This window comes from Anabrus simplex, chromosome 7, assembly GCF_040414725.1.
Source record: "Anabrus simplex isolate iqAnaSimp1 chromosome 7, ASM4041472v1, whole genome shotgun sequence".
NCBI classification, from domain to species: Eukaryota; Metazoa; Arthropoda; class Insecta; order Orthoptera; family Tettigoniidae; genus Anabrus; species Anabrus simplex.
In genome coordinates this window covers 227,861,967-228,331,586 of record NC_090271.1, presented here as the reverse complement: position 1 = coordinate 228,331,586, position 469,620 = coordinate 227,861,967, and the positions used below count along the sequence as shown (strand labels likewise).

The window sequence follows — 469,620 nt, the reverse complement described above, 5'->3', positions numbered from 1 at the left end:
CCAAGTACCAGCCAAACATTTCCGCAGGCAAAGCACAGATTATTGTAAAATACACTTGCATCTAAATCACTAGACACTTTGAAGCACATAGACACTGACGGAATAACACAATATCAATTATATTCTATCTAAGTTAATATTTTTCGAGGAACACGAATAGTTTGGAAGTAGAGGACTAGATTTCCTAACCTCAGACTTATTCTCAAGATTATGTATGCACGCTACGGTTTTGCCATGGACTTCAAAATAATCACGATGTATATTCCTAATCGATTTCTCTTCTAATGTTCTATTTCGTAGGAAACTTAAGAATTGTTGTATGAGAGGCATTGCCATAGTTAGACTAAAAACTGGTCCACCTAGTGCACTCATGTTTTTTAATGAGTAAAAATACGATCAAAACAAGCAGATTCTCACATTACTGCGTATAATTACAGATCCTATGTACCCACCGACTCATATAAATACACTCGCACACTTATATTCTACAAAGAAACTAACATTTATCGTCAAATTTAATAAAATTACACCGACTACATACGATAACAACAAACCAAAACAAACCCACATTTCCAACAATTTCGGCTACTCGATTCGCCATCTTTGAACGATCGAGAGTAGCATTAAGGTCTGAGGATTGGAGTCGGTCTTGATATCACCGACATATAGTAAATAGATAGCAACGAGCAGTCTATGCTGAAGACGGAAGCTTGCGGCAGCAGCCATCTAACATCACTACATTGATCACTATAATTTGTCAATGATTGAATGTAAAATAATAGCCGACATACGAATATTGCACGACAAATAATGGAAAAAAATCAAAATTAGTTAATAATACATTATTTATTTGCTTCATGTCTCTTACAGCACGATACACACAAATTTTTACATTAAATGACGAGATAAAGTGAATTACGATAAACATGTATGTCATTGGGTTTAGTGAAGTCTGGCCATGGTTTATATCTAAACATTGAATGCTTAAGTTAAAAGCCGTTATATATTTCATATACTTGAGCTGTGATTTTTATAGAGTTGTCCTGCTTCATGCCTGCTCTTCAACCACGTATTTTCTCAAAAAAACGAAACGTTAACGAAGTGAAAGGTTAGCGTTTGGCTGAATGTGTAGCACCCGTGTTTTGTAATAAGGGCATTGCTGGCTCAAGTCCCAATGTGTGTATATTTTTCTTTCTTTTTTCCCCGTTCTTAAGTTTCATTATACGTATATTCTAGATAAGAATATATATTATGGTTGAAAAGTTAGGTACAAAAATGAAAAATGTCAAGTAGGAACTTGAACATATTTGTATTTTCCATTACAAAGCAAAATTAAAAGTTTTCATCATACCCAATAATTTTCATTTATGGACCCAAATTCTGTACCGTTACTAATTTCGTACTTAGAATATAAGCAGAAAGAAACAAAAGATGAATAAGAAAGAAAGCGAAACCCATGCTCGCAGCTAGACTTTGAGCGATCCCTCAATTCCTAGACTTGCCTTTTCGTTAATATTTATTTTTATAACGCACATAAAATTCACCAACTGATTTCCTCGAGAATACCTGGATATCTAGTCAAATGGCTATGGTCATTCCTATTCCAGGGGACACGATTTACACACCATTCCGTCTCACTGTAATTTTCTGAAATATTAATTCAAAATGTGCATAAAACAACAGAAACCAAAGCTTCACTTAGCGCAGTAACTTATATACACTGCCTAATAAATATATTTGAAGAACCCAGAAGAAATAGCCAGATGTTAATATAACTTCGCACACTTACACACCATTGGCGGGTATCTAAATAAATATAATTGCAATTCTCTGTGAAAAGGGAGAACGGCAACAGACTGTATTAGTGTTCTTCGCGTTTAGTGTTGTTACCAGGCCTGGTAGGATATATAAGGGGCGTGAACAGCGTCAGATATGTGTATGTGAGGTCGAGCTTGACTGTGGAAGTGAAAGGACGTGTGCATCTCGCTCGGCTCTACCTCTCCTCTCAACGGCTGCGGGTAGTGCTATGAGCTGCTCACACAACTACGAGACCTTCAAGACCTTCGAGATGTACACACACTCATCCCAACCGGCTACCGCTTCTAAGTGCCTAGGGGTAGATAGAGATTTCTGTGACTCAGGGGCCCATTCGTGTCAGATCACCCCGCGCTCACTAGTTCACTGTAGCTCTTCTCCACAAGTACACACACAGGACCAGACTCATTCTTTCCAAAAGAGCAAACGTTCGAAAGAGCTATTTTTCGATGAGCCTTGGACCTCACAGACATACACAGAGCTCTCACGAACTACAGGGACACCAAGAGCTGGTAGCCACCCAGACCAGCACCGCTCCGCTCTTGTCAGAGTGGCACTCTCCCTCCCTCACTGAACACAATTCCCCGGTCATCGAATCCATAACCGAGACACTAAAAGGGAGAAAGGCCACTATGCCGGCTACACCCCAGTCTGGAAGGACACCGTTAAGCGCCGCGCGCGCAGACGGCAGTACTGCAGCACGCACGGGGAATGTACCGCATAACGGGCAGGCCCAATCGCAAAATCAACGCCGTACGAGATCGGACAAATCACTGCGGGCAATTATAGCAAACCTGGCACCGGGTACATCACCTGACGGGCTGGCACTATACATGGAGCAGAACATCCATCTCACAGGGCGATACATTACAAACATGATGCGCACACCCACAACGCATACGGTCACAACCACCACAACGTGCACAACCCCCACCACAACCATAACCTCAGGGACGCACATACCAGTGCAAGCAGTACCTAGTCGGCCGGCCAGCATTATAGCAGAGACCCGAACTAGAAGTGCGTCACACAGGGAAAGCGTAACTGAGTGGTTAGCGGCACAGGAGATCGAACGGGAACCGGGGTAACGCCCTAATGAGCCAGACCTCTCCCAAGGGGATGAGTTAGACGACTCGCTCGAGGCTATAGACCGGAACGGCTCAGCCACAGTCTCCATCTCAGACAATCCGAGGCTGGTGGTAGATGAGTCTCTCGTCACCCTGACTAAAGAAACATCTGAGAAGGAGGAAGGCAGGGCACTAACGGAGCTCAAAACGTCCACCCCGAGGGCCACAGCCCCCGAACCGGAGAGCCAACAGGGGCGCTATTTAGGAGTCAAGAGCAGAAGGACACGCCAAAGGGAGCTTAATAAGGGTAAGGAAACCCAGAATATCAATCACCCTAACGCTTCTGTCCGCTCAGAAAGACCTCTCAACTCAACAATACAGCAACCCAGGAAACGCCATAACAACATGAGAAACCACCCAATCAAAATACACTCCAGCGACCTAATGAAAATTGAGTCCGCGCTGCTCAAGTACCTCCTACACAGCGAAAGGAACTACCGTTAAGCCCAGGAGGGATTCACACGAAGCTGAACAGCTGATACTATATTCAGAAAAAAGCTATCATCTGGCAACTATCGCACATGATGAGCAAAAAATTCAGTACACATTGCTCAACTACGGGAGGACTAAGGGATATGTACTCAGAACCCCTGAAAACAAGTACACGCTCAACGAGATTACAGACGCCATCTCTGCTGAGCAAATCCCAGGACTGGGTGTACAGCGGATGCGAACAAGCGAGGGGAGAAAACAAGCGCCACTTTAACTTGTCACGCTATCGGACCAGTCGGGAGTGGAGAAGATGGAGAGTCTGCGCACCCTCTTAAGCATGGCTGTGAAGGTGAAACTTTACCGACCTAAAGCCACGTGCATCCAATGCAGGGTGTGCCAAAGGTTCCGTCACTCCCAAGTGGGGAGTAAGCTTAGTCACAGATGCAGGTGCTGCACTGGGATCCACTTCTCCCGTGACTGTCCGAACGGCGACGACAGGGAATAATTAAATGTTGTAACTGCGACGGGAAACACGCGGCCAAATATAGTGTATGCCCGAGCCGCAGGGAATACGAAAGCTCCCTCAGAGCTAAGAGACCGAAGGGCGCTAGAGAAAAACAGCATGGCCACCCTGAGGCTCAACAACGCCCTTCAGGCAACAAAACCCCCCTTGCCAATCAGGCCCATCTGGCAAACCTGGCCAACCAGGAAATCGAGGTCCTGTTAGTGGAAAAGGACCCTCAGGCCGAGGCAAAACACGATATAAACAAACACGGAAAACAAATACCCCGAGGCTCAAACTCAATCACTCCCCCCTCCCCAAGCCTCGGGAAACAGAAACCCATCCTCAAACAGCCAAAGCAGGACCAATCTCCAAACCATATGTAACAAAAGGGATTCAAAGGCCACGCCCAGGGAAGCCGAGCAGGAACCAAAGGGAGAACCCGCCGCCTGCTCCACCCCTCGCCATCAGCGCACGGTAACTAAACTCCGTACGGCTCTACTTCTAAATTGACGTTTTAGCAGATTTTGGCTCTGTCTGGTGGTTATGCGCTGAAGCACAGACATCCAACCAATCCCAAGCTGCCATTCATATCGATTTATATCGGCAGAGCGCGATCTCGAAACCTGGTTGCCAGCTCTAATATTTACATTCACCACGTGGTTAACCTATCTCGCTCAGCGTGTATGGTATTCAGTATGGTTCGCAATCTTTTGCATTTTCCTTCAATATTTAGTGTGCTTTTCATATTATTGGAGGGTTCCAGTGACTCTGAGATCAGTAGTGTGTTCCCTTTGTAGGCCATAACCTCCTTTCTGTTAGTGATGTGTTATTTCCTCATTCCCTTTTATTGTTAATAATATATTCTCTTTTACTGCCAGATATTGTTAGAAAGTGTAGTTCTTGTGAATTAGTTTTCAATCCATATTCATTCGTTTTTCTGAGTACTGTATTACAGTTTAAAAGGGCTGTTTACAGCGGTCGTATTGCATCAGCTGTTCTCGCAGGCGTAGCGCGCTGGCAACAGAGGGAAGGCGATGCTCACTTGTTATGCGAAACTTCAATTTAGAAGTAAGGACGTGAGGAGTATATGAACACACATAAGGCATCCGCTACCCAAACCGAGCCCACCACTAACACAACCCCAAACCCACAACCCCAGCCACAACCCCCACGAGAACCTCCAGGTCAGAAGATCAACAGAGCCGAAGACATATTGAAGTCACTAGGCGTAAAAATACCTCTGAGAATCCTAAACCCCAGCATTCTAAACTTCTTAAAAAGGGTGGCAGAGGAGGAGAATCTCAAGTGTTAACCGCACCATATCATTTTATGGTAGGTTTGCCTTTTCTGAAGTCTTCATGTTCCTAGCGAACACTTGTATCTATGAACTGTTACTCTTTCCCATCATGTGTTGTTTCCACTATGTAATCTTTCCTTATTCCGCTAGATGGAATCTCATACGTTAACATAGGTCAAAGCATTTCTTTTCTGCCCCGTCTTGTTAGGTTACCTTTCTGGTTGGTGGTGTGGGGAGTTTTTGACTTGAGAAGATGGAAGTATTGGATTTCCAAGTCGCCTGTGTGGCATATAAAAGATATTTTAACAGATTCATGATGTCTTTGTACATATCTCGACATTTCGAGTTGGTGAATTGCTTATGTAATCGAGGCATTTATTTTTCTTTTATCTTCTTTTGGTTTTATTATTGCATCGTTCTGTGCTCACCATGGTTGGGTTAGAAAGACTTCCCTCATTACATGTGTTTCTAATTTATTTGTGTGTTAACTTTACTTTTACACGCTTTTTTCGGTATTTTCATTTGCCGAACCTCTATGTTTGTTTTGAGAACAGAGGTGACACGGAATCATATGTGTGTGTGTGTGTGTGTGTGTGTGTGTGTGTGTGTGTGTGTGTGTGTGTGTGTGTGTGTGTGTGTGTGTGTGTGTGTGTGTGTGATTGTTTGCTGTGTGCCGGCCGAGACCTTTCAGTCATGTAGCTTCATTAACATACCGCTTGAGCTCATGTTGTATTATTTTATCGCGTGTTCTGTGTATTTCATGTACACCAAAATAGGTGTTGTATGAATACAAACTAACAACGTGATTGGCCTGTTTCTCTGTGTTTTGGTGTTGGAGACACTCTGTCTCTTTAAGATGGACCACTTTCTGGTTCATACTGTCTGAGCTCGAGAGCGGTTGTTTATTTTGTTATGTGCTGTGCATTGACATTCTTTAACGTCCCTCTATTCGGCGACCTAACCCCTTGGTCTCTGTGTGAGCGTGAGTAGTTCTGATGCTTGGGTCCGTGATACCTTTTGTGTCTATTTTATTTATTGTTCGTTTCACATTGCCGTCATTGGCTTTCTTTACCTATTTTCTACTTTAATTTGTTTTATTCTTTGTTGGGCGCCTTCTGTTTTATATATGTTCTTTTGCGTGAAACGATGGTAACTTCCCCTTTTTATCTCTGCTTTAATTTTATGAGCTCGGTGCACCCTTCCCTCTTCTCCTGGTTTAAGCTCTTTTATTTTATCTTGTATTCTCGGAGGGACGTGGATTTTGGATTTTTGTGAGTTTTATGTCTTACCTTATGAATTGAAAGGGAGAATTTTATGATAAGGCGTTGTTACTCCCTAAACTTATGGTTGTTCAGACCTGATGTGCTACAAAGAAATACTTTGTACCCACCTGAATTCATATTCTTCAATTAATTATGATAGATGCCAAGCCCTTGTACGCAACTTTTCATCACGTCTTTTATCAAGGCAAGCGTGTGTCAAGGTGCTATAATCTATGAATCTTGTGTATTTTGGTTATGGGCCACGTATGATTAATAATATTTATTTGATTTTTGGCCCCCTTGTTTTGCCTATACAAACTTTTTTGATTTTCTCTCCAGAATAAATTTAAGTTCTTGCCCTTATTACTGTTATATTTTTATTTCCTTGCGTCTCTTATATGTTTGTTATCTATAAGAGGCCCGGGTCCAGTTCGTGGCAGTTTTTGCTAGTTTTGACCAAATCCACTGCACTGGGTCATTGTCGTGTTCTTAGTGTCAGTTCAAGTGGCTGCGGATAATAGTAAACCTCATCTAATCATTTATCTCTATTCCCTAACATGTCTGCACAAAATACACATCACATAAGCACACAACACACACGGGCTACGAGTTCTGATATTGAACTGCGAAGGAATGCGCAACAAGTAAATATAACTCGCGGCCTTCCTTGTAAATCACTAAATACATGTAGCGCTAATGGCGGAGACATTTCTCGCCCCCGAATCGAAACTAACAATTAATGGTTACACAGTACACAAGTACGACCGACCTACACCGAGAGGCGGCGTGGCAGTCCTGGTAAGAAGGGACCTAAAACACATGGAACTCGAAATTCCAAAATTAGTGGCAATGGAAGCATGCGGAATACGCCTGCTAATATGTAATAATTAAGAGGGGAATTCCTCAAGGCAGTGTTATAGGACCTTTATATTTTATTATATATATCAATGATATGCGTAAAGAAGTGGAATAAGAGATAACGCTTTTTGCAGATTATGTTATTCTGTACAGAGTAATAAATAAGTTACAAGATTGTGAGCAACTGCAAAATGACCTCGATAATGTTGTGAGATGGACAGTAGGCAATGGTATGATTATAGACGGGGATAAAAGTCAGGTTGTGAGTTTCACAAATACGAAAAGTCCTCTCAGTTTTAATTACTGCGTCGATGGGGTGAAAGCTCCCTTTGGGCATCACCTAGGTATTAATATGAGGAAATATCTTCATTGGGGTAATCACATAAATATGATAGAAAATAGAGGGCACAGATCCCTGCACATGGTTATGACGATATTTAGGGGTGGTTGTAAGGATGTAAAGTAGAGTGCATATTTGTCTCTGGTAAGACAAAAACTAGAATATGGTTCCAGTGTATGGGACCCACACCAGGATTACTTGATTCAGGAACTGGAAAAAATTCAAAGAAAAGCAGCTCGATTTGTTCTGGGCGATATCCGACAAAAGAGTAGCGTTACAAAAATGTTCCAAAGTTTGGGCTGGGAACACTTGGGAGAAAGGAGACGAGCTGCTTGACTAAGAGGTATGTTCCGAGCTGTCAGTGGAGAGATGGCGTTTGAGGACATCAGTAGACGAATAAGTTTGAATTGTGTCTTTAAAAGTAGGAAAGATCACAATATGAAGGTAAAGTTGGAATTCAAGAGGACAAATTTGGGCAAATATACGTTTATAGGAAGGAGAGTTAGGAATTGGAATAACTTACCAAGGGAGATGTTCAATAAATTTCCAATTTCCTTGCTATCATATAAGAAAAAGCTAGGAAAACAACAGATTGGTAATCTGCCACCTGGTCGACTGCCCTAAATGCAGATCAGTATTGATTGATTGATTGATTGATTGATTGATTGATTGATTGATTGATTGATTGATTGATTGATTGATTGATTGATTGATTGATTGACATTACTCAACGTCATAACAACGTACTACCTCCTTCCCAAAGACATTCAACACAGGCGACATTGATATACTCCTAGGACTAGCCAGAAAGACGATAACAGGCGGAGACATCAACTCGAAACATGAAAGCTGGGGTTATCTTAAGCCTAATAAACAAGGCACCACACTGTATGAACACATGATCACCCGCAAATACGTGATAGCAGCACCAAAGGAACACACCTTCCTAGCTCCGAAAGGGCAAACATCTGATATAGTCCGCATTGACCTACTCAACCACATCCCTCTGGAATACAGTATAAAGGTGATAAATGACCTAGCATCAAGACACCAGCCATTACTTATAACACTGGATGCTGACCTTGAGGGATACGAACTAAATCCCAAGCGAAGGCTAAACTACAAAGCAGCCAAATGGGACAAGTTCGTAAGGAAACCTGATTCGCTGTCACAGAGAACAGAAAATACCACTCCTGAAAGCCCAGCCGAGATAGAGGAGACAATCACAACCATCATCAAAGCGATACAAACGGCGACGGAAGGGAGCGTACCAACCCACACATATAAAGAGCACACATTCGAAATTCCGAATAACTTGAAGGATCTCATTCGAAGAAGGAACCGGCAGAGGCGTAGCTGGGCCCGATATCACTACGATATATACAGAGAAATGAAAAATAAGCTGAACACTGAAATTCAAAATGCCCTAAAATGACTCCGGTCCAACAAATGGAACATCAAGCTGCGAAGATTCGACACGAACACCAGACAAGTCTGGCAACTATCCAGACACTTCATACGTGAACCACGCGTAATTCCAACCATTAAGGGACCGAAGGGCCCAGTATTCGACACACGGGAAAAGGCCGAAGACATAGCCGATGCCGATAGGCGGCATTCACACTGAATGACGACCCCTCGGACCCCGAATTCACACGGCGAGCGGAAGCAAGGGCAAAGAAATTTCTCAATGACGTACCCAGGCCAGGCGTTAAGAAGACCAATTTCCACGAAATCAAATGGTTCATTGAACACCTCAACCCCAAAAAAGCCCCCGGGCCAGACGAAATCCCGTACATATTCCTCAAGATACTAAATAACAAAGCCCTCACAATAATCACCAACATATTCAATGCCATGTTTAAGTTACAATGTTTCCCAGAACAATGGAAACTAGCGAAAATCCTAGTATTTGGGAAGCCAGGGAAAGATAAATCGGACCTTAACAGCTATAGACCCATAAACCTGCTAGCAGCCATAAGCAAAGTATTTGAGAAAATCCTGCTAAAAGGGCTCGTAACCCACATCAAAGAGAAAGGTATACCAAGGAACGAACAATTTGGGTTCCCTAACGGACATTCTTCCACACAACTCCTCACGCGGTTCCTAGAACATGCCACCATCGGGTTCAATAAGCACGGTATTCCTAGACATACAAAAGGCTTTCAATAAAGTGTGGCATGAAGGCCTGCTGGCAAAGCTGATGACTACGAGTTCCATCCTGGTTACGAAAGGCTCATAAAGTCATACATGAAAGACAGGAAATTTCAAGTAAACGTATACAACACTCTATCAAGTATGCGAAATATCAGAGCGGGCGTAGCTCAATTCTCACTAATAGGGCCGATCCTGTTTGTCTTTAAACCAATGATATACCGACAACGGAGCTCAGCACCACGTACCTCAATGCGGACGACACAGCAATTACCGTCCAGCACCATGAGCTACTATGCACTAGAGAAAGGCTCCAGGTGCGCTGCGCACACTAGAACCGTGGCTCACTAAATGGCGCATCAAAGTCAACGTAAGTGCCAAGCAGTGATGTTTACACGTAAAAACAGACGCACACACCAACCCACCAACATCAAATCACTGACACTATTTAACAAGCAAATATAATGTCACGAAAGAGCTAAATATCTGGGGATAATACTTGACAAAAGCTAACGATGCTACACCGTGTACGAGACTTAAGGCGAAAAGTTCACGTACGGCTTGTCAAACTGTACCCCATACTATACAGTAAATCCAGCATAAACACCAAGGTAGCAGTCAACATGTACAAAGCTCTAATCAAGCCAATCATTATGTATGCTGCCCCAGCATGGAGATACACGGCCAAAACCAACATTGACAGGCTCGAGCACATACAAAACATATGCCTGCGAGCAGCGGAGAAACTCCCCTACGGACGTCAATAAGGGACCTACACACTCTAACAAACACTCACTCTATAAGACACCACATTAGAAAGCAAACGCTACGAATGTACACCAAGGCGTGGGGAAACAGGATCAATCCCTTAATCAGGAGTATTGGAGTATACGACCCAGACCAATACAAAAAGTACCCCACGCCAAAACAAATACTATTCAGCCACAGGAATAGAAGATAATGGGCTGCCCCCACTCCTTCTAAGGCGTCCGCCTCAATAAAAAATATTCAAACGAACACCACTCAAACATCACTTACACAAAAAACTGTATATAAATTGTACATAATATGTTTTCCATTTCCTTGTATTTCTATGTATATGTTTCAGTAACGCGAGGGAAAAGCAGTCGACCTGTCCCTCAAGAAGCGCACACGGACAACAATCACATAAGATTGGCTGCAGCAACAAGAGAGCACTACTACGTGTTCGCTCTCAAACTGAGTGTACAGTAATCATTATAATATCAAGCATGTATGATCTTGTTTGTTTATGTTTATCTTTACATTAGAAGTGGCATGAGTGACCACCACCGCAACACCGGGACACACCCAAGGGATGAGAGAAGAAGAAGACTGCTACACAACAGGCTTGGCTTATCCCTTCTCACTAGGGAACCGTGACAGCTGGACAATGGGACTTTTCCTGTAGTCCCAAAGTCCAGACGCCATTGGACCCGCGCATGGAATCCCGCAGTGCCAGGAAGGCTGATCCCCTATAACAAAGAAACATGGCAGGAAAATGGACATGACTTATGCATGATACAATCATACTCCTCACTAACACAACCTGGAAATTAGGCATAGATATCAAGGATAATTAAATAAAAAACCACCTATTCAATACTTTCCACGTTTAATGTGGTTATTATCTACATGATTTTATGTAGACTCATTTGGTCAGGTACATGTTTCACCCATTATTTTGGGCATCTTCAGCCTGTAAACAACCTTTAGGTCAAGGTTTGGGACCTTTTTAACTAATATAAACATACTAATATATACACTATATACAACATATACATTATATACAATATATACAAACATAAGTAAATACAGTAAAGTTTTTTTGGTCCTAATCTATTTAATATGGAAAATGTCCAAAACTAAAATGGATCTTCTTTTCGGTGAAGAGGATTGCAAATCGGGGTTTATGTGACCCCTATATCATATTAAGTACATTTTAGTTTTGGACATTTTCCATATTAAATAGATTAGGACCAAAAAACTTTACTGTATTGACTTATGTTTGTATATATTGTATATAATGTATATGTTGTATATAGTGTATATATTAGTATATTTATATTAGTTAAAAAGGTCCCAAACCTTGACCTAAAGGTTGTTTACAGGCTGAAGATGCCCAAAATAATGGGTGAAACATGTACCTGACCAAATGAGTCTACATAAAATCATGTAGATAATAACCACATTAAACGTGGAAAGTATTGAATAGGTGGTTTTTTATTTAATTATCCTTGATATCTATGCCTAACGTCATCTTCAATACGGAACAATAATGAGAGTTGTTACTTGTAATACTTGCAACCTGGAAATGTCCAGCCCACATTTTGGATGTGCTATCTACAAAATATCAGATTTTACATGTAGGCATCTTTCTATTTCCGCCTATGTGGTTTTGTCCTGACCCTTATTACCCGATTAAACCGCCATTTGATACCCATCACAACATCTAGCCTGGTAACATGCTAAGCATGGGGACAGGTAGATACTCCAGTAGTATGACACTTCCACTCCTCCTGCTATCTTTCTCTTCTTAGAATTAATAGCATGTCGGAGGAAATGTAGAATAGGACGATTGCTAAGCGGGGGGGGGGGGGGAAGCAGACAGGCATGTACTCCTGCACTGAGAGGACGAGCTTGGCAGTCACAGCGAGAGGACGTACGTGCTTCACGCTGACTCACTATCCTCGCCAGGCGATGTGTACTTTCCAAGTACTAGCCAGGAAACTGTACTTGTTGGTACATTTCCGAAAGAGCTTTGTATAGGCTGAAGTACATCTCAGTGTTCATATCTTCTTTCAGGAGATTTATTTTAGGACCAGGATGCAGCGGACAACGAGACGAAGTGGGGCCCCTAAAGGGACGGGTGTAACCCCCCTGACGGCTTCGTGTTCCCAGAGAGCGGTTCAACCCCGGTGAACCAGGTTCTCCACGTGTACTACAGGCCGGGGAAAGACGCAGCCGCTGAGTGGGACATGGTCCTGCACATGCTGCGCCAACTCCCGACCAGGGGGAACAGAATATCCCCTACACAGCACGTCGAGAGCTTCTTCCCCAGAGGCTTAATCACCAGGGATCACAGACAGGAGCACCTGGACAATATCACGTGGGAGATCTCTCAGACATACCAGGTTATCTAGCTACCAGGGAGATACGACGCACCAAGAATGTTCGACGCATTCCTATGGAAGCCCAGGACCACCACAGCCGCCACTCAGACAGCCAGAAAGGACAGATAGAAGAGGAAAAATGCGGTTAATATCAACTTAGTCCTCCCTTCCACGCCGGAGACCAGCGACGCCACCATGAGGTGGAGAATGCCACCCCCTGGCGCCACGACTGTGCGACCAAGGACGAGCGGCTCGGCACAGCAAAGTGGACGCAGATCGCTCCTTCAAGGACCACCTCTGCTAGGTGGACGCAGACTAAGGAATAGCCAGGAAGGGCCTACTACCAGGGCGCAATTCAGGAAGGCGCTCCGTACGGCGGGCGGCAGCGCGGATATAGAGGAGGACGCCCCCTGGCGTTCGGAGGCTGCTACACAGGCCCGGCCTGCCATCGAGTCCGTCATGTTGCAGACATCGTTGTGCGCCCCACAGGACAGGGAACGCAATCAGGAGTCACTAACCACCAACGTCGCCGCCGCCAGCCAGCAGGAGGGAGAAGCCGGCACTGCTACGGTGTCACCAGGCAGGGAGGAGGGCCACCAGGAGAAGGCCTCTTCCCCAGGCGAGAAGAGACCGCTCCAGCCAGAAAGCAGTCGCCGCCCCCACACCAGGAAGAAGAAGGCGTCCCCGACCCACCAGGAAAGGGCCACCCAGCAGCAGCCCAGGACTACTCCGAGGACAGCACTCGACCGAAGAGCCAATCAGAAAAGGACCGCAGCGGGTAGCGGCAATAAGATGAGACTGAAACGCCCCCCTCGGCAGCTCTTGCAGTGTTTCCGCTGCCTGAGGTGGGGCCATCATCAGGAAAGTTGTTGGATCTTAGTGAGGTGCAACCGTCGCGGGAGTGATCACCACTACTCGGCCTGTGCAGCACTTAAGGAGGCACCGGTGTGCGCCAACTGCGCGTGGGGCCACCCGCCACTCATCGCAGTTGCCCTGTTTTCCGGGCCATGGCGCGGGCAGAGGGGAAGGGGGCACGGCGTCATGTCCCACGCCCATCCATGAGGCCCCCGCCTTTGTGGGCTTGGCCTCAATCTCCGGGATCGGAGACTGGGTACGAGGGACCCCAAGGAGGCGCAACGGTGCGGCGGGCCGTAGTGGCTATAGACGCATGGCTCCACAACCGGCAAGGCCCGCGCTGGTCACTGCAGTGACCAGACGGACTGATCCCTTGATAACTGGACTGGCGAGAATATGGAGCATGGCTGATCCATGATTTCTTTTCTCTACTACCACAAACACCTGGACCTACCCAGAAACCACATTCTTGCATGTGCTATCAAAATTTGTCAGGTTTTACATGTAGGCTCCTTCTTTTTCCACCTATGTTGTTTTCCCTGACCCTTAATACCACGCCTGAACACCACATACCCAAAACAAACTCTGAACTTGGTAGCATGTTTGACATGGAAACTGGGAGATACTCCTTGTATCAATTCCCACTCCTCCCTGCTATTTCTTTTCTCCTTAGAAATGAATAGCATGTCGGAGGCAATGTAAATTAGTGACGATTGCCAAGCGGGAAGAGTGGCCTTCGCCCCCCCCCCACACCGAAAAATTCATATATTGAGTGATTACTACTGTGGAGGGCACGGATATGCCACGTACTCAACATGATTTGAGTGTCACTGTGGAGGACACGAATGTACCAGATACACTGGCGGAAAAAGAATTTAGAAACACCAAGAAAGGGTTATGATGGATTAACGAACGTTGGTAGGGGTGTTTATACATATGAAAGAAAACGTTGTTTCATATTTCCCGCAAATCGCATTAGCGTGGCGCTAGTAGTGGCCAAATGACGTTGCACGTAAGGTTTGCTTTAAATACGCGCTGTACTGTGCGAGAGCGTTAGTTAAATGTGAGGCTGGAAGAAGTGACAGTGAGTGTGTCAAGAATGCCATTGCGCCGACGAAGTTGTCAGTACCAACAACTCACTTCTATTGAACGAGGCCATATAGTAAGGCTACATGAATGTGGATTTTCCTTCAGCGCAATTGCAGAACGACTTGGCAGGAATGTCTCCACTGTGCATGCGTGCTGACAGCAGTGGTCATGAGAAGGTACGCTCGTAAGAAGACGGGTTCCGGACTTCCCCCTGAAACCTCCGAGAGGGAAGACTGGCGTATTCAGAGTATGGCTGTGGCACAACAGCAATTCGAGCGGCAATTTGCACCATAGTGATGCAGCGAACTGTTCCATATCGGTTACTTGAAGGACAGCTCCGAGCCAGACGCCCTGCGGCGAGCATTCCACTTACCCAAAACCACCGACCTCTGCAACTTCAGTGGTGTCAAGTGAGAGCTCAATGGAGGAAGGAATGGAGGTCCGTTGTGTTTTCCGATAAAAGCCGGTTCTGCCTTGGTGCCAGTGAGGGTCGTGTGTTGGTTAGAAGGAGGCCAAGTGAGCGCCTGCATTCCCCCTATCTGCGACGTCGACACACTGGAACTACACCGAGAGTTCTGGTCTGGGGAAAAAAATCCTATGACAGCAGGAGCACTCTCGTGGTTATCCCACGCAACCTGACTGAAGATGTGTACTTCCGTCTGGTGATTCGACCTATTGTGCTGCCATTCACAAACAGTATTTCCGGCAATGTCTTCCAACAGAATCATGCATGCCCCGTCCCGCTTTTGTAACCCAACGTGCTCTACAGAGTGTCGACATGTTACGTTGGCCTGCTCGATCCCCCAAACTGTCCCCAATTGAGCACGTATGGGATATATTTGGACGACAATTCCAGCGTCATACACAATCGGCATTAACCGTCCCTGTATAGACCGACCAAGTGCAATAGGCATGGAACTCCATCCCATAAGCTGAAATCCGACACCTGTAAGACACAATGCATGCACGTTTGCATCCCTGGGTTCAACAGTCAGGCGGTACACAAGTTATTAATGGACCGGCATAGCACCTTTGCGATGGCTTTTCTCCCGCGGATATCAACCTGTAGTCTTGTACTACACCTTTAATCCATTAAATATGTTACTTCGACAAAATAAATTGCCAAAATTTCCATATTCTACGTTCCTTATTACGTAGTGTTTGGATTTTTTACGCCAGTATACTTGTGAGAGAGAGCGTTATCAGCACTTGACAGAGATTGAAAGGGTCCTTGTTTTGGGTCTCAATTTGTCCGCCTGGTCGAAATATCCAGGTTTGTGTGGCTATCGGATGTGACAGTCACCCGAAGTACGACTGCCTGGGAACGTGAGGGCAGGTAATACATACGCCATTAAGTTTCCGGTCGACCACATCTGACCACCCCAATGGGGGTTCGCCGTATTGTGCACCAAGCATATCGTAATACCTTCATATCTACGCCTGCTCTCCGAGAACAAGTAATGGTTTCCCTGCAGCATTCTGTGTCATCCCGCATCATTAGTGGGACACTAGCAGCGGCAGGACTACGGAATTACCATCCCATGCGTAGGCTGCCGATAACGCCACAATACAAAAGACTACGTTTAAGAGTGGTGCCGTTACAACGAAGCACTTACTGTTGATGAATGGTGTCGCATTGTGTTCACGCTTCGGCACTACTACGGATGACCATCGTCTGCGAGTACGACAGTAACCTGAGGAGAGTCCCATTTCTTTCAATGGTTTTGAGAGGCACAGCTCCTGGCGTCATGGCGTGCGGAGCCAACGGGCATGACCTTAGGTCGCGGCTAGTAGTGATTGAGGGTAATCCGACTGCACAACTGTGTCATGGGAATCCTGTGTTCTCATGTATTACCTCTCATGCGACAGTCTCGTGGTACCATTTTTCAACAGGACAGTGCTCGTCCACACACGGCACGTGGCCCTATGAACAGTCCGCGTGAAGTTGAGGTACTTCCGTGGCCAGCAAGTTCCTCAGATCAGTCCCCGATTGAACATGTGCGGTACCAGCTGCCATGCCAACTACGACCCTGTTGCAGTATCCAGGATATCAAGGACTAGTTATAACAGATGTGGGCCAGATTGCCTTAGGAGAGGATACAACTGATTTATGACACCTTTCCCAGCCGAATCCCTCATGCATCCAGGCCAGAAGGGACACAACGGCATTCTGATATGTGGGCTCGTACTGTCAAGTTATTTGTAAATTTCATTCGATATTTTACTTAATCACTGAAATAAAATAATGTACCTTGTCAACACGTGAATTACTATTTCGTTTCCTTACCCCTTTCTAGGAGCTACAATATTCATGTCAGGCAGTTAATATGGCGAAGGGTTCAAGATTCCGGCTTCATTAACACCAATGCTACGAGATAGAGCTCTGCATCACGGTGTTAAAATAATAGGTGACCAAGAGTTGGCCTGGAAAATGTCCATAGTAGCCCCTGTGTATAAAGGAAAGGGTGATAGACATAAAGCAGAAAATTACAGGCCAGTAAGTTTGGCATGCATTGTATGTAAGCTTTGGGGAGGCATTCTTTCTGATTATATTAGACATGTTTGTGAAATTAATAACTGGTTCGATAGAAGGCAATTCGGTTTTTAGGAAAGGTTATTCCACTGAAGCTCAACTTGTAGGATTCCAGCAAGATATAGCAAATATCTTGGATTCTGGAGGTCAAATGGACTGTATCGCGATTGACCTGTCTAAAGCATTTGATAGGGTGGATCATGGGAGGCTACTGGCAAAAATGAGTGCAATTGGACTAGACAAAAGAGTGACTGAATGGTTTCCTATAATTCTAGAAAATAGATCTCAGAGAATTAGAGTAGGTGAAGCTTTATCTGACCCTGTAATAATTGAGAGGGGAATTCCACAAGGCAGTATTATCGGACCTTTATATTTTCTTATATATATAAATGTTATGAGTAAAGGACTGAAATCGGAGGTAAGGCTTTTTGCGGATGATGTTATTCTCCATAGAGTGATAAATAAGTTACAAGATTGTGAGCAACTGCAACGTGACCTCGAAAATGTTGTGAGATGGACAGCAGGCAATGGTATGTTGATAAACGGGCTTAAAAGTCAGATTGTGAGTTTCACAAATAGGAAAAGTCCTCTCAGTTTTAATTACTGTGTTGATGGGGTGCAAGTTCCTTTCGGGGATCATGTTAAGTATCTAGGTGTTAATATAAGGAAAGATCTTCATTGGGGTAATCATATAAATGGGATTGTAAATAAAGGGTACAGATCTCTGCACATGGTTATGAGGGTGTTTAGCGGTTGTAGTAAGGATGTAAAGGAGAGGGCATATAAGTCTCTGGTAAGACCCCAACTAGAGTATGGTTCCAGTGTATGGGACCCTCACCAGGATTATCTGATTCAAGAACTGGAAAAAATCCAAAGAAAAGCAGCTCGATTTGTTCTGGGTGATTTCCAACAAAACAGTAGCGTTACAACAATGTTGCAAAATTTGGGTTGGGAAGAATTGAGAGAAAGAAGAAGAGCTGCTCGACTAAGTGGTATGTTCCGAGCTGTCAACGGAGAGATGGCGTGGAATGACATTAGTAGACGAATAAGTTTGAATGGCGTATATAAAAGTAGAAAAGATCACAATATGAAGATAACGTTGGAATTCAAGAGAACAAAATGGGTCAAAATTCATTTATAGGAAGGGGGTTTATGGGTTGGAATAACTTACCAAGGGAGATGTTCAATAAATTTCCAATTTCTTTGAAATCATTTAGGAAAAGGCTAGGCAAACAACAGATAGGGAATCTGCCCCCTGGGCGACTGCCCTAAATGCAGATCAGTATTGATTGATTGATTGAATGATGCCCTGTTTCGATAAATTGCATCTTGAATTCTTCAGAAGGTGTATACAACTTCTCCTTCTTAACTTTAGGCGTGATTTTGTGTTGTGAAATATAAATTTTTGGTCGGACTGGTTAAACACTAACACAGCCAGCAAGAGAGTACACATTGGCTGGGTGGAACCGTTAAATTGATGTCAGTAGTGATGATGTTGATGATGATGATGATGATGCTTGTTGTTTAAAGGCGCCGAACATCTACATCATCGGCCCCAAATGCCAGTATTAGCTAAATTTAGTTCAAGCTGTTTCAGCACCATTGTTTAAATTTTAATTTTATTTCACAGCTGCCAGTTGGTCATCATTCCTGGTACATGAACTCCTGGTGGTTTCCATAAATGATATTTTAATACCACTACAGGCACGTTCTGCTCCACAGCATTCGTTATAAATAGGTCAGGTACCGGTACCTCTTAATATGCCTGTCGTAGATATTGATTTTCCTGACCATTTCAATTGTTGTATGAACATTTTAATAAGAAGCGCGTATTGTATAACTCAATTTGAAGTCAGAATTCATCCATTTTGACAACATATTGGCAAAAATCTATCCATATATTCGCTTTTTTATCATGCAGTTTTTAATGTAAAGCTTGTTACCGGTACTGTTCTAAGTTAAAACACAATGGTATTTTTAATCGCATTTCTTCTATATTGAACGGTTGTCTTGTGAGACCATTGTTTAGTCTCGAAGGAGCGTTTTTTTGCCAGGTAGAGAATTTCTTAAGATGCATGACCTTCACTCTTTGTAGTGTAGCTAGGGCAAATACAATAGAGACAATACGCGACACTTCCGGATTTAGCCTTGTTAAAATGGGAGACAAGTCGCAAGTGGCGCTCCTAGTGGCGTGACCTGAAAATATCAATGGAAATGTATATACGGAAATGGATAAATAAATTACGTCTAGAAAGAAAGTGTTACTAAGATATTAATTTCAAAGTTGGTAAAGCAATTCTGGATAAATGAATGAGGAATCATTAACAGGTTATTGCTTAAAACTGAAATTAGACATAATCAAGATGTGAAATGGTCTGCTAAGAAAGGGCTTGATCTTTCATTTATGCATTACTACTTTAGCTTTAGCATTCCTGCCTGAACGTTCACGGCTAAATTTATATTTTTTTCTCATTTAAAAGCATTGTATCATCACATTAAATCCCTTGTCAACAAATATATCGGCACATTCCTTACACACATGATTCAGAGAATTTACTTTTAAGAACTGGACAATTTTCCTTTTAACTTGAAGCCTACTAACAGAGAGAAAATCTATAAATTTAGCCTCAAAAACATTCAAACTTTCCTATAAGCAATACTTGCCATAATGCCATTACATTAGGGTAAAGCAAATTTGCATCATCACATTTTTTCAACAAAATATGTACATTTTTAAAATCACCCATATTTTCTTCAGTGATTGACAACGCATTACGGCATTCCAAATGGGGTAAATTGGAACACAGCCAAACACACACATATGCATATGTGTTTTCCTGAATTAAATCAAACCCACAGATCACACCTACAACAACACATCGGTATTGAAGGTTAACTGCTGCACTGTACAATAAAATACGCTTATTATACTTTAATCCAGTTAAAATGTGGATTGCGCAGAAGTTTAGGAAGTACTATAAAAACCTCTTTTGAACTGAAAGAATATATATGCAAACACAATATTTACTTACATTTTCTTGTCACGATGGAAACGGAAGAAAGACCGCGAATCCTTCTGCGCTTCATAGCTACTGCAGCCAAACACAGCACATATCTTTCCACTTATATTGAGAGGAGGTATAAAGGAATGACACAGGCTGCTATTTACTTATGTCAACTTATTGCAAACGCATAAATAACGCCAAAACTTCACAAACAAATAAAAGTTCTCTTATGACAGGATCAGTAACTCTCAGGTCACTCCGCTAGATAGAGCTCTAATCGCTGTCCCTCGATATCTCGCAGAGTGTCGCGTACTGTCTCTACTGTATTTGGCTAGGTTATACTTCGATAGGTGTTCCCAAATAATATCCAAGGCGTATGGCCAACCAGGGTTCTGTTTGTTCCATAGAGTTAGTAAGTAATACACTTGAGGTAGCACTGGCGCTGCAGTCTCGTGCCAAGTTGACCGAGCGCGCTGTTTAGCAAAAGCGGGATTATTTGGCACTGTCACTAATGGAGCTTCCCAATTAATTGAAGTATATATATCTCTGAACGAAAATGCCAGTCTCCTGTGCAACTTATGGCTGCATAGAGAGATTCATAAAGGGCAATGACATATCATTTCACAGGTATATTTCCTTGACATTAATTTCCGTGCGTATAAAATAATATTTTGCGTGACAATTATTGCCATGTGGATTGGCCTACTTGGGCTGAATTCGCGACTGCTTCCCCTCTCGCGTGAATGAAATTCTTTGGATCTTACCTTAACACTTAAATTACTGTTTCAGGAAATATAAGGGATGAAATTTTCCTTTCACTGAATGACCATGCCTTTGGAAGCGAAAATTCGGAAAAAAAATCATGTCACCGCGTTCCCTTTCTTGTAATGCCTTTCATGTGCATGATACCGAGTGCGTGGCTGCAGGCTTTAGGTCACTTAGCTGTCAGCTTGCATTCAGAACATAGTGGGTTTGATCCCCACTGTCGGCAGCCTAGAGATGGTTTCCAATTTTTACACCCGCTAAATGCTGGGGCTGTACCTTAATTAAGGCCATAGTCGTTTCCTTCCCACTCCTTACTCTTTCCTATACATTAGCCGCCGTAAGAATATCTGTGTCGGTGCGACGTAACGTAAAATGGTATAAAAAGAAAATAAGAAGGATGTGCATGATAGCTTGGTATTGTGCATTGTGCTCCGTTTTTCACTCGTTGTGTGTATTTATAGTATAAAAAGCTATTGGATATATTTTCTGTACATACAGTTTGCTGCTTTCCCTTCGTAGAATACGTGTAGCAGTCCCCAATCAATCAATCAATCAATCAATCAATCAATCAATCAATCAATCAATCAATCAATCAATCAATCAATCAATCAATCAATCAATCAATCAATCATCATTGACCTGCATTTAGGGCAGTCGCCCAGGTGGTAGATTCCCTATCTGTTGTTTTCCTAGCCTTTTCTTAAATGATCGCAAAGAAATTGGAAAATTATTGAACATTTCCCTTGGTAATTTATTCCAATCCCTATTCCCCTTCCTATAAACGAATATTTGCCCCAATTTGTCCTCTTGAACTCCAAATTTATCTTCATATTGTGATCATTCCTACTTTTAAAGACACCACTCAAACTTATTCGTCTACTGATGTCCTCCCACGCCATCTCTCCTCTGACAGCTCGGAACATACCATTTAATCGAGCAGCTCGTCTCCTTTCTCCCAAATCTTCACAGCCCAAACTAGCAATAATAATAAAATAATAATAATAATAATAATAATAATAATAATAATAATCGCTAACCTCAGTGCTGCCATCTTAACGGCACTAAATTTTGTGGGTGCTATCTTAGGCACGTAGTAGCGGGCAATTTGAAATTCAATGTGTTTTTTGACAGATGTCAGCGGCCAACTTTAAACAAAGCCACGTGATTTTTGACAGCTGCCATCTTTAAACAACAGACGATCGCTAACCCCAGTGATGCTATCTTTACGGCATTAAACTTCATGGGTGCCAACTTCGGCACGTAGTAGCGGGCAATTTGAAATTTCACGTTCTCTTGTTTGAAAACAAAGCCACGTGCTTTTTGACGGCTGTCAGCCGCCATCTTTAAACAACAGACGATCGCAAACTTCAGTGTTGGCATCTTGACGGGGCTAAATCCTCATGGATGCCAACTTAGGCACGTAGGCGCGAGAAATTTGTAATTCCACGTGTTCTTGTTTGTAAACAAAGAGACGTGCTTTTTGACAGGTGTCAGCGGGCATCTTTAAACAACAGACGATCGCAAACTTCAGTGCTGACGTCTTGACGGGACAAAATCTACATGGCTACCACCTTAGGCAGGTAGCAGCGGGCATATTGGAAAATTCCATGTGCTTTCTTGACAAGCTACGTGCTTTTTTGACAGCTGTTAGTGGTCATCTTTAAACAACAGACGATCGCAAACTTCAGTGCATTCCCGACGACTAACAGAGCGAGCCTAACTTTACATCCGCCATCTTGAAGGGGTTTATCCTTAGTTTTACGTCAAGATGACCTTCCCGATGCCAATTGCACAAGATGGCGTCTATTCACAGCTCCTTGTGAGACGGCCTTGGGGCGTTCGCGCAAGATGGCTGCTGTACATAGGCTCTTATGAGACGGCCTAATGACTCTTGTGCAAGATGGCGGCTGCTCTTATGAGACGGCCTAGGGGCGCTTGTACAAGATAGAGGCTGTATGAGTCTTCTTATGGAGAAAGATGACGGGTATGGACCATTGCGCAAGATAGCGGCTATACATGGGCTCTTATAGAGAAAGATGACGGCTATGAACGATTGCACAAGATGGCGACTATACAGGGGCTCTTATGAGACGGCTTAAGGGCGCTTGCGCAAGATAGCGGCTGCTCATATGGAGAAAGCTGGCTGAGGCTGCCTACTGCACATGATGGCGGCTGTACATGGTTCTTATGGAGAGAGATTCCGGCCATGGGCGATTGCACAACATGGCGGCTATACATGGGCTCTTATGAGACGGCCAAGGGCGCTTGCGCAAGATGGTGGCTTTACACAGGCTGTTATGAAGAAAGCTAGAGTAGAGGATACTGCGTAAGATGGGGGCTGCTCTTATGGAGAAAGCTGGCTGAGGGGGCCTACTGCACAAGATAGCACGTAGTAGCGGGAAATTAAACATTTCTACGTGCTTTTTGACAGCAGTTAGCGGCTATCTAGAGAGCATATTAACGAGGCTAAATCTTTATGACTGCTACCTTAGGAATGTGCTAGGGGGGCTATAGTTGCAGGACAATTCTACGTGCTTCTTTCCTAACAGCTATCATCTTTTCAACATGGCTAATTCTAAGCTGACGGGGCTAAAACTTTATGCCTGCGGACAATTTTAAATTCTGCTCTTAGTTCGAGGGGAAAAATCTCTGACTGGTGCGAGGATTCGAACCCAGAGTCTAAGCACGCGCTGTACGCGATGGGAGAGGAGAGCAGAAAAACTGAACCACTACAGCGGCTGCAGCTTAGCACGACTGTTATTTTAGTCTATTTGGAATTCTTAATCTCGAACTCGACGTGTCTGGGCGAGAAGCAAACAACAAGTAGACATGCTTCAACTTGAAATATTCCTTGCTTCTTGTACGGCATTTGTAAGAACGCATTTCCGGTCTGCTAAATCTCTGACCTGGTGAGGATTTGAACTCAGAGTCAAACCACGCACCGTACGAGACGGGAGAGGCAAGCAGAAAAACTAAACCTCTACAGCGGCTGCTGCTTAGCACCACTGTTATTCTAGGCTACTTGTATTCTCGACTTTGAACTCGAGGTGTCTGGGCGAGAAGCAAACAACAAATAAACGTGCTTCAACTTGAAGTATTCTTTGCTTCTTCATACTGAATACCTATGTGGTGCCGGAATTTGCTCTGCAGGATTTCGCGTATTATCGAATTCCTGAATACAGAATAAAATCCCTGCCTACACTTCACGTTCGATACTCCTGCAGGCCTAACCTTGGGCTGACCACGTATTAACTCCACAGGACTTGATATGGTTACTACGGAGATGGTGTGAGACTTAATACATATGCTTTATTTATTGAGGCGTATCGGAGTCCTCTAGCTAAGAGGTAGGAGCTAGCAAAAAACTCTTGGAAATATAACTTGCTGTATCTCTTGCTAGGTAAATCGCGAATACTTAGGTACGATCTCGAACTAGCCTTATCTCCTAAGATCTAATGCTACCGCGACCTCCAGCTGAAGGTCGGAAAGGTTAGACAATGCCAGGACCCAGCTCAGTGCTCAAGGGTCGCATGTAGGGATCCTTCTTACAGCAAGCATGGGATACCGTAGGTGTTGTTAAGAGCTCCCGAATCTTTTTTACAGCAGGCAGGGGGATACCGTAGGTGCTGTTAAGAGTCCCGGGATCCTCTCTTACAGCAGACAAGAGATACCTTGGGTGTTATTCTACACCTCCTACCTACAGGGGATGTGTTCGTAATCTCACACCTAGTTCTAGTACAAGTTCAAAAAGTCATAGAGGACGTGTTGCTTAGTGCGTGCCGTGAAGTATGGTGGGAGTTGAACAGTACCGGGCCGCTATCGGGAGGTGCTAGTGTAAGCAGAGGAAGAATTCTAAGAATGGTTTGGAGAGAAAAGAAGAGCTGGGAAAAATGGGTGAAGCGGTACTGGTGTCAGCAGAGATAGCAGTGCTTCTGGTCATTGGAGGGTGGTGTTGTAAGTTTTTTTTGCTAGTTGCTTTACGTCGCACCGACACAGATACGTCTTATGGCGACGATGGGACAAGGAAGGGCTAGGAGTGGGAAGGAAGCGGCCGTGGCCTTAATTAAGGTACAGCCCCAGCATTCGCCTGGTGTGAAAATGGGAAACCACGGAAAACCATTTTCAGGGCTGCCGACAGTGGGATTCGAACCTACTATCTCCCGAATACTGGAAACTGGCCGCACTTAAGCGACTGCAGCTATCGAGCTCGGTGTTGTAAGTACGTCTTCGTTTGTACTCATTGAATTTATCTCCGCGAACTGTTGATTCAGAGCTCTTAGGAGTAAGTAACTATCATGGGCTAATATGCTAATAATGTGGTTGTTCTTGTTTTAACTTATAAAATTGCAGAAGGTGAATTTCAATATAGTTTGCTCGAGAGAATATGAAGCATGTTTTAATATAAATATGGAGTCAGATAAATATTTTCTAACATCTGGTGACACCCGACGTGATCGGAGATGTATATAAATTACTGTGAACATTCCTGTCCAAGGCGTGAGAGGAATATATGTTATAAGAAATCGTGAATAACTATTCCTATCCGAAAAGAGGTGAAAGAAGCATGGAACGGCTAAAGAAATGTAGGACGCCTGTTAGGCAATATGTAACAAAGAAGTTTCAATGTATTAGAGAGTTTCTTGTAAAAGAAATTACCTCACAGAATCGTGACTTGTTGCAATCACAGTTTAACAGTTTGGAAAATTTAATGGAGGAATTTCATGAAATTAATGTGAAAATAATGGATCATTTATTAGACAGTCTTGCGGAGGATAATGTTATTTTAGCTGAACGAGAAAGTACTGAGAAACATAGTGATTAATTTGAGGTTATTAAGGTACAAATAAACAATACATTGTTGCTCGCATGAAAGATTAGTTCACCACCTAGCGAGATGTTCGGAAGTGAGGGAGGCAATTAGAGATGGGCACTATCGACTGAAAACCACTATCGACTAGTCGGGCGATAGTCCCTTCAAACTATCGACTGAGTAGTCGAATGTTTTCAGTCGAACAAAAGTATTCATTACTTCCTGTTGAGAAGACTGAACAGTCGAATGATTTCAGTCGAAAGAAAGTATTCATATAAGCAAGTAGTCAGTCCATGAAAAACATTCGAATGCTTCCAGTCGAAACTCTCCGTATCAAATGTGGAGAATCGTACTTTTACGAATTCGACTGATTTTAACGCAATTTACCAATAATTAGAAATCACTTGTATAGACATCCATTAGAACAAAATTAATGTTAAATTGAGTGACTTGGAAATTTATTCAAAGGGACCCACGTTCGCAGGCGAGGAGTCCACATCACTCCACATTAGGAATAAGAAGCTGTCCCAGGTCCGTATTCCATTCACTGACAGCGGATACCATATCCTTAATGCAGTTTTCCGTGGGGTTTTCTACATTCATTCCTGGCAAATGCCACAATAGTACTGTACCTTGGGCGCATACCCCAATCCCAGACTTTTATAATCACACTATCGAGGTATTCACAGTTGCGCAGATTAAAATCCGATTTACGCACTCGTCCGTACACGGCGCTAATAAATCGGGAGATGCCCTTAATACGAATAAGCATCATAGGAATGGTCTTTCTTGGTGCTAAATGGACAGTGAAACGTAGAAAGACAACAATGAGGCTCTATTCTCGAACAGTGCTAACAATAATAATATATAAAATTTGTTGCTGTAGTACACAATCAAGATATATATGAGACTAGCCAAACACACTACTACTGTATTTTCTAGATTATTATTATAGTTATGCAGATTTTTATAGTTATGCCTTATTTATGAATAACGTAATTAATATAAACAAATATGCAACGAAATAAAGAGCACATAAAACGACAAGAGAAAATCGCCACATTAAGTATGTACCTATAAAGTTAACATATATTACATATCCGAAATGGCCATAAACCGATAGTTCCATTCGCTTCCGCGTCGCTGTGACGGGAGTGCGACTGAATTCAGTCGACTTGTTTTGTGCTGACTGGAGAGCAAAGCGTGGAGAGATCCGTGACGGGGACTGCGACTGAATTCAGTCGACTTGTTTTTTAAAGTAGTCGACTGTTACGATAATTTCAACTATCGACTAGTTCGATAGTTATCAGTCGATAGTGCCCATCTCTAGAGGCAATCATAACAGTAAACGAAGGTCCTTTAGGTTACCCAAAATTGAGCTAAAGACATTTAACGAAGATCTTAAGGAATGGTGAGTGTTTTGGTCTCAGTTCCGAAAAATACACGAAGATGATGCCTTGCACAACAGTGACAAGTTTCAGTATTTTTACAAGCAATGAAACCTGGCACAGAACCAGAGACAATTGTTCCTAGTTACCCTTGAACAGCAGAAAATGATCCAAAATAATTGAAGCGTTAAAAGAACGATTCGGTAGGGATGACCTTTTGATGCAAGTCTATGTAGGAGTTCTGTTAAAACTAGTAATTACAAATGGTACACAAAATGATAAACTTCCCCTTTCAACTTTATCAATTAAATTAGAATCGCATTTAGGGCCACTCAGTACGTTAAACTTGACCGGCGCAGATCCAGGTACATGATTACTTACCTTGGTTGAGTCGAGTCTGCCAAAAGAACTGTTACGGGCACGGCAGAGGAAACAATTTTCTAAACAGAGTGTAAATGAAATGTAACCTGGGATGTCTTGACTTCATTGTTGAATAGAGTTTGTCAAGACTGAAGTCTGTAATGAGCAGTAAATCCTGTTAGCAGAATCAGATTTCGGTAGTACAGAAGCGAAGGAAAGGCTAAAAGGACGGGAAATACAAGTCAGCATGTTATTATTATTATTATTATTATTATTATTATTATTATTATTATTATTATTATTATTATTATTATTATCCTTAAATTGTACAGGTACAATTTAGGGGTGGTAGATGGAGAAAGGGCAAGCCCCACATACACGGAAGTGCCTCCATCTCCACATGTGTACATAAACTCTACTGAATATTTACATATAAACTTATGTAGACAATTATAAATTTACATATTTACACTCCAAACACTGTACACTTAGAATAATAATTAACTTGATTTATTCTGAAAATATTAGAGTAAGAAGATCCAGCCATTTATACTTTCACTCATACCCTTGTATACACACTCATTCACAACCACTCCCACACGCGCACGCATACATATTCGCCCACATACACCTGTACTTGCACCCATCCTTCTTGCAATTCTACTTTATACAAGTTATATACATCGCATATGGGTTTCTATTTACATATACAGTCATAGGAAAAAGTATACGTACACCTTAAAAGTTAAGGAATGTTATCGTTTGTAGTTGACGCATTGTCCATAGACTGCTAGAAATTTCACTACTATTCTATATTTCGGTATTCCGCGAAATATGAGTATGAATACGTACTGGAAATAACAACAGTACTTGAGAAATGTTCGTTTTAACAAACGTATCATCCAATAAGTTTGAAATACAGATGCATAAAAAGTATTCGTACAGGTGGTTTATCTTCACATCAAAGTCCTTGATGACATCCCTTGCAACGCAGGTAAGCAGTAAAGGTCGCGTCTTGTACCAAGCCAGTTGTGCTTCAGTCGTTGTGAACAACAAGTAATGCAGTCAATCGGTAAGATGGGCCGAAAAAATGAAAGAAACAACAGAAGAAGAGAGAAGAATTGTAATCCAGACTCATAATTCCTGTAAATCGCTCTCGGAGATATCGAAACTTGTGAAGAGACCAAGATCTACAATTCATGGAATCATTGACAGGTATGGTGAGAGAAAATATTTCAAAAATGCACGTAGATGTGGACGTCCATGCAAACTAGACGATCGAACTAGAAGACTAATCCTCAGGAAAGTTACGAAAAATCCTAGAATCAGTGCTGCAAAACTGACGTCTGAGCTAGGAAAGGATTTAAAACTTAATATCTGTGCTTCCACAATTCAAAAGTTTTTATATACGAATGGGTATCATTGTAGAAATGCCAGGCGAAAACCTTTAATTACCCCAGCAAACAGGAAGAAACGACTACAATATGCTACAGGCTATAAACATGCGTCTCTAGAATTCTGGGATCGAGTTATATTTACGGATGAAAGTAAATTTACTGTTTTTCAAGAACATGGCAAAAAGGTGTGGAGGAAAACGAACACAGAACTCGAAGAAAAAAATCTGGTTCCTTCAGTGAAGCATGGTGGAGGTTGTTTAATGGTTTGGCGTTGCATGAGCTCAGCTGGAGTTGGTTCCTTAGAATTCATAGATGGAAAGATGGACCGTAAATACTATATAGAAATTTTGAAGAAAAATCTAGCATCTAGTGCCGAAAAAATGGGACTTCTGGGTAATTATGTATTTATGCAGGATAATGATCCAAAGCATACGGCCCTTGATACACGATTGTGGATTTTATACAACACACCCAAATATGTGGTAACACCCCCCAATCCCCGGATCTGAATCCGATTGAACATGTGTGGGCTTATCTTAAAGAGAGACTGAGCACAAGAAATATTTCATCAAAGCCAGCTTTGAAAATGGCTCTTTTGGAAGAATGGGGTAAGATTGAGCCCACCTTCACCTCCAAGCTAGTTCATTCAATGCCTAGGCGGCTTGAGGCCATTGTAAAATTGAAAGGATTGCCAACAAAATACTAAATATGTACTAAAATCAGTGGCGAATGAAAGTAAAACCGGACTGTACGAATACTTTTTATGAGTACGAAATCATGGTATTTTCAGTTATTTATCTATTATAGACAGAGACATGTATCAATTTTATGTTTTGTGATGTAGGCTATATACCTTTACATAGTGTACAGAAAGCTAACCTATTGATGTTATAAAATGTACATGACAATAAGTGTACTAAGTAAAGTATTTTTGTTTCAGTATTAAGTGTACGAATACTTTTTACTATGACTGTACATTTTCTTTACTTCGCGGAGGAAGTGAGGAAGAGGAAGCAGCTTTACCTCAGATGGTAGAAGGTTTAGGTACAAGCAGCTCTTGCGTAAAACCCATTTAAATATGAGGTTGTTCTAACGAAGGGAGGGACAAGAGTAACTCCTTGGCCTCTTTTAACAGAGCGGTAATTGAGCTGCAGGCGGTGAAATGGGGAGAGGTGTGTGTTGTCTGTCAGGGATTTCCTAAGGAAGGCTACGTCTATTTGTGTACATAACGAGTTCACTGGTGGCAATGACCTGGCTGTGTTTAAGGGGATGTGTTTGTTAATTAAACGTTCTGCTCGTCGCTGGATACCCTCTCGTTTCCTCAAATTTTCTGCCAGGAAGGAAGGCCATATAGTAGTATGGGCCGCACTGGGGAAATATAAGCCGCTCGTAGGGCTTTACTTCTTCTTCCCGAGAGACATCTACGGACGAAACCTAGCGCTCTGTATGCCTTACACCTCACTTCCTCCACGTGTTTATTCCATTTCAGATCGTCCGTAATGTGAATACCGAGCAGTCTGATGGAGTTAGAAGTCGGTAGTTGGATTCCACATAGAGTAGGTTGGTTCTGGAGTGGTTGTTTAGCTCTGCTTAGTCTTATATATTTACACTTCTTAATATTTATATGCGTTTTATTTACCTCACACCACAGAGCTATACTATCCAGATCCGATTGGAATTGTACACTATCATCACTGTTTTTCATAGCCCTGAAAATGACTGTGTCATCGGCATACTGCGCCATGGTCAACTTTACACAATCCGGTAAGTCGAGAGCATAAATCGTGTACAGGAGGAGCCCTATCATACTGACCTGAATTACTCCAGAAGTAATTTTCATTTGGTCTGATTTGGCTCCTCCGTACACAACACATTGCGTTCGACACACCAAAAATGACCTCAACCATGAAAGAAGTTTACCCTGAATGTCGTAGTTGCCAAGTTTTAACAGAAGTCTTTGATGTGACACCTGGTCAAAAGCTTTGCTCCAGTCCAGTGTCACACAGTCTATTTGTGAGACATCAGTCTGCTCCAAAGAGAACTGCCAGTCATCAATGCCTTTTGTTAAAAGTGTTGTGCAGGATTTTCCTGGAATGAAGCCGTGCTGGTTTGAGTTCAACAGCTTTCTCTCCTTGAGAAAATCCAACATACATTTAGCAACTAGACGTTCCATACATTTACAGGCCCCAGATGTTATAGAAACTGGGCGGTAATCATCTACGTTTTCCTTATCTCCATCTTTGAAAACTGGCACTACGTTGGCTTCTTTCCACTCCACAGGTACAGACCCGGTATTAATAGAATATTTGAAGAGAGCGCAAAGAGAAGGCGCCAAGGCGACTGCACAATTCTTGAGAATTCTTGCTGGCACTCGGTCCGATCCGGTCGCGGCATGAGGTCTTGTTTTCAGAAGGCTCTCCTTTACTTCATTTGTTGAGAAATACAGGTTGCTTAGAGGGGAGACAAGGGTAGATGTTGTCCTTGAATATAGCATGTTCTCTTCCTCAGTAGGGACGGAGAAGTTACTTTTAAATTTCCTGTTGAATATGTTTGCAATTTCTTGTGGTGTGGAGACTGCCGTACCGTTATGTTTAAATACAGATGGAGCTCGGTTGCAAACTTTACTTCTGAGAAAAGCCCAGAGTTCCTTGGATTTGGTGTTGAGAGTGTGGATGTAACAATCGTAGGAATCTCTGATAGATTGTTTAGCCTTGTTCCTAACCAGCCTGTATTTCTCTCACTCACAATCGGTTGGATTTCTTTTCCATTTCTGATACAGGCGGTCCCTTCTTCGAATTTCTCGCACTATCTCCTTGGTAACCCATGGGAATTTCCGTCTGCTGGTTATATTTACTATTGGTGTGGTTTCTTCTACGCAATGAAAGAAATGTTTTTCCAGTCTTTCCATACTGACAGTGAAATCTGAGGTGAGAACGGGAAGACGGTTGGATAGTAAAGCGGATAGATCGTTCCAGTTTGTTCGGGAAAAATTATAAGCTGTTCTGGTATGGAGTTTGGGGGATGGTTTTATATGGGTCAGCGTTGCGAGAATTGCCTGATGGTCACATAATCCAGGAATGGTATTAAGAGATTGGACGGACTGTGGTATGTTACTTAGGAAAAGATCAAGGTTTGAGCGTGTTCTTTGCGTAATACGTGTGGCTTCGAACATTAATTGATAAAGGAATAAATCATAGAAAGCGGAAAGGAATTTATTAGCGTGGGGGTTATTTGGAACAGGTGCAGCATTTCTGGACCACGTAATTTCAAGGTTGAAATCACCGACAATATAAATGGCATCGTAATTTTGTTGTACATGTTGGACACGCTCGAGAGAGAGGATTAGTTCATCGTTCATATCCGGCGACGACTAAGGGGCGCGATAAATCGATCCAATAAGGAATCTGTGTTTGTTGTACGTCACTTCCACCCACAGTGCTTCGCTTGCTGTCTCCAGGTGATGAACTCGAGTTGGATGACATTCTGGCTTGGCTGCAAATAGAACTCTCCCTGCAGAGCGGTGGGATCGGTCCTTACGGAACAATATCAGCGAGTCAGGGAACACTTCTGAGCCATTACTTTTGCATATTCACCTAATGTCTGTAGATTTTTTTTTTGCTAGGGGCTTTACGTCGCACCGACACAGATAGGTCTTATGGCGACGATGGGATAGGAAAGGCCTAGTAGTTGGAAGGAAGCGGCCGTGGCCTTAATTAAGGTACAGCCCCAGCATTTGCCTGGTGTGAAAATGGGAAACCACGGAAAACCATCTTCAGGGCTGCCGATAGTGGGATTCGAACCTACTATCTCCCGGATGCAAGCTCACAGCCGCGCGCCTCTACGCGCACGGCCAACTCGCCCGGTGTCTGTAGATGAAACGTTGACCGCACCTGACAGGCATGTAAATAGTCTTCATCAGAAATAGATACCGAATGTTTATCGTATGACGATGAGCTGAGTGACGGTATTCTACATTCACTTAACAGTTGTAAATGCAGACTGAGGAGGTAAATTTGTTTCTTTTAATGTTTGAAAGCTCTGAATATAGTCATAGGACAGAACCCCTTTCCTTATTCAAAGTTTAAATTGCTCAGGTATCTGGAAAAATACTCTCGAATGTATTTTAAGTCGTAGCTTGAAAGCCCATTTACAAATGTATCAAGTGAAAAGTTCATAAATTTATAAGAAATCTAGAAAGCGAATGCTAATATTGCCTACACGATAACTGAATGAAATAAAGCATTCATGATTTTGCGCAATCACAGTGAACATTTTATAATTTAATTGTGCAAATTCACGAACGATGTAGTGACTATCGTAGCCTGACTAGTTATGGAAAAAGCATGGAATTAAGGTACACGATATGAAAGATTGCAAGAATCATGTGCAGGTTCGCGATATTTCCCGGTAAAGTGACGGTGATCTCTAACCTTAATCAGAGGGAAAATAATCGCTTGTTTACTTATGTGACTTTCATCAGTTTCATCATGCAAAACATTTCATCCAAGGTCATTTGAAAGGGCACTGGTTGTGAAATAAGCGTATGATCGCGTTGTGCTAACTGTTCTAATTCTTTTAACAGCCATGCTGTTCAGTTTCTCCAGGATACATCTTAAAAAAAGATAGAGATGCATCGTAGGAACAAACGACTTTGTAAGCTACTGAAAACTGTGTGTGCTTTTGAACGTAATTCGTGTAGGGTTCACTCATGTCTGCTTGACAACGATGAAAAGGTACAGTAAAACATTCAAAATCTGCATAAACAGTGAAGGGAATCGGCTCCTGTAGATAATAATTCTCAAACTTCATTTCTACATTTCCCGTGGTTGGCAGAACAAGTTTTACGGTAGGATGTGTTGCACAATCAACTGTGTCTGTGTAGCTAACACGCTTTCTGTAGAAAAATACTGCAAACTTCGGTCGCATATATAATTTTGCCATTGTGTATTGAAAATTGAGAGTTTAACAGGCGGGAAGGATTGGTTATAAGGCAGTAGAGGCTTGTGTTTTCATTGCAAACATATAAAAGATTAATATGGTGTTGTTTTGGAGAAGAAGCGGTATAAAGTTGTCCTACAATACGGTCTCCGTCGACACCGTATAGGGAAAAGGAAAAAATTTGGTTGTTTTTTCAAATGTAGAAATGTTTGTTAAATCCATAGGAAAAGATACACCTTCAAAATTTAATGACTGTTGCAACTGAATAAACATATACAAATACTGAAATGTTCTTGATGGGCTATTATTGTTGCCGGCTTTTACGCCATTGCGATACACCATAAAAAGCAATAGTCATCGTTATTCTCAATTTATCGCCTATCTGAATTGAAGGGGTTGAATTTGCACACATTAATTTGAAGATGCAAAATAGTTTCAAGTGCCTTGTTACTCGCCCCTTCTTTTAACTTTTGAAATTTAGCTAGCAATGTGTCGACGATGGGTTTGTAAAAACCATTCCGAAATATTGTCTGAACAGAAGAGTTTCTTCATTTTAGAAGAAATGTAAAATGTTTCGTGAATTTATTTATTTATTTATTATATTTATTTATTGGTTATAGAATGTCCCAGTGAGCTAATGGCTCAAGGAGGGACTGCCCTTAACAATCACAGCTTGGCAGCTTTTATTTTCAGTTAACAGATAAAGCATAGGCCTACATATATAACAAGGAATATTTTAGAATTATTGATTTACATCATAATATTATTATTTTACATGGGAAAAAGAAGATATTAATAATAAAATTAACATAGGTGGAAAAATAGGTACACAGTGGTTATCGATTTATTCTCCAACATACTGTTCAAGGAAGTACCTGCGTACTTCTTAAATCTGTACAACTTATTGACTTGTTTTAATTTGGGAGGTAGATTGTTAAAGGCTGTGCTTGCTGAATAATAAATGCTTTTAACACCATATTTGGTAGTGTTAGTGGAATTTTTGTACAACTGGTTTGCAGATCTTGTGTTATGGGTGTGAATGTCTTTGCTGTATCATAGTTCTGTATTAACAGAAATCATATTATTTTTACACCTGAACATAAATAAAGCTTGAGAGTATTTAGTCTGGCATTGTACTGGCAATATGTTTGTTTCCTGAAAACTTCCACAGATGGTTTTAGTAAATCATACCCATACATAACTTTTAAAGCTCTCTTTTGGAGTACTTCTAGTCCCTTTATAGCTTCTTGTGTACAATTTCCCCATATATTAATGTACATAATGTGTGAATATATGAGTTTGTATACACGTTTCTTAAGTGTTGGTTGTTTATTCCATAGTCTTTCAATATTTTTAGTACTCCAATTACACTAATATTTTTTTCTTAACATTTAAAATATGCTCATTCCAACATAAGTTATTGTCTAAAGCCAGGCCGAAATATGAAAACTGATTAACTCTTTCAATGGGCTCATTGCCAATTTTTACTACATTACAGGTACCCTATTGATAATTTGTCTTGGTTTATGAAATACGAAATATCATGTATTTTTTGTTTGAGGTGCTTATAACTAGGTTATTTTTGTTCAGCCATGATGTTAGTATGTCCAATTATTTTTGCATATACTCCATAATTGTTTGTTCCCAACTGCTGTTATGAAATATAATATATCATCTGCAAACAGGAATATCTTACCAGTAAACTCAAGATAACATATATAATTCATAAATATTAAAACATTAATGGTCCCAGCACTGCCCCTTGTGGGACACCATGTTTAACATTGTAGATTGGCCCTTTAGTTGCATTGCTATTAAAATATTGCTTCCTATCAGCTAAGTAATTTTTAAACCAATCAAAGGCTATTCCTCTTATTCCTACATTTGCCAGTTTATTAAGTAGTAGGATATGGTTAATTGTGTCAAATACCTTTGCAAGATCTATGAAAGTCCAGCTGCTATTTTATTACTATCTAATGAATTCTGTATAGGGGACACTTTGTCAAATGCAACTGAAAGTGTACTATGTTTGGGTAGGAAGCCATACTGAAAATTGAAGAAATGTGTTTTAATGGGAAATTCAAGACTTGTTTTTTATTACTACTTCAAGTACTTTTGCTAGTGAAATTACTATACATAGTGGCCTGTAATTACTGGGGTCAGATTGTCTTCCTTTCTTAAGAACTGGTTCCAATCTTGCAAATTTACATTTATCTGGTGGTGGTTCTGTGGACTGTCCGCGTTTGTGGATGACCATACTAGATAAGACAGTCCTCAATTTTAGTGTGTTATGAACACAAGGTTTCGATCGCTCAGTTTTACTGAAACTACTGTTTGCAATGACAAATTAATTATCTCGGTGAGCAAGGGGGCCAGATGATTTACACACGTATCAAATCAAATCAAAATCAAAATCTCTTTATTTGCAAATGAGGTGTCTACCTCGGTGGCAAATGGTACACTAAAATACATTATTGTCAAGCACTAAATTTTAAATTAACAGGAGGCGAAGAAAATTTTCCTAGAATACAATATTATACAATTTACGCTAATATTTTTTCTATTAAACACACACATCATCCTTAATAAATTTATATTGTTTACAAAATTCTATTTATAATATCTTACAAACATAGTCAACTCATATACAGTACGGTATGTGAAATTACTTCTAATAATACTATACAACTTGTATAAGATTAAAATTAACATTGAATTTATTTACATATTTATATTTTACCCATTTTGGAACCTAAGTAGCATAACGACATGCTGCGTCTTAACCAGAGCCCCTTTTGCCACCACTCTTGCGGAGTACGGTATGTTATTTATTTCGTCATCTGTGTAGTTATTCCTGTTGGCTAGTGCTTCTATGATTTGTGTAAATTCCTTAACATCTGTTGGCCTAAAGTACACAGAGTTGCAGATCGTATGATTAGATATCAAAGGTGGGCTACATGGACCAAGATCTTTAACCAAGTTTTCAACTACATTAACGAAAAATGTGTTAAAAGCTTTACAAATATCTTGACTAGAAGTGTGTTGAACATATTCATACACAAGTTCTATAACTTTTGGTTTACTATTAGTTCTATCAAGTATCTGGTTTACTGCCTTCCACATTCTTTATTAGTATCCCCTTTCCTAATTACATGATTATAATATGACCTCTATAGCAATCTTTTCATTTTAATTACCTCCTTGCAACTTCTTGTGTACTCTTCGATTGTTTCAGTTGTTAGTTTTTGCATATAGGATATTTTTCTTTTTACTACTTCTAGGAATTTTCGTGTTACCCATGGTTTATGTATATCGCTAGTACATTGAAGATCCCCTGACGTCATTTCTAGGAAATCTGCACACGGCCCATCCGGTGTTTCGTACTATAATTTCGCCCGCGGCTCTGAAAGTCTTCCACTGACTTGGAAATAACTCTTGCCTTTCTCTTCCCCCTCCTCACAATTTCTAAGAATTCTAATTCTTCTGGCCATTGTATTTCTTAATCTTAGTGGAGACAACAGTCTGTGGCATGTTTCACAATACCACCTCGGCCTGGTCTGTACTTACAATATGTAAAGTAAGATATTCTTGCTTCTGAAAATGAAATATATATTACTCAATAATTAATTACAATTGAATGAAGCCTATCACACCCCCACCAGGGCGCAATACAATGACAGTCCCCCTCCAGTACCCTATCTAGCTAGATGGTAAGATTCAAAGCTAGGTAGGCTATGTTATAATAGGATGTTTCTTCATCTGATAGCCAATTTTCTGTTATAACTATAATGCCAAGTTCTGTAACCTCATCAATAATAAGCATAATGTCCTCAAACTTGTTCTTAACTCTTCATGCATTGATACAGATACATTAAAATTTAGAATTTAGAGCTTGATTCTTAGTTTGCAATTTATAGTTTTCTATAGTATCACGCTGGACCTAAACAGAACTTACTATTTCCTTACTGCTATATATGTCCTGTACCATTTAAAATCAGTATAAATTCGTATGAATGTAGTACCTGCAGTGTTTACTGTCCGAGTTTTTTTTCCTGATTATCTTTAAAAAGAATGAAAGAACAAGCAAGACTCGCGTCAGTTTAAACGCCGTATGCATAGACAGCAAAAAAGTGACTTTTCTTCTAAAATATTGTAGCAAGAGTGTAAGAAAGAATTTGGATCTAACACATTCAATGAATTTCGTATAATACCGCTTAGAATACGCAATGAAAAAAATGTGTGTATAGTTTCCCAATTCATTGTCATAATTACACACCAACAAAACTAATGATACAAGATTTGTCAAATAGAAAATTGATTTACTTGTTCTAATTCTAAATCAGTTAGCACACTGGATAGAAATACTTGGAAGTCCTTACAGATGCACAAAATTCTTTCACCAATTTTTTAAAGCGAAATCACTTTAAATCACTGATTTAGTAGAAGATTGTTGAGCCGCCTTGTTAATCCGTTCAAAATTTCTACAAAAAGCGAAATACAATTTTTAGAGTGTTTTAAAATTAAACATATGATGTCGATAAAAAGATCGAAACAGACCTTAAATGTGTACGTTCAATGTAATGAAGACAGCAAACTGCGGGTCAGATGTAGAAAACAGTAAATAGGAATGACGACAACGATAATTCTTGTTGTACCTCGAAAAAATTTATTAATGTGTGTCTGCAGATTGAAGGATAGCCTAGGCGTACAAAGTGAGGTAGTTTTCCTTTGCGATGCTTGCAATGCTTATGAGCATTCCTTCAGCTCAAAAGTTAGTTGGATCCTCAACAGCTAGCCTAGGCATCTCTAAGGAAGCATACTGGGCTAGAATTTTGTACCCGTATGCATTACACTCAGCTCGAATTTAATTAGATCCTCAACAGCTCTCCTAGGCATCACTAAAGTAGAGTACTGGGCTAGAAGTTTGTAGCCGCATGCATTACACTCAGCTTGAAAATTATTTGGATCAACAGTTCCGCTATAAGCACGTTTGTTAATTAAACCCAAGTATAAAACAGAGAAGATCAATAAACTTACTTTTTAGCAGATAGTAGTCGGATGAAGTAGACGATGACGATGATGATTATCTAAAACAAAGAAAAAGAAATCGTAAATATAAAAAAAATCGAAAATAATAATAACAATAATAACAATAATAATATTCAAAGAAATAAACTTACATTTTTAACCAGATAGCACTAGACGGCAGATATCGTTCACGATGGTGAGCTTCAATCAAAGTAAGAGAATTCAGTAAATTCGTTTTTCGTTTATTTACACACACAATTTTATATAATCAGCAGTTAATACGCACTGTCACTGCGAATGCCATGCGTCTTACACAGAGAGTGTACTTCCTGTGAACTGGGCTTGTTGCTATGGAACAGAGCAGAAAGTGCGTAGAATAGCAGTACAGTCGTAACAAAAGTTTACGCACTGACTTCCTTGTTCTTAACAGTTAAGTGTCTTTACAGCTACCTCAAAGAAGCGGTCGGTACTATGTCTAGTCAAAAACTACTAAAGATACCTAAGCACAGGCCTTCAGGTTGAACAGTAGACTAAGGCCCTTCCCCTACCTGCCCCTTCCCGTGGACTCTTCTGAACTAGTGAGTGTAAGTTGGCGACCACGGGGATCTTAGAGGCGGCCGAAAATATCCCCTGCCTAACGTAAGAGGTGCTCCCAGGTCTCTTCGGAACTTGAGAGTGAAAGTTGGTAACAACAGTTAAAACATTAATCAATAGCAGGTTTCAAAAATGGGAGAAAACAAACAAACGTTTTGACGGTAGAAAAACATTTACGGTATCCCCTGCCTACTATAAGAGAGGATCTCTTAACAACACCTACGGTATCCCCTGCCTGCTAACTTGGGAGCGACACTCGGGCTATGAGCTAGGCGCTTAGAGGCGGCAGACGGTATCCCCTGCCTAACGTAAGAGGAGTCCCCAGATCTCTTCTGAACTTGAGAGTGTAAGTTGGTAACCACGGTTAAAACAATAATCAGTAGCAGGTTTTCTTACTTTAAAATATGTCGAAACAAACGTGTTGACGGTTGAATAACATTTACGGTATCTCCTGCCCGCTATAATAGAGGATTCATTGGCTCTTAACAACACCTACGGTATTCCCATCCTGCAGTGGCGGCTCGTGGATATGAGCAGTGGGGGGCGCGCCTTAGTTTCATAATTCCATAATATATCTCAAGTTCTTCAAACCTTGTCATCAAGATACACACTTCGAACACTAGGCGGTGCAATACATATGCAATTATTATTATTATTATTATTATTATTATTATTATTATTATTATTATTATTATTATTATTATTATTATTATTATGCGTGAATGGTCCCTTTTGGAACACACGAAGCTTTATTTACGATATTCTTTCATCTGTTGACTAAGATCCTCTTCCTTTCTTACGTCCACTTGGTACCTGCTCTTTTTGGTACTTCATTCTCTGGAGTAACTTCCCACGTGTCAATTTTCTTTCTATATATGTTTCGATTCAAAATGTCGTCGGGTTGAATTTGTGCGTTCTTCATGTCCGCTTTTGTTTGTATTATTATTATTATTATTATTATTATTATTATTATTATTATTATTATTATTATTATTATTATTATTATTATTATTATTATTATTATTATTAACATTTGCCTGTTCTTGTCCACGATCGAATTATGTTTACGAATAGTTTCGCTGTAGTGATCACTCAAACAAGACACGACATTGACTTTACCAAGCATTTCAAAGTCCATGGTACTATTGATATCACCCCTGTGGTGATCCATTTATCTCCTTTCCTAGAACGAGAGAATTGCAGGCAAGGAATGCAGTAAAAGGTTTCTGAGATATCACTTCCACATATCCGCGCGTTCTTGTTATATACGTCAGGAGAATTAATTTGTCTTTGGAAAGCTCTATTTTCATTTTCCTTGGTCTCCGGTCTTTTCAACGAGAAGTCTGGTATCGGCCTACCACACTCCTTCAGTCCGACTTTCTTCTCGATAGGAAGAGAAGAAAACGTTAGTTCTTTAATATGTTCGATGGTAATCATACTGTACGAAATGCAAACATAACACTACGCCTACATATAAATCACAACCTTTCTCCTAATTTCACCTCGTCACAGTCGCCTCACGAGATCATTCATCAACACACAGCTAAACATCGCGCTCTCTTGTGAGTATGGCCAACATGAGTCAAGTGCGAGGAGACAGTAGTTACAGTCGTTACTCGTTTCGTTAGTTAATAATCCTAAAAACTCCAAGACTATTTTAAATATATACCGGCACATTTAACTCAGGTAAGTGCCTCAGTAAAATAGTTCCTAGTTTTAGGAGAGAAATGGCACAAACTGACCCCTGTTATATAGAAATCAAATCAGCAATGTTTCGGGTAGGTTGGCTGCAACCATGGGCCGCGGCAGAAACGCGCCGGAATCTCCGTTAGAACAGCACATCTCTACTGTGCCTCTGATTGGCTCCCTCAAGGCCAGTCGAGCGAGACTCGGAGTATTTGGTCCGCTCTGAGACAGCGCCCTCCTGCGCCGGGCCAGCAGCGCATCGGGACGCAGTACAGTACAACTCGCGCCCTTGATAATAATAGTAAAATATTTCGCTTGTTAACATTTAAGATTAAAATTCCCTAATTTAATGGAACCCCGTGGGGGGCGCGCGCCTTAGCGCCTCCCAAACGAGCCGCCACTGCCATCCTGTTAACTTGCGAGCGATCCTCGGGCCCTGAGCTAGGCGCATAGTATGAGTCTCTAGGGCTCTGTGTTATTTAGCGACTACGATGCTGATGTACTACTAGACTGAACTTGTTACAACTGATTGAGCTACTGTCGGGTATTTTCTTATGATGCAGGTGCGAGCGATGCGCTTTGTTCACTAGCGAGCTCAGCGAAAATTGCTGTGTGTGACATTCCAGAGATAAGCGGATGTGCACTAGCGAGTCCAGCAGCTTGTCTTTGCTCGAAGCTCACTCTAAAAAATATTCTCTAAATCCGTCTCCCAGCGAATACGCATGATATATTACATCGAACAACAACGTTCTATGACGTTTTTTGTAGTTGTACTGGAACTAGGTTAGAGATTACAAACACATCCCCTGTAGATAGGAGGTGTAGAATAACAGCCAGGGTACCTTTTGCCTGCTGTAAGAGAGGATCCCGGGACACTCAACAACACCTACGGTAACCCACTGCCTGCTGTATAAAAGATTCAGGAGCTCTTAACAACACCTACGGTATCTTCCACCTGCTGTAAGAGGGAGCCCCACAAGCGTTCCTAGAGCTCTGAGTTGGGTCCTGGCATTGCTCCTTACTTTCATCTAACCTATCCGACCTTCAGCCGGAGGCCGCGGTAGCATTACATCTTAGGAGATCAGGCTAGTTCGAGATCGTACCTAAGTATTCGCGATTTACCTAGCAAGGGATAATCCAAGTTATATTTCCCAGAGTGTTTTGCTAGCTCCTGCCTCTTAGCTAGAGGACTCCGATACGCCTCAATAAATAAAGCATATGTATTAAGTCTCACACCATCTCCCTAGTACCATGTCAAGTCCTGTGAGGTTAATACGTGGTCAGCGCAAAGTTAGGCCTGCAGGGGTATCGAACGTAAAGTGTAGGTAGGGAATTTATTCTGTATTCGGGGTTCTGATAATACGCGAAATCCAGCAGTGCTAAATTCCGGCATCACATTAGGTATTCAGTATGAAAATAGGTTAAGTCTTCCTGCGTGTAAGTACCCAAATCGCGAAATTGTAGAAACAATAAACTTGGTATTCCCTGAGTCAGCAAATACTTCCAAAGCTATCTAACTGGCCTGTGCAGTCTTGCTAGGCTAAAGGGTAAAAAAAAAAAAATACAATGAACTCGCTATTTCATGTCTCAGCAAAACACTCCTGACAAGTACTTTTCCTTTTACAACTTGATTTTAACAGCCAAAAAGTACCCCCCCCCCCAACGAGACCCGAACTGCTGTTATCTCTGTGTAGGTCCTACTAAATACGTTTTAGAGTCGGAATTTTGCCCCGCAGTAGTTCAGACTCAATCTCCGTTTTAGAACTTCAAAGATGCTTCCTAATATGACAATATATATCCCTAGTCCTTTGTGAAGCTGTCAGCTTCTACCAATCTCAGCACCAAAGTCCCTGGATCATGTCTCATCTCGTCTAGTTGAAATCAAATCAAAATTTCTTTATTTGCAAATGAGGTGTCTACCTCGGTGGCAAATGGTACACTAAAATACATTATTGTCAAGCACTAAATATTATATTAACATGAAGAGAATTTTCCTATAATACAATATTATACAATTTACGCTAACAAATTTTTCTATTAAACACACAGGTCATCCTTAATAAATTTATATTGTTTACAAAATTCTACTTATAATATCTCCTGTACTACTTACTAATATAGTCAACTGATACACAGTATGTGGAATTACTTCAAATGATGCTATACAACTGGTATAAGATTAAAATTTACATTGCATTTATTTACTTATTATTTTTTTACCCATTCTGGAACCTAAGTAGCATAACGACCTGCTGCGTCTTAACCAGAGCCCCTTTTGCCACCATTTTTCAGAGTTCCTGAAGGGCCTTCACAGCTACCGTAGTGGTCCCAGGGCCCTCGAAGTCCCCACTGTACTTCACCTCTACAGGCAGTCCCCTACTTCGGCTGTCCAAACTCCTTAGACCAGGGGTTGGAATTAATTTATTCACACACATTTTTATTTACATTAACTGCACTGGTCGGATGCCCTCTAACATTTCATTTATTTTCTCTGTTCCTGTTTATTCTCTTCTTGAATATCTGTACAGATTTTGGAAAAGGATCAAACACTAGCCCTGGTAAACTGTTCCACTCCTTCACACCCTTCCCAATGAATGAAAATTTTCCCCAATCGCTTCTGCTAAAATTCCTTCTAATTTTATATTTGTGGTCAGTCCTGCCGATATAATTATTTTCCAACTGAAGCCTCTCACGGATATCTCCCCATGCTTCTTCTCCTATATAGGCTCTATATAATCCTATAAGTCTAGTTTTCTCCCTTCTCTTACTTAAAGTTTCCCACTCATGTTCCTCTAATATTCCTGATACACTACTTTTTCTCCTGAAATCCCCTGTTACAAATGCTGCTTTCCTCTGCACACTATCTATTTCTTTTATTAGGTAATCTTGCTGAGGATCCCAAACACTGTTTGCATATTCCAATAATGGACGAACCATACTTATGTAACTTTACTCTTTTAATTCTTTGTTGCATCCTTTAAGTAGCCTCATTATGACATGTAACGATCTGTATGCTTTCCCGACAATGTCATCCACATGACCCTTCCAGTGCAAATTACTTTCAAATCTCACACCTAATTATTTGCACTAGCCATCTTTTGGGATAACTACCCCATTCAAAGTATATTCAAATTCAGTTTTAAAGCTCCTGTTTGTAAATGTTGTAACAGTTGATTTGCCTCCATTAACCCTCATATTATTCTCTTCAACCCATTGTTGGATACTCTCAAGGTCCCTTTGTAATTCTGAACAATCGTCAATGTTACTTGTTTCCCTAGAAACAATTATGTCATCTGCATACAATCTTATTTTTGATGTTATATTATTCCCTAAATCATTTACGTATATTAAGAAAAGTAACAGACCGATTGAGGTTGAGACTTGAGACTGTAACGCTCTTTTAAAGTTAAGCCTGACGTCAAATGCGTGGGTTAACCTAGCACTCTTAACCATAATCACGTTGATAGTTGGGTTAAGCTAGCTTTCTTAAGTCTGTAATGCTAACGCCCTTAAGCCTATGGTCGAATCCAGGACCTGTGAGCTTAAGTTTGTAGTCAAATTCGTGCCTGTAAGGTTACGCTTACACTATGATCACGTTAGCAGTTGAGTCAGGATTTTTACGGCATCGAATTTAAGACTTTGTCCCTTAAGCCTAGGGTTGAAACCGAGGCCTGTCAAGTTAAGCCTGGAATCGAATCCCTACCTCATAGGTTAAGCTTACACTATAATCACGTTAGCAGTTAAGTCAAGATTTTTAAGCCTCTAGGCCAGTTTTCTCTATATAAGCATGTGTATAGCTGCCATCTTTCGCAAGCGCCCCTAGGCCGTCTCATAAGAATCTATGTATAGCCACCATCTTGCACAGTAACCTCTGACACAGGTTCTAAGAGGTAGTCTTATAAGAGCCTGTGTATAGCCTCCATCTTGTGCAATTGTCGTCAGGAAGGGCATCTAGCCGTAAAACTAACAATATCACCTTAAAGATGGGGGATGTAAAGTTAGGCTCGCTGTCTTAGACGTCGGGAAGGGCAGCTAGCCGATCTCTACTACGTGCATAAGATAGTAGCTTTAAAGTTTAGTGCTGTCGAGATGCCATCACAGAATTTTGCTATCGTTTGTTATTTAAAGATGGCCGCTGAAAGCTGTCAAAAATGTACGTGGCTTTGTTTACAAACAATAGCACGTGGCTTGGCAAAAAAGCACGCAAACTTTCAAATTGCCCGCCACCACGTGCCTAAGATCGTAGCCGTGAGGTATAGTGCCGTGAGGATGGTAGCACGATGATCTGTTGATTAAAGATGGCAACTGTCAGCTTGAAAGCTGTCAAAAAGCAAGTAGCCTTGTTTACAAACAAGAGCACGGGCACCGTCAAGATGCTCTCTTGTTTAAATATAGCCGCTGACAGCTGTCAAAAAAGCACGTGGAATATCATATTGCCCGCCACCACGTGCCTAAGAAGGTAGGCGTGAGGTTTAGTGCCGTCAAGATGGCAGCACTGAGGTTAGCGATCTTCTGCTGTTTAAATATGGCAGCTGTCAGCTTGATAGTTGTCCAAAAAGCACGTCGCTTTTTTTACAAACAAAAGCACGCGGAATATTTCAAATTCCGCGCTCCCACGTGCCTAAGGTAGCACCCAAGATGATTTAGCCCCGTTAAGATGCTCTCTTGTATAAAGACGGGAGCTGTCAGCTGTCAAAAAGGCACGAGACTTTGTTTACAAACAAGAGCACTTGGCTAAGGTAGCAGCTATGAGGATTAGTGCTGTAAAGATGGCAGCACTGTGGTTAGCAATGCTCTGTTGTTTAAAGATGGCAGCTGACAGCTGTTAAAAAGCACGTGGCTTTATTTACAAACAAGAGTACGTGGCTTTTTTACAAACAAGAGCACGTGGCTTTGTTTACAAGTTCAAATTTCGCACCAAATTCAAATTCCCCGCGCCGCTGACGTCAGCAGTCACATAACCCACTCCGCGCCCTCTGATTGGCGGGCTGTGGGACGCACTTTGCTATACTACTCACGTGGAACTTCAAATTGCCCTCCACCACGTGTCTAAGTTTGTACCCATGAGGTTTTGGCCTTAAAGATGGCAGAACTGAAGGTTGGCGATGCGTTCTTGTTTAAAGATGGCAGCTGTCAAAAAGCACGTGGCTTTGTTTACAAACGAGAGCACGAGGTATTACGTCACGGGATCAATGACATCGGGTGCTGACGCAGCAAAAGCATTGCTGGCGACAAGTGTTTGGGAACCCCACTGCTCCTCTCCTTACTTACTTGAAATGAGTGACAATATTTGAGCAGTATCCAAAGCGTACGAAAAGGGAACGTGTTTTTAACCACACAGGGAACATGGCGGATATTTAACTTTCGTGCAGCAGCTACCATATTTGCAGCGTTATCTGTAGTAATTGCTGGCACTTTACCAGGCAGCTGCCAAGAATTGATGATGTCTGACAAGCGGCTAGCGATATGCTCCGCGGTATAACTTCCTTCAAGAAATTCCGTTGGCAGACATGCGGACATCAGTGTATTTGACGCCTTTGATATAAAATGGGCATTCACAGTTATGTTCGATATTCAGCTTATTGCGTACTTCGTCATGTATTTCGCTTGGAATTCCCTAAGAAAAATAAATATAACATAGGTATTGATCATAGAAGTAGCTGACAATTAATTGAAATTCTCTACAATAAATTGTGCAATATGAGTTCATTTTCCACCTATCTCAGACAGAGTCCGCGACACCGTAATTCATCACTCGGATTTAAATCGTTAATAAAATTCCTGAAGCCTTTAAACCATAATGAGGCCATGAGATCGTATCTCGTTGTGGGGAAAGCGAAACACAAGGCAACAACCCTTAAGCTCAAATATATTAAAAACCTGAAGTACAATATTACATCGAAAATGAGGCCAGGTAACATAAGAAAGCTACTTAACACACAATATAAATACACACTAACGGGCAATTGAATACTACAGCTCTTCGGATAGTAAGATGTACAAAACTTTACTGGGAAATCGGATATTACAGCTCTTCAAATGTTGGGTTATTAGCCTCAGAATTACTGGAGGCGAACTTAAAGTAGTTTAAATTTACGCAGGTTACAAATTTAGAAAAAATAAGAGTTGCCTCCGAAAACTCTCATGCTGCTATGACCGTCCGTCGAGGCACAGCCATTGAAAAACTTAAAAACGGTGAATGTGGAAGTGTAGTGGAAACTCCGGTACGTAAAACAAATTACATTACCACCGAAAGCCAAATTAAATAAGAAAAGGCCGAAACGCAATACTGAATTTAAATTAAGAGAAAAGCTATAACATACTGCTTACCGTAAGAGGCTGGAGTCCCAAAGCGAAAGGGACGCAGAGCACGTCCAACCGCTGAGGCGATCAGAATCAATCAATCACTACTTATCTGCATTTAGGGCAGTCACTCTGGTGGCAGATTCCCTATCTGTTGTTTCCCTAGCCTTTTCTTAAATGATTGCAAATAAATTGGAAATTTATTGAACATCTCCCTTGCTGATTTATTCCAATCCCTAACTTCCCTTCCTATAAACGAATATTTGCCCCAATTTGTCCTCTTGAGTTCCAACTTTTTCTTCATATCGTGATCTTTCCTACTTTCAAAGACACCAATCAAACTTATTCGTCTACTTATGTCAATCCACGCCATCTCTCCACTGATAGCTCGGAACATACCACTTAGTCGAACAGCCCGTCTTCTTTCTCCCTAGTTTTCACAGCCCAAACTTTGCAACAACATTTTTGTAACGCTACTCTTTTGTCGGAAATCACCCAGAACGAAACGAGCTGCTTTTCTCTGGATTTTTTCCAGTTCTTGAATAAAGTAATCCTGGTGAAGGTCTCATACACTGGAATCATACTCTAGTTGGGGTCTTATCAGAGACATATATGCCCTCTCCATTACATCCTTACTTCAACCCCTAAATACCCTCATAACCATGTGCAGAGATCTTATTTACAAACATATTAATGTGGTTAGCGCAATGAAGATCTTTCCTGATATTGAGACCTAGGTACTTACAATGAGCCACAAAGGGAACTTTCACCCCATCAACGCAGTAGTTAAAATTGAGAGGACTTTTCCTGTTTGTCAAACTCACAACCTGACTTTTAACCCCGTTAATAATCACTGTCCATCTCACAATATTATCGAAGTAATTTTGCAGTTCCTCACAATCTTGTAACTTATGTATTACCCGGTACAGAATAACATCATCTGAAAAAAGCCTTATCTGATTCCACTTCTTTACACATATCATTGATATATATAAGAAAACATAAAGGTCCAATAATACTGCCTTGAGGAATTCCCCTCTTAATTATTACAGGGTCAAACAAAGCTTCGCCTACTCTAATTCTCTGAGATATATTTTCTAGAAACATAGCCACCTATGCAGTCACTCTTTTGTCAAGTCCTATAGCACTCATTTTTGCCACTAGTCTCCAATGATCTACCCTATCGAATGCCTTACTTCGGTCAATCGCGATACAGTCCAATTGACCTCCTCAACCCAAGATTATCTGCTATATCTTAATCCTAAAAGTTTAACTTCAGTGGAATAATCTTTCCTAAACCCAAACTGCCTCCTATCAAACCACTTATTAATTTCGCAAACATGTCTAATATAATAAGAGGGAATGCTTTCCCAAAGCTTACATGCAATGCATGTCAAACTGACTGGCCTGTATTATGTCTATCACACTTTCCTTTATACACAGGGGATACTATAGCAACTCTCCATTCATTTGATATTGCTCCTTCATGCAAACAATTATCTTCAAAGACGCGGCCAAATCTAAAGCTCACGCGAGGAGCCCAAAACCGGAAATCGTGCGATTAGGAGATAAATGAAAACAAGGAATTTCCATTGATCTCAATATTCACCAATGGAAAAGGTCGTTTTATCGACCAATTAAAATACATGTCCATATATGGACAAGTTCTAGGGGATTCTATTACGAAACACAGCAATTCTCGTTATCGAAACCTCCACGTGTCAGTAAAAGCTGACCGAAAAGTTGGTCATCAATTTGGATGCAAGTTACAACAGACCGATTACACAACAACTACTACAGGAAATTTTAAATACGCATCAGTTGCAATAATTTTAAAAAATAAATTTCAAGATATCCTTCTGTAATGTCTTTGTTGAGAGTCCTCAAATCATTATTCTAATTAACTTTTTTCTAATTCACATAAATGATCAAAACATACATTTTTGCATGGGCTCTTCAGTCTTTAAACATTCCTTTTGTTTTCACAAACAGCGGTTATATATATAATTCTAAAATGATGACAAAGCCAAAATTGAATAACGACGTGGATTTCTGTGGTTTCACTGTTCTCTGCACATGGCTCTTGAACGTTGGTCACACAGCTGATGGTTTTCGTGGCATTAGCTACACAGTGAAATAAACGGTGCCGGAAAGTTCACCCGTCACAAGCAGCAACTGACAGAAAGGAGTATTTTGTCTGAATGAGCAGAGCACGTTCGCCCGTTTCCTCTGCCACCCTCCTTATACCTCCGCAATTATACGCAGTAGTATCGGAGAATACTGGTAGAGCGCTTGTCTTCCTACAATCGAATCAATCATTCGGAGGACTACCTCGTCGTTAGTCGTGTTCGTCCTGTTCGAACCCTCAACGCGTGCGGTCTTTCACAACGCAGATACGAGTGCAGTTGTTCACATCGTGGATAATGGCTACCTTTAGTAGCATAGTGACCTTGTGCTATATACATTGTGATGAATTAATTGTACTAGAATGAATGTAATTTGAGTTAACAATGGCTTTAGAAAGTGTGGGGGGAGGAACTAATCGTGCTCCGAACCTACATGTGGGCAAAAATATAATGATAGTTGAAATAGCTGACATGGGCGATACAATTATACTCAATTCGACTAATGGGGCACATGATTCTATAGGCTCACAAGCAAGTAGCGCTACTCACCTACCAATAACACCAACTAGGATTACTCAGCAATCAGTAAATCTCAATTCGGGGGCTGGAATAAATATTAATCCACAAGTGAATATCAGGGTCAAGATTCCAACACCTACACACAATCCTGACAATCATATGGGACCCTACTTAGTGTTCTTCGAAGCAAATACCACAAATAATATAGGCAACTTACAACCAATGGCTTTGGGTAGGCTCTTCTATGAACGGGAAATACCGGGCGTTAAAACTATACTCAGAAAAGGGAGGAACCGTATCCAACTAACCTTTGTCACAGCTGAAGCTGCTAACGTTTATATGAGACACCCCATCATCATTGAAAAAAAAAAACCGAAAAGCTTATATTCCTTCATCAAACGTATACAGAATCGGTTCATTCAGGGGAGTGGATTTAAATCTATCTGAAAGGAAATTAAGCACTTCATAGACTCACCTGTGCCAGTTATAATTGTTCAGAGACTCAACAGAAGGAAATTTACCGACGACTCGTTCGGGTATTTACCAACAGGAACTGTGAAAATAACAACATTCGAAACCCAAACCATATCCAAGCAGATTTCAATATTTAGTGTCATACTAGAGGTGCAGGTATTCATTGTCAATCCTGTAACATGCAAAAACCTTACAATCCGACCATTCTACTCAATCATTTCCCATCATGAAATGAAACCCTAGTTAACAGAACTGAAAATGTCAACTCGCAAAAACACAAAATAACTAAAAACACACACACACAAGGAGGAGCGCCCACCTCCAGGACCAGGCTATGATAAAGAGTCATATCTGAACATATTAAAAAACTATTAGAACAACACCCAGCTAAAATACCACAGAATACTCATAATGCTACACGGGTGGTTCCTACAAATCAGCCTTGATACAATGAAGCGGGAATATTCCCATCCACATCAAATACAACCAAAGTAAAAGATTTACATGGAGATTTACTTCATCAGTTTAATGGACATAATGGGTCAAAACACACAATGGAAACAACTATTAAAACAGATACACGATAAAATAATAACAATTTTAGACTCAAAGAATGCAGATTCCACAATGGAACTGTAGGAGTGTGGTGAACAAAGCACACGAACTATTTTTACTTATTAATGAATGTCAAGCCGATATAATATTATTACAAGAAACATGGCTTCAAACCTCTTTCAAAATTTATAATCAAGGATAGATTAGATGGCCCAGGATACGGGGGAATTGCAACGCTCATAAAGAATAACATACCTTATAAGCTTTTACAAACAGAAAAGGTCTTAACAGGCACTTACTTACACCGCATACAAATAAAAGACTGTTTTCATTTCTAACTTATACTGTCCTCCTGATATACACGGCTCTTATCAACATTGGCTTAATTGTTTCAACCAATTCAACAGAACGAAATATAATATTATAGTTGGGGACTTCGACACCCACCACACAACCTGGGGAAGTAGAAACAATAGCTCAAAATGAACACATATATTTAACTCCTCTATTCAAAACAACTTAACCATCCTTAATGATGGAACACCATCGCGATTAACAGCACCTTCAAACACTCCGAGTGCTGCAGATCTATCTATAAGAAATAATGCGATAGCACATCAATTGAATCGGCAAACTATGAAAGATACCTTTTCTAGTGATCATTTCCCCATCCTTATATCACGTTACAATAACAGGCTGGAACAATGTTGCACTTGACAATTGTAATTCAAGTTGGCACCACTACAAAAATGAAATGAAGAACGTCACCCGTCAATCAAAACAAAAAAATATACCGTCCCGAAGCTTCTCTGAAATACTTCCTTGTCCAAGCACCAGCCTCAGCTTACGTTACTCTTCTCTACTATTTTGGTAGGTATTTACATTCTATCATAACCCTTTTATTATAAGTTCTATAATCTTTCCAATTCTAAAATGTTCAGCGTTGTTACTAGAATGGGAGCCGCCCCCTTTCTCTTAGATGATCCTTGATTACAACTAATTACACTCCACCACACCAAACTCACTGAATCACCAACACATTACATACGGCACTAGTAACCTCTGAATACTACAACTAAAAACTTCACTAGCACTTTAAAATAACTAGATAACAAATAAAAGGACACTGGAACACTATTTAACACACGAACATATTCGGTGGATAATTAATTTGTGAATTCCAGTAGCAAAATTACCTCAACGAACTAGCAAGCAGGGGCGAAGCGTCAGGGGAGACAGGGTAGACAGCGTGTACCCTTAAAATTTTGTGAACGAGAATCTGTCTAGTAAATTCAATTATTTTTATAGAACATTAATTATTTCCAAATACAAGATATTACTGTATTCCCCGCTTTACTTATTTTCGACTCACTTCGGCAATGCACGGGCTCGCGTCAGTTACATGAAGCACGTACACAAAAGTAGACGCTGTCCATTCTGTGTATTTTCCCTTTGATTTTCAAAGCTTTCAGATAGAGCAACACTAACACTATCTGTAGGTGCTGACTGTGGAACTATTACTTTCCTATAGCGAGATTGCTCCGCCCAGTAGATAGACTTTCCAGCGTCTCTTTTTGCTCTCATTGGCTAGTATTTGGACCTCAGCTGTAAAGGTGCTCTGATTGGCTACCATCTCAGCCACGTTTTAAATGTAATTAATTTGACTTTACTTTATTATAAGACACGTCTAAAAATAAAATACTGATGTAATAATATTCAAATACGAAACATAGCAAACTTACACCTAATAAATGAATGATAGCACCAAAATCCTTCAAGTACATGCATGTTCTTCCCCGCCAATATTTGTTACGGTACGGCATTATAACGGAAACGAACAGTTACAGTTTCAAAGTTACGAATGTGGTGTGAGACGTGAGAGCAAGGTGGCTAATAGGGTATGCGTGTGCCAGTGTCTTATAATAAAGTGATAGGCCTAAGTGTTAATTTTTCATTATACAGTAAGGGAATAGTGATAAAATATAAAGTGCAATTCTTGTTTTCTCGTGAGGTAGTTTGTGTTTATTGATGATACGTCTCTCAGCTTATTAATCCGTGCAGAATTGGGACAACCAGGTTATTTGGTGATGACCAAATTTATAACGTAATTGTCACTGCCCACGCATTCCTGACTTCGATTCAGTTGTGTACTTACTTATCAATGGTATTACCTCCTTGTCCTTAAGGTATAAGGTAAGGGTGTATTCTGCCCGAAGGCGGGTCCGAACCTCCGCAGAGGTGTGCCTGAGCCGGAGTTTACGTACGGTAGGGTTGCCTGTTCCATTCCACTCCTCCATTCCCTTACCTCCACCAACAGCGCGTGGCAACCCATCCAAACCTTGACCACGCCCAATGTTGCTTACCTTCGGAGATCTCACCGTGTGATAGTACATATATCACACCCCAGAATTATATGTAGAAGTTAGAGATATTATTGTTTGTATTCTAATTTAATTATTATTATTATTTCATGTGTATACTTTGCCATTTATATTGGTAAGCTGGAAGATATCCACATATGTAGGTATGAGTAATTTGTTTTGCACGAGTGGGAAAACATCGCTTTAATAACTCTGGTAATTTGAATGAGTCATCTGGCTACCCCAGTTTGTTGTGATGTACTTGTGTCGGGAAATTCCATTACTCATGTATATATCCCAGCCTGATGAGATGAGCTTGTTGTTGTACCAGGGAAATTTGATGATTCATGTACAACTCCCGAGTGTTTGTTTATAACTTGGGAGAAAGAAGAGGTTCACTCATGATTGGCTGGCAAGCACCAATCCAGACGTATCATCTGAGAGGAGGGGGATGTTGATGTCTATAAAGGTTGATGATACGGCGGCAACCAGGACATTAGAAGAGATTGTAAGGAACATTGTATGGAAGATTGTAGAGGTGATGGTAAAGGAACGAGAAGGAAGATAACTACAACTACAACTGATGCACTGTACGGGAAGGAAGTGGTGCTGATACACGGTACTGGAGTGACACGGCTGCAATGGACTGGACTTCAAACGTTCGTGGAGCGTAGTCTTGTTATGTTTGTGGAGAGTGCTTGCGCATTAAGTATTGTAGCACTTGTGGCGGCCTAGCATTATATGTTGGTGAAAGCTATCTCAGACTTTCCATAAATTTATGTTGAGGATCGACAGACGTGTGTATATATCTTTACAACAAGTGTTAAAATATGTGAACACAGTAGTACAAGGTACAGTATCTGTGTGATGTGATAACTGCCGATTATGAGAATCGGTAAGTCGAATTGATATAGAGACAGTGAAGGGCATTTATCTTCATACATGAACATTGTTCATCGGACTATCTACAGATGGTAGCTTAGTTCTCGCTTTCGTTTTCCCACGATTTTCATTATTATTGTTGTTGTTGTTGTAAATATGGAGTCTTCCAGCAATATTTTATGTGTGTATCATATGTATAATGTTGTATGTTGATGAGGTGCTCATGCACGGAATTTGTTCAGAATATAGGTAGCTATTTTAGAATCAGTGTTATTGATGAACCTAGGTGCAGTTCCTATCTAATTAGTCGTTTTCAGGAGGTTAGGTAAGGCCTGCAGCAGATGTACCAGTACGCAGCATTATGTACACGCCCTGGGATATAAAGTTTATCATGCTCTTATCTAAATTCGAGGGATCCATTCTGGTGAACTCTGGCGCCCATACTACGGACATTTCGGTTAATTATGCTTATTAATTTTATTAAGTTTTTGAGTAATTTTATTTATATATTTTTATGCATGATTTTATTTATTATTATCATCAAAAAAGTTACAATTTGGCTTCCCAACGTGTGGCTGAATGATTGGTACATCTGTTAGGCTTATAAGCGTAGGTACACTTGTCAGGTGTGGTTGGAATTCTGCAAACTATGTCAGTGAAGTGTTTTATATGTTTCATGTGTATTTTGGAGTATGAAGAAATGTTGTAGCGAGTCCAGTATTATAAAATTGAGAAGTAGAGAGGTTTTAAAAGTTGCTGGTACTAAGAATCAGGAGAAGAGAAGGCAAAAGAATTCCACCACATTGAGTTTATCTAATTTAAGTGAGAGTAGCAAAATGGCTGATAGTAGGAAGGATCTATTGGCAACGATGGGTGAGGAACCGAGTAATCCGTCTCAAACTCAGAATGTAGGGGATCAAGGCGAGTCTTCAATGCTCTGTATGATTAAATCGCTACTTAATAAGCTGAAGGGTGAATTGTCCAGTAAAATCGATAATAATAATGTTGAATTGTCTAGTAAAATCGATAATCAGAGTGTTGTTTCTAATAGTAAGAGTGATGAATTGTCAAGTAAAATCGATGATAATGATAAGGTTGAATTGTCTAGCAAGATTGATAGTCAGAGTAAAGAGTTGAAGAGTGAATTGAGTTTTTTAAGTAATGAAATATACAGTATTAATAGTGAATTAAATTCAGTTAGTACGGAACTGTCCAGTAAGATTGAGAATCAAAGTAAGGAGTTAAATTTAGTGAGTGTTGAATTGTCAAGTAAAATTGATAGTTTAAGTAGTGCTGTGAATGGTAGAATAGATGAATTGAACCAGAAGTTTGACCATCAAAGCAGGGAAATTCAGGAAGTCAATAATAATGAGGTTGAATCTCAATGCTTGGAATTGACTGAGAAAATCGAATGCCGATTTAATGTTGTTAGGAAGGAATTCGTTGAAAACAGCCAGGAATGTGATAAGAGAATAAAAATAGTAGAAGATAAAGTCGAAGAAATAGATAGAATTAATACCAGCCAGAATGTTTTAGCGAAGCGAATAGATGAAAAGACTGAGAAATTGGAGAAAGATCTCAAGTCAGTAGAAGGAAATGCCAGAATGGTAGTTGAAGAAGGAATTAAAGCATGTCATGTAAAGTTAAGGCAGGAGATCAGTCAAATCCAAGTAGGTAGCAGCATATGTAATAGGTACGTATCTTGTACGAAGGACTCTGAATTACCCAAATTTAATGGTCGGCAGTTTAATCCGATGGAATTCTTGAAAACGGTGGAGAAACGGTTTTCCAAGAATCTTGACGATGGTTTGATCGAGTGGAGTATGGTTGATGAGATGTTGGATATTGCATTTGTTGGAGAAGCGAGATCCTGGTTTCAAGTTTATAGACAGGGTATTTCGAGTTTGGAGGAATTTAGGGAGAAATTTAGTTCTAAATTTTGGAGTGATGCTATTCAGGGAAGGGAAAGAGATCGCGTGCTATTTGGCAAATATAGACTTCAGGAAGGTGTGTCTATGACGGAATATTTCTTAGCGCATGTTCTGATCAGCCAGAATATTGAAGGTCTAGCATCGGAGAGAGATACAGTCCGCCAAATGTTGAGGCATTTTCCTGAGAAGGTCGGATTAGCTGCATGTATGCAGAATATTGTTACGATTAAGGAATTAGAGCAGCTGCTAGAGAGGTTTGATGCTTTGGAAGGGCAGGGGAGGACTAGGCAAAGTGAAGGTAGAAATTACGGGGATAATGGGAGACAAGGTAATCAGCTAGGGGAAGATAGGAATAATCAGAATTTCAGTCATTCTAGGCAAGCGAATCAGGGTGGTAATTCCGGAAGGGGAAACAGACAGTTTAATCAGGGAGTTAATCACCAGGAATATTTTGGCAGAAGACCTAATCAAGGGGAATCAGAAAGTAGGGGGCGTACGGATGAAAGACTTCCAGATCAAGTGCCGAGAAATGATAACAGTGAACAGTCCACGTCAAGTAATTTAAACAGGAATCGGACTTCTTAGTTGGGTCAGATAGGCAGTCCGATACCGAAATTCCTATTCACGCGATGAAACAGGTAAGTTACGAGGTAGACGTGAAAGAGGAATTATTGTATGACCATGTGTTTTGTGTTCAGGGAGATTTTCAGAATAGGGGGCGTGATGAAAGTAAGTATGATGTGTCGGATGTCTTACTTTGTGCTAGTGGTGATGGTAATAGCGGTGTTGCGATCGATAATCTTGTGGAAGTTTCTGAAATTGAAAGTGATTTTGTGAAGTTGATGAAGGTTGTTTTGTGAGTGAAGAGTGTTCACGGAGTATACATCATGAGGATGTTTTTGTTGATTTAAGTGTAAGTGAGGAGAGTAAAGTTAGGACCATTATGTGTGAAAATGGTGACTTGGAGATTAATGAAACTTCTGATAAGAGAGTCGAGAGTAGCAGTGTTGTTGGCATGAAAGTGGTGCAAGTAGTAGCTGATATGAAAGGTGGTGAAGATGGATTAATTGTTGAGTCATTAAGTGGTAATGATAGCAACATTATAGTGTATTACGGTAAGAATTTCAGTAATAGAGTGAGCGTGTGTGAGAATGGAAGTGTGCGTGAGATGAAAGAAAGTCTTTTCAAGCGAGTGTGTAATGTTTTATGTAATGCTAAGAGTTGTGTGAATGATTTGAATGACGTGCTGAGTGATAGCGATGTGGAATGTATGAAAAAGTATGTGATCTGTTTGCTTGCATTAATTGTGGGTTTGTGGAAAAGACAACGTTGTGAGATTCCCGCGCATTTCAGAAAGAGGGATTTCCTTTTTATGAATGTTCCGAATGAAAGTTTGTATAAATCTTGTGTGACTGGATGGTATGAATGTTTGTGTGTGAGATAGAGTGGATTCTAGACGTAGTTAGATTTTATTGCGGTACGCATTTCTCGCCTATCGATGCCAATGTTAAGTTTATGTATAGTTTTTTCATTTATATTAGGGTCCGTATACTGTGGACAGTACAATAGGCAAGTGTGCTAATAGGCTCCTAACCGCTGAAAATAAGGTCCTTGGGACATTTAATATCTATAGCCTTCGCAGATATAAGAGATACGATCTGCACCTTGGATGTATATATTATCAATTATGAGTTATGTGTACAGTAGTAAGAAGGGATTGTGTTCAATGCTATATGAAACAATCAGAGTTGTGTGTATATAGACATATTATTATTATTACTATTTTTTGGACAAATTGTATTTCGTGTGTGCGAATACAATGCAGTAGACGCAATGTATATATCATTATTACAGTAAATTATGTGTTCAGTTATGCCATTATAAGGTTATGTATGAAGTTCTGTTTTATGGTGAATCATAATATGTGATATCATCGATTCACCAAGGGGGCGTTATGTGATAGTACATATATCACACCCCAGAATTATATGTAGAAGTTAGAGATATTATTGTCTGTATTCTAATTTAATTATTATTATTATTATTTCATGTGTATACTTTGCCATTTATATTGGTAAGCTGGAAGATATCCACATATGTAGGTATGAGTAATTTGTTTTGCACGAGTGGGAAAACATCGCTTTAATAACTCTGGTAATTTGATTGAGTCATCTGGCTACCCCAGTTTGTTGTGATGTACTTGTGTCGGGAAATTCCATTACTCATGTATATATCCCAGCCTGATGAGATGAGCTTGTTGTTGTACCAGGGAAATTTGATGATTCATGTAAAACTCCCGAGTGTTTGTTTATAACTTGGGAGAAAGAAGAGGTTCACTCATGATTGGCTGGCAAGCACCAATCCAGACGTATCATCTGAGAGGAGGGGGATGTTGATGTCTATAAAGGTTGATGATACGGCGGCAACCAGGACATTAGAAGAGATTGTAAGGAACATTGTATGGAAGATTGTAGAGGTGATGGTAAAGGAACGAGAAGGAAGATAACTACAACTACAACTGATGCACTGTACGGGAAGGAAGTGGTGCTGATACACGGTACTGGAGTGACACGGCTGCAATGGACTGGACTTCAAACGTTCGTGGAGCGTAGTCTTGTTATGTTTGTGGAGAGTGCTTGCGCATTAAGTATTGTAGCACTTGTGGCGGCCTAGCATTATATGTTGGTGAAAGCTATCTCAGACTTTCCATAAATTTATGTTGAGGATCGACAGACGTGTGTATATATCTTTACAACAAGTGTTAAAATATGTGAACACAGTAGTACAAGGTACAGTATCTGTGTGATGTGATAACTGCCGATTATGAGAATCGGTAAGTCGAATTGATATAGAGACAGTGAAGGGTATTTATCTTCATACATGAACATTGTTCATCGGACTATCTACAGATGGTAGCTTAGTTCTCGCTTTCGTTTTCCCACGATTTTCATTATTATTGTTGTTGTTGTTGTTGTAAATATGGAGTCTTCCAGCAATATTTTATGTGTGTATCATATGTATAATGTTGTATGTTGATGAGGTGCTCATGCACGGAATTTGTTCAGAATATAGGTAGCTATTTTAGAATCAGTGTTATTGATGAACCTAGGTGCAGTTCCTATCTAATTAGTCGTTTTCAGGAGGTTAGGTAAGGCCTGCAGCAGATGTACCAGTACGCAGCATTATGTACACGCCCTGGGATATAAAGTTTATCATGCTCTTATCTAAATTCGAGGGATCCATTCTGGTGAACTCTGGCGCCCATACTACGGACATTTCGGTTAATTATGCTTATTAATTTTATTAAGTTTTTGAGTAATTTTATTTATATATTTTTATGCATGATTTTATTTATTATTATCATCAAAAAAGTTACAATTTGGCTTCCCAACGTGTGGCTGAATGATTGGTACATCTGTTAGGCTTATAAGCGTAGGTACACTTGTCAGGTGTGGTTGGAATTCTGCAAACTATGTCAGTGAAGTGTTTTATATGTTTCATGTGTATTTTGGAGTATGAAGAAATGTTGTAGCGAGTCCAGTATTATAAAATTGAGAAGTAGAGAGGTTTTAAAAGTTGCTGGTACTAAGAATCAGGAGAAGAGAAGGCAAAAGAATTCCACCACATTGAGTTTATCTAATTTAAGTGAGAGTAGCAAAATGGCTGATAGTAGGAAGGATCTATTGGCAACGATGGGTGAGGAACCGAGTAATCCGTCTCGAACTCAGAATGTAGGGGATCAAGGCGAGTCTTCAATGCTCTGTATGATTAAATCGCTACTTAATGAGCTGAAGGGTGAATTGCCCAGTAAAATCGATAATAATAATGTTGAATTGTCTAGTAAAATCGATAATCAGAGTGTTGTTTCTAATAGTAAGAGTGATGAATTGTCAAGTAAAATCGATGATAATAATAAGGTTGAATTGTCTAGCAAGATTGATAGTCAGAGTAAAGAGTTGAAGAGTGAATTGAGTTTTTTAAGTAATGAAATATACAGTATTAATAGTGAATTAAATTCAGTTAGTACGGAACTGTCCAGTAAGATTGAGAATCAAAGTAAGGAGTTAAATTTAGTGAGTGTTGAATTGTCAAGTAAAATTGATAGTTTAAGTAGTGCTGTGAATGGTAGAATAGATGAATTGAACCAGAAGTTTGACCATCAAAGCAGGGAAATTCAGGAAGTCAATAATAATGAGGTTGAATCTCAATGCTTGGAATTGACTGAGAAAATCGAATGCCGATTTAATGTTGTTAGGAAGGAATTTGTTGAAAACAGCCAGGAATGTGATAAGAGAATAAAAATAGTAGAAGATAAAGTCGAAGAAATAGATAGAATTAATACCAGCCAGAATGTTTTAGCGAAGCGAATAGATGAAAAGACTGAGAAATTGGAGAAAGATCTCAAGTCAGTAGAAGGAAATGCCAGAATGGTAGTTGAAGAAGGAATTAAAGCATGTCATGTAAAGTTAAGGCAGGAGATCAGTCAAATCCAAGTAGGTAGCAGCATATGTAATAGGTACGTATCTTGTACTAAGGACTCTGAATTACCCAAATTTAATGGTCGGCAGTTTAATCCGATGGAATTCTTGAAAACGGTGGAGAAACGGTTTTCCAAGAATCTTGACGATGGTTTGATCGAGTGGAGTATGGTTGATGAGATGTTGGATATTGCATTTGTTGGAGAAGCGAGATCCTGGTTTCAAGTTTATAGACAGGGTATTTCGAGTTTGGAGGAATTTAGGGAGAAATTTAGTTCTAAATTTTGGAGTGATGCTATTCAGGGAAGGGAAAGAGATCGCGTGCTATTTGGCAAATATAGACTTCAGGAAGGTGTGTCTATGACGGAATATTTCTTAGCGCATGTTCTGATCAGCCAGAATATTGAAGGTCTAGCATCCGCCAAATGTTGAGGCATTTTCCTGAGAAGGTCGGATTAGCTGCATGTATGCAGAATATTGTTACGATTAAGGAATTAGAGCAGCTGTTAGAGAGGTTTGATGCTTTGGAAGGGCAGGGGAGGACTAGGCAAAGTGAAGGTAGAAATTACGGGGATAATGGGAGACAAGGTAATCAGCTAGGGGAAGATAGGAATAATCAGAATTTCAGTCATTCTAGGCAAGGGAATCAGGGTGGTAATTCCGGAAGGGGAAACAGACAGTTTAATCAGGGAGTTAATCACCAGGAATATTTTGGCAGAAGACCTAATCAAGGGGAATCAGAAAGTAGGGGGCGTACGGATGAAAGACCTCCAGATCAAGTGCCGAGAAATGATAACAGTGAACAGTCCACGTCAAGTAATTTAAACAGGAATCGGACTTCTTAGTTGGGTCAGATAGGCAGTCCGATACCGAAATTCCTATTCACGCGATGAAACAGGTAAGTTACGAGGTAGACGTGAAAGAGGAATTATTGTATGACCATGTGTTTTGTGTTCAGGGAGATTTTCAGAATAGGGGGCGTGATGAAAGTAAGTATGATGTGTCGGATGTCTTACTTTGTGCTAGTGGTGATGGTAATAGCGGTGTTGCGATCGATAATCTTGTGGAAGTTTCTGAAATTGAAAGTGAAGTTTTTTGTGAAGTTGATGAAGGTTGTTTTGTGAGTGAAGAGTGTTCACGGAGTATACATCATGAGGATGTTTTTGTTGATTTAAGTGTAAGTGAGGAGAGTAAAGTTAGGACCATTATGTGTGAAAATGGTGACTTGGAGATTAATGAAACTTCTGATAAGAGAGTCGAGAGTAGCAGTGTTGTTGGCATGAAAGTGGTGCAAGTAGTAGCTGATATGAAAGGTGGTGAAGATGTATTAATTGTTGAGTCATTAAGTGGTAATGATAGCAACATTATAGTGTATTACGGTAAGAATTTCAGAAATAGAGTGAGCGTGTGCGAGAATGGAGGTGTGCAAGAGATGAAAGAAAGTCTTTTCAAGCGAGTGTGTAATGTTTTATGTAATGCTAAGAGTCGTGTGAATGATTTGAATGACGTGCTGAGTGATAGCGATGTGGAATGTATGAAAAAGTATGTGATCTGTTTGCTTGCATTAATTGTGGGTTTGTGGAAAAGACAACGTAGTGAGATTCCCGCGCATTTCAGAAAGAGGGATTTCCTTTTTATGAATGTTCCGAATGAAAGTTTGTATAATTCTTGTGTGACTGGATGGTATGAATGTTTGTGTGTGAGATAGAGTGGATTCTAGACGTAGTTAGATTTTATTGCGGTACGCATTTCTCGCCTATCGATGCCAATGTTAAGTTTATGTATAGTTTTTTCATTTATATTAGGGTCCGTATACTGTGGACAGTACAATAGGCAAGTGTGCTTATAGGCTCCTAACCGCTGAAAATAAGGTCCTTGGGACATTTAATATCTATAGCCTTCGCAGATATAAGAGATACGATCTGCACCTTGGATATATATATTATCAATTATGAGTTATGTGTACAGTAGTAAGAAGGGATTGTGTTCAATGCTATATGAAACAATCAGAGTTGTGTGTATATAGACATATTATTATTATTACTATTTTTTGGACAAATTGTATTTCGTGTGTGCGAATACAATGCAGTAGACGCAATGTATATATCATTATTACAGTAAATTATGTGTTCAGTTATGCCATTATAAGGTTATGTATGAAGTTCTGTTTTATGGTGAATCATAATATGTGATATCATCGATTCACCAAGGGGGCGTTATGTGATAGTACATATATCACACCCCAGAATTATATGTAGAAGTTAGAGATATTATTGTCTGTATTCTAATTTAATTATTATTATTATTTCACATGTATACTTTGCCATTTATATTGGTAAGCTGGAAGATATCCACATATGTAGGTATGAGTAATTTGTTTTGCACGAGTGGGAAAACATCGCTTTAATAACTCTGGTAATTTGAATGAGTCATCTGGCTACCCCAGTTTGTTGTGATGTACTTGTGTCGGGAAATTCCATTACTCATGTATATATCCCAGCCTGATGAGATGAGCTTGTTGTTGTACCAGGGAAATTTGATGATTCATGTACAACTCCCGAGTGTTTGTTTATAACTTGGGAGAAAGAAGAGGTTCACTCATGATTGGCTGGCAAGCACCAATCCAGACGTATCATCTGAGAGGAGGGGGATGTTGATGTCTATAAAGGTTGATGATACGGCGGCAACCAGGACATTAGAAGAGATTGTAAGGAACATTGTATGGAAGATTGTAGAGGTGATGGTAAAGGAACGAGAAGGAAGATAACTACAACTACAACTGATGCACTGTACGGGAAGGAAGTGGTGCTGATACACGGTACTGGAGTGACACGGCTGCAATGGACTGGACTTCAAACGTTCGTGGAGCGTAGTCTTGTTATGTTTGTGGAGAGTGCTTGCGCATTAAGTATTGTAGCACTTGTGGCGGCCTAGCATTATATGTTGGTGAAAGCTATCTCAGACTTTCCATAAATTTATGTTGAGGATCGACAGACGTGTGTATATATCTTTACAACAAGTGTTAAAATATGTGAACACAGTAGTACAAGGTACAGTATCTGTGTGATGTGATAACTGCCGATTATGAGAATCGGTAAGTTGAATTGATATAGAGACAGTGAAGGGTATTTATCTTCATACATGTACATTGTTCATCGGACTATCTACAGATGGTAGCTTAGTTCTCGCTTTCGTTTTCCCACGATTTTCATTATTATTGTTGTTGTTGTTGTTGTAAATATGGAGTCTTCCAGCAATATTTTATGTGTGTATCATATGTATAATGTTGTATGTTGATGAGGTGCTCATGCACGGAATTTGTTCAGAATATAGGTAGCTATTTTAGAATCAGTGTTATTGATGAACCTAAGTGCAGTTCCTATCTAATTAGTCGTTTTCAGGAGGTTAGGTAAGGCCTGCAGCAGATGTACCAGTACGCAGCATTATGTACACGCCCTGGGATATAAAGTTTATCATGCTCTTATCTAAATTCGAGGGATCCATTCTGGTGAACTCTGGCGCCCATACTACGGACATTTCGGTTAATTATGCTTATTAATTTTATTAAGTTTTGAGTAATTTTATTTATATATTTTTATTCATGATTTTATTTATTATTATCATCAAAAAAGTTACAACCGGATCCGGTGTTTCAACACGGCTACGGCCGTTGGCCCTTGTCCTTAGAACAAAATATAAAGATAAAAACTTTACAGAAACGGCCTGACCTAACATTATCACAACAGGACGGATAATTTGTTCGAAAATTTCAGAAAAGCTGGTATGATAAATATCAATGGTTGTGTGAAACTGGTAAAGGTCTTGAAAAAAGTTGTTGTGTTTTTATTGCTTGGTGTTTGGCGTTGACGGGGAAGATTCTTGGCGCAGAATGGATGTAAACTCCATAAACAATTTCGAGAAAAAGCTAAAAAGCTCGCTGCATCTGAGAATCATATAAAGTGCGCCGAGAAATTTCACATGTTGGGGCGGTGCCGTATCGATCATGCCGTTACAGAGGGGCTACAGGCCATTAAACACAATGAAATTGTTTTAAAAAATAAGAAAATTGTCAGCAGATTAGTAGACGTTGTTTGCCACTTAAGTATTCAGGAATTGCCGTTCAGGGGTCATCGAGAAAGTCAATGTTCTTCTTTATGTTCGTTTTATAAAGGGAATTACTTGGCTACTCTTGACTTACTGGCTTCGGAGGAGTCTTTCATTAAAGACCATTTAGAATCAGAAAATGTCTTCAAAGGTACTTCTAGTGACATACAAAATGATTTGATTAAAGCTGTTACTGTTGCCGTTCAGGAAAGTATTCGAAGAGAGATAGAATTAGCTGAATTCGTTTTTGTCCAAGCTGACGAAACTACATATGTCTCCGTTAAATCACAATTAAGTATTATTGTGAGGTATTGTGTTAATGGTAAAGTCGAAGAGCGGTTTTTAGGCTTTTATGACGTGTTTGTTGATAAGTCTGCTAGTAGTTTAGCTGATGTCATAATCACAATTCTGAAAGAATGGAACGTTGATGATACCAGACTCGTATGTCAGACGTATGACGGAGCTACAGTAATGTCTGGTCATAAAGGAGGTGTCCAGGCAATTGTCAGCCAGTCTTATCCTCATGCCATCTTCGTACATTGTTACGCCCATCAACTCAAATTGGTTCTTCTTCATGTTGCGAAAACTATAAAAGAGATGAAATCGTTCATATGCAATTTATCTGTCTTCCACACATTCTTCTCTCGTTTTTCACGTCATGCAGAATTGCTGAGAGAGCAAGGTTTTCAGCTTCCTCATCCTTCTCCTACCCGATGAAATTATCATTCTCGGGCTGTTATGACCGTGAAAAAATATTATTCTGAGTTGAAGTAGTGTGATAGGCACGGAAACTTTGCAAGGAATTAGTTAATGACCGTGTTTGGTGATTATTTCTGGATGAGAGGTACTGAAGGTCATCTCTCAATTAAATCGGTATTTTGCTCCGTAGAACACTATGAATAACTGACGCAGAAATGAAAGGAGTGCACGTAGGGATATACAGACGTTTGTCATAGGATTTTCCTTAGTTTCAGAGTAATTAATATAATATTGATAATATGATGATAGCTTTAAAATATCTGTCTACCCCCTTATTTACCTTACGCTTCGCCACTGCTAGCAAGACCGACTCCAATCTTCAGACCATAATATCAAGAAAACATGGCGGCCGAAGAAGCCGGATTGCTCGGATTGGCTAACGCAAAAATATCACGTAGAATGGAGGTAATTTACCATGATAAAAGTAACAACATCGCGAAAAAAAATTTCGTATGGAAACGCTTCGTCAACAAATACGCACCACTTATAATCGACTAGAATCACATATATTCTACTAGAAAAAAGAACAACAAGTTGATTATTTAGGAATTTCGTTTAGTCAAATAACTTTTACTTTTAAATTTCACTTCGCTCGATAGAGGAAAATACATAATAAAACTGATAAAATTATATTTATAACATCATTTTGAATGTTTCAAAATAAATTAAGTTGCGATTTTCCTCAATTTATTCAATCTCGTGAGAACTATGAAACATAATTTGTTGCCTTACTTTTGAAGTGGTGGACAATTTCTTATGTTCAGCACCCAATGAAAGGGGAGTACACCCGGAATAATAATGTTATTGGCTTTACGTTCCACTAACTACTTCTTTTACGGTTTTCGGAGACGCGGAAGTGCCAGAAATTATTCCTGCAGTGGTTCTTTTACCTTTCAGTAAATCTACCGACACGAGGCTGACGTATTTGAGCAGCTTAAAATACCACCGGACTGAGCCAGACACGAACGTGCCAACTTGGGATCATAAGGCTAGCTCCTTAACCGTCTGAGCCACTTGGCCCAAGTACACCCGAAATGATTATGTTGACCCAGTAAACGGCCCTGATAATGCTAACAAAATATTGACATAGGGCACAGCAGCACTTCACACAATGAAGGTAACCTTAGTAATGAAATATTCAGACACTTAAAGATATAATAGGTTTCTACCCATTAAAGAACAAGAGTGAAAAATATCTATTGACTCAAAACATTGATATTTAATCACATGGACGAGTTTCTGTTCGGTGTAGTCTGCTTGATAACGGATAACCACAGCGTGAATCGGAAGGTGTTGGTAGTGTTAAACCCTGCATTACAAACCCAGCTAATCCCTCCAATTCACTAATTCTTCTGTGTAACAGTATACAGATTGCTTCACCTGTCACACATATAAGTTTTTATTATACTTTTGTTATACTCCACGATCTAGTCAAACATTTCCGCAGTCAAGCACAGATTATTGTAAAATACACTTGCATCTAAATCACTCGACACTTTAAAGCACATAGACACTGACGGAATATCACAATATAAATTACATTCAATCTACATTATATTTTTGAGGAACACGAAGAGGTCGCCGTTTGGAATTAGAGAAGTCTTCCCTAACCTCAGACTTATTCTCAAAATGATGTATGTACACTATAGTTTTGTCATCAACTTCAAAATAATCACGATGTATATTCCTAACCCATGTTTCCCTTAATGTTTTATTCCGTAGAAAAATTAAGAATAGTTATATGAGAGGAACTGCCTTAGTTAGACTTGAACCTGGTTCACAATATGATCAAAACAAACGCATTGTCACATACTGCGTGTAATTACCAATCCTAAGTTTCCATAGACTCACATAAATATACTCGCACACATATATTCTACACATCGTCAAATTTAATGAAATTACACCGACTACATCCGATAACAACAAAACAAAACAAACCCACATTTCCAATATGTCCTGCTACTCGATTCGGCATCTTTGAACGATCGAGAGTGGCATTAAGGCCAAATACAGTAGAGGTAATACGCGACAATGAGCGAGATATCGAGGGATAGCTAATGGAGCTCTTTCTAGAGAGTATACCTGAAAACTACTGATTCTGTCATAAGAACACGTGTATTTGTGGGTGAAGTTTTTGTGTTATTTATACGTTTTCAGTGAGTTGACATAATTAAATAGTAGCGTGTGTCATTCCTTGATATCTCCTCTCAACATGAGGGGAAAGGTATGTGCTGTGTTTGGCTGCAGTAACTATGAAGCTACTCTCGTGACAAGAAAATGTAAGTAATATTGTGTTTGCATATATATTCTTCCGGTGACAATGAGATTTTTATAGTACTTCATAATCTTCTGACCTGCTCGACCGATATTTTAACTGACTTAAAATATAATACGCATATTTTATTTTATAGTGTAGCAGTTAACCTTCATTACCAATGTGTTGTTGCAATGTGATCTGTGGGTTTTGAAATGTCACAGAAGTGATTAGGATAAGGTGTAAGAGAAAGAAGGGACTTTACACTTATATAAGAATTATAAGATCTGTTCCGATCATTTCCAGGCCAGCGACTTTAAAAATCCTCGGCTATACAGCCAAGAGTATGTTACATTTTTACACTAATTGTACGTAAATATTCCTCAAAGCATCACTAACGACAACATTTTCATACTTTTCTTTCTTTTATCCCTCTTCTCAGATTAAAGTCGGGATTTTATAGATTTTCTTTCTGTTAGTAGGCTTCATGTTAAGAGGAAAATTGTCCAGATTTAAATGTTAATTCATTGCATCATGTGTGTAAGGAATGTGCCGATATTTTTATTGACAAGTGACTTAATGTGATTATACAATGTTTCTTAAATGAGAAAAAGGCAAATCTAACCGTTAAAGTTCAGGCAGGAATGCTAAAGCAAAAAAGTAATGCATAAATGAAAGATCAAGCCATTTCACAGCAGTCTATTTCACATCTTGTTTATATGTCTAATTTCAGTCTTTAAATAATAACCTTTTAAATAATTCTTCATTCATTTATCCAGAATTGCGTTAGCAACTTCGAAGTTAATATCTCAATAATACTTTCTTTCTAGACGTAATTTATTTATCCATTTTCGTATATGCATTTCCATTGATATTTGAATTTAGCGCGACTTTTCAGGTCAAGTCACTAGGAGCGAAACCGTCGAATTGTCTCCCTTTTATCAAGGCTAAATCCGTAAGTGTCGCGTATTGTCTCTACTGTATTTGTTAAGGTCTGATGATTGGAGTCGGTCTTGGAACTAGACACATGCTGAGCATACGCCAAAATGAATGTAAACATGTCCCTACATACCGGATACGCATAGCCCAATGCGCTGGCCATTCTGTGACGTTTCGATGTGTGAATTGAAGTCTGATGATATTGTAGTTGGTCTTGGCTAACAGTCAGTGTCCACTGCGCCGCGAAAGGTGAATAGGATGTTTATGGCAGGTTGTAATTTTGAGTGAAGGTGAACTAGCAACGAGTCCAGCCCACTGGTGAGGAGTGAAGGTGGTGGCAGGGAGTATTTAAGGAGTAGAGCACGACATGAAAACTATCATCTAGTTGGAAGAGAACTTCTCTACTACTACTACTTTTCTTTCCTCTTCAGTAAGTGAGTTTAAGTTTATTTAGTTTGTTAATCGTAAAAGACATACTAATTTCAACAGAATGGATATGCTCATGAAATTAAATAAGATAGCGAAGGCACCACAGTTTCATAACAGAAAACTAAGCGAGTTGAAAATTAACCATCCATTTAAGGTTAAAGAGCTGAGAGCAGTGGAAACACGTTTCGGAAAAAAATAATCGTTGATATTGAAGGGGAAGATGGGGAGACCGTGAGTGTTTTCCTGTCGGCGCAATTCGCAAATTCTTCTGGAGAAGAAATAGAAGAAATAAATTTATTAAAAACAACTTGAAAATGATGTACAAAGGCATGGAGAGGGGCTACCGTCAAGTGTGCTTCCTACAGTAGAATGCCGACAGTTACGACACTTATTTTAACTAAGTATGCAGAAGGTCTTTTCGTTCTTATATGTAACTTCTTTTTATCGTATTTGTATAATTGTTTACTTAATTGAAAATAGTATGTGCTGCTTTTTTTCAGGTCCGTGGTGTTGCTATGATGAAGTGGAAGAAAGTAGAGATTAAGGCGGGATCCGTAAATCAAACATATCTATGCATACAGAGTCGACGCTTGCAAGTACATCGAGAGGAAGAAGTCGTCGCCAGTGCACAACCTGTTCAAGATGAAGCGGGACAACTGAGCGCATAACAACAACAAGAACTGAGTGGTGATTGTATTGAACTATGGAGCAGAGGGTGTGCAGTCTTTAATTTTACAGTATATGTGACGAATCTGAGTAAAACATATGAAAGCCAGCAGGAGGTGACAGCTGTTGTAGTGCGATTTCTCTTCACTGAATTTTCAAGTAATGAACATTTTTTACTATTTGTTGGGTATAACACATTCGAAGAAATTTACAGGATTGAATTTTCCTTTTCTTCACAAGAATCGAATAAAATTTCCTATTACCGGAATACATTGTTAGGGAAGCTTCAGGACGAGTTTCCAAGCGAAGCAGTTTACTGTTCACTAGATGTAGTAGGGAGTGAGCTAGCTCGATGGTTACACTGTGTGATGACGGATAGTACATACTTGATAAGTCGTTGTTACAGCAACTGCTGGACTTGTCTTGAGAACACATAAAAATTTAGCACCAGAACGTAATTTGTGGCCACATTTTTAGTCATGGAGTTTCCTGCAAGCAAACGTTGAAAATTAGACATTCATTTACAGACGGATGAAGATGAGGGAAGAATGCAAGCTCATTTTGATAGGGCGTTTAAACGCATTCGCGAGTTTATGAGGGATGTAAATGGATCAATAGTAATTTCATATAAGTTCGAACCTAGCGAGGAGCGAGAAGAAGAAGCTCAGTTCGAGCTGATTGAAAATTTTAACAAGCTAGAGGAAATGCGTAATCGGATGTTAGAAATGTATTTTCACGCTCTCACTGTTAATGGGCTAACTTTTCATATAGAAGATCTGTTTGCTTTCCAGTGTAAGCAAATCAAGGAAGCTTTTCGGCGCAGAGTGTACACACTAGCGGTGGTAAATGTTAAAAATGATTTCTTACTTCCCGAAGAGTTCCTACATAAAGCTTACGTGTGTTTTAATAAATACGTGAAGAAAGCACTTAACACACAAGCATTACAAGTAAATACTGTTCTCTGCACACAACATGTTCTTCACGATAAAATCGATAGCAAATATTTTCATTCAAGGAATGCTGAAATTGCCGAAGGTACTAATTTAAGAGAATGGTACAACAACCATGTAACTAAGCCGATTCTGACAAAATTAACAGAGTTCGAGGCTCGTGATTCGGGTTGGTCTCTACTACGAATTCGTGAATTGCGGATAAACATTAATAAAAATGTCGGTTTTCACGTGGGCAAGTCGCCGAGTAATCTAACGTTGCCTACAGCAGTTAGAAACAAGAAAGCAGTTATTAGTCTGCAGAACATACGGGATGCTTGCTTTTCATGGAGTGTAGTTACTGGCTTAGTTCCAGATAAACATCATATGGATCGCATTTCTTTTTATTCACATTATAATTTAATTCTAAATTTAAAAGACATACCAATCCCGATGGAATTGAGATACATGAGAACATTTGAAGAACAAAACGAAATCTACGTGAGTGTATTCGGAGCGCAGTATGACGAGAACAACTGGGTGTGCATAGGACAGAAAGATGACAATAAAGAGTTTACTCTTGTACCTTTGTACGTTTCACATAAAACTTGTGAAAAGAAAGTAGATCTTCTAATGCTTCAGATTGGCGACAGTGAGAAGTATCACTTCTGTTTAATTAAGAATCTTTCACGTCTTGTGCGCTCATCTCTTACGAAGAGCCGGAATAACATTTATATTTGCAGACGGTGTTTGTCTTACTTCCGAAATGAGGAAAAATGAGCTTTTCACAGTAATGACTGTATTCAATTTCCGGTGGGCAAAAGTATAATGCCTTCGGATAGGGAACGGCTTGTGTACTTTGCAGAGTATAAGGTTAAAGAGACAGTGCCTTTTATTGTGTAGGCTGTTACAGAATGCATGCTGAAACCAGTATCTACTTGTTTTCCAAATGATAACAAGTCGCATTCAACTACAATTCACGAACATCTGCCATACAGCATAGCATATTATTTACACTGTAGTTTTGACAGAGATTTGTGCTCTTTCAAACTCTATCGAGGTAGTGATTGTGTTAAATGGTTCGTAGATGAGATGTATAACTTAGTGGACACGCTTGGGCCGTATTATTTCGAAACGAAACCGATGCTATCATTGACTGTTGAGCAAGAAAATAAATTCCTTTCGTCTACATTATGTCACATATGTGAGAAGGAAATCGCAGATAATGAAATTAAAGTTCGCTATCCTTGTCATTTAACGGGTGTCTACAGGGGATCAGCACATCAATCGTGCAACTTACAGTGCCGTAAAATTTCTACCTTGCCGGTAGCATTCCATAATTTGACAGCCTATGATGGACATTTTATAATTAGTGAACTGCATAGCATGGCATTTCCAGGCCGAAATTTCACTTGCCCCTTTTGTATTTAAAACTTTTCATTGACGACCTTCGTAACAACTTTCTTTTGAAATGTGCGTGTGGTGTATTGGCAACTCTGCGACTTCTACTGTACACACACTTCTATTCGTTCAGTGCTTCGGGATATTGTGAAACTGGTTCAATGGAACTACATTGTGATTATTCGGCTGTAGAACTACGTTACCTAGTGTTAATCTGTGTGATAACGGAAGTGGTGGTGACCTGCATATAGTATTTGCATTTTGCTCAGATAATTTTTCTGCTGGTATACTCGGATTTGCTAACGGAACATCTTCTCTTTCTTGTCGTTCTGGGTTTCTCTTTTTATTGCAGTATTCATCCTTTCCTTGTTTGTCCCTTTCCTTTCCTGCGGCATTTTCTCTTTTTTCCTTTCTTTCTCTTGGATATCTTATCTCTTTTTTTATATAATGAATTTGTAATCCGTGTAAGTGGTTGGGAAAATTTTATATTTGTATAGTCCTCCTTTCATGTAAATTGTCAGAGGTTTGATTTATTATTTCAATATATATATATCTATTTCTAAATTTTATATTGGTTTCTGATCTATTTTCACTTATCATGTCCCTTATTCCTCCTTACATTTTTCTTTAACTTTCCAGGCTTTCCAGGTTATGTAGCATGCTTTCCTTTGCTCAATATCTTGTTACTCAACAATGCTTGATGGAGATTTCTAAGATCACGGCCTCCATTCTTAATTTGATAGTTACTTCATTGCATAAATCTTACTACTTGAGGGAAACTATTCTTAGATTTTCCCTTAGCACTATTATACATAATATATGTATATTACTCCCATGGGCCCCGTTACACATGGTAGCAGAGTATATATCGCAGCATAAACTCGAATTGTGTAGTCCATTACTTCTTTAAATCTCCACTTTGTTACGGCCTTAGTTGCTTAATATTTTTTTTCTTGGGTGGTTTAGTATTTCACCTCGGTAGACTCTGTCTTTCTTTTTCTCCTCTTTTTCAACATGGCTTATTTCTCCGACAATTTTTCTCCCTACGCTTCCGATACTTCTGATATTTCGTTTGATCCTCATTTCAGTTTTTCTGATCCCAATCCTTTTACTAATCTGTCTTATAACCCTTTTGTTACTTCTACATCTTGTACTTTTACTACGACAGTTTCTTCCAGTGCAGGCTCTGAATCTCTACCACCCCCACTTCCACCTAACAGCCCTCTCTATCCTGATCTTTCTCTTTTTACTGCTGAGTCGAAACCTCCACTTAACCAGGCAACTCCGCCTTCTGTTGACAAAACTCCATCAGCACAGCACTACACTCCTGATTTGCAAACTCCACCACCATCTCCTTCTCAGCAATATTTTATGAATCTCCATATCATCACAACCCCTCTTCACATCAACCACTTAATTTCCATATTCTCACTAAATGTCTTGACCAGGTACCCGTCATTCAGTCTACTGATCCTGATACTTTGACACAATGGCTTTTTTCAGTTCGCAAATTTCTACACACTGACTTAGCTTCGTTTCCCAATTGCTTTTATTGCTTTATCCAAAAACATCTGGTCATCTTAGTAACTTTTGGCTTCAATATATGAAGTCCTCTCACGATTGGGCTCATTTTCGTTCAGTTTTACACACTTATTTTTTACCTTATGAGATCCGACAACAACTCGGTAACAAGTATATCAGACGTCATCAACGTCCCGATGAATCGGCTTATGATTATCTTGACTCCATCCTCGGCTATTCTGACGTGTTAGCTATTGCTCAACATCCCCAGGAAATCATTTCTCTTATTCGATTGTATGCCTCTCCAGCCTTCCGTCAAATCATTAATCAATTTTCGCCACCCACTACTGTTCCTCAGCTTTAGAGTATTGCTCAACTAGATGTTCTAAATACCCATAGTAACTTTTCTTATTATTCTTCCCCTCCACCTCCCCAGTTCAACATTTCAACAATTCGCACGCCTTCTACCACTCGTCTACCTTCTCATGGTAATATCTCTCGTTTCCGTTGTTATTGGTGTCAGGCTATAGGGCACTTAGCGCGCGATTGTACCAATTTTACCTTGGGAAACTTCACTTCCCGTCGTCAGTAGGCAGCTCACGAACTCATGGGCAAAATCTGCCTCATGTTTCTTCAGCATTCTCTTCTGGTACTCAATCACAGTCCTACACTCTTGTACAGTTACATAACACTCCCTCCTTAGCCTTATTTGATTCTGGTTTTGCGATTTCCCTAATCAGTTTCTCTTTTTTCCAGCAACTTTTACAAACACATCCGCATCTTCAATTATATCCTTCTACCCTCAAATGTCTCTCCATATCTCAACACTCTCTTGAAATCGTGGGTCAACTAAAACTCTGTGTTAAAATTTCCAAATTTTCGTGGCCATTTGAATTTCAAGTGGTTAGCAATTGCTCACTCCCTGTCATACTCGGTTATGATTCTTTTGCTCATACTGGCCTTACTTATAATACTGCTATGGCTTCTATCTAATTTTTTTTCAATCCACACGTTCAAATTCCTTTGGTGGACCCCCTCGATTTCCCTATGAACCACGTCTTCAGTCATCAGTATATTTATGCCACTGCTCCCCAACTAGATGCAATTGATGCCTTAAAATCGCAATTCGCTGATGTTATCACTGATGAACTAGGCTCTGTGATTACTTATCAGGCTCACATTGATTTAATTGATCAAACTCCTGTTCGTTCACCTCCTTACCATCTCAGCCCTCCTCGGATGGTCAAAATGGATGACATTATTCACAAAATGCTTCAGGATGGTACCATTTTTCCGTCCTCTTCCAATTACGCATCCCCGGCATTTCTTGTCGACAAGCCTGATGGTTCTTCGCGCCTGGTAGTTGATTACCGTAAATTAAACTCCAAAATCCTCTATGATTCCTATCCTATTCCTAAAAGGCAAAAGGCTTTCCACTTTTTTCTAAAGCTAAATATTTTTCTCTTTTAGATCTCAATTCTGCTTACTACCAAATCCCCTTGGACTCTCGGAGCAGTCGGCTTACTGCTTTCATCACCCCAAATTGTCTTTTTCAGTTCACAAAAGTTCCTTTTGGATTGAACTTGGGGTCACAAATCATGAACAGATTAGTAGATTCTTTATTCTCAGATTTCAAGTACAAATTTGTCTATCCTTATATTGATGACCTTTTAATCTTTAGCCCAGATTTCGAGTCCCACATGTCTCATCTACACCAAGTTCTTTCCAGATTACGTTCTATTGGTCTGACAGTTAACCCCTCTAAAATTTCCCTAGCTCAAACTTCTATAAAGTTATTAGGTCACATTGTGTCACCTCAGGGAGTAGCCGTCGATCCCGAACGTACTTCTGCTATCTCTAATATTCCACCTCCCAAAAATCTCAAACAAACACGCACCTTTTTAGGCCTGGTTTCTTTCTATCACCGGTTCATCCCTAACTTTTCCCCCATTGCTGAGCCTCTCAATTATCTGAAACGTAAAAATGTTCCGTTTACTTGGACTCAATCTCAACAGGATGCCTTTCTTCAGCTTAAATCTATTTTGATGCACGCTCCCATTCTTCAATTTCCTGATTTCTCCCTACCTTTTGAAATACATACTGATGCATCTAATCTTGCAGTTGCTGGTGTTTAAACTCAGGTTGTTAATGATGTTCCTCTACCTATCGCCTATTTCAGTCGACTTCTTTCTCCTACTGAAAGGAAATATTCTATCTTTGAACGTGAAGCCCTGGCCTTATTAAATACTATTGAACACTTTGCTGAATATTTGGATCATAAAGAATTCATTGTAAAGACTGATAATCAGGCTCTCTCATGGTTGTTGCACAATGCACCTAAGATTGGTAGAACTGGCCGATGGCGCATGCGATTGTCCAGATTTAAGTTATCCCTTAAGTTCATTTCTAGCACTGAAAATTCTGTAGCGGACGCTCTTAGTCGTTTATTTGACACTTCTGCTCCTCAGCCTAGTACCACTGAGGATTTACCCCTGACCGTTTCTATGTTGCCTTACCTTCCTCTGTTAATGCTGTTTTTTCCTTAACAGATTTTCCCCTTTTCATTTCAATCTTGTCAGTCGCATCAGCTCACCGATCAGTTCTGCATCCAACTCAAACAATCTTTATCTAACCCCTCTTATCAGGGCCCGTTTACTATTTTTAAAGACCTCTTGGTCTACAAACCCACCAAGAAAGCTTCTCCTAAAGTGGTGCTTCCACAGGCTCTTCAACCCATGATTTTGCAATATTATCATTCCTCCCCTGTCGGTGGGCATCTAGGCATCACCAAAACGTGCAACCGTATAGCCTCTCTTTTCTTTTGGCCTCAAATGCGTAAGTCTATTCGCAACTTTGTTCAAACTTGTGAATTGTGTCAAAAATCTAAACCTTTAAACATAAAGTCTGCTGGTCTTCATTCTGCCCTTCCACCTATTCACCATGCCCAAACCTTTTTCATTGATCTAGTTGGACCTATTGTTCGGTCTTCTCGTGGCAACTTGTATATTTTCACCCTGTTGGATGCATTTTCAAAATTTCTAGTCCTCCGACCCTTACGCAAAATTTCTACCAAGATTATCATCAATTTACTCACTGAACAAATTTTTCCTATTACCGGTTTGCCTGCTAATATTGTTTCTGATAATGCTTCTATTTTCACTTCCGGTGTCTTTTTTAATATGTGTTTTCAACTGCGTATCAAACATACTTTGACTTCTCCCTACCATCCTCAGTCCAACACCGTGGAAAAGTACCACCGTAATCTCAAAGTTGCTTTATCTATATTTTATAGTTCTTTTCAGAAAGACTGGGATTCTTATCTTTCCTCTTTGGCGTTGGCTTTTAATTCCAGCATCAATAGATCTACTGCTCAAACTCCGGCTAAGCTCTTTCTTGGTCGTGATCTTCAAACTCCTCTTTCCCTAAATTGGGATTTACACAAACTTTTTGAATCTTCTGATCAGCCATCCTCTTCATCACTCTGGAAAGACGCCTTTAATCAATTGCTAAAAGCTCAACAAGTGCACAAAAATTTTATAATCCTCGTCATAAGCCATCAAACTTTAAAATTGGCGATTTAGTCCTCGTTGCTAATCATCCGCACAGCTCGGCAATCAACGCCACTTCTGCTAAACTTGCTCTTCGATGGCTTGGTCCATACCGTATTTTGTTTTTCCCTACCCCTGTCACTGTATTTTTGCAATCTACTACTGATTTGTTCGACACTAAGAAACTTCATCTGAGTCAGCTCAAGCGATTTCATCCTTCTTGAACTTTCACATCTTGCTTTCCTTTGCCCTGTGTTTTCCTTGTCATTACCTCTTCTTTCTAAATTTTTTCTCTCTCTTTTCTGCTTCTAGTCTGGAAATGTCTACTGCTCCAAGTGTTATTTTTTGGTTTTTTCTTATTCTTTGTTGTTTGTCTACCTCATCACTTCCTTTTTTGCTTTTTTTCTCCCTTTATGGATTTTTTCTTTCTCCCCCTCCACACAGGTCTCTCCAGTCTCCCTCCCAGCCCAGTCGGCACAGGTTGTAATGGGAGTGTAAATATGCTTCCCAACCATTTTCTTTTTCTCTTTTAAAATTGTTCTTCTTTTTTATTGTCGTTTGTGATATTTACATTTATACATATATGTATATGTTTCTATTCATAACTACTCTCCTCTCCTTACTTTCTCCCCTTGCTAACGCGTTAGCCCTTTCCTCTTTCTCCTTCTTCCCCTACCTCTGTGTGTTTTCCTATTTTTCTGACTAGGCATGTTCTTTGTGTTTGGATATTTTTTGCCGCCTTTGTTTTGTTTTGCAGTACTTTCCTCTTTGATATACCGTTGCGGCTGCCGTCGACCCCCGCTCCAGCTTTTGGAATGGCCCTCCATCGCTGTTCCTGGGGCCGTCTCGCCGTCGCCATTCAACTGTATCTTCGGCTTTTCGTCTCCTACCAGCAATCTTCACTCTTCAATCATATCAACTACTTCAACTTCAACTACAACTACAGCAGCTACCAAACAAAAACAAAAAATCCTTTGGATTTTTTCTGGTGCGCGGCGGATAATGTAACGGACTCTTCACTTCATCGGCAACTACTGTTATGAAATTCGCCACGCACATAACCTTTTTTCTACGATTAGTATGGACTTACCCTCATCATGATATAAACTGCTTTTTTTCTCCAACTGGAACTTGCATACTTCTGTGAACTTGCATACTCAATACTTTGCATGAACTCTACTCTATTCATCTTCACTATCTTCGATAAACTAACTTCCTTTTTGCCGGCTGACGTCACGTGACCGCCTGGTTTATTCGCGCATGCTTCACTAATCTCTGGAATCTTCCAGATATATTTCTCATTCTACTCCACACTATAAATACCTGGCCTTCCTCTGGAAATATTGAGATGGACTTAGGCCTGTGTGGAGGGAGCAACATCCTACGTCAACTTCGTCCTTAATTACATGTGCCCAGAAGTCTTCATTTGCGGGCAGTTCAATTTGCTTCATGATGAGGTATGACAAACTGATTTCTTTACTGTAAATACTTTTAATTGCATTGGGACAGACTTTCCCTGCAAAATTAAACTGGGAGCATGGCATTTCCAGGCCGAAATTTCACTTGCCCCTTTTGTATTTAAAACTTTTTATTGGCGACCTTCGTAACAACTTTCTTTTGAAATGTGCGTGTGGTGTATTGGCAACTCTGCGACTTCTACTGTACACACACTTCTATTCGTTCAGTGCTTCGGGATATTGTGAAACTGGTTCAATGGAACTACATTGTGATTATTCGGCTGTAGAACTGCGTTACCTAGTGTTAATCTGTGTGATAACGGAAGTGGTGGTGACCTGCATATAGTATTTGCATTTTGCTCAGATAACATTTCTGCTGGTATACTCGGATTTGCTAACTGAACATCTTCCCTTTCTTGTCGTTTTGGGTTTCTCTTTTTATTGTAGTATTCATCCTTTCCTTGTTTGTCCCTTTCCTTTCCTGCGGCATTTTCTCTTTTTCCTTTCTTTCTCTTGGATATCTTATCTCTTTTTTATATAATGAATTTGTAATCCGTATAAGTGGTTGGGAAAATTTTATATTTGTATAGCCCTCCTTTCATGTAAATTGTCAGAGGTTTGATTTATTATTTCAATGTATATATATATATTTCTAAATTTTATATTGGTTTCTGATCTATTTTCACTTATCATGTCCCTTATTCCTCCTTACATTTTTCTTTAACTTTCCAGGTTATGTAGCATCCTTTCCTTTTCCCAATATCTTGTTACTCAACAATGCGTGTTGGAGATTTCTAAGACCACGGCCTCCATTCTTAATTTGATAGTTACTTCATTGCATAAATCTTACTACTTGAGGGAAACTATTCTTAGATTTTCCCTTAGCACTATTATACATAATATATGTATATTACTCCCATGGGCCCCGTTACAATGTATACTTTCATTATAAAAAGTGCATTGTAAACATTTATTTAATCTTTTCCTTTTTCGAAAAAATAAAATCCGAAGTAGATGATCAAAAAGTTGTTAAGTTTTCTTTCAACTATCCTGCGCCACCTCTCTTTTATTCATTGTACTCTAACTAAAGTAGGAGTAGGAGAATGAAAAATACATATCTCTTTTTACATTCAAATTTATTGAATAAGAAACTACAGAGTATTTTATATAAAATTTTGATTGAATATTTGACTGCCACCACGAGGAGAGACCTGCAGAGACTGAATCTTTGACTGTCACCGCGAGGAGTAACCTTCAGAGGAAAAAAAAATAGTTGATTGGAGAATAAAACAGAAAAAGCAAGCAAAAAAGGAAACTATTATTTATTTTTTCTTCACCTTAATAATTGTTGAATTAGTAACTGATAACAAGCTCGGACGTCGTCGTCGTTGTTGTTGTTGTTGTTGTTGTTGTTGTTGTTGTTGTTGCCACTATGAGCAGAAACCTGCAGAGGAGAAAAAATAAATTAGTAGGTAGCAGAATAAAACCGAAAAAACAAGCAAGAAAAAGAATACCATTATATCTGATTTTCTTCACCTTAATAATTGTTGAATTGGTAGCTGATATCAAGCTCGAACGTTGGTTTCGTTGTTAGCTCCAGAATCCTGATAAGCATGGTGTAAGTTCGCCTTCAGGTGATCTAGTAGATAGTATTTGTATTTATTTGTATTTATTTATTCATGAACATAACAGGCGTTCAGCCCCAAATACATGTTCACAATAAAATAACCCAACCTACGCCCCACGTTGAACAATAAATAAAATAATCGTAACACAAAAGAAAATAATAATAACTTAAAAACCAACTGGCCTACGGTAGATTCCCTCGAGGAACCGTTAGCCTTATCACATAAAAATATTATAAAAACACTTTTCTTGACCCAATTCCTCATTGCTGGTCCCGTACTACCCTACATAGAAAGGGAAAAGAAAAATCATACAATAAAGTCTCAACGCTGGCCTCCCTCCCACTTAAATTAAATACCACTTTTCTTTCAACACATTAATATCGCTCGTATTGCAACTTATCCTTATTTACTCATGCTTGATCTCATTTAAAACCCAAGCCACACTCAGCATTAAATTTGCTATTGCAACCATCACTCATTACGTGTCCTTGTGCATTCAACACATACGTCATCTTCATTGTTCTCTAGCTTACTCACTGTCCAAACCATAACAACCAACATTCCGCAATTGCATTCCAATCCACCATACACTACATTTACCAACCCGCATTTACTCTTACAAAATCCACCTACTACACCGAAAAGGTATAGAAAAATAATACAACACACGCCACCAAACCAAAATTTACAAAATGACACCACTTAATACAATCCCCCCTCCACCTCCAAAATTTTCAGCACTCATACCAAACACAAAAACAATAATACCACCCCCAACTCCAAAAATTTCAGCAGTAAATAAAACCATCTCAATACCAAACCATCTTCGTCTACAAAGACCCAACACTCATATACCAACACCACATTTCCTTTCATTAGATAATAAAATCACCTCTACAACTCCAAACATTCATCAATACAACTACCATTTAATACCAACACATTACCTCATATACCACCTCTCACTCTCCCTAATTCAGTAATCAATGATCCGATTACATCAACTTACTAATACCAAACACAAATACAATAATACCACTTCTCAACTCTAAAATATTTCAGCAATAAATAAACCATCTACATGCCAACTCCCGGATTCAGATACCACCTCTTACCCACAATTTCAATCTCAGATCCACCTCATATACCTTCCACAAAACACCGCATATCAAAATTTACAAAATTTTATATTTACAAAATAACACCACTTCTCACCCCATTTCAATAATGGTCCTCAGTAACTTCAACCATTATATACCGCCACCTTTCCAACACCTCATTTTAGTAATATGACACATCACAACTTAATCATAACTCATAATCATAAATACCAAGCCCTCAATATCTCTACATATCAGTTCTCCATCACTACATTTCAGCAATAGCCCTCAATAACTTATCCATCTCCGCCCTTTCCAAGACCACATTTCAGCAATATAGCACCAACCCACTTCATATACCACCTCTCCATAAAAAATCAGGAATAAATAATCAGATTAAATACCAAACCGTCTTCACTTACAACTTACTCATGAATACACCACCACTTCTCCATACTTCTCCAACACCACATTTCAACATAAGCCACATCTACTTCTTCGACCATTACACTCACCTTCTGCCATCCACCATCTTACACCACCACTTCTCCAACACCACATTTCAGCCCTATAACACATCATAACTACATCCCACTTCTCCATCACCACATTTCAGCCTTCACAAATAAATACCATCATAACTTCCAACTCCACAAACACCACCTCCATCTCTTACTTCTTCGACAATCATGCCCTTAATTCCTTACTTACTCACTTTATTATTGTTTATACCAACTACCATTCAATACATATAACACTCAAAATACCAAACACTCTATACCCTCTCTTCACCAACACCACATTTCAACCTCCACCATCCAAAACTCCGCTCCCTCTCAACACTCACTTATTTAGCATTAAATAAACATCATACCAAACACAAAGGCTATTACAACTACCATTCTATACCAACACCTCGCTTCATATACCACCTCTCAATCTCATACCACACACAAATACTATTGCCTCCACATATTTACCAAATAACACCTCTACTCAACACTACATTCTTAAATCTAACAATCTCTATCTTCACCACTCACTAAACTATTGTTTTTTACTTCTAGTGACTACACCCCTCTCATTTCTACCTGTACCCCTCATGTCAGTCAGATTTCTATACCTTTCTGCTTCTCTACCACCTCTCTTAACCGCCAGTTCATCACTATCTTCACTCTGTTGTGTACCTTTGCCTCCAACTTCAGCTCTCATCATCTCCGTAAATTTTCTGCCCTTGCCTCTTTCCCAACTCAGATTGAGACACCCCACGGTTGCCTCAGACGTCACCTTTTTACCCTGCCCTGCCCTTACTTCACTGCTTTCACTCCCCTGCCTTTCTTCTTCACTTCTTATGGTCACCTTCTCACTTGTCATCTCTTCCTGAACTTGGGCTTCTTCACTGTTTATGATCACATTTTCACTTGGCACCTCTCCCTGACCCTCTGCACACTGCACACTGTTACTGATATCTCGCCTCACTTCCCCACCCGTCGTTGCACTACACACTTTTTCTTCGTCTTCTTTTATCCTCTTGTCGAAGTCAATCAATCTATTTACAGACCATATTCTCTTCCAATTTCTGCCTGCTACCACTAGTCCTTGTCCTTTAACAGTCGCTCTCAACACTTGATTTATTTCACGTTTCTTGTGTTTTCTGAGTATTTTCTCGTTCCTAATCGCCTCCCATCCCACGTCTCTCTTGATCCCTATTTTCTCTCTCTGCACATTACTCGCATTTCTTATCACAGCATCAGCCATCAACGTAGAAAACAGTTCTAGTTTGATAGGCCTCTTGCCCCTAATTTTTCCCACCCTCTGCACATTGTCTATATCTACTTCACTAAAATTAAGTTTCAATTTCCCCTGTAATAAGTTCACTACTTTATAAGTTGTAAGTACTTTGTCTTCTCTCAACTCCTCAGTCACACCATATATAAATAAGCACTTCTTTCTTCGATATAAAGTATTGGCATCCACTTCTACTTTCAGCTTCAAGTTCTCCTCTTCTAATCGTCCTATTTCTTCCCTTAATGTTACAACTTCTTCGGTGTTATGTCTCACTTGTGCTGTTATACCTTCCGTTTTTTCTCTTAACCATACCTCCATTTTTCCAAACTCCCTGGTTTGTTCTTTAATCATATTTTTAATTTGCTCAAAAGGGCCAACTTCTTCCACCACCTCTTTTACGGCTCTTTTGAATGCGTCCATATTTTCCCTTTCCTCATTTCTACTAGAGGTCGGGCCTTGATTCAGGTCTACCCCCCCCCCCCCCAATGCATAGCAAAATTATAATCACCGCCGCTGATAGCAATAATTCACCTTTTCTCTCCAAATCCATTTTACACCCTCCTGATTTCATTTCTTCTTCATTTTTCCCTGCCATCTTCCTACCGTCGCCCTGTACTGCTCTACACTAATCATTGTCGGCACACTTCTCCACAACCTTCCTGCCCTCGGCACTTTCACCCACACCTCCCACTCCCGGGACCCTCCACTCAACACGACCTCACTCGTCCGTGGCTTAGGCAAGACTGGATCTGGTAGATACTGCCAGAGCGCACTTAACTAATGTTGTTCATAAATAGATAATATGTTTTCAGGGAAGAAAGCACACTAAGACTTATTGATTCTGCTCACACCTTCTTTCTTAAATTTTTTATTACTGAACACACTATTCTCATCACACCATCTGATGATTTTAACCAACTATGAACTGCGTAAACGTTGAACATAGCAACATGTGGTAAATGACGTGGACAGTCAACAGGGAAACACTCGTTACGCATTGTTCTTAAATCGGGTACACTTTCTATAGTTTTCAAGTCAATTATACATGTACGAGGATACTCTCGCAGTGCTAATAGACGTAATTCATTAACACAGTTGCACACAACCAGATATTGGTATTGTTGATCATTGAGAACATTGAAGAACGACGTTAGCGTGAAATCTAAATTAGGTACACTCATACCTAATTAGGAAAATCGATCCCGGCTCTTATTTCTAATCCCGGGATTTCGGGATTACACTTGATCAGTCCCGGGATCCCGGGATTATCCCGGGATTGAAAGTTACAAATAAAAAATAAGATATTCTCACAGAAATCAGCTGTTTAATCAGCAAATCGAAATTTAGACATAATAAACATATTTGACGGTATACACCTAGCTAATCTAATCACTCTAACTAATCAGACTTAGAGTCAGACTAACCAGATTTAAAATCACTCAGTCTCTATGTTAAAATTATTCTTTTCCAAGAATCAGTGAGATCTCTTTAAACTTACATAAAGTTAAAAACCCTTATGTAACAAACTATGCAAATAAACGTTGCAAATTAACAACAATCTCTCTGAACATAGACTAAATAGACGACTTTCATGTAACAACATAATAAGTAGGTAGAAATTTCTTAGCAAAAAGTATTTAAAAATAACATTAACCAGTCACATTTCACATTTCTCGTAAACATATAGAAAACGAATTTAATAACAACATTCTAGTTTGAATTGCGAAAATATGATCTGAGAAATAACAACGCGTCCAGTGTCTCATCACAAAACCTGCTTCTCAATTTGTTGCACATATATGCAGCTGATGAGAAAGCGCGTTCAGGTTCGATGGAAGTTGGAGGAATCGTTAGTAAATACTTATAAGCCTGCTCTAGGTTATAGCTTCGAGTAGAATTTGAAGACTCGTATAGGTTCATTTCTTTCTTAACAATTCTGGAAAATTCATTTTCATTTAATGCTTCAGGAGACATAATTTTCAAGCTGTTTTCTATTTCCACTTGAAGTTTTTCTTTGAGCGTCAAATGACTTTTTTCTGTATTTGTAGGCTCGACTTGCATATTTTGTTCTTCCTCTTCGTCTTTTTTACCATTTAATCTCTCAGTTAAAGAAACAATGTGTTTTTATCAGGACTTTGCTCAGACTTGAAAATGTACGCATTACTTCATCATCGAACGCCAACGCCACATTGTCACTATGAGGATTATGTAGGTAGCATTTCTCCGGCGATCTTTCATGCGCTTTTGTAAACGTATCTTGAATTTGGAAGCCAACTCGGAGCTATTGTCATTTAACTACTTAAAAAGAAACTTTAGGGCAGCACCAGTTGTGCATAAATACGCATCAGTGCGACAGAGTGCTTCTACAGTTAATTTGACTGGAGCCAAGACTTTAAAGATTTCATCGATGAGCTCGAAATCGGACTCTTCCAACTGCCTCTGTGGATCCGTGGTAGAGTGTCGGCTTCCGGATCCCAAGATAGCGGGTTCATACTATACACATGGCAGTTTACTTCGAATGCCACAACATCTAATTAACTATTTACCATCTGGGTTTCTCTCAACATATGCCGCTAAAGATTTAGATGAGGCATGGGAGAAACTTCCCTTCTACACAAAAGCATTACTCGAAATAACAGTTTGTAGACGTTGCAATAGACATTATATGCACCGTGGAGATGATGTTGATTTTGACGGTCCGAATCCAATGATTAAGGACTGTAAGTCATGTGAGAAAAAATTTAAAAATATATTTTGGACTAACAGGTAAATAAAACAGTGTGATGTTCCACTTATTAATCGAGTTGCTTGAATAATTCTTCCTAACCTATATATGCATACACATATTTTTTATTTCACCAAGCAAATGCTATAGCCTCGATTCCTTCCCCGGAATTTTTTTCCTATCATCAAAAGACCGACCTGAGAGGGTGTGACAAATTATAGCTTTTACTCACATAATGTCTCAAGTCAGAGGTTGATTAAGGAATAATTCGTAATATTTTTAAAGAAGGCATGCTTTATTTCATAGATTTTCTACCAATATTTCTGCTATGTCCAGCGCGTTCTTTTTTTTTCGTCGAACACTGTCGTGTTTGATGTCTTTGTTCACCGAAGTTCTTTGGTGCCGATTTTATTGCATGTTTCTAATTCTACGGCATTTTTTACTCGCGGTCACTTCATGTGCCCTAACTGATTCATTAAACGATTTATTATTTCGTCTTCCGTGCTAAACATATATATTCGATATAATTTTGGATGAGATAGCATTTCATGTGTCCCCCTAACTAATTTATTAGTTCAGAGATGATGCATTTTTCTACAAAATACTCGTGCTACCCATCTTGGACAAAGATAATAAGAAGTCACAGACATGACACTCCCATGTATGGGTGTTTGACCTCGAAGAGTACAAACAGTCGGCTACGTATGCAGCGAACTGTAGCAAAATGGCGACCTGTTTTCATTCCGTATGTAAAAATTCGTACTAGTATAACTATTTCAAGTTCGTAACGACGGAATTTCTTAATCAACTTCCGATTTCAGACTTTATCTGAGTAAAATAATCATTTATTCGCTTTAACTAGTACAGTGATATTGCATGGATGTCATTTATTCATGTAAAGTATTTATAAGTTAGTACGGGAGAAAAATTATACATTTAGTAGACAATGCGATTATATAACGTGAAGATTTACGGCTGGATGTCCTTCCTGTCACCAACATGAACAATTTGAGAGCTAATCAAGATCATAAATAATTATAGGTAAGTAGGTTAGAAATTTTTTATTGAACTAAGCACTTATGCCTCCACCTTCACTCCTCACCAGTGGGCTGGAGTCGTTGGTGGTTCACCTTCACTCAAAATTACAACCTGCCATAAACATCCTGTTCACCTTTCATGGTGGCGATAACCTTCAACAAGCTGCAAATCAAATCTTGCCTAGTAACATCTGCCCTGAACCACTCGTTAGTTTTCCCCCCTCGCTCACAGTAGGGGAGGAGGAGAGGGGGTACTTTTTTACATAAACTAACATCTTGTTCACCTTTCGCCAGCAAGTAACCTTTTAAAGCAATTCCTGTTGCCGCATAGTCACTGTACCTCGCCCACAACAGTAACCTTCAAGAAATGATTCCCTCTTTCATAAAAACCTCTGAGTGTGTAGTTATCATTTCACATGTGCCTGGCCTCCTTGGCCAGTGAGAGGCACTCCAGCAAGTAACTTTTTAAAGCAAATCCAGTCACTGCCCCATGGTCACTGCACCTCGCCCACACCAGTAACCTTTCAAGAAATATTTACCTCTTACATAAAGACCTCCGAGTACGTGTAGTTAACATTCCACACGCGCCCTGGCAAGTGAGAGGCCCCAAAAATATAAATTTAGTAGACAATGCGATTATCTAACGTGAAGATTTATGGCTGGATGTCCTTCCTGACACCAACATAAACGATTTGAGAGCTAATCAATATCATAAATAATTATAGGTAAGTAGGTTAGAATTTTTTTGATTGAACTAAGCCGTTAATTACATTCAATAGAGTTTTTATCCCTACTAGGAGAGTAGGGTTAGTAAAACATAGTTAGCATGCTTACTCTTACAATACCCTTCAGTAAATGATACTCAATCATGCACCATAACAATTGTTGTTACCCACCACACCCACCCACCCACCTAGGCTTAGCACTGCCGCAAGGAGCGACATTCCACACTTGTGTGTAGCCTTGACAGCGAGAGGCCTCGTACAGGGGAGTACATTCCACACGCGCTCTGGCAAGTGAGCGGCGCCCGCAGGGGGGGGGTGGGGAGAGCACGCATGCTTGCGCAGAGGCTGCGCTGGTCTAGAATCCCCGTGGTTCAGAACCCCCGTGGTCCAGAATCCCTTTTGGTACTCTACTGTAGAGCCTGTGCAGTACTGGATAGCGGTATTTCAAACGAGTGTGAAGTGTTATATCTTCGGGGTGGTGACTAGCTGTAGTCTCAAACAACTTCCCGATGGTTGGAAGCAGAGGCGGCACGCGACAAAATTTTTAGGGAGTTCACAGCAACATTTTTGTTCATGCCTCAAATGTACCAAAGTAGAATATGTATCAGTACAAAGCAACTTGCTTAAATAACTTTACTAAAAGTTCCTTGTACGGTTCCTTCTCTCATAATATGGTACAATCCCTACAACCGAGGATACGTTTTTCCGATATTAATCTCTGAGTGTACAACAAAACTAAAATTACGACTGCCGGGATGAATAGCTCAGACGGTTGAAGCGCTGGCCTTCTGACCCCCAACTTGCCAGGTTCGATACTGGCTCAGACCGGTGGTATTTGAAGATGCCCAAATTTGTCTGCCTCGTTTTGTAGATCGACTGACACGTAAAAGAAATACTGCGGGACTAAATTCCGACACCTCGGCTTTTCCAAAAACCGTAAAAGTAGATAGTGAGAGGTAAAAACAATAACAACGTTATTATAATAATAATAATAATAATAATTATTATTATTATTAAAATTGCAACTGCTACTAAAATGTTTCCATTCCGTACCCTGATGATGGGCCTCCTAGAGGTAGACGAGGTGCGAAGAACGTAGAGAGGAGGGACCGTGGCCTATAAAAGAAACTGTTCATGTATTTCCATCATTCGCTTAAGAGAGGAGAATGAAAACCACGGAAAACCATCCTCAGGACAGCGGACAGGAGGAGGAGAACAACAGCACCACCTCCTGAATGTAGATCTGAAAAACCACAGTAAGGCCTTGGCCACTGTTAGCCGAAACTACTCATCTCGGTAAAAGTAAAAATTCACAGCAACGTTGCTACAATGCTGTAGGTTACTGTAGCGAATAATAAAAGCTGCGAACACTATCCTTGGTTTTATATGGCACAAAGTTCCCTTAAGCGAATAAATTTTAGTGGTGTCTTTAAAAGTAGGAAAGATCACAATATGAAGATAGAGCTGGAATTCACGAGGACAAATTGGGGCAAATATTCGTTTATAGGAAGGAGAGGGAGAAAGTGAGAAAGTCTCTGCCTTAACTCCGGATTGTGTGGTCCCACCTTTCACCCCGGCCTGTTTTCCTCTTCCTACCAACTTCAGTACTTATACGTCCCATAACTCTCCATGAGCATACATCAACTCTTCAATGGTGTAAAGAATCCACTCCAGGTCCCGATTACATCTCTTACAATATCTTAAAAGAATTACCTCTCAAGGCCCTATGAACAGTCTTACAATTCTTTAATACTCTATTAAGCACCTCCACTCCAAAAAAGAATGGAATAATTTTTAGTCCCTGTGCCCAAACCTCGTCTTTCACTGACAAACGCGAACAACATCAGGGGTATAGTCCTAGCTTCTTGTATCCGTAAAACCTTCTTCAAAATAATGATACAACGGTTTGTATGGTTCTTAGAGTACTATTCACTCATGCCAAGATACCAATACGCATATTGTAAAGGTAGAAGCTCGCAAGATGCAGTTAATATGCTTATCATAGATATTAACAAAAACTCGCAAACAACATACCGTCGCTGTTTACCTTGACAATTGAGGAGCCTTTGACCCAATACCCCTTCATCTGTTATGTGACATGTTATCCAGGAAAGGGATTGCAACTCCGTTTATCACTCTTCTACGTCATCTCCTTACCTATCGCACACTTAATCTCAAACCGCTATTAAGTGCACAATTTACCCGAAAATCTGCAGTTGGGCTCCCACAGGGGGATATCTTTCGTGCCCTCCTCTTTGCCCTATATTTATTGGACCTAGAACAACTAGTCATACAATCTGCGAGAATACTAATGTACGCAGACGATATAGTCATCTATACCTCCAATAAATCCACATATCTCATAAAAGTACAGAACTGGCTGTCTACTCATGGCTTATCCACATCAAATTCTAAATGTTCCGCCCTAATTTTACTAACAAACGGATCTTTAATACAGAACCCTTAATATTCGATACTTAGCACATTCCTATTTGCGCTCAGCGTAAATATCTTGTTATTATCATTGATAGCAAATTAAATTTATCTAAACATTTGAAACGTCTACGTCATAGTACTGCTCCGTATATAAAACTACTAAAAGATATCACACGGCGTTGGTTGGAATCTGATCCCTCCACAGCTAAATTATTATATTGCGTTACAATACGTGCTCGTTTTGATTATTGTGCACACATCATAGACCTCACACCCACATCTGCACTTAAATCCCTCAATACAATACAACAGATAGCGAATCTGCTACCTGGGAGACTGCCCTAAATGCAGGTCAGTAGTGATTGATGATTGATGATTGAACATCATGCGCTCCGCATTTGTTTTGGCGCCTTGCCAACCACATTCACTAATGCGCTGTTAGTAGAAACGGGAGAACCTCCCCTGCAGATCCGCCGGCAATTCCTTGCCTCTAAGTACATTCTAAAACGTCTTATAGTTGTCTCAAATCATCCATTATTACCCAAACTCCAACTACTTGCTGCTTTGCTAACCTCACCTCCCATGCGAAATAGCACAGCCCCTGCACTACTGTGGGCTTATGGGTACGTCTCCCAATTTAAATCTGATATCAACCGTAGTCCAGCACTTCCACATTACTCGGTACCTTATGACGTACTTCAATACACTCAGACAATGATCATATCTCGAGCTTCCTCATTTGCCATGCTCCATTATTGACTTACCAACTTTCCATCACTATCCAAAAATTCCGTATCTCATAATCTAATGCCGGTAATGACTTTTATACAGACGGTTCCAAGAATGCTTGTGGCGTTGGTGCTGCCTCCTATCACGAACAAACTCAACACGTGGAGTTGTATCATTTAGCTTCATACTTTTCTATTTTTCTCGCCTGAATTACTTGCCATGAGACAAACATTACTGTATATAAAATATTCCTCTATACATTCTGCAAACATATTTACAGATTCACTATGCGTGTTACAATCCTTACGATCCATCACATTTACCATAAACTGGTACGTCTATAATGCCAAAACATCGTATATGACTTAAACCAATTAGGTGTGCATATTACGCTTATTTGGATCCCCGCCCACAAAAACATTCCTGGTAATGAACAAGCTGATAGATTAGCCAAAGGGGCTTCTATGCTCTCTACACCCCCTCCCCTAACTGTTGCTGTTCCAGCACCTGGCTTTTATTTCCTCCGTTAAAACGTCAACAAAAGAACTCGTGGCAAACCTTATGGACTGAATCTGCCCGCCTGAAGGGGACTTTCTATCATCGCCTACGACCTCTCTTACCTACAACATACTGGTATCATAAGGCAACGTACACCCGTCGACATATTAAAAATATAATAAGACTCTGTTTTAATCATGCTTTAACACCTCTCTATAAACTACGATTTCATCTAATAAAGAATCCACTCTGTGCCTGTGGTTCATCAGAAGCTGATACCAATCATCTCATCTTCCAATGCCCCTTGTACAACTCCTCCCGCCGCCGCATTTATTCGAGCTTACTCAATTTAAAACTCATTCTACCAACGTGTTTGCGTGCCTCGTTTACAACCATTCTCCCGAGATACTCAGCATAATAAACCAGTTTTTAGAAGACTCTGTTATAAACTTGTAATCTCTTATTTGATACCCTCTCTAGCACAATACCATTTCTCCAAAATATACTTAACTACACATTATGTATCCGGACTATTTATTATATATATATATATTTTGCCTTGCTTCTATAATACTGCTCTTCCCCTCTCATGCACAGCTACTGTCAGTTGTCACATTTATACGAGGTTAGGTTCTTTGCTTCGGTCATCAACAAACTCTGCATGTATCTACGTCTCATACATCGGTCGATACTCCTGTGCCTTCTCTCAGTATATTGTTCTCCCTTCCTATAAAGTTTTACCCTTCACTAGCTCGACCTCACAATTCTTCACCTTAAATGTTGACCCGGACTTGTTTGTCTCGTAACAAGTCGCCGAAGAGGACCACTCTGGGGTGAAGATTAGAACCTTGTGACCTCGTGTGTTTCCTATGTATTGTACCAGGAAATGATTGTGGGGCCAGAGCATGGGAAGGATGTCAGGTAGTGTTCGGTTTCTTATTGGAGCAGGTACAGAGATAGATAGTATCGCAGGGCGAATAATAGATGGAAAAAATCTTTTTGATAATTTTTATTAAAAACATTCACAGAAAATTCACCCTGCAATTGAAATTTCAAACTCAAATTTCCAGCCAATATTTTCTAAAAAGTGCAAAATAAAAGATCGATGCTATTATCTTCTGAGACGTCTATTTGCTTAGGCATGTCCAAAATAAGTATCACTCTTTTATAGACCATATACACCCTACAGTTCATCTAATATGAATTCACATACAAAAATATCACTTTGCACTTGAATTTCATCAAGTCCATCACTTATGGTGCTGACCTACAGTCTTTCTAATATTTTGAACATAAAATGAATACACACTGTCATGAATAATTTGATAGATTAAATAAAAAATATTTGATCACTTGCTGTATGTCTCTACAGTTCATTTAAGTTGAAAATTGTGCGTTTGCTAATCCTAAAGTTCATCTATGTGAAGTTATGAATGGTTTTAAAAAGGAATTTACAGTTTAAAAGCAAGATATGAACCTCCCTTGAATTATTGCAAATTACAAGCTGAAATTCACACGAAGCACTTGTTGGAGCACTATAATTTACTGGGTGCTTTGTTAAAAGTCATTCAGTAGGATTACTCACTCAGAATATGAGATCATCTGGAATCTGCTTACAAGTGTTGGTGTTGTGCTGTACTGTGACTTGCTGTCTGGAAAATTCCGCAGCGTGCAGCCAGGGCTCGAACTTAGCACCGGCGGCGTTCAGTGAAGATACCACGTTAACCTCCTTCGTCGATGTCCCTCGATGGGTACCATAACTGAAGAAACCACGTAAATCCCACGTTGGAAACGACGTTCGATGCAGCAGAATCTCACAGCACTTTGCCAAGATTTCCGTTGTTCTTTGAGGTAATGTCGGAACACGGAAAGTTCAATGTGCACTATAGAGCTCTCAAATATCACTAGAATTGATATAATACACCGACATAGGTTGTAATGCGCAGTTCTATTCTCATATTAATTTAATGGTGTTGAATTAGAATTCACAGTCCATACTACCGTATGATTTGTAAGTCAGGTTAATGGAGTAAGGGCTTACAATCGTTCACTACGGAAAACACAGTTTTTATATACACACAGATTATGGAATTAAGACTTAACACTTCCACAGTTCATAATTATCAGTAATTATGGCTGAGATTCGACCGTAGAATAATGATCACAGACCGTAAGCACTTGAAAAATGTTATTAACAACAGTCTCTGAAATAAGACTCTTCATAAATTAAGGCAATTTAATGGGTAGATTTACACTACACGAGTCTGTAATGCTTAATATTGTCATGGCTTCTCTGTGGATCAGCGGTAGAGTGTCGGCCTCCGGATCCCAAGATAGCGGGTTCAAACCCGGCAGAGGTAGTCGGATTTTTGAAGGGTGGAAAAAAGTCCATTCGACACTCCATGTCGTACGATGTCGGCATGTAAAAAATCTCTGGTGACACATTTGGTGTTTACCGGACAAAATTCATTAAATCTCAGCCATAGACGCCCAAGAGAGTTTCGGTTTACTCGGTCTGCCATCTAGTGGGGGCCTAGAGTAAAACGGAACGTCGAAATTGACGAGCAGACAGCCAGATGGCGTCAAATTGAAATGTCTGCACACGGTAGCTGAGGCCATACGATTATTATTAATATTGTCATAAAAAGTTCTTAATGTTCACTGAGTTTCTCGTATTAGCTATCGAAAGATCGAGAAAATGCACACAAAATAGTCAGTTCTAGCCCTGTTATTGGACGAATCTCGAGTGAAATAACGTCTCACACAGTACACTATTGTATTATTGTAGGAGAAATACGTCTCAGAATGAATGAAATTGTCTCAAATTAGGATTTTAGTTCACAACACGCAATGACTTAGAATATTGTCACAGTTCAATGATACAGTTCAGAATTACGTGAAATTGGCAAAGTTCACGATATCGTTTAGTGATGAATGAAATACTTGACTCTTCAATTCACAATTTCTATTATTACCTCACTAAGTTAATACACTTCTGAGTATTATCTAACGACGATTTAATCGGAGAAACTTTTAGAATATTTCTTTCGTCGCGACGCGGCAGAAATTTGACTTACGATGTCTTCGTATTATTTCAACGTGTTCGAGTGTGACTACTACTGTGTCCTCGCGAATCGCGACGGAGCATACTGTCCTTCATAATTGCAGAACACACACACACTCTTACTGCACACACTGGCTATAACCTTGGTTCACTGACCTATTTATACATGTCTGCGAGCTGCGCTCGGAATCAGGCGATGAAGGGGTGATAATTCCTTCCAAACTTTAACTTATTATATCTTGGAAACCACTGGACGGTTTGATCTCGAATTTGCAGGGTTTCACTTCCAGAATATTGGCTACAATTCAGCGTTGGTCTCATGTAATTGGTCCAGGCTTTAAAAAGTTCATAAAAATAATTTCGAGAGAATTCTGAAGGGAGGGAAGCTACAGGCAGTGGTGACGTCACTTGGCCTTGCTCGACTTGCGCTCTCCCTCACGCAGCGCACTGAGAACGAGAACATTCTCTTACACAGCTGTTCATGCATCGGAACTTAACTGTACGCTCATAAATAAAATTTGTAACTCGTATGTGCCAGGGCCTATGCCTTCCTTGTACAGTATATAGCGAATAAGATAAGTAGTTTTCCACACTAATAGTTTTTTAATATGCTATACAATAACAGTGACCTATTCCTGCGTGTTTTCGAAAAAGTACTTGATCACTTCCACCCTCTGCTTCCTTCCTTCAGCAAATGTTGTGAATAAAGCAATGTCGAAAATATAATCTGCGTATCATTGTGTACAGGACGAATAGAAGTACATATTGTGACGACTTCTGCTGTTTGATATGTTCCTACACTACGCGGCGCTGGTGTAGGTAAATAGGAATCAGCTGTCCCTATACATGTGATTTTATATGAGATCTGATGTGACTTAATTCGGAATTTATACTTCGTAGTTTAAATAAATTATTTAAAACCGTGTGTTTATTATTGTTATGTTTCAGGAATATGCATTCTCTTTACTGACTGATGACTGTGTTTATGTGCGATCTGTGTTTCGTGCAAATTAAGATATAGTGTTCCTTGTTTTGAAAGTAATATGTGACAAATTCGAAGGAAATATTTTACATTTAGTAATGATTTAATGACATTACTTCTTTCGTGACTGGACGATAACACATGAGTCCAACCACACCTTTCAAGAAGAAGAAGACGACATTACTTCTGAAATTGGTTCGTCAGTGTCTTAACGAATATCTCAAACGGGTATGTGTGTATAGAGCTAAGTCATATTTCATTGATTCACCACGTAATCAAACTCAGTTGCAATTATTACCGTAATTATAACCTTAAAAACACTTGTTCAACTGTTAGTGTACATGCTACGTAACATAAACATATTAAAACTCCGCAGGCACCCACATGATATTGCGTACCGGTATGTCATACATATATAATTCCTACATAACTACTTAAGTTAAATTATATGTTAACATGCTCAGTCAGTTAACTGGACACGTTGGACATTTTTGGGGTATGTTTTGCGGTCGTAAAAGCTTGCATTTCTTTCCGTACTTCTTTTTTAGGAAATAAAATCGGCATCGTATGTAATGAAAAATTAAATTTCGTACCAAGTTCTGAACATGTTCAGTACAACACGCAAGTCTATGAGGAACAGCAATTGAAGGTAAACTATCCAGGCATTCTTGAAATATTTCGCCCCATGATGCTTCTTGTACACCAATACTTCTCACAACAACTTCCTCTACATGAGAAAACATCAATAGTAATTCACTTGATTGGTAAATGAGATAGTTGGATGAGTTACAATATTCCTGTAGACTTGTTAAGGCTGAAAACGGGCTACGTTTTGCCTTCTCGGTATTTTTTTTGCAGAGACCCAATACATGCTGTACAGTCTGTCACTTTGCTTGCATGTTTAATAATATACCCACAGAAGTGATGAATAACATTCATTTCTGAACTGGTGAAAGAAACTATTTGTTCATCTTCCCAACTTGACAAGGAATGCTGATCAAAGGTAAGCTTGCTACAAATTTTCTCCTGAGCTGTACTTATGATTTTGGCATGATCTTTGGCAACAGCGTTTGCCTTGGCTCTAATCTGACTGAAAAATGATGTTAAGTGTACTTCAACTTCAGACTGGCAATTACCTCCTTTAGGTATAGCATTGCTTAGTGGGACATACACTGATTGTAGCATGTGCAGATGCAAAAAGTCCACTGTAGAAGGGTGATCATAACAGCTTATGGATCGTAGGATACCAAAGTGCCTTTCCAAGGTGTCTTGGTTGAATTTGTCTGTAAGCACATAAGAAAACGCGCGGCTCCATAAATAGTTTGCATGTTCTATTGTGCTTTTAAATGTCAAACGCATGGACTCAAGAGTTCTCTCAGAGGCGATTGTTTGGTGCTTTTAGGATCACACTCATTTCACACAAACGATGAAATTTCTCACAATCAGGAAGTAATGCTTCGTTAGGAGTTTTGGCATTCAATGCATCAAAAACATCATTGAGATCTCTTGTTAAAATTTCTGTGGCTTCACTTCCTTCAAAACAATTGGTGCGACTGACTCTAAAAATGAATTGCGTTTGCTATAGCTCTGCTGAATAACTGGAACGCCAAATGAGCTTCCATTTTCTGAAAACCGTTATGGTAGATATGTGATGATGTTATTTTTGGAAATCCTCGCAATCCTGCAGAATCCTGGAGGGTGTCATTTTCATAAACTAGCCTGTAATAGTTGAAGCTGATATTGTGGCCTTCGTAGGTAGAATTTTCGTTGGCAAGAAAATAGTTTCTAATTCATTTCAGGATATGAATTGCACCTGAAAATGCCCAAATCTTTCTGGAGGAGTTCACATTTAAGTTATATAGTTTACCACTGATATCAAGATTTTGCCAAGCTTTCTTGTTTGTCTGACTGCCATCGCACACAAATCCAACAATGTGAATCCCAGCATTTTCCAGTTGAATAATAACTTGGATTATTATTTTTGACAGTATGTCACCATATGTGGAATTGCGACTTGCATATATTCCAATAGGTTGCACCCAGTCTATAAGAGTGGCACAAACATAAACACTAAGGTATGATTTGTAATATTTGCTTGTTGGTCTTCTGGTGTGAGATCAACAAATTTCCACGTACCTATCTATTTTTAAAGAAGTGCCATTAAACTGTATTTCTTCTCTCAGTTTAACTTAATCGAATATTAATATTTCTAACCTGTTGTTGTCATCATCATCATAAGTGTTAAAGGCTTGAGAAATCGCACTGATTGAATGATGACTGATACCGTATGAACACTTCAGGCCTTTCAACAGACTGCGTAGTTGTGATGTTGATGGCAGTGGCAGAAGGTCATGCTATCTATAATGCATGTAACCTTTCGGGGACTTAATTTTCAACAGGATTGCTTCCAGTAGAAGTTCCTGATCATAACGCATGCCTTTTGAACTTCTGGTATTGCTCTTCTTCAGTATGGTACAATTTTTATCTTCTGTTTCCTACTTAATCTTTCATTAGGGGAATTTTCCTGTTTTTTGGTGATTTAATTTCTTCAAGCTCCCTTTCTAATTCAGCATTCTTTTTCTTTTCTTCTTTTAATCTTCTGCTAAAAAGTAACTTTCCTCTGGAGATGTTTTAATTCTCTTTTAAGATCAATACCATCTTGTTATCATCACTAACCTGTGATTTATCACCAGCACTAGAGCATACAGTGCTAATACTAGGGGAGTCTAGTATGGAATAATCACCTGTGGAAGGAACATCTAATTTGGTAGACTGGCGTTGATATGGAGATCATCTTCCTGCGATGTTTCGTGATAAATATTTCGGAAGATCAGGAAAAATATGTGGGACTGCTGTAGGATCCAGTTTCCATCTCTGACTAGGAATTTCCACTTTTTCACCATTAATAATGAAACTGTCACATCTTTGGGTAAGTTCGGCCGTAAAATGCAGATCACAGATACGGCTTTTATCACTTAAAGGCAGATCTTGACGTGGGATAGCTTTCGACCACTTCGAGAACAGAGTGGGATCTTTTGGGGGTGAAGAAAATGCCGCTTCCCATTCGATTATTTTTCGTATTTATTTATTTTTCGTAACCCGACTTGCAACCCGGGACATAGCAAGTTGTAGGTATATTCAGATGCAGATGTAAATTGAAGCATATGCCCAAGTATACGTCCTACTTCTCAAATGCCTAAATATTTTTCACTTTTTAGTTCACGAAAATTAACACTAGATATTTTGCACGTATAAAACTGACAATAATGTACAACTGGTGATTGTTTGATCCGCCCTGTCAATATATTATTAATATTTGAATAATTTATACGTACATGTTTCGGGAGCATTAACTCCCTTCGTCAGCGTGTTTACATCAACATCTACCTTACCCAAGTCTCAAGATACAATCTTATCATATTAACATTAAGCATTGTCCGACTCGTACTGGCCTTCGGTTCAGAGGGTCCCGGGTTCGATTCCCGGCCGGGTCAGGGATTTTAACCTTCATTGGTTAATTCCAGTGGCCCGGGAGCTGGGTGTTTCTGTTGTCCCCAACATCCCTGCAACTCACACACCACACATAACACTATCCTTCACCACAACAACACGCAGTTACCTACATATGGCAGGTGACGCCCAGCCTCATCGGAGGGTCTGCCTTACAAGGGCTGCACTCGGCTAGAAATAGCCACACGAAATTATAATTATTATAACATTAAGCATTGGCCTTTATAACCTCAACTCTAGAACACTATATGTACACTTTGCGTATTTGTACAATAATGCCTGCTGTAACCCAACACGTAAGACATGGAACATATTTAAAAACACTCTTGAATCGTCCACTCATTCCTCCTATCCTTTACACTCATACAACGTGTATCATCACCCTGGATGGATCCATTAGCTGAGTCAGCCACTGATAAAATGTTACTTGTCACTGCTTGTATTGTTGCTACTATTATGAAGCTTCCATCTTATCATCCAATTTGACATCCTTTGAAGTTAATACCCTTGCAGGTTACACTGATATGTTCATCGTTGTATACTTATTAAACATTTTAGCCATGCATGAGCCGTCAGGGCAGATGACGTTTGCTCGATTGTTGCAGGACCGGACGTTTTGAATCAGAGCGGAACAAACATCTCGTTATGTTTCTGCAAATGCTCCTTTAGTAATAAAATGATAAAGCCGAGGAAAATTATCCGCTTGCCGGTCAGCCACTAACAGAAAGTATATTACCCATAAAACTGGAAAAACGTATAAAACTACCGAAAAAGACCACAAACTGTTTACACACTTCCACATAAAGCCGTCAAAAAGCGCGCGTACTTGGACCTTTTATCGACAGCAGCGCTGCAGGTGGCGGGAAACATGTACACTGTGTCTGTTAGGTTGTGATTCAGAGGGAGTCGTCACACTATTCATTTCCATTCGTCCTGACTGCGTATGTGGTTTGTGCGTGTGTTATTGTTCACTTTTTACTTGTATTGGAAGTGGGTGACATAACAAGCCCATTAACACTTCTAGAAGAAGAAGACACGCCAGATGCAGGTGAAGAGGAAGAATCATATCATAGACATAGCATCAGTCACCTCTCTTACACCGATTAATACCCTTCAATTTCATGCCTTACGTCTTTGTATTGGAGCTCTTACAACTACTCCTACTAACGCATTACTAGTAGAAACAAGTGAATGCCCACTTGTGATTAGACGTCTACTACTTGCACAAAAATACCTCCTTAAAAGGCTTGCCTGTTCGTCTTCTCTTTTAATTCCAAAGTTACAGCTATTACAGGAATACTATCAACAATGGCCGCCTCGTTCAGGAAGATTTCCAGCTATATATACTGCTTATATTACTTTAAACAGATCCCGCACCTCGATTCTCAAGACTCCTATACAACCCATGTACTCCATTCCATTTACTAGCCTACACTACACACCCAATATTATTTTCTCTCATAAATCTGTACTCTCAGGATCGTCAGCTACTTCTGATGTTCCCTTTCCCATGTCGAAAAAACTACGCATAACCCCCTCTGCTAGAGGTGTCGACATCTACACCGACGGGGCAAAACATTCTCAAGGAGTTGATGCTGCTTTCGTTATTAGCGACTCCAGCACGGTAGAGCGATTTCACCTTCCGACTACTTTCTCTATATTTTCCGCCGAGATCTTTAATTTACATACAACAACATATACATCTATACAGATGCTAAAAGTGTTTTACAGGTCTTATCATAATTTACCCCCTCCTTAAACTTATATATATATATACTGTCAAATCTCTACTATATCACCTTGAAGGAAATGGCGTATATATCACACTTGTATGGATACCTGGACATTCCAACATTCTTGGTAATGTTCAAGCTGACCTTGCCGCCAAAGAAGCTAGCCATCTTCCAACTCTCCCCCTCACATTAGTTATACCCTCTCTTGACTTCTATCCTAGTCTTACAGACAATGCCTACCGGTCCTGGCAAGATGAGTGGAATCAATCTGCGCGTTATAAAGGCACTTATTATTATCAACTGCAACCATACATTCCAACAAAACCTTGGTTTTCCAAGGGCACATATATACGCCGACATATTACTAACATAATTCGCTTACGTTCCAACCATTCCCTTACCCCGCAATACAAGTTTCGTTTTCATTTAGTTAACCAGCCTAGCTCTGTGTGTGGTGATTCAGAAGCGCATAGTAACCATCTCTTCTTTCAATGTCCTGTCTACGGTGCCTCCCGTCGTAAGTTACTAGTCTGACACGAATGAAAATTCCCTTCCCTACTAGTCTTTCTTGTCTATTATCTGATCTATCACCTGACATCATTGCAGTTATTAATCAATTTCTTGATGATACTCAATTGGTTCTATAACCCTCCCTCGTTCAAGACTACTTTACTGACCTATTTCACTGGCGTGTAAGTTTATTCACTCATTTTGTTTTGGTCTTATTTTTCTTCTGCTTTGCGTTCGACTTTACTCCTGCTGCTACCGCCCTGCTCGCTACTGAACATAGCTCCTGTCTTTAGTCACTCCCAATACTCGTGCTTCAAACACTATCACACGTATTTCCGGTGCGTTATTCTTTTGTCAACTAGATCAAACATCCCGTGTTATTGTTTTAGGTTTTTTATTTATTTTTATTTTTTTATTTATCCCCTCATAGATCTGCCCTACATGTTTGTCTATCCCAATTGTAGACCCGGTCGTGTTTGAGTAGTAAAAAGACACCAGGACCGATTACTTCGGCGTGAAGATTAGCACCTTTGTGTCCCTGTGCTTTTTCCTATGTCTCCCTCCCCTTTTTAATTATTTGCTTACTCCACAATGCCACCCTCCTTACTAGTGATGGGTCGAACTAGCTCTTTCGAGGGAGCTAGCTCATTCGCTCCCGCTCCCAGCAGAGAGTCGTTCAAAAGACTCGACTCTTGCGAGCGGGAAGGTTGGAACGAGCCGAGGAAGTCGGCGCAAAACTCCGCCTCCAGGTTCGTTCGTTCATTCGTTCTTCCGGTTTATGGCAGACGGCTCTGTATGACTTCCGTTCGCTCTTCCAAGACCGACTCCAATCCTCAGACCGTAATATAAGAAAAACATGGCGGCCGAAGTAGCCGAATTGCTGGTATTGGCTAACACGAAAATATCACGTGCATTTTATATAAACGGCCGTAATTTAATATGATAAATGTAACATCGTAAGGAAAATCACTTTTACACGTATGAAATCGCTTCGCCAACAAGTACGCACCACATATAATCAACTAGAATCACATATATTCTACTAGAAAAGAGACCAACAAGCTGATTATTTAGACATTTCAATTCGTCAAATAACGTTTTCTCTTAGATTTCACTACGCTGGATAGATGAAAATATGTGATAAAACTGTTAAAATGATATTTCTAGCATCATTTTTAATATTTCAAAATAAATTAAGGTGCAAAATTCCTCGATTTATTCGCTCTCATGAGAACTGTGAAACACAAACATAACGTGTTGCCTTAGTTTTGAAGTGGTAGATAATTTCTTAAATTCACCGCCCAATGAATGGGAAGTACACCCGAAATCATAATGTTATTCGTTTTACGTCCTACTAACTACATTTTTTACGGGTTTCGGAAACGTCGAAATGCCGAAATTTAGTCCTGCAATAGTTCCTTTACGTGCCAGTAAATCTACCGACACGAGGCTGACGTATTTGAGCACCATCAAATACCACCGGACTGAGTCAGGATCGAATCCAGCAACTTGGGATCAGAAGGCCAGCGCCTTAACCGTCTGAGTCACACAGATCATTGCTAATTTTTTGTTAATTGCTTTACGTCGCACCGACACAGATAGGTCTTATGGCGACGATGGGACAGGAAAGGTCTAGGAGTGGGAAGGAAGCGGCCGTGGCCTTAATTAAGGTACAACCCCAGCATTTGACTGGTGTGAAAATGGGAAACCAAGGAAAGCCATGTTAAGGGCTGCCGACAGTGGGGTTCGAACCTACTATCTCCCGAATACTGGACACTGGCGCACTTAAGCGACTGCAGCTTTCGAGCTCGGTGTCACTCAGATCAAGTACACCCGAAATGATTATGTTAACATGATGTTAATATAATGTTGACATATGGCATAACAGCACTTCACGCAAGGATAGTAACCTTAGTAATGAAACGTAATAACTAAATATATAGCCTAATAGGTTTTTACCCATTAAATAACATGAGTGCAAAAACTCTATTGACTAAACATTGATATTTAACCACATGCACGAGCTTCAGTTCGGCACAGTCAGCTTAATAACTGATAGCCACAGCATGAATCGGAAGGTGTTGGTAGTGTAAAACCCTACGTTACAAACCCAGTTAATCCCTCTAAGTCACTATTTCTTTTGTGTAACAGTATGCAGATTGCTCCATCCGTCACACTTATAAGTTTTGTTATACTCCAAGTACCAGCCAAACATTTCCGCAGGCAAAGCACAGATTATTGTAAAATACACTTGCATCTAAATCACTCGACAGTTTGAAGCACATAGACACTGACGGAATAACACAATATCAAGTATATTCTATCTAAGTTAATATTTTTCGAGGAACACGAATAGTTTGGAAGTGGAGGACTAGATTTCCTAACCTCAGACTTATTCTCAAAATTACGTATGTATGCACGCTACGGTTTTGCCATGGACTTCAAAATAATCACGATGTATATTCCTAATCGATTTCTCTTCTAATGTTCTGTTTCGTAGGAAACTTAAGAATTGTTGTATGAGAGGCATTGCCATAGTTAGACTAAAAACTGGTCCACCTAGTGCACTCATGTTTTTAATGAGTAAAAATACGATCAAAACAAGCACATTCTCACATTACTGCGTATAATTACAGATCCTATGTACCCACCGACTCATATAAATACACTCGCACACTCATATTCTACAAAGAAACTAACATTTATCGTCAAATTTAATAAAATTACACCGACTACATACGATAACAACAAACCAAAACAAACCCACATTTCCAACAATTTCGGCTACTCGATTCGCCATCTTTGAACGATCGAGAGTAGCATTAAGGTCTGAGGATTGGAGTCCGTCTTGATTGGAGTCGGTCTTGGCTCTTCATGACTTCCGGCCGCTCTTTATGACTTCTGGGAACGAACGAGATAGCGCAAATAGTTTACATTTCCCACAACAGATAGCAACACATTATCCAATTTGGAACGCTACTTTTGGAATAAAACAAATGAACAACTAAATTATGCACTGCTGGCAACATTGACAATTAATCCAATGATAAAGCTTTATATATATAGTAACGAAGAAATATATCACAAGTATACAGTATTAATGGATGACATCCGTGTTTGATGACATCTAATATTACTTTACCTAAGTTCCATTCTTCTTAAATGATATCTTTCAAGGCTGAAAGCGCCGTGCGAGACGTATATTCGAGATATTGGCACTACTTACACGTTAATAAATTATTATTTAAATATAATGCCATTTAAGTTACTATGATAGATATGAAGGCATGGGTTATTTATTAATTAGAGCCCAAAATAGTGTTATTTTACATTTTATAGACTACTCATGACTCCAGTATTTATTTAAAGGTACTATTTTATAGACTACTCATGACTCCAGTATTTATTTGAAGGAACGAAGTAGCGCGAGATAGTTCACATTTCACACAACAGATGGCAACACATTATCTAGTTTGGCCAACGAGCTAGGGGAGGCCTAAGATTCACCGCCATCTAGCACCACGCGTGACGTCACGCAAAGCCGAACATAGCCGACTCCGCTCCGACCCCAAACAGTATCTTACTCCAGCTAAAGCCTACGCTCCAGCACACGATAGAGGCAGCGGTTGCGCGTTTAATGGGACTCGCATTAATGTCATAATTTAAGAAAATACTGAAATATACACTTTCACTGTAGTACACATTTTATACGTGATAACATGAGATCATCTCCAGTAGTAATAATTATTGAAAATAAATATTTTAAAATTTGAAGTTTTTTTCAGAAATATAAATACAAAGTACGCCTACACAATACATTTTATATTAAATATCACTTTGTCAGAAACATAATGCTGAACTTCAGCGGGATAGGAATATACCATAAAATAATTTTAATCAGAACTGTTCTGTTAGATTTTTGTCTTCAGACAGAATCCTTGGAAAACTCTCTGTAAATAAAGAATATTTACTGTTACAAAAGGAATATGTTCATGACGGCAAACGATATGTTTAAAATTCAGTGTAACTTTAATATTAAAGTAAAACGAAGATTCGATTAGTTACCAGTTCTCAATAAATAATAAAATTTTACAAAGAAAATATACACAGTTTTTATTCGTGAATACTAGTTATCTCCCTAGAAATTATGTCTTTAGTTAATCTCCGTTTCAACCCAAACCTCGTAATTATCTCTATTTCTGTTTATATCTCCATGACACTGAGAAGGTGGTGGTGATTATTGTTTTAAGAGAAAATACAACTGGGCAACCATCAACGCTTAACACTGATCACAGGAAGAAATTTGACACTTTGACAAATGAAGGTATCGTCCAAAGAAAGACAAGGATCACAAAGGGTGTGAAAATTAAAGACTTCGTAGCATTCGCAGATCTAATACCACCGGGGTCGGATCTGAACAATAGTTGACCAAGAGAGGTTGGACAGGACTGATGAAAGTGTGGAGCCTGGCACTACTAAGTGGAAGCTATGCCAGGACTCAGCTAAGGACCTAGTGGTCACCAACCCACGCTCCCAAGCTGAAAGCCCCTGGGACCCCTTTTAGCCGCCTCTTTCGGCAAGCAGGAGATACCGTGGATATTATATTCTACAGACCCCGCAACCTCAGAGGGCTCCATGAAAGCCGTTAGTTATATATTACCATCAATAAGCCTATACAGTACTTCAATGAAACTTTAATATTAAAGATTTCTAAATTGGATACTAATTCTGAATTTGGCCGATGACCTAGCTGTTAGGCCCCTTTAAACAACAAACAAAAAACAAACAAATCTGAATTTTTATAAATAATGTGCATAGTTGCAATAGGAAAGCAATAGTGCCATGGGATTTTCCAATTCTTCTTCCGTTTTTCCCATATCCTTGTGAAGTCGGGTGCCAACTGTGCAGCACATGTGGACTGGAGCCTGCTTTACGATCGGATGCCCTTCTTAACGCCAAATATATGTGGAGGGATGTATTACGAGTACCGAGTTAATTGGCCATGCGGTTAGGACCACGCAGCTGTTAGCTTGCATGCGGCAGATGGTGGGTTTGAATCCCACCGTCGGCAGCTCTGAAAATGCGTTAATGCGACGTTAAGCCATTAGCAAAAAAAAAAAAAAAAAAAGAAAGAAAACATCCTGTCCCCGAGTTAAATTAACTAGACGCAGTTATAAAGCTACCCGGCCGGGAATCGAACCTATGACGCTCTGAAATGGAGGTCTTGATGCTGGCCAGAAGCTACGGAGCTAATAGCAGCGTAGGATAATATCTGTTAAATAAACATTTTTATTTGTTATAACTTAGCTATGCATATTATTTTTTAAAATTCAGAATTAGTATCAATCTAGAAATCTTTAATATTAAAGTTTAACTGAGGTACTGTGTAGGCTTTTTGTTCGTAATATATAACGGCTTTCATGGAGCCCTCTGATGTTTTTTTACAACTTGCTTTACGTCACACCGACATAGATAGGTCTTATGGCGACGATGGGAAGGAAGCGGCCGTGACCTTAATTAAGGTACAGTCCCAGCACTAGTCTGGTTGGAAAATGGGAAACCACGGAAAACCATTTTAGGGCTGCCGACAGTGGGGTTCGAACCCACTATCTCCCAGATGCAGGCTCACAGCTGCGCGCCCCTAACCACACGGCTAACTCGCTCGGTACCCTCTGAGGTTACAGGGTCTGTAGAATATCTCCACGGTATTCCCTGCTTGTCCTAAGAGGCTGCTAAAAGGGGTCCCCGGGGCTTTCAATTTGGGAGCGTGGGTTGGTCCTTAGCTGAGTCCTGGCATCGCTTCCACTAGTTGTACCAGGCTCCACACTTTCATCAGTCCTATCCATCCTCTCTTGGTCAACTCTTGTTCATTTCCGATCCCGGCGGTATTAGATCTGCGAATGGATCTTTCATTTTCACGCCTTGTGTGCCCCTTGTCTTTCTTTGGCCGATTCATTCATTTGTCGAAGTGTCGGACCTCTTCCTGTTATCAATTTATTAAGCGTTGATGGTTGCCCAGTTGTATTTTCTCTTAAAACAATAATCACCACCACCACCTTTTCACTGTCATGGAGATATAAACAGAAACAGAGATAATTACGAGGTTTGCGTTGAAACGGAGATTAACTAGACATAATTTTTAGGGAGATAACTAGCTACTCATGAATAAAATTGTGTATATTATCTTTGTAGAGTTGTATTATTTATTGAGAACTGGGGTGCTATTCCGTACATGCCAACCGACGACGTTCGGATCGGCAAGTCACCGAATATTATAGGTTGTAGGGCCGATAGTTCTGACGCCGAGCTATTCTGTACTCTGTCGAATCGGTGCAAGCGAGAGCTGTGTGACGTCACTCAACTCGGTCGGTAAAAATAGTTTCTTTGGAACACCCCGGTCGAAGGCTAGAATTTTTGACCAATAAGAAGTGATGATCTCTTACAGGAGAGTGAGTAGAGCTGTTAATGAAACGCATTGAGCGCGGTAGTCTTCAAAACCTCTTTGTTCAAAAGCAATTCAGCGCCACTTGAACGTACCGTACTAGAGCCGTGGGCTTATACATTGTTCTTTAAAGGTTTTTGCTATTGAAATGGATACGTCTTCAAGAAAGTATTCGAGGTAAGTGTTAATACAGTTTTATGAACAGCATAATATTATAGGTATTACTAGAATGTTAGGATTAACAAGAGTATAGAATTCCCATTTTAGGCCTATAGGACCACGTGGCGCACAATATTCTTTTTTTTAATTGTAGTTTTGGACGTATTCTAGTGCTTGATTTTGGTATTTATATGTGTTAAATGAGACAGAATAGAAGAATACCCGTATTTTATTGGTTTAAAACAGAGCGAAATTTTAACTTACCGATTTGCACATTCAAATGAAACACACTCGCTCAAACACCACGTGGTTTACAATATCTTTGTTTTAATTGTAAGAGTGTTAGATGTGGTAATCTAGTGCTTGATTTTGGTATTTATTTGTGTTATATGAGGCAGAATAGAAGAATATCCGTACTTTATTGGTTTAAAACAGCGAAACCGATATGCACATTGAAATGAAACAGTGAATAATTCTATCTTTACTATCACACAACACACCGTCGCTCTTAGTTTATACAGACGCGTTAGGTTAAGCACTCAAAATCATGTATTAAATTAATGCATGTACGATGCTCTCGACCGGTGCCGAATTTATTGTTGTTGTGTCATAAGTCCATAGACTGGTTCGATGCTGCTCTCCATGCCACCCTACCAGTTTAATTTCCTTTCTATACAACTACTACATCCTGGCGAATGAATTAGTGTTATTTGTGAGTGGTATCTTAAATATTCTTCCATTCATTTTTATGTGATTATACCGATACACTATTTCTTACTCCACTGTGGGATGGTATCAGTACCGGTATGTAGATATTATAAATTGTAATTGTAATAGATTTTGGGTACCGGTATCTATAGCTGATGAGATAGGATTTTGAAAGTCTGTTTTGATGTAGATTTGTCTTTTATTGCTGTTAAGTTTATTAAAATTTCTGGTACCAGAAATATATTTATGCTTCTGAGATCATGTAATTATTATTTTATTCTTCAGGTAAACGAACAAGGATAGCTTGCCTAGAAAAATAATAGACTTGGTTGTTTAAGAGTAGAGGGAGACTGAAGCGATGATGGTTAGGTTCAGTTTTTATAGGAACGAAACGACGCTACAGAGCTAGTTGCAAACTAAGGAGTATGGAGGTGCTTGGTTAATTCATAGAGGTTTGCAAATTGAACACTGTCATGACAGTCAACAGTATAATGAAAATATGTGTAATTTTCAGGCCACAATGGTATGCTTACTGGAAAAGAAGTGTAGAATTTCTCTACAATATCTCTTTGTTGACAAGAATGAGATATTAATAAATATTGCAGTATAAACTATGATGAATAAACAATGTAGAATATTGCTTTCAGCTTTAAAACTCCAAGAGCTGGAAGAGCTACGGAAAGCCAGATAGATGGAGAACCACAATCTTTTCGCTCGTGGAAAATTTCTAGGGAAAGATGGGAAACTAGGCCTAAGTGAAAGGTGGAAGGCTCTAACAGACATACTGAACAGTGTTCCCAGAGGAACTGTCAAGGACAGTAAACAGTGGCAAGTTGTACGTTTAATTATATTTATACGTAATATTTGTGTATTTGTGTGTAATCATTATCTAATACTGTTTTCATGTACAGGTTTGGAGGGATCTTAAGTTCTCTGCTTCTAAGAAAGCAGCCAATATCAGGCGCCAGAGAAATGCAACAGGAAATAAGCCCATCACTGCCACACCTCTTACAGCTATTGAGCTAAGGGTGTTGGAAGTGATTGGCTTTGTGTATGTGGAGGGATCTGCATGCCCTGATAGCTTGCCAGAAGAAGAGGTAACTATTTACAGTAGACGTAACCATTTTTGTATAGTCTTCTTAAAAGATTTTAAATATAGATTGTATTTCAGAGCCTACAAATTCAACTCGAGGCAGGGGATGTGTCAGTCCTACAGGCTCTTCCTCAAACACATACGGTATCTTGAAAGATGTGGCGACTCCTACAGTGCTATCACTGGAAGTGGTAGATACTGAGATTGGCAAGTATTTCACAAACTGCAATATTGTTCTTATTCTGGGCATTATTTGAAACTTGCAATAATAATAAGTGATTTATTTATAGGTAATCATGAAAAGAAATTAGAGGTGCCTCCTGAATTGGAAAATTCAATTGAAGGAAGGGTATGTTCAGAAATACCTTCACCACGAACTCCTACTCAAAGCTCAGTGTCACGGCAGTATTGTAAGTACCAGTATGCTTTAGTTTGATAATAATGAGTACTCAAATGACAATGAAGTTTTATTGAAAATTCACTTTCTACATTCAATCAGTGACTTCTGTCTGCTTTTACACTTTCGGAGGTGATAGCGATTGCACAAGTTATTACACAGGTAGGCCTACAAACACAGTCATCGGTTGGACTGTGGTATGCTTCTGTTCAGAATACTTGTTAGAAACATTAACTTTCGTTTACTTGGATTTAATTAGTCTTATGTTTCAGCTGTGAAGAAACGCAAGACTCCCAGTAGGGAGAGAATTGGAGTTCAATTGTTGGAGGCACGTGAGAAATTTACAGTCTTACAGGAAGATAGTAACAAAACTCAGATGGTAAGTTCCATTTACAAGAGTTTTTTAAAGAATGAAACCATGCTTTTCAATGTTGACTCAATTAATGTAACTTAAAAGTTTTCACTTTGTTATACACAAATTACAACACCTAATATACATGTAAAACCATTGGGTGTTTTTTTTTTCAGGTATGTTATAGTGTTGTAGGTGTTCAACAGCCTGGAAAAGCCTTTAAGCTATATTTACAAGAGTGCCAAAATAAAGAGAACTTTCCTGTTTGGGAATAGGTGACATGTTGGGTTGTGGTCCATCTAAAATGACCATCAATAAGAGGGAAAAATATGCTTTCACTATGTCCTGCTCGTTTACACTTTGATTTCAAGTAATTGCTTATGCTACGTACATATTAAGGATGTAATAGGATAAAGAGTTGGCTCGTGCTCTATTACATATGCCATTCACTCTTGGCAAGTGAACACAAGGATAGCACGACAGTTCATTATAAATATACATTTTTTATAAAGAGAAGTTTGGCTAAAGAATTCAAGTAATGTTTCTTTTTGCTTTGGTTACAAATATACCTGCAAAGCATACATACTGAAATACTTATTGTCTGCACATCTGATGCGATTGGCTATACGAAGTCTAATATAGGCTACCCTTCAAAAGGAAATAACTGGCTATATCTGCAAAACGAGATGAATTTATAAATAACCATGAATGTCTACAGCAGATTTCTCCTATTTAAATATTGTGACCAATGCCTATTACTCCAGCTGCCCACAAACCTGCAGTATGCATGAATTGTATGACACACTTCATCCCTTTCTTTACCAATTGGATTTCCTTGGCAAATGCTTAATATATTTCATCTTTTAAGTTTACTGACAAGTAAGCAATGGCATGTGGGTATTTTTTGTTATTTGTTTCACTTTATACTGACACAGGCAGGTCTTACGGTAACAATGGGATAGGGTGCAGATCTCTGCACATGGTTATGAGGGTGTTTAGGGGTTGTAGTAAGGATGTAAAGGAGAGGGCATATAAGTCTCTGGTAAGACCCCAACTAGAGTATGGTTCCAGTGTATGGGACCCTCACCAGGATTACTTGATTCAAGAACTGGGAAAAATCCAAAGAAAAGCAGCTCGATTTTTTCTGGGTGATTTCCGACAAAAGAGTAGCGTTACAAAAATGTTGCAAAGTTTGAGCTGGGAAGAACTGGCAGAAAGAAGGCGAGCTGCTCGACTAAGTGGTATGTTATGCTTACAATATTGTGATCTTTATTCCACCAATTGTATTGAAAAGGTGGAATAAAAAATCAGAATATTGTAAGCATATTATAGCAAATTCAATACGGGTCTAATCATGAGATTAGTTACATGTAAGTGGTATGTTCCGAGCTGTCAGCGGAGAGATGGCGTGGAATTACATTAGTAGACGAATAAGTTTGAGTGGCGTCTTTAAAAGTAGGAAAGATCACATATGAAGATTAAGTTGGAATTCAAGAGGACAAAACGGGGCAAATATTCATTTATGGAAGGGGAGTTAGGGATTGGAATAACTTACCAAGGGGATTTTCAATAAATTTCCAATTTCTTTGCAATCATTTAAGAAAAGGCTATGAAAACAACAGATAGGGAATCTGCCACTTGGGCGACTGCCCTAAATGCTAGTTGCTTTACGTCGCACCGACACAGATAGGTCTTGTGGCGACGATGAGACAGGTAAGGGCTGGGAGTGGGAAGGAAGCGGCCGTGGCCTTAATTAAGGAACAGCCCCAGCATTTGCCTGGTGTGAAAATGGGAAACCACGGAAAACCATCTTCAGTGCTGCCGAACGTGGGGTTCGAACCTACTATCTCCCGAATACTGGATACTGGCCGCACTTAAGCGACTGCAGCTATTAAGCTCGGTCCCTAAATGCAGATCAGTATTGACTGACTGAGTCTGTGCGACATAAAACCAGTAGCAAGAAAGATTTTTAACATTAAAATATTATCTTGCACTGTTCTCTTTCTTTGCAGATGATTGGTGAAGCAGCAAAGCAGCAGGCTGAGCCAGCAATGCTTATGGCCAAGGCTGCGCTACAGCAGGCTGAAAATGGACGTCTGCAAAATGAAACAGCAGAGAGGCTGATTGGAGTGATTGAAAATCAATCTATAGTTATGGAGCGATTCCTGACTGTAGTTGAAAAAATTAATAAATATCTTGACTAAAGTGATTATTACTCTTTCTCCATTATTTTTGTACCCTCATTCAGTAGGATGTGGCAACTCCTAGTCTCTAATCAGAACTTTCTAAGGATTGCGATATGTGGTATGTCTGTCAGACTACTGCTTCATTTCAGACTCTCTGTGAACTTGCATTCGGGAGATAACAGGTTCAAAACCTACTGTCGGCAACCCTAAAGATTGTTTTCTCATAAGCCACACCAGGCTGTAGCTGTATCTTAATTAAGGCCACGGTTGCTTCCTTCCCAGACCTAGTCCAGTCTATCCCATCATCATTACCATCTGTGTCGATGCAATGTAAAAAACATAGCATTTCAGGCTTTTCTGCCTTTGAGTACTGAGTTGGTAAAAGCATGCAAATGAAGTAGACACCTCTGTTTATAATTAGGATTGAGGTTTCATCTTCCAAGCTCGAAATCGAGCAGAAAGAGATCTTACATAACTTCTTGTCATCAAAAGTTACCAAATGACGAAGTATGTAAAAATGTGGTGATAGGAATCTATTTTTTTTAAATGATTTACATCTGTCTGAGTAGGTCAGGTGGTAGAACACTGGCCTTTTGAACTCAAGTTGGCAGGATTGATCCTGAATCAATCCAGTGGTATTTGAAGGTTTTCGAATATGCCAGTGTCACATTGTTATGTATTGGCAAATAAAAGAACATCTATTGGACCAAATTCCAGCAACACCGAAAGTAGTTGGTGGGACATACAACAAAAAAGCATTATTATAAAATTGTGTATAATATACCTTATTATAGTTGGACAAAAGAAGTTTATTATAGTTTATCCCTAACCCTAATTGCAGAAGAAATATATAAACTGAACGTAGTGAGTAATTACCTATCCCTTTGCAATATCTCTACTGAAAGTAGTTCCAAGGACAGTTTCATCCTGTGTATTTATCCTAACCTAGCCTGTGTCCTTTCATGAATACCCTACTGTTTAAGAAACTGAGTAAAATTTATGAAGATTCGTTTACTGAATTATGCTTTATTTTATTGTATAGTAATCACAAAGAATGGATAAAAATACAAAACTACACTAGGTCAACATCTGATAGCATCAGAAGTGAGACTGAACCAGTTTGTTAGGGCTTCCAAAGTAAGAACGCTGATGACAGCATTGAACGAGTTGTCCGATACTCTGCTTCTCTACACCAGTCTCACACTGCTGAGCTGATCTTGTGCTGGAAATAGTCGCAGCAGCCGTGTCTAGCCCAAATCATGTTGAGGGAGCACCAAAGATTTGTTTTTAAAATTACAATTTGTTTTATGTTGCGCGCGCAAACACATATATGTCTTATGGCAACGATGGGATAGGAGTGGGAATGAAGCAACCGTGGCCTTAAGCCCCAGCATTTGCCTGGTGTGAACATGGGAAACCACGGAAAACAATCTTCAGGGCTGTCTACAACAGGGTTTAAACTCGCTATCTCCGGAATGCAAGCTGACAGCTATGTGGCCCAAATTGCACAGCCACGTGCTCGGTACCAATTCTTTCTTTGGAGATCAAAGCCCTTTGGTTTCTTGCACGATTCAATGTACCGGGCGAGTTGGCCATGTGCTTAGGGGCGCGCAACTGTGAGCTTGCATGCGGGAGATAGTGGGTTCGAATCCCAGTGTCGGCAGCCTTGAGGATGGTTTTCCGTGGTTTCCAATTTTCACACCAGGCAAATGCTGGGGCCACGGCCACTTCCTTTCCACTCCTAGGTCCTTTCCTATCCCACTGTTGCCACAAGATCTATCTGTGTCAGTGCGACGTAAATCAAATTATAAAATTATAAATAATAAAAATATACATATATGTGATTTAATCGAACCCATCCCCATATATGTTGAATAGGAAAATCCCGTCTCTTGGTGTAACCGTTTGATCCAATCTTTAGCTAGAAGCTGTTGGAGGTGCTTCATTCATGAACTTCCCAAAGATATATCTTCTAGATTATCTACAGCCTTGTTCGTTATTACTTAAATATCTCAATATCAGTTTGGCCCTTCTATGTCGCTACTAGTATAAAGTGTTTGGAGTTTTTCAGTTACCGTATAAGAAGTAGGATATATTTCCTAAGTATTTTAATTTTTTTAACTTTTAATTTTAATTTTTTAATAATTTGAAGCTGATTACTTCATTAATACATAGAGAATGCAAGTTCTGTACTAAAGATACACTAGGCTTGCAATATTACCACACAATATGGAAATTACAGAAAAATAGGAGCAAGATGTCCAAGACTTCCATCTTAAACTTCAATGTCCTAAGCCTATCAGTAATTCTTGGAAAAATGAGATTACAACACATTCATTGAATAGATATTAGGTTATAGCATAGTTGTCAAGAGAAGGATAATGCCAAGGAAGTAAGTTAAAATAAAATACCCTCATTTGTTATAGTATTTTTTTATTTAATTTGAAAACCAGGTAATATAAGGGTTGGGTCATAAATCATGGCAACTGTGTTTCCTCACATTTCCACAGGGCTACCATACAAAGATCATGTCTGGGAAAGTAAGACACTCTCTCATATAAACTCAGACCAAACACATGGTGGTCGTGCTCTGCGCTACAGCAGCTGCTTCAGCCAAACTTGTGTCACGCGTGGCTGCCCTGCTTTAAGTGTGTATACCATCTTATATGAAATCTTACTTACAAAAGATGCTGGAAGTGTTGTCCTTCCTGGGTTATACAGGCACTGTATCTGATAACCACATTCTGGCTTACACAAGTGAGTTCTGGCACTGTAATGTTTTCTTTCATTTCCTCCAATGTATGAGGATTTGTTTAATACACTTTTTCTTTCAGTTTACCCCACAAATAAACAGCACACACAGTTAGATCTGGAGAACGAGGGGATAATAGACCAGCAGTGATTTCACTGTCTGCAAACACTTCCAAGATTGTACGAGCAGGGGCTGAATCTTGTGTAAACCACCCATGCAAATTTTCTTCTTCCATTAACTGATGGAAGAATGTCTTCTAAAAGTCATCTTGGTACCTCTATGCATTTACCATTGTCTCAAAAAAGAACCTAAGGTAAATTATTCATCTTGCACTAACAGCACACCAAACACCAATCTTCCTATCACAATGAGGGACTTCATAAACACCATTAGGATTTTCTGCACACCAATAGTGGGAGAGTTATGATTGTTCACATAACCATTAAGGTGAAGCCAGAACTTTTACATGCGAAAATGCGGTGTTGCAATGATAACTGCCTTACCGTGTTAACAGCTGAGATTCAGACTGGCAACTTACGCTTGCCAGGTCGAACATGTGCAGGCTGCTTGCTAGGTCAAGGACTATGCACGCTCCTCCCATACTGCAGCTGCTGTAGCGCAGAGTACAAACGCCATGAATTTGGCGTGGATTTATATGAGAGACCCTGTACATGGACAAAGCATGAGATTGCAGTGCATTGGACATTACCAGGCAGAGTGATGGGGCTGCAGTAGAGTCAGGCTCTGTGCAGAATGGATGTAACAAGGCAAGAACAATGTGCAAACACCAAGCTAGCCATTCATCAGGGCCACAATGCCAAAGAATGCAAGAGCGCTTGTGTAAGCTGTGGGGAATTTTGCCCTTCCATAACAAACCATTGCAAGATGGGCAGCGACATTTCAGCATGGACATGAAACAAGTAGCAACGTACAATTGTCCAGAAGACCTGTTAGTGTCTGGATTGATGAGTTACATGCAGTAATTACCCAGTGCATGGATGTGGAAAGAAAATGGATACTACTTCAATTACAAGCCAAACCAGGCATTGAAAGATGAAGCATCTATAAGAATTTAATGGGAGATATTCATCAACATAAAACTGCAACACAGTGGGTGCCACGTGCACTCACCGACATGCAAAAGTGAACATGGTATGCCATATACTGTGAACACTTTGTAAGCTACCAGCAGGAAGGTGAGCAAATGTTGGAGGGAATGGTGATCGTGGATGCATCTGAGCTTAAATGCCAGTCTGCAGAATGGCGACATGTAGGTTCACCACGAAAACAGATGTTCTGGCAAAATCTTTCCCCTGTGAAGCAGGTGGTTAATTGTGGCACACAATGTCAGAAGCGTGATTGTGTGTCACTTTGTTCCACCTGCCACATCGGTGACAGCAACGTACTACTGAACCCTCCTTCAGAGATGGTCAAGTCGTGCCATTAGGAACAAATGCCTGGATCTTCTCAACATTGCATACTCGGCATTAATCACACATTCCATTTGTGTGGAAGATCCTGCATTAATGCAGAAAAAAAATAGTTGTCATGACTTATGAGCCAACATTGTATAATGAACACAGTTGACATCTTCAGAAAACACTCTACACTTTACAACATATCAGATACTGTTTATATTTTTGTTCACAGTCTACTTTATTCCTAAAGATACCTGTTTCCTATTTAATAGATGAAATGTTAATCATTAAAAAAAGATGTCTCGATCAAATACATTTCAATAAGAAAAGCATTTCACAAACAAATTAAATAGCAGCTACTACTGTACACTATTGGAATATTGGTCAATTACATTGTCACTGATATTCCAACATTCTTTTAAAACAGAAATGTCTATATTTATATCATAAGTTTATCATTACAACAAACTGTAATTTTCATGACTAGTTGTATGAGCAAGAATTATAGATTGTTATAAATTGTTCACTTTGCATTGATTAAGGCTTCGATGACAGGACAATGCTAATTCAAAATCATCATCATTCTGGGTGAAGTCTACAACACCAAAAATGACTGATTTGAGATACTGCTATACACTTGATAGGGCATTTAATTTGGCATATAAAACTATTTTGGTGAAGAAATTCATTCATGTGCCATAAATTGAATTTATTACTAGGGCAGAACTTGTTAATAGTGATTTTTGCCTAGTTACAAAGTATAGATTGTTGTCACAAACATTGTCAGAAAATTATAAGCAAAGTATATAAAATCTAAGATTTGGGATTAGCAACATGATTAGCCAAAATGATAATACAGAGCTCTCTCTTACACTTTCTTCCACAATTTGAATATCGCTCTTTTTGTTTATCAGGATATGAAGCACATAATATGAATCTAAGAAGAAAGTATGGGCTAGGTCATTACTTTGATTTCTGACAGCCAATACAGGCAGGCTATTGTGTCAAGCGTTCAGGGCATGAAAAGACAACTGAAGTAAAATTTTACTTCACTGAAGAAAGCTTGTGATCAAACCCAACTCGTTCAACTAGGACTAGGAAATGGACAGAACGTTAAAACATAGGCCTACATGCCGTTTGTCAACAGCATAATTTGCCTCGTCATTTTATCATTTACATACATTATTTCAAGGATACATTGCAATTAAATATTACATAATCAGCAGGGCTCTTTACATATAGTAGTACTTCAGAAACTAAAATGTGTCAGATATGACAGCTGAGTGGCAAAGTCATTCGTTTCATTCCAAAGTAGCAGCCGCAGTTCGACTTGCGGCCAATGCAAATGGAATTTTTGAAATGAAAAGTCACGATTAGGAGAAAGATAGATTTAAAATACTTCATTCATTTCATCACAACTTGCAATAATTTATACCTCTCAACTACAAGAGTATGCCAGGGTGGTATCTGTCATACTACTTCTGGCCTCTTCCCAATCCTAGCCCCAGTTACACAAAAACACATGAACATGGGTACAAACTTACAAAAAATATGGGCTGCTGATGATGTCTCAATACACTAAAAACAACAATAAAATACAGTTTAACTTCTCACTGATAGTTAGGCAAGCAATTGTGTACTTTACTTAATGTCTTCCATAGTGTCTATTAATAAGGCTTTGCTGGATCCTTTGAGCTACAGCACGCCTTTGATTTGCGTTTTCTTCTTCACCAAGCAGAGGCTCTTCGTTTACTCTATGAATACGACCCTGTTCTTCCACAGCATCAACAGCATTGTCCAAACGATGAGCAATTCTCATGTTATGGAGTACAGCACAGGCATTAGCTATCATCCCAGACATGACAGGGTCATACATTAGCTGTCGTTGCTGAGAAAGGCACCGGAACTCTCCCTTCAATACCCCAAAGAGCCGTTCAACAACAGATCTTGCAGTACACAATTCTTCGTTGTACTGGAATCGTGGTGTTCCACGTATTTCATTTTTTAAAGGGGTCATAAGCCATGGCTCCAGGGCATAACCATCATCACCTGCAGTATAATAATACATTTTATTACTTGTGATTTGTAAGAGTCAAAATGGAAAGATTATCAGCCCCATACATTATTATTTGCATTACATGTTGTCCTTTAAGCTCTCCTGTACCTATTGAACACAGAAGTGCACAGTTACCCGTAAGCCACGTGTTGCGTTCACCATAGGTGAAGTTCCTTTCCATCGCTCTTCTTGCAGCCGAATTAGACCAAACGTAAGCATCATGCCGAGCCCCAGGATATCTGGCATTAATATTCAAAATTTTCAAATCTGGATCACATATCTAGAAGCAAACCAACAATTACATTACCTACTATATATGAATAACAGATTGATAATGATAATAGTATGAAATGGAATTACAATCGTACTTACGGCTTGCACATTCAGTGTATGGTCACCCCAATGATTTACATAAGCTTCCTCATGCTCTTTCGGTGCTATGATTTTCAAATATTTGCAGTCTATAGCACCAAGAGTGCCTGGAAAGGGCTGCCGAGCATCTCGGAACTTCTGAACCGCAGAATAGCGTTCTTCTGCAGTCATTGGAAAATATACCCATTGTCTCAGAAGCAATTCATTTATGCTTCTTGTAACAGCACGGACACATCGGCTCACAGATGGCTGACTAACTCCAAGCTCCCATTCTTCACCAACAGCACCCTGATATGAGCCTGTGGCATAAAACCTCAAGGCAGTAAGGACCTAGAAAGATAATCAATCATTCATCACTGAGCTCCAAAAGTCTCTGAATGAAAGGGCAGTACTGGTAAGCTAAAGAAAATTATTTTCATTCATTCATAAAGGTAACAACAAATTAAATAAATAAGAAGACAGGAAAAGATATACTAGACCCACCTGGGTTTCAGCAGACAGTCCATATGGTCGTTGGCGTTCCAGAGATAATGCAAGCGAATCTACAAGATCTCTGGCAGCATCTGGACTTAATCTAAAAAGATCAATGAATTCATCGTCGTGCAAAGAAAATGGGTCACGGCTATTTCGCCACTCTCTTCTTTCTACTTGCCATTGAAGTCTTTGTACTCGATGCTCGAGATGCATGAGATCCAAATCAAGGTAAGCATTGGCCATATGCTTGACTTAGAGGACAATATTTATTTACAAGGCCCTCAGTAATTAACCTAACCTCAGAATATACCTACATTTACAAGTTCTAACCCAAAGTATAATTTCCTAACCTACAAGTTCTAACGTTCGTACAATTACCTAACCTAATTCGTTTAACCCAACTACAAAATGTAAAATACCACTACACAATCCTTAATCTTAGCATAAAACACAACTCGTTATTAAACGAAGAAATATCTTTGTAAACAATAATTTTTTTTTTATCTACCACTCACAAACGCTAATACGGCAAATTGAATGACAAGACAAACCACATAGTATGGTCATTTGTTTAAAATTCATTATGTGTAAAATAATAAAATACAGTGATCACATTCTTCCAATGCATCTTTTACAAGATCTTGCTGAAATGCAGAGCACAGCGACTTTGTGTGATGTGACTTTAGGCGTAATTATGTATACACAGCCGTCGTTAACACACAAACGATGGGTCAACAAGCCGACGGTCACCAATCGAAGATATTCGGTCCAAGCAACAGCTTTCACCAACTATTATCGGTAAAGAAATAGTACAGAATAGCGCTCGCCGAACATAGTCGGGAAGTCGAGTAACCGATATCGAACAATGTCGGTTGGCATGTAAGGAATAGCACCCCTGGTATCTAAACGAATAAGCAGCATTATGTTTCTGACAAAAGTGATATTTAATATCAAATTTATTGTGTACTTTGTATTTATATTTCTGAAAAGGAAAAGAACTTCGAATTTTAAAATATACTTATAGCTACTTTTAATAATGACGACTGGAGAAGATCTCATGTCATCATGAGTACTACCGTGGAAGTGTATATTTCAGTATTTTCTGATATTATTACATTAATGCGAGTCCCAGTGTGCGCGAACCCGCTGGCCCCTGTCGGGTGCTACAGTAAGAGACTGTTCCGGGTCGGAGCGGAGTCGGCTATGTTCGGTTTTGCGTGACGTCACACGTGGTACTAGATGGCGGTGAATCTTAGGCCTCCCGCATTAATCTACTGGAATTTCCTGTTCACGTAGTTCACATTTCACTCAACAGATGTCATCAGAATATTCTTGGTTTCGACTGGCGATACAGAAAGTTTTTCGTTCCACTCTGCACGTTGGAGCAACAGATTCTTTCATTCAATAGTGCAGTGTAGGAAACATACTGATTAAATGCGATCTTTAACGAAAATAATTGAAAATACTACCAGCACAAAAGTAGCCTACATATAACCACGTATAGCATCTATTACTACGTTCTGTATTTTTCTTTTTTTTCGCGTACAGTATGTTACACACTCTTCCAATATTTTTTCAAGAACGAGTACACCGTAGGAGACGTATATGTTTGACATACAGTATTGACACTCCTCACACGATTAAACTATTTCTTCTACCGTTTTTCCCACACCTGTGGGGTCGTGGGTGTGAACTGCTTCACACATGTGGAGTTGGCCCTATTTTATGGCCGGATGTCCTTCCTGACGCTATCCCTATGTGGAGGGATGTAATCACTATTGCGTGTTTCTGTGGTGATTGGCAGTGTGGTGTGTTGTCTGAATATGAAGAAGAGAGTGTTGGGAAAATCACAAACACCCAGTTCCCGAGCCAGAAGGATAATCAGAAGAAATTAAAATCTCCGACTTTGCCGGGAATCGAATCCGGGACCCTCTGCACTGAAGGCCTCAACGCCGACCATCCAGCTAAGGGGTCGGAATCTTTACAGGACTACACGTCAATAAATAATTAATTCAAAATATACTGCGGTATATACTTTGAATGAGTTATTTAGCCTATATTTTAAAGTCAAAACTAGCGTTATTTTATATTTTCCTTAAAACTACGATATATCATTTTATCCACTGCACAGTAAAACCAAATGATGTTGGCAATATGTTGATTCATAGCTATGACCGCATTTAAGAAATAGGTGAGGATTTGCCAGAGTATTTATTAATTGTTTAGACAGAATAAAACTACGCCCTTTCTACTTGCCGGATGGTATATTCAGTATTCTGGATAGTGACTGTTGTTCGTGCTTAGTTTAAGATAGTTAACTCGAGCTTGGTGTCGTTCATTTGCTCTTAACCTACTGGATCTACAGTACATCCTTCACAGATTATGAGTGACTGGTAAGTATTGCTCAATGATATGTTTACTTCATTTTCTTGTTTAGTTAGGTAGCAGGCTGCCTGAACTATGGCACAAATAACACACATGGACGACAGACCACAACCACTGACGCACTGAGTGCGGGAAGTAGTGATGGGTCGTTCATGAACGAACTGACTCTTTTGAACGACTCATTGGGGAGAGCTAGCTCTCTCATTGAGAGTCGACTCTTGTAAGAGCTAGCTCCCTCCTTGCTCCTTGAGATCTAGTCGTTCAATTACGAGTCGACTCTTATATGAGCTAGCTCGCTCCTTGCTCCTTGAGAGCTAGCACGAGCCAACTCTTTTATCAACTGCGACTCCAAGAAAAAGCTAGCTCGTCACATCGACTCTCGTTCATTTCTAGCCAATACCATGCTTCAGATAATCACGTGACATACAGAAGCCGCTTTCTTGTTTATAGGCTACAGAATCTATCCTCTTTGATCTAAGCTTCTTTCCTCGTCCAGTCAGTCCGCTGAGTGCAGTGGTAGTGGTGTGTGTGCAAGGCACGCTATTCGTGCCATAGTTCCGGCAACTTGCTACCTAACGAAACATGTTATTGAGCAATACCTACCAGTTCCCTTCCTGTATGCACTCATAATCTATGAAGGGTGTACTGTAGATCCAGTAGGTTAAGAGCAAATTAACGACACCAAGTTCAGGTTAACTATCCCCAACTAAGCACGAACAACTGTCACTATCCAGAATCTGAATATACCACCCAGCAAGTAGAAACGGCGTATTTTTACTCTGGCTGAAATAATAAATACTCTGACAAATCCTCACCTGATTCTTAAATGCTGTCGTAGTTATGAATCAACATATTGCCAAAATCAATCGGATACTGTAGTTTTAAATCGAATTAAGGGAAATAGAAAAAAAAACGCTAGTTTTGGCTTTAAAATATAAGCTAAATAACTCATGCCAAGGTGTATACCACAGTATATTTTCAAATAATTATTAATTAACGTGTAGTCACGTAAGGAGTCCGACCCCTTAGCTGGATGGTCAGTATTGAGGCCTTCGGTGCAGAGGGCCCCGGATTCGTATCTCGGCCAAGTCGGGGATTTTAATATCTTCTGATTAATTCTTCTGGCTCGGAAAGTGGGTATTTGTGTTTGTTCCAATACTCTCCTCTTCACATTCAGACACGCCACACTACCAACCACCACAGAAACACGCAATATTGTTTACATCTTTCCACTTAGGGTTAGCGTCAGGAAGGGCATCCGGCCGTAAAATACGACCAGCTGGGCTGAGTGGCTCAGACGGTTGAAGCGCTGGCCTACTGACCCCAACTTGGCAGGTTCTATCTTGGCTCAGTCCGGTGGTATTTGAAGGTGCTCAAATACGTCAGCCTCGCGTCGGTAGATTTACTGGCACGTAAAAAAACTCTTCAGGGGCTAAATTTCGTCACCTCGGCGTCTCCGAAAACCGTAAAAGTAGTTAGCGGAACGTAAAGCCAATAACATTATTGTTTATTATAAAACAGGGCCAAATCCACATGTGCGAAACAGTTCGCACCCGCAACCCCACCAGTGTGGGAAAAGCGGTAGAAGAAGAAGTAGTGTAATAGTGTAAGGAGTGTCATTGTGTCGTACGGAGCATTCAGTCTTGAAAGACAACATTTTAGGAGAGAAGAGAATGGGACTTCGACGAAGTAGTATTAGATGCCGTATATTACTACTGCATATTTGTGCGTATATTTTCTATACGTCGCACCGACACAGATACGTCTTACAGCGACGATGGGATAGTCAGGGCTAAGAGTGGGAAGGAAGCGACCGTGGCCTTAAGATACAGCCCCAGCATTTGCCTGGTTTGAAAATAGGAAACCACGGAAAACCATCTTCAGGGCTGCCGACATTGGGGTTCGAACCCACTATCTCCCGAATCCAAGCTGGCAGCTACGTGATCCAAACTATGCGGCCACTCGCTCGGTGTATATAAAACTATATAATTTAATTAGTTGCCAATGTTGCCAACAATGCAAGTATTGGTCGCTCATTCAACTGAACATTCTATTGCCTTCTGTTGTGGGAAACGTGAACTATCTCACATTCGTTCAAAACTGAAATAGCTGATTAATTCCATCAACTTTCGCTCTCTTATAGCCAATAATATACTTCAAATAGTAACGTGGCATAGAGGTAGTGCATTATAGGCTTTACAGCTCAGTCTTCTAGCCTACTTTCTCTCAAAATAAATATCACAACAATTACCCTTACCGTGTCTTTACCCACTGACCTGTCCTGGCCTTAGCGGTTTGAAACATACCTAAGTAAATGATAACATGAAATAAAATGTTAGTAGAAGTTACTTACCAGTCCACTTGACGTGTGTGCTTGTAATTCATGTAAGATGTACATTCAATAAGTTAAGGGCAAATAAACATTTGCAATGCTAATCATTTCTCGCTTTCTGTTGATTATGGTATTTTGAGAGCAAAATTTCACACAATTACCGTTCATAAATCACGTCAAGTTCGAGGTAATTGCACTAAACACATTTTTTTCCGGTGTCATCAGTCCTTCGATTTGGCCGATACATTTCTCTAAACCATCTCACCTTCCTCTGTCCAACACCACTCTTCCAATTACAGACCGACCGGCCCTCCAGTTTTAACCTGCCAGTCTGTCATAGTGAACCAGGCCAGCTCTGCGTGCTCACCTAGGTCATCACGCATATCACCTCGCCACGACTTAGGTAAAAACCCATGGATGTCGCTGCCGGCCTTCTGAGGAGATACCGAGAACGTTAAGGTATTGCCCGGTTGACCGGGTTTTTAAATTTAAATACTTCATTGAAATGGCAAAGGGAAATTATTTTCTTCACAAATTTGCATTTAGAAACAGTATTTGGGACACTTTTTTCCCCACGAAGTCTGTTCCTCCGTTCAGTCAAAACTTGACCTGCTTTCGAAAATATTCGTTCACAGGGAACAGAAGTTGCCACTATACACAACCGTGCCTTCACTAATGTGTATAATGCTGGATATGTTTGCTTCGTATCATTCCACCAAGTTAGAGGATTTACTGTCCTCGGCACTAAATTAGCGCGGAGGAAAGAATCCACTTCAATAATTCTGTACAAATTGCTGATTATTTGCATCAAAATCCTCCCAGAGAACAGACTTCTTGGTGGATGGTGGGAGTGAAGACTGTGTTGATGCAGGAGCAGCTGGAACAATTGTCTTTGAATAATATTTTTCACAGTGAGTCACCAGAAGCTGCTCAGCTTTCTCCGCGAACCTCGGCTGAGAAAAGCCCCTCATTTTAAATCGAGGGTCTAGAATTGTGGCCTCTGCAAAAATCCTGTTCTCTTCAATCTGTTTAAATCGGTTGTCTATGGCTTCCACAAGACTCTTGGCCATATCTTTTACTTTAGGGATGGTTTCAATTCCATTCTGATATTTTAGGCACCACCTCCTCAGTGCACCACATACAACAATTATCTTTGATGCAGTGACTTGTTTTTCACTGCTCATTTCTTCCGTGCAGTCCTTGAAAACACGAAGGAGCTCGCAAACTTGCTGCATTATGGCTACATCCTCACTGGTAATATTACCAAGAGTAGGATAATTCAAAGCAGTTGTTGCCATGAGTGCGCTCCTAACACTAATTACGCGTTCCAGCATATCATAGGTGGAATTCCACCTAGTGGTGACGTCCTGTTTTAATTTAAGAACAGGTTCACCTGATTTCTCCTGCATAGCCCTTAATTTTGCGGTAGCTTGTGGACTTCTCCTAAAAAGTCTACCACGCGTTTTACCTTTGCAATCAAGTCCTTAATGGGCTCAGTTGCGGAGTCCACGATTAAATTTAGGTTGTGAGCAAAGCAGGGCATGTGCCTCCAACCAGTTAAAAGTACGGAGGCCACAATGTTCGCTGCATTGTCGCTAACCACCCCAACTATTTTATTTGCAATTCCCCATTCTATAGTCACGCGTTTCAGTTCTTCGCAGAGATTGTCGGCAGTGTGCCTTTCATCATACTTGAAACACTCAAGAAGAACTGAGTTCAGAGTCATTTCGATGTCAATGAAATGGGCCGTGACAGATAAAAAGCTTTCATTGTTCCCTGATGTCCAGCCATCTGTTGTAATGGTAACAGCTTCTGCGTCAGTTAACTTTTGCCTAATCTGTCCCGTTACAATGTCACATAATTGCTGCAACATAATTCCTGATATTGTTTTCCTGAAAGGCATTTTGTATGTTGCATTTAGCAACCTGCAAAACTTTTGAAAGGCGGGACTTTCAACTATTTGGAAGGGCAAATATTTTTTACAAGTGTCTCTAAAAGAGCAAAATTTATTTCTTGGCTTTCTACTATTTAGAGGCCTATGCATGTAGCTTGAAATTGATCCCTGAGACTGACGTGATCTAGATGTCAATGTCAGGGTTGCTGAAATGGGAGGTGATGCAGTTGATATAACTGACGCTGTAAGAGGAACTGGTTGAGCTGTAACAAGATCTGGAGTTTCTGATTGTTCATCAAGATCATCAGAAATATCTTGGTTTGCAGGTGTTAAACGACGACTTGATAGAACAACTGTCGGGTGTGCAACTCGTACATGCCGCATGAAATTAAACGTACTCCCTCCTTTGTACGAAATTTTATTCGAGCAAAAATTGCATTTGCATTTGCCATTTCCTAAATCTGTCAAATAGTCCCAAACCTGACTTGATTTCTTACTTCTAGCGGCCATGATTCCCAAATGAAGTTTTCCAAAGAGAAAGAAAAAGAAAAACCACTTAACTTATTGAATGATAATATCTCGCCAGAGCAATGGATAAATCGTAGCCAAGGGACTGATGGCCTCGGTGTGCTGTAACTTTTAACTCCAACAAAACCACCAAAACGAGACAAAGTTGAAATTAACTTCCAGTCAGCCACTACTGGAAAGCACTAAGTAGGGTGTGAGGGTAAGGGTAGCTTTATTCTGTATGAGGCAGTCTAGTAAATCCCCAAACATGTCTCAAATGTTGACATATTTATGAATTAAAAATTACACCCTTGTTCAGATACCATCCAGTTTATTAGTTCTCAGGGTGAATTACTGCAGTTTTGAATCCGAAATGAAGGAAAATCTTTTTAGGATTTTAAAAATAAATAATAACTCTTACTACTGTATTTCTACTGTTGTTTGTTGTAAATGCGTATTTAGAATCGTGTAAGGAATGCCAATATACCGAACATATATGTCTCCTACGGTATGATAGTTCTTAAAATAAATAGAAGAGAGTGTGACATACTGTACGCGAAAAAAGGAAAAATACTGTGCGTACCGTAGTGAGAGATGTTATACATTGTTATATATACATTTGTACTGATAGTATTTTCCATTATGTTCGTTAAAGATCACATTTAATCAGTTATGTTTCCTACGCTGCATTATTGAATGAAAGAATCTGTTGTTCCATCGCGGAGAGTCGAGCGAATGACTTTCTGTAGCTCCAGCCGAAAAATGATATTCTGATGACATCTGTTGAGTGAAATGTAAACTACGTGAAGAACATTCCTCGAACTTCTAATACCACCCCTCCTTTACTGATTAATCCCGTCACGTATCAGTATCACCTGATTTTCAATTACACACACCCTCCATAATGAATTTAAAACTCTTATTGGACCAACAAGTCAGAGACTTGTCTTATGCCTTCTTATGCTCATCTGAAAAATAAAATCCTGTAGACTGCCGGGTTCGAACGGAAGTAGTGCCAACATTTCGAATATACGTCCCGTACTAGAGTTGGGTCGATTCGTGAACGAATCGTTCATTTGAACGACTCAAAATAAAGAATCGTGTGAATCGATTCGCGGTATGAATGAGTAGACGTTCAAATGAATCGTTGAATCTGGAGTCGCCCGAGTAAGAATGAATCGTCGTTCAAATTATTTGTTGTGAATCGTTGAATTTGGTGACTGTCTGTCGTTGTAGCCAACTCCGCACGAAGCTGGCAGCGACTATTACCGATCCGTCCCGCAGTTCGCGATGCGTGAGATGAGGGTAATGGTGAGGACGTATGTTTATAACACCTATGACCTGGCCTTCACGCTGTTGTAAGAAAGGCATTTCCGGCCTACAGTACAAGTCACCTACAGTATCTCTAACACAGAGATGAAACATCAGTTTTACATTTACTGTTTCATAGCTGACTATTCGTCATCGTTCCACATGAGCATTAATAAATACAGCTCGTAATAAGTACGATTTCCTAACCTTTTTGTACGGCTATAACGTACTGCGTTGTAAAAGAAATAAAATATTGATGTAACTACACAATGTTTGACTGAGATGAACGAATCGCCTGTTAGAGGGTACAGCAAAGAACAGGTAGAAGGGGATAACAGTAGATCGAAACAATGATGTATGAAAACAATGAGTACATACCTTATGTTGGAAGATTTGGTAGACACATAATGCAAAACATATACTTGGAATTTCACTTGAGTTTATAAATTATAATTGAGGAACACTATCTTCGATAATTTAGTGGACGTAAGGCGTCGTCTCAACTCAGTTAAAGTATTTCCAGCTCTGGAAAAAACACGCTCACACGGAACAGAACTACCAACAACACACAGTTGTCTTAACATCAGCTGGTACAGCCTTGGGTAATAAATTCTTTTCTCTTGGCACCACCTAAAGGGATCCGCCTTCCTTGCCAGCAATGGCTCATCAATATACGTATATTCTATTATCGTGGCAGCCAGCGGCGTAACGGGGTTTGTGCAATGTTTAACACTGGAGTGGAACTCTCCCAACAATAAATCTTCATCATGAGTCCTCTGCATGTTGTTGCTCCTCTGATTCCCTTACTACCTCATCGCAGAAATTCTCACAAATGCAGCTTTTTGGATAAGCGATTGTTTCGCCTTATTGTACGCTGAAATAGACAGAAAAGCTTTCTTCTTGAATCTGGGATCGAGCAAGGTGGCTTCAACTAAAATGGTTCGGTCTTGATTGTCTCTGAACCGTTTATCAAGTTCAGTTTTAATTTTTGCAACCACTGATGATATTTCTTTTGGCTTATTTACATTTTCAATTTTCTCAAAATATTTATTTAAGCACTGAGCAAATAAAATCAGTTTGGAAACAGTCACTTGTTTCTCAGAGCTTACATCCTCGGTAATCTGTAAAAAAGGTTTGAGAATTTTGCACATTTCATCCAAAACATCAAATTCTTCACTGGAGAGAATGATCCCGGGATTCACTAGCGCCAAAATTGACACAACAGCTTCTCTATTTTTCACCACACTTTGAAACATAGCATAGGTGGAATTCCATCTGGTAGGCACCTCTTGCTTAAGAATTTGCTCTGGAAGTCCCATTTGTTTCTGGATCCCTTTTAATTTAGAAAGAGCACGTGGACTCCGCATAAAATATTCTACCACATCTTTCACTTTGGTATGAGCTCTTTAATTTCCCATATAGCGTTCTGCACTATAAGATTTAAAGTGTGCGCAAAACACGCAGTGTGTTGATATCCTAGATTTCTTGCTGCTGCAATCATATTTGGTGCACTGTCAGACACAACAGCAACAATTTCCCATTCCTGGCATACCCGCTTTACTTCATTGGCAATGTTTTCTGCACTGTGGCTTTCGTTGCACACGAAACAGTCCAGTAAGGCAGTACACAATTTGGAGTTTCCATCCAAATAATGAACAGTTAACGCAACATAACATTCAGACGCTCCTGAGGTCCAACTGTCCGCGGTCACGCAGCATGCTGTAGTCTGGGATAAGCTGGCCTTTATTTTGTCTTTAACATTATTATATGTCGAATCGAGAAGTACATTCGATAAAGTTTTTCGAGAAGGCAATACATAATTTGGATTTAAATTATGCAGCAATTCCCTAAACTCTGGCTGTTCAACTATTCAGAACGAATGATATTTTTCACAATAAGTTTTAACACAATATTGTCCAACATTTTGCTTTTCGACACTGGAAGAGGTCTGGAAACAAAGTCGCTCATTTTGCTCTGTCCAGTTTTTTGCCTTTTGGCTGGTGGCTGCGATGATTCTTCGGTATATGTTGAGGGTATAGGTCCAATGGCAGATGTTGAGGGCACCACAGCAGATGTTGAAAGCACAGATGACCTATATTCAACAACTCCTTCTTCTTCGTTATTGGGCTGCGGCATTTCCGGCCTAATAGCAGCAGTAGGATGCTTTGTTTTTAAGCGTCTAGTTAAATTTGAGGTGGTTCCAGCCTTAAAAGAATGAACACCGGAACATATTTCACACTTAGCACGACCGGGACTTATCTCTAGAAAGTATTTCCAGATAAAACTTGTTTTCCTATTACTCCGATCCATTTTGCTCACATACACAACACGCACAAAAGCTAGGCAAACCACCGAGGACTGAGTTGCTCAAGATATCACGTGACCTGTGTTGCCAACATAGTTTTTTCTAGCTACATGTAGCTTATTTTAATCCTACGTTTAGCGGCAAGAAAAAAAACAATCCCACTTAGAGAGATTCTAGGCTTTAGAAAATTGAGAAAGTATGTCGATCCAGGTCAATAAAACCTCGAGAAAACCAGTCGTGTTGTAATCATGAGCAACGTGCTCATGTTAACGTTTGTTGGTTGATGCTGTCGCAGAACACCTACGCGGAGGCATCAAAGTAGTTCGTTATCCAATTCATAGCATAAGCAATCTTACATGCAAAACGTAAAAAATATGCAGGAACCTATTTGTATTCATTGTAATTAATATAAGTAAGTAATTCAAATTGAAGAATACCAGGGACACATGCCCTCATGCTTAACTCGCCATTTTGTACCTGTAACCTCTAAGACACCATTCGTTCGCGAAGCCTCAATGGAAGCTGTACATCAATAGAGATTGTGTGAAGCCTGGTGTGTTGGACGTAATAATAAAACTCGTAGACGTCAGGACATGAATAAAGCTCTGATGAGTGTAATAGCTGAAATGTAGCATGCCTTTGTTCATCACGTGGTGGTTGATCGGTCGGTATGTGCGGTATCACTGTCGACAGTCTCGCCATTAATCAGAATGATACGAGCAGCAGTGAAAAAGAGGAGAGATGGTGGTGGTGGTGATTATTGTTTTAAAAGGAAGTACAACTAGGCAGCCATCCTCTATATAACACTGATCAGAGATAAAAAATGGAAGGGTTCCGACACTTGGAAGAATGAAGGTATTGGCCAAAGGAAGACAAGGGCCACGAAGGGCGTGAAAATGAAGGACTCCCTAGCCCTCGCAAACCTAATAGCGTCGGGGTCGGAAAAGAACAAGTGTTGACCAAGAGAGGTCGGATAGGAGAGATGAGGAGGCTGGCATAAGTAAGTGGAAGCAATGCCAGGACTCAGCTAAGGGCCCCGTGGTTGCCAACCCATGCTCCAAAGTTCAGAGCCCTTGGGGCTTCTTTTAGTCGCCTCTTACGACAGGCAGGGGATACCGTCTGTGTTATTCTACCACCCCCACCCACAGGAGGGAAAGAGACAAGATCAAAGAAAAAGAGAGGAGAGAGAGAGGGGAATCCTACTTGGAAGTTCTCCTCGCAGACAGTGAATATAATTTGCTTCGTAATCCATATCAGCACGGCATTTCTTCTACATGTTGATATCAGTGGCATCCGGAACCAGTCTGGCTGCAATCAGGCGACTTAATGACAGTTCCTACGGTAGACAACCACACATCAACACGTAGAGGCCCTTGCCATGCGTTCTGAAGTAACCCAGTCATTCTCCAATCAACGTGGAGACCGCGGGCAGATACATGATGTATGTTTCCATCATTTTCTGTTCCCTTGATGACGGTAGAAATACTGGAATATACTTTGATGATGTAACATTATGGCACGTGTTGATGATTTCATTCCATCTCAGTTTTAGGCCTATTTACTATCCGTATGCTCACGAAACTGCAAAAGACGTGAACTACTCATTTATAATTTTTGGTGAAATCCAGTATTACGAATTACTTTGTTTGACAAAACACAATAATTGAATTTCAATTAGAGATTCAGTATACTTTAATGTTGCTCGTGATATTTTGTAATTACACAGAGTAGTGACTAGTGAAGAAACCTTTCACGCATCTATGGATCTTTGGAATCGTTCTCCGTTCGGCTTGAACGAGTCTAGAGAGAACTGGAAAAGAATCGTGAACGAATCGTGAGACATCGTTTTAAGAAGAATGGAACTTAGGCAAAGTAATATTCGATGTCATCCATTAACACTGTATATTTTGTGATACGTTTCTTCGTTACTGTATATAAAGCTTTATCACTGGATTAATTGCCAATGTTGCCAGCGCCCAGCAGTGTATATATTATTGTTCATTTGTTTTATTCCAAGAGTAGCGTATCAAACTGGACGCCGTATTGCCATCTGTTGTAAGGGAGGTGAACTATCTCGCACTATCTCGTTCCTTCAAATAAAAAAGGGAGGCACGAGCAATCTAGAAAATGTAAAATAACACTATTTTGAGCTTTCATGAATAAATAACTCCTGCCTTAGTACATAGTATACTATAGTAACTTCCATCCCATTATATGTTTAAACAATTATTTATTAACGTGTAAGTAGTGCCAACATCTGGAAGATGCGTCTCGTTACGGTGCATTCAGTCTTGAAAGACATCATTTTAAGAATAATGGATTTTAGGCAAATTAATATTAGATGTCATCCTTTAATACTGAATATTTGTGATGCATTTCTTCGTAACTGTGTAGGCCTATAAAGCTTTATCGTTAGATTAATTGCCAATGTTGCATATATTAGTTGTTCATTTGTTTTATTTAGAGGGTAGCGCAACGACATGAAAGATATAGACTGCTATCTGCCGACCATCTTTGAATCACTTTGAACTTCTGGCAGCCATGACACTTGTAGGCAAAACGAACGACAAGTGTCATGGCAGAGTGACGGTACTTGTATAGACGTATACGTTAAATTCGTTATTCTTTGTGTTTCATCCAATAAAACCGGCCTTAGTTATGATAAAAATCTTTTTAAAATACATATATTAAATGTACAGTAGAAGTTGTGTAATGACAGTGTTTAACGAATGTGAATAATTCATTGGTTATGTGACAATAGACTGTTGGTTGTAAGATAGCTCCAGATTACTGTAATTAACAATATTTAATGAAATAATGTTGAATGCTCAAAGTAAGTAGGGGGTTACGGTACACAAGCCAACCATCGCCAGTTCACTCGTAAGTGCCGTGAAATGCTATTAGATATGTTCATTAGGGAACAGTTTGCTAGGATATATCAGCTGTTAGCCCATATAAAAATGTAAACTAACAAAACCTCAAACTAATACAATAGGATGAAATATCTGATCATCTTGTAGGTACTTAACGCAAATATACAAAATTAATACACCATAAACCATATTATAAACACAACTTCTGTTAAAAATATCACTTCATAATTGACATAATTCTGTACTCTGTTGTACTACCTATAACCTCTAAGTACAGATGGAAGAGTTTATGCTCATTATAAAAAACCTAACTAAAATAATTGTACAAATATACACCATATTTTACACTGTGGTCTCTATATATATACAAGCAGGCCTATTCAAAAGTAGATTATAAATGCCATCTCCATAATACTTCAGAAACAATTTGCTATGATACCGTGTCGGCTGTAGCCTATATAAAATGTAAACAAACAAACAAACTACTTCTAGTATAGTAGAATGAAATGTTTAATCCTCTTGTAGATTTTGAAAAATATACAAAAGTAATATACCTGAAACAATATTATAAGCACAATTTATGTTGAAAATATCACTTTATAACTGACATAATGATATACTGTTTTGTAAGTGCCTACCTACTGCAGAACTTCCAAGTACAGTTGAGACAGTTCCTGATCATAATAAAAAAACTAAAACTAAAATAATTGTACAAATATACACCATATTTTATACTTTGGTATCTACATACACACACAAATAGGCCTATATAAATGTAAGGGGTTGAACTTAACATCAGATTATTAACGGCTAGTTCAGTTAAGTACAAATCAGATAATTAAAACTAATACAATATCTCAAATGAATCATCATTTCGATTTCCCCCTGTGGTTGGGGGTCGCAGATTTAGAATACATGGTATCCCTGCCTGTTATAAGAGCCCACTAAAGGGGGCGACCAAGGGATGATATTAAACCCATGTGATTACTTGTGATTAGTACCATTATGTGCAGAACACCATGGGTCGACGTTACTTGCGACTAGAACCACCTTGCGAGGTCTACGTTACAAAGAAGCAGTACCATTATCCGAGAAACACTACAGGTCTGGATGTTGTTTCTGATAAGTGTCATCGCGTGCATTCCACCAGTCGGTCCCACTGTGTTCAGCATGGGACTGTGTTACCTATAAGTAGTATCACGTTATAAGGAACAGCATGGGTCTGCGTTGCCCATTATGTGAGGAACACGATGGATTTGTGTTGCCTGTGGGCATTACCATAATGTGATACACCATGGATCTAAATTGCCTATGATTAGTATCACTATGTGAGTAATACCATGGTTCTGCATTGCTTGTGAGTAGAACCCTTATGTGCAAAACACCATAGGTCTGTGTTACCTGTGAGTGGAAACAGTATGTGTGACATACTATGAGTCTACATTACTTGTGATTAGTACCCACCAGTATAATAATATGAAATTTAGTGCCCATGATAGTACCATGAGCCTACGATACCTGTGATTAGTACCACTATAGGAGGAACAACATAGTCCTGCTTTACCATTGATTAGTTTTCTTAGATGTGAAGGGAAGTCAAACTTTGAGGGTACAGCATTATCCTTCAGGTATTTTCTGTCATTAGCATACCTGAAAAACATAAATAGATTTGAATTAATATTGTTTATATGCTGTATTTTACTGATCTTTGATGCCAGTTAGAGCAGTAATGAAAGAAAAATGTCATGGCACTTCAATTCTATCCCTGTTGGAATCTCAGTTTACTGGTTTCTCTGATCATAACTGAAGTGGTCACTGTGGTGGCTCAGTTGCTAAAATGCCTGCTTAGGTTAAAGCTGCTGTCAAACCTAGTTACGAGGTTCAGGATCTTATCAGAGATTTTCCCCTGCCCCTTTTTGATAAATGTCTGGTAAGTAATAGGTAATCTGTTTCACCATTAAGGCATTCACCTCATTATCACTGACTTTAATCCTGTGAAAGACCTAGCAGTTACACCAGGAGCTTAAAGTTAAATTCATTAATTCATAAATGAAGAGTTTAACTTCTAGATTTAATTTCTCTATTTTACATGTTAGGCTCCACATATTGGAGGAGCTAAGCATCTTTCCCCTAATAAGAGTTTATATTGCTGTAGGCTAATAATAATTTTTACCTGAAATCTGAAGGTATAAAGTGATCTGAATATAATCTGCTTGCATTGGTTGGCTCCCAATGGTCTCTCCTTACTGCAATCAACCATTTCTTTAACAAAGGTGTATTGTTCAAAGGAAACCTTGAAGGAAAAAAATGTGTCATGATTAGAATGGCCTATGGGATATGGAATTGTGTTTAGGCCTATACTGAAATAATTCGCAAATACCGGTACCTAATTGTTCATACATACTTGTGAAATGTAACGTTAATCCCTTTCTGATGGCTAATGGTGCAGTTAAATGCTGCGCACGACGTGGGCATCTTGAAAAATAAAAACTCGTATTTTTACAACATACTACTGTTCATCTTCTTCCAACCAAACGGCCGCCAGATTTTGTGGGCTTATTTCATTAAAAGTCTTTTAATTATTAATGTCAACAGTGTCTTCAAAACGTCTGGACTCGCTATTTTTAAATAGGACTTGATTTTTGCAACAAAAATAACCACATCTACTCATGAACTGATAATACGACTGAGGCTAAAGTGACACGCGGCTTGGCCAGTCTCAAAGTGTCAAATTCTCTTGCCTACAACTGTCATGGCGGCCGTAGTTCACTGAGCTTCAGACAGGGGCGCTGTAACGAGTATGTTTAGCAGTCTATATATCTTTAATGTCGTTGGGGTAGCGTGCCAAACTGGACATTGTGTAGCGTGTAGCCATCTGTTGTGGAAAATCTAAACTATTTACGCTATCTCCACCGCCGTCTCGATCCTCCTATACTGCCTGCTCTATGCGAGCCTTTTTGCGACTACGCTGCGACAAAATTTCTCCGCTAGATGGCAAACATAGACGCACAATGGTCTAAACTTATTCTAATGACGACAGCCTACAAAACACTATGCAGTATGGTCATATGTTCACTGAAGCTCGTAAATTACATCAGTAATATTAAATATCGGCAATATTACCTGCACGAAGTCGCAGTTGGTCTCTTCATGCACAATTTAAAGATTTTCCTGGACGAAGGCTTGGAGTGGTACCGTACTTTTTGTGTTCTTGCCAACGCAATATCAAACAATAGAGGTCTTACGAACTTGGTTAGGATAATATCAGTAACATTTTGCTGATGTTCTTTGACCTCACACTGTAATAAAACAAATTCTGAAAGTTTTTTTAAATATTTGTTTTACGTCGCACCGATACAGATGGGTCTTATGGCGATGATAGGATAGTAAAGGCCTAGGAATGGGAAGGAAGCGGCCGTGGCCTTAATTAAGGTACAGCCCAGAATTTCCCTGGTGTGAAACTGGGAAACCACGGAAAACCAACTTCAGAGCTGCCGACCGTTGGGTTCGAACCCACTATCTCCCGGATGCAAGCTCATAGCTGCGCGCTCCTAACCGCACGGCCAACTCGCCCGGTATTCTGAAAGGGAAGACGTCGCAAGTCCTCGTATTACGCTCATACGCTTGAAGGACTTCGACAATAGGGCACATCAGTTTAAACGAACTTCTGGAGATGCTTCACCAGAGCAACAAAACTAGGTTTTGGGTATCGAACTCCTCCTCTGTCCTGAAGTATAATCAGTTCCATTTAGAGGTGTCGAAGTTCTAGGCAGTGAGATGTTGCTGACACAAATGTCACACTCCATACTCTCTTCAACAACACGAACCTAGTACCCGCAAGTTAGGATTTGATTTCCTGTTTCTAGTTTGATTGGAATATTATCGTCTGAATATCTGAGGTTGTCCAAAATGTCTAAACATGAAGACGTTTTGTGATTGTCCGTCACAATTTTTATCACAAGGAATCCACTATCCTCCACGGCTTTAATCACCTTCTGGAAAAAAAATCCGCAGCCTCTTTCCAGTCATTCGACCGGGCCAGGAATGGAATGAATGAAGCCCCCATCTAGCAGGGAGGATAGGAATTGTGCCGGCTGGCGAAGCCTGTCGCACCACTCCGGGGCAATGATTAATGAATGACAGATGAAATGAAATGATATTCGAGAGTGTTTCTGGAGTTAAATATGACAGGGAAAATCGGAGTATTCGGAGAAAAACCTGTCCCGCCTCCGCTTTGTCCAGCATAAATCTCACATGGAGTGACCGGGATTTGAACCACAGAACGCAGCGGTGAGAGGCCGGCGTCTACCGCCTGAGCCGCGGAGGCTCCATCAAATTCTGAAATAAGGTGTAAAGGCACAGATGCGAGAGTAATCTGAGGATATCCAATTACTTCCTTCATTAGGTCCTTGCCTAGATAAAGCCGACAGCCGCTTTTCTCTCAATTCTCTTCTAGACTGTATTTCATGGAGTCGTATATTTTCTGGTTGCGAACAACCTTGCCGAGATTGGCAATATTGTATACAACAGTTGAATATTTCGGGGAAAGAATCTGAAGTTTCAGCTCTACGAAAAATATACCTTGCACGAACGGAAAGAAACAAGTACGAACACCATAAAATCACTTTTGAAATATCTATAAGCATAACATGATTAATTCATTTCACAGTTCTATTCAAAATATATCCTGTACGAACGAAAGTGACCAGACACGTTTACTCTCGTACAAAATAACTCAGGTTTTCACACACATTCATGCACCAATAATATAGTGCTACACCCACACTGACAGCGAAGATTGTGCGTCTACTGCTGCACTCATACGGCGATTTGGAGAACTGTTGGTAGTCGCGCCTTCCTGTGTTAAACTAGTGGCATAGAGCAGGCAGTATAAGAGGATCGAGACGGCGGTGGCTATCTCGTTCGTTCCCGGAAGTCATACAGAGCGAGCGGAAGTCATGAAGAGCGACCGGAAGTCATACAGAGCCGTCTGCCCTAAACCGGAAGAACGAATGAACGAACGAACCTGGAGGCGGAGAGCGGCCTTTGACTTCCTTGGCTCGCTCCAACGTTCCCGCTCCCAAGAGTCGACTCTTTTGAACGACTCTCAGTTAGGAGCGGGAGCGAATGAGCTAGCTCCCTCAAAAGAGCTAGTTCGACCCATCACTAGCGGGAAGAGGCTAGTCTGGGTAGTCTATAGGAAAGAAAGCGGCATCTGTATGTCACGTGATTATCTGAAGCATGGTATTGGCTAGAAATGAACGAGAGTCGATGTGACGAGCTAGCTCTTTCGTGGAGTTGCAGTTGATAAAAGAGTCGGCTCGTACTAGTTCTCAAGGAGCAAGGAGGGAGCTAGCTCATACAGGAGTCGACTCGTAATTGAACGACTAGCTCTCAAGGAGCGAGGAGGGAGCTAGCTCTTACAAGAGTCTACTCTCAGTGAGAGAGTTCATGAACGGCCCATCACTACTCCTTACCATAAAGTTGTACTCATTCAACAGTCTCATGAGAGATCCTCTCTACACGTGTCACCCTGACTTCAAAAACTTTTCGTTTCATAGGGAATTTGTGTAATATGTCCACAGCTCGATCATATTAACAGGTGTTTGATGTTTTTGTCCTCTTCTTACTTCTCTTTTCTACCTTCGGTTGCTATGTTTCCGGTTTCCATTATGAACTCAGTTAAAGTGCAAAGAACGAGCTGAGCTGCGAAATACGACATTCGACAGCATTGAATAGGGCACTATGCAGAACCAGGCGAGCACATTATACATATCAACATGTTAACGTTCATCATCATCATCTTCTTTTGATTGAACCACGTGGGGATGCCAGACGTCTCCTTTTGCCCAGACATGTCGTCTTCTTAGGCCCCTTTCTTTCTTTTATTTTTTTTCGACCAAGTCCTCTAGTCTACAGTCCTCTTTTTTTAAGGCCCTGACGTCAAATTTGTATTTCATCCACGAAAGCGACAGTGTGTTATGAGCCAGATGGTCTTGTATGAGCAGTATAATATCGATAGTTAGGTTAATCCATTGATGAGTTATTTAACAGTTCAAAGATGATCGAATGTTGGTGTTAATATTTCAGAGTATTTATAATAGATGGCAGCATTGAAACAGAAACAAGTTATGTAGCAATAAGAAATTCCACCTACCAAACAGGAATTGCATATGTTCGCTCTGTGAAAAGTGCTGCGAAAAATACCATATTGTGTTATGTTCAAAAAGGACCAAAAGCATAACGCAAATTAGCAAATAATAATTTCAAATTTGCTACTACTACTACGGAACGTTTTCATTCCTCCTCTGAAGGGGGAGGCGGGCCTCTTAGACGGTTACGCCGTCTCTCAGGCCGAGAGAGTTGTTACGGTGAAGGAGATGTGCGGAGAAGGTGAGGGGGTAGGCGGCCGTGGCCTATACTACGAACTGTCCCGGCATTCGCCTTCGTGCAGGAGAATGGAAAACCACGGAAAACCATTCTCAGGACAGCCGACGGGCGAGGCCAGGCGAGAAGTGCAGCACTGTGCCCCAGGCCCGTCTCCCGAATGCAGAGGCATAGAACCACGGTAGAGCCGTGACCACCTCTCCTCTGCTCGGTTGGCCAGTCAGAGTACAGAGCTTATGGGACAACAACCCAGTCTGCATCTACCGACCTTCAAATTTGATGTAATCATATTGTACATGCCCTTTCGGGTGCTTTTCCTATTAATAAATTATGAACTCAGTGCAAAAAAAAAAAATTTTTTTCGTGTGTGAACTGTGAATACCTAGACTGATTTCAAGGGCATCAGTTTTACACCACTCCATTAATATGTGCAAACTTTACTTATCCTCTGCTTTCGAGACTCTACCTTGCGTGTGATTTGTTTTACTATTCGCATAGTGGCTAGACGACAGTAAAAGAGTCCATCATTTGTCCATAAGCATCAAGAAAGAAGAAGAAGAAGAAGACTGCCTCCTCTCCCAGCACTAGCCAGGGGCACTGCCTTCGTGATGTACAGGCCGTACTGTACCTCCGATGACGTTTACACACAAAGAGGCGAACTCTTTCCTCCGTCCGACCCGTGTAATGCAAGGACATGATGCGTCTGTACCTTTTGTAATTATGAAATATTTACAAATGTTTATTAATATTACAGGTGAGATTACGAAAACCTGTAATCGCGTCATAACTCGTAAGTCAGGTCTATGTAATTTTAGGAGAAGTAGGTTTGAAGTGCGATCTACGCGGTCAAAGCTTCAGTGTTTTACTCGTCAATGTACCCAACAAATAATTATTATGCATTAATATAAATATGGAGACAGCAGACGTGCAATAATAAACTTTACTTCCATACCTCTAAATGGCCATAAATACAGTACCTTTCTTGTTTTGTGTTGTTGTTGTTGACACTTCTGACACTATCCTTCGAAGACTTTCTTGAGACCCTTTCTTCCACACAATAATTTGTATCATTTTTTGTTTAGGAATAGCCCATGTTTTCCCAAATGTGAATGCACTGATCAGCCAGATCTATTAGTTACTTCCCACATTCACTGAAACTGACGAGGAATGGTTTTTAATCGCATTAATTTTGGGGAGAAAAGGCAGAGCGTGCTCAACATAATGAACGCAAGAATTAACCATATGTAGGTTCCATTGGTTACTGTCCACTTTTATACTTGTTCTGTACCAACAATAAAACGCTCTGCTGTAAATCTGTGTAACAAGAAAGTCAAGCAGAACAGCTCTGGAAAATAAGTGAAACATACACCTTTATTCTTCGTAACAGGTATTTTTTCGGTTGGGATTTTCCTTTTTCATATTAACCTGCCCCCATACGAAGAAAATGAAAATATTAATGTCTATTCACTTGTACAGTTGTATTTTCGCCGTGGTACGCACAAGTTCTTAGCTTTGTAGTAAATGCAAACTTTCACACACTGTATTTAAATTTGTAGCACATTATATTTCCACAAAAACGTGTTATACGATAACAATTAAATGAATAAATTACACGAGAAGTCTTACGTCCCTTGAATTTACATTACTCACCACGTGAAGATACCATTCCTAACCTAAACTATGAGGTCTCATTATCTTAATAACAGCTGTTTACGTAAATCCTGCTGTGATAAATTTAGAGAAAAAACATGCAATAGACTTAAATATAAATTTTTGTCTCTCAACGGTCACAATTGTCTCAAGAATGCCCCCAGTCTTATGAATTACATTCAAAAGTACGATTTGTAACATTCGCTTAGCTCGCCTCAATTGATCTGCTGATTGGCTTGGCGCGCTTTCTATAGTACGGCCTGTATATCACAAAGGCAGTGCCAGGGGTGTAACAAATGCTGCGCATAGTACGGCTGTCTCATAGAAATAGATGGCTGTGCCAGCGGAGCTATGTATACACTGTAGTAGCCATGCGATTTGTAACCTAATTGAATTGTTTCAACTTGAAAGTATGTGCGATTGTGAATAACAACCGTTTGTGTGACCAGTGACCACCTTAGAAACTTTTTTTTTATGGCTTGACTTGTATTAATGACGTTGGAAATCAAAAGACATACACTTACATAAATTGTCATCCGATCCATATGTCTGTCTACTCAGGAGGCAAGTGAAGTGACAGTAATTGTTAGTCTTGGATTGTGATAACTGTTAGCCTGTCTCTTTAAATCTGAGTTTAGATTGCAACGTAGAATGTCGTCACTGTCGTATTCTACACCGAGATTAGCTGTGAGAGACAGCTTTGATGACGAAGATGTTAGTGATGATGTTGAGGATGAAGTTTTTATCAGAGATGGGAGAAACGGTTTTAAAGCCGATGAAGAACGTGGCGTCAAGCGCCCGCTAATGGCTCCAAGAAGAAAAGTGAAATGTAATCAGTTTCGCAGTGAGACATGCAGAAATACGTCATGCAGGGTGATGTGTTTACCGTGCTGCTATGGTATTATTGCCTTATCTTCACTACTAGGTGAGCTTCAAACAGCATAATTTACCTTATAGAAGTTGATAATCTTGTTTATGTTTGCTCTATAAACATTAACTGTCATTATCTTGCCTTGCAAGAGACTCCGTGGCTCAGGCGGCAGCGTGCCGGCCTCTCACCGCTGGGTGCCGTGGTTCAAATCCTGATCGCTCCATGAGACTGTGCTGGACAGAGGCTGGACAGGGTATTCCAGTTTTCACCATCATGTTTCATCTGTCAGTCGTTAATCATTGCCCCAGAGAAGTGTGACAGGCTTCACCACTAGATAGGGGCATTCCATTCATGACCCGGTCAAATGACTGGAAACAGTCTGTTGATTTCGTTTTCATCAGTGGCGTATGCTGGGATCAAGACATGGGCTACCACTAAACTTAGGTTACCTCTTTTCGATAGTTGTTTCAGTGAATGTCAAGCCTTAAGCGTTTTGAACTGTAGCCAACAGCTAACGGTGTAGCCTGCTGTGTTGTCAAGGCTGTTTCACAAGCTACTGCCCTGGCCTCTGCAAATGTCAATAGTCAACAGTTGATCAGTGGAAATGGTAGCAAGTTAAAGTCCGGCTTTGTGGCTAAATGAATAGAATGCTTGCCTTTGGTCCGATGGCCAGGGTTCAGTTCTCAGAATCAACCTTCTCGTACTGTTTAATTCCCCTGGTTTGAAGACTGGGTGCTTATGACGTCTTTGCCATTCATTTCATCCTCATTAGCTCACCACCAAGCCTATACAGATGCCATGCACCATTATTATTATTATTATTATTATTATTATTATTATTATTATTATTATTATTATTATTATTATTATTATTAACAAAATGTTAAATTTTACAGCATTACCAGCGATTGTACCCATTATTCACTGGTTTAGTAGCTTCCTCAAGAGATCGGTGGTAATGTCCGACTCATGATCACGGGTTCTGTTCCAACCAACAAAAGAGAACACTAGGCTAAACCTGAAAGATTGCATTTCATTTTAGCAGATCTACACAGTGGCGTATACTGAGGGCTACCAAGGCTATCAGTGAAGCCCAAACCTCAATTGAGAATGATGGAAGTCTAAAACACATTATAGTGTAAGTCTCTGACACATTGTTCCATTTACAAAACTTGAAAGTAGTGAGAAAAAACGTTGCACGTATTTCTGAGAGCAAGGCATCGGAGAGTTATATTGCGTCCCAGATTCCCGTCTCTCTCCCCTCAACACACCTCACACTGCTTGCTGCTGTATATCGGATAGCAGCGGGCATCAGGGTGATACGTGTGCTAGGGCTTCGGTCCGTGAGATTGCCACTGCTAACTATCAACCATGCGTTACTCATAAAAAATATAAAAGTTATAAAATATATTAAAGACTGAACCGTATGTACTTCCTCGCCTCATACTTCTGATTTAATTATATAGATAACAGACTGCTGACATTTCACTCCCGTTTACTTCTACATCCTTGCAGGAAGACACTGCATGTCTGCTGTTATAGTAGCATTATAGTTTTCTTTTTATTGGTAGATCTACTAAAATGAAATGCAGTCTTTCAGGTTTAGTGTTCTCTTTTGTTGGTTGGAATCGAACCCGTGATCATGGGTCGGACACCACCACTGATCTCCCGAGGAAGCTAATTAACCAGTGAAGGATGGGTACGACCCCTATAAAATTCAACATTTCTATTTAATAATAATAATATTAATAATAATAATAATAATAATAATAATAATAATAATAATAATAATAATAATAATAATAAGGCATGGCATCTGTATAGGCTTGGTGGGGATCTAATGAGGATAAAATGAATGGTGAAGACGTCATAAATACCCAGTCCTCAAGCCAGGGGAATTGACATTATGTGGGTGTGGATTTTGAAAACTGAACCGGGGCAATCAGACTAAAAGGCAAGCATTTTATCCATTTAACCACAAAGCCGGACTTTAATTTGCTAAACCTTAGGCTACCATCTGCACTGATCAGGGGGTTGAACATTGGCAGTAGCAGAGGCCAGGACAGTAGATTGTGAAGCAGCCTTGACAACACAGCAGGCTTCTCCGCTAGCTATTGGCTGCAGCTCAAAATGCTGAACGCTTGATGGTCACTAAACCAACCATCGAAAAGGGGTAACCTAAATCTATCGTTGCCATAAGACCTATCTGTGTTGGTGCGACGTAAAGCCCCTAGCAAGAAAAAAAAAACAAACACCTAAGTCTAGTGGTAGCCCACGTCTTGATCCCAGCATACGTCACTGGATCTACATATAAAAAGAAAACTACAGTATATTACTCCTATAACAGCACCCTGCAGTGTCTTCCTACAATTATGTAGAAGTAAATGGGAGTGAAATACCAGCACTCTGTTGTCTATGAGTATGAGGTGAGAAAGTATATACGATGAGGAATGCATGGTTGTTTGTTAGCAGTGGCAGTCTGATGGAGTGAAGCCTAGCACACCTCTGCCCCCTTGCCCCTGCACCAATCTGACATTCAACAGCATGCCGCGCAAGGTGCGGCGAGGTGAGAGGGACGCAGTGCTTGGACTGCAATATCAGTCTCCGATGCCTTGCTTTCAGAAATACGTGCAATATTTTTTCTCACTGCTTTCAAGTTTTGTAAGTGGAACAGTGTGTCAGATGCTTACATTATAATGGGCTTTAGATTTCCATCTTTCTCATTTGAGGTTTGGGCTTCACCAATAGCCTTGGCAGTCATCAGTATATGCCAATGGTTTTTATCCTATCTCACAGAGAGTCTCGAACTTAATGATTGGATAGTTATTTTGCAAGACATTCTTGTATATTAATGAGTTATATTCCCAGCTATGGTCGTGTTGCTGTGAAGTTGCTGGGTGGGGGTTTGAAAACCGACTGTCGGCAATCCTGAAAATGGTTTTCTGTTGTTACGCATTTTTTATATGTCAGGATGATTTCAGATCAGATTAGTTTTCAGTGATAATACTATTGGTTTTACGTCCCCATAACTAAATTACTTTTCCAATTTTCGGAGATGCCTAGGTGCTGAGAAATCTCGCAGGAGTTAGTTTACGTGCCGGCAAATTACCGTCACGAGGATGAGGTACATCATCACCTTCAAACACCATCAGATTAAGCATCGAAGGCACTCTATCTTCTGAGCCATTCGGCCAGGCGATTTTGAACTGTGATTTAAATAGATTTAGTATGTGTCTCTGAAAACTGTAAAAGTAGTTAGTGGGACGTTATTATTATTATTAATTTTATTGATTTGTTATGCTGGCTGCTTTGGCGTGAGAAAGAAAAATCTCCAAATCTTATGCCCGTTTTCTGGAATGGTGAGATATCTTTCCGATAGCTATTGCTTTGTTACACCTGTCGACTCAATAAATCTTCGCTGCGTTGCACAGCGGAACAGCAACTAACTTATCGAACTGTCAACTATTGGCTTGTTGATCAAGTTTCATAAATACACACTAGATGCCACCCCTCGTACTGCTTTGCTTTTGTGCATTAGGTGTGTTTCCTAGATTGTCAGGCACATGCGTACAAGTAATGCATCATGTATGAGCTTTCTGTGCAGCTCCTATTATCTCCTCTTTGTCATGCACCAAGAAATGGGTATTCGACTAGTTCTTGCAGACGTGGGCGTCAGTTTCGTTAGGACTGTCAAAAGAATTTGGCATTGTTTGAGGATTTCTAATGAAATATGCACATGAGTGGCACATCACGCACAATCCAGTTTGCATTGAGCCTTATAAGTATACCGTATCTCTTCCCTGTTATTACAAAATATCAATCAATCAATACTGATCTGCATTTAGGGCAGTCGCCCAGGTGGCAGATTCCCTATCTGTTGTTTTCCTAGCCATTTCTTAAATGATTTCAAAGAAATTGGAAATTTATTGAACATCTCCCTTGGTAAGTTATTCTAATCCCTAACTCCCCTTCCTATAAATGAATATTTGCCCCAGTATGAACATTGTTTGATCACAGTATAACGATATATATCGGGTAATTAACATAATTATATAACCTGCTAGTTCCTTGTAATGTAATATCGTTAATTAAAAACAATTCCACGATAACACTGTCAATGCAAGTAAGCCTGCAGTAGACCTACTACCATAAATGTTAAATTATCTCTTATACTCAGTTACAGGTACCAGTGCTCTTATGGACACGAATGCAGTCACAGATACAAATATGATAAGACTCCATAGTACTGAATATTAAAAGGTATCGTAATTAATAATTGATCAACAGGGGACAATGGAAAATTATTTGTCACAGGACGCAAATTATCGCCTGTAACCTCTACCAAACCTATGACAGTATATTTGTTTAGCCTCAATCTGTCTTTGAATTCATTTTCACTATTGTATACTTCATTATAACATTAGGCTGACGATGATATAATCGTGGTCGTTCTAGAATGTTGACCCTTTCTGCAATTTCTTCATCGGAAGAAGATTAGAAAGCCATAGAAAATTTTAACAAACACAATATTAGCTACTGATACTGAAGTACTGCGCACGCGCCCACCAAGTTAAATAGATATCTCCTGCTTAGGGCCCTCTAAGTTAGCAATTGATTTATCGAATCGATAGATGTATCTTACGTTCGTGCAACGCCAAAAGACAAGTTAACCATTCGATACTGCTATAGGTTCAATATGGCAGGTTCCAGAAACCGGGCATTAGATTGACATGTTTTGAAGTTATACTGCTTTTAAGTTGCTTTTTTCTTCTTCTTTTTTCCTTCTTTCTTTCTTTTCTTTTTCTTCCAAAAGTGTGTGCTAAGTGTGTTGTAAAGCTGGATAAACTCTTATTTTTAACTTCCTTTCATGCATGGTAGTTGAGTGGCATAGTTACTGATTTTTTTCCCCAAGACAACCATGTTTCAAACGCAGCCAATGCGTATGGGGTAAAATAATAATATCCCAGTGGTTCAGATCACACATTAATTACCCTATCAACGGTCACATGAAACTACAAGCTTGCATTGTTTTTTACAGTTAGTTGTTGTTCTGTGTCGTCTTTAAGTGATTCCAAAATGCCATACATGTATACATAGGGCATACATACATACATACATACATACATACATACATACATACATACATACATACATACGTACGTGCATTCAGGCTGCAAGCTTCTGTGAATTAAGCAAGTGTCTCTACAGTTCTCTATGTGCAGCTAGCTGTGTGGCCTTGTTTAGTCCCCCACCCCTTATCTTTAAATAGTTAAGAACGGGGTCTAACCATCATCGCCTTGATCTTCCTCTACTTCCCTTACCCTTGAATCCACTATTATCTTAGGTAACTTATCCTCCTCCGTTTACCTCACACGACCCCACCACCGAAGCCAGTTAACATTAATCCCCATATTCTGAGTACCCTCCTGCATTTGTTCCCACCAGTTTGTACCAGTAATCATTCTCACTACTTTCATGTCTGTTATTTCTAATTTGTGAATAGATATCCTGATCCACCCTGCGTTTACTCCCATACAGCGAAGCTGGTCTGAAAACAGACTGATGTGCAGATTTTTTCATCTGAGAACTTGTTTCTTTCTCACAGAATACCATTGATCACAACTGCAAGCTCACTGCATTAGCTGGTTCAATTTCACTTACTTTACTACCATCCTGTAAGAATACAGATCCCAAATACTTCAAATGATTTACCTTTTCCAGTTTTATTCCCAACCCGGTATTCAATCCTCTTAAGTTCAGCACAGTCTGCCATTAAGACCAAGTCGTTGGCATAGACCAAAGTGCTTATTGCATTTCCACCCAACTGAATCCCTCCTATCCATTTTATACCCTTCAATAAGTGATTCATGTTTGCTATGAACAGCAAAGGTGAAATATTACAGTCTTGTCCAACCCCTGTACCTTTTTTTTTTTTTTTTGCTAGTGGTTTAACTTTGCATTAACAGATCAAAGGTTTGTGGTGATGTAAGGATGGGAAAGTGTTGGGATTGGGAAGGTAGGAGTTGTGGCTTTAATTAGGGTACATATTTGCCTGGTGTGAAAGTGGGGAAACCCCTACCCTCCCCTCCGCCTTAGGGACACCAAGGCCTTGATGTCGGTGTGGGAGCTTATGCAATCGTTCATTCTGAAATCTATACCAATTCAGGATTACTGATGCTGGATTGGTCTTGGAGTAGGGCCAGGCTAACAAGGTGTCCTCCGAGTTGCCTGAGAGGTGTCTATGCTCCTTTTTTCTTCATTCCTACCTCTTTCTTTCCTATTCAAACCTCCTTAAATTTTACTTCTCTGTCTGTCCAGCCAGACACTCTGTCTCGGGTAGAATGTTCAGCACACGCGCGTGTGTGTGTGTGGAGGTTTTTTCCTCTCCCAATCACAAGTTTTGGGTCATGGCAAGGTGATACATGGTTGCTGGGAGAGTAGTTGCTAGCGACCCACCTCCAGATACCGGACAATCGCTGGAATGTGCAGCCTTACCATGGCATGTGGGGCTCTGTCGAAGGTTGGCTCTCTATTTCCCTAGCTACTTGTAGGACAAAAAACATAACCCTCGTCTTCTTTTTTTCAGGGTGGCGCCCTTAAAACAGCGTCCTCTAAACTCAAGAAGCATAAGAGATACACTGCAGTAACTATGGATTATGAAAGCAACGAACGTCTACCTTGATTCCTGGTTGCTTCCAGGGTTGATGAAAATAGTTTTCTGGATGAAAGTCCTTTCTTAATCAGCAATTCATCCGAAGAAATTGTTTATGGTGAAGTTGACGAGATGCGTAAGTTTAGTGATGGATCTGTACTGATCAAGATATTGATGGCTGAGCAGTCTAGACGACTACTAAAAGCCAAATCATGTGGGAAGACTTGAAGGAGTTACCTTCCACAGGGATTTGATTAAGGCTTCTGATGATGACATGATCAGAAACCTCGCTCATCGGGGAGTGAATGAAGTGCAGAGGTTAAAGGGATGTGTCGTTGATAAGCTGCTATCATCCTCATATCCCAGACTGCCTGAACGTATAAAGGTTCCAGTGTACCTTCTGACTGGGCCCCTGTACATTCCAACCCCAATGAAGTGCTCCAACTGCTAGAAATTTGGCCGCACCTCATTGCGATGTCAGGGTCCATTGACCTGTAAGATGTGTGGCAAAGGTGAGCATGATGGTGTCGACTGCACACCACCACCTGTGTGCTTCAACTGGGCAAGTGCACATGCTCTAATCTCCAAGGAGTGTCTGACATTCAGCGAGGAGGAGAAGAAGATCCAGGAGTCAAAACTCTGGATAAGCTATCTTATCCGGATGCCTGGAGAAAGGTCAAATTCATGGCGGCTCCAAAAGTTCTCCGTCTCCTTTAATGACAAGGTCACAAAAGTGTGGATCACACCAGAGTGTTTTGTACTTAACACCAATACACAGCAAGCAACGAAAAGTCTCAACTACAGACAAGATGAAGTAACCAACGGAGTACCTAGGAATGGGTAGTCAACAAGTGCATTGTTGCCGACGTTGCCTGGAAAGGGCCCTTCCCCCACCAGGGTGGGGTAAAGATTTCCTCAACTAGGGCTGGGATTTCCACCCCTCCTACCAAAGCCCAGAACAAGCAGGAGGAGAAGGGGAAGCGCCAGAGCTCCCCTAAAAGTTTGGAGAAAAAGCTGTCTCCAACCCAATCGGAGGTCATTGCATCCCCGAAGATACCTGGCAAACCATCTGATAGCTGTACTCCAAACATTGCAGAAATGGTGGGCAAAAGCACAAGGCCCCGACACCCGCTTGTTTGATCCCATTCTGGGTATCCTTGTTCTCCCAGGAATAAGTCCCACTGTTCCCAATCAGACGGCCTCCATCTATGGAGTGTTCAGTTGCCGTATCTGTCCATCTGAGGAGAAAATTAAGGCTGAACCACGCATCATCATGGATGGTGACAACGACAATTATGGCAGAGAATGGCAGATATGTGGAGAAAAGAGAGACAAGCACTTGTCCTCATTTTGTTGCACTACTCATCTACACAATGGCACTATTGCAGTTGACTGCAATAGTTATACATAAACCTCTTAAAAACTATTTAAAACTAGCTGATGTACCCGTGTTTCGCTACGTAATTCTACATTGTATACAGAATTGTAGGCTAGGTAGTGTACACGCTGTGAGCAAGATTGTATTAAATTGCATAGCTCGTAACATTACCCTAGAAACGCAACGGGGATGTCACCAAACGTCTTTTCTCATGTGAAGACTGGGCCGCTTGCCTACCATCAGTCACAGTCAGGTTGGGGAGTTTTCATTATAATGGCCGACACTCACACTCCAGCTGCCTTTTTAAATCCTCAGAAAAACTGAAATGAACGTAGGTCATTACAATGACATCAGTAGGAATGGCGCGATTAAAAGCAATACTTTCAAATGAAATACTCGATTAAATGAAAAACCACACATTTTCTCACTTTTAACGAATGGTACTATGCTGCCAAATCAACAGTCCAACGTTTGAGAGCTGGAATAACCAAGCCACAGACAGCCGTGATCCGTGAACACTCTTCGTGCTTTTTCGGTAAGGAAGTGGGGGTCGAATAGTGGAGAGTCCCGGCTGTTTCCTAGGAATAACCGATGAGTCGGAAAATCTCACTTCACTACACTGGTGGTGGAAAAATCTATCTGGCTTGGAGGAAATATTGCCTCCAAGTCAGAGGAGAAACCTTCTCTTCACTGCTAATTTGGAATAAAATTAATGTAGAATTTAATAAAAGTGAACAGGAGGAAGCTTTTCTTAAGAAACGACTCTCTTCAGGGTTGATTTTATTTAGTGAATTGTTGTGCTATAATTTGTAATAGGCCTAAATTGTAATTCTACACCAGGCCATACTACTACTACTACTACTACCACCACCACCACCACCACCACCACCACCACCACCACCACCACTAACTGAGCCTCTGCCTTAAGTGTGCACACTGTTCATTCAAAACAGTGCGTTTGAGTAGGGATCGAATAGCTGGAATACTATGATGAACCGGTGTGTTACGTACCAGCAGTATCAGAAAATGTATGAACCAGAGGAATGGCATGCTAAAGAACTTCCCAGCTATTTCCCGCCAATATTCAGTCAGGCTGTTATACTTGATGCACAACAGTAATCCCATCAATCGGGGGTGAGTGGCAGCATAAGAGACAAAGACATCACAACAACAATGGTCAGTGTAATGTTATTGTTGCTCAATGTTATGCGCTTTCGATATTGTAGGCCTTCACATTTAGTTTTCTTCCGACTCTGAAATACCACTCTTATCATAGTCGGTACAGTAAAACTGAATAAAACATAAATGATCGGAAATTGTACTCTCTATAACTTTTGTTATGTAGTACTTTTCGATAGGACCAACAACATAGGTATTAAAAAATTAAATTTTACGCACCTTCCCCTAAACTACAATTTCATCCAGGGTGAATAAAATCGTTTATAGCTTAGACTGTAGTGTCTTATTCCCCGATTATATACCGATTTTCATTAAATTCTGTTAACCCATTTTCTCTTGGCTTAGCGTTGATATGGACTTAGCAACAGAAATACAAATTCATAAATACCTGTGTTATCATAGCCGGTATGGTAAAAATGTATGAGACATAAATGATCGGAAATTTAATTGTATATAACTTTAGTTATGTAGTATTTATCGATAGGACCTCTAATAATATAAATATTCCAGAAATGAATTTTAGGCCCTCCCTTAAACTACCATTTCACTCAGCGTGAATAAAATTATTTATAGCCTAGATTGTAGTGGATCATCCCCCAACTTTACATACTGATTTTTATTAAATTCTCTTCAGCCATTTTCTCGTGATGCGTGTACATACATACATACATACATACATACATACATACATACATACATACATACATACATAAATTATGGAAGAGTAAAAAGTGCCTTTCCTTGTTACTGTGGACACGACTGATACAGATATACCATTCTTTTCAAATTCTGAGCGGTGTACAGACAAAACTCTTATTTTATATATATAGATAGTGTGTGTTTGATCCATCTTGTCAATACACTTTTATCAATGAAAACCATTTATTCAAACATGTTTTGGGAGCATAATTACATTCCCTTTATCAGCAATTATTAAAATCCAACTTACTTACAAATATTGTTTGAATAAATGGTTTTCAATGATGAAACTATATTAACAAGGTGGATCAAGCATATACTATTTTAATATTTTTAAAATAGGTTTAGACAAGTCAATACAGGAACAAATACCTATTACAGTTAAGTTCATCAATAGTTATACATGTCGCCTAGCTAAGTTACATCAATTGATATCCGTCAATGTGCCACCATAGTCTGTCTACAGGAATCTCGTCTGAGGCCTATACACAACACGACTATGAGAGGATTTAGTCTCTATTCGAGGACTGAGTAGTTGTGGATGGCTCGGTGACTACGAGTGTCTGTAGCCTAGTCCGTTCCGACATCTTCAGTGAAGATGTATCGCTACTAACTCAGTTGGACGCAGTTGGAGTTTGTGCTTTGTTGCCTGTAATGACAACAGTGTGCAACGTTTACTTTCTACTGGATTACAGTCTCAACTTGCATGAACTCCAAGACTTGGTGTTGCTTAATTACCTCCTCCCTTCCTCTTGCTCGGAGACGTGAATTCCCATAACACCCTCTGGGGTTCTCGATCATCCTGTGCTGAGGGCAGGCTTGTCTATCAATTGAGCAATCAATTTGCTCTTTGTGTGCTCAACACAGGAGAACCTAATCACTTCAGGAGCGCGCATGACACATTCTCCTACCAGGATATCACCTTGCGCTGCCATGCGCTAGTTCCCCTGTTGCGATGGCAAGTACACGATGACCTCTGTGATAGCGACCATTTCCCAATATTTCTCATGCTCTTGAATCAAAGACAGTGTGAAGTATCGTAATCCTGGTTACTTCGACGGCCAAATTGGCTACGGTTTACAGAACGCGCAGTGATTGCCGTAGAACTGCTGGGGTATGTTGACGACCACATTTCTTCCGTTACAAATGGTATTGCGGCTGCTGCAGAGGAGGCAATACCTTCATCGTCTGGCATCCCTCACCGGAAACATATTCCATGGTGGACTGATAAAATTGCAGCAGCCATACACGATCACCGACGGGCTTTTAAGCATTATCACTAAAATCCTAAGATGGCCAACCATATTCGTTCAAGCGCCTCTGCGCTACGGCCTGTTTCTTGATTCGAGAAAGTAAGAAAGCTACTTGGGAAAAGTATGAGTCTTCCATGATGGCACATACTCCATCATCAGAAGTGTGGATCAAACTCCGCCTAATTGTTGGAGTACAGAACACACTCTTAGTTCCTGGAATCTCCATTAATGGAGACATAGTTACGATTCCTTGAGTCATTGCAGATCACATCGCATCACATTTCGCCAATATGTCCAGTTCTGGGAGGTACAACTTACAGTGTTCTCCCCAGAAATTTTCATCAGGTGGGTGACAGGAATGAGAATCCGGGTGGGGAATACTACGTAAAAAAATAATATGCTAATATTTTAAGTTATTCCCCTCAGGGTATTAACAATAATATCAGACAGGTAACTGCGAAATATAACTATTTTAGTGTTATTATCACGAACAAGGCATAACAGAGCATTTTGAACTTTTAGTGTTATACTGCTCATTTTTATTAATTCTTTTTTTTTTATAAGTTGCTTTACGTCACACCGACGCAGATAAATCATACGGCGATGACAAAATAGGAAGGGGCTAGGAGTTGGAAGGAAGTGGTCGTGGGCTTAATTAAGGTACAGCCCCAGCATTTGCCTGGTGTGAAAATGGGAAACCATGGAAAACCAAGGCTGTCGGGAGTGGGGTTCGACTACTGCTCGTTCATAATCATGTAACACCGGGGCTTACCACTCAGTTGCTGTGGAGTGTCATACGGGTTTGTGACGTCATGTAGAATTGAATGCTCGCATGCGATTGCACGTTAATCCAGACACTGCTCGAACACTACACTACGTGACAGTCAAGCTAAACATTTAATCTCTGATGTAATTGAAGTAGTTATACTGATAATAATATTTATCATGAAAATAAACAGTTTTACAGCATGCACAATTTAATTTGGAGCACCCAGTGATTAAAAAATGTATGAATATTATGAAATTAGCAATTACCTAGGTTATGTTAGCTGGGCGGCCTGTAAAAACTGCAGGGTAGTGCGCCCATCGAAAAGATCTTAGGGAGAACACTGCGACTTAGCATTCCTGCCTATCAGTGTGAAGCGGAGGCTCGTCACCTGTCATTTGCCTCTAGTGCTTCGCATTTCTATAACATGCCTTTCACAGAGTGGGAATTGTAGAGTGCATTCGCGCTGTGTAGGGACACAGCTCCTGGACTGGACGAAATCCACAATCAATTGCTCAAACATTTGAGTGACTGATGTCTCAAAGATATCCTTACCCTATTCAACAGAATATGGAGTGAGGAAGTGTTTCCTTCTCAGTGGCATGAGGGAATTGTAATACCAAATCCCAAACCAGGTAAAGATCTAAACCTTTTGGATAGTTATAAGCCATTATGTCTCATGAATAGCCGCTGTATGCTATTTGAGAGGATGGGCAAATTGTGTGGGCCAGGGAAGGGAAGGGTCTCTTGACTAACTACCAGTGTGGTTTTTGCACTCATCGTTCTGCTGCCACCAATCATCTGGTCAGACTGGAGAGCACCGTTCAGGATGCCTTTCTCCGGAAGGAACACCTGGTCGTGGTGTTTTTTTACTTGGAAAAAGCTTACGACACTACCTGGCGATATGGGATAATCTCCACACTACAACAGTAGGGATATCAGGGTAATTTACCTGGTTATTGAGAACTCCATCTCCCTCCAGCTCTTTCAAGTCCGAGTAGGGAATGCATTTTCTCAATATTACGTTCAAGTAATGGAGTACCACAGGGATCTGTACAGAGTGTCATGCTGTTTGCAATCACCATCAATGGCATAGTTGCCACTGCTGAGCTGCAGTCATGCCATTGTTGTATGTAGACGATTCAGCTCCATATTATGGCTGCGGATGGATGGCTTTCACTGAAAGACAGTTACAGAAAGCTATTAACCAAGTTGACAGATGGGCCCAGCAACATGGTTTCCGATTCTCAACAGCAAAAACTTCAGTTGTACACCTCTGTTAACGTCAGATTATGCATCCTGAACCAGAGTTCTGCTCCAGTAGGTTCCTGGGTCTCCATTTTGATAAGCAACTAATGTGGCAGCACCACATCCGTTAGTAGAAGGTAGCCTGCATGAAGAGACTCAATATGCTTCAGTTTCTCAGCAGCACCTCTTAGATAGTATTCACCATAGTGAAATTAGGCTGGGTACCAGAGCTTTCCATACTAGCCCTATTTCCAACCTACTTGACGAATCAGGAGTTTCACCTTTATGAACAAGCTAGCAGCAGATACTCCAAACGAACACTGCCAAAATTTGTGAAATGCCGCAACATCGAGGCTATCAATGCTTCTTTAGTAGGCCTACCCGATACCAGCAGAGGTATCAAAATTGGCCTAATGCCACATGGCCGGTTGAGATTCGAGAAAGTAAGAAAGCTACTTGGGAAAAGTATGAGTCTTCCATGATGGCACATACTCCCATTGTACCATCAATTCTCACTTTGACCTGATCATCAACATAAATGCCCTTTAATTGCCTGCAGTAACCTACCCCTAATCCCAAATCCCTCAGTCCATCTAACATATTTTCTCTTGGCACTCTGTCATATTCCATTTGTAGATCTACAAAACATAAACATAAATGCTTTTTCCTCTCATTGTAATTTTTCAGTTACCGAATCTGGCCCTGTAGCCCCCCTGTGGTATGAAACCACATTGGTTTTCATCCAACTTACTCTCCAACATTGATCACACCCTCCTTTCCAAGATACCTTTGAACACCTTGCTCGGTATACTGATCCATGAAATATCTCGATAGTTTTTGTGTTTTCTGATCTGCTGCCTATAGATGGTGCAATTACTGCTTTCGTCCAGTCTGAAGGAACCTTATTCACATGTCATGCAACTATTATTATTCTATAAAGCCATCCAAAATGGCCAATATCTTTTAAAACTTTGCAAATAATGTAGACCTACTGATATATCTTAATGAATCTGTACATTTACAAATTTGATTTTCACTTATATGATGCTCCTGTCACGAGTCTATTTTAACTTTAATATATGAGATCCACTGTTAATAATTTGTAATATTTTGTTAGAAGCAAAAGTCACTAATTAATTTGTGATATTAGTTCATAACTTTGCTTGCATGTAGGCTATATTTTACAGTATAGTTGGTCCGTTATTGGACATTAAATTTTTCCAGCTACTCATTCCTGGTTGCCAGCGTTTTGCCCCAGTGTGCCAAGTTGGGCTCATCAGTTGGTAAATGGCACACCCACCAAGATGCATGGCTAGTGCATACCGTGGAGGCCACTGTGTAGGCTATTTGGAGCCACCAGCAGTGCCAATGCACTATAAGAGACTTTGTCTTATTTTCAAAAATTGATGCCTGCCTGGCCATCAGATGATAAAGGTGATAAAATTTACTCATTCCGAACAAATATTTCAGGTTCCCTATGGGAATCAATAACTTTATATTTTACAGTGTTAAACATACATTCCTAAAATAGTTCTGGGCCGTCAACTGTGACTTATATATGAACTTATTACATGGTTGCCCGCATTGGCAAAATTCCATTGTGGTTCTGAGCTGGACTGGGCTGTTACGCCCCAGCTTTCAAAATTAGAAGTATAATCTCTTCACTGGGAGGAGTGCGACAGGCTTTAGCAGCTGGCACGATTCCTATCTTCGCTGCTAGATGGGGGTTTCATTAATTTCATTCCTGACCTGCTCAAATGACTGGAAACAGGCTAAGGATTTTCATTTTCTTCAACTGTTTCAACTGTGTTTCAACTGCAAGAATAGTTGTTAGAGGACACAAAAGAAGAGTCTTCCACGGGGTATTGTACTGGTTCTGTTACTTCATAGCATACGAAGGGTGTTCAAAAAGAAACCAAACTTTTGCTATAACATCCTTAGGCCTGTTGCTTATTGGCATCGTTGTAAGCACTGTCCCCTTCAAAGTAGGCCCCTCTTCTGGCAATACACCGTTCCCATAGTTTCTTCCATTTTTGGAAAGCCTCCTGGAACACACTTTCTGGGACGATGCACAGGTCTCTTGTTGCATTGTCCTGAATCACCTCTATGGTTTGGAAATGACATCCTTTCAACGTGATTTTAAGTTTGGTAAACAGGAAAAAGTCTGTTGGGGCTAAGTCTAGAAATACGGTGGATGGGGCACAATAGGAGTGTGATGTTTTGCTAGAAAGCTGCAGACAAGCAGCGACGCGTGAGCTGGCGCATTGTCATGTTGCAGTATCCAGGTCTGGTTTTCCTACAATTCAGGCCTCTTTCTGCGCACAGCATCCCTGAAACGCACTAGAATTCCCTGGTAGACTTCCTTGTTTACCATCTGATCACATGGTTCAATTTCCTGATGTACAATGTCTTTACAGTCAAAAAACACAACCAACATCACCTTGATTTTTTGACCGACTCATGCATGCTTTTTTTTTTTTTTGGACAAGGAGACTCTTTGCCCATCCACTGGGATGACTCCACTTTTGTTTTAATATCATGTCTCTGTGAAAGTTTTTCCAAGTTTGTACCAAGATTGATTACACTCACTCACTCACTCACTCACTCACTCACTCACTCACTGTTCTTCAAGCTCTTTCAGCTTTCTTCTTACTCTACATCAAGACTGAAGATCTGCCAAGATGATACCTCAATGAGTGTTGATGCTTGCCTTCTTGCTGAAACTCAGAAGTGGAAATGAACGCAGCATGGTGCTGAAAAGAATTGAATGAAGAAGAATCGGGATTGATGAGGGAAGCGCCTGTCTTTTTTAAACAGCAGTGTATGAAGATGTAGAGATTGTCTTTTATTTTATTTTTCATCATATTTGTCCTTATAGAACCTCCGTGGCTTAGACGGCAGCGCGTCGGCCTCTCACCGCTGGATACCGTGATTCAAATCCCGGTCACTCCATGTGAGATTTGTGCTGGACAAAGCAGAGGCAGGACAGGTTTTTCTCCGGGTACTCCGGTTTTCCCTGTCATCTTTCATTCCAGCAACACTCTCCATTATCATTTCATACCATTTATCAGTCATTAATATCACCTTGGGACTGGCGACCCCATTGTAATTGTATCCGTAATTTCGGGACAACTACAGTTACACATAAATAATAATAATAACATAGAAAAAATAATGATAAAATAAGAATAATAATAGAAAGTAATATAAGAGTAATAATAATAATGAGATAGGAAAATGACGCAGTGGCGGAGAATTCATATGAACCAAAACAGGGAACACTTACAGGCCTAAAAATGGCAACTAAGACAGGATGAGGAAGCTGCGGGAAGCCCTTATGGAGGTATATGGAACGTATGACGTTATGGGGGAGAAAAGACTTACAACAAACACCCTCTAGCTCAACTATATTAAAAATGACAAGAAAGTTTTACAAAATACAGTTCCACGACACGGAAACAAGACATACTTAAGTAACTTAACATAAAACTTGATTTAACAATGAAGGTGATGCTACATTAAAGGTATAGTTTAAAGCGAAAGTATTTAATGGATGAAAGAATTGAAAGTACGGCAATTGGAACCTAGGGTAAACTCGGACTCATCAAATTAAACTTTTAAGATGACATTAAGTGAAGAAATAATGAAACACAAAAGGAATTAAACTAAATGAAACGAAACCGGAAAACATTGAGAATAACATTGCAAAAACACTGAAATAACACTTACTTTGGAAAGGCAGGAGTTCCCGAGGGTAGCCCTCGAGCGCGAACGCTCGTGAGGGCGGCCGGATGGAAAATGACGCTGAGCTCACGCATAATTTTTCGAAGCCGGCCACAAGGCCGGAAATGGCCCGATTACAATCAACCAATAAGATCAAACTTACCCTAGATTCCTGGACCTTTTTGCCAATAGGAAATCTTGTGACCATATATGGTCATTTTACCATCGTTAGCAATTGCACAAGTTCTGGAACATTACGATTACAACACCAAAATTTCATCATAGGAAACCACACGTGTGGTGCAGGTACAGGATGCTCCAAAATAAATCACCTTACAAATTTTGCGTCAGATTACATAAAAACTACATTTAAAAAAAATCACTTCAAAACACTTTTGCATGTTGAAATGTTCATACAGTTCAATATTTCTTGCGGTTACATAAAATTCCAGTAGAGTCCAGAGTTGCAAAAAAAATTAAATCCTTCAGACAAATAAAAAAAATTAAAATTTACATTTCCAAACACACTGTAGTTTCAGTTCTCCATCCCACCAACCGGTGACAGTAATAATAGCCTATATGGTTCATTCATTACATCCCTGACCCGGTCAAAGACTGGAAAATAGGTTGTAGGTTTTCATTTTCATTTGTCGTTATCTCCATTTCTGTTGCTCACTCTTCTGATGCTGACCTGTTATTGTGCTTATTCTATTATTTGTCCTTGTCTTTATTTATTTTAAATTCCAGTCACTTTTATGATGCTAATCTACTATTTTATGATAAAATATTGTGTTATGGACTCTTGTAGATGTCTGAGAATGAAAAGAATGATTTCTTAAATAATTTGATAAAATTAAGCCAGGTATATGGAAGTAACATGTATGGATTTACACTTCAAGCAAATTTTGAGGAAGCTCATGAAGTTACACCTTTGTGTTGGTTTTACTACACCTCACTCTACACTTCACAGACTTTGCTCATCTTCAGACGTGTATTACCTCGTCTTGCATTAATCACGGTATCCAAACTTTCAGGTATTCTCCTGATTAACGCTGCTATGTCCTCTTGAGGAATCATCTCCCATTCTTCCAGGAGGGCCTGTAGGATGTCTGGATAGTGCCGATGAACTCTTCTCCCAGCTTGTCATTGCACATATCGTGCAGCATGTGGGTGTGCATTGTCCTGCATTGGTGTGAAACTTTTACCAATAAATAGGGTATAATAATTTCGTGTGGCTATTTCTAGCCGAGTGCAGCCCTTGTAAGGCAGACCCTCCGATGAGGGTGGGCGGCATCTGCCATTTGTAGGTAACTGCGTGTTATTGTGGTGGAGGATAGTGTTATGTGTGGTGTATGAGTTGCAGGGATGTTGAGGACAGCACAAACACCCAGCCCCCGGGCCACTGGAATTAACCAATGAAGGTTAAAATCCCCGTCCCGGCCGGGAATAGAACCCGGGACCCTCTGAACCGAAGGCCAGTACGCTGACCATTTAGCCAACGAGTCGGACAATAAATAGGGTGAAAAGCTGAACATGCTCCAGAAGGATGTATTGTAAGGCTCCAGTACTCCACAAAGACCTAACTGCCGGGCTGAGTGGCTCAGACGGTTAAGGCGCTGGCCTTCTAACTCCAACTTGGCAGGTTCGATCCTGGCTCAGTCCAATGGTATTTGAAGGTGCTCAAATACGACAGCCCCGTGTCGGTAGATTTACTGGCACGTTAAAGAACTCCTGCGGGATTAAATTCCGGCACCTCGGCGTCTCCGAAGACCTTAAAAGTAGTTAGTGGGACGTAAAACAAATAGCATTATTATTATTATTATTAAAGACCTAACTGTCCTTGCATTCATAACAATTCCTGCCCACACCATCAGAGAACCACCCTAAAAAGCTGTCCTGGGTGAGAATGTGGAAAGGCGAAGATGTTTTCCCATGCCTTCTCCAGATTCTTTGTCTACCATCAGATGATCACAGGTCAAATTGTGAGTCACCAGTTAGTAGCACTAGCTCCCATTGTTTTACTCTCCAGGCACAGTGTTCCCTTACTAAATGCAATTGAGCTGTGTGCTGCTGTTTGGTGAGTTCTGGGCCTTTAGTGGGTCTTCTGGATTGACGATTGTCTTCTTCCAGTGTTCTTCGGACAGTTCTTGGGTCACATAGTTGTCAGCGTGCATTTGGGAGATAGTGGGTTCAGACCCCTCTACTGGGCGAGTTGGTCGTGCGGTTAGGGCCACGCAGCTGTGAGCTTGCATCCGGAGGTAGTGGGTTCGAACCCCACTGTCGGCAGCCCTGAAGATGATGTTCTGTGGTTTCCCATTTTCACACCAGGCAAATGCTGGGGCTGTACCTTAATTAAGGCAATGGCTGCTTCCTTCCCATTCCTAGGCCTTTCCTGTCCCATTGTTGCCATAAGACCTATCTGTGTCGATGTGACCTAAAGCAAACAGCAGACCCCTCTGTTGGCAGCCCTGAAGATGGTTTCCAATGGTTTCCCATTTTCGTTCCAAGCAAATGCTGATGGTATACCTTAATCAATGCCACAACAGATTCCTTTCCACTCCTAGCCCTTTCCTGCCCTATCATCACCATAAGACCTATCTGTGTTCATGCGACATAAAGCAAATTGGAAAAACACTTGGTGGAGTTGATTTTATGCTTCAACGGCAGTGGTGTGACGGTTGCAGAGAACTTGAAGCCGATGTTTTTCTTCTCGGGCATGATCCTAGTCTCCTTAAATGGGCTCCAGTTTCCCTGTACCTACTTACGGTTCTGAAAATCATGGAAGGTGCGTTTCTGAACACTTCTGCAACATAATGCATGCTGCTACATTTTCCACCAAAGCAGCTTTTGCAGCATCTTCAGGACTTAATGGCATGTTTATTCCAGAAAATTATTACGATAAGGACAGAAACATCTTACAAACCCATGTAATTGAAAGGGGTACAATACAGTAGTAAGTGCTTGAAGAGTGGGGAAAACATTTTTGCCTCACATCTAATGGTGTTTTCTAGGTCATACGAGAATTGTTTTTAAAAAGGTGATTCAATAAGCAATCTGCACTTAATTGTTTGCTCACGAAACAAAGTCAGAATATAGGTTATGTTTTTAATGCCAATGAGTGCCAAGACCTGTCTGTGTCAGTGCGACGTAAAACCACTAGTCAATGAATGTAGGTTGGCTCTCTCATCAACAATCCCAGTTCTTCTATATCCATTTCTTCTCAGTCCCTGATGAGCTCACTTCTGCTTCCCAGCCTCATCAGGAGGAGGAGGGTGTTGGGGGTCAGCTCTCATTGGGGATCATTTTTGACAGATCTTCAGTCTTGAAGTGGGAAGTGTATGATAAGAAGAAAGCCAGATAACTACAGGGGAGTGGAAAAGACATAAAATATAAAGATGAATACAGGTGATGGTACACAGAACAAACACAAAAGGAGAAAAGGAACCCAATGGATCAACATAAGTAATGGAAAGGAACAAACAAGTGTGAATCAAGCCGTATATAAAAGGATAGGAACATCAAAAGGAACAGATAACAGAATGAACAAACAGAATGAGAAAAGAAAAGAACACAAGAAGACAAAGACAATGTCCTCATCTTCATACACTGCCATCTTGCATTTGCTTGCATCTTATCAGTTCCAGTTGTTCTACACCCGGTTCGAGCCCCATTGGCGGCAGCCCTGAAGATGGTTTTCCATGGTTTCCCATTTTCACATCAGGCAAATGGGGCTGTACCTTAATTAAGGCCACGACTGCTTCCTTTCAATTCCCAACTCCTAGGCCTTTCCTATCCAATAGTCGTCATAAGACATATCTGTGTCGGTGCGACGTAAAGCAAAAAAAAAAAGTTCTACATCCGGGCCCCCCACGAACTTGTTTCTGCTTCTCATCTTCATCAGGGGGGGGGGGGTTAACATTAATTGAGGGGTGATGTTGACTGGTCTTAAGTCTTGATGTGTCTGGCTTTCTTTGTATCTTGTATCCTACACTTCTACTTCTCCATAATTGGCTGTTTGCAGCTTTGAAAGCAGCTTGGCTAATTTCCTTATCACACCACTCACCACTTGCCCCACCCACGTTGTCACTGCTCCACTATTGTAGCCTTTCACTGGCCTCCTGCACTCTTGGCCTTCATCATCACAATATGTTCATCAGATTAACTGGAACAAAAAGTCGTCAACTTACTCAGGTTTTACTCTAACAGTGGATATCATCTTGATTTTGTCTGTGGTTCTGTTTTTAACAATCATTGTGAGATGTTTGATTCAACTCCCAGAGGAGTGTAAATATTTTCATCTTGATTCTGCTTGTAATTTATGCTGTATTGTGAACATTCATGTATCAAAACTTGTGGCTTAAATTTATTTAGTCCTCAGTATTACATAAGAGGAAATAAACTTTCACATTTTGTAGATGACTTGTAATGAATTTACTGTGCATATTAATGTAGTGTATGTTTTTCTCACCAAGGTCTGATAATGTTGGTGGTGTTCTTAATTATGTGGTTTCCTATACCTCTGGAACAAATGGCTTTCTGGAGGGTGAGTGAGACCTCCAGTATGGTGATGCCTTGCACTGAGCTGGTCACTGAGTATGTATGGACTAGAAGTCTTCCTAAACTAACATCTGAATCTGCTCTGCAAGTCAACGATGTTAACAAAGATGGAATATTAGATGTTATTATTGCTTATGGAACAGGTAATTTCATGTAGTTAACTTAATTTTTGACTCCACATATATTTTCTAACTGTAAAATAATATGAGAATAAGATTTTCTTGCTTTTGTTTTTGCAGGTGCTTTTTCCTGACAGAGCTACTTTCTTTTTTTACGTTTGAGTATTGAATTACATTTTATTTACTCATCCTTTGTAAGTATTCAGAATTTTGTTTGGTTTTACTTTTTAATTTTTACAAGTTAATTTCAGAACTGCATAGTAGGGGCAGTAAAGGCATGCTTATTTCTCCCAGAAGGACTAGGGTGTAATTTCCACTAGGAAGTCAAAAAATTTAGAAACAAGATTTCCGTTTCTGGAGAGGTACATGACCCTGAGGTTCACTCAGCCTATACCAAAAATGAGTACAAGGTTAATTCCTGGGGGAGAGGCTAACTACTCTGTTGCTTAATGCTGATGTTAAGGGTAGTGGAAGCCTTTACCGTCCACCTCTCCAAGGGTCTTCATTGCCTTTGCGGAGATGACTTTAATTTTACAGGTTAATTTCTTATTCATTTTTTATTTTTACTAGGTTTCCTCAAAAGTATTTTCCTGTAACTACTGTAAGTTATTTATTTGCCATAATAACTATAGAAAACTAAGTAAAGTGCTCTTCAAAATAAAGCTCAAAACATTTCAAAAACTCAGCAGAAGCATTGTGAATATCTTTAAGATTACCATTGTCTATATAATACAAACACTGGACTGGCAAGCAACTGGTTCTTTTATATATACAGTAAACCCTCATTAGCATAAACTCGCTTAAGATGAGCATTCAGTTAAAACAAAAAAAGACTTGATCCTGATAGGGATGCATTATTTTTTATGGAAAGTCCTATCAGTTAACACAAAGTTTGGTTAGCCTGTATTAAGAACACTTTTTTTGTTCTTATATATTTTGAGTCAAAATTTAGAACATCGCACAGTTGTTGTTGTTGTTGTTTGTGATCAATGTTAACGAAGAATAAGGCGGGAGGCATGGGGAAGAAGAAACAGTCTAGCATATATCTTCAAACGAAACTTACAATTCTGGATGAAATGGGCTCTTGTTTATCTAAGAAAAGGGCAATTTGTGAACAGGTCAGAATTTCAAAGTTTTCTTTATCCACTGTAATTAGGGTTGTGAGAAAATTATTAATGCTGCTGCATTAGGAACTGGAAACAAATGTAAGAGTCTTCATGGGGCCACGTATGAAGATATCGAAACATAACTTCTAGAGCAGTTTAACCATATATGTGCCTCTAACATACCTGTAAGTGGATCTTTAATTCAATTGAAAGCAAATAAGATGGCCCAAGGTTTAGGCAATCAAGACTTTAATTGTTCTTGCAGTTGGTTGTACCAATTTCCAGACAAAAAAGTCTTTCAATTTCTTCATTACTCATTTGTGGTTAAGCGAACAAAGTAGATGAAGAGAGTGCAAATAATTGGCTAAAGGAATTCGAACACAAGTGAAAGAAAAGTAAGGCTCCATGAGGTGTTCAGTGTGGATTAAACAGAACATTTCTAAAATCGTTTCTCAAGTCATATCCTATGTATAAAAGCTAACAAGTGCCATGGTCGAGCACACAGTAAACAATGCATAACTGCTGTCTACATTTGTAATGCTGGCGGCAGCGAAAAGCACTGTTGTTGGATTAATGGAAGGTCCAAGAAACCATGTTTTGAAAGCATAATCATTGACAATCTCTTGCATCTACTTTCATCATTAGAAAACTTGTATTAGGAGCTCAATCAAGTGAGTTGGCCATGTGGTTAGGGTCACGCAGCTGTGAACTTGCATTCGGGAGATAATGGGTTCAGAGCCCACTGTCAGGAGCCCTGAAGATGGTTTTCTGTTGTTTCCCCATTTTCACACCAGGCTGTACCTTAATTAAGGCCACGGCCGCCACCTTCCCAACCCTAGCCCTCTTCCATCCTTCCGTCTCCGAAAACCTTCGATGTGTTAGTGCGATGTTAAACAACTAGCAAAAAATAAAAAAATAAAAAAATTGGCAGCTCATCATTTTGTAAATGTCTGCTTCGTTCCGTCGGATAATTGCTCAAATTAAAAATGTTCTTCTATCACTGGATAGATGTACAGCCCACAACCTGCAATATTTGAATGTAACTAATGTAAGTGTTAATTTTTTCCACTCAATGCAACTAGTTGCACTTTGGACCAAGGCATCATTACTCTCATGTAAAGAGCTTATCACAGGCAACTTGTGAGAGCTGCAATACAGGCTACTGAAAACTAAATACTTGATGCAAAAAGAGCCATCGCTACAGAAAATTGTTTTAACAGGGCCTGCAGATGCAGCAGTGCTATAGATGTCCACAAATTTGATGGTGACATCAAAACCACTTCACCTGATGAATAGGATGTTATGCAGAACTTTGCAAACTGTGGAGTTAAGTTTGAAGAGATTGTGAGTGCAGATGGCATTGTTGTGTATACTTCTGTAGAATCTTACATTGGTGTACTACCAAGTGAGCATGAGGTGCAAGATTCATCGTCAGAAGAGAGTGAGGAGGGTGATGTCGGCCCTAACAGCCATGGACATTTCAGTGTTTTGCTTCAACATCGAACATTGCCGCTGAATTTACAGAAGTATGGATTTAGCTCTGAAGTTCGGAGACATTTTCATACCTGTGAATGACAGAAAACATTCTTGAATTTTTCTCCAGAAAGTGATTTGTGAGTACTTCCACAATTGCTTTTTTTTTTTTTACATATTTAAAGTGTAGAACCTAGTGATCTTGTTATAAAGAAGAGTTAATATTATAGTTTCTGTGATTATTTTATATTGTATGTAGTCATTTTGATATAAAGATGAGTTATCAGTTTTTACAAGGAAAATGCTTTCACAGTTTCTGTAAAAAAAAAAAAAAGTCTAATTTTGTATGTATAGACATGTAGAGATTTGAATATTACACAAGACAGGAAAATGCCATAGTTACTCTTTGGTTTCATATTGTACGTGTAGCACTGTGATGATTTTGATATTACGAAGATTCTTCAGCTCTCTTGAAGAAAATGATTCATGAATACTTATATAATTTCATAATATTTCAGCTTGCTATAATATACATACATACATACATTATCATTATAGACTGTTATGCCTTTCAGCGTTCAGTCTGCAAGCCTCTGAAAATTTACTAAACGTTGCCACAATCCTCGATTTGTAACTAGTGTTGTGGCCTCATTTAGTTCTATACCTCTTATCTTTAAATCGTTAGAAACTGAGTCTTACCATCGTCGTTTTGGTCTCCCTCTACTTCTCTTACCCTCCATAACAGAGTCCATTATTCTCCTAGGTAACCTATCCTCCTCCATTCGCCTCACATGACCCCACCACCGAAGCCGGTTTATGTGTACAGCTTCATCCATCGAGTTCATTCCTAAATTAGCCTTTATCTCGACATTCCGAGTACCCTCCTGCCATTGTTCCCACCTGTTTGTACCGGCAATCATTCTCGCTACTTTAATGTCTGTTACTTCTAACTTATGAGACCTTGGAGCAAACCGAGACGTAGTCTCAACAATGACGCGGGCATTCCGAGGCGCCTGCATCTGTACTGGCCAATCTCCGGATTGTGCTATAATATAATTTCAGTAATATTTCAGCTAGCTATATTATATGTATAGCATTTGAGTTTGATATTATACAAAAGAATAAACCATTACAATTTCTGTAAAGTTTTAGTTGTATGTGCTGTATTGTGTGTATAGCACTGTAGTGATATTGATACTACATGAAAGATAGAAAGTCACAGTTTCTGTAAATTTCTGGTTGCTCATATTAAGTATTGTACCGGTTACGACCTGTACATAAGTATTTTTTGAGCATAAGTTACGTTTATTTACCACGCGTAATGTTCCGAGCACGCCTGGTTTGTTTACCGGCAGCGAGGACCAGCTAGCGAGTGTATGACGACTGTGAGCTGCGACGTAGCCACAGGGGCTAGCTAGACCGCCCGCTCGTCTCAACACATGTTACCAGCCTTGACTGGTATTTTCTGGATTCCATGTCACTTGTTCTAGAGAGCTCGATGGAGAAAATTTTGAAATTTCTATAATAATGATGCTAGCGAATCGAGCCATATGTCATCTTGTTTGGGATCACCTAAACGTCCCAATGCTCGAGTTTCAAGCAAATCCATCGAGGGATTCGGGAGATATTCAGTCAAACCGTATTATGACGTAGACATCCCGGATTGAATAAAAAGAGGACCTACTGTAGCCTATTCACACAGTCTCAGCTGAGTAGTCAGCGGGGACACTCTTGCTGCTACTATCATCGTGGAACTCTGTCATTATACAAGTGTGGGAAGACGATTCTTCCAAGTACTATAAGTGGACTCATAAGACTTCGAGTGTTGTAGAAAATTTTCTAAGTCTTCGTAAATGAACTTAGAATTCTTCTAAGTGTTCATTGAATGGACTTGTATTATTTACGTGCCTTCGAGACTGAAACTTTTCTAAGTGTTTGGACTTGTATTATTTACGTGTCTTCGAAGCTGGAATTTTTCTAAGTGTTCGTGAAATGGACTTGTATTACACTGACTGACAGAGCAAATGCAACACCAAGAAGGAGTGGTCAGAACTTTATGCCAATTGCAGGGTAGACTGACGTCACTGAAGTATGCTCATGATGTGAAATGCGCCGCTGTGCTGCGCACGTAGCGAATGATAAATGGGACACGGCGTTGGCGAATGGCCCACTTCGTACCGTGATTTCTCAGCCGACAGTCATTGTAGAACGTGTTGTCGTGTGCCACAGGACACGTGTATAGCTAAGAATGCCAGGCCGCCATCAACGGAGGCATTTCCAGCAGACAGACGACTTTACAAGGGGTATGGTGATCGGGCTGAGAAGGGCAGGTTGGTCGCTTCGTCAAATCGCAGCCGATACCCTTAGGGATGTGTCCACGGTGCAGCGCCTGTGGTGAAGATGGTTGGCGCAGGGACATGTGGCACGTGTGAGGGGTCCAGGCGCAGCCCGAGTGACGTCAGCACGCGAGGATCGGCGCATCCGCCGCCAAGCGGTGGCAGCCCCGCACGCCACGTCAACCGCCATTCTTCAGCATGTGCAAGACACCCTGGCTGTTCCAATATCGACCAGAACAATTTCCCGTCGATTGGTTGAAGGAGGCCTGCACTCCCGGCGTCCGCTCAGAAGACTACCATTGACTCCACAGCATAGACGTGCACGCCTGGCATGGTGCCGGGCCAGAGCGACTTGGATGAGGGAATGGCGGAACGTCGTGCTCTCCGATGAGTCACGCTTCTGTTCTGTCAGTGATAGTCACCGCAGACAAGTGTGGCGTGGGCGTGGAGAAAGGTCAAATCCGGCAGTAACTGTAGAGCGCCCTACCGCTAGACAACGCGGCATCATGGTTTGGGGCGCTATTGCGTATGATTCCACGTCACCTCTAGTGCGTATTCAAGGCACGTTAAATGCCCACCGCTACGTGCAGCATGTGCTGCGGCCGGTGGCACTCCCGTACCTTCAGGGGCTGCCCAATGCTCTGTTTCAGCAGGATAATGCCCGCCCACACACTGCTCGCATCTCCCAACAGGCTCTACGAGGTGTACAGATGCTTCCGTGGCCAGCGTACTCTCCGGATCTCTCACCAATCGAACACGTGTGGGATCTCATTGGGCGCCGTTTGCAAACTCTGCCACAGCCTCTTACGGACGACCAACTGTGGCAAATGGTTGACAGAGAATGGAGAACCATCCCTCAGGACACCATCCGCACTCTTATTGACTCTGTACCTCGACGTGTTTCTGCGTGCATCGCCGCTCGCGGTGGTCCTACATCCTACTGAGTCGATGCCGTGCGCATTGTGTAACCTGCATATCGGTTTGAAATAAACATCAATTATTCGTCCGTGCCATCTCTGTTTTTTCCCCAACTTTCATCCCTTTCGAACCACTCCTTCTTGGTGTTGCATTTGCTCTGTCAGTCAGTGTATTTACATGGGTTCGAGACCAGAATTCTTCTAAGTGTTCATTGAATGGACTTGTATTATTTACGTGCCTTCGAGACTGAAACTTTTCTACGTGTTCACTAAATGGACTTGTATTATTTACGCGTCTTCGAAGCTGGAATTTTTCTAAGTGTTCACTGAATGGACTTGTATTATTTTCACGTGTTCGAGACCAGAACTTTTCTACGTGATCATTGAATGGACTTGTATTATTTACGAGTATTCGAGATTGGAATTTTTCTAAGTGTTCGTGAAATGGACTTGTATTATTTACGTGGAATATTTGCGACTGTTGAGGATCTCATCCTTCTAATAGACAGCGATTGATTAACATTGCTAGTGATGAACTTTAACTTTCCAACGGCTCTAAACAAAATTAGGATTTCACTTGCATTTACTCAAAGACTTGTACATTTGCCAGTGTTGGTTTAAAAGACTTATAAATTTCGTCAGTGAATTTATTTATGTGGAAGGACTTGTGTTTCCATCAGTGGTCACTCAAAGACTTTATGAATTTCACCAGTGATTAACTTTAAATATATTCAAACTTCCAAGTGAATGGACTTGTGTTATCATTCGAGTTTAGGCAAAATCTTGCACCTTCGCCAGTAATGGACTTTGAGTTTAACTATAATTTCACAAGAAGGAACTTGTGTTTTTTGTTGCCAAAAGTTATTCAGGGAAGGGGATTTTCCTAGTGATGAACTCTAAAATTATTAATACCACTCATATCGTTTTAGGAGTGTTGGAAGTCTTGATGTACAATTATCAAGAACTCTGCTTATAAGTTGATCATCCAAGGTTTTCATGGACTCAGTGCTACTAGTGACCTTGGGAACATCAATCCTCTCAGTGTCATTGCCTCATCGCCTGGATCACGGGGGTTCGACCCGGGCCTCAGAGTTCGAGACATCTCTACTTGCCGTCAATCCAGACAGTCCAGCTGCCTCTGTCCGGAGTATCTGGAGTCCCTGGAATCCCTGGAGTCTTCTGGAACGTGCTTCAACCAGCTTGGCTTGGTGAGCTGGAGAACCCGAGCCATACTATTTTAATACGAGGAAGACAATCCATTTCTACTTAGAGGTGATGTGCCAATTCATGACTTATTTGAATAAACTCTTGTGCAATCAGAGTCAAAGTTTTTCTGTAGATAGGACCTACCTCCTGTACCGAGCCCTAGCTACAATTAATCCAGTTTTTCGCCCTGAGAACTATAGTCATGCTACTTTAACATTTAATCTGAGAGTCGGGCTCTTTTACCGGTACAGTATGTAACACACTAGTGCTTTGGATATAATCCCAAATAGTAAAATATTAACCCCATTTAAACCTGCGAAGGACTTGCGGTACCGTATGGTACCAGCATGTACTACTATAGTTTTCATCGTAACTATTGAAAAAGGCACCATAATTCTGGGAACATCGCATATAGATTGAAAGACAGGCCTTTTCATTCAGTACAGTTAATGTTGCCACATTTAATCAATCGTACTCGGACTTGGTACGTTCTTTACATGAAGCAACAATGACTGCTCGTCTGAAATAAGTATCATTATTGACTAAATAAGAAACTGTACACAAAAACTTTTGAACCCATGAAATGTGCTTGTAATAGATGAAAGGAATGTTAGAAATACCAATGAATCTTATAACTTCTCATTGACTTGATCTGCGAGGAGAAGATATATGCTGGTAATGTATGTTATATTTCATAAATGTATGAACTTTATTATGAACTAGCGGATGTACCCATGCTTCGCTACGAAATTGCACATTTCATACAGAAGTCTAGGTTAGGTAGTGTAGTCGTCGTAAGATTGTATTAAATTGTGTAGCTCTTAACGTCACCCCAGAAACGCGACAAGGAAGTCACCATACGTCTTTTCTCATGTTAAGACTGGGTTAGGGAATTTTCATTGTATTGGTAAGCCCTCTAGCCTATCATCGGTCACGTTCAAGTTGGGGAGCTTTCATTATAATGGCAGACACTCTCCACCTGCCTTTTTACATCCTCAGAAAGACTGCCTCAGTTGTTTTGCCAACTGATACAGAATAGGTCATTACAATGACAGCCGTGAACACTCCTCTACTACTACTGCTACTACTACTACTATGACTACTACTAAATGTTTTCATTCCCCCTGCCATTATTTCATTAATTGTGCACAGTGCTCATTCCAATTGGCACTTCAGAGTATGGATCGAACAGCTGGAATATTATAATGAACCTGAATGTGAAATAATAAATAAGGTAGTTCAACCTATTCAATACGAATAAATATGAAATGTAGTATTACATTCCTATTTAATTAAAAGCGGAAGCAGTACCGGTTTCGACCCTAATCTAGGTCATTATCAGCCGAATAAAATGCAGAAAACAATGCATAGGTAAATAAGAAAATAAAAGAGTGAGTCTTTCACAAAAACAGTTGAAGAGGCAAAATATGTTAATGGGGATTGGCACTGTGGAATTTTAAATCGTAAAATCTAGAAGAAGTAGAAAGTCAGTCACTTGTAAGAAGTAAGGCGCAATCTTCTGAATAGTAGCACAACACGCAAATTTGAACACTGTCTCATAATGTTTACAAGAAGAGGTGAAAAGTTAAATGAGCCAGCGAATGAGGCGCAATGTCACAATAAAATTAATGAATATGAAGTCCCAAAATTGTTTAGAAGTCGAAGACGAGTCGCTTGATTGAAGTGTTGCGCTGATCTTCAGGAGCTAGCACTTCGCTAAGTACTATAAGTACTATAGTTTCGAAAGTGGAACCACAATCAGTATTCAATAGAATCTTGTAAAATTATTGAGAACACTACATTAAAACCATCGTTCACCTTGAACTCATTCAACGTTACTAATATGTATTCTACCATCCCTACAAAAGAAACTCTAGATATAATTAAGAACAACTTAAGGACACATAAGAAACTTAGTAACCATGAAATAGAAGAATTTATACTACTCCTAGAATTTACCCTTAACAATAATTACTTTTCCTTCAGTAACACAGTATATCAACAGAGAGGTCTCCCAATGGGATCCCCAGCATCAGGTATTCTTGCTGAAATATATACATGGATCATTTAGTAAAACATAAAATTTTAAATGAAGAAAAAGGTATTATTAATTGGCTAAGGTTTGTTGATGACATTTTTGCAATTATAGATGAACAAATCAATAGTAGCGCTAATTTAATAGACCAAATTAACAGTTTAGAACCTTTCATAAAATTCACATTAGAAACGAAGAACAATAAAAAGATAAATTTCCGGGATTTAACAGTCAAAAGAAAAGAAAATTTATCCTTTTCAATCTTTAGAAAACCAACTCATACTCTAAATACCATACGAAAAGATTCGTACCATCCCGAAGCACATGTTAAGCATGTTAAATAGAGCCTTTAACATTCCCTTGTCCAAAAACTATTTCCAAAAAGAAATGAATCTCATTTACAAAATAGCTATAAGCAACAGATACACAAAACACTACATAGATAGATTAATAAATAAAATGAAGAATAAACCTCAAACGCAGTTGATAAAAGAGCATAAAAAGAACAGCTTTGCCACTTTCACTTATAATAATGGGAACATTTTCTAAATTACAAATATTTTCAAGAAACTTAATTTCAAAATTGCTTTTCTCACCAATAATAATAATAATCAACATTTAATTTTCAATCACCAAAACATTGCAAGTAATAACAGATTTGGAGATTTTTAAACTTAAATGTTCAAATTGTGCCAATTCATACATTGGGCAAACAGGACGTAATTTCCAGATACCAGGAACATATTAATGCTGAGAAACATAGGAATATTCGACAATGAGTCTTCATATAACTGAATATAAACATAATTTTACGACAGTAGGAAAGGACTTGACCATTCTGTGAACGTTAAACAAAGGTAAATGAATGAATATTTTGGAAAATATCTATATTGGAATTGATCAGAAACAAAACCCCAGCCAGAACATTAACGAAATAATGGAGAATACAATATATTATTAGAAGAGGCTACCAAATTAGATTCATCTAGAAAAGCCATCAAAAAGGACCCGGATAAACATCCAACACACCTCCTCTCAGTTAGCTCCGCACTACACAACATTCCCCCTACTTCCCCTACCGTTTCCCGTCGCCTATCATAACACCACTTCTCAGTTAGCTCCACCCTACACAGCATTCCCCCTGCTTCCCCCACTTTCCCTACCTCTCCTTCCGCTTCTCTTTGCCTACCGCAAGCTCCTCACGCACACACAGATCTCAATCAGTTGACGACACAGCGTAAGGGAGGACGCTAAATACAACACGGCCAATTACGAGATAAACAATTTCATATATCCTTATATACCTCACCAACACACATTCTTACTTAATTTCTTCTTGTTTCAGACTCATTTTAACAGTGTAACTTCAAAGCTCAACTTCAACTACGGTTGTTTCAAGAGTTCCCCTGACAATCATGTTTTAAGAAAATCTTCTATATTCTTAATTTCATCTTCAAGATCAACAAGCATACACGTTTCCAGCATAAAGAAGGCCCCTTATGCCGATTTTATTCGTTACTTGGACATTGACTTATTGGAAATATTAACCCAACATGAATGAACATTTTATTTCATCACCATAATCATTACGTGTGTTTTAATTGTCCTGCCATTTTTTGTCAAATCTGAAGATGTTCCATAATCGGAACGAAACATGTTCTATTTTTATACACCTAGAGATTAAGCTGGATTATATCATGTAAACAATAAACTAGCTATAGGAAATTGACAAGTATTGGAAGGTAGGAATCTCCTTATAACTTAACCTTAGTTGTGGTACTTGACACACACTGATCTGCCTTGGGAATTAGCCCTCCTTATATACGCAAATTGTGAAGAGAGCAGTAATTGTATTTCATTGAATATCTTCTTTAGCTTTTGTTGGATTTACACCAAACTTGGTGGAAATGGAGACAAAAAATTTGGCAACACAATGATGATGTTCTCATAATTTAATTATGATCCTAAGGAAAGTTATTAGGCATAGAACATTTCAAATGTTATCTGGCTGATACAATCTTTCTGTCACAAGTTGAGGTAGACTGTGATGTCATAAGCTTCACATCTGCATGCTATAGCTAGCTGTTTAGTTGGTGCACAGTGAGTAATTCAAGTTCGAAATGCGGGGACTTTATCTTGGACCAGCGTTCCTAGTACAATATGGACTTAGCAACAAAAATACAAATTCATGAATATCTCTGTTATAATAGCCGGTACTGGAAAAATGTATGAGACATAAATCATCGGAAATTTAACTTCATATAACTTTAGTCTTGTAGTATTTATCAATAGGACCACTAATAATATAAATATTTTGGAATGAAATTTTAGGCCTTCCTCTAAGTTACCATTTCACTCAGCGTGAATAAAATTATTTATAGCCTAGATTGTAGTGGCTCTTTCTCTAACTTTACATACCGATTTTCATTAAGTTCTCTTTAGCCATTTTCTCCTGATGCACATACATACATACAGACAGGTAGACAGAAATGACGAAAAATAAAAAAGTGCATTTCCTTGTTACTGTGGACACGTCCGATACAGAAATACAATTCTTTTTACATTCTGAGTAATGTACAGACAAAACACTTATTTTATATATATAGATTTCATCAGTTACAGTGTGTTCAGAAATTCAAGCATAGTAACTTGGCTATTACTTTCCCCCTCTCTAGTGGTGTCACCTTGGAGGAAGTATTACATACACTGGAAGAGGATGTCATCAAAGATATAAGAGACATGTACATTGAGCCCTTAGATGTGGCTGTACATTCTAATGAGGACTCTGCAGGAGAGGCTATAGAGAGTTTAGCAGACAGTCTTACAGGACGGCAGTTGTGTACACAAACTAAAATAGTTTTCAGTCATGAACATGATAAACATTGCGATATTCCCCTTAAAGATTTCTTGCCAAGTAAAAGGATGTATGCTATTAAATCTAGGGCGAGTGGGATCGATGATATTCCTATCACTTTTATACACAATATTATTGGTGCTTCTCCCCATTCTCACCCATATATTTATTTATTGTCTGAAGAATGGCACACTACCAACAATTTGGAAATTAACTAATGCCGTCCCACTTCCTTAGAACTCAGGTTTGACCGGGCGAGTTCGCCGTGCGCGTAGAGGCGCGCGGCTGTGAGCTTGCATCCGGGAGATTGTGGGTTTGAGCCCCACTGTCAGCAGCCCTGAAGATGGCTTTCCGTGGTTTCCCATTTTCACACCAGGCATATGCTGGGGCTGTACCTTAATTAAGGCCACAGCCGCTTCCGTCCAACTCCTAGGCCTTTCCCATGCCATCGTTGCCATAAGACCTATCTGTGTCGGTGCGACGTAAAGCAACTAGCAAAAAAAAGAACCCAGGTTTGAAACTTTTAACTGATTACCATCGAATTTCTATTCTTCCTGCCCTCTCCAAAGCACTAGAATGGTTGGTACATGTTCAAATACAGGAATACCTGCACTCTCACTTCCTTCTGGATCGCTGGAGTCTGACTTGAAGAAGGGCCGTAATACAGCAACTGCTTTACTGAAAGTGACTGACGACATCAGACAAGCAATGGATGAAAGACAAGTGACTATACTCACACTCCTCGACTTCAGCAGTGCTTTTGACAGGATCAGTATTCAGATATTGTTTAAAAAACTCGAATAATTTTTTGGTACTTAAGCTTCAAGATTTGACCGCTCTTACCTTACAGATCGAAAGCAACGTGTTATAGCTCACGATAATACTTCACAGTGGCGGGTCAGGAAGGCTGGAGCTCCACAGGGTTCTGTCCTTGGTCCGCTCCTGTTTCCCCTCTACATTAATGATATATCCTCTAAAATAAAGTATGAGAGATATCACCTTTTTGCCGATGACCTCCAAATTTACTGCCACGTTAATATAAAAGCTATATTGCACGCAATAAGAGATATTAACTCCTACCTTCAACAACTTGGTGTGTACGCCAGTGTAAACTCTCCTCCTTAACCCGAAAACACACAAACAATTATAATTGGTTCTCAGAAATTATTAAACGCCATGTATAAAAATTATACCATTCTTCCGGTGACCTTAAATGCAACCGTAATCCCGTTCAGTAAGAAAGTGAAGAACCTGGGTATGACCCGGACTGAAACTCTTGACTGGTCTGCACATGTAAGAAATACATGTAGAAAGATGTACGCGATGCTACACCCTCTGAAACGACATAAGGACATTCTGCCACAAGACGTAAAAATAAAACTTCTCCAAACATTTATTCTACCAATACTTGACTATTGCAACATTATCCCATTGATGCGACACTGAACAAACTACGTAACTTCAATGAGCATTGAAGTCTGGTCTTCGATTTGCTTTTAACTTGAGTTATGATGCTCACATAACCCCTAGCTACACAACTCTTTCCTGGCTGGAACCTGAAAGGCAACGGAAGTTTCACATACTTACGTTGATTTATCAAACTATGAAGGAAAATCTGCCCAAATACATTTCTTGAGAATTCCATTTATTATTTTCATTCTATAATTGTAACACTAGATCTGGCACTTACCTGGTTATTCCTATCAACCTATAATAGATCCTTCGTTGTGGTTGGGTCACGACTTTGGAATTCACTTCCAACAGCTGTCAGGAACTCTAACTCAACAACTAAATTTAAAATAGCGTGCAGAGATTACGTGTTGAATACCGCTGATTGTTTCGTGCGATTGATGACGTCTGATAGGTTGTGTGATTGTGATACGTAGGCTAGTAACAGTTACTGTACAGCTGAAGAACACTGTAGTTTTTATAATTATTAGGTTGTTATTATATTTTTATAGTTATAGAGTAAATGTACATGATATTTAGCTTTTAACTCGTGAACATATTATTGCACACCTGTATTTCTGTTACCGGTACTTTATTATGTAGCCTATTGTGTTCTGTTTATGCATCGGGTATTTCAGTCGCCTTGGCAAAGAATACTGCAGTGTATTTGAAACATCGGCAAACTACGTAATGTACAGAAAACAACAACATGGTTCAACCCGGAAAAAGAACTAAATAATTACACACACCATGGAGGCTTCACTTCTCAAATAGGTCAGTTGAAGTTAACTCCACAAAACAGACCTGTGTAATGTGTAGAAACAATGTTCTGCTTGTTTCCTCATAACAGTAAACTAAATGCAGCCCAATTTTATGAACAGTTGCAAATAATAGTCTACAAATATAATTCATTTTTAAATTGTATGTTCCTATATTTTTCTGTAAATACATTTTGAGGTTATTTTTCATCCAGATAAAAGATCATACCGGATCACATTCAGTAATTAACTTAAGTGTATTACCAAACTTTGCAAAATTTGCTCTTGTAAGACACATGTGGTACCGTATGGAACCAGACTGTTACTGACAACCAACAGAGCCAATTTACATAAAAAATAGCTTTTCTTGGCTTCCCTACAAGAATATCTTCTGATTTGATCAAATGAACCAGTTAAGAGAAAAATAAAAACCTCATCCTTCGTGAGATAACACAAACCTGAACTCACAATTGTTTAGTTCTTTTGAGTTCCTGTTAAAGAGGTTTTTCTGTACTTTGAAACATGATCTGAACCTTTTGAAATAGTCTTGAATTAAATATTCTCCAACTTTTGAATTTTCTTGTTCATTCTTAAAATGTTATTGTATACTTGCATGGACATGCCAGAATATTTGTGACCATTCTGGAACATACTAGAGAAATTTGAAACATTCTGCAAATGTCTTAATACCTTCTGCAAAATTCTAAATAATTCTAGAACAATTTGGTAAATTCTAGGCTATTCTCAAGCATTCTGGATCATTAAAATAAAAATTAAAAAAAGAGTTGAAAATCTGCCATGTAGGCAATGTAGGAACATTCTACGCAACACTTCAGTGTGTGTCTGCTATGTTACATTATTATTCATCATACATGCTGTTCTATGGGTAAGGTAAGTGTTTATTTACAAAGTGGGCTGATGACCTTCGATGTTAGGCCCCTTAAAACAACGAGCATCATCATCATCTATTTACAAAGTATTCATCATTGTGCATAAATTGTTTGAATGTTAAGAAATAACTTGACAATTCCTATACCGCTTGCATATGTACAGTCTGTAGAAGCTAAATAAATGACTGAAAATAGCTTCAGGTGCAAAAAAAAGACCTATATAAAATTGTATAGATTATTATTGGCAAATTTTGTAATAGCATTAACAAATAATTCTGTTATGTTTGAATTACATTACTAAATAATTACATTGACTTCAGTGTAATGGATTACCGGTACTAGATATTCAGTGTTGTAAAAATGTAAAATTGAGATTACTTTGGTAGTGGCCTGCATAACATACTAATTACAATCTATGCTTCCTTTATATTTTAATGCATTCCTAGCTAACCTTAGAAGGCACAATGCCTGGATTGTATGCTGGATTAGATCACATTTCTTCCATATAATTTGTAACCTCTATGAGCACATTGAAATAAAATTACTAAAAATTAAGACTGAATTAAATTTAGAATAGTTACAACACGTATAAAATTAATATAAAACAGGGTAAAATATATGACAACTAAATGGGCAGGCCGTGGAAAGCGGACTGGACCTTACGAGGCGATGGAATTTAGACTTTTGTGGTCAAAATTTGACATAAAGAATAATTTAGCTAAAACCTACATATTATTAAAAACACACACACAAAAAAAGGAAATCAAGAACACTAGCATAAACACTAAAATAGAAACACGAACCATCGTGAAATTAAATTGCAGTTTTACAATGATCTTACAGGTACTAATCTTGAAGAAAAGTAATTTGAATTAACTTACTATAGACATCAAATAAAACTGAAGTTACGATGTGAAAGTGAATTGGTCCACTGTGCAGAGTGGATTGATAATATTCAAAGAAAAGGTACTTAATCGATTAAAAGTTGAATACGACCACCTTCACTAAAGAAAAATGCAGGTCATAGGAAAGCAGTTTAAAATAAAGCAGAATTACTGAGGTCAAGCTTAGTGAGCAATTTCATTTTTAAGGTACAGAAATTGTTAGAAGAGCTTGCCTCGTGCAAAGATGAGGATGGATGTAAAATACCTTTACACATTTGTGAATTAGTTTTGATTTATGTTAGTGAAATTGACAGTTAAACTGTAACAAGTTAAGATTTAGGATCAAGTTAAATTAAGTTACATTAGGAAATTTCAGATTTGCTTACCCCAAGAAAAGCCAGAGTTTCTCATGGAGAATTCATGGACAGCACATCTGCTCTAAATGATCCCGAAGACAGAATGAAGCTACCCTGTGACGCGCTTCCCGAAGGTAGCCCATGCTAGGTGGTGCAACAGGAAACAGCACAACAAAGTTAATGACTAATGTCCGCACAGGAGTTACCTTTCGATTTTCTTTAAACCAATGGAATTTACATTTTTAATTTTACACGGGTTATCTTGTTCTTGGACACTTCTCGAAGCTTGTGTCTTGTGCAAGTCCGAGAAAATCTAACACGTGCGGTACAGTGTTTCCCACAAATTCTGATGATTAAATTTAATACATTTTTTAAATTTCCAGAATTTACTTGAAGTATGCCAAGTATAGAAACATTCGCAGCACACATCACATAATTCATGGATTTTTTGTTGGGTTGATCTTCTTTTATATGCTGAAGTATCATCATGTGCAATATAGCATGCTTTTTAAAATTAAACCGTAACCATTTCACAGTATAACTCAGTAGCCATTTTGGACTGGTTTGAAGTTACCAGCTCTTTTGAAATTCCACTCAATGCTCAATATTGATTTTTGCCCAAGACTACCTTGGTGGACTACTGATTGAGGTTCTTTCCCACTAGGTACCACATGCCTAGAATGAAGGGTATTAAAATGCCTTCTGCATCCTGGCAGGTCCTTAAAGCTTAAATCCTCAAGCAGCTACATTAATCAGTACCCTTAAATACCAAGCTCATTAGTTGCAGTCGCTTAAGTACGGCCAGTATCCAGTATTTGGGAGATATTGGGTTCGAACTCCACTGTCGGCAGCCCTGAAGATGGTTTTCCGTGGTTTCCCATTTTTACACCAAGCAAATGCTGGGGGCTGTACCTTATTAAGGCCACGGCCTATTCGTTCCCACTCCTAGCCCTTTCCTGCCCCATTGTCGCCATAAGACCTATCTGTATCGGTGCGGCGTAAAGCAACTTATAAAAAAAACTTATAATAACTCCAGTTCTGCTAGTCTTTTGAAACAAAATATTAAAGTCTTAACAGATATTATTTCATGTATTAAACATATCTTTATATGTGATCAGTTTTCAGCTGATTGTGCTGGATTTTCTGAAAAATTAATGATTTTTTATATCTGTTGGAAACACTGCAATAAGGGTAGCTTCATTTCCCCACCAGGGTTTGCTGCTTGTTCACCCATCTGATTGGGTGTCTTCCTTGGGGTCTCTTGCCATTACCATTTCCCTCCACCACAAGCTTATCCAGGGTGCCTGTTCTTTTGGTGATATGTCTGAAATACCAGAAGTAAGCCTAGCTGAACTGCTCGAGAAGCCTAGTTCTTCCACTCAGGAGTATTGGTTTGGTATTAAACCCAAGAAATTAAGAGAATGTGTCTGTAAACCCACATCTCGAAACTCTCTGTTTTCCTCATATCTGCCTGTTTAATGGTCCAGGTCTTGGCCGCATAGGTAGCAATGGAGAATATTAGGGAGTTAGCTAGTTGCAGTTTTCTGTTCTTTGTAACTGTATGGTCCCTCCGTATCCTACTCAGCTTTGTGGTGACTGTCCTGGCTATGGCCATTCTTTTCTTGATTCCATCAGAATGCCCTCCGGAGAGTAACAAGAGAAATGCCATACGAGTAACACGCGTGAGTTTAAGCTCGTGGAATTTAAGTGTTTTGGCAGGTGTAAACAATTGCGACAGTGCTGTAATTTGCCACAATGCATCTATTTGTATTGTGGAATCAAGTACTATCAACAATTATTTCGTTCTTTGTTTGAGTGCCGTTCAATTAGTGTAATAGTGAAATGGCGCCAGGAACGAAGAATCAACAGCAGGCCGAGTGCAAGAGTGCCAACCCAACAGAAGACATCGTGAGGAAAATAATAGAAGAGACACTTCAGTCTAAGGTATTCGTGGAATTAATTGTGAGTACCCTAGTGGACAAAATTATGGAGTGTGTGTTAAAGAGGCTAGAAGAATCTGTACAGTTCAATATAAATGTATGTGAGGACCTAAAAAATCAGATTGCCAAGAGAGACAAAGAACTCGCAGAACTGAAAGTGGAAGTAAAAACAAATTATGATAATTTGGAACAATATCAGCGTAGGAATAACCTCCGCATATTTGACATTCCGGAGGAGTCAAATGCGGACACGGACAATTTAGTATTAAATGTTGCACGTGACATTGGAGCCGACATAAAATTGACTGATATTGACAGAAGCCACAGAGTTGGGCTTAAAATTGGTAATAAACCCCGGCCTATTATTGTGAAGATGACAAGTTATCGCACCAGGAAGGAGATATTCGCAAAGAAAAGGCATTTGAAAGGATCTCGTGTCACGATCCGGGAGGACCTTACTTCTGCCAGACTGACGGTTCTGAAGGCAGCTATCTCCAAGTTCGGGGTCAGAAATGTCTAGACCAGTGATGGAGTTATCCTGTTTAAGACCCCTGACGGCAGCATGCACCGCGCTACGCAGATGAGTGACATTCCATAAGCTTGCTCATATCTAACCTGTGTTTATTTTACTAACCTATAAGTTGGTAACCCTCTGTATTGAGTTTTGTGTCCTCTTCTAGGACACATATCTCTCTCTCTCTCTCTCTCTCTCTCTCTCTCTCTCTCTCTCTCTCTCTCTCACTCACTCACTCACTCACTCTTCCCTTCACTGCTACTTCATTCCACCCTGCTTGGCTGAACGGCTGTCATGTACCTGCTTGACCTTCACTAGCTCGTTAATTACGGTACCCTACTAGACACTGACCTTGTCCCAACCCTCTGTACAAACTCCGTACCTAACAGTAACTTCCTTCTTAGTAATAACTAACAGCTGACTAACAAATTTTCCTGTAAATAGTCAGAATAGGTTTAGAAGATGATTATGTAACATACCAACCTCTTTCAGAGACGAGACGGAGCATCAAAGATTGCACGAGTAGATTGCAGAAGCATGCGGAAGGGAAAAGTATATTAGAAATTTTTCATACTAATATTAGAAGCATAAGGAAAAATAAGAACATTTTAGACGTTGTTTTGAAAGCATATGATCATAGGTTTGATGTCATAATTTTAACAGATAGTTGGTCACTGAGTAATGTTAATATAAGTAACCATGCCTTGTATAAATCTTATTACAATGAGGGTTCAGTTAACAAATGTGATGGTGTTGTATTAATGGTAAAAAATGGTTTGGAGCACGAAATGGAAATTATTGAGTATGATGACTTTAAATTTCTCAGAGTAGTAATTAACTACGAACCGGGCGAGTTGGCCATGCGTGTAGAGGCGTGCGGCTGTGAGCTTGCATCCGGGAGATAGTAGGTTCGAATCCCACTATCGGCAGCCCTGAAGATGGTTTTCCGTGGTTTCCCATTTTCACACCAGGCAAATGCTGGGGCTGTACCTTAATTAAGGCCACGGCCGCTTCCTTCCAACTCGTAGGCCTTTCCTATCCCATCGTTGCCATAAGACCTATCTGCGTCGGTGCGACGTAAAGCCCCTAGCAAAAAAAAATGAACTACGACAACAAGAAAGTAGCTATTACAGGAGTATATCGGTCACATGAATATCACAAACAGCAGTTTCTCAGTGCGTTAGATCATTATATCCAAGATAGATGCCATGTTGAAACCGAACTGATAATAGGGGACACAAATATAGACCTTTTAAATGAACACGACTGTGACGAATATCTCAACATGGTACAAGAAAGTAATTTTCAGTCCTTAATAAATAATCCTACTAGAGTATCTGATACAAGTAAATCCTGTATTGATCATGCTTTGATTAAAAGTAGGTTGAGAAATGACGACATTCTGTCTATCATCTCTCAAAGTAAAATTTCAGATCATTATCCTATAATAGTAAGTCTCAACATTCAAAATGCCTCGGTCCCTAATAATATACCCAATTTTCGACGTAACTGTTTTAAAATAGATCATTTTGAGCTTAAAAATCATTTAAGTAAAATAAATTGGGGAGACATCTTGAACAGCAGTGATTTAGTTATCAAACTTGATAAATTCATGAATACGATTAAAAGCTGCATGAGCCTGTCCACTGTTAAATTGAAATCAAAGGAAGTTAAAAGAACAGAATGGATTTCTTACAGTTTGGTGAAATCTATTCACACAAGAGACCGACTTTATCAACAATACTTAAAAAATAAGGATAACTTGGAAATTAAAGAACAGTACAGGAAATATAGGAACAAACTAAATGATCTAATTATGAAAACGAAAACGGAGTACTATAGGAATATGATCAATCGCAATTCAAATAACCGGGGTAAGGTCTGGGGCATAGTCAATGAAATAACACAAAGGTCAGTTAGAAAAGAAGAAATCAAGGAAATCAGATATAAAGGTGAAATCTGTAAAGATGACAAATATTTCTCATATATTTAACAATTATTTCATTAACGAAACCACGGAGAAAGCAAAGCATCACAGACAGATTTCCGACTCCACATTAAATATCGCTCGCAACCCTCATACTTGCTTCCTTCACCGGTAACAGAATACGATCTGAAGAGATGTTTGATTGAAGTACATGAAAACAAAGCTGTCGGAATAGACAGTATTTTGGCTCGAATTATTAAAGAAAATATAGAGTCATTAAAGGAACCGTTGCTGAATATTATCAATCATTCCTTCACCTTAGGTTACTTTCCAAAGCAACTTAAAACAACAATAGTAAAACCCCTTCACAAGTCTGGAAATATTTATGACATTAGAAATTACAGACCCATTTCGATAACTACAACAATATCAAAAATATTCGAGAAATGCTTAAAGAACAATATTTACCAATTTTTAGAAAAACACCAAATACTTTCACCCAGACAGTTTGGATTCATTAAAAATCTCGGAATGACTGATGCTATATCCACCTTAACAAAGAGAACATATGAAAATCTTAATTCTTCTGTGCTCTCCACAGGGATATTTCTTGACCTTGAAAAGGCACTCGCTAGTATGTCACACCGCTTGCTCCTCCAGAAATTGGAAAAATACGGCTTTAGGGGTAATCTGGATTTGCTTGAGAGTTACTTGACAGATCAAATACAGTATGTCAAAATTAATCAACATCTAAGCACACCGATGAAGATAATAAAGGGTGTCCCACAAGGCATGGTATTAGGTCCACTATTGTTTATTCTATTTATTAATGATCTAGAGAAAACAATAGCAAATACCGAACATAGGCACATCGTAACATATGCAGATGATACAGTTATTTATGTAGAGGGTGATAGCTGGAATCTTGTCAGACAGAGAGCAACTCGAGCACTGGTTAAAGTTAAAGCATGGTTAGATAATAATGAATTATTTTTAAACATCAAACAGACAAAATTTATGCATTTTTCAGTAACAGATACACGGAATGATTTTAATGAATTAACTGTATACAACTGTAAATTTAATTGTAACTGCTACAAAATTTATAAAGTAATGTTAAGTATTTGGGATTATTAATTGATTCAAACATGAAATGGAAAAGTCACATTACCGATTTAAGAAAGAAAGTCAGAAGAACTGTTTATATATTTCACAATTTAAAATACATATCCAGTATGAAATTGTTTAGAGAGGTTTATTTCACTTTAGTTCACTCTATTCTTAGCTACAGAATATTAGCATGGGGAGGAGCCTACAAAAATGTAATCAATAAAATACAGGTTGTTCAAAACCTTATATTACGAATAATGTACCAAAAAGGAAGTTTATACCCAAGTAGTCAATTATATGCTGAAGCAAATATATTTAATGTAAAACAGCTCTATGCTCTTGAAATATACAAATATATTAACAAAAACAAAAATATAATTGAGAACATTAAACATGAATATTCAACACGCAGTAAGATGAACCACCATTGTATGTTATACAAACTCAAACTTAGCATAACAAAGCGCAATTTCTTGTACTTCATTCCAAAATTCTTTGTCCTTTCCGGTTCTTTACAAACTACTTCATTAAGTCAGAAAATGAGTCTGAAGTGTCTTAAATCCATTGTCAGGGATAATAAAACTGTTATTGAAGAAATAACTAAATGAGACTATCACGTCACCATATTAAATTTCTATTCGATGCTCCACCATGTGCTGTTGATCATATCCATCATTCACTCATACCCATACTCGTATTTCAGGCATCATTTAAAAATATATTTCTCTCTATGTAATTAATATTCTAAATTGCCACACACCTTACGTGGTATTTTACTGGTATCTACTCGACTCTGTTGAGGTTGGTGTGATTTTGTTATGTATAATAATAATAATAATAATAATAATAATAATAATAATAATAATAATAATAATAATAATAATAATAATAATTTAATGTGTGCAAGAGATAGTTAGAAGTTCAATTTATTTTAAGTATTAATATGTTAAGAATAATACTACTACTTCTGTAATATATGTGGTTTAGTTGCAAGATTAATTTTTCTCAAGTAATAATGGTATTAGAAGAGTTATGTATGTCAGAAACAGAGTCCTGTAAATATGTAAACTACATAATGAGTGAATAAATACTACTACTACTGTATTGGAAATCATGGAGCCCGAGTAGACAAATTTCTGGATGACCTCGAAACCAGCTGTCTGCCTCACACAGGGTTGGTTGGTTTTCTGTCTGTCGACAGTAATCACATTTGTCATTCTTCTATTAATTTCTAGGCTGTATTCCTGCTAGTCAACTTCAGGTTCTCCATGAAGACCTGTAGTTCCTGTGCACTAGCTGCCAGAATCAGCGTGTCATTAGCGTACTTTAAGTTGGTGATAAAAATACTGCCTTCCCGGTTCTCAAGAACTTTTCTCATTATGTGCTCAGTGTAGATTTTGAAGAGGATGGATGAGAGAATGCAACCCTGTCTTGTACCACCTTCTCTTCTGAAGTTTATGGGTATTGTTTGGTTTATCTGGACAATCGCTGTGTTGCTCTGGTAAAGATCCCGCACAAGTACCACCCGATGCTGTGGGACGCCAATTTCTAGAAGAATGATCCTGTGAAGTGCCCATTTCACTGAATCAAATGTCTTGGTGTAATCGAAGCAGAGAAAGGTCGCTGCATTGAACTCTGTCCTCTTCCACAATTTGCCGGACTTCAGAATTTGCTCCAGGATGCCTTTTTCTTTGATGAAGGGACATTGTCCTTCAGCTGTTTTTGGGAGTAGAAAGTTTTTCAACCTATTCCGAAGGATATGGAGAAGAATCTTTCTCACATGAGGGATGAGAGCTACTATTCTATAGTTGGATCATTCAGTCAGTGAAGTTGAATGATGCCATTCATTCCATCATCTTCCCCTCCTCCAGATGGTATTGCATATCCCCCCGTGGGTGGGAGCAGTAGAATAACACCCACGGTATCCCCTGCCTGTTGTAAGAAGTTGCTAAAAGGGGCCCCAGGAGCTCTCAACGTGGGAGTATGGGCTGGCGACGACAGGTCCCTTAGCTAAGTCCTGGCATTGCTTCCACTTACTTGTGCCAGGCTCCTCACTTTCATCTGTCCTATCAGACCTCCCTTGGCCAACTCTTGTTCTTTTCCAACCCCAACGGTTGTTAGAGCATTCGAGGCCTAGGAGGTCCTTCATTTACACGTCCTTCGTGGCCCTTGTCTTACTTTGGCCGATATCTTCATTTTTCGAAGTGTCTGATCCCTTCCATATTTTTCTCTCTGATTAGTATTATATGGAGGATGGTTGCCTAGTTGTTCTTCCTCTTAAAACAATAATCACCACCAACATCATGCTGTATTGCATAGCTCTAGGATTTTGTTTGATCCAACTTGATCCATGGCTTTCAGTAATTCAGCAGTTATGCCAACTATCCCAGGTGACTTCCTATTTCTCTTGACTGTGATTATTGTGTTTTGAACATTTACTGAATTGCTACGTTATGATACAATGTTAATTTTTTGCCTGTATTCAATGTGCTAGTTGTTTTAAGATCTTCGCAAATTGGCTGATGATGACACTTAAAATGTGTTGAAACCGGTCCCATTAAACAGGTTGTAACTACTTTTTACCATCTTATTACGGAGTATTGAAAGGTGGATCCTAACCTATAATATTGTACATCTTATTTCTCTATTCAATACGGAACAATAATGAAGTTTTTAACTTTAAAACGACGCGCAGGTCGCCTACGGGAGTCAAATAGAAAGACCTGCACCTGGCGAGCCGAACCCGTCCTGGGATATCCCGGCACTAAAAGCCATACGACATTTCATTTCAGCTGAATGATGGCCTCTTCAATCTCAGACGTCAAGATAGCAGGTTCCAGTTTGTAAGGTCCATCTAGAGGGTCAACATGGCTTTGGTTATCCGTGAACAAGTTCATGCAGTGTTCCTGCCATACTTCTGAAATCCCCTCTGGGTCTGTGATCTTCACACCACACTTGTCTATAATAAATTGGGTTTGGGGCTTGAATTCCCTCGTCAAATACTTGACAGTCCTGAAGATCGTTGGTTCCATTCGGGGTGGCGTTGTGCTCAAGCTCAGAACAGATGTTTCTCAGGAAGGTGTTTTTATTCTGATTGCAGGCTCATTTGATCTTCTGGTTGATTTAATGCTGTTTATCTGCACACTCCAAATCTCTCTGTTTCTTCTTCTAGTTGTAGAGTGGCATATCTCATCCAGTGCTTCTTTTTATTAACTTGAATTGCTCCAATCACCTTAACTGCTTCTCCAGCCCAGTCCTTGATATTTTGCCAATAGAAGTTGATATCACAATCACTCCTTCCCAAGTTAGGCTTATCCACAAGGTCTTGCTGAGAAGCTATGTTGCGGAATTCTGGTATCAACTGCCTCTCCCTCTCCTTCAGAAACCTTAGCTTTAGAGGGAATGTTCCCGTAGAGCAGTTTGTGGTCGGAGTCACAGCCTACACCAGTCCTAGCCATAAAGTTCTTCACGGAACTTCTGTAGTTGGCATGTATACTTGTATAAGATGTAGTTTCCTTGGCTTGGCTACAAGGGTGATCTTTAAAATCTTGTCATTTATGGGTTGATCAGAATGCTCGGCCTGAGCGATTCTCTTGCTGACAAGGAATGCAAATCCATTCTCTCTCGTTTTTGTGTCCCAGTTTGTATACCCGATGGTGTTCAGCATGGAAATGACCTTGATCTTTCCATTGTGTGTCAGAGATGCTGCAAATATCAATCTCCTCTCACATTTGCTCTAGGAGATTCAGCTTTCCTGTCTGAAGCAGACTTCTGACATTACACGTACCATTGATGAGGTTCTTCCTCAGCTGCAGCTTATCTGTGGTCCAAGTCACCAGTTTTGCATGTGGGGCATGTCTCTCCACCTCTACATGCTTGGTAACTATTTCATTTTGCCTGACCTGGAATCAGTGCAGTGCTGGTTGCTAGCCATGTCGCTTAGGAAAACTAGATTCGTATGATAGTGCAATCATGAAACACATTCTTGAGAAAATAATGGGCTGGTTACTCTGCCCTGCTTGATCCTATGCCATGGATCAGATGTATGTCTATTTCATCTACCTTTAAGGGCAGTTCATTAGCAGCCACCCCTTATGTGGAGTAGTTAAAATGGCATTTTCTTCACTCAAGGGAACATTACCTCACCTAAACGGGTTTGTCTGCTCAAATTTGTTATTTTCCACCACTTGACATGCAGCGTGCTCTTTTATCTGCAATTTACAATAAACAGAGCTTACTCTGGGAGTATGCTAACGATTTTATATTCTTTCTCACTAAAATTACCATGACATCCAATATGGTGGAAGTTTTCATTAGTTTTGGTAGGGGATTAAGTTATATGATTATTTGTGATAGCATCTTATTAAACAGGCTGCATGACAGACATACATATATACATACATAGTCAATATAGAATTTTATTCCTTTCAACATTGAGTCCGCAAGTCTCTGTGAATATACTAAATGCCTCTACAATCCTCTGTTTGTAACTAGCTCTGTGGCCTTGTTTAGTTCCATTTCCCTTATCTTTAAATCATAAGAAACTGAGTCTAACCGTTGACGTCTTGGTCTCCGTCTACTCCTCTTACTCTCCATGACAGACGCATTATTCTTCTAGGTAAGCTATCCTCCAGTCACCTCACCACTGAAGCTGGTATATGCATATAGCTTCACCACTCAAGTTCATTCTTAACTTAGCCTTTACCTCCTCATTCCAAGTACCCTCCTGCCATTGTTCCCACCTGCTTGTACCAGCAATCATTTTCACTACTTTCATGCCTGTTACTTCTAACTTATTAATGAGATATCCTGAGCCCACCCAGCTTTCACTCCCATAAAGCAAAGTTTGCCTGAAAACAGACCAGTGTAAAGATACAGTAGTTTCATCTGGGAGCTGATTTCTTTTCTACAGAATACTGATGATTGCACCTGCAAGCTCACTGCGTTAGCTTTGCTGCAATTTGATTCAGTCTCGCTTATTATACTTACATCCTGGGAGAATACACATCCTAAATACATGAAATGATCTGCCTGCTCCGGTTTTGTATTCCCAACCTGACATTCAGTTCTTGTAGATTTCCTCCCTACTTTAGTCTTGGACAGAGGTAGTGATGTGCATTCCATAACCTCTCCTACCCAAATCTCAACCTCACCTGCCTGTGGTGCAGTAACCTGCTTTTACAGATGAGGCTCTGGGGACCAAGTCGTGGTGGAATAACCATCCCATCTCAGTACTGAGGAAATGCAGTCCCATGTAGCTGGTTCAGAAGCTGAAAGGTGACAGACCCACCACTGAACGTACCTCCTCCTTGTCAGCAACTAGTTGGGGGGACATTTCCGTGCTTTCAAGTCTGTCAAAGATACAATTGCAGAATGGAAAAACCGCTTAAAGAAAGCACTATCCCAGGTGGTCGCTCGGAAGAGAAATGTGTTATGCAATGCATCGGGACTTAGGGTTCTGGGGAGTCCCAACATTTACAATAAGGATGAGTCGGAGCGTCCTTGGAATCCTTCCACACTTGAGATTGAACAGAAGTATTACAGCATGAATAAGGCTAATGAGTGGAAGAAATAAAACATCCTGAAGTTTGCCACATGGAATGTACGAGGTATAACTCGTAAAGAGGAACAGCTGGACGACATTTTGGCAAGAAAAATATCAATCACCGTAATATCAGAGACCAAAAAGAAACTACAATGTACAAAACAGACACAAAATTACCTACAGTTTTAAGCTGGCGTAACTTCCGAAAATCGATTACAAGCAGGAATAATGATTAAACTGTTTAAATCTGCCATTACAGATTACACCTTCTGGAATGAATGAATAATAGAGATACGTCTAAGAATATCTAGGACATACTTATCTGTAATTGAAGTGTATGGCCCAGTAGAAGGTGAAGAAGACAAAAATGAAGATTTCTACACCAAACTGCAACAGGTTTTGAATAAAGTTAATAGGAATAAATATCTCTTATTGATGGGTGACTTCAATGCAAGAGTAGGTAATGCGAAAGTAGGTCAGTCAATTGGCGCATTTGGCGAAGAAGTCTAACAAAACGGGATTAGATTAATAGACTTCTCCACTTACAATCAGTTAAAGGTAATGAATGGTTTTTTCAATCACATAGACGGCCAAATATACACATGGGAGGCAAGAGGCACGAGATCAATACTAGATTATGCTATTTGTAATATCAAACTAGCAGAGATGGTTTTAGATACAAGAGTTTTTTGAGGCCCAGAATTAGAAACAGATCACTCACTACCTATTAATTTGTCCCATTAGAATAAAACCCCAATGGCACACTAAGATGAAGAAACCAACAAAATCAAATACAACCTCTCTCTACAAAGTACAACTTCTTCACGATCATAGTATTAGATGGTTCTACCCACGACGACTAGCTGAATTAACCCAATCAACTCCAATGGTAGAAAATGTTGAAGAGGAACGGAAACACCTAACAACCATCTTAAAACAAGCAGCCTAAGAGAGCCTTGGCACCAAAATGAAATGGCAGAGGAACAGGGGACTCAGAATTTGGGATGAAAATATCAAAGAAATTATAAAAGACAAACAGAAGGCCTACAGTAAGTACTTATGTACCAAGAAAGACGAGGATAAAATAGAATACCACAAAAAGCGAGCAATTGCAGAGAGAGAGAGAGGTGCGCAAATACAATAGGAGGAACTGGGAAGAATTTGTATCCCATTTAGAAAATGACATAACCAGACCTCAACCACAGACTTACAAATATTGAAAAATTTGAATAGGGAGACTAAAGACATACTCACAATCAACACAATCTCCTGCAACACTTGGTCAAATCACTTTCAAAATTTATGGTCACAGAATGTCTCGCTTATTCTGATACTTCACTCAGACAATCCATGCATCGAATACATTACAATGGCAGAACTAGTTGCAGTCCTGAAAACACTAAAGTGCAATAAAACACCAAGAAAGATTCACCCTGTTCCTAAATAGAATTTGGAAAGGAGAAGACCCACCTGAAAACTGGAATAAAGCTATAGTCATACCAATTTTCAAGAAAGGTGACAAAAATAATTGTGAATACTGCAGAGGCATATGTTTATTAAATTCTGGTTATAAAATATATGCCATCATCATTAAAAATAATCTATACAAACACTATGAGAACATTCTGGGAGAGGAACAGTTTGGCTTCAGAAAGGAAAAATCTTGCTGCGATGGCTATTTCACAAAAAAATCCTTCTAGAAAAACACAGGGAAGTTTAATGTAGAAACACATATTGCCTTTGTGGACTCAGAGTGGAAAAAAATCAACACAGGAGTAAGACAGGGTTGCGTTCTTTCCCCTCTCCTGTTCATAATCTACAGTATATGAATGCTCTCATATGAAAATTTAGGGAAACAAGACATGGTTCTATTCACATTAACAGAAATCTACAGCTGGATACAATATTATTTGCAGATGACTTAGTGCTGGTCGCCACCTGAGAAGATGATTTACAGCGTTCAATGTATAACCTAAACCTAGTGTCAGAGAAGTATGGTAGTCAATGGAAATATCCCCTGAGAAAACTAACATAATGGCTTTCTGTGGCAAGGAACCAGTAAGAAGCAAGATCTGCTTAAGTAACAACATTTTGGAAAGAGTAAATGATTTTAAATTCCTTGGCTACAAACTGTCTTTCTTTGAAGAATTGGACGCACTCGAGAAAATCTCCAAATTCAACAGATGTCTGGGAATCATCAATAAAGTTTTTAGACCATCATTAGTTCAAAAACAGAGCCGTACAAGAATCTACAAAATCTTGGCAAGACCTGTTTTTTGCTATAGAAGTGAAGCGTGGACCCTGAGGAAATGTGCTGAGAGAAGAATAACTGCAGCTGAAATGAAATACATGCAGCGAACAGCAGGTGTCACTAAGTGGGAATACAAAAGAAATGCAGATGTGCTGAATGACCTTAAAAGCAGAACTATATTGGAATACATTTATGAATACCAGAGAAATTGGCTAGAACACCTAAACAGCATGGACAGAAGCAGGATCCCCAAAGCAGTCATAAACTACTGCCCTGGTGGGAAGAGATCTCTGGGATGCCCCAGGAAGAGATGGCGTGAAAATTCAAATCTTTTGTATAGACGGTAACAGTTCTTCTATAGGACTAATACAGGAAAGGATGGTGATACTCATTGCACCTATTTTCAGGTTCTAACATTAGACTGCAGGCTTTCAGCACACACTGCCATTAAGGCCAAGTTGTTGGCATAGGTCTAACTGCTAACTACATTTCCACCTAATTGAATCCTTCCCTATCACTTCATACTTTCCAGCAGTTGATCCATATAAACATTGAACAACAGAAGTGAAAGATTTCAGCCTTATCTAACCTTTGTGAGTACCTTGAACCAAGATCTCATTCTACCATCGGTTCTCACTGCAGCCCAGTTATAAACATAAGTGCCTTTAATCGCTTTTTATAATCTACCCGTAATCCCAGAATCCCCCAGTATGGCTAACGTCTTTTTCCTTGGTATTCTGTCATATGCCTTCTCTAGATCTAAGAAACATAAACATAACTGTCTATTTTTCTTGGAGAGTATTTTTCAATTACCTAGTGCATACTGAAAATCTGATCATGGCAGCCCCTCTGTGGTTTGAAACCACACTGGTTTTCATCCAACTTTCTCTCAAGCACTTATTGCACCCTCCCTTCTAAAATGCCAACGAACATTGTATCTGGTATACTGATCAATGAAAATGCCTTGGCAGATTCCTGTCCAATCAGAAGGTACTTTATCGTACTAACATCCTACGCTAATATTATTTTATGAAGCCATTTCATTCCAGCCTTCCCACTATATTTCATTATTTCAGGTCTAATTTCATTTATTCCTGCTGGTTTATGGCAGTGGAGTATATTTACCATCCCTTCCACTCCTTGAAATGCAATTTAACTAACATCATTGTCCTCCTCTCCATGAACTCGATTGTATGCTACGTCAACAGAAATATTGGCTTATGCTGAAATTTTTTTTATACAATTCCTTCCATCTGTCCAGTGATTCCCTGGAATCTACTATGAATTCACCTGATCTGTCCAAAGCACTATTCTTTTCCTTTTTTCCCTCCAAGATTCTTTATTACTATCCAGAAATGTTTCTGTGCCACTTGACTGAGCCTACCCGGATTATTACTGAAATCTTTCCATAACTACTTCTTGGATTCACCAATGAATTTTTTGCTCTATTTCTTTCATCTACATACAATTCCTTATCTACATCCGTCTTTGTTTGGAGCCGTTTCTGATACGCTTTCCTTTTATGTTTACTGTACAAGCTGCCCTCACTTCATCATTCCACCAAGATGTTTGTTCTTCCCACACAGCTGTTCCTAGGCATTCTCTCGTTATTTCTACTACAGTATCTCTGTTTGCTACCCAAATTCTTACTATATCCTTAACCTGCTTACTGTCTATGGTTTGGAACTTTTTGCTAATCATATCCATGTACTTCTGTCTTAATTTCCTCATCCTGGAGGTTTTCTACCGCCAGGCTGAGTGTCTCAGATGGTTGAGGCACTGGCTTTCTGACCCCAACTTGGCAGGTTCAATCCTGTCTCAGTCCGGTGGTATTTGAAGGTGCTTAAATAAGTCAGCCTCATGTCGGTAGATTTACTGGCATGTAAAAGAACTCTTGCAAGACTAAATTCCGGCACCTCTGTGTCTAAAAAGTAAAAGTAGTTCGTGCGACATAAAAAAATTTCTTAGATTTTCTATCCTTATTCATTCTCAGACAGATTTCATTTCTTTGTCCTAGGCCTAGAGATACTTAGTTCACTACAGATGAGGTAGTGTCCATATCATCGAAAAATCTCTGGAATACCTGTACATTCCTAACAGAATTCAAAGTTGGTTATGATAGTCTTATGGATGTGTTGCCTGTATCCTCCCGTGTAAAGCAGGACTGACAAGAACTAATTGTGTATGAAAGTAAATTATGTGTATTATATATTATAGAGCCTCCATGGATCAGGTGGCAGCATGCTGGCCTTTCATCGCTGGGTTCCGTGGTTCAAATCCCAGTCACTCCATGTGAGATTTGTGCTGGACAAAGTGGAGCGGGGCAGGTTTTTCTTCAGGTACTCCGGTTTTCCCAGTCATATTTCATTCCAGCAACACACTCCAATATCATTTCATTTCATCTGTCATTCATTAATCATTACCCCAGAGGATTGCGACAGGCTTCGGCAGCCGGCACAATTCCTATCCTCGCCGCTAGATGGGGCTTCATTCATTCCATTCCTGACCTGGTCGAATGACTGGAAACAGGCTGCGGATTTTCATTTTTTCATTATATTATATATTGTGTTGTTGTTTGAGTCATCAGTCCATAGACTGGTTTGATGCAGCTTTCCATGCCACCCTATCCTGTGCTAACCTTTTCTTTTCTACGTAACTATTTCATCCTACATCTGCTCTAATCTGCTTGTCATATTCATATCTTGGTCTACCCCTACCGTTCTTACCACCTACACTTCCTTCAAAAACCAACTGAACAAGTCCTGGGTGTCTTAAGATATGTCCTATCATTCTATCTCTTTTTCTCATCAAATTTAGCCAAATCAATCTCCTCTCACCAATTCGATTTAGTATCTCTTCATTCGTGATTCGATCTATCCATCTCACCTTCAGCATTCTTCCGTAACACCACATTTCAAAAGCTTCTATTCTCTTTCTTTCTGAGCTGGTTATCGTCCATGTTTCACTTCCATACGAACGTCTTCAAAAACATCTTTCTAATTCCTATATCAATGTTTGAAGTGAGCAAATTTCTTTTCTTAAGAATGCTCTTCCTTCCTTGTGCTAGTCTGCATCTTATGTCCTCCTTACTTCTGCCATCGTTAGTTATTTTACTACCCAAGTAACAATATTCATCCACTTCCTTTAAGACTTCCAATATTTCCTGCATCACCTGCCTTCGTTCGACTGCACTCCATTACTTTTGTTTTGGACTTATTTATTTTATTTATTTTCATCTTGTACTCCTTACCCAAGACTTCGTCCATACTATGCAGCAGCTTCTCGAGATCTTCTTCAGTCTCAGATAAAATAACAATATAATCGGCAAATCTCAAGGTTTTGATTTCCTCTCCTTGTATTGTGATTCTCTTTCCAAATTCCTCTTTGATTTCCTTTACTGCCTGGTCTATGTAAACACTGAAAAGAAGGGGGGACAAACTGCAGCCTTGCTTCACTCCTTTCTGGATTGCTGCTTCTTTTTCAAAGCCCTCGATTCTTATCACTGCAGACTGATTTTTTATACAGATTGTAGATAATTCTTCGTTCTCGGTATCTGATCCCAATCACCTTCAGAATCTTAAATAGCTTGGTCCAGTCAACATTATCGAATGCCTTTCCTAGATCTACGATTGCTATGTACGTGGGCTTGTCCTTCTTGATTCAATCCTCTAAAATCAGACTAAAGTCAGGATTGCTTCACGTGTTCCTACATTTCTTCTGAAGCCAAATTGATCTTCTTCCAACTCAGCTTCAACTTGTTTCTCCATTCTTCTGTAAATAATATATGTTAAAATTGTGCAGGCATGGGATACTAAACTAATGTTGCAGTAGTTTTCACACCTGTCAGCACCGGCTTTCTTGGGAATAGGTATAACAATATTCTGCCGAAAATTGGATGGGACTTCTCCTGTCTCGTACATCTTACACACTAAATGGAATAACCTTGCCATGCTGGTTTCTCCTAAGGCAGTCAGTAATTCAGTGGGAATGTCATCAATTCCAGGTGCTTTGTTCCTAGTTAGGTCATTCACAGCTCTGTCAAACTCTGACCAAAAAATTGGGTCTCCCATTTCATCAGCATCAACAGCCTCTTCTTGTTCCAGAACCAAATTATCTACAACTTTACCTTGATACAACTGTTGGATATGTTCCTGCCATCTTTCTGCTTTGTCTTCTTTCCCTAGAAGTGGCTTTCCATCTGAGCTCTTAATATTCATACACCTAGATTTCCTTTCTCCAAAGGTTTCCTTGACTTTCCTGTATGCAGCATCTACCTTTCCTAGGACCATACAACCTTCGACATCCTTGCACTTCTCCTTCAGCCAGTCTTCCTTAGCTACCTTGCACTTTCTATCCACTTGATTCTTTAAGCGCCTGCATTCTTTTCTGCCCTCTTCGTTTCTAGCATTCTTGTATTTTCGTCGTTCATCAATCAGGTCTAGTATCTCCTGAGTTATCCACTGATTCTTAGTTGATCTTTTCTTCCTTCCTAACATCTCTTCAGCAGCCCTGCTGACTTCATTTTTCATGACTATCCACTCTTCCTCTGTTGTGTTTCCTTCAGCCTTTTCATTTAGCCCTTGTGCAACATGTTCCTTGAAACAATCCCTCACACTCTTTTCTTTCTACTTGTCTAGATTCCATCTTTTTGCATTCTTTCCTTTCGTCAATTTCTGCAACTTCAGATGGCATTTCATGACCAACAAGTTGTGGTCAGAGTCCACGTCTGCTCCTGGGAAAGTTTTGCAATCCAACACATGGTTTCTGAATCTCTGCTGAATCATAATAAAGTCTATTTGATACCTTCCCATGTCTCCAGGTCTCGTCCATGTATACAGCCGTCGTTTGTGATGTTTGAACCAAGTATTGGCAAGGACTAAATTATGATCGGTGCAGAATTTAACCAGCCGACTTCCTCTTTCGTTCCTTTGTCCCAATCCGAATTCTCCTACTGTATTACCTTCTCCTCCTTGGCCTACCACTGCATTCCAGTCTCCCATCACAATTAGATTCTCGTCACCTTTTACATACTGTATTAAATCTTCTATCTCTTCATATATTCTTTTGATTTCCTTGTCATCCGCTGAACTAGTAGGCATATAGACCTGCACTATTGTGGTGGGCATTGGTTTGGTGTCTATCTTGATGACAATAATACTTTCATTATGCTGGTCATAGTAGCTTACCCGCTGCCCTGTTTTCTTGTTCATTATTAAACCAACTCCTGCATTACCCTGTTTGATTTCGTGTTGATAATTCGGTAGTCACCTGACCAAAAATCGTGTTCTTCCTGCCAACGTACTTCACTTATACCAACTACATCTAACTTTAGTCCATCCATCTCTCTTTTCAGATTCTCTAACCTACCACAACGATTCAAACTTCTAACATTCCACGCTCCGACTCGCAGAATGTCAGTATCCATCTTCCTGATGATTGCCCTCTCTCGTGTAGTCCCCACCCGGAGATCCGCATGGGGGACTAGTTTACCTCCGGAATATTTTACCCTGGAGGAAGCCATCGTCAGTACATCATTCATACAGAGAGAGCTGCATGTCCTCGAGAGTGAGTTACGGCTGTGGTTTCCCATTGCTTTCTGCCGTGTAGCAGTATCAACACAGCTAAGCCATGTTGAGTGTTATTACAAGGTCATATCAGTCAGTCATCTAGACTGCCACCCTTGCAACTTGTGAATGGCTGCTACCCCCCTTTCGAAGAACCATTCCTTAGTCTGGTCTCTCAACAGATACCCATCTGATATGGTTGCACCTGCGGCTCGGCTATCTGCTTCATTGGGACACGCAAGCCTCCCCACCGCGGCAAGGTCACATGGTTGTATAGTATTGTATATTTTATATAATCATCATTATTATCTAAAGGTTCTGATTCGCAGAATGTCAGTATCCATCTTCCTGATGATTGCCCTCTCTCGTTTGATTCGCAGAATGTCAGTATCCATCTTCCTGATGATTGCCCTCTCTCGTTTAGTCTCCGAAACGAGAGAGGGCAATCATCAGGAAGATGAATACTAACATTCTGCGAGTCAGAGCGTGGAATGTTAGAAGTTGTCGCTGCAACCATTGATCTCTTCTCTCTGCGATCCTTTTCATCTCTCCATAACCTTGGCATCCCATCATCTCAACTACCTCTTCAATGATCTTCTTCCGTGGTTTCCCTCTGCCTTTCTTTCCCATCACCTTGTCTTCGAACAAGTTCTTTATGAAGTCATTATGCCGGAGAATGTGACCGAAAACTGATGCTTTTCTCCTTTTTATCGTTGTTATTAAATGTCTCTGAATGTTTATTTCTCTAAGCACTGCTTCATTAGTTTTCTTCTCAATCCAGCAATTTTTTATCATCTTCCTCCATAGCCACATTTCCACTGCCTCTAGTCGTTTCACGTCCCCCTTCAAGAGAGTCCATCCTTCACAGCCATATAGCAGCACACTCCAAATGAATGTTTTGATAAACAGTTTCTTTTGTTCATTATCTAAGGATTAATTAAGAGCTGCTTCTTCTCCTCAAAGGCTTTCTTACGCAGGGAAATTCTTCTTTTTATTTCCACAGTGCATCTGTTGTCATCGGTAATAACTGATTCTAAGTAGCAGAACTTGTGAACCTGTTTTATTAAAATATTTCCAATTCTGAGATGTGCCTCTGGCTTCATTTTAGATTTGCTTAAAACCATAACATTTGTTTTACTTGCATTAATGTTAAGTTGGAAATCTTTTAAGATGGATGTTAATTTGTTGAGCATGATCTGCATGTTTTTCTCATTGTCAGCCAGAAGTGCAATATCGTCGGCAAATCTAATACAGTGTACAGTTGTTCTATTTATTTTAATGCCAGTTGTCTTTGATTTAAACATTTTCATGGCCTCTTCAATGTACAAATTAAATAGAAATGGTGATAAGGAACACCCCTGTCTTACTCCTATCCTGATCCTCACCTTGCATACTTTTTCATTACTTTCGATGTTTATTCTTTGATTGACGTAGAGGTTTAGTATTGCTTTTCTGTCTTTCCAGGCCAAATGAATATCCTTCATAATTTTGAACAGTCTTTTTCACTGAACATTGTCAAAAGCTTTTTCCAGGTCTACAAAAGCTATACAGGGTGATTCACCCAACATGTTACACGGAAATAACTTGTAAACCATTAAAGATATCGGCATTCTGTTTTCGTAGTCCTAAATGGTACCCAGGGTCTTGTAAAATAACGTGCTACTTAGTCTCATGGGGTGATTAATAACCGATATATTGATACTAACTCCATATTTTTAAATGGAACGGTACAAATTCATACAGCTGGCCTAAAAGCTTAACTGCGTACAAGTTCAAATATGTAATTATTTTCAAAATCGGACAATTACTTTTTGAGATATAATTAAGAACAGCATGCGCAGTTTTGCATGCCCCATCAGACGGCGTGAAGTCGGGCAGGGATATTGACGTGCAAGCAGTTGCCTGGGAGTGAGTTCAGCCACAGAACAGATACCAGCATGTACTGTAAACATAATGTGATGTATGGTAACATACCCTGGGTGTGCAACGTTATCGTATGACTGGCAAACTCACAACAGGGACGGGAGATTAAAGTTGTTTTGTTTTGTTTTGACATCCATGTGTAGCAGGTTGCACTCAGTTTAGCGTCTTTTATGGATTTGGAAAGGACGTCGGCCGTGGCCTATCCCAATATGTACCTATCCGGCATTTGCCTGGTGTTGAACATGGGACACCATGAAAATCACTTTCAGGTTGGGAGAGGCAGTACTCTAACCTGCACTCTCTCGAATGCACGCTACTACAGTCGCGCTCGAGCTCTGTGGAGATTAATGCGTGTAAAATAAATAAATAATAGTGTTGCTGCCATCTCACCACGATCAGCTCTCGAGCTGTTTGTTTCCTCATGTCTAACCTAACCCAACCCAAATAATCCAGCATTGGTAACACTGCTCCTTCGCATGAAAAAATGAGGTGCGCTGTGCGCTGCACACACACACACACACACACGCCCAAGCAAATGGGGCTACATGACCACGCTGTTAAAGCCCTGGAAATGAAATAACAACAAACAGCCGCGGTGGTCCGGGTTCAATTCCAGCTCTGATAAGCAATTTAATTCTGGTTGGAGGGCTAGAACGGGGTACTCTCAGCCTCGTGAGGCAAAACGGAGAAGAGGTGGGTTCGGTACCCATCTCAGCTTTCCTGGAAGTGTTTCCGTGGCAAATGTCGGGATGGTTCCTTAAATCAACGGCCGCCTTCGTCCCAATTTCTCAGCTGAATTACAAATACAGAACACTACTACAGACACCACAATAACACAAGTTATCATACACATTCTAACAGACATACCGTACGTACACACACACACACACACGTACACACACACACACGTACACACACACACACACACACGATGTCCAAGCCCCCGCAGTGTCTTAATCACGTACGTCCGGAGAGGAATCCGAACAGTAAGATGTATTACTGGAAGTGCGAACGTATAAGCATTACTCTTCTGGGGTAGACTCAGTGTTTGAAAATGTGGATGTTGACATGCAATCGCGGTGTGAATGACGCACATTCTTCAAACAAATGAAAATAGTAAGTGAAGGTAGTGTAGCTGCTATTAGAGGGCGTAGGAGGGGAAGGTCTTCTCCACCCTGTGTCGCACGGGCCTCATGTTACGTACAGTACAGTTTTGGAGTACGTCTGGAGTACTTACGCAATGCCCTACACAAACCAAGAGAAACTGGATATGCTTCTTCTGTACGGAGAGTGTGGAAGGAGTTCTAGGAGAGCTTCGCAACTGTATGCTGAGAGGTATCCCACCCGGGATCTTCCGTCACATATGACAATACGACGTCTTTTCCGCAAGTTGTTGCAGAATGGACACTGGAATAATAATGTGAAGAGAAACAGGCGCACACCAGCGACAGGGGAAGAGAAGGCAATAGGTGTTCTGGCGACCGTCGCCCATAATCCACATACTTCCTCACACGCAATTGCGCGTGCTGCCGGGATAAGCCAGGCAAGTGTCATTCGCATTTTGCAGCGACACAAGTTTCACCCCTATCACATATCTTTGCATCAACAACTTGATCAGCGAGATTATAGACAACGTGTGGATTTCTGCCGTGCTGTTCTTTTGCGAGTACAGGACGACAGGAACTTCCTGCAGAGACTTCTCTTCATTGACGAAGCGACCTTCAGTAACCATGGACATATCAATTTACGAAATATGCACTATTGGTCTTGTGAGAACCCACACAGGCTCAGGCAGGTGGATCATCAGCGGCAATGGAGTGTCAATGTGTGGTGCGGGATAATCGGCGACCATGTAGTAGGGCCATATTTTCTTGAAGGTACTTTAACGGGGAACAGATATGCTGAATTTCTATCTGAAGTGTTACCGGTTATCCTGGAAAACGTACCCCTTAACATACGACAGGATATGTGGTTCCAGCACGACGGGTCTCCTGCCCACTATTCGCTTGTGGCCCGGCAAGTCTTAAATGAGATATTCCCCGGTCGATGGATCAGACGTGGAGGTGCCATCAGGTGGCCAGCACGGTCACCTGATTTGACACCGCTGGACTTTATCCTCTGGGGTACGTGCAAGGACATATATCCTCTGGGGTACGTGCAAGGACATAGTCTACACGCAAGCTCCAACAACACCCACAGGATCTTAAGCGACGTATCATCGCAGCATGTGCTGCAATATCGAGGGAAGCTCTTCAGTCTGTGGCATCATCCCTCGCGACACGACTTCAAATGTGCATCGCCGCTGATGGTCAACATTTCGAGCACATAATTAAATAGACAACCCAGCTCAATAGCTGCAGTCGCTTAAGTGTGGCCAGTATCCAGTAATCAGGAGATAGTGGGTTCGAGCTCTACTGTCGGCAGCCCTGAAGATGGTTTTCCATGGTTTCCCATTTTCACACCAGGCATATGCCGGGGCTGTACCTTAATTAAGGCCACGGTCACTTCCTTCCACTTCCTAGGCCTTTCCTATCCCATCGTCGCCATAAGACATATCTGTGTCGGTGCGACGTAAAGCAAATAGAAAAAATAGAAAGGAAAAAAAAAGACACATTTTGTATGCGGATCACTAAGACGCACGTTTTCAAAAATCACCTACCTCGTATCTTTATTGTTGTGATAATTCAGTCTCCATTTAATGAACGATTGGCCACGGGTGGCTTTGCCACATAAATTACTGAACTCGTTGCCAACACGGTCTCTACATACAAAATGTCCGCCTCATAACACTTACACTGAAGAGGCGTTGTTATGTTCTCGTGCCTACACCCTTAGGATCATTTCCAATGAAGTCTACCTTGGACATTATTCATTTGATTTTCTAGAAGGAGCTCTTCCAGTGTTTTGTGTTATGTTTATTTCTCGACTCATACAGTAGTATGTACTGTACACTAAAACCAGTGACAATTATAGCTTTCGTTATGTTCCTTTCAAGGCAAAGTACTTATTTTATTCCTTTTAAACACATCAACCCCCCCTGTGCTGTCATGAGTTCGCCTGTCATACACACTTTGCAAACCCATCACATGTGTACGAAGTGCTTACATGCTTGGTATCCATTCTGTGGCTGAACTCACTCCCAGGCAACTGCTTGCGCGTCAATATGTCCTTGCCCGACTTCACGCTGTCTGATGGGGCATGCAAAACCGCACATGCTGTTCTTAATTATATCTCAAAAAGTAATTATCCGATTTTGCAAATAATTGCATAATTGAACTTGTATGCAGTTAATCTTTTAGGCCAGCTGTATGAATTTGTACCGTTCCATTTAAAAATATGGAGTTAGTATCAATATATCGGTTATTAATCATCCCATGAGACTAAGTAGCACGTTATTTTACAAGGCCCTGGGTACCATTTACGATTATGAAAACAGAATGTCAATATTTTTAATGGTTTAGAAGTTATTGTCGTGTAACATGTTAGGTGAATAACCCTGTATGTGTATTTCTGTTAAGCTCTAGTCTTCTCTCCAGGATAGTTTTAAGTGCTATAATAGCTTCTCTCATTCCTACTCCTTTCTTGAACCCAAACTGATCATCATCTAGATTCTGCTCAATTTTCATTTTGATTCTGTTTTTTAATATGCATGTAAAAATTTTTTCTGCATGTGAAACAAGGCTTAGTATTCTGCAATTGGAGTATTCTGTTGAATCTCCTTTTTTGTGCAGAATTACTGCTTTGCTTTCTACAAAATCCTCTGGCATATCTCCATTTTCATAGTAGTACTGGGTGATTTTGAAGAGTTCATCCGTCAGCTTTTTTCCAGAGTTTTTCCACAGTTCAGCAGGCACTTTGTCTGGTCTAGGAGCCTTTTTCTTTTTTAGCTGTTGCAGTGCTGTTTCAAATTCACTTCTCATTATGGGAGGACCTAGTTCATCTTGTGAAACCTGCTCTTGTTTTATGATGTACTCATCTACATTGTCAATTTCTTCTCCATTATATAGATCCTCCAAATACTCTTTCCATCTTTCCATTACCTCCTCATCTTCTATTAACAGATTTCCTTCCTTATCTTTTATAACACTGGATTTCATTTTAGCCTTGAATTGCATTCTTTTTACTTGATTGTATGCTCTATCAGCATTTCCGATTTTCATATCATGTTCTATGCTTTTACAAATGTCATCCATCTTTCTTTTGCCTCTCGGCACTTCTGTGTAACTAAGTTTTTTAGTTTATAATTCCTTCTGGAGTATTTTTCCGGTGTTCTTTATTTTTTTCCTGAATGAGATTTAGTATTTCTTCAGTCATCCAGTTCTTCCTGGGTTCAAGCTTCTTTTTTCCTAGCACTTCATCTGCTGCCATTATAAGCGAAGCTTTGACAGCATCCCAAACTGTTTTGGTGTTGTTGTACATGATCGTGTCTGTCTTTTCTTCGAATGCTGCTTGTGTTAATGGATCATTTAACTTTTCTAGATTCCATTTCTTCCTTCTTAGTTTCCTTAACTTCTTCAGCCTAATTCGACATTTTGCTAATACTGGGATATGGTCGCTGTCATTATCTGAGCCAGGATAGGTATGGCATGACGTTATCTGATTTCTGTACCTTCTCTTAACTAGAATGTAGTCAATTTGGTATCTGTTATTATCTCCGAAATCCTTCCATGTGTAACGTCTTCTATTAGGCATATCAAATACAGTGTTCATTATGATCATGTCCTGTTCTTCACAGAAGTCCATCATACGTTCTCCTCTATCATTTGTTCTTCCTGGACCAAACCTGCCAGCAACATTTCTAGTAATATTGCTGCCTACCACAGCATTGAAGTCTCCCATTATGATTATGTTATCTTTGTCATTGTTTAGTTTAATTATATCTTCTGTTTCATTATACATTTCCTCAACTTCATCGTCATCATGTCCAGTAGTAGGGAAGTATACCTGTATTATTACCATATCTGTTGGTTGGGCAGCTATTTTCACCATCATTATTCTATCATCGACATGATATGTGTTTAGCACGTTGTTTGCCCACTTCTTTCCTAATATTACAGCTACTCCATATTGTCCACCATTTTCATTTCCACTGTACACAATTCTGAATGGGTCACTGTGGAAATCACCTTTGCCAGGCCATCTAGTTTCACATAATCCCAGGATGTCTATTTTGTTTTCATCCATAATTCGTTTGAGTTCTTCTAGTCTTCCGGTTCTTAGCATTGTTCTTGTATTCCATGTCCCTATTTTAATCCCTTCTCCAAACTTCTGAGGTTTTCGCTTGCTGACGACCTGGGATACCTCAGTTACTCCCCTGCCGGATCTTGGTGTCTGAGTACCATGATCAGTAGCATCTAAATTACAATTCGTACTATCCATGGTTGCTATACTAGGAAGAATAATGTGGTTTCCCGTTGCCTTCCACATCACAGTTTTACTGCCATTCAAGTCTTCCTGACCATGCCAGTAAATTTTCAGCGACAGTCCAGTAGACACCTTAGTCCTGCACTGTGCTGATACTGATTAGCGCTGCTTCCACTACCAGGAAGATAGACTCCTCCACCTTTCCAGCTGTTGGGACATATCCTCATTCACCCTTCAAGCCGTTGATCCTCTTCACCTGTAACCCTAGGTAGGGGCCCTATAACAGGGTGCTACCATCCGGAGCCAGCAAGTATATCATCATCATCATCATCATCATCATTTCCCTTTATCCAGCTGTAGCCGCGTAGGGGCAAATATAGTTCCTCTCCACTTTCTTCGGTCTTTCCACCACTCCTTCTCCAACACTGTGTCCCAGTCCAGGTTTCTTTCTATAATGCTGCGTTGGATGGTATCCTTCCATCTCAATTGTGGTCTTCCACGGCCTCTCCATCCTTGGATTTGCATTTCCATCACCTTTTTTGGCATTCTTTCGTCGCTCATTCGCTTTATGTGCCCAAACCATCTTAGTCGGCTCTTCTCTATTCTATCATTCATTTTTTCCACTCCAATTTCTTAATTGCTGCAGTGTCCACCATCCACACACATGTAACACTATTGCTACAGGCTCTTTTGTCTGTGTGAACCATTTTCTGATATTTGTCTGCACTGACGATAGACATGTTTATGTGTAGAGACCTCGTGCTGAGCGCTTCAATCCTGCCTTTGCTGGAGCAGCACACCACTCCAGTGCTGGTGTAATGGTCAGAGGGCCATTACATACAACAGTCAGTCACCCTTAGTACAGATACAAGGGACACTGACAGCACCATAATATGTGCAGAATATCTTGCGGCCACATATGTTGTCCTTCATGGCAGTGCTTCTAAGAGATATTTTACAGCTTTTACAGCTTGCTTGGCTGCACACAGCAAGGGTATCATAGGAATGCCTTTGCAACATTACCACACTTCTGTGGCCTGCCAGATTTGTCACCCATCAAACGTCTGAAAACACCTGGGGTGTCAACTCCAGCAGCCTAGGGAGTTTACACGATCTAGAGGGTCATTTGCAGCGAATATGGACAAGTATGCTGCAGTACTATATCGTCGGTTAAGAAACAATACTGCCTAAGTGACATTAACAAGATTTTACAGGAGAAGGAAAAAAACATATTGTACCGGGAACAGCGGTACAGAACTAAGTCCCCGCGATTAAAATTTAAAACTTCGCGCTACGTGCCGGCCCAGCAGCAGAAGACAGACAGGAACAGCGAGCAACCTGTGTGACACAGAGAGGGCCTACGTCAGTATGGAATGTTCCATGAGTTTCTTCGCCTAATAACCTTCCCCACAGTAATAGCTGGATAAAATCAACCACATCGTCATGTAGCCCCATATTTTATCTCCATTCCTACGCGGTTTGGTAAAAATCCAGCAGGAGACTACGAAGTTGTTGAGCGAAATGTAAAGACATATTTTGGCTTGGATTGTGTATAAATAGAAAGCTGCTTCCCTCGGCAGAACGGCGTGTGTCGCAGTGTGTGTGGAGTTCGTGCGGCGAGCAGCGGGCCGTCGGCTCGTGGGGACCACGACGCTACGCGAGTGATAGTCTCATTTTGCCGAGTTAAAGACTTAAACTCCACATTTGAACTCATAAATATTTCAGGGAGTTGCAAGTGATAATTTTATTTCGCTGAATTTCCGTGATTCACAAGCGACTGAATCTAGCCTCATTTAAGACTGCTTTAAACTTTAATGGTGATTTATTTGGACAGATGTTTCAAACTTACATTTCTTACGAGTGTTTATAACCCATGATTGATGAAACAATCCGAACAGTGATAAATTGTGAACGATATTCACCTTGCCAACTAATTGAAATACTTCGCTAATTTTTGTGTGTTGGATTTGAAACTCTTCAGACTGTGACAAGTGATTAATTAATTTAAATCTATGACTGTGTCTTCGGATCTATAGAAATCGTGAGGTTTTCCAATATCTTGTGTATTCAGAATAGACATTGGACTGTGATTAGTTTCAGTCTGTGTACTACGCATTTAATCTGCGGACATTGAACTGTGTTAAGAAGTGAATTACATATTCGAACTTTACATTTATGGTAGACATTAGACTGTGTTTAAGGTGTACATTTACCACAAATTAAACTGTTTATTCATGACTAGTAATGAACTATGCATTTAAACTGTGAGTTTTCAATAGACAGTATTTTTCTTTTGTGTGATCAAACCACGGACTGTGGAGGAATGAAACCTATTTCATTTAATTTCAAATTAATGAACCAAATCGGTTTACAGGTAAAACATTTTCTTTTTCGAGTGACTGAGTTAAAATCGCACGTAACCCTAAACAAATATTTTGTGTGTGATAATTTCGAACTATTTGGTTACGTTACACTACGAGTGACTTTCGTTCAACATTCAAATCTGTCATTCAAGAAGCTCTTTCCATGTCCCAGGTGCTAATGTGTACAATCATAAGTCATTCTCCCTACAACCAAATCTCAATGTTCACACTACTACGTTATTCCGATCTTCTGGACGTCGTATGGATATTCCAGAACTTCTAGAATTTCCATCGCAGGAGAAATTGTGGTTCCATGGTACCGAGAAGGGACTGATGGCAGTGCGAGGAAAGCAGCCGGATTTCGAGTACATCACCAGCCTGGATGAGGAAAGGATCATTTCCTGCATATTTGCTGTATGAAGGTGATATAATTTTGAACTTTGTTAATAAATTCAGAAAAAAACTTAAGAATTTTTTCAAAAAAAAACCTCTTCCTCTGTAAGCACTTCAATCAGAACGGTACATGCCCTGCGTCTAACTCATGCTCGTCCAAGTACCATATTTACTGTTACAGTATATAAGATTATATCTTTCTTTCTAACAATTGAAAACTTATTGAAATCCAATATATAACATATTGTTACGGTCATTTGCATTTTCATTCTAATACATTACTTTTTAGTGCACTTAGGCTGTATTGTTGAACTGGAGTAGGCAGTGTTAAGAAAATGTTTTAAATAGATCCAACAACAAATGCAAATAAATTATTCGTTCTTAGTGATTCAGAGTTGAATGAATGGAACACATTTTATAGAAAAATACTTTTCAACAAACCTATTATAATTTCTGCCATTAAAAACCCATTTTTATTTTTTTTCTATTATTGGTAATGATAAAAGATATTTTATTAATGTGGTGTTCTATTTCATGTTATTAATGTTTTGAATCAGGTGCTGATGGTCATGATGTGCCTGATATTGTGTGCACATTGTACTTTAAAGGAGTTATTCCTTGTCTTGGGGGTTTGTTAGCCCTAGATGGAAAGTCTGGCACTATAATATGGCAGCATTGGGCACCCCATGCTGTTTACACTGTGGATTGTGGAGCAGATCTAACTGGCGATAATGTGAAAGACTGTCTTGCAACAGGAAAAGGAGGGGTAAGTTTCACTTAAAGAATTATCTAATTAGCTTATTTGCAAACTAACGAATTTATGGATACTGTAGTATCTTACATAATTGAGGATAGAAATTGTGAACACAGAAAGGTATGACCATTATATGATAAATAAATGTGTTTACTTGTTAGATATTTCATGGAAACCAGAACTAGGAAAATATTAACAATTCAGGTTTTACTGTAGAATACGCTTTTTCTGGAGGATCTACTAGAGCAGCACACAGACAATGTTATCAACAGCTGTATAGTGCATGCATGTACTCTGCTGTGGTCATAGTTATCATAAACCACTGTTAAATATAACTTCAGAGTGTGCAAAATAAGACTGTGTATATATAATGTTTTATTTGTGTATTTGTAGCATTGTTAGGGCAAATAATAAATATCTGTTAGAATAAAATAATTAACACATTCTAAATACAGTATAGTACTAGTCACATATGGCTATGCACTAAAAATCAAATATCGCTGCCCTATTCTCTCTTTCTTTAATGGCTCATCACTGCTGCCAGCTTGACTAGTTACAGAACATATTTAAATCACCAGACATAACCATCAACAAACTAACCTCAGTGTAAGTATCAATAATGGAGGTTCTTGTACCCAAATAAATGATCAATCAAGATAATTAAGTCGGTTTTCAAGATCAATGAGGAATTAAGGAAATACACACTCTCTCTCACCCTCACTTACTGCCTTTATTTTGATATACGCAATACCATAACTGTATTCTTCAATGTTTGCCTGGTGTAAATAATTCAGCTTCCTTCTTGAAATTTGATATTACTTGTTAGATTTATATGAAAACACGCTGTAACAATACACACAAGCAAATATATTACATGTACATATGCTGTAAGTCATTAAGAATACACAAAGGCTAAGTCTTGCAAACCACATCAAAAGTCATGACAAGACAACTATGTTATTAAATGCATTATTCGAACATGCCACAATTCTATTTACCTGGTATTATAATCCAACAGAAAAAGAAAATATACTTTACTTACACCTGCAAATGTAACACTAGTGTTTTTCATGATACAGCAGTGGCAACATGTTAATCGTGTCAAGTCATGAAAAACCCATGACTGTATAGTGCCAGTGTGCAAGATTAACAGTAACTTTAAGGCATTGTATCGACAAGTAGCGTCACTAAACTATATGGTTAGCGACACTGAATTGAGCCCATCAGTTAGAAAATCATTACCTTCGGTATTAAGAGGGGAGAAAGAGTAAGGTCGTACCCTTACATGGCAGGGAGTATGGATGTAATATTAATTAAACAATAATGTGTGAGCTTAATTCCTTGGTAGTTGATACTTGGGATAAGTGAACGTTCCTCTAAAAAGGAGCGAGTGAAGTCAGATAATAAAATATAAATACATTTTTATTACATTTTTGTCTCAGTCCTCTGTTATATAAAAAACATTATATGCATGATGTTTTTATAAAAACTGGTAAAAAATTTTAAAAAATTATATTAAAAGCCCAAATTCAAATCTTGTCACAAAGTTTGTTCAAGATTATTAGAATTACTTTTGCTTCTATTGATTATTGCCAAACATTTATATTTTACCCTTATTCCAGAATGTATGTGGGAATTTCTAAACAGTTAATTGTGAGATATGAGTTTATATGTGTAACTGGACTAATTACTGATAAACTTGAGATTTTACAAAGACTTTGCTACACTTCCAGGGTTATAATATCTGACAAGGAAGAGTTGAGGATTTGTCAATAAGATTCTTGACGATACCCAATGCACACAGCTGTGATGCGTCCAAAGTAACATGTGAAAAATATTATGTTTTTCAACTTTCTGTAATCCTTGAACAAGGGCAAAACATCAGGAGAACGTGAACCTACAAATTGAGCGTTTCACAGCAGAGCCATCCTCCAGGAATGCTGCAGTCTTTCAAAGGGTTCATATGCACCCCTTTTAAAACCTTCTGTATCCCATGATGCATCCAGTAACTTTCTGGGAAACAAGCTATTTAAAATTAAACAAATTATCTTTACAAAAGTTCTACTTAGTTTTACATAGCCAGGCTTTGTTTTCTTCTGGTGAGAATTTATTTCTTTTTAATTTTTATAAACGATACTAATCATATTTCTTCAACTACTGTGTGTAGGAATTTTGTTTTAACACTATTTAGGCTGCTTGCTTGTTGAATTTGACATTCTATTTTACCCCACTAGATATCAGAGAAAGCAGTACTCTGGTAGGTGACCAATGACTGAGTTCTGTTTTGTTATTTGTTTTACATCGCTCTAGCACAAATAGGCCTTACGGGGGCATTGGGGTAGGACAGGGAAAGAAACAACTGTGGCCTTAATTCAGGTACAGCTCCAGCATTCGCTTGGTGTTAAAATGGGAAGCCATTGAAAACCGGCCGTGGGGTTCAAACCCAATGTCTCTCGAATGCAAGCTCACAGCTATGTGGTTGAAACCATGTACCCAATTCTCTGACTGGGCTGAGTTTAATTAACTCATTCATTCACCACTGCAGATTCCCTATCGATTGTTTATCAGTCTGTTCTTAAGTGATGTCAAAGAATTTGGAAATTTATCGAACATCTCCGTTGGTAAATTATTCCAGTCCTTAATTCCTCTTCTTATAAACTAATATTTGCCCCAATTTGTCCTATCAAATTCCAACTTTATCTTCATATCTTTGCTACTTTTTAAAAACTCCAAGCTTTTTCATCTACTATCATCTCTTCACCGACAGCTTGGAAAATAATGCTTAGTTGAGCTGCTCCTCTCCTTACGCCTGAGTTTTCCCAGCCCAAAGTTTTCTACATTATTTTTTTACTACGCTTTTGCCAGAAATCATCCGGAACAAATTGTGCTGCTTTCCTTTGGATCTCTTCGTAGTTCTCAAATTGAGTAATCGTGGAGTGGTTCCCATACTGTGGAACCATATTCTAATTCGGGTCTTACCCTGTGCTTATGTGCCCTCTTCTTTACGTCCTTACTGCAATTCCTAGATACCCACAAAACCATATGAGGATATCTGTAACTTTTATTTACAACCTTGTCAATGTGATTACCCTATTGAAGATATTCCCTTATAGAAACACGTAGATACTTCCAGTGGTCCCTGTGAGGAACTCCAAGAGCACTGAGAATACTTTTCCTCTTGGTGAAACTTACAACCTGACTTTTCACTTCTTTTAACATCATACCATTGTCTGCTGTCCATTTCACAACATTTTCAACGTCATTTTGTAGTCGCTCACCGTCCTCTTAATAATTTAGGGTATTACTCAGTGCAATATAATATAATCTGCAAAAGGCTTTTATCATTTACATACATAAGAATACATACAGATCTAATAGTACTGACTTGTAGAAGAAAATATACAGATCCAATTGTACTGCCTTTTGAAAACCCCCCGTGGAGGGGGATGACCTGTCGAATCGTTTGGTCTCATCTTTTGTGGCGATATGCAACTCTCGCCTTGTTCAACAGCACGCAGTAGTATAAAATGAAATATCGTATGGCTTTTAGTGCCGGGAGTGTCTGAGGACAAGTTCGGCTCGCCAGATTCAGGTCTTTTTGATTTGACGCTCGTAGGCGACTGCACGTCGTGCTGAGGATGAAATGATGATGAAGACGACACATACACCCAGTCCCCGTGCCAGGGGAATTAACCAATTATGGTTAAAATTCCCGACCCTGCCGGGAATCGAACTCGGGACCCCTGTAACCAAAGGCCAGCACGCTAACCATTTAGCCATGGAGCCGGACAGCTCGCAGTAGTAAGCAGCATTGATTGTGCGTCGCTCATGCAAAAACGATAGAAAAAACGGTTGCAAGAACCTTGCGAGCTGACAGTCGTGCCTTGGCTTTCACTGGTGCTGCCTCCCCTTTCCTCCAGCACTCCTTACTGGCTTGTTTTGATTTGGGAGTGTAATGGTGGACCCATGTTTTGTCGCAGGTGACGTTCCAACTCAAAAATGCGTCACCTTCTTCCGCAAACCTTGCTGTAAGCCTCTAACAGACTTCCAAACGCCTCAACTTAAAATTTTTCGTCAAAAGGCAAGCGACCCATCTGAAACACACTTTACAGAACTGTAGGTTATTTGTGATAATTGCTTGACAGCTTCCATATATCAGAAAGAAAAGATACGGCATTGAATCATCACATCACTCTCAAAGTAATCAAAGGTACCATTACTGATTATTATTTAAGTCATTCATTAAAAATAAATATAAACTTCCAAGATTAATTTAAGTGCCAACTATATTTACTATATGTGATCTGTCACCATGTTACCAGTTATTCCTGGCATCTTATTTAATGTTATTTCTGGACATCCTGAGGTCTGTCATCTAAGAAGACTCTAATAACCAAATTTCATTATCATTCAATTACTGAGAACCTCTTCGCTGATACCATTTTATATGAGCAAATAAGCCTCCTAATTTTATTTATTTGAATTAACACATTTGTGGTTACGAATTCAGGATAATTTAAGTTTATTTTAACTTCCCTATATGGATCTGTTTTTGATGATCTACAGGTATTTAATCAACATATGCAAGCTACATGGATCGTATTTAGTGTTTTATATGGAATACTGAAGGATTGATACACGTTATGGAATCAAATACATCTACTCTCAACCTTAAATTGCATCAACTAATTAAACATCGTCAATAAAATATATCCATCTCTTCAATCTCGATGAAAAATAATTATCACCATCATTATTCTTCTTATTACTCGACCATTCTTCACATATACATCATCTGTTGCATATTTCTCATATCATATCTGATCCTTGATGATGCTTGTTGTTTAAAGGGGCCTAACATCGAAGGTCATCGGCCCTATCTGATCCTTCATCACAATAACAGCAATAATCTATCTTAACTTGACGCATATGACTTCATAATTATTATTCATCCACTTATATATTCCATTTCTTTCTCAATTTTTTTCAGATTCCTCTCAAATTCTTCAAATGTCTTCCTATGACCTCGATATAACCTGTATATGGCATTACATTATCTCCATTTCGTAGTATAATATCCTAATATAATCATAACACTAACCACAATGTCGTATCATATCAACAGCTGAAGTAAGTTAACCTCTTTATTCAATATTGATAGCATTACGAACGGATGACTTGGTTATCACTGGTTAAATATATTCTAACTCAAAGAATTTGTCATTTTGGTCAGATGACTACCTAATAACCTCCTATGTTGTCAAATCAATTGCCTTTCCACATGTAATATCACTTCTCTTGAATGTAAATTCACGACAGCACTCCACACACATATTTCATACAAATAGAAAATGGCACTTCTCAAAACATGTTATTTAAATTACTTACGGTAATATTTTAACGAACTTATCTTTTCTTTCAGTCTTCCCTTGCTGCTGTGTGTCCAAATGCTTAGGACATGTCGTCAATACGACTGTAACATTCTGTTAGTTTTCGGAAAACATCCTTCTCCGTCATCTGGGAATAGGTTTGTCGGCTTCAAATCCCCATCTTCTGACAGCCTTGCCTCAGTCTTCTTAGCACATGATGCTGGCCATTTTCTTGCGCAAACAGAATGGAAATATAGATTAAGACGGTCAGTTTCGTCATCTTAGTGTACAAAGCCTTCTATGATTTAGAAATATATTGATACTAAATGCTTCTTTCAACCGAATCATGCTAATGTCTTGCAGACTACTAATATGGCTATAAAGGTTTCAATTATACTGTGATTTTATTTCCTATAGTTGTTTCTGAACTGCTGTAGTATTTCTTCCCTTCTTGCAAGCAAGTTATGATGCGTATTTCTTTCACTTGGTATCTTGTGATGTAGCTGGTTATAATTTCCCTGCTGTATATTTCTATTTCTTAATTAAAACCTTCTTCTGTGAATGTTGTCTCCTTTCTGAATTAATATATATCGTCGCGATCTGCTTGCGTTGGTTCCTTCTCAAATGAATTTTTTAAAATAATAATAAATTTGTGACAATATTCTTTCATTCTTTTCCACCGCCTTCTAGATATTATTTCTCGGCTTGTGCTTGATAAAAGTATGATCTTCTCGACATTTACGGTTAGATTTGCATCTTATTTTTAATGTTCCGCGGTATAGTGTCCATTTTTGTTCCACAAAATTCACTGCTAACAATGAAATGGCACAATACTAAATTTTAAACTTCAAGAAAGTTTGGTAACATTAAGTATTTTAACATAATCTTCATTTAAGTAATACAGTCAGCTCACCACTTTCCTATTTTTTTAAAATCTGTTAATAGTTCATTTACATTCAGTGTTGAAAAGTTGATTATTTTTTTCTGCATATTGCATTATTCTATCAGTGCTGATGTATTTTGTTATCAGTATAACAATATTAATGTTTCTTTTTATACCTCAGGTCTCTTATAGACTCCTACAGAAATCTCTGTTGGAATATTTTGCAGGTCTTGAGAGTGGTAAATGGAAATGATGGCAGTTTGGTGTGGCAGCTAGAGCACCAGCAGTCTGTAGATCAGGAACTGCAGATTGATTCATATGCTGGCCAGTTCATACCAGATATTGATGGAGATGAAATTCAGGACATTCTTGCTGCTCATACTGAAGATTCTTCTGGTGGTGGTGCAGGTAATGTTCCATTTGATTTCCTTTCAGTAAAGGCTCATTTTATTTCTACTGTTTATTTTATCTATTTCTGTCTATTTGTGTGTACTTTTTTAAATATTAACCAGTACTGTACTTGGTTTTTGTTTCCCAGTGGGCAAGTAATAACCACCGCTGTCTCAATCTCTATATACTGCCTGCTCTGTGCCGCGAGAATTGCCTTTACAGCGACATTTTAGATGGCTGCACTTACCGCCCCCACAGCACATGTTGGTTAAATGAGATTTCGTCTGCAACACCAATATAAAATGAAAAATAATCTTTAACATGTTACTAAATGAGAACATAAATCACATACAGAAAAGAACATTTCACAGTTGAGCTTGGCTTAAGATATAGGAATGTAAAATATATAAAATCTTACCAGTTACAGGAGATATATTACAATCATCCTACTGCTGCATAGTAGATACAAATTTCAGAATTTTCTCGACACGAGTAACGGGGCACCTTTTCACTCCTTTTCTTACTGTTTTTACCAGCAGTGGACGCAAGAAATTTCCTATCACTATTTCGCTGACTCTTTGTTCATGACCAGATTTCAGGATATAATGCACATAATGCAGTGCGGCATCTGTCATGTCATTACATCCACCACCCAATCTCACTGCACTAAACAAAGCTTCTTTTGCGTCTCCACAAAATCATCTAGTGAGAAAATGAAATACCCGATTTTGTAACAGATAAGACACACATTCCACTATAGATTTCACAGTTAGCGAGACAGCATCTGCCATCTCATTAGTCATACACTTCAGTTTTCCACGTTTTGATTTGAAATGAATTATTTAATTGTACTCATTGAAATCATCATTCAACCATTGTAAATATTTTATCTGCCGGTGAATAGAAATGCACACAATCTGGATTGTTTTGCCGAATGCGCTAAGTTCTGTCAATGACGTCATGGAATGTGAAAAATTTGTAAATTGATTCCGTGAAGCGCACCGTCGATTCCATGTATGAAAAGCCTAAACATGTGTTTATAAACGAGCATCGTTTTCTTTCATGAAGCGAATAGCAGCAGTGACCGCTGGGGAAATATTTGTACTGCAGAAATCTTTTTCAAATTCCTCTGTTTATTCATAATACCGAACAGGCTTGTATGTCAGTTATCTCTGGAGGCAATAAACTTCTTTCACGTATTTGGAGGTGATGGTGCCATTGCTGTCATTTCACTGTCTAGGAACTGGGACCTCACATTTGTCAAATGGTAATAGTGAAAACTGAAAAGAAGTTTACGACTACGATAACATGGACGAGTCAGACAGGAAGTAGGCAGCAGGAAAAGAGAACTTCTTTGAAAGTCTGTTTAAAATAAAACACAACAGTTCATTCACGAGAGCAGCAGATTTTACAATATCAGTGCCTCGTACTTCAACATTGACCACGCAAACGAACTTGCCACTGGTTCGGTCGTAGAGGAGCTGTGCCTAATTAGCCATTTAATTAGCAATCACTGTTACACTCCTCTCTGTTGGTCTGAGACTTTTACATTCAGGTCTAAGTCTTTTCTTCAGTAATTGGGAAATCTCGACAAACACTATCAACATTTTCCATTTCGGCTACTTTGTGACAGAGCTGACACTAGACCAGGACCTCTGCCATATTCATAACTGTTTGGGTAAATATTCCCCACGCCACATAGTATCGAGTGATTTGTTCCGACCGCATGAATTTTGTCTCGCAAAAATGATGGGTTTCATTTTAAAGATGAACGGTCTTTTGTTCATTATATTTAGCTGCTTCCTTTACTTTATTCAGACGACCAATTTCTGAGTTGTCCCGGGATTTTCTCTGTAGTCTCTTAACTACATTATGGTTAGTCATCAGCTGTTATCTCAGACTCAGAATTCTCGATTGGAGCCTCTAATGTCTGATTTTCTGATAACTGCTGTCATTCTTACTCGTTCGAGTACTGACTTGGATTGAGACATCGTTGTTCACATGAATTTCATACTCGTCATCCAATTTTGTTTCCTGCAATTGAAGAGCTTGTTTCATAATAGACTTCTTTCAAAGAAATATCCTGCTGTCTGGTCTTTCGTGGAGCTATTTTTCTGGCTAGAAGGTAATGGGGATAATTCATAGACTGACTAGGCACGCTCTCTGGCTTCAATATGTTTTTCTTTTCTTTTTATCTTCTCTAAAATTCGGGCTACAAACACAAGAATAATTGGATAGAATCCACTGACTACCCCTGGTTAATCCTTGCCTTGATAGCGTTAAGCCAATTTTCCCAAAGTTCTTTACTTGGGGGGATTTCAGGAATCCTCACACCCGAAGAATTTTGATTTCTTGCTATGATATACAAAGAGGAACACAACAATTCATCATTTTACGACCAGACACACACACATAAATGCTCAATGCAAACGCACTGGAACACAACAACGTGGGTATGGAGATAAGTTGGGTACGGTAACTGGCGCCCCTATCGGAGGTTTACGACACTAAGAGCTCACACTGAGAAGCATGTTAACCGCATAGCATAGAGCAGGCAGTATATAGGATTGAGACGGCGGTGGTAATAACCGATATAATTAGTCGCCATCATCCATTTCCCGTGACCAACTTCTGTCGGGTTGGGATGTTCATGGCACCTTTCCAACTTCTTCTATTCAATCACCATTGTTCCTCCTTAACTGTGTTCCAATCCAGGTTTATTGTAATTGAGGCATCTATTTCCAAACAGCTCCTTGGAATGATTTTTTTTCTTCTAGTAGAACAAGTACATTCCAATGTAGTTTGCTTACTAATAACCTGTATGATCTGTCTAGATAGGTTCTTGCATAACTTAGCACATATTCTCTCCACATACATTAACAAATATTTGGACAACGGTTCTTTTGGAAATGTCTAACAGAGATCCTTTGTAATTTTTTCTCTCTGTCTTATTTGTCTGGAAAATAGATATATCACAATCTGAATAACTCATAGAACATAATCTTAGGTCAGATTTTGCCATTTTTTTCTTTACATTTTAAATTGAAAGATTGTAAATTCAAAGGAACTGCATCTATTAAACAATTATGAAAAATAGTAGCCTTCATTGTTTCAAAAGAGACAATGTTTTATTGGATTTGAAAACTAATTTATCCTTGAAACTAGTAAAACTAAACAATTTTCTAAACATCCTGATCTTCATTGAAATAATGTCCTTAAGCAAACACTGCTATCACATTAGACCATGTCATTAATATCTTCCATCAGACCACCATCATTTTCATCTTCTGAAAGGTTTTCCTCATTGTGTGCAGTATTTGACAGAAGGAGGGGCATGTCAAACTGGAGTGTTGGAATGTTTTCCCTTGTAGGGCCAAAGTGGAGCTGAAGTAACTTTCGTACATAGTCTTTCTTGGGCTGTTTCAATGGCAGACCAGATGGAATAATAGCTGGCCGAATATCTTTAGGACTTCTCCCTGGGCAACAAACTCTCCTACCTGCACCAGAATCAGTGTTGTAGGATACCTCTCCACATACAAGCACTCAGGCCGCTGCTACGTGTCCTTGCACTACAATAAATCTCTTGCAGGTGGAAAATCAAAAGTGCTACTGGCTGGGCTTCTTCACAGTACCAGTGGAAGCGTCTTTCCGTACATAGATTTGAAAGTCTTCTGCTGCTTTTAGAACAGTCCCATATTTTCTAAATACTTAATAGTATTTTTCAACCTCAACCATTGTGTCCATGATTAGCAAGCCCTTCTCAATGACTCGATCAGGTGGCATGAATGAATGGCCTGGCACTGGTGGAGCTTCAGAGTCTAACTGCTTCATCAGCATAGAAATCATTTTAGTGTTTTTATTCCAGTTTCTACAATGATCTGCGAAAAGTCACACTACTTCATATTCACATAAATTGGTATGAATGAGCCTGATGAATAGCTGAGGCAATTTCAGAAGACCCTTTGTGATGATCTTCTTCAGTCCATGTATAGAAATACCTTGTCTCGAGTTTGTGAATCCTTGGATTCCTTGTACAAGTAGAGAGCTGCCTAGAGTAAGAAGTAGGGAGCAGATTTTTATGTGCTAAAAACCTACAAATATTTTATAAAAATTTTAAAACTTGCTCCTTAAGGCAAATCGTTCTCTATATACTGTATATGTAAAATTATAGTACAGTATATTAATTTTTGATGTACCTGACTAGCTATTATGGTATTTACAAAAACGCTTGTTTTGTTTAACTATAGCAAAAAACCTATCATATTTGAAAAAATTGTACCAGTTCGTACTGACCAATCACACACTGGAATATTAATTGCTAGAAGTAGTCTCTGAATTGCAATGAACAACAAAGGTCATCTCCGAATTGTCCATCACAGATGCATGCTGATTATCTCTGAAGAACGCCTTACACTGCAAAAACAATCGTTCCACATTACAGGACGTCAGGTGTGCATAGTTAGTGGGGAATGTCACCAACACTAACACCGTAAATTTCATCAACATGAGCACCCTCCAATACTTGAGCAACTTTGCACATTTTTTTAAAACCCTCTGTTTTTTCAGAACAAATTTTGATAATTGGTCTTTCACAGTCGCTGTACCTGTGAAGCTGAGAGTGAATTTAATTTATTTTCAACAGCATGCACTTCCTTCACTGTTTCGGACAACAGGTTAGAGGATTTTTCAAGTATGTCTGTGGTTTTACACAAGATGCTTAGATTGGCAGATATAAACTCCAAATCACTTTTCAAAGTCCGGCTCCATGGCTAAATGGTTAGCATGCTGGCCTTTGGTCACAGGGGTCCCGGGTTCAATTCCCGGCAGGGTCGGCAATTTTAACCATAATTGGTTAATTCCGCTGGCACGGGGGCTGGGTGTATGTGTCGTATCATCATCATTTCATCCTCATCACGATGCACAGGTCGCCTACGGGTGTCAAATCAAAAAAGCTGCATCTGGCGAGCCGAACTCATCCTCAGACACTTCCGGCACTAAAAGCCATACGCCATTTTATTTCACTTTTCAAAGAGCTGTCTTTCAGTAACTCTTGAAAATTTTTAATTGAAGACGCATCGTTTTTTATCTAGTGCATTCACAATGGATGCGAAACTTTCCAAATTGACTGCGTAGTATACCACTGCTCTAAACCAGGTACCCCACCACGTAACCATAGGCAGAGGAGGATGTGCAAGACCTAGGTTTTTGTTTTTAAACAGATAAATTCTTGAGGGTGCTTTTACATTTTTTGCCATTAGAAAATAATTTATCCACTTTAGAATACTGAGCCCTTACAGTTTCACATAACCTGTGTACAGCATGAACTATGCAAGTTACGTGTATCATTTTCAGAAAGCTTACAGAAAGGCCTTCGGCTGCTTTTTTTCATGTAAGCTGCACTATCAATAAGTAGAAGTAATACATTGTTGTATTTTACACCTTTTGGCCAAAGTAAGTGCATGGCATCATTAAACAACCTAGCTATAGTGACATGGTTTGCAGCAAGCATTTCTTTACATGCTAGCAAATAAGAATGTTCACAGGCGGTTTTTCCATTCTTCAACACACCAACTTCCAACATTTCCTACTTATCTGTCGCTTGAATCAGTGGTTTCTTCAATGCTTACCCACAGTTTCTCGCTATCACATACTGCCAAAATTCTTTGTAAAGTTTCTTCGTAGCATTTTGGAAGATAGTTTTCCTTAATGTGGATTCATCTGGAGGCTCAAAATTAATGTATTTTGTTAGGAAATTTCTCATTCCCGGATTATGTATTTTGCCAAGACGAATGTCCGCACAAATCTAGATAGTATCAGGAGTATTTGGATGGGCCTACTTTTGAAGTAACTGGTTCATCTATTAATTGTCGCGAAGGCACACGTGAAGCAGCCGCAATGTGCTTATTTCCAGACAAATGCTGGGTTACTTGAGGATGTTGATCTGCACTTACTGCTTTACCACATGTTTGGCAAAACAGTGAAAATGTTTTTAAATTCCTGTACGTATTGTTGAAGAAAGAATGCAAAAGGATGGGATCTAGACAAGTAGAAAGAAAAGAGTGTGAGGGATTGTTTCAAGGAACATGTTGCACAAGGGGTAAATGGAAAAGCTGAAGGAAACACAATAGAGTGGATAGTCATGAAAAGTGAAGTCAGTAGTGCTGCTGAAGAAATGTTAGAAAGGAAGAAAAGATCAACTAAGAATCAGTGGATAACTCAGAAGATACTAGACCTGATTGATGAACGACAAAAATACAAGAATGCTAGAAATGAAGAGGGCAGAAAAGAATACAGGCAATTAAAGAATCAAGTGGATAGAAAGTGCAAGGTAGCTAAGGAAGAATGGCTGAAGGAGAAGTGCAAGGATGTTGAAGGTTGTATGGTCCTGGGAAAGGTAGATGCTGCATACATGAAAATCAAGGAAACCTTTGGAGAAAGGAAATCTAAGTGTATGAATATTAAGAGCTCAGATGGAAAGCCACTTCTAAGGAAAGAAGACAAAGCAGAAAGATGGCAGGACCATATCCAACAGTTGTATCACGGTAAAGATGTAGATAGTTTGGTTCTGGAACATGAAGAGGCTGTTGATGCTAATGAAATGGGAGACCCAATTTTGAGGTCAGAGTTTGACAGAGCTGTGAGTGACCTAAATAGGAACAAGGCACCGGGAATTGATGACATTCCCTCTGAATTACTGACTGCCTTAGGAGAAACTAGCATGGCAAGGTTATTCCATTTAGTGTGTAAGATGTACAAGACAGGAGAAGTCCCATCCGATATTCGGCAGAATGTTGTTATACCTATTCCCAAGAAAGCCGGTGCTGAAAGGTGTGAAAGCTACCGCACCATTAGTTTAGTATCTCATGCCTGCAAAATTTTAACACATATTATTTACAGAAGAATGAAGAAACACGTTGAAGCTGAGTTGGGAGAAGATCAGTTTGGCTTCAGAAGAAATGTGGGAACACGTGAAGCAATCCTGACTTTACGTCTGATCTTAGAGGATCGAATCAAGAAAGACGAGCCCACATACATGACATTCGTAGATCTAGAAAAAGCATTCGATAATGTTGATTGGACCAAGCTATTTAAGATTCTAAAGATGATTGGGATCAGATACCAAGAACGAAGAATTATCTACAATCTGTATAAAAATCAGTCTGCAGTGATAAGAATCGAGGGCTTTGAAAAAGAAGCAGCAATCCAGAAAGGAGTGAGGCAAGGCTGCAGTTTGTCCCCTCTCCTTTTCAGTGTTTACATAGAACAGGCAGTAAAGGAAATCAAAGAGGAATTTGGAAAGGGAATCACAGTCCAAGGAGAGGAAATCAAAACTTTGAGATTTGCCGATTATATTGTTATTTTATCTGAGACTGAAGAAGATCTGAGACTGAAGATGAGAATAAATAAGTCCAAAACAAAAGTAATGGAGTGCAGTTGAACAAAGGCAGGTGATGCAGGAAATATTAGATTAGGAAGTGAAGTCTTGAAGGAAGTAGATGAAAATTGTTATTTGGGTAGTAAAATAACTAACGATGGCAGAAGTAAGGAGGACATAAGATGCAGACTAGCACAAGCAAGGAAGAGCTTTCTTAAGAAAAGAAATTTGCTCACTTCAAACATTGATATAGGAATTAGAAAGATCTTTTTGAAGATTTTCGTGTGGAGCGTGGCATTGTATGGAAGTGAAACATGGATGATAACTAGTGTTGTATGTCCGGCGCTCCCTTCTCGCTCCGCCAGCCAGCAGCACGCGCGCCTGTGTATCATTCTGCTAGCTTCGACGCGCAGCCCTCAGTGCGCGTGCCTAACCATCGAGTGTACTATAAATAGGAGCTCCCTGCCTGCTCACTTGCCCACTTGCCCCGGTGTCCAGCTCCAGAATACACCCTACGTCGAGCACGGAGGCTACTCCTCTTGAAAATGTGCTTCGACCAGGTGGACTGAATTTCTGGCAGTACGAGGTTTCACCTCTGGTCACCGCTCCCTTACCTGTTTCCACTGCCTATGTTCCGTAATTCTTTTACAAGCCATTTTCATTCCCTAAGTTATGCAAGCTCCCTTAGTTTCGCTAGGTGGAATTTCTTCAATCAATTGAACTTGCTTTTTAGGAATTCAGGCACTTCAACAAACAAGGACTCTCAAAGACATTTATGTTAGTGTGCCAGATAGTTTTCGACTATCAACGTGTCAATTCACAAAGACTATCTTTTCAAGATAGAAGTGTATATAAAGACTGTAAACCTGTACATATTGTATAAAGACAGACTTTTCTCAAGATTCAATATTCCTTTTTGCTTCAAAATAAATTTCAGTTATTTGTGTAAATATCATAAAGTGAAGCAATAAAAGTTGTGTTTTGTAAACTTCAACCTTGGTTACAACACAACTCTATGGCGACGAGGTAAAAAAGCACCACCCTACAATTCTTCGACACCAGTTGCCAACTCTATGGCGACGAGGTAAAAACGCAACCACCTACAATTCTTCGACCCCAGTTGCCAACTCTATGGCGACGAAGTAAAAAAGCAACAAACTACACGTCATCAGCCCCAATCGCCAACTCTATAGCAACGAGGTAAACACGACACTACAATTCAACAGGCCCAGTTGTCAACTCTACGGCGAAGTGCTAAACAACAACGACACTCCAACCAGTTCTGACACACAGCTTACCTTACTCTTTCTTGCTCGCATCTCGCAATGGCTACTGCGGAACAACTCGCTACTGTCTTCCAAGCCTTACAGCAGCAACAACAACAGTTTATGCAACAACAACAAGCAGCATTAATTCAGGCTATTCAAGCTATTTCTGTCTCTACACAGCCATCAGCTATTCCTCCGTTCTCTGCTTTTGATCCAGCTAAGGAAGAATGGTCAGTTTATTTAGCCCGTTTACAACAGCATTTCATCTGCCATTCTGTCACAGATGATCAACGCCGCCGCGCACTATTTCTTAGTTCGGTTGGCAATGCTACGTGTGAATTACTACGTAAATTAAGTCCGGAAGAACACTTATCTGAGGTACCCTTCACGCAGCTCTTGGCCCGTCTCACAGAACACTATGCCAAAGCTCCTCACATAGTGGCTGCTCGCTATAAATTTTTTCAGTGCAGAAAGCAACCCCATCAGACACATACTGAATGGATAACTGAATTGCGTGGTCTAGCTAAACCCTGCCAGTTCATCTGCTCCAAGGACGGTTGTGGTTCATCCTACACTGATTCTCTCATTCGGGACATGATAATTTTACATACTCCTGAAGACAAAATACGTTTTGACGCTGTCAAACAGAGTAACCCTTCTTTAGAAGACGTCCAGCGTATTGCTACGGTTTATGAGCTTACTACCAAGACTGCCGCAGCCATAGCTTCTCCACACGAAGTTGCACAAGTCTCGCCTCAGGCCCGCAAGTCCTCTGCTACAGTGCACCGTACGGATAAGGCGCTCTCCACCAAGCATTATCGCCAGGTTCCCTCTCGCAATGCTACACGGAAGCCCAATTCTAAAAGCACCTCGAAACTCCTGCCTTCCTGCCGAGGTTGTTTCAAGCATCATGAACGTCGTGACTGTCGTTTTTTCAAAGCTACTTGTGAACGATGTAATAAACTTGGACACATTAAGACTGTCTGTCAAAGTTCGCTCCGCCCTGCTAAGACTACTGCAGCACGCCGGAAGCATATACAGCCCCGCCAAGACATGGAAGTTGATCAGATCAATCTTATTCTTCCCACAAAGGATTCTCACAAAATCATCATTCCTCTCTCATTCTCTGATCGATCTGTCGATTTTCAATTAGATACTGGATCACCTGTCTCTATTATTAACCTGACTACCTACCACGACTTAGGTTCACCTTCATGCTCTCCAGCTGACATCCAGCTCGTGACATTTAACAAGAAGAAAATTGACATCAAAGGTCAAATCAAGCTTCAGGCTAGTTATAAAGGAATTCAGAAGGCCATTCCTCTTCTCGTAGTTAACAACTACACTGCATCAAACATTATGGGCATGGATCTATTTAACTTATTTGGTTTCCAGATACATGACAACATTAACGTCGTATCTACATTGCATCCTACTTCTGACGTTACCGCTCTCCTAGCGCAGTTTCCTGAAGTCTTCGACTCTCAGCTCGGAACAGCCAAAGACTATACAGCTCACATACAGCTGAAATCCGGAGCTAAGCCTCGCTTCCTCAAAGCTCGTCCAGTACCCCTAGCACTTCAAGACCAGGTCACGAAAGAATTAGAAAGATGGATACAAACTGGAATTGTTGTCCCAGTTACTTCTAGTCAATGGGCTACTCCACTCGTGGTAATCAAGAAAACTGATGGTAATGTTCGACTTTGTGGCGATTTTCGATCTACAGTCAACGCACAACTCGACACAGATATCTTTCCTATTCCACGTCCAGAAGACTTATTCCGTCGTCTCTCTGGTGGACAATTCTTCTCTCGAGTTGATCTTAAAGAAGCATATCTCCAGCTACTTTTAGACGAAGAATCTAAGAACTTTCTCACACTCAACACTCCTCTCGGACTGCTCCAGCTCCAGCGGCTCCCATTCGGTGTTTCATCCTCAGCGGCTATTTTTCAGCGCTATTTGGCTCAACTCACCGCCTCCATTCCCGGTTGTGCTAACTACCTGGATGATATTATTGTTACTGGAAAAGATCATCAGGAACATCTTACCAATCTATGCCTCCTTCTCCAGAAATTGAAAGACAATGGCCTACGAGCGAATCTCGCTAAATGTACCTTCTTTCAGCCTCAAGTTCACTACCTAGGACATATACTTGATAAGAATGGAATTCGTCCTAGTACACAGAATGTCTCAGCGATAGTAAACATGCCAGCACCTCAGAACCTCAAGCAGCTTCAGTCCTTCATAGGCAAAGCGAACTATTATAATAAGTTTATTCCACGCTTCGCTACAGTGGCAGCTCCATTAAACGCTCTACGTAAAAAAGGTGTTAAGTTTCAGTGGACTCCGCAATGCCAACAGGCATGGAAAACAATCAACAACGCCTTAATTCAAGCTATACAACTCACTCATTTTCAGCCCGACAAGATCATCACGCTAGCTACTGACGCTTCAGACTACGGTGTCGGTGCCGTTCTCTCCCAGAAGGATCGTCATGGACAAGAACGCCCCATCGCCTTCGCTTCGAAAACACTTAATGACCATCAACGTCGATACTCACAGATAGAGAAAGAAGCTTTAGCCATCATCTTTGGTATTCGCCGTTTCAATGAATATCTCTATGGCAACCATTTCCTGATCATTACCGATCATAAGCCTCTTGTACACTTATTCCATCCTGGTAATAAAATCCCAGAGAATTCCCTCAGAAAGCTTCAAAGATGGTCCATGTTCCTTTCTGATTATTCCTATCAGATTGTATATCGAGCCACATCCCAGCATTGTAATGCTGATGCCCTCTCCCGCTTACCCGTTGGTCCTGATACTGCCTTCGATTCTCAAGAATCTGAATGTCTTCAGTTGGACATAGAACTTGAAGATACTGTATCCAGTTTTCCTATTGATGCTACCTGCATAGCTAAAGCTACGGATAAGGACAGTACACTTGCTACTGTACGTACTTACATCCGCAACGGTTGGCCTCTTCAGAGCACACTTCCTGCCCACCTGCAACCTTATCATCGTATGCAGCATCGTCTCACGACTCGTGCCGGAGTTGTATTACTAGAAGCAGGCACCATCTTCCGAGTGGTTATCCCACTTAGCCTACAGAAACAAGTTCTCGAATTATTACACCAAAGCCATTGGGGTATCTCCAGAACAAAGCAACTCGCCCGTCAACACTGCTACTGGCCCGGTATTGATGCCGCCATCGAAAAGCTAATACGTCATTGCGAGCAATGTCAAACGAATCAGAACGCCCCGTCTTCTGATCTTGCTTCATGGCCTCCTGCTACTACTCCATGGGAACGAGTTCACATCGATTTCGCAGGTCCTTTCCTCAATTCCATGTGGTTAATAGTCATCGATTCACTGTCAAACTTTCCATATGTTGTGGATATGCATTCGACTACTACAACAGAAGCTACCATTCGTGCTCTCCAGAAAATCTTTACTACAGAAGGTTTACCGCAAGTACTCATTTCAGACAACGGACCTCAATTTACAGCTACTGCTTTTCAGAACTTTTGTACACATAATGGCATTCGTCATATCCTTGCACCACCTTTTCACCCTCAATCTAATGGTGAAGCTGAACGCTTCGTCCAAACATTTAAAAGAAGTATGAAGAAAGCTGTCTCTTCAGGCTTAACTAAAGACCAAGCCTTGCTCCAACTCTTAAACAACTACAGAACTCTACCAGGCGCTGATAATATCACTCCTGCACAGAAGCTCCATGGACGACCTCACAGAACTTTACTTTCTCTGTTACAGCCTCTTCCGGCCCAGCATAAGGCATCACCAACGAAGTTCTCCCTCAACGACAAGGTCTACACCAGGACATTCAAATCCAACCCACTCTGGATACCTGGAGTCATCTGCAGATCTTTGGGTCATCGTCTATACGAGATACAGACTACGGAGAAACGTATCTGCCGCCATCAAGATCAGATACGTCTGCGCTACCGCCCCTGTCCAGCTATTGATGCTATTGCTAAACCAGATAAATCTATTGCTGAACGAGCTTTAGATCATTTAATAACAATGGGTTCCTTTCAGGACGAGACAGCGCCACTCCGCCCAGTTCCAGCTCCGGACAATACAACAGAGTCATCAGCAGCTCCGCCCCAGCATCGCAGTCGCCGCCAGCGCCGCCGCCGTTTCACGCCGTACCAGCGTATTTAGGAGGGGAGGGTGTTGTATGTCCGGCGCTCCCTTCTCGCTCCGCCAGCCAGCAGCACGCGCGCCTGTGTATCATTCTGCTAGCTTCGACGCGCAGCCCTCAGTGCGCGTGCCTAACCATCGAGTGTACTATAAATAGGAGCTCCCTGCCTGCTCACTTGCCCACTTGCCCCGGTGTCCAGCTCCAGAATACACCCTACGTCGAGCACGGAGGCTACTCCTCTTGAAAATGTGCTTCGACCAGGTGGACTGAATTTCTGGCAGTACGAGGTTTCACCTCTGGTCACCGCTCCCTTACCTGTTTCCACTGCCTATGTTCCGTAATTCTTTTACAAGCCATTTTCATTCCCTAAGTTATGCAAGCTCCCTTAGTTTCGCTAGGTGGAATTTCTTCAATCAATTGAACTTGCTTTTTAGGAATTCAGGCACTTCAACAAACAAGGACTCTCAAAGACATTTATGTTAGTGTGCCAGATAGTTTTCGACTATCAACGTGTCAATTCACAAAGACTATCTTTTCAAGATAGAAGTGTATATAAAGACTGTAAACCTGTACATATTGTATAAAGACAGACTTTTCTCAAGATTCAATATTCCTTTTTGCTTCAAAATAAATTTCAGTTATTTGTGTAAATATCATAAAGTGAAGCAATAAAAGTTGTGTTTTGTAAACTTCAACCTTGGTTACAACAACTAGCTCAGAAAGAAAGAGAATAGAAGCTTTTGAAATGTGGTGTTACAGAAGAATGCTGAAGGTGAGATGGACAGATAAGAGATACTGAATCAAATTGGTGAGAGGAGATTGATTTGGCTAAACTTGACGAGAAGAAGAGGTAGAATAATAGGACCCATCTTAAGACACCCAGGACTTATTCAGTTGGTTTTTGAAGGAAGTGTAGGTGGTAAGAACAGTAGGGGTAGACCAAGATATGAATATGGCAAGCAGATTAGAGCAGATGTAGGATGCAATAGTTACGTAGAAATGAAAAGTTGAGCATAGGATAGGGGTGGCATGGAGAGCTGCATCAAACCAGTCTATGGACTGATGACTCAAACAACAACATTGTTGAAGATGTGATCTTGTACTCTACTTCACTTTCAGCATTGTTCTGCAGGTTACGCACGCATTTACGGTAGATCACTGTTTCAATAAAAAAGAATAGTAGCAGACATTGAAAGAAATATATCTTCTCTCTTAGAAATTCAGAAAAATTCACATGGCCACGGGAATGATATATGACCCGAACAACTAACCTTACTCTTAGGAGTGACAAAATCCGACTGAAAATATCTTTCCAGTCCCCAGTGCGCATTTTAATTTATGGTATTCCGCGTTACTTTATCTGTCTGTGATTGTCTTTTGCTGACATTCTATAAACAAAACCAAAGCTGGCTGACTAATACGAGCAAGTAAGGTATATTTAGTCGCCTAATACGAGCAAGTAAGGTATATTTAGTCAGTGACCAGCAAGTCTTCGAACTTCTAGAGCAGTGGTTCCCAACCTTTTCCAGCTGACGCCCCCCTTTTCAGGTACGGGTGGTCATCGCGCCCCCCCCCCCCCCATCCCCCGTCATTTCTATAACCTCTCCGATAAACTGACCTGGAGGATATAGACCTAACCTAATGACACTACGTAATGAATTATTCCGTTATTCAATTATTTACGAAAAAATAATATGAAGTACGAGCTTTATATCAATGACATACTAACTTAATTTGAGCACAATACAAAGAACACACTTTTACAATAAATCCTGAAATTAGTCAACAAATGTCAGTGAGAGGGTTGACACTGGTTTCTCTTGGTAAGATTCGGTATGTTTGGTTTGATATTTGACAGAGCACAGCGGAGATCACTTGCAACATCAAACCGACAGCGCTGCTTTGTTTTTATGACACTCAGCGTTGAAAATCCTGACTCGCATAAATATGTCGTTGAAAATGGGACAATGGCACGCAATGCTTCTTTGGCCATTTCAGGATACATTGCAAGACAGTTTACCCAAACCTCGGCCAGTCCTAATATTTAGTAATCATCTTTTAGCTTTGAATCACACTTCAAATCTATGGCTCTTCTTGAAGTTGTGCTGGCAATGCTTCAATATCAATGGCAAACGGACTTCTTGTTAACATCCAGGACCATTCATCTGACGAGGTATCAGGAAAGTAGAAATTGAATTATTGTGCCAGGGAATCCAAATGTGACTGAATTTGCACCTTAAGTTTATTACGATCACGTTCATTTTCCGGCAAAATTTCATTGGAGGTGGTGAAAGGATGAGAAGTTGTTCAACTGAAGCCGGCGTTTCCATAACCGTATTTTTTCCAGGAAAGCTCTGATGGCATCATAAGAAAGCATAATATTGGAGTTTTTGCCTTGGAGCTTTAAGTTCGAACTGTTCAAAGCTTCAAAAAATCGCAATGATATGCCAATGAGACGATAAAATTCGCATTAGTAAACACTTCATACAGATCGTTCTTACCTCCACCAAGAAGAAAAATTTCAACTTCAGACTTTAATTCAAACAGCATGTTCCCTTTTGATAGCCAGCAAAAAGGAGAGTTTTGTGATCGGCTTGAAGGTCAACACAAAGGGCTTCAAACAATCTTGTCTGTAAAGAACTATTCTTCACAGAGTTCACAATTCTTATAGCGACTTTTAGAGTGTTATTAAAATCTTGGGGCAAGGTTTTGGCCGCCAAAGCCTGCCTGTGAATTATACAGTGGGTTCCCATGATGTTTGGGCTTTTATCTTTCGCCAATTTGAGAAACCCAGAACGTGACCCAATCATAGCAGGTGCACCATCCGTACATACACCCACTGCATTTTCCCAGGAAAGTCCACGTTCTTGGAAAAAACTATCGATGGCAGAAAACACATCACAAGCTTTCAAAGTTGTTTTCAAACATTGGTAGAAGAAAATTTCTTCTCTTAAAATTCCATTGTCGACAAATCGACAATATACAATCAGTTGACACAACGGGCCACATCGGTTGTTTCATCACACTGATTTGAAAACACTGGAGATTCTTTCACCTCCAAAATTTGCATTTTAATGTCTTCTGACAGTTCTTGAAGCCTGCACTTCACTGTGTTATCAAAAAGAGAAATTTTAGACAATTTCTGCCGACTCCCTTCATCCAAAACTATATTTACGGATAATAACATACATGGCTTTATTAATGTTTCCCCAAATGTATATGTTTTTTTGTCTTTGGCAATCAGAAGAGGTAGTTCATATGATGCTTCCACTACTTTCTCATTTTCTTGGTTAAAAGTACCCGATGAATCTAATTTCATACGTTTTAGTGAGTTGAGCTTAGTTGCAAAAAATTATGTGTGTTTGTCTTTTAAGCCTGAATGCTTCGTGTTTAAATGTCTCTCCAAACGCACAGGCCTCATCGCATCGTTACGCAGAACGCAGTAGCAGATTACGCATTGAGGCTGTTGTATTCCGTTCCGTTCAAAGACTGTGAAGCCAATTTAATGTAGTCATCATTGTACAGTCTCTCCTTGGACATCGTTTTCAATTTTTTTAAGTCACTATATTAAATAACACAATTCACACAGTCGCACTGTTACAGCGAAGCATACACAACAGTCACAATAAACTTGACAGATACGTCCACTGCGAAAGTATATGAGGCACAGAATCAACAGTCGAAGGGCTTGGCCACTGATGGTCTATCGGCGATGTGTTGTCATGGCCATTACTGCGCCATCTCTGATGGTACAGTTATACTATGTAGCTCTCGCCAATTTGACTGCAAGGGAAGAATAAGAATATATAGGGGTGGGAACAGAGCATTCAAGGACGAGCTACCCACAAAACGAGTCTATATGCCGCAGAGTGAGAGGGAAGGAGGAACTTCCACTTCATTTGTTGCTTCTGAAACTCCGATATTCTTTGTTCTTCAGAGTTAATGTCGACTCCTGACTGTAGTAACTTATTGCCTGTTAAGATCTTTGGTGAGAAAATGTGACTGTTTCATTAATTGCTGTGGTTAAACATTAATTAGTTGTAGCCCAAAATACCAGTAGGCCTACATGGAATTTCACGCTAGCCGTGAAAGCCTAACATCTTATATTAAATACATTTATAATTTAGCCTACTATTGTTACCTTATCTCCTGTTGTTCTCGCCACTAGATCAATTTGATATAATACCGACATTTATACAAGTACCTCCTTCATGTGATATATTTTGTTTATGAGAAAACCCTTGTACAGTATGTAACAATAATACTGGAAAATGAAAGCAACTACTACATCGTTGATGACTGGAAATATGTCGCGTCTGGTCATAGTTTACTTTCACGCAAGTAGGTCCACAAAGTGTGCAATTAAACGTGCGTTGATTGGTCTTGTTCCCGCACCTGCTCTCAGGCTTAATTTTGCTCCTCACAACACAGCAAATTCCTTATTTCACCTCCAACCTCGCGGCTCCGCAGAGGTTTGTGTCGACAGTAGGCAATTACCAGTGCTTTTGAACGATTGACTTGGCGCGACAATCACTTGGAGAGATTCGAAAAATGTTTATTACACAAAATTGTAATTTTCGAGTTTAAAAAAATAATTCGGAAATCACATCACACCCCCCCCTGATAAAGCCCCACGCCCCCCAGGTTGGGAACCCCTGTTCTAGAGGGAAGTCCATAAATAGCCACAACATTCAGAAATATGATGTAGGATACACTGTAACTGTAAAATGAGAATATGAGCACCATTTTGTAACACAGTAGCATTTTAAATTTTATTGAGTAACAAATATCGCCGATTTATGTGCTTATTATGGATTTTCTTAAGATATGTATTTACATTTTTTTTAAATATGAAAATATGTATTTTAATGTGAAATAAGGTTAGGTTTTAATGCTTGGGGATACACAATAGGAATAATAAATGTTGTATATTGTGTTAAAACATGTGGAAAAAAAGTAATTACATAAAAATCCGCTCCCTAGTAATAAGCAGCTTCGTCAGATACTTTAAGAGGTAACAGCATATTCTTTTGAGAATCAAAAAGTAATTTGTCTGACTTTTGAAAATGTGTGTGGAGGTGTTCGAGGAATGCATTGGCTTTACATTTATGGTTCTCAGATTCAATCTCCAAGGACCTGTTGTTTTCTACCTTAAGCCTCTCTTCATACTGAATGCAGTTGGAATATTTGTCAGTTGCTAGTTTATTGAAACTTGTTATATTCATTGCAAAAAGTCTTTCTAAAGGACGCATAATTCCCTTTTAGATTGTCATTAGTACAGGCATTGCTATAAGCGTCCCATAGTCGTTGAATTGTGAGAGTGGGAACAAGGTACATCTTGTTAGTGTTTTTATTCTGCCAATAATGGCTATCAGTAATTACCAAAAGTTCAGAGAACATTTTGACATTGTTGCATTTATCAGTGTATAAACAAGAACGATATTCACATCCTCAATATTCTCTCATAGGCAGATATGTTTGAGGGTGGAATCTCTGCACACCTTTTTTATTGATTTTATTTTTGATTTTTGATTTTATTTTATTTTTTATTGATTATTTATGCTTAAGAAAGCACGTTGACAAATCTAGATTTGTTTCACTGAATCACGACACTTGATGGGAATATACTGTAGTACTCATGCCGGTATTGGATATATTTCTCATGTTCATCTCCGCTTCTGTCATGTTTAGGGATTTCTGTAGAAGTATATTTTAAAATAATGTTATCCTGATCAACTTTAACAGTTTCAAAATCACATTGGTGTGGGTAGAACATTTGATAGAACCTACGTACATCTTGCGTTGTCATGAACACTGATACTTTCCTTCCTTTATGGTCACACCTTGGAAGAGTAGGAAGTCTTTGAGATGAATGTCTGGCTGTCTTATCCCTATTTTTTCTCCATGCAGTAGGATTTTGTTTCTTTTTTCGTCCTTTGCCTTCGTTCATAGTCACAAACCCATCAGTTGTAATACGAAAGTACTGTACTTTGAAAAGTTGAAAACACTGAAACCTATTCAATCATTCATAGCAAATAAACAAGAAATATAGCACCAAGTCGATTCAGATTTGTTAAGAAGGAAGCCATACTTGCCAGTGTCTACTCCGTTAAATGTAACTTAAAAGCTTTTCAGTCTGTCGAACACACAAGTTCAATATAAATACAGTAACACATTTAATGTTTGGAAATATTTATGTTCATTTCTGTCCAAACACCTAGGAATTTGGAATTTGGAACTTGGTTTTAATGAAGTCCTGCTTTGTCTCCACTCCAGCATACAATGCAAGGTGTTTAAAAAAAAAAAAAAATTGCTCTTTCATTGGCTCGAATGTGATATTTTCTGTACAGATGATAATGGAGAAACACTGGGAAAAAGAAAAAAAAAGTTATTTTTGTTTTCCTAGGCTTATGACAGTGGTTCACGTTTGTGGGTTACTGTAGTCACGTACTAGTTCGTGAACCATGGGCAACGGCTGAGTGGCCTGGTAAGTGGTCCTGAGAGTCGGGATACCAGTTGCTATGGAATGGGAGTGGGCATCTCGGACATATTCTGAGTCCTGGCCCTCCTTGTGCTCAGGCGGCTAGGACTATACAATCCACCGGTGGTCCATAACCCGTTAGAGGAGAGGTCCTCACTTGGACTATGTGCAAGTAGGGTAGCATCCTGCTTCATGAATTTACCGAGCGCAGAACATTTTAAGCAAGCCTCGGACCTATGGGAGCAATGCAGTCCCACTCCCATTTGGCAGGCGAGGGACTTCTTGGAAACAACTTGGCAAACGAAATGGAATTCGATGGGGAGCTATCAATATTAATGGGGCTTATGGAAGAAAGAAGGTAGAACTGGCTGAGTCAGCAAAGAGGATGCATCTGGATGTGCTAGGAGTAAGTGATATTCGGGTAAGGGGAGATAACGAGGAAGAGATAGGAGACTATAAAGTGTACTTGACAGGTGTTAGAAAGGGAAGGGCAGAGTCTGGGGTAGGGCTCTTTATCAGGAATACCATTGCACGCAACATAGTTTCTGTTAGGCACGTAAATGAGTGAATGATGTGGGTAGATTTGTCAGTTGGAGGAATTAGGACTAGAATTGTGTCCGTGTATTCACCATGTGAGGGTGCAGATGAGGATGAATTTGACAAGTTTTATGAAGCATTGAGTGAGATCGTGGTCAGGGTCAACAGCAAGGATAGAATAGTGCTAATGGGCGATTTCAATGCGAGAGTTGGGAATAGAACTGAAGGATATGAAAGGGTGATTTGTAATGTGGGGAAGATATGGAAGCTAATGGGAATGGGAAGCATTTGCTGGACTTCTGTGCTAGTATGGGTTTAGCTGTTACGAATACATTCTTCAAGCATAAGGCTATCTGCTACACGTGGGAGGCTAGGGGTACCAGATCCTTAATAGACTATATCTTAACAGACTCAAATTCAGGAAATCTGTTAGGAATGTACAAGTTTTCTGGGGATTTTTCGATGATACAGGCCACTATCTGATCTGTAGTGAACTAAGTATCTCTAGGCCTAGGGTAGAGAAAGTGAAATCTGTCTGCAAATGAATAAGGGTAGAAAATCTCCAGGACGAGGAAATTAGACAGAAGTACATGGATATGATTAGTGAGAAGTTTCGAACAGTAGACAGTAAGCAGGTTCAGGATATGGGTGGCATACAGGGATGCTGTAGTAGAAACAGCAAGGGAATGCCTAGGAACAACTGTGTGTAAAGATGGGAAAAGGCGAACATCTTGGTGGAATGATAAAGTGAGAGCAGCTTGTAAACGTAAAAAGAAGGCTTATCAGAAATGGCTCCAAACAAGGGCTGATGCAGACAGGGATTTGTATGTAGATGAAAGAAACAGAGCAAAACAAATAGTTGTTGAATCCAAAAAGAAGTCATGGGAAGATTTTGGTAACAACCTGGAAAGGCTAGGTCAAGCAGCAGGGAAACCTTTCTGGACAGTAATAAAGAATCTCAGGAAGGGAGGGAAAAAGGAAATGAACAGTGTTTTGCGTAATTCAGGTGAACTCATAATAGATCCCAGGGAATCACTGGAGAGGTGGAGGGAATATTTTGAACATCTCAATGTAAAAGGAAATCATTCTGGTGGTGCTGCGAACAGCCAAGCTCATGGGGAGGAGGAAAATGATGTTGGTGAAATTATGCTTGAGGAAGTGGAAAGGATGGTAAATAAACTCCATTGTCATACGGCAGCAGGAATAGATGAAATTAGACCTGAAATGGTGAAGTATAGTGGGAAGGCAGGGATGAAATGGCTTCATAGAGTAATAAAATTAGCATGGAGTGTTGGTAAGGTACCTTCAGATTGGGCAAAAGCAGTAATTGCACCTATCTATAAGCAAGGGAACAGGAAAGATTGCAACAACTATCGAGGTATCTCATTGATTAGTATACCAGGCAAAGTATTCACTGGCATCTTGGAAGGGAGGGTGCGATCAGTCGTTGAGAGGAAGTTGGATGAAAACCAGTGTGGTTTCAGACCACAGAGAGGCTGTCAGGATCTGTGTGGTTTCAGACCACAGAGAGGCTGTCAGGATCAGATTTTCAGTATGCGCCAGGTAATTGAAAAATGCTACGAGAGGAATAGACAGTTGTGTTTCTGTTTTGTAGATCTAGAGAAAGCATATGACAGGGTACCGAGGGAAAAGATGTTTGCCATACTGGGGGACTATGGAATTAAAGGTAGATTATTAAAAGCAATCAAAGGCATTTATGTTGACAATTGGGCTTCAGTGAGAATTGATGGTAGAATGAGTTCTTGGTTCAGGGTACTTACAGGGGTTAGACAAGGCTGTAATCTTTCACCTTTGCTGTTTGTAGTTTACATGGATCATATGCTGAAAGGTATAAAATGGCAGGGAGGGATTCAGTTAGGTGGAAATGTAGTAAGCAGTCTGGCCTATGCTGACGACTTGGTCTTAATGGCAGATTGTGCCGAAAGCCTGCAGTCTAATATCTTGGAACTTGAAAAAGGTGCAATGAGTATGGTATGAAAATTAGCCTCTTGAAGACTAAATTGATGTCAGTAGGTAAGAAATTCAACAGAATTGAATGTCAGATTGGTGATACAAAGCTAGAACAGGTCGATAATTTCAAGTACTTAGGTGTCGTAAAGCTAATGCAGTGGGCTCACAGTTGCGAACAACAGTATTCTGTAAGAAGGAAGTCAGCTCCCAGACGAAACTATCTTTACATCTGTCTGTTTTCAGACCAACTTTGCTTTACGGGAGCAAAAGCTGGGTGGACTCAGGATATTTTATTCATAAGTAGAGCCCGGATTTCCATGTACTATCAAGTCTCGAAATATGCATGCATTCATGCAACATGAAATGACGAAACATGCACAATCAAGTGGAAAATATGCACTATCAAAATTTAGTTCCGCATTGTTGTATTTTCACTTCCGTTTGAACCATTGTACAACAACTAATTTCTCCATATTTTCTTCATTTAAGTTCATTCGTTTATCTGACAGAACATTGCTGTACACGAAAAATGATCTTTCTACGTCACAAGAAGTGACAGGTTCATACTTAAATGAAGACATTTAGGACGAAGTTTATCTGAAGTTATCTCTTTTCGAAAATTAACTAAAAAATTGCTTACCTCAATCCATTTAGACACGAGGTCTCTTCGTTTACTTTTAATAGGTGGCATGACACCAACACTTCACACAGCACAGTCCAATACTAAATTGCAATTTGAAGCTTGTAAGCGTGCTGCTCAGCTATTTTGGCCTCAGACATGTGAACAGTGAGAGTTCGGAGTTCGGGGTAGATAATTGTAGGAAAAGAAAACAGGATGGAGTGCAAAACCAAGGTTTGTAAGCTGCTATCTCAGTAACGCAGCGTTACAGAAGTATAATTGAAGTTGTGATATCTTCGTCTAACATAGATGAAAAAAGAAATAAAATTTAGTAACCCCAAATTTACGGTTAGTTTTTACTAGGACACCTTATTTCTAAGGATTAGAGAGGCCTTGCCGCTTATGTCAATGTTTATTCAAGCAGCAGAAAAGAACGTGCTTAGCTAACTGGATTATAGCACCTCTATGCATCTAACTTTGGTTGTGAAGTAATATACCAAGAATACATTTTCTTTCTCTCTCAATAATAAACAAATAACGTGGATGTACGGTCCCAAATTCTGCAAATCCATGTTCAGAAAAAGCCGCTATCATGCAAATTAACATAACATATGCGTCAAAGTCAGAAGAAAAGTCGTATAAAACAATATAAATGTCAAATTATTCACTACTACATCCAAAAATCTTCATAATATGCATTATGCATGCATTTTCTCCCAAAAAGGCCAAAACATGCAAACATGCATGAAAAAGTACGGTGGTTTGGAATTGGTTAGTCATAAAACGAATATTTGCAAAGTTTCAGAAGTGTAACCAGCTTATTTAGGAACATACATTTGCATCGAAATCCGGGCTCTATTCATAAGTTAGAAGTAACAGATATGAAAGTAGTAAGAATGATTGCTGGTACAAACAGGTGGGAACAATGGCAGGAGGGTACTCCGAATGAGGGGATAAAGGCTAATTTAGGAATGAACTCGATGGATGAAGCTGTACGCATAATAAATGGCTTCGGTGGTGGGGTCATGTGAGGCGAATGGAGGAGGATAGGTTACCTAGGAGAATAATGGACTCTGCTATGGAGGGTAAGAGAAGTAGAGGTAGACCAAGACGATGATGGTTAGACTCGGTTTCTAAGGATTTAAAGATAAGAGGTATAGAACTAAATGAGGCCACAACACTAGTTGCAAATTCAATCATTCAATACTGATCTGCATTTAGGGCAGTCGCCCAGGTGGCAGATTCCCTATCTGTTGCTTTCCTAGCCTTTTCCTAAATGATTTCAAAGAAATTGGAAATTTATTGAACATCTCCCTTGGTAAGTTATTCCAATCCCTAACTCCCCTTCCTATAAATGAATATTTGCCCCAGTTTGTCCTCTTGAATTCCAACTTTATCTTCATATTGTGATCTTTCCTACTTTTATAGACGCCATTCAAACCTATTCGTCTACTAATGTCCATCCACGCCATCTCTCCGCTGACAGCTCGGAACATACCACTTAGTCGAGCAACTCTTCTTCTTTCTCTCAATTCTTCCCAACCCAAACATTGCAACATTTTAGTAACGCTACTCTTTTGTCGGAAATCACCCAGAACAAATCGAGCTGCTTTTCTTTGGATTTTTTCCAGTTCTTGAATCAGGTAATCCTGGTGAGGGTCCCATACACTGGAACCATACTCTAGTTGGGGTCTTACCAGAGACTTATATGCACTCACCTTTACATCCTTACTACAACCCCTAAACACCCTCATAACCATGTGCAGAGATCGGTACCCTTTATTTACAATCCCATTTATGTGATTACCCCAGTGAAGATCTTTCCTTATATTAACACCTAGATACTTACAATGATCCCCAAAAGGAACTTTCACCCCCATCAACGCCGTAATTAAAACTGAGAGGACTTTTCCTATTTGTGAAACTCACAACCTGACTTTTAGCCCCGTTTATCAACATACCATTGCCTGCTGTCCATCTCACAATATTTTTGAGGTCACGTTGCAGTTGCTCACAATCGTGTAACTTATTTATCACTCTATAGAGAATAACATCATCCGCAAAAAGCCTTACCTCCGATTCCACTCCTTTACTCAAATCATTTATATATATATAAGAAAACATAAAGGTCTGATAACACTGCCCTGAGGAACTCCCCTCTCAACTATTACAGGGTCAGACAAAGCTTCACCTACTCTAACTCTCTGAGATCTATTTTCTAGAAATATAGCAACCCATTCAGTCATTCTTTTGTCTAGTCCAATTGCACTCATTTTTGCCAGTAGTCTCCCATGATCCACCCTATCAAATGCTTTAGACATGTCAATCGCGATACAGTCCATTTGACCTCCAGAATCCAAGATATCTGCTATATCTTGCTGGAATCCTACAAGTTGAGCTTCAGTGGAATAACCTTTCCTAAAACCGAATTGCCTTCTATCGAACCAGTTATTAATTTCACAAACATGTCTAATATAATCAGAAAGAATGCCTTCCCAAAGCTTACATACAATGCATGTCAAACTTACTGGCCTGTAATTTTCAGCTTTATGTCTATCACCCTTTCCTTTATACACAGGGGCTACTATAGCAACTCTCCATTCATCTGGTATAGCTCCTTCGGCCAAACAATAATCAAATAAGTACTTCAGATATGGTACTATATCCCAACCCATTGTCTTTAGTATATCCCCAGAAATCTGATCAATTCCAGCCGCTTTTCTAGTTTTCAACTTTTGTATCTTATTGTAAATGTCATTGTTTTCATATGTAAATTTTATTACTTCTTTGGCCTTAGTCTCTTCCTCTATCTCGACATTATCCTTGTAACCAACAATCTTTACATACTGCTGACTGAATACTTCTGCCTTTTGAAGATCCTCACATACACACTCCCCTTGTTCATTAATTATTCCTGGAATGTCCTTCTTGGAACCTGTTTCTGCCTTAAAATACCTATACATACCCTTCCATTTTTCACTAAATTTTGTATGATTGCCAATTATGCTTGTCATCATGTTATCCTTAGCTGCCTTCTTTGCTAGATTCAATTTTCTAGTAAGTTCCTTCAATTTCTCCTTACTTCCACAGCCATTTCTAACTCTATTTCTTTCCAGTCTGCACCTCCTTCTTAGTCTCTTTATTTCTCTATTATAATAAGGTGGGTCTTTACCATTTCTTACCACCCTTAAAGGTACAAACCTGTTTTCGCATTCCTCAACAATTTCTTTAAACCCATCCCAGAGTCTGTTTACATTTTTATTTACCGTTTTCCACCGATATTAGTTACTTTTTAGAAACTGCCTCATACCTGCTTTATCAGCCATATGGTACTGCCTAACAGTCCTACTTTTAAGACCTTCCTTTCTATCACATTTATTTTTAACTACCACAAAAACAGCTTCATGATCACTAATACCATCTATTACTTCAGTTTCCCTATAGAGCTCATCTGGTTTTATCAGCACCACATCCAAAATATATTTCCCTCTGGTTGGTTCCATCACTTTCTGAATCAGCTGTCCTTCCCATATTAACTTATTTGCCATTTGTTGGTCATGCTTCCTGTCGTTCGCATTTCCTTCCCAATTGACATCTGGCAAATTCAGATCTCCCGCTACAATCACATTTCTTTCCATGTCGTTTCCCACATAGCTGACTATCCTATCAAATAATTCCGAATCCGCATCAGTGCTACCCTTTCCCGATCTGTACACTCCAAATATATCAAGTTGCCTATTATCTTTAGAAACGAGCCTTACACCTAGAATTTCATGTGTCTCATCGTTAACTTTTTCGTAGCTTACAAATTCTTCTTTCACCAGAATGAAAACTCCCCCTCCCACCTTTCCTATCCTATCTCTATGATACACACTCCAGTGCCGTGAGAAAATTTCTGCATCCATTATATCATTTCTCAGCCATGATTCAACTCCTATTACAATATCTGGTAAATATATATCTATTAAATTACTTAATTCTATTCCTTTCTTTACAATACTTCTACAGTTCAACACTAACAATTTTATGTCATCCCTACTTGATTTCCAGTTCCCTGTTCCCTTATCACCGCTCCCTAGGCCATCCCGTTTCCCTGAATGTACCTCCCTATTACCCTTCCAAACAAATTTCCTAACTTATACGTACCACTGCGGTTTAAATGAAGGCCATCCGAGCGCAGATCCCTATCTCCTACCCACCCATTAGGATCTAGAAATTTCACTCCCAGTTTCCCACATACCCACTCCATAGTCTCATTTAAATCCCCAATCACCCTCCAGTCAGTATCCCTCCTACACAGTATTCCACTAATAACAATCTCCGCTGTCTTAAACTTCACCCGTGCTGCATTTACCAGATCCCACACATCTCCAACTATGTTGGTACTTATATCAGCTTGCCTTACGTTGTTGGTACCAACGTGAAACACTACCACCTTCTCCTTCCCCTCCTCCCTCTCTTCTACTTTCCTCAACATCTACCTCAACCTAATTCCTGGATAACATTCTACCCTGGTTCCCTTTCCTCCACACACTTTCCCCACGTGTCTAACGATGGAATCCCCCATGACCAGAGCCTCAACCCTACCCACCTCATTTGATCCCCTCCCCTCCTGTTCAGCCCTATCTTTCCTGATAGCTGCAGAAGCTACTTTCTCCTCCCTTTTCTCCTTCCCATGACCCTGTTCCACCTGTCTTTTCCTATCCTCTACTCTACATTTCCCTTTCCTACCTTTTCCCTTCCTCCTACGTCCACGCATCTCAGCAACAGTTCCTTGTCCCTCATCTTCCCTCTGTTGTTCTACCTGGAGTGACTCGTACCGATTTCGCACAGACACCTGTCCTGAATTCTGATCCTGAATTGAGCCCTTGGCCTGCAATCTCCTTCCCCTTAGAACATTAGACCACCTGTCTTCTACAACTCCCGCTACAGGATTGTGGCAACGTTTAGTAAATTCACAGAAGCTTGCAGACTGAACGCTTAAAGGCATAACAGTCTATAATGATGATGTATGTATGTAATGTAATGTAATGTAATGTATGTATGTATGTATGTATGTATGTATGTATGTATGTATGTATGTTATGACACTGTACAGAGACTAAAAATCTGGGAATGCCTTGAGAATAGATCTGTACCATGTGCTTTCATTAATAAAGTCAAAATGCTGTATGAACATTGCCAGAGTTGTGTCCAAATAGGGGATGGATATTCGCAGTGGTTTGAGAATAGGCAGGCTATACAACGAGGCAGCGCAATATCACACTGTCATTCATCATTGTAATGGACGAAATAATTAAGAGTTAAGAGACTCAACAACCACTCTCTTGCCTGCGCAGATTATGTGGGCGATATGGGGTGATAATGAGGCTGAAGTACAACAGAAGCTGAATGACTGGAATGCTATATTCAAGCAGTTTGGTCTCAAGATTAGCAAGTCCGAAATGGAGGTGTTGCCTGTTAGCTGACAGAACATCCGTACTAACATCACTCTAGACGGATCAAAGTTGGAACAAGTACATCATCATCATCATCATCATCATCATTGTCATCATCATCATCATCATCATCATCAAGTTTCCACTCCAGTTTCCCGGGTGTGGTTTACAAGCGCTTTGCATTTTAGTCTATTCATGTACCACTGCTCCTTCAAGACTTCATCCCCGTTGATTCCTTTGGATGTGATATCTTCCTTCACTTGGTCCAGGCATCTCCTCCTAGGTCTTCCAACAGGTCTCTTTCCAGTAATCTCAGAATGCAACCATTGTTTTGGAATTCTTCGTTCTGTCATACGTTTGACGTGACCAAACCATCGCAAATGTGCCCTAGTTATGGTCTCCTTCAGGGACTGATTTATTCCAGCTTGTTCTCTAATCTTCTCATTTCTTACTTTGTCTTTCCTAGTCTTTTGAAGCATGCTTCTTAGAAACTTCATTTCTGGAGCCTGAAGTCTGCTGTCATCTTTTTTGGTAGTTGTGCATATTTGCAACCCATAAATTGATATAGGAACAAAGTATGTTCGAAACAGAGTTTGTTTTGATCTTAGTGGTACTTCTTTATTCCAGAGCAGATATCAAACTTGCTGATAGAATTGACTGGATTTCTGAATACGATTATTTAATTCAAGCTGTATTCTGTTGTCACTTGATATTATGCATCCATGGTACTGTTACTGGTTTACTGTTTCCAATTATACACCCTCCAGCATTATATTATCTTTACTTCTCTGTCTATTAACAGACATTGCAGCAGTGTTTGTAGCACTTACTTTCAGTCCATATATTTTCAGATGATCATTCCAGACGTTCAGCCTTTCCTGGACTTGCATCTTGCTATTTCCCCAGATAACTGTATCATCTGCAAAAGCAAATGCTTTAAGATCCAGGTTGGTGTTCTGCTTCACTCCTTTTATGATTTCATCCATGATGGTGATGAATATTAATGGTGAAAGGGCACTGCCTTGTTGCACTCCTCTAGATGTCTGGAACCAATCTGAATATCCATTTCCTACTTGAACACAGCTGTAGCAGTCATCATAAAGCATTTTTATTCTCTGAATGACTCCCATAGATACATTCTTTTTAAGACACTCCCATACAGTTGTTCTAGGGACAGTATCAAATGCTTTTTCGATGTCTAGAAACAGAAATGTCAAGTTATGATCTTTCTCTCAGTGCTTTTCTAATATTTTCAGTGCGAATATGAGGTCTATAATTGATCTAAATCCACATTGTTCTTGCAGTTGGGGTTCAATAATTTTCCGTAATCTTTTCTCAAGAATCTTCTCAAATATTTTTAAATCATGGGACAGTAAGGTAATCCCTCTATAGTTGCTGCACTTTTTTTGACTTCCTTTCTTGAACTATAACTCCCTTTTTTCAGTCATCTGGTATTATTTTATCCTTCCGTATTGCCCTTATCACCCTGTATAGCAAATGAATTCCTTGTGGGCCAGCAGCTTTAATCATGTCTGCACTTAGTTCATCAAATCCAGTAGCTCGTTCATTGCGCATGCTTTTAAGGGCTGATTCTACTTCACTCCAAGTTGATGGCGTTTCTTCAGATATATTATCACTGTAGCTTGACTGGAAAGCTGTTATTTGCTCATAATTACTAATAACACTACAGCAATTTGGAATTTGCTTTACTATCTTCATCCAATTTATTTGTAAAATCAATCCAAGACTTTTGTTTTTCTTCTGCTACTATTCATTTCACTCGCAGTCTACAATCTCTGTATGTCTGTTGCAATTCACTCATTTTTAATTCTTTTTCATCTCCTTTCTGAATTTCTTTATCCCGAGCCTTTCTTGCTTCATTTTTCTTCTGAAAACATTCTTTACTTCATCATTCTACCAGGCTTTTTTTTCTTTCCTTTATTTTATTACTAGTTTTGCCACATATTTCTACAGCATTCCAACAAGACATTCTTTGACTCTGTTCTACTCTGTATTTCCTACTTGTGTTCTGTCTGCAGGATTTGGAGGCCAATTTTTTTGTATACACCATTTTGTTTTCTACTAATTTCAGTTCCCAGGTTTTAATTTTTGGTTTTTTGGTCTTCGTTGGTGTGTGGATTTTTACATTTTTGATGATGGTAAGAAGCAGTCTGTGGTCACTATCTAAGCCCTCACCTGGTACAACCTTAACATCACAAATAGTTTGACCTGCTTTTCCATCAGATATTATGTAATCTATAAAGGATTTGGATTGTCCATCCCAGTTATACCTTGTTATTTTGTGAGATAATTGTTTTTGAAACCAAGTGTTACTTATTTTTAAGCCATTTCTTACACAAAAATCTAGAAGTTGTTCACCTTCCTGGTTCCTGTCCAAAACCTGCAGGCCCAACACATTTTCATACCCAAGTCTGTCTGTTCCCACTTATGCATTCAGATCACCCATCACTAATACATTTTCCACTCCTTCAGTAGCTTCCTCCAGGTCAGATCGAAATTGCTCCTTTTCTTCTTCATCACATCTAGACTGTGGGGCATATGCCTGTATGACTGTTAACACCTCCTTATTGAAGGAGACATCCAGTTCGATGATTCTGTCAATCACATATGCGCCATTCCCGCATCCATGTCGAGTCGCAAAAAGATCCAGACTAGCTCAATGTTTTCATTAACCTTCAATTCAGTGTCGATTTGGGGTCGCAAGTTATGATAGAAAAGTCAACGAATGAGACAAATGGATGAATTTGTATTATATCAATGCATTGGACATCTCCATCTCGTGATTCAAATTATATCATCATAAATTCCTATCGTTCTTAGCCTATGAATACTTGTAAGTACAAACTTAACCTAAGAAGACATTGAGGGAATAAATACATTTATCTAACATGTCTTTATTAAATTAAAAGATCTTTAAAATGGTTTGAAAATTGAATATCTTGAAGAAAATCTAGTTATCTCATCACCTAACTAACCTAATTAATATTTATAGAACATCTAAAGGCCTTTGATCTCAAATGAAAAATATTTCTTGCTATATATGTGATTTTTGTGGGATATAGAAAATGATTCAGATGCTCATTACTTGTTATAAATGATCGAATTAAAATCACGTTTCGTAATCTTTCGTTGTTTTTACACAACCTAATTTCTTAAAATCTTCTCTTAATTTTATACACAATATATTGCAAATCTATTCATAGGTTTTCATTTTGTTTTGCCTGCATCTATCTGTCAACATTTTATTATTACAATTATATCACGTTTGTTAACCTTCATATAAGGAAAGCGTTCATTCCCTCATTCGCTTGTGTATCAAGTATTTCAAAATATATGTCCGTACATTCATATATATCAGGAAGAAAAGATAAGTCATTGAATCATCACATCACTGTCAAAATAATCAAAGCTACCATTACTGATTATTATTTAAGTCCATCATCAAAAATAAAAATAAATTTATATATTAACTTAAGTGCCAACTATATTTACCATATGTGATCTGTCACCGTGTTACCAGTTATTCTTGACATCTTATTTAATGTTATTTCTGGACATCCTGGGGTCTGTCATCTAAGAAGACTCTAATAACCAATTTCATTATCATTCAATTACTGAGAACCTTTTCACTGATACCATTTAATATGAGCAAACAAGCCTCCTAACTCTATTTATTTGAATAAACACACTTGTAGTTAAGAATTCAGCATAATATAAGTTCATTTTAACTTCCCTATATGGATTTGTTTTTGATGATCTACAGGTATTTAATCAACATATACAAGCTACATGGATCGTATTTAGTGTTATATATGGAATACTGAAGGATTAATACACGTTATGGAATTAAATACATCTACTCTCAACCTTAAATTGCATCAACTAATTAAACATCGTCAATAAAATATATCCATCTCTTCAATCTCTACGAAAAATAATTATCACCATCATTATTCTTCTTATTACTCGACCATTCTTCACATATACATCATCTGTTTCATATTTCTCATATATCTGATCCTTCATCACAATAACAGCAATAATCTATCTTAACTTGACGCATATGACTTCATAATTATTATTCATCCACTTATATATTCCATTACCTTCTCAATTTTCTTCAGATTCCTCTCAAATTCTTCAAATGTCTTCCTATGACCTTGATATAAACTGTATATGGCATTACATTATCTCCATTTCGTAGTATAATATCCTAATATAATCATAACACTAATCACAATGTCGTATCATATCAACAGCTGAAGTAAGTTAACCTCTTAACTCAATATTGATAGCATTACGAAGGGATGACTTGGTAATCACTGGTTAAATATATCCTAACTCAAAGAATTTGTCAATTTGGTCAGATGACTACCCAATAACCTCCTATGTTGTCAAATCAATTGCCTTTCCACATGTAATATCACTTCTCTTGAATGTAAATTCACGACAGCACTCCACACACATATTTCATACAAATAGAAAATGGCACTTCTCAAAACATGTTATTTAAATTACTTACGGTAATATTTTAACGAACTTATCTTTTCTTTCAGTCTTCCCTTGCTGCTGTGTGTCCAAATGCTTAGGACATGTCGTCAATACGACTGTAACATTCTGTTAGTTTTCGGAAAACATCCTTCTCCGTCATCTGGGAATAGGTTTGTCGGCTTCAAATCCCCATCTCCTGACAGCCTTGCCTCGGTCTTTTTAGCACATGATGCTGGCCATTTCTTGCGCAATTAGAATAGAAATATAGATTAAGATGATCAGTTTCGTCATTTTAGTGTACAAAGCCTTCTATGATTTAGAAATATATTGATACTAATGCTTCTTTCAATCAAATTGTTCTAATGTCTTGCAGACTACTAATATGGCTATAAAGGTTGCGATTATACTGTGATAATTTCCTATAGTTGTTTCTGAACTGCTGTAGTATTTCTTCTCTTCTTGCAAGCAAATTATGACGCTGCGTATTTCTTTCACTTGTTATCTCGTGACGTAGCTGGTTACGTAACGATTCTGACAAGTCGTTCTATTTCAATTTATTAATTTACAAGTGTGCAGTATTTTCGTTGTCTCGCACAATTTCCCTGCTGTATATTTCTATTTCTTCTTAATTAAAACCTTCTTCTATGAATGTTGTCTCCTTTCTGAATTAATATATATCGTAGCGATCTGCTTGAGTTGGATCCTTCTCGAATGAATTTTTTTAAAATAATAAATTTGTTACAATATTCTTTCATTTTTTTCACCGCCTTCTAGATTCTATTCTCGGCTTTTGCCTGATAAAAGTATGATCTTCTTGACATTTACGGTTAGGTTTGCGTCTTATTTTTAATGCTCTCGCAGTATAGTGTCCATTTTTGTTCCATACGATTCACTGCTGGGAGTGAAATGGCACACATATATCACTTCACTTACAGCATCTATATCTGCTCTCAATAAAAATCCGACATCATTGCTGGCTTCAGTTTTGTTACCCATCCAGTGAAGTTCCTTTCCTCAATTGTTTTACTCCTCTGCCTTTCCATTTTGTCTCACTTATGCCAAGGATGCAAAGTTTCCTCCTCTCCATCAAATTCGCCAGTTCTTCACATTAAAAAAAAGACATTTGTTCGTGGCATTGACCTATGGAGATCTTTTGCCACTGCTTTCACTATTTGAGAGGAACCTGTGTGTAAGTGGAATTGCGGAAGTGTAGAGTGTTGAATGTGAGGCAAGGAACGTTAAGGACGACACAAATACCCAGTACCCAGGCCAGGGATATTAATCAATTACAATTTAAAACCTCTGACCCTGCCGGGAATCGAACCTGGGGCCGCCGGGTGACAGGTGGACGCGTTGCCTCCTACACTGCGGGACTGGACGTTCTTCACATTTACTTGTCAATGTAATAATTTTTAGTGTTCCAGTCCTTTGTTTGATTTTCTTGATTTGGTATTTCTTCGCATAAAATTGTAAAAGCTCATCAGCTTTTCTGTCTTCATACATTACAAATGTTTCAGAAGATTTGTTAGTCCATTATTTGTTTTTCTTTCCGAGGCTTGTTTTAGTTTTGAAAGTGATCCAAATTACTCTTCAGCTGGCTTGCTATGCCTAACACTGGAGGGGAATTCCTGTTAGGGTTTTCTCCCTTAGCCTTTTTCAGTCCCCTGCCACTTCTACAAGGCAGCAGCGTTGGTATCCTCTTCTAATTAACCCTAGAGAGGATGGGTTGTCACATCCGCCATCTCTGCCATTCTGAAGGTTGCCTTCTCTGCCAATGTTGCCGTTATGGACTTCACCCATAACCCTGGGCAAGGGCTGCCTCGTCTGCAATCTCGTCCACTGAAAGTTCCGTTGAGGTTTTCACTCGTAACCCTGAGCTGGGACCCTTACCAGATATTACACACACGGGCCAGTGTGCTCTGGGACTCGCATAGGCAGGGGCGCCACTCCCTGGGCAGGGCTGCCTCCAAAGAGGGTCCCTACCTGCTACCTCATGAAACAAGTACATCAGTTCTGTTTCCTTGGCAGTGTAGTATAACAGCAGATACTAGTAGCTGACCATCTAGAGAAATAAGTAGTAGAATACAGAATGAAGCTCAGTTTTATCATCTTATGATCTTAATACAATAGACACACACATAAAGTTCACTCTGGAATCCAAAAAAGAAACATCAATTAATTATTTGGACCTCAAGATTCATGGACACTTCCTCTTTTTCTTTTGTATTTATAGAAAGCCTACACAGACAGCTGCCACAATCAGGCAAGATTCATCGCACCCAAAATCGCATAAATATGCGACTTACAATAGCCTGGTAGATCGTGCATTTAGGATACCAATGTCTAAGTGCAATTTAAACAAAGAACTAAATATCATCCGGTTAATGGCCAAGGCTAATGTATTTAAAGAGGACTTCATCGAACACATAATTAATAAGTTTAAACATCACCCTTGCACCACTTTGATCGAAGCATTTTTACATTTACATTTAATGAAGACGTTTATAAGATCACTAACATCTTTAAGAAGCGTAACATTAGGATATCGTTCTACGTTGTGATTTTATTTGACGTAAATAAATATCACATGAGAACACATTCACTTCCTTGTATAAATTACTTTATTTACACTGTATGTCACAACACACAATTATACACAGTCGCAAATGACACTATATACAACACTCAATAGCGGAGTACCCTGAAGTCGATTCTGACAAGTACAGATATCAACAACACTGACATGCACACTATAACATACTCCGACTCTAATTCACCGCCTCACTCACTTGAGTCCAATGCCAGTACTCAGACCCAGACTTCACCTCGGAGCCCAACAGTCACTCCCAGTCCATCACTTGCCTGAGTCCCAAGAACCAAGATCTGCGAACTTAGAACTGACTTCACTGACTGACAGCTCGATATTTATACTACTCGATCAACCATCTAGAATGATCAACTTCTGGATGAGTTCTTACAAAACATTAATGAAACACACTCGAAACATCGATCGACTAGCTTAGTCAAATGGGTACTCGAACATTCCTTTCCTATTTAAAAATGTACATGGAAATATCCACAACATTCGTAATGTCTCTACATGTATCTGGATAATAAAACCTTACAGTAAGTTTCCAGAACCCTTCATATATACCAAATTATAGTACAATAAGTCTAACATACGAACATTATGGAATTTTCTACCACTTTCGACTCTAAAGATTTTGAGGTTATACACGATACGTAATTGAGGTTATACAATTTTATACTTCATATTTACAGGGAAATCATATATTAATCATATTTAACATTTAATGAAAGATAATTTAGCATTAAATAAACTATAATTAAAATATATTAAAAAAATAATTGAAGGTTTTACGTCAGCTACGATGTCGTACCTACGACAAGGATCTCATTTGGAACGGATAATAGAAGCACAGAGGTATTTCATAATGCAACAGCAATTAATAGGATCAATCCTTACTCCAAGTCAGGAGTATATAAGTGTAGATGCAATGATTGTGACTGCGGATATGTAGGGCAAACTGGACGTAGTTTCAGTATTAGATATAATAAACATCTTAATGCTGTGAAATACAACAGATTTTCAGCTGTAGGCCAGCATGTCCATGATTTTAAACACAAGTTCACAAGCATAGAACAAGAGCTTGAGATTATGGAGATGCTCAACAAGGGGCCTGTGCTTGACGTTACTGAGGTGTGTTTCATACACTTTGATCGATATTTCAATGTCAATCTTAATCTAACCGAAATTTCAGAAAAACCTAGGGTTTTATTTGATTTCTTGATTACGTTGTTAACAAACATAAAATTGCCAAGAAACACTACTGTTCTTTGTGCATTACGTAATAAGTGTTTTGTTTTATTGTTTTCGTCCGCAATGTCCTCCGGACCCCTCCTTCGCTATCGCTCCACAGGCGACTCTTTCTGCTACCCCTACTATCACTCCTCAATGCTTCTCGGCGTCATGCACATGATACAGAACAGGTCCCACTCGTTGTGTAACAGCCGCCGAGTTAGGTCTACGGCCATTTGAGGTGAGTTCTACAAAAAGTAAGCCTAACAGTTTGACAGGGTTTGCAATACATCTCCCTTTGTTTAATTGGGTTTTCATCATTTGCAGGTGTCCAATACTGAACTGAGAAGCATAGTCTTTGTGACATATTTGTTACAGTTCCACCATATCAGATTACAACACAGCTAAGCATAATAAGAAAACACTTCGGGCTCTGTCACCCAGTTTTAGAAGTTGGCACATTTTATTGTATATACCATGAATAATGTCAACACAATGAGTTTCTATTGGTGTTATATGTTTTTAATGTAAAAACAGTTTAACATTAATTTCAATAGTAACAAAATTGAATATAGACCTATACCTTTCAACTTAAGTTATTATTTCTGATCTTGAAGGTGAGAGACATTGAAATGACACACAAGGTGTAAAATAGTAATTTAGCAACACCAGTTGTAAAAAGTGATTGAACTCAGTACCCTGAGATGGAAAATCTTTTTAATGTTGTTTGGTTTTTAACTGTTTTTGACCTATAGATTTGTTAACTGGTAGTAATACAAGTTAATTTTATCTATTTATAATTTAATGTAATGTCTAAAAGAGCAAGTTGTGTAAATAACGTTGAGATGCATTTTATATTAACCCTTTCCCGCCCGCATTTTCACTCCGCTTATCCCCAGGTTTCAACCTATTATTTAGCAAAAACTGAAACAGACCGTATTGTTTCAGAAAAAGTTAAATACAGTAAAAACTATTGGTCACAATGAATTCAAATTTTCAATAACATTAGAAAATATACCATCACATCCATCTCTCTGTTTATTGACTCATAATGTGTTCCTTCCCCCTACTCGTGATACTCGACACAGGGACAGTCTGCATTTGTCACATTCCCATGTTGTCTGAATCCCTCAAAACCAATAATCACGTGATTTTGGAAGTGGGATGATGCCCATGTATATAAGATTTTATTTCATCTAGGCAAGGGTCTTCCCATTCTGTTTTTATCTTACCGGAATGCGACTGTTTGAAGGCTGCATTGTTATATGCGCAATAGGCTATGTCACCGAATAGTTTTTCTCCTCCTAACATACGTAAAAACAATCTCTTTCCCCTAATACTCTTTCCGAATTATGCGCAGGTTCAACATCATCCATTTAATCATTCGGAGTAACGAAACGTAATATTTGTGTTACCTGAATTGCCGTGGTATCGCCATCAGGTCCGATTTATCGATATTCGTTTTCATTCATATCACTGTTATCACTAAAATTATCTTCGTTGATACATTATTCACTCATTAAAAATTCACCTGCACCCCTACTCAAGGATTCTGTGTCACTTTTTTCGCCTATATTCAGCTCGGTTTCGATATACGTGATATTCAATCCCGCCATTTTACGGACGAAACAGCTGACCCGCGCTCGTGAAAGTTCACGACCGTTGCTTAGGCAACATCAAGACAGATTATCTCTCTTCCTTTATTCCCTAAGACTTGTAGATTGCACTGCGTGTTCATAAATGCCTTATAAACAGTTCTCTGATGAGAAAAATAAAAAACTATCGCACAGATCGTAGACGAATGCAGATAATGCAGCCGGGCGCTTTCAGGCGCTAAGGACCAGAAGGCTAAATGAACAGTCGGGCACTTTCGGGCGCTAAGGGCCGGAAAGGGTTAATTGCCGTTTTCTCTTTACTTTAACGCAGCTGATGATGGTGGTGTAAAAACATCGTAACTATTACTGCTAATAAAGTGATTATGTTGTAATACAATCTGACAACATTGTTTTTGTATTGAATAGGTGGAACCTTTCAGATTTTATGAGTATTTGTACAGATTAACAATGTCACCAGGAATGATTTTGTCCTATAGAGACAAGGTGTCCATGATTGGAGCCCTAGTGAAGAGACAAGATCAAAACTGACTAGACCCCCTGTGGGTGGGAGAGACAGACGAAGAATACACCCACGGTATCCCCTGCCTGTCGTAAGAGGCGACTAAAAGGGGCGACCAAGGGATGACCGAATTAGAACCATGAGACTACTTGGAATTAGTACCATCACGCAGGGAACACCATGGGTCGCCTTTACTTGCGAGTAGCACCACTATGTTAGGTACACAATAGGTTTGTGATTTGTAGCAACAGAGTGTGAATCAGGGTGGGATTTACATTACCGGTGATTAGTACACCTATGTGAGAAACACCATAGGTTTGCGTTGCCTGTAAGTGGTGCCACAATGTGAGAAACACCACAGGTCTGTGTTACATGTGCGTATTACATTACCTGTGAGTAGTACCATTATGTGTGGAATACCACGAGTCTACGCTTCTTTTGATTAGTACCGCAACATGACAAATACCATGGTTTAACTTTACTAGCAATAAATACCATTGTACCATTATAAGGGGCCGATGAACTGGATTTTGGACACCTTTAGACAACAAGCATCATCGATTCAGGATTGTGCTCTAGAAGCAGTCCCTTGGTCAGTAATACTATTGATTTACAATAGTTTCTGGGAATGTGGGGCATTGCGGATCAGATCCACTGATTGTTTCAAATTCATATTCACCATTCATTCTTCGTCACCACGTTTTGAATTCTGGTCAGTGGATGATTTTGGACTTTCAAATTGTCATTACATTTCGTCTCACGTCGTACCATTAGGGCCTGATGACCTAGATGTTACACCCCTTTAAACAACAAGCATCATCATCATCATCATCAAAATTGACTAGAATATCACCTGAGGAGACATGCAGATTGGATAAAACGCCAATTAATCTGCGATGAATTCTTGATGGATTGCCAGTTACTTTTGTACGGCTTGAAAAGTTCTCCAAGGTATTTGGCCAGATTGTATGTAGGAGAACCTATACTGTTGACAGTAGGTCTAAGAGGAACTCCATCTTTATGGATATTAGGGAGAACATAAAAGCGCAGAACTGTGGAACCTGCATTCGCAAACCACGAGAACATTCAGAATCGAGCTAGCTTTAAGAAGAGATGCTGTTTTTTTTATCAATGGCTTTGTTAGGATCATTCTTTAGCACCCTATAGGTGGGATCACTGAGAAGTTCTTCAATCTTACTATTATAGTCAATGGTGTTCATAACCACAGCAGCATTGCCTATCAGCTTTTAACACCACCAAGTCCTCATTAATTTTTAGTTGTTGAAGAGCATACCGCTCTTTAGAGTAAGGTGTTAAAGCATCCGATTGAATCACCACATTCTCTTAGAATTCTGTGTAGGATGAGCTTCGCTCCTATTCGAGAGTGGATTCATGCTTTGAGAAGAGAACTGGATTCTGTTTCAGGTGAGCTTTATGAGCTTCATCTTTCTTTAGGTCGGACATTAGAGGTAAATACTTCCAATCACCTGGACCTGGTGTCTCACATGGCTTCCTTATCGCTTTTGTCTTCTTCAAGGGCTAGACATGTATACAAATTTTGCCTTTTATCGATGTGCCAGAGGAAGAATTCAGTTCCACACTCAAATTCTTCTAAAGTAGTGGTTAAACTATCCACCACTAATTTGGGTACTCCTATGTCTGTGCTCGGAAAGGGATTAAATTATGCGATTTCACATCTTAAGCTTCCAAATGAGATGATCATCTGTGGTGTTGAGGCTTCTTTAAAGCCTTTACCAGATCATATCGCTGAGTAAATTAGTCTTGAAACCGCCACCATTATCAGACATTTCAAACCTCCTTGTCCTAATCATACTTTCTAAGAGCGGTATGCTCGTAAACAACTAAAAATGAACAAGGACTTGGTGGTGTTGAAAGTTGACAGGCAATGCTACTGTGGTTATGAACACTGTTGACTATAATAGCAAGATTGAAGAACTTCTCAGTGATCCCACCTGTAAGTTGCTAAAGAATGATCCTACCAACACCATTGATAGGAAAACAATGTTTCTTCTTAAAGCTAGCTTGATTCCGAGTGATGTTTCTTGTGGTTTGCGACTGCAGGTTTCCATAGTTTCCCATTTTTATGGTCTTCCTAAGTTCCATAAAAACGGAGTTACCTTTAGACCTATTGTCTACAGTATAGGTTCTCCTACATACAACCTGGCCAAATACCTTGGAGAACTTCTCAAGCTGTACATAGGTAATGGGGCAATCCATCACAAGTTCATCACAGTTTATTGGTGTTTTATCCAATCTGCATATCTCTCCTGTGATATTCTAGTCAGTTTTGGTTTTGTGTCTGTTCAGTAGGGTTCCAATTGTGGACACCTTATCTCTATAGGATAAACTCTTTCCTGGTGACATTATTAATCTGTTTCACCATGTCTTCACCACCACGTATTTCAGTTTTCATGGTACAATATATGAACAAATGGATGTTGTTGCCATGGATTGCCATTGGCACCAGTCATCACTAATTTCGATACACAAGATTTTGGAGAGCAGATTCTTCAGTCTTGCATGCTCAAGCCTTCTATCCGATTGAGATATGTCGATGACACATTTGTTATCCAGCCCCATGGTGAACATTGAATTATCCATGTTTTTGGATCACTTGAACAGCATACATCCAATAAATTTACCATGGAGATTGAACGTGGAGCATACCTGCCAACCCTTCCAATTTACCCGGAAACTTTCCGGTTTTTAACTCGTCTTCCGATTTTCCGATTTATTTTTACTTCTTCCTATTTTTGACCAGTATAACATCTAGTACGGCCAAAACTCTTCCCCTAGGATAAATTGTTATCTGGTTGTGTAATTTATGAAACCTCATTTTCAAGCGTATTTATTTGATGCTTTATATCGTGAGTGTTTCATCCGGCGCCTTCGTGTATCGTGTTTCCCGCTCACCACAGCAGCGTGTGCGGCTTATACAGCTAGGGATTCAGGGTGTCAATCATCCTGTAAGCAAGACAGGCTGGCGCGCGCTAGCGACTCAGTTAATCGGGATGAAAGTGAGTTCGTTATTGTTATTCGCGCGCTGTTAACATCGTTTCTATGCGTAGTTTCGTCGGAGTTGTAGACCACTTGTTTTTTCTTGCATTTTTATGCTTTCCCCAACTGCCAAAGTCGTATGTTAATAACGTATGGGACATATTGAATTGTTTTATATGTGGTAGTTTCGCGTATTTAAGTGCATAATTTTAATGAGTTGAATGTTTTTAAGGTGGTTGTGTTGGTGACAGTTTCAGGTACTTTTCTTGTTATGGCCAAAAAATGTAACAAACGTTATCTCCAAGTGTTCAGAGATACCTGTAAATTTCCATTCATTTTACCGTCTGATAAAGAAACTACCGTATTCTCTCACGTAATTAACGCCCTTGCATAATTTACGCGTCCCAATGTTTTTGGGTCCAAACTGGAGAAAAAGAAATGTTTACATATTTGACGGACCCACAACTTCGAACATCGCAGCTCCGGTTGCGTTTCGAAATAAAGATGTCAACTACTTAAGTAGCAGGCTTCCTATTGCGAAAGCGGGTATTCCAAATACAGGGCAACGTGCTGTTATTAGCCGGCAGGTAATCCTACTGCGCTTAAATATATGATCTTGTTACACAACGTTGGATAAGCCATTTCTCACGAAATGCAGTATTTTAAAGAATGTGAAATAAACGTTGCACATGGAATCAGTGTCTCGGATTTGATTAATTTTATAAAGAGAAATGGATTTCCTCTTCGACGAAGAACATCGTCATGCCAAAAAAAAATGACAAATTATTTAAACCATTTTCATCGCTTTGTGGTTGAGAAGCGTAAAGTGAGGGAATATTTGATCTCCCTTATAGAAACCGCAGGTCAGACGCCAATCAGTTTCCATATGCCGCAAAGTCGAACAATCGATAAGTAAGGAACATACAGTGTTATCGTACGTGCTACCGGAAGCAAAAAACAGCGATGTACTGCAATGCTTGCTGTAACAGCTGATGTCAGAAAGCTTGCACCTTACATTGTTCTAAAACGAAAAACAATGTCTAAAGCAAAATTTCTACGAGTGATCCACGTTCGTATTCAAGAAGGGTGGATGGACATGTCACTCGTACAAGATTGGATACGAACGGTATGAGGTAATGTAGCAGGGTCCCTCCTTCGATGCCTGGCCCTTCTCGTGTTGGACAGTTTTTCTTTTTTGCCGGTATGTCATTGTTGTGACATTACATGAATTGTACTTTTATTAGTTCATGTTTATTTCAGTTCAGGTTGTATTGTCAGCTCGTAATGGGAAGAATATTTTCCAGTATCGGTACTTCAATCCCACGTGTCTAACTTACCTGATGTACCCTATTTGACTTTTCACAAAAATCTCACGTTGGAATTTTACGCCAAATGACGATAACCGTAAACGAGTTGAACCAATTGTGTTTATATTATATTTGATGTATCTTCTAAATGTAAATGAATTGTAAATATCTGAATTCCTTGAATAATTTACATATCCAAAGTTTTCGCCTGTGTTTTTCGTCAAAAAAGTGCGTTAATTACGCAAGAAAATACAGTATTATGAATTTTGTTGCATGTGTTGGTGTGACATAAGTATTATTATTCGCTGAAGTGTCATAAATGAGAATGATCAGGTACATTTTCTTGTAACAGTTTTAATGTTTTGGTAGTTTAAGATTTTAAATTTAATGGTCAGTTCGCATTGTAACTCTAGATATGTATGCCTTTTACCTTGACCTTTTTTCACCTTGACCGTGGTGGAATATATGTGATGAAATCCAAGAATTAAAAAATCTTCCTATTTTTGGTTTCTAAAACTTGGCAGGTATGGTGGAGGATGTTTGGCATTCTTGGATGTTTTGGTTTCTAGGAAATCAGATGGAACTTTAGGTCATTCGGTTTACCATAAACCCATCCATACTAATAGATATCTTCATGGTTTTCCCATTACCATCCTCGCCAAAAGCATGCTGTGCTTAACACCCTTATTAGCCGAGTAAGGGAGGTTTGTGAGGAGGATAAATTAACTGGTGAACTTGAGAGTTCCTAACCAGAACATTCCTGAGAAACGACTATTCTAGGAAACAGATTGACAAAGTGCTACATCCTAAGACAGATTGTTACATGATTCTTGTCCTGTAAGTCTGGCCTTCCTGCTATACATACAATCTGTCACAGATAGGATTGGCATTATTCTCAGAAGGCACAATATCAAGACCATTTTTAAGACTAATATCATCATAGACAATTGTTTGCAATTTGTCAAAGATCCTATTGGTTTAAACTATGCTGAAATATATATGATTCCTTGCTCCTGTGGATTGGTTTATATTGGCCAAACATGTAGGAAGGTAGCAACTAGTGTTAAAGAACATTGTAGGCACTTACGTCTTTGCCAGCCAGAGAAGTCTGCTGTGGCAGAACATGCTATACATAATGACCATCAGATCATTTTTGATGCAACTTCAGTCACTTATAGAGAAACATTTTATACCCAGAATCACTCGTGAGGCGACAGAAATTGCTAAACACCCGAATAATTTTAACAAATGTGATGGCTATATACCGAGTAGTTCATGACTACCCTCCATAGTTAACTTATCATCATCATCTTTCTCCTTGACTCTGCAGGTCCTGGAATGAACTATATTTCTAACAGGGCATCTCTAACTTGAGTCTGGTTACTATGGAGTGACAGTTGCCAATACATTATTTGTTATTGTTCTGAAGACGATCCTGGTCGCAGGATCGAAATGTGCTAACAGATTATTGACATTATGCGACCTTATATCCCCAAATCTATTATTATGTCAAGTTCCATTAAGATGAAAATTAATACTCATGGACTAATATTGATTAGGGACAGTTGGAGGCCTCGAAATTCAACCAGTTTACTTACTGTCTTCCTCTGATGGTAATACTAAACTAATATGCCCTGGTTTATCTAAGTCATCAAGATTTGGTAAAGAGTACTATAACTGTACAAGAGTATGATTCCCAATTTTAGGTTAGGAAATTTTTGTAAAATAATTTGTAATATAAAGTAGTAAATATCATGTGAGTTTTTAAATTAAGATGTAAGAACATAATATTATAAGAAGAATGTGTAGTTAGAGAATATTGCATATGTGCATCATTATGTTTTGTATAAATTTCTGTTCGGGTAAGAGTCTGTAAATATGGCCTAGCAGTAAAGATTGTGCAACCTGGAAAACAGCGACTATATCGAGAAAGATGGCTGAAGTCGGTTGAAAGTGTTGCAACATGTGGTTTAGAAACCTGGGGTAAGGCTGGGAAGTGTATGCTGACGATGGTAATTCTTCAATGTGGATAAACGTGCAGGATCGCTATTTGCGGATCAGCAGCTTGGTTACCAATCTGAAAGCTCCGATTTCGAGTGAGGTTGCATTGACCAAGGGACGCTTGAAGATGTGGCAGTGGTAGTATTGTTTCTGGTGGATTTTGGTAGACGCTATGCTACATGGAGCATGCCTAGATATACATGCGTGCACATGCAACGAGAAGCTTACTTGTTATGGCGTGCTGGAGGAAGCATGTTGTGTGTCCGTGCTACGAGTTTATTATTATTACTGTTCACGACTATGCAGTTGCTGTTCATGAAGATTACCATAACGAAGTTTTTGCTGTATGAGTTCTTCACGGTTGCATTACTATACTATTATGAAGTCATGGTGAGTGCATAACTCGCAGTGAAGTTCCCGATGAGCAGTAGGTGGAAGACACTACATAGTGTTCTTTAGTAAGTCAGACTCTGGATTATTGCTCTCCGAGGAAATGCACACTGTGAGATAATTTATATGTGTAATCTGGAGGTAATATGTTGTTGTGCACAGAACTGATTATGAATTGATGAAACCACAGGTCAAGTGTTTAATACTTGCTTATTCTTTGAATAATACAACATGGTTATCGTTATTTATTAATCCTACAACAGACATTTTACATTGTGGATGTGTATGTCTTATTATTATTATTATTATTATTATTATTATTATTATTATTATTATTATTATTATTATTATTATTATTATTATTATTATTATTATTATTATTATTATTATTATTATTATTATTATTATTATTATTATTATTATTCCAACTTCCCCCATGCGGAGGCTGGCACAAGAATGAAGTATGTCGACTACACAGTATTTTGTCTTCTAAGTTACTGTTGACTTTGCTAGTGTGCCAGGTAGAAAAATCACCACAAGGCTCGGGAATAATTTTGCAATACAGTTCTTCAGATATTATATAGATGATTGCGGAGTATGGTCACTGAACCTCGTATTGCGGCGATAGCGATGTCGTGAAGTCGTGCCCGGCTGAGACCGAGAGAATCCCATAGCTGTACAAGAAATTTAGGGATTGTGCCTCGAGCTCTGATCATGAGTCCATGGACAGAAATATTGTCTAGGTGATATTTATCTTAACAGAGTATAGTGAGGTGACTGGGATTGGTTTTTTTAATACTGTTATAACTCGTGGTAAATAGATTCCACGGTGATGGTGATATTGTGCTAATGCATATAAGGTTAGGAAGGAACAGTCTTCTTATCCGTAGGATATAACCAATTTGAAGCATAGCCTTCAGAATTGTGGACAGTTGTGGTGTATAGCTTGTAGATGTTGTTTGTGTATGTTTATATTGGTCTCATCATGTGATGATTATTGTTGGTGTTTGTCATGTTTTATTTTGTTTTGGGAGTAAATTCATGTAGTGAAACGTATGGTAAATCTGTTATTGGTGGAGTAAGGAAATACCTGGCATGCTGCCCAAATTTAATTTCAGGGATAAACAGTAACAAGTAAGATTATAAAGCAAGTTTAGAGCCTCGTCAGCCTGATGACCGTTGCCTTGGGAGAGGAAGTGAATTATTCCTGTAAATATTTTGCAGGTGGTGCCAATTTTGTTATTTATATTTTATTCTAGTTACAGTATGTATAAGTGTCAGCTACCTCCTTCTAACCATTAACCTGGCAATATAAACATTCACCCATCTTGCTTATGTATGGGCTATGCTTCAAATTGGTTATATCCTATGGATAAGAAGACTGTCCCTTCCTAACCTTATATGCATTAGCACAATATCATCATCACCGTGGAATCTATTTACCACATGTTATAACAGTATTAAAAAAAACCAATCCCAGTCACCTCACCATACTCTGTTAAGATTTTATTCTAGATGTTTTGAATGATTACAAAATTACAATTGGCGCCGCAACGTGAGGCAGAATGATATCTAGATTTGCTATATAACCTTGATGGGCACATTTTGTCCAGTGTTTTAGTGAGCTGTTAGGAGTAATTTATCAGTGTTTTCATGTTTTGAGTATATTTATCAGTGGAGTATGAATACTAGTGAGAGTAATAGTAATGTTATGAATTTGACAAGGAGAATAGTGCATAAAGGAAGTATGTCTGTTAATGATCAAGAGAGCAGCTGTGATAGAAGCACACAAAATTTTGATGAATAGTTTTCAGAGTGAATATGTCTAAGAAAAAAGTGTTTGGAATTTTCATGGAGGGTGAAGGGGAAAGTAGTGAGCTTAATCAATGTAATATGAAGGGTAATAATTTCATGAAGTTGGTATTGAAGCAGTTGGCCAAATTGAATGATCAAGGAAATAAAATTATTAATGAACAGAAGGAATTAAGTGATAAAATTAGTAATGTAGGGGAGGAGGTAAGTAATCTAATTGAAAAGCATTGTATGGCAGCTAATGATTAGGGTAGTAGTGTGGAGAAAGAAATTGATAATGTAGGGAGGGAAATTGATGATCAGAGAAATTTTGGGGGTAAGGAATGTGAAGAAATGGAGAAAGATTTGTCGGAGGACCAGCTGTGTGCTAAATTGATGGTGATAACACTGTGGTAATTGATGCTCTTTGGGAAGTTGCAGAAATTGAAAAGGAAGTTTTTTGTGAAGATGATGAAGATTATTGGTGGAGGAGGAGTCTTTGAGCATGACATATCAAGTTTTAGATGTTGATGTAAGTGAGCAGATTTATGTTACGTCGATAATGTGTCAGAGTAGTGATGATTTTGAGATTAATAAAACTTCTGTTAAGAGGGTTGAAAGCAGCAGTGTTGAGGGCATGATTGAGTGGAAAATACGATGAAAGATACGGAAGCGTAGTAATTGTGGGGGAATTTAGTAGTAATGTTGGGGATCTCGAGGTCAATGATAGTAGTGATTTCAGTAAGAGAGAGTATAAATGAAGGAAAATGTGAGAAGAGTTTTGTGAATGTGATTGAGGTGATTGAAGCTGGTATGTTGAATAAGGATAAATGGATGAAAACTGTCGATGCTGTTGGTGAAAGTCTTAATAAAGGGGATGTTAGGTCACATTTTGTGCATAATGAGAATCATAAGAGAGGTTATAAATGTTATGGAAATTCAGGGTTTGAAGATTTTATGAGAAGTAATTGTGTTGGAGAGCTTTTTGGTATTTAGAGAAAGTTTAAGACAAGTGAGAAGGGTAATGTGTGCGAGATAACAGGAAGTCGATTCAGAAGTATGTCTAGTGGAAGATCTGATGCAGAAAGTGATGTGAATGATTGGAATAACGTGTGGAAGAGTATTGATGTAAGATATGAGATTCTTTTCTTCAGAGGAGGGATGTTTTGAATGTGAAAATCATCTCTGTTCTGACTAACTGTCTGTACAAGCTGTGTGTGAAAGAGTGGAAAGAGAGTTTTTGTGTGGGGTTGGCAAACATGGTAGATCTATCCTCTGCAGAGAAGGTACCTCTGAAGGTGATCATCCAGGTGACGAACACCAATGCATTTAAGGCGAGACGGGGAAAAACAGCAGTGGGAAGGGGATAATTTTAAAGTAGGGGAGGAGGTCCTGTTGGGAGAACCTCATCGGTGCATTGCAGATCGAGGGTAGATCTACAAGTGTTTCAGGATCTGTGAGCACCCATACATAAGCAAGATGGGTGAATGTTTATATTGCCAGGTTAATGGTTAGAAGGAGGTAGTTGACACTTATACATACTGTAACTTAAGAGCATTATGTTAGTGTGTCATAATAGTAATGTGTTGTACATATTTTTTATTTTGTCTAGCAAGCCTGAGCCATCAGACATGCTTGGTATATTTGCGATTTGCTAAATTGTCAGCATTCCGATTATCACAAATCAAGGAGAGATATTGTAACTGTACAAGAGTATGGTCCCCAATTTTCGATTAGGAAATGTTTGTATACGACTATCTCCCAATTTTTGATTAGGACATTTTTGTAAAATAATTTGTAATATAAAGTAGTAAATATCATGTGAGTTTTTAAATTAAGATGTAAGAACATAATATTGTGAGAAGAATGTGTAGTTATGGAATATTGCATATGTGCTTCATTATATTTTTTATAAATTTCTGTTTGAGTAAGAGTCTGTAAACATGGCCTAGCAGTAAAGATTGTGCAACCTGGAAAACAGCGACTGTATCGGGAGAGATGGTTGAAGTCGGTTGAAAGTGTTGCAACATGTGGTTTAGAAACCTGGGGGTAAGGCTGGGAAGTGTATGCTGAAGATGGTACAGGATGGTGCAGGATCGCTATTTGCGGATTGGCAACTTGGTTACCAATCTGAAAGCTCCAATTTCAAATGAGGTTGCATTGACCAAGGGACGCTTGAAGATGTGGCAGTGGTAGTATTGTTTCCGGTGGATTTTGGTAGATGCTACGCTACATGGAGCGAGCCTAGATATACATGAGTGTGCGTGCAACGAGAAGCTTACTTATTATGGAGTGCTGGAGGAAGCATATTGTGTGTGCATGCTACAAGTTTATTATTATTACTGTTCACGACTATTGCGGTTGCTGTTCATGAAGATTACCATTATGAAGTTTTTGCTGTATGAGTTCTTTACAGTTGCATTACTGTACCATTATGGAGTCATGGCGAATGCATAACTCGGCAATGAAGTTCCCGATGAGCAGTAGGTGGAAGACACTACATAGTGTTCTTTAGTAAGTCAGACTCTGGATTATTGCTCTCCGAGGAAATGCACACTGTGAGATAATTTATATGTGTAATCTGGAGGTAATATGTTGTTGTGCACAGAACTGATTATGACTCGATGAAACCGTAGGACAAGTGTTTATTACTTTCTTACTCTTTGAATAATACGACATGGTTATCGTTATTTATTAATCCCACAGCAGACATTTTACATTGTGGATGTGGATGTTTTATTAATAGAGTATAGTGAGGTGATGGGATTGGTTTTTTTAAATACTGTTATAACACGTGGTAAATAGATTCCACGGTGTTGATGCTATTGTGCTAATGTATATAAGGTTAGGAAGGGACAGTCTTCTTATCCGTAGGATATAATCAGTTTGAAACATAGCGTTCAGAACTATGGATAGTTGTGGTGTGTTGCTTGTAGATGTTGTTTGTTTATGTTTATATTGGTCTCATCACGTGATGATTATTGTTGGTGTTTGTCATGTTTTATTTTGTTTTGGGAGTAAATTCATGTAGTGAAACATGTGGTAAATCTTTCATTGGTGGAGTAAGGAAAAACCTGGCATGCTACCCAAATTTAATTTCAGGGGTAAACAGTAACAGGTAAGGTTATAATGCAAGTTTGGAGCCTTGCCAGCCTTATGACCGTTACCTTGGGAGAGGGACTTCTTTCATGCAAGTTCATAAAGACTCAGCCATCTCTATCCTGTTTTAAGACAGAGAAGAATTACGAATTTTGGGAAACCCCTGTGGGTGAGGGACGCACATGAAGAATACATCCACGTGTCCCCTGCCTGACGTAACAGGCGACTAAAAGGGCCGGCCAAGGGATGATGGATTTTGAGCCATGAGATTACCTGTGATTAGTACCATTATGCGAGGAACACCATGGCTCGATTTTACTTGTGATTAGTACCACAGTGTGAGGAACACCACGGATCTGGGCATTGCCTGTGATTAGTACCACTATATGAGTGATACCCTGGTTCTACGTTGCCTATGATTAGTACCACTATGTGAGGAACATTACGCCTTTGGGCGGCACCTGTGGTTAATACCACGATGGAAGGAACACTATGGGCCGATTGCAGAAACGGCATTTAGACGATGTCTACGGTTAAACAATACCTAAGTATGGCTGCCGCATTGCAGAGACGTTATTTATCACTTAGACACTGTCTAAAACCGATGTTCAACTGGTCATGCTTAAACACTGTTGAGACCGCTGTTTAACCTCAAATGATAGGAGTGAATCACAATCAGAGGTTATGTACCGTGAAATATGTAATTTGTATCATCATGTTGAGACGATTCCAGGAAGAGAGGTTAGTCCGATGGCCTCTCTGTGGGTCGCCCACTGCTAAATAGCAGCAATTCGTTTGACATGCACGGGGAGATAATCATAAAATAAGGTTTCGCTTTACGAGAAACTTGTTTCTTGAGACTGACAAAGTGACAGTCCGGTAACTGTCAACTTGAATACAATTCTTGGCAATCGATATATTTTATTATATACATGGGGTAATTTCCATGGAACTGAGGTCACTTGAACTACGTACATATCACAATTACGTGTCCCGATCGTCTGAGGGCTGTCACATACATCAACCGGGAGAGATTCACTTATATTTACTGCCAAGTACACACACATAATAGTGAAAACTAAAAAGTAGTTTGTATGGGATTTTTATATTTATAATCGCATAGGTTTTCGGCAACTATCAGATAGGAAAAGGCAAGTGGTGGTGATTATCGTTTAAGGAGGAATGGGGAAGAAGAGTCGTGGCCATAATAACAGCCCTAGTATTTGCCTGATGTAAAAATAGGGAAACTATGGAAAACAATCTTCAAGGCTGCCGATGATGCGGTTCGAACTTACGATCTCCAGAATGCAAGCTACATCTATATGGCCCGTACAACACACTCGGTTACACATTACTATTGCTTCATCTTCTCTTTGTCGAAGCTACTGTACTTATGAGTAAATTACACTCACTGTAACAACGCTATAATGAAAGCTACACTTCCCTGTACGGTGGCGTGTCGCTTTAGTGTCGATAATATTATGATATTTAATTTGCACCGAAAGCGATACTCTTATCTGTGGGCAAGTCATGCTCAACCATATTTGAGTAATGTGTAGGAAGACAAACAGCTGATTGGCGTTCGGCGCGCGCACCGACGAATTTCATTGGTTGCGACAAGCAAAGAGTTGTATGAAAGATACTTCTGTCTCCATTTTCAAATCAAAATTGAAACTTTAAGGGACGTCTAGTTAAACATCGACTGAACATTGTTTATGCAATGGAAGATCGTGAATGATTTAGACGTTGTTTAGGTAGACAATGTCTAAGGCTTAAAACTAGTGATTGTTTCTGCAATCGGCCCTATGAGTCTGCATTACCAATGAGTTGTGCCATTATGTGAGGAACACCATATGTTTGCATTACCTGTGAGTAGTACCACAATGTGAGGAACACCATGAGTCTATTAGCTGTGATTATTACCATTATATGAGGAATACCATGGTTCTACTTTACCAGCTATTAGTACCATTACAAGGGGCCAGTGACCTGGATTTTGGACCCCTTTAGACAGCAAGCAAAATTGATTTAGAATTTTGCTTTGAAATCAGTCCCTTTTACATTTTATACTATTGTTTTAAGTTATTTTATGGGAAAGTGGGGCATTGCGGGTCGGATCCACTGATTGTTTAAAGTTCATAATCATTGTTCATCGTTGTCTTTTTGAATTCTAGTCAGGGGATGAATTTTGGAATTATTTTAACTTTCAATATTGGGAGGTGGATCCGCTGATTATTTTAAATTAATATTCATTCTTCATCATTGTGTTTTGAATTCTGGTCAGTGGATGAATTTTTGAATTTTAATTGTCATTATATTACTTCTCATCTCATACCATTAGGAGTCGATGACCTAATTGTTAGGCCTCTTTAAACAACGAGCATCATCATCATCATCATCATCATCATAATTTAGAAAGGTTCTTATGTACCATATTCTTTCATATTAAAGTAATACAGTAAAAAGAGAAACAAACAGCAGTTTTAGCAATGGTTTTAGAAGTGGTAATCTTAAATAGGCCTCTTAAAACAACAAAACAGCAGTATTTTGTTTTTGAAATTCCTCTAATTTTGAACCCAAATCCTTGTCACTTCTAAATGGATGCAGTAATTATTTTATTGGAATAGCCAGTACAAGAGATGTCCATTCAGAGAGTGGTATTTCAGTATGAGCAGATTATATTTCTCAATCAACACTCTTGTAATATTTTACTTCCAAGTAGTGTAGCAGTAAATTTGGTCATGTGGGTTACTGGTACATATGAAAATAATTTAAAGAAAGATGATACTTACATTTCTTCCTGCTGTGACACAGGTCCTGCTGTCTGTGGCCATTTGGTTCTGCTCAGTGGTCATAATGGGAAGATGTTGCAGAAACTTGCAACACCTGGTGGAGAAGAAACATATTATGCTCCACAAATTCTGGTGCAGATGGATGGTGAACTACTTGTGCTCTTTGGTACTGGAGGTCATGCCTCCCCTGGCGGTCTGTATGTTGTACCGCTACAGCAACTTACTCTTGGCGAACTACTTCAGGTAGAAACTCCTCATTGGTGATTTTCAAATTTCTAAATATTACTCTTGATTTCCTTCTGATTTAATGTTTTAAATGTTTAAAAAAGAAAAGTGGATGCATGTGTGCCAGGTATCTGAATGTCTCAGCCTTAAACACTGTCGCCAGAACAGTTTGTGATGTGTGTTGTTGGATACTGGGGTGAACGCTACTTTCTGATTCTTTCCAAAGGTGTGATTCAGGTTAAGACTCTGGGGTGGCCAGTCTGTTTATTGAACCTTGCTCTCCACAAGCCTTTCCTGCACAGATATTACTTCCTGGTGGAACACAATTGAATTAAAATCTAGCAGGTTCCACCTTTTCAATACAAAATACAATGTTGTTGGATGGTATTTACAACATTATTTTATTACAAAACATGTTTCGGTGTTTCATTTTGACACCATCATCAGCTGTATAGTAAGTGAAAAAAAGCTTGGCGATGTAAACAATGAACAACAACATATTGCTGAACTTGACTCCTTAAAAACTAACTTATGCTACTGGGTTGGTATCGAAGAATCTCCTTTGGTAATCTACCAGGTTCCATCCTTTGTATATGACGTTTCCAGCTTTCCTGATAATTGTGGATGTAGTCAGATCTGTAGGATGTCCAGTGAAGAGATGGAGGGAAAATGCAAGACCGTAACGGGACACATGGCCCAATACTTGGAATGAAGATGACGATGATGAATTACTCTGTAAATAAAATGTAAAGGCAGTTTTGAATTAAAAGTCTGAATTTCGGTAATGGGACCGACATTGTTCTTCGAATTACAAATTACCCATATTTCGAATTAAACAATTTAAATAACATGCAAAACCATACCTCATGTTTCTGGGAACGAGAGCTGCTTCGAATTAAGCAGGATTTTGAATTAACCAATTTCGAATTATTGAGGTTAACTGAATTAACCTTTATCAGTCCTGGTATATTGTAGGGTCATCTCGGTTGATTTTTATTCTTTTTTTCTTGTATGTGCATCTGTGCTGTATAGAAGAGAATGTTTTCTCATAACAATGTAGATTAATGTCAGTTGTTATAGAAAAATCTTAACATCAGTGTAGAATAATACAAATGCTTTTTGAAAGAATGAAGTTCAAATGTGAAAATATGAAGTAACCAACACAGGTTTATCGAACTAGAACACATTTATGTTTTTTGTGCCTATAATATGGTGCAACCTGGTTAGCACACTTTTATGCAACCAAAAAATATGATGCAATGAGGGAAACAGACTAAACAGAAATGAATAAATAATCAAAATCATATAAGAAACATCCTTTAAGTTTTTCCAGTCTGATGAAGCTCAAAATATGGCACTTAGATCTATATAGTGCCAAGCTGAGTGGCTCAGACAGTTGAGGCAATGGCCTTCTCACCCCAACTTGGCAGGTTTGATCCTGGCACACTCCGATGTGAAGGTGCTCAAATACGTCAGCCTCATGTTGGTAGATTTACTGGCATGTAAAATAACTCCTGCAGGACTAAATTCCGGTTCCTTGATATCTCCGAAAACTGTAAAAGTAGTTAGTGGGAAGTAAAGCCAATAACATTATTATTATCACTATAGCGTATCTGTAAAAGAATGACATGTTTCATTCGACAAGAATATCCTCAGAATCTGTCAATAAGGCTTAACTACAAATGCATGGTCCTCAATAATGCAAACAAACACACATGTAAAACAACTAACATTTGCAAAAAGCAAGGTCTAAAAATAGTCTTCAGAACTAACGACATGCTACAAAGACAATTAATTAATGCAACCCAACCAGAAAAAAGGTACCTCTTCTCCAAATCAGGAGTTTATGAACTCAGATTCGAGGACCAAACTGTAATGCTGTATACTGTATATAGACCAAACAAAACACAGTTTCTATGCCAGGTATAAAGGACACAAAAATGCTATTAAATACAATCAGCTTTCAGCCTTCAGAGAACACATATATATGTCAGGTCCCACCATTTCACAGGCATCAACACAGATCTTAAAATTTTACACATTGAAAACAAAAGCAAATCATTAAACAAATGGGAGGCAGTAGAAATACACATCACAAAAAAAAAGAAAAACACTCAAAAATCACACACACCTGAAAAATTTCCCTCCTCTTCACACTACTAAATTTATTCAAATTTTGGTAAAACAACATTTCACTCTTGACACAAAGTATGCCTGAAATGTGGGTTAGATTATGCCTCTCAGTATGTATGTTGATAGGAATGTTTCAGGTACGTGAACTCCTTGGCTATATTAATATACACACAAAATTGATCGGCTGACAGGTTACTGACGAACCAGCATCTTCAGGAAAGCGTTTAATATTTATAATCTTAGGTTATGATCTTCATTTCCGTGTTGACATTTAACTAACAAGATAGAGTTTGAGGGATGTTCCACCATTCAACACGTAAAAATACACTGACTGACAGAGCAAATGCAACACCAAGAAGGAGTGGTCAGAACTTTATGCCAATTGCAGGGTAGACTGACGTCACTGAGGTATGCTCAAATTGTGAAATGCGCCGCTGTGCTGCGCACATAGCGAACGATAAATGGGACACGGCGTTGGCGAATGGCCCACTTCGTACCGTGATTTCTCAGCCGACAGTCATTGTAGAACGTGTTGTCGTGTGCCACAGGACACGTGTATAGCTAAGAATGCCAGGCCGCCGTCAACGGAGGCATTTCCAGCAGACAGACGACTTTACGAGTGGTATGGTTATCGGGCTGAGAAGGGCAGGTTGGTCGCTTCGTCAAATCGCAGCCGATACCCATAGGGATGTGTCCACGGTGCAGCGCCTGTGGCGAAGATGGTTGGCGCAGGGACATGTGGCACGTGCGAGGGGTCCAGGCGCAGCCCGAGTGACGTCAGCACGCGAGGATCGGCGCATCCGCCGCCAAGCGGTGGCAGCCCCGCACGCCACGTCAACCGCCATTCTTCAGCATGTGCAAGACACCCTGGCTGTTCCAATATCGACCAGAACAATTTCCTGTCGATTGGTGCAGGAGGCCTGCACTCCCGGCGTCCGCTCAGAAGACTACCATTGACTCCACAGCATAGACGTGCACGCCTGGCATGGTGCCGGGCCAGAGCGACTTGGATGAGGGAATGGCGGAACGTCGTGTTCTCCGATGAGTCACGCTTCTGTTCTGTCAGTGATAGTCACCGCAGACGAGTGTGGCGTCGGCGTGGAGAAAGGTCAAATCCGGCAGTAACTGTGGAGCGCCCTACCGCTAGACAACGCGGCATCATGGTTTGGGGCGCTATTGCGTATGATTCCACGTCACCTCTAGTGCGTATTCAAGGCACGTTAAATGCCCACCGCTACGTGTGGCATGTGCTGCGGCCGGTGGCACTCCCGTACCTTCAGGGGCTGCCCAATGTTCTGTTTCAGCAGGATAATGCCCGCCCACACACTGCTCGCATCTCCCAACAGGCTCTACGAGGTGTACAGATGCTTCTGTGGCCAGCGTACTCTCCGGATCTCTCACCAATCGAACACGTGTGGGATCTCATTGGACGCCGTTTGCAAACTCTGCCCCAGCCTCGTACGGACGACCAACTGTGGCAAATGGTTGACAGAGAATGGAGAACCATCCCTCAGGACACCATCCGCACTCTTATTGACTCTGTACCTCGACGTTGCAACCGCTCCGGGTTAAAAATTCTTTGCCCGATACCTCCATTTTCTAACTCGTCGTTGGGCAGCCTAGTTTGACGAATGGAGTCGCTCAGCGGATACCTCAAGGTTTACTTATGGCAAGTAGGACGTGTAATCCTACTGTAGAATTCGCTTTACGTGAGTCCAAGAGAATTCCAACTCACGGGTGATACCTATCGTTACTCACGACATAATGATAATCATCGCCGACAACCTAATCAGAGTTTGACCTCGAGAGAAACTAGCCATGGTTAAATAAACACTTAATTGTACGGTACCTTACTTAGCTAGTAGTTAACTTACAATCTAGACAATAATTAAAGAACTCATGACACCAGCAGTTAGAAAAATAACAAAATATTTATTAATAAAATATTAAATAACAAACTTCATATTATGCAACGCATAATTCAAATTAACTGAAAATACGTAATGAAAATGAGTCAGCGCTGGCTCGTATAATAAAATGAAATAATATTCAGTATTTAAATTATTTAAAATGATCAGTTCCTTTGTGAAGTTGAAGTTCACTATTTGCTCATTTACAACAGATCATTGGACACATCTGAGGTCCACCTCGCATTTGAATTATAAGTATAACATCGACACAATTAACTCGTTCCGAAAGTTCACTTTCTTTAGTCGTATTTAAACAATCTCACTTGGATACAATATCCAGCCGCAGTGCATCACAAATAGATTAATAAATTAAGTGTGAATTAATTGGAATATGTTTAAGTAGTTCTGAGTGAATTATAGGAAATCTAAAATAGAACTGAATATATTAAGTTAGGTTTTAATAAAATCCGAAGACATGATTTTGTTGCAACGATCTCGTTGTGCATTGAAACTCCTTACGAACTAAGGCATTCTTTCCTAGTGCCAGTTAAATACGGCTCCTACTCTAGCCTTTCCCTAGCTGAAGTTCGTTAAAGAAATGTATGTTCAAAAACGGAGAATGTTAACCAATCTAGCTATCTATCTACCTTTAGCTTAATCTTTGGCTTTCTCACACATGCCCTAATAGGTTCAATGTCCCTTTTATTAGTTATCTTTCAATAACATTCAACCACAATGCAAGCTACTTTACTTTCTTGCAATTAACATGGAAGCGCTAAGTTGCGAGGTTTGGAAAACATAATCTCATATATATTGGTATCGTAATGCTTCTGGTTAACTACAGCTATTCAAAGTCGTATAATTCTAATGTTCATAACAAGTCATCTACTCTGAAATAGAATTACGTCACGAGCATACATTTATACTAATAAATCCAGTTCGTACCTTGGCTTATGTAGCTCCCGCGGTGTGGGCACTCTTACGCAAATAAATCATATAATTCACTTGTAGTGTGGTATAACTTAACTTGCAGGTACACGAAGGTCCTGCATCGCGTAAAACCTTCTCAAATCACAATACATAACTCGAAACTTTCATCTAATTACCATATTCATATTCTCATAACAACATCAATCTTATGTAAACACCGTAGCCTCCATAAAAATATATCGTGTTTCCCAACTTGACGACTACGATAAAATACCACACAGATTCTTAACAAAATTTACAAGACGCAGATTCTCATAACTTACATACGAAGTTCAATGCCCTTTCTATGAACCAAACAAATGCGTAATTCCATGTCTCTTTCTACACCGCGCACAACCATACGTGACGTCAACTTCAATGAAATCTCTATAATCTCCCAGTATGTCATTTCAATCAGCTGTTTCATATTTCTCTACAAACCTCACGCTTCTTTCAAATGTTCAGGTCGATATAGCATAAACTATTGCTATATTATTAAATCGTAACTTCGAACTTAATTATCTTACACTTTGTTGGTAATCATCACTTGCATTGCTATATTATCGGTCTACAATTGCCATCAGCACATACCTAAGGTACATGTGTAAGCAAACCAAAAATTATGCAATGAAATGTTATGAATGACTTAGCTCGCTCATGGTTGTCCCTGGTCCAGCTGTTCCATTCCCATTGGATGTAGATGGGTCTTCGGTTCGGTCACGGGTTAGACATCTGGAACGTCATCCGCTCCTTCGTTCTGGTAGTACTTTCCGGTTACCCATCGCCTTCCTACGTCATGGCTCGGTCGGATGGTTACCCGTCGCCTTCCTCGTCATTTCCAGGTCGTATGGTAAGATGAATTGTTCCCAGGTCGGTCCATCATTTGAATTTAGCACATCATCTTGATCATCTTCTTGACAGTCTCAATGTTGAAGATAATAATGCAATATACTGCCATTTTAATATTCTTCTCTGACGTCGTTTATCCTTAATTTAATTTATTTTTATTTTTCTTCACAACTCTTCGACGTATCCGCAATTTCTTACGTAACGACTTCAGTACATTTATTTTCGTCACAACTGATTTTGAATTCAGGCGAAGACTTATATTTTATTCTTATTCAATCGTTGTATTCCTTCTTTTCTCTAATGCAATCCTTTGCTTCTCCAAAAGAAATATCCGATGACGGTAATTGCGTCCGCTCTCGATGTCGTGAAAATTCAAGATGAAGATTATTTAATAATAATGTTTTTTCTGTTTTTTTGAAAACAATACTCTAGACCGTCCACTGTCCGTTTTACTCGAATACATGACCATTCCGAGAAGTATATGGCCCTCTGAGACATCATAGCAGGTGACTATTCCTTGCTTGTTTTAGATTACAAGGCCCATACCTTCGGTCGGCGCCATTTTGTAATCTGTCGTGGACGTGCGAACGGGCACATTTATTGTCCCCCGTCACGGACAAAATATATTGGTCACAATATATTTTCCTTTCTTAAACTCGAATCATAAATGTGCCTTCGCTACTTATACATATTCATTGTCCTATTGCGACAGGCTAATCGATTTTAATATATCGACCGTTTTTTATCGCTCCTGATTTAGAAATGTTCTTTGCTACGCTCGACTGTGCTTACGTATTCAGCTTATTCTTTCCTTCAATAAACATAATAAATAGAAATTTCAAATGACTTGCGGATGATAATTTGATATTGGTATGTGTCTTATACATTCTTGGCCCTTTAATCTTCTAGTTCTGTGGTTTCATTAGTCTGATTTTCTTGGTAATAAGGCTTGATGTTACAGGCATTGTGTACATTTCTGTACTTTCCATTCATGCTTGTTAATTCGTATGCATTATTTCCTAGCACACGCTCTACTTTATATGGGCCATTGTATAATGGTAGGAACTTCGCACATACTTTATTCGGTGCATTAGACATTGGTACTGTTTTAATTAATACAAGATCACCTCGTTTGTAAGGTGCATGGAATTTCTTATTTTGCATCCTCTTTAATCGTTTTCGTGACTGTTCCAGTAGTTTTTCTTTTATCATAGTCTCTATTTGCTGTGGATCTGGCTTCCTTTCCATGGGCATTGTAAATATTCTGTCCCAACTCCTTTCCGGATGTATATTCTTGTGAGCTACACTGGGAATCTGTCCGATGGATTGATTAATGGTGTTATTCAAGCTCCTTTCAATAATACTTAATATCTCCACCCATTTCCAATGCTGTTGGTTGCAGTATATTCTGCCAAACTTGGCGATTTCCCTCATGTATCTTTCTACAGGTTTCGCTTCTGGGTGTCGTACTGAACACATCGTATGTCTGATACCTTCATTTTTCATTCGTTGACGGAATATTTCAGACGTAAACTGTGTTCCCCTATCTGTGAGTATTTTTTTTGGCTTACCCATCTCAGGAAAAACCTTTTCCACTAGGGCCCGTATGACTTGCTTAGCATTGGCTCTCTGTATAGCTTGAAGTGAAATGTACTTGGAAAATATGTCAACAACCACTAGTAAGTACCTTTTTCCTCTTCTTGCAGTCGGTAGCTTGCCAAAAATATCTACCGCATATATCTCGTGCGATCTTAATGGAATGATTGGCACTGGTTTATGTCCGCATACATAGTTGTTGTGTTTAACATGCTGGCATATGTCACAAGTTTTAACTAAGTTCCTGACAGATTTTCGTAGTCCCTTCCAAGTGAATTTTTCTTTTAACGTACTGATCACTTTATCTATGCCTGCATGTCCCGTGATATTATGGGTATGCCAAATCAGTTCTTTTTGCAATACTCGTGGTATTATAATCCTTCTTTTCCGGTCAACTCTACTCATAATTTTGATCAGTATTCCATCTACAATCTCATAACTGTTCTGCCATTCAGAATCCGGTTCCTTCTCTGTTAACCTGTCGATGATATATTTTAATTCTTTGTCAGACTCCTGGAATTCCTTTAGGTTTTCGAGCTTTCTCAGTAGTTCTTGCTCTCGAATGTCTAACTCGATTTCTAAGATGTGTTCTTCTTGTTCTGGAGGGTTCCTACTCAGAGCGTCAGCTAAAATGTTTTGTTTACCACTGCAATGCTCTATCTTCAAATCAAATTGCTGTGTGTACAACATCCAGCGCGTTATTCTCTCGCTTACCATGACTGCCTTTAACCCAAAAGTTAATGCTTTATGGTCAGTTCTTATGGTCACTGGGTACCCATAAATGATTCTTCTCCACTGTAGTAACGCGTGGATTATCGCTAAAAGTTCAAGTTCGGTGGTAGTGTAGTGCATTTCTTGTTTCCTTAATTTCCGGCTGGTAAATGCCAGATATGTTCTTTTCTGTTCTTCTTCGTTTTCCTGATACAAGCATGCACCTACACCGATACTCGATGCATCTGCCTGAATTATAAATCTTTTCTCATAGTCTGGATATCCCAGTTTTATGCTCTGTTTCATCATTTCTTTCATCTTATTGAAAGCTTGCTCAACCTCGTCGTTCCACTTCCACTTGTTATTAGCTCTTAATAAATTGTGTAGTGGTGCGGCTGTCTCAGTATATCCCTCACAGTGGTCTGAGAAAAATCCCGTCATTCCTAGGAATTGTCTGACGTGCTTGACCTTTGTCGGCCGAGGAAACTCGCAAATAGCTTTAATCTTGACAGGGTTAGGTCTTATTCCCTCGCCATCGATTAAGTGTCCAACAAAAAGTACTTGACTTTGGCAAAATCTTGACTTCGAGATATTTATTTTGAAACCAGTTTTCTGCAGATTTTTGAGCAACTTTTCTAGGTTAATGCAATGCTCTTCAAAAGTGGAACTTCCAAAAACTATGTCGTCGATATAACAGTTAATAAATTCCTTCACTTCGCTAGTAAGGCTTCTGTCCAATGCTCTCACCAGAACGGCAGAACTATTCTTCAATCCGAATGGAAGACGACAGTAGGCATATGTTTGGTTGTTGAACTTAAATCCGGTTAACAACCGTGACCTTTCCTCGAGAACAATGTGATGGAAAGAGGCCGTGCAGTCCATGGTCGTAAAGTACCTCTGACCACGAAATTTCTTTACTACCTCCTTGATCTTAGGAGCCCTATGGTACTCAGGAATTAGTCTTCCATTGATACTACACGCGTCTAGGCACACTCTCAGTTTCCCGTTGTTTTTCCTTACAATTACAATCGGATTCACATAGGGTGTGGTGGTCTTCAAGATAATTCCATCGTCTAACATTTGCTGGATAATCGTCTTCACTTCGCTGAAGTACTTCTCTGGTACGTCATATATTTTGCCCATGTATGGAGTCCAGTCATTCACTATTATCTTGTACTTGAAGTTCGGTATTTGCCCTGGTTTATCATCGAAAACGTCAATGTATTTATTGATAATTTCGTACAGTACTCTTTTTCCTTCAGATGGTACGTCAGCTTGAGCTAATGCCTCCCAGATCTCTGTTTTTTCATTATTTTCTTCCTCCATAGTTATGATTTCTTCAATCCTTTTTGTCATTTCGATGTCTTCTTGCTGCTCATCGTCTTTCTCTACCAAGGCTGAATCCTCTTTACTTAATAAGTCGACTTCCTTTCCCTCAATCTTCAAGTATTCTTCAGGTTGTAACATGTCTTTAAGTTGGATTGTTTCTATAGTTTTATTCCCATCATTCTCTCTGATAGGGAATCTAATTTCATAACGTTCCATATCTATCGTCATTTGGGAAGCCATCATGAAGTCTATTCCGAAAATTATACTGTATTTTATCTTCTTCATTACCAGAAATGGGTGTTCGAACTCGTGTCTTCCTATTCTTATTGTTAGATATGCTTGAGTCTTGCATTCTACCGATTTATCTGGAATGACACCCCTGATCTTAACTCCAGATACGGGTATAATTGGTATTTCCATCCTCTTTGATAATTCTTGAAATAACGTATTTGACATGACACTGATGCTGGCCCCGGAATCAACCAAACAGTGTATTTTGACATCTGCTACCCTAACTAATATTACGGGCAATTTAAATACAGGTTCCTTGGTATCGCATGTCTCATCTCGGACCAAGTCTTCTGGTCGGATGTCCCAGTGATCAAATTGTGTTATTATCCAACTGCGAATTTTGATAATGTTTCTGTTCTCCAGTTTATTTACAACTTCCTGCTGAGTTACTGTTCCATCGGCGTTTTTTTTTTCTTACCGATGGCTCGGAATCAGTCGTACCCCTCTGCGTATTGTTTTCTCTATAACTCTCCTCTTCTCTTTTCCTCTTGTAATCTTGGAGCTCGAGACTCTCTGCTCCTTCGAGGTCTCCATTGATATCTTTGTCTCTAATAGCATCCTCCCATCGGGTCTTATTTTGCCTTTGCTCTTGAAGCTCTTGTATATATCTTCTATTTTCTTCATTTCTATTATACTCATTAGGCCGTCGTTTTTCATCATACCATCTTCTGTTTCTTGGATAGGGTTGGCTCCTATTTCTATTATAACGAATGTTGTTCCTATATAGTGGGTTACTTCTGTTATCTCTTGGTTCCCATTTCGCAGGTTGCTCACCGCTGCATCGACAACAATGTCTTTTTCGTGTTTTATCTTGTGCGTTGAAATGATTCTCCGTCCTGTCTTGATCAGACCTGCTCACTCTACCATTTGTGCTTTCAGAGCTCATGGTGTTGATCGCCTCTACTTGCCTAATATTTCTGGGATTTCTTTCTACTAGGCATGATGATGTCATATCTATCTGCCTCAGCCGTTTTTCCATGTCTATAGCGGTCTGTATATCCGTGGCGGCTAACAATCTCTGCACTTCTAACGGTAGTTGTCTCTGTATAGTCTTGATCGCCTCTAACTCACTCGGTGCGCAATCTAAGTCTTGGAAACGGTGAAACTGGTAAGAAAAGAAATCGGAGTAGCGTGTTTGCCCTGCATTAGAAAATTTCCTAGAGTAGAGCTCCAATCTCAACTGCTGTTGTATTTCTGAGTCCCAGAATTTTCTCAGGAAAGCAGCTTTAAATTCATCGTAAGTGTGAAAGGTGTATTTAAATGCTCGAAACCATATATTCGGGTTCCCATCTAAGTGCTTCTTGATTATGCGTAATTTCTTATCCTCCTGTATTCTCCCTTCCCTAAAGTATTCCTCGATATCTCTAAGGAATTGTTTGGGAGAGATCTTCGCTGAGCCGTCGAAATGTTTGGGTCGATCATCATAATTTTTAATGATGTTAATAATGGGAGTGCTATCACTCTGGTTGCTTCCGTTCATCATTTCCATATCTCGCCTACTCGAGTCGATTATTACTGAAGGTGTTTTTTCTCTTTCCTGTACTTGTGTTTCCATAACTCTTTGCCGTTCACTTGAGTTCGAAAACACGGATTTCGCCAATTGGTTTTCTACCCTCATCTCCTGAAGTTCTTTCCTTATTTGTTTCATTTCCTCATCGGTCTTCTCCATTTTCCGCTCTGAATCAGCCTTATCCATTTCCATTTTCTCCTTCAGTTCGTTTATTTTGTCAGCTACTTGATCTGAAGCTCGGTTAAATTTTCCTACTAAGTCTTGTTGTTTCAGGCTTAGTCCTTCCATGCCCTTCGCTATTTCATTTATCTTCTCATCTTCTAACCTCTTCATAGTTTCCTGACCTTCTGTTATCTTTTTCTTTATTTCATTTACTTCTTCCCATTTCTTCTCATTACTGCCTTTGATTTCCTCCAGCTTGTTAGTCAGTTTGGCAATTTCTTCATCCACCAGTGCTGTGATGATATTCGGGTTCTGTGCCACTTCTGTTCTCATTCTGTTTATCTCCTCTCGCATCTCTTTGTTTTTATTTTCCATGGTTTCGGTCAACTCGGCACGCAAACCTTGTATTTCATTTCTGACTCCAAAAATTTCTTCAGTCATCTTTTCCTGTTTCCCTTTTAATTCTTGGATCAACCCTTTATGTTCGCTTTCTATTCTGTTAACGATTTCCTCAAGAGTCTCCTTTTGCTTAAGTTGCCACTCCTCTTGTTTCTTGTGCAACTCCTGTATTAGTTCGTGGCGTTCTTTTCTCCTTTCTTCAACGCGTTCCTTTTTCTCCCTCTGTTTTTCTTCTTCCTGCTTTTTCTCCTTCTCTTCGCGTTCCTTTTTCTCCTTCTGTTTTTCTTCTTCCTGCTTTTTCTCCTTCTCTTCGCGTTCCTTTTTCTCCTTCTGTTTTTCTTCTTCCTGCTTTTTCAAATACTCTAAGAACCATATCGGGGTTCCCTCATGTCTTTCCTGTATTTCTCTCATTTCTTCTTCCTGACCCCTTCTGGTCTGTACTCTTCCTTGCATCGTCATATTTCCGTCAAGTAAAATTCTATTTAGTATGCTTTCTCTAAATTCCTGACAATTTTTCTATTTTCCTAAGATACTCTAAGTTTCCTAGCAATACTCCAAGTTCACAGGATATAAATACACATACATATATATAACACAATTCACAACTCCTTAAACTACTTATACTAAAATAGTCTCTTATGTCACTATTGTGCACTAGCTTAAAGTTCCTTGTTTCCAATCACTTATGATATGGATGGACCTTGCTGGAGAACAGCTTCATCTTACCAAGTAGACCATGAACAACTAGACCATGACTTCGGATTTTATCATTTTGAGTTCACTCCGGAACTGATCTCAAATAAGAAAATAAATTATTACTATGTGGCATCTAACCTACACTCAGTATTCACAAGCCTACATCATGTTTAACATATGGAGAATTCAATAAATATAACTTAAAAATAACTTCTTATTAACTTAACCATAAAAAAAATAAGCATTTAAGAATCCTCATTTACTCCTCAACATTGTTCATTTCCTCTGATATAACTATATACGCATATATATTACACCTACTTCACCTTCACAAACTCTCGTCATATGTCTTGCAAATATTACAATCCTAATAAATCCTTTCCATTATACCTCTACACAATACTATCTATATTAATCAAGATTATCTGTACTTATTATATCCCATTATAATACGTTCCCACGGTGTCTTCTCTTCTCGCCACATTGGAAATCAATTAAATGTAAACACATATTGGCGCTCCTTATTTTCCTTTCTCGGGTATTCCTCTTTAATCATCCACGCTGGAACGATAATTAATGTATCACATTCCCACGGTGTCTTTCTCTTCTGGTCAAACGTTGATACAGCAATTAAATATATTACTCTCCCGCGGTGTCTTTCTCTCCTGGCCCACGTTGGTGCGACAATTTAATGCAACCGCTCCGGGTTAAACATTCTTTGCCCGATACCTCCATTTTCTAACTCGTCGTTGGGCAGCCTAGTTTGACGATTGGAGTCGCTCAGCGGATACCTCAGGGTTTACTTATGGCAAGTAGGACGTGTAATCCTACTATAGAATTCGCTTTACGTGAGTCCAAGAGAATTCCAACTCACGGGTGATACCTATCGTTACTCACGACATAATGATAATCATCGCCGACAACCTAATCAGAGTTTGACCTCGAGAGAAACTAGCCATGGTTAAATAAACACTTAATTGTACGGTACCTTACTTAGCTAGTAGTTAACTTACAATCTAGACAATAATTAAAGAACTCATGACACCAGCAGTTAGAAAAATAACAAAATATTTATTAATAAAATATTAAATAACTAACTTCATATTATGCAACGCATAATTCAAATTAACTGAAAATACGTAATGAAAATGAGTCAGCGCTGGCTCGTATAATAAAATGAAATAATATTCAGTATTTAAATTATTTAAAATGATCAGTTCCTTTGTGAAGTTGAAGTTCACTATTTGCTCATTTACAACAGATCATTGGACACATCTGAGGTCCACCTCGCATTTGAATTATAAGTATAACATCGACACAATTAACTCGTTCCGAAAGTTCACTTTCTTTAGTCGTATTTAAACAATCTCACTTGGATACAATATCCAGCCGCAGTGCATCACAAATAGATTAATAAATTAAGTGTGAATTAATTGGAATACGTTTAAGTAGTTCTGAGTGAATTATAGGAAATCTAAAATAGAACTGAATATATTAAGTTAGGTTTTAATAAAATCCGAAGACATGATTTTGTTGCAACGATCTCGTTGTGCATTGAAACTCCTTACGAACTAAGGCATTCTTTCCTAGTGCCAGTTAAATACGGCTCCTACTCTAGCCTTTCCCTAGCTGAAGTTCGTTAAAGAAATGTATGTTCAAAAACGGAGAATGTTAACCAATCTAGCTATCTATCTACCTTTAGCTTAATCTTTGGCTTTCTCACACATGCCCTAATAGGTTCAATGTCCCTTTTATTAGTTATCTTTCAATAACATTCAACCACAATGCAAGCTACTTTACTTTCTTGCAATTAACATGGAAGCGCTAAGTTGCGAGGTTTGGAAAACATAATCTCATATATATTGGTATCGTAATGCTTCTGGTTAACTACAGCTATTCAAAGTCGTATAATTCTAATGTTCATAACAAGTCATCTACTCTGAAATAGAATTACGTCACGAGCATACATTTATACTAATAAATCCAGTTCGTACCTTGGCTTATGTAGCTCCCGCGGTGTGGGCACTCTTACGCAAATAAATCATATAATTCACTTGTAGTGTGGTATAACTTAACTTGCAGGTACACGAAGGTCCTGCATCGCGTAAAACCTTCTCAAATCACAATACATAACTCGAAACTTTCATCTAATTACCATATTCATATTCTCATAACAACATCAATCTTATGTAAATACCGTAGCCTCCATAAAAATATATCGTGTTTCCCAACTTGACGACTACGTTAAAATACCACACAGATTCTTAACAAAATTTACAAGACGCAGATTCTCATAACTTACATACGAAGTTCAATGCCCTTTCTATGAACCAAACAAATGCGTAATTCCATGTCTCTTTCTACACCGCGCACAACCATACGTGACGTCAACTTCAATGAAATCTCTATAATCTCCCAGTATGTCATTTCAATCAGCTGTTTCATATTTCTCTACAAACCTCACGCTTCTTTCAAATGTTCAGGTCGATATAGCATAAACTATTGCTATATTATTAAATCGTAACTTCGAACTTAATTATCTTACACTTTGTTGGTAATCATCACTTGCATTGCTATATTATCGGTCTACAATTGCCATCAGCACATACCTAAGGTACATGTGTAAGCAAACCAAAAATTATGCAATGAAATGTTATGAATGACTTAGCTCGCTCATGGTTGTCCCTGGTCCAGCTGTTCCATTCCCATTGGATGTAGATGGGTCTTCGGTTCGGTCACGGGTTAGACATCTGGAACGTCATCCGCTCCTTCGTTCTGGTAGTACTTTCCGGTTACCCGTCGCCTTCCTACGTCATGGCTCGGTCGGATGGTTACCCGTCGCCTTCCTCGTCATTTCCAGGTCGTATGGTAAGATGAATTTTTCCCAGGTCGGTCCATCATTTGAATTTAGCACATCATCTTGATCATCTTCTTGACAGTCCCAATGTTGAAGATAATAATGCAATATACTGCCATTTTAATATTCTTCTCTGACGTCATTTATCCTTAATTTAATTTATTTTTATTTTTCTTCACAACTCTTCGACGTATCCGCAATTTCTTACGTAACGACTTCAGTACATTTATTTTCGTCACAACTGATTTTGAATTCAGGCGAAGACTTATATTTTATTCTTATTCAATCGTTGTATTCTTTCTTTTCTCTAATGCAATCCTTTGCTTCTCCAAAAGAAATATCCGATGACGGTAATTGCGTCCGTTCTCGATGTCGTGAAAATTCAAGATGAAGATTATTTAATAATAATGTTTTTCTATTTTTTTGAAAACAATACTCTAGACCGTCCACTGTCCGTTTTACTCGAATACATGACCATTCCGAGAAGTATATGGCCCTCTGAGACATCATAGCAGGTGACTATTCCTTGCTTGTTTTAGATTACAAGGCCCATACCTTCGGTCGGCGCCATTTTGTAATCTGTCGTGGACGTGCGAACGGGCACAACGTGTTTCTGCGTGCATCGCCGCTCGCGGTGGTCCTACATCCTACTGAGTCGATGCCGTGCGCATTGTGTAACCTGCATATCGGTTTGAAATAAACATCAATTATTCGTCCGTGCCGTCTCTGTTTTTTCCCCAACTTTCATCCCTTTCGAACCACTCCTTCTTGGTGTTGCATTTGCTCTGTCAGTCAGTGTATATTCAATTATAAGAAGACCGGTTTCGACTCCCTTAGAGTCATCATCAGTTCTGGGTGAAAATCAAATCAAGGGGAATCTGATAACAGTCATCATAACAAAAAAAACGTGTACCTATAGGTGATTTAAAGATAAAAATTTCATTGTTCCGTATTGAAAGTATTAACGTTAAAATTGAATAATTGAAAAAGAGGTTCAACCTATTCAATACATAAGAGAAAGAAATGTAGTGATTACATTCTTATTTAATAGTAATTAGAATTGGGACCGGTTTCGACCATAGTCCAGGTCATCGTCAGCCGATCAAAACATAAAAAACATGAAAAACAATGCATTTGAAAAAGAAAAAGATTAAGTGAACTCTGGATCGGTATAAGAGGCAATATAAAATGATGATGGGGGTAGAAACTGTGAGTCACTTAAAAGAAAACAGTGCATAATTTTATGAATGGTGGTACGGCACACGCAATGATAGGTAAAGTCTCACAATGTTTATGAACAGCAGAGAACGGTCAAATGGGTCACTTTTTACACACCATCAGGCACAAAGTCACAACACTATCGAACAACATATGAAGATCTATCAATATGTTGAAGTCGAAGACGAATAGATTTATAGAAGCAAACTGCCAGTTCAATAGCGCACTGCGCATATATGTTTTCATTTGTTTTTCCGATATTGCGCTCTTTACTACATTTTTTCTCTTTACAATTGTTTTTTCAAGTCAACTGTTTTCCAAGAATTCAGCAGTAACACAATTACTCATTCAATTATACTGAATTGCGTTGTATGTATCTATATATACGTACTTAATTTCCCGCAACCGAGGCAAATACTGGATCTTCAGGATATTCTCCATTCTACTTTGGCGTTCGAGACTACAGCGCATGACCTTGAGTGTGCCGCGCAGATCACTGGGAACTGGCAGTTTGCTTCTATAAATCTATTCGTCTTCGACTTCAACATATTGATAGATCTTCATATATTGTTCGATAGTGTTGTGACTTTGTGCCTGACGGTGTGTAAAAACTGACCCATTTGACCGTTCTCCGCTGTTCATAAACATTGTGAGACTTTACCTATCATTGCGTGTGCCATACCACCATTCATAAAATTATGCACTGTTTTCTTTTAAGTGACTCACAGTTTCTACCCCCATCATCATTTTATATTGCCTCTTATACCAATCCAGAGTTCACTTAATCTTTTTTCTTTTTCATATGCATTGTTTTTTATGTTTTTTATGTTTTGATCGGCTGACGATGACCTGGACTATGGTCGAAAACGGTCCCAATTCTAATTACTATTAAATAAGAATGTAATCACTACATTTCTTTCTCTTATGTATTGAATAGGTTGAACCTCTTTTTCAATTATTCAATTTTAACGTACCTATAGGTGATTGCATGAAAACACATCATTGGGTTGCAAGACATTACCTTGAAATGCAATGTACACTTGTCAAGCAGAATTTGGAACTTAAAAAGTTTGCAGTTCTGGGTCAAACAATCTTGTGTTCATGGAACACTAAACACTGGAAACACATGTACTGGTTGAAAATATATACAAATACCACACGGACACTTATAATGATATGAAACCTTGGCTCTCTAAGAGCGTTCTTGGACTTGACTGTCCTGTTTCTGTCTGAAAAAAACTGGATTAAATACACACACATTGAAGCAAAATGTACAAAGACATAGTTCTGGACTAAACTGTTGCGTGTTCATGGACACGGAACACTGGAAACACGTGCACTGGTTGAAAACACACTCATACGATATGAAACACAACGATATGAAACACCGGGCGAGTTGGCCGTGCGCGTAGAGGCGCGTGTAGAGGCTGTGAGCTTGCATCCGGGAGATAGTAGGTTCGAATCCCACTATCGGCAGCCCTGAAAATGGTTTTCCGTGGTTTCCCATTTTCACACCAGGCTGGGGCTTACCTTAATTAAGGCCACGGCCGCTTCCTTCCAACTCCTAAGCCTATCCTATCCCATCGTCGCCGTAAGACCTATCTGTGTCGGTGCGAAGTAAAGCCCCTAGCAAAAAAAAAAAAAAAAAAAGATATGAAACAATTGGCGTTACAAGAATGTTCCTGGGTTTGACAGTCTTCCTCCATCTGTCTAAACTAGATGAAACATATATACATTGAATGTACAAAGACAAACCACTTGGCATTTAAAAGTTCTTGTTTTTGGTTTCAAAAATTGTCATGTGTTCGTGGAACATGGAATAGAACTGCTGGTCCTGCTTCAGTCTACTGGAAACAAATGCACTATCGCAGTTGAGAATATACTGATTAAAAGTTTATACACTGATACGAAACACATGGCACTTTAATGTTCTTGGATATGAGTAAAAATGCCGTCGTATGTTTGCACAATTCGACATAGACTTGTCGAGCAGTCCTGCCACAATCAACTGGAATAAGTGAATCTTTTTTTAATAAAAACCAAAACTTGTTGACTATTACAACCACACATTACATGAAACATTTGGTAATCAGCTGAAATTATACATTGGCCTGAGATGCTTAGTATTTAAAAAGGTCTTGGGTCTAAATTAGAATTATTGCTGTGTATTAGTGGAACATGGAACTTGATTGTCGGCTCTGATTCAAACAACTTGTTTATGACATAGTTGAAATGGAAGTATGTTTGAAAATGAAATCATTTAGAACTTGCTGGTTTTAATTTACATAATCTTGCAGTGTTTTAGGATAGATGGAATAAACTTATTAGTAGATTTAAGTTGGTTGAAGAGCTGGGGGAACATCCTTCATTGTGGAACACTTGCTAATGCAGTTGTAACTGTCGTCGACTAATGTTGATGTAGATTGGTGATGGTATGGCCTTGGCTTATGGAAACGTGCATTGAAGGTGTCTGAGGAAAATTTTTGAAACCAAAACCAAGAACCTTTAAATGCCAAGTGGTTTGTCTTTGTACATTCAATGTATATACTGTACCAGTAAAAGAGCCCGACTTTAAGATTTTAATTTTAACGTAAGCATGAAATAGTTCTCAGGGCGAAACTGGATAGACACTAGCTAGGACTTGGTACAGGAGGCAGGGTCCTATCTACAAGAAAATTTTTTAATCAGATTGAATAAGAGTTTATTCATGAAATGCATATCAAATTGCATATCACCTCATTGTAGATAGGGGTTGTCTTGAACATTGTCCTTTTAAGGGTCCGGGTCTCCAGCTCACCGGGCCGAACAGGCTGGAACACGTTCCAGAAGATGCCAAATACTCCGTTAAGATGAGGCTGGAACACCCAGGTTGGTCGTATATGAGTAAGTCTCGAACTTCCAATGTTCTGGATGATCTCTGATGGTCTCTGACGATGTTGCAGGTAATCACTCATAACCTAAGTCCAATGTGGCTGATGGACTCAATGTCCACCAAGACATCGAAAATATGTTCTTCGTCACTCGCAGAATTTACAAGTCAAAGTTCATAAAGACCTTGAATAATTGGTTTCTCACCACTGGCAAAATCACAAGTCAATGTCCATAAAGACTTTAAAGAATTCGTTCCTTAACACTCGCGAAAATGACAAGTCCATGTTCACAAAGACTTTGAATAATTTCAGAGTTCACCACTGGTAAAAATTACAAGTCACTGTCCATAAAAGACTTTAAAGAATTCGTTCCTGAACACTCGCGAAAATGACAAGTCCATGTTCATAAAGATTTTGAATAATTTTAGAGTTCATCACTGGCAGAAATTGCAAGTCAGTGATCGTAAAGACTTTGAATAATTGCAGAGTTCATCACTGGCGAAAATTACAAGTCACTGTCTGTGAAGACTTTGAATAAATTGTTCCTTAACACTCGCAAATATTACAAGTCCATGTTCATAAAGACTTTGAATAATTTTAGAGTTCATCACTGGCAGAAATTGCAAGTCAATGTTCATAAAGACTTACAAGTCCATGTTCATAAAGACTTTGAATAATTTTAGAGTTCATCACTGGCAGAAATTGCAAGTCAATGTTCATAAAGACTTACAAGTCCATGTTCATAAAGACTTTGAATAATTTTAGAGTTCATCACTGGCAGAAAGTGCAAGTCAATGTCCATAAAGACTTAGAATAATTTGTTCCTTAACACTCACAGATATTACAAGTCCATGTTCAGAAAGACTTTGAATACTTTAAAGTTCATCACTGGTGAAAATTACAAGTCACTGTCTGTAAAGACTTGGAATAAATTGTTCCTTAACACTCGCAAATATTACAAGTCCATGTTTATAAAGACTTTGAATAATTTTAGAGTTCACGCGCGCACACTTGATAAGTCCCATATGGCCGTGATGGTTTACGTTCCGCATGAAGACTGTAAGTACTCGAAGATAGCTTCTGACGACTATGGCAGTGTGTAGAGCCAGGCTGAATACTCAGCTGTGACTGACTGATCAGGCTAAAGTGAGCCCTCCTTATATTCGGTTTGGGGGCTTCTACGTCATCATATAGCGTGATCCCTTGAAGCTGGTTATCCCATGAATCCCTCGACAGATTTACTTGAGATTCACGCTTTGCGACATTTATGTGATTCCCTTCAAAATGACATATTGCTCAAGTCGCTACCACAGTTATTAGAGGAGTTTTAAAATTTTCTTAATCGAATGTTCGTGAAGGTGTGACGCTTGAATCCAGAACATACCAGGTCAGGCCAGTTACACTTGGCGTGTCAGGTGGGTGATCTATCTTGCCCCTGCCGCCACGTTCAACATACAGCTGTCCTCGACTCGCACGCTCGTTCCACCAAATGTAAACAAACCAGGCTTGCTCGGAATATTACGCGTGATGATTAAATGCAATTAACTATAAAAAAATACCCATGTACAGGTCGTAAGCGGTACAATATGTTTCATCTAGTTTAGTCAGATGGAGGCAGGACTGTCAAACCCAGGAACGTTCTTGTAACACCAAGTGTTTCATATCGTATGTGTGTGTTTTCAACCAGTGCGCGTGTTTCCAGTGTTCCCTGTCCATGAACACGCGACAGTTTAGGCCAGAACTATGTCTTTGTAAATTTTGCTTCAATGTGCATTTCATCCAGTTTTTTTTTTTTCAGATAGAAACAGCACAATCAAGTCCAAGAACGCTCTTAGAGAGCCAAGCTTTCATATCATTATAAGTGTCCGTGTGGTATTTGTATATATTTTCAATCAGTACCTGTGTTTCCAGTGTTGTGTGTTCCATGAACACAAGACTGTTTGAGTCAGAACTGGGAACTTATTAAGTTCCAAGTTCTGCTTGACAAGTGTATGTTGCATCTCAAGGTAATGTCTTGCAACCCATTGATGTGTTTCCATGCAATCACCTATAGGTACATGGTTTTTCGTTATGATGATTATCAGATTCCCCTTGATTTGATTTTCATCAAGAACTGATGATGACTCCAAGGGAGTCGAAACCGGTCTTCTTATAATTGAATATATTTTTACAATATGTTGAATGGTGGAACATCCCTCAAACTGTATCTTAATATTTATAATGTATTAGTTTGTGAATTGGTGGTACATACTGAAAGACGTGATGGATATTTCAGGTGACTTGATGCATGAACGCTTGAATGACGAATACGTTACTGATAGATAGCTCATGAATGAACCAATGTCCAATAACGGACCATTATATTGGTATCATGAATGAACCATTCAAAATGAATGATTTACTCCTATAAAGTGTGAACTAACCACTCAATTTCAATAAAGTGGTAGTTCAAACACTTGACAGCTGTCACACTTCATAACATTGACAACTCATCTGATTCGCTCGCTCACTTGCTTTCTTCCCCCCTCCCACTATCTGCATCATTCATTACCCTTTCATGCCCAGGCCCATCCTACCTGTCAACTGTGTACTTACACCATTAAAGATATACCGGGTGAGTCCACTGCGCCTGACGTTTCTGCTTATAAGACGTCCCAATGAATGTCAGTGGGGTGATGGTCGATTTTCCTTTGCCGTATACCAAGCTACAGTTGCCTTTAAAGCACTTACTGCGTCATCATTGCACGACCTTTGCAAAAACATATATGCATCAGGTATTTATTTAATACATGAAACTGTCATACGGTTATGTAAAATGTACGTGTCAATTATAAGCTTTTGATTGGTTATAAAATTATCGCTAAAAGCGATGGCATACTGTACCATTACGTTACAGTTGAGATGGCCATTGACATGGAGAAGTAGTGAATAAAAATGGCACGGAGCTGCTTCAGGTGGCGTAAATATATACGGAATGTAATCAGGTAGCAAGTCGATCGTAATTAGAAGGCGGAGATTCGTATAGACCGGCGAGAAAGGAAAAGAGTTTCTTAAATAGAACAACTATGGTCCGTAGAAATAATTGAAATCATTTGATTCTTAACTACCTTGAAAGAAGAAAAACCTCACTAAGGAAGGATAGCAATTTTCACTACGAAATAGGAAGAATAGTCAATGCGTCAGAGAAAGCTGAAGTAAAATACACACAGGGATTCAGCTACTTATATCCGAGAAATAATTCAGAAACTAAAGGAAAACGCACATACTTCGTTTCCAAATACCGAAGTAAAGAAAGGCTACAGTCCAGTGAAACGTTGACGAGAAAAGGGCCAGTATTATTACAACAAGTGGCCATATACTATCAAAAACTGCAGAAATAACAGTCAGAAGCTCTAATCAGCTTGTATTAGGTGATATATTTGACAAAAAACAGCATATTTTGGAGATTGATAATATCTTAGGACACTGTCTTTCAGTAATAAGGAATACAAATAGATAAACATACGTATTGGAAAGCTGAGAAATAAAGGAATTGAGATGTATTCTGCCCGATTTATGCTGTTTTCTCATTGCATGGACACTGGAGTCATGATGGAGCTCGCTTAAACTGATGGCGGAAGACTGCTCAAGATGCCATAGCTCAAGCCAGATTGCCTCACCGATGCCCGGCTGTGACGTAATCCAGGACCATGGCCGATTACTCGGAGATGTTGTGAGGAGCAAGCAGAATCCAGCAGATGACCAGCCAACATGAGATAAGTAATAAGTTTCAAGGTTTTCATTCTAAAGTTAATGGTAAATAATGAAAGATACTAGTAAGAGTGCAGAAGTGCCAACAGATACATTATATGTGCCGATAAGTGAATACTAGTGTTACATTCTAAGATATTAACCGCAAACATGTGGTAATGAGAGTAGTAGTTATACCGTGCTCGTAAGATGATTTTAGGTTATTGTAAACAGAAACAGAATGTGAATATCAATGTTTAAGAGCCAATCTACTTGGAAAGATCATTTAATGTCGAACTAGATGAAGTTAAGAAGAGAGCCTGTGAAGTATAGAATGAAACCTAGATATTACAAAGACCAATACGATTCTGATATTAGATTAAGTTGATTAAATATTAGGAACTTGCCATTAATAAATAGTAACTGTAGGCGATGGACTGTTTTAACCATAACAAAGAGGTTGTTAAGAAGAGATGAGGATTTTTATATGCAGATGAAACGTTAAGAAGAGATATAGGAGAATTATGTAATGATAATAGTGTTAGGAAATATTAATTGTTCCTTGTATAAGCAATGGTTGTATGATGTTATTAGGGAGTTCTGTGTTAGTTACTGTTATGGTAGATAATACTGCAAGCAATGGAGTTAGGTCATGTCCAAATGTATATAAGATACAGTCCAAGTGGTAAACGGTCGATTGGTAGTATTTATATCAAAGATTATGCTAGGTTAATTGAAATTCACATGCGTTATAGAATAAATATAGGAATATGAAGGAACATCGCCTAGCAGTACAAACGTTTCAAAATATGAATGTAGATTGGTAAATCAGTTTATAACCTAATGTTGGCAAAGCGGTAAATGATATGAGAGTTGATATGGCACTTATTAGTGAAAATATTTGATTTCTTCTGGCACATATGAAAAAATTTGGTAATAATATACTTGATATTAGTATAGACAGAATTATTTAATGTGAGTTGATATTTTAAAACCATTCTTGGGAAACTTATTGCTTATCTCATGTCAAGAAAAGATCATTACGAAAATCCAAACAAATCCAAACAGACCAAACATGAAGAAATAACACTCCCTCCTAAAATAAAGTTTCAACCCTCTCTTACACCATGATATATTTATGGAATGATGAACTGTGGTCATACAACAAGATGATAATGGAAAATATTGAAGTAGAAGACTATAATTTACCCAATTTCAGTAATGTTTATGGAGATGATTAATGAATTCAAAGATAATAATGTAACGTAACTACATTTTCTTTTCTATACTGCCCATAATTTGATTTATATTTTTATTAATACTGCATTAGCATGCTAATAAATTAGATATAGGGCTATGTATGCGTTTTCTTTATAAGAATAAGTTAAAATACGTAGTCATAAGGTAGCATAAGTGCTGATAGAATATATTTATGATCTGATATGAGCATAATTACAGATAATTACTTGGTTTTGGGGGAATTGAATGATTAATTGAGGATATTGACACTCTTCAACAGAACCTGCAATTACGGTAGTATTATTTGAGGACCGAATTGATATATATTTTACCCTGAGTAGCTAGCTGAACATATACTTCCAACCACCGTACATGAATAATGCAATTAATCCCCCGAACTTGAGAAGATGATTGAAATTATTGATAGGTGGAAGGGTGTAATACTGATAGAAAACGTGTGTGAGTTTGTGAAACGGGACATAGTTTTACACCAAGTAAGCTTTCTGATAAACTGGAGGCAACAGTCACTATGGTGTAGTGGACTAACCATAGATGTGTGGACACATTTTGCGTTGGTAGGTGGGTTCGAATCCCACGAGCAATAAATATTTTTATTCTCATTTTAAACTTTGAGGATCAAATAAGGGGCCATTCGTGCCGCATTCGACCAATAGATGCATGTTGAATGTGTAGTGGCCTGACACTTGGTGTAGCCTAGCAGTCCTGGTCATTTCTTCACTGTGTATTCAACAGATACACGTGTTGATATGTTCCCCATCTACGGTGAAGCAAGACAGAATGCACAGGAAACACAGTGCCTGTACCAGGAAAGATTTCCACACAGACAACAACCAAACACAAATACGTTTAGGAGGGTGGAGCGATGTTTGCATGTAACTTCGTCACTTTCCTGAACAGGTCCTGTTAGAGAGGCACCAGTTTCGTCTGGTGAAACTGCTGAGATGGTTTTGGACATTTTCTGGGAGAATCCTCACACGAGTACCTGGGCAGTAGTGCAACAGGCCAACATTAGCCAGTCGTCTGTTGTAAGGATATTGCATTCCAGTTTTTTTCGTCCGCATCACCTGCAACTACATCAAGAACTCACCAGACGAAATTTCGAAACCCGTGTTGATTTCTGTGTGCGGATACCGGCGTAAGTGGCAAATGATCCAGCGTTTGTGCCTCACATTTTATCTTTCGACGAAGCTCGATTTCATAATATTAGCTCTGTGAATCGTCATAATATGCACTGCTGGAGTGTTGAAAATCCCCACTGGGTAAGGCAGGCAGCATTTCAGGCACGATGGGGAGTAAATGTCTGGTGTGGTATACTGGGTGATCACCTAATTGGACCATATTTCTTTGAGGATCATTTGACAGGAGCCTGGTACCTACAGTTTCTTCAGGACCAACTACCATTGCTGCTAGAGGATGTGCCCCTGGGTGAGCATGTAACCATGTGGTATCAACACGACAGAGCTCCCCCTCACATGTCAGCAGATGTTTGCAACTACCTGAATGTTAACACATCCCGGTCGATGGATAGGAAGGGGAGGACCTGTAACCTAGTCTGCTAGATCGCCCAATTTGACGCCATTGGACTTCTTCCTTTGGGGCTGTTTGAAGGATGTAGTGTATGCTCAGCAGCCAGAAAATCCTGAAAGCCTTCAAAACCTTATTACGGAAGCCTGTGAATCTGTAACACATACAATGCTACAAAGAGTGCGAATTGCAGTTCAATGGCGTGCTGAAACGTGCATTACTGCAGAAGGCCATCTATTCAAACACTTTCTGCGCCAACAGGCTGTTGCTCAGTCAAGCGGATCCAAACCCCCCACCATTCTATCCTCATCCAGCCCTGCTTATAAAACATCCACATAAGCAGCACTAATGGCCTAGAACAGTGCCAAAATAAATAAATAAATTAATTAATTAATTAATTAATTAATTAAATAAGGGCATTTGGATACATTGGCTCTATGGATAATTCTCGAAGTACAAAATGCGAATAAAATGTACAGGCCTAAGTGGAATTCGAACCCACCAACCAAATGCAGCTGTATTAACAGCACCACACTTAACCTATGACACCACAGCGACTCCAGTGAATAGGTTTCCAGAAAGCCTACTAGATGGACTACTACTTCCGCTTCACAAATGCACACACATTTTCTATCAGTATGCCATTACTTTTAGCGTTCATTTCATACCCTACTGAAAGCTCATAATTAGCATGTACTTTTTACATAATTGTATGACAGTTTGATGCATTGTGTAAATGCCTGTAGCATACAGTACATGTTTTTGCAAAGGTAATGGTGCAACTCTCTAGTTGGGGTTCCTGCAAATATTTATCCACTTCCTCTATGGGAGCAGCTCTACTAGGGTGTGGATTACTCTGCAGCCTGGACACAACCTCATCTAATTCAACTCAGAGACAAGAAGTACGAGGGTGAGTCAATAAATAAGTCGCAAACGTGTGTGCCTTATACCATTTGAAATTACGAGCGCAAGTTTTGCCAGCAGACGGCAACTGTTTCTCACAGAAAGCTGTATTCAATTGGATCCAGAAGTTTAACCATGGAAGGAAAAGCATCAGAGATGGGGAGCGTCCTGGTCATCCTGCGGAGAACACTTGGAACATTCACCGTACAGTCCTGACTTAGCCCCCATCTGTTTGGGCTCCCAAAAAATCATTTGGGTGGCCGTCATTTTGATACAGATGATGCCGTAATCTATGAGGTTACACATTGGCTGTGACAGCAACCAAAGGACTTCTTTGCTGCTGGCTTTTAAGGACTTGTAAAGATATGGGACAAGTGCCAGAATGTACAGAGTGAATATGTGGAAAAGTAAAATAAATGTCAGAAAGTTACTTTGATTATTTTTGCCTCAATTCAGTTTTGCGACTTATTTATTGACTCACCCTCGTAGATTAGGTGATTGGAACTGGGTTTTCTACAGTGGTAGTGGATGTATCCAACACGTATAATGTGGTAATTTATAGTTATAATATTATAATATGTATAATTTTTAGTTTAATTGACATCTTGTTGACCTTCATGCTGGCCTGCAGACTTTTTTTGTAAAAAATTCAACAATTTTTTTCTCTTTGTTCAGAATGAGTTGAATGTGCTGAAGCCCAACTGAACAATTAAATTCAAGGTGTATGTAAAACAGGTGATATGTTTCCATGCTGTGAGTTGTATTGCTGGTACAGTATTCGCAGCATTGTCGTTAACTACACACATGACTTTTTCTTCAATGCCCCATTCCATAGCAACATGTTGCTTTTCTTCACCGAGGTTTTCTGAAGTGTGCCTTTCATTGTACTTACTTAAAGCACTCTAGGAGGGGCGATTACAGCTCCAGGTTTTTAAAATAGTATGCTGTCACTGAGAAGTAGCTCGCATTTCTAATTGAAGTCCACCCATCCATTGTCAATACAACTGCTTCTGTAGACTGAAGTTTGGTTTTCACCACTTCGTTTGTCATGGCGTATTGTTGTTGGAGAAGTGTGTTGGAAATGGTCTTCCGCGTTGGCATTCTATAAGCCCCATTCTGTTTACCCAGGAACTTTTGAAAATGCTTGCTCTCAGTTATGCTAAAGGGCAAATAATCTTTCACCACAATCTCTAGGAGTGTGAAATCTCCTGATTTCTTTTATTAGACAGAGGATTTGCAAAATACATAGACAGTGTTGCTTGATTCTCAGATCAGCTTACTGTTGTTGAAGTGTCACCGTTATCCCGTGGCACTGACAGCTGTTCGGTGCTGGCAATTAATGTTGTTGGTTGTGGATCATCCGAGTTATCTTCTGGAGAAATATTGACAGGTACAGTACCAGGAGCCGCTGAACACCAGGCAGATAAAGACACTGTTGGGTGCATCATGAGAACAGGATGAGCAAGATTAAATGTATTTCCTCCTTTATATGGAACTGCCTTCAAACAAAATTTGCACTTAGCTTTCCCATCAACTAAATCAGTAAAGAAACCCCAAATTCCACTACTTTTCTGCCATTGCAAGTTGCTATCCATTATATAACAGCTAAGAGATACAAAAACAGCTTTTGGAATACAAGAAAGAGGGATTTTACCTCAAATAGTACCAATGGCCCTATGTGACGGTTTACTTTTTTGTTCCAATCAAAAATAAAATTTAAAAAAAATTAATGAAAGATTCATTAAGGTGGGTAAATGGACATTTATGGCAGTGGTGATCATATTAATTCTATTTTGGATTGAATTTTAAGAGGAATATACTGCTATGATGCATATCGTTGTTAATCCTGATGTTTTCTGCCAGAGTACAGCTAAACACGTGTCGCATGGCAAATAGAAACGCTGTGAGTGCATCATGTGTATAAGACAAGCCTAGATTAAATGTATTTCCTTCGTTATATGAGACAGGCTTCTCTTTTTATCTTTTTCTTGTCCCATTCAACCATAATCTAGATTGTGTAAACGGGTAAGTCATTGGATGTCCATAATTACGTAGCTCTGCCATCTGTTGGTAATATTATTGAGTATTATGAAGCTTTATTGAGTGAGGCACTGCTGAACGACATACTGAGCAGCTTCGTCAGGCTTCATTTCTTCATGAAATTGAACAGTTCGCAGTAGAGAGTGTGAATGAGTGAAGTAGTTTATAGGAATGAACTTATTTGACCCATTGCTAGATGTGTACATCAACTCACATTATTTTAGGCTGTAAGAAGTGAATCTTTAGGTGTTATTTCCAAACAAACTTCTATCAGAATTAATGCTGGTCATATGGTCTCTCATGTCTGTAATATTAATCAGGATGAGTAAGGTATTATTAAAACAACTATTCTCTAAACCCCTTTGCATAATAACAAACTTGTCGATAATTGTAACTTCAATACTGATATATGTAGCTACTATAAAAATTTGCTCTACTGCTTCTTCATATTATTTTGTAGCTGTTATATTTACATCTGGCCAGTTTTTTTGTGTTTCAATAAAGTAAAAGACCGTACAGGGAGCCTCATTGCCGAGTGTTGGGCCGCAGTTAATAACCTGACTCCCTGAAGAGCAAGAGGGTGATCAACCCTCAGCAGAGAAACATACTTGCATAAACTTTCATTATAGACTCTTATACCTTTCAGCGTTCAGTCTGGAACCTTCTGTGATTTTACTAAACACAGCCACAATTCTCTGTTTGTGACTTGCTCTGTTTAGTTCTATACCTCTTGTCTTTAAATCATTAGAAACTGAGCCTAACCTTCATGATCTTGGTCTCCCTCAACTTTCTCTTACCGTCCATCACAGAGTCTATTATTCTACTAAATAACGTATCCTCCTTCATTCACCTCACATGATCCCACCATCGAAGCCAATTTATGCATGCAGCTTCATCATTCAAGTCCACTCCTAATTTAGCCTTCATTTCCTCATTCCCAGTATCCTCCTTCCATTGTTCCTGCCTGGTTGTACCAGAGATCAATCACTCTACTTTCATGTTTATTACTTCTAACTCATGAATAAGATATTCTGAGTCCACCCAGCTTTCACTCCCATAAAGCAAAGTTGATATGAAAACAGACCAGTGTAAAGGTAGTTTTGTTCAGGAGCTGGCTTGTTTCTTACAGAATACTGTTGACTGCAGCTGAGAGTTCACTGCATTAGCTTTGCTGTACCTTGATTCAAACTTGCTTACTATTCTGCCATTCTGGGAGAATACACATCCTAAATACTTAAAATGATCTACCCATTCTAGCTTTGTATTTCCAACTTGACATTCAGTTCTCTTAGATTTCTTACCTACTGACGTCACTCTTAGTTTTTCATATCATACTCATTGCATAGTAGGGCAAAATTGGCAAGGTAGGCTGCATCTAGAATAGGAGTCAAATTATGTCCCTATGTAATGTGCCAACTACATGTAACTGAAAAGGAAGGCTGAAAGAAGAAAAGAATGGAAGACTGCTGCAACTCAACCCATTAAGGAGGTGGAGGAGGAGGGGGGAGATGATTGCATCTATTGTCAAGATATTAGACTGCAGACTTTCAGCACAGTCTGCCATTCAGACCAAGTTGTCCACATAGGCCAAATGCTTACTACATTTCCATCTAACTGAATTACCTGCTACTTTATATCTTTCAGTAGATGATCCTTGTAAACTATGAAGAACAGAAGTGAAAGATTACAGCCTTGTCTAATTCCTGTATGTTCCTTGAACCAGGAACTCATTCTACCATCACTACCCGCTGCAGGCTTATTGTCAACATGAATACTGTACCTTTGATTGCTTTTAATAATCTATTCTTGATCCCATAGTCGCCCAGTACGGCTGGCATTTTTTCCCTCGGCATTCTGTCATATGCCTTCTCTAGATCTATGAAACATAACTGTCTTCCTCTCATAGCACTTTTCAATTACCTGGTGCATACTGAAAATGTGATCCTGACAGCATATCTATGGTCCAAAACCATACTGGTTTTCATCAAACACACTCCCAACCACTTATTGCACTCTCCCTTCCGAAATGCCTTGTCTACTGATCAGTGAAATATCTCGATAGTTGTTGCATTCCTCCCTGTTCCCTTACTTGTAGTTAGGTGCAATTACTGTGTTTGTCCAATCAGAATGTACCTTGCTAACATTCTGTGCTAATCTTATCGCATATGAAGCCATTCTATCCCTGCCTTCTCACTACATTTCACAATTTCAGGTCTAATTTATCTATTCCTGCTGCTTTACGATAGTGGAGTTTATTTACTATCCTTTCCACTTCCTTAAGTGTAATTTCACTAACTTCATTGTATTCCTCTCCATGAGCTTGGTTGTTCACGACGTCACCAGGATGATTTCCTTTTATATTGAGAAGATTTTGAAAATATTTCTTCCACCTGTCCAGTGATTCCCTGAGATTTATTATGGATTAATCTGATTTACCCAAAACACTATTCATTTCCTTTTGCCCTCCCTTTCTAAGATTCTTTAATACTGTCCAGAAATGTTTCCCTGCTGCTTGACCTAGCTTTGCAGGTTATTACCAAAATCTTTCCATGATTTCTTCTTGCAATCAACGATTCTTTGTTTTGCTCTGTTTCCTTCATGTATGTATAATTCCCTGTCTGCATTAGTCTTTGGAGCATTTTCTGATACGCCTTCTTTTTACGTTTACAAGCTGCCCTCACTTCATTATTCCACTAAGATGTTCACCTTTTCCCATCTGTACATACAGTTGTTCCCAAGCATTCTGTTGCTGTTTTTGCTATAACATCCCTGTATGCCACTCATTCTCTTTCTATAACCTGAACCTTCTTGCTGTCTATTGTTTGGAACTTTTGACTAGTCATATCCTTGTACTTCTGTCTAATTTCATTGTCCTGGAGATTTTGTGCACATGTTCGTCTGCAGACAGATTTCACTCTCCCTATCATAGGCCTCGAGATACCTTAGTTCACTACAGATCAGCTGTGGTCTGTATCATCACAAAATCCTTAGATTCAAAGTCCATGTGTGACTGTGAATAGCCTCATGTTTGAAGAATGTATTCGTAACTGCTAATCCCATACTAGCACAGAAGTCCAGTAAATGCTCTCAATTCCTATTAGCTTATCTTCCCCACATATACCCATCATTTTTTTTTTTCGTATCCTTCAATTTTATTTACAACTTTCGCATTGAAGTCGCCCATTAGCACTATCCTATCCTTGCTGTGACCCTGACAACAATGTCACTCAGTGCTTCATTAAAATTGTCAACTTCATCCTAATCTGCACCCTGTCATTGTGAATACCCTGAGACAATTATCATTCTAATTCCTCCAATTGTCAAATCTACCCACATCATTTGCTCATGTACGTGCCTAACAGAAACTATGTAACATGCAATAGTATTCCTGATGAACAGTCCTACCTTGCATTCTGCCCTTCTTTTTTTTAACCCTCTTTTTTTAACACCTGTTAAGAATACTTTATAATCACCTCTCTCTTCCAGGTTATCTCCCCTTACCTGAATACTATTAATTCCTAACACATCCAGACACATCCTCTTTGCTGATTCAACCAGTTCTATTTTCTTTCTTCCATAAGCTCCATTAATATTAATAGCTCTTAATCAAAATCCATTTCATTTGCCAAGTTGTTTCCAAGGGAGTCCCTTGCTTTTCAAAGGAAGTAGGACTCTGTTACTCCCATACTTCTGAGGCTTGCTTAAAACGTGAGCATGCTCGGTAAAAATTTTGTGTAGTTAAATGTTGCCCTGCTTGCACGTAGTCCCAGTGAGAATTTCTCCTCTAATGGGTTAGGACCACCGATGGATTGAATAGTCCTAGCTGCCCAAGGGCAAGGATGGCCATGGCTCAGATTATGTCCGAAATGTCCATTCATTCCAGAGTATCTGGTACTCCGACTCTCAGGATCACATACTAGGCCACTCAGCCATTGCCCGTAGTTCACAAACTAGGATGTGTCTACAGTAACTCACACCACGAACAAAAGGAGGAAATGCCACTGAAATCCATCTGGTGGCATCTGTACTCCATGTTAGGAGCAGTCACCAAAGGCATCTATTCCCTGGGTTAAGGGTGGCGGACATAGATATGCAGAAGAAACTGGGCCCCACTGCATTTTGAATGCCCCAAAACAATTATGGACTATTGATATATGTAGTAATATGCAGCCAAATGATCTGACTAGCAATCAACGCTACTCGGATTCCGGGTCTGAAAGTGTGAGATAGACTACTGACCACGTTTCTATAGGAAACCATGCTGGAATGGGTGTTCGGGAGACTATTAAGATAGGAATATGGAATATTAAAGGCATGAATGAAACAAGAAGTCTTGCAGTCGTTGAAAGTGAAATATCTGAACATAAAATCATAGGGATATCAAACACTCACTGGAAAGATAAGGGTCACTTTAAAAGCAATCATGGGAATACTGTATATTTCTCTGGAAATAGAAGCTGTTCTACGACTGGAGTAGTTATCATCGTAAATAAAATCTGCAACACAGTAATTGGATATGATAAGAGTCATGATCAAATAATGATCCTTTGAATAAAGGTGAATCCAGTGAACTTGAACATTATACAAATAAACACCAATACAAATAAACGAAACAGTAAAAAACCTTGGCCTCATTTTTGATAAGTACTTAAACTGGACGGAGCACACGACGAAAATATGCCAACGAGTATTCTTTTCTTTGCACTCTCTTAAACGTTTATGGGATCTCCTTCCTCTAAATACGAGAAAGTTACTTGTTCAAAGCTTAATTCTACCCATCTTCGATTATGGTGACGTAATATACAACAACCTAAACACCACACTTAACGCTAAACTTCAGCGGGCTTATAATACATGCATCCGTTTTGTATTAAATATGCCCAGGTATTGCCATATATCACCTTGTCTTGAACAGCTGTCGTGGTTATATTTGGCGGAGAGAAGAAACCTTCACTCTGTTTCGCTTGTTCACAACATTCTCCGTACAGACACACCAAGTTATCTGAGAATGGATCTTAAATACTTGTCATCTCCAAACAGTATACCTACAAGGTCAGAAACCTCTTCCCTGCTGAGCTTCCCAATTTACCGCACGACCGGGTACGGCAACTCATTCATACCTGCAACCATACGCTCTTGGAATTCCCTTCCGGCTGTAATTAGAGACATACATAGTAGAAATGTATTTAAAAAAACATGTTATAAATGGTACATAGACTTAAGAAATTAGTATTTAATGTTTTTTTAAAAAGTGACTCTCAGAAATTTTCGTTTTGTTTATAACTATTATTTAAGTTTAATTTTATAATTAATTATATGTAACTAGAAATCCTAATACTCTGTAGTTTGTACAATGTAGTACATATGAGATGGTTTGGCATAACAGCAGGCTTCATAGCCTGAGCCACACCACAAGTCAATAAATAAAATAAAATAAAATAAAATAAATGTGTATTCTAACCAATAAAACAGAAGAAGAATAAATGGAATTATTTTATGAAATCCTGGGAGAAACAATCAGGAAACTACCAGCACGAGAAATAATGGTAATAGCTGGAGATTTCAATGCAAAAATTGGGGGCACTGCTACAGATGATGATTTGCACAATGTTGTTGGGAAATTTGGCTTTGGAATTCCGAATAGCAGAGGTGAACCCTTAATAAATTTCTGTGCAGGCAACAATCTCCTCATAACCAATTCTGAATTCCAACATCATCCAAGATGATTGCACATATGGTGCTCACCAGGAGAGAAGTTCTGTAATTAGACTATATCCTATTCCATTCAAGGTATAAATCTTCAGCGAAAGACTGAAAACATATGCTGAAAATTATTTTGGAAGTGATCACCAGTTCTTGGCTTCCAAACTGAAGCTGAAATTATGGCAAACACAACACTAGAGGATTGTCTGTAACCGACGGCATCTGGAGTACAACAATGCCTACAAGAATGTGGTAAAAACTGGAGTTCCAAGACATTTAGACACTGCAAACTCTCATGAAGGTGCTGATACTATCTGGACACATACAAGAAACATCTTGGATCATGCACCATTGGTTTCGAATAGTCCAGCATACAGTAAATGTATGTCATGAATCAGTGATGAAACATGGCTAACCCTAAATCTATGAAAGAAAATCAGGGAAAACGGATTAAACATTGAGGGTGAAATACACAGATATTATGATTGATAAGTTATACTGTAAATTTCATTGTGGTCTGTATTGACGAATGACCACTAACAAAGAAGGGAAAAGGAAGGTCAATAGGTATAAATCTATGGTTGGCCCCGCAGATTTCTGAACATTGACCATAAAATAACCCAGGTCGATTTATGAAAATACTTGTTTGATTTAATCGATCTGGAGTAGCATCAACCTTCAATGTTGGTTAAATAAAGTCTAATTATCTTTATTAAATGTTGGGACTTGTTTCGACCCTGTCATTTCGGTCATCGTCAGCCTTGATCACAAGAGTGAAAAAAAAATTAATGTTGCATGCAATACAATCGCCAATAATACACTGAAATTGGCATGTCTTAGACTTGTTCATTGTCTTTGATTTTCTCATCTTGTCTGTACCGGGCGGTACACCCCTAAACCGCACTTTTAAATCTTGCGCCAATAAAACCTCCTCTACAGGAGAAACACCGAACTTGGAACTTGACCTACTTAAACTTTTCCTCAGAAGATGTCACTACCGTAAGTTTTTTTTAATGGTGAAGTTTCCTGAACTGTGTGCATTTCAACTTGTTTTGTTTTCCGTTCTTCAAGAAGTGTGGACATTCTCTCATAGATGTCTCTGCTAAAAAACTATGATCATGCACCCTGGTGCGAAGCTAAGGAACTTTTTTGAAGAAATTTTGTATTCATAAGTTTGTCCTTTACTAAATTTTGTTCATTCACTTTTGGGTTGGCAGTATTGACCTTTTCTTTCCGCCAGTTTTGAATTCAGCCAATTCCTAATTTCTGTAATTAATTTTCAGCCTATCACAGGTTTCTTCTTCGATTTTGTGTGTAACTTTTTCATCTACCAATAAAAGTGAGAGGGTGTGGCTTTATTATTCATGAAAGGTCTCGAACTTTCCTCGAGGTTTTATAAACTGGGGATTTTCACGTCTCGGCCATTTGATCAACATCTATCTAAGTGTGTGGATGTAAAGCAGGAGGCGGGTGGTGCCTCCTTCATCAGGCAGCAGGTCTTCAGCAAGGCAATGTCCATTTAACATCTTTATTTCTTGCTAGCACAGAAGTTTAACCCGTGGGAAAGGTCCAAAACCGTAATATGTAACCAACGTCTCTAAAATGCAAGTTCTGCCGGCTAATGTGAAAATCTCATAAAATCTGTAACTGTAATTCGGGGATAGAGAGTGATTCACCCTCTCGAGCTCCCCTTCATTTTGGTTTGAGGTGACTACGTTTTGTAACTGATTTTCTCACTTCCGTAATGTTTTAAATTTCCTCATTATACAAGTCACCTCCATAGTTTGGGAATAGCCCCTGTTTCATCGGCCTAGTGCCCGTTAGGTTTTAAGAAGTTACATCAAGGAGTGCTAGTATTCGCCTCCTTTCATTTTGTTTTCGGGCCATTTATTTATCTGTTATTTCTTCTACATGAAGGCCCTGTATGCTGGGTATGAGATACCCCTGTTTCATTTTTGTATGTTGTGCCTTGATGGCCAGTAATTGTAAGTTTCTGATATTGCCTAGAATAGGCTTGAAAAACTGAGAGCGTGCCAGCTCTTTTCTAGTGTTGTTGGAATGCCTCTGGGAGGCTTGACATTGTAAAGTGGGAGCAAGTGTTCCATGTTATTAGGGGATTTCTGCCCTTGAACAAATTTGGGCATGGAGCTAGGAGCTCGAAATTGTAAAACTAGGGGCTTGTAGCCCAAGAGAGTTAAAATTCTTGGATCCTGTTAAATTTTGTTGTTATTGGTTGTTGAAACTCAGACAATATAACCTTGTTAAAGTTTTAAATTAACTTTGATTTGGTAGTTAGACCCATTCACCCCGGCACCTTCTTTCACCTCTGCTGATCCACCAACCACGGTAACAGTAACCAAAGCTGACAAAGGCAATGCTACAGTAATCATGGACAAAAAAGAATATATTAATAAAACAAAAACTTTTTCACAGATAGCTTATTTTCTGTAATCAAAAAAGACCCCACCCAAAAGATTCAAAGACTACTTAAACAAACTCTTAAAAACACTTCATTTTTATTTACTGAACAGGAAAAATCCAAATTTATACGTATGAACCCAGGTCTCCCCACTGCTAAAGCTCTTCCCAAAATACACAAAGCCCAGTTAACTATAGACCAAGCCCCTTATAATAATATCACAATTCATCCAAAGTTTCTTAAGAAAAAACTATCAATTTTTATCCAAAAAATCTATTAAAAACACAATTTTTATCCAAAAAATCTATAAAAAACACATCAGAGCTAGTAGAAAAACTAAACAAGTTCAGTATGCAACCTGATTACTCGATCACTCTTTCGATATTGTAAATATGTACCCAAGCATACAAGTATCAAAATTAATTCCGATAATTAAAAACAATTTAAACAAAAACAGCCACTTAAGCAAACTAGAGATACAAGATTTTATCACAGTATTAAAACTAATTGTCAACAATAACCTTTTCACTTTCGACAATGTCATATACTAACAGGATGGTTTGGCAATGGGATCACCGGCCTCAGGCATCTTGGCAGAAATATACCTAGATTTCCTCGAATACACCAATATTGACAATGAATTTGAAAACATTCACTTCTGGGCCAAATATGTTGATGATGTTTTCGTAATCATGGACGAAAAATCAATTAACGCTTCCACCACCCTCCTAAGATCCTCATATCAAATTCACACTAGGATCTGAATTAAACCAAAAAATTAACTTTCTAGATTTAACTATCACTAGAAACTCACACTCAAACAGCCTCCAGCATTCACCGAGATTCAGTACACCCCCAATCACACAAACGAGCTACATACAATAACCTAGTTCATCAAGCTTTTAGCATACCTATGTCCAAAAAAGATCTTAGGAATAAACTTGATACAGTCCGCGGTGTTGCAAAATTCACCGGCTTCAGCAATCATTTTATAGAAAGGATAATCAATAAACACAAACATCGCCCTAAAACTACCCTCAAAAAAGAATTAACTAAACCTCTAATATTTTTCAGCTTCACGTTCAACAATGATATTTACAAGTTAACCAATATCTTCAAGAAACAAGGAGTTAAAATAGCTTTCAAAACCAACAATAAAAACATGAACGTTTTACACAATACTTCACATATCAACAAGACCAGCAGTTTTATTTAAAATCAAGAGTTTATAGGTTCAAATGCAATACCTGTGAAAAATCCTACATCGGGCAAACCAGAAGAAACTTCAATAAAAGATACCATGAGCACACTAATGCAATAAAATACAATAAGTTTTCAGCTATCGGCCAACACATGCAAGATTATGAAAAGTTACCCTTTCTCCCGCACCCTTCAGCTCCGCCTTAAATCCCCCCCTTCCAACCCCACCCCCGCCCCATCCCCTCCCAAGCCACCTCCACTACCCAACCCGCATGTGCCTGCCCTCCTCCTGGCCCATATTTCCCCTTCCGCCACCAGTCGCACACTATCAGCTAAGCTACACACACCACAGCGCGAGGTAAGTGTCTATTCACTTTCTGGTAATCTTTTCCTCTTTCCGCATACTTTGCTTTTTACTGGCTTATCTCAATTTTAATAGGCCCAATTTGTTTTCTGCTATGAACTGAGAATTCCACCAATTAATATACCCCGTGCAGTGTCTACTTTCTTCTCAACAAGAATTCAAAAAACTTCACATTCTGCATAACAATCAACCATGCAGCCCATCAACACGGCTTGGTTACTTAATACACCAATTGCCAAATTCTCTGCTTAAGCTGATACAGTGTATAGTTGACTCTTCTTCTAGAGAGTATCAACTATACATTTTGTTACTCAGACATTGTACATACTGTACTTGTATATTTCTATACAGGGTGAAGCGTAATTCGCGCACTCGGGCGTCGCAGCGCGACTCCTCACATGCCAGCAATAAAAAAATGTCTCTTACAAAATTTCGTCTTGCGAGTATATCCGGCAGAAAAACGACGTTGAAGAGTAGCAATCTGGCAACACTGTAACCACATGTAGGGTAACTACCTCTGTCAACATAAGTTAGTCGTACTGTAGAGTTGGTGCAGTGGATAGAGTTTTGGGTTAGCATGCAGGAGGTCGAGTGGTCGATCCTGGGTTGAGGCGCATGTTTTTTATTTCGTAAATGTAGTCCAGGTGCTATGGTATCTGGCATCTTCATCGTCAACAGCGATTGCAGCGGGTCCTCTAGAAACCATTTGCACTTACATACTACGATCCTAGAAATGGACAATCATTGGTCAGCTTTGAAAGGCACCCTTTCCACGTCGTGGGCGTGAATTTATTCGCACCACTTCATCCACTAGATATGAAACCTGTTTTCTTTGTACCCTCCTCCAATGATCCCATAGATTAGTACCAACTATTATTCTTGCCTCGTTTAGGTCCATTACATTTCGTTAGGGCCTTACGTTACCAGTAGGCCTAGCAACGTGCTCTGCGAATAATGTCCAAACTCGGTTACAATTTGTATGTGCTATCACCATGGTCCCAATAATTCTGCCTTTCAACATTGCGTCTGGTAACCGCATGCTGTTTAGTACGTATCCTAATGCATTATTATTATTATTATTATTATTATTGTTATCATCATCATCATCTGTTTACCTTCCAGGTTCGGCTTTTCCCTCGGACTCAGCGAGGGATCCCACCTCTACCGCCTCAAGGGCAGTGTCATGGAGCTTCAGACTCTTGGTCGGGGGATACAACTGGGGAGTATGACCAGTACCTCGCCCAGGCGGCCTCACCTGCTATGCTGAACAGGGGCCTTGTGGAAGGATGGGAAGATTGGAAGGGATAGGCAAGGAAGAGGGAAGGAAGCGGCCGTGGCCTTAAGTTAGGTACCATCCCGGCATTCGCCTGGAGGAGAAGTGGGAAACCACGGAAAACCACTTCCAGGATGGCTGAGGTGGGAATCGAACCCACCTCTACTCAGTTGACCTCCCGAGGCTGAGTGGACCCCGTTCCAGCCCTCGTACCACTTTTCAAATTTCGTGGCAGAGCCGGGAATCGAACCCGGGCCTCCGGGGGTGACAGCTAATCACGCTAACCACTACACCACAGAGGCAGACATTATTATTATTATTATTATTATTATTATTATTATTATTATTATTATTATTATTATTATTATTATTATTATTATTATGTTGTAAATGTAGGATACATGTAAATTAGCAAATAAAAATGCGCCTCAACCCAGGATCGAACCATCGACCTCCTGCATGCCGACCAAAATCTCTCCCCACTGCACCAACTGTACAGCACAACGAGAACGTGCTGACAGCGGTAGTTACCCTACATATGGTTACAGTGTTGCGAGATTGCTACTCTTCAACGTCCGTTTTCAACCGGATATACTTGCAAGACGAAAATTTGTAAGAGACATTTTTTTATTGCTGGCATGTGAGGAGTCGCGCTGCGACACCCGAGTGCGCGAATTACGCTTCACCCTGTATATGTGTCAGTTGACATTGTGTTCATTCTTATTGCCATAGCACTCGGTCCACAACCATTATGTATCACCAAGACCTACCGAATTCCATGAGTATAAATTTTAACAACACAGAGCATCTTATTTGTACTTTTGTTCCAGAATTCTTAGCATGTATAATGTACTTGTATTAATTATTACTCACCTACATCACACGTAATATTTAATTTTCATTTGCAACATTTCAACCACACTTCATATTGTAAAATTATATTTTCATTAGACTCTTACTGCTAGAAAACATGTTTTAGGATTTCGCCAAATATTGTGTATGTTTTAATATGGCTGATGATGACCCCGAGTAGGGTTGAAACTAGTCTCATGTAATGTAAATATTGTAAATACAACTTAGTATTGAATAGGTGGAAAACTCTACTGTGCATTATTTATATGTCATCTACAGGGAATCGAGCCTATCGCAAGTTCAGATTAATAAAATACCTGTCACTTAAGTAGGCCTACTTGCTCATTTTCATGGAAAATATATTTCATAGCAGTGATAATCTATTTTTATCATCTCAGGCAAAGCAGCTACCAGTATATCCGTAAATTTACATGTTCATATTTGTGTAAAAACCACGTGGACCTTGCGCAGTGATACGAAATCTTTGTTTATGCCTACGATACTCTTTCGATGGAAGGAATTTTAGTTCATTTTATTTCTTTTTCAAAATGAGCCTTCCTAAAATGAGGCCGGGTAAATACAGTATTATTATTATTATTATTATTATTATTATTATTATTATTATTATTATTATTATTATTATTATTATTATTTAATTTGTATATTTATTCTTAATATTTTAAGCTAGAAAGTCTCCATATGTGATATGAGTAATTTGTTTTGTACAAGCAGATGGAAAAACAGTGCTATTTACAACTTGGAAACTTTCTGTGAGTCATGTTGAACATCCCAAAGTCTGATGAGGTGGCCTTGTTGTTATTGTCTTGGGACCCAGAAGAGGTTCGGGGCGTGGTCCTGGTATGGCGGGAGGATTTTCCATGTGTGATTGGATGGCCAGGACCAGTCTAGTCGTAGCATGTGAGAGTAGGCGAAAGCTGAGGTCTATTTAGGCCTGTGAGGAAACGACGGAGAGGACTTGACTTCAAATTTTGGCGAAACATGACTTGCCTTAAACTTGTGTGGAATGTGGTTGACATGAAATTTCGTGGATTGTGATGTGTGGTACTGACCTACAAACTGTGGAGTGCTTAGGCACTTGGTTATTTTATCACTTGTGGCGGCTTGGTGTCTTATATGTTGGTGAGAGCTATGGGGTGCTGTATTTCAGACATTCCATAATTTATGTTCTGGAACAACAAGCATGTGTTGCTCGAGTGAATGTATCTTTAAACCAAGTGTTCGAGCCATTGAACATAGTATTATAAAGGTACAGTATCTGTGTGATATAACATGTGCCAATTATGAGAATATGCAAGTTGTGTTGATACACAGAGACAGTGAAGGGTACATATATATGTGCTTTGTTCAACGGACTGACTGCAAATGGTAGCTTGGTCCTCGCTTTTGGTTTCCCACTGTTGTTGTTGTTGTAAATATGGAGTCTTCCAGCAGTATTTTGTGAGTGTATTTTATGTATATTTTGGCGTGTTGATGAGGTGCTCGGGCACGGATATTATTTAGAATATAGTTAGTTATTTTAGAATCAGTGGAGTTATTGATGAACCTAGGTGCAATTCCTACCTATTTAGTCATTTTCAGAAGGTTAGGGAAGCCCTGAAGCAGATGTACCAGTACGCAACTTTATGTACACGCCCTGAGAATTATCATGCACTATAAAAATTCGAGGGATCCATTCTGGTGAACTCTGGTGCTCATACTACTGACATTTTGAAATATTATTTTTATTCATTTTTTTAAAATTATGATATTAATTTATTCAGTATTTATTCATATATTGCACACAGTTCAAAAAAATTAGGGGAACATGTTTTGTAATGTCTGGTATGTCAATGTTAATTTAATGTGGGGTTCCAATAGTCGTACAACATACCTTGAGACCTTAGCTACTCAGGGTATATCAAATCGAAGTTATACTCTATTTGTACCAAAGTTATACTCCATCTGTAGGCGTAGCCATGCATTAAACTGTAAGGTGACCCCTCAAAACAAACTGAATGGTGGTGCATCCGTGTGTTGTTGTGAGGTACACAGACTAGACCTAATGCGGTCATTTGAGCACATTGTACGTAATCCAGCACATCCCATGAGACATCTTAACGAGGTTCAAGTGTCAAGGGTCGTCACTTTGATAGAGGAAGGGTGGTCTTTTCGTCCTGTTGCTGTGGATTTCAATGTCTCTCTGTCAGTTATTCAACGCTTGTGGAATCGCTACAGTGAGACAGGCCAGTTCACAAGGAGGGTTGGACAAGGTCGTGGACGCATGACAACCCCACAGGATGACCAATATCTGACCATCTTTGCGTTGCGGCATCGGTCAGCAACTGCCAGAGAACTGCAACAAGTCCTCAGAGGGTCACTGGAGTCACGGTATCTGACTAGACAGTAAGGAGCAGGTTAAGAGAAGTGTCCTTACGACTCAGACGTCCTGTTCGTGTGGCCCGTTTAACGCAGCAACATCGTGCAGCTCGCCTTCTGTTTGCCCCTACCCACGTCAGCTGGCAACTTCGCCAGTGGAGACCTGTGTTGTTCACAGACGAGTCCAGATTTCCCCTGACACAGCGTGATGGACATGAATGTGTATGGAGACACCGTGGTGAGCAGTACATGCCAAATGTTGTCCAGGAAAGCGACCGATTCGGACGAGGTTCTGTGATGGGTGGGGTGGCATCAGTATTGATAGCCGTACGGATCTTGTCGTCGTCCGTGGTAATCTTACCACTGCGGGGTACATCGAGCGGATACTGCTACAGCATGTGTTGCTGCATACGGTGTTGGCCATGAATTCGTACTCTTGCACAACAATGCCAGGGCTCATGTAGCGCACATCAGAGCTGTCTTGCGAGAACTGGACATTCAAGAGATGGAATGGCCAGCCGTGAGTCCCAACCAAATAATAGAGAGAATAAACTCAGCTATGTATCTTGGTATAGTATTAGACTCAACACTTTCCTGGAAAAACCATATTGATTATGTAATCAACAAAATTACCCCTTTGATAAGAATAATGCACAGATTAAGATACAGTAATTTCTCTTGCCAACAGTTAAAGTGTATATATTATGCAATGATCCACCCACATCTAACATACATAAGCTTCATTTGGGAAGATGTAGGAAAGATTATGTTAATAATTTGGAAATCCTACAAAAAAAACCCCATCAAAATCATGTATGGATTACCCTTCCTCAAACCATCACATGAAGTTTTTTCAGAGTCAAGTATTCTGCCATTCCATAAGCAAATAGCATTTTCATCATCAGTCTTTATGTATAAACTAGACAGGAAATTAAACCACTCTGCTGTTAATTTCTCCCATTTTAGTGAAATTCTTTGATATGAAACTAGAGGATCATTAAGTGTATATCCTTCTGACTCCAATTCAGTCAAATATGGAGTGAAAGGATTAGAACCATCAAAGGGAATATAATGTATTGCCTCCTGTTATAAAGAACTGTAAATTAGGTTAAATGTTTTAAGAAAAAACTGAAGTAAATTTACTCTTTTACAGATATCTTAATTCTGTATAACCACTGTATAACGTACTTTAATTAATACATTAATATATTGTCCATATTTAATATCTTACAGCCATGCAATATCTGAATATACTTCTGAAAAACTTTGGTGCTAACATGTTTAAAAAAAGCAACAATTATGTCTTAGTTATCCAAAAATGTACTTGTCACTTTACTGAAAAAGCTGTAGTATATGAAATGTGATTATTGTGTCGCCTTAACAAACGAATGTACAGTACTGTCATGTCCCTATCACGAGCCAGAGGCTCATGGGACCTTTTGTCAACAGTAGATAGATAGATAGATAGATAGATAGATAGATAGATTAAAGAATGGGTGAGCCCTGCCTTCGTAGGGCTCCACACATAGGTCTGTGAAGACCCTTTGTGCCCCTTAAACGGGTTTGCCTAGTCCAGCCCCAGTGCTCCTATAAAGGGTAAAAGTGTCCAGATGTTGGCATTCCTGATGTCTTCCAGGCTCACAAAATGTGAGCCAAGATATCGATGTCTAGTGCTTGCAAGAGCCTCGCACTGACACAACACATGCGCGGAGGTTTCTTCCTCCCTACCGCATCTTCTACACATCGGATCCTGACTGATTTTCATGATATGTAGTTGTCTCTGTAAGATATTGTGTCCTGTTAACAGTCCAACTTCCATTTGCATTCTGGTCCTATTCAAATGTATCAGGACCTTTTTATAACTTTGGCTAGGCCCTTTGCCTGCTTTGCTGTGGTTAGCCTCTTCCAAATATCTAAGTGAGACTGATTTGTCCACTGGGATATTACCAGTTTCACGCTTCGGAGTGACACTCCTAGGAAGGGCTCTAGTCCTATGAAAGGACCTTTTGAGCCTTGTTTTGCTAGTTTATCAGCTTCTTTATTTCCACTGATACCTGTGTGCCCAGGGACCCATAATAGGGTAACTGAGCTAAGTTCACACAGCTGATCTAACATCCTTTGGCATTCCCATACCATTTTTGATGTTGTTCTAACTGTGCATAGTGCTTTTAACGCTGCCTGGCTATCACTGCAAATGGTGATCCATCTTCTATGTCCAGGCATGCTCCATATATATACAGCACAGGCCAGTATTGCATATACTTCGGCCTGGAAAACAGTAGCATATTTACCCATGGGAAGGGAGAGCCTTGTCTTAGGTCCCCAGACCCCGGCGCCTGTGCCCGTCTCCATCCGCGAGCCATCTGTGTACCATGTACAGCCCCCAGACCTAAGACGGGCCCCAGCATCCGCGGCCCACTCCTCCCTTGTGGGTATAACCACTGTGAACCTATAATTCAGATTAAAACTAGGCTTCATCAGGTCCCCGATCATCATTGTCATAGGGCAGGTCTGGTGAAACCTTGTAAGAATAGAAGCATGACCTCTATTCAGATTCTTGAAGGACCATCCTCCGAGTGACCAGAGGCGGTAAGCACTCATTCCTGCTATTTCCTTAGCATATAAATGTAAGTGGGGGAAGACCTAGGATGGCCTCCATTGCACATAATGGTGTGGTATCCAGTGCCCCTGTTATTCCTAGACACGCAAGTCTTTGGACACTGTTTAACTTGGTGGTCACAGTTTTACTCTCCGGACCTGGCCACCAGACTAAAGATGCAAAAGTGATCGTTGGCCGTATAATAGAAATGTAGAGCCACTGGACCACCTTAGGTCCTAGGCCCCAAGTCTTTCCGACAGCCCTGCGACAGGCCCACATAATCTTGCGAGCCTTATCCACCTTATAGTCTATATGTTTCTTCCAACTCAGTCTTACCTCAAGGATTACCCCAAGGTACTTAACTGAGGTTGTCTTAACTAATTTTTTCCCAAATAGGAAAGGCTCTGACAGTCGGTCTAGCCTCCTTCTCCTGGTAAATACCACGAGCTCCGTCTTGTTGGGATTAACCGACAAGTCCGTGTCATGGCACCATCTTTCCACCCTATGTAGGGAACTCTGTACGAGCTCTGAAACCGTACTGGGGAAATTTCCCACCGCCATCAGGCTAATGTCATCTGCATAGCCTTGGGCATAAATTCCTCCAAACAAAGCTCGATAGCTGCAGTCGCTTAAGTGCGGCCAGTATCCAGTATTCGGGAGATAGTAGGTTCAAACCCCACTGTCGGCAGCCCTGAAAATGGTTTTCCGTGGTTTCCCATTTTCACACCAGGCAAATGCTGGGGCTGTACCTTAATTAAGGCCACGGCCGCTTCCTTCCCACTCCTAGCCCTTTCCTGTCCCATCGTCGCCGTAAGACCTATCTGTGTCAGTGCGACGTAAAACAACTAGCAAAAAAAAATTCCTCCAACATTTAACCTGGTAAGTAGTTCATCCACTACCAGACACCATAGTGTTGGTGATAATACTCCTCCCTGTGGATGCCCCCTGTCTATATTAGCTCTCACAGAACTTGACGGCCCTGCAGTAAGGCCATAATCCATTTTATGAGCATCCTGCTCACTCCTCTTCTCTCTAGACTAAGTTCTATGGAGCCCAAAGATGTGTAGTTAAAGGCCCCTTCTATATCTAGGAATACCACCATAGCAAGTTGTTGCTGATCCAAGGTGCTCTCCAGCCTAGAAACTAGCTGGTGTAGTGCCGTCTCAACCGACTTCCCTGGTTGGTATGCATGTTGATGAGGATGCAGGGGACAGTCTCTTAATACTTTCTCCTTGATATGTCTATCCACCAGTCTTTCCAAAGTCTTAAGAAGAAAAGACGTTTGACTAATGGGTCTATAATCCTTAGGTCTAGTATATGAAGAACTTCTGGGTTTAGGTATATACACTACCTTCGCCTGACGTCACAAGAAGTACACGTACTCCATAGCGAGACAGGCTGTAAAAATTCTGACCAGGTATGGTATAAGGACCGCGCTCGCTTCCTGGAGAAGTGCTGGGAAGATCCCATCCATTCCTGGGCTTTTATAAGGGGTAAAAGATTCTAATGCCCACTTCACCCTTCTTGGGGTAACAATCTCTGCGGCTTCCTTCCAGCCACTTCTATCGGGTCTGAAGGATCCGCTCGATTCTACTTCACTATTTGTGACTACTGAACCTGGAAAGTGGGCATCAAGCAATAAGCTCAGGGTGTCCCCCTCTGTGGATGTATATTCACCTGAAGGTGACTCCAATGAGCCCAGCCTTGCCCTTCCATCCAAGGTTAGAATTTTATGAAGCCTTGCCGCTTCATGTTGACTCTCGATGGAGTCACAAAACTGTCTCCAAGATTTCTTAGAAGCCTTTTTGACTTCTGACTTGTATTTTCTTTGTGATTCTTTATAAGAATCTAGACTTTCTTGATCCTGAAGTTCCCTGTATTTATTCCAGAGCCTTCGTGTGTTTCTCCTCAGGTGTTCAAGATAACTGTTCCACTTGAAGCTTCCTGTTACTCTTTTTGCCTTAACGACTGGGCAGTTTAATTCATAAGAGGTAACTAGTGTCTGTGTGAGAAAGCTCACACTGAGCTCCAGCTCCGCTTTGTTCTTAATTATATTTGAGGTTCCTCCTTCCAGTCCCCTCCTCACATCCTCCCTAAAAGACGTCCAATTGGTTCGTCTAGGGTTTCTGTAAGATGGGATCTCGGAGGAGCCCTCTATATGAAACACAATGTGTCTATGATCTGACAAGGAAGGCTCCAACGAAACTTTCCAGTCTTTAAATTCCTGTATGATTCCCATGGAACCCAGGGTAAATAAGATCTATGATCCCCTCACTCCTATTATTGATGAAGGTAGGGGTATCACCTATGTTCATGATCTCAAGATCAGTTGTACATAGAAATTCTATGAAATGCTCTCTCCTTCGGTTTGTGTATTCACTTCCCTAAATGCTGTGATGAGCATTGGCATCACAGCCTAGTATGTGGTTAAGTCCTTGTTTCCTACAGTATATCACCTGTCTCTTCAACTCCTCCGGCGGGGGTGGAGATTCAGAGTCTCCTGGGAAATATGCAGAACAGACAACCAGGTCTCTTGGCTGTCCGCCCTCTTCATATCTCACTAAGACTGCTACAAGGTCTCTAGTAATGAAGCCCGGTATAGCCCAAGTGTTATGATCCTTAACTAGTATACATGCTCTAGGCTTCTCCTCTGCCACTCCACTGAATAGAGTGAAGCCTGCACATTTTAGTCCCATGATATGCCCCTGTCTAAGCCAGGGTTCTTGTATCAGGGCGACCAAAAACCTGCCTTTCTGGATACTTCTTGTTACGATGTTTTGTGGATTTGCAGAGGTGAAAGAAGGTGCAGGCCGGAATAGGTCTCAACTACAGAATTAAAGTTAATTTAAAACTTTGACAAAGGTTATATTTTCAACAGACAACAAAGTTTAACAATTTTCATATAGACTTTCAAAACTCAACAAATAACAAGTCAGCAACAAGTCAAAATCAGGTACAAAGAAATTACAAGATTTCGGGGTTATTACAAAATCTGGGCTTCAAGCCCCAAGTATAATTCCTGAGCTCTCAGCTCACAACTACTATTGCTGAAGGGCATAAAACCCCTAAGTACAAGGAGCACTTGCTCCTAATTACAGTGTTAAGAAAAAGAGCAGACCCGCTCTCAATTTTACAAGCCTATCAAAGGCTACAACAAACTTCATTTCTATCTGCCCTTAAAGCACACCAAGAAACAGTGGTATTTGATACCTAACCTACAGGGCCTTTACATGAGGAAAATAAAACATCAGGTTAAGTTACTGGCCCATAATACAAAATAGAATGGAGGCGAAGCTTGCACTCCTAATACACTTTTAAAACCTACTTGGCACTAGGCCGCTTACGCAAGGGCTAATCCCATACTAAGGAGGTGACACGATAAGAAAACTTTATTGCATTACGAAGAGAAGAAAAACGGTTATGAAAACGTAGTCACCTCAAAACAATATGAGTGGGAGCTCGAGAGGGTTAGGCACTCTCTATCCCAATTTATAGTTAAAGAGATGAAATTTTACCAAATGTCTATTTCATTTTAAAGATAGGTTACATGAGAAAAGTTTCGAACCTGCCCCGAGGGTTAAACTGCAGAGCTAGCAAGAAATAAAGTTATTAAACGGCCATTACCTTGTGGATGAACAGCTGCCCGAAGAAAGAGGCGCTTCCCGCTCCCTGCTACATAATCACACACTAAGCAAGATGTCGATGAAGTGGCCCCGAGACAAGAAAATCAGCAGTTTATATACCCTCGTGGAACATTCGAGACCTTTCAAGAATGAGTACACACACCCCCCCCCTCAACTTTATTGGATAGCTTAAAGCAACATATCCATATCGGAGAAGACATACGTTATTGGTCAAAAATTAATTCGAGAAATTCGGGATTGGCTAAATTCAAAACAAGCGGGTAGAAATGATTAATGTTGCCAACCCACAAACCACAGAACAAAATTTAGTAAGGTCAAAAACTTATGAACACAAAACTTCTTCAAGAAGGTTCATTCCTTTGCAACAGAGTGTGTAATCCTAGTTTTTTTCTCTGTAGAGACATCTAGAAGAGAATGTCCACACTTCTTGATACGGAATAAACAAACACAAATCAAAATAGACACAGTTCAGAACACTACAAGATTACCAAATTTACAGTAGTGACATCTTTTAAGAAATAGTAGAATTAGTTCAGTTTTCAAGGTTCCAAACTTCTCCTGTAGAGGAGTTTAAATTGGCGCAATATTTGAATGAGCGGCATGGAGGTGTACCGCCCGGTACACTTCTTATAAGTACCCTAGAGGCCGCTATACAATGTTGTATGTTTGCTTGTATGAAAGTAATCATTCCTTACTTTCATGCAATACTTTACCTTATGCGGTCTCCGGAGCTTGCAGCTCCGTCTCCCGCAATGAATCCTGAGGCTTGGCTGGCCCCGGCACCTGTCCAGGCTTCCGCTCTTCACCCCTGTTAGTCTCAGTGTTGTCTGTAGTGGGGTTAGTCCTGTGCTTGTCGCGTTTGCCCTCCACCAGGGTGAAGGTAGCAACATGCACCCCGCAGAAGATCTTCTTCCCCACCACTTTTTCCACATCTCTGGAGTCCGTGCTAACCACAAGTCGGACACCTCTCTTCTCCTCCTTGCAGTCGTAGACTCTCCAGCTGTTGGGATGTAAGCCATGGTTCTGGCTGCCATTCTTCCCAAAAGGACGTTGTTGTCCTTTGGTTGTCCTGGTATCCAGACCATGACTCTCTTATAGGAAAGGAGTTTATCCATGCCCACAATTGTGAGCCTGGCTCCTTCCCACGGTTGCATGTCTGTAACAAGACTAGAAAGCCATGCTACAGTCTCGTCATTCTTTGCGATAATGATGGCCGCACCTCTCGACAGATAGCATTCCAGGAACTGAGGCTTAATGGGCCCCTGCTCCGGAAGCTCATCTATCAGATTAATGATAGCCTCCTCCACAGACTCCACCTGTTTCTCAGTTAGCTGCTGGTCAGGATATCCTACAGGCACTATTGCCATCCTGATCCCAGTTTTAGCTATCCTGGCATACTCCACCTTGTGTTTTTTGTGGGCCTGCCGATCTTCTTCTGGGGTTGCCCCCGGCAGAAGTCGTTTCCCAACTGGCGCCTTGGTGGGTGGAGTCCTCTGTGCCCTAGAAGCAGAGCCCTTTTCAGGGTCCCGCCTCTTGTGCCCATTGGATCCACCTACAGTCATCGTCGTGGCAGTAGAAGGCCTCTCAGCTCCAGGAGTTAGACCCTCTTTGGCCTACTCCCGGGCCTTTAAAGCCTTCTTATACCTCCTCTTCTCAGTGCTGGAGTGCTGTTTTTTCTTTTTCTTCTGGACTAGTAGATTGCCGACCTCTAGAGTGAGCTCTCTTACTGTCGAGGTCGTACTATCCGAGGGTATCTCCGAAGAGTCCCCATCGGTTATTGTTGAACTGGTGTTTCTCTTGGAGGCCCCAGAGGAGCTCTCTGGTTTTTGGGTGGCTACGGTACTCATGTAGGTCCCACGAGTAGCTAGGGAAATATAATGTCCGCCCAGACAGAGCCCCGCATACCTGGGTAAGGCTACTTACTTTGAGAGGGCGCCAAGTATCTCGAAGGCTCCATTCAAGACACATCTCCCATATTCCATGCACCCTATCAGCAGGGGTCGTGTTACACCTTAGGGGTGGGTGGTGCTTTAGCTTCCTCCTCCGTGTATACCGAATGGTTACGCAATAGGGCTCCATTCGGCATCGTAAGAAAGGAGCTACTAGTCCCCCTCACCACGCAGAGGATCTTCAATTGAAGAGGGTAACCGAGGTTATCCCCCTACAATTGTAGAAGCACACACGAGGGGGTCAACAGTATATAAATAAATAAATAAATAAATAAATAAAATCCTTTCTCCTTCTGGGTTTTTTTTTCCAACACCATGCCCACCATGCACTCTTTGGAAGCCCATATTCTGTCCACCTGTTCAGCTATTCAAGTCACCAGCAACGGTTACTTCCTCACAGACCTCCAACTCACTCAGTTCTTCATCCATCGTATTCTAAAACAGATCCTTCACCTCCTTTGTGACACCAGTTTGTGGTCTGTATGTACTTAAAACCACTAAGTTAGCTACTGTGTATGTACTGTAGAAATATACAGATAGTTCTTTTTTACTGTTACATAAAACACTTCATACTGCAAATGAGATTTCGACAAGATGAACAAAACTTCATGCTTTACAAAATTATTTTACTATCATGAACAGTACTGTATATGAATATATAAAAATATTAGGGTTTTAATATTTCTGCATTGTTTATAAAGGAAGCAAAAATATTATGTTTATGAAATCTTTTCCCTCCAGGACATTACAGCCTACCAAGCCTACCAAGTAATCATTGCTCAGCCTGATTGCCTGCAGATTACAAGATGATTTACATGGTCATACTAATATAATATTTTATTAGCACAAACAAGGAAACTGCTTGATTCTTGTTGAGAATTGCTCGTTTTGTCATGTTCTGGACACCCTGTGTAACAACGGCAGGCATACAGCAGTGTTCTGATGTCTCATTTGATCATCCTACCCAGTTTCATTGCAATCAATACCTTCATTACTCCACATTCCATTTTAAACTGCAGCAACAAATAACTATTTTCTAAGTGCATAAATATTATGTGACAGCAGAATGACTGTTACCATTTTGTATATAATGTCTTAATTGTTCATTCACTCAAGTTTCATTGGAGTCGATCTGGTCCAACGCAAACTGTTCCCGTGTGGGCTTGATAGATAGTTGCAGAATTAGAGTGCCAAATGAATACTTTTTATTTGTTATTAGGTGAAGACCCTATACAAAGACCCTTTCAAGGGAGTTATGTCTCCACCAGCCTTGGCTGACATAAACCAAGACGGGATAGAAGATATTGTGGTTGCAACTTTTAACTCATCAGTGTTAGCATTTGATGGCCATACATTTCAGTTGTTGTGGAATTTTACTTTCCCCAATTCAGAAACTTTTAGGTATGGTATAATATTTTTCTAAAATCTTGGTGAGAGACAGTTGATGCAGTACAGTCAGTAATGAAAAATATGACTCATGGATAAATTTTTATTTTAGTGTGCCAACTCCAGGATACTTCAATAATGATGATATACCTGATTTTCTTGTCAAGTATCAAACTGGTCCTGGTTCTCCAGTCTACTATTATACTCAGGTGTGTAGAACAAGATATTCTGAAATAGTTAAGCAATAATTGATCATCTTTGTTCAATGTGCACCTCTCTTTTCATTCTTGTAGACTGCAGTACTTGATGGTAGAACAGGAAATCTTCTTCTGGACAGTATGTTAATTGACACAGCTGGCTCTCAGATGGCAGGCTTGAGTATTAGCATTGAGGGCTTTGGAAATGACTTGTTCCTCCACTGGCAGGCTGACTGTGTTGGTTTTGAAGGTGCTAAAGATGCCTTTGCTTTCTGGCAAGGTATGTGCTGCATCTCAATATCTATTTATGTATGTAGAAACAAATTCATTGATAGGTACCTGCTAGGATGGTAAGTATATAATTAATTAATTAAGGGAGTTTGAAATTACTTCCACCAGGGTTTCTTTTATGTTGGTACAATCTTCTGTACACACTAGTAAACTTTTAAAATGGGTCCTTCAAACTAAAATCAGTGTGTTTTTACTACCCACTAAATTTATCAAACTATTTACAGTTATTTACAGATTCATTCACTCACTCCTTAGCCGATCACACAGCACTGAAGCGTGTCAAACTCCTGCTCTCAAACAGGCCTCTTAGAGTGCAACACTTTTTTAGGGCTTAGTATTATTTGTGAAAAGTGGGAAACTGTGCTTTTTTTTTTCTTTCATCTAATTGAGCATTTCATACGATAGCTTTGCTTTTAATGGTGACATTCCAGTTGGTTAATATTGTATTCTGACAAGAATACTGATGTCATTGTAATGAGTAATGACCTATGTTTTGTTCTGTTTAATATTTGTCTGTGTCTCTTAGAGCATCACAGGGAAATGCATGAGTGGATTTTAATGAAAGTATTTCAATTTAGAGTAAGGTCGAGTAGAATCTTAGCTGTAAGTTGTCCAAGGAGGGAATGTTTCAGAAGGGGGTCTAAAGCATAAAATTGATGTATCTCTCGTATGGTTGGTTTTACATGAAAATAGCTCATGGCAAATTTTTGTTGCATACCTTTTTTCTGATACATTGAAAAATAAAGGAAATATCAGTGGCAGTCATGTGAAAAGAGCCGATAACCAGCTTTATAGACTTTAAAGAGTTGCTATGGAGATCATTCCAGCAATGTTTTAAAAGGAAGCTTTGTACACCTGTCACTATCTTTGGAATGTTAATCCAATACTTGTCTTTCTTTTATACTGGAAGTAAGAGATCCAATCAAAATCAGCAGTAATGCAACAACAACAACAACAACAACAAAAAGAGAAGAAGAAACTGTAAAGGCCCATAGAGAGCAAGGAAATGAGTACATCACAACAAGCTGCTGATAGAGGAGACATGCCCACTTATGTGCCTCAGAATCTGGGGAACAGTGTGAGCTGTGGACAAAAATGTCATCATTAGAGCTTGGAAGTTAGGCAAAATGCCTTTATTTATGCAGGTGGATATACCGAAGTGTAACTTAGAGAAAAACATATTTCCGTACGTTTGGGGACGGTAGGATTAGTTGTTACTAGAGATGGGAATTTGCCTATTTTATTCCTGTGTTCAGAAACATAGACTTTTGAGATACAAATCTATTTTAGGGTCTTTAAGCTAGATTTTATTGGTTTTATTATGCCTATAATTGCCTATTTCAGGCGTTAGTGCCTGTTAGGAGAATAATTGCCTATTTGATGCCTATTGATCGTATTTTAAAGAAGCTGATTTTCTTCCAATCCATTATATTGATGCTGGTGTGCTCGACAGAATTATCTTCTCGATTCTCAATATCTGTTTACCCAACAATCAAAAACGGGAATTCTCGGAAGTCACCAGAAATAGTGCTTGGAAAATTTCCATCGGGAGAAACAAGGAACAATTTGACCTCGAAGTCTTCAACCCCTCCTACCTCCTAAAACATATGCCAGAACCAATCAGCGTCGAACTATGTTGTGCAACCTATATCTACTACCTCCCTCTCGATGCAAACTACTGTACACGTACATGTCATCTTCAGAACGTGTTGTGATTTATTGTGAAGAAGAAGTGTGTCTGCCGCAATGCAAAAAGAAAAATCATCAAAGTCCTACTGGCTGAAGCAGTGGATCACAGGGGATCCCAATTTCACTACGGATGGAAGGGTAGTCTTCTGCCAAGTTTGCTGTAAGCAGGTAAGTTCGTTTGTTCGTTTTTGGTGATTGAGAACTACGATCACATTTTATTGTAGCATTTATAGGCCTATTAATTTATGTATTGTGGCAAGTTGTTCTGTTGCACTGCTGTATAAATTGTGAAATTTCAATAATCTATATTGCTAAAATGTAAATAATCATTTGATTGCTGGAAGAGGAGTTAGAATGCCGGTGGTCTCTTGTCATAGAGTGTATGAATATTAAAAATTGTAATTTTGAACTTGATTATTTTACTGTGAAAATAGAGATTTACAACTGAAATGCAATTTTTTAAACTCCCTTTAAAAATTGTGAGTAACTTTCACCAGACTTATGTGTAGGCTCTAGTGAACTCTATTACGCTTCTGCTAAGCCTTCGTGAAATAATAGGTTGCAGATCCAATGTGGCGTAGCTAGGACGATGTCACAGAGGCTAGACATACAACATGGCACGGCTCAGGCGGTGTCACAGCGTGTTTTACAAGGCTGCCAAGACTATCTTTACAAGACCAGGGCAGTGAAAAGACTGTTGGTCTAGATTGGTGAGGTCCGGTTAGTAACCGTTGTGCTGAGGGGCAAGCAAGTAGAGTCTGGGGGGCGTAAGCTCCCAGGTTAAAGCCGCAAAACTGCCAACAAGCCTCTAGTATCCCCTAGAGTCTTGCTAAATTGTGACAAAAAGTAAGGTTATGATTGCATTTCACAACAATTTCAAATTATGCGGTTTTCTAATTTTCAATGAGGGTGGCAACATTCTGGGCACATATGATGCAGGATCTATCGCAGACAACAGAAAATAGTCTTCATGACAGCCGACCCTGCTGACCAAAGCCGGCGAAAAGCAACAAATAAAACGTTCACAAATCTGAGATTTATAGTGCCTCCGTTTTAATTCTTCTATGTCCGGCTCCATGGCTAAATGGTTAGCGTCCTGGTCTTTGGTCACAGGGGTCCTGGGTTTGATTCCTGGCAGGGTTGGGAATTGTAACCATCATTGGTTAATTTCTCAGGCACAGGGGCTGGGTGTATGTGTCATCTAAATCATCATTTCATCCTCATCATGATGCACAGGTCGCCTACGGCGTCAAATCGAAAGACCTGCACCTGGTGAGCCGAACATGTTCTCGGACACTCCCGGCACTAAAAGTCGTCGTCATCATCATCTGCAGTTGCCAGCTGTTGGCCGGGTCTGCTTACTAAAAGTCACATGCCATTTAATTTAATTTTAATTCTTCTATATAAGTAAAAATACTGCTATGGCCGGCTTGGTGGGTCCCTGACAAGCATACATGGAGGATCTCGCCTTTACGCTACTCAGGTATTGTTTCACATCATTTTTATTATTTTTTCACTCAGTGAACTTGACACAATACTGCCAAATTATAACTGAAAAATCTTTGAGGACATATTTCCACGTAAATTGCGAATTCCCTTGTTCAAATTTAAAGTTTTGTACTTTTGGAAACATCATCTCTAATAGCATTTTTAAAATGAAACAAATGCAAGATATATATTAAACATTATTGCCAATTAGCCCAACTGGAGAAATCTGACATATAGGGACATTGTAATTTAGGTCAATTTTATTATTTTTCAGATCAAATGTGAAAAAAGTAAACCATATAGATTAACATAGAAATACTGCGATGCATCTGACATAAGTACAGAAAGCTGTATCAACACATCCTTTCTACCAGTCCAGTGTGAACAGTGACCAACAACAATTTTCTTCAGACCTATGCACTGCAATGGTGGGAGCTAATATCCCCCTGCATAAACTGGAGCATCCAACATTCAAAGAGTTTTTAAGAAAATACACGATCAAAGTAATACTACGTCCCTCAACGCTACGGAAGAATTACCTGCAGCCATTGTACTTACGAGGGCTATGCCGAAAGTTTTTAGCAGAGTGTGAGAAAAAAATGTTTATTTGCGAAACAACAATTACAACTTTTCAAAATACTGTCCATTAGCAAGTATACATTTTTCCATTCTCTTAAACCACTTAGAAAACGCTTCAGTACAAGCTTCTTTCGGGATGTCACTTAGTGCACTCTCCTAAGCTGCAATGGCCTCTTCATCTGATGAAAACTGCTGCCCACGTATTTTTTCCTTGGTCTTAGGGAACAGAAAGAAATCGCATGGGGCCAGGTCAGGTGAATAAGGGGGATGAGGTAACACTCGCACTTTTTCCCTTTCCAAAAAATCCATTGTTCTGGCAGCCCTGTGTGCAGATGCATTGTCGTGATGCAGCAGAAGGTGCCCACTCTTGGACTTTGGGTGCTGTGACCTCCAAGTGGCGAGGACTTTGGGAATACAGTCATTCGCATACCATTCAGGATTAACTGTACGACGTGTGTCCAAGGTCACAGAGGTGAGATGCCCCATTTTCGTAAAAAAAAAAAAAAAAAAAAAAAAAGCGCCACCATCTTCTTCCCGGAGCTCCGACTTCATCGAACTTTTGTGGGTGGTTCCTCCTCTGGAAAGCACCACACGGAAGACTGTCTCTTTGTTTCAGGGTCATAATGGTAGACCCATGTTTCATCACCTGTGACGATATTGTAGGTGTCTTGGGGCTGCCCTCCATTGAATTTTTCTAGCATAAAATGACACCAGTCCACTCTCTCCTCCTTTTGGCTTTCTGTCAGGGAATGTGCCACTCAACGGGCACATCTCTTGGTAAGGCCTAAATAATCGTGAACGATGGTCTGCGCTGTTCTTGACCCAATATTTAAGGTCCCTTCAATGTCACAAAATGTAAGATGTGGATCTGCCTTGATCATTTCCCTCCCAGCATCAATGTTTTCTTGAGTCACATCTGTTGCTGGGCGACCAGAACGAGGTTCATCTTCAATTAACTGCCGACTCCTTGAAAACTCGCGAAACAAATTTCCAACTGTGGTTCTAGAAGGGGCAGCCTCACCATAAATGCGCAGCAAAGAAGAATGGCATTCTTCGGCACTTAATTTCTTTTTATAATCATAAAAAATTGTTGCTCGAAAATTGCTGCGCGACAGATCCATCTTGCACCGTATCTGACTCAGCACTGCCTGTGCTTTCTTCCCTCGCTGTGGAGGAACTACACTGTAGGTCACAACACACAATTAGGTACAGTAGCAAAAGACACTATATACAACACTCAATAGCGGAGTACCCTGAAGTCGATTCTGACAAGTACAGATATCAACAACACTGACACGCGCACTGTAACATACTCTCTCTTGAATTCACCGCCTTACTCACTTGAGTCCAATACTCAGACTCCACCTCAGAGCCCAACAGTCACTCCCAGTCCATCACTTGCCTGAGTCCCAAGAACCAAGATCTAAGAACTAAGAACTGAATTCACTTACTGACAGCTCGATATTTATACTACTCGATCAACCATCTAGAATGATCGACTTCTGGAAGAGTTCTTACAATCACTCTAATGGAACACACTCGAAACATCGATCGATCAGCTAGTCGAATGGGTACTCAAACATTTGTTTATATATACCAACACTCATGGAAACCTCTACAACATTCGTAATGTCTCTACATGTATCTGGATAATAAAACCTTACAGTAAGTTTCCAGAACCTTTCATATATACCAAATATAGTACAATAAGTCTAACATACGAACATTATGGAATTTTCTACCGCTTTCGACTATCTAGATTTTGAGGTTAAACAATACGTATTTTAAGTTATACAATTTTATACTATATATTTACAGAGAAACCATATACTAGTCATGTTTAACACTTAATAAAAGATAATTTAGCATACTAATTGAAGGTATTACACCAGTTACGATGTCGTACCTATGACAAAAATAATCCCATTGTACTCAGAATTACGGTTTACGCGCTGCTAAAAACTTTCGGCATAGCCTTCATATCAGTAAGTTTAAAAAGTCATTTTATAGGAGGAAACAAGAAGTTAGCTTCAACCTGTGTTTCAATCTTCTCTATGAATGAGAAGTGGGTACACTACGGTTCAGATTTTGAAGATTTTATTTCACTGCCCTGACAGTTGCCCAGTGCCTGCAAATCATTCAGGCCATGGAAGAAGAGGATGCTGTCTGCATAAGAGGAGCTAAGAAAGCCTTGTCCTGCCCATCCATCCGATTTGGCATTCCTGAAGGCAAACTTCAACAAGCTACCGGGAGCAATCACCGAGTTGGAGAAGAGTGGCATGCCCTTGGTGGAATCATTTAGGATTGTTGAAGTAGTCGGGAGAAGTACTGACCTAATCTCTGGGAAGGTAGCCGCTGCCAGCGAAAAGTTCTATAGGGTCCTGCAGCGGAATCCAGGATAGAAAGCAATGGTAAAAGTAGCCAGGGTCCTACAGTATGAAGTGAGGTAGATGAAACAATGGAACTAAGACCAGATGAAGTGGCTTCAATGAAGTTTTTTTCCAATCACTTCATGTCATGTTGTGAGATCTTTCTCTCAGTACAAAAACATTCTGCTTGACAGGAGAACAAGATTGTTACCGGAAAACACATTGAAAGGTTGCTTGTTGTAAGTTCCTTTTATAGTAATTGAGTGTGTTATTAAATTATAAGTAATTTTTATACCTATTTTGTTGCCTATTTCATATGTTAGTGCCTAACTACATGCCTATTTTGGCTATTTTAAGAGCCTATATTCCTGCCTATTTTAACTGTTTTTAGTGCCTATAATTATCATCTCTCACCAGGCGAGTTGGCCGTGCGGTTAGGGGCATGCAGCTGTGAGCTTGCATCCGGGAGATAGTGGGTTCGAACCCCACTGTCGGCAACCCTGAAGATGGTTTTCTGTGGTTTACCATTTACACACCAGGCAAATGCTGGGGCTGTACCTTAATTAAGGCCACAGCTGCTTCCTTCCCATTCCTAGGCCTTTCCTATCCCATCATCGCCATAAGACCTATCTGTGTCGGTGCGATATAAAGCAAATAGTGAAAAGAAAAAAAAAATCTCATCTCTAGTTATTATTTTGCCTTTCTTTGCCTGTTTTAGCTTCCGTAGCCTATTTGATAGCTTAATGCCTTTTCTTGCCTTTTTAAAGTTGTTGTGGATATTTTCTGCTGTTATGTATGTATTAAAATTAAAGAAAAACTATACACTTCCAATGTACTGTATTAATAATAAAGAAAAACATTCACTTTTGCTTAATAGATAAAAAATAACATTTACATAAATAATATGAGGGTTGCCAGGTCACGTCCTTGCTACGTAAAATGTGCTGGTGGTGATTATTGTTTTGAGAGGAAGAACAACTTGGTAATCATCCTCTGATAACACTAATCAGAAAGAAAATGGAAGAGCTCTGATATTTTGAAAAATGAAGGTGGTTGTTGTTTGTTGTTCAAGTCATCACTCCATAGACTGGTTTGATGCAGATTTCCATGCCACCCTATCCTGTGCTAACCTTTTCTTTTCTATGTAACTATTGCATCCTACATCTGCTTGTCATATTCATATCTTGGTCTACCCCTACCATTCTTACCACCTACACTTTCTTCAAAAACCAACTGAACAAGTCCTGGTTGTCTTAAGATGTGTCCTATCATTCTATCTCTTCTTCTCGTCAAATTTAGCCAAATCAATCTCCTCTCGCCAATTCGATTTATTATCTCTTCATTTGTGATTCGATCTATCCATCTCACCTTCAGCATTCTTCTGTAACACCACATTTCAAAAGCTTCTATTCTCTTTCTTTCTGAGCTAGTTATCGTCCATGTTTCACTTCCATACAATGCCACGCTCCACACAAAAGTCTTCAAAAACATCTTTCTAATTCCTATATCAATGTTTGAAGTGAGCAAATTTCTTTTCTTAAGAAAGCTCTTCCTTGCCTGTGCTAATCTGCATTTTATGTCCTCCTTACTTCTGCCATAATTATTTTACTACCCAAGTAACAATATTCATCTACTCCCTTTAAGACTTCATTTCCTAATCTAATATTTCCTACATCATCTGCCTTCATTCGACTGCACTCCATTACTTTTGTTTTTTTTATTTTCATCTTGTACTCCTTACCCAAGACTTTGTCCATACCAATCAGCAGCTTCTCGAGATCTTCTGCAGTCTCAGATAAAATAACAATATCATCACCAAATCTGAAGGTTTTGATTTCCTCTCCTTGGATTGTGATTCCCTTTCCAAATTCCTCTTTGATTTCCTTTACTGCCTGTTCTATGTAAACATTGAAAAGGAGGGGGACAAACTGCAGCCTTGCCTCACTCCTTTCTGGATTGATGCTCGAAGCCCTCAATTCTTATCACTAATAATAATAATAATAATAATAATCGTATGGCCTCAGCTACCGTGTGCAGACATTTCGATTTGACGCCATCTGGCTGTCTGCTCGTCAATTTCGACGTTCCGTTTTACTCTAGGTCCGCTAGATGGCAGACAGAGTAAACCGGATCTCTCTTGGGCGTCTATGGCTGAGATGTTAAAAATTAAATAATTGAAAAGGAGGTTCAACCTATTCAATACTTAAAAGAAAGAAATGTAGTAATTACATTCTTATTTAAATGGGACCAGTTTCGACCTTAGTCCAGGTCATCATCAGCCGTAAAAACATGTACAATGTTTATGAATATTGGAGGTCAGTTTCACACTCTGATAGGCACAAAGACACAACACCACATTCTGTCATGCACAAAGTCACAACACTATCAACTAATATACGAAGATCAAAAATAACTTGAAGTCGCAGACGAATAGATTTGTAGTAGAAAGCCGCCAGCTCCTGGTGATCAGCGCGGCACATTCAAGGTCACGCGCTGCGGTCGAACGCCAAAGTAGAGTGGAGAATGTTTTGAAGGTCCAGAATTTGTCACAGTTGCGGGAAGTTAAGTACATATATAAAAATATACGACGATCAGTACTGATTTGCGTCGTATATTTTTATATACGTACTTAACTTCCCGCAACTGTGACAAATTCTGGACCTTCAAAACATTCTCCACTCTACTTTGGCGTTCGACCGCAGCGCGTGACCTTGAATGTGCCGCGCTGATCACCAGGAGCTGGCGGCTTTCTACTACAAATCTATTCGTCTGCGACTTCAAGTTATTTTTGATCTTCGTATATTAGTTGATAGTGTTGTGACTTTGTGCATGACAGAATGTGGTGTCGTGTCTTTGTGCCTATCAGAGTGTGAAACTGACCTCCAATATTCATAAACATTGTACATGTTTTTACGGCTGATGATGACCTGGACTAAGGTCGAAACCGGTCCCATTTAAATAAGAATGTAATTACTACATTTCTTTCTTTTAAGTATTGAATAGGTTGAACCTCCTTTTCAATTATTTAATTTTTAACATCAATAATTTCAATACGGAACAATGAAATTTTTATCTTTAAATGGCTGAGATTTAATTAATTTTGTCGGGTAAATACCAAATGTATCACCAGAGATCTTTTACATGCCGACATCGTACGACATGGAGTGTCGAATGGTTTTTTCCGCCCTTCAAAAATCCGACTACCTCTGCCGGGTTTGAACCTGCTATCTTGGGATTCGGAGGCCGACACTCTACCATGGATCCACAGAGGCAGCTATTCTTATCACTGCAGACTGATTTTTATATAGATTGTAGATAATTCTTCGTTCTCAGTATCTGATCCCAATCATCTTCAGAATCTTGAATAGCTTGGTCCAGTCAACATTATCGAATGCCTTTTCTAGATCTACGAATGCCATGTATGTGGGCTTGTCCTTCTTGATTCGGTCCTCTAAGATCAGACGTATAGTCAGGATTGCTTCACGTGTTCCTACATTTCTTCTGAAGCCAAATTGATCTTCTCCCAACTCAGCTTCAACTTGTTTTTCCATTCTTCTGTAAATAATACATGTTAAAATTTTGCAGGCATGAGATACTAAACTAATGGTGCGATAGTTTTCACACCTGTCAGCACCGGCTTTCTTGGGAATAGGTATAACAACATTCTGCCGAAAATCGGATGGGACTTCTCCTGTCTCATATATCTTACACACTAAATGGAATAACCTTGCCATGCTGGTTTCTCCTAAGGCAGTCAGTAATTCAGAGGGAATGTCATCAATTCCAGGTGCCTTGTTCCTGTTTAGGTCACTCACAGCAATGTCAAACTCTGACCCCAAAATTGGGTCTCCTATTTCATCAGCATCAACAGCCTCGTCTTGTTCCAGAACCAAATTATCTAGATCTTCACCTTGATACAGTTGTTGGATACGTTCCTCTCATCTTTCTGCTTTGTCTTATTTCCCTAGAAGTGGCTTTCCACCTGAGCTCTTAATATTCATACACCTAAATTTCCTTTCTCCAAAGGTTTCCTTGATTTTCCTGCATGCAGCATCTACCTTTCCTAGAACCATACAACCTTCAACATCCTTGCACTTCTCCTTCAGCCAGTCTTCCTTAGCTACTTTGCACTTTCTATCCACTTGATTCTTTAATCGCATGTATTCTTTTCAGCCCTCTTCATTTCTAGCATTCTTGTATTTTCGTCGTTCATCAATCAGGTCTAGTATCTCCTGAGGTATCCACTGATTCTTAGTTGATCTTTTCTTTCTTCCTAACATTTCTTCGGCAGCCCTGCTGACTCCATTTTTCATGACTATCCACTCTTCCTTTTTTGTGTGTGACAAAATAAAGGGAGGGTCTAAGAAGAGCACTAAAATGAAAGATTACTGAGCTCGATAGCTGCATTCGCTTAAGTGCGGCCAGTATCCAGTATTCGGGAGATAGTAGGTTTGAACCCCACTGTCGGCAGCCTTGAAGATGGTTTTCCATGGTTTCCCATTTTCACACCAGGCAAATGCTGGGGCTGTACCTTAATTAAAGCCACGGCTGCTTCCCTCCCACTCTTGGCCCATCCCTGTCCCATCGTCGCCATAAGACCTATCTGTGTCGGCGCAACGTAAAGCAACTTGCAAAAAAAAAATGAAAGATTCCCTAGAACTTGCAAATCTAATACCTTCTGGGTCAGAAAAGAACAAGAATTGACCAAGGAAAGTCAGACAGGAAAGGTAAGAGCAAGGAACCTGACATAAGTAAGTGGAAATAACATCAGACTCAGTTAGGGGAACCGTGGTTGCCAACCCTCATTCCCAAGTTGAAGAGCCCTGGTCCCCCTTTCAGTTGCTACGACAGACAGGAGATTCCGTTGACGTTATTCTACCATCATCACCCAGATTATGTACTAAAATGTGATGCGGATGTGTGTTAGGTAGCTTACATTAAAGCATCTTTATTATTTTAGTGCCCAATTTTTGTCATTATAAATGCCTATTTTAATTATTTTAATGTTAAGTGCTTATTTGTCTGCCTATTTTAGCAAAAGTAACTGCCTGAACTTCCGGGCTCTAGTCATCATACACATACTAAGCGATTGTTCCGTCAATGATGGTTATTACAGCTAGTAATTTAATAAAACTTGTGACGGGTAACAGTTTATATTATTTCACAAAGACTGTTTTTCTCTGTTTTGATGCATGCTTTAACCGATGAAAACCAAAATAATTGTGAACCCTTAGTCTTGCAGACAAAAGGAGCGTACATGTTGGACTTAGAATCAGTCGGATCCCACTAAGACCCATGACAAGTAAAAACTTTTTCTAACCGATTGTAACTACTGTTATCGATAAGACTTTAATTTTTTGTAGATCTATTTCATGACTTGAAGTTGGCAGTTTCCGAGCCAATTTCTGACTGGTTGGATAATTATGTATTGTTGATAATTATTGTGTATGTGACGTTCAAGCTCTTTGTCAGTTATGTGATCCTTTGTATAAGCAAGACACTTTCATGTCAGATTCAATAAAGTATTGAAGGACCATTATGGCAACAATTTCCTTTCCTAGCCTTATAGTTCGATTCTTAGTTACTGGAGATGTTCAGTTTCAATACAAGCAAGATCATGAAATGTGAAATGCAAAAGTGAAAACAATGAGTCGCCATTGAGGTTGAGCAGCAGAGTAATGAAGCAGACCATCTCAAATTCGTGAAATCATTCACGGATAGTGCATTCTTGTTCATAACAAAAATTAGACTGCTGAGGCCACCACCTTCAACGGAGTGCAGCATATCAGTTATTAAGCAAGTACCATTCAAGGTTACTTACATGCGAAAAAAAGATTTCAAAGTGGAATTCTCATTCTTCACAATGCTGAATGTATGAATCTCTTTTCGAGTCTCTTTGACATATACACTATCCACATATTCTTTGATCCTAGCCTCCTTTTCTTAGCACATATTTACGTAATATAAAAATGCACTGATCAACTTAATAATTGCAATTTTCCCATAAGAAACAATTGAAAAGCAGATGATTCGTCCACAAAACAAAAATATTTATTCGCATAACATTTCTAAAACAAAATATAACGTAAAACAAATTAAACTGCACTTCACCTTACAATAGAATCATTGTTGGTGTGAGGGAGATGGGAGATGACATGAGAAGAGTTACTGTGTAGCACGAATTTCACTAACGGAATTACTGCTATCTGTTGGCTCACTGGAATTGTGGTCTTTTCGTTCAACTTAAATGAGGAACCTGTCCAATGACTGTTGCTTTTGCCTCTTTTTGAGGATATCACAAAAATGTGACATTGCATTGTCATGGAACAGATTCATCGCTCGCACTGCTACAGCCTTATTCGGGTGGTGTTATTGTACAAAATTTTGCACCGTTTCCCACATTTGCACTTCTCCTGAATCTCAGTTGAAGTGAGAGATTCCATTGACTTTTCCTCCTCCTTTTCCCCGGACGAGATCTCCTCCATAACCTCCTCCTGCTGTTCGCGATGCAGATCCATCAGTTCGTTGGTGGTCAGTTCCTGGCTATGTTCTTCCACCAGCTCTTGAATGTCCACGTCATTCACCTCCCCCATGGTCTTCCCTAAGGACACAATTTCATCAACAAATGGCGGCTCATTATCACCAACAATCCCCTCAGTCACATCCAAAAACACAGTCAGGCCACAGCTTTCCCCAAGCGGAAGTGAGAGTTCTTTTGGTGACCTCATCCCAGGCTTTATCGATGACCTTCAGGCAGTTTACGACGTAGAAATGATTTCTCCAAAACTCTTGGAGGGTAAGGTTTGTTCCTTTGGTCACTTGGAAGCATCACTGAAATAATGTTTTGGCGTACAGCTTCTTGAAGTTCGAATTGACTTTCTGATCCATAGGCTGGAGTAGCGGAGTAGTGTTGCGAGGAACATAACCTTAATGAACTTGAATTCCTCCATCAAGTCATCCTCTAGGCCTGGAGGATGAGCAGGAGCATTGTCCATAACCAACAAGACTTTGAGAGGCAGATTATTTTCTGAAAGGTATATCTTCACTATAGGATCAAAGACCTCGTTCATAAAATGCAACGAAGAAAATACGAGTGACCCAAGCCTTAGTGTTGGACTTTCACACAACATTTGACTGGGTCTTCTGTAATACCAATATAAATGGTCCGTTATTGGACATTATAAATTTTCCAGCTAGCTCATTCTTGGTTGCCAGCGTTTCGCCCTCGTGTGCTAGGGTGGGCTCATCAGTTGGTACCTAGCACACCTACCAATACGCTGGCTAGTGCATACCGTGGAGGCCACTGCGTAGGCTAACTGGAGCCACCGGCAGTGCCAATGCACTAAGAGACTTTGTCTCATCACTAAAAATTGATGCCTGCTTGGCCATCAGATGATACAGATGTTGATTCCCATAGGGAATCTGAAATATTTGTCCTGAATGAGCAATGCATTTCTTGAAGGCTCGTGGATTATCGGAATGATACACAATCAGGGGCTTTACTTTTAAATCCCCGCTTGGTTAAACGTCTTTCATGGGCTTGTGACCGGGCATTGAATTCTCTTCTGCTGTAATGTAGGTCCTCTTCGGCATCTTTTTCCAAAAAAGTCCTGTTTCATCGCAGTTAAAAACTTGCTGTGGCAGGTAACAGCTGGTGACAATGAGCTTCTGGAACTCAGCAGTGAATGCCTCAGCTGCCTTAGCATCTGAACTGGAAGCTTCCCTGTACCTCACAACACTATGGATGCCACTTCTCCTCTTAAAGTTATCAAACCATCCCCTGCTGGCCTTGAAGCTTTCTTCGATTTCTGTTGATGTACGTGTACTACATGGCAATTTACTTACGAGGTCGGCGCACAACATCTTTGCCTTCTCGCAGATTAAGTTCTCGGTCACAGTATCGCCTGCTAGTTGCTTTTCATTTGTCCAAACTTTTCTACATCTTACAGAACATGTGGCCGTTGCTTTGATACTCTTGTGACTCCTTTTGCTGCATCTACCCCTTATATTTCTTCTTTCTTTAATATTGTGCAAATCATTGACATAGACCTGTCATAAAATCTTGCGATATCAGCCTCTCGCATACCTCGTCCGTGCTTTTCGATCATTTCCTTCTTAAATTCCATCGTAATCATCTTCTTCTTCCGACCAAATTCCTTTTCAGCCTTCTTTTCGTTCACTGGGCCCATCGTTGCAGTACAGTTATAACACTAATGAGAGAAACAAAACCTGTACATTCGTACGGTGTTGACTATGCGAGCGAGGCACGCCAACTGAAGTCCAGCACGGGAGATGATTACACACTCTCTTCCAGGAAAGAGAGGGGCAGTGGAGAGGGGAAACATAAGCACACGTGACGCTCGTATTGCGGAACTTCACTCGCTTATCAAGTTACAATTTATTTGAAATGTTTGCTCATCTTGCAAAACACTCGTAGACCAAGTTACTCGCATTCCAAGGTTTCACTGTAATAATGAAAGTCCAATGATCCTCCTGATTTCATGAATTTAATAGATCTGGTTTCCTTTTTCTTATAATCTCAATTCAATAACACGATTCCTTTGAATATACATAACTAGAGCCCGGATTTCCATGCACTATCATATGGCAAAACATGCACAATAAACTGGAAAATATGCACTATCAAAATTCAGTTCCTTTTGAAACATGAACAAAAACTACTCTAATTTCTCCAAATTGTCTTGATTTAAGCTCATCCATTTATCATTCAGCACATACTTAAGCACAGAAAATTATCTTTTTACGTCACGAGAAGTGATAGATGCATAATTCAATGAAGACATTTGGACAAAGTGAGGTCAAATTGTACGTCTTTTGCATTTTCACCACAATACGTCTTTTATAAGCTTGACTAATTCAAAATCAGGATTTGAACGAATTAGTTTGTTCAACTTATCTCTATCTGCGGCAGCTGCCTCTCCATGCGATGATTGCAGACACATTTGAATGTCCTCAATAAGTGGAAACGATTGCTTGCTGCGATAACACAGGCGTGTGACGATTGAGAGTTCCGGGTAGGACATTCCAGGATAACGACGGTAGAGGGTTCAATGAAAAACCAGAATTTGTAAGCTACTATCCCAGTAACGCGGTGCCACAGAAGTGCGATACAAGGTTTCTTTTGTTCATCTAACAGACGAAAAATGAGCCGTCAATGATTAATGCACAATTTACAGTTCAATTTATAGCAATGTACAACTGTAAAACTGATCGACGTGGGGCCTACCGACTTACGTCATTGTTTACTCAAGCAACAGATAAGAAAGTGTTTGGTTAATTGCATTATACTGTAGGACCTGTACCGTATGTAGGCTACTATGGTTGTCACATAGGATGCCAGGAATACATTCTCTCCGTCTCTCAGTAATAGACATACTGTAGCCTACAACATGAAAAATTGTCCCAAATTCTGCAAACTAACATTCAGAAAATGCACTATGATGCAAGTTAACAATATATATGCGTCAAAGTCAGAATAAAAGTCATATTATGCAATATTAAACGTCCAAATATGCGCTATTAAATCCAAAATCTTCCAAATATGCATTATGCATGAATTTTCTCCGAAAAATGCCAAAACATGCAAACATGCACGGAGAAAAACGGTTATTTGGGATTGTTAAGCCGTAAAACGAATATTTGCAAAGTTTGAGAAGTGTAGCTAGCTTATTTAAAAACATGCATTTGCATGGAAATCCGGGATCTATACATAACTATGGCCCGGATGTTTATGACCTAAAACTGTTAGAAATATGTAAGCATTTATGACCTAAAAATGTATTAAAATATGTCAATAAATATGTCTTTAAAATATTTTGGTCACTTTTTTGTAATCTACAAAATTGTGCCGCTGTTTAAATTAAAATTGTATTGAAAATATATTCTTAAAACCTAGCACATTCAATAATAATAATAAAAAATAAGTAATGTACCGTTTTCATCGTCCTTATATCGGAATAAAGGTTGTCATACGACATTAAAAGTTTGCCATGCACGGTAATGAGATCACGAAGATTACGTAATTGGGCCATACATCTGAAAAGAACGCATATATTAAGTGAAATAGGCCGTGATTTCAGAATATATATATAATACGAACGTATAAAATCAAGGAGGCCATGCACGTGACGGCGTTTATTTGGCAAAATAAGTATGCCTAGATCACGGAGTGAGATGGAAAGTTATAAAGGATCCATGCGGCCGTGACAAAAATAATAGAAGGTTTTTAAAATTGTTAAAAAAGAAGAAGTAGGTGAACAATAAAAAAAATCTGTTACGCAAAACTACGTCAATTTATCCACGAGAAAAAAAAATCCTCGCATAAACAAGAAGGGAGATATTGCTGTTATTACGGGCTGAAGAACCTGCATAGCGAAGAAATATTTGAATTACACCTATATCTGAATAAATATCGTGATGGAAAATCAGAGCAAGTTGAAAAATATCCGGACAGTAGTCGGAGTATAGACCGAAGGCCGTTACAAATGAATCAAGTCGAGTTTAACGCATTATAGGTTGATTAGCTGGACAAAAGAACATTTTAGAAAGCTAACTTGATCATTTTTACCTGTTAAACTGTCGCAAGGAGTTAATATTGAATTACTGTCTTAATAACCTGAATCAGAGATATAAACTAGATTGTCATTCTCAAGAGTATGGACGTGAAATTAATTGCCATTTTGGAAATGTTTCTTTCACATATGACTGACGGCTACAACATGAGAGGCTAAATCGGAGGTGGAGCCGACTTTCCGACGTAGACCGCTCAGCTGTTTCTACTATCCCGGGTCCCAAAACTACAACCTGATGGTGACGTAACGGATGTTGGAGACGATCTACGCAGTCCCAAGATGACAACATCGAAGCCAATCCCAGTCATCTAACGTCAGCGATTGCAAGCTAAGTTCCAAAGAATTACTTTATTATCTTGAAATTAATGTGCAGCAGATGTAGTATTCGTATATTTGTAGTGAACATTGGTATGTTGTTTTTACGTAGTTCTTCGTGATAAAATCTAAGTCGTTGCCATCTTTGCAATGAGATTGTCCTTGTTGATTTATTATTATGGGAGTAGGTATTTCTTCCAGAGTTTACAATCAATGTCATAATATAGGAATGTTTATGATTGAACAAGGAGAGATTTAGAGTGTGATTTTCAACCATTAAAGAATTGAAGCAACGTATACAAAGAGACGTATCCCAGATTTAATATTTTTAAAGAAGGTAGTTGATTTCCGAGTAACTAATATCTGATTGCTGTTACGACGCGATGACATGTGAGTAAACATTAACTTGTTTAGTTTATATATGTGTTTCATTTTAAGGTTAACGTGTTTAAGGCCCCATTCACAATGCAAACGTAACCGTAAACTTAACGACGTAACGTAACCGTAAAATTAACGTAAAATTTGTGGTATTCACAATGGAGGAACGTAACATTAACGTAAAGAGTACACAGCAGCCAATCAAAACACTGCCATGTTATTTAGTACGGAAGTCAGGTTTTGGGCTATCTCGCAGTTTTATATTTCAATACCTCGATGGAATCAAACAACGTTGTAGCGGAATTCCTATTACTTCAAACATCTATTGCTTTGCTCCTGGGAGCTGTGTAGGCCTACGGTACCTGAAAAAGCGATCTAAACAACGGTGCAGAAAATGGGTTCATCCCTTGAATCAAAGAAGGTTATCTCAGGGCGATTTCGGTAATCTACTGTAAGAAATGACCCTCATCAGTTCGTTTTGGACATGTGGATGAAACTTGAACTGTTTGCCTTTCTTACGATTTGCTTCCCCTTTTGTAATAAAAAGAAATGTAAGGTCTCCTTTACTGACATCTATGACCCTACTATCACAACCCGATAAGATGTTTGGATCTATTTGTTTGGATGATATCGTTTTCGTAAACTAGTAGTCCATCATAATGTTAAGAAATATACAGGGACACTGTTTTATTTATGACAGGGATTGTCTCTCGTCCGTTTGCCAGTGCTGCGAGCTTGTCCCCCGCCATTTATTGTCAGATTTCATTACTACAGGATATTAATTTCCACCTATTATTTTTCGGTACAGCGTGTTTGTAATTCTTTTTCCTTCTACCATACATAGCCTATACACAAAGACTATTTTGAAAGAGAATTTCGTCGAAAGAAGTCATTATATCATGCACAACACACAATGTTTACCTCTGCTCTGATTGGCTGGTTCTTAAAGTTAACGTAAAATTAACCGCAAGAGCTTGGAGTTTGCAATCCCTTAATTTTACGGACTCGCAGTTAAGTTTACGTCGGCGCATTGTGAATGGATCCATTAGATAAGATGGCCGCTAACTTCTAAGTTAACGTTAATTTTAAGTTTACGTTACGTTACGTTTGCATTGTGAATGGGGCTTAAATGTACAGGGTGTTTACAAATGAATATCGGAGTTTTAACGCCTTATAATATTGATATATAAGTAATAATAATAACAACGTAAACGTATTGGAGCAATACGGCTGATGATGACCCCTAGATGGGTTGAAACTAGTACCGTGTAATTTGTAATTTTGTTAATATATTGTAGTATTGAAAAGGTGGAAACGTTTACGTTGTTATTATTATTACTTATATATTATTATCAGTTCAATACGGACCAAAAACATGAAATTCATAACCATCAATTATAATATTGAATACGTTAAACTTACAGTTATACATTATATGTCAAATGAAAGAGCAACTCAAACAGTTTTGTTTGTTGGCACCAGTGCGTATGTACGTGCAATGGTTTCGCCGCAGTCCGCTAGACAGCGGTAGTAGCAAAGATGGCAACTAGTGAACAGAAAGCTTTTTGTGTTTTGCAGTTTGCAAAGACAGAATCTGTAGTTACTGTGCAGCGTGCGTTCCGCATTAAGTTCGGTTGTGATCCTCCAAGTGATAATAACATTCGCAGATGGTATCATACGTTTGAAGACACCGGTTGCCTTTGTAAAGGGAAGAGCAAGGGACGACCAAGATTAAGTGAAGAGACTGTTGAGCGAGTGAGAGAGTCATTCACTCGTAGCCCAAGGAAATCAGTCCGGAAGGCTAGTCGTGAATTACAACTTCCTCCGTCGACCGTTTGGAAAGTTTTAAGAAAACGCTTACAGCTACGTCCTTACCGTTTACAGTTATTACAGGCTCTAAAGCCGGCAGACCACAGATTACGTGCCAACTTCGCAAACGACATGTTGTTACATGATTATGAGTTTATGAATAGTGTTGTTTTCAGTGATGAATCGGTCTTTCACCTTAGTGGACATGTAAACACTCAAAATGTGCGCATCTGGGGCTCAGAATATCCTCACGAGTTGGTACAAATGCAACGAGATTCCCCTAAAGTGAATGTTTTTTGTGCCGTATCCCGGCGAAAGGTTTATGGGCCTTTCTTTTATGGTGAACGTACTGTAACTGGTACTTCTTACCTCGATACACTAGAGCAATGGCTCTTCCCTCAGTTGGAAGAAAATGAGCCAGAGAACTTCATTTTCCATCAAGATGGTGCGCCACCTCACTGGCATAACGACGTACGCGATTGGTTGAACGTCACTGTACCCGAGCGCTGGATAGGCCGCAAGGGCCCCAATGACAGGACTTGCTTGGCATGGCCTCCACGTTCTCCCCACCTAACGCCATGCGATTTTTTCCTTTGGGGCTTCATCAAGGATCGTGTGTACGTGCCTCCGCTACCAGCTGACCTTCCTGAAGACACACTTAATAACATTTGGGAAGAACTCTACTATAGACTTGATGTATGCCGTGTAACAAATGGTAGTCACATTGAACATTTGTAAAGTTCGTAATAAAACTGTTTGAGTTGCTCTTTCATTTGACATTTAATTCATAACTGTAAGTTTAATGTATTCAATATTATAAGGTGTTAAAACTGTGATATTCATTTGTAAACACCCTGTATTATATATGAAATCTAACCCAAAAGTGTACCGTTGCAGTACATTAATGAGATGTTAAGATGATTTGCCGCCGTGTTGGAAATGATAAATGTTTACGTAGGGAAGTTATGATTTGAGTGGCATGTTGATGTGGATTTACGAATAATTATTCGATGAGATATGTTTGTGGGAATGAATAATGATATATTATGGTAATTAATATTGATTAATGGAGAGATAGATATGCTTATGGATAATTTTGGCGGTAAATACGGCATATTATTGGCCAATGGTGATGTTTGACTTATGCGGCAAGATATTAATATGGTAATGCGAGATATATTGGGTTAGTGGTACACGAATACAATGAAATATATCGTAGATTTCGTATATGGGTTACCGTAAACTGTCTTCAGATTAAATATCCAAATAAGAAATAAAAGAAGGGAAACTTGTTGTCTTCATAGAGAATATATCAACGTTGTATTGAATATTATTTGAAACTTTGGTGTCGAGAATGTATTTAATTCGTAGAAGAATTTCATAATTTAAATCTCTACCACAATTAAATAAAATAGGTTACCAAATGCATTCCTACGGAATTTTTGATATTTGATTGGATATTGGTGAAACCATAAATCATGTTAGGTATAATTTCTATTTGAACTACGATTATAATTATTCTTTACACGATACCTACATTTAATTTTAAGATGTTATTTGAATATTTTAACCAAATGACATGGTCAAGGTGACCAATATTTCTCATTTAATGAACTATATATATTTGAAATAGCCATTTTGAGCTGATATATATTTGGAACTTACTTGTGATTGCTAACGTTATAACAGCGGAAGAAATGCGTGCTGATGACAGAATATCAATTTGATAATGGTGAAAATAAGCATTTTTTAAAAAAAAGAAAGAAACAAAAACTGATGGACTCAGTTTATGCATATTTATTATGAAGATTACTTAGGCTTAGGGACTTAGATTTATTTTTAACCCAAAAATGTTATACTACGTTTTAAATAGATAGAATATGAGCTTTCGATTTATGTAATTAAGAGAATTTATCCTTTATTTTTGTGATGCGCATAATTGATGCAAGAGGAATAGTTGAATCAGATCGAAGATAGATTAAATTTAATTTATTTTTTTAGAGAGGAGGAAGATAATTGATGTTGATAAATATTATCAGATTTTCTTTTATGATTCTGGAATCATGAAATAAATTATAGATTCTCTAATTTAGATGTTATTATTTTAGGAGATAGGCTAATATCACTAGGATATAAATAATTTTGAATTAGTTCATTTAAAAAAAATTTTTTTTCTTTTCTTCGAATGATTGGACTTGGAAAACTTGATATTGATTCTGGAGGACGAATGGTATCGATGGTAATTTATTAAAAAGGAAATGTGGTGTCTCAGTTGATCTCACGTAAAAATAGTACGGTTCGCATATGCAATTTAATTATCCCTGAGAGGTGTCGTGTGGCAATTTAAGGATTATCATATCAATAAATGTGATAGGAAAAATGAAGGTTACGACATCGCTTAAATTCTATGATGCGGTAACTGTTTATACAAAGAATATTAGAAGCGAGCATAGCTACCGACACTTAGCATCATTTTTATCATATGCATTCATCCATTTAATGATCTGTAGAAGTGATGGATGGTTGAGGGGAAAATAGCCGGAGCAATTGATAGTTCGCCCAATATGGTGCAAGAAAGAAACTCCCTCGGGATGGTGCAGTAATAACATTAATTATTATTACTTTTGGAATTTATTTAATTACTCAATCTAGAGGTAACTCTCAACTCTGCACAGAATGAAATAAATGTCACATTTTGATGGGCAATCAGAAAGAATTACAGTAGCAAATGACATGCATTTTAAAGTTTTCAAATAGGAACGATCTTCTATTTTCACGCAACATTGACATGTAACGGGAAAAAGACCATTCAACATCGCAGGATGTTATTGGGGTATATTTGAAATAAGTCAAATCATTAGAGTTCAATTGAGGCTCACCTTCATGGAATATTGCCAGCTTACCACTCAGAATGTCACTTATCTTGGAGAGAGTAAAGTACCCTTCATTCCGACCCAGCACACACTACAGTTTTACATTTACACATTCATCAACTTCACCACGCACTCTTTTTCAACACTTTTCACCAGTTGAAGAGCATCACAAAGTTGAACACCAGTTTCTCCTAATTGTTTGATTGTTGTTGATATAATGTTGAAATTTGACTTGATATAAGTGAGTAGGATCTCCGGTCAGTGTAGTACTTGAAAACAGCATCTTGGCAGTTTTGATGGAGAAAGCTTCGCCTCCGTTCAATGCATTTACATCATCTTCGATAGCATTGTAATTGGTACAGTAGTAGTCTGTGGCGTTAAGCCACGTTCCCCAATGTGTGAGGATGGGTTGGGGAGGTAGTGGCTCTGAAGAAACCATTTCCTTGAATTTCTGCACTCTTAGTGGAGCTTTGTTGAAGATTTTTTTCATTACTGAAATTAACTTATCCACATCAGGAAAATTTCTACGAATTTCTTCTGCAACTCTATTTAGTGCATGTGCAATGCATGTTACATGTATCATTTTAGGGTAGAGAAGCTGCAGACCTTTACCAGCTTTCACCATATAGGGAGCTGCATCAGTGACTAGAAGTAGAACATTTTCTCTCTTCATTCCTTCAGGCCTCAACAGATTCATTACATTATCGAAGGTTACACCATTTGTTTTGCTGTACTGTAGTGTTATTCAACATTAAACCGCTTTTTAGCTTCTATTTTAATTTTGCACAGTGCTTCACAGGAATGAGAAATTTATTTCCTGCTCGGTCTCCCCGTAGAACACGAACAACAACGTTTGCCACGTATCTGCCTTCAGCTTCGGTGGTTTCATCCATAGAAACCCAGATCTTGTTATCAGTGATGCAGGATCATATTCTATTTAAAACATCTTCATAACAGGTAGTCGCATAGTTCTTGCGAAGTGTTGTTGCATTTGGAATGTGCTGATTAGTGTATTTCTTCAAAGAAATTGCTGAAGTGCTGATTATTAACTTTCTCCAGTGGTATATCAGCAGACATCATCATCGTACATAAATCCTTGTTAAAATCTGAAGTTTTGCTTGTCATAGACGGTGACAAAATTCTCTGGAACAGGAGCTATTGACGGTTCTGTGATGTAACATTTTGAGCCAAATTGTTCTTATGTTTTGCTGTACTGCAGTGTTGTTCAATATTAAACTGCTTTTAAGCTTCTATTTTAGTTTTGCACAGCTTACAGAACAGAATAGTGACATCTGTACTGAAATGATTATCTCCAAACTCCCGCACAAATACTCGTAATTTTTCACTTATCGAACCGTTAGTTTTTGGCATAATGAACTGAGAGTATTCGCGATCAAACATGCATACAGCGAAATCTGTCCCATAACTGAGCCCACTGTACCTTTCTATTACCCCCTTCTCCTTTAGCACACCCGTGCAGACCTGCTAAAGTTATTTACAGAAGCGGTTGACCTTGGCACAAAACCTGACAATAGCCATATTCAACTGTCCTTATGCTTTCTTTGCATCTATCGCTTTCTATACAACTTGCCCTCCTAATTCACATAAATATATATTTCTAAGAAAGATAGTTGTGAGAAATTACAGACAACAATTAGGAGTTGTGAAAAATCCGTCTTCGAGACGACTGTAAGCAGGTATGCGAAAATGGAGAAAAAAAGATAAAAACATGATAAAAGATACAAAAATTTGTGGGAAAATATGACCATGATATGAAGAATTACTGGAAAATGACAAAAACATTAAAAAAGCCAAAATGTGACTTTATATGACCCGTAAAAAACTCACAATTTTAGTCACTGTAGAAAAAAACATGCTTAACTTGTATTATTTTCCTTGGTAATAATTTAAAGAAAAAAAATATGACATGTCATAAACATCCAGGCCCTATTCATAACCTTAACATAATCCCTTTTAATTTGTACATAAACCTCAATTACGTCGCAAATAACTAAATTGATGCAATTGCGTAGTCAAGTAAAAGATACACTAACAAGAATAAAAATGTCAATTACAGCTGACATGTCAAAATCAGAGGCAAAGGTTAGAATTTAAAAAATTTGAATATCTATGAAATTCTTTTGAAGAAATACAAATTGAAAAAGAGGAAATGGAGATCACTGATGAAAGTGGTGAACAGCAGTTCAGGAAGACCAAGAGCTATTTGAATCTATTTATTTCAGTGCAGTTATACAGTTGCAAACAATCATAGATGAAGCAGGGAATGTTCAGAATAATTTGCTAGCTCAAATGAACCCGGTTGTAAATGACACCATTCAGCAACAGGAAGTTCCACAAAATCATAACAGAAGAATACAAAAATTACCAGAAATTAAATTACTGGAATTCAATGGCGAATTCACAGAATGGTTGCTTTTCAAAAACAGTTTCGAGTCAACCATTCATAATGATAACGCAACTGACAAATATTAAAAAATATCAATATCTGATTGGTCTTCTGGAGGGTGAGGCATGCAGAGTCATCAAGGTTTTACCATTTCAGAAGAAAACTAGACAAGTGCCTGGAACTTGCTTGTAAATGCGTATGATAACACTGGCCTGCGGGGAGGGGGGGAAGGGAGGAAAAAAAAATTCTCTCCGACAAAAGGTTGAAGAGATGATTTACCCTAATTTAGGTGTGCTGATTTCAAATATGTAAACCGTTATTGCCTATCACGTTCAGTATTTTTGCTATTTTAAATCCAAATTTGACATGTAATTTCGATAGAAGACACCATAATAGAGAATATATGTAATTTTAATGGGACATGTTCAAATTGCAACAAATATACAAAAAATTACCATGTTTATTGCTAGAATGTATGAATCTCACTACAAGAACACATTGTTTACTGGACTTTGATGTGAATGAACGCTGTGTTGATTTGCGTTTTTGTTCCTCAGTAGCGTTATCTCGCACTAGACACCAACAGTAATCTGACATCATGCAGACGTCCCATCCCTGATACCTTCGTTCTATTTCTTTTAGATCCTGATGGAACCGCTCGCCATGTTCCTTGCTGAATGCTCTTAAATTTGCAGGAAAATAATCCAGATGACAGGAAATGTAATTTTAAGCTGATGCCACAACCTGATTTCTGGAAGTTGTACAACATGGTTTCCACAATCTGTTGGTAGTGGACCTCTTTAACATTACCCAGGAATTTGCTACAAACATCCTTAAATGATTCCCATTCCTGAAGCTGTGTTTTGTTCGTCATACTGAATGTCGGATCCTTTATAAGCTTCCAAATTTGGGGGCCGTCAAAAACACCTTCCTTAATTTTGGCATTTTGGCAGTCCTGGAAATTTCTGACAGAGGTACCGAAAGCAGGGACTGCCTCTATCCAAACTCTTCACGTACTGCTTCATAATTCCCAATTTAATATGTAAAGTGGGCAATAACACACTTCGAGGATCAATTAATGGACGATTTACAATGTTCTCTTCTCCAGACACAAACTGTTTCCTCTTGGGCCACTCAGACACTAACCTGTGACGATCTCTGTCCTGAGAGTCCCACTCACACAGAAAACACGGGAACTTTGTACATCCTTCTTGCTGCCCTAATATGATACCGCATACTTTTAAATCACAACACAGTAACCATCTGTGTTCACTGTAGTTCAGTTTCTGCAACACCACAGATAAATTGTGATAGTTTTCACAAGAGATGTTGAATGGGTGACTGGCACTGAAGCTAGTTTATTTCCATTGTGCAGAAGAACACCTTTGAGACTTCTTTTACTGGTATCAATAAATAGACACCAGTCCTTTGCTTGGTAAATACATCCAGGATGATGAATCAAACCAGGGATATCACAGCAAAACACGAGTTCATCTTCGTGAACGAAAAACTGCTGGAATTTTTCCTCCCGATTTCTGTAACAATATGATTTTTTCCCAGGAAGTAAAAAATTTCTCTTTTAATCTTGATCCTAAAAGTTCACTCTTTTCTTTAGTGAAGCCAAGGTCACACACCAAATCGTTTAAGTCACACTGATTATAAAGACTTGGAGTTCTATCCTCAACATCTGATACAAAGGTATGATCATGACCATCCTTCGCACTTGAAGATGACGAAGACACTCTCTGGTAACTATATTGGTGGTTTGGGACAGGAATATTGGGTCCATGTGGTACGGGAGTTATGGCAGATGGAATGTGCTTTTTGTTTTTCGTATTGAACTCGGACACCTTACATACACAAAAATAACATTCGTCAAAATTATTTCTTTGTTCCCGCCTAGCCATTGGGAATCCAAATGGCATTGATGGCAGCAACCCATTGTACCATTGCCACAGGTTTTCTACACATGTTTTACACACAATATGGGGTGCGAAATACTTGTCCTGATCACCTAACTTCATGTTAAAATATGCCAAGTACAGGCTTTTTATAAATGGCGTAATATTTCCCCTCTGGGCCCTGTTTCATAAAACTAACTAATAATATTAGAACTCATAAAAATAATTATTAGTTAACCAAATTCTGTTTCATAAAGATTTACACATGACTAATAAAATACCTTCACTAATAATATTAGTTCATTAGTCAGCTGATACAAATGGAGGTTAGAATCGTTGGGTTTGTTCCTAGCAGTAGGCTAATGCTTGACTACAACCGACTATTAATCCACATGTTCAAAAGGCTGACTTGATATTTTCGTTATTGTGACTTCAATACATATGAAAATGGATAAAAGAAGTGAAAATAATGTGAGAGAAGAAAATTTCTTTGCGAAAAGTGATTGAGTTAAAGCATCAACTATTCGCAGCCTTCTGCACACTATAACTCTCCTTGTTCCTTTTACTTTTTTATTTCATGTGCTCTTAAAAATCTCTGTTGAGATAGACTAGCAAAATCTTTGTTTACTACCCCTGTTGGTGGGGGCAGTAGAATAACAGCCACGGTATCCCTTGCCTGTCGTAAGAGGCGACTAAAAGGGGTCCCAGGGCTCTCAACTTGGGAGCGTGTGTTGGGGAACATGGGGCACTGAGATGATTCCTGCCATTGCCAGGCTCATTTTCATCTACCCTTCTGACCTCCCTTGTTCAACTCTTGTTCTTTTCTGACCCTGACAATATTAGGTTGCGAGGCCGAGAGAGTCTTTCATTTTCATGCCCTTCGTGGCCCTTCTCTTCCTTTAGCCAATACCTTCATTTTTCAAAATGTCGGATCCTTTCCATTTTTCTATCGGATTAGTGTTATTATAGATGATGGTTGCCTAGTTGTAGCCTACTTCCTCTTAAAACAATAATCATCACCAGCATCATCTTGGTTTACTGGTGATATAAGCCAAGATTTTAACAGATACTTGGAGTGTCCGAGCAGAACTGCACTAGAGAAACACAATGATACTGTGTATCACTGCCAACCGGTGGAGTGCAAAGCGAAGCTGCTATTTTAAGGTTATGCTTCATTCCTTGCAGTGGAACGTTCTATTACCTACCAATCCTATCAAACAAATACTCAAAAGCTATGTAATCTATATATATAAAATAAGAGTTTTGTCTGTACATTGCTCAGAATTTGAAAATAATGGTATTTCTGTATCGGTCATGTCCATAGTAACAAGAAAATGCACTTTTTACTTTTCCGTAATTTCTGTCTGTCTGTCTGTCTGTCTGTCTGTCTGTCTGTCTGTCTGTCTGTCTGTCTGTCTGTCTGTCTGTCTGTCTGTCTGTCTGTCTGTATGTATGTATGTATGTACACGCATCACGAGAAAACGGTTGAAGAGAATTTAATGAAAATCGGTATGTGAAGTCGGGGGATGAGCCTCTACAATCTAGGCTATAGATCATTTTACTCATGCTGAGTGAAATGGTAGTTTAGGGGAAGGCCTAAAATTGAAGTCTCAACTATTTATGTTATTAGTGGTCTAATGAAAATCGGTATGTGAAGTCAGGGGATGAGCCTCTACAATCTAGGCTATAAATAATTTTACTCACGCTGAGTGAAATGGTAGTTTAGGGGAAGGCCTAAAATTGAATTCTCAACTATTTATATTATTAGTGATCGTATTTTAAAGAAAATGGGTATGCAAAGTTGGGGAATAAGTTGCTACAATCTAGGCTATCAATAATTGTATTCACGCTGAGAAAAATGGTACTTTAGGGGGCCTATAATTTAATTCTCAAATATTGTTGTTATTGGTAGTCCTATTTTGATGAAAATCGGTATGCAAAGTCAGGAAATAAGTCGCTATAGTCTAGGCTGTAAATTATTTTATTCACGCTGAGTGAAATGGTAGTTTAGGGGAAGGCCTAAAATGTAATTCTCAAATATTTCTTATTAGAGGTGTAATCGATGACTGCTACATAAATAAGGTTATATAGTATTAAATTTCCTATTATTCATGTCTTATACATTGTTACCATACTGGCTATGATCACAAACATATTCATGAATTTGGATTTTTGTTACTAAGTCCATATCAGCGCCGAGTAACTAGAAAATGGGTAAACAGTATTTAATGAAAATCACTACGTAAGTTGTAGAATAAGAAACTACAGTTTACGGTATAAAATATTTTACAAAAATCACAGAGTCGAAAGAAAACTAAATGTGAAGATCAAGATAGGACTACCAATAACAACAATATTTGAGAATTAAATTATAGGCCCCCTAAAGTACCATTTTTCTCAGCGTGAATACAATTATTGATAGCCTAGATTGTAGCAACTTATTCCCCAACTTTGCATACCCATTTTCTTTAAAATACGACCACTAATAATATAAATAGTTGAGAATTCAATTTTAGGCCTTCCCCTAAACTACCATTTCACTCAGCGTGAGTAAAATTATTTATAGCCTAGATTGTAGAGGCTCATCTCCTGACTTCACATACCGATTTTCATTAGACCACTAATAACATAAATAGTTGAGACTTCAATTTTAGGCCTTCCCCTAAACTACCATTTCACTCAGTGTGAGTAAAATGATCTATAGCCTAGATTGTAGAGGCTCATCCCCCGACTTCACATACCGATTTTCATTAAATTCTCTTCAACCGCTTTCTCGTGATGCGTGTACATACATACAGACAGACAGACAGACAGACAGACAGACAGACAGACAGACAGAAATTACGGAAAAGTAAAAAGTGCATTTTCTTGTTACTATGGACATGACCGATACAGAAATACCATTATTTTCAAATTCTGAGCAATGTACAGACAAAACTCTTATTTTATATATATAGGGTTAGGTTTCCATTTACTCACATATTACTGTAAGTTTAAAGTAGCAGAGATTCTTAGTAATTTTACAAAAAGTAACCATTATCATGTTTCTGAAACTCATTTTAATGCATACTTTATGCACTTAAAAATTTAAGATTGAAACACACAATAATAAACTAGTCTGCGTACAAGCTCTTGGTTTTAGCTTGAATAGCAGCTCCAGAGAGAGGCATGTCTTGTTGGTTGTGATGCTCAATCCAGTCCATTCTTTCCATCGCTTCCGAGTTACATTTGTTCACTCTAGTCAGTTAGTATAAGATTGAACAGTTTTTTGAATTGATTCTGGATTGTCACGAATAGTTCTCACAGTGGATTCACTAAGTTCCAAAGCACGCTGAATGTCAAAAACACGCTCACCTTTCTCATAGCGATCCTAAACTTCTAACTTTGTTTCTAATGAATACGACTTTGTTATACGATACTTTCCTTCGACAGGCACACTTTCTTTCCTTCTATCCGGTGTTTTAAATACGAAACCTGTGCAATTTCACAGCTCTAATGAACTGAACTGACGATTCACGTCTCGACTAACACAACAGAAGATGTGCTTGCCCCGTTTAATCTTGGCGCGCGAACTAGTGTATGTTACAGAGTTCAGCACGCGTGTTTGTATCCGAATTACAGCTTCCACATACTGTTAACAGATGGCAGCACTAGACTTAAAACCAAAATCGCATATATGCGAAATCGCGGATAACGAATCTGCGTATAACGGGGTTTACCTGTACAATATTTTCTCTCAGACATGTCCATACCTGCATTCCATACAACAAATCCAAACCTCATTTACAACAACGAAGCTCCATTAGCATAAACATGAGATGGACTTGTGATAAAACTTACGAGTACCATCTCGCTCAATCTGCGAGATGACTAGCAGTCATTATACCTAGTTATCTGTTTTATGGGGGATATTGGCCTATGGTGAACCCATTATACAAACAGCCTATAAAATGAGTCCGATTGAATCAAGGCCTCGGGAAATGCTAGGGTGTCCCCCTGCAGTGACGCGCAATTCCCGGTGCTCTGGGGGAACTGTGAGAAGTGGGCTACCAGACATCACCATATTTGGTATCATCAGTGTCATGACTTTGAATGGCTAGGTAGAAGAACTGATAGAGTATATGGAGAAGAAAGACATAGCAATGATGGGAATGAGTGAGACAAAATGGAAGGGGAAAGGTCAAAAAGAATTGAAGAAAGGGTATAGAATATATGGAAGTGGAGGAAAAATGGCAACAAATGGTATTGGTGTTATATTGAGAGAAAACCTAGCGCAATATATGGACAAAATTGACCAGATCAGTGACAGGATAATTAAAGTCAGACTTGGACTTGAGAGTGGAATCAAGGATTTTATACAGGTTTATGCACCTCAATCGGGGGAATGCAGATGAATGTTTAGAAGAGTTTCTAGAAGAACTGGAAAGTTGTATTGAAGACAGAGAGGTTATAATAATGGTTGACATGAATGCACATGTTGGAACAGACAGACAGGGAAAATAAGAGATAATTGGCCCCTATAGTTATGGAAACCAAGATGAAGAAGGAGATTTTGTAATAGATTTCTGTAGAAGGAATGGATTAATTGTTGGCAATATATGGGTTAGAAAAAAGAACTCACAAAAAATAACTAGATATGGTTGGGAAGATAGAAAGATAATGATTGATCTTATTCTGGTGGAGAAGGAGAAACATAGACAACTGGAAGATGTGACAGCAATGCCGAGAGCAGATTTCGAAGGAGACCATAAAGTGATGGTAGCCAAACTAAGACTTGGCAAAATAACAAAGTTAATAGAAAGAAGGGAAAGAAAAATAAAGGAATGGAAGTTGAAAGAGCAAGAAATAAGGGAAAAGTTTCGAGAGAATCTGAAAAAAGAAATTCCTAAAGATGACGTGAACAGAGTGGAAGAGGACTGGACATGTTTCAGAAATGGTTTTGTAAAGTGTGCAGTAAACACCTGTGGAAGACTGTCAGGGAGGAAAAAGGGAAAGGAGACTCCTTGGTGGAACAGCAGGGTAAAGGAAGCAGTTAAAAAGAAACAAATGACTTGGAGGAAGTCAATAGGCAGCAATAGTACAGAGAATTGGCAGAAATATAAAGGAGCCAAAAAGGTATGTAAGAAAATAGTAAAAGAAGAGAAATGGAAGAGCTGGGATAGTTTCACAGAAACTTTACAAGAGGATATAAGGGGAAGTAAAAAGGTTTTGTATAGTTTGGTATAGAATAGTTTAAGAAATATGGAAGATACAAAATTTGTAAAAACTGAAACAGGGCAGAAATTGATGCAAAGAGATGACATACTAAAAAGATGGGAAGAATACTTCTCAGAATTGCTAAATTTTAAATACAGTGAACTGGTAGATGAGAAGGAGCAAGAAGAAGCAATGGGGAAAGAAGAAGAACAAAAAAAAAGAGCTACTGATGTTAGAAATAGAGGAAGCAATACAAAAGATGAAGAGCAGTAAAGCAGCAGGAGTGGATGAAGTAACTATGGAAATGATAAAAGCAGCAGGACCAATAGGGCTACAGTGGCTGTATAGATTATTTAGAATAACCTGGAGGAAGAAAGAGATCCCAGAAGAGTGGGGAAAGGGTTTAATTATCCCAATATTTTAAAAAGGCAATAAAAAGGAATGTAATAACTACAGAGAGATCACCCTTATTTGCCCATGTAGCTAAGATATTTGAGAGAGTATTGGAAGGAAGACTGAGGAGGAAGCTAGAAGGAGAAATGGAAGAAGAACAGTATGGTTTTAGGAAAGACAGATCAACGTTTGACCTGATCTTTACATTAAGACATATCAGGGTGATGATATTTATTAACATAGAGAAAGCTTATGACAGTGTGCCCAGACAGTTGGTATGGGGCACATTAAGGAAAAAACAAGTTAACAGAGTGGAAGTGCAAATGATAAAAGCTGTGTACAAAAATTGTGTTAGTATTGTGAAGATTAGTATAGGAAAAATAAAATGGTTTAAAGTTGAAACTGATCTGGGAAGAGAGGCAACAAAAGCCATGTTGTTTGCAGATGATATAGTGATATGGGGTGAGGATGAAACAGAAGTGCAATAACAAGTAGATATATGGAATCAAGAGATAGAAAAATTTGGGATGAAAGTAAGCACAGAGAAAAGAAAAACATTAGTGATGGCAAGGGGAAGAAAGAAAGGAAGAGGAAGGATAAAACTGAAGGTAAAATTCTGGAAGTGGTTAAAAGTTTCTAGTACTTGGGAAGTGTGATCACAGAAGATGGAAAGATAACCGAGGAAATTGGGAAAAGAATACAACAAGCAAACAGCTTCTACCAGAGTCTAAGGGGTATTTTGTGGAACCAAGATGTCCCGAAGAAATGTAAGAAAGTATTATATTCAACCTATTATGAACCCATACTAACTTACGCAGCTGGTTCGTGGACTGCAACAAAACGGGAGGAGAGTAGAATACAGGCAGCAGAGATGAAATTCCTAAGAGGTATCGAGGGCAAGACCAGAAAGGATAGAAATGAAGAGATAAGGTAAAGGACAGGAATCTTGAAACTTCAAGAGAGGATAGAAACAAGGAAGCTAAAGTGATGTGGGCATATGATGAGAATAGGAGAAGAGAGTGTGCCAAAAAAAGTTTTTTCTGAGAAGTTAACAGGAACACACCGAAAGAGATGGACAGATTCAGTGTGGGAGTGCATAGAGAAGAGGGGAGGAAAACCAGAAGATGTACTTAAAAAAGGAGAAGAGCCGTAGAGAGACAGGCATCGATGGAGGTCCTTGATTCACAACCCGACCCGGTAAGCTGGAAACGGGAAATTAAGATGATGATTGGCCTGTTTTATTGGGTTTAAAAGATTTTTTATTTTCATTTGTTTTAATTTGTTTGTAAACTATGCTTTTGTTCTGTTGACTATGTTTTTATGTATCTATGTATTTTAAATATGTTCTTAGCTTTTAAGTTGATAAAATACATTATTTTACTTCTAAATCTGTGCCTTGTTCAATTTTATTACGTTTTACTCTATTTTTAATCATTCTTTAGGAAAATTTTATAGTGAGATCCACTGATTATTTTAAATTCATGGTCATTTTTCTCATCATTATCATCCTTTTTAAAAAATCGTTGTCAGTGGGTAAATTTTACATTTAATCTGTCATTTTATTTCGTTTCATCTCATGCCATCAGGGGCGACCTAGATGTTAGCCCCCTTTAAGCAATAATCACCATCATCATCTATAAAATCGTGCAGTTAGACCAGTTTTTTCTGACAATTGGAAATCTTTGTCAGAGAAGCAACTAGACAGGTTCAGATCATTTGATATGTACGACTGGATCAGGAACCCCTTCATAGAGCACCTGAGCAACTTAAATTATTTATTCAGTCGGCAAGAAGAACAACAGTTGACTGAACTGAAATGTGATCGAACATTTGAAGTAAAAATTAATCAACAGTCTTGTGATGTATTTTGGTTAATTGTGAAGAAACAATTTCCTGCAGTGTCACGGAAAGCTTTAAACGTATTACTCCAATTCTCCACATATTATTTCTGTGAAGAAGCGTTTTCGTGTGTCTGTCTGTCTGTCTGTCTGTCTGTCTGTCTGTCTGTCTGTCTGTCTGTCTGTCTGTCTGTCTGTCTGTCTGTCTGTCTGTCTGTCTGTCTGTCTGTCTGTCTGTCTGTCTGTCTGTCTGTCTCAACAGAATTATGTATTTGAAGAACTGCTTACCTTTCAAATTTGCAGAGGCAATATAATGTGAATCTATTTATTTGAAATGCTTCCTAAAAATTCCGCTTTAATTGATAACAGTTTTTGTAAGTTACAAAATTAAAGTGAATGCCTTTGTGTAAAGGACATTATATATTTTTTAAAAATTTCATTGAAAATATACAAATTGCAGTTTGGCTCACATATTGTACTATTTTATATTTTTCTCTAAGTTAAATTTATGTGCCATACAGCAAGGGTTCCCCTGGGTTCATGTAAATGTTTCTAGGGTGGCCTAAAACTTACAGGGTCGGAAAATGCTGCTTTACAGGACTGGCGTACATAGACCCTATATTCTGTATTCAATTCACATTTGTCACTTTCTGGTCTGTCAAGGTCAGGTTGATGTATTCCTTCCAGACAGCCCACAGCAACTTTCCACTAATAAATTTCATGAAACAATGAACAGTAGCAACTTTTTGCTAACGAATTTCATGATTGTTAGAAACAAAAAAACAACTTTTATCAAGTTCCTTTGCTCTTGACTATCAGTCATGAGCACTTTTGTAATTGCTTACAGTCAGCCCCTTTTTGTCATTAACTTTTTGACTTAATCGAAACAAACTTTCAACGTATTACGTCGTGTAACGTACATGTAGTACGTGTTGAAGAGATGTTAAGTACAGAACAAAAATGGCCAGCCGGACACCAGTGGGATCCAAACCCACAACCTCCCGATTTCATGTCGCTTGCTCTATCAGTTGAGCTATGGTGGCCTAGGCCATCTTTGTTCTGTTTGAAAGGTTGTGGGTTCGGATCCCACTGGTGTCCGGCTGGCCATTTTTGTTCTGTACTTAACATCTCTTCAACACGTACTACATGTACGTAACACGACCTAATACGTTGAAAGTCTGTTTCGATTACAATGCGATCATGAAAATTCAATATTCATTAACTTTTTGACTTTTCATATGTCAGCATAAGTAATCGAAAAGAACAAACAAGTAATAAATCAGTGACACAGTTATAATGTTCATCTCATCTTTATATATGATTTGGTTTTTCACATGTTATCTATGCCAGGGACGAAGTGCATCTCTGTCTAGTAGTCCTTATACTACCTTTACATTTCTTTGAAATTTTACAAATGAACTGCAAGTAAGCTCTTGGCTTACTGATTTAATCTACTAATCAGGTGTGTAGTGTTTCTTGCTAGAATGTACCCTGGTGAAAAGTTCTTGCATCTGTCAAATAAGATAAAATTCAATATGCGGAAAGTATTTCTGTATTTTATGTAACATTACTTTGGTGTTTAACACAAAGGGAAAACTGAATGTATTACCATTTACTCTATTGTGTAACTCCTTTAAAATTTACTTATTGTGACCATTAAATTGTTATCTTGCTATAAATTTCCATTCTGATTACAGGGGACTCAATTCAAGCTCAGAGCAGAGCAGATCTTTGTAAGCTGAGATTCAATTCAACTCTGGCAACCAATTTCTTAGCCTTAAGTCAGCATCTACCACCTCCTGGAATTAGCATATATTCCTCTGGTATAGTATATTTGTTGTGTTGAAAATTCCTTCAGTTCATTTTTGCATGTTATAATGATGTATATTCATGTGCAGAAATTAAGGATAATAAACTCTATTGCACTTCCACAGACATGAGAAGCAAATGCTGTGACAGTCCATCAGTATATCTGAAGACGTTCATGACTGAATTGTGCCTGGTGGTAGCAGACCGTCTGACATCTAGTTCTCTATGTTCCATACAACTTATATAGGGTAGTGGGTGTGATAGTCGATACATGTGATCTCCCTAGACAATGATTCTGTTGCTGGTTATCAGGTACTTAACCTAAAATTGTTACACAGAGAGATAGCGTACTTTAATATACACTAAATTTATTGAACTTCTGTTGACATTAAATTACAAGCTCACTCGCATTGGAGTTTTCCATTCAAACATAGTTGTCCTTTACTCAAACACGCACACAGTCACTTGGACAATTGCGTGGCACACCAATGCATCAAACTCCTGTTCTACTCATGGCTTCTCACAGTGCAGTGTCATTCCAGAACAGTTCACAAATAGCAAGCTTTATTGAACTCTGCGTAGCCAAGTGATGGACTTTTTCCTGAAAAATGACTCAACACTGATTGCGACCATCTTGTAACTGCTTACTTTCACTCGCAGTTGATGCACTCACGACTGACCCACACTCTCACAGTTGCGCTCTTATATAGGCCAGCAGAAGATTCTAGTAGTTCCCACTTCCAGATCATTTTGTATGCCCTGCCCATTGTTAATTAGCTCTCAGCTTTTTCTAGGAGCTTCCTTATTGCAAGACTGAACACTTTGCCAGTGCTACTGTTTTGCTCGCTTCTGGCCCCACTGTCATCACTGTGCTGCAATTATCCTCTCTCGCTGGCATCCTTGCCAGCCACTCTGCACTCAGCCTTCATTGTCACAATGCTTCATTGTCTAGGTGGACAAGCATTATTTTCCCTCGGGGAGGCTGCTGGATCCTGTAGACTACATTGTTAAATCAAGTAATCTGTAGGGACTTTCCATGGTGGTTGACCTTTTATCTGTATGGGTCAGTGTAGTCACACTCGGTCACCTGCCTGGAATTCTGGTCTGAGTTCACCTGCAGGTTGTAATGAACCTTCATCCAATCACTAGCTGCCTTCAGCTGTCGGCAGACTTACTTGTGGGTGTCACTGAACTCAACCACCAGTTTCCATGCAAAGTATGTCTGTTGTTCTTGTTCTGGGCTCGTCACGAACATTGAGTCACGTGGCAGACAAAGTCTTTTCTGAAGACCCTGTGTCGTCTGTTGTCTCGTGAGTGGATGCATGTTAGTGCATCAGGAAGAAGAGCATCCTCTCATCGCAGTTCCTCTGGTGTACCAACACCACCCTTCTCAGGTGTTTCTCGATGGTCTTTACGAACTACTTGACTATACCATACCGTCCGACTTCCGATGGATATGTGTTGTTTGAGTCTTGTGTACAGCAGGACACTGCAGAACTTCCTTCTTCAGTATCAATTCAAATTTCCTGCTCTGGATGCTGTGCGGCTCTCTTGGGACACCAGAGCGACAAGATTGATGCTTCCTGATTGGGGATGTTGTAGACCTCAGCCCACTTAGTAAAATACTGTACTCCATGGCTAGAAGCAGGTAGTGATTTCCGGCATCCAACTCAGGAAATTAATCCAGTAATGTCAACAGTTGTCCTCTTGGAAAGCGCTCCGATGTTGTACTGGTGCATCTGGCCCCTACTGCAGATACTAAACTCTTTCCAACTAGAGAAGAAAGTAAGCGTAAACAAAACCATGTGACTTTGACTGCTTCACACTTCTTTCGTTCTTCGTCTACCCAGAAAATAATCCATTTCTAAATTTAAAAATATGAGTTGTTTCTGAAAGTTTGAAGTATTGAATGCAAAAGCATTTTATCAATTGAAAATTATATTATTGTTCTAACCATCTGGTCAATAACTTAAATATCCGATATCTGCTCGTGGAAATCCCTATTCATCTTGTATCGGTAGCTGTCAGCTGCGAGGAAAGCCATGCGCAATTGCACGACCTTGAGTCAGTTTGCTTTGATGGCTGGTGGTGTAAAGCATAAGCGAAGGAAACCTCGAAAAGTGGAGAGAAGAGTATTGTCTTTAAACGTATTTAATAAGTTAATGGAAACATATCCTGACATTTCAATTGACAATATTCAATTGACAAATGCACAGCAATGGTCCAATTCTACGAACTTGAAGGACCTGAAAAGGACCACACATCTCCTTCTTGTTCGCTCTTTGACCGAGAGGTCGTTTCCGACAGTTCGGTCTCATCTTATCACTGTTGCTTTCTTAGCACCACCCGGGGGACACGTGTAGGGCAGTGTAGTGGTTAAACCTACGGACGTGAAGCAACGAAGACGATCAGAAGCTCTCATAAAGGTTTGAAAGAACATTCAGCAGAACCCCAAACTACCCATCCATCAAAATATTACGCACACTGAACATCAACGACTGAAATCAAGGAAACCACCCTGGCGTACAGCAATGGATCTTGAACGAAGCTCTTTTCATGTTAACAGTTCATGGAAAGCCCAGTGGGATCAGTCTTCAGTAGTGAACAAACATCTAGTTGAGAATCCTTCCAAACGAGTACAAGGATTTGATCTTCCAAGACGACAGTGGAGAATCATCAATCGAATAAGAACTGGACAAGGCAGATGTGGTTATCTGTTATGGAGTTGGACTAGCTCTGCAGATTGTGATTGTGGTGTCTCTTCTCAGTCAATCCACCACATTGTAGCTGACTGCCCAATTTGAGCTTTCAAAGGAACGCTAATGGACATTCACCGCACATCGGATGAAGCAGTTGATTGGGTCAAAATGCTAGACCTAGAGTTATAGTATTGTACAGGCTTGTGACTACGCACATTTATCCTGAACTATATGCATGTATGTACATAGATTCATTATACAAAAAATAAATAAATAAATAAATAAATTGACAATATCGTGAAATTAACGTCCGTGTTCACTGGTGTGTCTGTTTCGAGTATGTACAGTGCGCAGAAAAGATTTTCTGCTACCGGCCGTGTTACCACACCAGTTAAAAAAGAAGCCACGTGTTAGAAGTGTTTTGGACATGGAGTGTGATGAAGTGTTATCGGCTGTAAATTCTGATTCTGAACTCCCAAATTTTTTTAAAATCCTCCCTTCACATGCTACTGAAAGAAATAGGTTTTGAATTCATTAGTAGAAATCGAAAAAGCATCGTAGTGGACAGAGATGATATTATATTGTGGTGTAGGCGTCATCTCTGCAGGATAAGAGAATTTAGACAACAGGGGCAGAAATTACACTATTTAGGCGAGACGTGGATTAACGAAGGGCATACAATATCACTACCAAAAGTTGAAGAAACAGGCATTTCTTTCGGGTTTATGCACAGGGTTAAAAAATCCAACAGGAAGGGTTAAGGAGCTGATAGTGTTACGCATTGGAAGTGATGACAGTTTTGTGGAGGGTGGTGATCTTGTGTTTGAGTCTAAAAAAAAGACTATCATGATGAAATGACTGGTGATGTATTTAAATCGTGGTTTGAAAGAATATTACCAAAGCTGTTGCCTGGTAGTGTTATTGTGCTAGACAACGCTCCTTATCACAGTGTGAAGTTAGAAAGTATCCCAAACAAATCCTGGAAGAAAGCTGAAGTAATTTCATGCCTGAGAAGTAAAAATGTAACATGCGACGAAGGACTTGTTAAAACCAAATTGCTGGAATTGGTGAAGACTCACAGGCCTCAGTTTGAGAAATATGTAATAGATGACTTAGCCGAACAAGCGGGCCACACTGTACTCAGACTGTCCCTGTATCACTGTGAATTAAACCTAATAAAGATGGAGTGGAGCCAGATCAAACGTTACGTTGCCAACCTTAACACCACTTTCAAACTTCATGACATGCATAAACATCTTCACAAAGCATTTCGTGAGGTGACAGTTGATCAGTGGCATTCCTATGTCCAGCATGTGGTGCACGAAGAGAAAATGTTGTGGAACCTGGAAAGTGCCATAGATACTGTAGTTGAAAAAATTGCAATGAGTTTAGGAGAGGATTCTAATGAATCTGGTAGACAGGGATTCGAGCCTCTTGCAAGTTTGGATTAATGAAATAATGAAATGTCACGTAAGTAGGCATACTTACTAATTTTCATGGCAAATTTATTTTATAGCAATGATGATGTATTTTTGTTACTGTATCTCAAATATGTTCATATGTCTACATCAGTCAATTTTCATTTATGTTCATATTGACTTAAAGAGCAGACAGTGAGCCATTTGGAACTCATGCAGTGATACCAAATGTGTGTTTATGTCTATTTTATTCTTTCGTTAGAAATAGTATAGGGCCTCTGCTCACTGTGGAGGTGTCACACATTTGGCACCATCTTTCGATGACCATTTTCAGGTGCACCCTGTAGTAGTTTTGTTGGGCGCGATCCAAGGTCTTATGAACTGCGGTGCTGCCTCCATGTACCTCAGCCTCCTCCTATCCTGGGAATTACTGGCTGGGCAACCTCCTTCTTGTCTTCAGCCAATTTCCATATACAAGTCAAACAGACCATCATTAACCTTGAAACCTCGTCAGTAGGCTACATTAAATTAAGACAATACATAATAATAAAATAATAATGAAAATGAAGCAAAAGAGGTAAAAGTATCAAAACAACAGTTGCAACCATTGTTACTAAAGTAACAAGTTACTAAAGGTGAAGACAAACAGGAAAACCAGCATGACAGCTAATGGAGTACATGGGAAGGCGGCTAGGATCTCTAAGAGGGTGAATGGTTACTTCACGTTGTGGCAAAAGAAAAGTGAATGGAGGTCGCCCTTTAAAATCAACATTTACTTAACAAAATAAAGATCAGTTTAACATGAAAACATACGAAAATTATGACAAAAACATCAAAGTAATTACATTTTCAGTTAATGTAGGTTGGCTGACATGTGTTACCAGTGAAGTAATTCAAAATACATATTAAACCAAACCGAATCGAAATCAGATAAAATTGTTCATATCAATAATATTTAGATCAAAGACAATTATATACTACATATGAATGTGCTGCCATACATCCGTTACTAAAGACATTTCCACCTTACTTTCTTCTTGAAGCAGTGTTTAACCTAAATGCAAGCATATCTTGTTACAGTTGTGTACAATAAATCGTGACAGTCAGTTATCAGAATTACAGATGATGGCCATTTGAAATTACATTAAAGAAAATGAAATCAATGTGAAAATTATGCAGTTTACCAAGGGCTATTCCCCTATAACAAATGAAATTAAGAAAGGGGCATGTTGAAACATTTACTAAGAGACAGATAGTTACAAAAATTAAAAAATTTAACGTAGAGGCCAATTAAGTTGCTGCTTTTTCTAAAACACTTCAGTAAAATGCACATATCTTCGTCTGGTATACATTAAATTGAAACAGAACTACCGGAGGCAACCCCACGGGTAATTTAAACTTTACATAAACCAATATTACATTTACATTTAATTAGAATATTTAAAACAAGAAAAGGAAATTGCTTCCAAAACAAAATAATGATATTTAGCTGTAGAGCTAAATCATTTCGACGAACATATTTGCGAATACCAATATAAATGGTCCGTTATTGGACATTATAAATTTTCCAGCTAACTCATTCCTGGTTGCCAGCATTTCGCCCCCGTGTGCTAAGTTGGGCTCATCAGTTGGTACTTAGCACACCCACCAAGATGCATGGCTAGTGCATACCGTTAAGGCCACTGCGTAGGCTACTTGGAGCCACCGACAGTGCCAGTGCACTATGAGAGACTTTGTCTCATTACCATTCCCTATAGGAATCAGCATCTGTTTCATATTGGCGAATGCCGATGTCTGGGGTAAACTCCTAAATGGGAAGAGGTGACATAGAAATTAAATTAAGAACAAGAACATAGTGCTTAGCTGGGGACTGGCATCCCAAGCGGGACTAAAACAGACGTGCGTCCGCCTCCTAAGGCGGTCAGGAATCAAAGACGCAGGCAAGATCACTACTCCCGCAGAGGAGTGAAAGGCCAGAAATGGAGAAACTCATGAATAGCCAATCGGGTAAGCCCGCAACTACTCCATACATTAGATTCACCAATGGGAAACTTTGTTATTCTGGCCTATCAGAAAGCTTTCCAAGAAAATTCTTTCTGATGAAGCAGCAACTTACAGGAAATGACTGGAAGTATACTCCTAAAAGACACGTGCCAGTACACCTTGCCCCACAAGTTTTAAAGTACTTACACAATACATAAATTTTAAATACCAAGATTTCTTTGAACATAGTTCTTGCAATGTTCATTTAGCTCTAAATAATAATTAATTTTCTTCACCAGTCTGGAAATGTAAATTAGTGAGAACAACATATCAAGATTTTCCTATATTAATAATTTTCAAAAGTTCATGAGTCGAAAAGTTTTTTAAAATTTATATATATATATATGGTAACCATCAAAATCAGTGTGCCCTCCACCTAGGCATGGTAGTTTCTCTGTGGGATGCACGCACTTATCATTGCCACTGTAACATAAACAAATCCACAACAGAAAGAATATTTGATGCAAGTCTATCGCCCAACATTCCAGAGAAGCTTGAAGGTAATGGAAGAGAACTGAATATTTTAAAGGGTGGTTTTCCTTTATTTTACTTTGAAGTAATGTTGCCTTAGAGTCACCCAACTGGTGGCTCCACACAACTACATAGTGAGATCCACTCCCACACTATGGACTTGGCATACCAGACTCCCAGGGCAAGTACTATAAAATAATTTTGAAAAACAGGAGAAAAGATGAAAATGCAAAAGCTATAGGAGATCACCCCAATCCCCAAAATTTACAGATAAAATCCCTAGTTATGAATATGAATACATATCTTACATAAGCTCATCTTTACAAAATTATTTACACTTAAAAGAAACCAATACCCAAGGAGGATACCTATTAGAGTCTCAAATGACCATACTTATTCCTAAATTACCAAAATAACTTATGATTAAGACACAGGGATAATACATATATGCTGGCCAGCATTAAAATTCCAAAATTCTTACAACTACCTAAAACTGAAATAGTTATTAAAGTATCAATTCATAACTAAGGAATTTTAATTTGGGACAAGTGCACTCTACTGACCCTCTTCCTTTTAGGATTAATTACTAATAATGATACAGGTGTAAGGAATTTTAAAATTGTACAGGGACCTCGAAATCTGGGGGCTAACTTGCTAATAACATGGTCCGCAGCACTACTGACGGGATGTATTAACAAATACCTAATCACCCACAGACAGATTATGTGGTCTTCGCCCGTGATTGTAGTTACGTTGAACTTTAGCGTAATAAACCTTCAAATTTTTACATGCACAGTGCCATGTAGCACAGATCGTCTCTGGATTGGCGACATCAGGAAGAAGATCATTAATGCACCATAGATTTGAAAGTGGGGAATTAGGAGTAAAAGCTAGCATTAATGAATCAGGAGTAGGCTTGTGACTTTCATGGACGGCAGTATTGAAAGCAAATGACAACCAATTGAGCGATGAATCCCACTTACGAGTGGTTAGCAGAGGGGTAGGTAATAAGAGCAAATCTGAGGTTTCGATTCACTGTTTCAGCATAATTTGTTCTTGGATAATATGAGGTAGTGGTTAAATGGGAGATTGATAAATCAAAACAGAAATTACTGAACTGCACAGAGGTAAAAGCTCTGGCATTGTCACTCGCTAAAAATTGACAGGGTCCAAATGTGGCAAAGATCTGCTTCAAGCAAGGGATGGTAGTGTTAGCATTAGCCATATGAGTTGGGAACAGCCACGTAAAACGTGAGAATGCGTCAACACACACAAGTATGAAACGATGGCCGGTCTGTGCCCTCGGGAAAGGACCAATGTAAGCAGTGAATAATCTCTCCATAGGACAAGAAGCTTGCTCAGATGACAACAGCCCTAGGCGATCAGGTGCAGGTTTACTTACGTTGCAAGATTTGACAAGGGTACGGATTTCACCGTCTATGGATTTCCATATGAAATATTTACCGGATTTTCTCTCTAGTTTTGAAAACCCCAAGATGACCACCAACTGGAGATTCATGAAAATATTTGGAAAGAGCCAGAACTAGGTTAGATGGAACTACAATTTTGGGGTCCCTGCGACCGTGAGCAGGACAACTCAAAACACCATTCTTAAGAACATAAGGTTTATCATTTTCACCAGACTTAATCCTGTAATTAATAGCCTTTTATTCTGCATAGTCTTCCTGAGCTTAGCCATATCTTTAAAAAGAAAAGGAGAGTTAGTGAGAACTACATTCACAATGGCTGAAACTTGTTCAGGAGAGGGATCTGCAGGTTCAGATTGAGGATCGGAACTGCCCGGATAGAGCATTCTACTGAGGCTATCAACCACAACATTTTCAGTACCACGAATGTAACGAGCTTCAAATTGGAAAGCTGAAATGCATACTGCCGAACGTGCAAGATGACCTGTCCTTGTTGGTTTGCCCAGTACCCAACTCAATGCCTGATTATCAGTTTCAAGATCAAAAGGGAGATGTTCAAGATATATTCTGAACCGTTCTAAAGAGAAGACAACAGCTAAGGCTTCCAATTCATAAATGGAATAGTTTTGTTCAGCAGGATTCAAACAGCGTGAAGCATAATAAATGGGACGACGCCCCTCTTCAAATTCCGGAAGGAGGACACAAAAAATGCCTGTCGAAGAGGCATCCGTTTGAAGAATGAAGCGTTTAGAAAAATCTGACATCGCCAGAATGGGAGCGTTACATAAGGCAGACTTCAAGTCATAAAAGGCTTCAAGTTGGGCATCACCCCACACAAATTTAGCATCTTTTCTTCTCAAAGCATTTAACGGAGTTGCTCGTTCAGCAAAATTGAGGATAAACTTGCGAAAGAAATTGACCATTCCAACGAATCTGGCTACAGCTTTTGGATGGCAGCGGTACAAGATTGATCAATAGCGACACCTTTCGCAGATACAATATGCCCTAAGAAGGACATCTGGGGTTGTGCAAAAGTAACTTTGCTAGCCGTAAGGGTTAGACCTGCTGTGCGCAGTCTCTCAAGGACTTCATTGAGATGGATAAGGTGTTCCTCAAATGTTTCACTGAAAATTACCAAATCATCAAGATAATTGTACACAAACTTGAATTTAATGTCTGACAAAACATTATCTAGTAACAGAGAAAGGACAGCAGTGCCTGTGCTGAGTACGAATGGAACCCTCTCAAATTCATAGAGGTTCCAATGAGTGCCAAAAGCAGTGAGATGCTTGGATTCCTGAGCAAGAGGTATCTGATAATGTGCCTTATTCAAATCGAAAGTGGTAAAGATTTTGGCATTAGCAAACCAAGAAAAACAAGAGTGCAAAATAAGGAAGGGGAACAGATATAAGGAAACTCTCTTGTTCAACATCCGATAATCGATGACAGGCCTAAAACCACCCTGTGGTTTAGGAACAAGAAACTTGGGAGAAGAATAAGCAGATTTAGAAAGATGTATTACACAGTCAGCAAGCATGTGGTCAATAATAGCCTTAAGGGCTTTCATTTTAGGAGGCGATAGCCGATAACTGAGGAGAGCAAACAGGTACGTTATCAGTGACTTCAGTTTTGTACTCCAAAACATTAGTTACACCTAACTTGTCGGTAAACACATCTGGAAATTTATTGCAGAGATTCTTAAGTTGGTTGGCCTGATCATCAGGCAAATTATCATAAACAAAAGCTTTGGGTTCACCCGTATCTTCAAGAACAGCATTGACGTGACAAGGTAGAATAGGGGAGCGATTATACAACTTAAAATTTCTTATGAAAAATTTAAAATGATATCTGTTGAACTGCAAATCCAAATTTATACCAGTTTTGGCAATAAAATGTGTACCCAAAATGAAAGGACAAGATAAATCTTTCGCAAATAGTACTGGCATTTTCCATGTAAAATCATGGATTGTGATTTTGACATCTAGAGATCCTACTATATTCAAAGAGTTAGAATTAACAGTATGGCAGGTTAAAGACACGGACTTCAATGGAGGTAACTTGCGTACAGTTTTCATTGAGTTATACCAGTTCTCACTCATCAGTGTGATGCTACTTCCAGAATCTTCCAATGCACAGACAGGTTCATTATTTACCTCTAAGCATATGTAAGGTAATTTACAAGGGTGAGTAGCAGAAATGCCACAAGATTGTTCAAGATAGGTTCAGACTGGGACCAATTATCAGCCTCAGAATTAGGTGAATCATCCTTTAACATACAGATATAACAGACAAAACATGAAGCTAAACTTTGAGGTTTTCCATAAGAATTGACGGGTAGTCACCTAGAATTACTGTTGCCAGGATACCCAGACCCAGAAGAATTGCATGGGCACTATCTAGAGCAGGGCCTCTCAGGGTGCATGCGCTTGGTGCATGCACTGTGCACTGTGCAAAAGACGACTTCGCTTGGTTGACCAGAGTGCAGACCCCCACTCCTCTATGTGGAGCAATAGCACTTACTCTCTCTTTCTTCACGCTTGTCTCGCTCGCTCCACCTGTCTCTCTCTCTTCCGCACTTGCTTCGTAGCGCTCCAAATCCGAGCTGAGTTGCGCCGAGTAGAGCCGAGCTGAGCCGAGCTTAGCCGAGTAGCCCAGAGACGAAGCGTTGGTCCGAACCAAGCCGAGCGACACCGATGCACAGTGCACGGACCTCTTGCACCTCGATTTGCACGCGTGAGATTTTGGGCGTTTGAGAGGCCCTGATCTAGAGAAATGCCTATTCGACCCACAGTATTGAAAAGAATTATTGGTAGAAGAGACATCCCACATTAGGTTTGAATTGCCTAAGGGCCCTATCTTAGGGCAATTCCTCTGGAAATGTTTAGTGAAACCACAACTAAAACATGCGAGAATTACGTGGCTTTGAAGGAAGTGAAGGAGTGGTTGTAGTAACCTGAGGAAAAGACATGCTCATAGGAGAGAGAGCTAATGCAACGCATAGCTGGTTGGCATATCTAATACCTTCAACAGAAACAGTGATAGCTTCCAATTGATCAAAAGTTGCTGGTCGTGGTGAAAGAGCAAGATATGACTGATAGTTAGGGGCAAGACCTCAACAACGCTGGCAACCATTTGACACTCAGAATAGTTGAGCATAAAAATTCTAGCATAGAACTTAATACCGGTATCCTGAATATACTCAGACGATTCATTCAAATGCTGCACTCTGAAATAGTGTTTCTCCACTAACGAAGACAAGGCACGAGAGGGAATGAAGAATTCAAGTACATGTGCATGAAATTGATCCACAGCTTCAATCAGTTACTACTGATCTGCATTTAGGGCAGTCACCCAGGTGGCAGATTCCCTATCTGTTGTTTTCCTAGCCTTTTCTTAAATGATTGCAAAGAAATTGGAAATTTATCGAACATCTCCCTTGGTAAGTTATTTCAATCCCTAACTCCCCTTCCTATAAACGAATATTTGCCCCAATTTGTCCTCTTGAATTCCAACTTTATCTTCATATTGTGATCTTTCCTACTTTTAGAGACACCATCCAAACTTATTCGTCTACTGATCTCCACCCACGCCATCTCTCCACTGACAGCTCGGAACATACCACTTATAATACCAATATAAATGGTCCGTTATTGGACATTATAAATTTTCCAGCTAACTCATTCCTGGTTGCCAGCGTTTCGCCCTCATGTGCTAGGCTGGGCTCATCAGTTGGTACCTAGCACACCTACCAAGATGCATGGCTAGTGCATACCGTGGAAGCCACTGCGTAGGCCAATTGTAGCCACCGGCAATGCCAATGCACTATGCGACACTCTGTCTCACTACTAAAAATTGATGCCTGCTTGGCCATCAGATAATACAGATGTTGATTCCCATAGGGAGTCTGTAATATTTGTTCCGAATGAGTAAATAAAATTGTGTAAACTACGAGGACTGAAAAATTACGGTGTGCAGTAATTTTCACAATTACAGCAGGTGGTTGTAAACTCTCTACCTGCACTATTTTTAAAAAGAAAATCTTGCCCAAATCAATCATTTGCGTTTAAGAGAAGGGATAGATGGTATCAGGTCTAATGATAGACTAGCCGAACATGATGTGGGGTTACTGCCCTGGAGCCGCGCTACAGAAGACAACGCTGCTAATGCTAGACAGTTTTTGTGGTAACTTCATCAACACTGTAAAAAATAAATAAATAATTTTTATTTTATTTTTTTAAATGCTCTCCATGCCACAATAATTCCGGGAGGGCTAACTTCCATCTTTCAGTCACTTGGTGTCTCCATGAGCAATCTCTGGGAGGAAATAAAATGCAGGCTGTCTAATGTCTAAATTTAAGTCTGTTCTTGACTTAAGAAGAACTGGTATGCTGTTCTGGAGAAGACACATTTGTCTGTGAAACCCTTGTAAAAGGTGGTGGGTGGTAGGTTAGCATAGTAGTTGTGTTGCTTATGTATGTTTCCCTCGTTGAACATGCTGATGCATAGAGATATGACGGTAAGACAAATGTTGAATATAAGGGCAATCAGTTTGGGAGTAGATAAATGGTATTATTGCCCAAATACTCTCTGTTATCCATGAATACCTGAGTTTAAGCACATTTTCTCCATTGACAGTGAAGTGTCATTAAATCTGAGTTCCACGTGGTATTACAGTGCACTTGAATAGCTCACAAGTATGTAGTTTGCCTGGTTCTAATTACTTCAAGACAGCCACTGACATTATAGTTAGGCTCCTCATATCAACAAACATTAAGATATTTGGTAACAATATTGATTTCAGATTTCCTGCACTGTATTGATAGTATCTCCTACTGGTCATAAGAGGCAATTAGGAGTAGTGATTCCCTAGAGTTCTCAATTTGAGAGCTTGGGTCATTTACCATAGATAGCCTTACAAAATCTGTCATTGCTCCTTGCTTCCTATCTAGCCTCCTTTTGTCAACTCTTTTCCTTTTACCTATATCTTCATTCACCTACAAAAGGTTGGATCTATTCCTTTATTCCTCTTCTGATTAGAAGTAAGAGGGAATGATTGTCTAATTGTAGTTCCCATTAAAATCATAATCAGTACCATTTCCACCACCATCCTACTCATATATCCCATCTATTCCGTCACTCATCATCTGTACTTCCGTGAATGGAGATAATTTCTGGTGTAAGCGTGCTTGCATGTGTTTGTTCACAACTTATTACAGTTTTTTTTATTATGTGAGTTTCTTCCCTTCCTTCTATCAAATAAATATTTTCTGATTTATTTAATAACAGATGCTTCAATATATTTTATAACATAAAAAAATATCTAAATATCTAAAAAAAATATCTAATATCTTGTAATAAAAAAAATTGTTTTGCTTTTCCCAGAGCAACATAAAGATGTTGAATTTGGTGGTATGGTCAACACTTCATTCGAGATTCACAAGTACCTTGATGAACATCCAGACTTCTGGGACATATATAGAAGAAGTAAAACTTACAGCAAAGTGTTTCCCAATCAGCTTTCTCCTGAAAAGAAAGAATATAATGTAGAAGGTATGAAAAGTGGAGGATCCAATTTCCGTCATAAACAAGATCCACCACTTACTGATAATGAACCTGGTTACTACTACAGTGAAGATTATGCTTTGCCAAACCGAGGAAGAAATAGGAATCTGGGAGTTGGGGAAGGGGAGGAAGTACTGCCAGTGTTTCCTGGCAACACTAAATACCCTGATGTAAGAAAACATGGAAGTGAATTTCCAAAACATACACCTATTAATGGGGAATGGCGCCAGCAATGGCAAAATTCAGACTTGACTCCAGCTGGAGGAAACTTAGTTCCTGAAGGTTATCTGAACAACCTAAATCCTACCTCAGGCTTATTTGAAAATGCTATTCCAAGCCACGATCCTGACTATGATATGTTGTATGACCCTTCAAGTGAAGAGAGCTACAACAGGCAACAAGCTCAAAGAGATGAGAGAAAGGTAGAGGCTAAAGGACGGCGACTCAAAGGAGACAGACGAGGGGAAAGGAGAAGAAAGAAGAAGAGAGAGACTGATGTGAAGCAGACAACCTTTGGAATTCAAAGACTAACATCTGCAGGTGAGTAAATTAATTTCCTTATTTTTCTGCCATCTGGTTGTGAAGAACTAACATAGCTTTGCATGGTAACTCTTTGGAAACCAAATTTTTCTGCTGTGAAGACCGGTTATGACAAGATTTAATTGTTACATATCATTCGTTTATCATCTATCAAATTACGGTACCCTCAAATTTTATAACTTCTTTATTACTGGATGATCTCAAAGTATTTCAGCCATTCTAACAGGTCCTGCATATTATGCTTTTCCTTTTCCTAATTTTCCCTCCATAATGGTCCTTATTATTCATTGCTCTGCCATTTGTAAGACTTTATGGTTTTAGAATAGGTTTATTGCAAGAAGCAATGTTCTCTTAGACTGTTTGATAGTCTTCATAACCACTATTCTTCTGATCAGTTACATAAAAATCAGAGTTTTTTTTTTTATATTTTAAGAAAAACAGTGTAAAATATAATCTGTAAATGAAACTTATTAGTATCCTGTATCCTGCTGACAAAAAAAAAAAAAAGTTAAGCACCCAGAAGGAGTGGTTGAAAGTGGATGAATCTACATTTATCGAGCTCAATAGCTGCAGTCAGTATCCAGTAATCAGGAGATAATGGGTTCGAGCCCCACTGTCGGCAGCCCTGAAGATGGTTTTCCGTGGTTTCCCATTTTCACACCAGGCAAATGCCGGGGCTGTACCTTAATTAAGGCCACGGCCGCTTCCTTCCAACTCCTAGGCCTTTCCTATCCCATCGTCGTTATAAGACATACCTGTGTCGGTGCAACGTAAAGAAAGAAAAAAAAAAAGAATCTACATATTCTAAAAGACCCTGTGTCTTTATTGAACTGATTACAATATGGGATGAAAGAGACAAGGCTGTTGGCAGTTACAGGTGGAATGTTGACACCAGGTCAGTAGCATGCCCCCCCACCCCCACCCGCAGTGCTTTCCTTTATGCGGTTTGGAATGGCGTCACACAGCCTTTGGTTCCTCTCCTGAGGCAAGTTCATCCACAGTTGTTGCAGCTGTCCCTCCAGATCCCGCAGGTTCGTTCCGGGATGGAGTCCCCTTCCAATGTCATCCCATACGTGTTCAATCATGGAGAGGTCCAGGGATCTTGCTGGCCACAGGAGGACCTCAGCATGCTCTAGGCAGTCCATAGACACATGTGCTGTGTGTGGTCATGTATTATCTTGTTGGAACACTGTCCCAGGGTGCTGTGCCATAAGGGGTAGAACGTGCGAACGCAGAATGTATCGCTGTGCCGTGAAAGTCTGCCGAAGCACTATTAGAGATGATCCGAATGCTTATCCTATGGCTCCCCACACCATGATGCTAGGGATTACGCCTGGGTATGTTTCCACAATAGGGGCAGGACCTGCCCTCGACGCCGTCAAACCCCCACATGATGGTCATCGGAGGTTATGGAGAAGCAGGACTCGTCACTGAAAATGATGCGACACCAATCGTCCTCTGTCCATGTCTCCCGGGCAAGGCACCACTCTAAATGCAGGTATTGGAGTCCTGGTGTCAATAGCAACCGACATATGGGGCAGTAGGACCCCAATCCGGTGGGTACGAGTCATCAAGACACTGTGCAGGAATTCACAGGATGCTGTAGAGTCTCCAGTACATGTTCGCAGATCGCGGGTGCCAAAGTTATGGGATCCCACGATGCTTGGTGCACCATACGACTGTCCTCTCTCGGGGTGGTATTTCTTGGTCGATCTGAACCTGCACAGCGTGATTGGGTGCCTTCATGTACCCATTGAGTCCAACATCGGGCCACTGTGACATCTGAATGGCCCACATGCCTGGCAATTGCATGATACGACCAACTAGCCTCATGCAGTCCCACCATGCGGCCTCTGACAAATGCTGTCAATTGGTGGTTAGGCTGACTGACGCGCCTGCGAGGCGTAGTCCTCTCTGGATTCCATTTCTGTACTTTGATCCCAAGATTCCTCTCACAATTTTGCGTTCTCTTTTCTCCAGTTCTTCAAGGAGTCCTTTGTTGGCATTTAGAGACAGGGTTTCGGCTGCATATAGAACTACTGGCTTCAGAACTATTTCATATTGACGTATCTTGGTGTTTTGGGAAAGGCATTTTTGGTTGTAGATTGTGCGGGATGTTTGGTAGGCTATTTCCAGTTTGCGTACTCGCTCCTGAAGTGCTTCTTTGTCCAGTCCATTTTTCATGATGATCTCACCCAGGTACTTGAATTTGTCTACTCGGGTGATGTCCCCGTATTTTGTATGGAGTTTTGGTGGAGCCTCTTTGATGTTAGTCATTACTTCTGTTTTCTCAAACGATATCTGCAAACCAGTTTGTTCGGCAATTTCCTTTAAAATTTCAACTTGAGCTCTAGCGGTTTCTATGTTGGTTGAGAGAACAGCAATATCATCAGCAAATGCTAAGCAGTCTGTTGCGATCCCCTTGGATTTGGTTCCTATTCTCAATGGACTGTAGTTGGTTTCCTGTAATCTCACCCGCCAGGTTCTGATGATCTTTTCAAGAACACAGTTGAAGAGTATCGGGGATAGCCCATCACCTTGTCGGACTCCTGTTTTGATGTCAAAGGAATGCGAGAGACATCCGTGGAACTTCACCTTGGATTTTGTATCGGTCAGGGTGGCTCTAATTAATGCCAGCAGTTTCAAATCAAACTCCAAATTCATTTATGATGTTTAGCAGGACTTCCCGGTCAGTGGAGTCGTACGCTTTCTTAAAGTCCACAAAGACAGACACATAGTGCTTGGACCTTAGTGTACAATATCTGATGATCGTTTTGAGATTTTGGATCTGTTCAGCTGTTGAGTGACCTTTTCTGAACCCTCCTTGGTATTCACCTATTTGATGTTCGACTTGTGCTTCCAAACGCTCCAGGATGGCAAGTGATAGAATTTTGTAAGTCACGGGTAGCAAAGATATTCCTCTGTAGTTGTTGATGTTCTTCATGCTGCCTTTTTTGTGTAATGGATGGATCAAAGCTATTTTCCAATCTTCGGGTAGGGTCTCCTTGTTCCAAATTTCTTCTGTTTGCTTTTGCAAGATATCAAGTGATTCTTCTGGGGCATATTTCCATAGTTCTGCTACTACTGAGTCTTCCCCCGGCGCTTTGTTATTTTTGAGACGGGCAATGTGGCGCTTGATTTCATCTCTGTCGGGTGGTCTGGAATCTGGGTACCTGAGTAAGGGTTCCTTGGTCTCAATGGCGCTTTGCGGTTTAGAGCAATTAAGTAAATTCTTGAAGTAATCTGCCAGAATGCTGCAATTTTCTTCATTTGACGTCGCCAGTGTGCCGTCCGTTCGCTCAAAGCATAGAGATGATGGTTTATAGCCAGTGAGTTTGCCTTTGAAGGCTCTGTAGTACTCTCTGCTTTCATTCTTCCTAAAGTTTTGTTCTATCTTTTCAATGCGAGATTTTTCGTATTTACGTTTCTCAGTTCTGAACACCCTAGCTGCTTGGGCACGTTGGGTTTTGTAGGTTTCCCAATCATTTTCTGATTTCGTAGAGTTGTACTGTTTCCACGCATTGAGTCTTTCTTGGAGGACTGATTCGCAGGTACTATTCCACCAGGCATGCTTTTTGCTTCTCTTGATTTCTGCAACGTCTTTGGCGGCCTCAACAAGGAGACTTTTGGCATTGTTTAAGTCATAGTCATTTGGTCTAGCCTTCTCCTGGAACTCCTCGACCCTTTGCCAAAGTTTATCATTGTCGAAGCGTGTGATCTGTTTGGTTGTCTTCCTTGTGTTTGAGAGAATTGGTTTGAATTTGATAAGAGACATATAATGATCTGAGGCCACATTGATGCCTTTCTTTACCTTGACATTCATAATCTCAGGGCTGTTTCTCCTGGAGATCGCAACATGATCAATTTGGAACTCTCCGAGAGCTTGGACGGGAGAACACCAAGTCATTTGCTTTCTGGGTAGATGGCGAACGTGGGTCGACATGACCTGCAGGTTGTGATTTTCGCAAATGGTCACCAGTCTTTTGCCATTGGGATTGGTTCTTTTGTGAGCAGGGTAATTTCCTATAACTTTCTTGTACTTCTGCTCACAACCTAGTTGGGCATTGAAGTCACCCAAAAGAAGCTTGACATGGTGTTCGGGGATTTTGTTCAATTTTTCATCCAGTAGGTCCCAGAAATTATCAGCTTCGTCTGGATCAGACTTGTTCTTATCGTTTGTAGGAGCATGTGCATTAACTAGGGCGTAGGTTTTGTTCGCGCATTTAATTGTGAGTATAGACAATCTGTCATTCACAGGTTCGAAATTTGCAACCGATTTAAGGATCTTGGTTCTAACAGCAAACGCGGTTCCAAGCATCACAGCTCCATTGAGGATTCCTCTTTGCGCTTTGCTCTTGAAAAATCAGTAGCCTTCAGATTCAAAAATCTCTTCATCTGGGTACCTTGTTTCCTGTAGGGCCACTATGGATATCTGATTTTCGTGAAGAGCTTTGGTGAGGGTTTTCAGCTTGCCAGTTTGTGTAAGTGAATTTATGTTGAAAGTTGCTAGAAAGGTTTTAGATTTTGGCCTGAGTTTTTGACTCTTTGGGGTACACCGAGATGCTCCGACTTGTCTCTTGCATGATGTCGAGTCTCCCCCAGAATCCGAACGAGACTCGTGCTCCGTGGCGTTCACGACGAGGAATTTATCCGAAGATTTACCCCCTGGGGTATGTTTCTTGAAATGTTGTGCCATCATGCTTTTTGACTTGACTTTGCTTTGGACGGGTACCCATCCTTTTACAACTAGGGTTGTTAGCCCTAGAGGTTGCCTCAAGATGTTTTCTGGCTTCTGGTCATTTACCAGTCTTCGCCGTAACCCTGGCAAGGGACCAGTTTTTTTTGTTTTCACGGTGGTATTTTATTTCCCTACTACCCTCTGACTCTGCTGGCGGCAGAGCCAGCGAGCTTCCCCAATTCCAATGGGACGAGCCCGATGGAGGTAACCGGCAAATCCCCACACGGGTATTATTATTATTATTATTATTATTATTATTATGGGGATACCCGTGGAATGCAGAGGTGAAAGAAGGTGCGGGCTGGAATGGGTCTATCCACAAAGCTGAGATATGAATTAAAATTTAATTAAATGTTATATTTTTGAAAATAGTAAAACTTAACAATTTTCGCATAGAATTTGAAAATTTAACAAGTAAGAACAAGAGAACAAGTAACTGACACTTAGGTACAAGACCAGGAAAAGCCAAGATTTAGAGACAATTTAACAAGCTGGGCTTCAAGCCCCAAGTTTTACATTTCCTGAACTCTCAGCTCACAAACACATATTACCAAAGGGCAGAAATCCCCTAATTACATGGAGCACTTGCTCCCATCTAGCAGTGTCAAGCCTCCTAGAGGCACATCTCCAATACATAAAAGAGCTGACCTGCTCTCAGTTTTCCAAGCCTTTTAAAGGCATACCATACCATACAATCACTTGCCATCAAGGCACAAATTACACCACTGAAACGGGGAAATCTTGTACCCAATCTACTGGGCCTTAGCAGAAAAATAACAGGTTAAGTTAAAGGCCCAAAATACAAAATGAATGGAGGCGAGAATTTGCACTCCTACATGAAACCTTAAAACCTACGAGGCACTAGGCCAATGAAACAGGGATTATTCCCAAACTATGGAGGTGACTCGTATACAGAATAAATTTAACACATTAAGGAAGAGTAGAAAATCGGTTACAAAAACGTAGTCACCTCAAATCAAAAATGAAGGGGAGCTCTATAGGGTAAAGCACTCTCTATCCCCGATTTATAATTAAATATATATGAAGTTTTACAAAAGCGACGGCAAATTACATGGTTGAAGACAGGTTACATAGTAAAGGTTTCGGACCTTCCCCGCGGGTTAAACTGTTGAGCTAGCAAGAAATAAAGATGTTAGGCGGCCATTACCTTATTGAAGAACTGCTGCCTGAAGAAAGAGGCGCTTCCCGCCTCCTGCTACACATTCAGACACCAAGTTAACTGTTGATGATGTGGCCGAGAGACAAGAAAATTAGCAGTTTTTATACCCTCGAGGAAAATTCGAGACCTTTCATGAATAAATCAGCCACACCCACAGGCTTTTATTGGCTAGCTAAAAGTTACACATCAAAATCGAAGAAGAAAGACACAATTGGTCAAAAATTAATTACAGAAATTCTGGATTGGCTCAATTCAAAACTGGCGGAAAGAAAATATTAATATTGCCAACCCACAAATGAATGAACAAAATTTAGTAAAGAGAAAAACTTATGAATACAAAATTTCTTCAAGAGAGTTCCTTCACTTCGCACCAGGGTGCATGATCATAGTCTTTTAGTAGAGACATCTATAAGAGAATGTCGACACTTCTCGATCAATGGAAAACAAAACAAGTTGAAATCCACACAATATTGACAACTTCACAATCACAAAATTTTTGGTAGTGACATCTTCTGAGAAACTTATGAGTTGATCCGGTTTTTAAAGTTCAGAGTTTCTCCTGTAGAGGAGGATTTATTGGCACAAGATTTAAAACTGCAGCGTAGGGGTGTACCGCCCGGTACAATTATTATTATTATTATTATTATTATTATTATTATTATTATTATTATTATTATTATTATTTTATGGCCTTCATTGGACCACTCTAGCCAACTTTATACAAATAATTTTTCAGTTTCCTGTCAGCCCAGTACTTCTTCATTCTCTCTAATCTTATCCTTCTTTCTTCATCGGAAATCACCCTTCCTATTGTCTGTTTGTTGATTCTGATTTGCAGTCTGGTTTGTTTGTCTGTGAGTTTCTTGATTTTGTCGGTTTTGTTTCTTAGGTCTTCCACTGTAATTTGTAGTTCATCCATGTCTTCCTTGATTTCTGTAATCCACTTAATGTTGCACTTACTATTCCATAATTTTTCTATTATTCTCCTGATGATCCTGTTCTCTGGTGTCCTGATTAGATGTCCAAAAAATGAAATGCATTTCTTCCTGATTGTGCTCATTACTTGTTCTATTTCCTTGTAGACTGTTTCATTAGAAGCTACTCCCCAGTGTCCATCTTCTTGGTATGATTTGTTGATGCAAGTTCTAATGGTTCTTCTCTCTATCTTGAGTATTTTGTCTATTTGTGCAGTGTTAGTTGTTTTGAAGATGGTTTCACTTGCATATGTTATTACTGGTTGAGTGACTGTTTTTTAATGTTTTAATTTTGTTGCTATTGATAGGCCCTTTTTGTTGTAGGTATTCTTGGTGACATATTGTGCTCTGGTCAGTTTATTTATTCTGTTATGCCATGCTGGCTTTTCATTGAGGTAATATGTTATAATTTCTCCCAGATATTTAAATTTATCTACAATTTTGATTTCTTGGTTTCCTATGGCAATTTTGTTTATGAGTGGTGGGTCAGTAAACATGATTACTGTATTTTCAAAAGATATTCCAAGACCAACTTTCTTTGCTATTTCCTGTAGTGATATAACTTGTTGTCTGGTTTCCTGAATATTGTTGGACAAGAGATCAAGGTCATCAACAAAACCCAGGCAATTTAAACTTATGTTGTCTTTGGGTCTTCCAATTCGGATGTTCTTTGGATTACTCTTGTACCATTCCCTCATTATATATTCCAAGTCACAGTTGAACAGCAGTGGTGACAAGCAATCTCCTTGTCTTAAGCCTGTTTTTATGATGAATGGCTCAGAGAATTTCCCTCTGAACTTGACGTTTGATTTAGTGTTGGTTAAGGTGAGTTCAATCAATTTGATTAATTTTGGATGGAGCCCGAAATTTCTTAAAATTTTCAACATTGAAGGTCTATGGATACAGTCGTAAGCTTTTTTAAAGTCCATGAAGGTTATTGCAAGAGGTTTGTTTTACTTCTTGTAATATGCTATGGCTAATTTTAAAGTGATGATTTGTTCTGCACAGCTTCTCCAAGGTCTGAATCCTCCTTGGTATTCAGCTAATTCTTCCTCTAGTTGCTCTCTGATCCTCCTATATAGGATTCTGGAGAAAATCTTGTATGTGCAGTCTAAGAGAGAGATACCTCTGTAATTATCTGGATTGCTTTTATCTCCTTTTTTGTGGAGTGGGGTGGATTATGGCTGTGGTCCAATGTTCGGGGAACTTTTCTGTTATCCAGATTTTTGTTAGGGCCATGTGTAAGGATGTTCGAACTGTATCACTGGCATATTTCCACATTTCTGTGAAAACTTGGTCTTCCCCGCAAGCCTTATAATTTTTCAACTCTTTGAGTGCTGTTTCCACCTCTTGGATTGTTGGGGGGTTTATGAGTTCAGGTAGGGTTATGATGGGTGTGCCTGTATTAATTGCTAAAAGTTCCTGGGGTTCTTCACAATTCAAAAGTTTAATGAATGCTTTTGCCATGATTTTGGCATTTTCCTTGTCATGTGTCGTTTTTCCATCCTTACTTTTCAGCATTAATGTGGGACTGGAATTGGTTCTTTTGGTAGTTTTCTTCTATTGAGTTGATTAGTTGATTAGATCTTTCTCTTGGTTTGCCTGATAATTTGTGTGAACTTTTTCCTGATATTTTTGAGCTTGGTTGCACTTTTTTCTGTTTTGTGTGTTTGAAATTTTAACCATGCCTGATGTCTTTCTTCATGAATTTTGTCACATTCTGAGTTCCACCAGGCATGTCTTTTACGTGTGTTCAATGGGGCTAAATTTTCAGCTTGTTGCCTGAGAATTGGAACTAGTTCTTCTAAGTTATCTGTCAGTTTTATGTTTTGTGTGACTTCTCTATATTTATCATTCCTAATTAATTGGTGTGGATCAAAGTTCCTCTTTCGTTTATTGTGTTTTGGTTGTTTTTTTTTAGTGGTGTGAGCTTAATTTTGATTTTGACTATGTAATGATCTGAACCTATATCTACTCCTCTTAATACTTTAACATTGTAGATTTCTCTGTGGAAGGTTTTGTCCATAAATACGGGATCCAGCTGCCATTCCCCTTTTCTTCAATCAGGATGTTTCCAAGTTTTAAGTTTGTTGGGCCTCCTTTCGAAGTAGGTGGACTTAGAGATTAGTTTGTGTTCTCTGCAGAGTTCAACAAGTCTTTGACCATTCCTATTTGTATGTTTATGTGGAGTCCATTTCCCAATGATATCTCAGTATTTCTTTTCTCTTTCGAGTTGGGCATTGAAGTCCCCTAATAGGATCTTAACGTTGTTAATGTTTATTTGGTTTACAGTTTGGTCAAGGAGATCCCAAAACTTTTCCACTTCTTTCCTAGTCTTTGTTAGAAAATTCTTTTCATTAGTAGAGCATGGGCATCTATGACGGTATAAATGTTGTTGGATGCTTTTAAACTCAAGGTTGCAATTCTAGGTGAGATGGCTTGAAAATCGATTATCGAATGTATTATTTTCACATCGACTATAAACCCAGTTCCAAATTGCGGATAATTTTTCATAACCCTCAGTCCAGGTTTCCTGTTGTAAATTCTGTACCCTTGAGATTCGAATGGTTCTTCGGTAGTATTTCTCATCTCTTGGAGTCCTGCTACTAAAATGTTCTGTTTATCTAATTCGTCCGTCAAGTTCTTTAGTTTTCCTGCTTTGAGAATTAATATTGTAAGTTGCAATGTAGTGATCTGATCTTGTTTGATCCTGTTCTTATGTGCTGGCATAGGAATGGGTGATTGCCAATGCTCCGATTCGTTGATGCCTTCAAGGTGGCTGCCCACCGAATCCGATGTAGCCTTCTCCTGCTTTCTTGGACAGGACGGTGGAATTTTTTTCCTAAAAGACCTTTCCATGGTTGACTTTCAAAGGTAGTTAACCCCTGGTGGAGCAAGCTCCGATTTACAACTACGGTTGTTAACCGCAGAGGGACAACCCCAGATGTTCAGGGTTCTGGGTTGGCATTTCCTCCTAACCCAATGAGGTATGGTTTTCCCGCCAATACTCGGGTGGCTGATTGCAGTGGTTTCCCACTGGGCGATGGGGTTGCCACGTCCCTGATATTGTATTGTGCTGATATTGTACACATGGACAATTTCCTGTCCTTCAAGAATCCTACCACCTCTGCCATTTTTGAACAGTTAATCTTGAGATCTGGACATTCTGCTGATCCGCTGATTGAAATGGTTGTTTTAGGGTTTTTCCTCCCAAGTTTACTATTTTATTGCAAAGATCAATATCTTCTACTGTGGTTGTTCACTTGTCTGTTTCAATGAAAACACAGCTTTTCTGAATAACTGTGTGTCAGTTAAGCTACCTTGAACAGATTGAAGAAACCAGTTACAACAATTCATTCGAAAAGGAAGATTTGTCTTTCAAAGCATGCAATCAAGTATTCTAATATGATTTGAGGTATAATAAACGTGTAACATTTCTAGCTGAGGTAGAAGTAATTTTGTCAGAAACTTCTCAGGTAAATCCTTAAAATTTTCCACTATTCTTTGCAATTTAGCCTCTGTTAAAATTTACTTTCTTATTTAATACTGAACCTGAAGTTATAAGCTATAAATTTAATTTTTGTTCCGTATTGAAGTACAATTATAAGAAATAAATTGACAATACAATTTTCAATACAATATATCAAGAAAATGAAATTACATCAGTTTTGGGACTAGTTTCAGCCACTTAGTGGCCATCTTCAACCAACTAAAAATTAAACAGGTTATGTGATAACTTAAACTTATGTATATCAGACAATGTTTTTTGATGTTCATTATTCATGATAACCTATCATTCTTGTAAAATGAGAAATGAAATATTCTTATAATAATGCACACAACTGATGAGGTTAAATAATTGCTATAAATGGCTAGTAAGAGAATGATGCTACTTCATGATACCCACCAAGTCGCATGGCTGGAGCATACCTTTGGAGGCCACTGCATAGGCTACTTGGAGTCACCGGTGGGTGTGCTATTTACCAACTGATGAGCCCAACTTGGCACCCTGGGACGAAACGCTGGCAACCAGGAATGAGTTCGTTGGAAAATTTATGTCCAATAACGGACCAACTATAATGGTATTATAAATTTACTCATTCGGAACAAATATTTCAGGTTCCCTGTGGGAATCAACATCTTTATCATGGAAATAGAAGCCACGGATCTTGCACTAATTCAAATTAACTTAAGTATATTGCAATCACTCAGCGAAGAATTCCAAGCAATTCAGTTGCACTTGGAGTTATTTGACAGATAGCGCAAGAAATTTAAGAATTTATATCACATAGTGGAATCCAAGCTAAAAGGCGCAATAAACATAATAGTTATGAGAAATTAAGTTGATTCACATTCCCCTTCTGTAAATTATTCCTGGCATAAAAGAAATATCAGGCTTCTGAAAATAAACCTACCAACTTTCTATGGTAATTTAACGCATGGTTGCATTATAAGGACACCTTTGAAAATCTTATCTTAGCTAATGAGGATCTGTCAAAATAGAAAAATTTCACTACTTGTTCTCATCACTTAAAGGACACAATTGGAAATATAAGCATTTCAGTCTCCAACTTTACAAATGCCTACAATCTACTAAAAGGCAAATACCATTGTCCAAAACTCATTGCTTCTGAATACGTCAAAGAATATTATTAGAACTTTCAAGTAAACCAAGTTCTACAGAACCAGAATTGCGACGTTTAATATACACATTTCAAGGTAGCACAGATGCACTTTCATCATTAAGTGCCCAACCCAGCAATCAAGATTTAATTTTGAAAACATGTGTGCTAATGAGCTGCAATGATCTTGTCAAGTTCTTGAAAAGAAATGCCAAACTTTCAGTTATGTATGCTAACTTCTTTTTCCCCAAGCAATCTCATGGCTTAGAACCTAGAAAACATCAAGGATTCAATGAATCTACCAAACGACATCTGTCCTATATTATGTCTACAACCAATCCGTGCTGTGTTTGTAATTCTTCACATAAACTATATACATGGGTGCCCCGAATTTTTACATTTAAACATTAGCGACAGATATGATCAACATGCTCTCACTAATGACAACCGAGACATCGTAAAAACTTCAGGTCTTATGTAGTGTAAATGTTCCTAACTCCATCTACTGAATTTTGCAAAGATATAAATCTGAATTTAACTTGAAACAATATGAAAATTAATACTCATTAAATAAAATACACAATCGTCAGACCTTGTACTCACACTTACTTCTTACCTGCTTACTTACACATACGTTATTTGATGGGCGCCAGCTACCACTCAGTGCAGGAATAATAGAATGAGAATCTTGACTATCTCTAGGGTGTGGGGTAATAAGCTTACTTTTGACAACATACCATATAAGTTCTGGGAAGGGGAGATTGGCATTAGGTTTCCCCATTAAATTAGGGGTTAAGTGATTCTACTCTGGAAATGAAATGAAAGATTAATTTGATAGAACAAAATATATTCTTGAAATAATTTCAATAAAAATTAGTAAGTCTTGCTGAGATAAAACAGATGAGAATATGAAATTATGATATTGCAACTGAAAGAAACTAGGCATGAATTTCAATTCTTCTTGACCAGACATTTAACAATTTATACAAAATATATCCCTCACTGGTTCACTTGACTGTACCTTCAACACTTTGAGCGTAATTATGACGCATTCCTTAGATCTGGTGTTTACTGTAGATGATGCACGCCTAATTTGGTGATGTATCCATGTGACTGCTTCTTCTCCATATCATATGACTTCTTCGTAAGCCTGTATGGTATGACTTCTTTGCAAGTGTATCCTTCTATGACTCCATCACTGTTCACCATCCACTTCTTCTCTCTTCACCTTCCGTTTAACTAATGACTCCCGTTGACTGACTGTGGCCACTCCATCTCGTTCACTTAATGGCCAACTGTAGCCTCTCCTTCCAGTAGAATAATGACTGACGTTACAATTATGCAGCCACCTTATATAGATGTTAGGTTGATACACCTACGTAACCTCCAGAAATAACAATAATCTACTCCCACCTCGCGACAGATATTACATACAATGGTGAAATAGCCCGGGCCTCCCTAGGAAATTCAAAGAAACCGAGCTCATCGCTAAATGCTCACGATGATGTAGCCATGACGTAGCGATGACTCTGCATTTACTCCAGCAGTATTGCACAATGTAGCAATGTCACATCCACATCTGATATACAGCAACTCTTTACTGTAAATGTCTTTAGTGTTAATCTACACACATGTATATATGCATACGTTTAACTACAATCATGCAAGCGACAAGCATTGCAGAATTGAATTGAATAAGAATGATAATACAATAATAGTAATCTCACAGATAATAATAATACGGACATAATAATAATAATAATAATATCACAGATGAAATAATAAAAATACAGATATCTTCTTGTAACTGGATTTGCACCGTTACAGTAGCAACCATCCAGCAACAAATTCCAAGTTGTCAGCGATCGTATTTCTCATCAGCAATTGATGAATAACACTGAGGTTACGTAATGACTTGTCCTCTCTAGAATAACAGTAATCTTTGACCCATTGGGTTTGTTGGCTTCTATAACAATTCTGTGCAAGATATTTATGCAACATCTTTTTACAAGAAAGGTCACCTTGGAATGACAACTTCTGTAGTATCGGAAAACCCTTTCTAACCAATTTCAACTTATCAAAAGGATAAGCATTCCACTGCTAGGGATGATCAATGGTGAAGTGAATAGCATTCAAGTTCATGGATTATGTGATGCCTCAGAAAAGGCATATGGAGTTTGTATCTATTTAAGATCCACTAATCATGAAGGGAAGACTGCTGCCATGCTGCTTTGTGCAAAATCGAAAGTAGTTCTACTAAAACAAATCACACTACCATGTCTAGAACTCTGCAGTGCTGTATTGCTAGCAAGACTTATAAAGAAAACACTTGCCAGCTTATATCTGAATGTTGAAAGCATTCATATGTGGACAGATTCTATGCTAGAGTTAAAGTGGCTTGCTCCATGTCCCACGAAGTGGGAAATGTTTGTTGCCAATCGCATGCCAGAAATTCAAGACATAACTTCCACAAGATAACCCAGCAGCAGGGGCACGAGGCCTCATCACTAATCAATTTGGAACTCTGGTGGCATGGCTGTGATTGGTTGAAAGAAGATCCCACCACATGGCCCTGTGATAAGGATACCATTTCATTAAACAACTTACTTGAACAAGGAAGCCTCATAGTACTCATAGCTCTTCCTTACAACAATAAATTCATCACAAGATTTTCAAACCTAGTAAAACTGCAACGTGTACTTGGATATTGTTTGCGATTTATATCAAACTACAGCAAAAGGTCAGCAGAAAGCAATTTCAAGCCATTGTCTCCCAAAAAACTAGACACAGCATTAAAAAAAGTATCAAGATAACTCAAGCCATTTTCTATGCTAAGGAAGTAGATGAACTGAAGAAGAATAATGAACTGAGCTCCAAAAGAACATAAGGAACTTTAACCCTATTCTTGATCAAGATGACCAAAGTAATTGGTCGTGTGGTTTAGGGCGCGCAGCTGTCAGCTTGCATTCGAGAGATAGTGGGTTTGAATGCCATTGTCGGCAGCTCTGAAAATGGTTTTCCATTGTTTCCCATGTTCACACTTTAATTAAAACCACAGCCACTTCCTTCCCACTCCTAGCCCTTTCCTGTCGCATCGTTGCTTCACATCAGATTAATTTTAACTCCAGACTAGTCCAAATCTTAAAGAAGCCAGATCTCTTGCTGTTAAGTTTGATACAAGTGCAATGGACTAGTATAACTTGGAAACAATTCTCTAACTCATGGGTAAATAATGAAAATATCGAGTTTGACGAATTATTATTATTATTATTATTATTATTATTATTATTATTATTATTATTATTACTTGTGAGGTGTGGCTATAAAGTTGTTTACATCTATGAGTATTAGTATAATTTACAGTTATGTACAGACTTTATTTGGTATAAATCATGATCGTATTATTTGTGAGGTTATGTCATGAAACATCTGCTGTATATATATATATTATTATTATGAGTTTATTTAATGTAAGAACACACAACTAATAGTATATAATTTATTATTACCTGTAAATAAGATGTATAATACAATGCAATGTTGTGCAACACACTTTAGTAAGTCCAGAACAACGCAATATGCAACTGTAATTGTGTAGAAAATTTCTTACATTGTAAATAGGCTATTGGAGACACTCAAAATTACGACATGTTGTGTCATATTCTTCTAGAAGCCTGGCCAGGCTCTGTATATAAAGAGGCAGTCTTGAGGGGTTGATTGAGTTGTTGTTTTAACAAGAGTTGTGAGTGCAACTCTATAATCAAGTATGTGAATTTATTTTGTGATTGTTAATACGTTGACATGCTATTGTGGCAGTGTTCTTCTTCTTATTCTTCGTAACAGTGTTTTGTTCGAGAGCATAGTAGTCGGGTATTCATTATGGCAGTTTATTAGTATATGTATATATAATGTATAAATAAAACAGTGTACACAGTTGACAGCATTTCATGTGTGTCTTTGTGGCTACAACATGGGTGACTGTGACAAAGGACTGAATAATAAATTTCGGAATACGAGTGTAAGTGTATCAGAACAAAATGCAAGTGATACTGGAAAATATGTCCGTACAACAACTTAAAGATGAACTCGCAAAGAATAATCTTTCGATGGATGGCAATAGGAATAATTGAAGACGCGGTTACGAGAATATCTCATCAAAAACAACAAAGATCCCCAAAAGTTCTTTATCGAGATGGACGAACATCTGGACTCGTCTTCGAAAGAGGAGGTAAGTATGACTAGAATGTGTTCCAACTTAATGAGCATGATGCAGGCACTCAATGACAAAATCTCAGATGTTAATTTACAACTCAATTCAAACTTAACAGACTAAATTTCGAAAGTAAATTACAAATTTTCAGGCAAAATTTTAGACGTCAATTGCGGCCTAACAGAACAGATCTCAGAACAAATTTTGAAGGTAAATGACATTATTTCTGAAGCTACACACAGGTTTACAAAGTAGAACAGTGCTTAAAATCCAAAATTCATCCCAAATTAGCGAAGTTTCCAATCAGTTAACACAGCCGATATCGGACATCAGGTCACAACTGGGGCAGGTTGAGTTGATCGATAGTAGGGTAAGCCAGCTGGAAGGGGACATCTCGAACCTCAAGGAGGAAAAGGAAACCCAGGTTTCCAGCATAAAACAACAGGTTGAGGGGAGAATTTCTACTGTTGAGGGAAATTTTGGGAGCTGTATTTCTGCCGTTGAAGGAAGGTTAAAAAACTGGATATCGACCACCAAGGGAGATGTACCGAATATGAAAGAAAGCATCCTTCACGAATTAGAAGATAGGTTAACTCAAACAGGACCTGTCACCACACCTAACAAGCCACACAAGACACCTAGACCCGTAGGTAATTATAGAGAGCCTTCCGGAATCCCACGGGTCCTGGAAGAGACCCCAACTAGCTTCATCGAGGGATCGGTCAGTCTGCTAGGAAGGACTAATCTACCGGAGAACATCTTCGTTCAACTCATCCCACCGTGATTCAAGGGGCAAGCTGTTACTTGAAGGGCTTTAAATTTAAACTGGACTGATTTCAAGAGGAAATTCCTTGCTAGGTTTAATTCCGAAGGGGTGAAGAGCTCTGTGAAAAGGAAGCTACTGACTGATGCACAACCCACTGGCATGAGAGCTAGTGCATTCGTCCTCCAGAAGTACCAGCTCTTCAAGCAGCTGCACCCAGGAGGAAGCAAGAATGAGATCTTACCAGACATCATAGAGCTAGACCCTTAGTGAAGGTATCACAACCGAGATCCTTTGATGATCTGCATAGAATCATCACCCAGTTTAAAGAAGAACACAAGAGCAAAGCCACAGAAGAGAGGAGATGCTACCATTGTGGAAGAACGGGATACCTGAAGAACAAGTGCCCAACTTTGGCGTCAGAAAGACTAGGTCTGGCCCATTCTGGATTAAAGGGAGATGGGACCGGGAACAGGAATTTGCCTCAAGACCCAATAGACAAGCAAGCCTCATCAAATAGGTGAGGGATTGGTGAGATTGTGAGCCGAGCAGGCCCACCTCGCCCAGCTATCATCTTGAGGATAGGCAACAAGAATTTTTCAGCCATACTTGACAGCCAAGCAAGCCATTCATTTGTAAATGAGACTGTTGCCAGATTACTACCACCTATGAAGTCTCACCATCTCGGAAGGGTAGTGGGAGCAGCAGACGGGTAACCTATTCCATCCAAGGACAGACTAACCTAACGGCTAAATGCATGGGCCTACCTATTGTAATTAATGTTGCAGTGATTCAGAACCTCATACCTGACATCATATGAATGGATGAAAATCATAACAGCATAAGTGACATTTTAAAAAAATTAGTTAAGTGCAGGATATAACTCGGGGAGGATGTACCTTTTAAACAGCAAGGAGGGACAAGTAATGCGGTAACATTCTGCACTCTAGTGATAGGTGATATAACTATAAATAGACTGTTTCCTCATGACGTTTCGTGCCATAGCGGTACAAGTAACAAGATGGCGGATGGAGATGACAGCCATCCATCTGGCTTGCTTTACAAAGAAGATTATGCACATCAGATCAGAAAATCCTCTTTGGAAATGATTCCATGTTATTCTGAAAGAAGTGAAGATGATGTTCCAACACAAGATTCAGCAGATGATGACGGTTATGTTGCAGGTGAAGGTGATGTTCACAGCTTTGTTTTGCTTGAGATTTCATGAGTTTTAGTGATTGTCGTTACAGATTTTCTGCGACAAATTTACACGTGCAATTACTAAGTGAATATTTTTTATAGAGTGATATTTGTTTGGTGTATGTGATGATACTCTTTAAAGTATGTTGTTGATACTGGTATTGAAGTAATCTACTATAAATTACCTATGCCTGGCCACAGCTACGTAGAAAATGATGCAGATTTTGCTCTTATATGTACAAACAAGAAGAAGAAAACACAATATGTGTTTGCGCTTCGTGATTGGATGAAGGTAGCTGAGGAAGCAAGAACTCTGTTTCATGTTGCTGAAATGCATCAAGAAATTGTTCTCTCAACTGAACCCATAGCATAAGTTCTTGTCAACAGGAAAATGAATACGGATAGACAAATGCCAGCTGGTTAATAATGAGATAGATGCAGTGAGCCAAAGGTACTTACTTTGAGGAAAACAACGAACGAGGAAATAGAATTCCATAAAGTAAACCTAGCTCAATCATATAGACCAGCCAGTATACCATATCTCTGAGATTCACCAGTTCAACTGAAGTAAGTGAACCTACACGACATAATGTCACTGTCACCTTTCATTCCACTAGTTTACCATGAGTTATATTACAATCTTTACAATCTAAGGCCAGAAGGGACCCGAATAGACAGTTGTGCATGTGCGTCCTCTGGCTGTCCATTAGTTGCCCTTGTGGATGTCGGTCATTGTTCACTGAAGGCAAGAAACATCTAGATGGATGTATAGTATCGAAAGAAGGGTGATGGAAATGAGAAGAATCAATATCTGAATGTAATAGGTATAGCTTTGGAAACAGGATGATATAAGTGACATTTCATTGACAATTTTTTGTGTCATAAGGGTACAAGTGAACTACATTTTCTTTGTCTGGTGTACATATATGAATGGAAAAAGTTGATTCCAACTCTCTGTAATGCTAATCACTTGCCCTTTAAAAGTATAATATTTTATTTTTGTTTCAATTAATCCCTGACTTCATACGAGTGTTAAATTTTTTTAATGGCTTTTTCTCTGAATGATCAAAATGTTACTTATACCGTTATGGTTTTTATCCATTAATATTGGGTGATGACTTTCTGGTAGAATACAAGGTGATCCTACACTATGCAGCTCATGAAGTCTGTTTGGGAAAAGACAGAGGTCTGAGGGTCGCCTGGCAAGATGGAAATCTCCACACTCGCAAGGATGTGGAGGTCGACGTAGACCTGAGAGATATCCAGTTAACGCATCTTCAGCCAAGTGAAGAAGAAGAGCTGAGACGCACCTTAAAGGAGTTTCCGGAAGTCATCACCAATGAAATAGGACAGACTACCACTGTAACCCACACCATTGAATGCAGCACTTCTTTACCCATTAAGCAATGTCCATATCCGATCAACCCAGATGAGCGCAACTTCGTCATTCAGAAGATTCAAGAGATGGAAGGGAAAGGTCTCACCAAACCCTCTACATTCTGTTGGGCTTTGCCTGTCGTCTTACCAAAAAGGAAGAATGGGGAGTATCGACTGTGTGTGGACTTCCACAAGTTGAATGAGAAGACAGACAGTGATGCCTACCCCATGCCTGACCTGAAAGACTCACTGAAAGTGAACAGTTGAGAATAAAGTTTTAAAAATATTTACATTATAACAATCAGGGGAGATTGGTAACTATACAGTATTTACATTGTCCAATTGAACAGTTGAGAATAAAGTTTTAAAAATATTTACATTATAACAATCAGGGGAGAAAGGGTGTAGTGCTCGGCGTCAATGTTTGTAACCAAAAATTAATGTCAGTGGTTGGTAACTATACAGTATTTACATTGTCCAATTGAACAGTTGAGAATTTTACAATTTATATATATATTTACACAAGAGCAGCTTGGTGAGCAAAGATATAAAAAAATCTAGTACCGTCTAGTAGCGTCTCCCTCCATCAGCCATATCACTTGGTCCAGTAAGATTCGAGGTCTCATCCCTTCTCCTATGTATTGCTAGGAATCCATCACGTTACTTCATTACGTCCATTCACATAGGCTGAACTTTCCCAAGAATTCAAAGCGTCAGGTAGCGAACTTCGAAAAGTCTGCGTTCATAATGTTTCAATTGTCTCTTCAGAAGGTGGAGAGGGTAAGGTCTCTCGTAACCTTGATGACGTACATTTCCAGGAAATGGGCTGAAATTAGCCTGCTGACTCTGGTCACATCACAATGGCTATTGGAAAATTTACTGCAAGCTATAAATATGAATGATGTTGAAATACTTTACCCAATATGTGGTTCGTTCAGAATACGTTATAGCCACGATACAAAGAAATGAAATGATGTGAAATGGGTGATTAAAACCCTATATATACATATTAATTTAAAAATGACCTATCAGTAATTAAATATATACATATTATCAATTAATTAGACACTTCAATAATTTATCACATGCTGTGATGTTGCAAACATCACATTCGCCCCTCTGAGCCCGAAACAAGTAGCACTTCCGTTGAGGGCTCACACCTACACTTTGCCACTTATGTTTCACTTGTTTTTAAAGCAGCTTTACATTCACACATTTTACAACATAATATTTTACAAAATTACATTTTGATGATTCCACCTACAACTTAATTATAACAAAAAATATATATATAACTTTAAAATTTCCTTTAAAAAACACAATATTACAACTTAGCAAGTTTCCGATGTCTCACATTTTCTCAAATGTTCATCATCTTTCGCTGATTTCATTAATCCAGTGTATGCAACACTTGACCATTCAATTTAGATCTGTACAAAATTTACACAAACAAAATTCATCCTATTACTCTTTCAAGTGTTTAATACTTTCTTGCTGTATGACTATCACTTCACACACGCCAACACACTCACGTGGTTTTAGCGTAGGGTAAAATTATTGCAAGTCTTTATGAAGACATCATGTAGTCTACGGGGAATTTACAAATCTTACTCTGCAATATTAATGATCCTCGTTATATTAAATCAATTACTAGATAACCCATACATGGCATTACATAAAGAGAACAGACGTGACCTTGGTAATGAACTCGTGTCACTCATATACATACACATCGTGTAGCAAGCAAAACAAAACTTGGGAAACTCCACCTTCCAGAGAGCGGTCACTCCACGCTGCGACAGGTGTATATTATATAAGAGATAAGCGTGGCCTGGCCCACTTGCCTATATTCCAGCTCTACGGGAAGTCCACCGGACTCGTAATATATTTACGTAAACTCCTAATGTTGTATGAACCCAGTAAAATGCAATCGCCATCAGATAATTTATAAGCACAAGGTCCTAGTTTCTTATGTATACGATAAGGTCCTTGATATAAAAGGAAAAACTATTTTGTGACTTTATCTTCACTGTTAGATAACATGGGAACTCTCCAAAGAACAAGGTCACCTACCTCAAATTCATCCAGTACTTTACGTTTTTGCTGCTTCTTTCGAAGGTTGCCAGCTTTTACTAGGTTTTCTCTGGCCAATCTAACATAAAATTTAGCATTACGCTGTGGCACCTCAGTTGACTGACAGAGCAAATGCAACACCAAGAAGGAGTGGTCAGAACTTTATGCCAATTGCAGGGTAGACTGACGTCACTGAGGTATGCTCATGATGTGAAATGCGCCGCTGTGCTGCGCACGTAGCGAACGATAAATGGGACACGGCGTTGGCGAATGGCCCACTTCGTACCGTGATTTCTCAGCCGACAGTCATTGTAGAACGTGTTGTCGTGTGCCACAGGACACGTGTATAGCTAAGAATGCCAGGCCGCCGTCAACGGAGGCATTTCCAGCAGACAGACGACTTTACGAGTGGTATGGTTATCGGGCTGAGAAGGGCAGGTTGGTCGCTTCGTCAAATCGCAGCCGATACCCATAGGGATGTGTCCACGGTGCAGCGCCTGTGGCGAAGATGGTTGGCGCAGGGACATGTGGCACGTGCGAGGGGTCCAGGCGCAGCCCGAGTGACGTCAGCACGCGAGGATCGGCGCATCCGCCGCCAAGCGGTGGCAGCCCCGCACACCATATCAACCGCCATTCTTCAGCATGTGCAAGACACCCTGGCTGTTCCAATATCGACCAGAACAATTTCCCGTCTATTGGTTGAAGGAGGCCTGCACTCCCGGCGTCCGCTCAGAAGACTACCATTGACTCCACAGCATAGACGTGCACGTCTGGCATGGTGCCGGGCTAGAGCGACTTGGATGAGGGAATGGCGGAACGTCGTGTTCTCCGGTGACTCACGCTTCTGTTCTGTCAGTGATAGTCACCGCAGACGAGTGTGGCGTCGGCGTGGAGAAAGGTCAAATCCGGCAGTAACTGTGGAGCGCCCTACCGCTAGACAACGTGGCATCATGGTTTGGGGCACTATTGCGTATGATTCCATGTCACCTCTAGTGCGTATTCAAGGCACGTTAAATGCCCACCGCTATGTGCAGCATGTGCTGCGGCCAGTGGCACTCCCGTACCTTCAGGGGCTGCCCAATGCTCTGTTTCAGCAGGATAATGCACGCCCACACACTGCTCGCATCTCCCAACAGGCTCTACGAGGTGTACAGATGCTTCCGTGGCCAGCGTACTCTCCGGATCTCTCACCAGTCGAACACGTGTGGGATCTCATTGGACGCCGTTTGCAAACTCTGCCCCAGCCTCGTACGGACGACCAACTGTGGCAAATGGTTGACAGAGAATGGAGAACCATCCCCCAGGACACCATCCGCACTCTTATTGACTCTGTACCTCGACGTGTTTCTGCGTGCATCGCCGTGCGCATTGTGTAACCTGCATATCGGTTTGAAATAAACATCAATTATTCTTCTGTGCCGACTCTGTTTTTTCCCCAACTTTCATCCCTTTCGAACCACTCCTCCTTGGTGTTGCATTTGCTCTGTCAGTCAATGTATATATTTACACAAGAGCAGCTTGGTGAGCAAAGATATAAAAAAATCTAGTACCGTCTAGTAGCGTCTCCCTCCATCAGCCATATCACATGGTCCAATAAGATTCGAGGTCTCATCCCTTCTCCTACGTATTGCTAGGAATCCATCACGTTACTTCATTACGTCCATTCACATAGGCTGAACTTTCCCATGAATTCAAAGCGTCAGGTAGCGAACTTCGAAAAGTCTGCGTTCATAATGTTTCAATTGTCTCTTCAGAAGGTGGAGAGGGTAAGGTCTCTCGTAACCTTGATGACGTACATTTCCAGGAAATGGGCTGAAATTAGCCTGCTGACTCTGGTCACCTCACAACGGCTATTGGAAAATTTACTGCAAGCTATAAATATGAATGATGTTGAAATACTTTACCCAATATGTGGTTCGTTCAGAATACGTTATAGCCGCGATACAAAGAAATGAAATGATGTGAAATGGGTGATTAAAACCCTATATATACATATTAATTTAAAAATGACCTATCAGTAATTAAATATATACATGTTATCAATTAATTAGACAGTTCAATAATTTATCACTTGCTGTGATGTTGCAAACATCACATTCGCCCCTCTGAGCCCGAAACAAGTAGCACTTCCATTGAGGGCTCACACTTACACTTTGCCACTTATGTTTCACTTGTTTTTAAAGCAGCTTTACATTCACACATTTTACAACATAATATTTTACAAAATTACATTTTGATGATTCCACCTACAACTTAATTATAAAAAATATATATATATATATATATATATAACTTCAAAATTTCCTTTAAAAAACACAATATTACAACTTAGCAAGTTTCTGATGTCTCACATTTTCTCAAATGTTCATCATCTTTTGCTGATTTCATTAATCCAGTGTATGCAACACTTGACCATTCAATTTAGATCTGTACAAAATTCATCGTATTACTCTTTCAAGTGTTTAATACTTTCTTGCTGTATGACTATCACTTCACACACGCCAACACACTCACGTGGTTTTAGCGTAGGGTAAAATTATTGCAAGTCTTTATGAAGACAACATGTAGTCTACGGGGAATTTACAAATCTTACTCTGCAATATTAATGATCCTCGTTATATTAAATCAATTACCAGATAACCCATACATGGCATTACATAAAGAGAACAGATGTGACCTTGGTAATGAACTCGTGTCACTCATATACATACACATCGTGTAGCAAGCAAAACAAAACTTGGGAAACTCCACCTTCCAGAGAGCGGTCACTCCACGCTGCGACAGGTGTATATTATATAAGAGATAAGCATGGCCTGGCCCACTTGCCTATATTCCAGCTCTACGGGAAGTCCACCAGACTCGTAATATATTTACGTAAACTCCTAATGTTGTATGAACCCAGTAAAATGCAATTGCCATCAGATAATTTATAAGCACAAGGTCCTAGTTTCTTATGTATATGATAAGGTCCTTGATATAAAAGGAAAAACTTTTTTGTGACTTTATCTTCACTGTTAGATAACATGGGAACTCTCCAAAGAACAAGGTCACCTACCTCAAATTCATCCAGTACTTTACGTTTTTGCTGCTTCTTTCGAAGGTTGCCAGCTTTTACTAGGTTTTCTCTGGCCAATCTAACATAAAATTTAGCATTACGCTGTGGCACCTCAGTAATACCCAGTACTCTCACCAATTCATTTTGTGGCTTAGTACCAAAATGAACTTGCAAAGGTGTCAATCTAGTACTCTCATGCTGTACGGCATTGATCGATGTCTCAATAAGGGATAATTGCGCTACCCAACAGGAATGACTCTCGTGCACTAGTGACCTGAACATGCACGCCAGTTCTTTCATCACCCATTCACACATGTTCCCCTGTGGATTTCTGATGGATGAATGGACCTGAGTAATACCTAATTCACTAAGTACAGCTTTCCACTTCTTCGATGTAAATTGTGGTCCACTGTCTGACAGTATCCTCTGAGGAGTACCTAATTCAGGGACATACTTCTCTTGGATTATACGACTACAGGATTTTCCAGTTGCTTTCCTCATAGGGTATAATTTGACCAATTTCGAAAAAGCACTCAAAACAAAAATATATTGAAAGCCATATTGCCCTTTTACAATGGGACCGAAAAGGTCGATACACATCAAGTCACCAGAATTTTCTGCAATTACTGCCTGATGAGGTCCCTCTAAATAACGATTCTGTATCTTACTTCTCTGACATAGATCACAAGTGGCAAGAACCTTTCTGATCTCTCTTCCCATCTTGTCCCAGATAAAATTCTGTTGGATTTCAAACAGAACCTTATTAGCATCATAACGCCCTAATTCCCTGTGGATGAACCAAATTAAATCCACACTTAGCGATGTGGGTACACAAATAGCCCATTTTTGTTCGCTACATTTTCTAGCTAGAAATCCGTTTAACAATTTAAAAACGTGTCTACCATGAGTCACAGTAACCTGCTCACCTCCCTGAAGTACAGACAAAGGTTCCCTACATTCTTCGTCCACAGATTGTTCCACCAACAGGTTGCGTAATCTGTCTAGAGCAGGCTTATTGTCCTTACTAAGGCATGCACAAATTAAAATGCCTTCCTGTGTTTTCAGGAAACTTCCTTCATCACACAATTTCTGATCTCTGGACAACAGATCAGCAAGGACATTGTCTTTTCCTTTTATATGCACTACAGAAAAATCGTACTCCTGTAAGGCCAGTATCCACCTACTAACCCTATTGAATGATAGCTTATATGTAGGTATAAATGAAAGAGCATGATGATCAGTCCTAATCTCAAATTTTACACCTAAAACATACATTCTAAATTTACTTAAGGAATACACAATAGCTAGGAATTCAAGCTCGGTAATGGAATACAGTTTCTCCAGTCCACTTAAACCTCTAGAAGCTAATGATGCAGTTCCTAAGTCTCCGTTGTCATCCTCTTGACATAATACTCCAGCCAGACCATAGTGAGATGTGTCAGTGAGTAACACACTTCTTATTTGCCACGGAGTACTTACGAACAACTGCTTGCCTGAAACCTTCTTTTAAATCATTAAAAACTTTGTGGTGACCTTCTGTCCATCTCCACTTACTGCCGGCTTTTAACAAGTCTCTAAACAGCTCAAGTAAGTTTGCAAATCTTAGTACAAAGCGTCTAAAGAAATTGCATACTCCAATATATGACCTTAATTCCTTGATATTTCTAGGTGTACTGGTATTCAAAATCTTCTCAATCCTTGTACTCTCAGGCGTAGCCCCTATCGCAGATACATGGTGTCCCAAAAATGTAACCTCCTGTCTACCAAAAACACACTTGTCTAACTTCAAAGTAAAACCAGCACGCTCTGACTTAGTAAACAAGTGATACAAGTGCTCTTCAAAGGTCCTAGACGCAATCACCAGATCATCAATATAAACCGTGGTGAAATCACCTGTACCATCACCTAATGCAATATTTAATGCTCTAATTAAGGCTGCAGAACTTGTCTTCGTCCTGTAGGGAACGCGCTGAAACTGATACAAGCTGTACTAATGACTAAATGCTGTCAGAGGCCTGTACTCCACTCTTAAAGGAATCTGCCAAAAACTACTTCTTAAATCAACAGATGAAAACCATTTTTTACCCTGAAAACCCTGAATTAACTCTTCAATTGTCTGCGATTTTAACTGGTCAGCACAAATACGTCTATTCATATTTCTCGCGTCAATGCAAAGTCTGACGCTCCCATCAGTCTTAGACACAACGATTAAAGAATTTAAATACTGGCTATTAGACACTCAATAATCCCATCGGCCAACATAGCTGGTATCTGATCATCAACTGCCTTGGCATATTTGTGTGGGATAGCATACCGTCGCTGAAAGGACTGTCATCCAGCACTGAAAAAGAATGTTCATAAACATGTGTTTTACCGGGTCTCTTAGGAAAAATCTCAGCATGTTCACATAACACTGCCAACAATTCGTCCCTCTGGACATCCTCTAATTTACTGTTACTCGCAGCTTCAAATAAGGTATCCTTCTGATCCTCTTTCAACCACAACTGGCATAAATTAAACTCCTCACTGGGTTTCTCCTCATATCTAGAAACCTCAATTACACTCCACATAGCACAAACATTTGTTTTCCTCTGAATTTCATTTCTCAGTTCAAGTTTGACTTACTTATTATCCCACTTCAGATTTACCATTGCCTCTTTGTAATCTAACTGAGCCGATTTCAAAGTCAGCCAGTCACATCCCAAGATGAGATCAAATACCAGGTGAGGAATGACCAAACATACCTGTACTGAAATAAAACCCTCTATACAAATCGGCACCGCGACTTGCTTGCATATTTGTTTCGACTTTTTACCAACAGCTGTAATAATGAATGTAGACTTAACCGGCATCTCTTCCATCATAATACCCTGTTTAACCAAAGAGTCATACCATTCTGAACTAATACATGATTTCTGACTTCCCATACTTCTAATTGAACCACAGGATTAACCACTTCATTACCCGAATCTAAATAATTATGATCTGGTTCACACATAAGATCTTCCTTAACATCTAGGTCATATGGCAATAGTTTCATAACACAATTTCTAACTACTTCCTGGTAAGGCTGGAATTCTGACCTTTCATTACAGCCTGCATTTAGTTTAAAGGTTGCGATCGTGTACCTACACTTGGCTCGTTAGTAACTTGTCCTCTGACTTGTTGGGCATTTCCCTTTCTATTTTCAGGTGCTCCACCCCTACCGTTATTCTTTGGCTGAAACTGATTACTATTCTTGTAGTTTTGCTGTCTTGTATTGTCCCTTGGTTCACTATGAGGAACAAAATTATGCGAGTTTCCTGTTCTATGCCCAATGTTTCCTAGTGCATCAAAACTCCCTAATAACTGCTCCATTTCCTGGATAGATTTAATACTTTGCATACACGCTGCTTCGCGTACCCTATCCAGAAAATGTCGTAACGGTAATCTGACTATATCTGAATCAGCCGTGATTCCGTCTAAATTCTGGCAAATCATAACATGTGACAAGAAATATTCAGTCATAGAGACGCCTTCATTATGCTTGAATTTCCCAAATACTACCCTTTCTCTTTCGCGGCTTTGAATGTTATCGTTCCAGTATTTGTCTGTGAAGTTCGTCTTAAATTTCTTCAGACTTTTCATGTTACTTTTATAGACTGAAAATCAGGAACGCGTCTCTCCCACATAAACATGATCAATAATGTCAATCGCCTCTTCCCAGTCCATAAACCCCTCCTCAATCCATTTCCCAAACCGTTTTTCTACTATTTTCAGAAATTCTAGTGGGTTAGTTTGTTTCCCATTGAACTTCGGTAATTCGATTTCCTTACTGTAAATCCCTCCATGACTTTGCCTCTCAGTGTTACCTTGCCTTTCTCTTACTTCTCGTCGTATGCGTGCTTCTGCCATTGCTATGCGGTTCTCTACATCTTTATCTCTTCTTTCATTTTCATTCACTACATTGTTCTGTTTTTCTTTCAGTGTCTTAATTTCCACTGTATTGCCTTCTACCATCGCAAACTTTTCTCTTTGTTCCCTATTGTTGTCTTCTAATATACACTTAACTGTATCGATATTGTTTTGTACCTGTTCCGTAAATTCTCTTATTTCTTCCTTTTGGGTCTCAACTTTATTATTAATACTTGTCACCTGTGTCTCTAACTCCTTTCTGGTGTTGTTGCTTTCTTTTTCCATTAATCCCAACAGCTCACTCCTCTGCTGTACAAATTTCTTTTCTACCTCTTGTTTGTCTTGCTTAGTTGTCTCTTTCTGTTCCTCTATCTGCTTGTTAAATCTTTCATTTTGTTTAAATAATTCTTGTAACTGTTTGCTATGTTCGTCCATCCTTTTATTAGCTTCAACCTTGTGTTCATTCAATGCCTTACTTAATTCTCGTTTAGTTTGTTCTACTTCATTTTTAATGTCTGATTTAGTTTGTTCCAATTCCTTTTTTATTTCAGATTTATTTTGTTCCATTTCATTTTTTATTTCAGATTTACTATCCTCTATCTTACTTAACATTAACTGCATCATTTCAAGTAACTGATTATTATTACTCTCAATGTTAGGGCTAACCTCCGCCTTGCCCCCCATCGTAATATTGTCTGAATCTAATGCAACTTTGTCATTCCTACTCTTATTTCCTTCGCTATCTTCGCTCCTCTTATCAGTTTCCTCCTCTACACTTTTATCTACCTCTTCCTTAGAATTAATTTCAAGGACACTTCCTCTAAAGCATTACTTTGTCAATTTTATATTTTTCATCTAAACTGTGTTATGTGGCTGAAGATGTTGATAATATACGAAACATGTACCACTTTTGACCAATAAAAATTGCCTTAGGCAATCATTGTATCGACTAGGTGGAAAATAAATAAATACTTCATTGTGAATCTCTCGATAGCTCCAGTCGCTTAAGTGGGGCCAGTATCCAGTAATCGGGAGATCGTGGGTTCGAGCCCCACTGTTGGCAGCCCTGAAGATGGTTTTCCGTGGTTTCCCATTTTCACACCAGGCAAATGCCGGGGCTGTACCTTAATTAAGGCCACGGCCGTTTCCTTCCACTTCCTAGGCCTTTCCCATCCCATCGTCGCCATAAGACATATCTGTGTTGGTGCGACGTAAAGCAAATAGCTCTTCCTTAGAATTACTTAAAGTATTACCCTTCAGCACGTGCCCACTACGCAGCGTCATGTCTTTCTCCTCTTGCTCAGCCATGCTACCCCCAAAATCAAACACACAAGAAAAATATACTGTGGATACACAACAGTTACCCCAAAAATACTGATTCTAGCCGTTCTATACAAGTACTTAATGATTTACGAACCTCACACTTGCTGCGTCAATATGTGACGTTCCCACTCAGCCCACAGATGTGTGACAAAATTATAACGTGGCGGGTCACTTTAATAGTAATATCTCATTGTTTCTCAATAAACAATATCCCATGGGCGCCAGCCTTCAAGCTTATGGCTTGAAAACGATAGTTGGTAATTAATAATAATAATAATAATACGTCGTGAGGCTCAAAAAAACTCCCAGGGGTGGGGTGACGGAACACAAATCATTAAGTACACTAACTTGGAATTTAAGGATCATTAATAATAATTTCAGAAAATACAAATTAAAACAGCTATTTATTAGGATGAAAAACGTGACGTAACGGCGTATTAACAAAATCTGAACTTAGGGAAGCAAAAGAAAAATTGAATGAAATTAACTCTAAGAAAATGAACTGTTGCGCGAAGGCTTGCAGTAACTTATGCCATAAGCTCACTATTTGTAGACTCTGCTGTCTTCAAGCTGATGATCGATGGATCTCTCATACCGGCTGCCTCATCTGTTGTTGGATTCCAGTCCTACTTCTGCTTTTCCTGCCTTTAACACTTCCTACGGTACTCCTTACATAAAGTCGTAATGAGTCTTAATTTTAAATGCATAACCACCATGGGTTATGTTCGTGTAGAGAATACACTTGTATTCTTCCGTATCACGGAACAGTAGCGTAACTAAATTCATAATAAAAGCTCTCCTCCCCTATGCTAGTAAAAACCGGTCTCCCGTTGACTTGACCTCTCGTCATTGAGATAACAGGTCCCAATGAGAGTAACGTTTGAGTAGTATATACTCAGATGCGAAGTGAATTAAGTTAAAATCTTCTCCGATGTGCAGACGTAGAATCGTAGTAAGAGTGTCTTCCAAGAGTGTCTCTGTGTCTGAGTAAGAGTACCGGTGTGAATCTGAATACGAGTAAGAATGTCCGAATATGAGTGTCCTCTCCAGCTCTTGTCGGCGGATATATAGCCGTCAAAAGCCTCCCTCCATCAGCCATATCACATGGTCCAGTAAGATTCGAGGTCTCATCCCTTCTCCTATGTATTGCTAGGAATCCATCATGTTACTTCATTACGTCCATTCACATAGGCTGAACTTTCCCGCGAAATCAAAGCGTCAGATAGCGAACTTCGATAAGTCGGCGTTCATAATGTTTCAACTGTCTCTTCAGAAGGTGGAGAGGGTAAGGTCTCTCGTAACCTTGATGACTTACATTTCAAGGAAATGTGCTGAAATTAGCCTGCTGGCTCTGGTCACCTCACAACGGCTATTGGAAAATTTACTGCAAGCTATAAATATGAATGATGTTGAAATACTTTACCCAATATGTGGTTCATTCAGAATATGTTACAGCTGTGATACAAAGAAATGAAATGATGTGAAATGGATGATTAAAACCCTATATATACTTATTAATTTTAAAATGACCTATCGGTGATTAAATATATACATATTATCAATTAATTAGACAACTCAATAATTTATCACATGCGTGATGTTCCAAACATCACACTATTAGGAGAGTGGAACAGTGGACTTTAGAACATAGCTTTTGGTTTTCAACCGCAAAGACCTCTGTTATACACTTTTGCCAGAAGCGCACTCTTCACTCGCATCCTGATCTCTATTTAGAGAACGTCGCTCTTCCCGTTGTTGACACTTACCGATTTCTTTGGTTCCTTTTCAATAGCAAATTATCGTGGGAGCCACACGTACGGTAGTTAAGAAGTGCAATGCACTAAGAAGTTGAATATTTTGAAGTTTCTTAGCAGCATTAATCAGGGAGCTGACCGCACGATGCTACTGCGATTTTATAGGGCACATATTTTATCCAGGTTAGACTACGGCAGTGCAGCATATGGATCAGCAAGTCAAAGCGTCCTTGTGAAACTGAATAGCATAGACCATAGCAGGGTTAGGTTGGCAATGGGAGCATTTTGTACAAGCCCCATTGCTAGCCTGCTTGCTGAATCTGGTGTGCCGTCTTTACACCTGAGGCGCCAGCAAACGCTTCTGTCCTATGCTGCAAATTTGCGACAGATGCCACTTCACTCAAGCTATCCTTGTGTATTCCACAATGGCAGCCGTCGTCTGTACACTGCTTATCCTCGAGCAATGTGGCCAGTTGGAATACATTTGGATAGCAGTCGCAGATTGTTTGATGTACCTTTGGTTCCCTGTCTTGTCAGACAACCAAGTGGAGTACCTCCGTGGATAATACGATGACCTGAAATAATCCTGGATCTGCACACTGGCCTGAAGGAAAACACGGGCCCTTTGATTTATCGGAGGCTCTTCCTGTCCGTTGTTGGCCGGTATCCAGATTCAGTCATTGTTTACACGGATGGTTCGAGGGCAGAAACAAAAGTGGGCTGTGCATTTGTTGTCAACCATAACAGGTTTCTTTTTCCTTTACCAGAAGTCTGTAGTGTGTACACAGCAAAGATCTATGGTATCTGTGAAGCTCTGCGGTACACGCTGTCTGATGAGTGCTGGCACTTTCTGCTGTGTACTGACTCCTTGAGCTTGCTACAATCTGTTGATACATTTTTCCCTAGGCACCCTCTGGTGCAGTGGATCCAGGACCTGCTGGCCGGTGTTTGGATGCCGGCATCAGAATCATGTTTATGTGGCTCCCAAGCCACATGGGTGTAGAGGGAAATGAGTTGGCTGATAAGGCTGCCAAGGAGGCTGTTACGTTGCCCCTGTTGCCTTATAAGGTTTTGGCAAATGATATTCAGCTGAGACATTTGGTTATGTCCCATTGGGAGATGGAGTGGCAGGCCACTCCCCTTCCAAATAAGCTGAGAGCAATAAAAGGTACAACGAAGGTATGGAGGACTTCCCTTCGGGCTTCTCGGAGGAAAGCTATGGTATTATGTCATCATCAGTCAGTAGACCTCGTCATCTATTATATGAGGGATAGTGGTTTGTTTTATCGCATATAAATGTCATGTTTCATGTTAGTCTTTGTATTATTGTTCAATACTTTTTATTAATTTGACTCTGTTTTCATTTGTGTTTGTGTATTTTAATCTGTTTTTTAAAATAGTAATTTGCATGATATATTATTGCATTTAAGGCAATGTCTTATTCTAACATAGTCTATCATCTATCATTTTATTGAAAAATAAGGCATTGCAAATTAGATCCACTGATTATTTTAAATTCACAATCATTTTTCATCTTCATTTGTATTAAATTTTAGTCACTGGATACATTTCATATCATGTAGTCCATCTCGTACCATTAGGGGCCGATGACCTTAGATGTTAGGCCCCTGTAAACAACCAGCATCATCATCATCATCATCATCATCAGCATCCTTTCAAATTGCAAAATATCTTCTTACTAAATAGGGGCTGTCTAGCCAAGGCAATAAAGGTGTGTTCGGGTCATACAGAAGGACATGGGTTCAATTCCCTGTCAGAAAGATGAACAATTTAGAAACACTATTTTCACTTCCGGGCAGACATACGTCCTTGTGGTTCACTTAACCTGGTACTCGTTTTTGGTGTAGGCTAATTCCTGGGGACAAAGCAAAGGCAACCAGTCATAGGGCTAACCACTCTATGTCACTAAGTACCAAGATTACGGATAGAGGAAGCCTTAATAATATAATTGAAATGCCTGTATATGATAGCAGAGGCCATACAATTATTATTATTATTATTATTATTATTATTATTATTATTATTATTATTATTACTACCGCTACTACTATCAGTGACAACCAACAAGAAAGATGAGATGGAATGGAAAAAAGTCCCCCCCCCCAGAGTGAAGTAGAAGAAGAAGAAGAATGATGAGGTAAAAAAATACGCAACCAGAAACTGATAAAAATGATCATGACACAGCCACAGAAAGCGGAAAGAAGAGGAAACAAGATCACCCCAAACCACGGAGCCATTCAGAAGCTGTCCTCATCACACCGATGAATGGTAAGACTTGCGCAGATGTTTTGAGAGAAATCCAAAGTAAAGTGAAGCCAGAAGAAAGCGGGACAGATATTCGGTCAATCCGTAAAACAAGAGCGGGCGCTGTCCTTTTGGAATTTAAGAAAACCATGCAAAATGAGAACAGGAACATATTTAATAAATCTTTGATAAATGTCATTGAACAAGATGGTAAAATGAAAACTCTGATCCCCTGAACAACACTTGAAATTCAGGATATGGATGATGCTACCACTGCTGTGGATGTAGAAGATGCTGTAAGGCGGGATTTGGGAAATTTCAATGGTGAGATAAAAATTATAGTCACAAAGTCAAACAGCAGGGGGCAGAAACTCGCCATAGTATAGCCGGACAAAGCGGCTATGAAACTTCTGGAAACTGGTCTAATCAAACTAGGATGGCTCGACTGTAGGATACGAGAAAGAACTGTGGCACCCCGTTGCTTTAGATGTCTTTCTTACGGACATCACATGCGTATCTGCAAAGGCCCAGACAGAAGTAAGCTTTGTTTCAAGTGTGGAGAAACTGGACACATGGCAGCAGGCTGCAAATCAAATCCTCGATGTCTAATTTGTACAGACAGGAGCGTAGAAGAGAATAAACAAAATCACATACCTGGCTCAGGTGCCTACGTTGTTTTTTGTCAAGCTCTTGAGGAGGTTAAAATCAAAAACAAATGATGCGAATCATTCAGGCAAATGTGCACAGAAGTTGGACAGCAAATTATCTTTTGACTCAGCTGACCTTTGAGGAAGGAGCAGATCTACTGTTACTCAGCGAACAGTATCATAACAGGGATCACCCAGGATGGTTCGCAGACAACCTTGGGACAGCTGCAATTTGGGTACCAGATCTGAGAAAAATTACGGTTAGAGATTATAGGTGTGGAGACGGATTTGTTTGGGTCCTGACCAACAGAATAACATTTGTGAGCTGTTACTTTACTTCGAACGAGTCTGTGAGTGACTTTCAGACAAAACTGGATGGCCTAGAAGATGTACTACAAGGAATGGACAACAGATTAGTGGTTGCCAGAGACCTCAACGCCCAAGCGTTAGAATGGGGCGTGCCACATACGGTCTCTAGAGGACGACGTATATTGGAGATGGCTGCTAGGACAGGTTTGATAGTCGTCAAGTCAGAAACATGCCAACCTTCCGACGACCAGGCTGTAGGGGAACAATACCTGACATTACATTTGCATCAGAAGACATTTCATCCAGGATCACTGAATGGTGAGTGACAGAGGACTATACAGGAAGTGATCACCAATATATCATTTTTTATGTGCTCCAAGAAAAACTGCAGCTAAGGGCTATGTCGCGCAACCCACCAAACCAACAGTGGAATACAGCCAGTATAGATAAAGAGAAATTTCTTGATACACTACATAGAGAAATGGAGGACATATCCAAGAAAATGCCCTGGTTGTACAGGAAATGAAATGGCTAACATACGTGTCGAACTCACCATGCGGCTCCTTCTACAAGCCTGTGATGCATCTATGACTAGAAGGAAACCGCGAAACTGTAAATGTCCAGCTTACTGGTGGACTGAAGAAATTGCAGAGCTGAGGAAACGTTGTCTACGACTGAGGTGCAGAGCACAGAGAGCTAGAAGTAGCCAGGAAGATGTCCCACTCATGACAGAAATGACAGAATATAAATCAGTATCGTTCTACGTTGCGATTTTATTTTACGTACATAAATATCACACGAGAACGCGTTCACTTCCTTATATAAACTACTTTATTTACACTGTATGTCACAACACACAATTATACACAGTAGTAAATGACACTATATACAACACTCGATAGCGGAGTACCCTGAAGTCGTTTCTGACCAGTACAGATATCAACAACACTGACTCGCGCACTCTCTTGAATTTCCCGCCTCACTCACTCACTCACTCGAATCCAATGATCTGACTCCACCTTGGAGCCCAACAGTCGCTCCCAGTCCATTTAAGGTACATTTCTTATTCTAGGTCTTAAATTATATCTAGGTGTCCTTATATCTATTTCTAAGTCTTTCTTAGTCCTAACTATTCAAACTACACCTTCACTACCTCAATCACACTGTCTTCTCGTTGGCGTTGTTGAAGTCCACATATCGCAGCCAGATAGTTCAATCGGTGGCCACCACCTTCCCATGGGGGATCCGCTGAGTCTGGCTGACGGTGTCCCTGTCCTCCGTAGCAATGATCCGCAGGTCCTCGCGTGACCGTCGACACTCCACTGACACTCCCCTTGGTCGTGCCTTTCCTTTCTGCCAGGACATACGCGTCTTCGTAGTCCAGCGGTGTGATGCACGAGAGAGGCTCGCACGTCGTGGTCTTGGTCCTGTTGAGTCTCCTCTTTTTCCGGGGTGCTGAATTCAACGTTCCTAGTGGCATATGATTTTGTGCCGGGACTAGTGTCCTGGTTACGTGGCGCCCTCGTTTGTCGGTCACCGTTGCCACAAGGATCCTGTCGTCCTGTGGAGTTGTCATCTTCACGACGCTGGAGCCACCATCACTGCTTGCGGGGTTCACCCGTGTCTCCAGAGCTGTCGTGCTTTCGCACAGCGCACTCGCTGTTTCCGCTGGGCCTTGAACTACGGACTCTACCATCGCTGCAATGATCCCGTCGTCCTGTGGAGTTGCCATCTTCACGATGCCGGAGCAGCCATCACTGCTTGCAGGCTTTACCCGTGTCTCCGGAGCTGTCGTACTTTCACACAGCGCACTCGCTGTTTCCGCTGGGCCTTGAATTACGGACTCCACCATCGCGGCAATGATCCCATCGTCCCGTGGAGTTGCCATCTGCACGACACCGGAGCCGCCATCACTGCTTGCAGGCTTCACCCGTGTCTCCAGAGCTGTCGTGCTTTCACACAGCGCACTCGCTGTTTCCGCTGGGCCTTGAACTACAGACTCTACCGCGGCTCGTACTTCGTTGTCCAACGACTTGATGTGGTCCTTTATTCCTCGAGACTGGGCCTCGATTTTCCACCCGAGTTTTTCAGACTGGGCCTCGATTTTCTGCCCGAGTTTTTCGTATTGAGCATCAATTTTTCCAGACTGGACCTCAATTTTTTCAGACTGGGCCTCGATTTTACCCTCGAGTTTTTTGGACTGGGCCTGAATTAACTCTTTCGCTGCGCAAGTTGACTTTTGTCGACTTACATCCCTATAGCATTCACTGCGGTAATCGACTTTTGTCGACTTGGTACTTTCCTGCTATAATTTCCGCATGCTTCTTCACTAAAGGCCCATTTAATAATACTAACATCTATAGTCATGTATTCACTATGTACTAAGCATTGTTTGAAAACTTTGCCGCCAATACTGGACCTATGTTTATTTGTTATCCTTCACCCACCCGCCCGCCAACATCCCTGTCAGCTGTCTGGCCGATAGCAGGCTTCACTCAGTAGCTATGAGCGCGCGGAACAACATTAGTAATGGAAGTGATGAAAACGTCTATCTTTTAGTTGCCGATTCTGATTCAGACTGTTCGGTAAATTTGGACAATGAAACAAGTGCTGATGTGCATAGTGATTGTTCGGAAGAAAGTGCCAACGAGGAAGATCTTCATTTTGTTTCGAACTAGTGGGATATTTGTGATAACATTGAAACTGCACTAATGAAAGAATATTGTACAATAAGCTTCAAAAGAGGGCAATTAGTGCTCCTGACTTCAGAAATTCCACCATAATGGGACTTCTACGACAGTATCAGCGAAGTCCGCCGGCGAAACGAGGATGAACTTACGATTACATACCTCAAGCGCGCCTGACGGAAAGGCATTTTCTTGGGGAGCAGCAGGACAAGAGTCACAAACATAATTGCGTTGCTTGTTCCATATTACCAGAGAATTGTTCAAAGAAAAGAAAGGGACTGTGGAAGAGAAAACAGACAGTATTTTTTGTAAGAAATGCCCAGGACAGCCTGCAATGTGTCCAGTTCCATGTTCAGAGATATATCACAGTAATGTGTGTTGCAAGGTCAAATGTCACTGCTAGTTTGCCAAAGTTGAGTTAAAAATGGTGCAATGGTGATGAATGTCACTGACCTTGAAAAAAATAAAGTTTTAGTTCATTTGGAAAATACGAAAAAAGAAATACATTTTTCTGTAAGTGTTCTGTTGAAAAATAGCGCAGCGAAAGAGTTAAAGCAATTAGTTGTGCAAACATACTGCATACCCGATCATTGCTTTCTTCCTCCGAGGTGACTTCGAAGTCGAAACTGTCTGGGTCCTCTCCGTTGTCTATGAAATACTAGCGCAGCATCTCTTGTAAGTTCGCTTTGCTTCCAGCCGTCGGTAAACCTCGGGATGTCAGCGCTTTCCGTAACATCACCAAGCTCATTTGGTCGATCTTCATTGCTGAGTCTTGAAGTGTCCTGTTCACGGTCGCCAATTTACCGTTCTAGGTTGCGATTTTATTTTACGTAAATAAATATCACACGAGAACACGTTCACTTCCTTATATAAACTACTTTATTTACACTGTACGTCACAACGCACAATTATACACAGTAGCAAATGACGCTATATACAACACTCGATAGCGGAGTACCCTGAAGTCGATTCTGACCAGTACAGATATCAACAAAACTGACTCGCACACTCTTGAATTTCCCGCCTCACTCACTCACTCGAGTCCAATGATCTGACTCCACCTCGAAGCCCAACAGTCACTCCCAGTCCATCACTTGCCTGAGTCCCAACAACCAAGATCTACGAGCTGAGAACTTAGAACTAAGAACTGACTTCACTGACTGATAGCTCGATATTTATACCATTTGATCAACCATCTAGAATGATGGACTTCTGGAAGAGTTCTTATAACACTCTAATGAAACACACTCGAAACATCAATCGACCAGCTAGTCAAATGGGTACTCGAACGTTCCTTCAGTATTTAAAAATGTACATGGAAATATCTACAACATTCATAATGTCTCTACATGGAAAATTCTAAATTCCCATGGAGGGAATTAGATATTTTTCACCGATAGAGCATGTCAAAAATGTCAAAAATATATCAGATGTAAGGCTTTCCAGGTGTTTGCTCTATCAACCAGCGTTTTGTCTTATGTCTGACACTAGACTCATCAGAGTGGGATGTGTCAGACCCTACCCACTGATGCTGGGGTGTATGCAGGTGAACTTATCCTACATGTATCTGGATAATAAAACCTTACAGTAAGTTTCCAGAACCCTTCATATATACCAAATCATAGTTCAATAAGTCGAACATACGAACATTATGGTATTTTCTACCACTTTCGACTCTATAGATTTTGAGGTTAAACAATACACAATACATATTTGAGGTTATAAAATTTTATGCTACATATTTTCAGGGAAATCATATATTAATCATATTTAACATTTAATATAAGATAATTTAGCCTTCTATAAACTATAATTAAAATATATTAAAAATAATTGAAGGTTTTACAGCAATTACGATGTCGTACCTATGACATCAGCAAGGAAAGAACTCCAAAATACAATCAATAGAAGTAAAACTGACAGATGATGGGCAATGGCTAAGGAGGTAGATGATGACCCGACTGGGCTATAAGGTCGTCTTCAAGAAACTTGGGGCCCTATCAAATCCAACCATGGATCTGCAAACATGAAAGAAATAGTGAATAATTTGTTCCCTGATCATCCAGAGAGGATTGCTGATGAAGATGTAAGGCAACCAATCGACGTACCGCTTTTCACCACAGAAGAACTACAAAGAGCCATTAGTTCTCTCAGAAATAAGAAAGCCCCAGGGCCAGACGGTATACCAGCCGAAGTATTGAAATTAATGGCAGAATTCTGTCCACAGTTGGTGCTGGAACTGTACAACAATTGCCCCATGGCTGGTATTTTTAGCAACCGATGGAAAAAGGCACTTTTAGTTTTGATCAGCATAGGGAATCAAGAAGTAAGTATAAATAACCACCTAATCGATAATTTATTATTGCCTCAGGCAAAATTGAATATAAATTAACACTTACAGGACATGTTTCGACCACTTAGTGGGCCTCTTCAGTTGTATAAAGAAAAAATTGAGAAGAAAAAACATTAGGACAATAAGCACAAATAAAAGAAGAAAAAACATTAGGACAATAAGCACAAATAAAAGTTCTTTGTTTTTCTTTTTTCTTCTCAATTTTTTCTTTATACAGCTGAAGAGGACCACTAAGTGGTTGAAACATGTCCTATAAGTGTTAATTTATATTCAATTTTGCCTGAGGCAATGATAAAGTATTGATTAGGTGATTATTTATACTTACTTCTTGATTATACTCATCGATACGGTCACGAAATGGACAACTTGTAATACAGCAAAGGGAAGTCGGGGGGGGATAGACCTCTTTGTATGCTTGATACTGCAGGAAAAGGTTTAGAGAAGCTCCTGCGGCCCAGAATACTCTCAGCAGTTCAGCAAGCTGGGGACTTGTCACCTTGTCAGCATGACTTTCGGAGAGGACATTCGACAGTTGATGCAGTGCTAGAAGTAGTGAACACTGCCAAAAGAGCACAAACAGGCAATCATTATTTTTGTAAAGTGGCGCTTCTTATGACCCTGGATGTGAAGAATGCTTTTAACACAGCAAGATGGACGGACATGTTGGAAGCACTTCAAGAAACATTCAAGCTTCCAGAGTATCTCATGAGAATATTGAAAGACTGTTTGAAGAATCGCTCACTGCTGTATAATACAGTGGGTGGGCAAAAGACTAAACGGATTAACGACGGTGCAGCACAAGGATCCATTCTTGGAATATTACTCATGATGGCGTACTGCAACTAGAGATGCCTGAAGATACAACACTTATAGGTTATGCTGACGATGTAGCTGTCTTGATAGTGACCCGTGATCTGGAATTGGTGCAGCTTAAACTGAATCAAATGATGCGACGGTTAAAGGGATGGATGAACAACCACAGACTAACACTTGCTGATCATAAAACGAAAATTGTTCTTTTGACAAGAAAAAAGAATTTAGACCATTGTGTCGTTTCAAGTTGGAAAGATAGCCTTTGAAACAACTAAGAGTGTGAAATATTTAGGCATTACGCTGGATACCAAACTCACATTCTGGCATCATATCCGGAGGGTGACAGAAAGGGAAGCGAAATATATGACCAAACTTAGTCGACTAATGGGCAATATCAAAGGCCCAAGATCTAGCAAACGACGACTTCTGATGTCAACAGTCCAATCAGTACTTCTGTACGGCTCCGAGGTATGGGCCGAAGCACTGAAGATAGGAAAGTATAGGAGAATGATGGCTGCGGTACAACGAAGAGCAGCATTGCGAATAGCATGCGCATATCGTACGGTATCCGAACCTGCAATCCTCACCATAGCTGGAGTAGCGCCTATTGATTTACTTGCTCTTGAACGACAGGAAATCTGGCGTACTCAAGGAGAACTCAGACAGAAACGCGCAAAGAAGTTAGCCCGTAGCCACCGAATGGAGCGCTGGAAACAGAAACGAGAAAGTTATCCTTGAGGGAAATGGACAAAGCGAATAATACCATGTCTAAATGATTTGATTGAATGGACTCATAGCGAGGTAAAATACTATATTACTCAGCTTCTAACAGGGCACGGATACTTCCGTAAATTTTTGCACAAATTGAACATAGCCAGCAGCCCAAAATGCATTTACTGTTGTGATATAGATTACGTCCAACATGTTGTAACGTGTTGGCAGGGTAGATAAGTAAATAAATGAGTACAGCACCTGGTAGCAACCTATTTCTAAGATTTATGAACTAAGCACTACAACTACAGATTTACACACATACAGACGATAGCCGAGCCACAAGTTACACACGTACACGGTCACACACTTACAGACGGTTCGCGCTCTCTCTCTCTTAGTTCCATCTACAGTGACACACACACACATACACACAGAGTCATCGATTATTTGCAGTACACTCTCTCAGCCACTCAGTCACACTCGTTAGCGCTGTCACGGTCCACAGCCTACACGTCAGCCTCGCAGGTCGGGATAGTATCCGCTGTTCACTCAACCCGTTGAACTCCGCAGTCTTCACACGTCGTCTCCTAGTGTTCCCTTCTTCGCCGCTCCAGAACACTCCAGGTTCTCTTCCAGCAGCCAGCCTCAAGGGACACACATACACGATATCAGGAAAACAGGAACGAGTCCTCGGCTCCGACAGACAGATACTCGATCAGACCGCACTCTCCCAGGCTATCACTAACTGCGCTCCAGCGAACTCAATCTCGCTCCCACTCACTCACTAACTAACTCTCGCTCTCCAATTCTCAACTGACTAGCTCTCACTGACTCACTGCAGGCAGGTCGTTCCTCTCTTATATACCTGCGCTGGTTCTTCTAGAATCGTCCGGATGCTGGACAGGTCCAGGAGCATCGCGAGATGGAACACTCCAGATTAATCGCCGAGTCATTTCTGTCGTCCCACGCGACGCAACCACGGACAGAAGAGAGAAGGGCCCACCCAGCACTTAAATGATGCTCGCGATTGGCGCGCTCGACTCTAAGGGAGTGGGGGCGATGGGTGACGAGCTCGGCGCGTAGTGACTTGGCATGGCACAATCCCTCCCCCCCCAAAATTATTATTATTATTATTATTATTATTATTATTATTATTATTATTATTATTATTATTATTATTATTATTATTATTATTATTATTATTGTTATTATTGGAAGCTTTTACCTTCTGCTTTCTCTTTCTTCAAGGGCCATCATGGCCTGTATAGAAATGGCTTTTTCTTACTAATTTTTCCTCTGATCAACTTCACAACGTGAGTCCTTAATTACAAACACGCCTATTGCAAAAATGCATGAATTCTCTGTAAAAGAAACAGTTAACGCAAGTATATAATCCTTATTCATCCAGGAGCTTATACCAGGTGTGTCCACTGCGCCTGACTTTTTCTGTTGTTAGGCATCTCAATGCACGTCAGTGGTGTGATGGTCAATTCTCCTTTGCTGTATGTGAAGAAGCCGTATACAGTCACCATTCCCTTGTCATTCTTTGATTGGACTTCACTAATGAAGGAAATGTACTATGTTCCTGAAACATGTATGAATAAATAATTTTCAATTATAAAAGTTTAATGACATGGTAGACCAAGGAGAAACTATTTTAATAGTCCTTTGATAGCTTTAGACAAGTCAGTACAAGAACAAATACAAATACCTATTATGGTTAAGTTTTCCGATGATGATGATGATGATGATGATGATGATGATGATGATGATGATTGTTGTTTAAAAGGGCCTAACATCTAAGGTCATCGGCCCCGTTAAGTTTACCAAGCTATAGTCGCCTTTAAAGCATTTACTGCGTCATCACGGCAAGACTTATGCAAAAACATGTATGTGACAGGTATTTATACATTCATCAAGCTGTTGTGTGGTTTCACAATTAAGTATTTATTTATTTTCCACCTAGTCGATACAATGATTGCTTAAGGCAATTTTTAATGGTCAAAAGTGGTACATGTTTCGTATATTATCAACATCTTCAGCCACATAACACTGTTTAGATGAAAAATATATAAAATTGACAAAGTAATGCTTTAGAGGAAGTGTCCTTAAAATTAACATAAGGTTGACAAGATTAAAACAAACAAATAACTCAAGAGAAAAAGTACGTGCCAATTATAAGCTCTCGATTGGATATGAAATTAACGCTAAAGCGATGGCATATTGATAGAAAATGTGTGAGTTTGTAAAGTTGGAAGTAGTTTTACACCAAATACACTTTCTGATAAGCTCAAGGCAACAGTCACTGTGGTGCCATGGACTAAGCACGGACGTGCTGACGCATGTGCCATTGGTAAGTGGGTTTGAATCCCACGAGCATTAAATATTTTTATTCACATTTAAAGCTTTGAGGATCAAATACAAGGTCAATCGTGCCACATTGGACGAATAGCATGCAACATGCATGTTCAATGTGTACTAGCCTGACACTTGGTGTAGCCTAGCAGTGCTGGTAATTTCTTTGCTATGTATTCAACAGATGAGTATGTTGGCATGCTTCTCATCTATGGTGAAGCAAGACAGAATGCATAAGAAGCACAGTGCCTGTACCACAGAAGATTTCCACACAGACTAAAATAAATAAATAAATAAATAAATAATTACCCACTACATGAGGGTATCTGGATACACTACCAGTGGATTCTATGCAATGCTGGTGACTATATCAAGGGACTATAAAAGTTTCATAAAGGTATGGCCTTTGTATCAGTTTGTTATAATGGAAATTTTTTTATTGGTGGTAATAAAATCGTTGTCACTATTAAAGTATCATCACTTATGAAAATTATAATTTGCAGTTTTCACTGCAAAATTTTTAATAGTTCCCATGGATGTAATGTAAGTTATTTTATATTTTTATAGGGGTATTAGCACCATCTCTGTCAAATGATGATAATGACAGCATAGATGTAATATTTGCCACGTATTGGATTCCCCCATCGTATGATGCACATATCCTACAACCAAAGGATTTAGACTGCTTGAGGAGTACCCAGATCACTTCAAAAGATGGTACCGGTAAGTCATTCTTTTCGTACTGCTCTTCATTGAAAATTAGAAAAATCTATTGTTCAATTTATCATGTTTCATTCCAGCAAATGTTTTTAACACTATCATTATCATGTTGCTGCCTTACACTGGGTCATATTTGCATCACAGTCATCTTCCCTGGCCTTTTCCCAATTATCTGGAGTTGTTATTAATGTAGATTAAGCTACGTTTTACGGCCTGACACCAACGCTATGTGGGGGGTTTTATTTACCATTGCTTGTTTCTGTGGTGGTTCGTAGTATCATGTTGTATGTGAATGAAGAGAAGTTTATTAAGGGAATTGCAAACACCCAGCCCCCAAGCTAGTAAAATGAACCAAATGGGGCTAAAATCCCTGACCCAGCTGGAAATCAAAACCAGGGGCCCTCTGAACCGAAGGCCAGCACACTGACCATTCAGCCAAGGAGCCAGACTAGTGTGAAGAAGGAACATGAGGGAAAGAAAGTTAATGCTTCCTGATAAATGAATCATTTTGATCAGAATAACAAGCGAGTCCACTGCACCTGACTTTTTCTATTGTTAGGCATCTCAACGAACATCACTGGTGGTGTGATGGTCTTTGCCGTACACCAAGCATCAGTTGCCCTTAACCACTTTCTGCATCATCGCCTTTGCAATGAAAGCATTATGCCACAGGTACTTACACAATGCATCAAATTATCATACGGTTATGTAAAAAGTATGTGCCAATTAAAATCTTTTATTAGGGTATGAAATGAATGCTAAAACTGGTACTGATAGAGAACATGTGTGTGCATTTGTGAAGTAGAAGCAGTTGTCCATCTAGTATGCTTTCCGGTAGACTGCTGACTGGAATTACCGTGGTGTCATAAGTTAAGTGGGGTGCTGCAAATACAACTGTGGTTGATAGGTGGGTTTGAATACCACTTGAGCCTGATAATTTTATTTGAATTTTGTACTTCGAGAATCACCCACAAACGAGTTTGGTTTGATAATGAATACGAAAGTAGGGCAGCGGGTAAGCTACTACGACCAGCGTAGTAAAAGTTGTCAAGATAGACACCAAGCAAATGCCTGCCACAAGAGTGCAGATTTATATGCCTGCTAGTTCAGCGGATGAAGAAATCGAAAGAATATGTGAAGAGAAAGAAGATTTAATACAATATGTAAAAGTTAACGAGAATCTAATAGTGATGGGAGACTGGAATATAGTGGTAGGCTAAGGAAGAGAAGGTAATGTGCATTAGTAGAATTCGGATTGGGATAAAGGAATGAAAGAGGAAGTCGGCTGGTTAAATTCTGCACCGATCACAATTTAGTCCTTGCTGATACTTAGTTCAAACACTACAAACGTTGACTGTATACGTGGGCGATACCTGAAGACACTGGAAGGTATCAAATAGACTTCATTATAATTAGGTATAGATGCAGAAACCAGGTGTTGGATTGCAAGACTTTCCCAGGAGCAGACATGGACTCTGACCACAACATGTTGGACATGAAATTCTGTCTGAAGTTGAAGAAATTGGAGAAAGGAAGGAGTACTAGGAGATGGGATCTAGATAAGTTCAAAGAAAAGTGTGTGAGGGATTGTTTCAAGGAAAATGTTGCAAGCAGAAAAATGGCAAGAACATATCCAACAGGTGTATCAAGGTAAAGAAGTAGATTACAGTGAAACCTCCTTAGTACATTCCTCATTAACACATTTTCCCACTTAGCACGTCAGAAATTCGAAGTTACGATTCTCATTGTATTAAATCTATGTAAAAATACCTCACTTATTGCGTCACCAATTTTTGCTATTACTGCTTAGTACGGTCACATTTTTACTAGCCCTTAAAATGTTATATGTCCTCCCTTGTGGAAGGAACATGAATTTCCACTTCGGGGATGAGCCCTCACCTCAGTTGCGTGATAACGGGAAAAGGCTTTGAATTCTTGAACTTTGTGGGATAAGTTGCACCTTCGGGGAACAAGCCATTAGCCTCAGAAACGCTCAGTTTTGCTTGCCGGTTAGCAGTCAGACTACGGAATAACACAATGAGCCTGTTTGTGCTTGTATTTCACATTCCATTCAGAAGTTAGAAATGTATTTCATGTTTAGTTGTACAGTGAAGGGTAGCGAATATTTGCTAGGTGATAACCTACATCTGGAACATAATCATATGAAGTTGACCAATGTGATGCATATTTGTCTTGTGGTAGCCTAACTATGGATACAGAAAAAGTTGTGAAATTCCTTACTAATGAGGACAAAATTAAAGTCCGTCAGCAAGTTGACTGGCATCCACATATTTAAGCGCACAGAGTTGGCGTGAATGTTAAAACTCGCACCTTCCAGTTTCGACTCGATCACTCAATGGAAATTCTAAGTTCCCATGGAGGGAATTAAATATTTTTTCACCAATAGAGCATATCAAAAATTAGATGTATGGCTTTTCAGGCGTTTGCTCTATTAACCAGCATTTCGTTTTAGGTCTGACACTAGACTTTTCAGAGTGGGATGTGTCAGACGCTACCCACTGACGCTGGGGTGTATGCAGGTGAACTTATCAGAAGCCTAAGACGAAACATCGATCACTCAAGTCGATCTTGGTCGGTCAAAGTTTTGTTCGATTCAAAATGGCGGCCAAAGTCATTCTGTTCCTGTTGCAGTTGCACATGGCCGTGTATAACCTCCAATTCATTGTTTAAGTTTGTGACCAGGAAAATAATGTTTAATAACCCAAAATCCAAAATAAAAAGGCTTCTACTAACATTTGTTTTAGAAAGAGTGTGATCTGCAATAATACTTGGTATTTTTATGGGCTCCGTTCAAATGTTTTCTTATTTTTTTGTTTGATAATTTTAACACTTTTCAATGCACTATTGTTATTTTTTAAGCCGTAGCAAAATAAGTTTTCAAATTTGGTCTCTCGTGTTTTTCACACCTTTCAGTACTCTTCTTCTCATAGAGTTTTCACTAAACCTGTGGATATATGACGTAAAATCCTCTTATGTTGGAAAAAATCGTGTTTCCATATCCCTGATGGATAGATTTTATTTGTGTATGCAGTAGCAAGTGTTCTCGCTTTAACACATTATTTTTCCTTGTCCCCTGCAGAAACATCTAAACGAGGTTTTGTATATGGTTCTGGAACAAGAAGAAGAGGCTGTTGATGTTGATGAAATGGGAGACCTAATTTAGAGGTCACAATTTGACAGAGCTGTGAGAGATCTAAATAGGAACAAGGCACCTGGAATTGATGACATTCCCTCTGAATTATTAACTGCCTTAAAAGAAATCAGCATAGCGAGGTTACTCCTTTTAGTGTGTAAGATGTATGATACAGGAGAAGTGCCATCCAATATTCAGCAGAATGTTGTTATACCTATTCCCAAGAAAGCCGGTGCTGACAAGTGTGAGAACTACCACACCATTAGCTTATTATCACATACCTGCAAAATGTTAACACATATTATTTATAGAGGAATGGAAAGACAAGTTGAAGCTGAGTTGGAGGAAGATCAGTTTGGCTTCAGAAGAAATGCAGGAACACGGGAAGCAATCCTGACTTTACATTTGATCTTAGAGGACCGAATTAAAAAGGATAAGCCATTATACATGGCGTTTGTAGATCTAGAAAAGACATTCAGTAATGTTGATTGGACAAAGCTGTTTGATATTCTGAAGGTGATCAGGATCAGACAAGGTAAGTAGAGTATATTAGGCAGGCCATTCCCGCTCACAGCGCTCTCATTGGTCGACCGCGCGTGACGTAGGCTGGAGGGCTGGGAGTGCGTGCCTGCATTTGCATGCATGCAGCATAAACACCAATAATTAAGAAAAATAAGTTCAATTTTTAATAAATAACTAAAAGGTTGCCCTTATTAAAATAAAATGGTACTTACATACCTCCTGCAATCAATCATATGATACTATAGATGAATAAGAGAAGAAACTCTGAGTAATTACGTCTTAAAAGCCAACTGCAAGTTCAATACATACATAGAAACACTGGAACAATTCTTGGTTTAATTGTATTTAGAACTCGCGTTTTGATGACTTAGGACAGACGTCATCACATACTTGCTCTAGGGGGCCGGTGTTACTTGCTCCGCTCTGGACGCCTGTCCGTCACGTAACAAGAGAGCAGTGGACAGGCAGGTTGCGTACCATGGCAGTACTGTACTTGCTGCTCGGAAATGTTACCATATGAACAACAGCAATGAAATACATACTGGTACATAAATAAATCATCTCTGAGGAATTATCAAACATTATAAAATAAATAGAGTTGAGTAGGATAATATGAAATGTACGTAAATCCTCAAATGTTTTATTTTTAAGTTTTTCTATGCTTTCCCAGCCTTTATATGGAACAACGACACTGTAGATTAAATTTTTGATGTGATTCAATATTTTATTACATATTAAACATTTTGTGTGTTGTTTTCGTGAAGTATCAAATACTCTTCTTTCCAAGAAGGTTTGAAACTTGTTGGCGTCGATGACCTAGGCTGTGCTGAACTCTCTTCCATAGTAAATGCAACATTTACCAATTAGGCTTGAACATCATGTGGTGCGAGGATAAAGGCGGGAACACACTACTGTCACCTCGCGAGTTCAACCGTATCGTGTCGCTGTTTAACCTGTCCAGAAAGATGTGCTATACCTTTGCACTACTGACCTTCAGTGCGTACTACATCATGCACTTCCCCTACTTCTTCCCCTACTATCTCGCTAAGTTGCTCTCATTCCTCAAGAGCGGGGAGCAAACTGGCTCCGAAGGCATTTCGCTGTCGATTGACGATGCCTGACTTAACAAGTTGTTGAAGAATCTGAAGCTGCCCACAGTCAACACTTCTTCGCTGAATGCTTTTTCATAGCATCTATTTTTTATTTTATTGTAGGTGACATACGAGTATTGTAGTTGTGCCCCTCAACAACATCTATGCAAAATTCATTGCTTACTGCGCCATTCCGAGTCCAAATCTCGTAGCGTTCAAGAAAGTCCACAGCTAGAGTCGGTGAACATCTCAGGGAATGCATCAAAACTTTTTTTAAATTCTTTTTACGTGAATTCGAATGAGAGTTATTCAATACAACGCTTCCATTTACGCCAGACTATTTTTACGGACGTTTCAGCTTAAAATCAACTGCAGAATCAGCTAATTCGTACTATGTCATCATATTATTGTATATACTAATATTATAATCTAAAAATAATAATAATAATTAAATCTTAATAACTATTATTTATTCAAAAATATAGAATGTGATGGATAAATTAAATATATCTGAAGCTCGAATATTCATCAATATTTACAATAATATTCCATTAAAGCATTGGTTGAGTATCATCCTCTTTATCTTAACTATCATAGCATTCAAGGAAAAAACAATGTTAATCTCATCTTCTCTCTAAGCTTTTGATTTTAAAATTAAATATAATTCATCTCATATAAGTCTTCATAGATTGGAATTATTTAAATGAAAATTATCCTGTCTTAACACAAATTGCTTCTCACATCTCCTATGCTTAGGTAATGTTTAAAATCTCATAATTAAAAAAATATATACTTGATATTTGATAGTGGTCCTAAGAACGATTATCTTATATGGTCCTAAGAACGTTTATTTTATATTTTTTCTTTCATGTCAGATGTACACAATTAAATGTACTCAATTAGGCACACACAGAATAAGATGTTTCAAATATGTAGCTTCCAATGGCTACCTACCACAATATTTAAAAAAAAACTCAAACAATTACATTCAAAATATCTTTAATGGAAATAGGTGAAATTGCCCTAAATATATTCAATAGTTTCATTGTCAGGTTGCAATTATGTCTTACCACCTCATAAAATTCAATCATTTAATTACAAGTTGATAAGGAATACCATGGATGAAATTTCTACCTCCATATTAGTGATAGACTGTCATAAAGAAGACACTAAGATCGTATATGCTATCAACATCCTGTTATTTTAGCTTAAATCAGTTTAAATCATATACATAATATGTAATTCTCTTCAAAATTGCCATATGAGTGTTGATTATAGATTATTGGAATTATTTTTGATGACCAATATCTGTTATAAGCTTGCAAGTTTATTACCAGGTTGCCATTTATTACATAATATGGATTATTCCATGTTTAAACATCATTACTACCACTCAATCTAACCTTGATCCACATTTGCAGTACTTAATTATTCATTATTTAACCTTACATTAAAATTCTTCTTCATACGTATTCACATTTATCATAATTCATCAACTACTTTCTTTTATACAACATTATTCCATCATATCATATTCCCTTTCTCATATTTTCTTCATATATTTATACTGCACCTTATTCCAGTATTACTTATTTGATTCTACGTAACGCATAAATCATATGTCTAGTAATATGCATCTTACTTATCCACATATATTCTTATTTAACCTGTACTAACTTAAACTCGTCAATAAATGGTCAATATTTACGAACTTGGTAACCTACGACTTGATATTAACATGTATCACATTTCATTCTCATCAAAACTTCCTGTCCTTGGCATGATTTAATGAAAATTAACCGAAATATCACTAACGAAACACTTCACTGACATATGTTCACATTCCTATCTTAGGATGTACTTAAATCATACTGAAGACTACCTATAACCTTCATTAATGCATTACTATTGAATCACACGTGTAGAAACTACATGCTATTAAACATTTCATGAAGATATAACAACCTATTCCTTTAGAAAATAATCAATCAACAACTACTTCTACCAGGAAAGACATAAAAATCTTAAAATAAATTCTGATACTTATCTTATTCTGTGTCTGTCTGCTGCCGTGATCACTGTTGTTCTGCTACATCCTTCCTCGGACAAGTTCTCCCCTGGTTAACGGCTCAGTCATCTGGGATTCTCGGTAAGTGAGCTCGTATTTGCGGGTGATGTTGGCTGGAATTCATCAGTCGCCAATCCCATGCTTGATTTTCAAGCATCACATTGATCTCTTGCGCATGCATAAAAAACACTTTCAAAGATAATATTAATAACATCTTTGTCTTAGTTGCAAAGCCTTCTTGTACTATTATTTTGCTTTATACTGTCAAATGCGACATCAATTTGTGTGCTATATACAGATTACCAATATATCTGTGGTAGTTTATGATCATCTAATTCAATGGTATTTTCTTTCAAATGCTAGGGTGTTTTTAACTGTGTTTCCTAAAGAAACCTTCGCTTTTCTTCTGTGCAATCTCAAGGTGAATCCTATCGTATTTTATCTTCTTCATATTTCATCTTGAATTACATAAATATTACATGCACAGAAATATATTCTCGTAATAGCTTCAGTTTTTACTGAGAAATTTGATATCTTATCTTGAAAATATGTTGGTTTTTTTTTTTTAACAGAAATACTCTTCCAATCTTCAAGGCTGCTTATTTCAAATCAGTTTTCTATTGTTCTCTCTGTTGACTCTAACAATTTCCGATGGTACATTTTATCTCAGTCACGGCCACTATGATTCGAATTGCTCGTATCATTTGACTTGTATTTTTCTGCCATTTAACATACAAATATTTTAACGTTATTTACGGCAATGGTGACTTTTAAATTCCGTATTTTGGTAATCAAGACAATGAAATGGCACATTTTCTTCCCCTGCCGTGGATAAATAAATAATGCTTGCAGTATATTTCCTTACATTATAGTTCCTCATCTAAATGGGACTTTTCATTGTCCTGCATTTGCATCATTACCTCACTTTGAATTTCTATAATCGCATTCGAACTTTATTCATGGTCTTGTACATAGTATAAGTTTATATTGGCAGCAGTATATACATTCCTGTATGTACCTGTCATGTTTTCTACAACATATGCGTTGTTTCCTAGTACTTTCTTAACAGTATATGGGCCGTCAAATAAGTGAACAAATTTTGAAAAGATTCGTTCAGATACATAACAGCTAGGTGATTTTCTTAATAATAACAGGTCATCATTCTTAAAAGGTGGATGAAATCTTTTGTTTTGAACTGTTTTTAATCTCCTGTTAGCCTGTCTTTTCAACGTTTTGTTCACCATTTCATTGACTTCTCCACTGCTAGGCTTTGGTTCATTATTTTCTCCAAATATCTCATCCCACGGTCTTCTCGGATATCGACTTAAGTGTATAACACTAGGTATCTGCCCAGTTGATTCATTTTGTAAGATTAATCAACATTCAATTTTGTGATTTAATTTATCCATCATTTCATTTATTTCTTCCTTTAATCTAAAATAAGAGTTTTTTTACGCTTATCTATATCATAAGATTAGGCATCCGGATTTAATCTTTGATCCTCCCTTTCCTTCCGTTTGTACGCTTGCAATTCTAAACTTTCCGCTCCTGCTGTTTCTCCATTTATATAGAGATTGGGGCAGAAGTCATGGTAACTATTTTTTTCTTGTAGATATGTGAACAGATCACAAACGTATGTGTGTCGTGTGGAAGTTCTGCAGGCATAGTATGTATGCAGAACAATAGATGGCTCTCTGATAGCTGGTAGTAGTGCAGTGAGGGCTGTGAAATCAGTCAGTTGGTGAGTGTCGTGCGAGATGGAAGTAACCCATGTTGAGTAGCGCGCTTACATCAAAATAGCTGTTCTCCAAGGGAGAAATGCGATGGAATGTCGCAGTGAATTAGTGGAAGCCCTTGGGAATAATGCCCTACCATACCATACAGTAGCACGGTGGGTAGGAATGTTTCAGCAAGGACGTGTGTCAACCAGTGATGACCAACGTTTGGGACGACCTGTCAGTGTGCGGACCGACGTGGCACGTGCCGTCATCAAGCAGCTCCTGGATGAAGACAGACGATGGACATTACTGGAGTTAGAGAGGGCAAGTGTCCACAGGATATTGCGTAATGAGCTGTAACTGCGCAAAATCGCATCGCGGGGGTACAGCATGCACTGACGGAAGTGCGCTATGTAATATGCTCCGACCACCTTGCACGCTGGCAACAGGACGGCAATCAATTCTTGTCATGAATAATCGCCATCGATTAATTTTGGGCCAGGGCATACGAACCAAAACTGAAACGTCAGTCCGTGGAGTGGCGACATGCTGGATCACCAAGGCGGCAGAAGGTCCGTCAGAATCCTTCCCCAGTCAAATTGATGGTGATCGTCGTGTATGACATCAGGGGTGTCATTGTTTGCCACTTTGTTCCACATGGCAGATCAGTGACCGCACAGTACTACAGGGACTTCCTGGTGCGACAGGTATGACTGGCATTCGGGAGAAATGTCTGGATCTTGTGGACAGTGCAATAATCTTGCACGACAATCCAAAACCACATAAAGCAGAGTGTGTAGGGCAGCTACTGCGACATTGGAAATGGGAAGAATTGGAGCACCCACCGTACTCTCCCGACATTCGCCCTGTGACTTTGATCTCATTCAAAAGATTAAGGAACCACTGCGTTGTAGGCGGTTTGCAACACGCGAGGACATTGTTAATGCTGTGCGCCAACAGGTGACCCGATTCACACATGGTGCAGCAAATGCTGAGGCAGATGGTATTCAGCGCCTCCCACATCGTTGGCAGCGTATGGTGTCAGTAGCAGGGGATTTCTTTGAGGGTCTTTAGGCCCAGGTTTGTCATGTCATCTTTATGTGTACTGTGTTGTCATTCTTTTGCACCGGGAAGGCCATATTGCCCCTATACTACCGTAATAAATTAGTGTGTTACGATATTTCAGTGCTATTCATTGTCCACACATGTAGTTAACATCTCTTCATTTCGTCTGTATATGTCACATTTTCCAACTGGTCTGGTATCTTCAAGAAAAAAAATAGTTGCCATGTCTTTTGCCCCAACCCTCGTATTTTGGTCCTTAATGCCATTTTTCTTTTTCTTGGTTTTCTTCCCTCAGGTCTTGGATATATTGCTTGTTTCTGTATTCTCTGTCTTCATAATTATTGGTTTGTCTTCCTCTATATAAGGGTCTTCTTCTATAATTACCTCTATTTTTATTATTTCTATGTTGATTATCTGGTCAATAATATGGTATGAATCTACCATTACCATTCTGCCTTCCAACCGCTTGATATTCTTGCCCACATTTACATCAAGACTCTTCCCTCGGTCTTGCTCCATTCTCATTCCATTCTTTCCTTCTAGAACTTATATTGTTTTCTCTCTTTTCTGTAAATGATTTTCTTTAGTCTTCTTCCCTGGTTAACATGTTTATTACTTCTTCGCCACTCGTATTTCTACTTATTCTCTTCGTCGCATGCACTTATGTCATGTGGAGCTGCCTAAGAATACTTTCCATATCAACTGCAGATTCAACGTTTGTGGCTGCAAATAATCTTTGAATTTCTGGAGGAAACTGTTTTTGAATTGTTTTAATTGCCTCTACTTCGCTTGGTGCTGAATCTAAATCCTGAAATCTGTGAAATTGATATAAAAAATAATCTCTATATCCTGTCTGTCCCACTTCCCATTATCACAGAAGAATTTGAAAAAAGAAATCCCCATAAAACATTAGTAGAACACTCAAAAGAATTTAACCTCTCCTCTACTGTACTGTACCAGTTTCAAACCAGCAACACCCAGGAAAATGCCATGCCACGCCACTCAGTTTTAGTAACTGAGACAACGGTAGAAAATCGGTTACTTCCTTCCTACCAAAATGTGCAAGACATACTACGTATTGTCTTTATCATCAGGTTTATCATATTTCTCCAAAGCTGCTTTAGGTTATGTAGCACACGTATCTACAAAATGTCACTGTAATATTTGTCCCAGATGGAACATAAAAATTCCTTTTACACAAATGAAGTTAAAAATCTGCGGTAAATTAAGAAATATCGTCGTTACTAGAAAAAATATATAGAGAAATATGTATACGTACTTACGGGGTGTAGACAGGACTCCCTTATGTTGTATTCCGCTGCTCATGCCGTCTTTTGTTTCTTTCTTGAGGTCCAGGGCTAGCGCAGGCAGTTCAAACAGTAAAATAGCATGATCCCTGGGCCAATAAATATATTACTTTTTTGTTGAAAGGAAAATAGCATGATCCATGGTCCAATAAATATATCATTTAATGAATGAGTTAGGGCACAAAATGAATAAACGACATAAAGAAAATGACACCTAATTAATTCAAACTACTTCAGTGAGCAAAGACATAACACATGAAAGTGTTAGACAAATAAAACACATATGGAAGCACTGTGATGTAGCAGAAAAAAAAATAGTTGCAAGGTAGTAAAGTATTCTCTGCAAGTGAAATATTTCATACTATTTCTTAATTTACTGCAGATTTTTTACTTTATTTGTGTAAAAGGAATTATGTTCCATTTGGGACAAATATTACAGTGACATTTCGTAGATACATATGTGCTACGTAACCGGTACTTTATGTTGCATAATGGTAACATCTGGCTTACAAGTAGGAATCTATTGTAAGTCATCAAAATCACAATCATCAACTAGCATATCCTCCCAGAATGGTTCCATGGCCTGAAAAGACTAGCTTTATGTGTAGAATAGTAATATAAAATTAACATCGATATGACTGTTGCATTACATTTTAGAGTAAAAATACGGGTCACTTGATTAGCAAACACTGATCACCTATGAAGTTGAAATACTGTATTTACCTGCATTTGTGATAGAGAAAGTGGAGGACTGGATTCACTACCATCAAATACTTCTCCTTCTTGAAGAGCTTCATTCCCCTTTGTCCATAATGGATCCATGCCTTAAAAAGGAAGCATATTATATTTTATATTCTGAAGAGCAAGGCATATTCCTAAGTATTGATCAAAATATACTCAAATGTATGATACCTTTATTTCAGTCAGTCTGTATTTCCTGCAGCTAGGTGCTTCTTCTTTTCAAGTCATCTGATTTCCTTTCACACCTAAGGCTACTAACATCTTCCCTCCACTTAAATTATCCATGGTTTATTTTACATAGCACACTTCACAACTTCAGTCTTTCAAAGAAACTCTAATAATGCCTCAGTCAAGAATGGGCCCGTACCAAGACATGTTCATGTCCCACGACAACGATTTGAGCAGATTATTTGATTGTTTGCTTGGAGCTAAAACAATGCATATAGACTTACACCTATAGTTCCCTAAAATATTTAGAACCATTTTGTAGTGTAAAGTGACTTACGTTTGTTGCATAATTTGAAACTTGCCTATTTATGAAGCATAGAGTTTTCTCAATTTTGGCTAAAAAAATGAACTTACGTTAGTATAGATAGTTCTCAGGTGTAGAATTAAATCTTATCTCTGAATATATCTTGTTCAAGTAGTGTCTTAACCCTTTCAGGCCTGAAAGAAAACTGGTGGTGTGAATTTTTGTTTGTACGTCGAAAACTGACTAAAATGCTCTTAAATATATATATTTGTAGTTTATTCTACAAAATAAAAATTAACATCTGAGAAAAAGCACCCACACAATTGTGCGTGTCAGGACTTCATTCACTACTTACAAAAAAGAAAAATTACTTCAGTGTATGTGAATATACGTATGTACATGATCAAATGTTCTATTTTACAGTGGGGAATAATTTAAAACAATTAAATCTTCATTAAAACACAAGTAAATGTTACATTTTCTACATTGAGGATGAGTTTTGCTTTTACTGCCCTTTTGGCTGCAGCACCTTGTCGTCGGATGTGAAAGAAAACTGGAGGTGTGAATTTTCGTTTGTACGTCAAAAACTTTCTAAAATGCTCTCAAACATATGTTTTTACAGTTTATTTTACAAAATGAGAACTTTCAGCTAAAAATCAGAACCCACACAATTGTGCGTGTCAGGACTTAATTCACTACTTACAAAAAATAAAAATAATTTTTTTTTTTTTAAAACAGCTCAGTACATGTGAATATGCACAAGTACATGATCAAATGTTCTATTTTACAGTGTGGAACACTGTATTTTAAACAATTTAAAACTTATACATTACATTTCTCGCGTAGAGTACGAGTTCTGCTTTCACAGTCCTTTTGGTGGCAGCACCCAGCACTCCCGCATGCATTGCCTGTAGGGAAACCTAACCCGCACACATGTGCGTATCAACATTCAAAACCTCATGGTATTATGTACGATGATGTAAGTTCACAATTTACATTCGCTAAACAATTTACACACTTAATTGGTTACATTCTGATATTCAGTAGAGCTTCTAGATTAATATGAACATAATAAATACTTATTTTAAGCATTACTACTTCCTCCCATCTTGCCGATGAACTGTATTTTTAAACTCTTCTCCCTGCTCCCTGGTGGTCAAGTGGTAAATAAAAATAACTGAAGTACATGCTACGTGTCCCGCACAAGCACTGCAGTCCGGTCTAGCGCCAAGGAAACATCAAATAAACTCAGACATAAATGAAATACGAACCCGCACAATTGTGTGCACACAGCCTGAAAAGGTTAAGATACTGAGTCTGGTACTTATGATAGTATACTTTTACATTGACAAAAAAGCCATAGATGTGTTATCATCCAAAAACTATATACAGTAGAACCTCATTGGAGGAGAGGGGGGAGGAACAGATAATTGGAAAAAATTGATATTTTTACAATTCTCCTTAAGAAGTCTTCTGAACTTCATTTGCAACAATTCTTTTTCTGATGTCCATTCAAATTCTCCAGAGTAAAATAATGTCCATGGTACAGTCTTCTTCTTCTTCTTCTTCTTCTTCTTCTTCTTCTTCTTCTTCTTCTTCTTTGCTTCCTACAGCCACCACTTCGTCATTTTCAAATCTTCAGTCTAATGACTGTTTCAGTGTCCAACACTTTGCATTTTCTCTTATTAACTTGTTTTGAAGATACTGTGTCTCAGAAAACGTTTCTGCACAAAGTGAGAACTGAAGCTAAACTACAGTAACTGTAGTTGACGAGATGCAACCTTGAAATTTACTTTTTTAAACTTTTGTGAAGGATTAGTGACAGTCAAGAGGCAAGTCTCAACAGAAACCAATAAGACTCCAGCTCTCTCAACAGATGTAAAAACTAAGTGTGTGAATGGCAACTGTAGCCTGGCACAGAGTCTTCTAGGATGCTTTGTACCTTGTCGTTATAAGAAATGCAACTTTTTTTTATATTCTAGCAGGCACATAGAATTTTAGGTAGGATTATTGATTGTTTAAATCATGGAAACGGTCAGATAATCTGATGATCAGTTAATCTAGAGGTGGATAATAATCAATGTTTAACTGTAATATATTAGTTAATATGCTTGTTTGTTACAGGTAATTATCCAGACCTAGTTAAAGATTTTCATGGAACGAAAGACTGTCAGGAGATTAAAAGGAAGGTCAAAAAAGAACACCAGTTGGCATCTGATATTGATTCATTAATCATAAATATGGGTCAGATGACAGTTTACAGAGTGAAGTTGAACTGCCAATGTCAAAACCTTGTCACTACAGAAAAATGCTCAGTTGTGCTACCATTTAATCAGCAGAGCTGGCCTACAGGGACTGGAATTGGAGGAAATGGATATTTCAAAGCAAGAGATGTATGAAATGTCACATATATTTTTACATGCTATTATATATTTGCCACTACTTTTATAATTGTACACGCTCATTTTTCTAATGTGTACTCGTATTAGATATGTAAAATCAGGTGTCTAATTAAAGTGGATGTTGATTGAAATGCTATTCTCATGGTAAACAGAGCTCATTTGTTACACTACATATTAGATCAGAATACTAATCTACACCATTTTCAGTTGTGTTTCAGAATTAAGTTCATTTCAGAAAGTGTCATTTGTATTTCAGATAATTTCATTTCAGAAAGTGGCATTCTTAATTCAGATATGTCAATTTAATTTCAGAATGTATCATTTTTAATTCAGAATATGTGAAATGAATTTCTGAATGTATCAATAGCAAGATTTTTTCCCTTTGTAAGGACTTAAATTAGAACATATGGTTTTGTATCTAAGCAGCCAGTATAAACTTTTATTTCAGTAGTAAACAAAGTTGTATACTGTTCTGTTCAAAGATTGTGTTTGGTATGAAGAATGGAATTGAAAGATAATTGCAGCATTTACGGTATCCATGGTAAGGAATACCATAAAGCGTCTTCTTCCATGTCAACATCTCCATCATGTAATGTCCAAAATAGAATATGCAAGCCCATCTGCTGAACAAATGTTAAAGAAGAAATTGTTGTGGTAAGAAAACATCTGAAAGGCACTCCAATCAGGACTGGGAAAGGATATTGTACTGAAACCTTTCGTGGGGGTAAAAAATATCCCACATTGGCAAAGGGGTAGGGAATCTATGTTCGACATTGGCAACATACGTGGAACCTTTCTAGAAGGTGAAGGGAGTGTCATGACGGACAGGTTTTGGACCTCGTAGGAGGTTAGCAGGTTGGTTGGTTGGTTGGTTGGTTGGTTACTTGATTGCAATGTTCCTGAGTGGTTGGAACGAGTTGGTTAGGAAGCTCCAACTAGGTGAGGAGAAGAAGGATAAAAAGATGATGTTGCTGCTCCCTTGTTGAATATTTACTAGTCTTGAGAAGACTGGAACTATGTACAATATGTACAGAGAAATGAGACTCTAAATGATTGAGTCTTGAGTTGAAGTTGTCCAGGCATATCTTAATACTCTAAGTTGAAGTAGAAATTATTATTCTCAGTTGCATAATTGTCTTATCAACTGACAAGGATTTGTCTAGCAACTGCTCCGGGGAGTTTCTCACAGAAGGCCCCGGAGCAAGGTTACAGAGTCTTATATAGGCACCAGGGCCCCACCTAATGTTCTCGAAGCTCTTCGAATGTTCTATCGAACGTCATCATAAAACATTCTGTATGTTCAACCAATCAGAAGCTTGCATATCCCTGTATTCTTCCTCTATGACTCGAGCCTGTCCAGTGGCCTGACCTATGTACTGTGTACTATGAATCACCACCTCATGATTCTTATTATAAGCCTTGTGACTAACTTCTTGCTCAAGACTCTGAAATCCATCCTTTCAACCATATTACAATTTTATGTGAATTATATATAATTTCCTTACTTTTATAACTTCTTTATGAATAATGAATTCCAGCTCCTATACTGGTTAACTCTAATATGTCAGGCCATAGCAGTTCGTCCTATGTTCCCATGGTTTGATTCTCGTACGAAGTTGCCGTCCTGAGTTCATGTCTCGGGGAGGACACGACATGAGAGCCAAGCCCTGATGCCTGTGTGAGGTTCGAACACACACCTCTTCACACCCTGTTATAGTCATCCGGCTTCCTCAGAGTCGCCCTCAGTTCTGGTCTAGAAAAGTAATGTGTTACTGAGAGACTTACGAGCCAGAGGTAATAGAGACACTCGATTCTACTGCAAATGAAATTCTTCAAAAAACTGCTAAAATAAACTTTAATGGCCTTGATGAAAAAAATTGATTTCTTTCTCACATATACTATACATTGGGTCATCTAGACCATGACTCGGAGAATATGATCCCCGGCATGAAATTTTGAATCCCGTAAGATGCTTTCTGAGACAAGTAAATATCATAACTATGAATGCGTTAGCAAATCCTAAATATTAAAACTCCCTTTTTTGCACCAGGCGCAAAAGATATATTTACAACAGAACAAAAAAATGAGGCTATTTGAGTGGTTAATGTCTATCCTATTTGTAGTGATTTGAAAAAGGAAAGAAAACCTGATTTGGACTTGGAAGACTGTGGGGAATTTTATGTGTTCATCTATTAATTTTGTATGATCATGTGTTTATTTATTGTTTTTTTTTTTTTCTGTTTGGGGATATTTGGAATTGTTTTGTTATGACACTGCTTCAAGATTGTTTGGTTGTTATGAACAATTAGTCTAAAAAAAAAAAACGTTTAAAGGTAATATGAAATATTTGTGGGACGTACTGTGGCACACGTGCCAGATCGGGTAGGATGCTTCCAGGAGTTTCCGGTTGCATCATTTTGCATCAGTTTGGAAATTTCTCGATGCTGCACGAGGTACTTTATTAACATAATTTGCTGGAACCTCATTGGCCATAAGAAAACTATTTGTGATTGGCGAACAAAGGAAAATGAGGGACGCTCGTTGGTTGTTTCACGATTTCTCCATTTCCGGTAGAGGAGCTTTTGGCGAGAGCCTAGCTCTTCGAAGCCGTCTTGTAATTTTGACCGCTGAAGGGAGAGGTTGCCTTCTCCAGGTGATGGGTCTTCTTGGCCCCTCCAGCAGGTAAGCACTTAGCTTTTTCATCTTTCTGGTAATCTTTCAAATGTAGTGTTCCATTTAATTTTGTTTTTGCTGGAGCTTACCTGTTTTTCCTTCAGTCGCCAAATTTTTTTTCTCAAAATGACTTAGCTTTTCCGGCAAGTCACATCATATTTGTTAAGAGACAGTTCCCTTTTCTTTGTTTTCGTAAATTGTGCTAAATGTAAAATGTTTAACTCCTTTCGGTAATAATTGTAAATTGTAATTTTCCCCTTTGGGGCTGTCTCGTAAATCTGCGTCATCTTAGAGTATTCACATTTAGGACGGGCACCTTTTCTCAGAAGTGTTTTTGAGGGAACTGCCTCCTAAATGAGCTCTGTACTAAGATAATGATTTTAAATGTTGTATTTTCTTTTCTTCCATGTATATTCTTTCTGACAGTATAATGTTACTTAAATTTTACTCTTTATGACAGTATAATGTTACTTAAACCTTATTCTTTCTAACAGTATTGAAAATGAAAACCTACAACCTGTTTTCCAGTCTTTGACCGGGTTAGGGATGTAATGAATGAACCATATAGGCTATTATTACAATGGGGTCGCCAGTCCCAAGGTGATATCAATGACTGATAAATGCTACAAACTGGTAATGGAGTGTGTTGCTGGGATGAAAGATGACAGGGAAAACTGGAGTACCCGGAGAAAAGGCTGTCCCACCTCCGCTTTGTCCAGCACAAATCTCACTCTGCGATGCTATTTTATTTTACATAAATAAATATCACACGAGAACACATTCACTTCGTTATATAAATTACTTTATTTACACTGTACGTCACAACACACAATTATACACAGTCACAAATCTCACTATATACAACACTCAATAGCAGAGTGCACTGTAACATACTCTCTTGAATTCACCGCCTCACTCACTCGAGTCCAATACTCAGACTGTGTCACTGACTTGACAGCTCGATATTTATACTATTCGATCAACCATCTAGAATGATCGACTTCTGGAAGAGTTCTTACAACACTCTAATGGAACACACTTGAAACATCGATCGACCATCTAGTCGAATGGGTACTCAGACTTTCCTCTACTATTTACAAATGTACATGGAAATATCTACAACATTCGTAATGTCTCTACGTGTATCTGGATAATAAAACCTTACAGTAAGTTTCCAGAACCCTTCATATATACCAAATTATAGTACAATAAGTCTAACATACGAACATTATGGAATTTTCTACCGCTTTCGGCTATATGGATTTTGAGGTTAACTTATACACAATACGTATTTGAGGTTATACAATTTTGTACTACATATTTACAGGGAAACCATATATTAGTCATGTTTAACACTTAATAAAAGATAATTTAGCATTAAATAAACTATAATTTATTAAACATACTAATTGAAGGTTTTGCACCAATTACAATGTCGTACGTACGACAATGGAGTGACCGGGATTTGAACCACAGTATCCAGCGGTGAGAGGCCGACGCGCTGCCGTCTGAGCCACGGAGGCTCCTTCTGACAGTATTATGTGAATTAAATATTGCGCCACGAAACTTTAACATTCTATGAGATTTTCCTTCCTAAAGTTATGTAAAGTAGCGTCACTGAATTTGTGCATTTTGGGTAAATTTTCGTTATTGTTTTAATCATGTTACAATTTATTGTGTAATTTTGTTTGATCACATTTGCATGTTATTTCCATCTAAATTATTAAGTAAAAAGTATATTGAAGTCTGAATCACCATTGATTTCGCTTCTTCAGCATTGCCAGAACCTTTCACCACCTGGATATAGTCCCACCGCTTTCCACTATCCTTTCCTTAGCTGTCATGTTGCTTAACCTGATCGTTACTGTTTGTTCTTTTCTTGTGCAAACATGCGCTTGTTTTTAATATCTTTGATTGTGTGTAAACATTTAAAATCTGGATTTTTTAATTTATTATTATTATTATTATTATTATTATTATTATTATTATTATTATTATTATTATTATTATTATTATTATTATTATTATCATCATGTATCATTACGTTCATTTGTGTTTGTGTAACAATGAGGTTACACTGTTAACACCACAAGAACAATAAACAGAAAGAAAATACACTTAAATCAAACTAGCAAATGAGATTTCTTGGGCCACAGAAGAACAAACCCAAGATCCTACGCAATGGCGAGACAGAACTCGCCCACAAAACAAACACATATATACCACAAAGAACAATGCATAACACATATACAAGGGAAGAAAAAAGAGCACTTGCTGGATGATATCTCTGTCCAGGTAAAAACAGACCCGGAATGACTCTCCACTTAGGTTTGCCGGAGATTCAATCATTGATTTTCTGCCATCATGGCAGGTCACTGAAAAAGCCTATATACTTTATTTGTGGAGAGAGGGAGTTTCTGTCACCTACAGCAACTTATTAATTAATAACTATTTGTAGTTTTTAGCATTTGCCATAAATGCAAAATATGTTGAAACTGTGTCAGTGTATGTGCCTTCATCTTATACGACCCGTACGAGTGGTTTTTAACAATTTCAAATTAGAGATAAAATGCAAAATGGGTTTGAAATGCAAAATTATACCATTTATGTGAAATAGATGCAAAACTTTCATTTTTATACAAAATAAACATTATCTTTTAAAAAATGATGCATTTTTCTTAAAAATAAGACATATATTGTCATTTATTTCAGGGGAAATAATGATTACGGTACCTCAAATCTTTCAATGTGTGGAATATCTTTCAATGGCCAAAGAGCAGTGCGAAGAACAACCAATCAAACAGCAAATACACTTTCAAGTACACACATTCATTCTCTTTGTGTTGACCCTTGATCATAGTCGGTTATTCTTGACATAGGTGCTGAGTAGTAGTTTTGTTTGAAAGTATGGTAGTGGTTTATTTTATTGTCTGGTAGCCGTGGTGACGATCAAACAGCGTGCCGACAGCTACAAATCAGGACATTTTTATGTAAGTGATAAAGGTAGGCATTGATGTGCCAACTTTGCAATCGAAGACTTGAAAGGAAGAAGAAAGATGTTTTGGAGTCCTTCCTTTGCCTCGGCAGCACTGCAGAGCATTTGGGCCTCCACAAGCGGCGTCGATGTAGGGAGGTCTTTTAGCAATTACAACATCTGATAGGTGGTCTCGAATGAAGGACACAAACAATTGGCATGTTGTATTTCAATCATCATTGAAATTCCTCTTTCTTGTAGGTGTACTGTACTGTACTTGTACTGTGATGAATGAATACGTTCAGAGTAGTATTTTTCACTTTAAAGTTGTGTTTGTAAATTTGTATGAGAGAGAGAGAGAGAGAGAGATTAATTAATACTTCTTGCAGTCGTATGGTGATGTTTGTCTTATTTTCCATAGTGTATTCAAAACTGCATGACGAGCAATGTGTGATTAAACAGTATGATTTTACTCTAAAATGTTGTGTGTCGGGTTTAGCAAATTATGCATAATGTGTAAACAGTTTGCTACAAAACTATAAACTTGAGAAATATAGATGCTACAAAACGTTAAATTTGAACATCAAAATGCTAAATCTTTGATTTTTAAATGCTATAAACCACAAACTCTATTTATAACCTATCCTTAAGGCACAACTATCTCCTGGTATTTAAAGCATTTAATAGATTGAGATTTCTCTTGGGAAGACTGCAATATGACTTTGGGGTGTTGCGCTCTTCATTTCCCCTTGCCCTGACATTGCCTCAGAAGGCTTTTCATTAGATATTAACACCTATGGCTTGGAACATATACCAGACATGGCCTGCCCCTTAAAGCTGGTAACAGAGATTCTCTTTCACAAAGCTCTCTGCAAGAAATCTGTCATACAATGTTTCTAATATCTCATTATACTGAGGAAATTATTTCTTTTAAGCCACTGTTGTATAAAATTTCCCTGTCAATTTCTCTAGCACGATAACCATCAAATTTTCCATCATTACGTTGTTAACAAGGGTATTATCTTGCTAGCCATTCCACACCAACCAAGCCTTATAAAATATAGTCCTGGTTTCAAAACCCAAATTCACACAAGGAAAACTAATCTCTTGAACCTTAAATTGACACTACTTTAACTGAAACAACTTCTCTAACTCCAAGAGACAGAGAAATTCTGTGTGCGTGCGTGTGTGCACGCGCGCTTCCTTATGAAAGACATCTATCTAAAATGGTGGATATTAATTCGAATCTCGGCAATGTTATACGCCATGCAGCACATCTTAAATCAAATGCACTATGCTACACAAATTCCTATCAATTACTTTAGAAAACTAAGTGCATTTCTAATGCAATTTACAAGCTTCCTAAAGCATGCGTAAATTAAACTTTTATTTATATGTAATGCTCTCCTGTTTCCCCAATTCATAGTGCACTCTCGTGATCTTAAACTCGTGAAACTAACTCACTTTCCCCTTGTAACTACTCCCACCACTATTGTTACTATTAATTTCCTTCATACAATTCTTTTTTAATTTGTTGAGCACCAGTCGCTGTAATAAGCAACAAAATTCAGAGAGCATGCCTCTTATCTTTATTATTCTCAAGGCGTGGGGTGATAAACTCACATACCTGGCAATATACAAGAATATGGATCAGGAAAAATGTGGATTGTGGTCGCATTTCCACAATTGAGGATTGTACTTGGACATAGAATCAATTATTATTATTAAAAGAAAACTGAACTCATGACTATACTTCACATCATAATGAATATACATTGCCATACTTTAATTTAATACTAAAAAAATACCCTGTGAGATCTTCATTGGGGTAATCACATAAATGGGATTGTAAATAAAGGGTACAGATCTCTGCACATGGTTATGAGGGTGTTCAGTGGTTGTAGTAAGGATGTAAAGGAGAGGGCATATAAGTCTCTGGTAAGACCCCAACTAGAGTATGGTTCCAGTGTATGGGACCCTCACCAGGATTACCTGATTCAAGAACTGGAAAAAATCCAAAGAAAAGCAGCTCGATTTGCTCTGGGTGATTTCCGACAAAAAGAGTAGTGTTACAAAAATGTTGCAAAGGTTGGGCTGGGAAGAATTGGGAGAAAGAAGATGAGCTGCTCAACTAAGTGGTATGTTCAAAAACAATAAAGGTGTTTTTTAATCCACCTATTCAATACTTTTATTTTCACTTATATTGGTTACATAAACAGACTCAGTTAAATGGGACATGTTTCACCCTCTATTTAGGGCATCTTCAGCCTAAAAGCAATCTTCAAGAGTACATCTAATGTTAAATATGGAAGCTAAAAGTTTAACTAGTTACTAAAATTTGGGACGTAAAAAAGTGAAAAATGATACATTATACAAACATGTTAATGGAAACACTGTCATTGATTAAACTATAATCTTGTCAGAGACTAAAACTTCTTCCATTACAATTCTAATTAAAATAGTTCATTTAAAATTGTTATTGGAATACCAAAGTGATAACATAATGCCAACGACATGAGGGCATGAACACAAGTGAATACAAGCACAAACATGAATTCATAAAAACAACATGTTCAAGGCCGCTGATGAATTCGTGAGCATAAGGTGAAATAGAAGCATCAGTTGAATTATTGAAGAAGTGGCCCTTAGCACCGGACCAAAAATGAGATTTATAACATGTAATACAGTGAAACCTCGGAATGCGAGTAACTTGGTCTACGAGTGTTTTGCAAGATGAGCAAACATTTTAAATAAATTGTAACTTGATAAGCGAGTGAGGTTCCGCAATACGAGCATCACGTGTGCATACATTTTCCCCTCCCCTGTGCCTTTGTTGAATTGATGAACGAAGTCTTTGGTCCTGTAGTGAAGAAATACCTCTCAGAAAATAATCTGCCGCTCAAAGTCTTGCTGGTTATGGACAATGCTCCCCTCCAGGCCTTGAGGCCTGGAGGACGACTTACTGGAGGAATTGAAGTTTGTTAACCCTTTCAGACCATGTACGCACAATTGTGCGGGTTCGTATTTTATTTATGTCTGAGCTTATTTGACGTGTTCTTGGCGCTAGACCAGACTGCAGTGCTTGTGCGGGACACGTAGCATGTACTTCAGCTGTTTTTATTTAGTACTTGACCACCAGGGGGAAGGAAGAAGAGTTTAAAAATACAGTTCATTAGCAATATGGCGGGAAGCAGTAATGCCTAAAGTAAGTATTTATTTATTACATTCATATTAATCTAGAAGCTTTACTGAATATCAGAATATAATCTATGAAGTGTGTAGATTGTGTAGCAAACGAAAATTGTGAACTTTCAACATCGTACGTAATACCATGAGGTTTTGAATGTTGATATGCACAAATGTGCGGGCTAGGTTTCCTTACAGCCAATGCATGCAGGAGTGCTGGGTGCTGTCGCAAAAAGGACTGAGAAAGAAATCTCGTACTCTACATGAGAAATGTAATGTATAAGATTTTAACTGTTTAAAATCGTTCCACACTGTAAATTAGAACATTTGATCATGTATATTTGCATATTCACATGTACTGAGATGAATTTTTTTTTTTTTTTTTTGCAAGTAGTGAATGAAGTCCTGACACGCACAATTGTGTGGGTTCTGTTTTTCAGCCGATAGTTCTTATTTTGTAAAATAAACTGTAAAAACATGTATTTGAGAGCATTTTAGTAAGTTTTTGACATTTTGACACCTCCAGATTTCATTCAGGTCTGACGACAAGCTGCTGCTGCCAAAAGAGCAGTAATGTCAAAACTCCTCCTCAATATAGAAAATGTAACGTTTACTTGTGTTTGAACGAAGATTTAATTGTTTAAAATTATTCCCCACTGGAAAATAGAACATTTGATCATGTACATATGTATATTCACATGCTTTGAGGTAATTTTTCTTTTTTGTAAGTAGTGAAGTAAGTCCTGACACGCACAATTGTGCGGGTGCTTTTTTCAGGTGTTAATTTTTATTTTGTAAAATAAACTAAAAATATATGTATTTAAGAGCATTTTAGTCAGTTTTTGACGTACAAACAAAAATTCACACCGCCAGTTTTCTTTCAGGTCTGAAAGGGTTAAGGTTAAGCTGCTTCTTCCCAACACTACTCCACTATTCCAGCCTATGGATCAGCAAGTCATTTCGAACTTCAAGAAGCTATACACCAAAGCACTATTTCAGCGATGCTTCGATGTGACCGAAGGAACAAACCCTACCCTCCGAGAGTTTCGGAGAAATCATTTCCTCATTGTGAACTCCCCGAAGATCATTGATAAAGCTTGGGATGGAGTCACCAAAAGAACTCTCACTTCCGCTTGGCGAAAGCTGTGACCTGACTGTGTTCATGGACGTGACTTTGAGAGGATTGTTGGTGACAATGAGCCACGCGTTGTCAGTGAAATTGTGTCCTTAGGGAAGACTATGGGGCTGGATGTGAATGACGTGGACATTCAAGAGCTGGTGGAAGAACATAGTCAGGAACTGACCACCAACGAACTGATGGACTGCATCGCGAACAACAGGAGGAGGTTATGGAGATCTTGTCCAGGGAAGAGGAGGAGGAAAAGTCAATGGAATCCCTCACTTCAACTGAGATTCGGGAGAAGTGCAAAATGTGTGAAACGGTGCAAATTTTGTAGGAAAACACCATCCGAATAAGGCTGTAGCAGTTCGAGCTATAAATCTGTTCAGTGACAATGCAATGTCACATTTTTGTGAAATCCTCAAAAAAGAGTCAAAAGCAACAGTCATTGGACAGATTCCTCATTAAGTTACACGAAAAGAACAATGCCAGTGAGCCAAAAGATAGCAGTGATTCCGTTAGTGAAATTCATGCTACACAGTAACACTTCTCATGCCATCTCTCGTCTTCCTCACACCAACAGTGTTTCTATTGTAAGGAAAAGAAGTGCACTTTAATTTGTTTTACGTTATATTTTGTTTTAGAAATGGTATGCGAAAAATACTTTTGTGTTGTGGATGAAACATCCGCGTTTCAATTGTTTCATATGGGAAAACTTGCTTTGATATACGAGTGCTTTGGATTACAAGCATGTTGCCGGAACGAATTATGCTCGCAATCCAAGGTTCCACTGTAAGTGGTATGTTCCGAGCTGTCAGCGAACAGATGACGTGGAATGACATTACTGGACGAATAAGTTTGAGTGGCGTCTTTAAAGGTAGGAAAGATCACAATATGAAGATAAAAGTTGAATTCAAGAGGACAATTTGGGGCAAATATTAATTTATAGGAAGGGGAGTTAGGGATTGGAATACCATACCAAGGGAGATGTTCAATAAATTTCCAATTTCTTTGAAATCATTTAAGAAAAGGCTAGGAAAACAACAGATACGGAATCTGCCACCTGGGTACTGCCCTAAATGCAGATCAGTATTGATTGATTGTTACATACAGAAACTTGATCTAAATTTAAAAAGCTATTGTCATTTTACGTGAAGTAACTGTGATATCGCCGCTGATTAAATTCTTCTTCATGTTATTTTTGCATAACATGTCTGATGATATCATTACCTGATGTCTGCAACTACCGCTGTTGAACTTGGTACTACTGGAAATCCATCCGGTTGAAGTTGGAGGCCGTCTTCTGTTATCTCATCTTCTTGCGTGACCTGGAGTTGACCTACTTTCCCTGTCCGAGTGTAATAACCTCCATGCGGTTACGTCCATTCGATATTTATTGTTAGAAATTGGAAGACTTTACTGAAGAACCTGTAATATTCAAGCAAGCTATCTACTCTAGTTTCACACATCCTGATAGCTAATATAGAGACTGTTGAAATAAATATAAAAGTTCTATGCGATGTTAGATGTAACTAGGTATGATTCAATTCTCAAACAAAGTTCGCAATTTACATAATAGAATTCAATAAAGATTTATTTATTTATTTATTTATTTATTTATTTATTTATTTATTTATTTATTTATTTATTTATTTATTTATTTATTTATTCATTCATTCATTCATTCATTCATTCATTTATTTATTTATTTCTGCTTCTCAATCAGACCAGTACAAATTACCACTCATATGAGACCAGTACCAATTACCACTCATACCAGACAACTACAATTTACCACTTATATCAGACCATCCTTACATCGACTTATATAAACTCGTCATGTCCACTCATCTGCCTTCTACCTCATCATCCCTTCCACACCGACACACGGTAGCTAGCGAATATGGAAGCAAGATCGAAGCCACGTGGCCATGCACGTTACAAAATTTGTCATGTGGGTTAATAGCTTCCCCATGCGCAAGAACTGTTACCACCTGGATGTGTCAATGGAAAATTTTCTTGTCTAATGCAACCTCGGTTAAACATAGCCTTGGTTGCACAATGTCATGCTAGCTCATCTGCCTACAGTTACAAGTTAAAGTATGACTTTTTCAAATCAACAAATCTCACTTATTTACATTTAGAATAACTACAAACAGAATTCCCTTATCCAATGATTAAATTACATAATATGCGTGATACCTAATTATACTACAATCTAAATAATGAAAATCAGAATATAAAATGTAATGAATCGGGTCACTTAATGATAATAATTATAATAACTGCTGAATTAAGTCTGTAACCCTGTTGTACAGTTACAACCTGAACTAAAGCACTCTCAAACCTAGATGCTTCTAATCAAAAAGTTCCCATGTAATAAATTCCCAAATTAAAATTCCAAGATAAATATTATATTATGGTTATAAACTTGGATATTACAAAAGATCCTGACTTACGGTTTCTACTTAACTGAAATAAATTAACAGATTCAAATTGCTTCATACACTACCTTCCCTTTTCAGGGTCAATTTTACATCCTCTTGTGCTAATTAACTACACTCACCAACAAAGAAAGCGAAACACTATGTATTTCAGGGAAAATTTAATATTAGTTCATTTGAAACCTTGTATAAATTACATGTTATGACATTACAACTATATGCAATGTATCATAAGTTAATTAGCCCATTTGAGAAGTTTCAGTGCGATATTGATAAACGTTATTCATCGTGGCAATCACAACACCAATATTGCTGTTTCCCTCTTTTGGACAAGAATAACCGCAAACAGGTGTCTTAAGGTTTATTGCTGTGAATTCTCACGCCGCGTATTTTTGTGGACATTACGGCTTGTCTGCAACGGTTAGTCTCACTTCTACGACAGGTCATAATGGCTCGTTCACCTGAAAACACAGCAAAGGCCAAAGCATTAGTGGGGGGTGGGCGCAGTATACATTATGTAGCAGATGTTATGGGTACATCTTGTTCTAACATGTACAGAACTGTTAAAAGGTACAGACAGGACAATCTACACCATTAGGCTACTGAGCACGATTGCTTTCTCATAATGCAATTTCTTTGTGATCGACATACAACAGCTGTGGAGGCCAAAAATCCTTTGTTACAAGTACGGGGCACGAACATCAGCAAAAAGACAGTAAGAAGTTGGTTGTATTAAGCAAATTTAAAGTCCAGAAGGCCCGCCACAGGACCTCTGCTTACACACGACAACCTGCTTCTCAGATGCAATTCGCCAACGCCCATCAAAACTGGATTGTGGAGCTCAGTGCTGTTTACGAATGAATCCAGATTCTGTTTGAGGGCACTGGATGGAAGGAAGAGAGTATGGAGAAGGACCAGGGAATGTTATTCACCCTGTACTTTCTCAGTAAAGACACCATTCAGTAGAGGTGCATGGAGCTTGTGTTCGTTGAGAATGGAAGTCTGACAGCCCACCGATACATCTAGGAGATTTTAGTGGATCACAAGGCAACTGTCGTTGGCGAGAACTTTATCCTGATGTATGACAATGCTTGCCTACACATTGCTGTTTGTATACGTGAGTACCTGGATGAAGTCAGAATTGAGTGCATGCTGTGGCCTGCTCCTAGTCCTGATCTAAACCCGCTACAGCATGTCTATGCTTGGGAAATGTACTAGGATTGCTCCCCTGACTCACTGGATCAAGTTCAGGCTGCACTCCAGGCAGAATTGGAGCTTATACCACAAGAGAACATTTGAGATTGTATCATGAACATGCCTGATCAAATCACAGATGTAACTGCGGCTAGAGGTGGTAATACCCATTACTGAGTCAATGGAAACTTGTTGAAAACATGTGGACTGCATACGAAATGGTGCAGAGCTCCAGGTTTTGACATTTCCAATTACTGAGCTGAAATTTTTTAATTGGGCTGTTTAATTTAAAATACATTGCCATATTTTTGTAACGTTATAATATGTGATTTTTTTCCAGGTTTCAAATGGACTAACATTAAATTAGCTTATCTCTTACAATAGTTAGCTCACCTTTTATCTAATACTATTGGCACAGTTCTTCTAGCACTCATAATGCTCAGATTTTTACTAGTAATAATGATAGTAATTCCACCTCTAATTTGTCTAAGGAAGTTTATTGACTTCAGGCGCTATCACACAGTGACAGTGTAAAATGTTTCTCAAAGTGGTTCATTATTTATGTAGCTCAGTATTTCTGTTTTTTTTTTTGCGTCGCACCGACTCAGATAGGTCTTATGGCGACGATGGGACAGGAAAATGGCTAGGAGTGGGAAGGAATCGGCCATGGCCTTAATTAAGGTACAGCCCCAGCATTTGCCTGGTGTGAAAATGGGAAACCACGGAAAACCATTTTCAGGGCTGCCGATAGTGGGGTTCGAACCTACTATCTCTCGAATACTGGACACTGGCCGCAGTTAAGTGACTGCAGCTATCGAGCTCGGTGTATTTCTGTTTATAGTCTAGTTTATCACTGCACAAAAATGCAAACTCCTGCAATCGGCTGAATTCTGCATGCATGAACAACTGTAACACAAGTCTTTGTGGTGTGGAGATGTCTTTGCTTAAATAAGCTACACTAAAACAACTGAGGGTCGCTGTATTCATCCCCACTCCAAATTGATGTGCCTCTTCATTTTGGGATATTATGACCAAGGTGGTACAATCACAAGGTAGCCCATGATTCTTGATGACTATTTATATCCGGCGGAATGAAATCCGTTTGTGGATTAATTAATAAATACCATGGCATTATTTAGGGGATTCTTCGCCTCTGGGTGTCTGGGAATAAAGCTAGTGTCTGGCTGCTGGGAAAATTTTCCACCTGCAATTATGCAATAGTTTCACAATGGCTAATTTATTAGTACCGAATATGGTGTTAAATTTTGACTCTTACAGTCATATGAAATGTCAGAATTTTAAAATAATATTAATGTTTGTATGTATTTCAAACTTGATATCATGTATTTAAAGCATTTAAAAGATGGAGATTTCTGTTGTGAAGACTACAATATGACTGGGGTGTTGTGCTCTTAGTTTCCTCTTGCCTCGACCCTGCCTCAGAGGGCTCTTCATTTGACATTAACATCTGCGGCTTGAAAGAGGTTGATTTTGTGCTCTCTCCCTTGTTCTGAAACTCGTGATATCCTGGGAAACTTTAAGTAAGAGAAGGGAGAAAACTAGACTTATAGGGTTATATTCTAACTGCTTCACTGGGAATCCCCATCTGACTTCATCCCGTGGCTACTGACGCTCTCCCTTGATCAACAACGTGACCGGTCACCTGGCTGTCGATGCTTCATTTACATTTACAGATCAATAGCTCAAGTGGTACTGAGGTCTCAGGTGTTGATCCATGCTGAAACACCCATATTAGTACGTGGTGTATCCTCCACCGGCGGCAATGCAGGCACTGATTCTGGCTTCCATTCGATCATACAGATGGTGAATACTGTCTTGCAATACATTATTCCACACCTGTTCGACCTGTTCACGTAGTTCTGCAAGAGTTGTGGGTTGACGAGTCGAACATGTCAGCTGTCATCCAGTCATGAGTGTGCAGAGGAAAGCAGCAAGGTTTGTAACAGAGGATTTCAGGAGAAAGAGTAGTGTATCAGAAATGTTAAAGGAACTAGGGTGGGAAACTTTAAGTAAGAGAAGGGAGAAAACTAGACTTATAGGGTTATATAGAGCCTATACAGGAGAAGCAGCATGGGGAGATATCCGTGAGAGGCTTCAGTTGGAAAATAATTATATCGGCAGGACTGACCACAAATGTAAAATTAGAAGAAATTTTAGTAGAAGCGATTGGGGTAAATTTTCATTCATTGGGAAGGGTGTAAAGGAGTGGAACAGTTTACCAGGGGTAGTGTTTGATCCTTTTCCAAAATCTGTACAGATATTCAAGAAGAGAATAAACAGCAACAGAGAAAATAAATGAAATGTTAGAGGGCATTCGACCAGTGCAGGTTAATGTAAATAAAAAAATGTGTGTGAATAAATTAATTCCATCCCCTAGTCTAAGGAGTTTGGACAGCCAAAGTAGGGGACTGCCTGTAGGGGTGAAGTACAGTGGGGACTTCGAGGGCCCTGGGACCGCTACGGTAGCTGTGAAGGCCCTTCAGGAACTCTGAAAAGTGGTGGCAAAAGGGGCTCTGGTTAAGACACAGCAGGTCGTTATGCTACTTAGGTTCCAGAATGGGTAAAGGAAAACAGAAAAAAGTAAATAAATGCAATGTAAAATTTAATCTTATACCAGTTGTACAGTATCATTTGAAGTAATTCCACATAAAGTATATCAGTTGACTATATTTGTAAGTAGTACAGGAGATATTATTAGAAGAATTTTGTAAACAATATAAATTTACTAAGGATGAACTGTGTGTTTAATAGAAAAAAATTGTTAGCGTAAATTGTATAATATTGTATTATAGGAAAATTTTGTCTTGTTAATTTAATATTTAGTGCTTGACAATAATGTATTTTAGTGTACCATTTGCCACCGAGGTAGGCACCTCATTTGCAAATAAAGAGATTTTGATTTGATTTTGATATCCCACACGTGCTTGATGGGAGACAAGTCCGGAGATCGTGCTGGCATGGGAAGTTGCTGCACGTCTTCCAGAGCACGTTGAGTTTCACGAGCAGAGTGTGAGTGAGCATTATCCAGTTGGATCAACACATCACCTTCCTGTTGCAAGAATGGCAAAAGAACGGGTCTTACAACATTCTGCATATACCGAGCGCTGGTCAGCGTTCCCTCCACAAACACCAAAGGTGAACGAGAGTTGTAGTTTATCGCACCCCAGACCATAAGGCCTGGGTTGGAGCCAGTGTGTCTTGGACGAATGCATTCTACGAGACAGCGCCCGCCAGGTGTACGTCATACGTGCAAATGACCATCACTTGAATGCAGGCAGAATTTGCTTTCATCGCTGAAGGCCATGGCCCACCATTCCATCTTCCAAGCGATTCTCTGACGGTACCAGTCGAGCTGTACACATCGATGCTGTGGCATGAGTGCAAGACGGGCTAGAAGTGTGCGTGCCCGTTGTCCCACTGCTAGTAACCCGTTGGCAACAGTTTGTGTTGACACTTCTGAGCTCACAAACCCTCCTATCTGTGCAGTGGTAGCTGTGCGATCTGCTACTGCTGCCCTTACAATACGACGATCTTGGCGGATATCTGTGCTGCATGAACGTCCAGAACCTCGTCTGTGGGTGTGATGTTCACGTGACTGTTGCAACTAGCATCGTTGCACAACTGATGCAGTATGTCCAACTTGTGTGGCAATTCTCCAAAAGGACCATCCCACCACTCGGAAGGCCACAATTTCACCCCTGTCAAACTCGCCCGGTTGTAGGAAGCACGAGTGGGTCTCAGTGGCATGGAGCCTGTTTGCTTCAAACGTTTACATCACACTGAGCCTTGCGGCTGTAAACGTTCCCTATGAAAGAGTATACTCAGATGGCACTCTGGCAGCTATGTCACTATGCTATCTGTTGGCGGACGACATTGAAACCACTATCAGTACATCTACTATCCCCCAGGTGGCATCTGCCATCATCAGATCAAAATCGAGGTTGTCTTTACAAGTGTACTAATTATTTTTTCCCAACAGTGTGTATGTAGGTCCGCCGGCCCCGTGGTCTAGGGGTAGCGTGCCTGCTCTCACCCGGAGGCCCCATGTTCGATTTCTGGCCAGGTCAGGGATTTTTCTTTCGACCTGAGGGCTGGTTCGAGGTCCACTCGGCCTACGTGATTAGAATTGAGGAGCTATCTGATGGTGAGATGGCAGCCCCGGTCTCGAAAGCCCAGAATAACGGCCGAGATGATGTGTCGTGCTGACCACACGACCCCTCATAATCTGCAGGCCTTCAGGCTGGGCAGGCCAAGGCCCTTTCAAGGGCGTTAAGTCCCGTGGTGGGGGGGGGGGTGTATGTAGGCCTATATATACAAAGAAAAAGGTACACACTTAGTCTGTAAATTAATATTAATACTGACAAAAATGTGTGGAATATATTAACACTTTAAACAATTACGTTCAAAATGTAAGCAAATCATCTGCATAGACAAAACAAATTTCAATTATACGGGTTTTTCCAGCTTCAAGAGGATCAAATAGATGCAATGTATGCAAGCCGAAGTAATGTCTATGGAAAGAAGGTGCAGCTCATATATAGCAGAATTTGCAAACAATTGGCTGTTGTCCTTGCGTTGTGGCAAGATTTCAGAAATAAATTGAAAGAGTATTAGTTTGTGACAGTCCGACTCGTTGGCTGAATGGTCAGCGTACTGGCCTTTGGTTCAGAGGGTCCCGGGTTCGATTCCCGGCCGGGTCGGGGATTTTAATCGCTTCTGATTAATTGTTCTGGTTCGGGGACTGGGTGTTAGTGTCCGTCCCAACACTCTCCTCTTCATATTCACACAAGACCCTACACTACCAACCACCACAGAAACACGCAGTAGTGATTACATCCCTCCATATAGGGTTGGCATCAGGAAGGTCAACCAGCCGTGAAACAGGGCCAAATCCACATGTGCAACACATTTGGGAAAAGCAGTAGACAAAGAAGAAGAAGTATTAGTTTATGATAATGCCCCATGTCACTCTGGGTTGGAAAATGTTATAAATGGAACTGATGCTACTTTGCTGCATTTAGGCTTATAATCTCGTATGCTCAATTCAATAGAAACAATTTGGTCAAAAATGAAATCAGAAATAAAAGCTAATCTCCAGATACCAATTGTGAATGTGTGGGAGAACAGAGACTGGCATACTTGGAGCATATGATTGATCTTGGTGGTAATACTGAATGTCATGTTTGCAGGGCAGTAAAACATTTATATAGTACAGTATTGTAGTTTTTGCAATTCCTATGTTATATTAACATTTTCTGTTAATTTTAAATAAAAAATTTCTGAATTACATTGATTTTTTTCTGAAATTAAATTGATGAATCTGAATTTAAAATTGTTTTCTGAAATACAACTGGAAATGGTGCAGTGAGACAGTATGTAAAATATTCGCTTATTAATAAGCTGGAAATGATCATAACATCTGAATAAACCTTTGTGTGTATTTCATTGGTAAACAACAAGGAAGAAAACTTAAAAGTACGTGGTATCATATTACATTTCATTCTAGTATTAACACACAACCGTATGCATAAGATTTCAATGATAATGACATGGGTGATATCAAAGAAAACTTTGATGTAATGTAGTTGTGGGAAACAGAAGCGAAATAACTGTAAATTCTTATTTTAATTACTTTAATTTACTCTACTATTACAACATTTTCTATTTGTGACAATCCCTTTGCTGCCAAATGAAATTTGGAGCTTTATTCTGAAAAATATTTAACCAAGCATTGAGAAATGTATATTTATTTTTACCTCAGTGTGATTTTCTTCTTAAATAAATATTGAAAACCAGTGAAAAGTATTATTTTTGGAACAATATTGACACTCTGCAGGAACATGCTCCAAAAAACAATGAAATGTGGAAAAATTATAACATTTATTTTTGTGGTAAATTAATGTAACTGATTGTTCACAGAAATGCTGTACAACTTACTTAGTTGATCCTCTTTAACCTGAAAGTGTAGAGGTTTTGCAGAGAGCTTTCCATCCAGTTCCATCTCGAGCCCAACTCTTGACACTGTGCCAGTCTGCGTCCCTTTCTGTCGGAGTGCTTTTAATGTTTTCTTCCCAGGTCACTCGTGGTTGACCGCGTGTTTATTTCTGCATCCATTCATCTGTCTTCCCTGATTGTAGCTCCCAGGTACTTGAAGTTTTGTACTTGTTCTAATGCTTGCTGTTCAGGGTGATGTTATGTTGAACAAGCTTCGTTGATATCACCATTGACATACTGAAGAGAAGGATGATCATTAACATGGAGAAGGCAAATACTGTACAACACTAAAAAGTAATAATGTAACATGCAAAATTTGACACTATGGAAAATATGCAGTACCGGTATACTGTATATACTACAAAAGCAATACCAGTTATTCAAAAATTATTAAATTTACATTGAAAATCTGGAATTAAACAGAGAAGAAAGAATATTAACTCAAATAGCATGATTTTCTTCTCAAATAATTATCAAAAACCATTAAAAAATAATATTTTGAGAATAATATTTACGCCGCAGAACTACACTGTAAAAATCAACAAAATGTGGGAAAAGTACGAAATTGATTTTTGTGGTTAATTGATCGTAGCTGATTGTTCCTGTTCACAGAAATGCCCTACAACACTAAGAAGTAATATTGAAACATATGTATTTGACCTTATGGAAAATATGCTGAGCATACACTGCAAAAAAGGCAATACAAATTATACAATTTAGTAAATAGTTTTGAAACCTTTGATTTCTACTTTCTTCCACCTTCTGAATTAGTCTGACCTCAAAATGGACTTGTTGTTTATCAGGTAAATATTTATACACTGCAAAAAACTTGAAATATTATTTTATGATGAAAAAATGGTAGTAATTTACTTCATCACAGACCTACTAGTCAACACTGAGAATAAGGACTCGAGAGGTAAATGCAGTGCTCTTTGCAATGATTCAAAGGGGTATACTTCTCAAATATGGCACAATACACGAGAGCTAATTGGCGGGGAAATTTTCACAAAAGTAGCTTGTTTACTTCCGTCAGCAGGCCCCTTTCCTTTTGCACTGAACTGACATTACAGAAAGTACAATTAAGTCTGTCCCGATGTCAGGCTGTGTGGCGACAGGCCTGTCGGCAAATTCTGTCATAACTAATGGATCGAGATACACCACTGCTGCATATAATGAATGCTAGGGTGTCCCCTCGCAGGTGATGCATATTGGTACCGCCTGACCAGCATGAGAAATGAGCAAGGGTTACTGAATGTCCAACACAGTTAAAGAAGCTAGTCAGAAGAAAAGACAAATCACCACACATCGCCACACTCATTACTGGGACACTGACTGAGCGAAGTCAAGAACTCACAGAGATTCTCCACCGCCAATATATTGCATCGCTTGCATATGGGAGATGAGGTGGAAGGGCCAGAAATCCCATGATATTGGTTAGGGCTAAGGCTCATTTACCATGGCATGACCAAGAACAGTGGTATTGCCTCATGTATGCTGTCATCGATACTGACAGCCACTGCTGGTATACCTTCTCTGCCTGTACTCCCCAAACAGCCTGTGATGAAGTGGAAAAGGATTAGTTCTGGAGTGAACTGTACAACCAAATCTCATCTCCTCCTACTACTTTGCAGAGACCTGGATAGTCATGTTGGAAGTGTCAGTGATGGGTATGACTGCCCTGGGACTGAGCAAGTGGCTGCATGGTTTGTGTCACGCACCTGTCAACTTGTATTTGGTACAAACCATACCTTAGCCTCTCTTCGCCGAGTGAAAGCGGGATCGGACAGTTCCTGGTTGGGTGTAAAGGCCACTTCCTGAGAATCTTCTTTATCACTGTTCTCATATACTGGTCCGTTTGGTCCCTTTAATTGTTGGGATGACATGTGGTTTTCATGTGAAATATCTCGCTAGGTTCCACACCGGGCTGGTGTTTGTATCAAACGTACTCAGATTGTTGTTCCAGACCCGTGACCTATGTTCAAGTAGTTGAGTTTCGATTTCGGCTCTGAGGTGGTTTTTCGCTTCCCGGCCTTCATTGTGGTGGTATTGGGCCCAGTTGTGCATGTGTTGATTGTGCTTGTGTATTAGGTCTTTAATGTCGGCCGGTATGTCGATGTCGGTGTTATGTTTACGTTCGTATACCGGAATGCTTGCAGTTGTGGCTGCTTGGATCGCATCTACTACTGTTCTTACTGCAGTGTCGATTTGGGCTAGGCTTTCTATTTGTGTGTCCTCAGTCCCCTGTAGTTGTGAGTCCAGTTTTCTTTCGAATTTACCCCATTTGGCTGCTTTATAGTTCAGCCGGCGCTTGGGGTTATTCTCATATTCCTCTGGGTTCGCATTCAGTGTAAATAGCACTGGTTGGTACCTCGACCCTAGATCGTTTATTACTGTTATGCTATGCCCTTGAGTAATATGTCGCAGTCAGGCTATGTCTAATATGTCTGAGACTTGTCTCTTTGGTGCTAGGAACGTGGGCTCGCTGGGGGCTGTTACCACATAGTCCTGGGATAACATGTGGTTGTACAGCTTTGTGCCTTCTGAATTAGGTCTCGGGCAGCCTCAGCTGGCGTGTTTCAAATTTAGGTCTCCTCCTAGTATCGTGTTTTGATTTTGCCTTAGTACTGCTTCTATGTTTTTGGTCTGGCGTATCCTGATATGACATTAATGAGTGTTCCTCGCACTGGCATGGCAATTCCGCATTCCTCCAGTTCGATCAGCTCTGGTGAGTCTAGCTCCGTATGTTTGATGCCTTTCCTTACCAGAACTGCCACCCCTCCGACTCGATTAGCCTTGTCGCTTCTATGTACTTTGTAGCCTCTCATGGTGAATTTCTTCCCCGGTGGCTAGGAAGGCTTCAAGTTCGTATTTTCTGGACCTGACTGGCAGTTCCATATTAATACTCGAAGCCCCTGCATGTTAATGTTGTTGTTATTATTATTATTGTTACGGGGATACCCGTGGAGCAGAAAGAGTTTAAAAAGGTGCTGGGGTGAATGGGTCTATCTACAATATCAAAATTAATTTAAAACTTGAACTGAAGGTTATATTTCTTCAAAAAACCAACAACTTAACAAATTCTCACTTAGTGAACATAACAACATGTCAGGTACAAAAGCAATCTTGAAACCAGACTAGGAAAACCCAAGATTAGTGAATTGTACAGATTCTGGGCTTCAATTTTACAATTCCACAGCTAATGGATCCAGTTCACAACTTTAATTCAAAACAAGGATACAGTTAGTCAAGGGCAGAAATCCCCTAATTCAAGAGCACTTGCTCCCAAAATACAGTATCTAGCCTTCCAGAGGCACTCATTACTCTTACAAAACTTTGAAAAAGAGCTAACAGGCTTTCAGTTTCTTACAGCCTACTCAAGGCAACATTACATCAAAATTTACAATCTCTGGCCTCTCAAGCCACAATTTACAATTTGAATTGGTTTTTACACAGGGGTATCTAGTACCCAACCTACAGGGCCTTTGCGAAAAAGAACAAGTTAAATAAACGGCCCGAACACAAACTGAATAGAGGCGTACCCTGCACTCCAGATAATGAAATATAAAATCCTACAGCGCTCTTGGCCGATGAAACTGGGGCTATTCCCACACTGCTGAGGTGGCTTGGATGGAAATAACTTTAATACATTACAGAAACGAAAGGTTGCGAAAACGTAGCCACCTCAAACCAAGATGAAGGGGAGTCTGAGAGGGTAACTCACTTTCTATCCCTGATTTACAATTAAAGATTTTATGAAGTTTTTACATTAGCCAAAAGAAAAGTTACATTTTAGAAAAGTAGGTTACATAGTTAAAGATTCGGACCTTCCCCTCAGATAGAGTAGCGGAGACAGCATGAAAGATAGAATTTTATGTGGCCATTACCTTATAGATGTTCTGGCTGCCGACGAAAGAGGCGCCCCGCCTCCTGCCTTAACACACACACACACACTCTTAGAAAGACGATGATCAATTAGCAAGGAAACTCGAAAAGCCGCAACTTATATACCCTCAGGGAAGGTTCGAGAGAATTCAAGATTAATCCAGCCCCGCCCTCTCAAATTTTATTGGTGAATTCAAAGTGAACAAGAAATGCGGGATTGGTTTAAAATTACAAAAATTTATGATAGGCTAATTGAAACCTGGCGGAAAGGAAAAGAAGTGTTGCCAACCCAAAAATAAGTGAACATAGTTATGGACAACCTAGACATACAGCAGGACGAATAGAAGTACATAGCGCAAGACCAACTACAATCCTCAGACCTCAAGGCAGGTTTCGATTAATGGCAATATGGCCGTGGGTGCGGGCCAGGCGTAGGTTAAATGTGATTGTGGATACGAGTTTAAAGCAGTAATTGTGAAATAGGTATTTCGAGTGGGCATATGATCGTACTTCGTGATTTTCAATACTGATACGGAAGTATTTGTGTCTCCAGTCGCTTTTACGTGGAAGCTTAAAATACCTGTAGGTTAATTATTTCGTGTTTCAACATGGTACCGTACAGGTTATGTGTTTGTTTATCGTGTTTGAGAGGCGGTGTTATAATTATTGGCGTTTACTTAGAATGTAGTGTGCTGTATTGTGTACCTCTCTGCAGGTCAAATTACAGAAATTCTTCGCGTATGTCTGCCCTCTCCATTTCGAGAGAAATGAATTCGGTGCATTGATAGGGAAAATTTTGCTGTAAAAACTGAACTTGTCGTGTGCATCAAATATTTTACTCTAAGTTCATTGTCCGCAAAGATATTATATTTCCCGTTGAGAATAGTGAACCTATTCGCTTCCCTAGGAAATATCTTAAATTGTCCACTGAGACCTGTCTCTCGTATAACATTTATTTACCTCGAGGAAGAAGGTGCCCTAAAAAGCGTGAACAGCAACTGCCACTGAGAGACGAAGTAACAATTAAACATTGGTGTGAAGATGATACAGATATTTTCAGCCTTTTAAGAAAAAAATATGAGTCCATTCAACGTGATTGCGAAGTATTATAATGTTCTCAAAACCTACAGTAGATATTCCATCAATATGAAAGTGACGAGTGACCTAGAAGTGCAAGTGTATTTTAAAATTATTGCTTTACTAGCAGAAAAATTAAAGTTGATATTAGGATGTTACGGGCAAGGCAACCTCAATTGTGAGAGATAGAGAAAATGTGAAATTCTGGTAAGTCACCTTGGTAATTACAGAGAGAGTAGTATTGAAATGAGTGGCATAATCTTTATTTTGGGGAACTTTATGAAAAATAGAGCCCTTGTTTTAGCCTTGTATTAACCTTTGAAAGTAACATTAATTGTTCAAGTGATGTGTGGAAGTGTGACGTTTCTTCGTCAAAAATTATAAAGGACTGTGTAAAAATTCTGGCCAGTAATTTTATCAACAATTATACAATCTCAAATGAAAAATTGCCAAGAAACTTCAAAAGAGGAGTTGTAGGATGTGTGTAGTGCTAGTTTTAGTCAACTTCAATATGTTGATGAATGATGCATAATAGGATAATGGGTCACAGTGTTAATGTTCGGAAAACTACTTATTTGTTTGGTGCTATGTCGATGTTTTCTTAAGTCCGTATTCGTGTTTTCAACGAAGTGACATTTGTTAGGCGTTGATAACTTGTTATTTATTGTAATGCTTTTTTTTTTCTGTTGCCAGTTATTCAACGTCACACTAACACATCAAAAGTTCTCGGTGACGGAAGGATAGGAAAGAGGTAGAAGTGGGAAGGAAGCGGTCGTGGTCTTAATTAAGGTACAGCCTCAGCATTCGCCTGGTGTGAAAATGCGAAGCAACGGGACACCATCTTCAGGGCTACGACGATGGGATTCGAACCCCTCCCATCTTCCGAATGCAAGATCACAGCTACTCAACCCTAACCGCGCGGCCCTGAAGATGGTTTTCAGTGGTTTCACATTTTCAAACCAGGCAACTGCCGGGGCTGTACCTTAATTAAAGACGCGGCCGCTACCTTCGCACTCGTAGCCCTTTCCTTCCATCCATCGCCAAAACCTTTCGATGTGATAGTGGACGTTAAACTAGAAAAAATCCTCTAGATAAAGAGCACGTAGAATTACTATTTTTCTTTTACGTATCAAATGCTGTTTTTTAAAATCCTTTATAAATATATTTGTACTGCAATGTTCTCACGACCATTATTAGGTTACTCCTCGGGACGTCAGCTTTGGCCTGGTACGACAGCCATGTTTTTTCTGTATTGTGGTGTGAGTATTGTAGGTGGTCTTGCAGGATTAAGACGGCGGTGGTGACGACTTCTGCTGTTTGATATGTTCCTACACTACGCGGCGTTGGTGTAGGTAAACAGGGATCAGCTGTCCCTGAACATGTGATTTTAAATGAGATCTGATGTGACTTAATTCGGAATTTATCGTTTAAATAAATTATTTAAAACCGTGTTGTTATGTTTCAGGAATGTGCATTCTCTTTACTGACCGTTGACTGTGTTTATGTGCGATCTGTATTTCGTGCAAATTAAGATTATAGTGTTCCTTGTTTTGAAAGTAATATGTGACAAATTCATAGAAAATATTTTACATTTAGTAATGATTTAATGACATTACTTCTGAAATTAGTTCGTCAGTGTCTTAACGAATATGTCAAACTGGTATGTGTGTATAGAGCTATTTCATTAATTCACCACAAAATCAAGTTCAGTTGTTATTATCAGCTATAACCTTAAAAAAAAACACATGTTCGACTGTTAGCGTACATGCTGCGTAATATAAACACATTAAAACTCGATGGATAAATAAGATAGTTGGATGCGTTAAAATATTCTTCTAGACTTGTTAGGTTCTCCTCTGTATTGTTTTGCATAGAACCAATACATGCTGTACAGCCTATCACTTCGCTTGCATGTTTAACAATATACCCACAGAACTGATGAATGACAATTTTTGAACTGGTGAAAGGAGCTATTTGTTCATCTTCCCAACTTGATAATGATGGACCGAGCTAGTTGGCCGTGCGGTTAGGGGCACGCGGCTGTGAGCTTGCATCCGGGAGATAGTGGGTTCGAATCCCACTGTCGGCAGCCCTGAAGATGGTTTTCCACGGTTTCCCATTTTCCCACCAGGCAAATTCTGGGGCTGTACCTTAATTAAGGCCACGGCCGCTTCCTTCCAACTCCTAGGCCCTTCCTATCCTATCGTTGCTATAAGACCTGCCTGTGTCGGTGTGACGTAAAGCAACTAGCAAAAAATGAAAAAAGATAATTGTGGCTGATCAAAGGTAAGCGTGTTGCAATTTTTTTCCTGAGCTGTAGTTGTGATTTTGGCATTCTCTTTGACAACAGCTTGTGCCATGGCTCTAATCTGACTGAAAAATTATGTTAAGGGTACTATCACTTTAAAAGCAGATGTTGACGTGGGATAGCCTTCGACCACTTTGAGAACAGAGTGGGATCTTTTGGGGGTGAAACAAAAATGACGCTTATAATTCGAATGTTTATTGTAACCCGAATTATAATCCGGGACATTGCAAGTTGGCATATTCACATGCGGTATTAAATTGAAGCATATGTCAAAGTATACGTCCTACTTCTCAAATGCATAATCTTTCACTTTTCAGTTCATGAAAAGTTAATGCCAGCTATTTTGCACTTATACAACTGGAGGATGTATAAAACTACTGAAAAAGACCACAAACTGTTTGCACACTTCAACAGTAAGCCGACGAAAAGCGCGCGTACTTGGCCCTTTTATCGACAGCAGCGCTGCCTTCTGGAAAAAAATCCGCAGCCTTTTTCCAGTCATTCGACCGGGCCAGGAATGGAATGAATGAAGCCCCCATCTAGCAGGGAGGATAGGAATTGTGCCGGCTGGCGAAGCCTGTCGCACCCCTCCGGGGCAATGATTAATGAATGACAGATGAAATGAAATGATATTCGAGAGTGTTTCTGGAATTAAATATGACAGGGAAAATCGGAGTATCCGGAGAAAAACCTCTCCCGCCTCCGCTTTGTCCAGCACAAATCTCACATGGAGTGACCGGGATTTGAACCACAGAACCCAGCGGTGAGAGGCCGGCGTCTACCGCCTGAGCCGCGGAGGCTCCATCAAAATCTGAAATAAGGTGTGAAGGCACAGATGCGAGAGTAATCTGAGGATATCCAATTACTTCCTTCATTAGGTCCTTGCCTAGATAAAGCCGACAGCCGCTTTTCTCACAATTCTCTTCTAGACGGTATTTCATGGAGTCGTATATTTTCTTGCTGCGAACAACCTTGCGGAGATTGGCAACATGGTATACAACAGTTGAATATTTCGGGGAAAGAATCTGAAGTTTCAGTTCTACGAAAAATATACCTTGCACGAACGGAAACAAACAAGTACCAACACCTTAAAATCACTTTTGAAATATCTATAAACATAACATAATTAATTAATTTCACAGTTCTATTCAAAATATATCTTGTACGAACGAAAGTGACCAGACACGTTTACTCATTGTACAAAATAACTCAGGTTTTCACACACATTCATGCACCAATAATACAGTGCTACGCCTATACTGACAGCGAAGATTGTGCCTCTACTGCTGCACTCTTACGGCGATTTGGAGAACTATTGATAGTCGCGCCTTCCTGTGTTAAACTAGTGGCATAGAGCAGGCAGTATAAGAGGATCGAGACGGCGGTGCTGTTAACATGTGATTCAGAGGGAGTCGTCACACTATTCATTTCTATTCGTCCTGCGTACAGAACTTCTTTAAGTTATAAGTTCTTGCACCAGAGTGCATGATTATAGTTTTTTGGTAGTGTCATCTGTGGAAAATGTCCAAACTTCTTGATGTATAGCAAAACAAAATAAGGAGAAATTCAGTCAGTTTAGGAATCTTCACAATAACAAGATTACTTAATATTTCAGTGGTGACATCTTCCGATTAAAGTTCCAAGTTCAGGTATTATCAGTTTCACCTTTTGGTCGATAGGGGAGTTTATAAAGGCGCTTATTTTGAATTTGCTGCGTTGAGGTGTACCTCCCGGTACAGACCCCCCCCCTAAAGTCCTTCCTAGGGGTGACAGAAGTATTTTTGAGAAAAGCTTTCCAGTTGAAAAATTTGCCTTTTACTGAACGTTATTTGTTGAAAAATTTTTAAATCCAGATTTAAGATGTATTTGTGGTCGTAGAAGTTCATTACATGCTGATTAGATTAGACGGCAAGACCTGCCGCCGCTGCCAATACCCAGCTGAGGTCGCTCCCCACCCCGAAGTAACCTCTGATACACCTTTCCCGCTACTATGAGAGGGGTAGTCGTGGTGATGGTCGCTGCAGATGAGATGTATATTTGCTGTCCCCAGATGAATTGGCGGTAAGGTCACCGCACTTCAGCCTTTGCCGAGAAGATGGACTCCGGCGCACCGTTCAGAAGGAGGCCTTACTAGAGCGAGGTGGGCCCTTTCTCCTCTCTCGTGTCCCTCACAAGATGTTACAGTACGGCGGCAGACAGCAGAGGGTGCACTGAAACAGTAAGATCTTGGAGACAGAGAAGTGTTGTTGGAGACTTGAGAGTACGATATTTATTGGTGATGCAGAGGGGCGGGCGCCGTGGAAGGTGAGTAAGATCTTGGAGACAGAGAAGTGTTGTTGGAGACTTGAGAGTACGATATTTATTGGTGATGCAGAGGGGCGGGCGGCGTGGAAGGTGAGTGTGTGCTAATAGTGCGTGGATGCAGGAGACGGGGACTTTGGTAATGGCCACCAGGGATTTGACAGAGTGGAAGATCGTACATACAGGTCATTTATCAAATTTAATAACACGATTGGGGCAGAAGGCCTCGATTAAAAAAAACATAACATTCAAACTCCTGCTAAATGTTGATGGAAAAAGTAAACAAAGAAATTACACAGGTTTCACCTGAGAGAGGCGAACCCTAAAGATTCTCTCTGTGGCTGGATTACTGACCAATAATATAATATGACGCACGACCCATGAAATCTGGGAGCAAGCTTGTCCGCAGGAACAAAATTCCTAACCATGACTTGATCTCCGACTTTAAAGTTGGTGGGCCTCCGTCCACGATCATTTCTTTCCCTCACATTTTCATTGGAAGCTTTAAGATTGGCTTTAGCCTTCTTCCATAGATCTCTTATATTAACGGGATCTTTTACTTCTGGTAATACATCATTAAGTGGCCAAACGTTAGAGAGTGGCGTGTTAGGAACAAATTTAAACATAAGAGAAGCTGGTGTGAACTTGTGGGATTCATGAACCGCCGAATTTAAAGCAAACGACAACCAACGCAGGGACGTATCCCACCTGGAATGATCTTCATGATGAAATGCGATTAGAGCAGATCTAAGATTACGATTAACCCGCACAGCCAGAGATGGTTGAGGATAATAAGCCGAGGTAGTTACATGTGATACAGACAGATCAAAACAGAATTTACGGAATAAGTTGGATGTGAATGCCTTAGCATTATCAGAAACTATATATTGACAGGGGCCAAAAGAAGCAAATATGGTATTCAAACAAGAAATGGTGGACTGAGCGGTTTCCAGCTTCGTCGGAAATAACCAAGAAAATCTAGAGAAACCATCTACAGAGACCAGAATGAATTTATTGGCGTTCCCCTTTGATTGGGGGAAGGGTCCGACGTAGTCTATATATAGGCGCTCCATGGGGCGCGACACTTGATGAGAAGATAATGGACCTAGCTTAGTGGACAAGGTGGGCGTGCTAAGCAAGCAAGATTTACAAGCTTTTACCAATTAACGAATTTCGCCGTCCATACCTTTCCAAAGGAATATCTCTCAAATCTTTTCCCGAGTTTTGAAGATGCCTAATTTCCTCCCCCCCAGTGGGGTCTCATGATAGTACTTGAAGATCATCGGTACAAGCACAGCTGGAACCACAACTTTCATTTTTTTCATGCCTCGACGGGCAACACAAAACCCCGTTTCTCAATACATAAGGGACGACATGTTCCCCAGAAGAAAGGGTTTCCATAATAGGGGCCAGCACAGGATCTTCACGTTAATATTTTTCAATGTCCCGAAACAACATGGGGGCATCAGTTAGAATGACATTAATACCCGAAGGTATTGGCGTGGGAAGAGAAGAACTATCTTCCTGTTCGGTGGTCTCCACATCATGAGAAAACATGCGGCTTAGTCCATCCGACATTTTCAGATCCCCCGATATGTCTCACATCAAACTGGAATGCAGAAATCCTGATGGCCCAACGGGTTATACGATCAGTACGGCGCGGCCTATCTAATACCCAACCTAAGGGTTGGTTATCAGTTTCTAGGTCGAACTTGACAGATAGAGTCGGAACTTCTCTAGTGCAAATAAAACTGCCAAGCCCTCAAGTTCATAGATGGAATTTTTGGCCTCTTGAGCCGATAATGTCCTAGACTCATAGGCAAAGGGTCGACTTCCGAGTTCAGTTTCCTGAAGGACCGCAGCTACCGCCGATGATGAGGCGTCGGTTTGTACAATGTTTCTTCGAAAAATCTGGCATAGCTAAGACGGGGGCGTTACAGCGAACTAATTTCAGATCTTCAAAAGCGGCTTGTTGAGACGGCCCCCATTCAAATTTGACGCCTTTCCTACGGAATAAGTTCAAGGGCACCGCTCTGTTAACGAAGTTAGGAATAAATTTCCTGAAGAAATTCACCATGCCTATGGACCTGGCAATACCTTTGATGTCCTTAGGAGTTTTGAAATCACGGATGGCCTGTGTTCTATATTAATAGAAACCCCATCAGGCGACATAATATATCCTAGGAATGACATAGAAGGTTTAGCAAAAGGTACCTTAGATAACTTGACAGTCAATCCGGCCTTACGCAGGTGATCGAGTACTTCCTTTAGATGATCAAGGTGTTCTTCAATGGTCTCAGAAAATACGACGACATCATCAAGATAGTGATACAAGTATTCAAATTTGATGTCGGAGAAGACCCTATCTAGCAGTCTAGTGAAAAGAGCGCCCCCGTGGGGAGCCCGAAAGGCACGCGGTTATACTCATACAAGTTCCAATCCGTGGCAAAAGCAGTTAGATGTTTCGATTCCTCAGCTAGATGTATTTGATTGTATGCCTGATTAAGGTCTAGGTACCGAGCTCGATAGCTGCTGTCACTTAAGTGCGGCCAGTATCCAGTATTCGGGAGATAGTGGGTTCGAGCCCCAATGTCGGCTGACCTGAAAATGGTTTTCCGTGGTTTCCCATTTTCACTACAGGCAAATGCTGGGGCTGTACCTTAATTAAGGCCACGGCCGCTTCCTTCCCTTTCCCATCGTTGCCATAAGACCTGTCTGTGTCGGTGCGACGTAAAGCAAGTAACAAAGAAAAAGGTCTAGGATGGTAAAGAACTTGGCTTTTCGAAACCATGAAAAACAAGAGTGAAGATCCGGAAGGGGCACAGATTGTAACACCATTTTACGATTTTTAAAGCCCTGAAGCCATCTTGGGGTTTCGGCACCAGAAATATGGGTGATGAATATGCCGACTTAGAAAGCCGAATAATACCATCTTTTAACATTTGGTCGATGATCCCTTTTAGAGCCTTCATTTTAGGTTGAGACAGCCTATAAGGCGGGAACCTAACCGGAATCGAATCCGTGACCTCAATCTTGTATTCGATAAGATCAGTAACACCAAGAGTATCAGAAAACATATCAGGAAACGACTGACACAATTTATGAATATTTTCAACCTGTTCCTCAGGTAGATGTCTAAGGTCTAACAACATCTCATCCTGGGTAGGCGAAACAGGTAAACATGATACAGAATTACACTTTTGCAACGGAATTTTACAATCATTAGCAAATTTGAGGATGCACGACTTGCTCTGAATGTCGAGCACCAGACCGGTATAAGACATGAAATCAGCTCCCAAAATTACGGGTCACGACAAGTGTTTAGCCACAAATAATGTTATTTTCCAGGTGAATTTAGAAATGCGAATTTTGGCAAAGATGAAACTTAAAATTTTCAATAGAGAGGAATTAGCCGAAACGCATTGGACTGAAGACGAACAATAATCAGAAAACTTACAAACAGTCTTAAATTTAGAATACCATTCAGCCGAAATTATAGAACACACGCTCCCTGAGTCTAATAGAGCAGTGACAGGTTCACTATTCAATTCAATCTTAAGAAATGGTACAAGTCTGGGGGACTCCGTCGCAATTCTGATGCATTCTTTCGGGCCTTCGAACGATAGATTAGAAGAACCTTTATCCTTACCAGAGCTTTCGCTGGGTTTAACAGGGGCTGAGCCTCGGGAAGGTGAACATGCCGGCTCAGCCGATGACACTAGTCACTTTCTATTATTGGAGTTCGCGGAGGTTGCAACAGAAGTTGAGCAGGAGGGGATGCTATTGGCATTAGAGCAATTCTTGGCTAGGTGAGTAAACGAACCACATTTGAAACATCTTTGTGATGACCCTGCTCCATTCTTCGTCCCACTCGATTTTATCATTGGGCACTTGTTACGCAGATGTTCCGTTGACCCACAAGCATAGCATTTCCGAGTGGTGACGTTCGGCGAGGAGTGGGCCGAAAACTACTAGAAAATGGAGGGGGCTCCTTAACGACTCGTAAGATGTCGGCATACCTTACTCCTTCGCCTGAGACCGCCATAGCCTCTAATTCTGAACAGTTTTGAGGGCGCGACGCGAGAAATAGGGCGGAGAAATACCTTCAACAATCGTCTGCACAATTTGATCTTCAGGGAAATGAAGAGCGAATACCCTGGTGTAAAACTTAATATCAACAAGGAACCTGAGAAATGAAATTACTTCGTTACTGGAGTTTACTGAAAATTTAGAAAATCCCCTAAGCAACATAGCCAATGGATAAGGCAAACCACTAAAACAGGGTGACATAATTGGTGACGGCCTAGCGGGTTCAGAGGCTTCAAACACAGCATTGTTCAGAAAGAAAGGTAGAATTTGTTTCGGATGACCTGCCTCAGTTTCCAATGGGGCTGATGTTTTTTGCGTCCCTACAGATTTTCTACTTTGTACCATCTTGGAAGAATCCTGCTCACCGATTACGTTTATCACAGGGGCTTGGTCGGTTTTGGGAGCGGCTGCCCCAGTCAACAATTGATTGGTTCTATTTGATATTTTTGATAGATGGTCAACTAAATTACTAACCTCCTTAGCATGATCTTCTTTTAACTTGAGAGACAATAGGTCCCTGAATCCATTATAAAATGGAACAATCTTGTCTGTACTCTTTTAAGTTGGTTAGCAGAATGATCGCTTACTTCAAAAATACTTACTACAGATGCTACTTCAGTGGTATTGTCAGTGATAGTGGATAGAGCCTCACAATTTCCTCTTCCCCAAAAATTGGGATACAAATTGGTAATTCTAATGACTTTAAGTTTTGTGGTATCTGCCGCAACCGTGCCTCCGTATTGAACATTACTAATGAGTAACTTACAAATCAATTCCTCCATGCGCAAGTACCCAGGAGCGAGGACTTCGCGAGGGCCAGACATAATGATAGAAAACTACAAATTAAGAAAAAAATTGCAGCGATGGAGAAAAATTCTTAGAGTTCGGATTGGTTTCGATTCTAGCCGACAAAAGGTCTCACTTTCGACACATTCAACCCCGCTCTGCTACCAGTTGTTACGGGGATAGCCATGGAGCAGAAAGAGGTCTATGGGTCTATCTACACTATCAAAATCAATTTAAAACTTGAACTGAAGGTTGTATTTCTTCAAAAAACAATAACTTAACAAATTTTCACTTAGTGAACATAACAACATGTCAGGTACAAAAGCAATCTTGAAACCAGACCAGGAAAATCCAAGATTAGTGAATTGTACAGATTCTGGGCTTCAATTTTACAATTCCACAGCTAATGGATCCAGTTTACATTTTAATTCAAAACAAGGATACAGTTAGTCAAGGGCAGAAATCCCCTAATTCAAGAGCACGTGCTTCCAAAATACAACATCTAGCCTTCCAGAGGCACTCGTTACTCTTAAAAAACATTGATAAAAAAACTAACAGGCTCTCAGTTTCGTACTGACCACTCAAGGCAACATTATATCAACATTTACAATCTCTGGCCTCTCAAGCCACAATTTACAATTTGAATTGGTTTTTACACAGGGGTATCTAGTACCCAACCTACAGGGCCTTTGCGAAAAAGAACAAGTTAAATAAACGGCCCGAACGCAAACTGAATAGAGGCGTACCCTGCACTCCAGATAATGAAATATAAAATCCTACAGCGCTCTTGGCCGATGAAACTGGGGCTATTGCCACACTGCTGAGGTGGCTCGGATGGAGGTAACTTTCATACATTACAGAAACGAAAGGTTGTGAAAACGTAGCCACCTCAAACCAAGATGAAGAGGAGCTCGAGAGGGTTACTCACTTTCTATCCCCGACTTACGATTAAAGATTTATGAAGTATTTAGATTAGCCGAAAGAAAAGTTACATTTTAGAAAAGTAGGTTACTTAGTTAAAGATTCGGAACTTCCCCTCAGATAAACTAGCGGAGACAGCACGAAAGATAGAATTGTATGTGGCCATTACGTTATAGATGTTCTGGCTGCCGACAAAAGAGGCGCCCCGCCTCCTGCCTTAACACACACACGCACACTTAGAAAGACGATGATCAATTAGCAAGGAAACTCGAAAAGCCGCAACTTATATACCCTCAGGGAAGGTTCGAGAGAATTCAAGATTAATTCAGACCCGCCCTCTCAAATTTTATTGGTGAATTCAAAGTGAACAAGAATGCGGGATTGGTTGAAAATTAATTACAATAATTTATGATATGCTAGATTTAAACCTATGGTTCATGTTTGTGGGTTACTGTAGTCACGTCCTAGTTCGTGAACCATGGGCAACGGCTGAGTGGCCTAGTAAGGGGTCCTGAGAGTCGGGATACTAGTTGCTATGGAATGGGAGTGGGCATCTCGGACATATTCTGAGTCTTGGCCCTCTTTTTGCTCAGGCGGCTAGGACTATGCAATTCAGCGGTGGTCCATAACCCGTTAGAGGAGAGATCCTCACTTGGATTATGTGCAAGTAGGGTAGCATCCTGCTTCATGAATTTACCGAGCTCAGAACATTTTAAGCAAGCCTCGGACATATGGGAGTAATGGTGTCCCACTCCCATTTGACAGGCGAGGGACTCCTTGGAAACAACTTGGCGAACAAAATGGAATTCGATGGGGAGCTATCAATATTAATGGGGCTTATGGAAGAAAGAAGGCAGAATTGGCAGAGTCAGAAAAAATGGATGCATCTGGATGTGCTAGGAGTAAGTGATATTCGGGTAAGGGGAGATAACGAGGAAGAGATAGGAGATTATAAAGTGTACTTGACGGGTGTTAGAAAGGGAAGGGCAGGGCTCTTTATCAGGAATACCATTGCACGCAACATAGTTTCTGTTAGGCACGTAAATGTGCGAATGTTGTGGGTAGATTTGTTAGTTGGAGGAATTAGGACAAGAATTGTGTCCGTGTATTCACCATGTGAGGGTGCAGATGAGGATGAATTTAACAAGTTTTATGAAGCATTGAGTGAGATCGTGGTCAGGGTCAACAGCAAGGATAGAATAGTGCTAATGAGCGATTTCAATGCGAGAGTTGGGAATAGAACTGAAGGATACGAAAGGGTGACTGGTAAATGTGGGGAAGAATGGAAGCTAATGGGAATGGGAAGTGTTTGCTGGACTTCTGTGCTAGTATGGGTTTAGCAGTTACGAATACATTCTTCAAGCATAAGGCTATTCACCGCTACACATGGGAGGCTAGGTGTACCAAATCCATAATAGACCATATCTTAACAGACTTTGAATTCAGGAAATCTGTTAGGAATGTACGAGTTTTCGCGGATTTTTCGATGATACAGACCACTATCTGATCTGTAGTGAACTAAGTATCTCTAGGCCTAGGGTAGAGAAAGTGAAATCTGTCTGCAAACGAATAAGGGTAGAAAATCTCCAGGACGAGGAAATTAGACAGAAGTTTTTTTTTTTTTTTTTTTTTTGCTAGGGGCTTTACGTCGCACCGAGACAGATAGGTCTTATGGCGACGATGGGATAGGAAAGGCCTAGGAGTTGGAAGGAAGCGGCCGTGGCCTTAATTAAGGTACAGCCCCAGCATTTGCCTGGTGTGAAAATGGGAAACCACGGAAAACCATCTTCAGGGCTGCCGATAGTGGGATTCGAACCTACTATCTCCCGGATGCAAGCTCACAGCCGCGCGCCTCTACGCGCACGGCCAACTCGCCCGGTTTAGACAGAAGTACATGGATATGATTAGTGAGAAGTTTCGAACAGTAGACAGTAAGCAGGTTCAGGATATAGTGTGTGAATGGGTGGTATACAGGGGTGCTGTAGTAGAAACAGCAAGGGAATGCCTAGAAACAACTGTGTGTAAAGAGGGGTAAAGGCGAACATCTTGGTGGAATGATGAAGTGAGAGCAGCCTGTAAACGTAAAAATAAGGCTTACCAAAAATGGCTCCAAACAAGGGCCGAGACAGACAGGGATTTGTGCGTAGGTGAAAGAAACAGAGCGAAACAAATAGTTGTTGAATCCAAAAAGAAGTCATGGGAAGATTTTGGTAATAACCTGGAAAGGCTAGGTCAAGCAGCAGGGAAACCTTTCTGGACAGTAATAAAGAATCTTAGGAAGGGAGGGAAAAAGGAAATGAACAGTGTTTTGAGTAATTCAGGTGAACTCATAATGGATCCCAGGAAATCACTGGAGAGGTAGAGGGAATATTTTGAACATCTTCTCAATGTAAAAGGAAATCATCCTGGTGGTGTTGCAAACAGCCAAGCTCATGGGGAAGAGGAAAATGATGTTGGTGAAATTATGCTTGAGGAAGTGGAAAGGATGGTAAATAAACTCCATTGTCATAAAGCAGCAGGAATAGATGAAATTAGACCTGAAATGGTGAAGTATAGTGGCAAGGCAGGGATGAAATGGCTTCATAGAGTAGTAACATTAGCGTGGAGTGTTGGTAAGGTACCTTCAGATTGGACAAAAGCAGTAATTGCGCCTATCTATAAGCAAGAGAACAGGAAGAATTGCAACAACTATCGAGGTATCTCATTGATTAGTATACCACGCAAAGTATTTACTGGTATCTTGGAAGGGAGTGTGCGATCAGTCGTTGAGAGGAAGTTGGATGAAGACCAGTGTGGTTTCAGGCCACAGAGAGGCTGTCAGGATCAGATATTCAGTATGCGCCAGGTAATTTAAAAATGCTACGAGAAGAATAGGCAGTTGTGTTTATGTTTCGTAGATCTAGAAAAAGCATATGACAGGGTACTGAGGGAAAAGATGTTCACTATACTGGGGGACTATGGAATTAAAGGTAGATTATTAAAATCAATCAAAGGCATTTATGTTGAGAGTTGGGCTTCAGTGAGAATTGATGGTAGAATGAGTTCTTGGTTCCGGGTACTTACAGGGGTTAGACAAGGCTGTAATCTTTCACCTTTGCTGTTCGTAGTTTACATGGATCATCTGCTGAAAGGTATAAAATGGCAGGGAGGGATTCAGTTAGGTGGAAATGTAGTAAACAGCTTGGCCTATGCTGACGACTTGGTCTTAATGGCAGACTGTGCCGAAAGCCTGCAGTCTAATATCTTGGAACTTGAAAATAGGTGCAATGAGTATGGTATGAAAATTAGCCTTCCGAAGACTAAATTGATGTCAGTAGGTAAGAAATTCAACAGAACTGAATGTCAGATTGGTGATACAAAGCTAGAACAGGTCGATAATTTCAAGTATTTAGGTTGTGTGTTCTCCCAGGACAGTTATATAGTAAGTGAGATTGAAGTAAGGTGTAATAAAGCTAATGCAGTGAGCTCGCAGTTGCGACCAACAGTATTCTGTAAGAAGGAAGTCAGCTCCCAGACGAAACTCTTTACATCGGTCTGTTTTCAGACCAACTTTGCTTTACGGGAGCGAAAGCTGGGTGGACTCAGGTTATCTTGTTCATAAGTTAGAAGTAACAGACATGAAAGTAGCAAG

The 469,620-nt window shown here is 39.4% G+C and overlaps 1 protein-coding gene and 2 long non-coding RNA genes across 3 annotated transcripts; 2 read left to right on the top strand and 1 right to left on the bottom strand.

Moving 5' to 3' along the window:
• The first annotated feature begins 109,482 nt into the window (after positions 1-109,482).
• Positions 109,483-110,005, top strand: LOC137501519 (uncharacterized). Its single transcript, XR_011018586.1, has 3 exons — positions 109,483-109,616; positions 109,693-109,878; positions 109,953-110,005. It is a non-coding gene; the product is annotated as an uncharacterized lncRNA (long non-coding RNA).
• Positions 110,006-141,873: 31,868 nt separating this feature from the next.
• On the top strand, positions 141,874-435,568 carry LOC136877493 (uncharacterized). Its single transcript, XM_067151591.2, has 13 exons — positions 141,874-142,450; positions 163,767-163,994; positions 209,686-209,894; positions 216,362-216,542; positions 269,246-269,466; positions 322,003-322,184; positions 322,282-322,378; positions 322,463-322,646; positions 358,182-358,307; positions 371,734-372,453; positions 416,327-416,482; positions 430,742-431,010; positions 431,502-435,568. Exons 1-13 carry the CDS (start codon positions 142,177-142,179, stop codon positions 431,535-431,537), a joined length of 2,883 nt encoding a protein of 960 aa, XP_067007692.2. The 5' UTR covers positions 141,874-142,176; the 3' UTR covers positions 431,538-435,568.
• Positions 435,569-443,782: 8,214 nt separating this feature from the next.
• On the bottom strand, positions 443,783-456,832 carry LOC136877060 (uncharacterized). Its single transcript, XR_010860706.2, has 3 exons — positions 456,756-456,832; positions 450,569-450,862; positions 443,783-443,877 (listed from the first exon to the last, which is right to left on the bottom strand). It is a non-coding gene; the product is annotated as an uncharacterized lncRNA (long non-coding RNA).
• Between the last annotated feature and the right edge of the window lie 12,788 nt (positions 456,833-469,620).

Excerpts from the sequence above, each read along its gene's own strand:
- LOC136877493 (XM_067151591.2), top strand. The coding sequence starts at position 142,177 with ATGTCGTCACTGTCGTATTCTACACCGAGATTAGCTGTGAGAGACAGC. Across the intron at positions 216,543-269,245 it reads TTCTTCTGGTGGTGGTGCAG|GTCCTGCTGTCTGTGGCCAT; the intron begins GTAATGTTCCAT and ends GCTGTGACACAG. Across the intron at positions 358,308-371,733 it reads AATTAGCATATATTCCTCTG|AGCAACATAAAGATGTTGAA; the intron begins GTATAGTATATT and ends TGCTTTTCCCAG.